Source organism: Micropterus salmoides, unplaced genomic scaffold, assembly GCF_014851395.1.
Source record: "Micropterus salmoides isolate LMB-PRFRI ecotype aquatic unplaced genomic scaffold, ASM1485139v1 Ms_hic_scaffold_17, whole genome shotgun sequence".
Classification (NCBI taxonomy): domain Eukaryota; kingdom Metazoa; phylum Chordata; class Actinopteri; order Centrarchiformes; family Centrarchidae; genus Micropterus; species Micropterus salmoides.
Genome location: NW_024040817.1, coordinates 7429075 through 7970523, shown reverse-complemented (window position 1 = coordinate 7970523; position 541449 = coordinate 7429075). Strand labels below are relative to the sequence as shown.

Here is a 541449-nt window from a genome sequence, read left to right as displayed (position 1 = left end):
GCCTTAGGCACAGGTGTAATTTGTGATCTCCTGTTGGTCTTTGACAAAAGTCTTGCAGCTGCATTCTGTACAACTTGCAGTTTGTCCATGGAGGATATGTTTTAACAAGTGTACAGTACATTGCAATAATCCAGACCAGAATAAATAAAAGCATCAACAAGCATCTCCATAAGTACAGTGCTAGAGAAGAGAAAAAGATTCAGTGTCATCAAGCCTGGCTGCAGTTTGGATGACCAATGAATGAGGAGATAACTGCGCCTACTATATCCAAGCAGTTTCAGTAACTGAATGGGTTATATAGGACTAGACTAGAGGATTTTGCATGTCAGTCCTTCAACTTGAATTGTGGCAATGTTACATTACTCCCATTGTTTTCCCAAATGCTTAAATCTTATGATTTATTTCTAAACTTGAGGCAGCCAGTTCACTTCAGGAAACTATAAAAAATGAACTTACAAGAACGCATTGCACTCCAGAATGATGCAACATTTGACAACTGATAAGTTATTAATTGATTGAACTGATTAAGTTATTGTACTAAAAATGTTGCTGTTCAGCAGTCACCTCTGAAATCTCAAACGTGACAAACCACCAGCATGTGACCAGAAGGCAGAGGAAATGTTGTTCACTGCAATTAAGTACTTAATTTAGTCTCTGCAATCTGATTTTTAGTTAAAAAAAAATTGGCTTAAACCAAGCAAAAACACCAGTATAGTCCTTTAACACTGCATAAAGTTATTAGATTTATCCTCATCAATTAACAACTACTTAAAAAAATAATTTAGTATATTGTATGAGAGTACAGTGGCCTAATTATAGTAGGATGTTTGTAGATAAGAGAGCCAATATAAATGCATTAGGTCATATATCATCGCGTAAAACACTGGCATTATTATGTTATTACATTTATTTGATTTATTTAACATGTAATACAGATTTTGATAAAGTCCCAAATTAAATATCAGGCTGAATAATTCCTGAGGGATTAGTATTAATGATAACTGTGATATCATTAATACTAATGACTCGTTACTAATAATAATACCTTAAATACATAATGGTTATTTTGTGCTACGCTGACATTAAAACTGATCTTTTATTTTAGCCTATTTCATCTTTCACCTCAGTGACCATCATCGGAGGAGACACCAGATTTCAGCCTTCTCAGACCGCTGACTGTGCAATCATGGAACAAACAGTGATAATCAACGTTAACTTGACTCTCGGCCTCACATGGAGCAGAGGTCCTGCTGCTGCTCTGACTGCTGCACTTCTGCGACTCGACGGGCAGACCTGGACCGCTCTGCAGCAGCCCATTACTGCTGCACCTGTCACTTCTCCGGTGAACAGCATGAACATCACAAAGCAGCATGGCGCAGGAAGGGGGGAGCGTGTGATTGCATTAAGTGGTACTGTATGGAACAATAAAGCTTTAATGAAGCTTTAATGGGAGAGGGTGGGTGCATACCGCTTCTTCTTTAGGGAAATCCATTAGCAGGAGCTGCGTTTGGTTCGAGGTTGATGTTAAGATCTTTTTTTTCATATAGTCTCCATCTCTGTTTCTCTTTGGCTCATTTTTGCACCTGCAGATTACCTGTCAGCAGAGGTGAAAAGTGAAGTACATTTACTTCAATATAATACAGTTTGGAGGACCTTTCATTTTGTGCAACTTTAACTTCATGCAACATTAAAACGCTCCTTACATAGTATGTTATGAATTAGTAATGTAACACTCATTAGAGGACCATTTTGCATACTGACAACTTTTACTTTTGATAGTTCACACACAACACATTTCTCAGATCTTTTACAAAGTAAAAATAGTACAGAAGTAAAAGCATTAAAATATACTTTAAGTACCAAAAGTAAGAGTACAATAAATACTGTATGTCAAACAAATGCAGAAACCCACCATGCGAGATAAGAAAAGAATGAACATAATAATTTTGATTTAAATATGTCTTCCACCGGCTACAGTAACTGCAGCTGCATAAGCAAACTACAGTTCATCCACAATTTTGTGCGAGCCCAATCTTGTGTGTTTAGAACCGCAAATTTGAAAACTGATGAACTGGATATACAGGCTGAACTGAAGCAAAACAGGGATTTATTTATAAGACTGTAATATTGGGTTTTGATTCTGAGCAAATGGCTGGTTATTAAATGTCAACATCTGTCTCCTTATACCTGCAAATCCTCATGTTTTGAAGGTCATTTCCTATAACTGGTTCAGATTATGTGGGCCTAACTGTGGCAGCAACTGACAATAGTTTTCATTACCAATTAATCTGTTTATTAAATTACATAATTAATTGTTTTGTCTATATAAGTACGGTGTAAGAGAAGAGTTTTAAAATTACTATAACAGTTTGTTTAAATGACAAGTTGACATATTCAGTTTGCTTGTTTTGTCCAATCAACAGTTCAGTTTACTGTCATGTAAAATGACTCAAATGATTCATCAATCATGAAAATAGTGGCTGTTTCATTTTCTGTCAGTCAACAAATTGATTCACTGAATAATCATTTCACCTATAGGCCTAACCACACTGCAAAGACTGACAGTTTTGTGTGTCTTGGGGCTGGCTGCCTTCAAATGCTGTTGAGTTAAAGAGTTCATGAGTTAAGTAATAACGGTCACACTTAATATAACCTGAGACTTTAGCATTTACAGTATAGGCAGTATATAAACAATAAATAAAGGGTTTACAACACACTCTAATGTAGTGCAGACTTAAGTGTTTATTAAATGTTTATAAATGATAGAAAATCAAATGCCATCTCTACCGTCTTGAAGGAAATGTTTGGCCCCTTGTGAGGGAAATCAAACTCGGGTTATTTTCTATCGTTCATCATTAAACGTGTTACTCTTCCTCACATTCACACCCAGCAGCTTCCTCTGTTGTCCAGTGAGCGGCTCCTTCACAGCTAGCAGGCGTTAACTGTGTTGCCAAAGGGCACCTTGGAGGTATTCGCTGTCCCCGTTAACCAGCCACCACACACACATCCCTCACCCCTCGACTCACCTCTGGGCTTCCACCACTTATTTACACCCTTGCTGCTTTCATGTGCGTGTGCCTGAGCGAAGCTTGTTTACTCCTCACACAGTCTTACCTCGTGTAAACCGTAGAGCGCCATATGGAGATGTGGCGCCATATGGCCGTGTTTTGCTGTTTGACAGTGCAACGGCTGCAGAGACTCACTCGGTTTCTATTTCTTGGATGACTGGCTGCGTGTATGCCACATTAAAACATGACTTAACCCAAGCTACCGCCTGCAGATGTTTTTGTTTTGGGTGGATTATAAGGGATGTTGGCAGAAGTGAAGTGTCAAGTGTGGATGCTTTTGTGAAGCAGGTGTATGTGTGTAAATGGGCCCAAGTATTTCTGATTTCTGAAGTGATCTTCAAGCAGGAGTATGCATGTGCAGTAAGCGCACTGCTGTTCAACTGTGCTTAATGTGTTTTTGTGACAGAGGCAATGTATGCACCCACATGTATATCCTGTTTATCTAATCTTACTGAGGTTATAAAGCAACACTCTGGACTTTGAAGGTGGAAATGTCCATCCCTAGATCAATGTCCCAAAACGCTCTATGTTTTTTTTCCCACAATGTAACCAGTAACATATTTTTATTAGACTGCCATCTTCCAAACTCCACACCCCCAGTTTGAAATGCAATTTTCTTTAAACAGTGTAGATAGCACCAGTGATGTGACGTGTCATATCATCAGGGTTATTCCTTAAGAGTCTGTCATGAAACCCTTCCTCTTGTGTTTGTATTTACTTCGCTTCCTGTCTTCGTGTCTTCCCACTCTGTGTTTTAGGTTATGTTTTTTTCCATGTGCTTCATCATTTTGTTATTTTCCTTCCCCCTCGTATCATTTCACTTTCTCCTTTTGTGTTTTTCCGCTCGTTTAATCCTCACTACTGTATTAACTTTGCCTTTCCCCCTTGCTCTTTGCCAGTTTGTCGATATAATTTTCCCTAACGCTTGCTACCCTGTGTTGCCTTCTCCAATCTTTATTTGATTTGTTTGCCGGTGTCTAACTGCTTCCCCGGTTTTTGATCTGTGCCTGCCTCATCACCACTCCGTAGGCTTTTGCCCTGAAGTGTTTAAATAAATAATTGAACTGCATCTGCTCTGCTTCTGTTGTCTGCACTTGGGTCCTTGTATTCCTGTGCTCACTCCAGAGCCACAGAAAACAGATTACAACTGTTTTCATAGGTTGATTAGTATTTCTCATGACGGTAAACTGGCAGTAATGTGAAAAATGGGTGGAAACCCCATATAATCAAAGGCACACATTTTCAAAATAAAGAAAACTTAATTTAGATCTGAGCAGTCGATCGGATGGCGGCTGTGGCTCAGGAGGTAGAGCAGGTTACCCGTTAATTGGAAAGTCGGCAGTTTAATCCCCGGCTCCTCCAGGCTGCATGTTGAAGTATCCTCGGGCAAGATACTGAACCCCGAATTGCCTCTGGTGGCTGTTCTGACAGTGTGTGAATGTTAGTTTCTGTTTGAGCACATAGGCTCAGTGACTTAATGTGTGTGAATGGTGAATACAGATGTAGTGTAAAAGTGCTTTGAGTGGTCGAAAAGACTAGAAAGGCGCTATACAAATACAGAGCATTTACATTTACGGTAAACCACTTTGATCCAGACGGCAATAGCTCAACAACCATAAGACGTTCATGATGAACATAAGATTAATCTAAATGATCCTTTAACATTTCTTATAGCGCTAACATGAGGTTGACATTAGTGGATTTGAGTGAAATCTGTTGATAACTATTGGGATTGCCATGGAATTTTTACCTCAGGATGAATTGTACTAACTTTGGTGATCCTTTAACCCTCCAACTCTATCATTAAGTCAATATTTTATTGTGTCTTACACTTTGGTTTAAGTATAATACCTGCAAAATTAATAACATTCCTATCAGCCTCTGCTGTACCTTGTCCTTTACTAATTTGCTAATGTTAGCTAGCTAACACGTTAAGCTGAAGTGGGCCACTTTGTGAGCATGCTAGCATGCTGACATGAAGATTTAGCTCAAGTAGTATGGCTGTAAACTCTTATTCCTGTTTGTCTTTGTCACTCCGCCAGGGACACACTGGGAGTAAAGAATGGCCCTGGACTTTGATCCAGACCAACCCACCAGAACGGTTCACCGTATACTCCACCACGGCCGCTCTGCTAATGCACGCATGCTCCATATTAGCGCCTTTCTAGTCTTTTTCAACCACTCAAAGCACTTTTACACTACATCTGCATTCACCATTCACTCACATTTATACACTGAGCCTAAGTGCTCAAACAGAAACTAACATTCATACACTGGCGGAACAGCCGCCAGGGGCAATTCGGGGTTCAGTATCTTGGACACTTTGACATGCAGCCTGGAGGAGCCGGGGATTGAACCGCCGACCTTCGGGCAACCCGCTCTACGCCCCAGTGTGGAAGTACTACTTTAAACACACCTGTACACAAACGCTGCACATTGTTATAAACCTTTTTTGAACATTACCATTGACCACAACATTGGCCAACAACATTGCTCTAAAAGTTGTTCTGTGTATCATCAGCTTAAGGGCTGCATAGACGTTCACATGGAATAGACCAACAGGTCTGGGGAGAAGGGGGGGGGGGGGGGGGGCTCAGTTTATAGGAGTTTCAAAAACCTGGTGGATAAATTCTAAAAAGCACAGCAGTCAAGCAAAAAAAACAAGGCTGTTTTTCCTCGAAATGCCTGTTTTCATTTCAAGTTAAGTTTATTTGCTGCTCTTGAGGGGAATGTATCCTTTATAACCAAAAAGTAAACTCAAACTTTTAAAATGCTCTTGCTGAAAACAAGCAGCATTTTAGTTTCACACAACTTGACACGTTGGAGATGCAGGGTTTTCACTCGGCAGCAATGCTACCTTTTGCATATGGTGTGTACATGCGTGCGTGTGTGTGTGTGTGTGTGCATCCATGTGTTTGCTCATGTGTATGAGTGACGCACTCTCTGTTGGCCAGAGGACACTTTGACTCATCCCTGTCTGTTGACTGTACCACGGTCTGGCAGGTCCACCACTGAGAGCAGCGCTGCGACGACTGCAGCGTCAAACACCCCCGCCCCACCCTCCTCTTCCTGCCCCGGAGGAAGTGATGTAAAGGCTGAACGTAATGAGAAAAACAAGAGAAAACAAGAACGAAAACAAAGACCTCATTTTCTCCCTTCTCTTTATGCCTGATGAAACACAATGTAGAACATACTGTACCTCAATAAGAACATTTGCTCCAACTCTCCCTGTAGCAACGGGAAAGCAGGTGATCACTACTTAAATATGATATGATGTTGTGTTGTCTCCGATATGAATGCTGAAAATATCCAAAGAAATCCTCCTAAATTTTGAGAACATTGCTCTCTAACGTTCAAGCCAACGCCATCTTTGCTTTGACCTACATTCCACGATCTTGACGCTTATCTGTTCATACATGTTACTATAGAGATGAGCGTTGGAGGTGGTGGTGGTGCTGAAGCAGACACTGGAAAATGCCCTGAGAAGGTTCCTCAGCCCGGCTATCACCCTCTGAACTGCCGGAGGCTCTGCACAGCTACTTTCTGCAAAATCCCCCTCAGAGATTCACAGAAGATTCAGAGATTCTTGATGCAGGTTAGGCTTCAGGAAAGTGTATATTCAAGTACAGAAGGAGATGGAAGTAAAAAATGCGAGACAGGTGGAGAGTCAGCCAGCAGCTCAGACTGTGGCGGCTCCACGGCAGCTAGTACTGCGTTTTCCAGTTTCTGGCCTCTGATTGGAGGTGGACGTGAAAACAGCCTGCAGGGGAAACTAAATTATGACTCAATGACAGAACATCACCAACATCTGTACCACGAAGCAGGATATGAGCTTAGCGAGGTTAGGCCTACTTCAGGTTCAGCCCTGGATTTTCAGTACTACACGTTGGTTCACTTCTTAAGACTAACCGTAACCTATGCTACACGGCTAACCTGTTCCGTGCATAGTCTGTTTTATACTTAAATGTATGCTGTAGGTGATGCGGAGATTAACACAAATATCATCCTACAACAGATGTTTAAAGCGCTAAAGCCTTGTACTTGTTGCACTTTCTTATTCGACAGTAAGCCTACTTACCGCTTTCCCTTTCACACATCCTATATATTTTGCTATTCAAAGTAAGTTTCATTGAATTTGTTTATTTCAACTTTAGGTTGTGTTTGTTTTTTACAAATAGACACTGGTCTTGTACTGCCGCAGCTGTGTTACTTTAAGCCAAGATTATGTGTTTAACTTCTTCGTATTTGTCTATAGTTTGCTCTTCATTTGTAAAATATGCCGCTCTTGCAGATTTCCTTTGTACTATTGAAGAAACATCCTTATTTATGTTGGCTAGGCTATAAACAAGGGTGTGTAAACTTTCCATTCACAATATTTTTCTTCAATTTCCCATCAGTATTCGACTAATATGAGTGATACCAGCAACAATAATTATGTTCTACATGTGTAATTTTGTGAAAAGTCCTTGTATTTTTCCAGATGACCCCGCTAAACCACTGTCTTTAGTTGCTGTTACTTGAAATGTTGCTATTTAGCTATGCTAAAAAACATTAGCTTGTTCAAATCAAGCTAACTTTAGCTTTGTTAACTTTGTCTGCTCCAGCAACAGCGTTGAACAATTGCTTCCAGGTTTGCAGCTATGTGTTATCAACCTTGTCAAGTGACATCACTTGAAGACATTTATAAAATGTTGTGCAGCTCCCTGTGGAGCCATAAAGTGCTCTAAACAGCTTGGTTTGTTCTGTATAAAGGTAACAAATTAACAGGGCAATTGATTCACAATACCCGCAGGAGACCTTCCCAGCTGAGCATGTTCCTGAGGGACTTTTTTGAAGAGTTGTTTGTTCAATCCATGGACAAAGAGAAATGTCAAAATGTCAGAAAGACAGTGATCAACAGTGGGGGACAATGATTTCCTACAGTCTTGTTGCATCACAAGGTTTCCAATCAACTGGCAGAGACGCTGCACCGATTATCAAACAAGACATGTGTTAATTAAAAGGTGTTTGAGGTGCTAGTTGTTTTGTTGAACTCTGTATGGAGCCTTACTTTCAGTCTTTCTGCTAAGCTTTGCTAAGTGCCTCTAGCTTCATACTTAACGTACAGAATTAGGAATGATATCGATCCTTTAATCTCACTCACAGGAAGAAAATGAATGAGCTAATTTCCCATAATGTCAAACAATTTTTTCCAGCTTTATAGTCTGGATTTGCTATAAACGGCTTTAGTAGAACTTGCTAAAAGGCTAGTGAAATCGTAAAGTAGAAACTTTGTAAATAAAATTCCTTTAAACAACACATCTCACACCCAACACGTCACATATGGACGTTTCAGATCTTGCTTTTTAACGCCCTGGGTACCCCTTAAGATGTGTTCACACTGAAAGCGAAGTTAATATTCGCCTCGCTTTACTTGCGCAAGTTTGACCGCTGGACATTTTGAGTGTTCACACACGACGCGATAAGCGAATAAATGAACCCAAAGTAAACTTTTTGCTGTGATTTAATTGCAACAAACAGATCAAACTGATTCCAAAATAACTACAATATTATGCCGATTTGTTAGACATATGAATTCATGCTTTGTCAGGTCTGTCAGCAAGTCAGCAGGATGACAACTTTTAAAATGTTTTCTGAATGGAGTTTGGATCGAGCTGGGCTATGCTATGCTAACTTGTTCACAGTAAAGTACAACAATAGCTGTAATAAAGTTACAGACGCATATTTTCTGAACTCACCAGGTAGTTCAACTTAACAGTAATATCCAGTTTTGTCAGGTTTTTATATAAATATGAAGTAGTAGTCCAGCAGAACTCCGGTGCCATCCAACACTAACAACAACAGTGCACGAAATGCACAGATGTGCACGTAATCTCGCTGCCGAGAAGTGCGAGTGAAGATAAATCAAGTTGTAATCCCAAAAACTAAAGTAAAAAGCTAATTTAATAAAAGCAGTTAACTCGATCCTCCCGCGGGTTTACGGCATAGTTGTCAGAGCATAATCCAGACCGACTACGGGTGTTTATTTATCCAAAAGCTGCAGCGCTGCTCCCCGTACGCTTCCCCGTTCTTTGGCAGCTATCCATTGGCCAGCAGATTGTCATTACACCGCTCTACAGGTCCTCTCCAAACAACGCTCCGAAGCCACCGGTGATGTTTGGACAATCTCACAGCTGATTAGTTTTTGCAACATCGCGTCATGCGAATTTCTCGCCCAAGCTGAAAAATTTTAACTTGTTTAGAGCTCTGCGATCAAGTTGAAAAAAAGCTCTCTCTGTAGAGTCTCTGTTCCAGCTTTCTGTTGTTACATTTTCATCCAGAGCTCCTAGAAACATCTTATTCAAACCTGATTATGATGATCTATAAACTGAAGCTCACCTAAGTAGTTGTTTTTTCTATAATATGCTTTGTGGCAAGATAAACTGACACCTGTACCACGCACTTGTAACTGTACTCAATTTTGAATAATTGTTACTGACCTGCTTGAAAACTGAAGGTTTTCTGGTGATCACCTGAAGATGTGAGCTCCTCCTCCCTCTTCTCCAATATTACGGCAAGAACGAAGGAAAACAAGTATCCTGTCTTTGGGATCAATACTATTTCTTATAAAACACAAAAGGCTGTTTTGGGATGTTTATGATGACGTTTTCTTTTTACTTACTTACGTAACTTAAGTAACGTTACTTGTCTAGCTAACGAAACCAAGGTAAGTTTTTGTTTCACATAAAAACAAACACCGGCCTCCTTGTTGAAAGTCCGGTTTCTGGCTCACCGTCCACCCCAACCACCTTATTACATGGACTTTACTGTTATATATTATACACCTACCTTTCCCGTTCAAGACAGACGGTACAGGGCTTTCCCCATTGTGTTGAACTATGACACTAAGGGGCTTCCCTGTGCGTTGCAAACTGATGCCAACAGGTCTTGACCATGCAACCGTGTGTGACAACTTGGGAGTGAGAATGGTTTGCTTGAAAACTGTTTTATTTCATGTCAAGTTTTTGTGTCTGTGTTCAGAGAAGAACTTTCATGATTGACATCTGATATTTAATTGTAGTCTAATATGGGCCTCATACAGTCTAGATCACATATTTTTTCATGCTCTTTTTTTTAATACTTATCCACACCTATAGCTAAATCAAACACCATACTTTCTAATACTGTGCATGTGTATCTTTAAACCCTGTTTATCTTTAAACTTCGGCGCTCTTTCTCCCACACTCACCAACAGCAGCCATATTGAGTGCAAAAAACCCTCTGGGGTACTTTACTGATTTCCTGTCCAGAGGAGAGAGTGGGGGAGGCGGTGAGGGTTAAAAAAGGGCCAAAGAAAACAAATCAGGTGTCCACTAACGTTGCGTTGTAGGCTGCATGAGACCGGAGAGTTTGACCTTCCTCGTCTAATCAGAACAGTGGAGCTCCTCCTCATCCTTTGCTGACGGCTGGACTGAATCCCCAAGGGGATCATTAAAGGTTCATTTCTTCAAGAAGTATCTCACATCACGCTGCCCCCTCTGAATCATATCTGCTCGGCCATATCTTCCTCCTCCACATGCTCTAATTTTGCGCTTGAAAAAAAGCTCTCTCTGTAGAGTCTCTGTTCCAGCTTTCTGTTGTTACATTTTCATCCAGAGCTCCTAGAAACATCTTATTCAAACCTGATTATGAAGATCTATAAACTGAAGCTCACCTAAGTAGTTGTTTTTTCTATAATATGCTTTGTGGCAAGCTAAACTGACACCTGTACCACGCACTTGTAACTGTACTCAATTTTGAATCATTTTTTACTGACCTCCTTGAAAACTGAAGGTTTTCTGGTGATAACACCTGAAGATGTGAGCTGCTCCTCCCTCTTCTCCGAAATTACGGCAAGAAGGAAGGAAAACAAGTATCCTGTCTTTGGGATCAATACTATTTCTTATAAAACACAAAAGGCTGTTTTGGGATGTTTATGATGACGTTTTCTTTTTTTTTAACTCAAAATTGCAAGTCATTTTAATATATATTTAAACTTTATTTAATCAGGTAATCTCATTGAGATCAAGATGTCTTTTGCGAGATAACTGAGTACAGAAGAGAGAAAGAAAAGCGCCAGACATAACAAAAAGACGAATACATTCAGGACTTCATTGCTACAAGAACTATTCAGTTCATTTTGTAAAAACTGAATTGAACTCTAACATCGTTTTCCACAAAGGACAACATTTAGTAAAATTAACGCCAGGCAGGTTGTTGATATTGGAAAATATTTATATATATAAATAAACACCTCTAATGATTTCTAATAAATGTCTAAGCCGTTATGACATTAGAGCAGGTTTGCTGGATTTGTGACTTTTAAGAAACGCTCGTCTAAGGATCAAAACTGTTTTTTGTTTTCTATAATGACAGTGATTCTGGTGAAATCCAACACCATGACAAATACCATGATATGGAGTGTACAACAATACAGCAAGTAATGTAATTTACGTTAGCTGAGCTCTGGCTACTGGAACGTCAATAGTGTTGTGTGGTGGGGTGCAGGCCACGTTGTTTGGCTACAAACACCTGATTTTTATTCAGCGCACACACAACACACAGCTAGCAGACCGTGAGGAGATATTCACGGAATTTGACAAAAAGATGTGCATTGGTTTAGATTTGCTTTAAGGTGAACTAATGCATTTATGAATCAACTTTAAGTGTATATTTCTCTCCGATGGCTGTGTGGTTATTCCCTCTGGACGTAAACCGACAGAAACACACAATGTTTTAGGGTCAGCTGAAAGAAAATATAATGCTTTTAAAGAATGTGACCAGTGAATCCCTCATTATTTATTAACAATGAAAGCCACAAATTATTAAATCATAAACAACGGAAACCAAATCTGTGATGTTTTTTTAAATGACCTTGAAATCAAAATCTCCTCATGGTTGTTAAATAGTGATGCTGAACACACGCACACACACACACACACACACACACACAGAAACCCCCCACATGTTTAATTCAGTGTGCTGCACAGAATTGATCTGTGCATTGATCGCAAGTTTAGTGAAGGTAGCCTACTGATCTATTGACCCTTGAAGCTTTTGTTTTGAAAATTCACTGCAGGCAAGCTCGAACTAAATCACTGTAAACCTGTTAATACACCCGCAGGGACCTTCAGTGTTTCTGTACAGTAAAATGAATGATATGTTCTTCTTTTGCTGTAATCTATGTAATAATATTAAATAAATTACCAGAGTTGTGTTTGGGGAGGGAACAGCTGGCAAACGTTTGGATAGTATGAGTGCCAACTCCTCTGGCTATTTCTGCGCAGACCAACATGTAGCTTCTCCATCTGCGGTTCCTCCACTGGGTTTCTGCTGAACTCGGGTCAGCACCGATCTTTCCGCTGAAACCTACAGACTTGGAATCAAATATTCATCTGCAGGAAAATGGTAGCTGGCATGAGTCTAAGGTTCAATACAAAACAGCAAATCTGAGGAGCATGACTTTATCTAGTAATCGATGCAGCGGAGACTGAGGTCACCCACTTTTAGTGATCTTTTTATGTGCTCACATGATGTAGATTGTTCATCAGCATCTACAGTATCTCACAAGAACCCCTCACATTTTTAAAAAAGGATTTGATTATATCTTTTCAGGTGACAACACTGAAGAAATTGACATTTTCACTTAGGGGTGTACTCACTTTTGTTGCCAGCAGTTAGACGTTAAGGGCAGTGTGATGTGTTAGTTTGAGGGGGCAGCAAATTTACACTGTTATACAAACTGTACACTCACTACTTTACATGGTACAAGTGCCATTTCCTCAGTGTTGTCACATGAAAAGATATTATCAAATATTTACAACGATGTGAGGGGTCTACTCACTTTTGTGAGATACTATATTTCAGAAGGTTCATTGTCTACTATATTTAAATCTTCTGATTTCCATGCAAGTACTCAGGGTAAAACACCTCTAAAATAGAGACCATGGGACACAAACTGCCCACCATGATGACATTTTTTGGGCAGGTTAACAGGCACTCAGGGCACAGCAGCACTGAGGACACTTTGGGGGGATGTGGAGGTTTTTGCAGCTTGCTACTATATATAATTTTCAATTTTAGTGAAAATAATGTGTGGAAATGGTCATCCAGGATAATAATCACTGACCACATCAACTTAACATATATACATTTATTTGCATCCCTGCGTGGATTTCTGTAACATGTACATTCAATTTTCTTGAGGAATTTGTTTAAAAATGATCAAATAATACACTGAAAGTCTACTGGTTGGTCATTCCTATCCCCCCAAAAATATGTGCAAGTACTGTAGCTACTTATGACCACAGTAATCCTCGCTACGTCCTTATTTATTCAAGAGTAAGAGCAACTCCGGGACACATTATGCTTTTAAATAAAGAATGAATTTGCATAAACATGAATAAATTAAATGCACCAATTTAATCCGATTTCATGTTAGCCAGAGAGGAATCTTTGGTTATAATAGGGCATCATCATAGAGGGTCAGTACTGATGGATAAGGTACATCAGTTAAAATACAATACAAAAGAAAATACTGTGCATGATTATATATAATGATAGAGTTAGCCTGGTGGTAATTAAAACTTCTCAAGACCAACACATATCCATTCAGACATTAATAGATAAACCACAAAATATTAAACAACAGACAGAAAGGACATAAATAATTATTCTTGCTTTAACAAGAAATGTGTAACACAAATCAGAAAACATAATAGGTGAAGGACGAAGCTCAGTGACAGACATCCCATTCACTCTAAATATTTTAAAGCCAGCTACCATGTGCATTGAAATCACAGCATTTAAAGGGCTGAAACACTGACAGGCGCTGACATGAAAAACTTTGCTTTATCTACTGCCTGCTGACCTGTGAAGTCTGTTATTTGATCTGTTTTCCACTGACATGCCTGTGTGCATGTTTCAAAACCGATGGGCCTGCTGCTGCTAAATTGTGAGCACATTTCTAGGCAGGATTTTATATTTCTCCTGTTATTTATGGTCATGTCATTTGAACCAAAAAAGATATGAACAAGATATAAAATTGTAAAATGTAGCTAACATTGCTTCTGCAGGGTTAAGATGGTGCTGCCTGTAGCTTTTGCATCAGGACTACCAATTCCCTGCAGAGGAATGTAAGCAGGGGCTTGAGGAAGAGTGCCGTAGAGATTTGCATATTATATTTTCTCTCTTCTTGTTTAAGTCGGCAGTGAGTGATGGAGGCAAAAGGCCTGAGCCAAGAAAAGGGAACAAGCATCTGCTAATTTCCCTGGCAAAAATTCATAATTAACACGTTTTGATGTACAGGCTGTGGTTGTCAAGGTAACTGATGACACCACATTATCACTTGGCGCTTCTGCAACCTCCGTCCTCCCTCTTTCCTCCCATTCATCAAGCAGCCATTGAAACAGCTCCAAGCAAGGAGGAAGGTGGAGGGCAACCGCACCTAAACTCATATTAAACTATTTATTCACAGACGAGAGTTCACACACCTTTATTAGTCTGGTAATAATGTTGTAAAGGTAATTACTATAATAGATGATTATACATTACAATGGAGAGTCATGTGCATTGGGAAATAAATCATGGCTGCATATTTTATTGTCTTTTAAAACGTCAATTCAACCAAATTATTAAAATAGGCCTACATATTTTCTCACATTCCTCTACATGCAGATACTTGTGGGATAGACTACATTAGAGATGAATATAATTTCATATGTGGTGCTCACAGCAATAAAGATATTTGACCAGCAACATTTAGCCTAATCCACAGAACCCACTTTTCAATGGGACTATTTCTTAAGTAGAAAGTGGGCTTATCCAGTGTAACCAGGACATTATTTCTGTAAAGACATGTATGAATATAAGAGGATCAACCAACCCTTTAAGTTGATCGTTTTTTGGCAAATGGACATTTTTGAAATGAAACTACAATCTGACAGTATATATAAATAGAAGCTTTTTTTGAATTACAACTTTTTATTTTGTAATACGCAAATTAGATATGTCCTTATTAAATATGCACTGATTTGCATATGATACAAATCCATACTGCAGTACATTGATACGAGTCAGATGGATTTTTTTGGTTTTAATGGCCAGACATTTACAAAAGGCTTTATTTAACTAATTTTTAAAATATATTTTTATATGATCTAGGAAACAGTGTGTAAAATTATGATGATCTAACTGACCTGGTGTCCAGGAAAAACATTTGCTAATGAATTAGAAAATGAACAAATCTCTTACTAGCCAACATTGTGCTCTAGAAAACAAACTTTCAAATGATATATGATTCAACATGGAGAGTTTTAAAAAGATCAGTTGAACTTTTACATGGACAGTGCTAACAGAGATGAAATTTACTCTATCTGTCATTAACATCCTATAGACTATTGAACTATTATTATTATTGAAATCTTGAAATTACAGTATGGCGCATTACTATTCACATTAACTCAGGTTAATTGACGGCTCAGTAAGAAGTCATGTATCGGGAATTTACCAACGTTTTCGAACGAGACTCAGCCAATCAGAGGAGGTAATTAGAACAATCCGCTCCAGGATTGGTTGGTCATTTCCAGTACTTGAGATATGCAAACGTGGGCAAGAGCCATCTAGTCCAATCAATGACTTGGCCACGGAGCGCAGCGGGCTCAGTGAGAGCAGCTTCCGTCAGAGAGAGCAGCATCAGCGGCGTATGTGGAGCCTCTGAGCACCACAGGGAGACGACTACACTCAAATAACGTGACTATGTACCCGAAAGATATTTTTTTTAAACGCGTCCTCTCACTGATTTTATACCCTTTTATTGCGTTATTATAATTATCCTTTTTTTTTTTGTACTGGAGGGGAGCAGCAAAGCGAGGCTTCACTGCGGCTTCATCAATCATCAATTTCCTCTTCCAGCCCTGGGAATTACAATGAAAAATGTAGGTGACACATTTTCTCTAACAATCCAGGAGTCACAATAGCATCCAAGGTGAAGACGGCAAAGAAGAAAGCAGGTAAAACAGAACAATGTCTTTCTCAGCTTCTGCTTGTTTTATAGACGTAAAAAAAGAAGAAGAATTGAAGTGGCACATCATGTTTTTAACTTCAAAGCTTGCCTCATTTGGCTTAGAGTAAAAAAAGGTCTGTGAGTGCCGTGGTTTAACGTTACATCAGCCGAGACTAAGCTTTTTTGTGTCATTCCTCACAGATAATGTTAACTTAAAGGCGTCATTGATGCCACATTTTCACTGCTAGGGCGCATGTGTGGCACTGCAATGTTTGCGCTTTATTGTTAAGCCTCCATTGGTTTATTGGGGGGGGGGGGGGGGGGGGGGGGGCTATTATATCCACCGCATTTTAGTTACATTTTCTTCTCCGTTTCTTCAAAGGGGGAAAATGGTGACGGGTGCCGCATCTATAGGATCAGCATCCTCTCTGTGGAGCCCCTGCGTAAAAGAAAAGGTATTTTGCTGTCTGCATTTTGTCGTTTGCTGTGGTGCTGCAGTGTGTTAGACCAACAGGCAAATGGTTTTATCATGAGGCTGTTGTCTCATCTGCTTCCATGCATACATACAATACAGTAACGCCTCGGCAGAATGCAACAAAACCCTCCCATTTCTATGTCTCACTGTTTATGCCCTGAATGCATCTGCAGCAGCATCACCGTTACATTCAAAAAAGGAATAACTGTGTGTTTTTGTATGCATGTGTGTGAGTTTGTGAATGTGTGCAAGTCATGAAAAAAAAAAAAACAGATCACACACATGCACAACCCCCCCAACACACACACACACACACACACACACACACACACACACACACTCACAGGAGTGCAGTGACTAGCTCCAGCATTGCCTCATGAATGCTAATGCATCATGCTAATGCAGAAACACTGCAAACTAACTGCTCCGCTCTGCACTGCTGCCTCCTGGGGCTCACAGGTGCTGGCTATCCTTACCTAACTTAACTGTGTGTATGTGCGTGCGTTTGCATGTGTGTAGGTGTCTGTGTAGGTGCCTGTTTGTGGATGATATCACCTTGCATATGGTTGCAGGGCCATGTGTGGTTGAGGATGTGTTTTAACCAGGATTTTTAGAGCAGCACACCTACACCTGCCTCACTGGGTTACTAAAGTGAGGGTACATTAGAGAAGTGCTTCCCATTCTCCATAATTGACACACTTAGAAGCAACCTGTTTGGCCACATAACAATTCTGGTGTGATACTTGCAGCAAAGTGACTAATTGAAATTTAAAATCCTGCCTGAAACACTTTAAATCTGTGTTTCTAGGATCTGTAATATTTACTTGCTGTATTGTAAATAAACATGGATAATGTAAAATCTTCAAATCATTGAAGTTTGGTACAAGGCTGTTTTTTTTTTGTCATTATGCAACAGAAGGTTGTATAACGAAACAAAAGTTTGTAGTCCCTTCATGCTACACACACAGAACTTAACAGATAATTAAATGTGTTGTAAAATAGCAGGGAATGTTTTAGCAATCGAAGGAGGACTGCAGTGAATTTTCATTTTCTGTATTGATTAATCTCACATTATTTTTTCGACTGATTGCTTAGTTAGTAAAATGGCTGTCACAATTTCGCAGATCCTGTGGTGATACTGAAATTAGTGAATGTTTAGCATTTTTGCTTAATAAGTGACTTAAATGATTAATAGATAATCACAATAAGTTTCCCTTCAAACGACTACTTGCTGATTAACTGTTTCCACACTATAAACATGACGTCTTCACATCACATCCAGATATTTCTAGCGGCTTCACTGTGGTTTGGTGACAGAAAATGTTTTCAGAATAGGACTGTAACTGATTGTTGTCACCATAAATTAATCTTTTGATTATTTTTGGAATTAATTCAATTATATAGTCTATACAATGTCAGAAATGGTAAAAATTGCCCATCTTAATTTCCCAAAGCCCACTGTATTGTCCACTAACAGTCCAAATCTCAAAGATATTACATTTAAGAACAGAGTAGAGATACAAGGAATACTTATTTTAATTATTGATTAATTTAGAAATTATGTTGTTTATTAATTGTTCAGTCTATAAGACAAATAAATGGCCATCACAATTTCCCAGAGCTTAAGATAATGTAACCCAATGATTTTCTGTGATGTAAAACAGAGAAAAGTGGCAGATCCTCACATTTGAAAGGCTGAAATTAATTAATAATTTGCACTCTGTCTTGATAAATGACTTAATCGATTGTCAAGATTGTTGTGGATTGATTTCAACTATAAGATTTCTATGTCAGTAACTTAAAATCAGACAGCTTCTTCTAAGAGCAGCTCTTTCACTCCAACATTCAACCGTAAAACCTTCTCTTTAAATCCTTTGCAGAAGAGGAAGCGAGAGCTCGATAGACCAGACTGCAGTGCAGCCACAGGGCATGTGTTTAACTATGGGGCATAGCTGCAATTATAGATGCGCATACCCCTACAGCTGAATGATCACACTTTCAAGCTGTTTGTATGCCTATGTACGCCTACCTTTTGAGTGAAATCAACAAGTTCACACCCACTCTCTGGGGGCTGTTGAAAGGCATTCTGGGAGACGCAGGGAATCACTGACTGAAGTGGACGCAGACGAGAAAGTAGGTACACCAAGTTGATGACAAAAGCATTGCACATCACAGAAAGATGATATAACAGTGTCAGAGAATCGGGGGAGGGTTGTTCCTTAAAATGTCAGCAATATACCCGGCACTCTGGTGTTCGGTTTGGGCGATATTTACCTCAGTTGCACAGTTTAGTGTCTTTAAAAGGTGTAGTTGATAATTAGAAGTTACCGTCCCTTGTAGCCTGATGGGTGACTTTAGCTCACGTATAGTTGCTGGGCCCGGTGTGCTCATTCCCGATGCGGTGGAGGAGGCGGATCGTCTGCAAGCTTCACAATCCATCGTGGTTGTTTCATGAGTCAGCTGTGATTAATCTTATAGGTTGTGGTCAGGCTTTCAGTGTACCCGAGAGAACGAGCTAGAAATGGGCTGCGCACAGACACAAACGGCCTTGACTTCACCTCCGGATGTTGGGGGATTTCACCAGCGGCTTGTTGAGAGTCTCAGGTGTTGACGTCATCACCGGGGACGTGGGTACAAATGGCTGTACTGATTTTATTCTCGGCACACAACGACCTTCAGGTACAAACACTATTGTATTTGTACTGTACGGTGACTCCTCTTCCTGGTACTCCTCCACTGCATCGTTGATGTGAGAGAGAAATGTCTGGTTACAGGGACGGAAAAAGGCTTTTTAGATGATGCTGTCTAAAAAGTGCAGCACACTTATGCTCAACTGCTTTTAAAAAGTGACTCGATGTGAGTGCCATTAGACATTTTTAAAATGTTAAATGTCTAATTTTGGAATGAACCATTTGTCGTCTTGCTGCAGACGTTTTAATTAAAAGTTTCACTCATGGTGACATGTTGTCGACCTTGTGGGGCTCAATGCTGGCTGTTCCCATGTCAGCTGGGAATGCGGACTGTTATACTGGAGCAGATTCAGAGCATGCATGGCAGGACTGGAAGCTTTTTAGAGTCAATCACATGCCTTATGCAAAGACAAAGTAGAACATAGCCTATTTTTCACACTTTTGGTGGTTTTGACTTCTGGGAATTTAAATGACTCTCTAGATGTGTTTTGTATTTTTTGGATGTCCTCACTACTGAATGAAAAAACAAGCTTTTATATGCAAATCTCTCACAGCTTCAGGATATGTGGACTAATATTGTTTTAATCTGGCACATTGCTGTTGTGCCAATAGTTTGTATAATTTTCTGTGAATGAAAGAAACTATCCAATATAATAAGTCACGATAAGCAGGTAGTGTTGTGACAGTAGGGCTGGACAGTAAACTAAGTGACATTAGATGTAGCTAGATGTATCTGTAATCACTATATAATTAAACTTAGAATGGTAACAACTACAGATATTCCAATCAAGTATTTTGACTCCAAAGACATTCAAAATGGAGATAAGAGTGAAATGAGAAGCTGCTACCTGACTGTTTTGTACACTGATCTTTGCTAATATGAAATAGGGAGGAGAGATAACAGATTTTTTAGCATCTGAGTTTTGTGAATTTGTGAATTTTGCCAACCTTAATGTCCTTAACTCAAATGTCAGTCTCACCAGTGCAACCAAATACTTTTTCACATTCACACACTTAATTTTCATTCATATATGCTGTGACATGCTGCACAGTTGTTGAGCAGGCTGAGGTTGACAAAACACAGTAGAGTTCAGTAAAGAAAGCATTGGATGTTGGTTGGCTTTTTTTTATACCCAAAATGACTATATATGAGAGCGGTGATGGTCCAGTGGATAAGACACAGACCTAATTTTAAATGAATAAATGTATATACTGTGAGATAATATGAAAATTTTGCCATACCTATTATACCGTGTGATCTATCGCTTTATTACCTCTGGGTGGCTTTAAGGCAATACTGGATTTTTAACCTAAATCTGTATGGTTTTAATTCATTGCATCAGTGAATACATACTATCTGTCTATTTCATTGATCACAATATCTATTGATGTTGCGACATGAAATTACAGTAACATAGGATTGACTGAACCAATCTGCCGTAGAGGTTTAAACTGCTCATTAATTAGGGCAAACAAATCAGAAATGAGCAGACAGGGGGAAGAAAATCTGATCCCCCCGTGTATTTAAAAACATGTTGTCATTATGTTTATTGTTATCATGGTAATTCTGTCACTTTACTGTGATAAATATTATAGGTCACATTGCCCAGCTGGTTTTGACAGTATTTATTTTGCTGCTCCACCCTGTAGTACTCCTGCATCCTACAGAAGAACTGTGATATAAGTAGAAATTTAGGTCGGTAATAAATGCATACGGATAAATCAATTGTGTGAATCTAATATAATTCAACTTAACAAGCATTATCTACACCCACTTATCCATGCAGGGTCGCAGGGGGCAATGGCTCAGCTGACATTGGGCGAGAGGCGGGGTACACCCTGAATAGAAATGAACCACTCACACTCACTTCATAGAAGCCGCTGCTCTCAGGGAGAACATGCAAACTCCACACAGAAAGTCTGGTACAACCAAAGTTCGAACCCCAGACGTTGTTGCGGTGAGGTGACAGTGCTAACCACTACACCACCGTGATGCCCTACATTAAACATTTAACCACAAATACAGCCAACCAATCAGCCCACAGACCACAAGTCCACTGCTCATTCAGTAATTCATTAGGACAAACAAATCAAAACTGAGCAGACATAAAGGACTTCTCTGATATATTAAATAATAATTGTGTTTATTGTGATACACTATAGATTTGAGGTCATATTACCCATTTCTATTTGACAGTAAAATTATTTTGGTTGATCTTAAATTTCTCCCACATGAAAAGCGTTTAAAAAGACCAATTTTTTAGCGAGCAGCAAAAACATTATTTGTATTACTTTTGTTTAAAATCAAGCAATGTCTTTTTTGCTGGGTTTAATCACTCAGTGACTTGCACGTAAAAGCATAAACAGTGGAGCCCCTTAGTTATATTCAAGTAAAGACTTCATGTGGTATCTTCCCTCAACTTTTTTGTATCTTTCTTTTTTTCCTGGGAAGACACTTGGCAGCAGCGATTGTTGTTGCAAAGATTGTTTGTTGACTTGTTTTGTCGATTCTGCTTGGCAGTGTCAATGTCTCAGCAAAGCAGAGCTGCCACCAAACTGAACTACTGTGCAAACTGAAAAGTATTTACCAAGCGGTTAGTCATAGCTCTCAGGCCTGGAGTTGCGAACTGAAAAATGCTCCTCGCAGGACCGACACCTTCCACTTGGCTGTGAGGGAGATGTAGCTCCGTAAGGCCTCCCTGCCCAACCCAAGCGTGGCAACATCCCACTTCTGCACATACAGCAAAACATTGTTTAATTTACGCCTTCTGAAGCTGTCACTAAGAAAAATGACACTACTGTTTTGACGGAAAGGGAATAATTATCACTTAGATCAGATCAACTAATTATACAGCTGATAATCTTTTGAAAGAAATATTCAAAGTGGTTTCGCGTTGGGTTTAACAGCAAATAAATGTGTGTGATATATGTGAGATGTCTCACAATTGTCCTCATTCACTCTGGCTGTCACTATGCTTCACAGTTACGATCGGAGCATATGGTGTAATAAACTGAGAGTGCATGATGCAGTCAATGACAACATTTACATATCACTCTGCACACCTACAGTGATTCACCCGGTCAGTATTGATAAAATCTTTTTGTTGATTGATTAAACACTTATTTCTCATAGTTACTTTATGGAAGACGTAATTTTACAGAATTATCATTAGCTTTTTAGCACATTATTTTTGACTATTGGGTTAATTTACTACATTTGATTTTATTTTAGTGTTACTTTGTGCTTTGTCCCTGCACAACCATTGGTTGGTGTCAAGATTTCACAAACTGGAGTAGTAGTAGTAGTAGTTCAGGCTCATTTTGGAAGGAACTTGCAGTCACCCAGGTGTGAGAAGATCAGTCCCCATTGTCCCGGACTCCTGAGACCATATCTTCAGCATTGCCTTGGTATTTGTGAGATTTTGTCTGGCCAATAACATTTTAAAAAGGAGCTGTTACAACTACCCCTCAAGTTGCTGTGAGTTTTTATTAGCTACTGTTTTTAATTTCACAAACATACCACAGGTTTAAGTGCACTCAACTCCACTTGTATTTAGCTGTAATTTAACTTACTGCGTGCTGGATGCTCACAGGTCAAGCAAAAAATAATTAAATGTCCAATACTGATATCCATTTCTGTTATTTTACTCTTGTTGTTCAAAAAAAGAATTTAGTTACCACAATGAAATCGGGACCTACTGTGTTTCATATGCTCTCGTGTTTCTTGTCTGTCTTTTATTAAACAAAATTCTCACCCCTAGTTTCAACCAGTTAGAAAGTCTTTTTGGCAAATGTCAAAAGCAGGCAATGTGTCTGCACCTCACACCACCTCAAACGCTGCAAGTGAGTCTCTTGATGATAGGTAATAGCTTTTAAATGGTGTCTGTCTCCAGGAATTGGGGCAGGTGGTTATGCAGGGAGAGACTATGTAAAAGTAGGCCAGTTAGACCAGAGCACCTAAGAAGCACTTGTTGTTGTTGTTGTTGTTGAGACAAAGTAAATAAAAGCTTTAGGGTGAAATACCTGTCGTAGGTAGTCTTGTTTGTTGCCGAAGTTAAAATGTTGTAGGTTTTATAAGGGAATAGAAAAATCTTGAGAAGTTGTTACTTAATCACATACCGTGATGTAACAACTAAATATTCACTGTTGTCGAGGGAGTGAGGGTCATGAGAGATCACTAGTTTTATGAAGTGGTGTTTAAATATGCTGTTTTTGTCTGAGGGAGAGTCGATCATGTCATGCAGAAGTCTTCGGATACTTGGAGGAATCACAACCCACAAAGGAGAAGCCTTTGGAAAATGAGTAATAATAATCAGAGTTTTTTAGTCAGGTGTTCCCAAACTGAAGGACTCGATTGAATCGATTGCTGTAATCTACAACCAAAGCGGCTTTAAAATGATTGTAAAACTTCAATTAATAGCTGAGTTCCAAATTGCTGCCTGTTGCCTTTACTGGGCTGGTGTGGCTATACATTTTGACAAATAAGTGCAGGTCTCAATTAGACTCCTGGTCTGGTTTTTATAGAAGTTCTTTTGGATGTATAAAACCTCTTAAAGTACGCTGGGTCGCCCACTTCAACTAACTTAGTTCTAAGCTGCTTAGACTGTGAATGCAAATATAAATGTTTAAACTTTAGTCAGTATGGACGTGCTACACATTGTTAGATCAGTTAGATTCTTCACAATTTAATCGTTCAGTTCATTTTACAGAGACAACAAGCCTGAAAGTCTCATTCATTCAGATTTACCGGCATGGTAAACAAGAGATGATGCCCACTCCCTACCTTTGAAGCAAATAAAAATGAATCCTGTCCTGTGAATACTGTCATATGAAGTCAGTCCCTCTCTGTCTGCTAACGTCTGCCACACGCTTCGCTGCATCCTGCACCCTGTTGTTGGGTCTGCTTGTTTTCGTTAACGTGCTGCTACAAAATAAAGCCATTTGTCAGAGCTAGATCAAATGAATGATTTGATATAATAATTTTTGTACAAGTAATATTCATACTGGTTGAAATAAACAGTTTGATAGTAGTCTATTTTATTTTTGTGTGAAAGGTATTAAAGGCCTGTCCCAGTTGGACGCCTGTCGCAAAGAAAGGCAGGGTCAATTCAATGATTTTAGAAAATAAAAGCCCGGGCTATTAATCAAAGTTGTACAGTAAACATAGATGGGGGCGGCAGTCACACTGCAGAGGGTGAAGACTGAAAGTTATTCCATCGTGGTGTTGAGTGACACCTTAAATTCTTCAGACTCCACTGTGGGAGTCTTCGACTGAAGTCACAGGTTTTGGCTGTTTTTTCTTTGATGATGCAGAAATGCCTATTAATCTTTTTTACTGTCTCATGTGGACATGAAGGGCTTTTTAGCATCAATCCACGGCATCCACAGGGGATAGTGGTGCAATAAACAATAAATTAAAGAGCTGGTATTATGCTCATTTTCAGGTTCAAAATCTTATTTAGGGGTTGTACCACAACAGGTTTACGTGGTTTCATTTTCAAAAAACACCATATTTTTGTCATACTGCACATTGCTGCAGCTCCTCTATTCACCCTATGGGTTGAACGCTCCATTTTAGCTATGGAGTGATGCATCTTGCCTACATGATACTCCTTTGTTGGGAGTTGCACATGCGCAGTTCCTAGTTAAGGACTACTAGCCAATCAGAAGCAGAGAAGGGGGGTCAGTGAGAAGCCGGTAAACACGGCTTAGGTTCAGCTGTATATGTTCCCCATACCAGCTTAGCAACATAGACTGGAGCAAGAGTTTCAGAGTGGTGAGTTATTAATCTGTAGCAAATGTATCTTTCATCCATAAAGTTTTAACTGAGCTCTGTCTCTACATCACAGTAACAACTTTATGTCCTCTGACTGCCTGGAGGGTAGCTAGTGTTCGGAAGGGAGAGGAGAGGTGTGTGCTGCAGCTCAGTGTTTTTCCACCGGTGTTTTTGAGGGCGTGTCAGAGTAGCCGCTTGGCGAGCGTTATATGATGGACGTTGGGCTTTTTCACTTTGCAAACCTATTACATGCACAAAAAGATATATAACTCAATAAAGCAAAATACCACTTCTTTAAACATTTCAGCACTAGCAGATACAATCATTTAGCTGACGATTTTATCCAAAGCGACTTACAATTGCTATACATGTCCGAGGTTGCACGCCTCTGGAGCAACTAGGGGTTAAGTGTCTTGTTCAGGGACACATCGGTGGATGTGTCACAGTGAGGGATTGAATCCCTGTCGCCCACACCAAAGGCAAGCATCATTTCTATGCGCCACCACCACCCCAATCAGGAAATACAGTCAATTAATTGATTTATTAAGCTATAGAAAACAGACATTTAAAAAAAAATTGTAGACTGGACATGGTTATATTTCTGTAAACTTAAGTTAAAATCCATCCCTGTGAACAGTCTTCTGTGGTAGAGCTGCAACTATCAGCCGATCAGTCAGTCGTCAGAAAATATCAGCAACTATTAAATTATCATGCAAAGATGCAAAAACTTTAACAGTTCCAGGTTCTCAAATGTGAGAATGTGCTGCTTTCCTTGGTCTTACTTTACAGTAAATTGAATATTATTTGGTTTGGACCATTGAGGGGACAAAAAAAGACAGTTTGACGAAGTCACTTTGGTATTTTGGATGTTGTGATTCATATCAGTCTATCGATTATCAGGATAAATGTCAAATCATTACTTCTTTCGAGTTTATAGTCAGATTTTTGCTCCTGAATGAAAGTTGATTGATTGGTTAATTGTGGTTTTAAACTGTTCTTTACGGTCAGAACATTACAAACACTTGGCAACCAGTGGATCACTTAACAAATCTGAGGACATTATTAACAATAATAATTATTATAAATATGGAAATATTAAGTGCACGTGAAAGTTTATTGAACATTTGTTAAATTTATATTGAGTAATTAATGTTAGAGTTTTATTGCCCAGCCCTACTACAAAATAAATAAAAAAATCCCATACTCACTAAATGACTCACCTTAATGTGCTTTGTTTGTGTTTGTTAAGATGTAATATGTCAGTTAAGCCCACCCAACAGCAGATTACTCAACTCTGACTGAAATAAATCATTATGACTTCATGTAGTGTCATTCTGATGAGGGTTAATGGAAGCATGGGCCTTCTATAATATTCCTCACTCCACACTATCATCTAAAAACTAGGCTGCATTAATGGATTTTTTTTAAACCCTTTTTATTCCACCACCACATCACTGTGTCAGGACCAAGGGCAATGCATTGACCTTTGTGGACAGAGTTCACAGCAGTGACGGCTCAGCCAGCTTCGCCCCAGTCCATATTAGAATACAGTGCCATACTGTTGCTGCTGCTACTGCTGCTACATGCCCTTATGCACTGGCACATTTCCCAGCATGCTTCAGAGAGGGAAGGAAGGAAGGAAGGAGGGAGGGAGGGGTGAATGGAGATGAGAGGAAGGAGAGAAGGGTTGAGAACGGGGTTAAAAGAAGAGAGTGAGGAGAGGATGGGAGATGAAGGAAATGAGAGTGAGGTGAATGAGGCGAATAATAAAGTGAAGATGGAGAGAACACGGGGGGGGAGGACGATGAGATAGAGAGTAGATTCGTACAAAAACACACACCACCGTGAGATGACAGCCGAATGACGTCGTCGATATGAACGGGACACGAGCAAACACAGGTCCAAGTAGGAACCACAGGAACAAACGTCTTCTCAATTTTTATTTTGCTTTCTCTCTTTTCATTGCTGCAGTGCTATTCTGAGAGCGACGCTTTAGCCCACACACTGCCAGAGAGGGAGGGAGTGAACGGATGGAGTGAGGAGAGAGAGAGTGTATGTGCATGTGTGTGTGCTCATGTGTGTGTTATGGGGTGGGGGGTCTGCTGCACTAACTCACTGCCTGTCAGGGGGGTTCTGTGTCTTTAAAGCTCATGTGGTCCTGCAAGGGAAAGTCGGCGGGCATGTAGCTGTGGGAAGATGCTCAGGCACATGGAGGCAGATGCACATACAGTATATTGCAGAGCTTTATGGTCAAAATCAATGATAAAAATGTTTTTATAATATTGATACATAACACGAAATGGCACGTATATACATAATCATGTGCAAAATAATCCATTTGAAAGTCAATGCAGTGGACTCTCTGCTCTTTTAGGGCTGCAACTAACGATTGTTTTCATAATTGATTTATCTGTAAGGTACTCTTACTATTAATTGATGAATTGTTTGTTTTATAACACATTACATAATTGTGAAAAATGCACTTGTGTTGTCTGACCCATAATTATTTAAAATAGAGAAAATTGGGAAAAAAGAAATCAAAATCAAGTAATTGTTTTAGTACTAGGACATACTCTTTCTAAAAACAACAACTTAACTAGTTTATTTTGTTTTTTTTTTAGTACAATTGGCTTGGAACTATATGACGAATTTTGAAAAATGATCACATGTTATGATGATATTATCACAATACCGTTCCACAATGGACAAGTTGAATTTATTAAAAATATCACTTAGCCTTTATATATATTATATACAGGAAGAGAGACATGCAGATATTTGGATTGGACGAAATAATTGTTGGCAAGTCAATTTTGTCCAGTATCACAAATCATAAATTTGCCTCAGGGGGTGTCAATTGCAGAATATTTTAATATTACATCCCTGAATTCGCCTTACTTGATTAATTAACTCATGTTTGTTCTACTACCAAAGAGCGTTGACACAAATTCAGTCACTCTGTAACCAGCGGCTATCTGTTCCATATGTGCTTTCTGAACTATAGGTTGTCAGATTCGTTGTAAATGAAGCACAATATGGCAGATTCGACAGACTGGCACCACACTCTGAATGTTTGAATCACTCAGGGAAGCATTACTCATTCAACATTTAGGTTTTGTAACACGCAGTGCTTAAAATAACTGCATTTTATTTGGGGTTAATGTTCGTATAAATTACTGTAGATCAGATGCAGAGTGTATTCTTAATGGATTCTATGGACTAACTGTTTTAATAATTGATTAATCATTTGAAGTTTTTTTTAAGCCAAAGAGACAAAAGTTCTCTGGATCCAAAGTCTTAAATGTGAATAATTTCTGGTTTTCTTTGTCCTCTATTATAGTACACTGATTGTTTTTGGGGTTTGGACTGTTTGACAAAACAAGACATATGAAGATGTCTAGTTGAATTTTCTGGAGTTTTATTGACCAAACAATTAAACAATAATCAAGAAAATAGTTGAAAATAGGTATTTATCGATAATTATATATAATATATTAAATTATTGTTAGTTGCAATCCTAATTGGCAGAGGCATTTCAAAGTCACAGTTTGACTGATGTCAGTCTTGTATAATTAATCTGTTAGTACAGAGAAACTGCAAACAGGTATATTAGGAAACATTTCTGCATACTGTATACTCTAGAAATGGGGCACATCTATAGTGTACTATAGTATTCTGACTGATACGCTTGGCAGGGAGGCAGAGCAGCAGGCATACTGTATGGGCAGCAACACAAATCCATACATGTGTGCAGCACACACAGCAAGACAAATGGCCACACTCAGCAGGAAGACGGGACAAGTGGCAAGATTGAGTGAGAGCTGCGAGGGTTTATGTAGACGCAGGCGCACAGGCATGTAAGCCAGAAACAATGCAGGCATATACAGGAAGATAGGATACGTGGCAGACAGACTGTAGTGGAGGAACAACATAATAAAGGCCTTAATTATTTCTTAGTGTGTGGGCTTAGCTGCATTAACAAAATAAACTCCCCTTTGGGATTGATAAACATCTATCTATCATCTGGCAAGTTCGGAAATGTATGTAAACTAAGCAAATATCTTGTAAGAAATGTTTTGTTTGGAGGCCTTAACAGGGCTGGCAGTAGTTTTAGGGTTATTTGTTCATGCTCATGAACACATCACTGCACTTTCTCACCGTAGGTTTGACCCACATGCACAGACTCATAATTCAGAACAAGCAGGAATATCCTTTAATAAACACAGCCATAATTAAATGAAAATCTCATTACTTTGACTTCCTGGAGAACCATGTTATCTTTAGTGATACCTCACTGTGTACCAGTATAAAAACAAAAACAAACCAGCCAATCAAACTGTCACAGAGATGTTTGAACAGTCCCTCCTCTGCCCCTCACATCCTGTTATAACAAGAGATAACATCCAATTAAGGAAGAAAAATGCACTCAAAATGATGTTTTTTTCTCAACTCTAAATATATTTATAAATTCTTCATTTCAAGTGTGCATTTTGGTGTACTGTTCATTTAGAATTTGGATCAGCTATGTGTGGTTTTATTGGCTGTTCAATTTGTGTTAAAATCATTAGCAAGTAACACAACAGACAAAGAGCTCGTGTTTGATCCATGAGTGGACACAAGTGTCTTTGTGTGCACACATTGACAATTGGATTGTCTTTAATTTCGTTTTTTTTTGTTGATAGAATTGCTGCACTTGTTGCCTTGAAAGCCAGAGGAAGTTCAGCTGTTTGTCAGCGGGGGCTTCTTAATTTACAACATCTGAGGAAACGGGTCGGAAAGAACCCCTGCAGGCTGAAGATACACTGATGTGAAGCCAGGCTGTCAGGGCATCAGAGCGCCCAGAACTTTCCAGCAGAGACCATCCTATTTAGGTTACTGTGATTCAGGAAATTGTTCCCGTTAACTCCTCAACCCTGGAATCAGAACATCCTGTTCTCGTATATTTTTCTCCTCCACTTAAACTGATCATATTCCTGTTTTGGAAGAGAAAACGCCCTCGGTTGTTTACTACATGATAATCTCTACCTTACGGTTTTTCATTTTTTATGATCAGCCTCTGATGCCTTGTTGCATGTTTTGTCTTTGAAACTGCAGCTCTGATATCAGCTTCTGTCAGCTGCAGGTAATGTTGTTTCTGTTTGCTTTGGAAAGAACCCGTTCAACGTAGGATTTGAAATATAAAATTTCCTTTACAGAGGTGAGGAAACAGGAGGGCGTGATCATTGCTCATCATTGCAGGTCATTGTTAACAGCTTGTCATGTTGGCCATTGATGGTGAAAATCATGAACACAAAAACAACCTGAAATTAACATTACATAGCTGCCCGATAGTGTTCCAGTCACTGACAGGTCATTGTTGATAAGAGATAACGAACCGCTCTCTTTTATTGAGCTGTGTGAGCAATAATTCATTTTGCCTCAGACATGTATGTTCCATGTAAAATGCATTTCTGTGAAGCACATGCGGGACGTGAAGAGCAGTTTAATGCATCAGACTCAGCTTACCGCAGCAAATAGACAGAGCTTAACAGAAATCTGCATTTATTGTGGAAGGTCATTATTATGGCTGAAAGCAATCTGACAGATTGGATGGGTGAAACCCTAAACCTGATGCCAAGTGTAGGTTGTTTTATTTTTGTTTGTTTTTTTCGATTCCGCTTCCAGCCCGTGGGACCTTCTTTCGGAAAAAATATGTACAGTAGTCAATGGCGAGCGACAACTTATCTTTTGATTCTGTTTGAACTGTGCCCTGAATTTCTTTGGCACTTTAAAAGATCATTTTTCTCTGTCAGGAAAGTTGCAGTTTGTCGTAAAACAGTAAAGTTACATGTCGTTTTGTGTGAAAATCTTTCAACGAACTACATCTCTCATCTCGCACAATATACGTCACCAACATGTTAGCGCGGTAATGCTAGCTAATGGTCAATGCTTGGTTGCTGCTAGCAAGATAACTTAGCTATGTTCCACGCAGAAATATATCTCACCTGGTGTGTTTAATCCAACGACTCTCTGTCCTTTTATCACATCAGCCTCTCATGTACGTTCTTTGACGTTAGCTTCAGTCATTGAGAGAAAAAGTTGCGACGTCACATAGGCGACTTTTGGTTTTGTGGTCTTTGTAATTATGTATTTTCACAGTCTTATACTTCAACAGTTTTACATCAAACTGCAACTTTCAACATATATATATATATATATTTAAGATTGACTATCATCATCAGAGCACAAATTAAAAATATAAGATAAATTTGTATTGTTTCTACAAGCTAATGTTCTTCTGTTGCTTCTCAAATCTCAAATTACTGCGGTATCCTGGCAAAGAGGCATTTCTAAAAGCAGTGATATAGTACCTATATACATACAGTATATTTAGAACAACAGTACAGTAGACTTTATTTGTTATCACTGGGATGAAAGGTCATGAAAGTCACTCTGTACATATAGACATATATAGACATCTAGTTTATGACATAAACTATACTGTAAGTAGGCTACTAAACAGATATGAGTAAGGATATCTCAACATTCGAGTTGTGAGATTTTTATCCTGACAGCAGTGTTGTGCAGGGCCCCTCCCAATCCTGGTGCTGCAGGCCTCATTTTGTAAAGAAGTCACACACACACACACACACACACACACACACACACACACACACACACACACACACACACACACACACACACACACACACACACACATCTGTGGCCTCCCTTTCCTCTGTCCTTCTTTCAGATGAGTCCATATGGCAGCTGTCATGTTGCCTGCTCTCTTTTTATCAAAGTCAGATCACTGCTGCTCTCATCTCCACTGTCAGCTGATGTTTATATATATATATATATATATATAAATATAAGTGTTTCTTGTGGGAACTAGTATGTGCTATACATCCTTCAGTAAAGCAGAATGTCAGGTTTAATCAAGCATTGAAGAAGCTGTACTGAAAATTGTTCAATGCATGAAATTATCTCCCAGCCTAAATACACAGTATTCCTGTACAAATTTCCCTTGTGTTCAGATTTAATTGTGGTGACGTGCGTGTGTCTGTGTCCTCGACACAGGAAGTGACCCACCTTAATATTTGAGCAAAACCCAAAGCAACATTAAAACGTTGTCCTCGTTCACCTGTTTGCTTTTCTCTAGAGTTTAATGTCACAGAGTAGCTGCAGCAGTGAACATGAATGAGCAGTGTGCAGTTCACTGACGTCACGTTACAGGATTTCTGGATATTAGGTAATGGCTGTCTGTTGAGGCTTTGCAGTCTTTCATGTTTTGAACAAAAATAGGTAATACAATTTGTTGCCATTGATTGGAATTAATCAGTCACATTAAAGGCTGTGATCTTCAGCTTACAGCATCATATCAGTATCTGTGTTTTGTTCTCTGGTAGTTTAGCTCAGGTAAAACAACAAACACCAAAAATATACTGAACAATTACAAATAGTTTAAAAGACATGAACCATATCCATCCAAAATATTTAAGAAAAAATTATTCGTTATGTATAATTCACAAGCAAACATTTTAATGTTTCCATAAATTTGCACCAACATATCAGATATCAGTGCAGAGTTCAAAATATGTTTCAATAATACGTTTGGACATACAAAACTATTACAAATATGTTGAACTCTTGTCTGTTTGGGAAAAGATGAAAACAAATAAACAATATACAACAATATTTTGAGTTAAACAGGGTATAAAATAACTTTTAAAGTGTGTGAGTTTTAAAAAAAAACATTTATAGACCTTACATACATACACAGAATAGAATTTGCTGATTCTTTGTTTACAAACATTTACATCAACATTACCAACCACAGCATGCTAAACACATCCTTAACCAGCCCCTCCTTCTTTGTGATTGTTCGCAAATGCCTTTGATTTTGCCACAATGATTTTGTGGCACCTTTTCTAAATGAGCTTTCTCAAAATGTTTAAACACTATATTTGTTTTCCTAAACAGTGTTCTTAAATCACACGCACACACACACAGTTCAGTGTGCAAACAAGGCAGTAGGCCACGCCTACGTCACTCTGTGATAAACTAAATTAACGTTACCTCTATCAATGCATAGTTATGCCAGCTTACCTAGATTCTTTCAGCAATTGCAAATGATTGGGATGCAGCAGCCTGTGTCAGAGTGATCGTCCGACGTCCTCCATGCGTTTCTGCCATTCTTCACGTATGTTTTGCAGTGGCAAAGTGTTAAGACACAGTATTGCACGTTTTGCAAAAGAGTTGACCCCTGCTTTCATAAAGAATATCTGGATACTGTTTTCACTGTCCTTTGCTATTATTTTTGTAAGCAAATGTGAGACATTGGTATCACACGTCTGCTGTGACTCGTAAATGGGAAAGTGAGTTTGCTGACGTGTGACAACGTTTTGCAGGAAACGGTGATGGTAGGTCAGCTTTGCAGAAAAGTTATGGTGATAGGTCACAATTGCACTGAATTCACAGGGATTGGTTGAATATGTGTTAACAGTTGGGATCGCGACATCAGGAAATCCTGGAGGGACTGCTTAACAAACACTTGTGTTCTTCTCTTGCAGTGTGGAGACTGGTGAACGAGTGGATGTGAAACAAAGAGAAAGAAAGACTTGAAGAAGCAGAGGATCTCAACAGGACTGCCCCTGTTCACATGGAGCTTTTCTGGGGGATTTTCTCAGCTGCTTTCAAAGCCGAGGCTCTTCACTAACTTTAACAACTCCCTTTCCACTATTTTTACTTTATTGTTATTGTTGCTGGGATAGAGGTTACGGACCTCTTCCCTTTTCTCGTCTGCTGTTTTGTTCTAAGCAAGACCAAAACCAGGTGCCAAACTGACTGTGTCAAGAGAAAAAGCAAAAAATCTATGAAACTAACCATCACCAAATCATCATAAGAAGAGTTTATTTAGTCATTTAGCTTTTGAAAACAAGATTTAGTAACAATATTAACTTTATTTCTCCCCAACTCCTGAAACATACATAGACATTACATCCAATTAAAATCATATTTAGTCTCAACACATCACAGCATATTGAAGAGAGACTTTATAAAACCGAACAGAACAACCGTAAAACTTAATATCCATTGTCTTCGGTCAGTGTTTGCATAGCTGCTGCTCTTAATGCTGAAACTGAGAGATTTTCCTTACCAGGATGATGATCAGTGCATTATTGGTTCAAAGTGCTTTATAAACAGATCCTCCAGCCGATGGTTCGCTTGTAATTGTGTGTCACAGAAGAGGCGCGCCGAAGCAGTGATAACTCTGGATCTGACGCCGTCTGAATACTTTAAAGCTTCGGCAGGACGGCGTTTGACTGATAGGCAACACGAACTACGTCTAACCCGATAAATATAGGCACCACCGCTGCTGCTGCTGTTATCAAAGGCTTGGAGATATACCGCCGTCTCAGTCTGCGCTGTGAAACACTGTTGGCACTTTGCTCCTTCTTCCAGTTGCTTATATGAGAGAGGCCTCTCACTCTTTGTCGTCTTCTGTTTCTTCCACACGTGGCGCTCGATTACGCCACGCTGAACAACCTGAAAGCCCCCTTTATCTAATCCCAGTGACCTCTTCAACTCTTTTGCATTCTTCCTTTTATTCTACTACAACCATGCAATTTTAAAACCTTTCACTGTATTTAGATTTTTTGTGGAAGGAGATCAAGTTTGTAAAAAACAAATAAACAAGAGGACATAACCTAAAGCCATACTGAACACCAGCCATAAAAATACCTTTCACATTTACCGAACACCTCACAATGTTTAAGATTTCTTCAACAAAGTGATCCTCAAACACATCAGTGCACATACACATTCAGGGAGTCAGTGAAGAAACTGCTAAACCCTAAATTGCATACATTTGGATGAAAGAACAGCTTTGTAAGTTCAGACTTTTCTACCTGTGTCTTTCTAGATCGCACTCCGTGCTAACTCGCCTGCGGTGTCAAGCGTGGCAGTGAACGTGACCGTGTCGAGTTCCCGGTTGTCGCCCCGTGTTCCTCTGTGTTGACGGATGAATCCGGACATTTTCATGTCTGTTCTGTGGGCAGAACCTCGCTGCCCTGCTAGAACCGGGCCCAAGCCCTCCTTCGTTCTCTTCTGTTGGGCCAAGCTAAATTCAGAGCAAAGACACTCACACAAGGGTATCGAACGCACATAGATCCTCACGTTTTTTAGAATCTTTTCTTTCTGTGATTTTGTCTCCAGTTTCTCGCTATTGATCACTCTTTTGTGAATGCCTTTTCATGCTCATTCATTGACCTGATCTCTGTCCTCTAAACATTTGATGCTGCTTAACGCTTTCATTCAGCAGTACCTTTATTAGTCCAACTCACTGTCCACAACTTCTAAATTCACTGTTCTACTGTAATTTCAAGCATATTGACCTTTACTGGTTCTCTTCCTATTAATAGTTTCAAGGGAAGAGCTTGTGTATTGGCAAATTATGAGCATGATATAAAAAAAAAATACAAATTTAAGTCACAGCTTGTGCCAAATTCAGACCGACTTCCTCTCAGCTTGTTCAGTGAACAAAGCTGAGATCTCTAAAGCTGCCAGCACTGTTGTTTACAGACACGAGAGACACACGGCTCGAGGATTTAAATTTGATTTGAGAAACATTATTTTTCCCATGTATGATTTTACACATCAGTTATCCACACAGGACAAAAGAAGTGCCAGACTCGAACAAGAATAGATCCAACATCTGTTAAAGCTCATCTAACGTGAAAACTAAAGTTTACATAAAGCGCTAAATGTTTACAGACTACATTTTCCATTGCAGTTTCTTACGTGAACTGTTGTGCCATAAACGACTCCCAGAAAACTCTTCAGTAGGAGATATAAAACTCTTTTTTTCTGGAGGGGTCATTATATTAAAAGAGTTTACAGTTTTCTTGCTCTCATTTTGTTTACAGGAAATGTCAAAAGATTACTGCCTATTTTGAAGATTTTAAATTTTGGCCAACAGACTGTAAAATGTCACTTTGTCGACTGACAGACCAAAATTAAATACTTGCTGCCATAAAACAAGCAACATTGTTCTATATTTATAATCAGTTTTCATTTGAATTGATTATTTCAGAACTACAGCCATTTCACAGGCAGTTCATATAGGGCCTAAAAACTCTGAAAGACCTCAATGTTTACAAAAGCTGCTTAAGGGAAGGATTTTGCTGCGTTCCATTTACCTCGGAAGTCGGAGCTGGGAATGACGTCACACCCGAGTTCCAGTTAACAAGTCGGAAAACCTCCCTCGGCCAGCCATTGTTTACAACTAGCCGGGTTAGCTATTGATACGCCACATTGTACGGTATTTACTCATACTAAACACTGTAGCAACACGACCACAGACAGCAGTTGGACAGCACTTTGTGTACGAAGACTTATGAGTCACAAGTACACAGAAGAGCTAGTAAACAGTATAAACTACAGCTACTACAACTAGCAACTACAACTGTTCATACCCCGACAGCCATCTTGGATCACGAAGTCGGGGTAGTGCGGTTCTCCTGACTTCCGACTTAAGGGGTCGTTCCCTTTGAAATTTTGACCTTTGGACTCGGAAATTCCGACTTCCCATGTCGAATGGAACGCACCATTTGTATACGGAGAGAAATGTTTACATTTAGGTGAAAGACTGAAAAGCCAAACATTGCTTGAACAAAGAGAATCTGCTGAACTCCGAGAGAAACCCTTTGCACCTGTGCAGTGTGTGCAGAACAAAAAAGGATTCATCCCACTGGAGTTAAAACTTTTCATACAAAACTCCAAGAAGCTGCCATCTTGGAAGTGGACGCTGATAAGGAGGAGTGTTTATGTGAATTGTTTTTACGACTGCTCAAGAAATTTGTGTTAAAACAATGAAACCTGCAATTTCAAGAGGGATGTTTTGCTTGTCCCTTGTTCTCCTGCTTTACTGCTGCCTCACTGTTTCCACGCTAACCATAACCACGGAGCGACGCGCTGTTGATAGCGATGTCAGGACTCTGACCAGCAGCAAAAACGCTGCTGCGGCTGCTAAAAGGAGCACCACCTTGTTCCTGCTGACCGGCTACAAGCCACCATTGCCACCGCTGCCCGCCGGACCCAAAGTGGCGCCGAAAGCAGCTGAGGTGGAAGATGGAGATGATCCACCGGTTATGGCCGAGCTCCCTCCAAAGCCCCTCCCTCAGACCATGTTGCCAAAGAACATGACGGCCGACGCCCTGAAGCCTCCGCTCGGTGCGGCCCAGGTGGCTCCACCTCCAAGACAGCTGGTGGATGTGGACGTGTGCAGGTACAGCCACAACAAAACTATTTCCTGGTGTGATTTTGTAAGATTCATTTTTGTGTTGTGTGAGTATTAAAAGGTAGATGAAAATATGATGTATCAGTAAAACAAAATATCTTTGAAAATCTGATTGTTAGAAACATTTCTCGTTTTGGACTTTAGTTTGAACAACAAACCAGTGTCCCCTCGCAGCAGAAATAAAAACTTGAGTGGAAAAAATCACTAAAATCTGGAAATGATGAGCATTAGGTGTGCTTTACAAACGTTAGGTTCTCATCAGAATGGCAAGGCAAGTTTATTTGTATATCACATTTCAACAACAAGGCAACAAGGCGTTCAAATAAAACATAAAAGCAACATAGGAAAATAGAGATTTGAATACTGTTTAGCAAACGCAGCAGCAGAAGTTACAGTGGCTACATCTCCTTTCATAGCACAAATATATTTCCATCTGTGTAATGTGTTGATCACACTGGGTGCCATAAAAGCGATGATTCTTCTCCTCCTGCAGCTCTGATCTCGATCTTATTTGGGCTTATATTTTGCACAGAGAGATGTCTTGCTGTTGCTAGGCAACATGTAATCAGCTCTAAATCAGTTGTGGAGCGGCGAGCTACACACCACAACTACCAACGGCGGCTACGTTGAGGCAATCCAAAACACAGTACAGTAATAACAGACAAACAGATTTAAGACTTACATTAAGCTGCAAATGCCTGACTTGTGTTCCTCTGAGCTTGGTGTTTGTTTTAATGTCTGTAAGGTTACGGATCTCTGACTGCTCAGTAACAAGAGACTTTCCTTACCTTTCTGCCATTTTTGCCGTTGATTGCTGGGTTGGTAAAGGCTAAGCTCGCACCCTGCACTCTTCCAATTGTAGAAATAGCCATCGTGATGTAGAGCGTTTGACTGTTCAGAGCTGACCTTTTTCAACTTTAGGTGCTCAGATGGCTCCTCCAGTACCACAAGACCCAAGGCTGCTGCCTAAGTATAGTAGCATTAGCTTGGGTGAACATTGGAGTCTATTCCCACTAGTGCCAGCCACACTTAAAATGAATCCCCTCACGGTCCTGTAAAGTCCTTTAGAGCCTTATGGAGGCATATCTGTGCTGCTGTAATGTAGAAGTCATCAAGGTCAAATAGTATTGTGATTGGAAATAGCTGTATAATGCACATTAACTCACTGGAAATCTGCCAACATGTTGTTAGACATCGGATCAGTGAGGCTGAAAGAAACTGTTCTAAATTTTTTACCCTGTTATTCATGATGGACGGTGCCTCGGTAAAACAGGGATAAAAGAAAAATCCTAAAAGTGTCCAGAGATATTACTTTTCTTTCCTACCAACTTTGTACCACAGGGGTTACTATGACGTCATGGGGCACTTTGACAGCACGTTCAACTGCTCCAAGGACAGCTACATCTACTGCTGCGGTACCTGTCACTACCGGTTCTGCTGCGAGCACCAGAGGAACCGGCTGGACCAGAACTCCTGCCACAACTACAACACTCCCGTCTGGGCGGACCCACAGGTCCCCGTCACCGTGCCCGTGGGAAACAAGCCCGACCCGGACTTTGAGACGTTGCAGCAGCAGAACAGCAGGTCAGAGTCTGGACTTGTTTGTAACTGTTAGCAGTAATTAAAGAAATTTGGGGATAAGTACAATATTTTATTATTATGTAACTGGAAACAAACAAGTAACGTTCCTCACCTCCTATTCTTGCTTGACCTTTTTTGTTTGTTAGGAAGGAAATAAACTGTACTCACTGCAAAAACTAAAATCTAAGTAAGATTAATTATCTTAATTGAAAGAAAAATATGCTTGCTTTTTGTCTGACAAGATATTTCTTCTTACCAGGCGGCTTTTATGTTAGAGAATTTCACTTGTTTCAAGTTTTTTTATCCTTAAGTAGCAAGTGAAATGTTCTTGTTCTTTTGGCAGATAATTTAGCTTATTTTAAGTAATATATCCCCCATTTTATTGCTTTTTTCCCTTGTCTTTGAGAGCTCAGTTTTTGCTGTGCATTTTAGCAAACTACCTAATATAATGATGTATCCTTGTGGATTACAAAAGAATTTTAGGAACATAACACACCACAGTGCCTCTTTTTAAAATTTTGAATAAATCCAATTTTAAGAATAGCAAGAGTAGAAGTAGTAGGAGTAATACGAGTAGCAATATAAAATTGTAGTAGTATTATTTGTTGTTGTACCATGAGCTCTTATATATTTTTGATTTCCAGCTGTACATCTCAAAGTCACAACATCTTAATAATAATAATAATAATAATAGGTGGTGACGGGCCAAATTAGACTTAATTACATGGTCTGTCTTCCAAAAATCTTTTTCTACCACACACTAATGTTTGCCTCTTATCTTTTTTATTCTGCATTATAAGTGTTTCTTTACAGTATAAATACGATTCAAAGAATTACAGTACACAGTGATGCGGTAAAAAAATATAAAAAATAAAAAAAAACCCTGATGAATATTCATTCATTCATTCTTCATCCAACAGTACGGCCTATGTGATTGGAGGGGTTATCTCCTTCACGCTGGTGGTGGCCGTGGGCGTCAGGATTGCCTTCAGCAAGGTGGCACGCCGACCCCGCAACAGGGACATCAACATGCCCAGGTGAGACCAAAGGACCGTTCTGTTGGGATTCCTGACTGTAACTGATTCAGACAGGAGAGACAACATCAGTGCACAAAGGTGAAAGTGGAGAGCGGTCGATATCAGACAGGAAGTAACACTGAGATGATTTGACAAGCAAGCAAGACAGTACCAAGCTGTCCTGGAAAGTGTAACGTAGCTGGCTTGATCTGTCCATTATGTAATGTCTTTCAGGCTTACAAACACATGTCTCTATTACTTTCCGTCACGACTCCTCATATGCGACTGGGCGCTTGCAGATAGAGTTGTAATGCTCGTGTAATATGTGCGGCCAGGTATACAAGCACGAGCAGTATGTAATTCAAATATAGTAGGTAAGTCAAGTATTACAGAAAAGTATGACTTAATCTGTTAAGACTTTTATACTAAACTGAGTCAGAGGCTTATTCAAACATGAGACTGACATGTAACATGACCAGCACATTTAGTTAATTGAATGCATGTCTGAAAAGGGCTTTGGTTGACCTTAAAGAGGCACAATGTTTTACTTGGTCTGAACTTTAATGGAGAGTGTACTTTGTTGCATTCGATTTATTTGGCCACACTGCCTGCAAAGAACTGGTCAGAGTCACGTGACTCGAATATTGTTTGTTACCAAGTAGCTGGCAGGTTGGACATCCTGGCTGTAGGCGATTCAACATCAGATTCCAGTCTTTGTAACTCCAGATAAGCATGATATGATTGATTGATTGAATGATATCTTTATTTAAAACGTGTAAAAAAGACAAAAAAAACTTTATGATAAGATTAACAACAAAACAAAACTCCATAACTTCCATTACATAAACACGTCTTTTTACATTTCCTAAAAAGTAAAGTAAAACTTATTTACTTCTACCCCTTAATACCCTAAACAGAATAATTAATATACAACTACAAAATAATAGATCTATAGAAATAATAAATCTATAATTAAAGAAAATACATATTCAAATGTAGTTATATTATTCATTATTCCTTTCGTCTTTCTCTTTATCCACTCCTTTCCCTCTTGCTCTCATCTCTCCGTCCACCCTCTGCTGTGTCAGATCACTGGTGGATATCTTGCGTCACCAGTCGAGCCCGGTGCAGCAGGGAGAGAGGAACAACTCCACAGGGTTACCTACCACCACCTCAGACGGACGGACATCCAAAAACCTCTACACCCCGATCCTGCAGAGCAAAGACAACCGCAGTGAGTCCCACACACATTATTTGGGATGAAAGCATAAAACGATGCTGTCGTATTCAGGTGAAATTAAGTTTGAATCAAACCAGGTTGTCATGTCCCCGACGACATGGATGGTAATTGTCCTTGCTTTTATTCTAATCTCAATATCAGTAACACATCGCACTTCATGTGGAATACATTTGTTGTAATTGATTAGTTGCCAGATTCAGCTGCTATTTAGAGAAGTTAAACGATAAAGGATCATCTCAGTAGGTCTTTGTCTTTAAAATGAAAAATGAAGCAGCATTAGTTCAGCCATTTGCAGAAATCATGTCAAAAAAAAACCTTTTAATCGCTTATAGTGTGGATTCACCTTTCTTTATTTTGTGTCTAGAAGGGAATACCTCTAAATCTAACCACATTTTAGATGTGTGTTGCCCACAAAAATCCACTTAACCTTCACATCAAATACACAGTATTTGTGAACCAGAAAATGCTTTTTAATACTGATGACCGCAACTATGAACTGTTGCTTCTTTGTTAGTTAATCATCTCTTATGTTGCAGATTTAGAACTAACACTCTTATTTCTTGTTTGTGGTTGTAGTGTTTGTTAAAGAACAAACAAATCCAACTCTAAGAGACATCGTTAGTTTAGTGTTAAAATAAGTTTAAAAAACTTTTTTTATTAATGTTGGAAGAACTTTGCTAAATCAAATGATGTATGATGTAAGTTCTGGTACTTCAAATCAAAGACAAAACAACAAATCTTTATTTAATTTTGTTTTCATTCTTATGCGCTGTAAAGCTGCCCACTCCTGACAGCTTTGTGTTGTTTCTGATAAGACACAAATGTAGCTGTCGTCCACAGATGGAAGAATCGTATTTCTCTGGTTGCAAAAAAAAGTTGTGCAGACATTTGACAAACAATTTCCCTCAGAGGGGTGAATGTGTTTGTTTTCTTACTGTAACTATTCACACAATTGCTGGTCTAAACACGCAGAAATAACACACATTTCTGTCTTTACTGCTCTGTCTGCTGTTCTGTCGCTCTGCTACTGTCTCTCACCTCTAACCACAAACAAGCTCTCTTGTTTCAGTCGCTCCAGGATTTTGCTGAGTTGTTCCATGATTTTGCAGATCTTTTAGGGTTTTAACAAGAAATTCAACTCAAAGAAAATCTGGTACTTAAGTTGAAATAAAGATATCCCAAAAAGTTTGATCTTTTATATTTAACTACTCTTATTTACTTTTGTCACATGTACAGTTTTTGACTGCAGGCTCGTGGTTAAAAAGAGTCCACATTTTATTAATATGGATTGACTCCAACATGACTTTTTGCTCATAATACAAAACTGGATAACAAGTATCCCGTTTTTGCATAAGATAATTTGTGTTCTCTTTTCATATGCAAACAACAAACAGGTTCAATTAACCACAAAGCCTCGTACTCTGAATATGTTGAATGTCTAATGGAGAATAAAACTCAAACTACATCTCAGTGTCTTTCATCTTCTCCCTCTCTGGAGTTGCTGAAGACATGAAAAGGCGTGCTGTATTATATTAACAAGCACTTTGATTGAATTTATTGTGGAGAAGTGTGCCCACACAAGTGAATAAAAAAAGCCAATTCCTGCAGGGACTGTCCTACCCTCTCCTGTTTCTATCTTTCTGTCCCTCTCTGTCCTCTCTCTCTCTCTCTCTCTCTCTCTCTATTGACACAAATGCTTACTCGACACAAGGCTCTGTGTCTCTGGAGTCTCTGGAGTGGTTGTCCATCAGTTTGTCGGCTCTGCTCTCTTTGCAGCTGGGAACTTGCACCACCATTTTAACCAGCAGGGGTCTGCTTCCAGCCCCAAACACTCTGCTACCATCGGTAAGCCTCGTGGTTAGCAGCACAGCCCAGCACAGGCGGCCGGATTCACGGCCTCACTACCACACTGTCTGTTTGTCTTGTTGCTGGTATGACGGCCTGTTGTCCTACACTCTTAAAACAGCTGTGCCATTGTCAACAGTACTTTGTGGCAACACAAATATTTGGTTTAAAACATACACTGTACGTATGTTTTATAATGACGCACATGGTGGTGTTGAAAGTGACACATCTTTCATAAGAGTGTGAGCTAAAAGTTGTCTGACCTGCCCTCTGCCTAATGCAAGCCTGTCTGCTCCCCACCACCCACTACCACCACAAGCCTGCTTCCAAATGTGCTTCTTCTTCTTCTCTCTGTGTAGCAGTGCAACTGTGCTTACAGCTGATTACCAGAGGTCTTGGCTTAAGCGAGGTCACTGCACTCACCTGAGTGTGTTTTCCCAGGCTTTGCACCAAGAAAACAAAAAAAAGCAATGCTAGCACGAGTGATTTATCTCCCCCTTGTTTCAGTTATAAAATAATAAAACTCTAATTTGGTGCATCTAACATGGCTGCAACAGAATACTGGATATGGTTGCCATGGAAATATGATGAATATGAAGGGACAAGCATGATTTTCACATAACTTTTTAGGTTGTTTCAGTGCCCGTTATTCCAAGACATTACACCCACACTTAAACAGTAACACCAAGCGAACTAAATGTTTTGTTTAAATTGTGCTTAAAGTGTGCTGTAAGCAAAGATTGGCAATTGTTCAGTTTCTAATATTAACCAGCAAATATTTGTATGAAAAGTGTGTATAATAAAAAATACAGTATATTATACATTATCTATAACTGTGTTATAAATACATGTGTTATTTAACGCTCAAGATTTAAATATGAAGCAAGGAGGACATTTTAAATTAAATTCAGTGCCATGATTTATTTTAGTTAAGTCAGGTCAATTTGTTCTTGAAAGATTTGGTTATAAAGTCTGAAACCTTTTTAATAGATTATTTGTTCCTAGGTGCTTTTCAATATCAATATCAATATCAATATCAATTTTATTTATATAGCACACTCAAAACAACCAAGGTTGACCAAGGTGCTTTACAGGTTAAAAATACAGTAAAACAGTAATTAAACAGTGAAAGTACAGCAATGAAACAACATACAGTATATGATATAAAGTGATTCAGTTTTGTCCTCACACTTCCTGTGTAAGATAAGATTCAAGGCCTCCTGGGAGGATACAAGAACAGAAAGCTTCAGCTCTCTGCTCAATATGTGTACAGTATCTTGACTGAAAGTTCATTTTCTCCATGACACCAATATCAAACCTCTCTGTCAGCCATCGGAGGTTGTACCAGCTTTGCACTCTTGGAAATGACTAATTCTGTATGACGGCACAAAAAAAAGCACATTTAGCTCAATATTTGATGCTTTCTACTTTTATCTGCTGCAGCCTTCCTCATGCTCAGTTCATGCTTTATAAACCATATGATCTCAGAGTTAGCATTGCTTTCCTTCCCACAGTGTGTATGTGTAACATGCACGCTACAGAAGTCGATGTGGTGTGTGTTCCCTGGGTGACGCTTAACAGAGACATTATTGGCCATTATCGCCCATTACTGTCAATGGTCAATGACCAGATATGTCCAGCAATAATCTTAACAAGATCGCAGCCCATAACCATTACCACCCTGAATGGACTCAACATCGATTGTGTCCGTCTCAACGGCCGGAAACAACAGCAAATGGCCAATTTTCCAGAATTACATAATCTTTTATTGCTGCTTTATATTTTAGCATTCTCAGATTTGTAATATTTATTTTATAGACACACAGCAGTTAATAAAGTTTCTTCTGTCCTCTTTTCATAAATCCAACATTTCAAATTACTCCTCAGTGATTCCAGTAATGGGCAGCATGCGTTTGTCAATTTCAGATGTTCCTTTTGGATGTGAGCTCGTTGTCCCTGTTTAAATGTACAGAACCTACACATGTTAGGTCATCGCTGAGAGCACCTACATGTCGGCTCGTTAAAAGTGCTGTCTGTTTTCTGTTTGGACAATATGAATGTACTTGTATACTGTATGACGTAACTGATATGAGTATACATGTTGCAAAACAGACACCACTCCCCCATACTGCTAATCTTACATAAGACAAATCATTTTTTTGTTATGATCAATGTGCTGCTTTTGCACTTTGCATAAATGTGTGTATGTAGATTCCCCCTGATGCTATCAGTGTATTTCTCTGTATTTACATGTGGCTGATATGTTTGTATTAGAGCCCCAGATACACAGTACAGAGTTGTATTTATAGATGGTCGCCATGGAGTTCGAAGACACTTCCTGTGTTTACTGATCATTAACCAGCTTCCATCTTCTTCTCTTGTTCTGTCTTTTTTGTCTTCTTCTTTCCTTTTCTACATTTTGGCCATTTCTGTTTCTTTCTTTTTATTCGTTTTCTATGTTCCCCTTTCCCCCCTACCTCTTTTTCTCTATTATTTCATTTCTAAATTTTCTGCCTCTTCATTCTCTCTGTTTCTCTATTTTTCATTATCTTTCCTTTTTCCCTCCCATCCTCACCTCTACTGTTTTCTCCCTCTCTCTTGCGCCATCTGTCTTTTTCTTCCCTATCTCCTCTTTCTCCCTTTATTTTCTGTGTTCCTGTTTATTTCCCCCTGTCATTTTTTATCTCCTTTCTCTCTTTCTCACTTACTTGTCGTATCCCCCTTCACCCTTTTTTCCCCATCTTCTCCTCATTTTCCTTTGCCTGTGGCCATTTCTGTCTCTCCAGAGCGTGGATCCCGTATGAACAACACCTCCCAGCTCTCCTCTGGACCCACCCTGCTTACAGGTAGCGGGAAAGGTCCCAGTGGCGGCGCCGTTGGTGGCGGCAGCATTATCGGTGGGGGTATGAGACACAACAGCAGCCATCCTTCCTTCTCCCACTCCTTCCACAATCTGGCCCAGCTGCCGCCGTCCTACGAGTTGGCCATGAAACCTGAGATCAACCGCTACAGCTCCCTGAAGAGGCTGGGTGAGCTGACAGGGGGGGGAGACTCAGTGATGTGGGAGGAGTAGAAAGAGAGTGGAAATATAGGAGACAGAAAAGGGAGAACAAGGGAAGCAAAGAAGAAAAACTGAGAGAAAGATGGGGGGGGGGGAGTGAGGGGGAGAGCAAATGGGACTAAATGATTCAGGTGATGCAACACACGAGCTAGCAGCCATATTGGAAGTGAGTTCTTGTGCTTGTGTGGCTGAATACTGTCGCTGATTACGTTTATAAAGTCAACTGTCGCAAATGTTTGAATTGTGTGCACAATTTAGATTATTTTGTCTCTGACACGTGTTTAATCCACCAAAAAATTGAGTATCAAACGCTCAATGCCATGAACTTTGAAAGGTGGTTTATGAGACATGCGTAGTTTGCTACCTCTGTGGATGACGGTAGCTGGTAGACAGCTTGGATTCACAACAGTTAACAATGGATTGCTGTGGAGACCCAGAGTCACATAAAAGTAGAAACTTCTCTTACTACTCCTGCGGCGTAATAAACTACACAGCTGCTAAACGATCCTCAGTATGTCAAAAAAGAAAATCATACTGTTTCTGGTGGAGCTTTGGAGCAATGAGCAGGTGATGAAAGTAATGTGTTTAGTTATGCTGTGGAAAATACTAATGTGAATCAACAGCAGAGAAGTTGATTATACTTTTTCACAACTTCAAAGTTTCAACTGATAATTTTTAATTTTGTAATTGTGTGAGGAGTGATAGACCAATTAATCGGTCGGTTGATTAATCGGACCGATATCTTGCATTTTGAGATAATGGCATCAGCCAACACCTCCACTCACGAGGCCAATATACAAAAAGGTCTGAGGACACATCTGCAGGCAGCCATGTCAGTGTGGCTGCTGTGGAACGATGTCAGTGCAAAGTTGGATTCGAGCCCTTAATTTCCTCAGTAACCGTCGTCTTTTCTAAATGTTAACATTTTTCTATATATATAATATAGTTATACTGATATTGAATAAAAGTTCCATCTAAAACAACACGTTACTGGCTGAAATAAGATTTAAATGAGATTGTACTCTGCATAAATTTAATTTTTATATTGGCGTTATATACTAACCATCAGCTGGCCTACTCTCTAAATATCGGTATTGGCCATTAAAAAATCCATATCGGTCAACTACTAACTGTGAGTATTTGATAATTAAAAGACAGATGTTCTGTGGAGTAAACTCCAGCACACCCCAGCGACTTAGTGTTCACTTGCATAATGTTTTGGAACTCACAGGAGACAGATTTCAAGCACCAGAAGTAAAGATAGACCAGAAAGATAGCCTGACTTCAAATCCCTTGTGGGTCAAACTCCAGAAAGACTGGATCCTACGCTTCCCATAATGTAACTTCATAGCTCTCTTAACAGCATCAATATGACATCATCAGGGTTTATTCTTATTTTTTGTTTAGATTTAAAAGATGTATATTTTTATACAGCTGTATTTAAAGGTTGTGTATTTATCTTTACGTCAAAAATATTTGATGTCAGTCCATTTTTTGGTTATTCCACAGTGTCTGGACAACTAACCACTGCTGTGATGTTGTTCACACCTCAAGTCTAGAAAATATGGCTAGAAGTGGTTTGTTGTTGCATGTTAGCATAAACATTAGCTGTGTAGCAAGCCAACATTGGCCCTGTATTACATTGCCCAAAAGGTTGGCCATCTTAATTGTGTTAGGTAGGGCAACATCGTGCCAAGCGGTTGGACCAACATTTTGCCTGTACTGACTAATAATACAGACTACACCCACTTGACCAGATTTTGGTTACCCAAGTGTCTGAGCATGTCTCTGCCAAATAAACAATGAGCCAGTTATTTTCAAGTAAACTGGCCTACTCCCACCACATGACTTTCTTTCCAGGTATTTCTCTTTTTGTGGCCCGGTTAGTTCGACTTTCACACAGCCGATTCTCAAGTGAGCCTCCATAATGGCAGCAGGCAGGCATGGCCGCCAGGAGATTTGTGACTCAGCTGCAAAGTCTCAGTGTAGTGTGAATGTGTAAACTGTTTCTGCTAAATAGCCATAACAGTAAAGTAAATAAACTGAAACAGAAAAGGGGGGGGAGTGAATGAAGGCAATGGAGCAGACTGAGAGAATTAAGAGAGTGAAAGGGAAGGAGAAATAGGAAGAAATGGATTTGTGAGATGGATGACAAGAAGAAGGTAAAGGTTGGAAATAAAGGAAATAAAGCAAAAGACCAGGAGTGACAGATTGTGGATTACAAAGGAGTTACAACGGTAAAGAAAAGCATCAATGTGAAAAGAAGGGCATTGGGGAAATTGAAAGAAACATGGGAGAGTATAAATGTAGAGAAAGAGGTTGTTTGACCAGAAGAAAACGATCAGGGCGAGAGAGTGAAAGAGCTGATTAGGCAAATAAAAAAAGAGATATTCAAGCAGATAGAGATGCAGAAGGAAAAGAATGGAGGGAGAGGCAGTGAAAGAAAGGAAGAAAGGATTGGAGGGAAAGAGAGATGTGGAGATAGGGGGAGGGGCGTTGGCTGCTGGTCTGCAGGGGCCTGGCTGCCTTCGACGGGGAAGAAAAGACACTTGAGAGGCAGTGGCTGACAACCACTCTCTCTCTCTCTCTGTCTGTCTCTCTGTCTGTCTTTTCCTCCCTCACACTGCTATTGCTTAAGACTGCAGGGGGAGGGGAGTTGCCTCTGCAGGCTGAGTGATGGATAGTTACTACATGGGAGATTGTGTGTCTGTGTGTGTGTGTCGCTGTGTGGCTATACGTGAAAGCAATAATGAGGTGAAAGTCCAGATGAGGCGCTTTCGATTCAGTAAAAAAGGAGAAAACACTTCAATAGACGAGGCTTAACTCATTACACGTCAGACCTCCAGAGGTCATCCCACTTCCCATTTATGAAACAGTATATCTGATGCATTATCGCAGCCGTCGTGTAGCATTTTATGGTTCAGGTCATCAAAACAGACTATCCTGGTTTAGGTTGTTTAGCAAAAACAGTAGAGAAATCCCAGATAGAAGCTTTTCCCTTCATTCAGCCTTTTGTTTTTTTAATTTTCTGTTTACTCTTCTCCTGTCAACACATTTTTCTCTTTCGTTGTCCCTCTCTCTCCAGCTCTCCTTCATATAATTACACTGCCTCGAATGATTGAACAAATTAATTTACAGAAAGCATATTTTTCTGCACGTCTATTAGACAACTAATGTTTTTTAAAATGTTTTTAAATAGGTACAGCATAGTGATATTTAAAAAAAAGAAGCATGATTGCACACATGCTTGACTTGTCATAGTGTTTTAGGGCTGCACTTTAAAATCATTGTGGCTATGACGTCTTTACCAACCTGTTCTCATTCCCAACTCGTCACATATGGACGCTTGGTCAAAACCCTTGCCATTGCTTTTCAATGGCCTCAGTACTCTTTAGCGTCGTTTTTGCATGTGTAGGACTTTGCGCTCAAATTACGTGACTTAAATTACGTAAGTTAAGTAACGTTACTTATGTAACTTCTGTAAGAAGATTTAGTGTTGACTTTCTGTTTCACACGGGAAATGAAGACTGATCTCCTGGGTGGAAGGCCAATTTCTGACCCACACAGGGCGTTGAACGATGATGCTAAACACTGCCATTTGTGCATTGGTACCAGGCGACGCCCTGGGAATGAGAACAGGCTATCTTTACTGAAGTATGGCTGCTCAAATCCCAGTTCAAGTGCACTTTCTGCAGGCATCCAGAGAGTTTGCGTGACTTCACCCCGTCTTCGACCTGTTGCCATTGAGGACAGATTTTGACTTCAGATGTGTTCAGAAGACCTGCTTTACTTTGTTTTGAGCATATAATATAAAGCAGGTCGGACTACTAGTTAGACACTATGTCGTCAGAAATACTCTGAGGTGGATTAGAGGTCACGATTGGTCCCCTCTATAACAATGACTGAGGTCTTTAGTCCCCTTGATTACACATTTTATGCCTAACACCACGGCTGAATTGACAGGATCACTTACGACATGTCATAGTGCATATGATGGAAGAAGTTCGGAGGGTGTACTGTAAATGTGGGTTTAGACATGACTTCCTTTTGCGCCAGAAGATTTAATTTCTCAGAGTAGAACTCCCAGGCACTGACATCTTCAGCAGAAAAATGTAAAAGCGTCCATTAACCAGATACAGGCGGAATCACTGTGTCAATGACACTGAAAACAAAGCAATATTTTTACTTGTCTGATTATTAAAAGCCTGCTTTTTCAGAAAAAACACCCTGAATGTCAGCTTTGTTGAAACGCCCCTTCAAAGGGAAACTAAAATGTTGTCACTGTGACACAGGGAGAGGGACTACAAGCTCTCAGCAGCCATTGTATGAATCCTGGTGCTTTTGATGTAGTTCCCCACACGGCGCTGCAGAAAGGACACTGATAAAGGCTTCTTTGTCTGAGGTCGGCAGCCAGGGAGAAATCGAGATAATTTGGCCTAACAGGAGGGGAGAAAACAGTGAGAGGGAGAGAGGAGAAAGACTAAGAGGAGGGAAAGGACATGGGACCAATAGATGAAATATAGATAGGTCAAAAGAGAGAGAGAAAACCTCGAGAGCATGTGACAGAAAGGAAAAATAAGAAAGAGAGAGGAAGAGGAAGAGCAAAGGAACAAACAGAAGGAGAAGAAGAGACCTGACAGAGAGAGAGAAAGGAAATGGCGAGAGGGGAGGAAGAGGTAGAGAGGTGGCTGGTTAAAGGTCATGTCTAAATTGGCTCTTGGTGCGCTGCTTCCATGGAAATGCTTTGAAGATTAAAGCAGTCTCAGGCTATAGAGCAGAAAGCACAGAAACACTATATTTCACTATTAATGAACCTCAAAAACTGTTCCATCCATGTCTGTTTCTCCTCGCTTTTTCATCTCTCTTTACTTTGTGACACTCTTTGTTTTCATGTCATTCTTCCCCCATCACTCTGTTTTAAGCATTCTTCCCTCTATTGCACCTTTACATGACCTTGCGTTTGTCTTTTACCTTTTATTCTTTTACGCCTCATGCAATATACAGTGTATTTCTCTTTCATCCCTTTGCCCCCCCCCCCCTTCTTGAAATCAATTCTTGCCATTTTGTTCTTTACTTTCTGTGCTCCTCTGACTCAATCACCCCATTTCACCTATCGTGTATCTTCTTTTGACATCTCTACCTTTTTTCATCCCATCTTATTGTATTCTTCTCTTCTCCGTCAGAGTATTTCATCTCCCTTTCCTGCCTCTTCCTCACATCACATTTTCTTTAGCTGTCTTTTTCATGTGGCCTCCTTGACATCATCCTTTTCTCTTGCCTCCATATATCTGTCATCTTTCTTTTTCATACGTTTCTTTCTACGTCTGTTTTTCTCTACTTTAATCTTTTACTTTAGGTTCAAAGCGTAGTCTTGACTTTGGACATTTGAGAAATCAATCGAATCCACAAGGTCCATATAGCTCCATTAGCCTCCATTTGGCTTTCCATCATACTGTTAAATCTTCTTCGACAGATGGGGTTCACCTAGTTGTATCGTTGAAATTTTATCTGATTTGATTTTTTTCAACAATTTCACCAACATGGACAAGAAGTCCTCAAATGCTCAGAAAAATTTTATTTTTTTTATTATTTATTATCTTCCTGATTTTGCAGGGGAAAACTGTTGACAGAAAAATGTAAAAACGTGAAGGTTAATTTGATCAAGTAAAAATGATAATGACTGTTTCTCGGAAATAACAAGCTTTTCAGGACACCAGTTTGGATCCTGGGAAATTGTGATGGGCACATCACAATTTGTTCTCTCACATTTGTTCTCTAATGCATTACATGTGGAAGAAAATTTATTCATGAGCAGCAAGCCCTAAATTCATAAGAGACACAACAGTTTGGTGATGGACCTTTTTCAGGCATTACATTTAAGTAAATCCTCTTTTAGTGCAGCCCTATTTACATACTCTTTCTCTCTTTTGCTGAACCAGAGAAAGAACTTGACGAGTACTCCAGCTACTACTCCAAACGCCGCCCCAACAACGCACCTCCCTCCTTCCACTCCTCGCAGCACCACCTGCCCTGGGGAGGTGAGTACACGCTGGGCTCCAGGGGCACGCTGCCCCTCCATGGCTCCCGGCCTCGCATCCACATCCCCTCCTCCACCCCGAACCCTTACCCGCTGCCCGCCCAGACTCAGTATACCAGCTCCAGCTTCGACAGGCCGCCACGCCGCGTCCGGTCCCAGGACCAGCTGCTTGCGCTCGGGGAGGGCAACACGCTGTCCCGCCTGTCCAAGAACCAGCAACACCAGTACTACAAAGCCATGATGAGCACCAGCAGGAGCTCTAACTCGCAGACACTCCGCAGGTAAGACAAGAGATGAGAGAGGATGGAGGACAGCAGAGGTGAGGGGAATAGAGGAGAAGATACTGAAGAGAAAAGAACAATAGAAAAGAAGATGAAAGACAAGAAATAAGACTAGAGGGAACTAGAGGGTGTAATGATTAATAAATATCAAGAGCAGAATAGTTTAATTAAAATGTCTGCCAAGTTGAATGTACTCTATTAAATTAAATCAGTCCAATTTAAAACTTTTTACCTCCTTGACTTTCTAAAACAGTCAAATAAGTTTGACGTTGAGCTTGACAGTTCATGTTTGACCTTGGAAACAGCAGTTGAGAAAATGATCTCTCTGCTTTTTCTGAAGCTTCAGCCACATTACTGGCACATGATATCAGATGAATTCTCCCCCTACCTTAAAAGCCAGATATGAAGTTTAACAAGGAATTTTAGGAACGCAATTTAATAGCTGAGAGGATAAACAAGTCTCTGGTTCCAGGTCCCATGAGAGGCTTCTGATCTCACCTGACCGTCTGGAGGACCAGCTGGTGGCGATGGGTCTGATGGTTGGAGGAGGTGACAGAGGAGCAGGAAGCGGGATGGTGCCCACCATGGGCCGGCTCAGCCACCACCAGAAGGCCCAGTCGCAGCAGAACATCTGTGCCACGCCGTCCTTGGATCGCCACCACATGATCAAGATGAACTCCCACCCAACGCCTGGCCACGACCACGACCGCAGCTCCGCAGCCATGCCCGGGATGGGCATGCACAGCGGCTGGGACCCCCACAGCAGCAGCGGAGGTGGAATAGGGACGATCGGAGCCCACCACAACGCCCGGCGGATGGCTTTTGCCAGCAAGAGGCAGAACACCATCGAGCAGCTGCACTTCATACCGGGAGGAGGAGGAGTGCAGGGACTGCGGACTGGGAGTAAGAACGAGGTGACAGTGTGAGAGGACGAGGGAGGCAAAGAGTGAGGAAGATGAAGAGTAGAGAGGTGAAGGCTGATGTTGTAAAGAAGCTGGAGAGTCAGTGGACAGTGGAACGGGAGGTGGCGAGGCATTTAGTGGGAGACATGAGGAGGAAAAGATAACTGTGAAGAAGAAGGAAAAGGTTTGATCTCATGCTGGCTGCTTCACAGGGCTGCACTCTTCCCTGAGAGCAAGCAGTAAACAGCCCCCCCCCCCCTTCATTAAACAAAAAGTGGTGGAAGACAACATTAATCTCATAGCAAGTATAGCCAATGAATTTTCTCCCTGTCACTTTGTGTATTGAAGAAGAGAATATTCAGCCATTCTTTGAAAAGGGAAGACAGAAATGTCCACTTTTAAAGAGCAAAAAATATCATGCGAGTGCAGTTTTAAGGCTGCTGGGTATTCGCTGTGACTTTTATTGAAGGATACCAGCTGAGTCAAATCTGTTGAATTGTCCTTGAGTTTTATTGCACTGTCCTCTGAGTCCTCGAGAGCTCTGACGGAGATTCATCTGTCTTTGAAACCACGGTGAGTGGTAGAGAGCACTGAGGCAGAGACAGACGGGTTTGCTTGTCTTTGTGTTTATAAAAAGTATTTAAAACCAAACAAGTTGCTTTTTGTATGAAATTAACCTGATGATGATGATGATGATGATAGTATTAACATTACTGATCCCTGTAAAACTTTGTGTATACTTGGTTTAAAACATATTAATCCTTTAGCCAGCCTCTTTGTAACCTAAAGGCTGACATGTGACCATTTCTTTCTCTAGCTGTGATTGGACTATAATGACAGTAAAACATTTTCTTCAAAAATAATCCAGCCAAGTACAGTTAACTGCCTTCATGGCTCAATTTACTCTAGATAAAGATTACAATGTAAACCATTTTTTGGGGGAAAAACAAGACCATAAACTGCTGCTATAAAGGCCCAGTCACACTAGTATGATCGACTTTGCAGTATGATTTTAGCTAACTTTAAAGCCTTTGTATAGTAAACTCTAGTGGGTGTATATCATCTATGAAACATTGTGCTGTGACCCTTTGCGTAATAATTACTAAAAAATAAAGTTTTGGAATTCGACCGCTCATAAAGAAGAACCAACCTCATGCAGACTCTGTATGGGTCAAACATTTTAAAATTGACCCTGACTGACCAAACATCCCTCAATCACTGTTTTAAACTTTTCATCGTGAGTTTGTAGGGTGTCGAGGGTTTCTGCACGAACCCTCCCGTGCTTCTACGATGCCACATGTTACCTGCAAGTTCAGCTGCTCACCTCATATGAAGGGAAGGTGGGGCAGACGGGTTCGAGGTGGGGGACAATGGACACTTCACACCAAGGGCTATACCGAATTATCTTTGTGTGTCTGTGCTCTGTACAGTGCGTGCTTTTCATTTTCATTTCCTCTGCGTGTCAGTGTTGGGAGGCATGCTTGTGCATATGTTTACTGATTTTTTTTTTTTGTGTGTGTGTGTGTGTGTGTGTGTGTGTAGAGAAACTATAACCATGCAAGGAAAATCTGCAAAGCAAAGGAACTTTTGTGCAACATGTAAAAAACACACGACCATACTTATTTGTTGAATTACAGAATTGTCGTGGGAGATAGTGTGGCCATGATGATGTCATATTTTGTACTTTTTTTGTTTGTTTTTCTGGCTGTGAGAAGGACCTTCTAGCCATTCAGGCTGGATTTCCCCTCAATGGGGGTTTAAGGGACTCATGAGGCCTTGTTTGAGGCTTCCCCTCTGAGTTGCATTTCGATAAAGACGGACATGATGATTACCGTGTGAAGCCTCCTGCCAGCCATTTTTAGTGTTTTACTACGATACACGTGCTCATGTTAATGTTAATGGTTTATGATGTGTAAAGACTCCCCCTTGATCAGACTATGAACGCTCTTATCATGAATCGACTATTGTTTTTCTTTTGTTGTAGTTGTCTTTTACTTAAACATGTATTTATTTTTTTAATCTGTGAATTTTAATGTATAATCCTAGATTTTCAATATTCAAACTTTCTAGTGGAATAAAAAAAAAAAGCAGTTGTTGTTTTCGAGAACAAAAAGAGCTGATGCAATCTAAGAGAAATGACAAACCGCATGACGATGTCAGAAGCCAGTGTTGATGATGTCACAGTGCTGACTTATGATGTCACGGCGTGCATATGTGTGTAAATGTACATGCGTCTGTTTTAATTTGTGTGCCCATGTGTGTAATTCTCTCAGTGTCTTCTTCGGGAATGCTGAACCTCATTTTTGACCAAACTTTCGGTCGTGTCTGTTCATATCAACTTGTAATGAAATTTAAATGGCCTGTTGCTGTTTCATTAAAAAGAGGGGGGAAGGGGGGGGCATTGTCAATCACAACTTTTTCTTGTTGAGCTATGTTCACCAAAGCGAGGACATTTCAGATATTTGAAAATGTATATTACTGAAGGCTTATATTGTATCAACTTTTGGTATTTGAATAGAAGTGAAACAGCTGAGCGTGGCATTTTATGACGTCGCTAATCGTGTGATGTCTCACGGTTGATGAGTTTGTGTCGCTCTGACTTGAATATGTATCTGCAAAAGGCGATTTTATTTTTCATAAACAACCTGCTGATTTGTGCTCAGACCTTTAAGGGCACAGACGTTTAACCTACAGTATTAACAACGTTTTAGAGTTGCAATACAGGTGAAGGGGAAAAAAAGGAATTGCATTCAAGCGACCGCAGTTTAGCAGGGTTGTGGAGGAGAATGTATTGTGACTTGCCTTTGGCTGACAGGAATGGAAAGTCTCTGTCAATGAAAACATCTCATACAGATACATACTACAAGGAGGGGGGTGGGGGGTTGTAAATGACACGTGAAATTTCAGTTGTATTTTTAATACTCTCATTTCTCCTCATACCTTAAAAGGTCTGATGGAGATGTTGTAATCCATGTTCAGTTAAATGCTCCTCTGTTAAAACTGTGTGCCTGTATGTGTGTTGATGTATGGCGAATGTGTGTGTATGAGTGTGTTAACCACGCTGGGGGGGAGGGGCATGGGCAAATTTGTATTCCAATAGCTACTCTGCATACCTCAAATTGTATGATACATTTATTTATTACATTCCCTTATATGTCTATTTCCAAGAATATCCAAACAGAGGTCTCACAGATGTGCAACCCTTTTGTTATTGGTGATCAGTTCTTGCGTTTGTAGAAACCATACTGTTTAATTGATAACAATAAAAAAAAATCCCACTAAACCTTGTTTGTGACTTTTGTGAGGATGTTTGACTCTTTCCGTTTGTGTTTTGAGTTGACAGACTCACTTTACTTTTGATTAATTGATTAGTCGACAGTATCAAACATCATAAAACAAGTCGACATATGTGAGGGTTGTCTGCTTTTTTGTCTCTTTTGTATCATTGAAAACTGAACGTTTTTGGGTTTTGAGACTGTTGATCAGACAAAACAAGGCCTGATGCACATTTTCTCAATTCTTTGAAATTTTAGACAACAGTGAACTGTTTAATCAAAGAATTAATAGCTAAATAAATTGATAATGAAAATAATCCTTGCAGTCATATTCAGTGTAAACAGTATGGCTAGCCAATATTTTATAGATTTTTAGTCTAAGTTGTGACAAAAAAAGTGAAAACTTACCTTTAAAGTTTGCAGAGCCCCATGAAACATACATAATTACCTGTTTTGTATGAAAAGAAGTCTAATACGCAAAGATTTTTAAGTTACAAGGATATAAAATCCAAGAAAAGCAGCACACTCACATTTCAGAAACTTGGAAATAGCTAATGTTTTTGCTTACTGAATGACGTAAACGATTACTTAAATATCTAAAAGAGTTCACTGCCAATCAACTAAGTGAATAATCGACTAATGGTTTCACAGCTTTACTGTCTCCCCATTCGTTCTTGCAAAGTGTGCCGAATACAAGAAGACCAGACAAGACATTTGATGCCAGTTTTAGGTACTTTATTCCCCCCTATGTTCTGAGCTACTGACACATTTCAGTCAGCAACAAAAGCTGTTGAGGTTCACTCAAACCCAACGTATAAAACAGATCCTCAATGTGGTTTGAACGTGTGTCTGTGAAGGGAAGATAAGCAATGATCCCAACTATTGTGTTTCTCTAATCAGTCCTTCCTCCCTCTGTTTCTACACCCGAGGGAGCAATTTGAGGCTCCACACAGGGGAACACCACCACCGTCCCCAATTAAGGGCAGTTTATTCAATTAATTACTGTAGTTGAAGAAAGAAAATGAATAAATTACAGGAGATAAAAAACCAACAGAAAGGCTCAGATTTTCTGCTGTCTACTTACTATGTCAGTTACTTTTTGACCCATATGAAGAACTTTAAACTAGTTTTAGATATATTTTATTATGTTTTATAGATTATTTTATGACATTAAGTGTACTTGTGATAAGTTGAGAACAGAAGCGAAAAGCACTAATTAAAGCAAAGCTGAGCATTCCTATACTAATACAAGATTAATCAACTCAACCAATCAATATAGGCTACTTTTATGTTTGGGACAGCAGACATTTCCAGACCTTGGCACATCACACCAAAATAAATGGTTAAAGGCTGGGTAGTTCAGACTCTGTTATGATCCACAGTTTAATATTCTCACAACAGGTCATTTAAAATAGCATGTTTAAATGTTCACTTGCCTGTGCAAAATATGTGCATGCAGGACCACACATGCAGAAGTGTAGCCACATACAAAACATTTTTCTATCACACAGCATAACACACATGCAGAAGTGTAACCACATACAAAACATTTTTCTATCACACAGCATAACACACATGCAGAAGTGTAACCACATACAAAACATTTTTCTATCACACAGCATAACACACATGCAGAAGTGCAGCAACATGAAAAACATTTTTCTATCACACAACATAACACACATGCAGAAGTGCAGCCACATACAAAACATTTTTCTATCACACAACATAACACACATGCAGAAGTGTAACCACATACAAAACATTTTTCTATCACACAGCATAACACACATGCAGAAGTGCAGCCACATGAAAAACATTTTTCTATCACACACAACATAACACACATGCAGAAGTGCAGCCACATACAAAACATTTTTCTATCACACAACATAACACACATGCAGAAGTGCAGCAACATGAAAAACATTTTTCTATCACACAACATAACACACATGCAGAAGTGCAGCCACATACAAAACATTTTTCTATCACACAACATAACACACATGCAGAAGTGCAGCCACATGAAAAACATTTTTCTATCACACACAACATAACACACTTTGTAATGTTATGCAGCAAGGCCATAATGATATCTTTAATTGACTCATTAACATTTCACACACTTAGTGTGAAAACACACACATACAAACTCACACAGTGGGCTTAATGACAAAGTGTCACAATGCACGGTGATACATTTTTCATGAAGTGCAAACACGCGTGTACGCGCACGCGCACGCACACCCATACCGCACACACGGTTTGTTCATTCATGAGCAGCATGCTGGATAGAAACCATATTTTGCAAACTGGGGTGCAGAGGTGGATGTGAGCGCAGCGGCAGCGGTGTGGTCGCGGCCGGACAGACCAACCTGTGCCTGGCTCTACCCGGAACCATTATGCAGACAGGAAACTACCATTTTAACGCTAGCAGCATCGGAGGAGCCGTCGTCTACAGAGGGGGACACCTAAATCTGACAAGGGCGGAAAACAACCAACCGTGGAGAAAAGAAGGGAAAACACGACGGAAACAAAACAAAGGCAGCGTTTGAGTGAAGGCGAGCAGAGGGACTGTAGCGGCAGACAATGGACATATCTGGGCAGGCCAGCGGAAATAGTTTTTGTTAGAGAGTGAAAAGCAGCCCTCCCGGGCCGATGGAGATCCAGGCCTTTCACAGTGTTTTTCCATGGATGAAGAAAAAGGCCCCGCTGTCAGGCAGTAGGGACCCCGCTCTCACGGCGCACTCCCCGCTCCATGTTTTCACACTTTTACTCCGGTGTTTCTGAGCTGTTTTCTGCACGCAGTCATCGGATGCGACCAGGTGAAAAACAAAAACAAAAGCACTTTCCAGCAGGAGTGTGTTGGCTAATTAGCTAGCTGCCAGGCTAAGCGTAGCTAACGTTTCGGCTAAGCTGCTAGCAATGCTAACGGTATGCTATCCAATCGGGATAACGTTACCTCCTTTATGCCAGTTTAGTTATTATTATTATTATTATTATTATCATCAGTAGTATAACGCTGTTATATACATTTAAGCTCCATTTAAAACACATTTTGTCTGTGAGAGGTTGAAATGGGGCAAAAAGCAAGAGATTTACTGCCGTTAGTGCAACATTTTGTTGTTAGTAAACGTTAGCTATTGATTGGTGGATGTTAGCAGACGTTGGTAACAGCAACGTTCATTTGTGTCTCTCTAACCTGCTCGGTCATCGGTACATTTGTTTCAGGCTGTCCACCTGAAGCCACCGGTTGTCGGCGGACAGTGTCCCCCCCTCCACCACCACACAGCTGCGGTCCATCAGGGAGCTGCCAAACCTGTGGATCAGCCGGTAAGATGGAAACAACATTGCAATCACACTCCTCCAAATTGTCAAACTAACTGTTAGCTCAATTAGCTTCAGTTTGTCACCTGTGCTCTAACTGAATTCCCAAGCTGCGTGATGTTGACAACATTAAAGGTGTGCAGATTTAGCAAACTGAAGCACATGTCAGCTTACACTCTGCCTGGATCTGAGCAGTTATTGAATGCTTGATGCAAAAACTGATGCAAAATCAGCAGCTCAGACTAACAGAGGACACCTCTGGCTGTGCATGTGTATAGAAAGTTACATTTAAACAGGATACACACATTTTCTTCTTGTCTGAACATGTTGCTGCCTACCTTTTTTGTAAGAAAATGTTTTTAAAGGAATGAATTGTGTAAATTGGTGTTTTGATCATAAAGACAACAGTATACTCAAATATTTAGTTATTTATGTATTTGACCAGTCAAATGCAATCTGTGCATCAGTCAAACCTACTCACATGATAGAGTATCCTTTAAAAACTGTTACAGAGCTTCCCATCCTACGTGGGGCTGCGTAAAACGCAGTCAGGGTCTCAGGACATTCGTAAAACCACCATATTGAAATAAAGACAAAAGTAAATGGGTTGCAAATATAAACTATTATTGCACCATAATCCATTTTGAGCTCATCTGCGCTCTTGAGAGTAGCACAAAGCAGTATGTCATACTTCATTTCACATGACAGCTTGACGACTCTGTAATTGTTTTTGTCATGACATTTCTGGGACCTGAAAATGGGACTCAAGGGCGAGAGAGAGAGAGAGAGTAGAAACCCTGCTGTGCTCAGTAAAGCTATGATTTGACAAGTCATGCAGTTTTTCACATGCTGGATAAGAGTGACCGCCTCACAGACACTTTTCCTCACAGGGAAAGATGTTTATTAAGCGCACGTCTCTGAAACTGATGAGTTGATTAAGTGATGCGCCCCATTAAGAAGCTGTGCTGTGGTCGCTGATGCTGCAGATAGCGCATTGCATCTGTAATAGCTGCTAATCAAAGGGTTTAAGGTTTCATTCATCATAATACATTAGCTGTCACCCGGTAGAAAAAGAAAACTAGAAGCAGGTGTCTTAGTAAAGAGTAGTGCCACAAAGAGCCTTGTCAGTATAACAGCGTAACAGTGGGGCTCAATCAGTTAATGATACTCCTGATTTTGATTATTGATGAAAATTTAACAAGCCGTAATACAGTCCCATATGTGAGTTGCATTAATCTGGATTTGATTATAATTAATAAATGAAAATGTTATTTGGGCACTGTATTTCTATTACGCATCTAGCATTAATTTATTTGCTTTGTTGTGTTTGTTGATTACTTAAGTAGAAAGGGTTTTCCTCCCATCTTGTTTTAGGACACTGTTAGAGCCAGGGTCAACTTTTTTAACGGAAAGGATGGTTCATTGAACATCTTAGTGTAAATGTTGGTGTTAGTTAGTTCCCCTCTGTAACAGCAACTAACACTGTTCTGTGTACCCTTTTTAAATATTTTTCAGACGATTTAATGTGAAGCTTTACATGTATGTGTAAAGATCAAATAGCTCTCTTGTGGTGTGATAAATCTGATGTTACTTTTGTGTTTCTACCCTTTGATGTATATGTTGTTACCACCAACACCCCAACCAAACTGTGGCAAACAGTCTTTGAAGGTGGTTGCACAACGTAGCGAACCATTGGGAGGAAATGTAGCACCAACAACAGAAATGTTGCAAAATGTTTTCACATTGAAGACATCACAGGTCAACCCCAGACATCATGGGCTGGTGGTAAAATGCCACTAACTGCTGGGAGTTTTTTTCCCCTGCTCATTTGTGTGTCCTTTCGTTGGTTAAAAAAAGGCCACTAATCACTAAGCTGCTGTGCCCATTGCTCGGAAAGAAACCCTGCAGACTTTAAGGCCCTTTCTAGCAGGTTCCCTGTCCACTCAAGGTCCAGGTAGCCTTTAGTGAGACGTTTTCAGTCTTGGATCTTAACTCAAGACTCAGGATTTCCTAATCTACCAGCTAGTTACTTGCATTCGCCCGGAAGTTGGAACACATATATACTAGTTCCCTAGAATTAGAATTTTATTTTTTTTTTAAACGTTATATTTGACAAATGTTTGTTTTGTCAATATCCAAAGTTGGCTGCAGCCTCATCATAATGATTCTCTGCAAATAATTATCTTTTAACACCTTCTAGAAGTGTTAAATATGCTTATAGAGCCTATGCGTTCATGTCACTTCCCCTTCCTGAACACGCTGGACTGAGTGGCAAAACATCTGTTACCATGGCTGCGTTTAGCAAACCAATGATTATTTGCTTAAATTTAAGGCAGTCGGCACTCAATAGTGATCCTTACTGCTTACCAAAGAACCAGTGTTCCAGCTCTTTCCCATTTTAGATGTGTTTTGTTTTTTAGCTGATTCAAGCCAACACTGCTGCTCGTCTTTATGCCACTCAGTGAGCGTAACTGCGTTCTGTGACATCCTGCGCATACCCTCTATAGAAGCCTGAATATGATGAACAGAAGCATCTAGGGTTGTGCCATATGACGGTATACACCCCGATTCGGTAGAACTGTTTCCACGAGTACAGATTCAGCAATACTGTTTCCACCGCAGAAGCTTTCTGCTAAATATTCAGGGCAGGCTGTGCAGCTGATCTGGGCTGGTGGCAGTAATGCTCTTCTAAGTTGGTTTGCCAACCTTCGCAGAAGTAGAGAGTTACAAGAAAACATGGATGAGGAGAGTGAAACTGTAAATGCATTGATTTTGTTTATCTGGAAGTTCCAAATAAAATAATCAAATGTAATGAAGCACAGTACGGGTATTTTAAACCATTTCTCTATTGAGTTTCCAGAACAATTCATGTATCCTGATATATACCGTGATATACAATTATTTATTCCAGGATAGAAGCTTTTGGCCATATTGCCTAGAAGCATCTTTATTAATGTCACCTTTGTTTGGCCTCGTGGTTCATCCGCCTGTCTCAGTTATCTCCTTGTGGCATTCAAGATCTTTCTGCTTTTTCACAGATACAAACAAAGACAGAGCATAAAGTAACAGCAGCTTTCAATACTGTTGAGAATGGAATCTGAATTAAGTTATGGTTTTGTGATTTTTATTACCGCTGTATTTTGAAGATTCCTTCGATACAAAATTTGTACAAGTTCCCAGCGTTGTTCTGCAAAGCTTCATTCTGAACGCAGATTTGACAGCACACATGAGGATGTTTGGCTTCTCTGGTTTCTGTCTCGGGAGAGTTTTTGACAGCTTTTACATCAGCCCAAAGGAACTGTGCTAACCAGGGTTCGTTTTAACCAAACAGGCTAGGTGCACCCTCAGTTACTCAAAATGTAAAACAATACACATTATAACGCTCTCCAAAGTGTTTCTTTTGAGCACTGGTTCAGAACAACTGGGCACATGAGTTTTTATTTATTTTTTTGCTGCAGTTGTAGAAACTCACATAGTGTATTATTAAAACAATATTACTCTTCTTTTTGACTAAGCTAGGTTGGGTTTGAAGCAGAATGTAAAAGATTTGGCAGTAAGGCTTGGTTGGCAAGTCAGATGTTGTCTGAATGAGTGGTGTCCGGTGCTAAGTGACTGAGTTAACTAGAAATAGAAGCATCTGTTTCTATATTGGTAATGAAGTACTGCATTCCTTCATGGGTTAACGGTATCAAGCTGCTGCTTCATGTTGTGACCCAAATTTGTGTGAATACATTTTCTCCCTAATTGGTTATAAAGACCTCGGAGATTGAGAAACAAAACAGGAGCATAATGGTGAAGATAATTGAAAATGCAAATCTCTAGATTTCAGATTGCATTTCACCCGGTTTTCCTCATGCACACACACTGTGCACCAGACCTGTGTGTGTGTGTGTGTGTGTGTGTGTGTGTGTGTGTGTGGTGACAGGCGACAGGCAGCCATGTTGTCCAGCAGGCACTGGACAGGAATCATTTGGCATTTTCAGCCACCACGCTCATTTCTTTTCCCTCCCTTGCCTCTGTTCGTCACACCCACAACTCTACTGTTTGACTGGTATTTGTATCTTCACACCATAAAGAAAACCAGTGTAATATTTTTGTGCTTATTGCACCAAAATTTCAGTTTCATACATGGACACCAGTGGATGAAAGTTGCATTTTATTATCTTATTTGTATCCGTAAATTTTATGTCTTGTCAACATTGTTCCTAGTAATTTAAAAATTAAAATTAAAACCTTATGTGATTTAACTGCTCTCTCACATTAAAACACTTTGCACAAACGCAAGTTATATGTTGGCAGCAGCTGTTGGTTCATTGGGTTCAAGCTGGCGGATGTTAGAAAGCCAGATGAAGGAAAAACATTTTACCAGGTTGAACAAACAATCATAAGCAGAGCACTTTCTAAGATTTCCACAGTTGTTCAAAAATAATTGTGCAACAGGGTCTCTGAGTTCCTATTCAGTATGAAGGGGGAAGGCAGTGACACAATTTCCTCTTGAGTTGGATATTATCAATGTGAATTAATTTTTAGCCAACAATTTTACATGTGGTGACCATGGTTGCACTTTATTTTCTTTAGGGAAATGCATTTTTTAAAAGAAATAGATTAATCGCGCAATCCTTGGAATAAAAACTTCAAATTTGCAAGATGCAGTAATTATACGCCATCACCAGGAACACCTGACAGTCTCAAGAAAGTGATTTTATAGGTTCTTATGTCACTAAAATTATCAGAGATTAAATGTCAGATTAAATATTGCAAACATTAGCTGTATCAAGTTTAGATAAATTAATTGCTTGTGTTTGTTCGGGGGCTTCCTTTTCATACATTCAGCATCCTGGTTTAGAGGCTCTGAAGGCTAGAAAAGCTTGAACTCTCTGTGCCAAAAGTGTTTTGTTCATCTGCTTATCAAGTCATTGAATCACTTACATTGTTGTCTTTTTTCCCTTCTCCTCCTTCAGGCTGTCTGAAGAACTCTATGAAGGGACAGAAGGGCAGTGAAGCAATGGTTCATCCTCTGCTGAAATAACGGACACACTCCACTTCATGAGACTGCTGACCTGATTTTAAAAATCAGCATACGGTTATGGAACACTTTAAAGAAACACTACAGACTCTGTTTTTTTGATACAATTTAGTTTATTGCCTATTTATGACCCTTTTTGTAATATCCCACAGAAGCACTTTAAGGCTTCACTCTTGAATGGAGAGTTTATAGTATTAGTGATACATTTATGTGAGAAAATCAAGCATCGGCTTTTGGTGGATTAAAGCGGCTTGTCGGAAGTTGGTGGTAGAAATCACAGAAGGACTACCTCTGAAAATCACACCTTGTCAGTTTGACAAGAGTTTGCTGCTGTTTCCAGCAATTACGGACATAGTGCACGTGGCATTTGTGGCTTCGTGACACTTTGTCACAGCTGTGTTGGGAGATGTTCCAATTCAGCAAGTACCCCATGGACATTTTAGAAATGCTAAGTGGACACCAGGCCCACCAGTTCAAAGGCCTTGGATTAGAACGACAGCTGAGCCACCAGCAGCAAGTCCAACTGCAGCATCAGCAGCAGCTCCAGCAGCAGCACCAGCCCTCCGCTGATGGCTCTGGAAGCCTCCTGTCTGGCCTCGGCCTCGGATCCCTCCAGAGCTCTCGGAGTAACGCCTTCGCTGACTCCTCCTCATTATTCGCCAAAATGAGCGCCCCTCCCCCACCCATCTCCCATCAGAGCCAGTCGTCCTCGTCGTCTCACAGCTCCAGGAAGTCCAGTAAGATGAGCAGTAGTAGCAGCAGTGGAAGTGGGAGCTCGTCGTCGGGATACCCCCAGTTTCTGCGGCCTTTTCATCCGGCTGAGGCTGCACTTGCCCAGGAGCAGCTCCACTCTGGAATGGGACGTTTTGACTTTGGTGGGAGTAGCAGTGGAGGAAGCGCAGGGGTCATCGGAGGGGTTGTAACGCCTGCGCCCCCGCCTCCTCCGCTGCATCCAGGTCTCTCTGTCCCCCCAGCCTTCCCCTGGCCCCCCCCTCCTCCTCACCCTCTTCCTCCACCTCTGCTTCAGCCTCTAACAACCCCTCTGGCACCACAGCAGTGCCCTTAGTCGGCCAGTCTGATCCCCGCAGCCTCCACCAGCAGTTCAGCTGCATGCTTGCTGCCAACCAGTACTTCCTCTCTGGCGTCCCCACCAACAGCAGCCTGGAGCAGTTTCTTGTGCAGCAAGGCACTCACAACCACTTGGGCTTGGGTCTGGGCCAAGGGACCAGTGATTCAAACTCACCGCTGGCCCCTCCCCCTGCCCTCCACTCCTCCCACAGCCACAGCCACACAGCTCCACAGCCTCAGCAGCAACAACAACAGCTGACCCCTCATGCCTTATCTCATCCACACAGCCACACTCACCACCCGCACCCTCTCCACCCGGCCCCTCAGCCTGCCCCACTGGGTGGTTTTGATTTCCAAGGCATTCCAGTCCTTTCCTCTAACCAAATAGCATCACTAATGCAGCAAGAGGCTGGCCTTCCCCTCCCCCTCCCCCTGCACCTGTCTCTCTCTAAGGACGATGCAGCAAAGGCAGGAGACAGCTCGTCTTCATCAGCTTCAAGTGGAGGAAGCAGGAGAAAGAAAGCAATGGCAGGCTACCTTCCCCAGAGGAAAGCAGACAGTAGTAGTCACAGCAGCCACAGCAGTCACAGCCATAGCAGCAGCAGTGTTAGCAACTGCCATAACAGCAGCTCAAGTGGGCATAGTCAGAGCTCCTCATCAGGCCTTGTGGGAGGAGGAACTGGGATAAGTGGCATTGGAAGTGAGCCACAGCATTCCTCTCTCCTCTCATCGTCCTCACAACAGTCATCCTCCACCGTCTCCTCTTCGTCTGCCCCTCCTTCCTCTAACTCCACCTCTGTGCTTGTAGCCAACGGTAACCAACAGTTGTCCAAATCCCAAGAAAGCCACAGTAATAGTTCATCTGGCCAGCCCGAACCAGAACCCCTTTACCACTGCGGTGAATGTGGTAAAACCTTCACCCACCTCTCCAGCCTTCGAAGGCATCTCCGCAGCCACGGCTTGACACCAGAAAGCCAAAGCAGGAAGTCAGACTGTAATTCCCCCAGCCCAGAGAGGATTTTCTGTTGTGGCGAGTGTGGGAAGAGATTTAAAAAGAGGGGTCACCTCATCCAGCATAGTGTCACCCACTCAGAAAACCGACCTTTTGTATGCAACATCTGCCAAAAGTCGTTCAACCGTCGAGAGTCACTTACAAGGCATGAGAAGATTCACGACGAGAAGCCTTTCCGCTGCCCAGCTTGCGGGCGTTGTTTCCGTGAGAGCACCTCCCTTCTCAACCATGCTGCTTCAGGTGCCTGCGGCAAACCTCCTCGCAGTTCAAAAAACCGGGCCGGCTCCGGAGGGAGTGGATCATCCAACCCAAGCAGCAGTAAAATGGGAAGCAGTGGAGACAGGGTTGGAATTTCAAACAATGGGGCAGCAATTGCAAATGACAAGTATGCAACGGATTATTCTAGAAATCGCTACCAGAACCAGTCATCCTACAACAGTGGGGTTGAAGACTACAGGCGACCACAATCCTCATCTCTTTACTCTTCAGAGGGTACGCTAGCAAGTGAAATGACCAGCCAAACTCTCCGTAAGGCCCCTTTAGCCCCAACTCTTATTCCCCATCCACAGAGCCAGCAACCACACCACCACCACCACCAACCACAGCAGCAACAGCAGCCACACCTCCCCCTTTCCTCACTATTGGATGATTCGGAGGACGAAGTCACCAGCAGCGCAATGTCGGCCATCGCCGCTGCAGCTGCAGCCTCTTGTGATATCAACACAGAAAGCCGGGAAGGAGAGCGGAGGGATATCATCGGAGGCCTGCTTGGGGGGTTGGGGTTTGGTAACTTGGGTGGACCATCGTCCACATCCAGCCTCAATGGTTCCACCATGCCTTTGACCCACCCTAGCCAGCCCCACACGAAGCCCAGGAGGCCGAGGAAGCCCAGAGAGAAAAGGGACCCAAGCACCATCGTCAGGAGAAGAAGGAGCCCTGCTATTACAGGGGATGGATCAGAGAGGCCGTACAGCTGCCAGATTTGTGGCAAACGCTTCAGAAGGGCGGAGACCCTGCGGCGCCACAACCGCGTCCACACGGGGGAGAAGCCTCATGCCTGCGATATATGTGGCAAAATGTTCCGTGAGCCTTTCCACCTCACCAAGCATCTGACTGTGCATTCTGGTCAAAAGAACTACAAATGCAATCTGTGTGGGAAGATGTTTGCCTATGCACAGAGCCTAGTGAGACACGGGAAGTTACACAGAAAAGGGGAGATCGACAGCCAGGGGAGAAGAATTAAAGGTGCTGCTGCTGCTGCTGCCATCACTCAAGTCGCCAACTCGGGAAACACTGACTACTTCTCATCATGCTCTCAAGGAGAAAAGTCTCCAACATCTGGCACCCCCTCCCAGAGGCTTTATACCTGTACAGTATGCTGGAAATCATTCCGCCACTATTTCCACCTGACGGCACATCAACAGACTGTACACGGGGGTGGTGTAGGGCTGGAAAAGTCCTTTCGTTGTGAAGTATGCGGTAAAGCCTTTGCTTACTCCAACAGCTTAGTGCGTCACAAGCTGTCTCAGCATGGTATCGACCGTAGTGGCCAGCGTGTCAACCAGTCCCAACCCTCCGGATACTCGCCACTATTCTATGATTCTGGATCGGGTTCTAACTTCGCCGGGACGTCGCACATGCAGCAAGGGGTCTCTGGGCAGCAGCAACAACCGCAGCAGCAGCAACAACAACCTCCTCCACCACCACAACAGCTGCAACACCCTTTTCACTACCGCTCAAAAAACTTCCAAAAGCGGCATGGTCAGACAAGAAAGCACAGGAAAAAAAAAAGGCGAGTGGTGATCCACAGCATCATGCGAGACGGAAAGCTGGTAGGCGTTCCCCTGAGTAAAGACACACGCAGGAAGCTGATGATTCTGAGGAAAAAGAGGGGCAAACTGCAGGCACAGCTCAAACAAAAAAAGCTCCTGGCCCAGCTGAGGATAAAGGGCAGCGTGATGAAGGTGAAGTCGTGGTGTGGAGGGGCCGTCAGAGTCACCGGGCTCACCTCAATGGACGTCCCTATCAAGCGCTTCCCCTGCCCCATCTGCCCCAGCGCCACATACGCCAAGCAGGGTTCCCTGCTGGTCCATCACGCTATCAGGCACCCACCTAGAAACTCAGGCCGCCACGCCCGTCTGCGGTGCCAGGTGTGTGGAAGACGCACCAGCTCGTTACACAAAGCCTTGAAACACAGGGGCCAGCATCTTAAACAAGCTGCATTCCAATGCCGCAAATGCCGACACCGTTTCTGGAACCCCGGGCTTCTGGCTCGCCACAGGTTTTCCTGTCGGGGGACAACTACCGGCAGCGGGGTTGGCCACTGGGGACTGATAAGGATGAAATCACCGCCGTCAGATAGTGACCATTCACCAGTCCAGCTAGCGGTCCCAGTTCTGGTCCAGCCAGAGAGATCAACAGTTCTGACTGAGTACAGTCAGTAAAAAAAAAAAAAAAAAAGGAAAAAATGTTTTCTAGACTAGATTGTTTTTATGTTTATTTTTTTTAAATAATCCAAGAAGCAAGCAAGAGCTAGCAAGTTTTTAACAGAAAAAAATGGGAGAATGGGGAGGGTTTAGTGTAACTACCGTAATATCCCCACACCCCTCCCAGATAAATCTGTAAACAATCCTAACATACTACAGCAGAGGTGGTTGGTAAAATAACGTGGACTTCAAAAGACCCAAAATCAGAACCACCCTCAGAATCTGTCCTCCGTTCCCCTAAGATGAAGGAACTCTAGACCATGTGACAATTTTAGTAGCACCTGTTTGAAAAATGCATTAATCTAGTTCCCTTGCCATCATCTTTTTTTATTTTATTTTTAAACCTTCCCGTTAGCAGTGTTTGCGCATAAACATGGATTGGATGCCTATTGTAGAAGTGAGGTACCTTTCAGTACCAGTTTATTTTTTCAAATTGTTTTGACATTATTCACAGTTAAACACACAGTATATAGTCCGTGTCTCTTGCTCTGTGTTTATTTGTTACCCCAGTGGAGAATCTCTCACGTTTATATTGAGATGACATCTGCCCTAAAAATAAATTTATCTTTTAAGAAAAAGCAAATCCTTACCTGACGGACTAAGAACCTCCATTAAAGTGACTTTTACATGTCACAGGTTAAAGGTCGTATCTGTCACAAAAGGCAATACTAGTTGATGTGCTCAAGTGGCTGAAAAGGAAAAAAGTGTTGGTGACCTTGTTTTTAATGTACACTACTTTTGTCGTTTTTAGAGGTGTGGCTGGAGAGAAAACATGACTCAAACTGTTAATGTGTTCAGGATTTGAAAAGGACAACAGAAATAACCGGAGTGTACTGTACAATTCGTATTATATTTTATTATATATTGATTATTTGCTGTTTTTTACTCCAAGTATCATTTATTTTATCATTGTTGGTATTGTATGGGTGGGAGGGAAGGAGTTGGGGCCTATCTTTGTAAAACAGCGGGTATATGTATCAATGTGAAATCCCTCCCCCCTCCTCCCTGTACCCTTTTTACCTACTTCCTCATTGCCACAGTTATGCCCAAATTTTGTAACAAAAGCGTGTACACATAGTTCATTACTTAGGTCCTGTCCAGACGTGTTTTCTTTTTTTTTCTGTAAAACTAAAACATGTAATATTATTACTAAATTACTATCATTTTCTTTGCCTAAAAGTGAGTTGTTGAAAACCCTCAAATCAAATAAAGGAAAAAAAATCTGAAATGTTACTTCCACTGTTGTTTACATTAGAAGCTGATAACTGGAATTTCCCTGCAAAGGTTCCCTCTCTAATAGTTAGAAATAATAGTAATTATGTGCTATGCAGTGTTGAATTTAAGTAATGAAACACACAGTAAGACTTATTTATGTAATTTGGCACTAAATGTATACGAAAAATAGGATTTTCCTTGAAAGAAAAGACCAATTTAAAGTACATATTTATCAATTAAGTTACTATAGGAATTGTATGCCTTCATATAACTTCACATTTGATGTTCAGCTAATCAGCTGTGCAATGAGTACACAACACTATAGGTCACACAAGTAACTTACTGGAATTAAAATGTATTAGAATATTACTAATTAAACACTCTTTTCCCTACACTGATAGTAATATCAAATTACATGGACCTTTCCAGGAAACTTATTAGGAAAAATAATCAGAAAATATACTAATATACACTGAACAAAATTATAAATGTAACACTTGTTTTTGTTTTGTTCTGTCATTCATCATGAGCTGAACTCAAAGATCTAAGACTTTCTCTATGTATTTCTCTCATATTGTTCACAAATCTGTCAATCTGGCATTGCACTTCTCCTTTGCTGAGATCATCCATCTACCTCACAGGTGTGGAGATGTGTTGCACTGCGTGAGGGGAAAAGGTAGCCAGACCAGTTACTGACTGGTTTCCGGACCCCCCCAGACATCCTCAATACAGTGAAACACACGCACATTTTTGAGTGGCCTTTTATTGTGGCCAGCCTAGGGCACACCTGTGCAATACCCATGGTGTCTGATCAGCATCTTGATATGCCACACTTGTGAGGTGGAAGGATTATCTCGGCAAAGGAGAAGTGCTCACTGAGAGATTTGTGAACAATATTTGAGAGAAATAGGTCATGTGTACAAAGATAAATTCTTAGATCTTTGAGTTCAGCTCATGATGAATGGGTGCAAAACCAAAAGTGTTGTGTTTATAATTTTGTTCAGTGTAAATAAATGGAATATTGACATTATCGGTCAAGCTGGCCCAACATGAATTGAGCTATTACACTTTTCCTTGGAGGGTAGTGGAAGAATGGTGCTCGTTTTGCTCCTTACCTCTCCAGGTATTCATAATAATATACTTCACACCCCCTCCATTGCTAGTTTCTCTTCATGCTGAAAAGGGGATAGATTGGGGGGGGTACACAGGAAACTCGCCTTTCTCTTATCCACTTGATAAGAATGAATGCCTCTATTCCCATCCTAAAAAGAATCTTTGTCAGTGTTAGCAATGTGTGTTGGCTACATGGTATATTAGTTTTGTTTTGAATTGAATCTGTGACCCTCCTCTTGAGTTATAAAAGTTCTACTTCCTCTTTTTATCTTGGCACTAACCATAGCAGTGAGTTCAAAAGGTTAAACTAAACCACATAAAAAATATTTTCTATTTCATCTCTAGTGGTATCTAGCCATGCAGATAGCTGTGGTTTTATTTGCTAAAGTGTGATATCCTCTTCTGCCTACAGCCCAATACAATGAAGATGAATTGCATTTTATTTAAATTAGAGAAATTACTTTTCCGGGATAAAAACTACTCCACAACAAGGTTTTTCCAGAAACAATGTTCCGTATTTTCAGGAGAACTCTGTCCTCAGTGTGAACAACTCATAAGAACTACTTTCTACTGAAGAAACAGTGAATCATCTCTCAGTCGATGAGTTTTAGAGGTGATGGGCATTTTGTATTAGCAAGCAAGGTATGAAATAGTAGCTGGTAAATGAAGTACTCGTCTTTTTGCTTAAACAAAAATGTCAATACCACAGTGTAGAACTGCTCTGTTACAAGCACATATCCTGTATTTCACAAGTATTAGCATCAAAATAAGTACAAAAAGTAAACGTATTTATTTTGCAGAATTATGTATATTACATTATGACTATGGTTATTAATTTATTAATATGTACATCACTAATATTGCTTCTGGTAAATGCAGCACTACTTTATATTCTGCTGGATTGCTTGAGAATGTCCTGCTTAATATCAGTCAAGTCTTAAGATATAATATTACATCATAATTTATTTGTTGATTATGGGTCGTATTATTAATCTGAATCTGCAAAAAAGCTTGTAACTGAAGGTAACAATTAAATGTAGTAAGGTAAATAGTACAATATTATATACTTATATATTTATATTTATATATAAGAAGTATAAAGTAGCAGAAAATGGAAATACTCAAGTAAATACCTTTAAAAAAAGGACTTAAATACAGTGCTTGAGTAAGTGCTTTCCACCAGTGTGATTCACAACATATCTTCTAGCTTCAGAAAACTAACAGCTGCCATTAAACTACTCATCTATTTCCATCAAACCTTTTCTGAGCCATAACCCCATCAAGATCCAGCACTAACAAGTTAAAAATGCTGCTATAAAGTACTTAACTGAACTCTGTAAACTTTCAGAAAGCCACGAAAACAGCAGCTCAACCACAACTTCCCTCCCCTCAAAGCTTGTTTCAGATAATTAATCCACTGTGTATATTTTTATCCACTTCTTCCTCCTACAGGGACACTGAAGTGGGTTCTTTCTCTCTGTGACACATGTAGCCTTCCCCCACGCACATAACAAGAGCAGACTTTCAGAGAGCTCTAGATCCACTTACATCAGTTTTAGGAAGTCAGGTGTTGTGCACCTGGAGCATGCAGTCAGGTGAGTGTTTAAAGTGTCTAACTATATAGATTTACTCAAGTTATGCACTGAAGTACAAATTCAAGGTACTTGTACTTTATTTATTTCCATTTTATGCAACTTTGTACTTGTACTCCTACACTACATCTCATAGGGAAGTAGTGTACTTTTTACAACTTTAGTTACTTTGCAGATTATAATTCTTCATACCCTTCCTGTCCTGATTGTGATAAACTGAAGGATCAGTGTGATGGATGAAGTGTTCAGATCCTTTACTTGCGTAAAAGTACTAATACCTTACTGTAAAAATACTCTGTTACAAGTAAAGGTACTGGCATTGAAAATGTTACTTAAGTAAAAGTATGTAAGTATATATCAGGAGAATGTACTTAAAGTATTAGAAGTAAAAGTACTCAAAGCAGAATGAAAAATGTCCCCTGTGACAGTTTGACTATTATATTATATTATATCATTAGATTATTGTTACTCATGCATTAATGTAAATGCAGGATTTTACTGTTGGTTGAGGAAGTATTTTGTATCAGACAGCAGTTAATGACATTTTACATTATGGATAAATCTGCTGCTACCAATTGTAAAAAATCTGAAAATAGAGAGAAATGTTGTTACAGTTTACCAGAGCTCAAAGTCACAATACTTGATCAGTTGAAACCTCAAAATGATTAAAATACTTTAAAATAATCTAATGGCAGCAAATCTTCACATTTGTGAAGCTGGAACCATGTTTTTACATGAAAAATGACTTCAACGATTATCAAAATAGTTGCCAATTAAATTTCTGTGAGTCAACAAATGTCCAAGCTGTCCGTGTATCAAATATTGGGTAGTTTAATTTATAACAAAACATCATATTTTTTCAAATCTTCTTATGTTTTGTGTGTAAAAATCTTACTTTGTAAAATAACTGAAGCTGTCAGATAAATATAGTGAAGTAAAAAGTCCAACATCTCCCTCTTGAGATGTAGTGAAGCAGAGAGTGGCATGAAAAGAAAATACTCAAGTAAAGTACAAATACCTCTAATTTGTACTTAATTACTGTCCACCACTGTGAAGGATGAAGAGTTCCTTTATAGGTAGAGACAATTTTCTTGCTTCTTAAGCTAAATAAACTAGGATCAGCTGCAAAAATGCAAACACGGCTGTTTTTCCAAACTCATGAAAAATGGACTTTTTAGAGATGCGTGGTACTCGCAGGACAGCAACGCTACACACACATGGCGATCTCCTAAAATATGATGCATTGCTGTAGATAAAACTACCCAACAGGATATAAAACAGTTAAAATTAGTTCAACAAGCAGAGCGAACAGTGTAGGGGAGACTGGGGATGATTGTAACATGGGTAAATTGTCCAATTTCTCCAATCAGGAACAAATTACAAATCACCTGATTCACAATTTTTACTTCATTCATTTTTGTTAGAGCATTGCCTGCTTTGTAGTTAAACTCCTCAAACTTAAATTATTTTTATAGTATGTCTATATAGATATCTTTCATGTAAGTTGTTAGTCCTGGTCTCATCTCAGGGGATCAAATACCAACGCTTTGAGACAGCCTGACAGAGCGTCGGTATTATATATAATGCTCATCAGAATCAGAAATGAGTATCTTGCCCAAGGATAATTCGACATGTAGATTAGGGGATCGAACCACTCTCCTTCCAATAAGAGGACAACCGCTCTACCCTGAACCACAGCCCCCCACCACATAGCCTCACTACTATGTCACTATTATGACTGACAGTAACTAAGATACTAAGACAAAGACACAAACACAAATAATGTGAAAAAAAAAAACAAATTTAAGTGTTGAATAAAAATCTTTCAACATCGTGTTTATCTCATATTCCTTATAACTTAAAGTTACATTTCACCCCAGGTTTACATCTATCCCAGAATATGGTGGGAATCGTAATGTTTTACTCCTTCTGTTTGAGACTACCAAGCATTTCTCTCTGTGTTGCAGAGATCTACTCCATTTAATACCAGACACATGTAACTAGCTTGTGTCACATTTTAAATGCACTGGGTTAACATAGCTCCAAAAAACAGACAGAAATGTAAGAAATTAATAAAACTATCTCCCGGTCTCCTCAACTGTGGCTGTAGTGCCATCCGACTGCAACCCCTTGGTGCATTACCGCCAGGTGGCCACTAGATGGAGCCATTTAAATACACTTTAAACTGATGGCTGCTTCCCAAGTCTGGAGGAAAAGAATGAGGGGAAGATTATTTGAATTCGAAACGCCTCATGAAACACGAGTCGCACATTAGTGGAGTCAAGCTGTTGTTCCTCACTTTCACTGAAGCATGCCAGCCTGAACACACTCCTGCATGGTGTGTAACAGATTATTTTGGCCTCCTCTTACTACTAACACATTCCTGTCACGTATATTTGACAGCACTCTGTCACCAGATAGGACTTGCAAGCTTTCCCGGTCCTTCCAGGAACTGTTGTTCCCACCGTGCAGCTGCTGCATCTGATTCATGAATCAGTCAAATTAGTATCAACAGGAAACCGATCATGTGGCTTGTTTATGTGTGATTTACTCCTTTATTTCCTTTATAGGCTGTGGCTGTTGCAGTTACACAGTTGCCTTTGTAGCTTTCGCATGGATCTGCACAAACATATGTACACTAACAAAGAACAAAACTCTGACATGTTTGTTTATTTATTTAATAGGGACGGTGCACGTTTACAAACATTGCTGTAAATGTGCTTGAATTACCCACACTTGTACAAAAATTATATTTTTGGTCATCCTAAATAAGATCTCTTAAGTGTATTGATGATTTATGGATGCTTATGTTCCTTAAATGTAAGTCGCTTTGGATAAAATCGTCTGCCAAATGAGTAAATGCAATTAGAAGTTAAAACATACAACACAAAAACATCCAATACAGCATACATTTAAAGTTTTAGATATTTTTCATTCCTTATTTATTTATTTATTATTGCAAATGTTACTCTAGTCATTTCACGCTATATATTTTTTATTATGTCGTTTTATTTTTGTTGCATTATTTTGTAATGTTTTACAGGCCTATTTGTTTTCATCTAGTGTTGCTGAATTAAAGAAAGAAATGTAGTCTTTTCCTCAGCAGAGAAACACTAATCCACACAATTATCTTTGTGCTCCAGCCGGCCCGTCACGCGGCAGTAGCATGGGGAAACCTGTGGGCGGGGACTGTGACCTATTTTTGGCCAATGGGAGGCCGGGAGAGACAGCTAGTGACCTAGTTTCAGCCAATCCCGGCGCGGCAGAGTCGCCGGTAGGCAACAGTCGGCGCGTGCCGGAGCCATGTGCTTCTTTGGCGTTGAGAGCGCGAGAGGCAGATAGGGACATGGAACAGGGAGAAAAACAGACGAGAATCTCCCGACCATTTTTATACAAAGAAGTACAGTTTAACCACCTTAAATGTAATGATTTAAAAACGTTATAGTGTACAGTTGTTGTATAAGTAAACAAACTGCTTAATTTCTAAAAATGATACATTAAATGGAAAAATGTGAATTGGATCTCTACCTGTAAAAGTGGTTACATTTTAATACAATGTCAAAGCGATGCGGTGTGACTGGATCCGCTCACATGTGAACACCTGATGTGCCCGTGTTTGCTTTGTTTGAGCTGCTTATTGTCACGTTGTGGGTGAAAATAATCATATTTCCCCACATTTAAGATAAGAAAGGAGGGGGGGGGGGGGGGGGGGGGGTAAAGCAAACATCCTGGTGACTCGGGACCGTGTTTTCACTCTGTCAGTGGTCATCGTGACAGCGTGAGAGAGGACGAGAGGGGTGCGTTCACGGTTCATCCAGGAAGGTGTGCAGCTCAGGTGGGCGTGACTTAGTGCGCAACAGTCCCGACTGCTATCAGCCATTGGATGAAACTGCTGGGAGGTGGTGTATTATATGCAAACATGTGTTGCGTTCACTTACTACCGGAGGAATAGTAAATGTAATGCAATGCAAACTGTTAAATGCCAGCAAGCGCAACATTTTAGATTCACCCAGAAAGAAGATTTGTTTTTCTCACGTTAACTAGCCTACTTTAATCTATTTTGAGTTGGTGTAGGCTACTACTGCTGGAAGTGAAACACGAATTATATTTTTAAAAAAGTTTTTTTCTGTTGACCAAAAAATAAAATTCTAAAAGTATTATGAAGTTACCCCATTTAGCATTGCTTTAAGAATGAAACAATGCTGTAGCCTGCTAATATAGGAGTATAATATAAATATTAGCCATTTAGGTGCGATATAAGTCAGAGGTCACACGCCTGTGGAGTAACTATGGGTTAAGTGTCGTTCTCAGGGACACACATTTAAAATTTTAGTAGTACAAAGGTATAGAAACAAAATGAATACCAAAAGAATAACATATATTATTGGACTATGATTGTTAATGCATTAATATGTAGATCACTGCAGCTGGTAAATGTGATGCTAATTTCAATTAATTATATAGGGACAGGGACACATTGGTGGAGGTCGCAGTGGGAATCAAACCCCGGTCTCCCACACCAGAGGCATGTGTCTTCTATCCACTGCTCCATCACCACCCATAGCCTATATGTGTGTTTGGTAAATCATTTTATTTAATTTTTAAATTGTAGGCTATGTAAACTGCTGAAACACTGCAATTTCCCTTCAGGGATGATTAAACTTACTTACCAGCCTGCCTAGTGAAAAATGCCTGTTATAATTTTTCACAACCCAAGGTGACTTTTTTTAATTGTCTTGTTTTGTCCGAAAATAAAGATGTTTTAGTGTCATGTACGGCTGAAAGGCGTGAAATCCGAAGATTTCAGAAACTGGAATCAGCACAGGTTTGAAATGTTTCTGTTGATCGACTTATAGGCTAGATAATTTGACCAGCTCTACTCTAAAGCCTTACCTAGAGTACCTAGAGTAGGCTAATTAGTTTGTTTCTATTATCTCCAGCATGATGATGTCAAAAATGGTCAGCATTTGAAAGTGTTTTTCATCTTTAAAAGCAAAAATCACTGAACTTAGCCTACTTCATATGACTGAACACTTTTTTTCAAAATAGAAATAGCCTGCCGCAATTGCCAGCAGTAGACCTTATTATTTGACAGGCTTAAATATGTCATTCACTTATTTGCACATTTTCTATGTAGGCCTATGACTTTTGACTTTTACAGTTGCCTATAGGCCTAGTCTACTTTATTTTATTTTTTTTTACCATGTTTATTGTTGTGCACCAAAATACTAAGGCAAACTCCCTGTAGACCTATGTGAAAACCTACTTGGCGATAAACCTGATTCTACTTAAATTTGATTAGGATTCCTACTTTCCCATAAGCTCACATTTACCAGCTTTCCCGTGTGGCCCGTGTGCCGTGAACGCAGACCAGTGCATGTAAAGGAAGGGGGAGTCAATGGGGGGCGTGGTCGCTGTATGCAAAGGATCCACGCCCCCAAGCGCCTTTCCCCGTGACCTGTGACGTCACACGAACGGCCCGTGTTGGTTCCAGCTGACTGGCAGAGAGAGAGAGAGCGCGCGAGGAGGGGGGGGGGATCAGAAAGATCGACGAAAATAGAGAGAAGTGTGTGTCTGTGTGTGTGTCTGTGTGTGTGTGAGAGAGAGAGAGCGAGAGAGAGAGAGAGAGGGAGGGAGGAAAATAAGAGCCATCAGTCCCATCTATCTGACTCTCATACTATTGGATATTATTATTTTAGGGGGGGATCTCTTTATTTCCTTCATCTTGTATTTTTCGCTCATATTTGGTCACAAGTTTGATTTTTAGGTAATTTTTTTTTCCATTTTAGGAGAATTCTCGCATCGACTCTTGTTCTGCTGTTTCTAATCCCCTTTCTCCGCTTGCTGCATGGGACGACAGACATCCGCGTTTATATCTGCTTTTATTTATTTATTTATTTATTTTTGGTTTCGTCTCCGGACTAAAATTCTCCGATTTATCAACCAACCGACCGACGGACCGGACCCGGCCGTGAGCCACCGTTTTACCTCCACAAACTCAAAGAGGACTTCACTCCTGCGCCTCCAGGATTCAGTTTGTCTTCCTGTGCGCGTTTATTAGAGCGGAGTTTTTATAAAGGAATATAAAAATAAAGGGTGGCAGCAGCTCGTGGAGGTTTCAGCCGGTCCGAGAGGATGAAATAGACTCGATCAACATGGTGCCATTTTGGAGATAAGTCTCCCTCTTTAATTTCGTTTCTTTACACATTCTTCTTCATGGGACGGGCGGAAAAGTGAGACATCAGGTGAAGATCTTGAGCGCGTCACCTGTCAGCGCACCTTTTGACGGCGCGCCTGTCAATAAGCATCACCAATTGGATTATTTTGATCTTGAACTCTGCAGGTTGATTTTCTCCACCTCCTCACCCCCTCCGTGCCTCCCCTCACCTACCCCCCAGAAGTTATGTCAAGGCCTCTTGCTCAGCTCTTACCGCCGGATCTCCCTGCCGGGGCCACCAGTCCCCAGTTTGGGGGCAGCAACCCGGCTGGAAGTGGCCCCCAAGGTGGACACCTAACCTCCATGACCAACCTGAAGTCCCTGCTCCAGCTGCCAATCAAGGCCGACCAGAGAGGCACCAAGGACTGCAGCGAGATGAAAGGTGAGTGTGTGCACGTGTGCATTAGTGTGTGTGTGTGTGTGTGTGTGTGTGTGTGTGTGTGTGTGTGTGTGTGTGTGAGAGAGAGAGAGAGAGAAATCCTACAGGCAAGACGCGTCTTAAAGGGAAAGTAAGGAAAATACCTCAACAACAAGTCACTGCAGGAATAACATAAAGAAATGTACTATAAATACATTTTGATTTGCTTTAAGTGCACTGCAGCTGTATGTTAGGAGTTTGTGTGATACATTATTTAAAAAAATCCAAATAAATGTGCAAAAAAAGGACAGTAAGGATGCCATCAGCTTTAAATATATATCCACTTTAGAGGCATTTGAATCCCCTGCAGAAATATTAAAGGAATTCTTTAGTGACATAATATGAATAAATGTATACCTATGTAGGCCTATGTATTTATATGAGAGCTGAAACTAGTAATCGTTGATCAATTAGTTGATGACAGTAGATTAATCAGCAACTATTTTGATAATAGGTAAAAAGTTTGGCTCAAATATCAAGGAAAAAAACCCAAACTTCTTTGGTTCAAGCTTCCCAAATGTGATTATTTGCTGCTTTTGTTTGTCAAATATGATATTAAACTGAATGTATGTGGTTTAGGACTGTTTGTTGGATAAAACGAGCTGTTTAAATACGTCAGCTAGTGCTCTGGAAAGTTATATTGACATTTTAATCAAAACAAATGAGATCTATTGATAAGCTATACTGATTGGCTGCTGCCCCATTATGAAAAACAAACAATAAGTATTCATTACACAGCCTCTGCTCAATACATTGCAGAAATATCACAGTGATTATTCATTGGTGTGTATACGTGTGTGTGTGTGTGTGTGTGTGTGTGTGTGTGTGTGTGTGTGCGTGACTGAGTGGGTAGGTGTGATTGTAAAAGATAGAGGCCCTGCTTATCCAACACACACACACACACACACACTGTTTTCATTTCAGCCTTCCTCGTTCTGGGCCGCTGGAATTTTATATTAAATGTTTCCTTTTCGCATTTGGTGGTGAAATGAAATCATCAAGGGGAGGAGGAGGAGGAGGAGGATGAGGAGGGAAGAAGAGGATTTAAAAAAAGAAACACAATCTGGAGTGGATGCCATCAAAATACAGCAGTCGTTTGTGTTCTGATTGGCTGGTCTGTTTAAATAAAGGTTAGTGAGTGGGACTGAATTGTTTCCCATCCACCAGCTGCCATGACAAATATTAACCAGGCTGCTTCTCCTTCCTCTCTAGCTGTGGGGATGTCATTACTCCAAGTCAGCTGCTGTCACACACTTACACACACACACACACACACACACACACACACACACACACATATACACATACATATTGCTTTTACTGGGCTTGTGAGGACACTGCATTGACTCTTACTTTTACCACAAACATTTTAACATCCATTAAAACCCTAAAATAAGTGGGTTTTTTCCCACAGTGACCATACACTGACATGTCCTCACAAGCACAACGGACTGTCAGTAGGCAGTCCTCACAAGTATTGATAGGACTGAACACAGGGAGAAAAACAAATAAATCACAAGTGCCCCCCTGCTGGTTGGCAGCCCCTGGTGGTCTCTTGGTGTAACTGCACCTCACTTCTCTGGAATTCTTTTGGTTCCATGATGATGATGATGATGATGAGGAGGAGGAGGAGGAGGAGGAGGAGATGATGGTGAGCACGGCTGACAGGCTCACCATGGAGTCAGAGAGCAGCTCAGAGGCCCTGGCTATAGCCTCACTGTCAGAGCCCATTGAGCGCATTATTCTCCTAACGATAGGTGATGCATTCAGGAGGGTAAAAAAGATGTTGGTGTGTGATGTGTTTGGTTTCCTCCATCCACAATGCAGAGTCGATGTTTCACTCCTTCGCCCTCCTGCTTTTTCCCCTGGCTAGCTTTGTTTGACGCCTTCGCAAACACCCACTCTATCTAGCACATCTCTCTCACTCGTCTTTATCTCTGTCGTTCTATCGCTCGTCTTTGAGTTTTTCCTCTCACACTTTCCTGTCTTGCTCTCGCCTCATCCCTCTGCTGATTTACATTTTCTCAGGCTTTGTCTCATCTTTTACAGTACACTCTCGTCTCTCTGGCTCTTTTCCCTCCAATCCATTTCCCCTGCTGCTCCTCTTTTCATTCCCTATGCTGCTTTTAACAAAGGGATTTCCCCTTTTTGTTTTGAAGTCCTCTCTAACCTTTATATTGTCATTTCTATGGTGCCGGCAGGTCGCAGGAGATATTGTTTTTAGATTTATGTGCAAGATTTAGTCATTTGTGCTGTCAAATTTATAACTTGTGCACACAAATTAGGATTTTATACTCTTGAATCACTTCATTTGTCCTCTTGAAGTACCATCACGTCACTTTAGCAGGAGGAGCTTAAGTCACAGGTTGTTATGGCTGCTGTGGTTATGTGGTTCAGATGGAGCACCCAGAGGGTTAGCAGCATGCTATCAGCTCTGTTTAGTATTGAGGTACAATCTCTGAATTTATTCCTTCCTGCTAATATGTTTATTACATTTTTTGTATCCTTGCCTGATCAACACAGATTTTTATACAGTTCTGATGCTCTATACACTGCAGGATGGCCGACGTTGGCTGCTCTATGTTAGGTTCATCTACCGCTGTGTGTCAGGCAGTGAAACCCTTTTATTAACCCTTTTGCTGGTTGCCCATTGCCTGCGCAATGTTGTGTTGTCTTTTAAACATCAATTTTAATCAATTACTGACTTTCTTTTGTTTTTATTTATGTGTAACGTAAAGAAATGTGTTTCCACCACCTGTTTGTATGCGTATTTTGAACATGCACACACAGAAATGCAATAAAAAAAACTTAAAATATCGCAAAAATATGTTTTACACTTGGCTGAGATGGAGAAGTTGATGTTTTCATAGAAGCAAACAGCAACAGACTTTGAAGTCAAGATGTACATGAAGCATGTTATTTAAACGTCCAGCCTCCGCTCCACTGGAGAGATGAAAACATCCGATGTGAGCAATGAGGATACTGAAACATGAAACAAACAAAAATCTTATTTTCCGTCATGTTTTGTTCATTGTTTTCCCACCACAAGGTTTGAATGAAGCTCTTTTAATGACGTCATCAAGTTGTGTCCCCTTCTTCTACAATTGTTTAATGGCAACCGACTGAAGAATTAGCACCACCAGCTGTTTGCCTCGTCTCGGTTAGCTGTAGCCGCTACCTTAACGTTGTCACTGAAGAAATATGCTTTTATTTCTGTAGGTCGACTTCCAACAACAATGTACAACTTATATATATGCATCGAGCTCATCTACGCTTGTTGCCATTTGTCTTACTATGAGACACAACAAAGATGTCTCCATCCTTCATAGTACATCCTTCATTGTTTTTCCAATTGGGAAAACAGCCATCCATGAAATTTAGACCAGACCTGTTTGAAAGTGAGATGTGGGCAGCGATTTAGAGATCTGGATCCAGGCTAAATGCGTCCCTGAACCTTCAAAGAGATAAGATTTTTTAAATATTTAGTTTTATACTCTGAAATGTTCTGTTTTGTTCAATCTGTCATGTCTTCTTTCTGCATATCTTTCAGTATATAGTACGTTGAGTTTGATAATGAACAGACAGTAATTTAAAATAAGAGGCTTGCAGATGAGGAAGATGATGACGATGATACCAGAGAAATTACGAGGGACATGAATATGATGGCTTCTTTGACTCTCTGCTCTGTTCCTCCCTCCCTCCATCTCCCTTGCTGTTGTTATGTTGTAATCTCTGGTGTCATGATGTACTTTAATATCTTTCAATTAAAATTTCTGGCCTTCCCTTAGTCTCTCTATCTTGTTCCCTCTTTCTCATTACTCTCTCTTGCTCTGTTGTCCCAGCCCAGTTAAATATGCTCTTTCATTACTATTTTATTGGGTTTTATTATTTAGTGTGCCGTTTTTTCAATATGCACTTTTGAAGAATTCTGTAGAATAATATTATCCAAGGATCAGGGTACTAAACAATCACTCTAGTTCTTTCCGTAGTGTTGCAATTAAATTTGGATCCTGGTTTACTTGCAGAATTTTTATTATTCGTTTCTGCTGATGGTTTATTGATGCCTGATGTCTATATCTATCTTTCCATTGGACGCCCTCCCTCTCTAGGAGGTCAGAGTGCAAGGTCAATCAAGCCAACTTTATTTATAGATGCCTTTCAATGATTGCAACTAAGTGCTTTACAGATTACAGAAAGCAAAGGACAGAAGCAAAAAGCTCAGCCGGTGTGTTTATCAAACACAGTGCAGCCTCTGGAGCTGTTTGTTGATTGCTGTTTGTTTTTAAAATGATTTTCTAGCTAAGTAGTACACATTTGTAAAGCAATTAAGCATTTGAGTTCCAGCAGTCGGATGTTGGTGTCAGCAGATAAATGCAAGAACACCTCACAGATCTGGATCACATCCAAAACAAAATCCAATCCATAGACCATCAGATATCAGCCCAAACTAGTCACTTTTTGGAATAAACAAATGAACAGTATTCTGTTTCACTCGATTATCCATCACATTACCTGCTTAGGTCACAAGTTTTTTGTTAGGTCGTGACGTCTAGTGGCAAAAGAAGTCAAGTGACGTAGTATAAAGACCGACAAAGTCCGCTTGGGTGGATGGATGAGTCTAGTGTGAAAGAAAGTCAAAAGTGACATGTTTTAAGTTAAATAACATTTTGTAGACCAAACCATGATCAAAGTAGTTTCGTTGCCTAAACCTAACCAAATTACAACCATTTCACAATTTTTTTTACGTCAAGTGACTTAGGTCACATACTTAAGGTTCGGTATGTGTATTTTTAGGAAAACTGACAATCAATCTATTTTGTCGGTTAGTAAATGAGGACATGTTGCACATTACTGAATATAGGGTTAGGGTTAACCCTAACCCTAACCCTTAGCCACTATAAGCTACTGGTCATACCAGACCGAGTCAGGCTGTATAAAGCCCTTGCTGTATTCCAATCAGCTAGGGTGTTTATTTCTTATGAATTTCAGAAAAAATATATTATGTCTTCACTCAAAAGTCACATAGTTTCATTTTAACACACACCAGATGCATCAAATAGGCTGACACAGTTGTGAAGCTGGGGTAGGCGTGATATGTCGATCCACAGGGTAAATGTGGTGAAATCAATGCTTTATTGGTTGTAGTGTTAAGACATGTTAGCGCAAGGGAATGAAACGCCTGTCTGTAGGCTTACATAGAAAACAAAGGCATGGATGTTTTGATGTGCATTATTCGCCTCCCGTTATGGGATCAAACCTGGGGCCATCTGGCTACCAGATGTAGTATGTATCTGATGTATGTGCTGGAATATTTCCAAGTAATCAATTTGTCTGAAAAGTTTGATGTGTCCACAAGTGTACACAGTTATTGATATTACCATGCTTTGGAAACATTGTGACTTTTTCCAGCATGGACACAAATATTGTCAGAATAAAAGACAAAATCATTCAAACAGCAATAAATCGTCACCACATTAGTTTGAGGACAGTTTGTTTATTGTAAACAAATGAGACCATTGCAAATGAGATTATCATTCTCTCTCCTCACAATTAGAGTCACATTTGAAATCTGATGGATTGTCAGAATGGATATCATTTGTTATCGGCTCTTCCTTTTCCCATTTAACACAAAACACAAGGAAAGAAAGGAGGAAAAACTTCTTTCTCACCTCTGTGGTCAGAAAGAGTTTTTCAAAACACAACACAGCCTCTTTGAGCATCAAGATGAAATAATCTAACAGACTTCTTGCCCTTCCATGTCTCCAGACAAAGACAAGCCCCTGGACTCTGATGAAGACTCACTGGGTGTCAATGCCAGTGGGCCTGGTGGGCCCGTTGGGTTGGGAGGAACCCCTGGGCCTGGCGCGTTGCGGCCCAACTCCCAGTCGGCCTTCCTGGGCCCGCTGCTGTGGGAGAGGACCCTGCCGTGTGATGGAGGTCTGTTCCAGCTGCAGTACATGGACCTGGAGGAGTTCCTGACTGAGAACGGGATGGGGATGCACAGCAATGGACCCAGCTCCACAAGCGCCCAGATCCCTTCCCAGGTGAGATGAAAATGTCTATGCAAACACTCTCCTCACCAGCCTGCAAGAAAAACATTTCTTTCACAAATGAACAATCGCCTGGATGCAGGTAAACTATGACAAGTTAAAATCAGAATAAATGTATCCGTGTGGAGACTTTTTAATGTAAATACTCACTCAGATGAAACCGTGTGTTGAAACACATATGAAAAACTTATGTCACATATACACGTTAGCCTGTGAGATAACAGCTACTAAAAATGTGGTGAAGGCTAGCAACTTTTTACAGTCTCACAGGAGCAGCTGAAAACCTTGCTAGCGGGTTAGCTTGGGTGTTATTTCGTGCTCCCCTCATATTGTATAGACCATAATCATGAGCAGTTTTGAAGAAGAGGTTGTATTTTTCTTTAATAAAATACATACATACTCTCCTCCCAGAGCTCCCAGTCGGCGGTGCCCAACCAGAGCTCCCAGTGCCCGCCCACCTCTCCTCCACCCTGCTCCTCCTCTTCCTCCTCCATGTCCTCCTCATCTTCCTCTTCCTCGCTGCTGGGACTGGAGACAGTCCAGCCACAACCGCCGCCACAACCACCACCTCAGCAGCAGCAGCAGCAGCAGCAGCAGCAGCAGCAAGCCATGATGGGAGGACCTGAATGTCTACATGGTGAGTGAAAGTGAACATCAACAGAAAGCTGGGAGGAAATCTGGAGAATTTGGGGGCTCTATCAGGCAGGTTTATTATTATAATTTGTTTAGATGTTGAATGTTTGACAAGTTAATACATTGTCCATTAATTAAAGCAGGAGCTTTTTAAAAGAAATAAAACAACTTTCTAGTTAGAAGTTTTTCTTATTGCAGCTCCTGAGAAGTCCACAGCAAGATTAAAACTTACGTTTTCACAGGCAACATTTCTGCACCACCTAATGCAGTTAGACATATATGAAGCTGAACATGCAAAGGCCTTTGATGTGATCTGGCACTAATGAGGACACAGGCCAATGATACATTACATTAACTAACCTAATTTAACCATTGGACGTCTTCAACAATAACCAGAGTAGGGTCTTCTCTAATTACATCGGGGATAAATTGCTGACACCCTGTTCTTCGGCCCTCCTCAGCTCCCTTCAACAGCCTGTTTTAATCCTTTATATACTCATAATTTATTGTTTCCTCTCTCTGTTGCTTTTGATGTGAACCAGAACTGCCAGAACATCAGAAGAGCTTTTCTGTCTTCTTTGATTTTTTCTTTCTCTCGGAGATTTCACAAGTTTGACAACTTCCAATTCTAATTGAAACCACAAAGCCCATTCTTTGTAATGCTGACGGTCATGTTTTTTATCCTGTGAGACATCGAATGAATCATCACAGCTAATTTCAGGATGATTTATTGAGGACAGATTGCCACATGTCTTTGTAAATGTTCAGTGGTTGTATAGACAATTAAAGTAAGGATGAGACAGTGAGTGATCGAGTAATGTCGATGTTTGGAGCCTGAAAAAGAGACAAAACTTTTTTGTAACAGCTCTAATTTCTTTCGTTTCATATTGTTGTGTCTCTAAGTTGTGAATTTTGTCATTGAAGTGTCATTGGATTGAACCAACTGAAAGACGTTCAGATGTTCAGATTGATCAAATTTTACACATTTAAGAGAAGCAGCGCTGTGAAGCTACTTTAATGCAAGTACATGGCATTTACACACCTTTGGGCAGGTGGATTTAGAGATACAAATCACTATCAATCTTGCAGGGACAGGCTGCACTCTCATGTAGTGTTTACTGAAACACTTCTTGATTTTAGGTGTTGATAAAGGAAAAACCTGCGTACCAAAAATCCCTCCCTTACTGTTGTTCTGTAACCTACGAGAATGAAAATGATGAGTATAGTTGAACCTGCGTTGATTGATTTTTTGGCCACATGTGATGCAGTGCGACAAACTGCAAGCACAACACTGACATATTATTACCAGAGAAAGTAGCAAATATGTTAGCAAACAGTTAGCATTCATTTGAAGTCGTGTCCATTTTGGTCTCAGCTACCTCCTAAAGAAGTAGTGCAACTTTAAAATACTAGTATCTAACTTAATGTGTATGCGCACAGACACTTCTTGGGGGTGCGTGTTTCTACTCAGACTGTTAGTTTAACAGGTGTTGGGATTTTAAGCTCTCGAAACAAGCAAATCATTCTTCCTCTGTCTTTTCATGTGTGAACATGCCAATTGTTGTTTGTTTGTGTCCAACACTTCATTGAACACGTGTGATCCTCACACTGTCACTGTTAAAGATTCTGGCATCACTGTACACACAAGCTGAACTAATAAAGGTGAACTCACCTTTAGAGACGTCAGAGTTTACCGGCGGTTGCTTCTCACAGCTTTGTTGTTGACATATTGTTTAGAAAAGGTTCCCTGACTCGGTCACTTGTGTGGGAACAAAAATCGAAGGACTGTTTTTATCTTTTAACGATAATCTGCTTGTATGTTGTACCCATGCCTTTCACAACTCATACTTTTCACAAAATGTGCATACTTACAATACAGTATGTATATAGTATAGAATAGTATGAAGAGTTTGTACACAGCTACAGGCAGAGATGAAATTACAGAAAGAGTGTAAGAGGGAGTCAGAGAGATAAGCTGCCCAGCAGGATCCAATTCTGAGAAATCTGACTGGAACATTGTGTTTGCCTTTTTATTCTGAGTCATAAACAATAAGAGAGGAGATGTTTCGCTGTGAAAACGAGCAGCAGAGTAGCTTGAAGAAAAAAATTAAATTACAATAAACTATTGGAAAATGAGACACAGAGAGAAGAGAGATGCGAGAAAGGAAGCAGCAGAGCCTCACAAGCCTCACTGGATACTGCTGCAAGACTCTGAGTGTGTGTGTGTGTGTGTTAATTTCTGCCTGAGTGCCTCGGCAAGTGTCTATGAATATACATAATCAGTGTGTGTTTGTGTGCATGCCTCTACGTGCACGTGCTTGTGTGCGAATGACTGTGCAGTACGCTGAACTTCAAACATGCATATGAAAGTGCCCTCTTTATTTCGGCATTTACACGCAACTGTTTGGGCTTTAATGTGAACATGCTCCTGTGTGTGTGTATGAGAGAGAGAGATAGAGAAAATGTGTGTGTGTTTGTGCTCTTTATTCTGAATTATAAACACTGGACTGGGTTGAGCATGATGCATCCAGCCAGAAATCCCTGAGGTCATTGTGGAGCTGAAGTGTTACTACAGAGCTGCAGAGAGAGAGAGAGAGAGAGCGAGAGAGAGAGAGCGAGAGGGAGAACCAACCAGAGAAATAGATGGAAAATGCACTAGTAATAATAATCTGATCCACATGCACATTTGGTTTGATTTTAATTCATTCTTGGTAAAAAGCAAAACTGCTTAGAGGGAGAGAAAACACAAAAATACGGATGCAGCTGTGGTTTTTATAAAGCGCTTTGATGAAATCTGTCACCTGTTTGTTGCTCAAAATGCAGCAAATCCTACATTTTTGTGAGGACAAGCGTGGAAACTAGTAGATGAAGGCAGCATAGATAAAACAATTACTAAACCAGCTGTGGTCATGTAACTGAACTGAACCCAAATGTTCCATAAAATAATTCTACCAACCACACTAAACCTGACAAACTCTGTTTTTCTGCCTGAAAACCCTCCTCTGAGAATCAGCTGAACTGACGAGCAGGACCAAAAAGTGCTTTGATGTCATTTGATTTGAATTTAATCCAGCATTAATGGTTTCAACCAATTTCCACCTGGATTTTATGTCCCCAAACATCCAAAAGTTGTGTTTTGCAAGAAAACCCAGATCACCACAGTCTACAGTAAATTAAATCCTCTTGTGGTAACCATAGTCTGCATAGCTGATGACAGAGGACAGAAAATGCTAATAAGCCTTTGATTAAGTCCCTCAAATGTCATGTGTAAAATATTGTGTATAATATTTTAAGAACAATCTTCACCCAGATTTTTGTATTGTAAGTACAAAAATAATGAGCACAAGTATTTAAAATCATCGTCTTAGTTATAAAATGAAACCTGCATGGCATATTTGTCACCTCAGTGTTATTCACAAATTGATTTTATTGGATCATTGAGAAGAAATATTTCCACAACATCAAAACAGAATGTTATCCCAGTTTAAATCTGAAACTGATAATCATTTCTGCCTGATCCAATCATCTGCAATGTAATTTTGCTCAACACTCACTAATGATGCTCTTTAACCAAGCTAACGCCCACTGAGCTCCAACCACAGAAGTGAAATTTCTGGACCAGCTTTGTGATAGAAGAGGAGGAAAGCTGTTAAGCAGAATTCATTAGAAGTTAAAGAAGATCCACCATGGTGCCTACTGTAAGTTATATTATATAGTGAGTCTATTTATCCTTGGTAGAGCAGTGTGTTTTCCCCTGAAGAACAGTGCTTTGTTTTCGTAGGAAAGGAAATCACCTTTAGTTCATATCAGGCTGAAGCTTCGATGCATCCAGGTCAATTCCCTTAGTCAGAAATCGTCCCAATCAAAAACAGATTTTCAAACCTCAGATTCCCATGAGCCTGTGCATGCTGGAGGACACATGAACTCATTGAACTGCAATGTGTTTGGAAGGAAGCATCTGCTGCACTAATTTTTCACAGCTATTACAAAGGCTCTTCACTTACTAAACTGAAGAACACAAAGAGATTACTACACATAAAACATACATGAGACATAGGATTTGATGAGTAAACAAGATATTCTGACTCGCTAACATCATCTCGTCACTACGTGTTTGACATGTGATATAAATGAAACAAGGCACCTGGAGAGAAATCCCAAATCTAAATACCCAAACCAGATCAGGTCAACCGTTCCATTTCCTGAGGCTGATCTGTCCACCAGATTTAATGGGAATTAATGCCGTTTTTATATCTTGCTGACAGACCAACATGTGAAGCAACAGTGAAAGCAGAAGTGGTGAAACCTCAATGGGAAGTTAATGATAAAACAAACATGCCAATATTGAAATATGGGCTTTAGTATGGGCTCTAAGAAGCTAAATTTACGGCTGGGTTTTTAGCTGACATATACGTTTTACTTGGTTTTACTTATTTAGATACAAGGCTAGACTTCAGGCCTCAATTTTAACAGTTTCAGTTTGATCCAAAGTTGGATCTTCAGTGAGGATGGGCTGATTTTTTTCCTTTTTGCCCTAAAGTTGTCTGTGACTATGAAAAAACAGTACCAATACCCAGATATTAAGCAGAATAAGGCTGTACTCTGAAAATGAAATCATCAGGTAAAGATTATTTTTCCTCGGCCTGTTGGTCAGTCCACCACTTTGGTCCAGACTGAAATATCTCTACTGGATGGAGTGTCATGAAATTCTGTGTAGATATTCATAGTTCCCAGAAGTCCAGATATTAAAGGTCCCTTGAGGATACTTTCTGATGACTTTGGTAACCTTTTCTTTCATGCCAACAGCAGTTAAAAGTCTTTACTTATCCTGTTAACTATCTCAACATCCAAATGATTGATTGGCACAGTATATTGCACACTCATTCATGGTTCCAGGAGGATGTATTCTAATGACTTTCTTGATTTCTGACTTTTCCTCTGGTGCCACCCTGGGGTTGACATTTGTGTTTATTGAAATATCTAGACGACTATTAGATGGATTGCTGTGCCATCATCAGGTCAAAGTTTCAGTTTGTTCCACACTTTGGCTTGTTACCAAATACCTGCAAAACAAATGACATTTGACATTCCCATCAGCCACAGCTGTGCTTTCTGTTTAATGCTAATTAGCAAATGTTAGCATGTCAAAACGCCAAACTAACACGGCGAACATGATTAACTGTATACCTGCTAAACGTCAACAAGCTGGCATTGGGTGCATCTGAGCATGCCGATCTTTTGCATTTATTTGCTTTCACTGCCTAGAGCAAAGCATATCAAGAGAAAATGTCAGCAGTCAAACTACCACAACCCATATCACTACACTTTCTCTTGCAGACAAACAATCTCAGCACTGATTACACCGTGCTCGGCCTTATTGCCATGTAATCGAACATTTACAGAAACCAAATACCAGCGTCTAATAGAGGAATCCCACTTAAATCCTCTAGGAATGATAAACGAGATATAAGAGTTTAATTCAAACACACAGGTATTAGAAAATGGATGTAGTCAAATCTGGTGGTGAATTGTTTAGGAGTTGGGCTGATTGAACAGTGAGTGATTTTCTGTCTCTTTAAAAGAGTATAGTGCAGGATAATGCCTTGCCAGGGCAGTCAGTGATTTAACATTCAGGTCTGTGATTAATCCTGGCGAGGGAAGAGTTAAACAAGACACTGACTCTGCACTCTGTAACATTGCACAGAGAAAGAGAAAGGGAGAGAGAGAGAGAGAGAGAGAGAGAGAGAGAGAGAGCAATGCTGGAGGGGGAGAGCGAGTCAAGAGTGTTCGCTTTGCATGTACTGAAATCTCTCTCTCCCTCCCTCTCTCTCTCTGTCTCTCACACGCTCGGGCCATGTGCAGCCGCCACGTCACGTGCCGCTGCAGAAAGCATCGGAGCGAGAGAGAGAGAAAGAGGAGAAGGGAGGGGCTGGTGGAGGAAAGAGAGAGCGAGGCAGGGGGAAAGTGGAGGCAGATAAAAAGAGAGAGAGATTAAAGAGAGAATAAACACTGAGGACGAAGCAAAAAAAAGAGAAAAATCTTCAGTGAACAGCTGAGTGAACAGTGATTTAATAAGTCTAGAGAAAATGTTAATAGAATTTTAAAGCAGATCTGCATGAAAAGACATAAGGCAATTCTGATTACTGTCTAATAACTGTATAAATTCACATATTTACCATACCAGCATGTCCAAAAATAGGTTTGTCTGCCACAGAAAACATCCCTAGACTAGTTTTTAGAATTTAATCCCTCCTCCTAACTAAACCACAAAATAATCTTTGATTCACAATGTGAGTGTGTTTTGATGAAATGCCCTGTCATCATTTCATTTGTCAGTACCTTCAAAAAAGCATTTGACCTTCAGATCATTCTCTCGTCCTGAATTGTCAAATCCCAGCGACAGTACTGTGGCTACGTCTGTCGGTATTATGCATCAAGTGTGTGCTACGTGCAGTAATGCAATGCTTTGCGCCACTGCCAATGTGTGTTATACTTTAAGGTCATGTCCAGACTGATGATAGCACTGCATGAAAAAAAAAATGCAGCCTCCTCATCCATGTCAGTGTGACCGCTGGCCACAGGGGGATCTGGCAAAAAAAAACCAAACAAACTAGGTTTGGCTAGTCGTTGTACTTCAGACACAACCACAAGCGGTTGCTTGTCGTGCAAACATGAACATTATGGCGTTTTAGGCATTCCAACAAACAGCCAATGCTGTCATTTTTCTGGCTCACCGGGCACAGAACAAACAGGTCCCCAAGCCACGTCTTCTGTTGGAAGTTACTGTAATTCTTTGTTGGAAAGTCGGAGAGTTCAGTCACAAGTAGGGATGTCCTGATGAGATTTTCTTCCCAGCAGCACAGTGCAGTCTTAAGCTAGAGTAGGTCTAAATTAAATCTGATAAGAGGAGAAGAGTTACTGTCTCTCTTCATCTCCAGCATGAACAAAATACTGAAGTTCTGATACACTCATGGGTAACCTGCAAAATCTCATACTACGTGGGGGTCTAGTCATGTGTCAGAGTGTGAGCAGTGATTTAGAAAGGCGAGAGAGAGAGAGAGAGAGGGAGGGAGGAGGTCACTACTATCTCCACACTGTGTTGACATAACTCCCAGTCAATGTGTTGACATTAGGAACAAGACTCCTGGGGTGTGTCACCTGGGCGGAATTGTTTCTTATATGTGTCTCCTGGTGTTCTTGCATACTTATGTGAAGGTGCACGTGCCTGATTGTGTGTTTGTTTGTGTGTGTGTGTGTGTGTGTGCAGAGGCAAGTCCAAGCCTGCCTGGGTGTGTACATGGATGTCCATGTGTGCGCAGTGTCTCTCAGTGTAACCATTAACTGAAATTACACCTAGACAAAAAACACATGTCATAGATGCTGTAAAGTGAGATAAAGATCTGATAGTATATAGACTGTGTGTATTTATAAAAGTGACTAGATTTAAAACAGCTTGGGGCGTCTATTTTTATTCAACACTAATTAGATTTCTTTTTAATTATTTAAACTTAAGTAACCAAACAAATATAATATAAAATTAACAATTAGAAAATCCCAAACCATGATGTAAAAATCACAGTGTCTATTTATGTAAGTGAGTGTTGTTATAAAAGAAAATTAATCAACAACTATTTTGGTTTAAAGTTTATCAAGAAAAAAAAAATGCTGAAACGTGTTTATTCTAGCTTCTCAAATCTGTGCATTTGTTTCTTTTCTTTGTTTTAAATCAATGTAAATTAAATATTGTGCATAATAATGAAAATAATATTAGTTGCAGTCCTGAAGGAGTGTAAAACATAATATATGTCATGGCCAGCTATTATCATGATACTATTGTTTGTACATATTCTTAAATGAAAAGCTAACAGTTGGACATATAGCTGCTGCTGTGAGGGAAGGATTCAGTGTGTTTAAGATAGAGAGGAAGAAGCCAAACATGGTAGCAGACATTCACTGCGGTGAAGAGTGTTATCGTTACAGGGAGGGGAACCCTCTTTATGTAACACACTTCCTATATCACATTCCACGTCTGTATTGTATTTCCAGCGAATGTTTTTCTGTTTGCCACAAACAGCTGCTGGCAGAGCTCAGAGTTCATGTACATGTCATCCACTCAGACAACAGAAACAAACAGTGCAGGAAATATAACAGACTCTTTATCTGATTGCAACTGCTGATGCTAGTACTAATGCTCTAAGTCCTGCATGGCATTCCTTGCAATTTTACTTAAAGCACAAAGGTATTAGCATCAAAATATATTTATTTATATATATATATTAATTGCTAATTTATGAATAGTATAGATTATATTATTGGATTATGATTATTAGCATTAACATGTTCATTGCTTAAATGTTGCAGCTAAAGGTGGAGCTAACTGAAATGCATTTATATATATTATATATGTTACTCTGCATACTGCTGGACAGCTAGTGACTTTCCTCCTGGGGATCAATAAAGTCTGCTCTTTGCTCTACTACTGGGAGTACTACTAGTACCACTAGTACTACGTCTACTGCTATTAATGCTGTGACTCCTTCCAAGGCTTCTACTATTACAACTAGTAGTGCTACTGCTCACTAATACTTCTGCTAGTATTGCTAGTACTGTCAGTGCTACTTCTACTACCACTACTACTATGACTATCATTGGACCTACTAGCATCATTATTGCTTCTACTAGTAATAGTACTGCTCCTGGTACTACTGGTACTATAAGTGCTACTGTTACTGTTATTACTGCTCTACAACAACTGTACTATGAGAACACAAGGTTACCATTAGTATTAATTACTACTTACTAGCACAAATGTTCTTGCAAATAGCTGGTAGCTACTGCTGTTAGCACTGTTAGCACTGCTACTATTGAATGGTAACTCTGAATAATATTTTCACTTGTGTGGGATATTACTCCTCAGACTATTCACCTCTGTTTTAAACTAAGCAGCGGGTGAGTCAGTCTGTTTTCCCACAATTCAACATTAAAGTTAGATGACACCAACAATCATGTAACTGCTCCCATTATGTGGCGAGTGATGACTAAATAGTGTGTCATCTTGTTTGTTTTTCCATTGTTGTACCTGCTGTGAAAATCGAAATTGAATATTTTCTTTTGTGTTACAGTCATTTCTGTTCTTTTGAAATAGTTTCAAATATAAAAGTGACAGTCCAAACATTATTGTTACCTCAACAAACATGTTTTTTGGGTAGGGTAGGCAGTAAAGTTTTACTATTATTTGATAGCTGACGGTATAAAGACGGTCTGGATACGTGGAGAGAGCGCACGGGAGATGACATGACAACAACTACCCTCAGCCAGAATTAAACGCCACAGAAACCCGAAACATATTTAGTCATCTTTCTCATGAAACTTGAACAAAATGTATGTAATTGTCACAGTAAAGCACGAAACAAAAAGAAGTTGACTGGACATCTCCTTTCAAAGCTAATGGACTCTTAAATTGTAGTTTAAATGAAATGAAGTACTTAACTTTAAAAACAGACTTTTAAACGACTAAAAAAAGTACAAAAGCTTCTCAATTGCAGTAATCACAACAGAAGTTAATTGTTACCTCCATCCTTGAATACTTAGCATAATTACCATTGTCCCAGTAATTGCATTGTTTCCCTTTATTTAATAGAACCTACTGAAACAGGAAATGGCTTAAACAGATTTAAAGGGAAACACTCTGTCCTGATTTGGGAGCTGGAGTAACAATGGCGAGCAGCTGCTGCTGCTGCTGCTGCTGCTGCTGATGATGATGATGATGATGATGATGAGTTTGTAATGTTCAGTGTTTTTTTGGAGGGCATTGTGCTATTATTTCTTTTCTTTTACCTATTTCACCTACCTCCACTTCAGTTTCCTACATTTCCCAAAATGCCTTTCTGTGACCCCCAGAGAGCAGCAGCAGTGAGTTTGTTGCATTCAGCTGTTAGTTTTATGTGTAGGTGGATCAAGCGAAAGTATAGTTAGATCAAGCGAGCGATTAGTCAAGAGGAAGAGTTGCTCACCTGACTCTCAAACCTCAACCTGTCTATTTTCTGCCTCTGTGGGTGTCCCTGCCCACTACAGCTGATTTCTCCCTCTATGCTTTGTGTGAGTATCAGAACAAAATGGCGGCTCAAGACAGAAGCTGTTTGATTCTGATGAAACCTCAGATTTATTTTTTTTATTCTGATCATTTTAACATTTTCTTCTATCAAGCTTTTAAAAAAAGTCTCAGAAAAAGAACCGGAAAAGTTCTCCATGTTTTAAAGTTAAAATGTATCATCCAACTTCATCGGTATGCCTTCGCTTGCTCCATCTGAGTATCAAGTCGTAACATCCTGAGGCGAATCTTGTGATGGAGATTTTAGATGATGCAGCACCCGTTTTAAAAATGAAGGATTTCTACCAGGATTTCTTGACTTGACAAGAATATGAATAAGAAATGAAGGCTCTAATTCTAAACCATACAGGCCAAACGAGACCTTCAAAGACCTTGAAAAGTCTTGAGGATGTCAAAGTTAATGTAGGAACTTTAGTGTTGCAGTTCTGGTGGAAGTTTTTGGCATGAAAATGGTAAAATTTAAATATCATACCAGCAAAGTAACTGAGTATTAGTTGCTTTAATCCAGAGTTATTAGTATAAACAAGGTTTTCAGTGATATTCACAGACACACTGCAGACTGATGGAAAGAGAAACATGGAGAAGCAGACTGACAGGCAGAGCGACAGGCGGAAAGAGAAAAACACATAATCTCAGCTAAATTAATGACAGCAGAGAGAGAATCAGAGAGTCAGCTTCGTCCAAATGGCTCCTGCTCACAGACAGGAAATGAAGCCAGGCGAAGCCGCGCTTGGCGGCTGTTTACCCGGCAGCAGCAGGAGCCGTGTTCTTGGATCAGTTTCAACTTTTTGCCCAAAATGGTTGCTATTAGGACGCAGCTTTGGGCAGACTTATCCAGGATCAGTCCCATCCAGCTGCCAGAGAGTCAGATCAAGCCAGCAGCAGTTCATCTGATGGAGTCGCTGCTTCATAACAGATGGACCAGGGGATGTATAGACGGAGAAAGACGGGATATATGGTACATTGCATTATGGGAGATTCATGATGATTTCATGAATTTGTGCATAAACTTGTTGTATATGCTGTAAGGATGAATGTAGGACTGGAGCTAAAAACGCATTTGCATCTGCATTTAGCCCATCCCTGAAAGGAGCACTGGGCAGTCACTGTACAGCGCCCGGGGACCAACTCCAGATTGAATGCAGTATCTGGTCAATGGCACTGAATGAAGAACTTAACATGTTTTTTGATGGTGGGGGAAACCCATGCAGACACGGGGACAACACGCACACTCCACACAGATAGGCCGATAGCACCTTTTTGGATGATTTGATCCAAAAAATGCAACTATTAACTAACTGCCTGACCATCAGTCCAAATCCAAAGCTTCTCAAAAGAGTAAAGTACTCACAGTGGCAAAGGTGGAAATGAGAAAACATTACATCTATCACCTATGTAGGTAAATTGCAGAGTTCAGTCATTTAGTTCATTTATTTAGAAACATGTGAACACTGGTGGCACCTGATAATGACATTAAGCTACCTGGAAATTGAAGCCTCTTTCAAGAGATTCAGGTTTTGGCTCTTGTGCTAAAATGTCAAACTCTGCAGGGTCACGGTTTGCCAAGACCCTGGCCAATCAACAAGCTACTGTACATGTGAGTCCTTGTGACTTTTGTTTACATGGTTTGATTGCAAATGGGCACTGGGAGCCTAAAATAATCAAATAAACTCAAATAAGTCAACTTTTCCACTCTGGCTTGGACCAAAAGAGGATGCATTAATGTCACACTGGAGGTTATGTAAATCCAAGCTGTAAACTGGGGAAAAAACATTCAGATATACCTTGTAGTGGTGGATGCAAGTAGGAAATGTGGATATATTTTATAGCTTCTCTCAAAACTATATTTCATTTGGCATAGCAAGTTGTAAGGCGAATGTAGGCGAATCTTGCTTGTTTTCATGAGCAGATCACTGAGAAGCAATGAGGAAACAAGCTTTTTTCTTACTTCTAATGATTGCATGTAAACACAACCATAAGAAGATTTTATCTCAGTTTGAACTTGAAAACCACAGAGTTTATATACAAAGAATTCCCCACTCATGTACTAGCACTGCACATTCAGTGTGTGGCCAACTGGGCTTCAGGGGGAACATGGGGCTATCTAGACCGTCTACTTCCTCTCAAATGTCCCACCCCCTGCTTGCCATGGAGCGTCAGTCGGATTTCTCAGAGCCTGCAGAGGATGGGTTGTGATATTGTGGTTGACGTGTATAATAAAACGACTGACAGCTCACAAATCAGTGTCAGTCGTGCTCCTCTGACTGACATTTCCAGGTTCACAAAACGCTCTCTTACGGCAGAGGACATTTTTGTGTTTCTGTGATCTGACACTACATTTCTTGACACAGTAAAACTAAATTAAGATCCATCAGTAATGCTGAATCTATAAAATCTATCATAAAGAGTCATATTTGGGATATATTTGTTAAAAAGCCAACATAATATCCTCTCATCTCTGCTCTCTTTGCTGATAAAAAAAACAAGTCAAAACATTAATGTCTCTTTCCTGTATAATTTGCTAAAGTATCTGAAATCTTTCCACTACTGTTTCAGTTGATATTGGTCACCAGCACTGCAGTTATTTATAATCTGTGGCTCAGAGCCTAGAGCTCCAAAAAAGCGTCTTACAAAGGCTGCCACAATAGATGTTCTGCCTGGTACTGGAGGATTGCTCAACTAACACTTGTATTCCAGAGAGGAAATGTGGAAAATTCTAGTTTGAAATGGAAAATAATTGTTTGATAACCAGCTGGTTCAGCGATACGGCTGGAAATAGACTCACTATTCTTGGTTTTATGGTGTTATGTTCAGAAAATAAAGCAGTGCAAATGCAAAATAGCTTCAGGGTAAAAGCATTAAGGAGGGGTTTTTCGTTTGCACCACCCAAGCTGAACTGATTTAGCTTCAAATCACACTGTTGCTGCAGTTTTAGTAGCATTTGTTTGTCAAAGGTGAAAGCCACTGTGACCTCACAAAATGCGTTTTTGGCCATAACTTAAGAATTGATGTGGTAATTATGACAAACGTCACAGCTTAAACAGTAGTTTAATGGTGTTCATTAATGAAGTGATGACATATTTTACCCAAACAGTCAAAGATCAACTTGACCAATGAAATGATCCCTGCCTTACATTCGCTTTACTTTTAAGATTTTGTCCTCTTTCTGCTTCTTTTTCAGCCATGGAATATGTATGTATGTAAGTAGTCTGGGTTATAGTGTGTAATTGGTTTTGTAAAATAGGTTTTGGGAATTATGAACACTGAAATCAGGGGGTAAATAGGCCTAAACTAAACTAAACTTCTTAAAGCATCCCTTATGGGTGGCTACTCTTTAATAGGGTTCATCCACTCCCGCCCTCAAATGCTTGATCATGTGTACTGCGCTTGCTACCCTGACTTTTGGAATAAAATGGACAGACAGTTAATATCTTTACCAACACCCAAACTTAAAAAAAACAAACTTTAATAGCTATACCGGCCTCCCGTTGGTGTGCTAGAAGGGAAAACACCTTCATTAGCAGTGACTCTATGGCCATGAGAAGGAGTCTAGCGGATCATTAAAGAGTAACCAGTCTAAGAGGTAAAGTGAACGCGTCTGCAACGAGAAGGGCTGAAGCTGGAGCTCAGGAAATCTGTGCAAGCAAAAATATATCTATAGTGCAAACACACAGTTTGAGCAGAAGCAGAGCTAATCTAAACTCAAGCAGGGCGTATATGAGTGCAGTGGTAAGGTTTTGAGGGAAAGCTTTACAAAATTTGAACGTGAAAACAATGAGTCAGGCTCTTAAATTGAAAGGCCACACTCTTGAATAAAGAATTTAATCCCACACACCTACATACCTACTTCTATAGAGAGGCTTTGCATCTAAAAACGCCAGATTAAAACAAGAGCATGACATTTTGTAAAGCTATACTCTAAAATCCTTCATTAATCAGTTCCACCACGTACATTCACTGTAATCATTAATCCTGTATATATCATCAATATAGTGATAACATATTGAAAGTGTATGGCTATTTAGCCAAATAATACACTTTCATTCAATCCTTCCAAGTATTCACTGCAGAGTCTTGACAGACAAGGATATAAACTGCAACCTGACTAGTTGGTGGAGCATAACACCACAGGGCAGTAGTTGAACTTTAATTCCTGGCATTGTAATGTTTTATGGAAATCCATTGATTTCTGTCAACATTATTGTGCTTTGACCAAACATGTGAAATGTCATGCCACGAAAGCATGCTGAAATCTTATTGGAATGGAAAAGCAGCTCTGACATTATCTGTTGTCTTGCAAATGAGCATTATTTAATGTAAACATGCACAAGAGATCCTATTCCTCATCCAAGTTCTTTAATTTCCTTGTTGCGGTTCAGATATGCTCATTCTGATTTGCTATTCAGTGATACGACCGGATTTTCTCACATGAAACACCACAAAGGGTTAAACAAAAACCTGATCTTTCCAGCTTGTTGTAAATCCAACATGACGTGAACCGGCTGCCCTGTTGAGTGTTTCTGGCTCGATCGTGCCACCTGGTGGTGAATCAGTGTCATTGCGACTGCTTTTGGAAACAGCTGAATAAAGATGCCGTTTGCTTTGTTTGATTTAGGTGAGAATATGAAGAGTTACACTTGTCATTAAATGTACAAGAAACAACTCCATGCTCCCATCATAAATTTATATTATTTATTTATATTTTTTGAAGACTGCCCCCTCACAGCTGCCATTGGTAGAGAAAAACAAACAGAAAATTACACCATAACAATACTGCCATCATTTTTTTGTTCAGCATGGTAATGTTCAAATTAGATGTGATCAAATCTTTATTGGACTGCCTTGTCATCATCTGTGACATGTGAGCATCCTCAGTGATGGCAGATGGGCTCTAATCTGCAGATAAAACTATGGTGTATGATCATGGTTGGACAGCTAAAATAGTAATTAATCCAGTCATGCTTTGTTTACTGCATTGAATAGACTGTCAAACAGATTACACTTCACCGGAAAGGTATAGACAATTGACCAGCAATTAACCTAACCCCAACCCTCCCTCTCTCTTGTGATTTCTGTGTGAATAATCGGCTGACCAAGGAGATCGTTTCAAGTTTAAACCAGATTCACTCGTCATAAATGCCAAGACTCCCAGTTCCAGTGTCTGTAGCTGTGTTTGACCTCTAACTTATCTCCTGCCTTTTGGTAATCAGTAGCAGCTTTGCAGTTGTGTCTTTAGCACATCTGTCACTGTGGTTACTGTGAGCACAAATATAACTTAAAGCCCCTTTATGTAGGCTTTGAAAATGTTTGAGTTTGGCAGCCACTAGTGGTCATATCTAAAAAGCCACATGCAAACATCACCTTCTGCAGTAAAAGTTCTGCATTGAACATGTAACTTAAATAAAATAATGTAAATATAATCAGGAACATGTACTTAATGCAGTTAAATGTCCCCTGTGACTGTAATTATTGTGCATTCATGTAAAAGCAGGATTTTCAAGTTATCAAATAAATGTAGTGAAGTAAAAAGTACATAATTTCCCTATGATATGTGGTGGAGTAGAAGTAGAAAGAAAAGCATGAGAAGAAAATTCTCAAGTAAAGTAAATTAGTTATTAAGTACTTTAGTAAATGTACTTACTTACATTCCACCACTGGATGAATGTGGTCATTTTCACTGGGATTGTTTCCTTTTTCTACAAACACAAACAAATCTCATCACCAAATTTTTAAAACATGTTAGTAGGACGTAACACATAAGCCTGTAATAGCAAAAGAAAACAGATTAAGATGAATAAGATGTGGCTGCAGATCAAAGTACTGTAATAAGGCTGATTTGTTTCCAAATTCAAGTCACTGTGACGCATGAAAAATGAGAGTCAGGCAGCTGGTTATCAGAACAGCATCAGGTTAAAGCTGATTGTTCTTTCTGCCCCAACTGCTGAACTCTGCACGGTCTGGGATTTCATTTAACAAGTACTCAATATTAATCTTAATATGCTGTCTTCTACTGGATATCAGCTTGTGTTCATACAAAATCTGGTGTTAAAGCATTGGCATTGGTGATTCCCCACATAAGAGACTTTATAATGTTTGTAGTTCTCGTTTGAAGTGAATGTTTGAGCAGAGGAAGTTTCTGCTTGGGTACAACAAAGCAGTGATGGTATTGTAGTAAACCAACAAGCTAAATGTTGTAAACACAAAATCAGATGAGATTAATTAGAGAAACTGTTTGGCATAACAATCTCTCTCTCCTCCCTCCCTTCCAGGCGGTCAGGCAGTGCCTCAGGACCCGTCACCCACTTCCACTTGCCCTCCGGGACCCCCTGGACCTCCGGCGGTTGCCAATGGTGGTAGTGACATCATGGTGAACTTTGACCCCGACCCAGCGGACCTGGCACTGTCCAGCGTCCCGGGCCAGGAGGCATTTGACCCGCGGCGGCACCGGTTCTCCGACGAGGAGCTGAAACCCCAACCGATGATCAAGAAGGCCCGCAAGATGCTGGTCCCCAATGAGCAGAAGGTACTACATCTCCCACAATTCTTTGCTGTCCTCTTGACCAGTGTCTGCTCATTGGCCATTTGGTAATTAAGTAGGTTAGTGTTTCTGTGGTTTTACAGGTTTTATGGTCTGTATAAGTCAGGAAGGTTAAAAATCATAATAAAAATCTATTTTTACAAAATGAAAAAGATCTTTTTGATGGCCAATGAGGAGATTTATGGCTTTTTAGTTTACACCATTAAATTTGTGAATGTTTCTTTGAACTTGAAAGGATTTTGTTAAGTTTGCATATTTAAACTCAATACTTTATAGCACTTTAACTTGCAGTTTTTAAGGACTTTTTGTCTCAAAACTGCAAAAATATTCTTATTATCAAGTATGTTTTGTATGTAATTTGAGTCATAAACTCATATTTTCTTAAAATAAGAGAAAAAAATGTGTCAGTAAAGCAAGAATATTTCAGCTGGTTTCTATTAAAAAATATATTTATAAAATCTAATTTCATTTTTCATGATTCTAGTGGAGCAACCTGCCTTATTCTTTCTTGTTTAAAGATAACATCTTGAAATTAGTGGATTTCTGTTATTCTGAAATAATCTTACTGCACTGTCAGAAAATAAGGTTTTTGGAACTCGGTTCTTAACAGAAATTCATTAAGAGGATGTCTTTTTCTCTAATAAATGCACAAAAACAACATTGTCACAGCTAAAGTAAGATAAATGTCACACCTCACGTGATCATCACTGAAAAATTGGAAATTAAAATCAGATAAAATTAAAACCAGGCATTTAAAATTTGATTAGTGATAAAATCCAGTGAGTGACACTTGAATGTTTTTAAGGTTTCTAGAGATAAAAAACTGCAGAAAGTCTCCAAGGAGCTCAGTATCCAGTTCAGGCAGAAGCCACAGCAGCATTGTTAAGTTAAAAACCCTGAGCGTCATCATGAAGGCCACTGCTCTTTGACAGCCACTGTATTGATGTGGGAATAAAAATGAAGGTGCATGATGCCCACTAGTATTGATGCCTCCTTATGAGAGTCCTAAATATTTTGCACTCAGCTCATTGCACAATAGGAGAAGCTCTGATCAATGACTCATGCTTTCATAGTTCACTTCAGAGCAGCTGCAGCTCCTGAGGCATTTGTAATTTATGGAGAGATGAAGGCGCTCACCTTGCTGCTTTCAGTTGCAGCGGGTTTTATAAATCATCTGTGCGCAGCTTTGGAAAAATGATCTCTGACCAAAGTTAAAGATTAAGCTTGGATTGCTCTGCAGCTCCTCATAAAGGAGATTTAATGTCCAGCTATAATCTTAAAGCACTGATAATGCCAGAACCTTTTTAAAAATAGGAAAAATATTATAGTGATTGAGTTGAATTGTAGAATGATGTCCACTTTGCCAGATGTAAACAGATCCCGTAAAATGTTCTCTGAAGAAACTATGAACCATTTGGGCCTGGAGCAAATCCAACCTCATAGAGATCTCTTCTGATAGAGATTCACAGTAGTTACAATAAATTCTGAGGTTGACTCATGTTTATGGTGATAAGAAAGTATCGAAATATCCAATTAAATGTCTCAAATTATCATTATATTATTATCCACTTCTCCTCTGCTTGAGATGTTGTAAATGCACACATAGTATATGTCCAAGGAAGGTTAAAATCAAGGGTCAACTGGACTTGTTGAAGGATACTTGAAGATGTTTCGCCTCTTATACAAAAGGGCTTCTTCAGGTCTAATTGAGCTTGTAAGTGCCACAGTGACATGATGGTAGCTATCAAGTTAAGAATTTATCCAGTAAAATTGTCATGGTTGTTGTGTCCTGTGGTTGCACTCATTCAGCTGTTGCCACCTTTCTTCCTTCCCTTGTTCCTTTCCTGCCATTATTGCTCTCTCATCGCATAACTGACCCTTCTCATTCCACTGTTTTTTCCTCTCTCTTTCCCCCACCTTCCCTCCTACACACCCCAACATACCACACCGGCGCCGATGACAGGATGAGAAGTACTGGAGCCGGCGCGTCAAGAACAACGAGGCGGCGAAACGCTCGCGGGACGCCCGCCGGCTGAAAGAGAACCAGATCTCTGTGCGTGCTGCCTTCCTGGAGCGGGAGAACGCCGCCCTGCGCCAGGAGGTGGCCGACATGAGGAAAGAGCTGGGCCGCTGCAGGAACATCATCAACAAGTACGAGAGCCGACATGGAGACTTGTGAGGTGGAGGAGAAAGAAGATGACGATGAAGGAGGAAGGGGCGGGAGGGGAGGAGGAAATGAGAAAAGGGTACAAGGCAACCCAACAACAGCAGCACTTTAGTTGAAGTGGCGAGGGGATAAGCCGACGTAGATCTGCAGTAAGCGCTGTGCGACACCGGGCGCAAACACAAAAAGTGTGTTTTAGTGCACGCGTTGTGCTTCAGGATGGCATGACAGGAAAGCACAGCAACGCCATTTTTTCCAGTTTGACTCTCTTTGTACATGCTGCTTCGTTGAATCCACACAACGTAGGCCTACTGTATCACCTTGTGTCACCTCGGCAGCTTACGTCACCCTCGGTGCTGTGCTTACGGCCGGTGTTGTACTGCGTTTCTGCAGGTAGTGCGTTCAGGCCGCTGCTCCGGCCAATTCAAACAGTGTGTTGAATTCACATTATGCCAGTGAAATCTCACTTTCTAAGCTCAAGGCATGGATACAAGCCAGGAGAGGTCAGATGTGTAATTTTTTTCTATAAATAGGACAAAAAACATGTATATTTTTGAACTGGGCAGGAAGGCAAGACTAGTCCAGCAAAGAGGAGAGGGAGGAGGAGGAAGAAGAGGTGCAGGGATTTCGTCCACAACGCAAAGAGATTTTGACATAGGATTATTGTATATTTTTCTATTAGCAGAGATAGTCAGGAGGAGGATTTTGGAGATAATCTTTTGTATATTTTATATATGGGGCGGGGAGGGGTTGTTAGCTGGACAGTCAATGGGGCCACAAGCAGCGCTTTTCCTCCCAGCTGTTGATCGCTAAACAACAAATAATCTATTTTCAATTTCACAGAGCTGGTTGGTCGGAGGCAGAGGCGTAACAGAGAATGTATCACGGTTGAATCAGGTATTTCACAAGGTGTGATGGAGAGAAGCGGTATCTTAGTAACGATTGTTTATGGCGCAGGTGGGGGGGGGGTGGAAGACGGTGAAACAAAAATTGTATAGTTTTAAGAAATGTTTGTGTTCGTTTTGTTTTCTTTGTAGGCTTGTTCAAGCACTTGATTTGTTATCTTCTATTTGATTCTGTGTCTGATTTAAAAAATAATCGCAGGGCTTTTATTGTTGATGGCGAAGGAGAAAAAGAGAGAGGAAAACAGGAGGTAATTAGCCATCAGAACAGCTGGATGTGAGCAGATGTTTGAAAATAAATGAGTTGGGAGAATTTCGCTGGCAGGTTTGCATTTAGTTTGGTGAACGCGTCTTGCTCGCTCACACTAGAACACATAGGCCTAATTTGTTAACAATAACACAACGTGGTTGCAGTCTTTGTCTCTCTATTTGCTCCTCGATTTGTCCAGGAAGTGCAAAAATGAAATACTAACTGGTTTAGGGTTGATTTGCCCAGATTGAACAGTGACTGAAACCTTCAGCATGCAGGCACACTACATGGACACACACAGTCCTCACCCAGGTTTTAACCCTTATTGTTGTTGTTGATGTTGTTATGGACTTCTATGGTGCTGATCGGATCTGATCCTTCACCTGACACACACACACACACACACACACACACACACACACACACACACACACAAATCATATGTGCACATATATGCAAACATACACTTCCACCATCTCAAACACCGTACTGAACTGCCTATACCCTTTCTTTGTCTTTTATTCCTTCTTTATAGTTTATTTTTTCTTTCTTTTGTTGCATATTGCATTGATAAATCATATATAGATTTACACACAAACACTTGTCTATACCTCTCCTTCAAACTTTACCCAATGAGAATCGAGAAATGCACCCTATTGCTACTGTACCATACAACTGTACTATTGAATATTAAACTATTCTCTCACTAGATATATATGTATATGATATATGCTTGAATTATGTGATTATAGTTGTAATATACATAATTGAATATATTACAGAGAAACCCATCTGAATCATTTTGTCAGTTTTTTCTCAGGTGTTTTTGTCTGAGGTATTAAATACACATATTAAAAAAACACACAAAAAAAAGTCTTTGATTTGAGAATTAGTGATTTTTTTTTGTTTTTTTTGGGGGGGGGGGTATTTTTCTTGTTGCAAGAGCTGTTGTGTTTTACTGTTATGATTCTGTTACACCATTTTATTCTCACTCGGGGGGAAAATGTTCTCTGACCAACTCACTGTTCGCTAAGCCCCGCCCCCCCTTAGTTAATGCTGCTATGCCCGTCAAGCTTTGCATTCTAGATACTTCAGTTTACCTCAACAACAGCGGTAAATTACCACTCATAATTATTTGCTCATCAATTGGTCCTTGATTTTTTACAGAAGTAGAAAAGCAGATTATTTATTTCTAGTCCAAAACCTCTATTTTACCTGTTGAAACAACAGCTGGCAGATTTTATTAGCTGTTTCTAGCTAACTAGCAACTCCATTGCTGTATCCAAAAACAATCCTTTGTTCACTCCTCCACTACTCTATACATAATAGACACTCAATGGTTTACTCAATTGTGAGCAGTAAACTGAGTGAATCATCGCCATTTTGCGTCATCACTGACAGCTGTCACACAAAGTTAATTTCTATAAAATGCGACACATTGAAAGTGTAGCCTGCCACACATTTTTTTCTGTTCCGTTGTGCAAATTTCTGAGGGCTGTAAAGAGCACGTTGTCATTAAATATAGTACACAGTATAGGTAATAGGACTTGCTTTTGAACTCAGTTGTAGAGAGCAGTGGCAGATTTACCACTTTAAATTCATTCAAAATTTAAATTTGTTCAAAATTAAGAGACTGGGTTTCTGGCTACTACTATGAAAACGAGCAAAAGGGTCTTAAATATGCATTTATTTTACATGACATTACATCATGTAAATGTAATGCTGTGTCATGAAGCAGAAGAGACACAGGCAAATTACTGGATGAATCCTGCTAGTGTTTCCAGTTGAGCTCCCCTGAAGACCTCTGTAAAAGGGATCACAAATATGCGCTGATGGCTACATAAAGGATATCATGCTAAAGTTCTGAGGCTCCATGTCCCAGGCAAAAAGTCAGCACGCTCTCCAGTTGATCCCTGTTGAAGCAAGTTGTTCAAGCAGTATTGTTCTTGTTTGCAACCCATGGGTTCGACTGTGTGATGTAAACTCTCAAATTCAATAACGACCAGGAGAGAGCTGCTAAAATTAGCATACATTCTGACTAGTTTTACAATGAATTCTATAGAGTGGAGGTCAATTTCAAATGGGGCAAGTGACCTGTAACCCCACACAGTAATGTAATTTGCTGATGACATGTTAACTCTTGGCCTTGGCAGTAAGAACACTTGATTTAGTTAGCCATGCATGCTAATGTTTGTAGCTTAGCGTTAGGGCAGACAGACACAGTTTCATCCATTTCTTACATTTTAGCTTTTGTGTTTTCAAGATAGAACCCCTGAAATACTTTAAATGCAGAGTATCGCTCTTACTTCAACCTTGTGCACACCTCTTCAGTATGCTGAAAAATCCAAAGCTTGACAGAGGGATGGTCTGCAACTTACAGTTTTTAAGATATGATTGGACAATCACTGTGGGGGAGGGGTTTAGTGAACGGTTAATTTAGTGCTGTCTTGTCTTTATTTACAGATGGCGACTGAAATCTTATTTAAAAAAGAAACTAAAGTTCTTGTTACCTGCTATACAGCCATCGTTGCTAGTATTATAATTACTGTTGTTGATGCTATAAAATTCTTTTCAGTTGTTTCATGCAACAGCTTGTTTTCTTCAGGGGAAGCTGTGATTTGATTCTCATGTAAATCCCCTTTTAATTCCCAAGAACAACTTTCACTTGATCCGCTGTTTGCTGTTGTCACCGTCCACAGAGACTTAAGTGAACTCCAGGTGTATTATGGGAGCCGTAGTTCTAACCTTGATAATATATACCCCCCCTTCTGGTCTTTTTCCTTTTTTGGGAATAGGTTTAAACCTATAGAGTCTATGGTTTAAACCTGATACACAGACACAAACGTCTGAATTTAAATCCCTGGAAGAAAAGTCTCAGAGCTTCTTATGCTTTTGTCTGTTGATGGAAGAAGAAAGCTACGTGTTTTTTTCTTTTTGATATCTGGGATTTTTGGATTTCTTCACAGACGTTTCAGAAACTTTTTCACAGTGCTATTTTTCTATGTAACTGTGTTGAGCGTGTTACAACTTTTTCCTGTGGGCGTTTGAGGCCCACTCTTCACGTGACGGCAGTGACAGTTTGCTGCTGTACGATGAAACAGCATTGCGGGTATTAATGACAACAATAATAATGATGATAACAATCATGTACACAGCCTTGTTATTTCTCCTTCAATTTTGTGGATTTTCAACTAACTTCTCCATATTGTGACTGTTATGAACTATAAGTCTCATGAGCTCGCCACTATCCCAACTCCTCACAAGTATTGTGTGATGTCCACAGGGATGATGGCATATGTGGTCTGGCTTTTTTCCCCTCCAATCACCAATAAAGGCTTATCCTTACTCACCAATAGAGCTTTTTCTGGTGTCCTGCTGTGTGATCTCAAAGTGTGTACAAACCAGGCGGCAAGCACCACACTGTTGAAGGTAATGTCAATATTATATAGCTGCAGTACCAGAAGCTGCAGTTTCAGGACCCCCACAATCCTGGGACCGCAGTTCTAGGACCGTAGATGTTTTTTGACAGCGCCATCTAGTAGATTGGAAGTGGTAATGCACAGCAAAACGAAGGAAGTTAACCCTGCCTGATAGCTCGGCCGATGTGCGCAGCTGTAGGGCTAACCGGTTGACTTGCATATGATAAAATCAATAACTTTTAGGCACACACCTTGTGATGGTTAGGATGAAGGTAATTGGCTTTAGGGGGCTGTCAAGAGTAACATAGCTAGCTAGCTAGCCAGCCAGCTAGCTGGCAATATCAAAATAAACAAGGATCCTATAAATGCAGTTCCGGTCCTAGGCTTGCGGTCCTGAAACTGCAGCCTCCGGTACTGCAGCTACATACTACTCGGTAATGTGGGAAGTGCCATCACCTGCAGTTATTTTAATGCCCATCAGAGGCTGGCTGTATAAACCCACCCATCAGTACACTAAGTTGCATACAAAAAGTACCAAAAACTCAAATAACTCAATAACTCAAATACAATTAAAAAATGTTAAACACTAGAAGTTAGATTTTCAATAGCTGATGTCATTTCTTCTAATGTGTGTTTTGATGGTTTAAAAATGTATTGCTCCATTAGGAAGATATTCCTTGATGAAAAGGCACATTAAAAGGTAAGACTGGTTCTTCTTGTCAATTAATCCCTTGAAAAGATAAAAATAACAATTAATTAATCCTTATCGCAAGTATTGGCTGTGTGTCTTATTACTCTGTGCCATAGAGCTCCATTGTTGTTCACAAGCTATTAAAAACACATCAGTCAGCCACACTGTTGCTCTCATTATTCATTATGAACACATACACTGTATTTTATTTTGGCTTAATCCCACATACACCATCCTGCTGCCACAAATATTCACTATAGCACCAAATATATATTACTACGCTGCTGAAAATAGTGTCCAACAAACGCACTATTTCATCCAGTTTGGGTAACTTTTGTTAACAACTACACTGTGCAGCTGTTGTAAAAATACTGAGCACTTTTAAAGATTTATGTCTTGGGCTTGGGCCTGAGAGGACAGATAGGGTGGGGACGTCAGAAAGAATTTTAGAGACAGCCTAACACGCTGTTAGTTTAGTTATTTTCATGAGATTTGTTGCCAATAGAAGAATATATAATAATGTAAGCCACGTCCTTTCGTCACAGCAGCTGAATATTATAATCAATCTATACTTCATTTTAATCTGCTGAACTTCTATGTGAAATATGGTGTCAAAAATTTTCTTTTTGACACCATTTTCTTTCTTTCTCCTTTTCTAAACTTTCATGTTCGGGGTTTAGAGAGGGAAATCACAAAGTAATGAAAGATTCTCCAGAAAACAGATGACATCACAGACACTACAACCAAGGTTTCAAACACTGCAGCATTTACCTTTCGATCTTGAGCATTGCTTACAATTCATACACCTCACTATAATAATTTATCTGATATTATTGTTGTTGTACACTTTCTGCCTGCATGTGTGAGACATCGAATAATAACATCAATCTTCTACACAGAAAGTGCAACAGCAGACCATTGGGAGGCACTCGGACCCTTCTGACAGCTTTTCTGTTCAGACATCAGATCAACAGGGACAGCGTGTGGGTGCGTTTGCATATCTCATTGTGTGTTGGTACTGTACAGTGTGTGTTGCAGCGTTTGTGTGTGTGCGTGTGTGTTTTATAACTGAACACGTGTGTCTGCATGTATGCATGTCCTAATGTTTGTGTTTCCATGACTACTGCTATGAATTGTAGCCCCCCTGGATAGATTAGACAGTGAAGCCCCTCAACATCTGTTATGTAACACACACCACCCAGTCTGTGAGCCCCTACTTGTGTGTGTGTGTGGGACTGGATCGCCTCACCACCTGTATCTGGTGGGTTGTTTCAGCTGTTCGGCAATGTTTGCGTCACCAGCTCCCCCTTGTCATGCCGCAGACCATCTGCCCAAGCTGGTGCCGATACTCCAAGCCAAAACGTGCTAGGTCGGCCCGCTTAGCACGCTGTGCTAAGTCATGCTAGGTGTTGCCAGGTCCTGTAACCTTACTGCTGAATTTATTTACAGTCAGACCTGGGAGTCCCACATAATAAGTCTTGGAAAACCATTTCATTAAATGCAGCTACACCATTTTAAATCACTGTAAATGTAAACAAATCATCAGGTGACATACAAAAGATATTCAGGTCTGTGATGAGTTACTGTTGCAAACAAGTCTGCCAATTCTCCTCTGACCTCTGACATCAACAAGGCATTTTCGTCCACACAACTGCCGGTCACTGGATATTTTCTCTTTTTCGGACCATTCTCTGTAAACCCTAGAGAAGGCTGTGCGTGAAATCCCAGCAGTTTCTGAAATACTCAGACCAGCCCGTCTGGCCACATTCAAAGTCACTTAAATCCCCTTTCTTCCCCATTCTGATGGTTTGAACATCCGCAAGTTATCTTGACCACGTCTACATGCCTAAATGCATTGAGTTGCTGCCATGTGATTGGCTGATTGGCTGTTTGTGTTAACAAGCAATTGAACAGGTGTACCTAATAAAGTGGCCAGTGAGTTTATATCTGTTTTATTTAATTCATGAATAAATCTAATATATTTTGTGTTCTGATCTCAGTGTTTTAGAAAGCTAACTGCTAACCTGCTGACATTTCCAAGCATTATCAGTAGTAAATTGTTTCTGTCAGAAACGATTTATTTCATTGACAGCTAATTATGTTGAACACTAGTTAAATTACATTTCTGTACTAATGAATAACTTAAACATGATGAACTTGAGAAGAGAAGGAGAGTATGATGAAGATTACCAGTTAATTATTAAATAACATGTTTAAGTTGTGTGTGCATGAGACAGAAAAGGAAAGAAGAAATTCACCTAAGGAGAAACCTATATGAAGGAGTGAAATAAAGATGGAGAGTCCACGTGGGCAAAAAGTAGAACCATGCTAAAGATACATGCGGAGAATTAAAGTGTGTGTGCGTGTCGTCTTCAGGCCCAGAGGAGAACTGGGTGAAAGGTGAGTTCAATGTTCCACCTCCTCAAGTCTCGATGGGAACCAGATGGTCGACATCCCTTACTGAAGAAAACACACACCTACACACACTTCATACATGCGGGGTTTAGTCACTGTATGTTTAGTCAGTTCAGTCTGAGTTTTAACTGTATTAAGAACCACTGTTTCCTATCAGGCTGTAACTCCATTACCTTTACTTTACAAATTCATTAGAATAATTGAAATACATTTAGGGAAAACCAGACACAGGGCACAAATGTGGACAATAAAAATCAGTTAAAGTCAGTAATAAACTCGTTTAAGTCAATTTATTATTTCCAAGATAGTAGCTGAGACACAACAAACGCCGACCTCTCTTCTCCTCCCTGCCTCCTTTAGGAAGTGTGTCCACCAAAGCATGTTTTTCCCAGCTGAAAACATTCTTGAGAGCGATTTGGAGGCGCAGCATTTTTTCAGCTTCAGTTAGGGGAGAGCAGGGGCAAAAGTACCATTTTTCAGAAAAACCTATTCTAAACAATTTCAGTTTGGGCTGTCAGGTTACTTTTGAAACTGAATATTTAAAATAAAAATGTAATTAAATTTTTTTTTAAAGATTAAGGACAAAAGATGTTTGCAGTTACACATTAAGATCACAGTCATGTTTATTTATCAAATACAAGGGTGGTAACACAAAAAATCTAGCTTGTATTGTTGTGTTACTTTTGAACCACATGTGTGTTACTTTTGTCCCAGAGATATATTTTTGCTGTGGTCACTGACTCACAGGTGTGGTCTATCAATATCAGGTGGTATTTTGTACAAATGTAGAACGACTTCACTGGCGAACTGTCCAGGGTGTACCCCACCTTTCGCCCGATGTCATCTGGGATAAGCTGTTGACGATGGATGGATGGATGTAGAATGACTTCCGTATTATTTCACTTTAAACATAAGTGGCACATGGTTACTTTCGACCCCGTCTGCTGGGACAAAAGTAACATCCGGAGTAAATATCCGGAGAGGTTAAATGATATGTCACAAGTTCCTCATTTTACAGATCGATTGTGTCATCAACAAATGCTGAATGTAAAAATGTAAAAAACAATATATAGTTCTTTCTCTGGCCCTTGTTCTAGATGAAGGGAAAGCTGAAGCACGTAAGGAGAGAGGATGTCCAACGGATCCGTGTGGGTTCATGGGATTTTGTGGACGAGGAAAAATCTCGGGAAGCTGAAGTGGGATAGAGCCTGGTTCAAGGAGAACTTTCATATGAGCAGGACACAGTTTGAAGTGTTGCTCAAGGAGAGACATGAATTTCCAGGAGGCCATCAGCTCAGAGGAAGGTCTCTCATTTGACTGAAGCAGTTTTTTTGTAACTTTTAGTTACAGTTACATAGTTAATGTAACTTATATATCTTGTAATGTATATTCTTTTCTAGGTACAGTATTTGTATTTTACACAAGAAGTAAATACACAGTTTGGCATCATTTGACTTTCCACAGTTAATCCCTTCTTATTCCTTGTTCCGATGTGTTATGATGAGCATTTTGTTATCACAGTATTTCTGATGATATTGAGCTGGATGATAATTCTTCCCAGACCAAAAACTGAAAGTTTATATATATACATAAGCGGTTATAGATAATGGATGGATGGATGATTTTAGCCGGCCACCAGAAATGTTGGCATGATTTGTTAGAGCAAAATTTCTGAAAAATTCAAAGTAAAAAGGAAGCTTTTTGGAACTTGATGTTGTCAAAGTAAACATTTTATTCCCCCAAAATGTAGTGAGTTCTAATCAAACAACACAAATTTAAATCATTTACACATGGATTGAGGCTTGTGTTAAATTGTGTTGATGACTCCCTTTTTAGTGACGTTCAAGGTCTTGTTTTGTGAAGGCCTTAGGTGTACAGTTTTAGGTGGCACAAAGGAAATTAGTCAAAATTAGACTTAGTTGTTTTCTTTAAGTTTTATCAAGGCAACAAACCCAGAAGAGGTACTTTAAAGGCATATTCAAGGCCATCTTTTAATTTCCAAAAGACTGTTAAGCTTTATTTTATTTTTCTCAAACAAACAAACTTTGTTAGGCTGCTTGAGGCCACTTTAACTTTTGGCACACATGCCTGTGTGTGTTTTTCTGTCTAACACGTGGAGCAAAGGGAAAGAGAGACTCTTGAATCATTATCAAAAATACCATAGTCATTTAGTTGACCTTGTTTGTGTTTGTGTCTGTATGTGTGTGTGTGTGTGTGTGTGTGTGTGTGAGCAGACAGCAGGTCAGCTCGGGGTTTAACTGTCACATCTGTTGCTGTGTCGCTCTCTGTCTCGCTGTGAGGACGTCACTCTAAATGTCCCTATGAGGCTCCGTTTGCCCTCAAAAACCTTCAGCAGCAGCTCCACCTGATCCCAACCAGCTGTCAATCACAAACCGCCTCCTCTGGCCCTGCGAGCTCTACAGATAGGCAGGTGTGTGTGGGGGGGGGTGCACAAACAAAATAAATAGTTTGTATTCACTCCCCACAAACAGCAGGATGAAACAGGAAGGGACCCACAAAAAACCCACAAACCTTGAACTAACCACTTCCGCCAGGGTTTTATTTATTTATTTTTATAAAATAAAACAATATATACTACATCAAAACAAATAATAATCATTATTATTTAGGTAGATTTAGACATTAGACGCAATAATGATAGGGAGGGAGGGTATAAACTCAGTAAGCTCTGCAACATGATGAGATTTGAGTGGAAATGAACGGGAACATGAACGGTGAGATGATCAAATGAGTTGCATCCAAACCCAGTTTGTGAAACTTATGTGGAACAGAAAACCAAAACCAAAAAAAAAGGTTTTTGTGTTTTTCACAGTCTGGTATTGTCTGATCATCCATTCATCCATGTTTCCAGCCTGTTGCATTCTGTTGGAGAGACTTGCTGCATCCCCAATTTTTTATTTTCTGTGTATCATGTTGAATTGTTTGAACTTATTATTTATTTTGGACGCCTGGAAAACATACCAGCTTGATTTTGATGCACAGATATACAGTCGTGGCATGAAAATTGTTTCTTCTAGTGCAGCGGAACTACTTTGGATGAAACACAGCATTACTTCAGGTACTGAAGCTGAGAGCCCAGTCTCATCTCAGGGCGTCAAATACCGACACTTTGAGAAAGCCTGATGAAGCATTCTTATGAGACACCATGGGCTTTCAAGTAACTCCAATGTAACTTGCCATCACTAATGTACTTATTTCAACAAAAACCATGATCTTTTTCTAAAACTAACCAAGTAGTTTTGGTGCCTAAACCGAAGGGGACCTTGTGCATCATATATATGCTTTGTCAGGTTTTCTCAAGCGCTGGTATTTGACACCCTGACATGAGAACGTGTTGGCTTATAGGCTATTGTCTGATTGGCATCAGCTGTTTTATGCATACACACATATACTTCACAATGATTGGCTCATTCAAAGCTGTGTGCCATGTAACTTCCATTCATATTCATGTAGGTGTGTGGTGCGAACATTATGACCTGAACGGTTATCAGTCCCTGCTTCTCTTGTTGTACCACTTTATTAAGGTGTAAATAGTTGTGGTGCTGTCTGCAGGGATCAGCTGCTTGTCAAACAGTCTTGTTTTAGATGTCAGGACAGAAGCAGTGTTTTCCTGTTTGCTGTTGGACTGTGACCAGAGGCCAGATTTAGGCCACCACTGTGCCATGGTAAGTGAAGTATCTGCTGCTGGTGCTGGTGTGCTTTCAGTGTTTTCTGATATCTGCTTCCCGTGCTGCTAACTTACAGTGATACATTTGAACACTCCTTCATGGGCTGGAGTCATTTGTGGGGTTTTCCATTGCCTCTTGTAAACTATTTAGCAGATCACTTGAGTATTTACTCAAACTTGGTTTATGGTTGTTCATATTGTAGCCTATGGTGTCTATAGCTGAAATACTGATTATTGCTAATTTGATTGTCTTTTTATGGAAGAGGAAGTCTGGCCTGCACAAGAGTATGTATTGCAACATGTTGTAGCAGACCTAAAAAATTGTAGTTATGCATTTTAATAAATTTATGAGAATTGATACCCAATTATGAATTCATAATTGAAGATTCATAAAATCTAAATTTTCCTCGTTAAGGGCACCACCGGAGTTGTTATAATCCTAGAGTCTCCGGACCTCTAGGTAGTTTTGAATAATTATGCAATTATTACTAGTGATCAGTTAGTTAATAATAGCTCAATTATCTTAAATCAGTCAGTCAGTCTCATATCTAAAGGGTCAATTCTCTTGGCAGGAACAAGAAATAGGCAACACACACAGCTCTTGATTATATTACAGTGAATTTATTCTCTAACTAAGGTGATAAAAAGATGGTTGGATACAGGGAACATAAACATTTACTGAACAATGAGCCTGGAGGTTCGATTGTGGGAAGCATTTGACTCATACGGCATAGAAGAGCTAATGAAAGTAAACTAATGCTATGAGTTAAAATGGACATCTGATCACAGAACGTGTGTTAAGTCTTACTGCTTGTCGAAAAACGCCTCCTCCGTCTGGCAATTCGGCTGTTTTCAGGTTTCCTTCGTTGTAGCTGGCGAGACCACGTGGCTTGGTCTGACCTCGGTGAAGTTGGCTCGACGAAAAAGGCTTAAAATGGAACTTGGTCGTTCCTGAATTAGTCCAGTGTAACTTAACGGACTGATAACTTTAACAAACAAAAGAAATAAAGAAAATAAAACAAACTGAAGGACAGATCGATATCGCGGCACTTCAGGTGTGTAGCTTCAAGCGAACAAAAGGCTAGTTTTGATGGCCGAGTCTGGGCGTTGCCTGGCGAGGCACGCCAAACGCGTGCCGAAGCGTCCAGAGGGCCGAGCAGAGTGGAAGAGAGCGAACAGCTTCATGTCTAAAGAAAAGAAATCTATTTGCACGTATTATAATCAAATATTTTCCACAATCAAACCTCAATGGTCGAACAGTTGTACAGTTCTAGGCATTTGGTAACAGGAAACAATTGTCACATTATTGGTTAGGATATTTATACATTTAACGGCATTTCCGACGAGGGCATGTAATACTTATTTCGTCCACTTGGGGGAGCTCAGGTTACATGAGGAAAGCTTGGATTAAATCAAAGATCGTCTCTCCTTAGGAACCGGGAATATTGTTGATTCATCCTTACATTCAAGCTGGCGATTAAGAGTATAGTAAAACATTCCTTTGTCATCATTTCTAAAGGAATTTTGTAGGAAAGTATTATGAACAAGCATTGATTACATTAGATGAAGTGTCTTGCTGAAAATAAAAACATTGCACAAGTAACTTCTTTTCAGCACTAATATCAACAACAGATAGCAACAACAGTTAACATAACTACTCAAATAGAGGCAAACGTATTCAGGTAACTAAAGATTTAATTAAACTTAATTAAATGCTTTGAATCTTTGGAGACTGCAGTCCCTTTTACATTGAAAGTTCGGTGTCTGGACCATGTCACACTTGGGTGAGACAAGGAGTGTCCCTTTGATGTGGTAATAAAACAAAGAATAAGGTCAGTTGCCACGGAAACATGTGTGGGGGCCAGTTTTGATAGGCTGTTTAGGGAAATGCCAATGGCTGGTTCGTGTCCCTTTGTCAGTTTAACAGTCAGGCCTCACGTTATCAGCTTTGGAATCAAAAAGGTGCCAGTTTTATGGTCGAGATAGCACTTAGAGAAAGCAACTTTGACCCCTCCCCTTCTTCTCTGGGGAGGAGAAAGGAATTTAGGGTAGCTCCAAATTTATTCAATGTAAAATGCACAAATCCACACCGTTGTTCACTACAATGTGTTTCTGTTTATAGCCTGGGTACATTTTGATTGTAGAATCTTCTTGTATCAAGATGTATGTATGTATTTACTTCTTCTTCTTATTATTATTTTGCCTGATACTTTATCACTGTTGATCACTTCAAGACAACTCTGCTTGCTGCTGCAGCTCCTTCAACCACCTCCACCTTATGTTATTTATCTTCATGAATGTGTTCATTAAGGAGGGTTAGCTTTCTCTGCAGGATCTTTGGATTGTTGCCGCTTAGATTCTGTGAGAGCTCCCTCCGCCAAATCTAACAGTATAACCATTTTAATTCCTCAACTGAAGTGACTTATTGGCACTCGCGACTTATAGGTGCAACCTGACAAGGCACATTTATTTTATTATACTGTCTGGACTACAGTAAATATGCTGGTTTTCTGGTTTTGTGTACTTTTGGTGTGGGACTGGATTTTATGGTTTGGGTCCCTTAACTCCAGTGAAAGGAAATCCTTATGTTACAGTTTGGAGAAGAAGAAGAATATATACTTGATTTAATCCCACGAGGGGGAACTCAATGTTTTCACTCTGTTATTATGTTAGTATTTTTACACACAGTTCCAAATGACACACACACAAAGAAGACCCATAGCAACACATGGAGACTCAGTGCGGCGTTCTGAGCAGTTGGGGGTTCAGGGGCTTCCTCAAGGCCTCCTTCAGCAGTGCCCATGAGGTAAACTGGCACCTCTCCAGCTAACTGTCCACGCTCAGCAACTCTGGTCCGAGCTGGATTCGAACTGGTGACCCTCCGGTCGGTTCCCAGCCTAATCCTTACGGACTGTACTACTGCCGCCCCTTTCCTATTGCCGGTTTCAACATGACAATGCTGCACAAAGCCAACTCAATAAAAAAAATAGTTGCACCAGTTCTGCGTGGAAGATCTTGACTGGCCTGCAATGACCCCTGACCTCAACCCCATCAAACACCTTTGGGCTGCATTGAGATTGAATTGTGTTATTTACAGTGGCGATGCATCAAGAGTGAAGGGAAGAAATGGCACTATGCGTTTTTCTCTCCTGACCCTGGATGAAAATAGCTCCAGTTCAAATAGTAAATATAAACCAAAACTATTTTAATGGACAGTTCTTTAAAACACAGACATTAACGTGTTCTCAACTTGCATCAGTTTATCTTTGATGCACGGGTGCACACACACACACACACACACACTCCTCTGTGCCTGACAGCTCTTGTGTGATTGTTGTGGTGTGGTGTGTGATGATGACGCGGGCTGTGAAATGTCAGCGGCAGCATACTGATGAGAGAATCAGGCGGTCTGATCTAATTGTCTTCAGACTGCTGCTATCAGGGTTCTGTGGGGTCTCTATTAGACAAAAATGCATTGTGGGACCTCTATCACTGCGATTTCAGTGGGAGGTTATCACATCAATATCTTGCTGATTAAAGCCACCATGCGTGCATACTTAGAAGCCGGGTTATGTAATGTGTGTATGTACATTTACACTCGCAATTATGTTGCATAGTACCAGGGTCAGTGTGTGAACTATACCATAGCTTTCGGGGGGGCTCAGTTTTTTTCCCCAGGACGGAAGGAGGGGGTGACAGACTGTGATTCTTACTGCTGAATCATTAATAGCTGGAAGCATGTAGGCCTGGGGCTGACTGTGAAAGTATCAGGCATGTTTGTCTTATTATAATAATAATTATCATTATTATTATCATATGTAGCCAATTTGCTACAATTACACTTCACACAACAGCTGCGGCTGTGTTTGCGGAAGAATTTAGAAAGTTGCTTGGCACTGCGGAGAGCACCCAGCTGCAGTAGCACATGGATCATGCGTAATATTCATCCAGCCAGAGGGAACAATCACGAACCGTTCACAGCAGGGCTGGACTGGTAATATGGCATACCGAGCAAATGCCCGGGGGCGACGCACCTTTGGGGCCGGTGGAACGTAAATTATGCATTTATATAACTGTTAAAAATGGGCTAACGATTGGCCCTTAAAGCATGGACAGCGGCCCATTGGGAAATTTTCTATACTGACACTGGGCGGGCCCAATCTCATCTCTTAGCCCCCATCCCCTCTGCTCTCTGTTTCTTGCGTTACCGGGGCTGCGGTAGTTTTAACATTAGTTGCAGTACCCTGCTTAGTGCAGGCAGGGGCACTTGAAGGAGTAAAGGAGAGCCGTGGCACTGCCAGGCAGAGGAGGAGGCGTGTGTTAGCGAGTGACAAAGTGACAGGGCTGAGGGAGAAAGTGAGCAGGAGGAGAGTAGAGGTGAAGCGGTAAGCATGGAGCAGCTCAACCTGTAGGGTGGAGCAGGGAGGGTTGGTCATTTACTTTGGGGACACTGGGGACATGTAGGCTACCCACCACACTTTTAGAAAGAATTTGTTAAAAATGTTCTGAAAAATAGCTTATACCAAGAAATGTTAATTAACAAATAAAAATGCTATGAAAAAGGTTTTACACAATAAGCCTGCAATGCAATATAAATATAGATGACAACTAACTTAAGCTAAAAACAATAATAAGCTACTGATTACTGCATTATATTCTATAAAATTTTTATATTCTGAATTGTCACCTGCCACCTGAATTTTGTGCTTTCCTGCAGTGGCAGTTCAAGACCAGTTTTATTGAGGGGGCCAGACTGGGGCCAGTTGTTTGACAGAGGGGCACATTCAGTCCGGGACAAAAGAGACAAAGGCAATGTTCAAGCTTTCAAAATGTTTTGTTTAGTATATAACGTAATGTTTTAACTTTTTTCAGTAACAGGATCTTTTCAGTAACCTATAGTTTTATGAAATTACATCATTCAAAAAACCCCCCTTCCTGTTAACTTTAGCTCAAGTTACATAAAATTCTTTGATGCAGCACTAGACATCCTCTGATACCATTTCGTATTTTGTTTCCCACTATAACTTTTACTAGGAAACAACAAATGTCTCCATATTCACCCCTGTTATCAGTCCTGATGTGAAGTATACACAAATTAAATACTTTATAGTAGGCCATCATCTGTGCATTATAAAGGGGGATACGTTTTATATACATATTTGCAGACTGCATGTCCAGCCTGGTAGGACCAGTAGGCTACTGTTATTGCTTTTTGTGTATGAAAAGTGCTGTTTAAATGCAATGCATTATTAAATTGTTATGATAATAATTTACCCTTTAAGGAGGGGGACTGTCGATGTAATTTCGAGTCAAGTAGATGTAACGTTGAGGCGAGCAATGTGTTAAACTGATTACAGTGATCTTGATTTTACTGTATCGATGGCGTAGATATTTGTAGGAGCAGATTACTCAAAAAAGGTGACAGTCTGAGGGAAATATATGCTTGTTTTGTTTAGACATTCTCAATTCAATGCAATGAATAATACGAATTTCAATAACACGTAAAAGCATTCTTATAATCCGTGTGTGCGCACTCCCGTCGCAAGGAAGATATATTACTATGATTATTGTAGACTTAGGGGGGTCCAAGGTCTGTGTTACAGGAGCAATGAGCCCTGCTGGCTCCCCCCCAAAACCACCACAGATTCCCTGGTGCAGAAAATGTCTCCAGAATGCAGGAAATTAAGTGTTTAATGCTCAAGAGGACCCCCAGAACCCCCTATCAACTATTTCATCAACACATCTTTTTTCTAAATAGTAGGCCAATTAAAAGATATTCTTGTCTTGTTGTCATGGCCCCAAACTTGTGCAATGTCACATCTCGTGGCCAGGGACAGGAGATCACAGAGCAACTGGCCCGCTGCGGACGGTCGGAGATCATTCCCTCTGGCTGGATGAAGTCTCACACTTCGCATGATCCATGATGATAGAGAAATATAGAGATTAATGTCAATAAAGCATGCTGTCAATATTTTAGAGACCCCCCAAAATATCACAAATCATGCTTTTAGGGGAGCTAATGTCTTATTAAGGGGAACTAAGCTCCCCCTGGCTCCCCGTTAGTTTGCACCCTGACCACAGTTATAAAATCCTTTTTATTCCCCTTTACTGCAATGCAACAGATTACTAATATTAGGTACAAATCAGTGTATCCCCATGAGGTAATCCTGTATTTCACTGCAGATCAAGTGTTTGAGCAGAATATAAAATAGAGGATTATATAAAATATACATTAGTGTTCAGTCAACATTCATTAACTTATATGCGTGTCTATGTGTAGTTTGAGCTTACATGTGTAAGTATGTATGTGTGAATGATCACTGAAATCCATCAGAAATATAACACAATTGTCTTTTATTCCAATAAAAGGTCCAGTCACCCACTGCCTGAAAAGTTGAAAAACAAAAGGATATTAACGGAGGGTTTTATTACTTATGGATTTAAACATACTGTATACTTAACTTCCTTTGGAAAAACAATGAGAAATTGGTTTAACATGAACGGTTGGCTCCAATATGAAACTGGGAGAAGAAAAATAAAACTGACAAATAACAAACAAACACATTTTATGCAGTGCAGCAATCACACAGCAAATTCAAGCAAGAGTTCATATTTACAGAATACTTGTGGTTAATTAGAACTTGAGTTCCATTTCTGTAGGTTTTCCCATTATTCCTCTCTCTTATGATACAAATGTGTATTCCTCAACATCACGCCTCATCACACAACATCATCGATATGATGAAGTCCGATGAGGCAAGAAGCGCAATCAGTCAGAACAACAACTTTCAGTTTATCCAGATTTGATAAACTAACTTACTTAAACTAACACTTATTTGGAAGTATGAGAATACCTCAAATGTTAGCAATAATACTGCAATAATATAACCATGGGAGCATGTTTTGTAGCAGATGCAACACAATATTAGATGAACTTATATATAAAATAAAGGAGTGACTTCAGGGTGGCTAAAATATGACAATATGAAACAGAATTATACTTTAATAATCAGGATAAACACAGTGGCATAGCAGAGTCATCACTCCTGAGAATATACCTCAGGTGCTGCTGTTGGTTGAAAGTGTATTTGAATTCCTGTTTATGCGACAAAACAGAACTAGCAGAACAGATAGTTTGCAAAATATTATAGGAAACATTTAGGAACGTTCTGACGCTGGTCAGATTTTCTTAGTGCAGATGATATTCAGCTGCTGGATATTTCTAAATGCTCTTTTATTTTAACTTATATACTAACTGTTTGCTATGACTGTATGAGATGTAAAGTAGTCTGGGACTTAATGAATATGTCTTTACAGGCAGAAAAAAAAACGCAATACAGTTAAAAACCTAATTGACATTGTTAACATTAGTCCAACGGTCCAAATATAGTAGGTTGTTTACAACAGGCAATCATTTTAATGTGCATCTTTATTTTTTCTTTAAAATAAGTTTGACTAACCTGTGGGTTTGTTTGACACCCAATTGTACATGATCTTGTTTTTCATGCTGTTGCCATGTTCCCAAATCTCAGCAATTAACCAGGGATTCGTATCCTAAAAGCATCTTTAGGCCACGATGGCCATGAAAACTTATGAACCTTAAACTTCCCAACAGCATCATAACTGAAGACACTAGAAATTTCATAGAATACTAAATGCCTCCCACCCACTTATTTTGAGTCAAAAATCATCTTGAAAAGCTCTGATAATCTGTTCTGGGACACTAAACAACATACAGCTACAGCTACAGCTGTGCCATTTTGCTAATAATTTCCTCTATTTTAAGCTACAACTTGCTCTATTTAGCTGTGTGATGAAATGACAGCAGGTGGATAGCAGCAGCCTGTGGTGTATATGCTGGTAGGATCGATTGTAACCAGGAGCCAGAGATATTTGTGTGAGCTGCCAGAAACTGCTTGCTGTCTGAAAGCATCTTAGGAGTAAAATATATGCTTTGAGCTGTAGCTAAATCAAAGTTTTCAAAGTTTTCAAAGTCTTTCTTGAACCTACTTCTAACAATTTAACATAATTATAAAAGGCAGCAATCTGCAATCTTTTAAACTGAACAGTTATTAAGTATAAAACATTTCTTTGTGTTTTTTACAACAAATTTTTATTTAAGTGTGTTCAGCGTCTTCTGATCGTCTTCAACGCTAGAGCCAAGCAGAGCTTCCAGCAGTCGGGTGCACTTGCCCTTATGCTCTGCTTTGGGAAACTCCTGCAGAAATTGAAGAGTATTCTCAGAAAATGCTCTTAACTTCTAAGAATGATTGTTGTCAGGAAATTGGGCCCTGCCATCCACAATGTTATCATAACAAACATAATTGAATATACATGACGCACCTATCTCCTGTCGCCATCACCTATGGCAGGGGTCGGCAAATAAGTCTGGTATCGGGCCAAATTTTTTTTCAAGCCTTTATAGGGCTGGTCTGAACATAGTCAAATTATTTCAAATCCTTGGACAGACCTACTTGTCTGCACGTTTAGCTCAGTCAGTAGTGTGCAAGACTTCTGTTGAGAGGGTTATACGATAGATCCCAACGTACTGTGGACATTTTCTTCTCTTCCTTGTTAAACAAATTGATTATAAGGACATTTTTGCACATGCTCACAATAAAGCATGTGCTGCAGTATGTGTGTGTTCGATCTGCATTCATAAACTTATGGACACTTATTTTCATTTCCCTGAGGAAATTCTGGGGGAATCCAATCACACGTTTACTGACGGCTTTTTCAGAGGTGTGTCAAGCAAGCCAGAGACTCTTTTGAATGTCCTTCATTTAGATTTGTTGCGTTGTTTTTCCATTTTCAGGTTCCGATGATAGCCTGCCACAACTTCTTGTAATTGGTCTGAAAGTCTAAAAAATGTTTTCACTCCAGAAACAAAGTGAACCATGGTTCAGTTTGATCTGGACCAAGACCACCCCTTTGGTCCAAGGTTTGGCTGTTTGGTCCAGGGAAGGTTTCTTTTTTGAATGTGGACACTCCAGATCTGAATGAATAGGGAAATCTTTGCTTTAAAGCAGCCTGTGATTTCAGTGCACTAATTCTCATCTCCACCGTGATGATGTAGCCCTGTCAGAGCCTGCTGACATTTTCTACTTTCTCTTGAGGCTCTGGAGGGGCGAGAGTTAACAGAAAGGTGAAGCGTGATTAATGAGAAGATGGACAGGGGAAGACGGCGGGCGGGCATTCGAGGGCGGAGGTCTCTGAAACAACAGGGCTTCACTGCGGATGTGCAGAGGAGTCACACTCACATGTTATTGATTAATGTTATTGATTAATGTGGCCCTTTCATTTATGCTATTAACATTTAGCTCACCCCACAGGCCATGCTGCCATGCTCAATTCTGATTGGCTGATGGGTGTATCTGACTCTTTTGACATTTCTCTTCTAGGATGTAACCCAAATCTGATTCCAGTACAACCGTATCCAAAATGCACATCTCTGAAGACTGAGAGTGCTGATATATTTGCTTGTAACACGTTTGCGTGTGCATGATGAACTACTGGTTATTCGTGTCCTCAAAATTTTCCGTTACATGTTGGCTAGACAGATAGACTTCTGTGCAGTAAATCAGGATGTGAAGGGAAGTCTCACTCTGAGCAAACAACACCAATCATAACTCATACAAACTTTCTGTATTAACTGTATTAACAATAGCTACTCCCTCGACTGTCACTATTATGTTTACATAGTCCAAAATCTGAAGTTTTGCAGGAAGATATTTGGGTGTGGATCAGGGATTTTTCAGCCCTGATCTCTCGCCTAGTCAAAAGCCCTTTTAATCCTCCAGGAACAAGTAAGGGACAGTACACTGGCAAGTATGTGGACAATATTACTCGCATTGCAGCTGCTTGTCTGTGCATACACTTTGGTAAAAAGCAAGTATCATAAGCTTTAAGTGCTTCATTTCAAGTTTACACTACATGGATCATCATGTTTTAAGATTTTCCATATTATTTTATGATTTATCCCATTTTAAAAGTTCAGCGTGTAAGTTTTAGTGGCATCTAGCACCCGCCTCTTTCCAAGCGTGCAGAAGAAGATTCGGTGGCCGACATGCTCTGTCGGCTCTTGTGCGAAATAATACTTGTGGTCCTCCATTTGTCCAAATTTCACTTTTCTTCTTACTTCTAATAAATCAGACAAAAACTACTGCTAGTACATCTTGTTCTTCTTCCTTGTTCTTCAGATTCCAAAACCTTTTGTACCTACTAGTCATTTCAACACCAAAATATGTGAAAATAGAGCCCAGATTTAAAAATACCGAAAACATCCCTTAACTCAAGCTGCATCTTAATAGCGTTCAGCAGCATCTCATAGTCTTCATCAGTGGAAGGAGTTTGCTTAGTCTCAATTTCCATGGAAACACTGAACAATTTATTTTGACTGAAGTAGAGATCTAATTTTGTAGATTTTGTGATCCACACCAAAGTCAAATGCAGTTTCACAGTTTTGTCCTGTTACTTGTTTGTGTGTCACAAAAGAAGAGGAAGAAAATCAGACTTTGGAAGCTGCAGTCTGACTGTGGTGTGCAGCAGAGCCTGGGGATTGTCAGTGTCTGAAAATTACAATAGGTCCAGAATTTTTATTTTCAAACACAGTGCTGGCCTGAAAACAAGAAAGTGTGGGCCTGAAAGTTTAAACAGGCTCAGGCTCTCGGCAGCAGTGTCCTACAAACTGAAGAAAGCTTTGTCAGTCTGTCTTTGAGTCATGACTTCATTAGATTGTTGAGCTGGCTCTCCACTTTCAGAGGAAAGTGTACTCACATGAACATGTCAGGGTTTGTAACAAGCAAATTAATCAGATCCAGATGACAGTGTTTAACCTGAAATATCACGGAACAATTTATTTCTGCGGAGGTATAATAAGCTGATGAAATGATTCAATAACAGAATGAAGAAAAAAATTTAAATAGAAAATGCAAAAAACACATCATGTTGGAAGTATTATAAGACTTAATGTGTGGTGCTGATAAGTCAGTTAAAAGTAGTAGTTTTGTTTGTATTTTTCCGTCATGGTGAACAGTTTTTTATGACTAAATACGCCGATAATTATAACAATTTGAAGTCACATTGTTTCTTCTGTATAACTGCAGATTGTGTGAATACATAAATGAAAATTCTTGAATGGTTGATGAAAGTTTATTCATATACCAGCTCTGCAGCCCAAAGAAACATGCAGTGGCTGTTTCAACAGATAATTATTTTGTAGAACGAAACTCAATGAGATGAAAAACTGTATGAGAGAAAATGCCCACTGTGTCCTAATGACAGGCAGCGATAAGCCTCTTTTATTAAAAAAATAATAATAATTTGCTAGTCTGCACACAGACAATTGGCTTCAAATAATGGTGTCCATGAAAAGCACTTTTAACCGATCAAAGCTGGGGATCCTGTGACAACATTTAATTACAATAAAAATGCAACACTATTCATTTCTGACCACTTTGATAAACTAAATACCTGCTATGTGGTAAAAGCCCACCTCTTAAAGCCCTTGCACTTTGTTGAAATGTTTTTAAAAACAAAACAAAAAGTATTTTTGGAATCCATTGAACACCATTACCGGAGACTAATGTTATCCATGTGGAGCACAGCCCATAGTCTATTTCATTTCAAAGGTTTTTGCAATAATAATACAAGCTGCATACTCCAACAGTCTCTGCATTATTTGTTTGGTCATCATGATCAGAAATGTAAATGTCGACTAGTCTAAAAGAAAGAAAACAGTCAAAACTGAGCATATTTGAAACCCCTAATCACATTTGTCAATAACATAATCGTATGTTAGCAGAGCCGGCACCAGCAGCCTGCTCTTCTTGCAGGTTAATGTCCACATGCCTGTGGTGAATGTAGTTGTGCATTGATCTGGTCAAGTGGTTATATGGCAGTTTATTCTGACACAGCCTACATACTACATATTATCATTTTCTAGTTCAAAATACCACCAACCGCGCTGGCACTTTCCACTCTGCTCGTTTATATTCTGGCATTATCGCAGTGAGGTTTGAGGTTAAGTAACATCTTAGATCCAAGAGTTAACCAGCGTTGTGCATTAATAAAATATTCGATAGGGTAGCAAAGGGTACCACAAACATGTCTTACCTCTGCTGTACCTGTTAATGAATGTGGTCATATGCAAAACAGGCCTAGGAGCAGGTCAGTATGTGGAGCTGTGCGAGGTATAATATGTGGTCTAGTTCATTTGCAAAACTGTTAGATAAGAGCTGAGATTTCTGCTCTGCACCTCCATCAAAAATCTATTCAAACCGCACCACACATCCCAAATATTAGATTGTGCTCATTAAATTAATATTTTGTTTTACAAATGATCAACTCTTCATGATTTGTATCCCCAAAAGCAGGTAAGATGCTGACTTAATCTTGTTTTGTGAAAGGCCATGTGGCGATACAGTTGATCAAAAGCCATATCGAACAGTGTGTTGCTGTATTGTGGTGATAAAATCGTTCTTATCATGTCTTTACATATTGATAAACAGGTTCAGGAAGAGTTTCTTTTCCACAGCAAACTGACACAAAAATGAACCACAGCTCATTAGTGCTTCAGCTGGGTCAGACACACATACAGTGAATCAAACTCACCCATACAAATAAAGTCTCATACATTCCATCGTCCCTATACCGTCCATCCATGTGACCACAGAAAAATCAATTGTCCCACGCTTTTGACCTTATGGTCACTGAGCCTTATGACAACGTTGACTTGGTTTGACTCAGAGGCTGCTAACGAGATAGAGCGCTCACTTGTGTGTTGCTGCAACTGTGGGAGGCCTCCTTCTGCTTGATTTATCCTCATTAGGTACACTGGTGAAAAGAGGCAGAAAATGTTCCAAATATGCAGTGAAAATTGCCAATATTGGTTATCAACAAGAATTATTATTATACACAGGAAAACGGGTAAATCAGGCACAGCTAAGCTAAGTATGTGTGGGCAAATAACCAGCAGCAGCAGAGAGAGTTCTTTAATTAGCTTGAGTTTTCTCTATTACAGTGCATTAAATTAAGGTTGATTTAAACTATATACAGTGTAATTAAATATAATAGTGTGGGTGCTGTGGAAGTCCAACATAAGACAAAGTCTGTAATGTTACCAGAGTATGAAAGCTTTAAGGCTAAATGTTCACACAACATTTAAAACAGTTTAAAATCAAATATATGGCTGGCCTCTCATGACCAGATCAGTAAATCATGTTGATTCCCTTCCTTCCTGTGATGCAAACAGAAGGTTGCATTTTCAGCAGCTCCAGGTTCATACTGATGGAAAAGCTGCTGGCAGTTAAGTAGCATTTTTCAAACATTAGTGAAGGTGTTCAGCATGCAACGCACCAATGTACAGTCAAATCCACTATGTGTGGAATAAAAACACACAGCTTCCTACAGTACATTATGTGGTAATATTTACTAATACATTTAATATAATTTAAATCTGCATTCATTGATTTTTTTTCAGTAGGCACAGGGCAACATTAGCGTGCATTTGGAGTTGTTGTGTCTTTATAAATGTCCGGTGTTCACTCTACTTTGGTCTCCACCAACTGAGAGAAATGTCTGGCTCTTCAGCTTGTAAATGATCCACGATGTTCACCAGCTAGGCACTAACCTTGTCATTCTGCTGTTGCCGTGCTGAGCAGGTAGTGTATAGTGGGTTTGTCAGACCTTTCTTGCTGAGTAACAGCTGCCTGATGCGACTGGAAACAATGCAGGTGAGAGCGGTGAGACTGAACCAAAACAGTAAAGTTGCGAGCTCAAAAACCAAAACAATGAGCTGAACGACTTTAACGCTCAACAGATTTGAGGAGAGCTTGTTGGGTGATAAATCTCTGTGGGTTCATCACTACGAACGACTCCTTTCACATTATAGACAATTGACCCATTGGTAATATAAAAATTATTGGAGCATCTTTAATAGTTAACATTTATAAACATTCATAATTATTAAGCAATATATTTAATAATTAGGATGGTGGACATTCATAATTATTACTGTAATTGTGTCTGAATGAGCTTTGTAATATCTGGACAGAAGTATACAGTATCTCACAAAATTGAGTACTGTATGGCAGCCACTGTGCTGCAGCTCAGTTTCAGGGTCTTGGCAATCTTTTTATAGCCTGGGCACATCTTTATGTAGAGCGTCAATTCTCTTTTTCAGATCCTCAGAGAGTTCTTTGCCATGAGGTACCATGTTGAACTTCCAGTGACCAGTATGAGGAAGTGTGAGAGTGATAACACCAAATTTACCACAACTGCTCCCTATTCACACCTGAGACCTTGTAACACTAACGAGTCACATGCCACTGGGGAGGGAAAAAGACTAATTGGGCCCAATTTGGACATTTTCACTTAGGGGTGTCCTCACCTTTGTTGCCAGCAGTTTAGACATTAATTTCTGTGTGATGTGTTATCTTATGCAAGCTGTACACTCACTACTCTACGCTGTAGTTAAGTGTCATTTCTTCAGTGTTGTCACATGAAAAAATCAAATCAAATATTTGCAAATATATAAGGGGTGTACTCACTTTTGTGATATACTGTATATTTAATTTAGAATTTCACCATACCCTACTTTAATGTAAAATGTTGTTGTCTTCATATTAATTTTAGCAAACATTGTATAAAAGCAGAGGGGATCAATGTTATCTAATAGTCCTCTACTGAATAAGATCAACAGATGAATATGTTCAAAAGATGGTCCAGTATGTGAGAACTCTCCCTCCCAAAGGCTATAAACTCTGATACGATGATAAATGAGCACTTCCAGCTGCACTGAAGGATTTAACAAACATCAATATTGTTCTGTTTACCACATCTGTAGATTTTCTTTTCAAGATGACTGATTTTGGAGCACAGCTCCCTGGGAAAGCATTTAACACCAAGTGGATTATCCCAGTTAAATAAAGTGGAAGTAAATGGGGCTAGTGGGATCGTTCTGAGCAGGATACACTCCCCAAGTTAGAGTCTAATTGGTCCGCAGGGAGCAGCCAAGGGCGTTTCATGCGGAAAAAGAGACCTTTAAACAAGCTTTAGCAAACAGAGGAGCTTCTAACATCATTTAAAACATTCACCTGCTTTAACAGTGCTGAAAGGGGCTTCCTGGGCTGGTTTTGTGGTGAGGGCAGATCGACAGTAAAAGTTTTTTCCCCTTGAATCTCTGAATTTATACACAAATTGCAGCACATTTTGTCTGTAGGAGTTTTTTTCTTGTCAAGAGTTTCAAAATGTATGTTATCTTGACATTGTGTCATTAAATCCGATAGCAGTTTAATTTGATCAAGGCAGGTATGTGAGAATGGAGAAATAGTTTTTCAACCAGTGATTGCAACTCGGTTTTAGTATTTAGACTTTTAGATTAAATTCAATTGCCACTTTATACCATTATACTAATTGTCTGAGGCTAATGTGTTGCTTATAAAATTTTGTAATAGTTAATTTATTGTTGGGCTAACTGGTAAATCTGTTTCAAATTTACACTTGTGGATGCTGTTATTCATGTGGGACTTTTACTGGTGATACTTTCTTTTTGTATGTATATCTGATTCAAAAGCTTGTCTATACCCCTATAAATCCAGTATCCTTGTTACTGACTTACTAATTCATTTTTTAATATTTTCTGATTTGTATCCCTATCAGTGAATTTGTTGTTTTATCCAATACTGTAATCAAGGCTGGATTATGTATTGGGAACAGTATGCAGTTGCCTCTGGGGAGTCAAAGGATTTTGGTTGTCTGTTTTACTTTGTAGTAATTTCATTAATCACAAATTTGCTTGGCAATTTCCAACAATTACAAATGGTAACGACCCTGAGGTGGCTCTTGTGTCAAGAGACCTTTAGATTTTTTCAGTTAATGTTATGTTTACATGGCACGTCTTTCAATGTTTTTTTATTTGTTTCGCATGAAAATGTAATCCAGACCATCTGCAGGAAATTACCATGAACACATGAGTTTATGGAGCAGAATGATAAAATCTCGTCTGAAGCTTGAACATATTCTGCTGCTATGGTGTTATTTTCTCATTTTCCCTTTTCTGACTTCACCATCCTGTCTGTGGCCCTCAGCTCCAAACCCAGTGGTTCCTTTCTAAGAGGTGTTAGGGAGTTTTCAGTGGCCACTAGCGATGCAGTTCTAAGATTGCAACAAAGTGTGTACTCGTACGCGTGCTCATTTGAACTCATGAGCGAGCATAATCCAAAACGCAAACGCTTTCATACAGAAATCCTGCAATAAACGCAGAAACACAAACATGCCGGCTGTGGCTTTTCACTCAGACATATTCAGGCTCTGTTACTTCAACGTTCCCGTTTCAGAGGCAGATCCTAACCCTAACACTGTCTCCGTACCTTTCATTCAGCACAGCCAGCTGCATATTGACACAATACTCCAGGAAAAAAGGCAGCGGCTATAGACAGACAGGGAGACCACCTCACACAACATGCAGGAAACTCAACTAATCCATGCTCGTTACATGGTAACATTACATTTACGGCATTTAGCCGACGTGCTACATCGTTAGCTCGCCTGCTGCTTTTCAGTAACTATCTTTTGTATCTGTGTATCTTTCTCTGGAGGTTTAGTAACTGTTTGGCTAGGGCTGACGTCACCATCGGTGACTCTCCATGTTTCTCCAGCTTTACTGATGTTCACTGTGTTTTTACTCTACATCATCTGAATCTGTTTGGTCTGAAGGGCTTCAGTACATAAAGTTATATTGTTGTTTTGTATCCTCTGTGGATTCTTTATGGTGTTAATGAACTGCTTGCCGTTAGCTGCGGTTTTGCTGCTGTACTCTGAGAGAGGCTCGGGAACGTGCACAGGGCTGAATCCGACCCGGTGTCCCCACATTTATAGAAGAATAGTGGCTGATGCAAGCAACAGAGAAAACAGACGTGGGCTTCATTTCAAAATGAGTTTTGAGCCCACTGACAATGAGGCAATAAAATTTGATTTATTAATAAGTAATTTCATTTAAAAACTAGATATAGCCCCATTAAAGTTGTAAATCATTAACACCTCACTAATATATATAGTTAAATTATTTTAAAGCACTCAGTAATTTCTTAAAACAGCTGGGAACTGTAGTTTTTAGCAGATATTACTCAAACAGGAGCAAATAGCTTATTTGTTGGGGACTACTTTTAGCAGTGGATTAATCCACATTTGGTGTTCAACTTAGTATTTGGGGCAGCAGGACAGTGTATGTGGGAATAAGTCAAAATAAACTACAGTGTGTGTGTTCATGGTGATGAAGGAACAACATCTTATTAGCTTTTGGACAGCAATGGAGCTCTATGGCACAGAAGAAAAAGGCTTTGAATACACAGACTATGATTGTTAGTAGCGTCAAGTTACAGTTGGTTTTGGTCTTTTCATGGGATTTGATGTCAAAAAGAAAAATGTTGAGTTTACATTTTAACTTGAAACAAATACCACAGTATAAAAGACCTCAAAGATCATTCATAGCTGTAGTCTGACATGGTGAGAGATTACAAAAACTCTGTTTACAAACCCTGATTCACTTTAAATTAGGCAGTAATTAGGTTAAAAAGCCCAAATAAGAAATGCAACAAATTAAATGCTTCCTTTCTGGAAAACTAATAGTGAGATTGCATCATAAAATGTCTCTAACCAGGGGTCCTCTGCATTGAAAAAAAAGTTTGCAAACCCAAGCTCTACCACAGACGGAAAGTATTTATTTAGTATGGCGTTTGATCGATTTTCAAATTAAATTGGTGATTTAGGAACAAGACGGCGATGTGAAGTGTGAAGAGGCTCAGTGATCCGGCATTACAGTAAGTGTTCCTCCTCTAATGACTGTTTATGGAAGGCTGCCTGTGTGAATGAATGTTAATGACTTTCTGGGAAAAGCTTTTTGAAGAAGCTGTTGCCTCCTAATATAAGGGCTCTCGCACAAGAGCCCAGCTTGATTTTTGCCACACACACACACACTTCACACACGGATATATGGAGAGTATACATTTGCATGTGTTTATAATCATAGATGAGCTACATGCATATTGTTGCTTTCATATAAATGTGTACACACACACACACACACACACACACACACACACACACACACACTCTTAACCCAGATGCTGAGTATTCTTCATCCAGTTTGGTATGCTCCATTTGTTGTCTCATTTGCCCACTGAACCATATCTCTCTGTGAATTGTGTTTTTCCACATACTCTAATTAACGTTGTGTTGCCTCTGAGAAAGTCGCTGGCCTCTACATCACCACTGCGTGCTCTGTGGCTAATTACAGTGCCGTCATGGCACACCGGTATAAACAAGGAGTGATGCAGGTCAAGACTTTGTTGTTTAACAAAAAAAATCTCAAAATCTAATTGCTATCGTCGTCGTTGCAGGGTGAAAGCATTTAATACCAAAAATGTCACATTATCACACTGGGAATAAAAGCAGTTTCTTGCTTGATGTCATTGCTTTGTTCAACTTTGTTTACTGTTTAAAAGTTAAAGCTACTTTTGATCTCCAAATTTGGAAATTGGAGTTCATAACAGCAACATGTCACACTGTTTGCATTTCTGATTTGGTATTTATAATTTAAAGCAACTACAAGGTACTTTATTTTGGTGTTGGTGAAAAAGATGAATACTATTTTTCTTTCCTTGAATACAATTGTTGACAGGATGCATAAGCATATGTTGAGGTAATGCGTGTATTTGTAGCTCTGTAAGATTCATAACTGTAATATGATGATGGTGAAACAAAGCCTGTATTTGAAACCGCCTACTACATACTACTAGCAACCACAGTATGCAGTATGTGCTGTATACTGCATACTGTATGTAGTATGAAACTGTTAAATAGATTATTTTGCAGCATGCTACGCCAGGCTTTGCTAGTTTCCAGTTTTAAAAATTGGAACAATAAGAGGAATATAATGTAAGTACACTTAGTAATATAATAATAATATTAATAATGCATTTTATTTGTGGGTGCCTTTCATTGCACTCAAGGACACCTTACAGATTTAGAATACATTTCAAGGAGGCAATACAAAAAATCCAAACAAGACACAATGTAAAGATTAAGATAAAATAGAATAGAGAAAAGAATTTAAAAAAGAAAATAAAAGAAAGCAGTTCATCATGAAGCAGGTGGAAGGAGCAGTTACGTGGGGTAGGCCTTTCAAAATAAGTGGGTTTTGAGCAAAGTTTTAAAGGAGGATAGGGACTCAATTGTACGGATGAATAGAGGGAGGGAGTTCCAAAGGTGAGGTGCACAATAGTTGAAGGCTCTGAACCCCATAGGGGACATGCGGGCAGAAGGAATGGAAAGTAGTGAGGAAGAAGAGGATCAGAGAGTTCGGGATGGGGTGTAGGGCTAAAGGAGTTTAGAGAGATAAGCAGGAGCAAGATTATGGAGAGCTTTGAAGGTGAGGAGCAGAATTTTAAAATCAATACGGTATTTGACAGGGAGCCAGTGCAGTTGTTTTAGAAGTGGAGTAATGTGTTCAGAGACTGGGGCTCTGCTAATAATACAAGCAGCAGAGTTTTGGACCAGTTGGAGTTTATGAATGGACTTGTGAGATAGACCAGAGAGAAGGGAGTTACAGTAATCAATACAGGAAGTGACAAGAGCATGGATGAGAGTAGCAGTGTTATAGTGTGTAAGTGAAGGACGAAGGCGGTTGATGGTGCATAAGTGGAAATAAGCAGACCGGGTAAGATTATTAATGTGTTTTTTAAAAGAAAGTGTGCTGTCGAGGATGACACCAAGACTCTTGACGTGGGTGGAGGAGGGGACAGTGGAATTGTCAAGGAGTAGAGCAAAGTTTGGACATTTAGGGTGGATTTGGAGCCAACAAGGAGAATTTCAGTTTTATCACTGTTTAGTTTGAGGAAGTTTTGAGTGAACCAGGTTTTAACTTCATCTAAGCAGTCAGTTAGAGAAGACGGAGGGAGAAGAGACATAGGTTTGGTGGACAAGTAGAGCTGGGTGTCATCGGCGTAGCAGTGAAATTGGATATTATATTTCCTGAGAATAGAACCAAGGGGAAGTAGATAAATGATAAAGGAGGGGACCCAGGACTGATCCCTGGGGAACACCACTGGTGACTGGGGAGGGTTGTGATCGAACATTTTTAAGTTGTACAAACTGAGTGCGGGCAAACAGGTATGATGTGAACCAGTTCAGTGATGTGTTGATGATACCAATGGAGGCTAGACGGTCCAGGAGGATGTTGTGAGAGATTGTATCAAAGGCAGCAGTTAAATCGAGAAAGATCAGTATACTCATCCACTGAGTAACGGAATAAGTTCATCCACTGAGTAACGGAGAATTGATGAAAAAGTAAAAATGAGAGAATGATCCAGACAAAGACTGTCCATAGGAACGATCTGTTGATCACCATTGTGGATTTTCAAATGGCAGCAGGTAGGTTAATGACCGGCAAGGCCGTGAACCACAACAGCCAAGAAAGTAGACTTTAACGAATCAACAGGCAGGTTAATCCTTAAAAGTTAGTTGTGGAGTTGCTGAGTACGTTACCATATGTATCTCCCTGCTGAGATTACGAATGTAAGCAGCAGGGGAGACAGAAAGAAAGAGAAAAAACACAAATTTTACAGAGAAAGCAGTGGCGACCAGACGTGCCAGCGTTCACTTTACCTAACAGTTGTGCTTCCCCAGTTGTGCTTAAAACGTTTTCTTCTTTTAAATCTTATATATGAGAACAAGGCTGCAGCCGACCTGTAGCAGATATTTGTGCATAAATAAGAATTATATAAAATAAAAGCAAATAAAAAGCAAGTTCTATAACCACAACTGTAACATTACACTAACAATGTAATGTCTATTTAGAATAATGATAATAATAAAGCAACCTTTCATACCACTGTTGTTTATTTTTTAGTGCTTCTTTTTAGTGCTTCTAAGTTACACAAGCCTGTCCATCATGAGCCAGATGTCTCTTTACTGAAAGTGTAAATACACAATAACAGCGAATAACAGCGGTACAAACATTTAAACTGTTTCACAGCTGCGTGTCTTTACTCTCTTGTTGCTGCTCGACTCGTCTGCTGCGTTGGCTGCAGCGCTCTGTGTGGCTGTGAGCCCCGTGAGCTGGCGTGAGGACCGAAGGGCTCCGTGAGCTGACTGGCCGGCTCGTTAGCTAACCACGCAGGCTGGCCAAGCTTAGCACAACTGTCGATATTTAAAATCTACACAGTTGATTTCTCACCTCAAAAGTTGTTAGAAGTGGATTTAGTGATGAAACAGCGTGTGAAAATTGTAAAACAAGTTCTGTTGTTCTCCTCTAAAGAAAAGACGGGTTGTTGTTACAGTTCTAGCGCTTTGCATTATGGGCCACAGTACGTGAGGTAGACTGGTCCGATGCATACTGCAGATTTTTCCCGAATCAGTACGCCATCCGGGCATTTTTGGCATACTGCAGATTTTGCTTTTGTTTGCATACTGCATACTACATACTACATTTGGCCAAATCAGTATGTACTACTACTACTATTACTAGTATAGTATAGGCAGTTTTGAATACAGCAAAAGTGTTTTAGTCCAAGCACAGAAGTTGTGGAAATATCTTGCCTGATTAAACAAAAATCTTCCAGATTGGTGGAACGTCATTTCCTTTCAAGTTTTCACAATGTTTGTGTTAATTTGCTGGTTGTCATTTGCAGTGAGCCTGCAGCACTATCAACAAGATGATAAATTGTACTAAAGTTAGCATGGGAATCTTTTGTCATGTTAAGACATGGTATTCATTTAAATGCTGATGGAATCACTTCCTTAAATTTAGTTACAACATTATCAGAAAGACATCTAGTGTACGAATTTTTGCCTAGTCCAGTAGGAACTCAAAAGTCATCAAATAGTGGTCAGATAAAAAGGGATTCTGTGGTAAGACTTACATGTACAATTTCAATACCATATGCCAGAACAAGGTCAGCGGTGTGGTTAAAACAGTTTATCAATCAGTTTGTTCTCTACACTCTACACACAGAGAAATCAAGGTACAGGAATGAATCTAAAAAGGTAAAAAATGCTTTGTCGCTCCAGCTGTACCCTAACAGGGAAAGTTGGTACATTTTTATACCTTCTTGTCTGTACCTCTAAAAGAACATTTCTGCACCCCTAGTGACAAAAATGTACCTTTACAATTATTAATTTAGCTGATACTTACATCCAAAGCGACTTACAATTACAATTCCAGAGCCCTGAGGTCACAGAGCAGCTAGGGGTTAGGTGTCTTGCTCAGGGACACATTGGTGGATGTGTCACAGTGGGGATTGAACCCGGGTCTCTCACACCAACGGCATGTGTCTTATCCACTGGGCAATCGCCAACCCTTTTATGTCGTGGGGGCGGGGGATCACTGATTTTCTGAATCATTTGCCTGTACCTTAAGCTTGTTACAGGTACCCTTTACTGTCAGCAATGATTCTGTACCTTTAAAAATAAACAAAGGTCCATGGTTAACACCTTAAGGACTTAAGGATTTCCGTACCTTACAGGGTACTTTTTTGACAAATTTATCTGTACGGAACAGAAATGTTGATGATTTCTCTGCAGTATAGGCCTACTAAGGTTATCATTGTTGACATCCACATGAATATTAATATACAATATTTACTTTATCTGTTTTTAAGGACTAAATTTGATAAAAACTTTGAAAATTCAGATAAATATTCAGAATATGGACCAGGAGCCCAGTACACTATAACAATTACAACTGGCTGTAGGGTTTTCCAGTTAAGACTAAGAACAAGGCGTAACAAGGCTTTCGGTTTAGAATTTGTTAATAGGCTTCAATCCAAGATAGCTGCAACTCTCCCTCCTCACCTCCTGATACCTATTAATATGGCAGGTGGTCCGTGTTCTGAGCTGCCAGCGCAAGACTCTGGCAAGATGAGAGGAGGTGGACTCTGTTTTACATCGATGATGCTTGGTGCACAAACGGACTGTTTCCAAAATGTGACTGTGAATTGTGAAGATGAAACTTTCATACTATCATCTGGTTGCTGCTGTTTACATTCACCCCATGCAAATTCAATTCATTTAGTTTATTACATAAACTTCACGGACCAGCCAGGTTTCAGTAAGACAAAATAAATCAATCTGATGATCTGATATTAAGTAATTTACCAGTACAGCTTTAGAGGACAGAGATCAGATCTTTTTTCAGCTTTTTTCAGCAGTGGTGTAAATTTTGTTAGGTTGTATACACAGCTCCTCTTCCGTTTACTTTTCATTTAATTAATTGAAGTGGTCAGGGAGCAGACACTGTCACTATGGGGTTTTGGGTGGGTAACTGCTCTAATGGAAGCTCGCAGAAGCGTGTAAGACTGCAACTATGGGTCAATTTTGAAAGAACAGAAAAGCAAATAAATTGTTTTGAACTTGCTACAGCTGGGATTTGCACATCTGACTGACTTCTTCTCCTTAGCAACAGCTGCTCACAGAAACTACATGGAAAAAAACATGATTTCCTAGAAATGAATAATGCGCTCCTGTTCTTATTTTTCACAATTTCAGATATTTTGTTTTTACATTCTTATTTGCTGCCGCAAACCACATTTCTGCCTTGATAATAAATACACAGTTGATAAAGAAGTCTTTGTTTTAAAGAAGGAAAAAAACGTTTTTCCAGGTGAAAACACACAGCAGACTCTCAGCAGATCAGAGGCACGGAGAGATGAAAAGGCCAACGGTCTTCTAGGAAAAAGGGACCCATGTAAATATTTTCTGTGTTACATCACCACACACACACTCACACACACACAAGGCCCATGTGTTCTTGCCAGTCATGCCTTACGCTGTTACATCACAGGTTTACCCTTTACCCTATTATTTCCACTCCTTCAGCTACATAGAGTAACTTTGTCCTTCTTCTATTCATATTTTCTTATTATAGCCTCTACCTGACCTTTGACCTGACATTCCTTCACACTGCCCTTCCCCTGTTTGCCTCTTACTTTCCTCCTGTCACTTATGTCCCTAGACTCCCTCCCTTCATTAAGTTCTTTCTTATTTCGTTCCCTTCACATTCTTTCCTCCTGATTTGTCCTTATAGCCTCTCTGCTCACCTTTCCTACTGATCCGTCCTTCCTCCCCTAATTTTCTTCCTGCAGTCCTCATCGCTTTCTTCCCCCATCCTTACACGCCTCTTCCTTTTCTCTCCTGATTTATATTTATCCTTCTTCCCCTCTCATCTCTCCTTCAGTTCCTTCCTGATTTGGTTCATGTCTTTTTCACCTTTCCACATGTCCTTACCTTTCTTCTTCCGCTCTTCCTGTCCTTCCTGCTTTCTGTACTTCCTAGCCTCCCTCCCTCCATTGGAATTCATCAGCCTGATTCTGCTCTAAAAAGTGACTGGCTGTTTTCTCTGTACCAGCTTGCCGATTGGATGTTGTCATGGAAACGGCCGCTGGAGGGTGGTCGTCAGTGCTGGGGGGGGGGGGTAGGACTGAACTCTTGTCCTGCAGAGGTGGATGAGGTGGTGCTCTGCCATGCATGAGCGTGTGTGTGTGTGTGTGTGTGTGTGTGTGTGTGTGTGTGTTTGTGTTTGTGTGTGTGCGCATGTCAAGGCTTAAGTGCTCAGGCATGTTTGCGCTTGATGGGCGTATTAAACTTTGCTGCACTTGACAAGCATGTGCGGTGTGTGTGTGTGCATGTAATGATGCATGTGAAATGGATTTCTCCCAGTGTGTGTGAGGGAGAAATAATAAAAGAAGAGAAATAAAGAGAGAAGATAACATTTGCTCAGTCACCTTCCATAACTAGTGTGTGGCCCTTTTTTAACACCTCTGTATGTTCAGCTGTGCTTGTGTATGTGTGTGTGTTTGTCACGTATAACAGGCATATCCCTTTAAATTAGTTTTCGGTTCCAGTGCGAGTCTGTGCGTGCATGCTGCAGAGCTGCTTTTGGCCACTTTGTGTGTGTGTGTGCGCGACAGCAGCCTGCCCATTCGCATATCAATATTCATGCATGTCAGTGACAGTGCAGCACAATGTTGAATTTCCAACTAATCATACTTTCTGCACGCCTACTAGTGTGTGTGTGTCCATGCATGTGTGAGTGGCATTAGCTAAAGGCAAGATGAGGTTATACACAAACACTTAAGCTCCTTCTTCACATCAGGGAGCAGCTCAGCTGGAGGTGTGTGTGTGTGTGTAACCATGTCCTTAGCTGCCAAAGAAGGGCCAGAGGAAGAATGAGGTGACAATGTGAGAAAAACATGGATGGATGGAAAATGCAAATCTGGCTAAGAATGGATTGTAAAGAATTAAAGTGAGCATGACAACACTACTTCTGCTTTCCACTGAATTAAAAGCAGTTTTTAAGAGAAGTACAACAACAAAAACATCTGTAATCCCAGTGAGAAACAATCTGCGCAGAACAAATAAAATAACAAATTTGTACAGTTTTTCTAATACATTTGGAGAACACTTTTGCAATATTAATGAAACCAAAACTAAAACTAACTAAAGTGGAAAACTCAGTAAAGTGGAAACATTATGAATAATAATTGTAAGAGCACCCATGTTTTTAAGAACAGAACAGGATGCCCTGGAGGTAAAAGAGTGCACCAACTCTTCAGACACTAAAGTCAGTGTGTGAGATATAGAGAAAAATAAAGAAGCAATAGGATTTAAAGCGGTAATCCTCTAGATCCTCTTGTTTCTTTTCTCCTCTGTCACCGGCAGTGACTAAAACCACAGGGTGTTATGTTGGACCCAAATGCAAAACTCGAACGTTAGTTGCAATGTAACACAGTTTATTGTGACTGGTGTGTAGACCAGAATGGGAAAACTGAAAACACAGGGAATGAGAAAGAGACACAAGGAGTAGCCAGTTTGTATGCAGGGGCTAGTCAAGTGGGTGAAATAAACCCTGTGTTTAACTGGTATGTTTAAACCACCACAACCCGCAATGTCCTATTGCAGAAAGATTTGTTTGTAAGATTAAAAATATGTCTTTTGAAGTTTACATTTGCTGTGTATTTTGTTCTTTTTATGAAGAATTACAGTTACAAGCAAACATTTTAATGACGTCTAGGCTAATGACGTCCCCAGTGTGCACAGTTTACCAATTGTATCAGTTCATCCTCTTTTAAAAAGTTAAGTGGTGTCAGGTGGACAAAATTAGAACAAATCAAACACTGTCAAAGGAACAGATCTAATAGTAGGAGCAAGTAGAAGTAGTCTAATGGGTGTGCACTTTTGACATGATAGATTAAAAGATCAAAATCAATCTCATATCTATGCATTAAGTCCTGTGATGGAGTCAGGACCTTTTTATCGTCTTCCAAACCACTTTAGATGAAAACACGTCCACTTTCGACCAAAAGTACCCAGGACTTTTAAGTCCCCAGGTCTATTTTCAAGGAACTAAAAGGTCCCTTCAGCCCACTGTTGTGTGCGTTTCTACCGTGGTCTACCGTGGACCTGCGAAGATTAAATTAACAGAGCTGATCAAATTAACCAGCTGATGTAGGCTGTATGCCTGGCTACAGCGATGCATAGGCATCATTATTTGTAACCACTATCCATAAGCAGCATTTATAAATGAACATCAGATTTGACTGGAATATAATGACAAACTACAGGCTTTGCGTGACCATTAAAGCAGCTTTTTTGTGTGGAAGTATAATGAAGACACATGTGATAAAGTTCGTTACACATTTAATAACAAACTGGATAAAGCCATAAAGTTCTTAAAATAACTCAAGCACAGATAAAACAACACAAAAATAAAATTGCGACAGTTTGGAAGGTTGTTAAAACATTTCCAGCGACAAGAGCTGCAGATCAGCTGCAGGACTCTACTCGCCCATTCAGAAATTCACTGCAAGCAAGCCCCACCCCCCCAAAGTACCCGGTACTTTCGGAAAGTACTATCCCCGGAGCAGGGTCTTTTTAGGGGGTAAAATGAAGACCCCAGAACTACATTTAGACGCTGGTGGGAACACAGTGAGTTCCTCCAAATGTTCCTAGTTCCGGGGTACAGTTCCTTTGGTCGAAACGCAGCTTTACATATGGCAAAAGTCTTGGCAGCTGCATTTCCGTGGACAGAACGTAACCGCTACAGTAGTTGGAAAATAGCAACACGGGCAATGAATTTGATAAATTTACTGTTCATTAGAGTGTTGAGTAATGGGAAACGTTAATTCTAAAGGAATATGAGGTAACAGTTTGAGTCAAGCATAGACACTGTATTATGTTTAGCTCTTGTTGTGTAGGTTTATCCTTAACAGCCAGCGGTGGTGTCCCTTCATGCCGTACTGTATTTGCAAAGCATCCCTGACACTCTGAGGGACACGGTCTATAAAGCACTTATAGGTCAGTTGTGCAAACTCCCAAGCTGTGCAAATTGCTGTAAAGCAGTTTGTTACCTGTTTTGACAAGTGCCATTCAAATTAAGCTATTATTGTTATTTTTATTATTATTGTTATTATTAAAATATTTACATAATATATATGTTTTTGATATAAATTATTCGATACCTACAACCTCCAACATAACCCACTAACAAACAGTTAATGAATATACCAAAAGTTACCAAATGACAGTATCACATATTAGGGAGGTGGTGATAGGGGTTTGCATGCTTCATTAACTGTTTTAAGTGCAAGACAACTCTGGGAGCATCTAAATTTAGTTCATGGAAGAAAAATAATGTTTTAAACTAAGCCTCAGTGAACTCTTTCAACCCTTCTCCCATCATCCTGCTCTCTTTCTGTTTTTTTTTTGTCTCAGTGGGGAATCAAACAGCGATTAGAGGCAAGCTATGTTTCACATCTTGTTTGGTCTCTGCGGTGCAGACGCCATCATCACCACCATCTTCTCTATTATGAGCAGCAGCGGTGTAGCTGGGGTTTAATTGGCTGCTCCACTACACAAGGTTAGCCTCATTTGCAGGCCTTGTTATCTAGGCGCGTGTGTGTGTGTGTGAGTGTGGGTGGGTGAGAATGTAACAGGGTTAGCTGTTAGAATGATGCCAGGTCAAAATTTGGCCATTTGGCTGGTTGGTCATCATCATAATGGACTGATTGACAGACTGATTAAGACATTTTCAAAGAGGAAACATGCCACAAAGGACCTGAAAAGGAGGTTTGACCACTTTACATACCTCATTAAGCCTGCTTACATGCTTATACCTTTCAACTTACAGTACGTACTGTACTGTACTGAGTGTCTGTCTCAGTGTAGGTACCTAAATTACCTAAGTGAATACAGCTTTTTAAAAATGTATTTACATAAAAAACAAATGAAGCTCTGTGCTTGACTGTGTGTTTGAAATAAACTTCCCCAAGGCCACAGACCCTCAGGGGCCCAAAATCCCCAGGTTGGATTTGTGTCAGTTGGTTGGTTTAATTGCAGATTTCTTTAGTCTTATCCCCAGCCTAGAAGACAGTCCTAGATGCTTCAGATAAAAAAAGCTTAGGGAAGCGGCTGTGCATTGTTCTTTATTGGATTTGGGAAAGTTAATCCAACACGTATTTGCCACACATAGTAGTTAGTCCTCATCCTTAAAACCTTCTCTCTTGTAAAATCAAAACAGGGTGTTGGAAAAATATTTTTTGAAAAAGCATAAATCTCACCTTTGTGCGGCTTGCCAATCATCACCAAGACGCGTGCGTTGTCAGCACAGCCGCAGCATGTGCTGAGTCAGTGTCCTGGCCGAAATAACGGAATTGCGAAGCTTTGCGGATACATGCAAGTCTTGAGAAACATGCAACAAGCCTTACTTTTGTCTGTACAATTAATATATTTTTAATCAATTACTCTGTGTTCTCATTGAATTTCGATAAAGTGTCCGGCTTCTAACTTCTAGGGAGGTCTGGTTTGGCAAGGATATTTTGGGAATTAGGCTGAATTTGGAGACTGTGGCAGGTAGACTGGCTTACTGACTAACGAGTGACTGGCTGTGTGTGTGTGTGTGTCTGTGTGTGTGTGTTCTTGTTGTGTTTCCGTTCAGAGCCGATTATGGAAATAAGACCATCATGGGATTTGGAATATGGAGAGGGGATACAGTGGCTGTGAGCTGAGCTGCATTGCTGCTGGCTTCAGAGGGGATTTACGGGTCTGTACGCTTTCAGGGAGAAGGCAGGAGGTGTGCGTGTGGATTCTCTCTCAGCTTTCACTCAATCTCACTGCCACTTTCCTCCTGTTGTGATCCTCAGAGTGCCTCCTGTCTTTTGAGTGTTTATACTTGCATCTCCCTTCAAGACTTTTCTTGCATTCCCTCTCCACTTATGATGATTCCTCATCAATCATGTTGCCTCATTAGCCTTCATCTTACCCCCCCCGCCCACCTCCTCATATCTGCCTCTGTCCTTTACTTTCTCTTTCCCTCCAACATCTCTCTGCTCTGGCTATGTCACTACCCTCTGCTTACATCTGTCCAGTGTGGGATTTAAGAATAAGAATAAGAATTAAGGGAGGGGGGGAAGGAGGAGAAAGGAGGAATGCCAGGAGAGAGGAAGAGGAAGGGTGGTGGAGTGGAGAGCAGAGGACTCATGGGAGAAGCCTCCTGCTAGATGAGAGGAGGAGATGAGAAATGTGGAGGCTTTTGACTTTGTTGTCAGATGGATTTCTTTTCTCTCTGTATCACACACATACACACACACACACACATATGCACACATATGCACAAACATCTGCGTTTCTATTGCTCCCAGTCTCAACACACACTGACACTTATGATGCCTGAATGCAAAACAAACACAATTACTGTATGTACAATTCAGGTAATTGTATTGCATTACCAATAGTCCAAATTCATGATCATTCCTAAGTGACCACAAGGAAATCAGAGCACAAGCTGAGACAAGACCAACATGGTCTAGTCTAAACAAGCTGAATAGTGAAAGCAACACTTAAGCAGGTCAGCAGCAGCTTTAGTCCTACATCAGTGTCTACTCAGGGTACGTTCGGGAACAATACTGTGTGTCGGTAAGTCATGTTTTGGCAGATGACTGGTAAACGCAGCTTAAATGCCAACACATGAGGCTGTACTTAGGTTCTTTAAGCTAAATCCCAACATTGGTATGCTAAAATGCTCAAAATGACAATAGCAGCTATAATGTTAACCATGTTCATCATCTTAATGTGTGAGCATGCTATTTGCAAATTAGCACTAAATATTAGCTAAAGCTGATTAGCTAAAGCTGTTTTTTGGAGTATTTGGTCATAAACCAGGCATTTGATAAGGTGACCAGATTTTTGAAATAAAAACAGCATTTTTAATAATAATAATAATAATAACAACATTTTTGGTTTGGTGTTCAGCATGTCATTAAAAATGTAATGTTATATAAAATAAAAATTTCGATTTTATAATCTGTCAAATATAACTCTTCTGAATGAAATCAAGTCATTTTTGAGGTAGAAACTACCTTTCAGTCAATAGAGGCTGCAATCACTTTCTGGCAAGTAGAAAAATGGATTTTATGTGTTGTTTTGGCCATTTAAAGACATCTCAACAGGTAAAAAGGACTGGATTGGTCGTACACAGCAAGTAAAATAATGTAGAATCATAGGGATAATTGCAAAAGAGTCAATCATGTCTTTATTTTATATATAACTCAGCAGTAAGTCATGTTAAAGAGCTGGTATTATGCTCATTTTCAGGTTCAAAATCCTATTTAGGGGTTGTACCAGAACAGGTTTACATGGTTTCATTTTCATAGCCAATCAGAAGCAGAGAAAGGCGGGTCAACGCAAAGACGGTAAACAGCTTCATTCAATTCAGCTGTAGGCTACATGTTGCCGACTAGGTTGGCAATATTGACTGGAGCAAGAGTTTCAGAGTGGTGAGTTATTAATCTGTAACAAAAGTATCTTTCATCCATAAAGTTTTAACTGAGCTCTGTCTCTACATCACAGTAACTTTATGTCCATTGACTGCTTGGAGGGTAGCTAGTGTTTGGAAGGGAGAGGAGGTTTGTGCTGCAGCTCAGTGTTTTTCCACCGGTGTTTTTGAGGGCGTGTCGGACTAGCTGCTGAGCGAGCATTATGACACGTATTTTCATTGTGACGTCACAAAAAAGGGAAGTAAAGGCTGGACTACAAACGAGTTTTCAGGCAGTTCAGAGCAGAGTTTTCTGTGGGAGATGGGAACTCCCTTTGGGGTGGCAAATCTAGTACATGCACAAAAAAAATATATATCAATAAAGGAGAGGGAAAAAGCCAAAAACCATAATACCACCTCTCTAATTATGGGCTACAGTCTGTTTCCCAAATATAAACAAGGATATTAAACATAGACCTACCAAACACACAATCCATAGGCAACAACAGGCTTCTGTTATTGGCTATTATCTCGTAACCTAAATGTCAGGCCTGATTACGTTATAACCAGCACAAATACTTTTTGTGATTATCCACAATTGTAGTTATTCTAGTTATTGTTAAAAGAACCGTTAAAGTTTCACAAAAAACTTTAACAAAAAGTGATGTTTATTTAGACATTATTTCTGTTTGATCCATAGACTGTATGGTTTGATCCAGATAAAAGCAGCTGTAGACATTAAAATACAGGGCGATATATGAATGCTGAACAGTACATGCTGCGCATGCTCCCACGGACGGCAATTCATTTTCGTCGGATGATCACTTTTCCGCACGACACCTGTATGCTCTGCTGTCCAGGCTTTCTGGCCTCGTAAAATCTGATTTCAGGTCTGTTTACACCTTATACAGTCTATGATTAACACACAGTTAAAAATGGGGACATTTCTGGGGACAGCTCCAGATGAGGACAGGCCATCAAAACCAGGGACTGTCCCTGGAAAACGGGGACGTCTGAAACTCTGACCTGATGATGGTGCTAAATTAAAAGGGATCACCAAAGTGGTATTAGTGGTATTGTTCTCATCTAGTGCTTGACAAGAAAGTGAAGTATATTTTCCTTTATATATTATATATATATATATTATATTTATATATAGCCCTGTAGGCTAACAGGTCAGTGGATGATGCAGTCAACTTGGGACTGTATTACAACCTGCAACACCTCGACTCTCCAGGGTTCACTGTTCGTGGACTCGGACATCCTAAGCATCAAACTCACCCAGCTCACTGTGCCAGCCACCACCTGTCAGTGGATCACAAACTTCCTGACTGACAGGAGTCAGCAACATCACATCCAGCACCCTGACTATTAGTACTGGCGCCCCCCAGGGGTGTGTGCTCTGCCGCCTGCGCTTCTTCCTCTACAGCAACGACTGCACCTCAGGAGAACCAGACTTCTGAAGTTCCCTGACAACACAACGGTCATCGACCTTACGGGGCGGTGATGAGTCGGCCTACAGGCGGGAGGTTGATCTGCTGGCTCTCTGGTGGGGCCAGTACAACCTGTGGCTTAACATGCTCAAAACTTGTGGAGATGATCGTGGACTTTAGGAGGAGCCCCCCCACTTAACAGCCCTGTGTCTGCTGTGGAATCCTTCTTTCTGGGATCCGCTATATTCCAGGACTTAAAGGAGCCCGACACGGACACCATCATCAAGAAGGCCCAGCGGAGGATGTATTTCTTGCACCAGCTCAGGAAGCTCAACCTGCTTAAGGACCACTTCTACACAACCATCATCCAGTCTGTCCTCTGCACGTCCGTCACTGTCTGGTTTGGATCTGCCACCAAAAAGGACAGGAGAAAACTACAACGGACAGTCAGGACTGCAGAAAAGAGTTGTCTACGCCAACCTACCCTCCACTCAGGACTTATATATTTTTAGAGTCAGGAAATGGGCAGGAAACCTCACTGCAGATCCATCTCACCCCAGACTCAACCTCTTCCAGCTTCTCCACTCTGGTAGGCGCTACAGAGCGCTGTACGCCAAAACCAACAGACTCAGGAATAGCTTCTTCCCACAAGCCATCACTCTGATGAACAGCTGATTTCTGACTCACAGTGTCAGGAACAATTCCTGTGCAATAACCCAGTAACTCTGTCTCTAATCAGCCACCTGTTTACTGGTTGCCACTTATTATTTATTCATCATTCTGTAGTTCTCTATTTCAAAGCTGTTCATACTGTTCATATTGTCATATTTTATATTGTATATATTGTATACCAAATCGCCTACCACAAGTACATAATACTTATTTATTCCAGCATCCTTCGCACTATGCTCCATCGCACTGTGTACATGTCTACATGCATGCATGTATGTGTATGTGCACCTGCATATCTCATCCACCTCCGACATGTACATAATAATAATAATAATAATACTAATAATAATAGTTGTAATAATAATTTACTCCTCCATCCTTTGCACTCTGCTCATTGCATTATTGTCTCAATCTGTTATATTGTTTTTGTTTATAGTGTGTATATATGTGTTCTCTATACTGTAGCATGTATCTGATTTTATTATCGTATTTTATTACTGTATTATTGTATGAGTAAGCACATCATGAGCAATCCAGTCAAATTCCTCGTATGTGTACACATACCTGGCAATTAAAGCTGATTCTGATTCTGATTATAATTCTAAATGGGGATTTAGCACAATTTTGGACCAGTCCTGTAGATAGAAAATGGAAATGGAGAAAAAAATAGACCTTTTCAAATTTAGCTTCATAGTGTGGACGAAGTCTTACAGTAATGGGCAAAATATTTCAAATAGACCAGCATTGTTCCTGGTATTTCAAAGCAGATACCTGACAGGTGAGTAAAAGTAAATACATATTGTTTGTATGTGTGCTGTGTTACAGTTAGTCATAAACTAGTTCTTGAAAACGGTCTTGTTGTCTTCTGTTGCCAGGCAACCAGGGTGATTTGATTGCTGTGCAGAGTCCTCCACAGTGCATCTTCATGCATCTGTCTCTCCCTCTTTACTTCTGACATACACTCAACACAATCTACGCTGCATATTTCTTCTGCAGCAACCTTCATAATATCCCAGAGCCTTTTTTGCATAAATTCTGTCTCTCCCATTTGCTTGCTAATGCATTGCACCAGCCTGCGCATAATTGTGCTCATTTAGGCTTTTCAAACGCTAAGCCGCCTTCCACCCTTCCATCACTGGAGTGCCTCTGTCTTTAGAGATTTCAGATTCTGTGTGGTGAAATATTCTACATGTCGACAATTGGGAACATTTTAGCATGTAAATGATCCCCCCTTCTCTGTCTCACAGCCCCCTGCTTACCTTCCTTATTTGCATTTCTAACTGTGGCTGAATGAATGTGCAATGAGCTTGTCAGTGGGGTTGTCATTTCAAAGCCATTAGCTGGCCACTAACACAGTGATTGAAAGGGAGATGAAGGTGCTTCAGCCTCCCTCCTGTCCCCTTGTGAACTGTCCGCTTGTCTCTCTATCTATGCCTCTTTTTCTCTTCAGACTGAACATTTTGTCACTTCAGCTAGGTGTGCTTTAGGTTAAACAATGAATTGAATTGATAAAGATTATTTTTGTGCCAGTGCAGTGGGTTTGAATTTTTATTTATTTATTAGAATAATAATAATTTTCTATCTTGTCTGAAGAAGAGTTCTTGAAAGTTATGCAGAAAACTTGTTTAGTTTAGCACATGTTTTTGGCCAATTGCGGAGCAACAGAAACAAGCTCTGAACACAACACAGGCATGTTTTCACCTTTTAAGTTGATATGGTTAATTTGTTAGCAAACCTGCCTATTTACACATTCAGCAGATATAGAACAACATTCATGTAGAGCCATGCCACTTGAAAAATGTATTTCTGTTTTGGTCTCCGCCAAATACTGAGAAAAATATCTGGCTCTTTAGCTGCTAAAATGCTCCACTACAGTATGTTCACCAACTGTCTGTCTGCTGTTTGCTGCTGAGCAGGTAGTGAACAGTGAAGTCTTAGAGCTTATTTGCTAAAAACTGCTGCCTGCTGCGACGGAAAACAACAGCACGGATGGGGTGAAAGTTAAACAGTAAAAGACAGTAAAGCATCAAAAACAATAAGCTGAAAGTTGTTATGAAGCTCTGAGATGGGTGATAACATTGGGTGATTCACATTACAGACAGTCATGACATCCATTGTTAATTGCTTATCACCACTATAAACACAACTTCACAATGTAAATCACAATAATAAAGCTTTTCAATATTTTGACATACAAACCAGAGCCGCAGCAATACGGAAAAATGAAGGGACTGCCTTCACTTACTTTGTACTTAATGATGGAAATTACCATACAAATTGGGAACAAAAAACTCATAACAAAGAGTTAACATGATGCTTTTTGGGGACAAAGCCACCAGGATGCTCCTTTCTCTTCTCTCTCTACTCAACACTTTTTAAATGTCCTCTCCCATGTGGTGACTCTCCTCCTTGACTGCTTCCCTCCATCTGTCTGTCTTCTCTCTGTGCTTTTCATCATCTCAATAATGTGGCCGGGGCCTCCTGGACCCTCAGTACCAGCAGTAAACATCAAACAACACTCTCTGTCTCATTTCTCCTCACTTTCTATCTACTACCTCCTGTGTCTTTTTATCTCCTTTTATTTCTCTGTCCTTTCCACCAGCTGTTCCTCAAACAGCTCCATCAGGTGAGATGTTTTTTTTTAAACAACAGTGTAAATCCTATCAGTGTAAATCACAAACTCTGCCTTCAGCGGCAAAGATTGTCCATTCTAAACTAATTGAGACCCTGTAGATTTGTTCTACTTACCCAAGTGAAATCAAGTCTGAACACTGGTAGGAAATTATATCTGCCCACAGGAAGTAAAAAAATCAAACATTTGCGAATTGGTAAACTCTTTCAGAAGCAGAAAAGGCCATCCAGAGAAACCTTTGGTATCATTTGGGATCATGAGGTTGCCAGGTTGGTGAAGTGTGCAGTTTACTCATGATGTGAAGGGCATAGGAGTTTCAATATCAGCAAAATCTAATCAGTAACCTGCCTTTCTCTGCATGTATTTCTCTCTCTCGCTCTCTACAGTATACCACCGTTTCAAAAGTACTGTAGTGTGTTCTTTAGAGGCAAAGAGACAAAAATTACTGATGTGATGACTGGAATGATGGATGGGGGTGAAAAATGTAGTATATAGCATTTCTGAAATGCCAGAAACTAGTGTTTGTGCCCTTTCATTGTCAAAACCATGACCAGATATTTACCTCACCTTAACAAAGTGTTTTAGCTGCCTAAAGGCCTGCTCATGCACAAGAGCATCACAGTGCAGTGTGCAAATTTGTGAAATATGTGGTTCAAGAAGGTTGGTACACAGTGAGTTCTCACAACTGGCAAACCACTTTAGCTGACAAGCTAACTGTTAACCTGATAGCCAGCCAGGAACACGTTTGTGCTAGTCAGTCACAAAAGTAGTAGCACAGATACTAACAGGATAATACATTTACGCAGTTTATTCAAAAGACAGTCTTGTAGCATTGACTCCCATCTCCTGTCTGTAAACCATTGCTCTTTTGTGGAGCATATTATGCTCACTATGACAGATGGTTATAAGACTGGAGTGAAGGAATGTAAAAACAAACTACTTACTAATCAATTTAAAACCATCTTGATAGCAGCATCAATCTTGTCTATGGTTGCCATTGTTGTTATTACTTCTCCTTGATTCCAGTGCGTGTTAGTCCCACCCATGGCGATGACTGGCTAATTGTTAGTCCCCTGCGGTGCTCATTGGATCGCTCACTTTTCAAGCAGTGAAACAACTGTTTCATGTCATGATGCCAGAGCAGAATCAGTCAACTTGGTGGAGTGGGTGGATTAAAAGGTTTGGACTCAAAACAGACTCTCTATGTTCACAATTTGTTATTGAGGCAACATTCATGTATAGTCTAAGGTAATTTGTCTTTTGACCGGGTGCATGAAATCAATTTTGGGAAACCACAACAGCAGAGTGGATGTCTCTGTCTACGCCAACAAATACTAACGTTCAGTAGAATCTCAGTAGAAAAATATAAAAAACTGACATTGAAAAAAGTCTGGTCTTTGAAAATGTATGAATGGTCACAAATGGAATCAGCAGACTGAATCAAAGTGATAAAGTACAATGAGTGGTTTTAATAAGGTATCGAATTAGACTCTGAAATAGTATGAAGGTTCAGGTTGAACATTCCTCGCAGACAGAAAGGTGAAAGTCTGTGGATTTTATTCACTTCTGTGCTATTATAAAAGTGTAGTGGTGGAGGTCTTTTCTTGTTACATGACTATGTTGCACATAACCAGATCGTTAAAGGAATGCTGCTGTGCCAAACTGTAATGGACTCATGACTGTCCCCCTAAGGCCAGAAGGGCAACAATGAGACCATTCTCTGTAAAAAAAACAAAAAACTTGCAAGCTGCACAAAGGAGACATTTATGATTTATCTGAAGGGTTTTTAAACAGTACAAAAGAAGGCGCTTCAAGGATGAGGACTAACTGGTTTGATAAAAGCATATCTGGTGAACTTCCCCACCTCCTACAAAGAGCTCACACATCCACTTCCCTCAGCTTTTCTATGGGAAGCATCTGGAAAGCAATCATGGCTTGCAGGCAGGAAACTACATATAATCCAGAGTTGATTTATTTTAAATGCCCTTTTTGTTCTCCTGTTACTTCTCTTCCTCACATTACTCTACCCATGATCTGTCTGTCCTCTTCTCTGTCATTCTGTCTGGTTCCTCACTACCCTACACACCGTATTTCTCCTTTTTGACACCTATCAGACTGTCAGACTTAGCTTGCACGCTGAATCTGGCAACGGCCCCATCCCATCATCCCATCTGTTAGATGGAAGGTGGCTGACAGAGAGGGGAAGGTGTGTTTATTGTGGTTGTGCGTTGGTGTCAGTTTGTTGTCACCATACACAGATGTGAACGTGTCAGTAAAAAGTCACTCACACCAGTGTGCTGTGTGTGACACATGAGAACAGACCATTACCTGTAAGGTACCAATCTGCAGGAGGGTTTCAGTGTATGTTTATGTATTCATGTATATACTTGAGTGTGCAGAAATATGTATGAATCGAGGTGCAGAAAGTGCATAAATCTAGGTACACCTTCCCAAACAGAGTATAGACATCACACACAGGGGAATAAAGATACAAAAGTGTGTGTGTGTGTGTGTGTGTGTGTGTGTGTGTGTGTGTGAGGAAGGTAGACCAAAAGGTGGTAGAAAGTTGGATGTGATGGCAAAGCAACTTTTCACTTGCTGTTATTTCTTCAAGAATCTTATAGTTATGGGGTTTCTCCACCCCCTCTTTCTCTCTCTGTTTCTCTGTCTCTCTCTCTCATACACACACACACACACACACACACACACACACACACACACACACAGAGTTAAGAAACTTACACTAATCTGCAGGAAACAACGTCTCATGGAGCCCATTTCAAGTGGCTCTGCAGCTCAGTGCTGCCACCCTCTGGTGTCTGCTTGTAACTGCAGAAACCCTCTAATATATTATCATTAGACCACAAATAAGCACTTTCGTGTACTTGTCAAGAAACTCTATCTAACAATATGCTGTACACATTATTTGAATTGAATTGTTAAATTGTTGGAACAGTTGAGAAAATCCTTGATTAAAGTTGCCACAGAAATTATCAGGTCATTTTTGTCTGTAATTTGAGTCCTTCTTGTCTTAAAAGAAGTTAAAACAATGGGCCAGTGCAGTTAGAGTAGCCTAATTTACTTGGTTTTGATGCAAATCAACTTGTTTTATTTTATTTTAATTTGTGAAATTCTAGTGCAACTACAGGTCTTATGCAGGTTTCATGATGCAGACATTATTTTTTAGAAATAGTTAAATTGTTTTTTTAAATACACATGCACATACTGCATTGACAGATTTTAAATTGATTTAAGGAAATTAAAATATCTTAAGAGCTCAGCTTTAATTTAATGCATATGCAGTAATGTGCGGACACGCGTGAGCTTCAGTGGAAGTTCATCAACATTAAAAAGCGTTGCACAACTCTTAATGCTTTATTCCGAATACAGAATTAAATAAACTCTTTGTAAGTATACCATGAATAAAGCATGGATTTATTCAAAGCATCTTTGCAGTGTAAATTGTTGCTGGGAGTCCCTGAGAGTCCTTCAAGGACATGGTCGGATTGCTGTTGCCTCAAGATTGTTTCATAACCAAAACATACTAGCAGACTTTGAGATTAAAATAACATATACATTTCTTTTAAGCTCCAAAATGTGCGTTGCACTTTTATGGAAAACAATCTGCCTGACGCCCAGGATGAACCTTATTCACAACGAAAGAAACAGAAGTTCCTGAAAGGCTTTAGGATTCTTGCTGATCCAAGATTTTGGTAGATGCCTGATACTGTATTAATATAACAGTGAATAGAAGCCCAGAATCTATTCCCTTCAAAGACAGTGCTTTCAGTTTACATATTTTGCAGGACCGTAAGAGCGTACAGCATGATACCTACATGAATATTTATTACCTGTGTGACCTAACTGGAAAAGAATCTGCCAACCTAATTCCCCAATCCCAGAATCTATTTTTGTTGGTAGGGATGTAAAGTTAATGTGAGGCAATAATATTCTGCAACTCAGAGGATAAATTTGAGCAGGATGTACTGTGTGTTAATTCCAGGGGTAGTTTTTCTTGGCAGCTTGAGTTTTCTTACAACAAAGTGTGCCACATTGATTAAAAAAAGCACCTGCCCAGGGCTTGGGATGGGCCTGTTTTTAACTTTGCTTCATAAAAACATCTACTATGGGCCGGTGCGGAGTCTCTGCAGTTAGCCTATATTACACAAAGGAGCAGCAGCAAAAGGAGGATTTTTGCAGCCGAGGGAGAGGCCGAGGAAATAATTAATTATAGAAGACTATGGGAGCTCAGGGATCTATTTTTTTGTTTTGTTATTCCAAATTCAAGTAGAGGATGTGTGCAACTATAAGAAAATATACCAGGTGAATCCTGGTGAAAATCTTTTTGATCTAATATTTCAGCAAGTTACTATATGTGTTTTTATCTGAGGAAGTGGGATCGTGATTCGCGGGTAGGTGCCTGAAATATTTTCAGGTGCAGATTTAAGGGATTTGTAGTCACCGTTTTACCCCAACTAATAATAAAATAAATGAGTGGAATGTAATATATTTATATATTATAAGATGCCTTTGTGTGAATGTGTACCTCTTTCTAAAAAATACTTTTTCAGTGAAATAGCAAATTCAGGGTTGTTCCAAAAGATAATTAATTGATAACTGAACGAAAAAAAAAAAGTTTGAAGTTACCTGGATTTCTGCATAAATTGGTCATAAAATGTGATCTGATCTTCATCTAAGTCACAACAATAGACAAACAGTCTGCTTAAACTAATACCACACAAACAATATATGTTTCATGTTTTTATTAAACACACTGTGTAAACACAGTGCAGGGTGGATAAAGTATGTGAACCCTTGGATATAATTACTGGCTGACCTTCCTTTGGCAGCAATAACCTCAAACAAACATTTCCTGTAGTTGCAGATCAGACCTGAACAATGGTAAGGAGGAATTTTGAACTATACCTTTTTTACAAAACTGTTTTAGTTCAGCAATATTCTCTTGAGGTCATGCCACAGCATCTCAATCGCGCTGAGGTCAGGACTCTTGACTGTGCCACTCCAGAACGCGTATTTTCATCTGCTGAAGCCATTCTGTTGTTGATTTACTTCTGTGCTTTGGGTTGTTGTCCTGTTGCATCTGCCATCTTCCGTTGTGCTTCAATTGACAGACAGATGGCCTGACATTTTCTTGCAAAAGTTCTTGATGCAAAAGTTCTTGATGAAATATGGAATTCATTTTTTCGTTGATAATAGCATAAGACTGCATTCTTGTTCAGCGTTTGACGTATCATAGAATTGTCAACAGAGATGTAAGCATGCTCCAGAGATTTCTGTGAGTCTTCAGCTGACACTCTAGCCTCATTGAGCATTCTGTGCTGTGGTCACGCAGTCATCTTTGCAGGACAGCCACTGGCTCAGGAGGTAGAGCGGGTTGCCTGTTAATCGAAAGATTGGCGATTTAATCCCCGGCTCCTCCAGGCTGCATGTTGAAGTGCCCTTGGGCAAGATACTGAACCCTGAATTGCCCCTGGTGGAAATGTATGAATGTGTGAATGTTAGTTTCAGTTTGAGCACTTAGGCTCAGTGTGTCAATAGTGAATTCGATGTAGTGTAAAAGCACTTTGAGTGGTCGCAAAGACTAGAAACACGTTGGGGTGTTTCCAACGCTGCTGCAACATAATGTTAAAAATAATTTTCCACAAGATTTTCCAGCCCTGCGATGGACTGGCGACCTGTCCAGGGTGTACCCCGCCTTTCGCCCTGGGGTAAGCTGGGATTGGCTCCAGCCCCCCGCGACCCTGTTCGCAGGATAAGCAGTTGACAATGGATGGATAGATAGATGGAAGATGTTCCATGTTTTACCATGACTAGAAAACAGGTTTTCCAGGTTTTCCAGGACTCTTGGGAAACCTGATTGATGAACATTAAGGCTTTTAGAGATACTTCTGTAACCATTTTCAGCTTAATATTCAACATTTCACAATCTTTGTCTTCTTAGAGCTTTTTTGTTCGAGGAATGATTCACACCAGGCAATGCTTCATGAGAATAGCAAAATTAAAATTGGTGTGTGTTTTTTTATGGAGCAGAGCAGCTCTAACCAACACCTCCAATTGATTTTACTCCAGGTTGGCTGACTCCTGACTCCAATTAGCTTTTGGAGAAGTCTTCAGCCTAAGGGTTCACATATACAATATTTACACGGTATGTTCAAGAAAAACATGAAAACATAATTGTAAGTAAGTAAAGTTTATTTGTATAGCACCTCACAGATAAAAATCACAAAGTGCTTCACAATAAAATGTAATACAATACAACAAATTAAAATGGAAAAAATAGAACAAAAACCCCACGTCTAACTAAAATTCTATTCAAGCAGAATAGCAGAGTAGGGAGTATGAAGCTGTATCAACTCAGAGATGTAGGGCTCTAAAAGTAAGAACCAGCATTTTAAATTGAATTCTATATTGGACTTGTAACCAGTGAAGTGATGCTATGTGCGCTCTTCTGTTAATGTGAGTTAAAAGCATTGCAGATGAGTTCTGAACAGCCTGGAGATGGTAAAGCTCCTTCTTGCTCAAACAAGTAAAAAGACTGTTGCAGTAATCTAAACGAGAGGAAATAAAAGCAAGAATGATCATTAGGTCTGAATGATCAGATCATGTTTGTGTGGTATTAGTTTAAGCAGACTGTGTTCAGATCACATTTTATGACCAATTTATGCTGAAATCCAGGTAATTCATAAGGGTTCTCATACTTTTTCCTGAGACTATATATTTAGGTTTACTTTTACAGTTATCATAGACTTCCATCCCTCTTCATTGACACTGGATATATAAAAGTAAGTCAGTTAATGTCCTTTTTAAGGTACGAATAAATCTCTTTCCAGTTGTTTTGAGAAAGACGAGAGGCTTGTGAATCAGTGAAAACTCTCCAGGTTGGTGAGCAGTGAATCGCATCTAATGGGATTAAATGAAAAATGATGACTGTAATCAAATTGGATTACAGATAGTTTTTCAGAAAAGGTTTATTTGTGTAATTGCTCTGACGAGTACGGAAGCATTTTGATTGTATGATGAAAGCCACTTGCTTTTGATCATGAAATTAGAGCTCATTATAACTGTACAATGTTGTCTTTAATCGTCATTAGATAACTGTATTGGTCTTTATCTTGTTAGAGCTTTATAGATGTGCTTAAATTAAAGTACCAACTCCACTGTGAGTCCTTTACTCAACTTAGCTTGAGTAAGATCAGTATCATCAGCAAAATTTACTTGCAGTATCAAAAATAAAAGTACTTTTGCAGAAAATATCACTTGTGATTGATGTTGTTATATATGACATTATTCGATGGTTCATATGCCAATGTGAGAGCAGCATTTTACAATAGCAGGTGGAGCTAGTTTTAAGCCATTTACACATACAATTAGGTAGTTTACTCCAATGATTCAATGGAGTCACTAATCTCTACTTTTTTTGTTAAATATTCAATATTTTACTACAAAACTGCTAGAAACTCATCTGAAACATGACAACGGATCACAAGCCAAACATGAATTTGTTTGACAACATGTGGTTTGCTTATGGAAAATCCTAAAGTAACAATCTTAGAGATAAATTCTGTTATGTTCACTATCTATAGCTAAATGAGTTGACACATTGGTAATTGAGCTTATAGCCGACTTATGAAAGGCCTTGCAGTATTATGAGCTGGGTGTCGGTGGTGACATTCCAGGGAAAAATACTATATTTAGCATTTAACTGTTGAAACACGAGTTGACTTTTATCATAAAATAGTTACAGGAAATGCAAAGAAGTGCGATTAGCACTGATTTCTATCGTTAATCAAAAAGACTTTTTTGACCGCGTATCAGTTAAAAATGCAGCAAGTAATGGAACAAGAAGGAGCAGCCACAGTGAGCTATTAGATGACGAGCTGCAGGCGGCTCCTTTCACTGTGCCCTGCTGATCGCAATCAGGTCACGGTTGTTCATGGAATGATGGTAAAAGGCCAATTATTACCTGACTTTTATATTGAAATGACAATAGTTTGTTTTGCTGCACCCAGAATTCTGTGACCTGTAGTATTAAACTGTACTGGCTGTTAGGCCTTCCACCAGTAACCACAGTTTTCGTCAAATCAACCAGGACTGAACCAACCAGGATTACAATTTCACTAGAAAGTAATAAGTAAATATTACTGTGAGATAAATGTAGTTGATTAAAGGTGCAATATTTCCCCGTGAAATGTAATGAAGTATAAGGTGTCAGATAATGGAAATACAAGCACCATAAACTTTTACTGAACAGGACTAAATGGACTTATTGTCTTTTCACTGATGGTTCATGTCCATCAGTTTGACTGTGGTTGAACTGGGAAGCATCCGTGTTTAAATGTGTAAAAGGGTATTATTAAACCAGCGCAGTCCACAAACCTTGGTCTGATCCTGAAAGTGAAAATAAAATAATACACGCGGTCGATAATGTAGAATCCGATAACATTTGGAAAAGCAACCTTGAAAACCCCCAAAGGAGCTTTAGGTTGTTTTTTTTTTTCATTTTGGCAGGCGAGTGCTCTTCACTTGATCACATAATCACTGCCTGATTAATATCAGATATGAACAGGTCAACAGGATGCTAATGGGAGATGATAGCTTTGTTTACCACAGGACAGCAGTCAGGAATGTGTGTGAGTGGATGTGTGAGATACTTGAATTAGTGTGTCACCACAGGATAGTATGTGTTTGTGTTTCTTGCTTATTTGGGTGTAGGTACACTTCTTGAGGTATTAATCTTCGCTGCTCACTGCATGCAAAGTGCCCTGTGATGTCTTGTTTGGAAAGGTGTTGGCACTCAAGCTTCAGAAACATCACAGTTACAAGTTTTGTTGTCAAATAATTAAGACTTCTTCGGTTTTATTTCTAAGTTTTTATTTTTAACATTTTAATCATAAAGTCAGTCAAGATACAGGACCACACACAGGACATTTATACTAAATGATTTCAGAGTGGCGGTTCTGGGGACTTGAGATCTCACAGAAACTCACATGATCAAACGTGACTTCAGACATAAACAAACATGAAGGCAGACTGTTGTCATCAGCTAGCTGCACTTGTCTGCGCTATGCTTTGCACAGGAAAACAAAATAAAGAATAAAACTGTGGATGAGCTCATTGCTGATGGTGCATGATTTATACATTTTACAGCACAAACAAATACACAACATGCTGGTGATGCTTTCCCAGTTTGCTTATTGGCAGTGGCGGTTTTCTGATATTTACGTTTTGAAACTGTGGTGCCTCCAATCCAGTCAGTGATATTCTCTGTAACCCCCCCTCACACTATACAAGATCATTTGGGCTGATAATCTGACCAGCCCTGGATCTTTATCTCTCTAGTGTTCAGCCAGCATTAGCCAGACTCCCTCCTTTGTGTCATGCAGCATGAAAACATCACGGAGTCTACAGGAGCTGCCAATGACTCACCAAGTTTTAAATAACATGAATGAAAGTAATGTCTAGTGGGAATCTAGACTCCCACCTTGTACAGAAGCTGTCAATGACTGAGCAAGAGCTAAATGAAATGCAATGTCTAGTTAGAATTAGTGCTTAAATGTTAGCATGCTGGGCTAACTAGCTTCCACTTTCAGTTAGTCTAGCTCGCTAGCTCCACCTTTACAGGCTAGGGTGACCAGACATCCACGTTTTCTGGGGACAGTCCCCGGTTTTGGTGGCCTGTCCCCGTCTGGAGTTGTCCCTGGAAATGTCCCCGTTTTTAACTGTGTGTTAATCATAGACTGTATAAGGTGTTAACAGACCTGAAATCAGATTTTACAGACATTACTGTATGTCCGTGGTAATAGCAAAGGTATGTCTTTGTGATACTTTAATGATTCTTTTAACGGAATAATCTTAATTGTGGCCAAAGAAGTGTTTGCAGTTTATAGTGTAACCTGACATGAGATAACATGATTATAGGCAATAATAGAAGCCTGTTGCTATGGAATATGTGTTTGGTAGATATATATATCTAATAGCCTTGTTTATGTTTGGAAAACGGAATGTAGCCTCTAATTAACATGACTTACTGCTGAGTTACATATAAAATAAAGACATGATTTCTTTTGCAATTATCCTTATGACTCTACATTGTTTAACTTGCTGTATACCAACGAATCCAGTCCTTTTTACCTGTTGAAATATCTTTAAATGGCCAATACAACCCATAGCAGGATTTCACTTGACAGAAAGTGATTGCAGCCTCTACTTATTGACTGAAAGGTAGTTTCTGCCTCAAAATGACTTGATTTCATTCAAAAGAATTATATTTGAAAGATTATAAAACTGAATTGTCCCCATTTTTAATTTGCTATATAATAACATATTTTTTAATGACATACTGACCACCAAACCAAAAATGTCCCCGGTTTCATTTCAGAAATCTTGTCACCTTATTACAGGTGGAATACACTATGTGTGCTTGTTAAAAAAGGGGAAAAGAATGCTCTTCCTTTCAAATGTCAAATTGCTGTCAAGACAATACCTACTTAAAATGGGCTTGTCTTATCCTCTTTCAAAAATGGACAATATGTCTAGCTGCAGCAGCACTTTAGTTTATATGTACGCACTCACAAGAGCAGAATTTAAATTTAAGTTTGACATTTCATTCTTTTTGCAATGACAACAGATGACATCTGTGTAGGAAGAAAAGCACCTTTGCATACTAAGGTATTGTTCAAATTATTGTGGAAATTACAGCATGCACTGGTAATGTTTCCATTTTAAGCGAAATCATGCCAAAGACCTGGAAAATGGGTTGCCTGTCTGCTCAGACAGATGAGAGTCGGGGGAGTTGGGTAGGAAGGAGTAAACTCATCCCATGGACTGACATCCTGTCAGATACAGCGTGTACTTTGCCTAAATTGGCCAAAAATGTCATCATCTTTTATTTTGAGAGCTCCTGTGGTCAAAATAAGATTCATTAAAATGTTTTAAAATGCCAGAAGGTGTAAACTAATCCAAATATTGTTTCAATGTACTTTTTATGGCCATGATACTATTTGATATAACCACACATCTACATATGGTAATGAGAAGCCTTCTGAGAAAACCAGGGAACAGAAAGCTTCCAGCAGCTTTCTTTGTTGCAGGGAAATGGAAAATGGAAAATCAATCTTCCAATGCGACTGAATTGAAAAGTAGCAGTAGGAGTAGCAAATTGGGACCATTAGCTGAAATTAATTTTACATGCATTTCAGATGTAAAGTTTAAGGAGTGTTTAATGAAAATGCTATAGCCTCATTGGCCCATTTCCACAAATTCTTGAAAGAGCATCAGGAAAAATAAAGTAACTTTTGAGCCACAGAGGGAATTGAACTCTAAACACTGGCAGTGTTACAGTATTGCTTCACCTGTTTAGCTACAGAGGACACTTGAAGATTGAGACTGATAAATTGCCCCTGAAATAATCTCCTGCGAGCCATCATGACATGCTGTCAGCAAACAATCACCCTACCTCATTAGCATTGTGTATTGACATCAGTGTAAATCTCAGCTGAGAGCATTAGCATGCTGTGGAGTACTGATGTCCATGTAAATCAACATTGGTGGTAAATACAGCAGGTAGGACAAGGACTCTGAGCACGACTCAATTCCACAGGTGTTCAGGGAAATAGAAGAAACAGTGAGCTGGAAGGCTGATCTTAAAGGAGCACGCTGGTGGTTTTGAGACTGTTAAAAAAACAGCATTGGTTGTTTGTTTTACAATCTTACAATTATCTATATTTTCTATGTACTGTAGCAATTCCTGTAACACGGTAACAAGTAAGGGTGTGGAAATTCATGTGACTTTGACACCATTTACCAGTTTGTGTTCATCTTGTAACAACAGGTTTCTTTTAACGTCAGTCTTTAACCACAGGCTTTAAACCTTAACCAAGAAGTTACAGTTGTCTATATTTAACTAGACCTCAACCATAGGTGCTGGGAGCAGACAGTATATAACCATGGCGAGAATTACCAATACTGATAATTTTTTATTAGAATTAAAAACATTTAAAAGCAGCTAATGTGCTATTGTGTAGGAGAGGAAGATATTATCATTTATGAGCTGAGTGCATCGTTAATTGACTTCTTCCAGACTTCTGGATATATTTTAATTACCACCACATAATTTACCCTTTCACTTTACTTTAAACTTACATTAACTTAATCACATGCATGTTAAAACACAAGACAGTTTCTGAATAACAAATGGTAATTTTGTGAATTCTCTGAACTAAGGTCATGATTGCTGCATACTGAGTAGCAAAGAGGATTGATGGATACATCTTTGGAACCGATCCCATTGACGCTAGTATCGATACAGGTTAATGACAGCTGTGCTCTGAGATCAGCTATAGTGACATTTAGGTACTCATTTCTGAAAAGTTTACAGTGGACCAGTAGGCTATGGTCCCTGACCTCAAGCCCTTGTTTTAAACAACTGCCCTGCTGAATCTCTCCCAACACCTGCTGATACTCCTCAATCTGACCTCTGAGTTCTTGATCGCAAAATTATCAGTAGTGGGTATTTTATAACTTTGCTTGGACTTAAAGTGGTCATATTGTGCTCATTTTCAGGTTCATAATTTTGTTTTGTTTTTTTGTACCAGAATAGGTTTACATGGTTTAATTTTCAGAAAACGTCATATTTCTGTCACACTGTACAACGCTCTAACAACTCTTTTCACCCTGTCTTGTGAACACTCACTCACACACTGTTTTAACTCCTGAGTGGAGCATCTCACATGTGTATGATCTTTGTTGGGAGTTGCACATGTGCAGTACCTACTTAAAGACTACTAGCCAATTAGAAGCAGAGTAGGGCGGGTTCTGACAAGCCTGTAAACACAGCATGTTTCAGAGTGGTAATTTATTAATTTGTAACAAATTAATCTTTTTATATTTAACGTTTTAACAACTTTACAACCTTTTAATAACAACTTTATGTCCATAGACTGCCTAACGTTCAGTAGCAACAGTGGGGGTGTCACTGTGTGCTGCAGATCAGTGTGTTTTTGACAGCGTGCCAACACCAGCTGCTAGGCGAGCATTACGACCGGTGTTACATAGTGACATAGTTAATGTAAGTAAAAGCTGGACTACAATCAAGCTGTTTTCAGGCAGTTCAGAGCAGTGTTTTCTGTGGGAGATGGTAACTCCCTTTGGGCTGGACTTTGCTTTTTCATTTGCAAACCTATTACATGCACAAAAAATATATATAACACAATAAAGTCAGAAAGCATAATAATAACTTCTTTAAAATCTTTCAGGTTTGTCAATGTGGAACTGAATTGCACAGCAATGGCTCAAGTAGGTCATGTTGTAGTTTTAGCTTGTTCAACATAAATTTACAAATGTGTACAAAATGAGCAAAATGCTTATACTAATTCAAATGACAGATGTCTTCTTTGCAATGAAAATCTTCATTAGTTGTGCTTGTCGAATGAAGTGATTTTGATTCTGTGTTTGTGTGCTCCTCTGGGCTCAGGGCCCAGGGCAGCTGCGCTCATTACACACACACACACACACACACACACACACACACACACACACATACCTGCCCATCTGCCCCTCCTCTCCCCAAATTGGCTGTAAATGGTGGAGTCCCCTCAGAGGCATTTCCCATTATCACAAATATCCTGCCGGGCACCCTCAATCTTCAAAAATGTCCACCTAAGAATGTCGACAGGAATTTAAAGAGAAATGAAATAGGTGTAAGCTGCCCCTTAGCAAAAACATGGCCATATCCGTGGGATGTGATGGAAGACCAGATGCGGACATGCTGGGATTCTGTGCAGGTATTTATCAAGCTTCTCAAAGTACCATTTTAGTCTTAAGTGCTGAGAATTCATGAAATTTACTAGTTTTAAATTTAAGAATAAAAGCAAATTATCAACTTTCTTAAAGCTAAGAATGACTCTTACTCTCCTAGTTATTTAAGACAACTCAAGGTCTTTCAAGTGGTTAGGAGTTGCCAATAGGGGCTTGTGATGGCGCTGAGGAGACAGAGACGTGTGAGAAACTTCCAGGAGAGAAAGAATGTTTTTGAATTGTTTGACAACGCGCAGTTAATCAAATGCTATCGTTTGGAAAGAGCAGGCATAATTTTTGTCAGCGATTTGGTGAGGGACGTCATCTCACCACGGACTTTACGCAGCAATGCGTTTTCAGCTGAATTGAAGGTGGTGATGCTGCTTCGTTTCCTTGCCACAGGAAAAATGCAGCAATGCAATGCTGATTATTTAGGGCCATCACAACCTTCAATAAGCCAAATTGTAATGGAAACAATTATGGCACTTACAGCTCCACACATTGTTACACGTTTCATCGACTTCCCAACAACACTCCGCGTAATCCAGCAGAAGCACATAATTCATGCAAATCGCTGGCTTCCCAGGAGTAGTAGGCGCAATAGATGGCACTCATATAAAGATCAATGCTCCCAACCTAAATGGTTTTATAGTTTGACAGAGTACTATCAAAAGGCTATAAATAAGGTTTTAATTTTGTATCTCTTCACAGGGCACATCGCATCACAAGAAATGTTGTGGAAAGAAGGATTGGCCAGTGGAAGCTCAGGTTCCACGTTCTACACTCGGAAATTCGGTATCATAACGGCTTGCGCAATACTGCATAATATTTGCTAGAGGCACAACATCCCACCTCCACCAGAGGATGACAACGATGGAGAAGCTGGAGATGCCAGCCCCCCCCCTCCCCCGAGCAACATCAATTTATGTGATGGGGCAGCCTTCAGACAACACTTTGACACACTGCACTTTGGGTAGGCTACACATTATAACACAAATCAATACACACATGTGGTTTAATCAGGCCATTTTATTTGTTAACTTGTTTTTTTTTTCAGTGCTAGGGTGTAATATTTGTGTTGCAGTATCAGTACTTTAATTTGAGGTTAAATTCTTTTCTCTGTGCAGTGCTTGCAGCTCGCTTGGGAGCGGGTCCTCATCCACCACTGGGCATACCTGACTTGAGGTACATGGGGGGACAACCAAAGCAGCGGAGGCATATGGTGAGCTCATGTTTAGGCTGGCCGGGTCAAGTGACTCACCTGCAGCCTCATTGTAACTGAAAAATAAAATGTCTGAAATGTTGAATATTGTTGTCATGGTTTTGAGTTAACCAAAAATAATTTAGGCCACACCTTTGTGTTAAAATGTCAAGTTTCATTGCTGCAGGATCCTGGCTCCCCTCCACTCCGGAGATGACGAAATTGCCCATGCCGTTTTCTTGTCAGCTTCTTTCCTTTAATTTGTAGATGTACTTTTGTCATCCTTTGGAAAACGTGACATTATTGATAATATCAATTAAAGATGCACTAAAACTGTGCCCGCACAAAGACATGGAAACGTTTTCATCAGATTTAAAAAGTCACACGAACGCCTGGTTCCTTGTGGACCTGCACGCACGTGCATTGTTAAATGTCACAAGGATGATTAATTTATAGAGCTCATGTTGGAACAGACTTTATGAGGTGCTTTACATTTCAGGATGTAATTAAATGATCATTAACAGGAACCTTGTAAATAAAAAAGAATGATAATGTTCATCACTCAAATTATTTTTGAAGTGATATTTATAAATGAGCTTTTGACTGATATTTTACAAAATGCTGTGTTGACTGCAAAAATAATTATACAGTCAGTGAAACTGGCAAACATTTAAACAATGTCTGCCCTATAATTTCACCTGCAGCTATCGCAGCTAAAACAGTGTGTATGCCTTGCGTGAGGTAAGCATATTCATACCGCCAGAGGTGTGGTGCTACTAAAACTCAAGGGCAACCGGAGTTCTTGGATAACTATGACCTGGATAACTGAGAACCTTCACAGACATACTTAAACAATCGCAAGTTAACTGTGTAACGACTGATGGCAGTTTTACATACATTAGTCAACTATAACTGATCATCAAACTTTTTTGTTTTAGCTGTTCCAAAAAATTAGAGGATGTTTTGCTGCCTTTTAGGTTTTTAAAATTAACGTTAGCTGGCTATATACTGGAGAATTTTTTTTGTTATTCAGTGTGCCATTCAAAGGCTTCCAGTAACTCCTGGTTGTTTTCTTGCATGTTACTCAATGCATGTGTTGACTATTACATTAACATACCTTAAATGTCAACATGACAGCTTGGCTCACTTGCTTGACCTATGCTTTAGTGTTGAGTAGGGCTGATCCCGAATAGTCGAAGATTTGATGCTTCGCAGCGAAACGAGGATCATGCCATTTTGGCGATATGCAGGTGTCATTGATTGTTACAATAGAAACATGGCTTTTATAGTTCTGACTTAGCCTGAGAGTACTGTGGCCCAGAAGATTTTCAACAAACATCAAGTGACCATATCAGTAAGTTACAAGTAAGGGTTAAGAGGCTGTATCCCTCATACAAGCTCTTTTCCTTCAACACATTGTAAAGGACTTATTATTCCTGGCACAGAACAAGAGATCCTTTAGCGGCCAGAGAGATGTTATGTATAGGACTCATTTAATTCTTCACATCAGCATTTTCTTTCTGTTTCTCTTCCACAGATTGGGTATGTACGGTGAATGTGTCTCATTTGGTTTACCTCTGCCCAGAAGAGGTATAATGGGCTCTGGGATCCACCGCAAATGAGAGATTTTATCGTCTTGTGAACGCCACAAGGCGAGCGAGTGTGAGGAACTTGTTTTAAAAAAGAAAGACATAAGGAGTTTTTTGTTAGGAACTTGTCAAAGAATTCTTGTTTCTTTTTACTTTCATCCAAGAAGTGCAAACCTCTGCACAATCCCGAGCAACTCAAAATATATCTGTGCTGTCAGTATGTGGATAGTGTTGCCATGTTTGTTGTACATTTTGTATAATGTATTAGGTGGAGGCTGCAGGGGAAAGGGTGCCTGCTGCGCTGCTTACCCTGCTGCCACTGTGACTGCGGCCCAGACAAGAGGCATTAAAAATAGACTGATGGAAGTATTAACATGTGTATCCATGCCATGGCTCCTCTTTTTGTCATTACCTCACTATTCAACTGCAGCCACAGTATTTACAATGTACATGCACACCAAGTCAAGTCAGATAAAAACCAACTCTAATTTAAAAACCTGATGTTAAAGTAAGTCAGTAGCTAGACCAAACCCAAAAAAAAGGTTCTTTTCACCAAGGTTTCCCATAGTATCCCTTATTATTGTTTTTTTATTTTCGTTTTATAAAATGATTCTGAATATGCAGTACCATTTGAAATTTGACAGAAAGAAAAATAAAAGTTTAAAAAATGTTTTTATATGCAGGAGTTAAAAGTTGCAACTTGGATGGACAGTGAAAGTTCATTCAAAATATTTTCTACAGACCAAAAAGGTGTAACATGAGGCTGCAGGCTTTCTTATTTTTAAATACACAATCTATTTGGTGTCAAAAGTATTGTCAGACAAAAAACTCAATACCGGTATTCTATATTCCTGTCATACTAACCAATCTGCCATTGGGATCATGCATATTACTTTATCCTATTCCTTTATTCATTACTCCCTCTCAGCTACACCTCTGACTTACTTTTCTGTTATATATTGTCCTTATTTTCTTTATACTCATGAGTAAATCTAACAGGTTCATCTTCCTAGTTCCCTTAATCCACTAAAGCTACCTCATCCCTCAGTTACCCAAATAGGAGCCAATATCTAAGCACCATCCTCTTTGTCAGTCCAATTAGCTGCACCTGCAGCACTCTGCTTTCAGTGCCCGATGATGACGATGCCAAAATTTAACCACAGCAACCAGAGTCCCAGTGAGGGTGATCATAGGGTAATGTGTTTTCTTTTACTGATTATGGTGCTCTCCTTGTCTGATTGAATAAAAATAATCATGTCTTCGTATGTTTTCAGGCCAGTGAGGCACCACGGTCATGCTCTCTTTATTCGGAATTTCTTGTGTTTAACAATCTGAGGAGGAATTTATATTCTACTAACCACAAACATCAATATCTCAAAATTTGATAAGAAAATGATTAAATTACATTAAAAAAGTTTTGTTATTACTTTACCACCAGAATTAAGTATAATTATAATCATGGTAATGTGGAAAGGGCCTTGAAACAGCCTATAGATCATCACTTACATCATCATTTACAAAAAAGTTGTTACGCTGTTAAACAAATAAAGAAAATGCAAAACATTTAAGTAAACTTTTGAAACTTTATGGTAGCTAGTGGAGATTTAGTTTCATGAAATCTCGGCTATTTTCCTAAATGTCTTGCTGCATTTTCTGTTTTTATTATTTGGATGGAAAGGCAAGTAAATGTTTATGTGGCACTTCAGGAGTTTCTTCTGACATGTGTTTCAGAGAACACCAAAAATCAACCTGCAAAAACAGATTTTTATTTGGGCTACATGGGGTCAGTAGTGAATACAACATTGAGACAGAGTAGCATTGTTTTATGTTGATATGGTGAACTTGTTAGCAAACAGTTACTACACATCCAGCAGTTACAGAGCAACATTGTCATTCATTCGGTTTCCTGTTTCTATCTGATGACTGTAAGCCAATATTCACCCTCATTATAGGTGTTTTTTCACCAACTAGTGGCTCATTGTTTCTGACTGCGTTTAATGCTGGGCAGGTAGTCTACAGTGGCTTTTTAGAGCTTTCTCTGTGAAAACAGCTGCCTGCTGCAGCCAAAAACAACACTATAAGAGTGGTGAGTAAAATTGCATGCAGCTAAACAATGAGCTGTCACTCACTACTCTCTTTAAGTTCGTCACTACCAGCGACCTTGTTCACATTTTCACATTGACATTTGATTTTGTTACTATAAAAATATCATTTATAGGTACTTTTTGATTTGATACGCTCAGCCTTTTAAAGCAAACTGGTTTAAACCAAACTGGTTTAAAAGGCTGAGCATATCAGCTAAAAGCCTAATATTATTGAATGTCCCTGATGCCATTTGTCTTCAATCCCTACATGGACTCCACATGAAGAAGACCAGAAGTGCAGTAGTGCTTTTTAATAAATTTTAGATCACAACATTCTGTGAAAACAGTAACGCGTTTGATTTTGCTTCCAGATGTTATTTCACCTGGGTTTTAATGCGAGAGTTTTGTTTTTCCATGACAGACGTGTTTAGAAGCCTCCATTACAGTTCTGGGAACACACTGAAGTCTTAAAACAGCTGTGTGTAAAAATGGTAAAATTCTTGCCACACGTGTACATGAAAATGTAAATAAATGAACACATGGTGCAAAAACATACCTTCTGTCAGCTTCATATATCATTCTAAAACCAGCTAACCATTTACTCTGCCTAAATCATCTTCTTCTAACTACTTAAATAGATGCGTGATTACTACTTTGTTCTTTCTTTCTTTTTATGCTCTCCAGGGGAATTGATAGAGATGTGTTGGGGGTCCAGAACCACAGGTGTTTGGGAGGTAGCCGGTAATGAATAGCTTCCAGCCGATTGTTAATCATGATTAACGAATCAGAATGAACAGGAGGCAGTGGTGCCTGACAAGAGAGCGAGCCGACCAGGCGTAGCAAACGGCGGCCTCGGCACAAAGTCCATGCAGAGCCGCGTGGTGGGGGAGTTTGGCCAGCCAAGGACGGACATGTTGACAACCTCCTGCATTTCAAGACTCATGGACAGTTGCTTTATGGGGTGCGTAAATCTGTTTTCCAACTGAGGGAGCAATATGTCACCTTCATTATTTGCCCTCATGGGATGAAATGAGGAATGTTATAGAGGCTCCACTATAAAGAGTAAAGATATATCTGCCTGTTGAGTTCAGGTGAATCAGCAGGTCCCTGAGAAATATCTAATTATATTATTAATTATATAATAATTATTATTATTGCATTGATAAGATGCTTGCCTTTGGTGTGGGAGACCTGGGTTCAATTCCCACTGTGAGACATCCACCATTGCGTCCCTGAGAAAGACACTTAAATCCTAGATGCTCTAAGTACTTACTTACAGTGAGTACTTTATGCAGTGAAATGGCCCCTCTGAGTGATATATTACATAAATAACATTCTTATTACTCATGCATTAATGTTAAGCAGCCTTTAACTCTTGTTGCTGGTAGAGATCGAGCTAAGACTGCGCTCCTCACAGTGTCATCTGTTAAATGTTCCTCAAACGCACCTAAAATCTATGGGTGACAGGGCCTCTTCTGTTTATGCTCCTTCACTCTGGAACTCTCTTCCTCCTGAACTCAGGGAAGTCCAGACTCTTGACATTTTTAAAGCTCTACTCAAGACAGACTTTTTTAAACTTTCATTCAATTGCTGATGTCTTTTTATGAGTGTTTTATAGTTTTTTTTATTATTAATGTTGTTGTTTTTGTTTTTATTAACTTTTATTTGATTTTTCTGTGGATTGTGATTTTATATACAGCGCTTTGAGAAGCTGCTTTGAGAATGTGCTCTAGAAAATAAAGTTTATTATTATTATTATTATTAACTGAACCTCTGTTTTACTTATTGTTGAAAATGAACTGCATGCAGCTTTCTCGTCTAGCCATGTTTACAGGCAACTGGCATAAACCTCGAGGCCCATGTAGGGGGCCCCCCACCCAGCCGGGGCCTTGGGTCGGCCGCCCCAATGCACCCACGCTACCTCTGCTTATGACTTCAATGCATCAAAACCTTGAAGAAAAAAGGTGTTTTGGTTTGCTGATTAATTCAAATTGTCTTACAAGAAGAGGTGATGTCTACAGCTGCAAGTTGCAAGGATCTTTTGATAAATATTCTAACATATGGACATAATTTATTTCCAATGCAAAGGAACAAAAGCAGTTTAATGACAGTCTAATACACAAAATAACTGATTGGAGGTGTGGGGTTATAATGGTTATGCACAAATGTAACAATGTTATGACACATCTGACTTCACAAGTATATCTGAATATATATGTGCACACATAAGTACGCATGTCCAAACAATTACAACAGAGTATTACAACAAATGAGAACTGACAACACATACAAGAACATTAACCTAATGTAGAATGGCTTCACCTTTTTTCTCTCTGTCTTTTGTGTATTTTGTTTTTCTGTGTGTTGTGGTTGTGTATCTGGTACTGGGAGGTCAGGTGTACAACTTGTTTCATCCCCAGAATGGATACAAAGTTGTCCCCCCTGAATGAAAACCTACGGTCAAAGCAAGTGATTGGATCAAAATTGAAAGTTTATTTCAATTTCACACAGAACAAGAGGACTGTTTAAGAAGGCAAACCATCAGAACTCTTCTGCAATTGCATGTTTAAACCAAGCAGCACATGGAATGAGACTATTTATCTGGTCTATTGTGCAGATTGAGCTCCCAGAAGCATCCATGGGTTGTTTATTTTTCTCTTCATAGGAGGCCTGAGGGAGGAGGAAATTACCTTGTTGCTCGTCAGAGAGTTGCTATAATAGCTCCATGTATTGTCCGTATGGCAGCAGTAATCCTGTAGGCGTGCGGGACAGGTGCCCATGCTAATCAAGTGGGCAAGAGTGTGTGTGCAGGTAAATCTTTGCTTGTGTGTGTTTCATTGAACCATCTGTGGGCACGTCCTCCAAATGTTAGTGTGGAAGCATTCCTCTGTGTGTTCACTTCACATTTCTACTTACATCCAACTTTGTGTGTGTATGTGTGTGTGTGTGTGTGTGTGTGTTTGAAAGGTAACAGCATGCTAATAAGAGGGATTACATTTCCACACTGCATTAAGAAGCCATAGCCACCGGCAGGCAGGTGCAGTCAAAGGTCAGATCATTTGTTTGAAGAGTGTTTATTGTTGCTGTCAATCTCATCGACTTGTCTCATCTGACAGATCCAACATTAACCTGCTGACCTATGTGCATCTTCATCTATACTATTCATGAACATGTTTTGCCTTTGTCTGTTAGCCTTCATGGCTTTAACACCTCAGTTTATTGTTACTGGGCACAAACTAAAATGTATGATCACAGCTAAAGCAGTTTTTATTATTTATTTTAAGATTTTAAGGCAGCACAGGACAAAGAGACAACTGACTTAAAACTGTCCTAATCAACCGTTTGGTTCACTCTCAGCACTCTCATTATCCCTGTTTCCAACAACAGGAGTCAGCTGTTTTCAGTGGAGGAAGCTCAGATAAACCCACTGTATGCTACCTGTCCAGCACCAAATGTCAGACAGACAAAGCTAATAACAAGCTGATGAAGAACAGGAGCAAATATAGCAGATAAGGACACTGAAATCTTGTCAGGTGCTGGTGGAGGCCAACCCAGAGCCAAAAGGAGGAAACATGTTGATGTTTAGCAGGTATGTTTACCATTTTAGTTTAGGATTTTTGTATGCTCACATTTGCTGTCACCAAACACAGGTGAGGCTGGTAGGAACGCCATTACTCTTGCATTAATCAAAGTTAAGGATAAACAGAAATTTTGAACTTATGATGGGGATGAAAGATCAGGGAATCAAAGATTAAAAACATTATACTCTGGGAACATGAATGCATGTATGTGTGTACCACATTTTCAAAGTATGGCCCAGGTCATTAAAATACATTATCTGGGAACGATGAATATATGAAAATCTGGTGCCAATCCATCAAGTAGATTTTGAGATGTTTTACTGAATAAGTATAAACTTTCCTCTGCTAATGGCACTACAGGAAAAGTCAGGGGACCATCAAAGTTATTTGGATTCATCCTAAAGGGACCTTGGATATCTGTAGCAAATTTATTTCATGGTAATCCATCCAGTAGTTGTTGAGATATGTCACTCTGAATCGCAATTGTAAAACTTCATGGTGTTGCTAGCGTAAACGTCAGAGGATCACCAAAATCACTGAGGACACGTCACTTGGGAAAATCAAATGTCTACACTAAATTTAATGACAATCCATCTAATAACTCTTGAGATATTTCAGTGGACCAACAACGAGAGTTGAAAAATGTTCAACTTTGGGAAAAACTTTGTTCAACTTTTTACTCAGCTGTCTAATCAGGAGGGGCGAGACATATTCTACACCGTAGCAACGTTTTCTATCTTGGAACCGGGCTTTGTCCAACCTCAGCTCTTGGACCAAACGGTGGTACTCACCGAGATGTTTCCTCGCCCACAAAATCTCAAGAACCCACACGCGGTGACTCTACCTGCTTCAGCCTTCTCTTCATACAGAGCAAGGGCCAGAGCAAGTACTGGCAAAAAATGCTTTGGGGGACATGGGCCCTAAGGGGGCTGCTATATGGGCTGCATCAGAAAGATACTAATCCCCAAATTGCTCCCGATGGCTATGTGTGTGAATGTTACTGATGAGCGGTTGGCACCTTAGCCTCTGCCATCAGTGTAAGAATGTGTGTGAATGGGTGAATGTGTCATGTACTGTAAAACACTTTGAGTAGTCTGAAGACTAGAAAGGAGCTATACAAGTACAGTCCATTTACCATTCTTCTTCACCTACTTCTTCTTAAAGCAATCCCAGTTAACATGTATGCAGAAACAGTTGAAAATTTCTCTTTCACCTCCCATATTGACGTTGAAGTGGGATTTTCAGTCGTTATGACAACATGTGCATTTTTACAGCAGGAAGAGTGTGTGTTGAGTGTAAAGCAGTGTCTTGAGTCATTGTACGTCCGCATGTCCGTCCGTCCGTCTGTCTGTCTGTCCCTGACGTACTGTCTGTTCTCTCTGTCTCTCTGCCCATGTGTCTGCCTGTTTGCCCTTCCTAATTATCCCCTGGGGACAATAACGATTGACTGAACTGAACTCTGCAGTCTGTGAATGACTGATCGGTTGTCCGTTGCCAGGGTAACGCCGTCTCACTGTATGCGAACCTGTTGACCTTCGCAGCTGTCTCTCTGCCTGCCTGCCTGCCTGCTTGCCTGCCTGTCCGTCTCTTTGATTCTGTCAAACTGTCTGCCTCCCTCCCACAGCTCCATCGTCTGGGTGTTACTCTGCTGGTTTTCCTTTTGCCCCGTTAATGTCTTCCTGTCTATGAAGCTGTCTGTCTGTCCACATCTTCAGTTACATCTCCAACTTGTCAGTCTCTTTGTCAGCCCACCCGCCTGTCCATATTTAATTCACAAACTCCAGGGCTTTTCATGGCCGAGATTTGAATTTGTTTGCTTTTTTCTTTATCACAGGCCATCTGAGAGAGAGAGAGAGCAGAAAGCGATTAATCAGGAGCCAGAACTCCTATTCCTAAATGGGGATCCTAGAAAACGGCTTCCCAGCTTATCATTGGCTGATAGCAGATCTGAGATTGGGGGGTTTGGAAAATTACATTTTCACTGGCAGCTTTGCCAGCTGGAAGTCTTCTCTCTGAATGAAAAGAAATGACATTTCCACAGGCTGTGGTGTACAAGCTGCCATAATGATGTGTCAAACTCCTCGTAAAGCTTGGATGGTGGTTGTAGGCTCGTGAAACTGTGATTGTTGTTGTAATCTTGAGAGTTACACAACTTTTTTTCACAATTTATAGTAGTGTTGCAGTACTCAAAATCTGACTTGAGTTTCAGAGTGAAAGACATCAGATTTCTTCAGTAGGCGACATGCACAAAGATGAGCCATTGCATTATTAAAGAAATACTTCACCAAGTCAACACTCCAAAAATGTGTCAAAATGTCCATAAGTTCTCAACCTACTCATGCTGATCACTTCTGTATGTATAGTATGTAAAACAAACTCCTATTTGCTCTGTCAAAAATAGCATATTAGGTTGTTTTTGATACTCATGTGGGCATGTTGCCATATGACATTCTTCAAAAAGCCAAAATTAATCCCTACATTAGGACTAATTGTACTATAAGTTGAGGCTGTTATTTATACATAAAATGGTGAGTTAGGATAATTGAAAAAACATAATTTCTTTTAAAGATGTTGCTTTTAGAGTCTCTAGGTAAGTTATAGTTCATTATCAGAGAAAAGCAAACACACACGCTGCACACTTAGACACACATTTTCATTCCATTAAGCCAAAGTAAATGTCGTGGGAGAGCTTGTTAGGGCCGTCTAGTGCCTTAATGTGCCACGGGACAAGATGAGTGATGGAATAAAACAAAGGAGGGTTGACGCTGTGCCTTTCATCCTCCTGTGTCTTTAGCGGCAGACGTGTTATTCGTTTGTACTCTGATTAAAGACGGGACTCGTCTAAATGCCCGAGAGTCACTCATTCTATTAGCCCTCATGAACCAGTGTGAGCTTTATTCAATCACTACCTTCTTCTTTTTGTTTTTGTTTTTTTTCTGGGGACGTCAGTTTTGATTAGTCTGTAGATTACACTGATGGCTGTATTGATTAATATTAATTCTTTAGCACAGTGGCTGTGCTGCATGGATTACAATCTCAGACTTAATTCTAATAAGTGCAAAAGTATTGGAACGGTAAGGCAAATTCCTCTGTTTTTGTTGTTCACTGAAGACATTTGGGTTTAAGATCAAATGATGAGTATGAGACAACAGTTCAGAATTTCAGCTCTCATTTCGTGGTATTCACATCTCGTCCACTCACTGAGCAGCAGAGATTGATTCTTTCCTTTCATTGGACGGCACAATAATCGCGGTAGCAGCCAGCTTGGCAAAGTTCACGTTTGTGCGCAGCTGCGCACCGCCGGCAACTTCGAGAAGCGAGAAAAAAATTTGCGTTAGCGTCTGCTTTAATCAAAGGTATACTTTACAGTAACTCCGATGAACGTAATGTCGCCGTTTTTGAGTTAGTCTGGTGGGTTTCACTTAAGGCTAAACGCTAAGTTAAACCTTTTCAGTGAAGTTAACGTTGTTGGTTTTTCATGCAAAGTTTTTTTAGCGCCAACCTGAACCCGAAGGTGGGTAAAACATTTTTAAAAAACGGGTGGTTTTGGGTATTTCACAAAAAAATGTTTACCTGCTGTTTTTGCAGCAAAACAGTAGATACGTTAAGGGGTTATGTTCTGCACTGTAGAGTTCAAAGGAATGAACCGCATTGTCTTTTCAAGTGTGTTGGCGCTGACTGCAAGCGTACATTTTTTACCTACGCAGCTTTTAAAGCTCACTTTTATCGTGTTCACAATGTGCCCGAACCCTCTGTTCCTGCTAGCGCCGTTACAGATTTAAAATGTGCTGTCGCGCTGTGTGAGCGCCAATTTCACACAGTGAAGGAACTTCTCTCTCACTTGAATGAGCATATAGTTGAGGGTCGACCTGTTGCATGTCCAGTCACTGGTTGTTCATTTATGTATCATCATTTACATGTCCAGGAAACACAGAGCATGTTCAGTGGATAGCAGAAGTGACATGTACAGGGATACTATTTCTCAGTCTAATCCTGCCACTGCATGTGGAGATGCTGGCCAATGTGCAAATGATACTGCAAGGCCAGCTCCTTCTTCCAGCTTCAACAATACAGACTATTGTTGAAGAGATGTAAAATGTGCATTAGTTGGGACAAGATTACACTTTGAATAAACTACAATCACTTCTAAAAAATGAGATGATGCTATTGCTCAAATCTGTGATTTTCTGAAGGATTCAGATCTGTTCTCTTCCTGTCATCGGGGGCCGCTGAGAACAACATATTCAAGAGCTCAGACCTTCAAAAGATGTTCAAATACATAGAGCCTAAAAAAGTAACATTGGGAAATGATGACAATATGACCGAGAGGTTTGCCTACCACATACCTGTGACACAAACCCTAACTAACTTATTGGAATCTGAATTATGGTAGAATTCAGTGTCACAACCGTCTTGTGAAACAGACTCTGACTCTAACCCAGATGATTTTGGTGACATAACTGATGGAAAAAACTTTTAAGTGCAACCAGTTTTCATTGAAAATCCAGGATGCCTAAAACTAATCCTGTACCAGGATGCTTTTGAAATAGTAAATCCACTTGGCTCTGCCAAGCAAAAAAAAAATGCAAAAAAGTTGTTGCAGTATATCTATCTGTGGCTAATCTACCTGTTCATGTGTGGTCCAACACTGATCACATGTCCCTCGTCCTATTGTGTGGAGAGAATGACCTTAAAAGATTTGGAAGTGCTAAGGTTTTCTCAGAGATGCTGTTGGATTTAAAAGATTTGGAGGAAAATGGGATAACTGTAGGCAGTGAAACGGTGAAAGGGGCTCTGTACTGTGTTGCTGGTGATAACTTAGGCTCACACAGCATTGGTGGGTTTACTGAAAACTTTAGTCGTTCTCAATACTTTTGCAGGTACTGTGAAATCACACTAGATGAGTTTCATAGTGATAATCCAAATGTGTGTGGTCCACAGCGCACCCCTGAGAGTTACAATTCTGCTGTTGGTGATCTACAAGCTGAAGACAGTCAATACAACAAAGGCATAAAGGTAAACTCTATTTTCAATACCCTAAAATCTTTTCATTTTTGCCAGCCTAGTCTCCCACCTTGTTTAAGCCATGACATATTTGAGGGTGTCTTATCCTATGATGTTACACTATACTTAAAGTATTTTATTAAGAAAAAGAAATGGTTTACATATTCACTGTTGAACCGGCGCATCAAGCAGTTCAAGTACAAAGGATCTGATGCTCTCACAAAGCCATGTGCTGTCAATCCAGAAGGGCTCAAGCTTTCAGGTCAAGCCATTCAGAACTGGAATTTCCTAAGTTTGCTGCCTGTATTAATTTGCGACAAATTGAATGATCCAGAAGATGATGTATGGCAATTAACGCTTCAGCTTAAAGATAATGTCGATATGATTTGTGCACAGAATATTTCGCTGTCACAGGTAACCTATCTTGACATTGTAATCCAAGAATATTTGGAATCAAGAAAGTGTTTATTTCCTGAGATTCCACTAAAGCCAAAACACCAATTCATGCGGCACTATCTGGCACTAATTTTGAAATTTGGCCCTTTGATCAGAGTGTGGATGATGCGTTTCGAAAGTAAACACAGCTACTTTAAGAGATGTGCCAGGCATTTGAAAAACTTTAAAAACATCTGCCTAACTTTATCTGAAAGACATCAGATGTTCCAGGCATATCTTTTAGCTGGGCTAGGATGCAGTCAGCTTCTGCAAGTCAAAGACAGTTGAACTTTTTACCCCAGCCTTTACAGTGATGCAATTAAGCATGCAGTGAGAGAGTTTGGCCTTTCAGAAAACAATACTAGTGTTTCCACAGACATAGTTTATAAATGTACGTCATATATAAAAGGACATTTTCTTGTGTCAAAAAATGACGAGTCCATGGAGTTTGGAGAACTTCTTATTGTTTTAATTCACAATGATGCAGCTGTGTATTTTGTAATGGAGATACATAAAGCTGACTATCATGCTGAATACCATCTGTACTTGGTGACAAAACAGAGTACAGGGTTGCAATGTGTTAACATTAACGACTTGGTAGATTTTTATCCATTACCATCATACATTGTTGATGGGCACCGAGTCATTCCACTGAAACACAGTGTGTTGTCGAAATAAACATGATCTTGGCCACTGTGGTGGAGAAACCACACTAGAAATGCATTTGTGCTTAGTAAAAATTATTTAAAAAAAAAATGTTATATGAAATTAACAGCCGTTTTTTTCTCTTTAAAGTTGAGGTCAGTAATTCTATTTAATGCAATTATATTCCAAAACTCCTCAAATTAAGCTATCTTTTCTGTGTGTGCACGCTGAAAAACCTCTGATTTACACAGCCGCAGCTCTGAAAAAGGGGTGAATAAACAAATTCAGTGGGCCACCAAACAAAAGAAACTTGTTGCCGGATTTGTGTCTGGTAACATTAAATGACTTGCCCACAGACATTCAGTTAACTTTCTAGTTTGCCAAGACAAGCTGTGGTTGTGATGTTAGCTGTAGTAGCAGGAGAGTTGCTGGCTCTGCTCCTCTCTCTCCCCCTCTTCATCTGCATGTTAGCTGCATAGCAACAGCTGCAGTGACAGTTTGCTATCCCGCAATATAGCAAACTTTGTTTACATTACTGGCTGGTTTGTTGTTCGCTATATATTGTGGTGAGATTTCTCCAGAATTGCTTACCCGAACCTTTAAGATGTACAGAAATAAGTTTAAATCCTCACGTATATGTACAGTGTTACTTCACAAAATGTCTTAATTATCTTTCATGCATTTGTAATTTTGAAAACTGTCATTCTTCCTTGATTCCAGAAATGACTGACTGTGAGGAAACGTTTCTAAGCACCGCCATAACTGAGGTCTTGCCTGACCTTCCAGAAGTATCTAAAGATATTCTAGAGGAGACTTTACAAAACTTAGGGGTGGAGACGTATGATGATTTTCAATTTGTTGAGGAAGTGGATTTGCTGTCAGCGTTGAGGCTAGTTCAAGCCCGCAAAGTCCTTGCTGCTTGGAAGCTGAGATGTAAGACAAGCATTACAGTAAAGGACTGCACCTTTGCCTAAACTTACCCTGTATAAAAATGAAACTGAAATATAGAAGAATTCACATTGTGTTCCTATTTTTGTGTATGCGTGTGTTTCTGTAGGCCAGACTCCTGAAACCAGCAGTTCATCTGTCTGTGCTTCCCCTGGACCTCTCTTAACTTTGCAGTCTCTTTCACCTACAAGCTCATCCTCAACCACTTCAAACAGCTGCCAAAGCCCTGATATAGACTGGGTGGACACCTTTACGATCCCGTGGCAGAAGTTTCCAGAGGAATTGATGCAGTCATTGGACAGAGGAAAACGACCAAGTCCACGAATGAGAAGGGATGGAAATGCAATAATCCTAACAAGCAATGAAAAATACTTTTACACAGTTTTACATTTGAGATCGATAGTAAATAAGAGTCAGAACATAATTTTATGCCTTTAAATTATAATGGAAAGAAAATTCAATTACAGTAGTTAGATGCTGTTTTCACTTTAAAACTCGTCATTAACACTGTAAAATACACTACATTATAAACCAATTATGAGTAAAATTTGCAGGAAAATTCAGTTAAATGACAGCTTTATAATGAGGCTTTTACAGTTAAAAAATGTTAGATTTGGCTATTTTTTCAGTTATATTGAATGGGATTCAGTATAAAATTAGCGACAACTGCATGTAAATGTTACTGAAAAATGTTGTTCAATAGCAGCATGCTCATGCTAATTCAGCAGAACAAAACTGTCAAATCAACAGATTTAAAATATATCTTTGTTGTTAATTTACAACAGTTTTAAACTGTACAATTTAGAGATAGTACTGTTAACTTATTTACATTTGTAGTGTATTTTTTACAAAATTTTTCTGGCAACCACAGCTGCCAGTTTTTTTTCCGTAAAAACAACGGGATTTTTTTTTACAGTGTATCCTTTCCACAGTGTTATCAGACACTGATTAAGTCTGTTGATTATCTCATCCTAAGTCACTGATATCTTAATATTGCTTCTACAGTCCTATAATGGTCCAGAAATCAATCTTACATGAATGCCAAGTGTCTTTTTTAACACATTGATTTCTCACTATGTAATGTTTCAAATTGATTGGTAAATTATCAGCCTGTTTTGATCCTGTCTTGGCCAGTGCTTTGATTCTTCTTTGTTTACTCTATGTTGACTGTACATGAATTAACTGTGAATTAGGTGCCTATGTCATTACAGAGCAAGCAATCAATGCACTGAAAAGGACATGCCTTGGGCACGTTTGGGGTCGATGCAAAGGCTACTCTTGAGAACAAGATGATAGTAACCTTCCTTTGTGGCTATAGATTAATAAAAAGACAAGTTAATGTTTTACCATGTATAGGTCTCATAAATTTTTAATGATTGTAGTACTAACCAATACAAAAAAACAAAAGAAAATTACATCCACTAAATATGTGAAATTATGTCAATATGAGCCCGAAAGAAGTTCATAATAAATATATATATATATTTTTAAAGTTCATATTTGACATTATCATTCCGTCACAAAGCCATGGGGTTTTCCTCTGCACTGCTGACTGGAAATAAAGTTAAACATTTTTTTTAATCTAAGCTCTTTTTAAAGATATGTCAGAAAACCAGTAGATAATGTCATCACTCAACTTACTGGTGGGACTTGGGAGATGCAGCGGGACAAACATTTCATGATAAAGATGTCAGGGACAAATGGTGTTTCCAGGTGATGCAAATTTATTCTTTAAAAGACAGTAGAAATCAGAACCAAAGTTCCTGTGGGGTGTGTGGGTTCTCCTGTGGGTTACGAATGTCCATCTTTTGTCCTGCAACTGAAATGTTCATATAGACCTTTGCAACTAATACTTTTTAATGAGGACAAATACTAATATCTCCACGCTTAAAGGGTAACTACCCTTCTGCTAGAACTCTTTCTCCAATCACAATGAGGCAGAATAAATCTGTTAACATCTCGACAACCTTGAGAGAACATTGTGGGGATGTGCCTTCCCTTTTGGTTTCCTATAACGTAAATTATTCAATTTTAGGGTGAAGACTTGGTTAGGGTAATGGTTAGGGTTAAGAGAAGGCAAGTAATGGTTGTGGTAGGTCAATGTAATAAACATGACTGTGTGGGTGTGTGTGTTTCAGTAAATAGCAGTAGCCCCCCGAGGTCTAAAAATTATGTTGAATGCACATCCTTCCTTATAAAACATTTTCAAAGTCGCTTTTAGGCATACCTGCATTTTTTACATTCATGTTTGCATGAAAATAGTTGTCTCCTTGCTAGTCTTTTTTTGGTGAACTGATACATTTCTTTTGCATTCACATACCATCACATTTATTCAGTTGCTATACATAAACAGAAAATCCACAAGATTATCAAGATGGTTACATTTCCCATCTTTTATTATTCTTTCAATATATTGCTGGAAATCTCAAATGTGTCATAGGCATTCATATCTCACATTTATTTATTTAACTATGGTGATGAGTCTGTTTCATTACTCTTTGTATTGATATTACTTGAATATATAAATGTGCTTTTTGGCTAAATAGCAACCTTCAAATCTCAAAATAGAAACATGTTCTACATAGTAGAAGTAAGAGTACTCAACCATACATGATATCAGGGTCAAGTTAATGTGTATAGCCCAAGATGCCATACAATGACCCCTAACAGCAACGGGTCCTGACCAGGCCGAACTCTGTCTTCTCACCCCACCCCAAAACCTTGAAAATAATGAATAAAATGAATGAAACCTTAAACTTTAAACAGACAGTCAGTATTCAAACTGAAGATTTCATGTTTTTTTATAGCACATGTTCTCAATGCCTCAAGGCTTAATATTATACACTTTTATCAACATGTTCTCGTTTTCTTATATTTGATGTGTTTGAGTTTACAATAATTGAGCCACTGGGACTGGAGTGGAGTGATGTGTGCACAACTTCACACACTTTCACTTACAGGTGGCAGCAAGATGTAACATTTGAAATTGAACTTCAATACTATATGGTCCTGTATGGTCTGTTTTTGATGCTTCTTATCAAGGGCAAACTGAAGGCACAAAAGAGGAAAAACAAAATCTAATGATGGTGGATGGAGCACTCTGTGTTTTGACACATTTCTGGAGGAAAACAACCATCAGACTTTAAAATAAGCAAACAATCTACATGGCCAGTGGTTAGTGGAAAGGTAAAAAACTAGCTAAGATTATAGTTAATAGTTATTTTGAATTGATACATAATGTTTGTGTGCTCACAAGTCTCAAGACATCCTTAGAGCGTTATGAAAATAAACTGAGCCAGGTGTCAGCAGTGATGAAGAAATTCTTGGGGACCCATGATGACCTACACAGCAAACAACAGCATACAGAGTGCAAACCCAGTGTAATACCAAATTAAATATGATGAAACCTTCTTTGGTCCGTTTCTCTGCATTTTGCTTCGTGTGTATGGGCTTTCCCTACAAGTTTGTCTTTAACTGGCTTATATCTGAACAGCCAATGTGCTGATGTTCAGACTTCAATGCGTTACCTGTGCCACGTTGAAATCCAGTGGTCTGATGTATTTGCACTCTAATCTGTCGGGACAGTTCTGTAAACATATAACAAGACTCCAAGAAAACACCTTTATCTACCTGTAACTATAGTGTCTTCCTATTAGCCAGCTGTTGTCACCCTGACAAATACTGAGACAGAGGCAAATGGAAAGTGCCGAGACCATTCTACTTTTGGGGTCTGCTACTGATCCAGAGTGTGACCTGTACAATGGCCCTATCTCACCTGTTACCTGAATTAAGCCTGCTAAGAAAGGTCCCTCACAAAGAGCAGCAGCTCCTTCAGTAATCTCCCCTTTATTCACCACTAATTGTGATCATTATTCCACAGAGATAGCGAGTGATTCCATTATAACCGTCGCTCCAGTTGAGACTTCTCCATTTCAGTGGCTCTTGCCTGAATCCCCTATGGCTGTCAGAGCCATGCAGTCCCCTTAGATCCCCTCAGATCTATAAACATCCTGAGCAGCAGCGTCAAGGGAGAAGGCAACCAAAGACCGCAGAAGAGAACAGCGCTGGGTGTATTTTATTTATTTTTTTCTGAGAGGGGGAATCGAGTGAGACTGCCGGAGCAAAATGGCAGACACACATGTTCCTAAGGGAAATACAGTTTTTTGGGGAGTCACTTTGTTCTTTTCAGCCCAATTCATCTTAACAAAGTTGTCACACAGGTTAGAGAGGTGAGCTTATGACTGAAAGTGAGTACATTTGAGTCCCAGCAGCTACAAGAATGTGGGTTATTCACAATGAAAAGCTCCCACAGTGCCACTGAGCAGGGAATTGAATCCAGGCTGCTCAGAAGTCATCAGTTTGTACTGAGCACCTCTGGGATGTAATTGTGTCCAAGTACGTGAAATTGATTCATGGTGACGTTAATAAAGTGCTCACACAATCTTCAATGGATAACTAAAACCTCAATATGACCTGACTTAAGTTAATACTATGCAGAGAAAGATAAGCAGGCTCATAAAGCAGAGAAGAATGAGACTGAAAAGTAGATTTAAATATAATGTACAATTATACAGTAGCCTATATTTATCCTCTTCTTTATCCATTTTGGGAACATTTGCCCTCTAGTTGTGGATCTGTTTTGAAAAAAACATTTGCTCTCCAAAAGTAGTTTTAGTTACAAGGGTTTCACATTGCATCACAAGTCTTGTGTTTATTTTATCAGGTTACTTTTAATGTGGTTGGATATAAATATTGAACATAACCCAAAATAACTGCCATCATGTTGGTAAATGGAATTTTGTTTAAGCTTGTTGGATGACTTTTGATGAAGCTTACTGGGAATTGCTTTTGATTGAAGTGCTGCTTTCAGGTCTGCTAAAAGGGTGGATGAAGTCCGAACGGATTATATTATTATACTATATTATACTATATTGGGTGTTTGCATAGCTGGACATGTCCCCATTTGCATACAGTTGCACGTTCAGTCTGTACTGTCACACATTGAGGGCTGGAAGAGGGCAGGCACCTGTGGGGCACACAAAAGAGGAATATCTCAATGGCAACTTTCCAGAAACAATGTCCTGTATATAATCCACAAATTCCACTGGGACTAGTGAAAATTGCGCACTTGGGGTTTTTAATTTCAGTGTATTTACCTTTAAAAGGAAAAATTTAATAAAAACAATTTATATATTTTTTTATAGGATCAGATTCACTGTCAAAGGACACAGGCATGCTGAAACCGCTGGAAAACATTTACAGTCCCACAGAGCACTAGTCACCGTCACTGTTTGTTATCTTTTCTATATAAGTTTGTCCAATTTGGGGGTTTGTTTTAAACCTGTATGATTTTATGACTGCTTAACAAATTTTTAGCGCTATGTTCTAAGATCTCTGCAATTAGTTTGGTGAGGACAATTGGTTCATCATCAATGGCCTTATGGCTGGAGCTAAAAAAAAGAAACAGAAAATGCATGTGTGCATTTTGGTGCATATGGTACAGTAGGTCAAAGAAGTAACAGTTCAAATGGAAAGTTGTACTGTAAATGCACACCAAAAATGACTGTAAGGGCAGGGCATGTCAGTGTACTATTTAAAAAAAAGGAAGTCTGGATCAACTGGTACAACAATTTTATTGTACTACCAACAAATTAAACACAATTGTACTTTATCAGGATTAAAATAGAAAAATACTTACAAAGTTTGCGACCATTTACATGATAGTATACTAAAAGAAACACTCAATGTTGTACTGAAAATGTATGCAACAACTGTATTTAGTGTACAAAACCAGTTGGCCACCTCTCATTAACCTAGGTGTATCCAGGTAAAAGCTAGATACACAGATACAGATGAAGCAGAGAAAATCAGTTAAAATAAGGATATTTTGTCTTGGAAAAACAAGTTTGACATTAATTATGCAAAGACAGTGAGAATCAATACTAGGGAAGAATCCCTAATATATTTTTTCCACTCTGCCCGACATTGAAAGACCCTCAAAAAGTGCATGTGTCCGCTTACAAGGTAAGACCAATCAAGCGTACCTCATGTTTTATTCAAAACGTATGCCAGTACATTTTTGCCCTAGTCTGGACTAGATCCACATCTGTGGTGGAGTATTACAAAAAAGCGTCAGAGCCAATCTGTCAGGGAAACGACCACTTCATTGGAAATCAAATCCATCATCCCAGACGTTGGCTGGAGGGGAAACAGAGAGAATTTCATTAAAGAAGAGGCAGCGCTATTGGTTAATTGACAGACATTGATGGAGTTTGCTGGCAGCATAAATCTGAAACTGTTTCTTATTTTTGCAGCATCTCACACACATTTGTACTCACATACTTACAAGGACATTTATGTCATTGTTCCTTAGCCTCTAATCCTAGAAGTGATCATCACAAATACTTGACCTTTTTTCTAACCTTAGTCTAAACTCTAATCCCTTAACTCTATAAAAGCTTGTCTTAACCCTATACTGATGGTTAATCCAATTTTTGTCCCCAGATGGGAGATGAGTCCACGATGAGAATGCAAATCTAATTTTAACTCAAAATGTTTTCCTAATTTCCTAAGCAGCCCTTTGATGACGTGAGGACTAAAACGAATGTTCTCACTTTTGAAAAAATGGTCATCACAAAGACGTTTAAGAACACACACACACACACACACACACACACACACACACAAACTCTACAATCAAAGGCAGTGGATTTAAGTTCTGTCTTTGCAAACGGTATCCTAATTGCCTGAATTCCACTTTTAATAAGTGCATATGCATGTGGGGAATGTGCAATAAAAATAACACATACAAAAACACACACAGTCTCACTCTCTCTCACTTACAGGCGCACACGCACACATACACACTTACAGACAAATCCTGCGACACATAAGGAAGTAATTTACAGTCTTTACACGGACCAAAGAGAAATTACTAAATTAAAACATGAACTTGTGTGAATTCCTTAACAGAAAGAAGAAGATGGGGGGACAGATAGAAAACATAAACCAAAGGGAAAGTAGCATTACTGCAGGGAGGAAAGGCAGAAATGAGAAAGAAGTAACAATTTAGGAATGGAGGGAAGCTCCAGTAAACAAGCTAAAATTGAACATTCTTGTTGATTTACAAATTTCTCAGCCCATTTTCACAAAACACAGCATTTCTGCTCCAGGATCATGTCATGTTCTGTGATTAAAGTAGCTTTGAGCCCCCTCCACATGGTGAAATCACAGTCAAGCTGGAGAGAGTTGTTGAAGCCATCTGCCTCATTATAAACACCTTGGCATACACGGCAGACGCGCGATATGTCCTCCGAGGGGGGATTTAGACGACATACTGCAGTACCTGTGGCATGAGCACTTAAAAAACCCTCAAGCAACACATTTTGTGATCCTCAGATCTTTGAAACTTATTAAAAACCTCACCAGGAAATTTCAAAAACACACAGTGAGAAAAATGAGAACTCCTTTCAAGATTGCTGAGAAACTGACTTTTTCTAGATGTGTGCTTTTCTTCTGCCAACAGTGATGTGGATTGATCCTTGTTGACTGATTGTAGCGGAGCAGCCCTGTCTGAGGATTTATGAGTCCAAAAATTCTTTGCCTGGAGGGAATCTCATTTAACACTCTGGTCATGGGTCTAAAGCAAAGTTGGCTGAATTACAGGTTTTCTCCTGGGTCTGACTGTATTGAATAACGTTGATTATACACAGCTACTGTATGTTCAGACTGCAGATAGATTTGTTTTTATACTTCATTCACCTGAAGAGGATTGACTGAGCATATATTTGCTTTTCCAGCGTAGTGCCCTGCTTCACTCAAACACAGTTACCTGCATTCACACCTGGGAACAGCCTGGCCTCATATAACTGTGTGAAAACACTGTGATGAGTTGAAATGGCAAAAATAACTTGCACTGTGTATGAAAAGGAAGCGATATGTTTCCTCACCCCCCAAGAAATTACACACCTGACCAGAAACAGTAAGCACGCTGACATTCAAGTATATGGTTAAAGAAACCTTCAACTAAGTTTAAACACTTGGCAGCTTGGACAATGTTGAGCAGTAAACTGAGATTTAGTTTCTATATTCATTTTGCTTCACCAGTCGAATAAAATGGCAGACATTAAATAATGTGCACCATATAGGGAGTGAAAAAAACCTTTTAGTGTTAACTGTCTTTCATAGATGCTGATATACAAAGTGGACTATGCTGCACCAAATCAAAACTGCTTTCTTGAGCTTAAATTGGCTCTAACGTAATGTGACACATACACCGAGTACTGAGGGTGAAATTAATTTATCCACATTTAATGTATACAAATGAAGTAGTTGTCTTCATTGGAGCATTCTAATGATAATTCAGTTTTGACCACAGCTGACCTTCAACTTAAAGGCAGGCTATAAGTTTCTTGAACTAAAGCCATCTGTCTCAGCAAAAATTATGATAAGGCTGAGTGGCTGCTTATTTTCCACATAATTTAGCATGATTGATGTCATAAGGCTTATGAGAACTATGAAAGCTCTCCACTCATTTTCTCATTTTCTCTATTTAAAAACAATCTCTGATTTGGTTTCAATTCTTTCTTTTCTTATCTTATACATCATTGTAAGTACTACACGTCATCATTGTAAGTACTACACGTCATCTCAGTTGCAGTTTGATGATATTAAGACTAGTGTTTATTGCACCAGAATTGTTTTTCTTCACTTGCTCAAGGTCACCGGACAAAAACTGATTTGTGATATATGAGTAGGTCATTCACAATGCGGACGTTTTACTTCTGGGATGTGAATCGGTCATGTTTCAGTTTGGGGAGATACTGTATGTGTGTTCTGTTTATAGTGTATGTAAGGTTCAGTAATTCTTATAGTACATGTGACAGCATGTACGATGCCAATCCCACCTGGACAGAATCCTGTGGTTTTATTATACTTGTCAAACAAAGCATTTATGGCTCCAAAGTCCCTTCTGTAAAGTGAGTACTTCAAGCCATCTGTGTTGTGTCCTCTCCCTGCTTGATGACCTTCAATTCACCAACGAGTTGCTCATGAGAAGCACACTTAAAAAAAACAGTTTGCACAGCAACACATGAAATGGAAAAATAAAATGTTTCACTTCAAAATGAAATGCTATTTTTAAAGGATAACATATTACTTTAAAGCTGCTATCTGTGCCTGCAAAGCACCAAAACAGACATTTACCACTTTTGGAGACACTTTCTTGATTCAGCTTGAGGGGTAACACCTGTGCTGCTGATAATGTCAGTCAACTCTAGAAAAGACAGCTGGGCAGGAGTTAAGGAGTTACACACGGTGAAGTTGGATCCTCCAAGAAAATCACAGCCCTTAAAGATGTATACTGATTTGAAGGCAAGAGCAGTCCTTGTCAAAGATCTTCAAATATTTCAAAGGTTAAATGGGTCGACTGGGGCAGGTTTCAGTAAAACTTGGTTTACAGTACTGGGCATCTATGGCTCAGCAGGGCTTTCCATTAATAGCAGGGTTTGTGATTCAGTCTCTACCATCTCTTGTCCACACGTTGAAGTGTCCAGGCCAAATAGACAACAGGAATTTAGAACAATAAATGGAAAATCTCGTAGAACTGGGTCTAAATTGAATCCCTTTTTTAACAGCTGCAGTATCAAAGTTGACATCCACGTATATAATCATGTCATAGATTTCTCTTTAAACAACATTTTCTATTGACAACAAAAGAGGAAGCCTGGAGTCACTTTTCATCACAGCAGTTGATAACCGCAGTGTCACTGCTGTTCAAGCCTGCTACTGAAAGTATTGAAGAGCAGAAATAAAAATTTCAATCCGTCAACCAGCAGCTAACTGACATTTTACTTATTCTGTTGACATTTCTATAGATCAGAGCTGTATGGGAGTTGATCTGGTGAATAAGCATGTTAGTGATGGTGGTATTCTTGGAGTTGCTCCCGTCGTGAGTTTAAAGTGATTATGAAGGATCTTGAGGCAGACTTGACGAGAATCTGCCTGTGTTTGGTTTGGCTGGGACTTATTTTGGCTTCATTCTGCTGTTCTGCTGCTGCCTCTCTGAGCAGCGACATGCTGTTTTCACAAATGGTTTTTTGTCACTTCTTTCTCAGCCAGGTCTGTCCTAACAAAGTTATTCATACTTGGGGGAACCACCCAGATGGAAGATAAAATTATATTATTTTATTATTACTGTTGCTTGTGAGAAATTGTAACTTCTGAATAATTAGTGGAAATTCCAGGGATTTCTACTGTACTCTAAGTATGGGGGGGGCACCATCACTACAAAGTCTGCGAGAAGAGAGGGAGAGATGCTGCTTTCACACAGAGATCCTGCAATAAATGCGGAAAGAATGTCCGGCAATATGCTGCCTTCGCTCATTCATACTGAATAAAATTTTGCGGCGTAATCCCGCAACCATGTGTGCTTTCCACGGCTGCCTGAGTCAAAATAAAACACCCTATGCAGATTCCCGATCCTCTGATTCCAAAATGCTTCCTGTGGATATGCAGCCTGAAGTTGACGGAAAGAAACGGGGCCAGAGAGAGCTGTGGAGAAGGTAGTAGAAGCACAAAAATGACAAATAAACAACAACAGTCAATGCTGAGACACATCCAATGGACATTGACATTGACAGTAGACGGTTACAAAAGAACGAAACAGCTTGAAACGTCACTCTTGTTCCCTCATGCCGGCCGTGGCTTTTCACACAGACATCATTCTGCCTCTGTTGCTACCAACATACCCGGCTCAGAGGTGGACCCCCCTTTCCGGCTTGGTACCTTTCACACAGCGCAGCGAGCCAGCATATTGGCATCATAATCCTGGAAAATTAGGCAGTGTGAAAGCGCCTGCCGATTTAGATTACTCTGAGCTGCATGCAGGGGAATAGAATAACCTATAATAAAATAGAATTTTGTATGTTTTTCACTTTCCCCCTGATAATCTGAATAACTCACTAGATTTGTCGTTAGTTGCTTTATATAAATAAAGTCACTGCTGACCAAACCACTGAGAGGCATATGGGAGGGAGGACATAATCTTTCAAAATTTATAAACGCATTGGAACTGTAGTAGAGCACGAGAGAGTAGTTAACAGTTTGTGTACCAAATACATTGTCTAGACACTGACGGACAACAGTGATTTTATTTAAATTTTTATTAAAAATTGATAGCTACACTTCAGTAGTCACTGGAAATGGTAGGGATATTGGCTCCCTGTGAAATCTAGAATAAAATATAAAATCCTTCTGCTCAACTCCAAAGCCCTTAATGGTCAGGCAGAGTACAGTTTGTATTACCTTATTACCCCACCAGAACACTGAGCTCCCAGAATGCAGGGTTACATGTGGTTCAAAAGTAGAATGGGAGCCAGAGCCTTCAACTATCAAGCTCCTCTCCTGTGGAATCAGGTCCCAGCTTGGGTTCAGGAGGCAGACACCATCTCCACATTAAGAGTAGGCTTAAGACTTTCCTTTTTGATAAAGCTTATAGTTACGGCTGGCTCAAGTGAGCACTGAGCTATCCCTTAGTTATGCTGCTATGGGCCTAGACTGCCGTGCGGCTTCTTCTTCTTATACCATTAATGCATGTGACAGCTCCACTTCTTCCCTCTCTCAAAGTTTGTGCTTTCTTGTCTCTCTCCTCTCCTCTTGTCTACAAACTGATCACTGATTGTTTCTCTTTGTCCCAGTGACCCCTTCACCTCCGGTTTGTATCACCAGCTCCTCCCATTACCCAAATAATTCCTGTGACAATCCAGAGAGTTTATTCTATAATCCCAGCCATAATCAATAAAAGACCACTGCAAAACAGCTATAATGCAGTATGCAAATCCAATTTTGCAAACCCTTCTGGCCTCACAACATCAACAGATTTAGTGCAAATCAGCTTTAAGGCTGATCCTGCACCTTTCATGTCCTCCTCAGATGACTTGCACTACTGAATTGATTAGATCACTATCCAGTAAGAGTTCTCATCTTAATGATTTTACTTCACAATATGGTCTGCATTTTCTATTTCTCACTGAATGTTGGCTCTCGTCACTGCCTCAACAACACTTTTGTGTATAAGGCTTCTCCTCAGAACTGCAGCTTTTTGTTTTTCAATTGTTTTTCAATTTTTTCACTAGACAAGGCAAGAAAGGAGGTAGAATAGCAACATTCTTTCTAACTTGTTCACCTGCACCAATTACACTTTTGGATACTTCTAGCCGTGGTTATTAGAACTCACAGCATATTCCTGCATTGACCATTTCCCCAAAGTGTACTCCTAATTATTGATCTGAGTTTTCTGAACTATTATTGACTGCTCTTGTCAAATCCTACGGGGTAGTTTTAATTTACATGTAAATTACTGTTCAGATTCCAGAGCAACGGAATTTTTGGACCTTGTTACTAGTCTAGTATACGTTATCCAATCATTTACTCATCCCATATGAAGGATGCTACTAATAACTGTGGAAATACACTGGTGTTGATATTTCATCTATTTTCCAGTCCACTCCTGCATTTTTTCAGTGTTTCTCTCTGTACTCCAAGTAAGAGCCTGATACATATACTTATTGCTGTAGCTCCTCTTACAACCAGAAAACGCACTTGGATGAAAATAGCACCATGGTTCTCAGATGACACCTGTAACACTCAAACAGATTAGAAGAAAACTTGAGCACAGGTGGCGTTTGAAAAAAACAAGATTTCTTGTCTTGCCTGGGTTGAGAGTTTTAAGAAAATTAAACGAGCACTCTCAGCTGCCAGGATAGCCTATTTCTCTCACTTGATTAACATTAATAACAATAATTCATGGCTTATGTTTGATTCTGTTGCCAAACTCACACAGTAAACCCCTGCCAATAGCTCTTCATTCAATGCCGATGATTTTCTGAACTTCACAAATAAGATTGACTCAATTAGAGATAAAATCACTGGTCCACACTCCTCTGAATGATAGCTATGAACTCTCCAATACTCTGATGGATGCTGACACTGACTCAAACCAACTGCACTCTTTCACAGTTTGAATTAATTTCCCATGAGGCCTGTTAACACTCTCCAAACCTGCAACCTGCATATTAGATCCTATGGCGTCTAATATTGGACCTGTTTCCTGTTTTAATTAGTCCTGTTCTTAAGCTTATCAATACATCACTTTCTCCCCTAAGCCTTTAAAACCACAATCATTAAATTGCTGCTTAAATATGCCTAGTATTGATCCACAAATTCTAAACAACAGTAGACCAATTTCCAATCCTCCTGTCAAAATTACTTGAAAGGGCTGTCACTCATTGTCACAGTGCTCACTTACTGCTTACTTATCCAAAAAAAATCTTTTGAATCTATTTGACAGGTAGGATAAAAACCATTCTAAGGCAGTACCAGAGTTCCCCACCCAGTGCCTCAGTCTGTCTAACATGATGTTATGGTCAGTGGTGTCAAATGCAGCACAAAGGTCCAGGAGTACCAGGACTAAGCACATGCCATCATCAGCAGACATTAAAAGGTCATATTTAGTTATTTTCTAGTAAAATGAGCAGTCGTTTGGACGCAATTCTTTCTAAAATCTTTACAATAAAAGGCAGTTTTGAAATTGGTCTGTGGGAGGGAGGGATCTAAACCAGGTTCCTTTAAAGTGGGTTCACGCAGGCCGTTTTAAAATAATCAGGGATACAACCAGTAGATAGGGAGCTGTTAAAAACAGAGATCAAATGGGGCCCAAACAGAATCCATTGCTTTCAGTAAAAACTTTGTAGGTATTACATCAAGTGGGCTGGAAGTCATTTGTGATACTGTTTGTAAAAGCTCAGACAAGTCGATGGGATAAAACTGGTTAAAACTCTCTTGTTGCTGGTGAGCAACCTCTGTGTAAGAGGCTGTGGGGGTAATAGAGGCTCTGATTGACACCACCTTATTGGTAAAATAAGATAAAAACAATTCACAATCATCATTACTTTAAGCTGAGGCACAAGGAGCGGCTGGGTTTACCAGCTGATCCACAGTCTTAACCTGTTGAAAACAGGCACCTTTTTCCAGAAAAACACCTAAAATAACATATCCAAAATGAATCAGGAATAACTCCTCAACCATTTGGCCTAGATCCATAATTCTGGTCTCCTTTGAAAAGTCAGAGGAAGAAGAAGAGCTAAGGAATATAAATCCATTGTATATTAATATATTTATTTTACTATTACAGACTACATGGAGATGCAATAAAGAAAAAATCTGATATTTTCATCCTCTCCTGGTAAAAAAAAGCTATATTTTAATGCAATAAATGATCAAAACCATCATGAGGAAGCTTTTAATGCAACTGAATATCTTCTAATACACCTAGAATACAATTGTAACTTTATGTATGTATGTATGTATCTGATGAAAATAAACTAAAATACAACATTTTTAAAATCTACCAGGCAAATGTCCATATTGTGGCAATATTTACTGTTAAAATGTTGATTGGTAGATACTATTTCTGTCCATACAACCAAGTTCCAAATAACATAACATTGAAATATTGATAAAAACAGGAGTATTCATCGACATTCCTGTCACCAAAAGCACTCCCATGCTTTACAGGCCTGTAAATTGAGAACGGAACATCCCATCAATCGATCCGTCTTGAGCAGACCTTTCATTTGCATGTATCCCCAACAGGTCGGCCACAATATGGCAAAAAACACTGTGTTCTCAAGCGGCATGTTTCCTCTCTACAGAAATGTCGAGTGCAGGCAGGCAGCTCGCAGGTATTGTGCAATAATCAAGATGGCACCCGCTTAGACTCAGAGCAACAACATCGGCGGGTTTTGGAGTTAAAATCAGTAATTTCGCCCAGAGCACGGTTGCCCCCGTTACCGGGGGCGTCTGTTTTCAACACAGAAACCTGGGATTGTGTTTCTGTGTAGTAATGAGTTTGGAAAAATAGTGTGTCCTCGCATCCTTAACCATGTTATTGTAGTTAATTAATAAATCCTTAATGGACTTGGAGACTGGATTTCCATCTGCGCTCTGCTTTCCTGCATTCCCTTTTTAGGCTGCGAATGCTGTCATTTATCCAGGGTTGCTTACTAGCTTTAGACGTAGGTCTAACACCTTTAGAGGAGCAGTCATATTTAGTGACGACAAGCAGATATGATTGAAGTGAACGACCAGATTGTTGGTGTTGGAATCAGACAGGTGTTGGCTTTGGCTCTGAAAGAATGCGCAAAACTTTGAAACACTTTGTTCATTAAAGATGCGAGAACACACGGAGCTTGGTGAGGCGGCATGAGTAACAGGAGGATCGCAGCTAAAAACAATACATCTGTGGTCAGATATGGTCATGTCCACCAATTCCACAGAGGAAATGCTGACACCCAGGGTAAAAACCAAGTCCAGTGTCTGACCACGGTTATGGGTTTGCCCTTTGACATGTTTTTTGAAGTTAAAAGAAGTGGCCATATTTAAAAAGTTAGTTGCATTAACATTGTTGGGGTCATCAGCATGAATATTGAAATCACCACAAAGAACAATTCTGTCATAATTTAAAACCAGAGTAGATAAAAAATTCCAGAAGTTCTGATAAAAATCCTCCAGGCGGTTTTGGTGGGCGATAAATTATAACAAATATGATAGGTTGCAGCCCTCCAACTTTAATCTTTGAGCTTCAAAGGAGTTAAATTCATCCCGGCGTATCTGATATTTAAAATTTTTTCTATACACGCTCACTAGCCCACCACCACGACCACTGACCCTGGGTTGACTAAAACAATCATATTGGGGCGGACACAGTTCAGCTAGCTGGCTATAGTCATTCATTTGCAACCAGGATTCAGTTAAAAACATAAAATCTAGATTTGCAGACAAAATAAAATCATTTAAGATAGATAAAGTCTTACTTGACAGTGATCTCACATTGAAGAGAGCCATTTTAAATGAGTTTGTTTTGTGCTGGAGTTGGTGCAACTGTCCTAATCCTTATAAGATTACTATGATTTCTGTGTGGGATGTGCACATTTTGGTTTACTGATCTTTGGAACAGCACAAACAGTGTGTGCTGTGTGTGCTGCATGAAAGATTAGTTATTCACGTAAGTCTCATACACCGCTATATGTAACTGTAAAGCCAAATAACTTCTGAACTCCTAAACTTGAGGCATTAAAAGGCATGCCTATCAGAAATAAAAACTTAACAGAGTTTAGACCAGACAAATATGGGCATTTGGTTGGAATTTGAGTGTTGACATTGATGGCTGTATTGTTTTTGAAAGCTCAAGGCTATTACAAAGACAGCATTTTTTCATCTATACACTATGTATATATTCATTTTCTCTGCTTTCCTAGTTAGGCTACTAGAATACTGCAGCTAGAATCTTGACAAAAAACAAAACATGTGACCATATAACATCCCTTCTGGCCTCTCTTCACTGGCTACCAGTGCAAGCTTGAGGTGATTCTAGGACCTTTACTTTAATTGCATGGACTTGCACCATGTATCTGAGCTAATTATCCCACATACACCAGCATGGTCGTTCCTTCTGGTTGTTCACAAGAAATATATTTCATGTTCCTAACAATGCCAATGTCCCTCATCTCTTTAAAAATATAATTTTAGGATTTAGTACTGATGCTTAAATGTGGGTGTTTTATTTATTTATTTAATTAACTTTTAACTGATGTGTTATTCAGCTATTTGTATTTGATTGCTATGCTTTAATTGTAAAGTGTTGCGAGTCCATGCTGCGCTGTGATTTTATACTTTAAATTAGTGTTTTTTCAACAGGGTGGTACCGCCACCCAGCTGCCAGGATAGCCGAAGACGATGGGGGCGCTGGAAGCAAAATTTTGGAAAGGGGGGCGCTGAGCTGCTTTTGGGGGGCGTTTGTTAGTTGGAAATTCTAAGGCGAGTTTAAACTTTAAACTACTTGGAAAAAACTGTGGTCTTCAATATTAAAACCTGCCAGTTTAGTCCACTGTTAATGAATGAGACATTGTATTTTTTCTCTGTCAGCTCCATGCTGCCTTCACGGGAACGGAAAGTCAGACTATCATCTGTAACATTTTACCCACATGGCGTGTAGACTCTGGAAAATTGACGCTTCTTTCTTGGTATTGCCGTGAAAACATGTTAATTTACTATTATAATACACCATGAATGTCTTGTTATCGCAGTGGTTACACATTTATAAGAGTGATATCCACTTTTGGACTTACCCTGAAAGCAACTTTGCTGCGACACCAGCAAGTGACTCGCACTGTGTTAACAACAATAATAATAATAACAACAATAAAAAAAAATATTAACAATATTCAGGGCAAATAGCCAACATCTATTTTGATGAGGGGCGGTGAGGGACCTGCATAATGGATAGGGGGGCACTGGCCCAAAAAAGGATGAGAACCACTGCTTTAAATATAATTTACTGATTGGCATAAAATACCTTTACAATATCTGCTTAGTTTTTAAGCAGTCAAGCACTTACAACAAACTCTAGAGGCAGAAATAATCTTATACTGAGTGACTGGAAAAATACAAACACTTGTGATGCAATGCAATGCAACAAAATAGCTCTGTGGTTTAAAATGCTCAGTGTGTGTTGTGACTACTTCAGTTTGTGTTTGTGATTGAATTCTATGGTACATTTCAATGTTTACTTACTCAACCTTTTCTATACAATGCAATGTAATGCAATACCATCAATACCACCACCATTGCCCTTATTGCATATTGACAGTGTAGATACAGACGGCACGGGAAGCGATATAGGAATATAACATGTTGCAATTTTAATTTCAAGGGATTGGTCGACAATCAGAAAAAAAGAAAATGGCAGCCTTATTCTTTACAAAAGCTTTACAGGGTACCTTGTAACATAGCAAGCAGAAGGCTCAATTTGCTTCTTGCATTCTATAATCATTCTATTTACTGCCAATAAAACTGGCAACTGCCCTTCTGTTTAACTCCAAACCAAATGTGATTATTTCTACTACCACAACAGCTGTGTAAACTAATCTCAAAATCAAATCTGCAATATTTAGAGATAAACAATTGTCATTTTCATGAATTCCCCAAAATGGAGAGAGAGAATATGATTGTGTAAAACAGCCTTCAGTCCAAACATTGATGTCCACATTCACCACAAATGAATGCATTGCAAACAAAATGTCAATTGTAACTTTTAAGGGCGTAGAATTATGTAGGCACAGCAGGACCACGTCCCTACCAATTTACAAGGACTACTGAATTGTCCCAATAATTTTGATCAAAACATTTAAATATAGATACTGTTCTCAGTCAGTGTCTAGTTAATGTTTCTTGTACACAAACAGTTAACAGTGAGACGCAAATTAGTGAGAGAATAACATAAACCAAAGGGTTGTCTGTCAACTACAAAGGAAAATGACTGCCTCTGTAATAATACAACAATAATAGTAATCTAATTAATCTAATTTCTAGAATTAAGTCATAATAAACATAACAAAAGTTTGGACTGCAATGTGGCCTCTTTCCTCTGACTGGTAGCTCTGTGTTGCTGCTGTCTCTGAGTCCCCCACCCCAAGCTTTGCTCTGTTTGGGACTGTCTCACTACTGCATGATACTTCCCACTTCAGAGGCTGTGAGCTGCACTTTATTGGAGATGGTGAAGTTAACCTTTTTGTGAACTCGTGAGATTTATGCCCGATGAGAAATGCTTTCACTAAGTTTCGGTTATCCGATGAAGAGCAGCACACTTGACTCATTTAGTAGATATCAAGACATAACAAAAAAGCCTCAAGAACCTATACCCTAAACTCAACAGGAAGTCAGCCATTTTGAATTTTATGGTCATTTTTGGATGATTTACACACTCTACTTTAGTACTTTAACGAACTCGTCCTAGGGATTTAGTCGGATCGACTTCAGATTTCTGCTGTGCCTTCTAAAGGCATTGATGATGAAAAGTTGAGCTATCTGTGAGTTTTCGTCGATGGGCGCTACACGTGCGAGGGCCCGCCCAACGCTGCTTGCAGCTTTAATTTCTCATTAAAATCACAACTTTTTTCTCAAATTATTACGACTTTATTTACAAAATGTGACAGAACACAAATATGTGGGATAGATTTTGAATTTGTAGAAAGTTTTGAACCTAAGCTGAAAACTTGCTGAATCACAGGATCTATTAAAGTCCAGGAGTTTAACCTTGAGGTGATCCTGTCACATAAGTGTTTAATGCTCAAGGCTTTATGGAGGTATTCGTTTATTGTTTATTTATTAACCTCTATAGTGGCTGTATGACAGAAACAAAGGAGGAAGTCAGATGATGACTTTCACACAGGAAACTGAGGTTTGAGTATGAAGCCAGGTCAAGTTGACTTATTTAAATTTTAAGTTAAATAATGTTATGTAAGTGACTTACTTATTTTGAGTTACTTACTTATTTTAACCCAGACCACGATCTTAACTAAGTAGTAGCTAAACTTAATCAAGTAGTTTTGTTACCTAAACCTATCCAAACTGTGACCGTTTCGCAACGTTAACCATGTGTTTAACATCATGTGTAAACGTCATGTGACTTACATCATGAACTTAAGGTCCAGGACGCCTGTTGCTGGACTGTTACTTTTGAACAGACACATATGTTGTTTTGGGAAACGCTCATATATGCCGTGGTACATCCAACGGTCATATATGTTGTTTTGGGAAAATTTACAATTGACCCTTCACTAAGCCACGCTCCGAATGTGAAAACCTTCAAATGTCTAATGCAAACCTTTCTGTCTCCTTTCTGAGATTGCTTTTTTCATTTTCCCAAAAATTAGACAATGTTTTACCAGGGATTGCAGTTATAGACAGTGGCAGCGTCGTGATAAACCAACAGCTCAGATAGTTTGTCAGGCTTAGCAACAGTAACTAAGGGGAGCGTTCGCTTAGCAAAGGGTCACTTAACCTATTTTATCATTTAGGTATGAGGATGTGTTGCTCACATAATATGTGTCCCCTCCAATGTTCAAACAAAACCTACGCCCTTCAGTTTTTTAGTGGCCAACAAAAAAACAATGAACTGTAGCTGTACGTTATGTACATTACTGTTATGTTGTGCCCTTAAGAAGGGGAAAAGTAACGGGAGAAGGTTGAAGAAGCACACACACGCAGCTCTCTTCTTCACTCGTCTGTTCTTGAACAATGTATACAAAAAAACATACATTTCAATATTCATGCACTCATCGGATTCAGGACCACAGTCACAAGTATCTTCTTAATGCATTCTAAATTATCTTTTTAACTAAATTACCCTATGAAATGTGAATTAGTTTAGCCAAAGTTATCAAATGCATTTTAATACACCTTTTTAAATGAGTTCCCACACAACACTAAAATGAATTATACTTTTAACATTATTCATTGTCTCAGCATGACATGAACTCACCCACACAGTGACAAATACACAATAAATCTTACGGCTAAAATATGTAGACTAGCAGTAGCTAACTTAAACACCAACAACAAAGTAAACGCTTGGGCATGGCGTTTCTGGCTGCTAGCATGACGTTACACATCTTCCCAGTTAGCACGAAACTCTAAACAATATACACATGCAAAAACGTTTCTTTTACTCATATAAAACCACAGTAACAGAACGAAATGTACAATCAACATGTGTTAAAGTTTACATTGCTTTGTGAGTGGTAATTACCTTAAGAAGGGGAAAAGTAACGCAAGAAGGTTGAAGAAGCACAGACACGTAGCGCTCGCCTTCACTCGTCTGTATAGAATGAGGAAGACAAGCGCGATCCCCCTACTGGAGCCCCGAGGCATTACCAACACGTCGACGAGCAATTAACCCACACATTCAAGGATCAGCATTATCTGCATTCCACTTCTTAGTATTACTTGCTGTATAGTTTTAAACAGTTACAAAACTTAATACACATTCTAATATAAACATTAATATACCAACTATTGTAAATGTAATTTCCTGAAAATGGAATATTGTAGTAATGTAATAAACTTAAAAATGAGTTTACTTTTCAAATAGATTACTTGGTATCAAAATGAGTTATGAACTATATTGCCACGTACCAATTGTCACATTTACAGAGCCTTTTTAAGTAAAAAAAAAAATGCAAATGCTGTTTTAATTTGTGCTCTGTAATCCTCCATATCAAAAATCTTTTAAATAGACCAGAAAGGCATTCATGTTTTCTGTGGCAGAGTTCCAAAGTAATTCATTTTCCTGTTGGTTGAATAGATTGTTTTGACTTTCACTTTGCTGTCTAAATTTATAAGATGATAAATGTGCAGCTTCAGGATTAGCTTATGGTAATGTGATGCTTTTATTCATTACGCACAGACAACACACACATCTGTACCCTCAACATCCTTTAGATGATTTCTTTTAATCCAGTTTCCATTGTGTAACAGAGGATTCATATATTTAATGTGAACTACACTGTTTTGGTCAGTTTTTGCCAGCTCTCTGGCTTAGAGCAAACATGTTCTGGCAAACATATGATGCTCAGGCTGCTTTATGAACCAATGTGTGCCTTTAGCCTGGGGAGTCTGCAAATGTAAATAGTTCTCAGCATAATAGGGAATTTATCCATTGTGTACCCATACTGTTTGAGCATTGTTTTTCATTCTTATGGTCATATATGTCAACCAACCCACGTGGGATGGGTTATTACGTGAATGTAGAATATGTACAGTGCTGAAATTTGGCGTCTAGGCTTTGACCTTGTCACTCCCGACAAGAAAACACCAAGCTCAGCATGGCAGGAAGTGACGACTCTGAGCCTAAGGGTGGATGTTGTTGATAATGGGAGGCTTATGAAGAGCAGCAGAGGCAGCAGCAAGTGTTAGCATAGCTTTCAGGTGAGTGGTGTGGCAGCAGGCATGCAGGAAAAGAGTGAGCAGAGCGCTGATGGCTTAAAGGGGAACTCAACCAGTTTTACACATTAGACTACTGCATTGTCTGAACAAAGATGTATAAAGTGATGTCACTTAAGTCAGCATCAGTTGGGGCTACAAGACTACAAGTTTTGAAATGATAGAAATTTGGGAGCTTACCAGACCTTTGTAGCCCACTCATACTTTTGGACCAAAAGTACCCGGGACTTTTAAGTCACCAGATCTCTTTTCAAGGAACTAAAATGTTCCTTCAGCCCACTAGAACAGTGTGTTTCCACAGTGGTCTAAAGACCTGCGAAGATTAGGCAAATTAACCAGCTGACGTAGGCTGTAGCCATACAAAGCAATGCACAGGCATCATTATTTGTAACCACTATCCATGAGCAACATTTATAAATGAACATCAGATTTGACTGCAATATAATGAAAAACTATAGGCTTAGCTTGATCATTAAAACAGCTTTTTTGTGCGGGAGCTATAATGAAGATACACACGATAAAGTTCATTACACATTAAATAATAGCCAAACAAACTGGGTAAAGCCATAAAGTTCTTAAAATAACTCCAGCACAGAAAAAGCAACACAAAAATAAAATCGGACAGTTTGGAAGGTTATTAAAACAACAGCCATCAAAAGCTGTAGATCAGCCGCTGGACTTACGTCTGTGTCCGCCTGCGTTGGAAGAACAGGATGTTTAATGAGCTTTAATTACCTGCTGTAATCAGCTGATCCGCTTGTTTCGAGAGGCGACCGACTTCGGCTCCATGTAGAGACTTCCTGGCTAATGAAAACTTAAAACAACAACTTCAGACTCAGTATTTACCCAGCAAGCAATTTCACGCTTAAAAAACGTCTAATAATAGCCCAGACGTCTAGGCTAAAACAGGGCTGAATTTGGGCTGTCAGTGAAAGTTTGGTAGACGTCTAACCATAGCCCAAAACTAGTCTAGTCATCAATTAGACCACTATTGAACGACTACATATAGACATCTAATAGACATTGAAAATGGGTCTAGGCTAAAATTAGGTTGAATTTGGGCTGTCAGTGAAAAGTTAATAGACGTCTAACCACAGCCCAAGAATAGACCAAATACACAGCTTTTGATATCTACCTCTAATAGACAACAGAATAGTGGCTAACAGATTTTTTTTACTCAAACAAAACAGGTTCTCATAAATGGCAATTCGTCAACAAATTAAATATAAAGCTTTTATTAAGAAAAAGGATTACAACATAGACAACTTAAGATAATATGATGAAAATATAAAGGAATTATTGATAAAATATTATTATAAACATAAACAGTTTATATGAAAATACAAACAATTTTAACAACATGCGGTAATTAAAACAATAATATAATAAAAAAATTATGACAAGAAAAAATGGGTTGCTACATCCAAATCTAGATCTTCATCTACGCTGCTACTTGATGCAGTAAGAGCATCAGATGGGTCTCTTGGTTGGCGCCAGTCTCTCGGGTAAATGGGAACTGTTGAATATGTAAGATTATGAATATAAGTAAACATTATAAGTGGCCATCTTCACAGTTTTGTTAAGACATGACAACTATCAACAAACATACAGTATACTTTATAGGTTTTTTCTTTTTAATTTAAAAAATAACATTAGCCCTTATTTATTACTGACCCATTTATGGAACAGGTCACATGCTTTAGCCATCATGTTGCATTAGAACAACCAAACAGACAATTGGGAAAACTGCTTTTATTCTTTTGAAAGAGCTATGCACGGTGAATGTAAGTGTTCTGTTCTGAATATTTCTTGTTGTCTTTGCTGACTGTATGCAGGATAATTTTCAATAAATATTTAGTGTCAAAAGTCATATTTTCATATCATAATGATCTAGTGAGTAAAATATATGTGTGCTTTTCATACTAAATTATAATAGTTGCACATGTTTGATGTTCACCCCCTCTGAATTCAGATAATATAATGTAAGAGTTTTTAAGGGCACGAGGAAGTTACACTTGCATGCAGCCTGTTAAGCTAACCACAACGTGCCTTACTCTACACTGTTACCCGCTGAAATGTCACGGTTCCTACACGCTAACATATAATGTAGATAAATAATGAAGACATGTCAAACAAAGACACAGAAAAAATGGCGGATATATTTAACTGATGTAAACTAACTTTCAAGTCTCGCGTTGCCAGTAGTCATGTCTCAGTAGGGCTACAGCTGCCATCTAGCGGTTGAAAATAGTAATTGCATTTTGTTTTAAATTAAAATGAAAGTTAATGCAGTGAACGTTACAGTAAAAATAAAGATAATTTAAATGTTTCAAACGTTTGCTTGCATTTGATATGATATCACGCACCTCAACAGCTGCATGGGTGAAAACTAACTTACATGTAACCAATTTGGTCTGAAACAGGGCTACAGCCAAGCCGTTGATATTAGACCACTAATTGCCTCTATTTCGCTGGGTGGGCTAAAAGCAGACTACACGTAGTCGGTCCAAATAAGAGCTAAATCGTGGCTACAGATAGACCATGTCAATTTAATTACACTTAATATCTTGTAGATATTATTGACATTGCAAAAATAATGGGATATCAACCATCTCATGTGCTGCCAGGGCAAAAACCCACTTTTAATCATTTTTGACCATTTTGACTAAAAGTGGGCTAGAAATAGCCGGTCTGTCTACGAGCTAAATCGTGGCTACACACAGGCTGCACGTAAAATATGTGTAAGTAATGAAACAAAAAAAACTTGTAATCACTGTAGATCTTGCTTACATGATGGAATATCATACACCTTGCAAGTTATTTTGGCAAAAACGCCATGCAACCACATGTAAAGTTATTGTGGCTAGAAGTGGGTTACTCATAGCTGGACTAAATCAGGTCTATAGTAAATCTAGACAGTGAAATGACGCTAGGTTGCTTGCTGGGTAGCGTAATTGTAAACCCACCGCTGCAGAGTTCCTCCAAAGGTTCCTAGTTCCGGGGTATAGTTCCTTTGGTTGAAACACAGCTATTGTCTCTGCTTTAGGCTACTATCTTGCTTCATGGTTAATGTTGGTGCCAGGTTTAGACATGGAACATTGTGTGAAATCAAATACTTTAATTGTGTTTTTTATACTGTCCATCATTGTAATGTTAGAGGGGAGCAGTCCTAAATTTGGTCTGTGTGACTATTTCACAATATATGACTAATTTTGCACTTCAAAATGCATTATATCCAGTCATTACACTTAGCAGTAGCATTTCAATAAGTTAGTGATGTGCAAAGCAGTTCAGTGAACTGAATCATTAGAATCAGTTCATCACTTCAGCGTCTGTCTATCACTCAGGGCTCACATTCACTGAACATCCACCGTTCCATCGCAGTGAAGGGATGCGAGACAGTTTCAGGCTCAGCCACCCATTTTTTCATATTGCAGGTGTCACCTCGCATAGTAAACTAATGAATTTATATAGTTTTGTGGTGGACAGATATCTTTACTTGTTGCTGAAGTTAGATAACAGCTAACCAGCTGTTGTTAATAGCTCAGCTGTGCAATCACAGTATTTGTGTTTACGATAGACTGTATAAAGGTGTTTACACATTTACTCAAGCACTGAAGGTTTTCAGGACATGGCGGGGGGCCCAGCAGGGAAAGATAGCGGGGAGCAGACCCTGATTGGAAACGGAGCAGGGCAAGTGGCCAGCGAAAACTTGCTAAGCAGCCTCCCAGTGAACACGGCATGAAGACCAAAGCCTCAGAGACCAACAGGGAATCCAGTACAGAGATTATTTACACAGAGCTTCTTAATGGATAGCTTTACTTTTTGCTAAACCGCTAACTGTAGCCTACCTGCCTGTATCTGTGGCTGGTTAGCACAGTTGGGTAGCTGTGCTGCTAGCGGTTCTATTAGCTTACTCAGCACCGGGTGCCAAGAACCAAACACGAGAAGAAGCCGTGCTCACTCACTGAGAGCTGGAACCAGTCTGCACAGAGTCTGCATGACGGGGTTGGGCGTAAACACACATTCGGCGCTACTGGTGACTGTAAACGTCAATTAATGTCTGCGACATCCCTAGCATTGTATTTTTACAGAACCACATGTACCATAGATTGTATATAACATACGGTGGCAAATAGCACTGCGTTTTCTGTTTCATGGAAATTTTACAAAATGTACCTGTAATCTTATCACGTCTTCATATTTTTTCTGTACTGTAACGGAATAGATTTACTTGTCTTTTGTACCCTTATTACGTAATGCCGTTAAATGTAATCCGCTACTCCCCAACCCTGCTTATTGGTAAAAATATAAATACAGAAATAAAAAATACCTAAAGAGCAGGCCAGACTCAAACAGCATTTAATGAGCATAAATCTGATTAAAACCCAAATTCATCCCATGACATATGCTTTCACACTTCAACCTATTTTCACCCTGTGACATTTAACAAACCTCATTGACATCCTGTCACTGTTGGCAGTAATGTCAAATTTTCTCCATACCTCAGACTTTCCCTGCAGTAAGGACAAAATAGATTGTCATGGTGCAATTTTTTATTCACTTCATTATAGTCCACTGAGGGGCAAACTGACAAGCTCCTAAATGTTACAGAAAGTGCTGGTATAGTGTGTGTGTGTGTGTGTGTGCAAATGTGCAGAAATAACCGATATGTTTGCTGCAGGGGCAGCGGTAGCTTGAACATCAGCGGCAATACCCTGCGTAGAGCAGGCAGAAGCACTTGAAGGAGTAAAAGAGCTGTGGTGGCCACTGCCAGGCAGAGGAGGAGGCGTGTATTAGCGAAACAGAGGGACAAAGTGACAGGGCTGAGGGAGAGAGAGAGCAGGAGGCGAGAGGAGGTGAAGCAGTAAGCATGGAGTAGCTCAACCTGTAAGGAGGAGCAGGGAAGGAGGGTCATTTATAGTGGGGACATGTAGCCACCACTTTTTCAGCATTTCTTAAAAATTTTCTGAAAAATGGCTTGCATCAAGAAATGTTGATTAACAAATAAAAATGCTATGAGAAAGGTTTATTTGTACAATAAGAAAACCTGCAATACGTAAATATAGTAACCTCTGCGTTGCCCAAAAGAATAATAATAATAAAAAATAATAAGCTAATGATTACTGCATTGTATTTTATTATATTTTTATATTGTGAATTGTCACCTGACACCGGATTTGTGTGCTTCCCTTTCCCTAAAGACTTTTCCACCATAAATTGGTGCGGAAAATGTCTCCAGAATGCAGGAAATTAAGTGTTTAATGCTAAAAAATCTTCTGGGGGAGGACCCTCAGGCCCCCCATCAAATATTTCATCTATAAATATTTTTTCTAAATAGTAGGTCTATTAAAATATATTCTTGCCATTTTGTTATGGACACCAATCTTGTGCAAATCTTATGTCTCAGTGTTTTATCACACCTAATCTAATCTGGCCCCCTAAATGGATCAATGCTGGATTGGTGAGGGGTGTCCGACCGATTTTGCTGGTCTGCCTTGGCCAAAAACGCCAGGGCTGATTTTGTGTCCCAGCCCTGCCGACCTTCTGCACCGTGCCCGGCTGCTCCCAGATCTCCTGTCCCTGTCCCTGTATGGCCTAATGCCCCATTCTCTCTCCGATACCTGCAAGGGGTGTTGTCGCTATCACGACCCGCACACTGTGAACAGTTGGTGGTCGTTCCCTCCGGCTGTATGAATTTTACGCATGATCCATGCACTACTGCAGCTGGGGGCTCTCCGCAGCCCCACACAACTTTCTAAATTCTTCCATCTCAGGGAGAAAATAAGTCAGGTTGAAACTTTGCTTTATTGGCATGAATGTTAATATAACAGTATAGCCAAAGCTTGAGGGAAATTTGAAAAAAACTATTCAGTCCATATAGTTAATGGAATAAAAAAATATATATTTTATTTCTAAATATTGGATATAGGATAATATAATCTAATATGGTTAATCGCTCTACGTTTTCTTTCATTATGGATGTGTCTCCTTCTTACATCGATAACAGCAGCCATCTCTGCACTTGCTGTTGCACTCACATGACATTGCTTGTAGGCTTGTTAGATAACATTGCCTGTAGTAAATAAATGTATTTGCATGTTACCCTCCAATTACTTTGCACAATAAAATTGAAATGCCCCAAATTGCATATTCATTAAGGCAAAAGTAGTAAATGAAGGTGCTATCTTGCACTTTTGGAAGACGTCATTCGTGACGTGACATTTTTTATTCACGCAGACCTTTAGTAAATCTGGCCCTGTGTGTATCTGAATTAAGAAAGACAGAAAGTGCAGAAGCATACAGAGCATTCTCAGCATATGAAAATCTCCACACATCCTGCAAATTAGATGACCTTATCCGTTGTTTGCAATGGCCGTCCAGAATGACAGAAAAAGGTGTTTTCTGATCTGGCTATTTGTCTGTGACTTCCAAAACCATAATGATAAATGTTTTCTTGCAATGCTTTGGTTAAGGTTTGGTTAGCTTTTCAACACAGAAATGACTTGGTTGAAATAATTACTTAAGGTTAAGGATAGACAACAACCATGGTCATGGTTAAAACAAGACTACAGCCATGCTTGGTAGCTCTGTGGGGCTGTACTAAGGTACAGTGGTGCTTTAAACTAAATGGTAACACGGATGTTTTACAGGTATAATGTTTATCATTTTCACCATCTTATAAAGTATAAACTTAAGGAATCACCAAAGAGATTTAAATTCATCCTGAGGGAGACATACACTCACCTAAAGGATTATTAGGAACACCTTTTCAATTTCTCATTAATGCAATTATCTAATCAACCAATCACATGGCAGTTGCTTCACTGCATTTAGGGGTGTGGTCCTGGTCAAGACAATCTCCTGAACTCCAAACTGAATGTCAGAATGGGAAAGAAAGGTGATTTAAGCAATTTTGAGCGTGGCATGGTTGTTGGTGCCAGACGGGCCGGTCTGAGTGTTTCATAATCTGCTCAGTTACTGGGATTTTCACGAACAACCTTTTCTAGGGTTTACAAAGAATGATGTGAAAAGGGAAAAACATCCAGTATGCGGCAGTCCTGTGGGCGAAAATGCCTTGTTGATGCTAGAGGTCAGAGGAGAATGGGCCGATTGATTCAAGCTGATAGAAGAGCAACTTTGACTGAAATAACCACTCGTTACAACCGAGGTATGCAGCAAAGCATTTGTGAAGCCACAACACGCACAACCTTGAGGCGGATGGGCTACAACAGCAGAAGACCCCACCGGGTACCACTCATCTCCACTACAAATAGGAAAAAGAGGCTACAATTTGCAAGAGCTCACCAAAATTGGACAGTTGAAGACTGGTAAAATGTTGCCTGGTCTGATGAGTCTCGATTTCTGTTGAGACATTCAGATGGTCGAGTCAGAATTTGGCGTAAACAGAATGAGAACATGGATCCATCATGCCTTGTTACCACTGTGCAGGCTGGTGGTGGTGGTGTAATGGTGTGGGGGATGTTTTCTTGGCACACTTTAGGCCCCTTGGTGCCAATTGGGCATCGTTTAAATGCCACGGCCTACCTGAGCATTGTTTCTGACCATGTCCATCCCTTTATGGCCACCATGTACCCATCCTCTGATGGCTATTTCCAGCAGGACAATGCACCATGTCACAAAGCTCGAATCATTTCAAATTGGTTTCTTGAACATGACAATGAGTTCACTGTACTAAAATGGCCCCCACAGTCACCAGATCTCAACCCAATAGAGCTTTTTTGGGATGTGGTGGAACGGGAGCTTCGTGCCCTGGATGTGCATCCCACAAATCTCCATCAACTGCAAGATGCTCTCCTATCAATATGGGCCAACATTTCTAAAGAATGCTTTCAGCACCTTGTTGAATCAATTCCATGTAGAATAAAGGCGGTTCTGAAGGCGAAAGGGGGTCAAACACAGTATTAGTATGGTGTTCCTAATAATCCTTTAGGTGAGTGTAGATTTGGTATACCAAATTTCATGGCAATCCATCCAATGGTTGTTGAGACAGTTCACTAAAAGTCAAACTCGTGGTGGCGCTAGGGTAAAAATCAGGGGATAACTAAAGTCATCACATTGTGAGAACCATGAATGTCTGTATAACATAAATGACAATCAATATTGAAAATAACTTTTCAACTTAATATAGCACATTATAAAATCCCTTCTCTATAAACCCGCTGAAAAACATTCCACTATTAAACTCCACTGTAGGTGCCAGAAATATCTGGATGTGAAGTGACATATTCTATGTTTATCCACAGGAGGAAAACAACAAACAAACAAACGAAAAAATGACCTAGAATTCTGAAGTACATCAGCAGGACCTTTAACCTTTAAACAGCTTTAAACTTATGTAACAACTGTGCTTTACTGGCGTCAGATATTTCATTGAATTCATCAGAGCCAAAGTGAGGAAACAAACCCTTGAAATACTGTATCCCTGGCTAATAATACATCTACCTAATGGCTTCTGTTTTGACCATCCATCAAAACAGGGTTTCGATCTCAGTGCAGGTCACAGGAGCAGCGTTTTCCAGACCTTTTCCTCTGCCAACCACTACAGATCATCATCTGTGGGAGCAATAGAGCACATATTATCCAGCACATTATTAAAAAACCATCCTGCAGGTCAAAGAGAAAGGTTATTTTCAGATGGAGATGCTCGGCCATCAACACAAATACACATATTATGGACATTACAATACCCCCAGACCAAATGAAAGAAATCAGCAATGAAATGCTACTATTTGAAACTTCAACTGTTGTTAACAATGAAGAGAATTTTAAAGCTGAGCGAGCGTCATTCTCATATTTCTTTGAGCTGTGGTGGTCATTTTCTCACAGTTGTAGCCCAGTTGCTGAATGAATGCAGAATATAAATGCCCACTTGTACAAAGACACACACACTCTCTCTGCATGCTAGTGGCATGAGTGTATGTTTGTCATTCCAGGATCTCACAGATTGTTTTGTGATCACTGATTTTTTGAAGTGCGGTGCACACATCATTGTGTTTGCATGCCTGTCTCTGTGCTGTGTCTTAATCTGAGCGTGTGTTTGAGTGCTGCCCTCTTTGTATTTTTCCTCACCAGTCCCTCTCCAGTTTATTAGTACTCTGGCAGGCAGGCTTTTTAGAGCCAAGAAGTCGATTTCCAGCGTCCAATTTACAACAGCAGCACCGCAGCGTAAACAAGAACCAAGATGGCCGCCTGTCTGTCCGTCTGAGCCTTCCTCTGATAATTAGGGCCTATTTTTAAATGTCTCCGAGCTGGCTGACTGGCCGAGCGACCGGCTGCCGCTCGTCTTTTCTATATTTGTGCCGAGAAAACAACATGTACCATGGCAGCTGGGGAAAGAACGAGTGTTTAAAGGAAAAAGACACACACACACACAAACACACCAACAACAACATCTCTTTCTGTCTTTATCTTTCTGTCTTGCTCACACACACACACACACGTCCATTAACGATGATGGGTTGGTGGACGATAAAAGCAAGCCTCAGAGATCATTTCATACACCCTTCTGTCCTGAACAAGGCGAGGGTTTGAGCACATAAAAATAGATGGAATTACTGCTTTCTGTCTCTTTACAATGCCAGCAAAACACTAAAAATAAATTCCAACACTGACAATTAAAAAAGTAATGGCTTTCGAGTGCTTGATCGCGTAAGTGATAACAGCGATGCAGTTTTCATGCAAATGGCTTATGATGACAATGTTCTGTAATAATTACACATGAAGCAGAGTAATTTTGACAACAGAGGAAGGTAATAATTTGTGGAGATACAAATGATATTTGATTAAGCTAATTGGCCAAAGAGTTTTTTCTTTTTTTGAGAGCTACTAAAACTGTCCTTATCTTTAGTGGAAGAATGTGAAGGGAATATGTTAAAGTGGGGAACAGGGGGAAAAAAGCTGCAGACTCTGTTGTAAAGAACGAACCTCAGTGGTAATTATCATCCATCCCCCTCAGGGCAGGAGAGAGAGGCGGCAAGAATGAAAAGTTTTGCTATTGCCACAATTAGGAGGAGAAATTAACAAATGTGAATTTGAGCAACAGTGAGAGGAGTAGAGTACATGTTTTTCACAGCAGCTCATTAATCATCTTAACAGGCATTGAATGCTGATTTAAAATCACCATAATAAGATAGAAGTGTTATTTTGAGCGTCTCTCGGAATTTCAGCAGTTTGGATGAATGTTGCGTATTCTTGCTCTGCTGTTAGTTAGTAGTTGGCTTTTTTGAACTAACTAAAATAAGTGATGAGATTGTTTGGACCCAGCAAACGGACTGAAAAAATGTCGATTGTTTCACCATATTGTAACCACTACTGTTATGAGATGAGGCAGATTGGAAGTTTGGAAAGTTCACTGAACAATTCTGAGGACATTGCAAGGTTTGTTATGTGTGTTTAACTGTACACAATCTTAAACGGTGCATCGCTGCAATTAGTAAATCTTGCACAAGGTGGAATGCTGCCCCCTGCGTGTTTGGAGCATGTGGTCAGGAATTACACATTGTACCTTTTAAGTAATAGGTGAATAAACTGAAGTAATTTGTGCTATGAATGGTTTAATTTACTTGTAACAAGCAAAGCTAGCAGTCAATGCAGAGGTCAAGCTCATCTAATAGGCTTTGAAAACGTAGCTAAGCAAGCTTTTATTTCCTGCAAGCAGTGTGGATGCAGCACAAGCTGGCCAAGTTTAAAAGCATTAAGAGATATTCTTTTATATATGTTTTTACATTTTTTTATGCAAATGAATATATTTAAACATTAAATTGTTTTTAAAATCATAAAATAAACACAAATTCCCGCTATAAGTTACACATTCCATTTTTTATGCAAATGAATTTAACCTTGTCTCAATGTTTTATCCTTTAATTAAAAGTAACATATATTGTAAAATTAGAACAACAATTATCATCATCACAATATACTCAAATATCAAAAGTAAATCCTTTCATTGTTATATATAATATTTCTTAATATTAATATTGATACATATTGTTATTATATATAATAATAACTAAATAATATTATATTATCTGATTTTATGACTAATCTATATATTATGTAAATGTAAGCAGTATTATTTGCGTATTTTTGGACTGAGTAGGTAATCTATAAGAGTGAATCATATTCTAGAGGATGCGCAAATGTTTTTTATGATGAATAATGAAAGTAACTAGTAACTAAACCTGTCAGGTATGTAAAAGTAAAAAGTAAAATATTGCCCTCTGAAATGTACATGAGTAGAAATAAAGTTGCATAAATATGGAAATACTCAAAGCTAGGAGACTTTGACTTGAGCTTTAGGACTTAAGTGTAAGCCTACTTTGTTACTTTTCACCAGCATGGTTAAGTAACTTATTTAAATATTAAATTATATTATATATATATATTTAATTACGCCTAAGTAATGGATTAATTGATTAATTAATTATTACATGCAGAAAAGCTACACACAAGAGCTAAAAGAGCTCTGCTTGATGAGCAGTCATGCTGCTATCATCAAGAGTTTATAGTTTTGTACTGTAAAATGACTAAATTGTGCTGAGCAATTAATTCAGAATCAGAAATACTTTATTGATGAATAGATTTATTGTCTAAATGTACATAACATAAGAGTAAAGAGCATAAGATGCCCACAAATTTTATTTTATGTTCACTACAAGCTTTTCCTTTTCCAGATTTAATAATGTCATCACTTTTGTTTCACTCATTTTCTTCACTGGATGCTTTGGGTAACACAAATGTTGACTTGCTGTCAAATTTGAGAGGGTAGGCAGAGAAGTAAGAGGAGATAAAGGGTAAAAGAGGGAGGACAGAAGGATTGGAGAAAAGAAGGAAAGGAAGCAGATAGGTCAGGGCAAGAAGAAGAAAGGAAAATAGGGAGGAATGATGAGAGAGAAAGGGAGGAAGGGATGGGGGAAAAGAAGACATGGTGGATGAAAGAAAGGGGGGAAAAAATGTTTAGTTAAAGATAAAAAAGCATCCCACAACTGGCAACTTAGTTTAGCATTCAACACGTGTCGCGAGGAAGTGATGAGGAGAGAGAGAAGGAGGGAGGGAGGAATAAAGAGAGGGAGGTAGAGAGACGTTGCTAGGTGACAGAGAGTACATACTGAATTTTAACAAAATAACGGGAGAGGAGAGAGTGAGTGAGAGGGATAGAGAGTATAGCAGTCAGCAACATGTAGCCTCGCTGAGTGGAGGATAGGTCGAAACTGTGTGTGCGCGTGATTATCTGCTTTTTGCGGGGGGTGACATGTTTTCGTTTCATCCCGAGGACATTATCCCGCAACATTAGAATCGATCAGGCTCTATGCCGCAGGAAATGTCCAGCGGAGGGATGGACGGATGGATTGTGGTGCACGGAGAGAAGACGCGGAGAGCAAAAAGAGAAGAAGAAGAGTGTTGGGCTCTTGAAAACAGTGAGTAAATTCTTTTCATGTCTTATTTTGGACCCCCTTGTGTCTCCTGGTTCTCTTGTCTTTTACGCTGAAGGTGAAAATGTTGCGCCGTGTCTCAGACAACTGTCTCCGGCTTTGCCCTTCACATTCCGACTGTTTGATGTGGGATGCTGCTGCATTTCTCCAGGGCTTGCTGTGCATGTATGTGCATCCCGGGATACTCACCCTGGCTCGCGCAGTGACTGACAGGACGCAGCCGGCCGGTGCGCTAGGGTTTGACCCCTCTGTCATTGATGCGCGTGCACGCCGATATGGCCGTGTATGACTGTCTTTCACCCAGACGCGGACACACATGTACGGTCCGGTGCGCAGTCCCTCCTCTATCTTTCTTTCTCTCACGCATGAAGTCAGTGCATAACTTGCAGTCAATGACAGACAGATGCAGGCAGCTGTGATTCAGATGTGACATTTCTGAAAACCCGCATACATGTCTCCCCGCGCGCCTGCAATCTCACTGAACAGGCATTTGCATTCTGCAATTTCCCAACCGGTTGTTGCGCATATGTGCGCTATGCCCTATCCAGCGGCTGTCTTGACCACACCGAGGAAACTAAAAGCTCCCCCCCCCCCCCTCCTCTTCTCCCAAAATCTTCCCCTCCTTCCCTTCCCCTCCTCCTCCCCTTTCAGTATTATTAGCTGTAGGGCAGCTATCAGATCCAGGATCAGTCCTCTGTGTGCCCACATCAGCAGCTGGTGTGGCAGGCTGTGTGTGAAGATCACTCCCCAGGACAGACAGGGGAAATTGGGATTCAGAGCTAGGAGCGTGCACCCCTCCATCATCCTCCTCCACCTCCTCCCCTACCACCACAAAGGACACAAGCACAATTCCTCAAAGCATGTTGGAAAACAAAATACTACTAGCAGCAATAATGATGTAGTTTCACTTGTGTGTGTGTGTGTCTGTGGTTGTGTGTATATTATTCAACAATTTGAATTGAATTTCCAGTCATGTAGTGTGAACACACTATACATGCCTCCCTTTTCTATATCGTGATTTTTGCTGAAGTATGGCAGAGTGAGAGCAGGTGGTTAGTGTGACATTAGCTGTAAAGACTCCTGTAAAGTGCTTTGAATGCATGAAACAGCTAGTTCCATATGTAGGGACGGTTTCCCCCCTTGCCTTTTCCTTCCACTAAGCATCAAAGTGAGACACCTTGTCGGATATCTGTCATCTAACATCTCTAAAATATAAACTAAGGTGTCATTTTTCTTTTGCGTCTAGTGTTTCCATGAACAGTAGCTGTGCAGTGGCTCTATAAGAGCTCTGTCTAAGCTGACAAGCTAACTGTGCCAATGTATATTCTGTGTTTATTGAAATTTTGAGCATGTTTGCATGACCTTGTGCCCCTAGTAGTAGTAGAAAAAAAATCATCTTGGCTGCACTGTTTTCCTGCTTCCACCATTTTGAGGTCATAGACTGCTGAGGCAGCAGTTTTCATGATGCTATTTCTGAGGCCAGCGGACTGTTTGGCTTGATCTAGGCATTTTATCTTGTTAGATACTTAAGTCGGACAAAGTGTGATGGATAAAGATGGCTTCTTGCCTGAGACCCTCAAAGGCTGCTGGGCTTAGTCCATATTCACTCTCACCTTCCCTTGTTTTTGTGAGCCACAGGTCATCCACACAGCGTTTTGTGAAAGATGATGTGAAAGTAGCTGCCACCTTAAAATGAAGAGCAGAGCTGCTCTCTGAATCACAGTAGCTTTGACCGTGATAGACAAAATGGTACGGACGGAAATGTGACGCATAACTGAAGCTGCACATGTAGATCTCTGACAAAACCTCGAAGATGGCATGTTAAACTGTTGATGAGCAAGACTAAATCTATCTGCTCATTCTTTCAAAGGTACTGAGCTACCCACGTGAAATCTGTTAGGACCTTTGTGGCAGGCTCAGTTAATGGCCCAGTATCTCCAAGATTTACACACATAGTGGGTGATTCGGCACGTAACGATTTACATCAGAGTAAATGCAGAAAGTATTGTGCTGTTGAGCGAGGCAGATTATCAGGGTGTGGAGATCGACCACGTTTCATGCAGAAGACCAGAGTTTGGGCCATACATAGCCTAGGCTGCATGTCTTTGGATGGTGGGAGGAAGCTGGAGCACCTGGAGAAAACCCATGCAGACACGGGTAGAACATGCAAACTCCATACAGAAAGTCCAGGGCAACTGGGGTTTGAACCCGTGACGTTCTTGCTGTGAGGCGACAGCGCTATCCACCAGACCACCGTGCCACCCCTATATTGTAGAAAGTGATAATTTTAAAAATGTTTACATTGGATTTAATCTGCGATTTTGCAGAATCATCCAATACTGACATTCTTGTCTGGTGGTAGAGTTGCACTCAATCCTTGGACAGTCATTTTCTCCAGTTGCAACTAAACCAAATCCCAACATTTCCCCAGTGATGTGTTTCCACGCATTGTAATTCTCAAGTTGTTGTAGCTTGTTAAAGTTATTTAATTATTCAGCGGGGAAGCCATTTCCTACATTTAATTGAAGTGCTTTTCATATTTGAGTTGGAGTAGAAAACAGCTGTGCTTCTGTTTCCTGAGGGAATCAAAACAAGTGTGATTGGTTGTTTGCAGGTTGTCGCTCCGCCATGTCAAAAGACATTTGTATAAAGTTAACTTTTCTCAACTTCTCCACTTTGTGCCACTGGATGGCTTTAGAGTCTTGAATCCTTGGGAGCAATGTAAATTGGGGGTTCCAGTCATGGTAAATAGCAGCCTGTCGTATCTCTAGTATTTGTGAATGGGAAGTTAAATGGATGTGAATCATATGCTAAAGACTTCACAGTCACTAGATATATACACAGTTTAATACTTGTGGGAGATTTTGGAACAACATATTAGGCAGAGCTCTTCACCATCATTATCATCACATGACCAAATGAGGGATTATCTTCTGGAGGGATGGTGTTCATCCCTGGAGATTTTATTCCGCATAAGCTGTTCTTGAAGCTCATGGTGAAACAAACACCTCACTTAAACACTTTATGTTGGTTCCGCCATTCATTTGTCCCCGGTCTGTGCATTTCCTACTCTGAATGTCCAAATTTACTCTCCTAAGGGATGTAACTAAGCTAATTTAGGTAACTATGAGGAGAAACCTTTCATCAGCTTCCACTCATTGTGGGTTTTGAAAGATGTGGCTATTAGCTGCAAGTAGGTTACAAAAAAAATGAAGAAAAGAAAAGAGAGCTTGGAATTAGAGTCATGGCTGAGATGAGACAGACAAATCAGGTCTGAGGCTGAGACAGACAACTTTTGGTTTGAAGAACTGCAAGATGATGGTAGCCACTCCACACTGTAGAGTCATGAAGTTCACTGCAACATATTATCGCATTCATTAATTCCTACAATATTCATGTTTTTTTACAATGTTGCTGCACCAGAGCTAAATGCCCACTGGCGGAGGAATCTGTAGGCAAAGTGATGGTGCTTTTTTAACTGAACAGGAGAACTACAGACTTCACTTCAAACTGTTATAGGTGCATTTCCATCAGCTGGTTTGGAGCGAATAAACCAGGCTACGGCAATCGTAGGTACCTTGGTAGTTGAGGTTACACATGGCTGCAATAAATAAGACGTATGGGTTCCAAACCAGAAACAAAACCGGCTGCAGGGAACTGCTGGCCATTGATCTTAGAAAAATGGAGAGACGTCCTCAGGAATGCGTTCCAAGTGGGCAAACTGCTACCAGCCATGTCTCCGCTTGTGATGGGAATATCCGTCAAAACTCAGACAGCGGAAACAGCTGATCAGAAGTGAGTTACAAGTTCAGAACTTATTTGGCAAAAGTGTTTTTCAATCTCCCATTTAGTGCATTAACAGTTTTTGACAAAGGCAAAACACACCTCAAGCGTTGTTTTTTTTTTTTTGGGAAATTTGACGTTTCCATCAACCTTTTCTAATGTGATACTTCAAAATACGCTGATGGAAACACGGCAAAAGACCCTACTTCTGAACAGAACAGTCATCAAAAAATTGTTAGGGAGAAATCGCTTTTTGAGCCTGCTCAATTAACCTAAATAACATATTAATCTGAAGCATGATTTACCTAACACTACCCATGCTAAGTTATGAGGAATAATGTGAGACATTTTTTAATGAACCGGAGCCTGCAAGAAGTTTGCTGCTACACTCTCACGGCATACTTCTCTCACTGCAACAAATATCCAAGATACCCTTCATTCATCGTGGGGTATTTCAGCCCTTAGTGCGCTGCTGATTCTACCACACTGCTCACCTGAAATCTATGTTGCAGCTTTCTTCTACTGCTGTTGATGCTGTCAGCATTTCAAAAGTCCCACCTCCACCCCCGCATCCACCCACTCCACCGACTCCGACACAGAGTATTGACGAGGTCAGAGCCTAGACCCCAAACATTAATGCTCATACATATTCTACATTTGCATGTAGAAAATTTTCTTTTTCATTTTCTTTCCTGTGCTTTGGTTCAGTAAATGCAGGACTGTTGCCTTGTGCGCATTTCAATCTTACTCGGAAATATAATAGCAAACACTAATGCAAATGTCTGCATATGTTCGCATTCTGTTTGAGTTCCAGAGTGACGGATTCAAACAACTACTGTGAGTTTATAGATTATTCCAGTCTATTTCACCCTTGTCTTGTTTTTGTTGTTTTTGCCATCAGTCCTAATGACATTTTACTCACCAAGTTAACTGTTGAGGACTGCAAAAGCATCAGCATCACTAAAAAGAAGTCAGACAGGTCAAGAAACACGATCAGTCAGATGATCAGACAGGTTGTAAACAATCCAACAGATGAGCCAAATTTATGTGGAAAAGAAAACAAAGGTGAACTGTAAAATAACTGTCCAAACTCTAAACATACATCACAGTTTATTGATCCATTTACCTCTTCAACTTTGACCTACCGTACTTACAATACTTGTGTGCGAACACAGCTTTTGTGTGCAATGAGGGATTATTACTGGTCTTTCATGTGCACTAATTTCAAATAAAGTGGTTTAGATTTCGTATCTAAATGTTTGGCTTGTTAGCAGAGAACCAGTCTAATGTTCTCACTGCTTGAGTCTCTTGCTCGTCAGACTTTGTTTTAGCAATGTTGTCATGTTCCCATATCTTACTTTGGTGACGGCAATGTTTTTGTAACGATATAAACGATGGCCAGAACTAAGAATAAGACCCTTGCTAGCTTGTTAACTCGCTTGTTAAAAGCAAAAGAGAGAGAGAGAGAGAGAGAGAGGAAATGGAGGATTACAACCCTCCACTTCATGCGCACAGGTACCTCTGTGAAACCTGCCACCTGGTGTGTTTCTCCGTGTTCGAATACAGCAGTAGGAGTTGTCATGTGTCATCACTCCGCACAATCCATCACAGTGTAGTGGTGGCGAAGCAGAGCCACAGGCAGACAGACAGAGTGACTGAAGGCTGACGCTGCCCGTCTGTGTGTCTCTCTTTCTCTGTTGTCAGTCATCCTCTCTCGCCCTTCGTCCCTTTGTCTCTGTCTCTTCACCACAATCACACACATTTAATTGTGACACTAAGCCGTCTGAATACTTCATTCATTCACATAATCCCCAAGTGTTGTTGAAACACAGACTCTTGTGTGTGTGTGTGTGTGTGTGTGTATGTGTGTGTGAGACAGCTTGTGGGAGTGACATCATATCCATTGAAGGGCTGCGCCAGGCTAAATGAGTTCAGCCATTTTGGATCGCTTTTCTGTTGGACTTTATTATGGTTTATTATTGTTTATTTACTTTGTTTGATCTGCATTTTCTTTTGGACTCCCTTCCTCCTTCTTTCCTCTCCCCGTTCCTTTATTTCTTTCTTCTGTTTTTAATGTTCTTTTAATTCATCTTTTCTCCCTTCTCTCCACCTCTTTTCCCTTCTTTCCTCCTCCACTTTCCTCTAGATCCTTCTCTTTTTTTTTATTCATCTTCTTCCCAATAACTTCCATCACCTTTTGGTCTCAAATTATTCTTACCAGTGCCCTTTCATCTTTCCTTACTTCCATTCTCCAGTACTCCTTGCCCCTTTTGCCTCCTTCCTTCTGCTGTTCCTCTGTTTCTTCTTTACTTCCATTTTCCTTTGGTGTCTCCTTAATTCCTTGGACTATTTCTTCCTTCTTTCCTATACGTCCTCCACTGCCTCCTTTATTCCTCCCTCCCTTGTCTTCCTTAATTTCATTCTCAGTCCTCTCCACTTCCCTGTCTTCCTTCTTTTATTCCTTGTTTCATCTTCCCCTAATTTCCCTTTGCTTCCTTCAGTTTCTTTTTATCCCTTTGCATCTCTTACGACCAGTGCTTATCTATCTTTTCTTCCTTCATTGTTTTTCCTCTTTTTCCCTTACTTACTTCTGTTCTTCCTTCTTATATACATTCCTACTCTTCTCTTTCTTTATTCTCTTTCCCCTCTTTTACCCATGTTTGCTTTCTCTTTCCCCAGTTTGGATTCATATTTCCTCCCTTCCTAAATATCTTTATATCCCTCCCTCCCTCTCGCTTTTCTCCATCTCCTCCACTTCCTCATTCCACCCTTCCCCTCCCTCTCACAGTGAAGCCACTCATATCTGCTGATTTCCCCCCCTCTATCAGCACTCTCCATCAGCCTCTGTAGATGGATGCCTGAGAACAAGGAGATGAATGGACTTGCACTCATCCCTGGGTGTGTTTCATCACGTTTGGACATGACTCCCCCTCCTCCTCCTGTGTCCCGCCCCCTTATACACACATACACACACATACTTGCACACCCCTCCTTCGGCATATCTGATGCAGGACTTCGGCCAGTGTCAACAGTGTGGAAAGAAAACTAACTGGACAAGCCAGCTGTGTCGGATCAGGAGCAATTGGTGTTGGGGTGAAGGAGGGAGGAGAGAGAAGAAGAAGAACGATCAAAGGGAAGGAGGCAGGAAGGAAAAAGAGATTGAATGCAAGGAAAAGGGAAAGTTTGGGGCAAAGGAAAGAGGAAAGACTATAACAGAGGATAAATAAAAGAAGGTAAAGAGTTGAGAAATGAAGGGTCAGAAAGCAGGGAGGAGGAAAGCAGAGTAAGATGGGAACAAAAGATTTAGGAAGGAAGGATAGACAGAGGGAAGAAAGATATGATGGTAGAGGACTGGTAGAGAAGGTGGTGGTGGAAAGGAGCCAGTGGCTAGGAACCGTGAGAGACAAGATGCTGCAGTGTCAAAGTTAATCGATGCACGCCGAGTTAACATATGCCATTTGGTGGACACATGACAATGTCAGGAGTGGGTGTGTTTCCAGCAGGCGTGGATTCAGTGGGAGCAGCGGGTGAAGAAACAAAATGGAAAATGGAAGACGAGAAAACCATTTTATTTTCTGATAATGGAGTTCACATAAGGCTGACACAAATCTTTACGACATAAATTCACGAGGGGTGTATTAAAACAGAGATTAATTAAATTTGCTTTCATTTGACCTTGTTTTGATTATGAAATGAGTAACTGCATTAAAGCAGACTTGACTGATTTGATAAAAGCTGAACATGCCTCGATTGGAGGAACGTGTTTAGAGTGCTTTACCACTGTGATCAGCGTTACAGGTTTTCTATTTAGCCCCACAACCCTATCAGATGGGCTCAGGTACACCATCAGCTTGCATTGAATTATTCGACAGCAGAGAAAACACCGTGGCTGTGGTTAATCCATGGCTGCACATGTGAATAAATCCAAGACATTTTAAATGTTTGGAATGTCTATTTATAAGCATATATTTGTTTTTGTTTAATTTGGTTTTTAGTAGTAGATAAGTTTTCTTCAGCTATCACTTGGAGTGGCAGAAGATGTGCAAATCAACTATATATCTGTTACTTTAGCTATACATTTAGACTTTTCTGCTTGTCTGGTTTCCAGTTTTGAGATATTCTTAATTGCAACATGTTTTTTTGAAAACACACAAAAAAAACATGTTTTTGTGGTCACTTGAGGGCAAGTAGCATTGTAATGCTCCGTATTTATATAGCACCTTTCTAGTCTTTTTGAGCACTTTTACACTACATCTGCATTCACCAATCAAACACACAGTGACATTCACACAGCCGTCAGGTGCAATTCGGGGTTCAGTATCTTGCCCAAGGACACTTCGACATGCCTGGGGGATTGAACCTCCGACCTTCTGATTAATGGCCAACCCAAGAAGTTAAGAAGTTGTCAGCACAACACTAACATGTTACCACTTTACAAAGTTTATGTGCCCAACTATCCAATCTAACTTTGCCTGTGTCCTGTTTGGTGCTGAACAGGTGGGTTTATCTGAGATTTTCATTAACTACTACAGTGTGTCTGGAAATGACGCTGATGAGAGCGCTGAGAATGAACCAAAACAGTAAGGTTGCAAGCCGTAAAATCAAAACAATGTTGTAAAAGATGCTATCAAGCTGAGGAAACCTCAGGAAGAGCGACACAGGAGGGACCCCTCTCTCAGGATGGACAAACAATCAATAGATGTCATGTGTACAGAATAGACGAATATGATAAAATTACAAAAATTACAATATGGACAATCATGATGGCATAATTATAAATTGATTGTAACATAGCCTATATGAAGAATGTATCAAATCAATAAGTATACTATAAATCAGCATCACACCAATTTGTAAATTAATTTGGGTCTGCTTTCCTCCTGATCACAAACATGTGAATATATAAATATTTAGCTGAGCTACTCCACATGTACTGATTGGCAACAGCCAAGTACCCCCTGGAGTAACAGTACACCTGAATGGGAATCAATGATCTAGATGTAGACCTCGTTTGACATGCAAGTCACCAAATCAGTTATAACAAGGATTGTGGCACTGGCCATTTCAATCATTCGACTCCTCCACTGATACAATAGTCTTTTGATTGTGATCAGCACAGCTGGTACAAATAACAATCTATTTTTAAGAGTGCACATCAAGGTGCTCATCTGAGAACACTGTCGCTTTTTTGCAAAACATGGCGTTTTCTCCTTTGTGGTATTTTAAGGTAGACAGAGAGCGAAAATTAGAAAGAGAAGTGGATGACGTGCAGGAACATTTCTGAGCTAGATTTAAAACCAGGATCACAATGACACAGTGCATAATGCGCCTTGAACTGTTTTATTAACAAGAAATGGCAGGAAAGTAATGATAATTCTACATAACACTGAAAGCTATTTAGGGTGTTGATACTCAAACATTCATTCTGCCGCTGCTGTGGAACCTGCTTTTTTTTGGCACAAGATATGATCACAGTAACACATTTGTTGAAGAATGGTGTCTGGTCTCAGGTCTAAGCAGGGTGGAGCTGCTCTTCATCTTTGTTTTTTCTTACTGCCTGGGTCAGGTGTCATGCTAATCCCTCATTTAGGATTATCCAAGCAGCCACATCAGATACTTGAGGAAAAAACGTGTCAGGGATCACGTAAAAAGGTAGCGGTGGTAAAGAAAGGCAACAGCTTGTGGAACATGAGAGAGGCAGCTTGAGAGGGAGAGGATGAGAAAGACAAGGGGAAAAAAACAAAAGGACATTCAGAGAACATTCTGGAATTGAAGTGAACTAACCAGGGGCTCACCGGGCTGGCCTGTCGCTGTAAATCTACATCAGCGGATTAATGTGGCTCGAGCCTGCTGAGGAGGGAGGGAGGGATGAAGGAGGAGGAGGGAGGTGAGGGATTTGTTCGGTGCACCTGTAACCTCACCTGATGTAGCGCTCAGAGACAAGGGCACTGGGGAGCAACAGAGGGCAGGTGGCGAGAAAGCGGATAAAGGGTGAAGAGAAAAGAAAGAGATGAGGATACTGAGGTAGAGGGGCAATCTGCACCTGTAGCACTGCATCACCTAAGGATTGTTTGTGGTATTTCTCCACCTCCTTTTGGTCTTTTTTTCCTCCATCTCTTTCTATATTTCCTTTGCCCTTTCATTGCTCTCTCTTCTGCTCCCTCGGTTTCCATCCTCTCCCTCCCTCCTTTCCTTTTCAGCCATTCCGTCAGCTCAGCTCAGCTCAGCCTCGGCTGCATATTACCCTCCAGCCACAGTACATTTTTGACTTTGTAGGCTATTAGCCTGTAGCCAGCCTGAATACCCTTCCCTGCTAAAATCCAAGTTGAATATTGTTAGAGGAGCTTTGGAGACAGAGGCAATTTTGATATGCTGTTGAGAAAATGCCTGTGTGACTCTTCCCACTGTCAGAGGCTCTAGGGCTCAGTTTCGACAAGATCTTTCCCTCACGCTGCCTCTCAAGGTTGCAGTGACTACAGCTCAGTGAATGCAATGCAGTCAATTAGGCAGGGTTCAAATCCCTGCACAGGTCTGATGGGGGAAACTGGACGAGTAACACTTTCTCCTTGCTTAAAGACTACTGCCGAGGTGCAGGCACGCAAGAACTGAGCCCCCAGCTGCTCTGTAGCTAACAGAGGATGGCTATGGTTATACTGGGCCAAAATTTGTGTACTTGAATGAATGTGAAACAGGACAGTGTCAGAAATTAGTCCGTGCAGCACGACCTCTACATAGTGATCCATGATGCATCACCAGATCATGTAGATCTTCCCAAAAACAGACTTTGGTTCCAGGGTGATTTTTCTGTGGAGAAAATGAATGGAGTTTATGTATAAAAGGTTTTTTTTGTGTGTCTTTGTCTCTCTAATGGCACTTGGTGCATCGATTTCTGTATCCATTTTCAAGTCAAAGCAGTAATTTCGCCAATAGCAAGCTAAACACTTGTGTAATTTGTGTCACTGCCAGCAAGAGTCATCTCTTTCTCTCCACACAGATAAAGCAAAATCAGCAGCAAGCTTCACAAGTTAAATTTAAAACGTGATCAATAAGCAGAACTTCCAAATTCATAAATGGTCACATGATTACAAATAAATCCATATAAGAGCCAACAATACTGACACAGAAACGCCCACTGCAGTGGCTGTGGGTGACATAAATGATATATCTATATAATTGTACAGCGTTATATTGGTAAAATTACTATTTTGACTTGAAAACTGAAATTTATGGACCCTGTGCTATTAGAGAGATAGAGAGAGACATATTATACAAAGGTTAAAATGTCCATCCTGTGCTGAATGTAGATAGTGACAGGGGCAAATATGTGAAAACGCCATTAATTTCACCCTTACAAAAATTGCTTTGGAGCCGTAACTCCATATTTGGGTCAAGCTAAAGTCAAATTTGATAACGATGCATGGGAATAAAAATATCTCTTTCTTTTTAGTAAGTGGTACTATGAAAAGTTTTAAATTTATATAAATTGTAAAATGTAAACTAATGCAGTTCAGGAATGAACAGCCGTAGTACATCTCTGTAGACAGTAAAAACAATTCCGTTTCTGCTAGCTTTACTGTCAGTGTTGCATTTGACATGATTCATCACAGTATTCTCAAGTCACCCTACATTGGGAGTTTGGTCAATCATGTGTCCAATAAATATAACAGTTTTTAGGTGTAATGCAGGGAAGCTGCCTTGGTCCCCTTCACTTCTAACTATATGCTTTGTTTAGAGAATGTTGTCAGAAATCATACATTCTCCAAAGTTGCAGATGAGACAAAATTCTACATTTCTGCAGAGCCAGAGCAGGCTTGCTCTCAGCCAGTGGACAATCAAAAATTGGAGGTGTAATTCTTCTTTCTGAAGGTCAAAGGAGACAAGATAGAATCACATTTTCTTTTCTAAAGGAAATGCACTATGATGATTTTGGGTCTGTGGTTACCTAGAATAAATCAAGCTTTTGTGTTTTCAAGATCAGTGACCAAAACAGTATTCTCAGAAAAATAAATTAAGATGGCATAGAAAAACTAGTTCATGCTGAACTACACTGTTTCTCTTTATCTTTTCAAAAAGCATTGTTAAGGCTTGATGATTGCATATAAAGCTCTAAATGTTTTTTTTTTATGACCAGTCTTCACTACAGACATCTTTTTGTCTTACATCCCTTTACATTCACCCAGAGGCTCCACTGCAGGTCTTTGATGGCCTGATAGCTGGAGATTTATTTTTAGTGAGCAATTTATAGTGACAGCCTAAATCACATCTATTTCACCTAGCTTTTACACTAATGTCATGGCATGGGTAGTACTGGTAAAATAATTTATTGTTTGGTCTAGGGGATTATTTAACACTAAGCCTTTGAGCTGTATTAGCTACCAGCAGGCCACAACATACACTGAATACCTTGGTTCTCAGTGAATAAGAAAAGGATTAAGGACTTACCTGAAAACTGAAGTTTCCCTTGCTCGACTGTGTGGTTGGCCAGCCTGCTCAGTAGGATTGGGTATCAAGAACTTGTCGCCAAGTTGGAATCGGTACCAAATTTTCAAAAATTCAAAAGAACAGTGGATTTAATAAGATACGTGCATTTCGGTTCCGCTTATCGGTTCCTAAAGGTGACATTCACCTTTTATATTGAAGGGAAACTAATGATGTCCACAAATTATTCCAATATAAATTTTTCTTAGATACGAGTCCCCAGAGATGCCCTTCTAGTATAAAAACGTAAACCATTAAGGGGAAGATGAGCAAGTAGAAAGTGGTTGAATGTCGTGAAGCGGTGACAAGATTTGTGGTGAAGGGGTTGGAATCAAAACCAAGGTTCAAGAAGAACCGGTCGATGAGCGATAAAATAATGATACCCAACCCTACTGCTCAGGTCCACTCCGGTCCTCTTCTCATCTCACCAACCATGCACTGAGCTTGCACGATGTTCGGTTTATGTCATGTTTTATTATTGTAGAGCACATTTAGCTACATTCTTTAAATAGCTCAGTGTGAAGCTTGGACTAGTGGAACAACTTGTGATGTTGGAGTACTTGCAGTACATGACTTCAGTTGTGTTTCAGTTACACCTCAAAAATAAAAGTAGTTTAATAATAATAAATGAAAAATACAACCATGTGTTGCAAAATGATGCATAAATCTATCTTGTACCTTGTGATGCCAAACGTTAGTAGAAGCTTATGATATAACACTTGCAGGTTATCATTGTGATGATATAAATAGATAGATAGATAATCATGCCACACTGCCTCATGCAAATAATAACTCACATTAAAATCAGTAGAATAAAAAGTCCCGTTCATTGCCACACAGCCAGCTTGTGACATTTGTGTCAGCAGAAGTGAAAAATTACTTTGACATTTACAATGCATAACAGCATTTTGTGCAACGGTGAACATAAACACACAGAAAAACCACAGTATTGTACACATCATGTATAGTTTAAGGCTGGATCATGACCCTGCTGAAGAAGCAATGCTGATGCAGCTGTGGAATGATGTTTCGCTACCTGTAGACACTGTTGGTTGTAACTGTAATTTAATTTCACCTGACCTCTTCCTCTGCAGCTGCAGAGCATTTTGCCCAAAGTAGTTTCTGCAGATGCCCCCTATCTGTCCACAGTTCAGCAGGCTAATAGGATGATAAGCGCCATTTGCTTGAGAAGATCTCTTTAGTTCTACCTAAATCCCTTCTAATTTGCTCATTTTGCCAACTTTAGTAACACCCTTTGTTCACTCTAGGCGGAGATGAAAATGCCATTGCGTAATCAATCAGCTGTGTATAGTTGATCATTACATTCAGGCAGTGACTTTTCTCTTACACTTTCTCTATTGCTGCATGGAACATGGAAATTCAAGGTTCAATTTTTTCTTTGCTTTCCCTGCAGCTGATGTGGCCTTTGCACTCTTGTATAACTGGATCCTTGTAATATTAGTGAATTATAAGCTTATTATTCTTTCTGCCAGGTGTTTTGGATGAGTGTCGGCTATATGCCTAAACCTAAAAGTGATGCTGCCCTCATATTTGCTTCTTGTTTTGCTTGTGATAGAGGTATTAAAGTCAGCTGCTGAACTGTTTCCTTTAAATCCCTTTTTTACACAGGAAAGATTTGCTGAACATGGAGGTTGTGCTGTTTTTAGTCAAGCCCTAAATGACACAGCTGTCTGCCACTGAAGAATGTTTTTATCATGTTTAGTGTGTTGCTCAAAGCCACCCTGGCAGTATTGTTCAGGAAGAGGAAAGCCTCTCTAAACCACTCTGAATTTTCCAGCTGATCAGCACAAGTGGAGGTTCCTCTGGATAAATGAATGGCAACCTGCATCTGCAGCGTGTTACAAGTGTCAAAACACCCACACTCATTGTTTTCTATTTAAGTCCACATACTGGTGGAAACTTGACGCGTGTCACCTCTCCAGGAAAGCAGAAATTAGATCACATTTGCTTCCCAGATTGATACATCCCAGCCACTGTACCTTGACTTCTTTTGTCTGCAAGGCGCAGGTGTTTGCTACAGGTGTTAAATGACACAATGGCATCAATAGACACCACTGGTGTGTGTTGCGTTTGGTCTCCACTGGTATTTCCACACAGGCTTTTTTATGTATAAAGTGAAAATGCACATAAAAAGATGTGGATAATACTGGTACTTACAGATAGAAAGCATGTAGGGTTAAAAGAGAGTTACTTTGGTCTGAGAGGCTTACAGCAGGCAGGGCAGCCAGGTCGACAGGTCAAGAGTATGAACAGACAGAGCATGCAAGACATCAAGACATCAGTGATGTGATCAAAATGGGTTTGAGGCATGTGAAAATGACTGCAGACAGAAATTATTAGTATGCCAATGCTGGGATCTAACAAAATATCATGCTAACCCTAAATGACATGTTCTGTTATGTTTCAGATGCAGATGTTAATATTCATTTCATTTATTTGTTTATTTGACAGGGAGAGCGCTCACTAATAAACAGCAAAATAACTGTAAATGAACCAGAGTTAGCTCAACAGGCTAATTTTCATCTGTTGTCCCTGGCCAGTTATTATGAGGGCAACCTAAAATAAAGATTTAAAATGACATAAAATGACTTATTACAGTCCACAAGTAATAACAATATATACAGAATACAACATATCAACAAACAACATAGGCAAAACATAACAAGAAATGAAAAAGACTGACAAAAGACACTCTGCAAACAAGCAACAACTCTTAGTAGGCAGTCAGTAGTCTAATGTGCACATATCTGATTATCAATTAGCCACTTCTTAAGCTGACCAGTAAAAGAACGATAAGTATTTGCTTCTCTTATCAGCATTTGAAATAGATTCCAATGTTTAGATGCTGTTACAGAGAACGCTGACTGACTTAAAGCACTTCTTCGAGTAGGAATGATAGAATCCCCTTTTGTGATACCTCTGGTAACATGAGTGCCTGCTCTCTGCATAACAAATCTCTTCAGTGGAGGTGAGGCAGTGCTGTGCAATATCTTATAAAATAGACAAACTTACTTTTTACATGAGTTCTAAAACAGAGATTTGAATCAATCCAGACTCCCAGACACTTGTATTCTCAGTCACAACTTGCAAATATTGAGCTGATATTATTATGTCTGGGTCTGGAGTGCTACATGGTCGCTTTGAAAAGAACATGCTAACCGTTTTACAAACATTTAACATAAGACATGACCTGTAGTCTGACATGTTTCCTTTCCAAACAGGAATTTAATGCACCATGATCACCTAACATGACCATGGCCATTTCAAGACCTGCAAATGTTTGTACTTTGAGGTATAAGGCAAAAAGATAAGGTTGAGAATCCACCATACTGGATTGGCCAATGGCCAACATTTTTAATGTACAATGTATATATGTGTGTCTGTATGTGTATTTGTGTTGTGCAGCTGAGTGTCATGTTAAGCAGGATGTGCGATCCCAATTGGCTGACATGAGACCAGCCTACTTCCTGGTTCTGGCCGGTGATCTGATTGGTGCGGCGTCTGGCAATCTCCTCCAATCATCTATCGCCTTCCAGACTATCCCCTGTTTCAATAGCAGCCTCCCTCCTGAACTTGGTAGTTGTGATTTTGCCATTGATCAACTCAAACTGTTTGTCCTGCGCAAGTGAATGTGTTAATTTCTGTAGGAATGATTTACGAGTGTAGTGTTCCTTGTGTTACCTTAAACTGTGAACTGTGGTAAGGGAATTGGGCAAGGATCTTAGTGGGTTTAAATGATACTAACCATACACCTGTCGATTAAGTTTATGTTTAGACACAATAGGCGTAGAGGGTGCCGCTCATTTTGTATTCTGATTACTGGTGATGGGTCAGAGAGAGTTTTGTTTAAGTTGATATTGAAGTAGGTAGTGGCTGTCTTTCATTTTGGAGAGACTTCTGTAAGTTATATTTATTTCTTTGATTTAAGCAGCACCCACCAGCCCTTTTTCCGTTCTTTTTTGTGAATCCTGCAACAATTAACAAGACCCTACACATGGATTGACTTAGAAGATGCTTAGTGGACAGATGACTGAATCAGGGAATGGGCTGAGGTGGGAAATTAGACAGCTAGTGGGCAGTTGAGGAATGACAGGTCTAACACTTAATATCAAGACAAAGATGGCGCATTCAACAACAGGACATAAAACATTATGTTGCAGTTTATGGTAAAACATATATCAAAGCTGTGCAGTGTTTGTTTTCCTGGGCCGACAGCTCCTATTTTCTAACCTCAGATAACAATGACCTTGTGAGTTTGTGTGCATTCACGACATGTCCTGCATCCTGATTAGAGAAGATCCAGTGTGATTATCTGGTGTGTGAGGTAAATAATTCACATTCTCAGTCCGGCAGAGCAGCTTAGTGGCTGCAGGGCAGCTCCTCAGTGAGAATACACTGCATACAGGAAAAGAGCAAGATAGTGCTGTAAATAATGCAAGAATAATGTGATGCTTTGTTGACACCTGTACAGATAACTAGGTAGCATTGAATAATAAATTACAATGTACTGACCAACAGAGAAAATAAAATAAATAAAGTCGAATAGTTAGCAGAATTATTATTTTTAAAATAATAATTGTTATCAAGCAGCTTCAATGACTTCAATGAAAGAAATGAAAACTCTACTATAAAATATTTGAATGGATTGTATCATTTTCCAAATTAAAAGCAAAAAACTTTTACTGTTGCAAAAGCAAAATTAAGGATATACTAGGCTCAAGGACAAAAAATATCAATGAGATTGAAAATAATTTATGTCTTTACTCACTTTATTTAACCCTTGTGTGGTCTTCGGGTCAAATTTTACCCGAAGACCACACAAAGGTTAAAATACAAGACCAGTAAGGCAAAAACTTAATCTGTATCCAAATTATTTTATCCACCTGAGAGATCTAGTAGAGTTCCCCTTTATGAAGACTATTTCAAAGCAAAACACTATTTGATTGCTTTGAAATGAACATCGACTCCTCATGAGCAGAAGGTCTGTCCCAAATGAAAGACCGCAGTGTGAACCATGTGGCCTCTGGTAATTTTAACAAAACCAGTAGCATTATGTGACCTGCCACTAACAATGCATGGAAAGGATTGATGCTATGGTTAGATGGTAAGACATCTGAATCACTTGGGGTGTAACCTGCAGCTCCGGTGTCAAATTCTGACTCTTTCTACAGCTAACCATCCACTGTGACCTCCTTTCTTAGAAGTTATGTGGTGTAACAATGCTGTGCTACTTCCCATCTCATGTTCTCATCTCTGTCATTATTCACACGACCACAAGGAGACACTTGCCAGGAAAACCTGTCTTTGAATGATTTGAATTGGGATCCCATCTAGAAGACTGTTGATTAGTGATTTTATCTTAAATATTTGTATATCTTCAATTTCATTGCAGTAAGAAGTTTTATGTCTGATTTCAGGTTCATTGCAAAGAGTGTGGAGGTTGGGTTTATTTGTTTTCAACATCAGATCAAATAAAGCACAAAATCACAACATATTAAGATGCTTTGCTGTAATGTTAGTTTACCTGTCCAAAAAGATGAAAGCCAACTCTGTCGGTTTTGTCGGTTTCAAAACAAAGAGGATGTCTCTGTGACTCAAGCCTTTCTGATGTTGACTTTTCTCCCAAAGTCGATCTGATTCTCATTTCGCCAGAAGGGCTCCAGCACATAAAACTTTTTTGTTGTTTTTTATCCTTAAGTGGAGTTTGTGTTGTAGTCTGTGTTGTGCTGGGAGCCGGTAGTTTTATGGCTTTTAGCGGACCCCATGTTGAAAGCTGCAGTGTTGTAGCTGTGTGATACAGATTCAGAAGGCAAGAAGCTCGGGAGTGCGGTCACAGCCAATGGATTTTAAGGAAAAGGTAAAATCCATTGGCTAGTGGATCGTTTTTAAATGACATTACAACCCCTTCACACAAGTACGACATATAAAAACTTCATATAGTCGTTTAAATTAAGATAAACATGCTATTTGGCTGGCTGACAGGAGTCAGCAGGTGAGACTGGGGAACATCACATCCAGCACCTGGAGTATTAGCTCTGGCGCCCCCCAGGGGTGTGTGCTCTCCCCACGGCTCTTCTCCCTCTACACCAGGGGTATTCATTTAGAATTCAAAGAGGTCCAGTTAGAGAAAATTTCCTTAAGCAAAGGTCCGGAACATCAAAACGACTAACTTGCGTTATCATTCAGGGCCATAGCATATAGTTGTATCAACTTATATGTTTTTAGTCAACAACTGACAGTATTTCAACAATATTCAGTTTTCACATCAAACTGGAGGGATAATAAATACGAACTACTCTAATAATAAATTCTAAACTATGTAAAGTGCCTAATTTTTAGAAAAAATCTTATAAAAAGTGTAGCTTGAAGTGATGAAGCACAGTCTTAACCAATTTTATAATAAACACATCTTAGCAAATGAACAGCTTTAATGCCTCCTTCTCTCTTTCATTCCCTTCTACAGAGCTACCACTTCCCTACTTTCTCTTGTTCAGTCAGAAACATGAGCTCTAGCTTGTCCTGACAGCTAGGATTGGAGATCTATGAGATATTCTGTTTTTAAACTGCCCGTGGTAATCTGTACACTTCTGATTAAAAGCCATCTGAAATATATTTTCTCTTTCGCCTCCCCTCTCTGTGTGCATTTCCAAAACGTCTCCGGTGTATCTCACTTGCGGACGTCGACTCGTCTCGACTCGACCTCACCGACATCACCATACTCAACAGCCCTGTGTCTGCTGTGGAATCCTTCAGGTTTCTGGGATCCACTATTTCCCAGGACCTGAAGTGGGAGCCCAACACGGACACCATCATCAAGAAGGCCCAGCAGAGGACGTACTTCCTGCGCCAGCTCACCCTGCCTAAGGAGCCGCTGATCTACTTTTACACAGCTAACATCCAGTCTCTCCTCTGCACGTCCATCACTGTCTGGTTTGGATCTGCCACCAAAAAGGACAGGGACAGACTACTACGGACAGTCAGGCTTGCAGAAAAGATCATGGGTGCCAACTTGCCCTCCATCAGGACTTTTCCAGAGTCAGGAAACGGGCAGGAAAGCTCACTGTAGATCCATCTCCCCCCGGACACAACCTGTTCCAGCTCCTCCCCTCTGGTAGGCGCTACAGAGCACTGTACGCCAAAACCAACAGCCTTAGGAATAGCTTCTTTCCATAAGCCATCACTCTGATGAACAGCTGATTTCTGACTCACAGTGTCAGGAACAATTCTTGTGCAATAACCCAGTAACTCTGCCTCTAATCAGCCACCTGTTGTACTGTACATACCGAATCTACCTACCTCAAGTCATTACTCCTGCACAAAATAATTATTCCAGCATCCTTTGCACTATGCTTCATCGCACTGTGTACATGTGTACATGTATGCATGTATATGTACCTGTATATCACATCCATCTCCAACATGTATACTCCTGCATCCTTTACACTCTGCTCACTGCACTATTTGTCAATGTCTATATTGTTTTTGTTCATAGTGTATATATTTGTGGTGTCTTCTCTGAAGTCTGTGTCTGATTTTATTTTATTTTTTATTATTGGGATTTTGTATTTTTGTATGAGTAAGCACATCGTGAGCAATGTACAATCCAGAATCAAATTCCTCGTATGTGTACATATACCTGGCAATGAAGCTGATTCTGATTCTGATTTATGTTCCAGGTGTGTCAGTATCATATATTGTGTGTGCTCAGCATAGGGTTTTTACCAAATATAGTTTTGAGCTGGTATGCTAGTATTTTTCTGAGACTCTTTTTTCAAAGCTACATGAAATCTGCTTCTGTTAGTTCTACTCCTCTTTTACTTTATTCCGTCTCTCTTCTGACAGCAAGAGACACCGAATGACAACAACAGACGGCACAAGGCAGATCTCTGTCCCAAAATCACCTATGGCAAATCTTTCTCCTTATTCTGCCTGTAAATGTCTTCCTGTCTGCTAACTTTGTGTCTACCTCTTTGTACATCTCAGAGTTTGTCGACCTGTTTAAAGTTTTTTTTTTAAAGATGTCTGTCTTTCAGCCTTTATTTATCCAGGGGCCGGATTCGCTGAGCTTGCATGGTCTTTTTTTTAAACAAAGCCCTGATTGACATTCACACAGTTGCACATTTTCATGGCATCTGTTGGTTTTGCATAGCGCAGTTGGCCCATAGTTTCTCTCTTTGGATTTAGTGATCCTGCAAAACATATCAAGTGTTTTCAGGCGATGTAAGAAACCATGTGGCAGCCACAGTTATTGCACAGGAGGCAACAATGTGTGACTGTGTCACTTATAGGCAAAATATTTCACATGTAGTATGATAGACATACTAAAGAGCAAGTTAAATCATTGTGTAAACAGACACCGCATAATTGCGCCACTTATCCTCTAGTTCTATGTTACTATAACCAATAGAGTTCTAGTTTGGTAGATAAAGCAGCTATAAAGGTTATATATGCAGGTCTTTTTTGTAATTGTAGGGTTTGTAAACTATGTTAACATAGAGTGCTGGCAAATTTGCAAAAAATACCAACACAGTTAGGTTCTCTCTTTGTGTCAGTACAGATGTTAGGTTATTTCCTTGAGCATTAACATGTTGTGAGACTTTATACGTTCCTTCTTCTTTTTCCTCATTTAAGGGATAACATTGTACTTTTTATTCCTTAACATTTATCAGAAAGCTGGATTTTCCATTTAATTGAAGTTTTTACAAGTTCCATATTTGAATAATATCACAGTCTCATAAAATATGATGCATTGCCGGGTCTTAACCCTTTAAAACAGTTTAAGGCGGTGGGTCGACCAGAAGTGGCTAAGGTATTAAAACACAGCCTACGGGTTAACACATAACTAATGTAACACTATTTAATATTCTTGCCTAAGAGTACTTTTACTTTGGAAGTAGGCTGCATTTTTTTTCTTAGTACATTCATACGTTTAGTTCATAGTTAGTGTCACAGTAATTGATGGATGGATTGTGAGACTTTAAATGAAAATGTAACGTAGCTGGATGGATGCATACTGCTCTCACTGCTATCTAAGTTTTTTTCCAGGAGAGATCAATTTGTGGATACACTGGAGACTAAGTAGATTTAGATGAGAGAAACCTGTAAAAGGCCAGTAACATCACCTGCCAGCTTGGTCATCATTAGTGTTAATTTAGATGGCATCATGTACTGGCGTGGAAAATGGTGGTCAACAACACATCACAGCTGCAGCTAATAGGCTGCAGTGTGTATTAGAGGGAAAATGGTAGGTTTACTAATTGAAAGTAAATGAGTGAAGCAGGAGTTATGTGATTTTTGAATTTTAAGTAGAGGGAAGCAATAAATATATAAAATTTCTATGATCTCTGCCCCTGCATGAAGCTGCTTAATATCCCCCCTCATCCTAGTTTGAAGCCCCCCTCTTCACGCACCGTCCGCTCACAGTAGCTGTTGTATCCTCTCATAACTCCCCTCCTCTCTCCATCTGCTGTTGCTCTTCTTGTGTTTCAGTAATTTTACTGTAACTCATCAGCAGAGTTTGGATCGCTTTCACATGAAATATTTAATTACGTATGAGGTTGTTTTACTATTACTCCTGATTCTACTAATACTAATGTGAGAGGGTTTTTTTGTTTTATTTTTCCCTTTACTGGATGCTTTAAGGGGACGTGTGTAGTTTCCAGTGCCCTCTATCGGCAGGGTTTCAGATTGCAACCATTACCTTTCCAAGCGTGTGCTCACGCTCGAACTAATGAGCGAGGCAAAACAGAGAGCGACACACTGGAGACAGCTTGCAGGACTTAAAGCAAGAAATTTTTCTGTGCCTAAAATGTGTTTGAGGTTTACGACAAAGATGGAAGGTAGGGGGCAAGAGCGTAACTTTGTGTTTAAAAGTGGTGAGGACATAGTGGCTCAGATTAGGGGTGTGACATTCACTTAGCTCACAAGACATTAGGAAACATGATACTGGGTTCACAAGAAGAAGATGAGACAGCAGTTTCCTTTCTGTGGGTTGTTTTCATTTATCTACATGGTGGTCAGTCTATTGTTATTTAATGCAAAGTACTAACTTGTCAATAATCATTCATGCAGAACAAGAAGTTCAACATTTTAAAAGTTTGCTGTAGTGCGTCAACATTTTTTTAATGTTTTTTAATGGCTGTGATTGGTCAATTCACGAAAAGTTACTTTGACAGCAATTTTCTGTACATGGCTACATGAAAAGGCTCCAGAGCATCGAGAATATTTTCCACAGACATAATCATATATTGTCGAATACAAAAACACTCTGCACCGGAATTCAGGCACAGCGCCGGAGAACTTTAAGCTCTGAGCTTCACACAAAATGCTGCAAACTCATGTAAACTCACACATCACTAATATTTTTTCATCAACCTGACACTGAACTAATCCATTCTCTTTGCATGACAACATTACATTGACTGCATTTAGCAGACATGAGCTGTTAGCTAGCCTGCTGGCTTTTAAACAACTATTTGTGTATCTTTCACCGGAGAGCAATACAATGGTATTATTTTGCAACAGATAACGTTGGTCAGCAACCGGTCAGCGTTAGCTGACAAGCTAACATTATCTAACCTGAGCCAACTAAAACAAAATCACAATATATCTCACATGCTTTGCAGTTATATTAGTTTGCTCATAAAAAGTAATATTAGTTTAAAAACTACACAATGCCCCTTTTAGCAGGGAAGAATATTGTTAGTTGTTGTCGCTGTATGTACAGTTCAGAATCAGTAGGCTAGAGGCTCATAGGCACACATGAACGTCAGGTAAACGAGAAAACAGTAATGTGGTTCATTTCTGTTTGAGATTACGACCAGTTCACAAATAGGGATGATAAGTGATTCATTTCATTATAAAACTACATACTTACATACATAGAATAATTAGGATGGTGATATTCTATATTTCACATTAAAAGAAACAAAAATTACTTGATTCTATCAAGAAGTATTGCATGTATCCAAAGCCTGATATATCTCATTCCTCTGTGCCAAAGAATTCCATTATTGTACAATTAAAAACATATCAATGGGTAAAACTGTTAAACTGGGTGAGATGTTGCTTCATTCCCAACAAAAGACACTTACTTTATTGTGACTCACCGTCCTGTTGCCCCAAATCCTCACTAGAATACCAAATGTTGCCACACATGTAATTTGCTGCTGAAATTAGTCCCCAACAAATGCATTATTTATTCTTGTTTGAGTAATGTTCCCTAAATATTACAGTGTCCAGCTGTTTTAGGAAATCACTGAGCCTTTTAAAGGTTCAGTGTGTAATCTTTCTGAGGATCTATTGAAAGAAATGCAATATAAGATCCATAACTATGTTTTCAGTGGTGTGTAAAGACCTTACATAAGAAAGCATTATGTTTTTATTACCTTAGAATGAGCCATTTATATCTCCATAACTGCGGGCACCCCCTTCAATGGACATCGACACGTTGCATCGTCATTTTTCTACAGTAGCTGAAAACAGACAAACAGCACTAGAGAGAGCATTTTGTCACCAAGTTCTTCTTTTTCTACTTCTGGTAGAATTCAGGCAGTGCAGACACTCATCACTATGTTGAATACGTACGTTAGAAGAAGAAGTAGTAATAATAATATACTGCAGGGGTCGGCAAATAGGTTTTGCATCAGAGCATTATTTTCAACCATTGGATTGTGGATGAGAATATAAGCCATAATATTAAGTTGCATTGACATGCTGTTCAGTTAGCTTAGTTGGTAAGGCACAATACTGACAACTCAAGGGTTGGGGGTTCTATCCTACCTTGGTTTAAGTGTTTTTTATCTCTCTTCAACAAATGGATTCTGCAGCGAATGTTTCTCACATTACACCATGTGCTGCACTGTTTTTGTTTCATAGTTTGATCCACATCCATCAACCTACCGAAGCTTTTGCAATTCCCCAGTATTGCCAAGCAGAGGACATTTAGGGGAATCAAGTTTTCTGACGGCTCTTTCAGAGGTGTGTCAAGCAGGCTACAGACTCTTTTAATGTCGTTCAGAAAAGTAAAACCTCCAATACTGCATTGCAGTAAACAAGCTTCTTGCGCTTTTATTTTGTAGGCAAAACCACCAAAGAGGAAGTGATTATGTGAGTAACTTTAGCTGCCATGACTGAGATCTATTTCTGCACCGCTATCAAAGTATTTATTTATTTATATTTTTTGCCACTATCAAAGCACCATAATCTGGCAGCGGGCCAGATCTTATTGATGGTGGGCAGTTTTTTCGATGGTCCATAATCACAGAGATAATTAATGTGTTTCCCTTGTCAATGTTTGTATACATTTTAATTAATGTGTGGTTTATAATGGACTGTGGTGCAGAAACTGTAACAGTGTTTCATACTCTTGGCTTACATTTTCTGTTGTCTGTCAGTTGCCAAGTAACAATAAAAGATGGTTTTACTGAATAATTAAGTAAATATAATTTCTTAATAAATATACCGTAATTTCTTGACTGGCCACTCTCTGCTGTCTCAAAAGAGACACCTTTTGTGCTGTGTCAGCCACCGTATATGTCCTACGCTCTTTGAAAGGTTAGGGGCAGTGGTAGACTGGATAGATGGTTGCAATTCCCAACCCTCACCAATAGATGCCACTAAATCTTACACACTGAACCTTTAAGAAAATTAAACTATATTTGTTACAATGCTATTGACCTATATATAAACCTATAACCTATTTTCCAATTGTGATTCTCAATATAAAATACACAGTTAAGAAAAGGTTGCAGCTTCTTGATTTACAGTAACTTCTCACAAAATGTCTGTTTCACTTCCTGCGCACTGGCAACATCTAACCTATTAAGTTCAAGCCACCTGGGCCCCTTGGATTCAACAAACCAACGTCAAATTTCCGGAAAAAAATAAAAGAAAAACCAACAAAAGAAAAACATGGATGAATGCTTCAGAACTGTCTGTTGCAGAAATATAACTAGCAATAACTCAAAATGTCACTCCTTTATATCTCACTACAGTACCTACTTCTCTTCTCTTATCTCTGTTTCAGCTTTACTATAAGAAGTATTCCTCACATTTTCCTATCCTCTAAACTCCAACCTCTTGTCTCCAGTTAACTCCTCCCTCTATTCTGGATCTATTTCTACTCTGTACTCTCCATGCATGACACCATATCTCTGTCTTTGCACTTCCAACTCCATCCCCAAATGTACAGACAACTCCCCATGTGCCCCCATTCCTGAAATCCTCAAATGTTTTTCTGAACATCATCAAATATTTTCTGTGACCTCCTTCCTCCTGTCCTGTTCGTCCCTCAGAGATGCAGGATACTTTTTTACAACATTCTCAAGCATTCAAATCACTTGAGATGTCCTTGATATTCCTCAAACTTTTCAGCTGTTGTATAAATAGAACCATCACTTCTTAGATACATTCCTGAAACCCATCTTCCTGATGGTCATGATCAGCCAAAAGACTCCTGGAACGTCCCAAAGGAGAAGTCTCCCAGTGGACATCAAAGCTAATCTTATAAATTTGCACACAAATGGAACAGGATTCAAACTTCAGTGTCTTGAGACCCATAATATAAAGTATACAACGATCTGTCCTACATCATATGGAAAACGTGCAAAAGTGCTGAATGTCAGAAGAGGGATGAGAACTTTTTAAGGGTAGTGAAGGTCAAAACTGTTCAGAATATGTTTTAGTCAGTCAGAACTGCAACACATTCATGTCCCCAAAGAAATCCAGTTTCTCATCTTTTGCTGTAATGGACATGCTTTTCATTTAGGGGACGTACTGTGTGACCCTGGCACCAGGTTGAACTGTTGATACAGTACATTATAATTTAATTTCAAATGTAGCATCTAAGTTCACTCTTAACCTTGAAAATGGTAGTTTGACCACTTACTCCACCTACTTCTTTTCCCCCAGAACTTTCAGCTAAATTATATTGTCTTCAGCATCAGCGAAGGAATGAAAAAAATAGTAAGTAGACAATGAATTGGGAATTTGTCAAATATGTCTAATGCCAAGAATGAAATTATTTGACTTATAAACTGAAAAATTCTTAAAGTGGAAATCTTGAAGATTTATTGCAATAGTATTGAGTTCTGGATGTCTTTCCCAGAAAAAAACTTGGGACATTAAGTAACTTCTAATGCAAACTGAACATTTCCTACTGTTGCAGCTTAACATTTAACTGGCGAAACATGAGATGATTTTTATTATGAAATAGTCACAGGAAATGCAATTTGTTTGGCAGTGAGATTAGCAATTACTCCTATCATTCATCAAATAGGTGTCATTTTGAAACATTTTTTAATATTGCAGTGAGAAATGGGACAAGAAGGAGCAGCCTTAAGCTTAGTTCGCACTACACTCCGCTCGGTGAGCTCGGTGACCGTCAGCCTGTGATCGGAGGTAAATCAGCAGTCGATCGGCGGTTGCCAGTCGTTATGTGTGAACTACATAATGACGCATTTGTGACACATCGCCAATGTCTGCCTGATATCTAGCATGCCAAATATCTGGAAGAGTCGGCCGACTCCACATACACATCCAGCCAATGAGGGCAGGCAGCTGGCAGAGCAGGCAGCAATTATTTCACTGCAAACACTTTTTACTAACGTCCACCTCTCTCTGTAGCTCAGACAATCCCTGCTACCTGCATGTACTAATCTGTTCTTTCACTCATGTTTCTTGTCTTTATAATTTGTATCTTTATAATAACAAACAACAGCTGTTTGGTGTGTAGGTTAGCGTCATTTCACGTTTTACATTTCACGTGTTTTCTTGTGAAAACGTGATTTGGAGACCAGCATCGGGTGACAGAGTCGTTGTCAGCTCATGTAGTGTGTGACCCACTGTGACCGATCAGTCATGTAGTGTGAACGCCACAGCGACTTCAAGACTCCTGTCACAAGGCGGCAAGTTGTGTAGTGCGACCAGCAGAGCCTTTGGCCGACGCTGAAAGTCGTGTAGTCTGCACATTAGTAAGTTGTTAGATGAAGAGCTGCAGGCTGCCCACCTCCACCTTCTCAGGTAACCAACTCCTTTTACTGTGCCCTGCTGTTCGCAGACTCATGCCGTGTGCAGCATAAAATCAGATCACTGTTGCTCACAGGGAAAATGACAATTATTGTCTCTTGTCTTTTTTAAGATGACGCATTTGCTATTATCACCGGTAACTAGGAGTTGCCAAATCAACCAGGACGGAAATCTTAAGAATTGTCACTTTAGATTGCTCTGGAGGAAATTACAACAGCTTTTTAATTTGCATGTCAGCAGATGATTGTTGATAACTGAATGTGTTACTATACAAGTGAAAGCTCCAAAAACAAAAACTTCAGTTTTGTCAAACTATTTGGCAAAAGTCTTTTTGACTTTTAAGTACTTTTGTCTTTAGGAGAAACCTTATTCTCAGATTTAATGAATGATGAATAAAAATCGTAAACTACCTGCCAGGAAGGATGTTCATCCTACTCTCTGTGGCGAAACAGGAGACAATGAGTACAACAGCAACTCATCCAAGTCAGATTCAGACGTCGGCTGAGGTTGGCAGCGTCCAGCTGCAAGGTCACACTAAAAGACGACACTACTTGATTGCCAGAGACAGAGTAATTTGCTTGGCTCTTGTCCTTGAGGCCTGCCCAGACCTCTACTTTAACATTCTCCAAGTGAAGTGAAAAATTACTTCTCTAGACTCGTTGATGTATGTAGCTGTATAACTGAAGAAACATTATTCGTGTTTTGCTGTGTGATTTTTTTATGCAGCAGGGGTGCTTGCAGGTATTTCCAGTTTCTTTCCCACATCTGTCCCTGTTTTAATTCAAGCTGTGTGGACTGCATTGCTCAAATTGTTTTTCTTTTTTGTGTTTCATCATAATAAAAATATTAATTTCAAACAGAAGGATTCAACCTACTGTTGCTTTAGGGGGGACATTAGGTTTAATTGTACTGTAATCCTGTTGATTTCATGTAGTTTGCAGCAGTAGTGGAAATGTTCTTGATACATTATGCTACAGCTGTTCAATGAATACAGAGGAAAGCTTATATTATTTAAGAGATTTCTGTTTGGAAATGGTCAAGCGATACTAATGTTCAGCAAATGGTTTGCTGATTCATGCTCGACTGAAGGACATAAGATTGAGATTTAAATAAAGCATTGATTTCTGCGTGCTTATAACCAAGGTAACGTGCATGCATTTTTTATCCATCTGTCTGAACTATTAATGAGCATCCAGGAGATTCTAATCAGCAGCATTTCTCAGCCTTAGGTCAGAGCAGAATGGTGTTAAAATATGTTTGATGACAATTACACCATCAGTGATTGTTCAGGCGTTATAAGACGTCTGTGTCCGGAGGAAGTTTTTCAGAGTGAACGTGCTCTTTTACAGCAACGCCCTGGTTCTCCATGTTCATCGCTGCACAGCCCTCTCCTGTAGAGCAAAGAGCAGCTCCACATGAGCAGCTGAGGGTTTACCGCATTGCTCAAGGGTACATCAGCTCAGCAGTAGCTGACTGAAGAGAGTGCTGCACATGCATTTTCTTTTTTCAGAGTTAAAAGCCCAGAAAATTTGTTTCTTAAAAAGCAAGTGATATAAGCAGGTCCTACAGGTCCTACATGAACATTATTATCTGCCAGATTATTTCACTTGAGTTATTTCTGTTTTTTATTATTTGTGTTTTTTATGTGCTGTTTTGTGGCTTGAAGTGAGGCTGAGCATTGATTGATTTTGTTTTACCTACCAGTTACAATTTAACTGTTTAAGAAGCCCTGATGAAGCAAATTTGGCTTTTAAACTCTCAATACTCGCAATTTATGGGTAAGGAGTCTTACATTAAAGTTGTATTAATAGATTCAGTGACCACTTGGGGGGCAGTGTACAACATTGACTGATGGCCTTTACGTTAATATGCGGAACATGTGAGCATACAGTTGACTACTAGACATTCAGTAGACATGGAGCCATATTAGCATTCATTCGGAGTAATGTTTCTGGTGATCCAGAACTCCTGAGGGAAATACAGGACTCTTTACCTGCTTTGCTCCACAAGGTGGTTGCCAACTTTGTCTGTGTGCTGTCTGGTGCTAGGCAGGTAGCATGCAGTGGTCCTGCTGCTGCTGGAAATGGGGAGGGTGAGAGTGAACCAAAACAGTGAAGTTGTGAGCTGTAAAATCAAAACAATGAGCTGGAAGACACTAAAATGCAGAGGCGACCCTTGGTGTCACCACATGCATCCCCTTTCACATTACACATAGTTATTTTTAACTTAACTTAAATTTTGTCACGGATAAAAAATACTTTCAAAACAGGTTTTCAGGTGTTTCAACAGCAGTGCAGAGTGGCTATTTTAATACTATAGTAACATTTACCAAGGTTGTGTAGCAATTTAATAGATGCACCAGCTTCCACCCTTCAAATTGCTCTTGTCTGTTTTTTTGTTTTATTGAATGAATTGAATGCTTATTTTCATTTCACAGTGCTGTTCATGGCAACAGAAAACACAGTTTTAGGTGTGTTTTGTTTATGGGCACAATAAAACAAAAGACTTATGATGATTTTCTTGATGTTCCCTCTCCTCTCTCTTCATTTTCTACAGTATGTGGTCTAATTTGCTTCAGACCACAATAGATTTGTTTTTCGGGTTATTTTTGCTCTAAGATGATCATTTTATGGCAGGAAAATTATCATGTTCTTTGGCTTTGACCTTTACCCACTACTTTCTACTGGATGCTTGAAATGCTGATGATGTAAGAGTTGGACATTCCACTGTAACAATCTGAACAAGAACATGCAAGCCGAATACCTGACATGAAACGTTAAAGCTCTACATGAGCCTTTGAGGACTTTGTAAGCAAGCTGTTCTGTCACCTTTTGCTTTAACGTATGCAGATAAGGTTTCAAATCCCAAACCTTTGTTTTGTTACATTGCTAATTGCCTTGGCTCATACTCGACACCAGTTTTTGTGGTGTCTCTTTGTGAACATCAAGCACAAATCATCCTAGATTCAGTGTAGTTTCCTAATTAGTGGAACGGTGTTGCAAATCAATGAATGTGTCTATTGCAGGAAAGCAACTTCTCTTCAGGGGGAGTTCATGGGGAATTAAACAACTTCTGCTGAAAATGACTGGGCCAGTATTAGACAAAAGACAGTTTGCACTTTGTTTCCCCATTGCTTACTCCACACTATTCAAGGTGTTTCAGAGTGAGGAAACAAATAACAATTCGTTAATTGTTTGGGGTTTGTTTACCCGTCTCTTTGTTGCTGGTGATACAGCTCAGGCTTTTGTGGCACCTTAACTTGCTTATAAAGTGCAACATTGGTGGTACACCGACTCTACTGCAGCTAGTACATTCATTTGCAGTGGGTGTTTTTTTCTTCTCTTTTCCTGCATTTTTTTCTTCTTATTTTATTATATCTTCATTTTAGCTTGAATTTATAGCATAAATATGTACTTTTGCTGTTCTGTGTGAACTAAAAATAATCACCTGAATATAACAAACAATTGCAATCCCTATCAAAGTGTGTCATCTAGCTTTAGTGTCCATTCAAAATGGACAGTGCAGTGGAGTTATCCAAACTTCATTAGAAAAATAGTCCAATGAGAGCCAGTTTTAAACTGTAGCAGCGACTGGACAGAACACAGAGATCAGGGAAAGCATAAGCCACAACAAATCCAGTGTGTAGCAGCTGACTTCAAACAGCTCAGCTTTCACTGTGGATCCCCCCCCCCCCCCCCCCCCCCCCCATGGCTGCTCTGTAATATCAAAGCTGTTGACAGTTTTGGCTCTTGTTCAGACAGACCTTTAAAGTTTAATGATACAAGTTTCCTGCTGTGGTTTCAGTAGTTTTTCTATAACCTTCTTTCTAACGTATCATTAATTGTGTATTCATGTGCTATTGTCTTTGCTGGATATACACTGTACTTTTCCTCCCGACATGTTACTGCCTCTCAATGTCAATCTGGATATCATTGGCCAACAAGGCTGAAAACATTGTATTGTCCAATTATAACTGACTTGACCTATGTGTTTGTTCAGACTTTAAACAGCTTTGAGAAAAACAGGAGCACATGAATGGATCATTAGGGCTCTGAGTTTTAGTGTGATTTCTACATGTTGTTTGATTTGCTCCAGACTGCATCAGGGGAGTTGACATTGCTTTTATTTGCTTTGTTTAGGTTCACACTGAGTGATTACAAGCAAACCAGGACCAGTAAACAAAGGTCACATTACTCTCTTGTGTACTGGAACCCAAGTGGGTGACCTATCATCCTGCCAGGTTACAGTTGAGTTTGGAGGCAGATGGGGAGTCAAAACAAATCAAGTAGTTTTCTGTACTGTCAGCTGTAACTGACCATTTCTGCTGTTCATATCAGTGAGGAACACGTAGAAACGACTCAATATAAGCTTCAGTGCAGACCTTTGACCTTTCTTTATTTGTTTTGCTCGAATTTCACAGGAAAAGCTATTCCTGGCCACGAGGTGTCCAATATTTGAACACTCATAAACTTTGTCTCTTATCCTGGAGAGAATTGAGTGGACTTGAGGTGAATAAATTAATAGATGTTATTGATATACAGCATTTCCAAATCAAGACAAAATAACACTCAACATGTAGATTTCCATAAGTAATGGACGGTAAAAAAATAAAAACAAAGTCAGTATTGACCTACAATATCCAATCTAAACCTTCCATACAATAGCCATGTTTCTATCTTGTTGTCATGCGGATTTTAAGCAGACTTGTGTCAAAAAAAAAGAAATCAGAAAGTAAATGCGAAAGGGATGTGTTTCCGTCAGCTGGTATTGAGCGAACACACAAGGCTACAGCAAGCGTAGTTACGTCAGTAGTTGACGTTACACAGGGCTGTAATAAACAAGACGTATGGGTTCCAAACCAAAAACAATATAGCCTATCAACGTTGAGATTGTCCGTACGTCACCAACAGCTTCAGAGCGTTGTGTGGAGAGGGCCAGGCAGAGCGAGCAATTGAAAATCTGCTGGCCGGCTGAGAGCTGCTAAACCTGGGCTAGAGGAGCAGGGAGCAGCGTTCCAGCTTTCGGACAAATAAACACCCGTGGTCGGACTAGACTTTCCGTGCACATCTGGTTCCAGTGTTGTTAGCGTCGTTTGGCACTATTTCATATTCATATAAAAACCCAACAAAACTGGACATTGCTGGGAGAAAAGAAAGCGAGGAGGTTGAACTACCTGGTGAGTTCAGAAAACGTGTGTTGTGTGTGAACACTTGAATGTACTCACGCGAGGAAAGCGTCGCGAGGCGAAAATTCGCATTTGATCTGAATGCGGCATAAAGGTAAAATTAACCCTGACATCTAAATGTTTTTCTGGATTTGAAATACTTGTATATTTATACAACAATACTTGTATATTTATACAACAGCAGGAAACCAGAAAGAAATAAAAGATCATCTGGCCAAATTATTTATCGGTCTGGTTTACAGTATATTGGTTTGTAACTCCTAAAGCAATAGTAGCAGAAGTACTACTATTGCTTTCAGAATCAATGAAAAGACATGAACAGACACAGGTTAAATGTAGACAGCATGAATTGAGGCAAAAAATGTGTCAAATGAGTTCAGCGTTTCAACTTGAGTGAAAAATGAGGACTTATCTGTGTCTCAGAACTGTGTGTCTTCACTTGACAGGAGTTTGAGTTGCAGCACACACATATAGAGGCACACTCACACGCACATCTGTCAGAGCATGTATGTGTATAAGCGAACTACAGCGAACATCTGCACTGTCTATTGGTTGTTAGTGGCTAATAAACTGGGACATCTGAAGTGTTCGACATCTTCCCGGATCCATTCTTCATATGTTACAATCTATTAATACATTTTTTATTATGATTGTCCATACTGTTATTTTATTATGTAGGTCTGTTCTGCACGCATTGGCATCTATTGCATCTATCTCTCCATCCTGGAAGAAGGATACCGAGGGTGTTGTATGCTGATTGTAATGCCCCTTGCATCAAATTAAGTAATCTGTTAATAAGTAATTTGTGATATCGGACTGTATAAATAAAATTGACGACCTGACTGCAAATACATTCTACAAGTTATGCAGATATATTTGAGATATTTAATTAGTTAATGGGATACACCATGCTTGGCACAGCAGATATTGTGGAGTGACAGTAGTAACTTCTACTCTACAAGTGGATGCAGGGGTGGTGATGGGGCATATTAAATGCTATATGAACAGGAACAACACCAGTAGAAGCAGTGTTTGAAGGAGTTAAAGCAGAACTTTAAGGTAATAGCAGCAACTTCTTAACATCTACAATACAATATTTTTTAGTTCCCAAGTTGAGTTTGAATGACAGAGTTCTCACCAAAATGAACCAAACTAAAACAGCAGTCACTCCAGAATCTACACGTCTATTCACACGGTGTGAAGGCCTCCTGAGGGGGAGCAACATACAATAAAACATGTGGTGTACTGTATATCAGTACTCTTGTTATTATTAATAAAAGTGGCAGTAATCAAACAGGGTGTAGTCTCCTCTAACAAGTATCAGATTTACTTTTAATGCTGCGGCAATCTCCATTTAATACCTGTCCATAGAAATTGAATTTTCACTCGGCTCAGCATGAGCTACGCTGTATTACCATACCTGCACCCGGTCGTCGTTTCAGCCCATATATATGACCACCTATCTTTCTCAATAGTGCAATCAGCTGAGCTGCTGTAGCCAGTCTCAGTCAGCAGCGAGCGACGTGTCCCAGCCTCAGATTAACTCAGCAAATGCATTGAAATACCCCAAGCTGTTTCTGTGTTGTCTTATCCTCTCTCCATGTCTTTTGACAGGCTCGTAAATAATGCAGGAGGACTTTGTGATGATAACGGGCTTCGAGGCAAATCACGCACCCACCAAATTATGCACACACATGTCTTTTCTGTTTTATTTTTTTATATCTCTCCCTATCACTTTCTTATGATCCTGGAGTTTGGCTCATTTCACCTGTGTTTAAATGGACTCTCTGACACCTCTTTTTTCCCCTCCTTGGTTGGGTAGGTATATTTACTGTTCACACCTTCCTCATCACACACAGATGGACAGGTGTACCAGGCTTCCTGAAGTCTATTGGGAAAAGCTGTTATTTTGATCTTGCCAGCACACACACACACAAACACACACATACACACACAAACTGATAATGGTGCTGTGGAGCTTTACAGTATGACTCTAAGAATCCATGAAATAATGAGTAAGAATAATAGTTCTTTTACTTTACATTCTAGTGTGGTTGATCTGGCTGTCTGACAAACAGCCTCCGTCCTCATCCGGAACGAATAACCTTGCTGCTTATTGATTTTCGCTCTCTTCTTCCAAGTCTTGTGACAACAACTTGAATGGAGCTCTTTGTAGTGGGCTCCTCTGTAGTAACGGTTTGGAAACTGCTATAGTTCTTCCAGTGTGAATAAGGCTCATACCCAGGGTTGGAGATATAAATGTTTTGATGTCATGATATAGTGTATTAAATTTATAATGTTATTTATATGCACTGTATTGTGGGTTTGTCATAATAGGTCAGAAATTAGAAGGAAGATCTGGCCCAAAGTATAATTGAAAGCTAATGAATCCATCTGAAATACAACAAAGGTACCAGGGTTGGGGAGTAACAGATTACATGTAATTACACTCTATGGTTACACTCCCCCGTATGCTCCGAGCTCACAGAATGGGCAGAGTGAGATAATCTGACCAGTGGTTGCACAGCTAACTGAACTAATAATGAATGTAAAGCTATCTGTCCATCAGGAAAATATGTGAACCACAGAGTTGAGGCAGAGCAGCCGGGGTACATCAGAGAGAAAGCTAGAAAATATTTTCTCCATATTTCTAATCTAATATGATCCAGTTTCACCAAAATCAGTGAAAAAAGTTGTTTTGTACAGTAATTAGTGGGGCCCGGCCCCAGAAACACTGCGCTTCAGCAGCGTCATATTGAGAATCTTTCAATGGATGTGAAAAAGTGCAGAATGAATCACAAACATTTTAAAATAGTTTTCCAAATGACAAACTCTTAAATATCATCAAGAATACTTGTCATTGATGGGCCAGATACTGCCATAGTGCAAAGCATATCATATAAAAACATTTAAACATGGATTTTGGGAACGGGATATATTGTTATTCTATGTTTCTCTAAAAATACACTGAGCAGACAACATCATTGATACTCTCTTGTCTTCATTTGCCTATTTAGCATTGAAATAATCCAAAAGTAACTAACAGTAATCAGATTACATTACTTTTATTTTTAGGTACTTGGATTATAATACTGATATTATAATATTAAATTATAATACTGAATACATTTTACTAAGTAATTAGTAATTGTACTGGATTACATTTTTAAAGTAACCCTCCCAACCCTTGAAAGGTACTAAAAACAATAACAAAAACAATTTATTCATGCATGTCATTTATTTAAAGTCTAATCTGATGTCTAATATTCAGGGGTGATTTCCATGGTGGCAAGAGAAAGTCAATGCAAAGCAGAAAACTATGTTTAAAGCAGCATCATCATCTTATAGACTTGACATGGTTTTGAAATAGTGGAAAACAAATGTTGGTGTGTTAAAAAGTCCATGAAGTCAGATCAAAGTGTACAATAACTATATGAAGAGGAAGTTAAAATCTTACCCTGATGCTTTGTCTATTATTGGAAAAAGAGACAGTTAATTGTAAGGTCAAATGCATTTTTGTGTCTTGGCAGTCAAAATAAATTTGGATAGATCAAGATTGCTGACAGTGCTAAGAAATACAGGCCCTACTGTGCAGAGGTGTGGACTCGAGTCACATGACTTTCAATTCAATTTTATTTATATAGCGCCAAATCACAGCAACAGTTATCTCACAGCGCTTTTCATAAAAGAGCAGGTCTAGACCGTACTCTATGATGCTATTTACAGAAGCCCAACAGTTCCCACCAAGAGCAAGCACTAGGCGACAGAGGCAAGGAAAAACTTCCTTTTAAGAGGCAGAAACCTCGAGCAGAACCATGGCTCAGGGTGGGCGGCCATCTGCCTCGACCGGTTGGGGGTGAAGGAGAGAGAGGGGAGGGAGGCAGCCTACACAATATACACACACAGAGGTACAGACAGTAAAGGTGATGTTGCTATAGACTAAATGACTAAATGAAAAATGGTACAGATATTTATAGTAGTGTTAATGATAACAATCGTAATGTTAATGATTATAATAACAATAATAACAATAGGACTAGTAACAGTAGTTGTTGTAGCAGATGGTGTCGAGCAGGAACACGGGGGCAGCAGGTGACTCGTAGCCACAGATCCAAGCTCCACAGCTCCAGAGCCAGAAAACCTGCAGGAAGTGACAGGAGGAGACAGGAAAGGGACGAGAAAGCACAAGACTACCAGAAAGGGGAGAAGTTGTGTTAGTAACATGCAATAATGGGATGAGTTTGCATACAGAGGGAGAGAAAGTAGAGGAGAGAGGAGCTCCGTGCATCATGGGAAATCCCCCGGCAGTCTAGGCCTATAGCAGCATAACTAAGGGATGGTTCAGGAGTCACCTGAGCCATCTAACTATAAGCTTTATCAAAGAGGAAAGTCTTAAGCCTACTCTTAAATGTGGAGATGGTGTCTGCCTCCTGAACCCAAACTGGAACCTGGTTCCACAGGAGAGGAGCTTGATAGCTGAACGCTCTGGCTCCTAGTCTACTTTTGGAGACTCTAGGAACCACAAGTAACCCTGCATTCTGGGAGCGCAGTGCTCTGGTGGGGTAGTAAGGTACTATGAGCTCTTTAAGATAAGATGCCTGACCATTAAGAGCTTTGTAGGTAAGAAGAATGATTTTAAATTCTATTCTGGATTTTACTGGAAGCCAATGCAAAGAAGCTAAGACAGGAGAAATATGATCTCTTTTCCTGGTTTCTGTCAGAACAGGAGCTGCAGCATTCTGGATCAGCTGAAGAGTCTTAATGGACTTTTTCGAGCAGCCTGATAACTTGGACTCAAGTCCGACTCAAGTCACAAAAATGATGACCTTAGACTCGACTTTGACTTGAACAGCAATGACTCCTGACCTCACTTGGGCTTGAGCCTTTTGACTTGAGCTGACTTCACACTCCCCATGCCCGAATATAAATTATGATATGAAAAACTGCGCAGCGCATCAATAGCGCTGTGCTCAATTAGACTGGAGCGTATGGCTTCCTCCAGGAAGAGGGAACAATCACGTTCCGCGATCTCCTGTTCCTGGCCCTGTACGCCCCAGCGATCAACTCCGACTCCGGTACCTACAATGGGTTGTGTAGTAGGCCTTCTATCAGCGCGCTGTGAACGGTTGGTGATCGTTCCCTCTGGCTGGAGGAATTTTACGCATAGGCTAATCCATGCACAGTAGCTGGGGGCCTGACGCAGCACCACGCAATTTTCTAAATTCCTCCAACTCACGGAGAAAAGAAAGGTCAGGTCGAAACAGTGTAGAGAGACTGCTGCAGCTGTTGCGTGAAGCTGCTTCCACCAATTATAAAAACAAGTTAATTAAGATAAAACGATAATAGCGCTGAGTGCTGTTTCAAAACGACACTGGTTTTGTTTTACAAATCCAGCGCACCCCTTTCCTTCACAGCTGAGGCTCTCGTCCCTCCCTAAGAGGTGTGTTCAGTGTTGCTTTCCCTGATCGGTTCTTGTAAAATATCCACGGTGTCTGCGTCTTCTAACGTCATAGCGATTTATGGTTTTCTCACTGCTGGTTTCTGTCACTGCATTTCCCGACAAAACACCACGGTTTTATTTCAGCGTTCTGTAACGTAACTTCCTCAACTCGAAAAGTTCACCTGTCACCTGCTCTGCTCCCCTCCGTGTACACACACACACAGAGCCCCCCCAGTAACCCACCCAGTTACCCAAAACTGTCAACTTGGGGGAAACTGTGCTCTTGTCGTCCTCTTGCACACTAGATGCTGCTTAAAGTTAATAAAAAGAGCAAAAAAGGACGGCATGTTGTGGGCAATGTGGACTGTATAGCCTACAGAAGGAATTGGAGACGTCAATCGTGATTTTCTCTGCCTAGAATCAAGAACACTGACATCTGATTTGTAAAAGAAATAGTTTCAAACTGTTTAGACAAACTTTTTAAGAAAATTAAGAACTTTAGAACTCAATAACATTCAAAATTAACTTGATAAGTTGGAGGTTTTTGAAGTCTTGTTATTATTTTAGCCTCTGACTTGATTATTAGAAGAGAACGAGCAGATGATGGATGGTGAAGTGTCATAGCAGCTGGCAGATTAGCCATATTTACCATCAGAGCAGAGCTGCAGTATTTTTAGCTGCTGTCTGCTATTAATTTCCTCAGCCTGTCTGCTGAGGATTGAGGTTGTGTTTTACTTGTTTGTATGCAAAGGCAACATTCTCCAAATTGCTGCATTTAGGTAGATGTAACTCACAATATGTGCCTGTGTGACCAAATTAAATTCTCCTTACTACAGATGGACAGATGGGTTACATAGAGAATGAATATTACGTTGTTATAGATAAAGCAGGTGTCACATACAGAAGCAAACACAAAACACATTGTGAAAACATGCCCTAATCCTATGCCCTCACACACACACACATAGAGAAACCCACATATAACATAATCCCCTCTGGCACCCTTTGTCACCTTTTCCATCTGGTTCAGCTGTGATGGCGAGCCAGCTGTCTGCCAACATGGTGGTTGGACAATCTTCAAGGATGTGGGTGATGATTTTGCTGCAGCCTTCAGGGACATGTGAGGCTTTAACCCCCCTGTTGGTGAAGGCTGTCAGGTAAGGAAGTGCATCCAGCTCCACAACTGTTCAACAGGCACAAATATGGTATTTACCGCCAGGAATAACCATGTCCATAACTGCTGTTTATGAGGAAGAAAAACGAAGAGAACTGTATCTGTCTACATGTTTTTTAACTCCACTGTCCAGTTTTTGCACATTGGTGGCCTAAATGGCGTAACAAGTAACAGCTTGATATCAGAAGAGTTCAAAACCCAGAAATCACATTACAGTAAAGTAATAAGTCTGTGATTACTTTTTTTTACAAACATAGGTTCTCAAATTTGATAAAAGGGGTAACATCTTTTGACTTGCCACAGAGTGCACACTTTTCACTTCAATTAAAAAAAAATAGTTTTTTAAGATATAACTGGGATTTTTTACTTTCTGTTCACACAGAAGACTTCTTGCCTAAAAGAAATCGCTTTGGGCAAAACTCTGATAAATCTTTCACTTGCTCCTTTCTTCTTTGTGTCAGTACAACTTTATTTCACTGTTGGGTGTGGTTACAGGTGAAGCAGAGCACACTTATGACCACACCCAACCACATCCATCAATGATCTTGGGTGAAACAGAGTTGAAACAGAAAGTTTTTCCTAATTTTCTCACATTATTCCAGGGACCTGTTAAATACAGCTACATTTGTCTGCTCACTCCACTTTCGGGCTTGATGGTTCAGTGGTTTGCTTAAAGAGTCTTGGAAAGAGCGAGTCGTGAAGAGCGAGCCCTACACAGGATGAGGTTTCACCGGGCAACCGTCTCCTTCTGCCGCCGTACAAATTTGTGGGTTTGGTGGGAGGTGCATAGCAGAGTGATACAAGCGGTAGAGAGAAAGGGTTTTGCGTTGGATGTTCAGTTGTTGCAGACTGCAGCTTCAAGGGAGCCTTATATGTTTAACCAGAGAGAGGGCACATTCCCAACTTTCAGTCGACTCTGCTTACATTTCTAAGCTTGCATGAATGGACAATGTTGCTTCTTTGCTTTCTTTGCCCAGATTCATCCATGGATTCAACCTGACAGCATTTCCGTCACACGCCCTCATGTCCTGTGGAACAACCAAAGCCTGCAGATAACCACCAACTGCTCCTATTTAAACAATCAGCCCTGAGTCGTTCATCTGTGCCAGAGATTGGCAGTGTATGGCCTCTAATAGGCTTGTTTTCTGACACATGTGAACATAAGAGGGCTGGAGAGCAGCAAGCAGATGGCTCCCCTCCTCTGTTTGAACACTGCGTTTTAATCGAGGGCCGTAAATTGCTTATCGGAGCCACAGTTTTTGGCTAAAGGCGCTGATCGTAAATACCCCTCCCACTCTCTCTTCCTCCAGCTCTTCTCTTCCCAAATGTATTTGACCTTTTCAGCATCAGTAGTCAATGGCAGTAGATGGTGTTCAGATGATTTCTTTTTTGACTCATAGAAAAAAACCATCACTTTCTGTTGGCACATGCTCGCGTTTGACTCGACCTTCTGCAAAGCGTTACCACAGCTGTCTCATCACTCTTCCTCCAGCCGCTTCCCGGATCAACTGCCTGTTTCCTCAGACACGAAGAAGAGTTGAGGCGGGTTTGTTATGGCAAGCCGGCATCTTTTTTTTTTCCCCTTCACCGTGTGCCAGGTGGTTTATTGGCTGCCTGTCTTTTGACTGGCAGCCTTGCGGGCAAATCTGACAGCAGGACTATGAATAGTGCTGACTGATGAATCAGTCTGTTTCAAAAAGTTTTTTTTTCTTTTTCCTCAACCTGAAAGACAGACAAGCTGGTGGAAAGAACCCGCTGCATCACTTAGAGGGCATGCGAGAGCAAAGAGGCAGCGACTGTGCCGACTGTATTACAGAAACTGAAATAGCAAAGCTGTTGTTTTCCCCTCAGGATTATTTTTGTTTTTCCTCTTCATTCGTCCTCTCCATCACTCTCTGCGCACTTCCCCCCTTCATCCTTCCATCCTTAGTTTGGTTCCTTCCCGTCCTCACTCCTTGCTTGCTTCCCATTCCTCATCCCCCCTCACCATTTTCTGCTTGAATAACTCCTTCTGTGCTTCCTTTCCTTTTCTTGAATTGTGTCCTCCTTCCTCCTCCTCTCTCTCTACTCCACCCTTTTTGTCTTTCATCGCTCCTATGCCTTCCTTTCCTTCTCAATGTCTTCTCTTTCCTTTCTGTCACTCATCATCTGTATTATTCGTCATTTTTGTGTGCTGTCCTCACTCCCTCCCTTCTTTTCCACTAGTGTTTTCCATCTCTCCTTCCTTCCTGACCGAGCCTCTCATTTTACTTTCTTCTGTAATCTCCCTCCCTTATTTTCCACCTTCCTTCCTTTCCTTCTTATTTCCTCTTTCATTCTAACTTTATTCCTGCTTTTCTTTCTGTCCTTCCTCTTATATTTTCGACCTCCATATAACTTTCACCCCTTTTTCAATTTATTCCATCCGTTACTTTCCTCTTTCTGCCATAATTCAGTTATTTCTTTCCCTTACTCTTCCCTCCTCCTATTCTCTCTCCTCCTCGTTTCTTTCATCCTTGTTTTCGTCCCTTTCCTCTCCTCCCTCCCACCCTCACTCCTTCTCTCCCTCCAACCCTCACTCCTTCTCTCTCTCCCCTCTCTGCAGTGGATGACAGAGATTTACAAATTATTCCAGCCTCTCAGTGTGTTTACAGCCCTGCCTGTATTGACCTGCCTCTTCCACTCAGCCCTCCTCACTGCAGCACAAACACGCCCGGCCCTACACGTGTCGTTTCTTTTCACCATCCATAATACGAGCTCAACAACTATTTGCAATTCATACTTTTTTGCCAAAGCACACTAACATGGCTATTTTTAAATCAAAGAGGTGCAAATAAGTGCATGCTGAGGTGATGGTGCTGGCACAACATGGTGCAGTTCACCTCACACAGGGATGTTTTCCTTGTGATTCAACAGGTGTTTAATTTGCTCTGGAGGAATGAAGCGATGTGAAGGCTGAGGAGTTTTGCTGTAAATATACCAGCACTGCAGGTCATGTCATCTATTTATTTTTTTTATTCATTTTGAATTTGAGGATTTTAAACAACTGCAGTGTGAACACGTGTATCCTGAGGTTTTCTAAAGGCTGATTTCAGAATTATGTGGCAGTGCCTCTGTCTTTGTTGCATTGCAGAAGCACCAGCTTCAGTCAGTGTCAAAAGTTGTGTTCAGCCACAGCACTGCTGTGCGGGTCACCTGTTTTGGTAGCAGGCCTACAACATGAAATTGTTTTACCCAAAAGAATAGACTTAAAGAGACGCAGTTACACGGGTAAAGGGCAAATGAAACATCACAGTCCTGGCCTGTGTAGTCCTGGCCTGTGTAGACATCTGTGCTGATTAAAATAGAAGCACAAAAGTTTGGAAAAAGGCAGTTGAAACTGCTGTGTACACGGTGGAAGAGGCTGCTGGTTTCAAGTGCATCAGAACACCAGGTAAAGTCAAGTCTCTTACCATATGACATGTAACTATGACTAGTGACCTCATCTTGACTATGCAACCCTGTTCACTTCTGACCATACGAAAGCAAAAGTTTTTCTTTTTGCAGCTTGTTAAAGCAAATATTTCGAATGAATGTTTTAAAGATATCTTCAAGAATGTACAGTACATGCATGTAAAACTAAATGGATGCAGTAAAAAGTCTAATTTTAATTACTTTGGGGCTAAATGAAAAGGGGAATATACCAGAATCACTCTATAAAAAAAAACATTAGCGGACATATGGTGCCTAGGGGGATACAGGGTTGTAAGTTTAATTTATTTGTTTTGTTATTTAATATAAAAACTGCTGCATATTGCATCATAAGCTGCAGCACAGTCAGACTAATAAAATATTGTAATTCTGAAATAATTAGGTGTGATAACTGTAGTTACTGTATAACAACTCCAGCAGAGTTCATTAACGGTCTGCCCTCCAGAGAAAGTGGACTGTCAAAGTAATTTAAACCCCGACCGCAAACAAATATACACACACACACACACACACACACACACACACAGAGGGGCGGGTGATCCCTTAAACCTGTAATCTCGGCTCCCCTGAGGTTAAAGTTTAGCATCCTGAGCTGCATAAACACCAAGTCATTAAGAAAACACAGACGGAGTCAAAGAGAGGCTAAAAGACAAGCCTCTTTCTCTTTCTTCCTCTGTCTTTTTATCCTACAAATGAAGCAGTGTTATGATTCCTCACCTTGACTTTGCCCTCGTCCCCCTCCTCCCTCCCCCGCCTCACCAATCCACCACATCGCCTCTTAAATTTCAATTAAGGTAATGACCACTGAAAAGGCACATGTAAGGTCAGTGACGGACCTTTTTTAATTACTTTGAAGACGATGCAGGAGACAAAAGTGCAATGAGTGTCTAATTAATCTCATCTCACTCTCCTTGGATTTCTATGCACATCTTTGTTATAACAAACCCAACAATTTAAAGTTATTTACGATGCCTTCATGCAGTTTGGAGTGGAGCTTTGAAATGTGTCTGAGCAGAGGCCTCTCTAAGTAAAAACACCTATGTGGATGTCCACAAAGCATTAATTAGCGACAATCAGAAGCAATTACTATTTTCATTTGTGAGCTTTCATGCTTTTCATCTTATTTTGAACATATTTTTTAACAAGAGGATCTCGAGATGCATTATTTCTTGTTTATTGGATACCACAGACTCTATGTGAACATAACTATTCACATTTATGTATATATTCCCTTTGACTTGTTTCTGTTTTATGTATGTCCTTGCTTCCTTCTTTATGAATCTTTTTGTGGTGTTAAAACATTAGTGTGTTAGTGTCTCTACTGCAGTACAATAAGCTGGATTGATATGTGTTTATACGTGCACATATCTGCTTGTCCTGTTTAGAGAGCTGAAAATGTGCACAATACACATCCCACTCTATTGTTAAAACTGATTCAGCTCTGATCAGCCAGGCAGCCTTGTTGTCTTGCAAACCAGAAAACAAAGAATTTCAACACTGACCCGCGCTGTCAGCCATATATTTGGTGGTGGCCAATTACTTATCTCAATATATAAATACATGCCACTCTCCTCACGCACGGCGGTGGCTCCCCTGCACCATTTCTAAGACCAAAATTGCTTTCATGCATATTTCAAGAAAAAAGCTGAAACAAACGGTGTTTCCTCTATTCCTTTATAGAAACATCAGCAGCGAAATGAAAGGAGAATATGGAGGAAACAGAAGTGTTTAAGTCATCGGGTGAAACATGGCTGCAGTGATTTTCTGCCCATAGACTAATGATTGCCTGTCATCAAGATGAATTTGGTGCACCATTTACACTTAAATGACTTGAAGTAGACCCCTGGATAGCACCCTGTGTTGATGGAGAGGGTTAAAAATCATTCGACCTCATGAATAATTAAAGACTTTTTCCTTTTTTGTCCCTGAGATTGCACTAGATTTCAGACCTGCTTTCTTTTGGTTGTGACAATTCAACTCCCATCTTTCTTTGAAGGTGTCCAGCATCTATGTTTGTCAGGTCATATTAAATCTTAGTGAGAATAAAAGTTCTACCAAGGTTTCTGCTGTAGGACATCCTTTTCTTTCAAGGAGCAATAAGCATCTCCTGGAGATATACACTGCATTTACAAATCTATTTGTAACTTGTGTATTCTCCTCATTCACGTCACATGCATTTTTTTCCTTCAGCTACAGTTTAGTGTCATAGTGTTTAATGACATTGCCAAACATTCAGGTAGTTCAGGAATGCTGTAGCTGGTGCAGAAGTCCACACCTTTAACACAGTACCATACGCACAATGTTAAAACTATACCAGATATTTAATAATGTAGGCTACATGCAAACAAACTCATGTTTTATAATCTGTTTTATATCTTGGCTACCTGTTTATTTGAGGACAGCAGAAAGTAGTTTTTGGCCAAAATCCTCAATTGCTTATACCACATAAAAACACTCACATATTCATATAACATTACTGGATTTTGGCCTAATTGTGTTAATTATTGACCGTTGGCGAACTGTTGTCTCTCCTAATTGAAGTGGCAGTACTGGTAATTATATGCTCACAGTACACATCATGTATATAATTAACTGATGATCTTGTTAGATTTCCATTTCTAGGCTACACACATCGTAATGTGCATCCTGATTGGATAATTCAATTCTTCTTATTATTATTTATTCTAATTGTCTTTGTCAGGTGGAACAAGAAAATTATTAAGAAAACACAGAATAAGACAATAAGGCGACAAGTGTTTTGAAAAATGTTTTATAAATATCTTCAATCCCTGATTGCCTTTGGCACAAAACAAGCTGGTCAAAATGTCTTAAAAAACAACAACATGGAACAAACCTAGAAAAAGTGACAAGGGAAGTATAGTTAAATAGATTGAAGTGAATGAAAACTTTTATATGCATAAAAGAACAGCTTTAGACTTATGTTACCTTAGGTTAGGGTAAGAGGGAAAGATCAGAGTTTCGATTTAATTTTGATAACAATTGTATTTTCTAAATCAACTCACTAAAGACTTTTTCTGGTGTTAAACCAAGCCTATAATCTTTCCTTAGCCATGACCAAGATCTCTAAGTGCATAAAGATAACCATAGAAAGAGTTAATCATGCTTTAGTTGCCACAAGTGCATATTGTTCAAAAACAAATTATAGATGTTGACAGGGAAACTTTTGCAAACATGTTCAATATCAGAATTAACAACGTTTTTTTTTTCACTACATTTTTCATACAAACTTTGATAATATGACAGCTGTAAAAAAAAAACTAATGCTGAGTAACAGTGTGAACACAAGTGATGGAACAAAGAAATTAACTTTATTTTTAGGAAGAAAATAACTTGACCACGTGGAATTAAACCACATAGGATGTTCTATCGATGCATTATTACTCCCTGAATGTCTCATTAGGAACCATCAGCTATGTTCTGTGTGACAACTTATAAAATGGATTCAGCACCAATTTGAGTAATTGAAGTTGTCGCAACGAATTCAGGCTTGTTCCCATTTTCATGCAGCTGTCAAACCGCTCTCTGTCTTCATGTTTCATTGTTTCCCCCTTGGACTCCTTTTGATGCATTCAGTAACAGACCAGTCAGATGGGAAAAGAGGGCTTTGAGCGCTACAGTTCCATCCAGATCCAGAAGAATGCAGGAGCCAGATCAGTGAAGCTACATTTTCTCATTGTCAAGGAGAATTTATCAATTTGTCATATCTTTGGTTAATTTGCCTTTTCACTGTGACACATTTACATCTCAAAGACATATTTAAAGCCAAATATTCAAGTTTAAACAGATGTTCATGTTATAAAAGTTTATTCATTGCAGGCCATGCAGCCTTCGTTACAAACAGGACTGTGATGGCAACATAGAGAAGTCCCATGTCTTTTCTTTTCTCTCTGTACTGTCTGTCTGTACATCATCCAGACAGACAGAATCAGAAATACTTTATTGATCCCCGAGGGGAAATTCTTTTGTCACAATTGCTCGGCTTGCATGTCAAGGAACAGAAATAAAATTAGGAAATATAATAAAGAGGGCTGTCCCCGACTAAGGTTTTACATGGTCGAATCAGAATCGTCATGTCCTGCCTATAGTCGACTGACAGTTGAACCGGTTTATTGTTGACCATTTTTTCTCTCTCTCTCTCGCTCTCGCCTGCACGATCTTGTGGAGAGGTTTGCGTGCATGCCGTGCTGCCGACAACTGTGTGCACGTCGCGGTTCCTTGTGAGTCTATTTCAAGTAGCCGGCTGTTTAAAAATTATCTAATATTCTTTGTGTGGTCCTGCGAGGTGTGGACAAGTCTCTTCAGCAAGTGTTCCTCTTCTGCCACAACACACATACACGCTAAGCCTACACATGTGCACTGACAACCCAGGGTTAGGGTACAATTTTGGATTCATGCACACACTTTAAAAACATTTCATAGCTGCTGCGAAGCTTCCACTATGAGACTGACAGTTGAATCAGGCTCCGCCCATCGAAGTATCGCATTTTCAACTAGCTCTAATAACGAATAAATAAATTTAAAATAAAATATAAATATAAGGTAGTGCGGATACTTACAGTATTTTACAGCAAATGCAATGATAAATTTTAGTGAGGAATTAAATACACTAAACAAAATTATAAATGCAACACTTGATATGTCTTAATATGCCACACCTGTGAGGTGGATGGATTGTCTCGGCAAAGGAGAAGTGGTCACTAACAAACATTTTGATAAATCTGTGAACAATATTTGAGAGAAGTACATAGAGAAAGTCTTGAGTCCAGCTCATGATGAATGGGGGCAAAAACAAAACTGTTTTTGTTCAGTGTAGTAATAGTAATAATTAGTGCAAATATGGATACAAATATAAATATAAGGAGTGTAGATATATAAATCTGTACTGCAGTGGCCACTGCAGCCTCTTCTTTTTCTGATCCTGGCAAAGTCAGTTTAATAGTAATAATCATACATTAAAAATTCATCTCTAATTGCTGGTTGCCATAGCTTTTAGTTACACTGAATTTTTCAACCTGCAGAGCACCTGAGCCCAATTTTCATTCTTTTATGCAGTAGATGGAACAGAAACATCAAACTTATATGATGCAGCATGGGGTGGCAATTAGCATGTGTTATCTGCTATTTAGACAAAAAAGAAAACTACTTATGAAGAAATTACCTAAATGCATAATTGCCCTGCATATGAGGTGCTAAAGGTGTTCTCTTTCTCTCTCTCTCTCTCTCTCTCTCTCTCTCTCTCTCTCTCTATATATATATATATATATATATATATGTTTAGTTGCCTGTTGTGGCAACTAAACAAAAACTGCATAAATCAGCAAAGCAACAAGGAGTCGAAGTAGACATTAATGAGTAGGTGAAATGTTTTTTAACTGTCCTACGCTGCTAAAAGCCTTTTTATGCCTTTTGGTGACAGTGCTCTTGGACTCAGTCAGCAGTTTGAATGTAAGCAATTTAAAAGGATGGGGGGGGGGGGGGGGGGGGGGGGGTCCATGGGTCGGTTTCGATGAGAGACTGGTCGTTTAATGTATGTAGCTTGAGTGTGTTGCTGAAGTGTCCAGCTGGGCCACTTTTACTTCACTTTATTGGCATTGCTCTTTGGTTTATGACCATTTTAGGAAAATTGAATTTGTTTTGGTTTTCATTCCCTTTGTAAATTCAGGTATACTGGATGTATTTGATGTAATGTTAGCTAGAATTGTGATACAACACTTCAAAAAATGAATTGGTCATGAAGGCCAACTAGCAGTACAGAATTATAATTTAAAAACTCAATTCAACCCCTCTGAACGCCGAAGTCTACAATTTTCTCACTACAGATTTTTAAAGAGAAAAAGATTTCGAAACATGATTTGTGGACTGTCTGTGTGAGGTTGAGATGGGGCCACCATAGTCAAGAGTAAATGCCAAACCCCAAATGACTGCACTGTAGCTGACACTTTTATACTTGAATGCCCCACTTGGAGTTAAGAGTTCAGTATGCAGGCTAGCAGCACTAGTTCAGCTGTTGACAGACACCTCCCTCGACTCGCTGTCAACTACGATGAGGTCAAAATTCCTGGGAAAATCCACAGGAGAGAAGTGTGCATGGTTTGCTGACGACAGGTCAACAGCCGTAAATCTGTTTCTTTCTATCTCTTTCTTTCTTTAGAGTGGTCTGATTGAGGTGTAGGATGAGATGAGAGATATCTGGATGGCAAGCAGCCATGTACAGTTATTACATAGTGATTTATGTTGTAATATAAGCTCAATTAGATGCTTGGTGTTTGATGTGTGTGTTTGGTGTGGATAAAAATGGTGGGTTTGAGATTCTGGCTGAGCCTCCTACCTTCATGGAGGTGTGTAGCATAGACAGGGTGATAAAATACTAAGATCAGACATGGATTTCCCATTTGCATTTTGCCACTGGTGTCACTAGCTGCCAGATGATACCACTAACTGTACCACTAGCGGTCTGAGGGTGTCACAGACAGCCAGTTTGCCACAAGCTGCCACAGGGTGCCACAGAATGCCATAAAGGGCCACAGGGTGATGCTAGCTGCCAGAGGATGCCACTAGCTGCCACTAGCTGCCACAGCTAGTGGCAGCTAGTGATCGGAATGTGATTGGATCTGCGTGACCACATATGGTGGTAGTCTGCCTCAAATTGTGTTTGGATTTTAGGTAGATGTAAACACAACCCGTAGCCTACTAAGTGCTGGCATTCATATATAACATAACATTATAGCCTACAGATATAGTTAGCTAACATACAATACACTGACACGCCTCTAATGACTGATTTCATGTCTATGCTATGATGTGTTATGCAACAGACTGTGTGAAAAATGAAAGCAATATCAGTGGGAAATGAATGATATACAGTAACAAATATCTATGTGTGCGTGCAATGGTGTGTGTTGCATTCATCTGTGCAGTTGATGTGCTTTTAACAAGGCATATCATTTATTTACTCACAGAGTAGCTTACAGGCTGGTGCTGCAACAAACTGGGACAAACTGAAATATTTTTATACAAAGAAAGGAATAACTTAATGCAGTACATTTGTTGAATATACAAGAGAGGACAAATAATAAAGAATTTGTCAGACAGTGTTTATAAAGTTTCAGTACTTTGCCTGATACTTTGTTTAGGAAAGTTGCAGAAATTGTTGGCTACAGCCCCCTCGGTTTCCACATCACTTTGGACTAGCAATTAGTTTGAAGTATTCTAAGGCCCTTAGACATCTTATTTCCTACTGCTATGTTCTACTCATCAAAATACACAGGATTTAAATCAAATTGAATACATTAAAACTTTGTTCTATTTAGCAGATGAAATAATCCAATCTGACAAACAGTATCAGAATGCCAAATGTAAATGCAAGTCTCCTTCTACCACTGCAAAGGCCACAGGTTCAGTTCCCAAGAGGGATACTTTGGTTCCAACAAACACAACTGGCTGTGTTTGTGAGTGGGAAGCTAATGAGGGATGGTGTATATGAGGGGTGCAACTGGGGGTCTAATGTGCATCATCGTTTGTCACACCCTCCTGGTGAAGCTCTGGCCTTTGAAACGAAGTCACATGTGTACAGGACAACAGTAGCATTAACAATAACAAGGACTGAAGTGAACAGGTAATAAGGAGTTCCAAATTGGGAGGCAACAATGACAATCTTATGAATAAATAGAGGAAACCTTTTTGTTTTTAGCATGAAAGACTTAATGAGAGAACTGGATCGTGTTTGTGCCATGCTCGACCTTTTGAGCAACACCGCCGACACGTGAGATGGCAACTAGAACTAAATCCGTTCAGTTTGCATAACAACTCAAGGGACAAATGTATCACAAACACAGCTTGTCATAATTGCCGGCAGATCTCTTGATTTTAGTTGCTTGTGAATTTCTAGTGATTGTTTATAAAGCAGCGCCTGCATCAAGTTTTGAAATGATGGAAGATGTATGCACTTGAGACTAAGCTGCATGTTTATGTCATTTTTGCTGTTGGGTGAAAACAAGAAATGTTTTTTTAAAAGACTAAAGTGGATTTTCTCATGATTAAGCAGGTTTTAGAAGGCTTTCTCACCACATGCAATGTCATGTTAACGCTATCAAGCTGGAAAACCTCACACATTTGCAGTTTCCCGCCTTAATATGTTCCTGCGTAGAAAACTTCAGAATATAATGAGAATAGATGCACTCGGTGATTCTTTCAACCTCCTGCAGGCACCAAATGATTTTGGGTGGTCGAAAGATTATTTAATGAATGTGAGAAATTACATTCCTAATATACCCTCATATATTTTGTGAAAAGTCCTGTTTGCTTCTCAAATAATGAGTATTTGCAGCCTCTAGGTCTTTCCGTGGTAATAAATCCAGTAGTATTACCTGAAAATGGGAAACAAAGATTGGTTTTGGTATCATGTTCTGTGGTCTTGTCAGGGGGATCACAGGGAGCCATCGGTTTGTATTTAGCAGTTGGAAGCCAATCACTATCAGATCCTTTGCATTACAGAAGCGAATCATGACTGAGACATGACTCCCACTTATCATTAAACAGTGTAATTTACATCAGTGATAAGGTTTGAGAAAGATGTAAAAACATTTTACATTCAAGGACAGAACTTTGTTGTGTGTTTTCTTGTTCAACTGAGAAAAAGTCTATTGATAAAAACAAAAAAATTTAGAAATGTGTTTTTTCATAACCTTTGACTCTGACATAAAAATGCAGAATAAGACATGTATAGGAGTAACAAGCAACTCTCAAGTAGTTGCCGGATGAATCAGATGTATGCTCAGAGCAGGAATAGCCAGTAAGGCACAAGGATTTGACATCTGAACTATGGTTCATTGTTTTGAAATTCCTAACATATGATACAAAACTTTATTGAGCCCACGCAGGTAATTATGACAAAAGTTATGCTGCTGTAAAATTATTATTTTTGGAAGTAAATATAATTTTTGTGAAATCTTGATTATCTCCAGTAGCAAATAGCAGCGTAACCCCCAACAATTAATAAAACAAAACAAAATTCTGAATGTTATGAAAAAGTTTGATAAGTATATGTCCAGGAATGATGGAATAAATCTGTGATAAGTGATAATGATGTAACATCCGGTGGAGAATAAAGGACAGAATAAGAAGAAGTTTGGAACAGCAGCTGAATGTGAAAGTGACTTGAGGTGCAGAGATGCACAATGATGGGATGATTGGAGGCTGAACATGATCAATATTCATGGCGATGGAGTCAAGAGGGCTTTGAACCACTTCAGGAGGCTGTGCATGAATGTTTGCACTCTGTGATCTGTTGAATAAGAAAAGAGCAACCTCTAACCTTTTATCATTGACTCCAGTCGATGTTCACATACTGATTGACCTGTCCTTGAAGTAAAACATGACAATTCAGTTTTGGGATGGATTTCCATTTCACCTCACTCACTGTACATCGTAATTAGCCTATAGACACAATTAAGAAGTGTGCAGAGCTGCTCTGACAGGCTCATTAGCTGTTTTCTTTAGGAGACTCTGGCATAGGAAGCAATCAAACACAGGGTGCTTTGAGTGATTGAAATGACAGGACTGGTATGTTTATTATCTGAGACTATGGAAGAGATCTGTAACCAATGCATAACTGTGGTGCCAAGACACTGGGGGCTGTTGCTTGTGATGTAATTCATTTTTTCTACTTTTATATAATATAAACAAGTAAAGGACTTTGTTTCCTTAATCAGTCCAACCATTTTCCATAAAGTATTGTTACTTTGCAAAAACAAGTACTCAAGTAGATGTAAAAGTAGCCATTCTCATGAGTACAAAAGTATTTACTAAATAACTTAAGTAACAAGTAACTTAAGAAACAAAAAAGAAAAGACATCAACACACTACTGTCTTTCACTCCCAAGTCTATTATTTGATTAATATTACACACTATTATAGTACACCAATCAGCAAAGAATATTTAGGGCCCACATGCAAGGAATTTTTTATCTTCTTCTGCAAATTAAGAAAAACTTGATGTCATATAATATTCGTGCATAGGTGTGGCAAAATGTACAAACCTTTTGTAGCACAGGTATCATCCAATGACACACAAAAAAAGGCTCTTGGAGCCATATCCTAAACTCAACAGGAAGTCGGCCATTTTGAATTTAATGGTCATTTTTGGCGATTTACATTTTCCATAGTTTAACAAGCTTCTCTTAGAAAATTAATTTGATCGACATGAAATTTTTGCTGTGCAATCTGAAGCTGCTTACGATTAAAAGTCGTGCTATCTGAGAGCTTTTGTTGAGATTTCAGTGTGTCTGGGGCGTGGCGTCAAAATCAGTGATTCACCATGAAACATAAAGTTAGTAAAATAGTTATTCAAAAAAGTAAATATAAAGAGTGTCAACATTTTACTGTGTCCTTTCATCATTCCTGTATAGATGTCACAAGTCCCACTTCCCATCACAGACAGCCACAGATCAGGTGTGAGCCCTAAGCAGCCAAATCAGTCACTAATCTTTCTGAAAATGTCTAATATCAGATGGCTTATTTAGGCTAATTAGGAGAAAATACTGTGATGTTTCATCATTAAATACCTATTAAATGCAGGTGTGCTCACTTCCTCACTTTTATGAGGAAGACCATCTGTGGTTGACACATTATTTCAGTTATGTCCATAAAAAGTTTTTTTTCATGTGCATAAATTAGTCTCTACTTTTCTGTCACTCTTAATCATTTGTCTCTCCAGCTGTATCCTGTATCAGCTGGTTCACCCTATGGATTTAGAAAGGGACTTGGGCATGGACTGCAAAATGTAAGATATGCAAAAACTGTGTCAGTGAGTTTTGTGGGTTTTGTACACTAAAACAAACAAGCAAAACTAAAAACAAGACTAAGACTTTAGGGGCTGTGTGAATCTGTACTGAAGCACAGAAATAATTTAAGCTAAATCCTAATGTCAGCATGCTAATATTGACTTATAACATGGTGATGTTAAGCAGGTATAATGTTTATGTTCACCATCTAAGTTTTGCATGTTAGCATGCTAACATTTGCAAATTTGGACAAAACACAGCTGAGGCTGATGGGGATACCACAGGTTTTGCAGGTACTTAAAGTTTTAATTTGACCATATGATGTTGCTAGATAAAAGTCAGGGGATCACAAAAGTCATTAGGAAAAATAGTTTGGAAAACAGGTCTGTGCAAAAATCCATTCAGTAGTTGCTGAGATATTTCAGTCTTGCCCAACTGACGGACTGCCATCAGACATCCACTAGCGTGGTTAGAGATATTCTTCACAAAATAAAAAGAAAGATAAGGGACATGGCTTCATCTCATTAAAAGTGACTTTAGTTTGAATTATAGCCTATCCGTTTCTTATATTACTGGATGGATTTGATATTAATGTGATGTATTATGGCTTCAATAGTAAAATTAACAATTGGACGTTAAAATTATTTATTTATTTTTAAATAGCCAATAGTGTCTTCATCAAGTTGGAAATACAAATAAACTGAAACAGTACAAATACTCACTTTTTGGCCTGGGACTCAAATGGCTTGAATGAATCATTGTTCTGTCTTTGGTCTATGAAATCTCAAATTTTTTTAACTTAACGATGGACCAGGCAGTGGCTAAGGATAAAGATACAGGCTTGTCAATGGTCAAAGAAGCAGCTGGTGGACATGAAATGTTGATGTAACAATGTAACTAAATGCTCTTTTCTCCTGTGGTAAAATCTGCTGAGGTGACCTTGAGCAAGGCAGTAACCCGCCTTGTGCTCCAGTGTTCAGTGATGGCAGTTTGCTGCATAGATGGCATATCTGTTCTCTGTCAACGTTCTCGAATAAAATAAGGTTATTAAAATCTGTAATGGGTCAGAAACATCATTATGTGTCTTACTGGAGAGGAAGAGGAAGACTTCTTTAACTGCATGAAATTTACATTTAGATGTGGTACTGTGAATATCCGTGAAAAGCAGTTTGCTGTGACAAAATCGAATTCCATCTGTCAGTGTGTGTTGGACAATGTGTGAGTGTGTGTGTGTGAATTAAAAGCAGTGTGGGAGGCAGAGTGCGGGCTGGATGTTTAAATCATTATATGACCTTCCATGTGGGATATTATGTGTGATTGTATTTCTGGGGGTGGGGCACGTTTGGGGTATCGTTGGTACATTATCATGGAGGAGGGGCTGGAGGAGGGGCCAGAGGAGGCTGTTGACGTTTGGGGGTCAAGGAACTGGATGATGGATTATAGTATGTTTTCCTCTTTCCAACAGCCAGATCATAACAGTGATGGCTGTCCTGCTCTGCACCCGTGTGAGTGTGTGCGAGTGCATGCTACTGTGTGAGTGTGTGTGTGTGTGTTATTAAAGTGTTGGGACATAGATCTTGAAGTATATCTGGCAGTGTGTGTATATTTCTGTGTTCACTCATCATTGTAGCTTGAGGCTCTGTCAAACTGCTGATCTGGTCTGTAACATGAAGCTTGCACATTGAACTGATGCATGTTGGAGTTCTGTAAGGTGATGCTCTTTAATGAATACATTTGGATTCAATGTAATGTTGTCATTTTTTATAGTGTTTTTACATGTCATTGACTGTCACATGCTCTTGTTGGACTTGCTGTGTCGATGCTGAGTCTCATTGCTGTTGATAAGCTTACATTTCTACCAGTGAAGTGCCAGTAAAGACTGTTAAACTAGCGTCATGACACACATGACATTAATGTAAGTTAACTAATATTACTTCTGTAAGTAGTACTTTACTTCTTTAATACTCTTTCTTTAGATAGCAAATAAAAAAATATGGCAAGTAAACTGCTTGGTTGAGGATATTTTTATTCAGTAAGATAGCTGTTTACACAAGCCTGCAATAAGACTTTAACTCTGGATGCCCTACCATCTTTGTTGTGCTTTGAACTTCATTTCAATGATGTCCCATTATTTTGGAGAACCTCTAAGATACCGCAAGGTTTTGAAAGTATCCAAAAAAAACCCCACCTCCTCCCTTCAGGCCTCCCTCCAAAGCCACTCCACCAAAACACATTTTTGTGTCAGAGCATTTGATTTATTGATAGCTGTCCAGTTGCAAAGAGAATTTCAACTTCTAAAATAAATTGCCTACCCCAGCTTTAATGTAGTATAATAAAATTACACTAGAGATTTGTTCTTGGATGTCTTTGTCTATCCAAATAGTACACTTTTATCTCAGGTTCTTCTTTGAACATATGAAAAGACTGAGCTATGTTAACTTCAAGGTCAACAACAGAGACACATTCTCTTTTTACCAACTAGGGATGGGGATCGATACCTGGTTCTAAAAGGACCTGGTTCCAAAATTTCTTAAAACTCAAAAATCAATAAGGTCCTACTAGCAGGTCCTATAATGTAATGTTATGTCTCAAGCGTCAAATCTGGTTTAATTTGAAATGCAATGGATAAGAAAGCTAATGTTTTTTATTGATGGCCCTGAAACGCGGTATTAAACGGGCCCGGGACTGTTTACAATCAGGCTGCAGCCTCTGCTGCTCTGTCGCAGTGGAGAAGGTTAAGTTAAGTTAGCTCCAAACTACTCAGGATGCCGTCAGCTACGCTCGTTACTGTAAGTACGTACAATAAAACCTTCGCGAGTAAAAACACAATACTTTATCAATACACCTGTGTATAGGGTAACATGTTAATTTATTCATCTCTGTCCGCAGTCTCTCGGCCTTATATTATACACAAGCACAGCTAACGTTAACTTGGCATTAGCCAAATGTTAAAAACAAGCTAAATAGAAAGTTGTCTGTTTGTAACATAGACTGGTCTGTAGTCTTAAAATTTGGCACAATGTTGTAAACTCAGCTGCTGGTGGAGACAAACCAGCTGCTCCTCCTTCGACCAGGCAACGTTACCTGCAGGCAGTGAATAATGGCAAAGAGGAGGAGGAGTGGGAGGAAGAGGAGAAATTGATACAGACTGAGTTTTTAATCTTTCTAAATATCACTCACCATTGTGATGTCAGATATTGAATTTAAATATAGTGACTTTGCTGTTGTAAACATTAATGTCGCTGCTCTAGAAACAACATTTAGCTGTATTTAAAAGTGATATGTCACCTCAATATATAACAATGTTATCGTGCATCAAATATTTTCCTCATACCGTGCAGGCCTACCTCATGCCCGTTGGGTCTGGTCTTACCAAATAACCGTCACCAAATAGTAGCAAAGTATTGAATCATATGGTTATAGATGTTAATAATAAGCATTGTTTTTAAACAGGGCAGTTGTTTGACATAAATGTGAGGTACACTCACAATTATAAATTGAAAAAATCTAGTCCACACAATGTAATTCAATATCTTTTAGACTGATAGCTTTTTAGGGATGGGATAACTCTTTTGTTAACATGTATACAGTGGTAGGCCTCTCTGACCCTAGTCAGAGTAGATGTTTTATCCCATGGCAACCGTACGACTGTCTGGCTTTCACACCTGAAAGATCCGAACACTTTAAGTACCTGCAACAACATTTTGATACATTCGGTTAGTTTTGGTTTGGTTTCACACTGCAATTCTGCGACCGCAGTAAAGGACTTGATGACAGACCTGCGTCCTGTCATCATCCTCTATGTGGCTGCGTTTCCCTATACTTGACCTTGATTGGTTTACTAAACAGCGGGCATCTTTGACAAGAATGGATGAATAAAAAATGAACATATGCACATTTGCCACTATATTGTTATTATTATGGCATTACTACCTACAGTACCAACTACACTGAAGGCTAGTCGCAATTAAACGTCCTCGTGCGAACATTATAACGTCGCCGACAGGACAGAAGGAGAAGATCCCAAGCAGTCTTTCTGCTCCTCCGCTTGAGGAGAGACCAAAGAGATGGGTGGCAGTGTGCTTCTATAATGGCCCTCTGTTTGAAAAGATGAGCGTTCACGGGAGATTTATAATTGTGTCCTTATTTCAATGCATTTCTTCCTGTATTTGTTTGTTTCCGGTTAACACGGCAAACGGCGAACTTGTGGTAGTATGCTCTTTACATGCTTCTTTGTGTTTACTACTAGATTAACAAGTAGAAGAGGACAGTGCCTCGCCAGTGCCTTGAGTATTATTTTGAGAGCTATTATGTTTCATCATAATAAGAGATACCCTGCAGCCAATCACAAGTCAGTATTCTCTGTAAACACGGTATTAACAGAAAGCTGATTTACAGGTCTTTACACATATATTAACAATACATGTTTGTATCTGTTTCATTGTATGTTTTAGTAGACATGCACGTATGTTTAAGTCTGAATAGGTGCACACATTTTCATATGTCTTTACACTGCCATCCATGTCTGATTGAGTCTATGCATGTATTTCTGTGTGTATGTGTGTGTGTGTGTGTCGGCAGTCAGGCAAGCAGTGAGACAGGGCAGACAGCTTCTATTGCTCTTTTGGAGGAGAGCAGAGTGTCTGCCAAAGTGTCGACAGGCTTGCTGGGAGAAATACTGGATACAATCACAGCGTCTGGGTGCGTCGGTTTCGAGCCTTAGCGTCATGTGTCTCTTGGTGTGCCTGTCTAACTGCCTGCAGTAAAGGCAGCAGGCATTAAACAGTAGCTTTAGGGTGGTCAAATCTTAGCATTTTAGTTTTTTCTTCGACTATCTTTATCCACCTGCCTTGGGGGAGGGGGATCGGTCCCAGAGTAAATTGTGGCATCTGGGTTTTTCTGTGAACAGCAAGAGCTTGACATATGTTATGTATTATGTATGAGTGTGTGTTTGTGTCTGTACATTAACCCATTTGACAGCTGTTTTGGGAATAAAGCAATACTCCTAACAGCAATATGTGTACATGTTCTTGTGCTTCCATATAGTACGTACAATGTAGCCCTTCTGATTGGTGCCTGTCTGAGCCTAGCAGTAACATAGCTGCTAGCAGAGACAGAGATGGATAGCCATGCAGCAGTGGAGGGTCAAGGGTACAGCTGGCTCAGCCCTAGCCATGTGCACTAGCAATGCAGGCACACCGACACTGAAGGACAAACCTTGTGAAAAAACAATACAACCTCTGAGATGCAGATAGACTTTCTGATGGAAACTTTCTGTTTTGACAAGAGATGATTATCTAAGAATTTAGCTCAGTTTAGAGACATTATAAAGGATGGTGTCGTTATGGACGTCCTTGTGATAATTCAAGGCTGTACCCATCAGCAAAGCAACAGTATTGATAATTTATTCAAATGACCTACGGTATCTTTATATTTTTCTGACAAATTTGCTGTTGTTTGGTCGTGACAATAATGATAATCTATATCTATATATATATATATATATAGACCTGTATCCACATACAGGTTGCTGTGACACAGTAATTTATGTTGTCTTTGGCCCTGTGTGCTTATGGAACTTTAGATGAGTTAGTTCAGTTATTCTGAACAAACTGTAGGTTAAGTATAATACAGTACACCCAATAAACACCAGCCTCTGCTAAACACTTTTTAAATGAAAACTGCATCACAAGGACAACACATGTTGCAAAGATTATGGAGCTCTTTTTGAACAATTAAGAGTTATTTAAATATATGTAAATACTAATGATGTTTTTTTGTTTGTTTTTGTTTTTTTTACAGATCACAAGGTTTATTTTAATTTTACAAGTCATAGAATAATACACACAACAATACTAAGTATTTTTTAAGTGAGTTTTAACTGATTGTTTAGTTGTCCGGCCCACAACTTTACTGTTTTGGTTCATGCTCACCACTCCCGTAGTGATTTTCAGTTAAAAAGACTGAATACTTAAAACTCAATCTGCAGACAGACAGCAACAAGCTCACAGTGGATCATTTAGCAGCTGTAGAGCCAGATGTTTCCCTCAGTAGTTGGTAGAGAACACATAGGAAGTTGAAAGAGAGTAAATAGTGGACTTAAATTCACCAGGTGGCCAGAAACTCCAAAAAAATAATAATATTGCCCTGTAGTTGCTGGGTAAGTCAATCAACATTCAACTTTTTGCCAACAAATTTGCTGTATCAACTTAAAAGTTTAATATTGTGTTCACATCTTTCCTCTTCTGCAACCAAGTGGCCAGAATGAAGAGGACAAAACAGTTATTGCAGGTTTAATGAAAACAATAACTGAAGATTCAAACAAATCCCAAACTAGCATTATTAAACTGAAAACACCTGAAAACATGTGTGGACGTTCAAAGGAAGAGCTAATCTAAAATCTAAACAATGTTTACAACAGACAGTTTCATCTATCAATGTCTCTACATATCTAACAAATCTCAATGATTTGTAGAGTTTCCTGATGGACAGATAGCTTCATAATACCCACTAGATGCTGCGAACTGTGGCTGCCATTATTCCAGTTAACACTACACGATTTTAAGCCCAATTTGCCGGTTGGCGAGCTTTTTACTCACCTCTAGCTCTCTCTGTGGTACAGACAATCCCTGCTAGCTGCGTGTGCTAATCCATTATTTCACCAATATTCTTTGTCTTTATAATTGTTGTGTTTATAAAAAACAGCTGTTTTTGGTGTTTAGGTTTGCGCAATTTCCCGTATCACATTTCACATGTGTTTTCTTGACAAAACGTGGTTTGGAGGCCAGCGACGGGTGACAGATTTGCTGATCAGTGACCCCCTGTATGTGAACACCACAACGACTTCAAGACTCCCATCACAATACGACATGTTGTGTAGTGTGAACAGCACATCGATCTGCCGACGCTGAAAGTCATGTAGTCTGCACGAGCCTTTAGCCGTGCTGTCCTGGCAGTCCTATTAGCTGAGCCCCGTTCTGTTGTCAGCTCACCCAGCTCAGGTTCTGGTGACAATTCTGGTGCCGCTCCCCATCAGCATCAGTGTTTTTTAGATATTACACAGAATTTACCCAACAGAATAATACTCCCCCCCCCACACTTCATCTCCATCTGGATAGAGACAATCCTCATGGGTTTTCAGATCAATTGGAAAGCCAACAGACCACAAAGATCACTAAAGACATTACACATCCCAGATCAGATCTCTAGAGTATTAGGACACAGAGCCATGAGATTTCTGGGCATTTTTAGGCCAATCCGGCCATATTATCTCTCTGTGGGTTCGGTGAACTCTACTCCTCAAGGTGCTTTAATCGCTTTTGCTGTAATAAAATATTTTTTTAGGGGGGAGGGGGTGTTGTCAACTTTTGCTCCAGGAAGCAATCCGACAATAAAAATAATGCTTCTCTCTGAGAATTTAATATTGAACTGTCACGCAAGATCAACTTCTCAAATATCAGCCGATCCCCTCTTCCCTTGCCAATAAACAAATGCAGAAAATGATAAATCTATTATGGCCTAGAGACTGGTTTCCAGGATTTCTGGCTCCAATTCAAATGAGACTATCCAGGGAAACGATTTTAATGAAGGAATGAAATTAGGAACAAATATTTCAGATAACAAGAGTCTATGAGACAGTGAATTTGTCGTTGTGGAGGATCAGCAGCTACTGCTTTGTTCTTAGCCATGTTATCTTTTTCTTGTTCTTCTCAGTTGTTCTCCACGTTTATGCCATTTTATCAAACTGTCATTATGAATCACTCGCCAAAATGGAAATTGATTTCCCCATATCTCTTACAGGGTGTCCACATTTCTTTGAACCGGCACTTCATAGCTAATAGGGGTCGAAGGTGCAGGCAGTTATTGATTTCCGTACGATTGCTGCCAACAGGAGCCCCCTCTCTCTGCCTGCCGTAGACGTTTCCATGTACGCGCATTTTATTGTTTTGTCAATAGCATAAAGCCTCAGTTATCATTTTTTCACCATCATGTATCTCCACAAACTCACATACACAAAGATCCAGAAACAGCTGCTTCAGCATATGGTACAGAGGCCAGGCAGCTTGCTAAGCCGTAATCCATTCTGCTGCTGAGGTGTGTGTTCGGTTTATAGCTGGGTAGTGTCCTCCGGTCAGAAGTGTGAAAGTGTGTGTTGTCGCTTGAAAATGCAGCCATGAGCCCATTTGTATACATGTTTGTGTGGATTTGAGTCTCTGTGTGTGTTCTGATGTAGTGTGAATGGTTTCCTGATTTCTGTTGGAGAATCTTACAGGTTTTGTTGTGTTACACATGACTGTGCAGCAGTTTTGTTAACTTAGCTGTTGAAGCTCATATGCAAACAGCAGGCTGATACTGAGCAGATTAACTCAGGCCACACAACACTCATGAGTAAATCCATGTAGGAGTCAATATTTAGGGAGCAGCATGGCCTGGTGGTCACAGAGATGGTCCTATAACCAGAACAGCATGAGTTTGATCCCCACAGCAGGTAGTGAGGCATGCAGTGAGGGCTTTGTAAAGAATAAAACTAGAGCTCCGAATACTTTTGGATTAATCTGTTGATTATATTTTTGATTAATTGATAAATTATTTAGTTAATAATTCCCAGAGCCCAAGATGATGTCTTCATAAAAAGTGACAAATTCTCATGTTTGAGAAGATGAAACATGCAAAGATTTTGAATTTTAACTTGATAAATTAAAATTGACGGTGATTAGTTTTCAGGCAATTGACTAATCAACTGATTAATTGTTGTAGCCCTACATAAACCTCATACCTGTTTCAAAAGGTGCTGCTTAATCACTGAAAGCTATACTATACTACAAATTTGAAAAGAGAAGTAATACGAATACTGCTGGAGTCAGAGCGACTTTCCCCTGTAGTGATGTCCTTATATCTGATGTCCCTTGCAGATAAATATTTAGAAATCTATTTAGAAATCATATAAAATGCTGCTAGTAACTTCAGAAGAAGGTAAAATAAGTTTCTGTATCAAAACCAATCCAGTGACTGTTGTCTGTATCAATTGTTACAGTGCAAACACGCCTTACTAGTGTTGAATACAGCCTCTAAATGGTGCAAATTCACCAATATGTAAAGACAAATAGCCTGAAAGAGTGGTGCTGCAGTCCTATGAAGCAAGTAACCCTGGTAGGAAAATCTTCAAATATATTTATGCCAAAAGAAAAGGAAAAACAATTAGTGTCAAAATCCATGAAGATGAGCTTTTTTGGTATTACACTAGCAATTAGTTTTGATAGTAGTAAGTCTCAGAATGTCCTATTAAAAAGATATTTGCGATGCATGTCATAAACTCCTGTGGAAAACTTTTTTTCTTTCCAACTGTCCCAGACCCTGAACAGTACAGTGCCAGTGACAAGGTGATGGTATCGACTATACCTTTAGCCTATAAATGAATGGAGTGAAAACCAACAAATAACAAAGTCTAATCTAATGGGCAAGGGAAGGGATTAAACACCATTAATATTTCTATAAAATACCTGTTGTATTTGTTGATGTAAAGAAAGCCAGATCATGAAAAATGCATTATTGTGACCTGTATGTGACCAAGTCCCAACTTATTCAGCAGGAAACAGCTGACTGAGCTAAAATCCCAAATAACACACTAACACACACACACACACACACACACACACACACACACACACGCACTTACACCCACACAAACACACACACACACATATTGCAATGTAATATTTTCTACCTGCTGTTTCTGTTTAGCAGGCAGCAGTAAATAAACTGCTTTAGTTTGTTCTGTTTAGAAATTCAAATGTGTGCCTGCTTACTGCTGACCAAATGGAGTAATTAATTCAGGGGGGAGGCAGTGCAAATACTGCAAAGTCATGGCTTGCATGACTTTCTTTTGACAGAGCGCTCTGGCACATTTTTAATGCCAGCTAGTGATGGATGTGATTAATTCTTTTTTTTCTTTCAGCTGATATAAAGTTACTGTATGTGTGTTAGTTTAATAGTGCAAGGATATTTATAATGGACTTTGTGTGTGTGTCTACCTTTGTTTATTCTTCTGCATAATTGGTTTAGATGATTTACCCTGAACCTGTTGAAATTCCCACGGCAGTATTTTAAAAGAGCTGGATTGAGTAATCGTGTTTTTTCACATTACAATAATTCAGCTTTATTGTGATAAAAAAAAACAAAAAAAAAACATGCATTAGTCTTTCTGTGTCTTCTCCGGAGAGAGAAATGGACTTGAACCTGGACCTGAACTTTCCTGTCCAATGGAAAAGCAAGGCTACAGCTCTAATGTGCAGCTGAAATGTAAGGTCAACCAAAGTAGGGCTGGAGGGAAAGGAATCTGGAATCTGAGTGGCCACCTCTAGTACTCCTATACAAGAGTACAAAAGCAAGGTAGAAGCGACAGGCTTGTTTCTGAACTATGACTATGAACATTTCTTGCAAAATGTCTAAGAGGAGATACAAAACAACTGCTAATTGACTACAAAATGTGTGTCATTCTGTGCCTCATTCAGTTTGTACGTTTTACGTCTGTGTAGGAGGGTTCTTTAGAGAACTTACAAATAGCTGATATTCTTTATATATTATTTCACATTAAAAGTTGTTTATTTGGCATTATATGAATACATATTGTAGCTATTAATAATGTACACATTCTTATTACCAAAAACCTGGGGCCATATTACAGAAAGTTCCTATCTTAAGTCTTAAGTTAAGATAGGAAGAGTCTAAGATAGGATAGGATTTTCCCCAATTTGGTATTACAGAAGCAAATCCTAACTTTAGGAATCCTAGCTTCCTTTCCAAGATAGGATACAGCTGTGGTATCACAAGTTAATTTGAGCATGTACTGTGGCCACAGCCGACTCCACGCTGTGTTCGGGCGGAGTGTAACTTAGCCTAAACATCAGACACAAATCATACAGACAACATGAATATTTGGATGGTTTATTGATGTTTTGTAGTGTTTTGAACAGCGAAATCGCCATGATCAGGCTCAAAGTCCACTCTTTGAACTAATTTGAAGGTGGGGGAGGTCCCTGTGAAGCACCGTGCAGCTAACGATGTAGCCTGCAAACTATATTCAGAAGTAAGTTATATACAGTAAACGATACATTACATAGTTATCGGAACATATTTCCTGGTTTGCAGTCAGTGGATCCTGAAGCCACACTTGCGACACATCTGGGACTATCACCAGTTAATTTTGCCACCAGTTAAACTGTCACACCGACAGCCAGCGGAGCGTTGATGCAACCTCTCAACATTTCGGCAGCTTTCGGTATGTGCACACAGCTGCTATGTTAACTTCATACTCATATGATACACCGTTTGAAAGCTAAAATCCTTATGATTCGACCAATGCAAACCATTTCAAGACGCAATCACCACAGCGGGTACAATCAGCGCCTCTGTAAGACCAAGCAGTACAATCAAAATTGACGCGACTTATGAAGCCTCATAGTAATCCACTAATCAATTGTATTCCAACAAAAATGGTCTTGTTACATTGTCAAAGGTCCAGACGATCCAATCCAGTAAAAACATTTAGTCCAAAACACATTATTCCATCAATAAATCCCCAATGACTGCTGCTGCATCATTTCATATTTGCCGGCAGACGTGGCTCGTGTCATTATAACCGTAATAACTCCGATTTGGATGTAAACAACTACAATAGCTTGTATTCAAATTTGCCGCTGAACTCTGGCCTTAGCTCACATGTCCCTTTCACAGCCTACAATAGCCAATGAGAGCCTGCGCTGTAAGGAAGGGCCAGCCCCTCATTTTGTGGGTAGGCTGAGCCAATTCATAGTTTTCAGTCACGTGACATGCGCAACAACAGACCAACATAGCAGCTCACAACGCGACTCCCCCATAGAGACGCCACAAAAGCAGTTCAATTTTATTTGGATCACCTCTCAACTTAAGAAAAAGAAAGATATGAGCACAAATTGCATGTGTTGGGCACTTCCGATCCATGTTACATCATTCGCCACCGCATTTCTACCGTTAAAAACCGGTTAGGAAGTTTCTGTAATACGTCCCCACTTCTTTCACATGGTTTGGGTTTTGAACCTGCAACCAGCCAGTCACAGACTTGATTGCAATCACCAAACTGTCTGTATCTTAAAATATAATTAAAGCCTTTTCTGGTAAACTGTCAGATCACCAGCTGGATTTCACACAGATCAGCCCATGAGGGAACAACTGATTATTGGCTACAGAGACTCAAGCTGCACATTTTCAACTGAACTGAACATACTGTGATTGTCAGTATTAACTGTAATTTCTCATCTTAGGGAATTAGCTTACATTAGTGTGTTTTACTAATATTAACTTCTTGCCTGTTTTCAACCACAGCAGCTGTGAGTCAAGTGAAATTACATTTAATATTTCTATGAGGCAGAATTCTGCAATTACCAATTATGCAAACTACTGTTACACTTTGCATTTTCACAAATCAGTTGCGCAGTTTTGTGACAAATGGAATGTATAATGTTGATATTCATCAGCCCAGAACGTATTCATAAACTCAGACTGTAGGCCCCCTAGAGCCTGAAGCCAGACAGCTGGTAAGATATTGGCAAGATATCACAGTTGTCACTGGCAGCCTGGCAGAGCCGAGTAGATGGTGAGTGTCATAATGAAAAGGGTCATTGTAATATCTGAAACTGTGGGTGCTCTGTGAGTATTTATATCCTAATGAGAATCTGTTTGGGGACAATCATGTCAGGGCATAATGAGGAAAGTTAAGCCTATTGGTTAGTCCTGACATCTGTAGCAGCAAAAGAGTTTTTAAAATATCTATTAAGCTAGTATTTGGATTTAGTTTATGGCGAAGTTAAACATATGCTCCAGTAATCCGATGCCAGGACTGACTTATGACAGGATGCTTCGGAAATCTCTGATGTCATGGAAATATCTCTATCATTACTATATGACTTAAAGACTGTTCTCAGTAATTATCCTCTGACTGCCTGTGACTCCTTAATTGAGAACTTAACTTTTGTATTGTGAGTTGCTTGCTGTTTTTTTCTCAGTGTAACTTTTAACAGTGTGGTGTTGTTCAAGATAATTTATGCATAACAAAGCTACCCTGCGCAGTATACATTAAGATTAAATAAATATTGGTGAGGCTTACAACATGCCTTCAGCAAACTTTTACTTTGATCCTTTCTTTCAATTATTCTCTAAAAGGAAAACAATTTGGCCAGAATTTTGTCAGTAGCTACACTGTAGTGCTGCTAATGTCTTGTTTGCCTGAGCGTGACTAGGCAAAAAATACCTGAAAGTCCACCCCATGTTTTAATACACTCTTTGATCGCATAACCTGAAACCAGAGAAGCACATTCAGCTGATACATTGCACAGTTTATATTATACTATTTTGTCAACAGTCACAGGGTAAACAATGTGGTAACAAAGCAATGGCTAAAGCAAAATAAAAACTACAGAATACAGACCTAACAGAAGATCTTTTTTAGTTACACCAACTGTATAGCCATTATTGTTTTGCTTCCATTTTGTTCCCACAATGCTGCAGGACACTCCGGTGGCAGTCAGTCATATCTTAGGATCATTCTCTTCACCAGGTGGTCGATGCTTGTTAAATTCACTGACTTGGCTACAAATTCGTTTGCGTGTCCAGCAGCACTTACACACTGGCATGGATTTACAGTATAATTGCTGCAGCGTGTTCTGGGTCTCCCTTAGTGTCTCCTCTTGTTTGGATGAGCCCAGAAAGCCTTAATATATATGGGTCTGCGTGGAATTCCAAACTACCGCCACTGGCTTCTTTAAACACATTTTGTAGGAGCATAAATGTTGTACTTTTGTAAGTGTAGTGTGCTTTCAACTTTGTGAAATCATTTCAGAATGACAAATCCTCATGCACAAAGGTAGGTCTGTAAAAAAGAAGTACGTTTTCCTAGTTTAGTGTGGAAAAACTTCATTGGCCTTCACAGAGCCCTGACCTCTACCCCAAGCGGTGCACCAGGGCTCAGGAGTGGGGTGGAGGGGGGACATTCACCCATAGGCCCTCACCTGCCGTTAACAACGTTGATAAAAATGCATACCACACTTATTATTATTCAGTAATTAGAGTGATTGCTATTTACTCCCCCACTCCTCAGTATAATGTTCATTGTTACCCCATTTTCATTTATAAAATATTTTTGGTATTATGTGTTTTTATTGTTATAGAAATGATCCATCAATTAATGTTTTGCTAAAATAATTAATTTTTCTACTTGCAACTTATTTAATTTGGTTGCTTTGTTCTCAAAAGTTATCAAGTAATAAGGCTTACTGAATGGGAGCAAACCCCGGAGCCAGGTTTCTAGAAGAGTGGAGGTTGTTATTGCAGCAGATTAATGGTTTTGGAATGAGATGTTCAACAGTCACAAATGGGTGTTCACATGCTTTGTTTAGTTGTCTGTATACTGTTGGCCATGTAGTGTACATGTCTACAGTATGTTCAGACAGAGTGGGTTAGCTTAAACATATTCTGTGGTATAATGATGCTATAAGACAAGACTGTTTTATGCTTGCTTCTGCTGCTAACTTGCTTGTTGTTCTGAGGTTGGTAACTGCTGTTGTACCTCTATTTAAATCCAGTTAAGGAGATTTAAGCCTAATTCAAATGTTATGATGGAAAATGAATGGTAAATATGGGATTATGAGTTAGCAAATTAATGTAGTTAATTATATCCTTAACAAGAGCAATAAAACAGATGTGTGTGTTTGCAGTTCAGCTCCTGCCCTGTGCGTTGCAGCCACAGATGGCAGTCAGCTCCCCGGTTACTGCAGTTGCTCGTTCCAGCCAAAAAACGAAAAGCATTAAAGTCACGAGCTCACGGTAGTTTCACTGCGGGGACAGATCTTAACTCTCACAGAGACACACAACCCACAGCCTAATACAGAAACTTCTCAGTCACATTCACACTTACTCAAACACCAGGCTGGCAGCAAGGATCCACTTTCTCACAAACACACACACTCTCTTACAGTGTCTCATCACGCCAGCAAGTCAGGGGGAAACCTCAGTAAAAGCAAGATGGATAGCAGTTGACAGCCAGCAGGAGACGAGTAACTGTTGGCTGTTTTTGTTTGGGGTTTTTTTTACAGCAGCAGGGATGGTAGAATCAGCATGTGTGGTAGGTTGGCAAATTGGAAAGGAAGGTCATAGATTCACACTTAATTTCCAAAGCGGACATTTCTTTTAAGGACACTTTAATTGTATTACAGGGACAATGAAGTGATAAAGTGTTTGTCTTTGGTACCCACTTTCACTCAACTTGCCTCGTCGTTGTTGTGTCAATCCTTGTTGTTTCCTACATTTAATATTTAAATGACTATTATTTATATTATAATATTTATAATATTTTTTGACTATATTAAAGGAGTTTGATTCTAAAATGGTGATTTCCATTAAGCTTCTTCTTCATTTCTTCTTGTGCCACTGTATGCTGTGAGCAACCTGTGACACCAACTGCGTTTATGTCAGAAGTGGAAATTGTAATTCTCTTTCTAACCTTTTTTAACCAAACTTGGTGTTACAGTAAATGTTTGGAATAATTGTGTTTATTGCAGTTTAAAGATGTGCAGGTATTCACTATGGAGATTGTTTATTTTAAGCTAAGTTGTTGTATCAGAAAGCGATGGCATCATCATTCTCGATACCGTGATGCTACAACACTGGTTCTGACTGTCTTCAAAACCAAATCAGAATAAGCACTGTTTCTAAGGTTAAAGAGCTAAAGTTAAATTAAAATATAATAAATAATAATATTACTTAAATTACTCCACAGAAGAGTTACATAAATACTTTTCTATGACATTTGACCACCAGACGGGATTGAATGAAGCAGAACAATCCGTATATGTTTTGTCGGAAAAAACAAAAAAACTTTAAAACAGATAAACAGAAAACAAAAACCAGTCATCTGTTTTAAATGGAAAAACAAAGCAGCTGCGTTTTTTTCTATCACGACCAGTGTTGTATTTCACTGGTTTTCAAACTAACGGGTTGCTGTAGGCTACCCATGCGCATGTCGTTTGCAACAGCTGTGGTCTGCGTCGGCCTTCATCCAGCCAGAGGGAATAATCACCGACCCTCCGCAGGGTCGCTCCCAAGACCTCCTCCCTTGCCCTGTATGGTCCAGCGACCTGCTCCATCTCCGGGAGACCTATGGGCTGTGTTGCCTCTGGAATGCACTTGAAGGTCAGTGGTCATTCCCTCTAGCTGGATGAAGTCCAATGCTCCTGATTTTGTGTATAGCCTAATCCATGTGTTACTGCAGCTGGAGGCCCTCTGCAGCGCTAAATTCTTTCTAAATTCTTCCATCTCATGAAGAAAATAAAGGTCAGGTGGAAACAGTGTAGAGAGGCTGAACAAAAATTACCCGAACCTTTTAATCCATGTATGATTCTTTAATATACAGCTCACCAATTTAATTAATAACACTTCATGTTTGCTGTGTACCATTGGATGTACTGACAACTATCACACAATTAATGTGATACTGAAGAAATCTTAAAAACCGGAGGATTCTTAGGCAAATTCTGAGGCATTCCTGTTCCTGTCCCAGTTGCTACTGAGTTACAAACTGAATGTTCCTGAATGAATCCTGTTTTTCTAACTAAACCCCACCTATGTTGATGTTCAAGTTCATCTTAATTACATTTAATCAGGCACCGCCCTCGCCCAATTGTATCTGCTGCAGGTTTATCAAGTGTAATCAAGTGTTATCAAAGCTACACCAATCGGACACATTAAATATCAAAAATGTTTTTTTGGTTTAGTCAACCGTGAGTAGAACAAAAACCCAGTGATTTGGTCAGTGACAGTGATGACTCAGTACCCTCAGTTTAGTTTGAGGGTTTGATATTAAGGATTTGTGCACTGAACAAATCCAGTTGCCCTAGTGATTTACTTTGATGAGTTTAGAAGTTTGAGTTTTGCCCAAACTGCAATATATTCCAAATACTTACCAAGAAAATAATGCAGCTGCTTCATGTGAAAATCCTTCCAATGGTTTCCTGGTGGAAGGCATTGACTGTGATGCACTGAGTTTGCATTAACAAACAGTAAGAGTAGGCAACTGCTGATGATTGTACTGAAATGATTTAAAGGTAAACATTTCCTTTTACTTAAGCAAAAATCTGCTGGAGGAAAGCTACTTGAATCTGTTATAAATTAGTTATGCTTCCCTGAAAAATCACAGTTTTAGACAGGATGGAAACAGAGTTCTGACATAAGAATTGTTTCTTGTGGCAGATCATTTGTCAGGAGCAGCTCGATATTGCCCAAAACGTTGGTGTTTATTGTAGGGCTGACCTCGAATAGTGGAAAATTCGAGGCTTCGATGGGCGGAGTCTGATTCGACTGTCAATCTCACAGTCGAAGCTTCGCAGCAGCGTTAAGAAATGAGGATCATGCCATTTTGGCGACATGGGGGTGATCTATGTCAGATTTCAATACCAGTTTTCTCCCAATAAGATAATATACAGCATATTGCAATATAAATATCAACATATATGCTGTAAATAAAAATGTGAAAAGAAAGAAGCTTTGAACAGGCTAAAGGTTTTTAAAGTGCGTGAATAAATCCTAACCCAGAGGGGTCAGTGCGCATGTATGGGGGTAGCGTGCCTGTGTAGTGGCTAGTGATGGTAAAAGAGACTCTTTTGACAGACTCAGATCTTTTTCATTAAAACGAACTAACCTTTTTTGGAGTCATTTCGTTCATTTGAACTTGGCTGGTTATTGCGGCGCTGAAGCCCCTCTAGTCAGCAATGTAAAAAACAGCACCGTTCTCAAACTGGCTACCTGGCTGTGGTCAATATTCAATCGCCACTACTTCGGCTCAATCCGTCTATTTTTACAATCTTTCCTGGGAGTATGCATATATAATTATAATTACTATCATTATATCTCTAAAGTGCTCATTCATACGGTAGCCTAACGTCCCTATCCATGAGTAAAATCTATATATTAACATCAGATTTGCTGGGAATATATTGAAGTAATAACACACTATATGAATAAAACCACTTCTTAAAATTCAACCAATTTAATAATAATCTGGCTAAAGCCACTGAAACCAATAAACAAGTTATATAAACGCAGCAGTTTGGCAGGTCTGGATGCAGAATGGGCCACATCAGGTGCGGATTCTGCAGACAGAGAGAAACAAACATGAGCACATCGCTCTCAAACACTGCAGCTTGTTCACCAGTCAACAGCACGGCTCTGTTGATAAATAAAAAGTAAAAGTTACATTGCGTTCTCTGATGGATCCGGATTAGCTGTTTGCTGTAAACACACCACATGGCTAAAGTTAACTTTGCTATGTGGCTGTGTTTTAATGTTTTAATTACTGGGTCCGTTTGTTTTGGAGAGGAGACGACCTCTGAGGTAATTCGACTCCCGGTAGAACCTTGTCAGGGCACTGAAGTGAAGCTGACCCAGAACAACTCTCATCAGCTGGTAGCTGTAAACACTAGCAGGACTAAAGTTACGGTGCAGTTGTGTGAAAACTCTCATTCTCCGGCGCTGGCAGGAACTCAGGCTGCAAAATGATCGTAAGACTCTGAGGAGGACCCATGTGAGTGGAGAAAAAATAGTTAGGGTTACAGTAGCTGAGCTGTAACGTGACAAATGAAGGACTCAAACCAAGAGATGCACAGTTGGGAGTCCTGAACTTTCCTGTGCTGACGGAGCCCATGCAGCTGCCATGTGACGAATGAACTTAAGAGTCCAAGACTCTTCATGCATGCGTGTAAATGAACAAATTACTCCTTCAGACTACTCGTTCCTTTTGAGTCATATACAAGATTAGGTCAAATGAACGAAACGCTCTTTGAAGGACGCAGCACTAGTAAAGGCAGAAGAGGAACACTTGCTGAAGAGACGGAGCCACAGCTTCACTGGTGTTGTGCCGACTTGTCCGCACTTGGCGGGATGTTCGGACCATTTGATGAACCGCACAAAAAATATTATATCTTTTTGAAACAGTAGTTGAATCAGACCAGGGAGGAACCGTGACGTGCATGCATGCAGCAAGACCGGTGAATGGCAGGCGAGCAGAGAGAAAGTGGTCACCAATAAGCCTCTGTTTAGCTGGAAATGTACAGTGTAAGTTACAGTGAGTAATGAACAGAAACCCGTGTAACCCCCCTCCCCGCCGTCAGCGTGCGCAAATCGTTGCCACACAGACACATGATTCGACTATCAGTTGACTATAGGCAAGACTTGACAATTCTGATTCGACTATGTAAATCCTTAGTCGGGGACAGCCCTAGTTTATTGCAAAGAGAATACACATTTTTCTCATTGACAAAAACGAAACGGACAAACGGACTTCTCTGGAACAGTCAAAGAATATATAAGGCTTGATTACAGTAATCTTCAAAAGGATTCATCAGCTTAACACATTTCAGTACCCCAATTTCATCTTTAACAGCCTGTGACAATCAATAAAGGCTATTTTTATATGGAATTGGGATCCCTGTCATGTTTAATTCAGTGTGATATCTCAGGTTCCCTGTGGAGAGGTGAAACCTTCTCACTCAGCTTTGAAGGCAACCACCAAAAGCGACTTGATGTCGTCTGTCAGTACTCACTGAGGCCATGTGGGTGGCTTGTGTTAGCCCAGTGTCCTATTAAAAACCTTTAGGCTGGGATTTTCAGCATTTTGGCAGGTACATCTATCATGCTTTCATCTGCCTAAGGGATGTTGCCGTATTGATTAGCTGACCTACCTTATTTTGAGCCAACAGGAACACCCAGAAAACTTCCAAGCAGGCACAGACATGCTGGAGATGGAAAGGGTGGGAATAAGATTTGTGATATGTGATAACAAAGCACTGTAGCTAAACTTTTAAAGTTGGGGTATCTGGTTTTATGAGAAATTGTTATGGCTACAATCTGTCTATGATGATATTTTTCACCAAATCTTGTGATGTTATTGGCTTTCTAGATCCCCACACCAACACAGGCTGTTTTTTAACACAACTTTATCATTATTCCTTATCCACTACCCTCAGTGGTTGGCAGTAATGCTGTCCCTCCTCTGACATATCAGAAATCATTGAGAGAGAAAAACAAAGTCTTATAACTTCAACACTTGATATGTTTTCTTCATTATTAAGAATTATTAAACTGTAGTTGTCTCTAAATCTGTGGTCCATGAGTTTTGGGTGGGAGGGAAGGACTGAATGAGAGTTTTTGTTTTCAATAATGCCCTTCTTTACAAAAGGCTTGGTCAATGTCTCTAAACAATGTGTTTAGCAACTGCTGATATTATTTTGGTGTTACAGTAAATGTACAAAGGTTTGTACCATTTGTTCATGTTCAAATTACTTTCCGGTTAATGTTTGTGCAAACACTGCCAAGATGGCGCCAGCTGGAGCCGCCCACATTGAGCTTCACAACTACTTTTCAGAAAGCATTGGGTTATGTTACAGACACCACATCCATGTTTTATACACTCTAAGACATCAATGCAGTTTAATGATTTAGAATGATTCTTAAAATGTTTTGTGTGTCCTGATACACAATTTTTGTGGACACCTGGCAACTAAACATAAACAAGTATTCTCTGTGGCCGTGGTGTCAACAAAGATTACAAAGATAGTCATGCTCCTTGTTTTTCATTATTTACAGCGACTCTCCAGTAAGTAGGGTCAACAGGCTTACTGTGCAGTAAAAATGGCCACATAGTAAAATATTTACACTACTCTACGAGATACAGTATCTACTGGTCCTCTGTGACTGCAGATTGACGGAGAAAGGCAAGCATGATGGGAACTGGTAGCCGAATGTATTTTTTTTAACAAAAATATAAGTGAAAATAACTGAAAACAACAACAAAGGTCAGGTTCAGCAGTTGTGGAAGCCTGCGCTGGCAATCCATTAATCACTGTGGTTCTGCCTAATTAACTTGCTTTTGTAATGACGGTTTACTACGCACTGTTAGTAATGATGGGTATCTCATTTTGGCATAAGTTGGTGTATAAGCATTTTCCATTACAATATGTACAATAACATAAGCCATTGTGTAGCTTATGTGCTCAAACATGAAAGCAGGAGTGCTTTACTGTAGAAGACTCTCTGCATGCAAACAATATAAAGACAACAGATGCATAGACTTCCTTTCTCAAGCTAATGTCTCTAAAGCTGTTTTTTATACTTGTTTGCTGCTTAATGTATAATGTATTAATGAATAACACACCATTCACCCACTAATCACAAAGCAACATGCTTACAATAATGTTCTGTGAAAGAAATTGTTTTTAAATTACTCCCAATTAGCAAACTATCTTTTTGCCAGGCAAGGACTTTCCACACATACACACTCAAACACACACACACTCTCTCTTTTACCTTCACCTCCCATCATGGCCAACGGCTGTGGGAGACCTTTAATATCTTCCTGAATAATGCAGTGGCGTTTCACAAACCAGGAGTCATTCCTCAGCTCATTCCAGGCCTTGCTGCCTTCCTACAGAGTGAGCGATATGAGGAATATTTCTTTTTTTTCTTTTTTCTTAATGTCCCTTTTCTCCCCTTTTCCGCTCTGCCCTCCATTTCCTGTATTTTACCCTTCTCTCACTGCTGCTCTGCTCATTATACGGTGCACTTAATGTAGTTTATTACGCCACTGCCTCAGTTTCTTTCTGGCTCTTGGGCTCACCTCTCTCTACAAAAAGGCATGTATAAAAATTTAGTCATGTGCACATGCTCACTCTCACTGTGATTTCAATCACAATCTCTCTCTCAGGCTCAGGAAAATATTAATATTTTTGGTTGTGTTCCCACCAAAGCTACAGTACACTTTTCCTCATATGTTGTGGTTGGCGCTTTTCATTCCCAAATTGAGCGGTTTTTATCATCTTAATCCCTGTGCCCCATCTGTTTCTTCACTCTTAAGACTCCTTCGCAGACTGAAAAAACAGGGACAGAAGGATTTGAAAATGAAATTAGAGGGAGAATACAAAAAGAGGAGAGAGGTTGGAGAGTCAGAGAGGAGGGAGGCTGAGTGAACATTACGTCAGAAAGCTTTCTGGTTCAAAGCAATGACATTAGTAAGTGATGTTTGGAAAAAGAAAGCCAATCTGGGAGAAGGGTGACGGTTATGGATTGGGTGTGTGTATTTACAGGCATGTAAGTCTGCAAATGGGGGTGTGGGAGTGTATACACTGTTCATACTTGTGTGTTTTTCAATGGTGAGTGGACTGTATATTTTGGACTGTACTGCACCTCCTACAGAAACTTACACTTAAGAAAATCCTCCAGTTTGTCACATTAAAAATGTATCCAACAAATAGGTTTTTATTGATCCTAGTGCAGGGTCCTGCCATATTCTGTTTTTTTGTCAAAATGCTGCACTGCAAAATTACCCTTTTACTTACAAACAAAATATTGTGTAATCCAGAGATTGAAACCTCATCTAACCTTAAAGCCTTGAACGCCCATTGTCACACTCCAAAAGTTGTTTTTTCTTATTTTACCTGATTAGAGCTCTTCTCAGAACCATGCCTTTCGGTCACCTGTTTTATTCGCATTTTGAAATAAAATAACAACATGGGAAATAAAAATAAAAAATAAAAACAGGAAAATATTGTTACAGATTGCTGAGGTGGAAAAGTTTGTGCAATGGAAACATACTTAGCGAATAAATCACTATGTGCATGAAGCATGTGACTGAAGAGGTACTATAGGTATATTTTGCAGATAATCTGGAAACTTAAAATTTGCAATAAACTTGGATGAAAACCTGGCTAATGTCAGTATGTACAGACTACACATAGCCTATTTCACTTGTTGCACAATGAAAGGCAGGACAAGTTACAAAGTATTATTTCATTCTATTACATTGATTTTACATATATTCGTCACAGCGCTACCTAATTTAAACCTGAGCAGAGGTCTAATCAGCTTTTCAAATGAGTAAAACAAATAAATAAAAATGTAAGAAATAAAACCTCAGAAAAGATAAAGGTTCTTGAATGCACATTATTTGTCTCTTAATTCAGTGCATTTTAGGAAGACAGAATTTTGTGCGGAATTTTTATGCACGATGGACATTAATGATGACGTTGTAACACATAAATTCATAATAAATCCCATGCCCTCATCACATGCGTTGCAGGCAGGAGTCAACAGTGTAGTGTCTGTCACAGCAGGCAACTAAACCTTGGTCTCTTTAGAGGCCATGTGTTCCCCTGCACCACTGGTGTCCTTAACAATGAAAACGCGGTTTCGGAAAACGTTTCAAGCTCCACCCTCATAAAATAAGGCTCATTCATCTTGTTTCCAGAATTTTGTATACGTGTCACTTTTTAAATACTAGTGCAGTGATCTGTGTCCAACTAAATATAAATATAATAGAAGAATATCCCTTTTTCTGCAGTGAAGACTGAAGGATAGCTGAAAAATATATTGGATATATTACTAAGACACAGGATCAGTTACCTTGAAGCAAGTTTAATGACCTAATGTAAGACATGATTGTTTACCTTGGATGAAAAGATTTAAATCTGCCTAAAATACTTTAAGTTGTGAAGTTAATTTTGTGAAAAGTCTTTTTGCAGTGTAGTATGTGTGGTTTTGTGTGTGTGTGTGTGTGTGTGTGTGTGTGTGTAAGCATAAGTGCAAGTGCTATTTAGTAAGGAAAATGTGTGTATTTCGATGCCTAGGCACGCATTTGTGCAAGCCTGAGGGGAGATGTGGTGAGGAGGGGGGGTTAATTAAAGAGAGTGAATGGAATGAGGGAGTGTGTAACGGAGTGTAGTGAAGGTGAGAGGGAGTAGTGATTGTAGGTTGTGTTTAAAAAGCATGTGTGTGTGTGAGAGAGAGAGACATTTAGCAAGCTCAGTGACTTGAGGATGATACATTGACTTGTGCTGTTTACGTCTCCTCACGTAGTAAGTCCAGTCAAGGCCTCAGTTGGCTCATTCCCACGCACATCATTCCAGAAGACAAGCACATATGAATGGACATCCTTGTAACTTGCCTGTTAAATGAAAAGAGCATACTAAAATGATCTGCCTGTCTTTAGTGGATGATTCAGAGCCTGACACTCAGCACACATGGTTTTGAATTATATTGTCACTTCCATTATCCAGTGACAGATGACTGACCTTTAAGTGAAAAATGGTTATTAGTCATTTTCATCATACAGCCTGTAGTTTCACAATAAAAAAATCTGTTGTGTCAGTGGTCCTTTAGGACATTTGACTTGCCACAGCGGGAAAAGCACATGCGGAACTAATTCAATTAAAAACGACTCAGTTTCGTTTGTGTTTTCCAGTAAGTCATGACAGTGAGCAATTATGCACAAAAGTGCTCCTGAACTAGAACATCTAATTACATATGTGTTTTTCCTTCTATGACATAGGCTATCAGAACATCTACTAGGGCCTATCCATTCAGAAACAGGGTTTCTGCATATGTAGTATCTTTATAAGAGCAGTATTCAGTAGTTACAAAATGCCACTCTCTCCCGACGAGTCCAAGCATCAGTGGTAGTAGCTGCCGGAGTTTCTTTCTGTAAGTTTCACGTTGCTGTGCTGCTTCTGCAGATGCTTCAGTAAATAAGCAATTTCCAGATGTAGTAATGTTTGCGGTTGAAAGCTTGTTGTTGGTTTACACTAGACGACGGTGTTCTTTGCATCAGAATGTGACATAATAATGGCAGTAGCTACGTACAGTTGTGGACAGAACGCCTCTCTCTCTCGTCTTTTGGCTATCAGCGGACATGAACAACAAAGTCAGGTGCTGCTGACCTGCCGCACAGTCGTGGATTCACGTCCAGGAAGGTGCGTTCAGTAACGAGTAACGCAGCGTTGCATTAGTAACTGGGAAAAGTAATATTATTACAGTAACACGTTACTGCCCAACACTGCTCAACATACTTAATCATCATCAAGGTAAGCGGTTAAGAGTGTAACAAGCTTCCATTTGCCTTTAATAAGTTACTTGTTAACAATGTACTAAAGTCACCAGTGACTAGCATCAGGGACAGCAGAAAGAAATAAAAAAAATAAAAAACTGCTTTGTATGTCTGTATAGGTCTGAGTTTGCAAAAAAACATGCTTTGTTGACCAAAATCATTCTGCTTCAATATTTTCACCATTTCACATTGGAATTCACATAGTTGTCATCAAGGTTGTTTATTTATTCTTTTACAACACAAGGTTGTATAAAAAAAAAGAAAATTTATTGTCCCTTCGTGAGACACACACAGAATTAAACAAAAAATTAAATATAGGCCTATATTAAATATGGTAACATATATAAAATGTAATTAAATAACACAATATATACAGTTATTTATATACATAGGTACATCTGCTACATGTATATACCCAGAACATTCTGCAGTGCATTCTGTGAGTCTGGGGTGAATGTAAACATCAGCAACCAGATGATAACATGGTTTTCATCATCACATAAAAAATGTCTGACATTTGGGAAATGGTGTACATTTGGACTGTGTTTGAGTCTTGCACTCTAACAATATTATGGTTATAAAAACCTATAATAGTAAATAATAAATATAGTATTTAAACGTATACTTTTATCTTTGGCAGCTCACTTTTCAAGCACACATTACTAATAAAACAGTCTTTTTCTGTCCACCGAGCCACCACTATAATCTGAAACTTCAGTGCATTTTGAAAAATGTGATGATATATGGAATCAATTATATATGCACTTTGATGTGTTTGTATTTCAGAGAGGAAGGAGTTTACCGTTTGTAGCAAGGGGTTACAAAGTAAGATTTGACAGAAAAGGCTCTCAAAGGGAGCCTCAGAATCTGAGCAGTGGCAAGGATTTTCTGAGAAGTAATCCCTCGTTAACAAACCCATGAATATTAGATCTAGTGGAGTGAACACTATCTAAAGCCTCAACACAAAAGGAGGTGATATGGGTAGTGAAGGAGCTACAGCAAATTGTGTTGCCTTAAGTATTTTCACAGTAACAGTGAGAAGTGTAAGATTATAAACTGCCTTGTACAATATGGACATTACCTGTCAGCTGGTAGCCGAGCAGCCGAAGGTTGAGACCCCGATGGTGAAGGAATGAAGCAACTGATTTCTTAAAAGATACCTTTGATCTTCTTCTCACTCCCCCACTCACACACACAAAAATCATTATTTGCAGACTGTCTGTACAGTTAAGGGACCTTAAGCCCCCCTCCCCGCTTGTTATGAAGCCAAGAGTGGTTTGCTGCAAAAGTACAGAACAGGACACGCAGCAGGTTGCTGCCTGTAATGATGGTTCACAGGGTGGATGTTGTGCACACTGCCAATGGCTTTCTACATGTGCCTGTCTGATGTGTGGGTGTAATTGCAATGGTGTGTGTGTGTCCACGTTCACGCTCTGTTTCATGCACTATGTTCATTTATCCATATCTTTGATATGCTCTATATGCATGCAGCATGTTTTTTTGGGGTATGATGTGTGTCTGAAGTAGCGTGTAGTCACAGATTTATTGGCATGCCTCCATGCTTTCCAATGATGTGGGACTGAGCCATGAATCAGCTCAGCCTGTAATGAATTCTGATGGCCCACAGGAGAGAAGGAGTAGGGGAGGAAGGTGGAGGAGGGGAGGCGTGGTAAAGGATATGAGAGAATAGGATATAATGGAGGGTGGAGAAGCGATGGAGGTGAGGAGGCTCGAGGTTAGACAGAAAAAGAGAGTAAAACACAGAAAAGGGAAAAACATAGTGACAGAGAGAGATGATGGAAGGAAGGAAACACATTGTGGAGCTGTGGGTTCATTGATTGATCATGAAAAACATAATTCAGTCATCACACTCAGGGTTCCACTCGCCCTGAAATTGTTGCTGTTACCTGAGCAACTGTAATCATGTGACTAATATCATGTGAATAATTTCCCCACATCTAAACACCAGACATGGTAAAGTAAGTTTTGCTGCACCTGCATTTTAGTAAGGCGTAATAAAGCATTTTAAAACATGAATGAGAGGCAGCAGCATGAATGAGAAGTAGACCCTACCCAACACAGATTTGAATGAATGCTCTCATTCAGAAAGCTCTCATTGAAAAAGTAAACATTATGTGGCTGTTATAGTGATTTTAATGTAGAGTTGAATATTTTCTCAAGCATTTTTGCTACCTTCCACATAGCTTTTGGTTCTGTTCAATTCTATTAAAACCTGCTACCGATGTGGGTAGCATGCATGATGTAAATGGGCCAGAATGGACAGTACCTGTACCCCCAAACTGGCTTTTCTAAATTGAATGCAGTACGTACAGTATATGTATTATGTATGCATACATATATGTATTCAAAATAGGCATGATCTAGGACAGTACCATTAAAATAATGGTTTTCAGAATAAAGCCTTTGAATCCACAACTTGCTCTCCCCGTTTTGACCAAAGCTCTTATCGCAAACTTTGCTTGCGCTAATTCCAAGCAAGCAAGTGAAAAAAACAAGTCATAACTGAATTGCTCACTCAATGTCTCAATTGACCTGTCCTACGCTCTCATATACTATATCATTTAACATCTGTAAAAGCATAGTCAACACATTGTGTTGCACTGAAGTCCAAACCTGTCAAAACACTAGTGTCTAATGAAAACAAAAGTCAGAAACTAAACCTGTAGAGGCAACACTTTTTATTATCAGCAGTATTTAAAGTAAACAGTTGACCCAACACACAAAGCAAATACCTTTTGCTTCTGTTGTCTAAAGCGAACAACACAAGTGACTCATGACCAGGATCCCTGGTCCATGGTGTCTGGCACTTTGTATGGCCACCATCCAACTGGACTTCCTTCCCATGACTAGCTTGAGGTACTGTATATAAATATAGCACTTCGTACACCAAAAAACTGTACCCGTCAATTATGTTTTCCCTAAAAACATAATTGTCAAAACAAATGACTGTATATCCCATAAAAGTTCTAGATGCGTCATGATGAAGAAAATATCATCATAATAAAACATTAGTGAAATCATTTCAACCAAGAAATGTAAACAATAAAAGGCTGTAATTTCATGATAATTAAGAGTGCTTCACGTTCTCTGTATCGTGAACTTCCCCCTTAAAGCCATCATGACTTGCCTCAGGAAAGTAGGCAGAACACAGTAAAGCTAATTCATATGGTTGCAGCACTCAGCGGGAGGAGGAAGACAGGCTGTAGTGCCAGCATGAGAGCAGCAAGTTCCATAAAAAAACATTAAAAAAGAAAAACCTACTGGAACATAAAACTCCTGGGTGCCATAAGTAGATGTAATTAATACGCAGGGGAGCGTCCATGCTTGCTCTGCCCCCGGAGCAAGAGGCTCAAAGCTCCTGAGGATGTGTACTGTACTTGGCTTTGTGGGTAAGCTGACCTAAATTGATTTTGATTGATCGCAGTGTAGACTCCCGACTGCTCCCTCCTCCGTCAACCTCATCTACCCTGCCGTCTAGAGAAATATCTCTGCCACTGCATTTCTACATGTCTCCATCCTACTTATTCGCTCTACTATCTATATGGTACCTATTTCTCCCTCTCTATGTTTTTCTTCTACATCTAGAAACCTTTTCTTTGTTGCTGAGAGACTGTTGACGGTGGCCATTATTTTCTTTTACCCTCACAAATCACTCTGCCCACATCCACACACAACTTCACATGCAAGAACAGAAAAGAAGCGACCAGATACAAGCACACGTATGCGTATATGAGCACCTGTAAAGCTTTGTTTGGGAGCAGCTGTTATGTTGTTTACACAGTGCATTTGAAGTGTTTAAATGTATGCTTGACAGTTTCTACAAAGAATTTGATATTTGCTTTTAAGAGTTGCAGATGTTTTAAATTCTCCAGGTCTGGTGCATCCCCCTATGTTTCAGGGAACAAAATACTGATTGATGATAAAAAAAAATCCATCTCACCAGCACCGCAATGTGCTAAACTCACAATACGCCTAAGCATCCACCAAACAAGCAGCCGTTTTGACAGTGTTTCTTGTTCTTATGCATCCGGAGGGTGTTTGAGTAGGATGCGTTTTGTTTTTCCAACAACAGCTTAATTTGCATGCAGGTTCTGACACATTCACTGCCACCCCAGCTGTTTGTTTCAAACTTCCCGTGCTGTTTTTTATTAAGGCAATAATCAATAAAATGTCCAATATTCTATTAATACCAATTTTAAACTGGTTTTGAATTTTCTGCTAAACTATTCCACCTCATCTTTAAAGTGACTGCTGTTCAAAGTTATAACAGTTAGATTTTCCTTTTATTAAACTTCCTTTTGATACAATTGATTCAGCATTTCAGCAATAAGGTTTGGTCACACCTGGAAACAAATCGGCTGACTGGCTGAAGTAAATATGCGGAAATCTTTCTCATCAAGCTCAGCTTTAATAAGCCTAGACTAGACTTGATTAGCACTGTTAAATATTAACAAATCCAAAAGAGAAGAAGCTATCAAAGCCTATTAGTTGTGCTGCACCTTCTGCTTTTTTATAACCTTGCCCTGCCAGAGTATAAACTGTTTCACAAAAGAGCATTTGCAGACAGTTATAAGACCAGAGTAAACTGTACAAATACATCTTTTGAATAAACTACGTTATACTATGTTTTGACAAAGGTTTGCTGGGAGTTTGTCGTTTTGCGCTAGCATGTTCCTGCCTGCATAGTGTGTTATTGGGAGTTTGCTAGCTATGCGAGTTCTCACTATGTCAGTTTCAAGTACCTACAATTTTGCTAAGACGCTTGGAGTTTTACCACTTTTTAAATGGGACCAGATGATGTATTTGCATTAGAAACTGAACTTTCACCCATGAGACTGGTGTTCCTTTCCCGTGTGAAAAAAAACCCCTCAACACTGATTCTTTTTATACATTTTTTTATGTTGTGTAATGTAAGTTATAAAAATTATGTAACGTAAATCAATCAAGTACTGTATTTATTTTAACCCAAATAATGATCTTTTCCTAAACCTAACCTAACCAAAATGTGCCATTTCACAACGTTAACCACTAGTTTAATTTTGAAAGTCTAACTGGATGTTGCAGTGTACTATTGCTAACTTGACTGGATGTTGCATATTTATTCTTGCTAACTTGACCACGGAGCCCTACACATGCAAAAATAACAGGGAGTTAAAAAAATGATGCCATGGGTGTTGATCATATGTGATGAGATGGGAGTGAGAATGGTTGTTCATTTTGAACAGAACCCTGGGATTGTGTTGTATTAAAACACACCTGCTGTTACCACGAGTAGCAGAGCAGATCAAACCAGACAGGAAGTCAGACACAGAACTGCATAGAGAATCCGGACAATTTTTTAAATAAAACACCCTGTGGAGACGCCCGATCATAAAACAGCAATAAATACGGTTAAAACATGCACAAAAGAAATCATTTAACTATGTAGCCTACTTAAGCCTAGTAGAAGCACAAAATGCAAACACTGACTACCAAATCAATAAAATCTAAACATATCAGCAAAATCAGGCAAACAAATGCTGATTCTGAAATGCTCCTTGTGGGATATGCAGCCTGAAGTTGACGGGTCACAGAGAGCTGTGAAAAAAGTAGTAGAAACCCAAAAATTACAAATTAATAACAAGTCATTAACGTGGGGCAGGCTGCACACTCTGCTGCTGAAACGCTTCTGAGATGCTTCCAATGGACTTTGACACCAGGCTATGGATGCATCAAAACCGTGGGGCAGCCGCAATGTGCCGTAGAATGTGAATTCCTGGCGTAAGTGTCACTAAAAAGTGACACTTTTTATAAAAACATGTTCACTCTACAAGCAACAACACTGTCACTAAGTTACTATGTCCCTTTATTTCCTAAGTGGCAGGAAAACTCACAAGGTGTGTCAACTGAATTTCCACATTTTCGTGTTTCCTCCTGATGTATTTCATAGTTGAGTTTGGCAAGTGCATAATGTACCAGTTCATTCAAAATCATTTGTTTTTGTGCACACTGTATTTGCAAGATAAATAAAAATAAAAAACACATCCAAAAAGTGATGGTTAGAGAGTGGTACATTCATGTCAATGGTAAATAACCTTTATTTTCACCACTCACAACTTGTCAAAGTAGAACAACCTTACAGCTAGTTGCTGTTTGAAGACCGGTTTGGAGCTGCTACACATTACAGCTCTGCTCTTCTCACTACACAAACAGAAACAAATGCTCTGCCGCACACATGTTAGCTTTAATTGAAACAGAGAAGGTAATGTGTCCTCTGAAGAGATAAGATCACATAAAACAAGAGAGAGTTTTAATGATGCTGATAGGAAAGTGGGTCACTGCAGCAGCACGATTTAGAAGAAACTGTAACAACTAGAGCATGTTTAAACATTGGAAAAAAATAACCTTTGTTATCATTAACCAAACTGAAAATGTTTAATTTTATTTACAAAGGATTTCCTTTCTTAGAAGACTCAGAACATATTACGTCTTTAATGTAGAGAACAACTTTACAAAATGAAAAAGCCTAAAAAAAACTGAGCACAGGTGAGCTGCTCCCATGACTGTCTCTTCACTTATGTTGCAATGTGTGATCTAAAAAGCCTTTCAACACCTGTCACACAATTGTTTAAATAATATCTGAACAGTCTTGGTTGCAGCATTTACCATTTCCTCCAAATGGATATCCAACCACTGAAGGCTGAGACCGTGCCAGTACCTTGCCAGCTGCTTGGCTCTGCCATTTGGCAGCCTGCAACCCTCACACTGCTGCACATTTTCAAACGTATCCAAGGCTGATGAGTGTCAACAGCTTGAGCCTGCACAGACAGTACAGCCAAGGCCAACAATATGACTAATGGCTGGTATTAAGGCTACATAGCATAAGAGGTAGGATTCACATGCAGGCTTTCTATGCACCCTTCAGCCTTCATTACATTTTCATCCACAGTGCCTTTGATGCTGAACACGTGAAAATGTCAGTTTTTTTACAATAATTTAGCTATCTTTTATTTACTTGGAGTGTTGTTTCCAGGTTTTATTACTAAAATGTTAATTTCCTGATTTTGTTTACTCTTAGTGATTCAAAATTGCCAAAGCATTTAGGAGGACATTTCAGGATTTGGAGGTGCTATTGCGCGCTATAACAAAATCAAGGGAGTGTGTGTTTCACCACAGTAAACCCTTAATAACTTCCATTCAGTCACTTCCACCAAGTGTAGCTTTAGACCATATCAGTCCATGTCATTTCTTGCAGTTCTGCAGTTACAAGAGATTCATGTAATTCCTGGAATATTTTAAATGTCTTGACAGATTTATCGCATGACTCATCAGGTGGAGAAAAGCTGTTGCTCTCAAACATTGGTCACTTAATCAGCTGAGTCAGTGTACTGGTAGGGATAGATCATATAGGCTGATAGATAGAAGGTTTGCAAAGTGATTTTATGGTACTTTGGGAAAGTATTTTTGAAATACAAAATACAGTGGTTTATTTTGATACACTTAAAATTTGCGTATTTTGCCTATTTTACATTTTGATGTATCTTTGCCCATGCCTGGTTGTGCTGAATGGGACAATAATCTGCAAATTGTGCTAGCCTTGGTGCAATCCAGCATCTTCTGACAATCCAAAACATACCTTTTTAAACAGTCTGCCTAAAGTTCACCAAGCTGATGAGAGATTCAGCAACCGCAAGGTGAGCGGCGAAGAAAACCATCCATCCATATCCACACCGGTAAAGCAGGGGAACGCTGAGGATTGTCTCTCTTTGTGGTCTTCTATACTCCAACAGGCAAGCAAATGCTTTAATTGCACCTTTGCATTGGATCAAGTCTGAACCAGAATCCTGCAACTGCTTTAGTTAAGAATTCTTCAAGCGATTATGCACTAGCAAATATTGTCAAAGATTGTTTCTCTGCTTACAGAGGAAACTCATGTTCTTTGGCTTTCTTGAGCCATTCAAGAGATCATGAAATACTAATCCACGGGGAGAAAGCAAAGCCAATGTGATGATGGAGTGGAGTATTTTAATATGGCCACCGAGGGGGAATGCACAGTACAGTACATTTTTATTGACTGCATTCTCTCCCTGCATCAGAAGAGATTTGACATCCTTTAAATAGGTCAAGACAGCAAGATGAAAAATGTTATTTTCTCCTTTTTCCAGTGCACTGGTTCACTGGTTGTATACAAAAGAAATTAGTCTGTGAAAGACATAAATGTGACCTTTAAAGAAATGTACAACTTTGACTGCTGATGCTAGTGCGTAAAGTCTAGAGAAGATTTTGGTTGTCTTTTGCTGAAAACAACAAAGACGTTTCACACCTTTGTCTGGACGTTGATGATAACTATTCTAGGAAACTGATGAACTGAGATGGGGTTCTTTGAGGACAAAGTGGGTACGTCCAAAAATAAAATTAACACTAAACTACTGGAAAGTATTGAACATATGACACTGGTGGAATTTGAAAGTGAAAGAAGATCTGAGAGTGGATGTTTCTGTAAAATATACAACTGGGACTTTTTTGTTATTTATCACTCAGAAAGTTCTCATATTTTACCAATCCAACTATGCACTATTATTGAGGTATTTATGGAAGGTGCGTTAATATGTAGTGACAGATGTGATCAACTACTTTCCACTGCTTATAGTTAGGTTTGTTAGACAAAAGTTGACGTTAGTTAGGTAAGTAAGTAGCCTAGTGGACATGGGTCACAAAGGTAACACTGGTGCTCTAAATGTATGTTAATATGATATCTTAAAGCTCAAATCTGTAATATTTTTTTTTATCTGTAACCTAATTACATTACCACATAATATGTAATCTGTAGTTTTTTTGTAAATTATGTGCCATTGTTCTATTGTTCTGGCACTTTCTATTATTCTGTTCCCGGTACATTGAGCAATTTCTGCCGAAGTAGAGTGTTTTCTGTCAACTGTGCAAAAGATTTCTGAATTAGAAGCCTTTGCACAATAGAAAAAATACAAGAAGATAAGAGATTCAGAGACAAAGAGCTACTTTGGAACAGCTAATGAACAAGCTGTTCAGATGAAGTGTCTTCAGTAAAATTGACAGCTATGCATATGTAAATATTTTATTTGGATAATGTTGGTTGTTAGTATGGTCTTCTAGCTCCTGAACATATGACCTGGCATAACATTAGTCACTATGCTGACACATTGTGTGTTAGGATGAAGTAAGTTTTAACCATGTGGCCACATCGTGTTTATGGGCAGAGCAGTGAAGTTGTGCTTGCATCAGCTGATAAACATCAGCTGTTTTCATTCATGCTTTACAACCACTGTCTAATCATGTAGTAGGTGTACAGTGTATACTCTGCTTCAGTGTATAAATTCACATTTGATGTTGTTAAATGTATCTATACAAATTTGTTGGCTGTCAGTCCTAATCAAGCATCTGATCTGGAGTTTTCTTTTGATCCTCGGGATGGACAAATTCATTGTAAATCAGCCAGTTAGTCCTCTAACTACCCAGAGTCTAACGTTTAATTAAATTAAATAATAAAACAGTCTAAGATGCAGGACGGTGTATCCTCTTCAGCTACTTACATATATGCAGGCATTCCCAGTAGAGCTGAACATCACACACACAAAGTTACTGTAAAATTTAATCTGAGTGTGAAAAAAACAACTCTCTCCACTCCCTGAACAACTCCTGTTAAAGTACCCTCAAGCAAGATGCTTAACCCCAAATTGGTAACAATCAAAAGGATTGTGTGAGTGCTGGGCCGCTCCCAGATGTGTGAATGTGTGTAACCCTTGAGGCAACTGCAGCTTCCAAAATCACAGATCTGATCCTGGAAGGATTGCCCGTAACATCAGCTGAGAACCTTGTTTTTGCTGAAGTGATGTAGAAGTGCACTTTGACATTACTGTTTTCATGTCTACATGATAATGATGGTGATGATAATGATGATGCTTTTTTTCATTATTGTCATGCATGCACATTTGCTCAGCCTACATGAGCTTACAAGACATCATAAATCAATATATTCCAGATCCAAAAAGTAACACATGCATTTTTAAATATTGCTACAAATAAATAAAGAACACCAACTGACTAAAGAAGTGTAATTATATTTTCAACTCTTCTCATGTCTACAGCAAAAATCATACATTTCTGATAAAGCATATGTTCTATCATAGCTCAATAAACCCATTAATAGTAAGATGCCTAAGCACACATTGCATCTTCTGTACCATAGTTTAAAAATAAAGAAAAATAATAACATTTTCTGTACATGTGCAACAAAGCTGTCAGAAGTCAATAGATTTGTTTATTTGGAAAAGTGAATTTTTTTATTAGAATTAAATATCACAAGAATGTTCATCCATTGCTTTTCTCAACATTGGCTGTGCAATCAAAAAATGGGCACAGGAAACTGACTCGTCTGTGCTGTAATGTAGATTTTAAATCAAATAATCAAAATAAGGCAGAACTTGTAACATTTGTGTCATAAACATTTAACTTAGACTAGAAAGTACAATGACGTAAAAGTGTGTGAAATTGCATCAGTATCATACAGTAAGTAGGGGGAAATATGCAGACAGGAGTCATAATTTTCCAGCAGAATTCCTGTTGAAAAATAAAGTTGAAATAGAGAGCGGAAGAGCAGATGTAGAGAGAAATGGCTGATTAAATGTCTTCATTGTAATTTTATTTTCTGTGCATCTTAAGCTCAGTCAGAACATTTGGACATTACCATTAAGTCAAATTGCGCACAGATCGCTTTCCATTGCCAGGAATCATTATATGCTCGTTCAGATTCATTTATAGTGTATGTCGTTTTTGTTTCTGTATACCTTTCTCACATGCTCCTCTCTCTTTCCATCTCACTCTCATACATAGAGGTCTCCTTTTATACTATTTTCCTCTCTAAACACACACTTACAAACACACACTGCATCTGTCCTCCCACTGCAGCTGAATGCTACACTCCTTGATCTAACCCCACCCACACCCTTCTCTTCATCACCTGCAGGACTTTCTCTGCTTCTTAATTCTGCTTGTACTCACCTGTCATTCCCTGTGGTTATGCTCTTGTCCATTCCTCTGGGTCCATCAATATGCTGGCATGCTGCGACTTGAGCTGGATTTTGGAAAGAATAAATTTGTTAGAAATGAAAACCACTCTTCCAAACTTTCTGTCTCAGAGGAAATTACCTGACCTGCATTCTGTGCTTTTTACCCATCTGCTGATTTGATTTTCTTTAGCCTGAAACACTTGATGTGTCTGAAATTCATACTACAGTACATACTTTTAGTGTACATTGTGTACTCATTTTAAGTTTTTTGTACAGTTTATCATTAGGCTTATTTGATGCACCACACATTTTCCCATTGGCTCATAAATGTTATTGCCAAATATTTAAGATCCATTTTTTTGTAGATTTTTCTGCAGTTTAATTCAATTAACTAGGTAAAATTTCAGGAATAAAAGCACCTATGCCCCTTTTCAGACCTATCCTGTCTTTAAAGTATCATCAATGTATTGTTCCTATCAGCAAGATCCTCATTTTGATGTAGATGAGAAACAGTAATAACTCTGGAGTTTGTCTGCACCTCAAAATGACAAATCCTTATCTGTTAACTTTCATTGTTGTCCTACTTATGCTTACCATCAATGTCAGCAAGATATATTTATCAGAAATGTAGTTTACAGACTACAGAAGTCTGAGCAGTAGGCCATGTGCAGTGCATCATTTATTTACACTGTTAACTGGAGAATTGGGTTCAAACAGGACTACATAAATCACCTATCCCACTTGATAACACTTACACATACATTTTATGGCCTAACAGAAAAAATACGTTATTATTTGAAACTCGTCTTATGGTTGTAGAAGAAATATGAGCAGAATGATAACAGAGTTTTTTTTTTAAATCATCCTCTCTCTCTTCTCCAGGGTCTCCTCTCCTCATCAGGTGAAGCACTGTGAGCACCTCTCCTCTCTCCCTCCTTCCCCACAGACGTCACCCACTACCCAAAAATCCCTAAATCCCACCTGGCCTCACCTGCCAAACCCCATCTGACAACTGCCACTGGCCCTCCCTTTACCCCATGGTGGTCCCAAGGCCCGCCCTCTCACTGCTATTGGCTGTCCTGGCCTGCACGGGGCCTGCACGCCCCTCGCCCCCCCTGCTGCTCCGGCCCCGGGAGAGAGAGAGGGACTCGGGTGGCGTCAACATCGCCGTAGTCCACTCGGGCTCCTCCCTGCTCCCGGAGACGGCGGTGGTGGGAGGTGCGGGAGTCGGCGAGCCGGGGCCGGGGCTTGGAAACGGTCCGGGCGGTGGTGGTGGAGGAGGAGGAGGAGGAGGAGGAAAGGGAGTAACGGATACAGCTTTGTTGGAAGGAGAGGATGCCATGGCCTCGTTTTCCTCCTCCTCCTTGTCAGCCCTTTCGCTGGCAGCGCTCGTGGGGGAGACGGTGATGACGCCGTCGGGTCAGGCTAACGTCATCTACCTGGCTGTGAATGAGAGCAGCCCAGGCAGCCTGCTGCTGCAGCTGTGTGAGCTGCTCGCCACCACACCACTACAGGTAGACATAATATAGCACACACAACCCACCTGGTACATAACTCTCCCAAGTCTGTGATAAAACTAAAGCTTATGCTTCCAAACACAACATAATAACCATGCTCAGTTACACTTAACTGTTATAGTGGAGACACAATGGCTCTATTGACGAATGTGAAGTCAACAGGCCCTGTTAATTTTTGCTGGATCTCAGGATATCCCGTGCATGATGGATGCAGTTTTCTAAACATAAAAGTGGATCTAGTGACTGTGAGGCCCCAATTTTTATTTTTATTTTTATTTTTTTAGATTCAAACTTTAAAGTTTATTTAAATTCACGATTCAGCAGGAGAGTGACGTCAGACGGTGATGACGTAGATTATTAAATGATGCACAAAAAACACATGAGACGAAAAAGTCAAACCGGAAGCCACAATTCCGGCGTTTTGTGGACTGCAGTAAATGTAAATGTAGGCCTATGTTTGAAGCCTCAAGTTGGGCCTTTCAGTCGTTACCATTTTGATTCCTTTGCAATCAGGCACCGGATGTGACCATATTTGGAAGAGACGATGGCATTAGCTAGTTTGGTTTGCAAGGCGATAATGATAAATGCATGTCAGACCATAATCATGTTGTTGTTGCCATGGGTTGGTTGTTTGTTCATTCAGCTTCATTCGTGTTCATTTTCATTGTACAGTTTGTTCATCTATTCACTCATCCATTCATTTAGTATAACACAGTCTACAACTTCAAGTTTGAGAGCTGGTTGTGATCTGACAGAGGTAATAAAGCACACTACTCTTGATTCATTTACCCATTAATGAATGAATAAATTCTCCTATGAAAAATCTACAGAATTTATGTGTCTATAAAATATATTTCTATCTCTCTATATCTTTCTTTCTTGTCAGAACAGTGAAAATGTCTTGTTAAACCAACACATTTTCACTCCCAACTCGTCACATATGGATGCTTGGTCTAACTTTTTGTTTCACATTGGAAACGAACGCCAGTCTCCTGGTTGAAAGTCCAGTTTCGGGACCACTGTCCACCCCAACCACCTCCTTACTTGGACTTTTCTGTTAAATATCCTACACCAACCTAACGTTACAAACTGACCCCAACATGTCTTGACCATATGTGACGGGTTGGGAGTGAGAACGGGTTGTATAAACATCTTAGATCAAGTATGATATTAACTCTTTTAAGTTACACTTGCCATCTTATTTCCTGGTCCTGTCTGTAGTGTATTTGCATATCAAATGCTTCCCTGTGAGAATTGAGCTGTCAGCTAAACTTAACTTCAATTTGCTCTCCTCAATCGCTACAAGAAAACAAGCATTAAGTCATCAAGCCATCCTCAAATCAGTATTGCTCAACCTCGTATCATTACAGAAAGAAATGGCAATTGCTGGAACTTTGCGTTTATCCTGAATTCATTACAGCTGCTGACAGTTCTTTCTTGAAAGGTAATTGCAACCAAACCCTGGTGACCAGAACATGCATACAATACGTGACTTGTTTGCAGAAGTAGTTCAGCATGTATGCAACAGCCATGCCTGTTAACAAGCCCCTGTAGGAGTTAAGTGGCCCATAAGCCAGGAGTTTATCTGTTGTGTGAAGCAGCTTAAGCTGCAAAGGTACAAAAGACACTCTTCTCCTGACAGGATGCCAGTCCACTGCAGAAACTCAGATTTTATCTCTGTGAGCACTGATTGCCAATCAGGAGTCACATTTTAAAAGCCTCTAACAGTTTTTTTATTACTTCATTAAACCTCTAGAACTCTTAGAAAAGATTCAGTTTCTTCAACATTCAAGATAATTGTTAGCAGGGTAAGAAAATAAAGTATTTATTGTAGAATGTCCAAAACCGAAGGCCGGCTGAGCATCTCAAACAACTGTGTTGAAACCAACCTTTTGTCTTGTTAATCTGGAAGGCAATCAAAAGCCCATAACAGAGTACTCATACTCTTGCTGTACTCTTAAAAACAGAACAAGCACCGTTGGGCAAGTAAGAATTTGTATTGATTAAGAGTATTGATGGTTGTATGTTGTTCCTCAAATGTAGGTCGCTTTGGATAAAAGAATCTGCCAAATGAGGAAATGTAAATGTAGAATGACTTGTTATCTTGAATACTGCAAACAGTGTCTGAACATACACATTGTTTAAATATATTTTGCTGTCTCATTCAGCCTTTAATTTATTATCGGGGTGCATAAGAATAAAAGAAACTTCAGCTTTGATGGATAAAAGTCTGAGAAGCTTATGAAATTGCATCTCAATGAGGCTGATGCCTTTTGCAATCTGTTGTTTTACTTCCAGGGTTTGGTGTTTGAGGAGGAGAGACCGCCACCGCCGAACCGCGCTCCTCTGGCCCCCATGCTGGAGTTTGTCTCCGCCCAGACGGGGGTTCCCGTGGTTGCTGTAGGGGGAGGTGCCAGCCTTGGACGAGAGCCACAGGTAAAAATGGATTACTTTACAGATCAACACTTTTAATTTCATTTGGAATAAAGCAAGGACTATCTGTGGCTTCAAAGATGATATGCAGACTGTAAAGTGTAATTTATACTTCTGCGTCAAATCGACGGTGCAGAGGCTACGCCGTCGCCTGACGTGCACCTTCTTAAAAATATAACCACACGTCGGAAGTGCCCCGTGCTTTCAAGTAACTTTTACTAGCGGCCAAAATGGCGGCTGTGAGCTCATAGCACACAGTTCAGGGAAACACAAAGAGGGAATTACATATGGGCACCTGACCATTGTTTTAAGAAACACTTGACAATTTGTGAACCTATCCTTTAACTTTAAGTGTCGTTATAGCCGCGTTTTGACCAAAAGTACCGGGGACACCCGGAACTAAAAGGTTCATTCAGCCCACTGTTGTGTGGGTTTCCACCGTGGTCTAAAGACCTGCGAAGATTAGGCAAATTAACCATCTGACGTAGGCTGTAGGCCTATATACCGTACAAAGCGATGCACAGGCATCATTATTTGTAACCACTATCCATGAGCAAAATTTATAAATCAGATTTGACTGGAATATAATGAAAAACTATAGGCTATGCTTGACCATTAAACAGCTTTTTTGTGTGTAATGTAATGAAGTATAATGAAGAGACACGCAATAAAGTTTGTTACAAATGTATTAACAAACTGGATAAAGCCATCAAGTTCATTAAAGAACTCCAGCACAGAGAATGAAACAAAAAAATAAAATTTCCAGCTGACAAGAGCTGCAGATCAGCTCTCCGGCTCCGGCTCTGTGTAGAAACTTCCCGACTGATGAAAACTTAAAACAACAACTCCGGACCCAGTATTAAGCGTAACTCCATCAGCAGTTTGCTGTAAACACACCGCTCCGCACTGGCTGCTTTTTCCGAGCAATATATTTAAAGCCGACGTATGATCTCATCGGCGAGACTTGTGTGGCTATTTGACTGTTGATTGTGATTTATTGGTTTGCAAACAACCGTGGAAAAGACAGGAGCAGTCACAGAAAAACACCTGACGTTCTCCAGTTAAACCCAGTAGCGTCTACTCGCCCCAATCAGAAATTCACTGCAAGGCAAGCCCCCTCCAAAGTACCAGTACTTTCTGAAAGTACTACCCTCCGAGCAGGGACTTTGGGGGGTAAAATAGCCTAGAACACAATTTAGACCCTGGTCCCTTAGGTGGAAACACAGTGAGTTCCTCTAAAGGTTCCTAGTTATGGGGTATAGTTCCTGTGGTCGAAACGCAGCTTCTGGTTCAATGTTGGTAATGCTGCTAGCCATTATGGGTAAGACATGAATAGATATGTATGTATGTGTGTAATTATGTATGATATCAGTAAATGACTGTCCAAACTGGACATTGGTCCCATTTAGTTCTGCTGAAGTGGGCATAAACTTGTGTTCTGCAGTCTGTCAGTGGATGTCAGCTGCTTGGTCTTTTTCCTTATTAGAATTACATCACTGACTTGGAAAGTTGGGTTTTAAGTTATAATTAATATTAAATTGTATTAAATTAAACTCTTAATTTTGAAATAGGAAATAAAGTCCTATGTGGAATAATACATTGCCTATAAAATTAAATCATCATTAATTGAATTTTGGGCCAGTTTTTGGCAGCGGAAGAGGTTGTAAACACAACATTATCATATTATGACCTTATACAGTTGATACTGTTAGCAAACAGTTCATTCATTTGTAGTTTTTGGTCATCTCATGAATGGAAGTCCAAAATTCACTCTTCTTTTAGCACTGTCTTGGCCTCAGTTAACTTCTGAGGGAAGTGTCTGGTTCTTTAGATTTTAAATGCCTCACTATGTTCACCTGCTAGTTGCTTACTTTGTCTGCTGTTTGCTGTTAGGCAAGTGTACCAGGGGATTATTAGAGCTTTTTTGCTGAAAACAGCTGCCTGCTGCAGCTGGAAATGTGTTTGAGAGCGGTGAGAGTCAACCACAAAGGATCATAAAATCAAAATTTGAGGTGAAAGGCATCAAAATGCTAAATAGAAGGGAGGGGAACTCCAGAGTCAGAAGCCCTTTCACATTACACATATTCATGGATCCATTGTCAATAGAAAAATATCAGTTAGAGTAGTTTTAAGACCAGCACGAGGCCTTCAGTTAATGTGATAGTAGTAGAAGACAAGCAGAAATTATTCCAGTTTTGCCCCGCTCTTTACACCACATTAGGTTTTCATCATATCAAGAGCTGGCACAGACTTTAAGCTAGACTCGTTTATCAGACTTTCTCTTCAGAAAGCCCTGGTTGTGACAAATATTCTAGGTCTGTAAGTAATATTGATGTTTAAGCCGCAGTCTATAAAAGAGGGCTGTACCTCATACTTTTGGTACCAGAAAATAAGTGAAGAATCTGTATTTTCTTTCAGACTGAAGACCCTTGTAGAATATAGTTATAGTTTTCTAAATGCTAGACATTTCAGAAAACATGCTGCTCTGACCTCATCACTAAGCAGCAATGAGGAAGATGAAAATACATTTTTTGCCAGAATTGCTCTAGTTCTGTCGCTGCTGCTAAGCTCATCAGTATTAGAATTGCTGCCTTTTAGAGTAGAGTAAATGTGCTGGTAATTTGACATTACTGGAGCGCACACTGTGTGAGTATTGCAGTAACCAGTATGACTCTACTTACGACAGTATGAACAATTGAAATCAATATATGTTTACATTAATGTTTAAGTGGTGAACATTTGTTGTTTTTTTGTTTTGGACAGTGTCAAAATGTGCGATTAAGTTCCTCATAATGACTGCTGTGTCACCTTGTTCTAAAGGATGCTTGCCTTCCCAATGCTACAGACTAATTAATGTACCACCTCGTCAACTGGTTAATCTGTGTGCGTGACAAAAGGTATTCTTTTGCTGACAGACATTAATGATAAGTAGATCAAACTAACAAAGCAGTTTAGCATGACAAGTGTGATATTCAATAACGGGCCAATTTGTTTTAACTGGATCTTCTTGACAGTATGATTTGGTTATTCTGATTTCTACATAACTGTAACTTCAGCTACAGTAACAGTTGATGTAACACACTCAGTTTGGCACTGAACTGTCAGCATCTGAAAATATTCATTATGAAGTGTTTGCTTTGAAGCAGCATGACGTGCAGAACTACTTTTGCACTTGTTACACTCAATAATAATATCCTTTGATTACATTTCTACAACTCTTATGTACTCCTGCCTCTACATTTACATACTATTGCTAGATTTTTATTAATCCTATTATGTTATCTACCTTTAATATTCTAACATATAGACTGATGTGGCTTTAAGTTTTTGCCCTGGAACGTCTAGTTCCACAATCACAGAGGAAAAACTGTTCAAGGGAGAAAACTTAAAAGTTAACATACCATACGATAACGCAATAGATCATTGATCTACAGGGGATTTAGAGGTATTTTAATTGGTTGAATTAAACCCCAAACAGGCTAGTGCTGGATTGCTAAAAATAAACTTTAATGGTACAATGTGTAATTCCAGGCCACATGCTCCAAATAAATAGGGGGCAGCATTTCACCTTGTACAAGAATTACATGATTTACTAATGACAGCGATGCGTTTTTTTTTTAACTACCTTGAATATGATTGTACAGAAGTCCCATAAGATGATATTTTTTAGCATCGTGGCACTTGTGATAAGATGATAGATAATTTGTGCACACAAGATAAAAAATAAATCATCTTAGGGGATTTCAGGGGCTCAATACAATTGCACATTGGGTACAGTTAGACACATCAAAAAACCTTGCAGTAAACTCAAAAATGTTTGGTGAATCTTGTCTCATCTCATATCAGTAATGCCAAGTGGTTACAATATGGTGAACCTATCAACATTTTTTCAGTAAGTCTGTTACTGGGTCCATACAGTCATAAGTTATTAAAAAAAGCCAAGTAGTAACTAGCAGCAGTTATGTTACGAGTCTAAAAAAAAGGTTGCAATTTAAGCATCAAACCGCATCTACTTTACTCGCAAAGAGTTGTCTCCAGTGGTGGAAAGCCACACAAATATTTATCCTAGTTTGCTTCTTTTTTCACTTATTTTCTTTGCCGCGGAACGTGATTTCTTGCTGGGAGTGGGTGGTTTGGATAGTGATAAAAGGTTGCTTGCCAAGAGCTTAAGCCATCTTTGTGCTTCTGTGACCCTATCTGGAGGCTAGAAAAAGCCTTGGAGTAGCTCCTTCGTCCTTTCATGTTGGACTGAGGGCAAACTGGACCTTGCAGAGACTCACTATCGCCTCTTCAGACACCAGTGGTATTTCAACACCGGCTGGGCCCGGGCTTGCTGGTTAGCATCAGTGGAGATCTCTGCAGCACAATACATAGATGTATTTGACATGATGTCAACTGTTCTTCACATTCTGTTGATCATGTTAGTTCATGTTAAAAATATTTATACACATTGTACCTTTTTAAATAAAATATTATACAGCATATGAGTATTTTGTATGCTACAGGTTAGTTTGATCAAGGAAAGGCAGCAGAGCAAACTAATAGATAATTTAGTATAAATTGATAGTCAATAAGTAGCAGAGTAGGGTTGAGCTAATCTCTTGTCTTTTCCACTGTGTTTGAGTCAAATGTTACTTTGCTGGAAAAGCAACGGTTCTTTGACCCTGTCTTTGGGGTTTAAAAGAAGTAATGGCATTTTTGACTCTAGAGTAGCTCTGCATTTGATAAATATTTGTATAACAAAACTCTAATCAGTTCTTAATTGCCTTTGGGACGCTGAGTCATGCATGTTTCCTGATACACGCCAAGAATTAATCAAGCTTGTGTCAACAGCGCTTCTAAAACTGTGACATGGGACACAACGTCAGTCATTCATTGTTTCTGGTGAGTGCTCACTTGACAAGAGTGCGAGTAGAGTATTTTAGTTTAGTTTCCAAGGGGACACAGAAATTTTGTTTTATGTTTCAGTCTATACCAACACTGCTCACTCACAGCATGTTCCCTGTGCACTCCACTCAAAAGCTGGGCTAAGAAAAGCAGACGAGCTTACATCATAAATCAGGCTGGTGCTGGTTTGATATTTGACCTAGTTCAGTGCAGCATAACCTGAGGTGAGCCCTGTCGACGTGGGAAGGCAGTGTGATCCCTCCCTGAAGTTTCCTCTTGATCATTAATTTAAACACATACTCACTGCCTCTTTGTTTTATGTTCAGAAGGAGATACATAATTCACTGTTAACAACACTGCTGAAAACTTTGGACAATGTCAAAAAGTGCATAGGCATATGCACAGAACACTAATGATAATTCCTTTGCTTTATTTTACTGTTTAAGCTTACATTCTTTTCAACTCTCAACCTATATGGACTTTCTATCATGTTCCTTTGTTCTAGTTTTAAGAAAAATACAATTGAAGAAAAGCCAGCAGAAATGAAATCCTCTTTCAACCAGTGAGCGGCTCATCTATCCAGATTAAATGTGACTGGAGCAGCAGAGAGGAAGGCGATCATTGTTTCTTTCATTGACACTGAAAGCCTTATTCAGAAGCCAAGGACTTTTTTGACAGACATACAGAGTGTGTTATTCCTGTGAGTGTTCCCTTCTCAGTGAAACTGAAGTTAGTCAGCCACAAGGCAAAAAAAACCCTGAATGTTGAACTGGATGATAACTAGTTTAGACTGCTACTGTATGGATACACTCACACTCATAACACATAACTGGGAGACTTGCAGCATTCATCCACCCTTCAGTCAGTGAATTTCATTCATGTTACGCAGTGTCCAATTTACAGTGAATGCCCGTATTCAGTGCTAGTGCAGGGAATTTTGTAAGTGGGAAGACAGAAAGTAGGCTAAGGGTGTCGTCTTTCGTCTATGTAGCCAGTGATGAAAATGTATATGTTTTTGTAGATTGCTTTCTGATCTGCTGTGCATGGTGCTCAAGTTGGAGGTACTCCTCTCAGGAGACTCTTGACAGACCGTTACAACTGCCATATAACTGAAGGTGTCAATGGGCTGCTTTTTGGTAGCTTTTTGTTCATGTTGTTGTTGAAGAGAGCACAGTTCAATGCCGCTGTAGTAAAAAAGACAAACATCTGTATCAGTGATCACTTACTACACTAACATCATATAAAAACTCACAAAAACAGTGTTAACCCCACAATCAGTGTTCTGTACTAGATTGTGTTGTAATACACAGCCAGTGGTGGTTAGCCAGCAGTAAACATGTGAGCAGATTTGCTCGTAGTGCTCATATTGTAGTGGTCATATGACCCTCACCTGGCAGGTTGTAGCAGTCCCATCGGACTCCCCATCGCCTTGAATGAAGGCTAGAAGTTTGTTTGTTTTTTTATAACTCTCCCCTAGCTATTCCCAGTGTTTGAGTTAATTACTTTGCACAAAATACTCTAAAAATGTGAGCAAATGTTTCTAAATAATTTTTTCTAGCTCATGTTTTAATAAGTGTGTAAAAAACGATGTATGTTTTATACTTTTCTTTAATTAAGGAATATATATATATATATATATATATATATATATATAAATTGTAAATAAAGTATAACATTTTATATGCAAGAGATCTTCATGTTGAAATATACTGGTGATGAGATTATTATTATTCCCCTGTTTAAGGAGGAATATGAAATGTAGAGTAATATTTCATGCTGGAGACTGTTGTTTGAATCCTGTCCCAGAAATAATGTTGTTTTGTCTTTTTTATTAACCTTAAAGGAAAACTATGGTTTATTACAACCTGAGCATTATTTTCACAGCTCTGGCTATAGATTATGAACTTTAAACCCACAAAAGCAATTGCTAAAATCTCGGAATGTGGCAACATTGCTAAGAATATAGGTCCAACAGAGCAACAAACTCGAGGATTCAGAACATATAACAGTGATTTGTTACCTGAATGCCCAGATGTACTCATGGGTTCATGTTTTCTCTCTTCTTGCTTTCAGGAAAGTGGCTCCATCTACCTCCAATTTACCTGCGCCACCTCACTCCAGCTCGAGGTAATCTTCGAGGTGCTTGAAGAGTATGACTGGACCGCCTTCTCTGTGGTGACCACCCGTCACCATGGCTATGAGGACTTCCTGGCCATGGTGGAGGGTATGACGGATGGTTCATTCATTGGCTGGGAAAAGAAGAGTGTGGTGATTCTTAATGTGACGGATGACCCTGGCGGGGCCCGAACCAAACGGCTGCTCAAGGACAACGAAGCCCAGGTGAGGCAGTGAAACACTAATATTTATTTTGATTATTCTCCCAACAGTATTTCCTGCTAGGCAAAAGTGTCAAAATGATAAAAAATAATGTCTCTTATGTCAAGTCTCATAAATATTTTTTTTTCTAAAAGCTGTAATATTCAATAGTTATCCTGAAAAATCTGTGCTTCCGCAACACCTGTCCCTCATCTTTACGAGCTGTCTACCTTGAAATGACTTCTTCTGTAGCCTGAGGCTCAGCTAACTGACATCTGTAAAGGCTCCACAAGCCTTAAAGAAGCAGATGGTGAATGCAGCCAATCTCTTGTTTAAAATAAATAATTTCCTCAGTTGTTACTGTGATCTCCTGCTTTCAGCTGCTGGCTTCACCTTTTTCAGCAAAGGTATTGCTACTATTTGGCTATATTTGGCAAACTGACATTTTGTAGTGTACTTTTGTGTAGCTTACCAAAGTTCAACATAATGTGTGAAAGAAAGAAAGGAAAGCTTATATGGTTCTTTTTGTGTTGTCTGACTGTTAGTCAGTGTCACCAAAAGGCAATGAAAGAAAATTTATAAAACAGTTTATAAATTATTATTATTTAATTGGCTACATGCAAATAAACAGTGTATTTCTGATGCACAGATGGAGGCGCTATCATGAGACCAAATACCAAAAACAATATAAATGTCTCCCTTATGAGTTTTTCTCTGTAGGCTGTAGCTGAAAAAACTGTTTCAGATGAACTCAATACCAGGTTAATCCACTTTGTCAGATCAATATATTTGCAGTGCTCTCTTTGCACCTACAGTTATGGCATTATAAGTTACTTCTTCAGGTGTTTTAACCAGAGGAAAAGTTTTGTGGAAAGCTATAACATCTTTTCATCATTTAACATCATTTAAAATTGGCTTGCTTGCAGTAAAAGCCTTCTTTAGGGGAGGTTGACTGAGGACACACTATTCATTTACTGACATCCTGGGGGACCACTTTCACACACACCCACACAAAGTATCGCACACACCTGGGAGCTTTGTAGTGTAACTGCAGCATTCAACTGTTGCAGCTCTGGACTGAGCTGCTCTCTTTAAACATTGAGCGTTTAGTACTTTTCTGAGGGACACTTAAGCAGTGCTTCATCTGCATGATTAAAAAGAGTCTATTTGTGTGATGGTTTTCAATGCAGACTTGCAGACAAAGAAAAAGTCTTTGACAGTGTCATAATGCTACACACTTCATTTGCATGCAGTTTAGTGTTTATCAAACTAAAAGAAAATATGGCACGTAAAAGGATGTAAAGTTGGTGCGTCCAGCTTTTCCTCAAGGGAGAGTTTAAGTCATCTTTTATTTATTTATTTATTTATTTTTGTTTTTTAAAATTAGCATTTGTTCAATGAACATGTCCTCCTACCTAAATGATTAAACAGGTACTTTCCAAGATGTTCCGTTTATATGTTATATAAAATTGTACATATCGGCATTGAGGAAATTGACAATATTGAGTTAGGGTTACAGGCTAGAGGACACAAACCTTGGTCTAGGGTGCTAAGGTCAAATGCTTTGTAAGCCCATCAATGCAACCAAATTTACCTGTCACTGAACTTAATATCACACATCTTACAAACTTAAACATGCATTGATTTAAGCTGTTTGAACAAACAAGCAGGGGTGACTTTAGTTTGGCCAATCACAGTTGAAGAGAAAAATGTTATTGACATCATTGTATAGTGTGGAAGAAAAACAAAACGTTTCCGTGAGCACATTCTGGCAGGTTTTAGTGTTTGTGTCCGAGGAGTAGCATAGTGCTGCTACAATGCCCAATACCTTATTTCAAGCTAAATGTTAGAAAGCTCCGCAGTCTTTGTTAGCATCCTTAAAAGTGCAGCTTTAAAATGAAACATACTTCAGAAATCAGTACAGTGACCCATTGCCTAACACATCTGATAGCGAGTAAGGAGTTTCTGGGTGCCACAGGATCTTTTCTCTTCCTTCAACCCAACCCTCGTCTTTGTACATAAGCAATATATCCTCTGTCTATCTGTTTTACTCTGTTTCTCTCTTTCACACCGTCTTTTTAATTCATATTCATTCCTGGCTCTCATCATTTTACCATTGTCCGCGTAAATGACCTTTGTTAAAATGAAGTCCATGAAAGGCAGAAAGAAAGATGAGGAAAGGCAGAGGGCCAGAGTGAACATGATGTAATGTAATGAAAGTGATGTAGTGGTGAAATGTTGAATAGCAAGGAAGTGAATGAACTCAGCTTTAGATGTGGAGATGTACACATTTCAATGTATTTTTGAGAGAATAAGTCTGTACAGGTGCAGCATATTTTAGGAGGTGGGGGAATGCATTTCTAGCCATGATAGAGGCAAGGCTGTAGGGATGTCATTTGTGAGCCTGTCTGTCTGACTGTCTGACAGTCGGCCAATTGATTTACCTCTTTGGTCCAGACTGAAATATCTCAACAACTATAGGCCATTTTATATTCATTCTATAGACCACAGCAACCATTTTGATTTCTCAAGGCAGGAAATGCACAGGTAGACATAATAACATTAATGATGACCTCATCCCATTAGATGAGCTACTTCAGGGCTCTGGTGTTGAGCATGCTCACTCACTGGGATGGCTGGGACACTTAATGGAATTGAGCTATTGTTAATGTTATTTACTCCTGTGCTTTCTCTAATTTGACAAGTCAAAATGTCTGCTGTGAGAAGTGTCTACTGGGTGTATTGCAAAAACATTTAGTACAAATATTCATGGTTACCAGAGGATGAATCCTACTGACTTGGGTGATCCTTTAGGACCACTCGCAAGTCGGATTGGCACAACTTTCTGCATGGTACCCAAACAATGTATCTTGATGACTTTTGTCACAAAAAAAGTGAAATGTCTCAAGAACCATTGGATGCTCTGAAAGCAATGCAGTTTCAAGTATGTTTCTTGTTAATGGTTTGAAGGTAAATTCAATTGTGTGGAATGTTTGTATTGGCGGTGACATTGGTATTTATGGAAAAAAAAATCTATTCTGTGTTACTGTTATTGACCACCATTAATTTTGATCAAATTCTCAGTCTATACAGACTATTCGTTCAGATTAATACAAAGAACTTGAAATCTTATAGTAGACTTTTTGTAGTATTTCTACCTTGTGGATTTAAAGGTTTTCTTAAATCTTAAGGCTACTGCGGGTGTCACATTTTATGTTTCAAATACATCGATTGTTTTCAAAGGTCCAACATGTACCGGAAATGTCAAGTGGTTCTTCACTTGTCAGCTGAGAACTGCTGTGGCTGCTGGACTATTATTAAATGTCCCCAACTCATATGTCCACTTCAAAACCAACAATGGTAAACAATGGGCAGTCATGCACCAAGTTTTGGGCAGTCTCCAAGGATACATTTTTTTCCACTGAAATGTTGCCTTCTGGGTATTGTTTCTCAGGTGCAGGGTCTGTATCATCCATCTAAATATGGTTTTATTTTTTACAACCACATATGAAAACGTGTCCTTGAAAAAATTGCTTATTGTATCTGTATTCACCTTCCTGTCCTAAGGACCACAGTGTATGGGGCCTTAATTTCATCTCACTCAGTTCTTGGGACTTTTTTTGAATGAAACTTTTTTGATGTCAGCTATAGTTACATCATTGTCTTTTTCCCTTTTTCACACATTTAGCCATTATAATTTGACTATTAAAATTAAAAATGAAAAAGAATAAAATACACTTACAAACATTTTAAGGGACAAAGGTGTTGGCCTATGTTGCGTCCTGGAGAAGCACCTTCAAGCCTTAAAGTGGGAAGGACTAAAAAAGAGATAATTCAGTCCTGTTGATCCCAGTCCACACCTAGACTTCCTTTAAACCAGTAGCCAAGGAAAGAGAAAACTTTGGATGCCAGATTTGGCTTGTGTTGGCTCCTCAGGTTTCAGGAGTCAATGACCTCTGCAGTTAGTTGTCCACCATTGTACTATGGTATTGCCTGTTTTTATTATTGTAGTGTAGTGTTGTTCACACATTGTCACTGTTCTATTTTAAAATGCTGCTAGCTGGGTCACTCTTTGATAATGTATCTATAGTAGCATTAGGCATCAGTATTGAATGGCATCTGTGAGTTGGACAAGCCCTTGCGCACACACACACACTTACGCACGCACACACACTCTTGATGTTGGAATCGTTGATTAATTTTGGTTCAGCCTTGTCTGTGCTCTGTTTGAATATAATTCAGACAGAGGGAACTGTTTCCCGCTGAGACTTTTCTTTACTGCTCTCCCTATCTCACCATCTCTCTTTCTCTCCCAGCCTCCCTTCTCCTCCTGTTCATTCCCTCCCTTTCCCATCGTACATTAATCCAAGCCGTATCTAGATGCGAACAATCTGTATTTCATTTAAACTTGAAATTAAAATTAGCCTTCAGTGCCCCAAAGAATTCCTCTGCCCCTCACCAAACATAAATATGCCTCGCCGACCTGACAACTTTCTGCCACAGCTAATGCAAAATTATTAATCTTACGTGTCTTTTATGCATAATCTAGGATGCACTGGGGAGGCTGTTGTGCTGCATGGGCCATTTATTTTACTTCAAAGCTTGCCTTCACCATTGACATACCGCAGGCATCAGTTGATGATATGCATCTCGTGTTGTGACTAGTAAGCAAGATAGCAGGCTTGTTATTTTTTCCTGTACATGTCAGAATCACTTAAGTTTATCATTCCAGGAGAACAAATGCATGACAAATCAAGCAGTGCAGTAACAGAAACTACCTGTGTAATGCATACTTTTTTATTCAGACGATGATATTAAAGTGTAGTTTTTACTAGGTTTTGTACTTAAATGGACTGATATCTCACTTCACTGATATGAACTGACTGGAAACAATTAAATTAATGAGAGCAGTCACAGAAAACAACGAGTAAATATGTGGGCTATGAAACTAAAACAAAGAACTGGAAGATGCTAAAATGCTCCAAAGAGCTGAAGGGAACTGAAGGGAACCATAAAGTTGGGAGAACATTTTCTGTGGGATTGTTGCTACGTGTGATTCTTTTGACATTACACAAAGTCATTTGATCCATTATCAATATAACATTTACATTGGTGCATCTTAAAGTTATAGAATGGGATGCTGAATATATTAATTTTTTGTGATGACAATTTATTGATTTTTAGTTATGCTGGCGTATGTTGCAGTTTTATTCCTGACCTCTGAATGCCTGGTATTGTGAGCTGTCAAGGGTGAAAATGGAAGTGTTCCTTTGTAAAATTGAAATACCTACCTCTTGAAAAACATGCAAAACTTTGTACAAAAACAATTGTGTCACAAAATTAAATTATATCAAATCCTAGTTCTCTATTTAAATATTATTTTGCGTTGAGTATTTGGCATTTTGGAAAGAGACATTTATTTCAGCCTCTTGATGCGATTAAGCTCTGTCTGTGAGTCTGTCAAAATATGAAGACCCACAGGGATCTAAATGTAATGTTTTCTTCCAACGTTTGATAAATGAGACACATGCGCTAACAAAGTGATTGATGGCAAGAAATTTTAACGAATTACTTATTTCTCTGAAGGATATCAGAAATCACAGAACTCAGCTCCCTCTTCCAACATTGAGAAGAGGAGTACACTTCACAAATCTGGACTTTATATCATACTTATAGAATGACAAACTTAAAGCTCAAGAAATGCCAATGCTATATGTAAAAAGGTTTAAATATACCCTGACTGTTCAGAGGATGTAGTTGACAGGGATTGAGCGTTAGCTCTGACCTCATACCGACCCCGATTCCATCTGCTGTCAGATGAGTGGGACGGATCAGCGTCATCTCACCGTCCTCTCTGACGCGAGTACCAGTGGCGAATGTCCTGCACGTTACAGGATTCACACACCACATGTCTGCTGGTATCAGATTGTATTGGTAAAGCATTTCACGTTTTGGTTTTGGCTAATTTCAGTTTTATAACCTCTGCAATTGTCTTACAAAACTGTGGCGCAAATTTTTCTCAAGTGCTTCCTCTGAGTAATCATCTGAAGTACCCTCGGCACCAACCACACTCTCTCTCACTCTCGCTCTCTCTCTCACACACACACACACAAAACAGCCTCTTTCCTTTTTCTCACCCTCTTCTAGTTTCACATTTTTACTCTCATTTTGTCTTTTTAATCTTGTTCCCCCCATTCAATTCCCCCTCCTTAATAATGTATGAATACAAAATGCAAGCAGACCAAGAGGCACCATTCTTCATGTGCAGCCCACTTGTTAAATAAATAAATAAATAAATAAAGAGGAGCATTAATGTACAAGTGCACCAAATGTTTTGATGCATAAATTAATATAATAAATTATTGTAAAGGAAACATGAAAGGGCATTATGGGACCAAGCAGCAAGATGCCACAGCAGATGAAAAAGGGGATGGGAATTCACCTTTTACTTCTTTTGCTCTCCATGTCGACTTATCCTTCATTTCTTTTGTGCAATAATTTTTCAACCTCCCTTTATTGCTTCATTCCTTTAACTCCACACCCTTTCTCCCTCTCTTCTTTCTTGTTTCTTTGCATCTTTCCTGAAATACCTCATCTCTTCTCACATCCTCTTTCTAATCTTTTTACTGTTATCTCCTTCCCCTCAACCCTCCTTTGATAATTTTGTCTTTTTCTTTCCCTTTTCGGTTCTTTTTACTGCCTCATTATCTACTTTCTGTCCTTAATTTCATACTTTCTATACTTTTCTTTCATTATATCCCTCCTATTTTTAATGATCCTTCTCTACCTCAATCATGTATTTATTCTTCTCCTGTCTCTTCTTCTGTCTCTGTTTCATTTCATTGTTTTCCTCCCACCCTTCCTCTTTCCTTCTTCTCTTTTTATTAATTTTTCACTCTCCCACTATTTAAACGTACCCCACCCCCCCTTATCCTACCTCTTTTTCCTTCTTGTATTCCTCTACTCTCCCTCCTGCCATATCTGTCCCTTCCCATCCCTCCTTCCTACTTTCCTCCCCCTTCCCTTTCTACTAATTACTTTTCACTCTCTCCCGCCCACCTTTCTTTCCTTTACACTTTCCCTCCCTCTTCTCCTCCTCCAGGTCCGTCTGCTGTACTGCTCCCTGGAGGAGGCTGAGCTGGTTTTCCGGGCAGCCTGGGCGGCGGGTCAGGCCGGGCCCAGTCACATGTGGTTTGCTGTGGGACCTGCCCTGTCCGGTTTAGGCCTGGAGGGGTTGCCCAAGGCCTTGTTCGCCATCCGGCCACAGGGGTGGAGGGATGAGCCACGCAGGTACGAGCAGAGCATTAGACCTTTAATTTTCAAGGGTTCACTTACTATAATTACAGGAAATCATTTAAGACCATTTAAAATCTTAATATGGAGATTTTTTTTTTAATTTTCATGGTTAGACCAATATACATCATATCTGCTTTACTAAGTAGAAAAGGACAAAAGGGACTGCAGTCTCGATGTCCTTGATCTAGGACGTGCCGTGTTTGTTGACATGTCTGCCAGGCCCTAGTATGTAATTTGCAAATTGATCACATTCTGAGTAGAAGGTGTAAATGCGACGGCTCATGATCCAACATGTCCTCCTAAATGACATAATAGGTCGTTTGCTAATGACTTCAGAAAACAACATAGGGAGTACCAGCAATAGGCGGACCAGACTTTTGTCGCCATGGTAGCAATAAACATGTGGTTAACATTTTGAAACGGTCACAGTTTGGTTAGGTTTAGGCACCAAAACTACTTGGTTAGGTTTAGAAAAACATGATGGTTTTCTTAACAGTTTTGGGGTTGAATTTTGTTGTTTCCAGATTTATTTTGTAGAGTTCCTAATGTGTCTCTTTTTGTGTCTCGTTTACTTTTTCTTCCTGTCTTTATGTGTTTTCCCACCAATGTGATTTTCTGACTCGCCTTAATAAGTTTAACCTGTATCTAATTATCCTTCCCTCACTTGTGTATTTAAGTCTTTGTGCTCCCCTTGTCTGTTGCCATTTGTCTCCCTTTTCATTTCAAGCATTCCAGCCCTTTCTCTGTGTTTATTATAAGATTGTCTGCCTTTTTTTTTTTTTGGGCCTCGTTGGTTTTATTTATTGCCTGCCCCCGTTTGGACTTGTTTGCCTTTTGGACTGCTTGCCTGGTTTTGACCCTTGACGGTCTCACCTTGCCGTAAGCCTGTACACCTTTTGTTTTAAAAACACTAAACTCTGCCTTAAAGTCTGCATCTGTGTCCAATCCCTTGTTGTCCTGTTCCACACTTAAACTTACTGTGACAGATTTGGGTTAAAATAAGTAAGCTACGATAGAAGCCTAAGTCACGTGACTTGCGTCCTGTGTTTAAATTAAGTTAAAATAAGTCATTGTTGACTTTTGTTTTAATATGGGACACAAACGGCGGTCTCCTCTGTTTGACCCATCCACCCAAATTCTTTATATTGTCATAATTGTCATAATTACATGGTCGCTGCCTGACAATAAACTTAAATACTGAGTTTCCCTCCAGGGGGAGCTGTACTAAGGTGTACTGTATTTTACCAGTGAAAGCAAAACCTAACCAAGTAGCTCTGGTGCCTAAAGCTAACCAAACTGTGACAGTTTCACAACATGAACCACATATTTGAAAGTCTTTGGTTAGGTTTAGGAAAGATCACGGTTTGACTAAACAAGTAGTCAACATCAACTTTCAGGGTCACACAGGAAGCCAACCCCAAGTCTCCCAGGTTTGTCTGACACATTGATCCACCAAATCTGCTTCTTTCATGTACTCTTTATACTGTGGCATCTGACCTCATACTGACTTTCTGGGAGAAAGCTTCAGGAAAACCTTTCTTTAGTTGCCAATGAATTCATCCTGTTTATCACAACAACTGAAAGTTATTTCTGCCTCCCTTGACAGTGAATATAGGTTGTAATAAGCTGCTTGCACAGACGACCTACTGTATACGGCCGTATTTTGGGGAAGGATGGTCTGCATCAGATGTCATAATTCAGATAATCTATCTAGATTGTGATTGTAAGTCAATATTAAGTAATGAGGTTGGTAATGTCCACTTTACAACAATATTTATTGAGTGTATTAATACAAAAAACAATCTAATTCTGGTTTAAATACTTATTCCTGAAACATCCAAGTAAACCTTGAGTTTTGAATTTCTATCACAGATATGTGTTCTTAGGGTCAAGAATTAACCCCCATGCTCAGTTTTTATTTACCATAAGTTCACAAACATCAGCTAACATTAGCCACTAGCCATACCAGATCCATGAAGGCTGTAGCAACAAAACCCATAAGTGCACCGAATTGTTCAATGGTGTGTTATATTGATTAGAGGTTCAGTTCCTGTCTCTCTGAAACCTGCAGATACCCAGTCAGTGAAACTTTTTTTCTCAAATAAAATGTGATAGTGTAAAACTATAAATGAGGGACCTATTTGTTCCTGCACTTTGAATGCAACTCTTTTTAACAGTTGTGCATGTTCTTAAATGGTTCTTTACAGAACTTTACTGCTATGTAAAGTGTACAGTATGTTGTGAGATTGTTACTGATGCTGAAAATCCATGAAGTTCAGTGTTGGTAGATTATTTTCTCAAGTTAAAATGATTTTCACATGTGAAGTCACTTCTGGAAAGCCGAGCCTTGAAGCTGCTGAAAACCCAACCATATGAGTTTAAAAATGCACGAGGATCAGTGAGAAAATAAACATTCTCTTTGTCATCCTCTTTTGTGCACCTCCATGTTTTCCCTGCATCAACCAGCTGAGGTACACAGTAAAATTTTATGAACCCTTGCTCTGTCCATGATGTGTTCTCTACTACAGAGGTACCTGATTTCACCGCAGGAATCATTAAATTTTCATCTAATCTAATCTAAATAGACTGACCAAGTGAATCCAGGTGAAAGGTAGAATCCTTTATTGATTTTAACAGTTAAGTCCTCCTTAGTCATAACAGAAGACAGAGGCGTGTTAGAAAGTTATTTTACACTTTATGAAGACAGTTCAATAATGTAGGACAATGATGAACATTTTGTGAGATAGCTTTTATTTTTTTATTTTATCACAACAGAAATCAAAACCAGGGAAAGGATTTTTCTTGTATTTAACAATACCACAAACTGTGAAATACGTTTTCTATTTTTCTACAAAACACTGGTACAAAACAGATCAATATACAAACAGCTTTTGTTGCCAAACTTGACTAGATGCGCTACATTTGGGACAATGAAATATCCACTGAGCTCTAGGACATGACTCTTTTTAACATCTTCCTACATCACTCTCTGCCTGATGCCTACCGGCCATCTTGAATCCACTGAGAGGCAGGATTTCTTCCAGCTTTCCAAGCAGCATTTCAAATGTATCTGATTTCTGTGCAATGCTGTGAAATTAGTGTCCAAGTGACTAGCACACTTGTCACTACCAGACAGAATGTCAGGGTTCATTGTGAAACACAGATGGTGTGTCCTAAGACTGGGGCTGGATACTTAGAGGGATGTGACCAACGCAGATGGGTCCTTCTGAAGATCTGACTGTCACACTTAACCTGCACCTCATCCCCAAATGAAAATGGTTAGCCTCACTCAGACTACAACTTGTAGTACATTCAAGCAATATTCAAGCAAAAATGTATCACCAGCATGACGTTATATAAAAGTTCTTGCATAGCAGAAGGTCTTGTAGACAGGTGTGGCGGATCAAAAACCCTGTTAAAAAAAAAATAAATAAAAAAGTCTATCACTTGGACTTACTTTAACTTACTAACATTTTTTTGGACCTCTGAGTTTCATGAGGTAAAAGTCATGTTACATAGCTGCTACCTACAGTATATAAATAAAAGCAGCAGGAACATTTTTTACAAGGAAGTCACATGCAAATGCCAACAAGGTAAATATTAGTGGTGATTTTCGTTTAATTGTACCTGAGTTAAACACATAAAAACATAAACACTTAAACACATAATAATGAAATGGAAAATAATGTACCAAGTATATGGTAAAAGTTGTAATATATCACACAGTAAATCCTGAACTTTTTTGGAGCTTACTCCTGGCTTTCATAATTAACATATTAAAATATTAACACAGTTTCAGGTGTATTTCCGTTTTATACTACTTTATACTTTTACATACGTCTTTAAATTGTACTCCACTACAGCTATAATGACTGTTTTTACAAACAAAAGATATGAACCTTTTATAAGATATGATGCAAGTAGCTAGAAGCTCCACTATGACCAGATACAACATAAAAATGCTGCTTACATGTTTATTTTTCATACATTTTTACATTATGGTATTGCTACTTTTACTTTTTACATCACTGTTGGAGTTTTTTCATTGGTCTTTTTGAAGTGAGACACTGTGTTTACCATTGACTGAAGGCAAATACCTGGTAAAAATGACCATCACCATTGGTCATGTGATATTTCCAGATTTAATGAGTTGATAACACAATTGTGCACATTTGATTATTGGATACTGGGGGGGGATACATCAGCTGTGTCCTCCAAAATGCCACAGTTAAATATTTCAAATGAATCTGACACAGTTATCCCCTCCCTGGTATATTACAGTATATTGTGTGTTGTGTCCTGCGATGGACTGGCGACTTGTCCAGGGTGTACCCCGCCTTGCGCCCGATGTCAGGTGGGATTGTCTCCAGCCCCCCCGCGACCCTGTACGCAGGATAAGCGGTTGACGATGGATGGATGTGTGTTGTGTAGCTGCCTCCTGCTCTCTGCTGCAGTGTTTATGACTGCTGCTGCTGATGGATCCTCAAGAGGGCCTTTCTGGACACTAAAATAATGATGCTTATGATGCGGACCAGTAGTTTCTGTGAACATAAGAAGAAACGGCACACTCCCTGTGATGTCTTACCCCGCTGCACCGCTAACAGCTCTCTCAAGTCATATGTAAAATTAAATTCAGCCTTGTTAACTGATTCAACATATCGTAACATTAAAGAGAAAATTTTATTTATATCCTAGCTTCATTACAGCCTCTTGAAAGTGCCATATTTAATTCATCACCTGACCAGAGCCTATACTGTAGTAGCAGTATCACCACTTTCAAAGTGACAATGGTAGCAACAAAGTACAAAAATGAACCCCCTGCTTCCCCTCCTGAAAACACCATGACTGTGACACCTCAAATTTATATGCAGATCACTTTTGAACTTTTGAACTCTCTCCAACAATTCTTCCTCACTTCATGTCCTGCCCCGCTGGTTTGTTTGAAGTGGTAATGCACTGAATTATAGAAGCAAGACTCCATTTAAAATGCTTTATGATTTGTGATCATTAGATAGGGTTTCCTGCCTAGTTGGAGCAGGCCTTATCATCAGGAATACAGCAAGAGCCTATTGTTGGTCTTCTTAGCTTAATGTATATTATGATGTGAGAAGTGTTTGTTGTTGTTTTTTGTTGCTGTAAGTTACAAATCAGACATATAACACATTACAGACATTTAGTGCTTTTTAAATAGTCTCTTGCTCTGTAAAAGTTTCCTGCAGATCAAGGTCCGATCTATTATATTATTATATATTATATTGTCTTGAGAGAGACAGCGAGAGAGGCTGCTAATATTTATTTATTAGAATGAAGAATACTTTACACATGAATACATTTAGAAAGTGGATGTTCACTGTTGTGCTGAAATTGTGCTTGCTTTAGCTTACTGGCACCAGCTACTTCATAAATCCACCATCAGTGTAGTGCACCCAGTAGGTGTAAGATGATGTCCAATCATATTTATACAGGTGCACAAGCTGGCTTATATAACTTTACACTTTTAACTGACTACTCCGTTAATACCTTAAATCCAACACCGTTTTCTGCTGCTCCCTCCACCACTCTGACCTGGATTGTTGACCTTACGGAATCTAATATATATGTACCTATATGTGTGTGTGAAAGGTGATTTGTTCTTGTTGCAAAACCCTTGCTGCTTCTCTGATTCTTGAGAGCAGCCTATAAGAGCAGAGCAGTTTTGTAACTGTTTGTAAAGATTTGTGAGACAAGAGCATAACTTTTTACGTATACTTACCATTCATTATTTTGCAAACAAAGAACTGTGTATTCTGTCCCAAACTCTAAAAATAACATCTGCCACAAAAAAGGTTCCCTTCCTAAAATCCAACTTTTTTTTATAATCGTCCAACTAGACGTCTAGGCAATAAATCATCATATGAGGATCAATATCAAATTAAATATACTCCTTCAAAGTCACATAACAAACAAAGCCTTTTCTCTATAGGTTAATAGTTTAGGGAAAGATTGTGGTTTGGATTAAAATAACTACTTTGCTAAGATTAGGGAACCTTTGTTGTCGTGGTTACAATGATATACATGTGGTTAAGGTTATGAAACGATCATGTTCATGATTAAAAAGAAACTGACGGTCAGTTTGAAATGAACAGAAGCCATTTGTGTTGTTGACACATTTGTCTACCAAGATGTCTTCCTCTCCTTACATGGACTTTGTTGCTTTCTAATAGCTTCACCTGACTTCCCCCTTTGTTCCTAGGTTTTGGAAGGAAAGGGTTTTGTCACCTTAACATAAACATATTTTTCTTTCGGGCACCTGCTGAAAAGGCTGATGGGCTTGTTCTTGGCCTTTTATTTGAGAGTGATAGGATGTTGGATAGTATCTGTAAATAGGGGAGAGAGGGGGGTCTGTGCCTCTTGTTTAATTGGGCGTAAATCTGGTGTTACTGTCCATATAATAAGTTCAAGTGCCAACACACCACTGGACTAAATCTAAGACAATAACCAAGTTTACATTGAGGTTAAAAGTGAAGTGAAGTTTCCACGCATGAAAGCAGAAGTTTTTCAAGACCAAGATTGATCAAAACATAGGTGGTTTCTGGATGTTTAGGTGGCTAGCTAACAAGATCCAACATATAAATAACACATTTTAGAACTTTTGGAACATGGACGTTTTCTCACAACAAAAGCACAGAAGAGATGAAAAATATCCAATGCTGATGAGTCCAGTTTTGAGCTGAGGAGACAATTTGGATTTTGCTCTTTAGTCTTGATTCATCACTTTTTGTGTGCAGACACCAGAACCTCATTTGTAGATATTGGGCAATTCTACAGTGTCTCAGTCAGTGGATATGCAATTACTTTCCATTTTGTTGAAGTCACACATAATTTAAACTGCCAAGATTGGTGTTCTTAAAAATATTGTCCAGTTCAGCTTTACGGCACAGATGAGGAGTCCATTCATTTTTCCTCATAAGTTCAGCTCAATTAAGTTTGAGATTTGGTGCATTTTCATTGTCACACGGTGTGCACTTATTCAAGCAGTGATAACTGTCTTCCACCCAGACAATGTCTCTCTGTCCTGTATGCCTCTGTCTCACATTGTTCTCTCACTAATCCTGCAGGCGCATTGCCAAAGGTGTCTCAGTGCTCACCCATGGGGCGATGGCTCTGCGGAGGGACCAGGGGGCCTCCAGTCGGTCGCAGTACGCCGGCAACTGCCAGAGCGACGGCAACCAGACCCACCGAGTGCCAGACAGAATCAGGTGAGATGGAGGGAGAGGAGGAGGCACGGGGTGACTTTGAATTTTGATGTCATTCATACCGGCTTCTGACACACAGCAGAGTGAGCAAGCAAACAGCAGAACACCATGGAAAAGTAAATAGTGGCAAGCGGTGTTATTGAAGCTTACATATTCGGAGCATTTCTAGAAAGCTGAGTCATTCTGACCTGAAAACAGCTGTTTTGTTTCAATTGTTATGTTTTAAAGGTAAAACTGCACATGGTGGCTAGAGATGGAAAGTTGGACTTCTGTGTAACTGATCTTGTACTTGTGAATGCTACAGATTTAGACGGTTGATTACCGTACATCGTGATCATAAGGTCAAACAAATGTTTTTTCTTGTTTTTGCTCTACATATTAACTTTGCATTTGTACATATTTCATAATAAAGACCTTGATACAGAGAGCTACTTCATTCTGCAACTCAGCAAGACTATTTAGAGTCACATTCAGTACTGCCAAAAGATTTTGTTAAGGAAAGGACTGGTGCTAGTTGCCAATGAGTGAAAAAATGCAGTTGTCTGTGTATTCTCACAATGACACTGATATCTGAAAAAAGGGGTTTTGCATTGACTTCTCTGTTGATTTCGTAACATGGGTGTGTTGGTTATGACCATTGATGCACAACAGCAAATAGATCTGAAAATAAATCTGTTGTAAAATCTTGCAATATAAGGTGTGTCTGAAATCCAGGGGCTGCTATACATTTGAAGGAAGATGTGGCCCACAAATATAAATATAATTATGTCCTTCAGAGGACTGAAGGCCATGCTGAACCTGCTCTGTACCGCCAATTGGATTATTTGGCCTCATAAAAGAAAAAGGAAAAGGTCTGAAGATGAAGGTCTAGTAACAAAACATTGCAAGCTTTTAAAATTTATTTTTGGTAGGTTAGACAGTGTGCAGGAGTTTCTTTGCAAAAGAGAAACACAAAATAGTAATGTAGCTTGCTGCCCCTCTGACCACAGCAGCATCCCTGGTGGATGTGGTCTGATTTGTGCTCTACTGCACCTGTGACCGCACCCAACAGTGATATCAGGTTGTACTAAAAACATTAAACCACTGGAAAAAAAGGATTGGGCAAAGAATGTGGGGTACTGAAGGCCAGAAAGGATATGTGTGTTATGTCTAAAATCTTAAAATGTGCTATAAGGGTGCATCCCCTAAATTGAAACAGTGCAAACATTCAACCACATGTTGTTGCATCACGAAGCAAAAGCAGCTTCCTGCATTACAGTTGATCTCCAGGCATTTCTCATATATCTGTCACTGTTACAAACCAGGGAGAAAACCATACACAGTAACAAAACACCCAAGCTTTATATTTACATTTGAGACAATTTGCCCTTCTTACCCAGAGGGACTTTAAATACGTAGAGGGAAAATGAGCAGCGGAGCAGGATAGCAAAAGTCCAACTTGTAACTGCATGCTTGATTGACTGCTGCTGCTCTTTGGCACAATCCCCTGTGGGAACAGTTTGGAGAAGTCAGATTCCGCTCTCTTTTCAGCTGTCAGGTTTACAGGAGCTGTCTGGTAAACTGCTGCCAGACCGGCTCTGGAGTTTGTGTTCAAATTTACTATTGTATAGCATTCACAAATAAATTGCAGGAAAAATACAGAATATGCATGAAGGGCGGTTTGTACATTGGGCTCCATTAAGTCAAATTTCAGGAAAAACCTTTGTATCAGGAGACAGAAGCACAAGTGAATGAGAAACTCTAATCTCAACAGATAATGTCAAAATGCCCTTAAGTAAGGCACTGAATCCTGCACTGCTTTATTTGAACTACAAACCCAGTCCACTACGTCAGACTGTGTCGCATTACGGCTGCGTTGCGGCTGCCGGAGCTAATGGCGGCCATTCTAGTCAATGCTTGTGCTTCCACCAGACGCAACTGCAGTGCATCCAGATCAAAGTGAGTAGTCAGCCATATCGTTAAACAACAATAAACACAGTTAAAACAGACAAAAGAATCATGGCAGAAGCACATAAAGGAGGCACTAATTACCAAAATCAGGATAAACAGATTCTGAAATGCTCCCTGTGTGATATGCGGCCCCGCAGATGATGGAACAAAACCATGTCACAGAGTGCAGTGTAGAAGTTAACAGAAGCACAGAAAGGACAAATACCAACGAGTCAGTAACGTGGGGCATGATTAATGCTCCGCTACTGAAAAGTTTCCACGACTCTTCCAGTGGAAGTTGACGCCTGGCAGAGGCAAAACTGTGGCACAGTCGTTATGTGACGCAACCAGACTCATTAGACTTCAGGAGTAAGAGAGGGCTGGTGCTGTGCTGGCTGAATTTGGTAACTTTCTTTGTTCATGGACAGCAGAAGAGATGATGAGTATCTGAGATCATATCTCTGAATTAGTTTTGCCTCATTATTGGTGGTATGTCTTGCAAATGTCAACTTAATGCCAATGGTGTCAGGTTACATTGGCAATACGTGTTTTTGCAGTATGTGTTTATTCATTACAAGCAGCAAATGCACCAAGCACAAACATTAATCATATAGCTACCAACATATAGCCTGTGTTTGTTAGCATTTTTGTGTGACCGCTCAGATTTAGACTTATCTCTAACTGCAGTTCTCTCTTTATGAAGTTATACAACTAAAGTTCTTGAACATAACCACGCCTCTCTCTCTCACTAATTCAGCCTGTAAGATACCTCATTCAATTCCTTCACCCCGTGCCTTCCTAATCCAATCGCCGCACATCCTTATATAAGCTCATTTGTCTTCCTTCCCCCCAAACCCTGTTTCTGCTCATTTCTCAACGGTGGTCCAATGGACAACACTGGCCAAACAGCAAGAAGGTCCCAGATTTGGACTTTGGTCATGCCTGGCCCTTTCTGTGTGGAGTTTGCATGTTCTCCCCGTGTTCGCGTGCATTTCCGCCGGCCGCTTCTGTTTCCTCCGACCATCCAAGACACGCATGCTAGTGTTAATAATTCCACCAAGTAACTGCTTTTTTTCTACCACAGGAACCACAGGGGGTTGATACTAGGGCTGAACGATTAATTGCAACTGCGATATTATCGCAATGTGATAAAACGAGATTTTCTAATTGCAAAGGCTGCAATTCCATTCTGGTCACATGACACCCAAGAGTAAAGCAGTCTGCAGAGGAAGCATCAACTTCGCACGTTACGCTGTACCTTCACTTGTGGTTGTACAATGGCCGTAAGCTTGACAGAAGCTGACACTAAAGAAACTTTAGTGTCACACAGGGTAGCTGGGTAGCTCAAATCAAGCAATATGATTGGTTCATGGTTCAGTGATATAATGAGCTTATATAACAGGTATGACTTTGAATTCCTTTGCACAGATCCGTATCACTCCGCACAAACAGGGTTCGAGTTATAATCTTTATAATATATAATCTAATCAGCCAATAAAGCTGAATTGAATTAGTCTGAGCTTCGTGGGGGTCTCACGCCACATTTACACGTGGAATTAAAATGTGATCTGATACAGATTGCACTTTAGCGGCGGAGATAAATAAATAAATAATGAGAGAGAGAGAGAAAGAGAGAAAGAGGGAGAGAGAAATCATTGCTTTTACGTGATTCAACATGTCCCTCTCTCACACACACGAAAACACACACAAACATACACAGCAGTCCACTACTTGCCCCAGATGTCTGTGATATTGCAACAAAGTTTAAGTTTCAATAGCCTGTTCAAAAGACTATTGCTCAAGGAGAGACGTAATTCCGCCCTTTATGGTAGGTATAATATTAAAGTGTTATTATTTTACGCACTGCTTGCCGCCGGCACAGAGAAAGCATACCGTAAAACTACAATTAATAGCCGAGTCCCAAATAGCCACCTACCTCCTTTACTGGCCTGGTGTGGGAACATATTTTGACAAACAAACACCTGCCTTAATTAAACGCTTGGTCTGGTTTTTATAGAAGTTCTTTGGGTGTATAAAACCTCTTAAACCCCGCGGGGTTGCTTTAGCTGCTTCAAAGCTGCTTAGATCGTTAATACAAATATTAATGTTTAAACGTATGATCAATATGTCAATATGGACATGCTGAACATCGTTAGATTGGTTAGATTCTCCACAATACCACTGTTAAGTTCATTTAACGGAAACAACAAGACGCAAAGTCTAATTCCTTGATTAATTATATTTCTTTAGTCTGTCAGGGTCCACTGATCAAAAGAATCAAAACAGCTTTTTTAGAAAAATTTATCCAAGTTGTGAATCCTGTCATGTGAAGTCCATCGCTCTCTTGTCGGCTAACTTCTCTCATCCTGCATCGTGTAGTTGTTTTCTAGGTTGCTGTCTAAAATAAAAGCGCATAGGCCGTCTGTCGTAGCTAGATCAAATGAATGACATGTATTTGAACTTTTTACATAAGTATTATTCTGTTTGAAATAAATCAACTGTTTCACAGTTGTTTCAGTTTTGTGCAAAAAGAATTAAAGGCCTGTCCCAAATAAAGGCAGGACAATTCAGTGATTTTAGCAAATAAAAGCCTGGGCTATTATTCAAAGTTTTATTATAAGTTACCAAAGTCAATCTACTGCCGCTGAACAGTTTCTACTGGCTCTACAATAAACAGCAACGTGCATATATAAATAGTTCTAATAATTCTAGCCTTTAAAACTGTTTTATAAAAGCAATAGCTCACTTCAGGCCGTGATATACGCTTATTATATCCCAGTTAAGGGGGTTGCCGAACAACGCCCCTTAACTGTGATATAATAAGCGTATATCACTGGCCTATTGTGAGCTATTGCTTAATTATTTAATGCCATGACTTAACTCTCAAATTATCTTTCTCATATTATTAAAATATGATATTTCTTCTCCACCATTGCTCATAATAATAATTCATGCAATTCATGCATCACCTAATTTCATCATAACACAGGCCTGACCCACAAGAAAGAACAGTGTAAGTTTAATCTAATATTGCGTTGGTCATACTATACACTGATTTACTGCTTGTCCTGATTTACTGCTTGTCAGAAGGTAAAGAGCTTAAAAATTAATCGCATATTAAATCGCAAACGCAATATTGGTAAAAAATGCAATTGCAATCACAGATTATTTTCCAAAATCATTCAGCTCAAGTTGATAAGCAAGCCGCTTATTGAGACAAGCCCCCACCCTGAGTCTCGCCCCCCGGGTTCCTAGCCACTTCGACCACCAAACCCTAAACAAACCCCTGCATTCCTCTGTTCTCGACCACGTCATCCGTCTCCCCTCAACACGTTCATCTCTCTCCCCCCAATCCCTCCATCATTAATACTCCTCATTATCTGAATAAACTACCTTTTTATACCTCACATTGGCGTGGTCTTTGTTAGTGAATGTTTTTCTTTAGAGTTGCAAATCATTCCCTCAGGTGGAAAATATATCAGTCCATGTCACACATCTTTGCCACCAAATGCAAACGTGTGGATTTTTGCATCCACTTGTATCTTGCGGGAGATGAAGGAGAACAGGCACAACTAAAAGCTACATTACAACAGTTAATACCAGAATAACAGATTGGTGCAGATATGACAGATTGATGACAGTGTCAGAGAAATCTTCCCTGCACAGACAACAAGTTTGACTGCAGATGGATGGTTACCGCAGGTTGCCTGCCTGCGCTCTTTAATGAAGTGAGGAGGTTCATTTTCAACTTGGCAAAACATTTCATGCCCTTCACAATCTGGCTTTTGAATGCTCTCAATCAGCAGCAGGGCTGTCTGTCACGCTGACAGGCGCCAAGGCTCGTGGGACTCTCATCGAGTGGCAGTGATAGTCCTCGCTACAGCAGCATGAATGACACCTGTAACACGTGAAGGATTTTACTCTCAAGGGAGATGAACAGCATTTCCAAAAATGGCTCTGCTCTGACTGGTGTGTTGCTGACATTGAAATAAAACTGTTTTTAACAATGGTGTGGCCTTATTCACGTGTAAACATCTTTTGTTATTGGAACACTGGGAGCTTCTGAAAAGAATTCATGAAAACTCCATTGACAATCAACCTTTAGAGTGTTAAAGGCCCCACGTATCATTTTAAAAAGATCCTATCTAGATCAAGTCCACATGTAAAGATAAACCTTACAACAGCTTGTTGCATCTTCTGTTTGACTGCAAGTGTTGAAATTACTGGTGCTGTTTCATCTTGTTGCTTTAAAGTGAGATGCTAAGTTCAGTGTCATTTCAGTTGCCATTATCACCAGAAGAAGACCCTGTAAATAGCTACTTCCAGAGACTGTGTTGTTATACTTGGGAGCATGAAAAGATGGTTACATTCACACATTTTCAACAACATGTTTCAGTGGCACCTCAGGCTTTGAGATAGATATCAAACCATCTCTGATGCTTCTTTGCATTTCAACATGGCTTTAGATATCTGCAAAAAGGGCATGACGTGGTAATTGTAAATATGATTAAAAAAGAAAATAGAAGTTTGAGCAAGTAGGGCAGCAGCTGTAGTCAGCTTGGATTGACAGCAGTTGCAATGCAAAATGAACATCCATTAATAACAGTATGATTCAGTTCTCCGCAGTTGATGTGTAGTTCCAAACACTCACAGCTCCTCCACAAATAGCTAAAAACACTACTATCATGTCACGCTATCACCTTCTCATAGCCCCAAACCTGTGCTTAATGTTGTCTATTTAGCAAGTTGGCGAAGTGACCATTGTTTGAAACACACTGTGAAGTGAATTATGTTGCAGGAGTGTTTTTTTAGAAGTGTATGGATGTTTTGACATATTTTTGTTATATGGCTCTGGATTACCATTGGAATCCCCAACAAAGGAGCAAGCTAAAAACGATCAGAGCTACTTTACAAGCCTAGAGGTAAAAGTCTCGCTTTCTGCATCTGCATCGGAATCGTGATTGTGAACATAGGGAATAAACTATAGTTAAGGTATGAAAGTGATGTACCACACACCGATCCACCATCCGACTTTTATGTCCTTACTTTCAGTTTTGCTTCGTAAAAGGGCACACTTCTTCCTGCACTGGTGCTGAATGTTGGCCAGGGAAATAAATCCTGATGTGTGCAATTGTCTGGTATGGACGGGGCTCCTATGGATTCTGTGATGGAGCAACAGTAGGGAAGTGGATATGCTGCAGGCGTAGTTTGAGAAGTGTTGTGTCGTGGCTTTGTAGTACAGTTGGAATCCATTCTAACAGCTCTGAATCCAAGCTCACTGCAGCTGCTGTGTTTTTTATTCTGCACTGGCAAAAGGGTTGTTATTATGGGAATATAACTCCCCACATGATTGATGCCATTACCTGTTGTGAAGCTCTGACTAAAAATCTCTCCTTTGCAGCTCTCTTTGTTTGGAAAATCTCAGGTTTGAATGCAAGGTAGTGTTTCAGTAGTTATGCCTTTCAAATCCATGACATCCTCTTGAACACTGAAGTAACATGGTGTTGATTAATGGAACAGCACACTTGCCAACAGTGCTCCTCTGTTTGAATGAATAGTACTGAATGAAGGGGAAGCAGAGTGAATGCATGCTCAGCAAATCTCTACCGAATAATTAATCATTAAAAGACAGTAAATCAAAGTTGATATTATTTATTATCTTATGGAGTGTTGGATTTTATGTTTCTGAAATAATGAGACGACGCTCTTCTCTATAAAGTTGTATATTACTGCACATAATTTATATTGTAATATTTTACAGTAAGATGGAAAGTATAGTTAACCAGCCTCACACAGACATCATGGATCATCTTTCATAGAATGAGACATTTGAAAAGAAAATCCACACAGAGGAATAGAATAGTCAGATGAGACAATACAAATTTGAAGCTGTTTGCCTCCCTAACGATCTCTATTAGTCAGTCTTTCTGCTCTCTGTGTTCTCTGACAGCTGAGACAGATGTGTATTTAACAAAAAAAGACATAAAACACCAACATAGCTGCATGACTGCATTCACCAAAAAGCCAAAAATCCACTGAACAACCAGCTGCTCACGTATAGAGATTCTGGCAAAACAAATATCAGGATGTACAGACAAAAGAAAAAGGAGGGAACATTTGTGAGGACTGAGAAGACAGGAAATGTGTGAGATGGGGGTTTGGCAGGCAGGGCTGGAGGAGAGTTGCGAGGATGGAGAGAAAGAGGCAGCGATAACGATGATGATGGTGATTTGGCTGTCTGCTTGGAAATCATTTTTGCAGCTTTCAGCCATCAGATTACAAACAACAGCAGTAGAACACAATGTGAGCCAGTGCAATGAAAAAAATTAACACATGTAATTTATAACGACATTCAAATAAAACTCAATGCTATACAAGAAATTGCAATTCACTGCAAAACACTGACATGGCACAAACGAAATCAACACGCACAAGGCTAATTACTAATATAACAAATTCACAAAGAACTTAAAAAATATGCACTTTTTAAACCAATAGTGATGTATGAGACTTCAGCTTGTGTGGAAAGATGGAATTTCCCAGATGCCTGATTGGTAACGTTTTAGCTGTGTGATGAAAATCACCAACAATATGAAGCTTGAATTTGCCTAGTTACAGTGGATTCCAGTGGTGAAACATTTTCATAGTGGAAAAAAGTCAAAATATATTTAGAAACTTCTCATGCCACTCCTGTTGTAAAATCTGTTTCTCCAATGCCTATCTGTATTCTCTGTATGTTCTACTCAATCTTTTTTGCCAGTATTACTACATATGTTGTTTGCGTACACCTAAGACTTAAAGCCTTGTTTAGACCGGCTTTACTGCATGAAAGAATGCAGCCAATCCTGTCTTGTAAACCCCTGTGCAATGTTTGGGTGTCTGATGAACCTTCAAATTCATTGATCTGCTACTCAAACTGGACTTCCTGAATACTATTTTATGTCTCACTATTCAAACAACATACCGCCACCAATGTAGCCCCTTGCATTGTTTTAACACAGGATAAGACCCAACTGGAACTAGCAGTTTACCTTTTTACACAAAAAACTACACATCCTATCAATAATGTAACCAAGTCCCTGTTCTGAATAAAATTGCCTGCTCTTTCTTTTGAACACACTGATCAGGCGAATCCTGGTGAAAGCCACAGTCGCATCCTGATTTGAGCGGTTAGAGCCACTTCATTCATCAGACATGCAGAGGAGGGAGAGGATACGGATTTAAGGAGGATTTAATGCCTTCAGACTACTGAGAGACAAAGTGCATTGTAACTGAATAACTAAAGTGTGGACTGACAGAGAGAATGTCAGGAGTAACATCGGACAGACGGACCAGAATAGGACAGCCAGTATGTAGCTCAATCTAATAATCTTTTTTTATTTGACTGTTTTATTTGTATTTGGAAATTGCTTTGTGTAATTCTTTCTGGATTTAAGCATTAGCTCAAATATAGAAATACATCAATGCAGAATGTAGGACAGATGCAGGAAAGAAGGAACGATGTTATTATTAACTGTTAATTATAAAATTGCATAATATTTTTTTCACTCAGTTTAATGTAAAAACCCAATGAGACAGAACAGAGGAGAGGGAAAGACAGGAAGGGGTGACAAGAAGAAACGAAGACAAGGAGAGGTGAAGGAAACAGGACATGGTAAGGAGGCAATGAGGGGAGAAGGAGAAAGAAGGAGAGGAACTAGAAGAGCAGGACGAAGATAAGGCAAAAAGAGACAGCCAGACTGAAGCTCAGCCAGTCACCTCAAACCCTTAGGGGACCAACTGCTCATCTGGAGTGGAGGAGTGTCACACCGCCCGCTCTCTCCATCTCACTTTTTTAATAACCACACCACGGTCATCTTCAACAGCCACATTCATTCAGGCCAACCAGAAAACCATTCCTACTTCTCCCCTCATGCTCTCTAAAACTTTGGGAACAATCTAACTTTGTTCATTGAGAAAAACAACAAAAATACCAATGCACATTGGACGGGGCAACGGTTTGCTTTACTTTGTTAAACAGACCTGACCTACCCGCACCTACTTTACTTTGCTTTACTTTTAGGCCATTTTTTATTTCAGGAATCTAAATGTTCATGAAAATATACATTAATACATATATATTAAAAAATGTATACATAAAAAAACGGTGGCACCAAAATTACGATCTCTTTCAGGGGAGGTAATTAAGTGTGATTACAATTGACATAGAGATATTTTGTCTTATATTTTCGTTCTAAATGTCAAATTCGCACTAGTGTTACTTTCGTCAGACGAAACTAAACGAAATATATTCGTCAACGACCCTTTTTTCTCTGACAAAAACGAGACGAAGACGAGACGATGACAATATCCTTAGACGCTGACTGTGGCTATATTAACATGAAATATTGTTGACGAAAAATGACGAGACTAAAATGTAATTCATAAAATAAAAACGTTAAACGTTTTTGTCACTATAATGAGGATACAAAATATTACAGGCCATATTTTCTCCCTCTAAATTTTCACTTGAACAGAGTTCATACAGCGCATTTTTTTCTTCCTGTGCTTTGAATGCTGGTCGACCGGGCAGCGCCTGGTGCCTGAGGGAAACGTTACTGTGGAGGATGCGAACTCTGGTGATGAACACAACATTCTATGGAGAAAGAGGCGCTTAGATATCAGCTCCCCTAAAAGCATGATTTGTGATATTTCGGGGGGGGGTCTCAAAAATATTGACAGCATGCTTTACTGCTTTACCCCACTCCCTCTCTGGTACAGGTTGTGTCGCTAGTACGACCGACACGCGGTCCATGATCGTTCCCTCTGGCTGGATGCATATTATGCATTATCCATGTAGGCCTACAATTCAGTTGGATGCTTCCTGCAGCACCACGCAACTTTCTAAATCCTTCCCTCTCACAGAAAAAGAAACGTCATGTCGCAAACACAGCTGTTGTGTGAAACGTACTTGTAACAAAATGGCTACATATGAAATTATTATTATTATTATAATAGGACAAACATGCCTGATACTCAGCCCCAGGCCTACATGGTTGCAGCTATTAATGATTCAGCAGTAAGAATCACAGTTGGTCCCCCTCCTCCCTGTCATGGGGAAAAAAAAACTGAGCTCCTCCGAAAGCTATGTATAGTTCGCACGCTGATGTGGTTATAATATTTTTGGAAAAAACACTACGAACTTGAAGCGTCATATCAAAGCCTAACCACCTGGGAATTGAGGTACGTTAATGTCTCCTTTGCAATAAAAATGAGAACAAAGCTAACATTCGAATCATATCTCTATTTTGGTTAGAGCAGATTCACCAAAATGCTAATCAAAATTATACTATTAAGTTAGAAAAGACTAAAATACTTTTGATTTGCTTTTGACTAAAATCAGACTAAAATACCCAGGCTTTTAGTCAACTAAAACTTGACTAAAAAAATAGTATGCAGTGGACTAAATATGACAAAAACTAACATTTGACTCAAGACTAAGACTAAATTTTAGTGATGAAATGCAAATTTTTTGCTTCTTCCGTTATGCACGATTTTGATTATAAAGAACGAAATGACCTGACAGATGGGAAGAATGATCACGGAGTGTCAGGACTCTCTGTCCGGTCACAGTACTTTACATCATCTGTCTCTTTCTTTTTCTCGTTCTTTCTTTCTTTTTTCACACCTCCCTCATTGCTCATCAACATGTCTGCTTGTCACCCTCCCATCTGTGGTGTTTCCTGGCCTGGAATTAGCTTGTGTCCTCTCTCCGTCTTCTGGTTCACACACACATTCACTGTGTTTCTGTGTTTTCTTTACTGGGTAAAACACCTTATCTAGCTATATCTTATTATTTCCATTCTTGGTATGTGTAGAGTGTTTGTCTTGTGGCAGCCACTTAAAGCTGCAAGTCAATGTCTTTCTTTTTCAGTTTAAGTTGCTTGCTTCTGTGATGTAACATGTAGATCCATCAGTGTCATAAGATGTGTAGTTTTAGTCTCTTTTATTGCAAGGGACAACGGATGATAATTAGCTTTCCAAAACCGACCAAAACCGAAACAGACCTGTGGAAAACCACACCTGAAACTGAAATAATAAAGGGGACTCTGAGATTAGCTGAGGACAGCCATAACTGGTCTAAAAGAGACCCCAGGATGATTGTACCCAATCCAAAATAGGGTTAATCCGAATAAACCCAAATGGAAAGAGAAAACACTGGCAGCAGCATGTTACACCACCATCTAGTGAGAAACCGGTCAACACAATCAGTAATAGATTTCCTAAGAATGAAGATCAGAATTCACAGTTTCTGTCTCGCCTCAAAAAACAATTTTTTTCTCCAGTGATGATTATGATGCACCATCAGAGCTAAACTTGATAGAAGTCTACTTGGACTGACTCGGGTATCAGGCTATGTCTACGCAGGCCATGTAACACTTGGCTTGTCACTACTGTGATTATGTATCAATAGGCAATGTACAGTAGCATAAGGTAAAACTGGCCAAAGATGTACACCAAAAAAATCTCCTTGCCTCAACAGTTTTATAGCTATTATACACATACACAAATTACAGTGCAGTACACTTTTTGTTTCGTCAAAGACGGGCTTAAGTTTTTGCTTCACATGTCCTCTTTCAGCCTGCTTTGTCGTCTTCTGCTTAGCGGTTTACCACATTTCTCAGAATGCGTTATGGCAGCACATAGTGTACGGCTCTGAGCTAGTTGCATTTAGTACATGAAGTCTGAGAAAGCTTAAACGGTCCTGTCTACTGTACAGCTGTACTTTCTACTGATGTAACAGCAAGAGAGTATAGTAACAGGGTCTCCAGTGTTTCAGCTCTTAACGCACTTCAGAATGTTTTCAGGCTGCAGAGCTTTCTGTTCTCCTGAGGCTACAGCTGCTTCTCTCAGTCTTTCTGTTGTTATCTTCTCTGAATCTTGTCTATATGATTGTTTAGTATCTGTCTGAATATGAAGAACTAACACTAAAACCTGAAGATGTCTTTGAGGGAGGGACAGATGTGCATCATGGCCTGCACTGATCCATCCAGTCCTCCTTCTGTCCTCCTTCTGTCCTCCTCTGTCCCGTCTCTCACAGGCTGTCAGCACTGACCTGTCATGTTTTGCCTCCTGCCTTAAACATACATGAATTGTGTCCCCGACAGTTGAGTTAAAGTTGCATGACTCGTGTCCTCACAGTCAGGATAATTTTATGAGACAGTAAGAGCCAATGGGAGGGCAGGCAGAGAATGAGTTTGGTAATATGTGCTTGTAGGGTTTTTAAAAAGGAGTGCTGACTTTATCGCGTAATTATGCCAAGGCTTTATTAATGATTCTGCCCAGGGTAATGACCGCTCTAATGTTTTTTTCCTACCTCATCTGCTCTGACCAATTATGTGACAAACTTCTAAAATGCATGCCGCTCACTCTTCCTTTTTTGTCCAGTATTTCTCTCAGATACAGACAGAAAACACACCACAAATGCAGGGGCACAGAGTTGTGATCGTTCTATTAGTTTTAGGGCCTTTTTATGAACTTCCAAGAGTATTTTGTTGCTTTTAGTGAACTGTTTTTTAATTTATGGCCCTGATACCCAGAAAACAATACTGATTAACATACATCATAAAAACAGATGCCTGCTAGTTAAACTAACTTCTTGTTTGGCTTGATTTTGCAGAGTTGCCTCTCTGGCTAGCTGTTTTCCCATCTTTCAATGAATCTAATTTCAACCTTATTTCAGTAATCATTCTTCCTCTCCATACTGGCCTTTGGAGAAAAAAAAAATTGTTCCATGCATAAATGTATTTCAAAGTTTAGCCAAAGCCTAATACAAGGTTTCAGGAGTCTCAGTTAGCCAAGTCAGTGGGGTTCTTCCAAAAAGTGTTTCTGGAATTAAATTCACTCTTTTAGATTTCCTGGAAAGCATTTCTCTGCTGATCTACGATAGAGGGTTTCTAACACAAGGAAAGAATTTTGTTCTAAAAAGCTGTTTTTCTGCAATGATTTTGTTCCCCATCTCTTACATTGGAGTCATTCTAGGAAGTGATACTTGATGGCCAGTATGGAGAGTAGGAATGATTAGAGCCACCAAGAACTCTTTCACTGTTGGCCTACATATAGGCATGTGGGTGTTGTACTAAGTCAGACTTCTGCAAAACCATATATTATTGTACCTTGGCCACTGACAGATAACATGGAAAATGTAAGCAAAGAGTGCGTAACATTGTCATTGCTTCTGCACCACAGTCCATTATAAACCACATAATAGGCCTAGAGAAAGCTTATACAAACATTGACAAGGGAAACATGTTTATTTTCTCTGTGATTATGGACTATTCCCAAAATTGCCCACCAACAATAATATCTGACCTGTGGCCAGATTGTGGTGCTTTGATAGCGGCAAAAAATATAAATAAATAAATACTTTGATAGCGGTGCTGAAATAGATCTCAGTCATGGCAGCAACCTTTACTCACATAATCACATGGTTTTCCTACAAAATAAAAGCACAAGAAGCTTGTTTACTTTAAAATTCTCAACATTAATAGAGTCTGTAGCCTGCTTGACACACCTCTGAAAGAGCCGTCAGAAAACGTGATTCCTCTAAATGTCCTCTGCCTGGAGATACTGGGGAAATGAAAAAAGCGTCCGTAGGTTGATGGATGAGGATTAAACACTGAAACACAAACACTGGAGCACATGCTGTAATGTGAGAAACAGTTTGCTGCAGAATCAATTTGTTGAAAGAGAAAAAAAAAATGTCCCAAGGCTGGATGGAACACTCAACCCTTAGGTTAAAAGTCCTGCACTCTACCAACTGAGCTAACCAAACACTGTGTGAATGGTATCCAGTGTTATTTCTTATATTCTCATCCACCATCTCATTTTTGAAAAAATTGATCCGTTCGTTTCTTCTTTGAACGTATGTATTCAACGTAATAATGAGTGTCTACACTGCCTGAATTCTACCAGAAGTACAACATGAAGAATGCAGTGACGAAACGCGGTCTGTAGGGCTGTTTGTCCGTTTTGGCCTACTGTAGAAACATGAGCATGCAAAATAGCAACGTCCATGGAAGGGGGGACCCACTGTTATGTAGATATAAATTGCTCATTCTAAGGTAATAAAAACATAACGGTTTATTATGTAAGGTCTTAACACACCACTGAAAACATAGTAATGGATCTTATGTTGAACCTTTTAAGGACAATTTAATTAATAATGAGTAAATCATACACTGGATGAAAACTGATGCGCACCACAAACTCGCTACAACAAAGTCAGATGAAGAAAAAGGCAGGTTGTAAACAAGCCAACAGCTTATGCAGATTATCTAAACCACTTTATCTGAAGGTAAAACTCAAAGTGACCAAACCTGGGATGTTGGTAATGATCCCATTTTTACAGCATTACTATGTACCACGTCTACATGTTCCCCCACTTTGCACTCCCCTCTAGTCTTTCATTTTCACTTTCAATATATAGCGCTTTTTCCTTCCATTCACCCAATTGCTCTCTCTTGCCCATCATTGTCTTCCATCTCGGCTCCTCCGGGCACCCCGGTCAAGGCATCTGATGCATCGTTTTGCATGTAAATTGGAAAATTGGATTTGGCTGCATAATGCATGGGAGCAGGCACCAATAAAGGAAAGAGGGAAGGTGGGATTGAACACACTCACAAAGGCTTGTGAATGCATCCACATACAGGAGCAGATGCATGAATGAATACACAGAAATGGGTACACACTGATACACACTCAGAGACATGTAAGAAACACTGACAAAAACATAGATCACAAATCAAGAATATGCACTTGAAATGCTACAGAAGCTTGATAAATTCGTCATGCTTTTCCTACAATGTGCTTTGCCAGGTGAAGCACCCAGAAGCAGAGCTGCACACATAATAAAGTGCCACGCTCATATTTAAGGTGACAGGGAGCACATCATCATGCAAACTAGGGAACACCCAACATGGATGACATGACCACTGACTGTTCAATATGTGTGTGTGTGTACACGATCTGCAGCATCCCTGAAGAGAGATTTCCATTATGTATCCAATGTAGTTTCAGAGTTACCCAATAGGTGTTCCTTGTAGCATTTTACTTTTTGGGTAGTGAGCATGAGCGGTGATATATATTATACCACGATGAAGTGTGACAACAGAAACTCCAAATGCATTTCTTCATACTGTTTGATTGATTTGTGTATTTCTTGGAAGTGCAGTGCATTTTCACACGACATTTTCACCTCTAAATGTTAGCAAGTTCATGATCAGCACAGCCCCCTCTCATTCATTTAAATTGGACTGCTGTGTTAACACAGATGGCTTCTGTTTAGAAAGTTGACACAGGCTTAACCTTTGTGGTGGCGCAGCGTCATCTGGAAAATTAAATTGCAGGGTTTTAGGGTCTGTTGTTGTCATTGTCTCACCGGTATGCGAAGCCACATGCCCACACGAATGCAGCGTTTTGTGTTGTTTTAATGCAGGATTGTTTTAAACATCACATATGTTTACTTAGTCCAGTAAAGCAATTTTTTTTATTTTTATGGATTACTCATACTGGCTGGCTAAATGAAGTCTTAACATGGCTCAACCCATCTCCATGAGCTCTAAATAAAATAAATGTTGCTAAAAACATTTATGCACAAAACACAAGCAAACAATTAAAAGCCTCAAAAGACTGCATGTTACTTACTTACTCTTTGTTCTGATGCAATTCCTTTTAAAACAGGATGTTTGGGTGGAGACCGAGAATTGGTTATATAAAGCAAGTCTGTTTGATTTTATGGATTTTTTTATGGCTTTTTTGGTAAGGGACCCAACAAAAACGTTTTACCTCAGAACCCCCTCACAGGTTAATCCAGCCTTGGACTTATTAATGGTTGTAGAATTTATTTTAGCACTTTCACAGTCAAACAACTCTGGATTTACAGCTACATGTGATCTTTTACCATGTCAGGGACACACAGCTTGCCTTTTACAGTCATGCTCACTTCACAACATTACCCCATGCAGCGTGCAGCTGACTCTGAGCTGCCTGTGGAGGAAGGAGAACAAGAAGATGCCTTCTCCACGAGCAGTCGTGAACAATCACATTACCTGAGACGTTATTTAATCAGTGAGAGATGACTGCGCTCTCTCGGATTCACCTGCTCGCTGCAGCCGAAGAGCAGAGAGCAGGTGCTCCTGATATTTAGTTGACCCACTGCGTTTGCTGCATGCTAAATTACCAGTTGTCAGTAACAGCAAGCGGATCTCCTCCGGCTCTGTGACTTCCTCTGCCATCGCTGTGAAAGCTGTCAACTTTGTAAAACACACACGCACTCATACACACACACACACACAAACAAACACTCACTCTTGCACACACTCCCTCGGTATCCTTGCTGCGACCTGTCCTATCACAGCTAATGAAGGCAGACACATCAGTGTGATGATGGGAGTGAAGTGCTAATATGAGTTCGTGTGTGCATGTCTGTTTGTGTGTGCATGTGTGTATAATACAAGAGCTGCCACTCCTGCTTATAAACATGCAAATGGATCTGTAAAAGGAACATTAAATTCCTCCCAATGCTGTTTGATGTTGAAATAGCTACTTTCCCCCTCCAAGCAGCACTCCCTTTCCTCCCCTCCTTGTTCTTTTCTCCTCTCCCACCCTCTTCTCCATCTTTAATTGTCTCTCCACAACTTCTGCCTCTCCATCACTTCTTGTTTCCTCTGTCTGTCTTTACATTTTCATACTTTCTCTTGTAGCATGTCTACTTATGATTTTCAATAAATGTATGAGAATTAATATTTCAGAAATATTAACTCATAAACCTCGAAATAGAGCACCACTGGAGATTCAAGTCGCCCAGAGTCTCCGGACCCCTGGGTAGCGTTTATAATTGTACAATTGTTCACTAGTGATCAGTTTGTTAATAATCGCTCAATTATCTTAAATCAATCAGTCAATCTCACATCGAAGGGGTAAATCCTCGTGACAAGGACTTGGAGTTAGACAATACACACACACAATTCCTGTGATTACGGTGAAATTTATTAGATAACTAAGGTGAAAAAAGGTGGTTAAATACACAAAGAAAAACACACTGGCTAAACAAACATGTAAACAACAAGAATGTTGAGTTCTATTGTAAACTGGGTTCACTTGTGGGGAGAATTTGATTCATATGGGCAGCTAATAAACGCAAGCTATGAGTTTTAAGGGTTAAAGGTAATCGATTAACAAACTATTGGACATCACTGATCACAGAATGCAGGGTTTTAGTCTTACTGCTTGTCGTTTCTCCCAGCCGGGTTGCTGGTCGGCGGCCTCATGCTAGCGGAGTTCCGTGCGTTCTCGGTTAGGACAGCTTAAAGCCGTCGGCCTGTCACTTTCTCTGCCAGGGAATTGCTCCGGAGGTCCGTCTTGGTCGGCTTATTGAAAAAAACTTGCAGTGGGAGGCCTTTACAACCCTGGCTCGGGTTAAGGGTTTGGTCGTCCTTTGTTTCTGCTGGCGGGCCCACGTGGTTGGGTACGGCTTCAGTGGGATCAGTGTAAGTTAGCTCGACAAATAAAGCTTAAAAGAACTTGGTCGTTTGTGAATTAAAATTGTGTAACTTAACAGTCTGATAACTTTTAACAAAACAAAACCAAAGATAATAAAAAGCAAGTAAGTTGCTGGAAACGAGGGAAAAGCAGAGGTCGTGGTGCTTCGCGTGTGTGGCTTGAAACGAACAAAGAGCTATCGCAGCACGCCGGGTCGAGCTTCTTAGGGTGTTTCCAGGAGAGGGAGCGCACTGAGTGCGTGCCGAAGTGCAGGTGAAGAGGGTAAGAGCCAAGAGAGCGAGCGCGTGTCGCTGCTTTTGTTTGTTGGGGCGTGGCTCCCCTGAGGGCTTGTTTCCCGTTTCCCGAGAGACTCTTTCTTCCCGAGAGAGTCTTTTGATATGTCTATTCTAAAATCTATTTGCGCGTATTGTAATCAGATATCTTTCCACAATTAAACCTTAATTGTCAAACGGGTATACCGTTCTTAGTTTTAAGCATTTGATAAAAAGTCAGTAGTTAAACCTTAAGGTTAGCATTTCCTAGGAATCACATCAGATGAGAGGAACTTAACTAGCTTCCTGGATAATATTGGTTGTTACACGTTCTTACTTAGAGAATATAAACAAGATACACGAATAGCATCAGATTTTGAACAGGTAAATACAGAGTGACATTTATACATTAATCGGCATTTCAGAACGATGGCATGTAATACTTATTTTGTCCACTTGGGAAGCTCTGGTTACATGAGGAGTAGATATTCAACTTTGAGCTTTGATTATTCTTTAAACAATCCTTTTCTCCGGAGCTGGGGAATTTAGTGATTTGACATTAAATTCGAGCTGGAAAATTAATCGGGTAGTATAGGATGACATTTCTTTATCATATCATTTCTAAAGGAAGTGTCAGAAGCATTGGTTATAACATAAAATGAAGAAATGTCAGGGATCCTTGCTGAAAATTAAAACACTGCAAAATTAACTCTTTTCAACAACAAATATCAACAACAACATGGTAACATAACTACTCAAATGGAGTGGAGAGACCTATTACGTAACTTTAAGATTATTTAATTAAACACGGTAATGCTTTGAGTTTTGAGGAGACAGAACTCCTTGTTTACACAAAGGAGTTCAGGGCTGTCCTCCTCTGGTGTCCTGGAGTTTCTCAGGCCCGGCTGTGAGAGGAGAATATCCTTTGATGTGAGATAATTAAACAAAGAGGGAGGTCAGTTGCCATGGTTACGTGTGTGGGGGGGCAGTTTAGGGTTTCCTGCCCTCTCTTAAAAAGATTTCTGATAGGCTGTTCAGGAGAAAGCTAATTTCTGGTAAGTGTTTCTTTGTCATTTTAACAGTCAGGCACCGAGCCTTATCTGGCTGCTGCACCAGAGGTAGCAAGTTTTATGATCGAACTGCCCAGAAAAAGCACTTAGGGAAAGCAAACCTTTCAACGTCATCTGTTGAGGGTTGATATCTCACCCCCCCGGCCCTTTCTCAGAAGGAATTTGGAGTCTCCAAATTTATTTGATATAAAATGAACAAATCCACACTGGTTTGTTCACAACACTCTTTATGTTTGCTCTTTTCGCCTCTAGCTTCTCTTGCCCTTCCCCTTCCTCATCTCTCCTCATCTTGTTGTTTCTCCTTTTCTCTTTCCAGTCCTTCCTAACATTTACTTCCTGTCAACCTTTTCTCCTTGTTCTCGCTGTCTTTTCCTCGCCTCTTTTTACCTAGACGTATTTTAGGCACTGTAAGTTAGTTGAGTTGTTTTGAATTTGGACAACCATTATTTCATTTTGCTTTAAAAAATGTTGTTGATGATGATGATCCCATTTGATTACCCAAAAGTCAGACTTTCTAATCACATTTTGTTCTCTATTTTCATACCATGATGTGATATGGCTGTGTTTTCTTGCAGAAAATTAGCAGCTGTATGTGCAAAGCCTGCAATTTGAAAAGAAAGAGAGATAAAAAAAATAATGAGCTGCCTAAATAGAAATTTGAAGAGAAAGACTCATCTTAAAATTGTTGTCACGACTGTTGCAAGCAGGCTAACAGGAAGCCTGAGGCAGAGCTGGTGCAGTTCAGTCAACCCGTTCTCACTCTACTGGTCACATATGGGCACACGGTCAAGACACATTGGCGTTAGTTTGTAACGCACTGGGGATCCCTGTAGCGTCATAGTTCAATGCAGTGAGGGAAGCCCTGTAGTTTTAGACAGTAAAGGTATGTATATGATATTTAACACAAAAGACTGAGTAAGGAGGTGGTTGGGGTTGATGGAAGGCCAGAACCTGGACCCTGCTGGGTTGCTCTTGTGATCAGATAGGGAGACAGTAAATGGCAGGTGCTCTATGGATAGTAACCATGGCAACAGTTTCTTTGAAAGCTGTTGTTTGATAGCTTTAGCTAGAAGCTGGCAATAATCACAGAGAAGTGACGAAGTGTTTCTCCTGTCAGTGGTGTAACGTAAAGTATGTAACGTTAGTTGGATTAATTTCATGTAACCTTGTTATTTTCTCCAGTGCTGTGGTTTGGCTTTTTTTCGGTTACATTAGCGAGGCAATCAGCTGATCAATAATTGTCAATAAAAGGTAACGTTAGCTTACAGCATGGAAGCATCAGCCAGCTAAACTTTTACTGCCCTGGTAGAAAAAACATGTAGTTGGATTAATTTGATGTAGTTATTCTCCAGCGCTGTGCTTTGGCTTGTGGAGTAAAATATGTAGTTAATCTCTCTCCAGCGCTCTGTTTTGGCTTTGGTTACAGCTGATCACTTATTGGCAATAAAATGTAGCTTCCAGCATGAAAGCTCAGATCAGCTAACTAAACTTTTACTGCACTTTTATTTACTAAACTGTGCTGGTAGAAAAAATATGTTGTTGGAATTTAATTTAATGTAGGTATTCTACAGCGCTCTATTATGGCTTTGCTGAATGGACAGAAATGTGCCGTTACCTTCCTGAGACAAACCGCTGATGAATATCATTGGTAATAAAACAGTAACAGCAGGGAAGCTCAGATCAGCTGCTAAACTTCTGTTGAATACTGCCCTGGTGGAAAACATGTATTTATTTTACTTCTAATAGTGACACATAACATATAACAACAATAATAAATGCTTTCCGAATCTGCATTTACAATTTACAATTTAGTTTTGCCACTGTGCTCACAAATGTGTCAATTGTACTTTTACATGCTAAATGCCCATTAAAAATGTTAGCACAAGCTGAATTTATGGCACTCAATAATACTTTGTGTTTCTGTTGTATTTCAGAAAATTAAAAAATATATTTTGGTAAGATTTGCAGATTGCTTATCTAATTAATTAAGCAAATTTTTTATTGCACTTTTGTGTAAATAGCCGTTCACTTATATTAAAAGAGTGCAATACACTACTTTAGAATTAATTATTCAATTTTGTGCATAACTATGCATGCTATGCATAATCACAATTAAAAATTTTAATCGTTGCCCAGCACTAATATTTATTGTTGCTAACTTTACCAGACATTGCATATTTATTGTAGCAAACGTCAAAGAGCGATGCCAAAGGGCCTTGACCAAGTGTCAATATGTGTCGAGTTGGGAGTGGGAATGTGTTGGTTCAGTGATGTATTACACAAATGCAGGAACACAGGCTTATGGGATGGTGAGGCAGGTAAGGGTCAAAACCAGAGAAGGCAGTCCAAACAGTCAAACAAATCCAACAGGGAACAGGCTATTAAAAGTCAGTGGTCAGGCAAACACACAAAGTAGATAGAACTAGTGCACCAAGACATGAAGCACACTGCAGCATAACATGGGACGATCTGGCAAGGAGTGAGAGGAAAAGGGCTGGTTAAGTACTGCAGGGCTGATGGGGGAGAGCATGGATAAAGGCAATGAAAAAAGCCTGGGGAACTAAAAAGTGGCTGAAGAGCAGGGACAGAGAGACATACTGTGACAATTTTAGAGCATATGAGATACTGAAATGCTTCTTAGAGCTGAGGGGAACTACACAGTCTTTGGGTGTGTCACTATGAGTAGCCACTTCCATATTTTCCGTAGTAGTTTGATTTGAACCATTGTTAAAATCAAAATGTTGATCCCAGCCACATATTTATTGCATGCTTCAATCAATGGAATTTGTAACTTAATTATGGCTTCATGTGGCTACCTCCTCCTTCCTACCATGGTATTTCTCTTGTCTCTTGTCATGTAACTAGAGGCCTTTAACATTTTACTACATCAACAGCAACAGTACATGCGGACTTGCATATCTGCACCCCTGCAACCTGCAGCCCCTTTTTTAAATCTACAGCTGTATTCAAACATTCTGCCTCTGTTGCCTTTTTGTGGTTCTGGCCCAGCTATGTGCATTGTTAATTAAAACACGTGTAATGCCAAGCTGCACACATCACCATAACAACCCTGCTGGGACGGGGGAGACACGAAACAAAAGCGGGCGATTGAAAGACAGAGAAAATAAGGAAGGCAAGAGAGAAATCAAGAAGTTCAAAGAAGGTGGAATAGAGAGAAAAGGGAAGAAAAAGAGAAGGGAAATTTTAGAAATAAAGGGTGGGAAGAGGAGAAAGTGAGCAATACAAAAGTGAATTTAAAGTTGAAATCAGAAATATAACAGAACAGCACAATGTTTCCATTGATGCTCTGCCTATTTTCACCCTGTTAAAAAAAAGCCAAATACTTACACCTTTGCTTCTCAGAGAAATCAAAGCCCCAGTCAGATGAATAATTTGTTATTTGTCAGGAGAATATTTTCACCGTCCATCTCCTCTTGAGTCCAAAGCATGAAATATTTTTTCTACTGCGGATCAGAGCCCAGGGCAGATTCTTCCTTTCAAAATCTGTATTGTTCTTTTTTTTTTTTTGTTATTTCTTTCTAGTCTGTCATTCATTTTCTCCTTTTAATTTCATGAGTGTTTTCCTCTCTGCATCGCCGGCTCTAGTGATGGCTCTAGTGGTGAGCTGTACGCCTCTTATTGATTCTTTTTCCAGTGTCGCAAACCTTCAGTTCCCAGCTCTCATGGGCTTACAAGATACTGTACATCCATCATATATTCTCCACACAAATTACGAAAGCACACACCAGACATGAAAAATTTTTGAAAAGTTTATGGATTTTGAAAAATGAATGGATAGCCTTGAATGCACATGTTTTTTATCCATATGCCTCACTGTCTATTTGTCTAATGAACAGCACATGTCCTGACTTACCCACAACTGTACTAATTTATAATGTTACCAATGAACACCTCTGGAGTCAGCAAGAAGTTCATAAATGCCCCAACAGTGAGTATAGCAGCTGAGCGTCCAGTAGAAAACTAGAATGATCGATTGGGTTTGCTGCACCAGCTGCGAGCAAGAGAGAGCAACAAAAGACACTTTTTCCTAAACTTTGATAGAGGTTACAGCGCTGTGTATTTTATGAATATAGAGTGACAAACAGAATAATATAAACATAGCCCCATATTTAGCCTATTAACTTCCAATGCATTAAAGCCCTTGAAAATACTTTGGTATTTGTTGATATGATTATTTATGATCTAAACCTTAAGTACCTCCTGCCACACCATGTTATTCATGTGTGTTGTATATGAGATGTATATATTTTTAATGTCCAGTCATTACAAATACAAATTGCTAGCTACCTAACAGACACCTTTTGGACAGCCTCACCTCCGTTTTTGAAACCTTTGATAAAAAAATCTTAGCTAACGTTTGTCACCTTCAACAGTAATGTAAGTAGCCTATGTGAGATCTAATAACACTCATTAATTCACCATTGCATTTTCATTAAATATTAAAAAAAATTATATTGCAGCAGTCATTAGGCTGTGGAATTTCTACAGGGCACCAACACACTAAATTAATGGTCCTAACTATGCATTAAGCCATCACTGATTTTATTATTCACATCTTTGTTCTACCATCTGTAATATGTCAAAATGTCTTCTGTGAAAAAGGCCTTTTACAATATAGAAATGACGTCATACTTTATAGTAAACGCATTGCTTCTATCTCACAATGTGAGTATCACAAGTGTTTTGTTTCTACTTTTCCCATTGCTTCGCAAACCACTGTTTCTGCATCTATTGTAGGTCACGTGACATGAGCCCAATCAAAGTTTCTCCCATGGACAGTCATTGCGGTATCTTCACAGTCCAACAACACTCTCCTCAAATCTTCCACTGACTGACTGCTTTATAAAATACAGCAATTCAGGCTCCTACAGACTGACAGTCTCCTTGATGACATCGTAAAATGTCTCATGATGGATCATGAAGTGATATATGAATATTAAAGAGCCACATGTAGCCCAGTTAAATCACATTTAACAGATTTTGTACTCCTCTAGTCTGCTTCACAGCAGAATCTATGAGTCACACAGGAGTCATGATAGCCGTTACGTCTTTGTCAGGCTGCCCCCTCCCTTTGGTGTTCATGGTCACAAGCCTTTCATTTGCGTTGTGTGATTCAGCCCTTTCTCATACACAGTGTGTGTGTGTGTGTGTGTGTTTGTGTGTGTGTGTGTGTGTGTGTGTGTGTGTGTGTGTGCGATAGCATGGGATATAAACATTATTCTCCACAGTAAGAGCAGAGACAGCTCTGCTGGTGCGTTTGGTTCCAGAGGACAAGCCTCAGACTCACAGCGGCTCTGTCAGGGAAAGTGATGAACTATGAATCATCTCAGTCAATATGAGAAGGTAAGGGTGAGAGAGCCACAGAGACTAGTGAGGGAGGGATGCTGACACCCCATGAAAACCCCATTGAGTATGTATTTATTGCAGAGGGCTTTAATGTGTTTATTTACACACCCATTTATTTATCCTTATTTATTTATGTATTTGACTCTAATGTGTCAGCCTCTTTATACAAGATGGGGCAGAGGAAATTGTGGAAGCTCAGTCGGCTGTATCTTCATCAATGCATGAGAGTGCAGTGCGTTGTATTAACACACATTTGATCCACTAGAATTACAAAACACCACAGTGTCAGGATAACACCAAATTAGCACAAAAATCTATCCCAGCCAAATAACACACACAACCTAAAAAAAGCACCTGACCAAAAGGACCAGAATGCAACACAAACTTTGTTGTTATTTGGCTATAAATAGCATACAGCATATAATAGTGGTGGCAGGTTATACTGACCTAAGAGAACAATTTTTGCACAAAGCCAGCATCATATGTTCAGTAATCCACCAACAGACAAATTGCAATTTGGAAGGGATCTGCAACATTTTTCTTAGCTGCAAAATACAGTGGCATGTTTCTGTGTGCCACAACCAAAAATAACCGCTTCTGTATTTTACTTTGTCCTACAGTTTTCTACAGTCTATATAGAGAGCAGTTGGAATTGATGACAGAACATTCAACAACAGCTGAAAGATAATTCATTAATTTTAAACAATCAGAATGGAAGGTCTGTGGGCGGGAGTCATCTTTGTCGGGGCTCTAGACTGTCCTGGCCTCAAAGTGGTGGAACCATAGACTGTATAGAAGAAGTGGATGTAGTCACTGTGACATCAACCATTTGTTTCTGGACTGCCATTTTGAAACCTCAAGTTTGGCTATTTGGCCAACACTATGTAGATTTTTTGCATCCAGGCATCGGACGTGACAACTGTAGCGCTAGCAAGCTTGGTTAGCTAGATGCATCTGTAGTTCATATCAATTGTGATTCTATTCTGGATGCAAATTGTGACTAGCTAAAAAAACAGGCTTAAACCAAAACGTACTTACTGGAAAAAATTAACAGCCGACTCCTAATAATCTTTTTTCAGTGGCGCTGGTTATTAAATTTACACAGTGCTGTGGATATGAGTCACTCTAGCCTGATTGACAGGTCGCTATTGTAGCGACTTGTCAATCACAAGGTAGTCCTGCCCTAAGGCATACGCTTTATGGTCTATTTTTTTCCAAAATAGGACCTTAATTTACTAAACGAACATCATGCTGTATTGAAGAAGACATGAAACTAACGATTGAGACCACAAACTCATTAGGAAAGTGTTTACTGAGGTAATAAATCAAGTGAGAAGTAGGGTCATTTGACCATTATTTCTAATGGAACCAGACTTCTTTTTGCAACCAAAGGAGTCCCCTGCTGACTGTTAGAAAGAATGCAGGTTTAATTTACTTCAGAAATACTTTATTGATCCCCGGAGAGAAATTCTGTGAACTTGCGCATGGCTTCAATTTTTCCAGAACTGGTGGTTCCGGTTGGATGGAACAAACCACAGGCGGTCACAGGCTGAAAAATCTATTTTACAGACGACAAATAGACAGCACACACTCACATCTCATTTTCTTTATGAAAACCCTCAAAGCACTTTGCCAGAGCACTGAATGTGTAAACTGATAGTTTTAAAGAATGCACTTTTGGAAGATTTTTGATGACACATAGTCACCTAGCCTTTGCATTAACTATAACCATAATCTCTCCCTAATCTCGCCCATACCATACTTGTCGTGTGCAGATATTAGCAGCAAGTAGAAAGTGAGAATTTTAAAATAGTTTTCAATGGCCATTAAAAAGATATAATAGATGAAAGCAGCAAATGATCACATTAGAGAAGTTAAAAGAATGACATGTTGGGCATTTTTCTTTAAAAAATAAATGAAAAGTTGCTCATTATTTCTCTGTCAATCAAATAATCGACGAATCATTTCAGCTTTAATCCAATATGGACTTTCTTATCTAGTATAGGCTTGGTATTTGTCAACAAGGTTGGCATCAATGCCTATCATTCAACCAACAAAAAATGTATTTTTTTTCTCTCAGTGCATCAGTTTTTAATATTGCGGGGAGTGGTTGGCTGTGGTTTCTTGCTGAGGTTTGTGCTTGCTGTCACACCTTCACACATCACCAAGATAAACAGTGCCTTTAACTGAGCCATCCTTTTGACTGGAAAACCACTAATACATCAAGGTTGCTCACACTGTAGAATGGGTGTTGCAACCCTTTGAAAAAAATCCCTGTTGACTGAGAGCCGCTATTTTTTTCATACATATATTTCAGTCATTTGTTGTCTTGCTTTGGAGATAGTGAGGGCCTTAGTTTCCCCATGATAAAATGTTGAATATTCAAAATCATGGTCAAATGTATTTAATTTAAAAATTTATATGAATAAAGGTGATTATTTTTCATTTGAACACCCTTTTATTTCTTATATTTCCTAAAAGGGAAGTCTTTGCATACAGTATGCATACATGGATATGAGGAGTGATCTTTGCATGGAAAAGCTTGGTAACCACTGATCTAAAAGGTTATTCTGCATGAGTTATCATCTTGTGATTATTGTTTTTATTTTTTACTGACAAAGAAATATATACAATAGTATAGGCTGTCATATAACTTTAATGTAACATCAACATTCCTGCTTAATAAATTGAGAGTGACAGGCAAGAGGATAGAAAGATGAAGAGAGCTGGAGAATAAATGCTGACAAATCCTAGACTTTCATTATATGAAGCATGAAACGGCTCTTTCAAGCTAACTTGTCCATCTCTGTCTCCACCACTCGCTTTCTTTTCATCTTGTTCTCTCTAACCCTCCATCTCTCTCTGTCTTGCAGTATGTCTCTCTTTTTACTTTTGAAGAAGTTGTCATGGTTACACAAAAAGCTTTCCTTAACAGCCGGCAAAGAGGCTGAATGTTTCCACTGATGGAAAATCACACACACAACACACACATTCAGCTGCAAGATCTTTGGTGCTTATTAGAGCAGGACAGTAAACCATTAGTACACACTCCATATCAGACAAACAGACAGGCACTCGTCTTTGCCCGTCTTTCTAGTCTCTCTCTGCCTAAATGGACCTTTTTTATCTGTCTGTCTCTATTGTACCATCCAGCTTCTGTGTGAACAGATTAATTTATACACTTACCAAAGTCCAAATTTCTGTTTCTCTGCTGCTGCATTTGCATCACAGTGTTTAAGTAGAGTGTTTTGAATTAGAAATGAATAGATGTTTTGTTTTCTTCATACAATAATGTTGTGGTGTTTGCAGCTAGAGGTTGATGGATTTAAATTTAGGATTCATACATTAGCACATTTTGCACTTAATAAATTCAAGAATGAACTCCAAAATCTTGTAGAAATGTAACCAGCAGTCACATGTTTCACATCATTACCCATGCAGGAAATTCATGTGGCTGGTAGATCTATTTGTTTATATTTGTTTTTGTTTACCCAGCACATTAATGAGACCTAATAAAAGCAGCCACAGGTTTTGCCAACACACAGACACAGTGTTACTGGCTCTCATCATTAGTCATCAGTGACTTAAAATCATCAATAAACTGAGAAAATGATACAAGATAAATTCATCATTTTCACCACAAGAAATCTATAAAATTGTTATTTTTACAACAAAAGCAACAGGCCTTTTTGTTATTATAGTGCATTTCGGCATTCGGTGTGACTGGTCAGAGCTGGCCAAGTGAGCAGTTCTGCTTGGTGAGAAACACTGAACCAGAACAAGACTGACCAATCAGCTGGCCTAAACCATCATGGCCATGTGGTCATCAAGACATTTAAAACTATGTTGATATTATATATTCACATTAAATCAAATGGTACATGTTCTCAAAGGACTCCCTTGTTGCGTCAAACCCAATGAGTATTATCATCTCTGACCTTTTAACCTCTTTTAGTTTGTAGATTTGGTTTTATGATGAAGGCAGCTCTTCTCAGCAAACACGATCTAATAATTACACTACACGCTACATTCCCATTGCCAGATTTTTTTCAGGAGATTAATTGCAAGTCAGTGACCGGATGTGACCTTGCGTCTTCTCCATGAACGTTGTCTCTCTACATGGCTATCCAACACGTAAATTATTACATGCGGAATCTTCCTATATGAATGCAATGCATAGGATGCTGGGTAAGCTTGTGTTTGGTGGACTTGAATCTCCAAAGTTGGTTAGAAGACACAAAAGGTAGTCGTTACACTTTAAATTGAAAAATATATACTAAGAGGAACTTGGTCATGCTTGACCAGATGTGGTATTTTCAGCTGTATGGTCATCTCATGATATCCACAGATCTTGTTATCCTAGGATTTTGTGACAAGATTTCCACTAGACCTCTGTAAGCGTGAACAGATGGAGGTCTGGGTAAACTTTATACCTATAAATGAAAAGGTGGATTAACTGGGGTGAGCTGAGTTTCACCCTCAATCATATCCCTGATTCATTGCTTTCAAACTCTGGTCAGTGTGTCCATTTCACTCTCTCTCTCTGGTTTAAATCCTCTCTATTGCAATTTTCTCTTCCTTCCTGTTCCTTTATCTTTCTTTCTTCACCTATATTCTCTTTATCTATTTTTTCTAATATCATTCTCTTCTCTCTTCTGTCCTCTTTCCCAGTCTATAAAATACTAATTCCACAGGGAACTTCCTCCCGCCCCCCGTTTGATGCACGGCTGCCATGTGTCCCGGTAATGAATTCATTGATTAAATCAGGCTCTGTGTCTGTTCTGCTGTTGCGCAAGTATTATACAGACAGAGAGCAGCATATCCCACAGAGGCACACTCAACCTCCTGCTTCACAGTCTCTCTCTCACTCTTTCACCCTGTATTTCTATTCCTCTCTCACTCATTCCCCTCTCCACTCTCTGCCTTCACATGCTTCCTCTGTACCTGTTGCTTTACAGCTGACATGTTCATAAAAATTAAAGCCCATTTTGTTAATAACTGCTCAAGTGAAAAATTTGACCCGACATATCTATTTTTGCACACTGCAGTAACTAGTGCATTTTAGTTGCTAGACGACTTACATTTATTCATTTAGCTGACGCATTTATCCAAAGCAACTTACAATTGCTATACATGTCAGAGGTCGCACGCCTCTGGAGCAGCGAGGGGTTAAGTGTCTTGCTCAGGGACACAATGGTAGATGTCTCACAGTGGGAATCGAACCCAGGTCTCCCACACCAAAGGCAAGCATCTTATCTATGCCCCATCACCACCAATCCTATCCATTTCTTTGGGTCAAACTCAAAGAAGTCTCAGAATATCTCCACACGGTCCACTGGCTGTCCGTTTTGTGTCTGTGTGTGTGCTGAAAACAAATCTGCGTTTGTACACAACCCAGGCTCTGTAAATGGGAAACAAACAAAGTGGCTCGGGCTGAGCAATACAAAGCTATTCCAGCCATGATTTGTGTGTAAGGTAATGGTAAATGACTTGCCTATGGGCATTCAGCTTACTTTCTGCTTCTTACTTTCTGCTTGTAGTAGCAGAAGAGTTCTCTAGAAACGCATACTTTAAATCCAGCCTGTGCCACAGCCAGAAAAACAACTACATCAGTGGTAAATATGGAAAAAAATGGAAATTCAGGACAATTTTCAGGCTAGCATCTTATGTTTTCTGCAGCTTGAATTAGATTATTATTATTATTATTTCATACCACTATCATCTGTTAAGTGAATTAACATCATAAAAGATCCACAGATGGTTGCTAAATTATCTAATCAGACGGCTAAAGAAATGAGAGCCCTAACATCTTGAGTTGGATAGGAGAGAAAACTATCCAGGTTATTTGGTTATAAACAACATTTTTATAATGATCCAAGGTTTCCACAGGACACATGTGACGTTCTGTTATTGATATTGTTAATCGGGAGTCTGCAAAGTGTTTTTTATTTCGAAAATTGTCTGGCTTCCTGCCCTGTTCATCTGCTGTGTGCAGCTTCATGGTGCTTCCATCAAAAATAGACTTGACGTGTAGTCTCCATGGAGCAGAGCTTCTGGGATGCTTCTGAAACACGCTGTGGCGTATCTGATGGAATCATTAACTTTGTCTACAATGTCCGCAGCTGGAAAGTAGCCTTGCCCTGCAGAATCCCTGCAGAATTTATTCCATCATTTAAACAATAGTCTGCACTACGCTGTCAAAAACAGATAATAGAAGATAGGCCTAGGCACCAACAATATTACAGGTTTAGAAATGTGTATATATAATTAAAATTGAAATCTAAAGTTCCATTTCTAAACTTTGCTTATGTGCTCTCCTTCACTGGCAGTGTGCATCTGGAGGTTCTGTACCAGTCGCAGTACAGGACTTTACTGCACAGTAGCCTGCTATCTTAATAAGACCACGGTTACACACTGAAGAAGAATCGCAGCGCTTATTTGTACAATGGCTTTTTCTTAATAAATCTGGCCCAGAGTGTATTGTGCTGTATAGCAATTCAGTTAATTTCCCCCAAAGCATCTTGAAGCAAGATAATGAGTCTTGTCTGTTTATAATACCTATACCAGTGATTTACCATGAATGAAATAATATTGGTTACTGTTTCGGACGTTAAACACTCATGTATTTTTTGGATTTTGTGAAGCAGCTGTTGGATTGTGCCTGTAGCGAACCTGTTTGATGCTTCCCCTTTCAGTGAAGCAGCTCGTATTTCTGTGCCATACTGCGCACTCTGCCTCTCTCATTTTCTGTATTGCACACTCTCTCGCTGTCTGCATCTGTCTCCCCCTTTTGTATTTTTTCCCTCTCTGTCTCTCTTATTCTCTTATTCTGTTTCTGGCAGTCTCTCTCTCTCTCTCTATCACCTTATCTTTTGCTCTTTTGCCCCCCCCCCCCCCCCCCCCCCCCCCCCAGCTGTTTATTTCCACTTCCTTGCTGCTGTCACCTCTGGTTCGCTACTACTCTATACTGTACTGTACCTTCCGCCTAGGAAAATCAAGACAATTTGAGATGGTAGGGTGGAAAGAAGAAGCAGAGGAAGAGAGGAAGGGTGACGAATATAGGGGAAAGGAGGTGAGAGAAAAACAAGGGAGGATTGTAGCCCACAGTCAGCAGTAGAGTGGCACGGCTTGGCAGAAGGGATGGAGACACTTCTGACTTCTGCCACTCTGAGCCTCAAGCTTGGTGTTTTTTTCCCTCTTTCGTGAGGTAAAACCAGGTGAAAGAGGAATACTGCAGTCCTCAGGGACCTACCATATGTCAGGCAACATCAGGTGCTCGTGGGTACAGCAGCAGGTTAGAGGTCTTCTCTTACAAAAATCCTGCCAAGGAAGCCAAACACATTCCAGTCACGAAATTGGTGGACATGAATTAAGAGGCATAGACACGAGTACCTTTTTGTCCAAATACCCTCAGAGACTGCAGAGTGTGTGAGGTTATATCTGTAGCTGACATGTTGAATGTGTTCTGGCTGGATTTTTATTTCAGCTGCTGCAGACCAACATGATCACATTGATATTTCAATACTACTCTGATATAATGGCTGCTGTGGCGTTTATCATTGCACTGTTTACCCACCAAATACTTGATGGATGTTGGGTTAAAGGAAGTTGCTGAAAAGCTGAGACCCACAGTGTGATTATATAGTAGGGTAGTAATATATGTTATTACCAACATTCAGATTTAACGTTCCTGTTGATGCTCTATTTGCATGGGTTTTCCAGTGTGCAAGCTGCAATTTCAGCTTCTACTCAGCCTCTGAATTTCTCCTGGATAGTATTGTTTAGTAGTAATGACAAGCAGCAGTAGGTTTTCAAGTCTACCATCATGCATTTTTCCCGAAACTATTGCATATCAACAGTGCAGTGAACTTTCTGTCTCGCATATACTCCAAGACCACCTTAGCACATTATCAGGAAAATGGTTTCTCTTTTTATTTTTATTTAATTAGTGAACTGACAAGTGTGAATCAACTTTGCATTAAACACTGTGACTTTTTGGTCAGCTATACCTACAGGAGCTGAATCTTTTTTCACTCTTTGACTGTAAATCTTTCTGTAGAAAAGCTTCTGCCCAACATCTGAAATGGAAATGTAAATATTCAGAATACGGAGATGTTTCTTTTAAATACTAAACATCTTATTTAATTTGCAATTGCAGGGACAAGCTCAGATACTTATTATCAGAAAGCAGAATATGATAGCTGGGCTATGCATATAATATCCTGATTTCTAGCTTCTGCTGTCTAATTATTTATACTCCCTGTTGAATTTGATACACAGCTTTAAGCTAGGATAGGCAATTTATTTCAGAAGCATTTTTTTGTTATATTTGTTGAAATTCTGTTTACATCCTGACAGCAATCAATAAATCAATCAAAAACATCCGGTATGTGTGGCTGTCGCAGGACTGTAATAAGCATGGCCAATCCTATATATAGATATATATATATACACACACAAATTATAATAATAATATATATAATAATAGATTAGTACTTTAAGAATAAGGTGTGCTCTTGACTACTTCGTCACTGTAGTTAAAACAGCTGATTTATTTATTTTTTGAGTTGGGTTCTGCAGTGCGTGTTTTTGATGTCCGATTGCAGCTGATTAAGTATTATTTGAGATGATGTTGAGGTTTTCTTTTAGCGCAGTCGCCTGTGTTTTTGTGAGTGTGCAGGATGGTTTCATCAGGATGCTTTGATGTGCCTTTTTCCAGATGCTTTTAAGGTAGATATTTCATTAAAAAGATCAAAGTTAAAGCTATCTCTCTATCTCTTGCTTTACACCAAGACAAATTTTGCTTTTGTCTTTCCTGGTATTAAACGGATTCTCAAGTATTAGTCCTCCAATGTCTACTCTCTTTCAGCTTTTCTCAACATTAATATTTTTTTTTTGCACACCCTCCCGATGCTGTGTGAAACAAAAATGCTGCTGAAGACAGGGAAACATTTTCTACTCTTTATCGCATCTCTCCCTCCTTGCGTCACCTCCTCTCAGCTTTTTGTTTCTCCCACCTCACAGTCACAGTCTCCGCACCTCGACAATGTGATTTCTCCTCATTTCAACAGAAATGTGTTTTGTCTTTTCCGCAGGAACCCCGCAGCGAAGGTCTCTGTTCTACCACCACAACTTTGATTACTTAACTTTATTGTCTTTTCTTTTTTCCTGAGCTTTTCTCATTTGATTTTTCCTACAATTTTCATAAGGGCACAAATTGCTTGATTTCTTTTATCTGGTGTACTTTTTACAGTGGTGTACTTTTTACAGTATGTATTTGTAGATACTATGATTATATTGTGGTTTTGCGTTGAATTATTGTTCTTTTAACTGAATGAAACATGCCAGTGTTAGTTATTGATAGTGTTATTAAGAATAGTTTCCAAAAGAACTTGTAATTTCTTGTTTCAAGTATGCGTTGCCTTTTTTTAACCCATAGCTGCAGCGACAAATTATCCTGAGCACGAGTTCAATCGGCAAACATCATGACTATCAGCCAATTGAATTATGAGAAAGTTGATATTTGAACTGCTACAAGGGGAAATATTATGAAGTGACAAACCAGAAATGGTGACAAGAAACGTGATATTATCTTCCTACATAGCTTGCCAGCTACTTAGCTACATCCATAAAAAAATTAGCAACAGAAAATGGTTACTGTCATGAATGAGATCTACACAGTTGTGCAAGTGGTCATGACTTGACTTTGCCTATTTCCTTGACTGACGTGAAAAAGCTGTGCTTCGAGCAACTGTTAGTGCAGCTTTTGTGTTCATTTAAGGGGATGTTGGTGGAACTGATATGTCACTCATGGTTAGAGTAAAACAGAAGAAAATAAACCCACCTCCTGACAAGATTTCTGGTAACACATGTTGTCAGTGAATGAAGTGAAAATATATAAGATTTCCGCCTGAAAATCACGATAGGCATGCACATCAACTCTAACGAATTTTAGTTACACACATTTTATGACAAGATGTAATGTCGTCTTTTCATATATGTTTTTGTTTATTGTAATTTTGTACATAATTTTTTTATGAAAATGCTAGCTTAGTCTTCCACAGGTGACATTGGAATTACTTTTATGGGACACAGTGCCATACTAACCACACTGAAATAACAGCACACCTATTTCCTTTACTCCCTACATGGACTCCATCTTCATATCATATCTCTAATTTACCTCTGTTCTCCTGTTCACAGGTACTTCACCAACATATCCATTGGTGGACGGGACTATTCCTTCAACAGTGATGGCTACCTGTCCAAGCCGCTGCTTGATGTCATCTCCTACACCAATGGGAGAGGCTGGGAGGAGGTCAGTACACATCTGTGCAAGTTGGCACTAATTATCATAGTGCAGCGACTAGACCACCTAACCGCAATTTCACACCCCATCAAACATGCTAACTCCTCACTGCTCAGTTTCACCTTTCTGCTGTCTCACAGCCCCCCCTGTGGATTTAATTAGATCTCCCCTAAGCCCCCTCCCCTACTCCCTCTCTCTTCCTATGTCTTTGCTCTTTCATTTGAGTTTTCCGGCCTTGTTAACCAGCGCTAACTCACAGTCCAATATCCTCTCCATCAGGGGCCATGTGTGTGTGTAGCAGTTGTACAGTAATAGCACGAAATCCAAGGTCTACCCTCCGAGGGCACTTTCAATTCCTCAAGACTCCCTTCGACCTGAGAAAAACAAGTAAACCTTTTTGTTCTATCCCGCTGTGTTCAATTTGCTCCTGACCTTTTATGACTCAATATGTTTACTGCTGAGTGCAGACTCAAGGTCCCCCTTATTTAAAGGATGATAACCAATAAAGAAAAATCAACCTTTGACAGAAAAAAACAAACATTGCTCTAACAGTGCAGCACCAATGTGAGCTCTTGGATTTCAAAGTTTTTGCAGTTCTTCACCTTCCTGTTAAAGATCAACCTCTTGTAAAGGTGCGGTGCTGTACAATATTTCATCTCGGCTCTATAAGAGAAGAATGAATAAAGGATTCAGATAAAACTGCATTAAGTAGATTTTAAGGAACAACTAAGCACAATATATGTGAGAAGTTTCTGTAGCATATGCAACATAGCCAGAATTATGTGGATGCTACTGTCCACTCCCTTGCTTGCTCTGCTGCTGTGTTTCATGATTTCAGATAGTTATAGTTGTAAATCATACTGCTGCATCATTCAGTGATATTTCAGACAATAGTTAGGCTAAATTGTGGAATATACTTTCTTATTTCAACATGACAATGCCCCCGTGCACAAAGCCAGGTCTATAAAGAAATGCTTTTCCCTGTTTGGTGTGGAATAACTTGACTGGGCTGCACAGAGCCATGACCTCATGGGATGAACTCAAGCCAGGTCTCATCAACCACCTCTCTTGTGGCTGAATGGGCACAAACCCCTGCAGCCAGGTTCCTTCTTCTTAGAAGAGTGGAGGCTGTTATACACTGAACAAAATTATAAACGCAACACTTTTGTTTTTGCCCCCATTCATCATGAGCTGAACTCAAAGATCTAAGAATTTATCTTTGTACACAAGACCTATTTCTCTCAAATATTGTTCACAAATCTGTCAAAATCTGTGTTAGTGAGCGCTTCTCCTTTGCCGAGATAATCCATCCACCTCACAGGTGTGGCATATCAAGATGCTGATCAGACAGCATGGGTATTGCACAGGTGCCCCTTAGGCTGGCACAGTTCCATCAGGGGTGCAGTTCCATCACCGTACAAAGCCACAGATGTCGCAAGTTTTGAGGGAGCTTGCAATTGGCATGCAGACTGCAGGAATGTCCACCAGAGCTGCTGCCTGTGAATTGAATGTTCATTTCTCTACCATGAGCCGTCTCCAAAAGCGTTTCAGAGAATTTGAAAGTACATCCAACCGGCTTCACAACCGTAGACCACGTGTAACCACACCAGCCCAGGACCTCCACAACCAGCATCTTCACCTCCAAGATTGTCGAAGTTGGCTTCATATCCTCAGCCTCCATATTCACTTTCAACTCTGACACGATAACATACTCAACATAATTACACCAAGAATTTCCTATTGTGCTTATTACATCAAAATTTGCAGTGTCTTAAACTGTATTTTGTGAACATACAATAAGCAATAAAGTAGTAAGAAACTTGAGACATTAGAGGGGGCACTGTCATAGTCACAGCATCTTTTGCTCGACACTTTTGATGTCAAATCGGTCAGTGCATTTCTTTTGCCAGCAGTTTCAATCCTCCTCAGTGTCACATGGTGACTCTTTGATCTGAATTGGCCTCTAAATCCCCCCTTTTCAGTTGTCAACATTCATGATAAAACGCATTAACTTGTCAATGCCGCATAATGTTTTTCCCTCAGGACTTTCTATAAAATTCTGACTTACTGTTGGCAATTTGCATGTGAAAAATCTTTGACTGAATGGTGGTGTTTGCAGAATTTTATACATCATCCATGCTATGATCTGAAATTGACCCTAATAATTTTTTTTTGCTGGAGATAACAAGCCTCAGAGCAAGATTCAGATCAGGGGAAATATTAAAGTTACTGATACCTAGTTTAAAACCCGATAAATATGCAGGACTCAAAAAATAAAACATAAAACCACTCACTTTCATCGTTTGATTGCAAAAGGAACAAGGGACGTTTATTTTTAGAGACTGTCTGTTTATTTAAGTCTTCACTCTGTCTTTCTTTTTTTTAGTCCAGCAAATCCAGCCTGTATTTCATCTGGCAGTAGTTAACTTTAGTTACAGTAGTGCCTGGTGCAAGAGGCAGCAATCTGAAGTACTGCTCCATCTGTGGGGATTATAGTACAGTTTTCTGCCCTTTTCTGATACATCTCACCGTTACTGTATTGAATATTTACTGAATGAATGCTGAGAGACTGACATAGAAGACAAGTCACTATCTTGTGCTCCATGGGTTTGGAAAAGATTGAAAAAAAAATGGCTACAGCAGGCAGAAAACCTGAAAGATAAGGGTTTATTTTGCACTGCTGCTCTCTAAAGATTACTGTGCTGCTCTTTTTTATCTGAAGTTTAGGTGAGTCAAGGAGGAAATCATCAGGATAGCTATGTCATATTTCAATTTTACAACGTTCATGATCCCTTCCTGGAAATTACTGGAACCAATGAACTGATAACAAAACTGTAATTATCAATAACTATGTAATGTAATGTTAAAAGGTGTATCTTAAAGTGACAAACCTTCAGATAATTATCTCCTGACTCTGCAGTTTCCCCCAGCTCTACATAGCATTTTAGCATCTTTCAGCAATTTTTTTGGTTTTCTGGGCCCACAACTTCACAGTTTTGGTTCGCACCGGTCTTATCACTATTTTTTTTTTCCAGACACAGCAGGAAGCAGTTTTCAGTAAAGCTTTTAAAACCCAGTCTATGCTACTTGTGCAACATCAAACAGGACACAGTTAGAAACTAACTAGTGAAGTGGTGTTCTACGCAAGTTTGCTGTATGAAATTAACAGATCAATGTTCTGTTTACATTTACAGCATTTTTGGCTCCTATCAACAGTCAATCAACACTTATTGTATGTGAGTTTCATAAAAAACAAGAGACACCTACCAGAGGTTCAAGGAAACCAAGTCATCCTATTCAAATTGAAAGTCCCTTGGTCAAACAATAAAATTGTTTACTATGGTTTACAGCAGTTTAAAAATGACAGCGTGTATTTTTTCAGCTTTAGAATCGTTGTAGATACAAACTATGACAGACATCAGTTTGAACATAATGTAATAACTTTGAGTCGATTTAATTTAATGGACAAAGACCTTTATACAGTGTCTCTTGAAGTGAATGTTGCATGGTGATGCAGGGAAGGATAAGGGATAATGCCCAAGCAAAGGACAAACAGTGACGATACATCTCGCTCAGAGACAAGCACTTGACCCTAACTGACCTGACCCAGTACTTCTCTCCAACTTAATTTGTCTGAACATTCCCATTTCCCAGGTGTATATTTGCTCCGGAATCATGGAGTCTATTTGCTGAGCACAGCAACCTTTGGGCAGCTGAGCAAGCGCTGCTGTAGAGCTTGCAGGGATACCTGTGACTGTATTTGAGTCAGAAAATTCACAGAGAGATGAACATTTGGTCTATAGCTTTTAGGCAAATAATGTATTTTGTGAACTTTTGTAATGTTGAACTCTAGCTGCCCTAACTTGTTGGAGTACCCAGCAGAAGAAACATTATATTTCGACAGGCCATAATAAGTTTAAGTTTTGATTCAAAGTAAACGTAAGTGTCCTTAAATATACTGACTGCATAATATTTTTTGTGTTACCATTAAATCAACACAGAAGCTGCACTAGCGGTTGCTCAAAGCACAGCTTTTTCACATCAATCAAAGAAATAGGCTTATAGACCACATTTTATTGGCAACACGGAAATACAAAAGAGGCTTATTGTCAAAAAGGTTTTCATACAAACTTACAAGTCATTAAACCTGGTGAATAATGTCTCTACCACTAACCCTGATTTCTTGGATCTTGGAGTCATTTAATGTCATGAATATCTTGCCAAATAGCCTAAAAGTATCATGTGCTTAGTGCTTATGGATGCATGCTCAGCGATGTTGGAGCTAAATGATGTATGTATGAATGATACATACAAAAGCACAAACCACGAAGGCAGGCCAACAGCACCACCTGAGCATTGGCTAAATCACTAGTCAAGCTATATTCACATTTAATCATTCTGAAAACTCAAAAATAGAACTGGATTATAGATGATTTTATGCCATTTTTTTCCGTTTCAAATTATGTTGTTAAGTTGTTATTATGACTGCTTCAGTGCAGGTATTGGAAATGAAGTGGTTCTTATGTTGTTTGATTTTTTTGTTGTTTTGCCAACTGCCTTCTTTCATACTAGCTTTTGAACATCTCATGTGTGACATCTGAGAGTTTTTCTTAGGTGTTATGTGACGCAATGATACAGCAAGTCATCTTATATTTGTTTGTTCTTTAAGCCAAAGCGTAAACATGGAGACATACAGTGGATCAATGAGCAAATAAGACAAGAAACCTGCAGTACCTTTTTAATCAACATGATAAAAGAGCTCAAATCCTAAACCACACAAAGATGTTGTTAATCAATTACAATAATTTAGCTAGTACTTCACACGGGAGCAGGCTTTAAAACTGACTTTCTGGTCTGCAATCACAAGTTACTAAAGTTTTTGAAGGAGGACTATTCTACCAGTAAATAACATGCAACACAAAAAAATCTGTAAAAAGGCTTTCTTAAGTTAAAAATCGTGACCGAGCAGTATTTGTTTCTCTAGCATTTTGTGTATCAATGTTATAGCTCTTCTTTATACATTTCTGTTTAAAGATTGTTCTGAAGGTAACCCAGCTTGGCGGACGTTTGCATCTGGTGAGAATGGCTCTTGATTTTACCAACATCTTTGATTCGAAAGATCAGTATTTTAACCTTCTATTTGTGAAATATCACAATTTCATGAAGACCAAGTACATATGACTAGAAGATTGATTAGAAAGCATGATAAGAGTTACAATGATCACTGGTCACCCACATAATCAGGTAAATTAATAAGCTTATTCTCTCATTATATCACATTATTAAAGCTGCAGTGTAGGCGTGCTTTTCAAATTGGTGTTAAATGAGCAAATTTAATCCCTATACACATTTTGAGTATGCTAATTTGTCAGAATCTTTGTGCTCAGCCAGAAGGTCTGACCTTGAGTTTTTAAACTGTCCACGTCTCCCCATGTTCATGTTCGGTGCTCATTGAACTCATATTTCATATTTAATATGTATTAAATATACAGAAGACAGTACTTGAGCCAGACCTTGGCTGAGCCTGGTTGAGGCCTTACAACAGACAGGTCATATTGACCATCGTGTGAGGATAAATCTATTTGTCGTGTTTCAGAGGTATTATTACATTGTTTTAGATTGTTTTAGCCACTGTTGTACTTCAGTTGTTTGCTACAATGTACAGCTGTTTTGCACTCACAGAATGGACTGGCAGAATGGAATGAAAATAGAAAGTGAAATTATTTCATAATCATTTACTGGTGACAGGAGTTGCATGACTGAATGCATTCCCATTGATGCTTCCTAGCACATAAAATAGCTGCCTGTCCCACAATAATTTTTACTGGTGAGGACAGGTTTTGTTTTTTAGGGTGCAAGTTTTTAGCATTCAGAGAAACAAGGTCGAATGTTAGTTGTGCTGGTACTTAAAGAGCCTTGACTCCTCTCCGGATGGGCAACATCATTGGGAAACAGAACAGAAGTCTATCAAAAATAAATAATGACTCAACATAAAAGGACAGAAGCAGTTACATAGTCCAGATCAAATTACTTCATATTAGTACTGTATTTTGATAAAGTTGGAGGACTTGCAAAATACAGAAAAAGGAACAACAATGTCAAAATCAACTCAGTAATACTATCCTGACATTTATCCCTAAAATAGGTCAAGGTACAAAAACACTTGATCCTGCATTACCATAATGCTACTGATATTTGTCATTAGGCCCTTACTGTCTGATGAACATAGACTACTTTCAAACTCCATGCATCCTGTTTGTAACACAGGCTTTTTGTTCTGTTATATTTTTGTATGCAAGCCTATATCACCCTACTGATATCACTATGAGCAAGGGCATCACTTTGTGTTGAAAAGTGGTGGGGACATATGGGCTCAGATTAGGGGTGTGAAGAGACACTTAAAGATATCCTCAACGCCGAGAAGTTTTTATCATGAAATACTTCATTTACTTAGTTTCTCCTCCAATTTGTGGTGGAATTATAGTTAAATGGTGGAAATAATATTATTTATGTAAAAAGGAAACACAAAATTCAGGTGGCACATGACATTTTAATACATATAAATATAATAGAATCTAATGCAGTGCAGCTCTCAGGCATTCTGTGTTACTTTCAGATCTCTTTCTCCTGTAGATCAACTTTTCACATGTCATATCATCCCTGCTGAGGCAACACATATTTAGGCATGATTTAGTCTTCCCTCCTCTTTTAACATGTTCACAGGGAGAGAACGGAAAACTTGGCCAAAAAGAAACTGTCAAGAAGTTGTTACTGGTTGGTGCACATTTTTGGATCATTTTACAATCAGTTGCTTGTTGTTTTTTTTTAGGTTAAGTTACCTTTTTTTGGACAATGCACATTTGTTTCTTCTATATTTTAATTGCACTGCATGTTTTCTTAATGTGCAAATAAACCTTTCTAAAGGCGTAAATAAACCTTTCAGTTGTTATTTAACAGCAAGCTATATTTCAGAATGTTTTTTAAACAAATTATGGTTTAATGGTGGGGACAAAATCAGCCATTTTAAAAAGTGGTCCCCAGTGTAAATGACACCTATGACTATGACATCACTGGGGTAACTACTGTAAACTAATACTTGTGTGTAAAATTCGTGGCATGACCCAAAAATCACAATAAAAACATTTTTAAATGCATGTAAATGTATGTAAAAAATGTATTTCTTTTCAATAATAGTGACTTAATAGTGAAAATATACAGTATAATTTGCAATAAACACAAACAGTGCCTCTAACAGTGCCAGGCTTATTCACATTGATTGTACACCAACCATTATTTTTGAAAGTTTTCATCAACATTTTTGGATGAATGAATGTGTTTTGCTACCTTTTACAAAAAGAGCGTTGTCTCAGTGATTTAGCCTGTTCCAAAGATAGGACACAGTTTTTACAATTCCTATTCTCATCACTGAGTGTTTGGTCTTTGCGTGAAAAGGTCCTCTAGTGCTCAGATAATGATGAATTATACCTTTGCAGCAGCAGCAGCAGTGCTTTGTTTGTAATAAACAGAAGAGGGGCTGCGTGACAATGAGCAACTACTGTGGCTGAACAGACAGAAGAAAAATATAAAGAAAATCAAACATTCCTCTCCGAGGTATGGATTCTGTAAAACAGCTCTTGGTTGTTTTGGGATAATTAATGTCAAATTATTGACAGGACAGGGTCAGATCAGAGTATTGACCCTACATAGCATTTTGGAAGCTGTGTTGATTTTGGAAGTAATTCAAACACTTCATTCATTGAATTATTGATTCCTCCAAGTTGTGCATCCCAAACTATCGAGTCCTCTGAACAGTGCATCACAGATCATTGATTGTAATGGAAGAGACTTAAACTGACTCAGCTCTTTTTCTCATAAATTTTAAGTTGGATTTAATGTGAGTGCCATAACATTTGGAGATAAAAAATCTGTCTGAGCTCCATGGTAACCAAGAACCAATGCCAAAATGCCAAAATATCATTCTCTATCCCTGCCTTCTGCTGGCCTGGCAATCCAGGGATTCAGCCCCTGTCTGGGCAGTGTGTTTGTCTGTGTGTGTGTGCATATAAATTTTTTTTCTGTCAAGACACAGAAAGCGTTTACATCGGTTAATGCAAAACATGTTAGAAGGATGAACTGGAGGACAAATGAGCATAGAAGAGCTAATTATCATGTTGGTCCATAATGAACTGTTGGTTCTAGCTATTATTATTAATGCATAAGAGAGAGTGAAAGACTAGAGCAGAAACACTAAAAAGATGGAAAGCGCATAAAAGTGTGAGTGGGTCCAAAGTGCCAGGTGCTGCAAATTCGATATTAACATTGCTCTTTTGTTTGTATCTCTTGTCCTTGTGTTAATGTGTTGAAGTGGCCAAAATTAATAATAATGAATAATAATGCGGAGGTGTGTCAGTGTACCGAATTGTATTTCTATTCCAGTTGTGTTATTTAGTTTTGAGTGGGATTTTGTGTTCTTGTGGCTTATTTGTATGTGTGTCTGTGTGCATGCATTTCTGCTGGTAAAGTATATACAGTATTAGGTATATACCTATATGGGTAGAGTATTATTCTTGCACCTGTTCTTTTGTGTGAGTATGTGTATTCATAACGTTGTAGGGACATCTCTTTCCATGATATATTATGAGGACTGACCTCTCATCTAGGGAGAGGTTGCACCAGCTGTTTGTAAGTTCAGCTGTAATAATGTGTTAACACAAATATGAACTAAGTAGAGACTAATGCCTTTTTAAATTAAAGTAAGTTCATCTCCATCGAATCAAATACTGATTAATGCTGATGTACATGGAGATTTCTGACCAAAATAAGACAGTGCTACCATAAATTGCGAAATTTAATGCCAAAAATTTCAGTCGACCAGTTAAGGTCGATAATATTTCCCTCCAAGTGAACTGCATTTATTCTCAAAATTATGTATTTCTCCATAATTTCATAATTAATTCATAATTTCATTTACAAAATATTTTCTGGTAAATTTAATTTAGCTTTTGGCACTGCTACATTTGTATGATACACCTATTGATGCTACAGTGACTTTCTGTTTAGTTGATTTCTTTTGACTGGACGGCAGTACATGTTTTCTAGCAACCAATTTACAGGCCTTTTAAGGTCTTTACGTAACACTTTCTATGAAGGTCATCACTATAATGACTATAATAAAATGGAATAATAACTTATAGTAAGGTTTAATGTTATATAGCATGTCTTTGTTTGCTTTAAGTAAAGTGTTAAAATGTCCATATTACAACATATTACAAGTGGACAGAATACCATATGAACAAATTATAAGAACATATAACACGTAATTGTTTGCTTTAAGTAAAGTGACACACATTTTGCGCAGGAAAACAACTTTTATTTATTGTTTCTTCACTTGATGAATAATCTGAATGAATTTTGAACATTTTGCAGTTTAACACAAAAACACAACATAATTAAATCAAGGAAACTCCTTCTCAGGGTGGCGAGAGATCGCTCAAGAAAAGACCTGTTGCCAACCATATAACATCATGTAAGAAGAGGCTCAGATGTTGTCACAGATGAAAGGCGAGCCTACGGACAGGCCCTAACAGATGCAGTGGACAATTGGAGACAACTGTTTCACAAAATGTATTAAAGGACATTAATTAAGGACAACGGGAGCGCCTAATGCATGTTTGTAAGTGATTATAGCAATTGTTATAATGTCTTATGGATGCATTACATCGTGTAATAAATGTATGCATAAGTCATTATAGCGATGACCTTCATAGAAAGTGTTACTCTCTTTTCTAGTTTATACATTGCTGAAGTTTTAATGATACACAAACATAGTAAATCATTATGTTGGTGCAACAGAGTCCTAGTCCCCACAATGTTAACTAAGGATCAATTTAAATTCAGGGTATGGGTTAAGTTCTAGGGAAGATATTATGTCAATCAGATTCCTTACAAGTGTATAAGTAGAAATGAATGTGTCTCATTTCTTATGAAAAAGGTTAACCAATTTCTTTAAGTTTAAGAATTTGTCTTAGAGAGAGGAATTATGTCAAAACTGAGGTATGGGTTGGCCAGAAGTCTATAAACATTGTCCTCACAAGAAACAAAACTTGTGTTTTGTGTGTACATAAAGAGGCTTTGCGTGCTTTTTGTTGTTGTTTTTTTTCTCATAAATTCCACCAGCCAAGTCTGGCACCATCAGGGAGATCCACAGGAGAATTGGTTGTATGCAAACGACATCTAAATATATGACACGACAGCTACAAGATGACAAAATACCTGACAGAATTGCTCTGTTGTATTTGCACATCCATCCAGTAACATCCTCGATGTTGTGTTGTCAATGTGAACAGATTTGTTTACACATGTATGTGTCACTGTGACACAGTAAACTGTCTCGTCTTTAGTGTCAGTCTCTCCTCCAAAACTCCATATTTTAGCATGAAAACACTCAGCTTGGTTAACATGAACAAGCTGCTCATAATACAACACAACCAATACAAAGACATACTGTGCAGCTGCCCTACATCCAGGGGTGTACTGGGACTGAAATTCAGCCCGGGACTTTGAGACCGAGAGGCCTTTGATGCGAGCGCCATGTGGGGGCAGGGGGAAGGATTTTTTGCAGTTATTTTAATATATAGTGTTGTACTTGTATGCAGTAAATTTCATTATGATGAAGACCTTCAAGAAACTTTTTATGACACCTGTTTCTTAAGTTTGTCTAAGCAAGGCACCACTGCACTGAACAAGACCACGTAAGGCAAGCCAGGATCAGTCAGAATGCTAAAATATTTAAATATAATCAAAAACTACAATGTAGTCTCATTAAATAGAACAGTGTGTATGTGTGTGCATAAAAATCAAATCCCTCATCTTCAGCTCTGAGTAGGCCTGTAGGCTTGTAATGATTGTACCGCTACATATGAATGTCAAGAACATTTGTAATAAATATAACTAACAATAATACATTTTCTTTTTCTATATATGGATGATTGCCTAGCTACACCTGCAAGCTGCCCCTGTACCTATCACTGTTTCTGGTTCCACTGTCCTTCTCCCCCTGCTGCTTCTCTTCCTCGTCCTTCTCCTACAGCTCCTCCTGTTCCTCCACCTCTTCCTTCTTTCCTCAACTGTTGCTTATAATATAGCCTATATGCCTATACATAAATGCACATATAAATAATCTCAGGTTGTAATAAATGCATTACTTATCAGTGCCTGTGCTGGGTCTGTCACAGCACCTTTCCACCACGGAAGAGGTTGGTTAATTAGGCACATTTTTTTCTTCTAAATTCTTATTTTTTCCGCACCACACATTTCTTTTTCCTCTCTTTTTTTTTGACATATTTACCTGCTCTCTTGTGCTTGTCACACAACCCCGTGCTGAGTTTAGCCCTCACAAAACGTATTGAGATTGAACTCCCAGCTGGGAACTAAACTCCTTTGATCGGCGCCTTTGAGCCAATTAGATTTCAGCAAAAATGAGAATCAGTCCTCCATGTTGGGAGGGGCTGCTCGTATATCCCCTCAATATTGAAAGTATTGGTTTGGCCCAATCTGATAGACATAGACAGCGTTCGCTGCAGCTGACCAGCCAGCCATCGCGGCCGCGGATCATTTCAAGTTGAAGATAAGAAAACACCGGCTCTTGAACACCGGCCGGTTCGGTCTGAAATGGGCCAGCCGTTCGGGAATGTTTCCAAAATTCCCGATGGCCAATCCGCCCCTGGCTACATCTTCCTCCACAGATCACTGTTTATGTTTTGAAACATAACTGTGCTGGAAAAGCCTGCAGGTGTAGAGGGAAGGGAAAAGAAGCACAGGCTTGACCTAAGACTCCTCAGTGATAATCAACAATAAAGTTAATAGACAGAAAGTTACACTTAAACCTACACAAAACCTAGTTACTTGTTTGTTAGAAACAAACAAGATCCAAACTTAAAAAATATGAATGAAATGAATGATACAACGATAACAGCAATTCATACAACAGTTGTTAAAGTGAAACTTATTAAGAGATTTTGCCTGCTTGAGATCTCCAGGCCTGGTCACCTTTAGTGACCAGATGAGACTTTGGAACCATTAGTAAAGCCCTGCCGGAGGATCTTAGGCATCGATCTGACTTGTAGGGAGTTAAAAAATCACAGATACATGCAGGAGCCTGACCGTTCAGGACTTTAAAAACAAGTAGTAAAATATTAAAATCAATTCTAAAACTCACAGCTAGTCTGAAGTCGTGACGATTGTTTTTACAGCATTTCAGTGACAGTTATTCAATATGTTCTAGGTCATAAGTAAACATTGAAATGTAGTCCTGGATTTTTTTAGAACAAGTTATATGTAACATATCCATCTAAAAAGCTTAAATTCTACCAAATTAGCCCAGTTTTAACCTAGATTTAACATCTAGCTGTAACATCTTTTCGCCCACAATTCACCAAATAGTGCTTATGGGGTTGTGTGCAAATCAGATATGTTAACAGCAAGAGTAAAATACTTAGCTCTCAGATTAGGTAATATGGTTAGCTTCCAAAGTAGATTACATTGTCCACGCTAAAACACAAAACTGATCATGTTTCATTGATGAAATTACTTAAATACTCGTGTATGGAGACATTTTACTTTTAGAAATGTGATAAGCAGACCTTGAGCCACTGTTGCCCAAGACCTGAAGCCCTGAGCATATGTGATTGTGTGTTTATGCCCATCCAGGTTGGCTGGTGGGAGAACGGCCACTTGCGTCTGCGTTACCATCCCTGGTCTCGTTATGGCTCCTTCCTGAAACCTCTGGATGACTCCCAACACCTCCGGGTGGTAACTTTGGAGGAGAGGCCCTTTGTCATCGTGGAACCGGCTGACCCGGGCACTAGCTCCTGCATCCGAGACTCTGTACCCTGTCGAATGCCTGTCAACACCAGGTAACACACCACAGCCCTTAGATAGGAAACATAGCTATAAACAAACTGCTGTAAGGTTCCTTTCTCAATGGTTGGTCTGTGCATTTTTATTTTTCATATTAAAATGAACGGTGTAGTTAATTATGAATATAATTGTTTATATACTTACACCCAAAACAATTCAAAATTATGCAAGTATTTTTAAGGTTTTACTTTAGTTCAGATTTTTTCTATGATTGTGCATATAAAAAAATTTGCACCAAAATTACACTTACATGCCCTCAAATATACATAGACAAAGAGAAAGGTCCTTCCTCTACATTAGCATACCTCACTTGGTGGTATAAATCAGTGGTTTTTCAACAATATTTGCCCATTATGAAGCAAAATGTCACATTCACACTTCTTTCATCACCACAGTGGTTGTTTGATTTAACTGATACAGAGAGGATGGTGAGAGGCTGTGAAATGATTTTGCATTATAAATGCTAAAGCAGCAGTGCAATTTCAATAAGTGTGAATGGAGTTGAAATATACTTTTGTAACTCACCAAAGAGAGTAGCAGGGCAAGATGACCTGCAATATATTATGGCCATTAAGCGGAGAGAAACAGAATAATATATATTTCAAATGTTCTATCCAAGAATGGACTGAAATAGTTTTATACTGAACAGGAGGTGTTTTAGTATATAACAACTGATTTCTAACCGTGATATCTCCTAGTACTTTGTCCTCTAAATCCTTATCAGCCTTTAGTGGGAAGTAGAAAAGAAGTTTCAAAAAGTGGTTAGATAGAGACCATCATGAAACCAGAAGGGTCCAGGCTCTGATTCATTGTGAAATCGTTAAAACATTACAAATATCCCAGGGAGGAAATTAAGTTTTCTTACAGGAGTTATAGACACTTTAAAAGTCATGTAGTATCACTTAAAGCATGTAATTAAGAGAAAGGAATGATTTTGTTACAGCTGTTATTTAAAACTATAATATATACTTGATACCACACGGCAAAGTAAGGTTAATTGTCATTCAATCATTCCAGATGATCATGACTTGATCCTGATAAAAAAACAAAAAAACAATCGATTTTTAATCAGGAAGCAAGAGATCTCTGCTGCATTCCTACCAACACTTGAAAAAATATTGGGAACCACATATGTCCTAATAGATAGCAACAACATGATACAATTGATAACTGAGGATAACTTGTGTCCTTTGTAATTAGTTTTTCTCCGGTTTCATTTATGAATTAGGTTTATTTGAGACAAAGTAAGTCAGGGAGAGATAGAAAGACAGAGAGCGAGTGTGTGAGTGTGCTATGGGCTCCTGGCCTATTCCAGATAAGCTTCCTTCCTGCCAGCACATGACCTGGCCAATGGGATGATAACGAGTTCATCCTCCATCAATTTTATAGGCTGAGAGGAAGTTTTCTCTCTTGTTAATCAACCTACTTTGACCCAGGTTTTTTTTTCCTTAAGTGATTTTTTTGCTAACTTGCTTGTCTTTCTCCTTATCGTATTTCTATATATTATTTATATTTTATGTACTTCATGTTTAATTGATTCGTTATCTTTTTTTTACACAGCAGAAAAAAAAATGGATGGATGGATGGATAAATTACTGGGGCACAACCAAGCATTTAAACTCAACTGCCTTTTACTCTCAATATTAACAACAATCATTCAGCACATTGTTTCCATTAAAAAAGCTCTGATAAACCTATTGAATGCTACCTGCTCAGCACCAAACAGTAGACAGGCAGTTGGCAGCTAGCTGGTGGAGCATTTAGTGGCGAAAAAAACTACATATTGCTCATGCAGGATCATGCTATGTAAGTAAATGTTTAAATAAATAAAATGACATTATGTCAATGTGACATTATTTACATGAGGAGAATCATGGCTGTGGCATAAAAAATGTCAACATGAAAACTCCTTGTTAGTCAAAATATCACAGTAACACAATAGTTTTAGAAAAATATTTTTACAACTATGTGAAAATGTTTAATTAGTACACAGGGATTAAGCGTCCTAACCTCAGAAGTTTGATGTGACTTTGATTTAGTAAAAAACTATTTGTGTTGCTAGGTAAGGGTAACTCTCAGCAAGGGGTTACCATAGCTTACTGTATCAGGGACTTGAATGGGCACTTTGTATGGACAGCTGCCGGAGCCACTTGACTGATCTAAATGCACTTGGATTTCCGTATGTGTAACCCGCTCATGGGGCTGTCAGGGTGAAGTGTTCACTAGAGGAAGCCTCAGAAAAAAGAGGCATTCAGAGGCCTTTGCCAACTCATTCAAAAGTAAACTAATCTTTTCGCATCATCATTCAACCTCACTTAGTCAGCCATAAATACTAAACTATAGTCATCCAACTTACTTACTTACTAATCCAACAATACTCATTTAATGTGCACATGATTACGCATATGTATGTATATATGTGTTTTCCTTTATGTTTTTGTATATTTTGCTAAACTACTCATTGACTGTTTCAATTGTATGTTTGTAAAGCTTTGTATGTAGTTATTCTCACTTCTATATGTTTTTGTGTGTTCTGCTAATGTTGCTCATTGCTGTGTTTATTGTATGTACAGCTCTTTAAGGCATGCCTGGTGATATTGCATTATAAGAAACTCTGACTTCACTTGCAGAACATTTTCAGATTTGAGCATCCAAGGGCACACAATTGAGTTTAATTCTGTTTTAAAAATGCATCTTGTTTCTCCTGAGCTCTCTGACCTGTCAAGTATTACCTCTCCAAACATAACAGCCCAAACTGTCAGTATCGATCCACTCACAGTCCCTTGCCAATAATTCATACCCTCCTTAACTTCTTCTGTTCTTCCTCTGTTACATTCTCTGTGTCTCTCAGGTACTCACCTGTTCATTTTCTCACTCCCCTAGCAGCAGAGAATCTTTCTTTTTCAATTTCTATAACAGCTAAGCAGCCCATCAAGGTCAACGTGTCCTTGGTAAAATATCTTGAAATCTTATAAAAAGCATGTTAACTATCTCACCTATCTGTCTTTTCTCACATCATCTCCTTAGTTTGGTGGTGGATGGCACCGGGCCCATGAAACACTGCTGCAAAGGTTTCTGCATCGATGTCCTCAAGAGACTGGCAAAGATTGTGGGTTTCACCTATGACCTTTATCTGGTGACCAATGGGAGGCATGGGAAGAACATTGATGGGGAGTGGAACGGCATGGTTGGAGAGGTGAGGATCTGAATGTTAATTTCAATGTTTGAATACAACAACAACAACAACAACAATCTTTATTTATAGAGCACTTTTCAAAAACATGTTACCAAGTCAAGCAAAGACAATAAAACACATCAAACAAGTAACAAGATACACAGTAAAAACAGAAAGAAACTAACTAAATAAAATACAGTTAAAAGAAAATAAATAAATAAAATCTATTAGAATCAGGAAAGCTGTCCTGAAGTTTCTTTTAAGAAGGGATTTAAAAGAGTTCACTGACTCAGTCCCCCTGATTTCCTCGGGCAGGCTGTTTTAGAGCTTCAGGGCCCTGACTGCAGAACAAATATAATCGGTATATACCTCTAATTTAAACAGACATTGTATTTGTGGAAAACTGGCTTGTTGGTGAACTCTCCAGCTCAGTAAAAAATAAATATAGCAACTTAAAGCAAACTGGAAGTTGCCTTTTTTCAAACCTTTGAAGGTGTAATTGTAAAGAAAATTAAAAGTAACCTCAGTCTAATGTAATATAATCTGAGTAAATATGTAGTGTTTTGCTAATGCATTCCATTATTGATTATAAACCTTGATGAGGTACAGTAGCTAATAATTAACTGTAATCAAAATCAAGACAATACATGACAAGGTGTCCAGATATACAAAAATAACAGTAAGACGGTATGTTGTCATTTGTTACTGGAAGTGTTTTATTGCTATTATGGCATGGCTGCTTATGACTGACAAAAAGAGAATCTGTGTCAAATCATTGTCTGTTGTATAAAGATTGTTTGTTTAACCCAGTCAAGGCCATTTCACTAGTGAGAGATGACAACTGTAGCAAGTACAGTCGCTAGGTTACATGCAGTTTACAGTTTTTCTCCTTTGCTTAAACACTATAAGCAGGCTTTTGAAATAAAATTTCAAAACCAAAACTCCATTTTTTTTAAAAACACACCCCTTTCCCTAAACTCTACATACAAATTGAAGTCATTTCTCATTGCCTCCACCATGTGGTCATTGAGAAAACACTAACATCCGATATTGTTCACTCAATCAGCACAGGTTCACCTCAATTAGCACACAACTACCCAGGTGGAAACACAGTCAAAAGTGATAACACACCAATTGGAAGCTTCAGTTGATAGATAAAAGGTCCAGAGTCAGTTCATTCAGCTTTGGAACAATGGATCCTGAGAAATCTGAGGTGGAAGAGAAAGAAGAGGAACAGTAGGAGTTGGAGGAGGAGATAGGATAGGAGGAAGATGAGGAGGTGGAGGAGGAGGTGAGATCAAATATCTCTGGCCTGTCCCAGACCAAAGACAGGATGCTGGGGCAGAATAATTTGTTGTTTGGTATGTTGTACTGTACAGCACACTATGAAATGAAAAAAATGTGCAAATTTGCCAATGTATACATTTGTTATTTCTTTTGTGTTCATCATGTGAAAAGGTTTTTGAGGGGTATAACGAAGGTTATGATATGGTAACCCTAGTTCTATAAGCACAATGTAGGGACACTACTATTTATACGTCTCGCACGTATCGGTAGTGACGTCCTATTGGTCGGCTATGTGCACGGTAAAATTTCAGTGGGCAAGTGCGTACGTGTGATTGGAGGAGGTAGTACCCATAGAGTCCAGTAGAGGGCGGAGCCTGTGTGAGATAGAACCACAAGCAATATTACTAATAACCAATTTTTGTAGCATTGTTATGAATTTATCACACCAGTGTGTAAGACTGTGTTGTAGTGTGTGTGTTCCAGAGGGCTTGTGTTTTATGTCTGAGGCCAAAGTTTGGTTTTTCAGCAAGACTGAATGGTTTTGAGTGGAGAGCTTTATTTTGACCTGAAAATGGGATGTTTGGGGAATTGGTTGAGAAGTTATGGATTTGTGTTTAGAGTTTTGAGACAAAGAAGCATAATGTCAGGTGGTGGGTTGGTGATGGGGCAGTGGATAAGACACATGCCTTTGGTGTGAGAGACCCGGGTACGAATTCATTGTGACACACCAACGTGTCCCTGAGCAAGACACCTTGTTGCTCCAGTGGTCCACTCTTACTCCAGAGGCGTGCGACCTCTGACAATTGTAAGTCGCTCTGGATAAAAGCATCAGCAAAAATGAATAAATGTCAAGAAATGTGTTTAAGGAGTCGAGAAAAACTGTATTATCAATCTTAAATCTGTGTGTTAAGTATGAAGCTGGAGCCTATTCATTTAAACTCTCAAAGCTAAATGTACAAAAAATGGCCAATCATTAGCATTTATAGGCAATACAGAACTTGCAGCGAACGAATAAACATCACAGCGACAGTAACATGGGTAAGAGATTAAATGGAAGTTTATAAAAATATGTGTTCAGTTGGGACTTAAAAGAAGACACAGCTAGTAAAACTGCATTTCCTCTGGGAGTTTATTCTAAAGTTTAGCAGCCCATATCACAAACAGACCGTGACCCTTTCTTGTGTGTGTCTCAGTGAGATATTGTAGCGATGTTTTTAATTCTCCACTTTTCCTGTATAGTAGCGTCTTCGTTTTTCTCATTCAGTTTTTTTTTTTTTTTTCTCTTTTGTTGTGTTTACAAAAAGGGGGTTTGATTCGAGGGCTCCTGTGAAATTCTTTTTATCCTGCCTCAAATCCTTTAAAACGCGCCCCAGTGAGAGAGGATTGGACCCAAATCGAAGAAGAAGAGAGAAAATATGGAGGGAGGCTGTCTGAAAGATTAGTGTTGCAGAAACTGTGAGAGTGATGGAGAGAGCGAGAGCGAGAGGGAGAGAGAGAACAACACAGACTCTGACACTGTACATAACTGTGTGTGTGTGTGTGTGTGTGTGTGACAGATACTGCTGTTTCTATGATGTCAATCCCCCTCTGGTGGCTGGATTAATGAAGTTGGTTTGACATGGAGTGAGACAGGGGATGCAAATTATCACCATGTGGGTGTGCCTGGTTTTGTACTATTATCTTTGTGAGGACCAGTTTTGGTTTTATACCTGTAGAGTGAAGACATTGTTGAAAAGTTAGGGCATTTTTTATGGTTGGGCGACATAGACCAAAAATTCACATCCTGGTACTGTTAGGCTGACTATATAAAATGTATATCTGTATTTTCTGCTAAGTTTGCTGGGGTGGCTCGGTTTTAGCGTGCATGTTTTTATTGTTTAGAGTAGCTTTTTTCTTATTTCACCGTTTTAATTATCCTTCATTCTCCACCTAATTTCAGTTTCACTCATTTATTGAGTCTGCCTCCTTCAGTTCTCTTCACACTCACAGACCTAACGTAGCCTACCTGTGCTGCAGACACATCGGTGTGCCCTGCTGCTTTCCGTCTCTCCCTGTATGTCCACTCCGGTGACTCCTCCGAATAAATAGAACTCGTCACCGACATAGGGCGAAAGGCCGGGTACACCCTGGACAGGTCGCCAATCCATGGCAGGAACTAGTCTTCAGTATAAACATAAATATAAAAAGGGACAGCATAAAATTCATGAAAGTACTGTAATGAATAAATCCCAGAGAGCTTCCGTTGCCATTATAACAAAGGTAAATAGAGAACTCACAGGATTCAAACCCGTGTCTGTCTCAATAGAGAACATTCACTAGCTCAGCCATTTATCACACTGAGTTATTCTCAAGACTTTGGTATCATTTGCGGCCAAGGGATTCATGATAGTGTTAAAGTGTTGGAACGAAGATACTTGCAGATTATACCTATTTTACGGAAAGTCTTGTAATCGCTAATAGTTCTTAAAAGTTATAGCCTATATTTAGGATAAATAAAACGATTATGTTATATATTATTTATATTGTTGATTTCATTAATACTATTGTTGATTTTTTTTTTTGTTATTGCCGGTACGACTATAATATGAAGAAGCATAAATAATAAATTAGCATATTAATGTCAGTTGATATCGGTCACAACAAGGCAGAATATGCAATGTTTTGTGAGTTTTGTGCTGTGAAAAATAGGCTACACCTGGAAACATGTTCGGACTATGTTGGTTCCAAACTAAGTTAGTTCAAACCATGGTGGTACCAACAAGCTATGACCGTTTTGGGAAACAGTTTGGGAAAAAGGTTAACGCACTACAGCAAACTTCCTAAATGTTGAACTCGTTCTGCATGGTTGTGATTGTTGATTAAGTTAGCACTTAGCATGGACAAGTTAGAGACTAACCCCCACTATAGAGCATTCTTCTTTCACGTGGATTTAATGAATGAGAACAACATAGCATAATGAAACTGCTGTAACTATAATTATTATTATACTAGTGGTAAGCTATATAGTATACTATTATCTGAAATTAGAATTAATACACTAATATAAACTCTGATCAAAACTTAACAAGACAGAAAATGGTTTTATTTGTGAATCAGTTGAATTGTTGAATCTCAATAAGCTGCTGAAATGTTACAAATAAGCCAACTAAAGTCTAACCTATAAATATATGTGTTATTCTAACATGATTTTTAAAAAATGTTATAATATCGTACTAGTAATAAGTTATACTAGCTACTCCTCCAGGTGAGTGGAGCCTCTGCAGTGGGCAGATATAAATTTAACCAAAGGCAGGGTGTCATTGTCTGAGTGCTGCCTCTAGCCGCCTTTTGTTGAGAATCACACACTCCCCTTGTTCTGTTTTACTAAAATTAATGTATTAATATAAATACACATTGCCATGGTGCCACCAATTACTTGAATCCCCCCCCAGCCCACACCTTCCCCCCTCTGCGGGTGTCCGCCTGCCTCCTGCCCCAACTGTCCTCTACTTTGAAAACCAAAATGTGGTCACCCTAAGTATTTAAACTAGGATGTACCATGTACGTACAGTGCAATTTATTAGAAATAAAACATATTCTAGTCATAATTTGGCCACCTGTGGTTTAAGATTTCATGTTTAGTTTTATATATTTATGTTATGGTTAGGAGACTAACGGACTCCCAATTCACAACAATTTGTCAAAAACCACTGTCCATTTACTGAGAATTAATTGTAATTGTAAACACTGGTTTCACACATCAACGTTGCAGGCCTTGGGGAGCACCACTGCACCCCACTGTTCGTGGGGTCTGAAAAATGTTTCTGATAAGATCAAACTGGACGTCCTGGATCAAATGCGATGTTTCACCGGTGCCTGAACTTTTGTGTGTGCTGTGTACTCATCTGGCTTAGATTATTTAATTAATTAAAAGATCAGAAAGTACAGTATGTCTGGTGTCACTAAAAAGGAGAAAACGCAAGTAGTTCAAACAGACCAAGCAGTTCTTGAAGTTTGAATGCTCAAAGTATAAATCCAGCTTTAGGGTTAGGGTTTTGGTGGGTCACACATGTTACCCGTGTGTGTTCAGATGCGTTTCTCTGTGTGAATGAATATGTGTGTTTGCATGAGTGAGAATAAGTGTGTCTATGTGTCTGTGTGCATCCATGTGTGTGTTAACATCAACCCAAAACTCTCCTGATGGCACTGTTTACAGGGTTTCTGTCTCAGATAGACCTCAGAGATGCAGGTGGTCCCTCTCTCTCTCTCTCTCTCGCTCAGTTCCCAGCTGCCTCCTGCCCAGCTTCTGTCACTAACTCATTAAGTTGCTTAATTGTGGCGGCAGACAAACAAGTGTGCACAGGGACAGCTGATTCTGTGTGAAAACTGTTATATCTCACGTCCTCCTGTCCTTGGATGTTTCCTGCTGCCTGCGGCTGTAATTGTTTTTATCCAAACTATTTTGTTGTGAATATACAAAAGAAAGCACCATTTTTGTTTTTCTTGTGCATTGCCCTTTTAACGTCGGCTGCCCTCCCCTTTTTCTCTAAACTTCCATTTTATTCTTTTCTATTAACTAAACTCCTTTCATATCCTGACAAGGTTAAATTTCACCAAGGCTAATGGATCCACCTTCCTCAGATGTTTTTATTGTCCTTGTGCCTCCAAAGCTTACACTTAGACAATCACTTCTGCTATTTCTCAGAATGTCATTCAGCCATACAGTTTTTGTCCTTCTTCCTTACTGAATGCCTCCCAATAAGGCAGTAATTTCCTACGTCCTTAACATTTTCTCATCTTCAACTATGAATCATCCTTGTGTAATATTTTTTGTTCCCAGTAAGAAGTATGTGCTGTGCAGCGATGAAGCACTTCGTGAATAGGACTGTCACAGGTGTTGCTTTCAAAATTAGCTGTATAAGAATATTTGAAATGACCTAGTTGAAATAAATGGAATAATTATCATGGGTTGATTGATCTTGGCAGGCAGAGAACAACTAATCACGGTATCAAAAGTGTAAAACTTGTGTGTAATCATCACACTCTTGTAGAAATGTACTTTAAAGTTTCTCAGTTGGCTTGGAGACATACGATTGATTTTGCAAAGTAAACTTTAGTTCATCAAATTCTTCCTGCATTTATCTAGAGAAGGTTGATAGAGAGCCCACGTTGTTTCAGCAAATTTAAACTTAAATATCACATTGAACATTTAGTTTTATTTAATTATACTATGTCATTATGTTATGATGTAATTTCATGGCAATGCAATATAAACCATGAATTGTTTACCTGTGTGTACCTTGTACCTTGTATTAGAAAAACCCTCCAGCTAAATGCTCTGTAATCCATAACATAACTTAACTTTTTAATGTACAAGAAAGCCAAATTTGCCCCTTATTTGATTTACGTTATCACATTTTTACATGCTTGCTTAGCTTTGCTACAGCTTATGGATTAAAATGTTGCCTATAATTGAAAGAATTTTCAGAAGCAAACTTAAACTCTAAAGATGCAAACTTAAACTCAAAAGATTTCTTATATTCTCACCAGCATGTAAACATGCCACACATACAGTAAGATTTTTCAATTACACCTGCTCTATTAACTGCATTACTAAGCTAAACTAATCTTGATAAAGATATGACCACATTACCATTACTTTTTGATTGGTATGTGATAATTGGGAAGTACATCAAGACAACAATGAATCAATGAGGACTGAACTCTTAAAATGTCAACTGAGAAAGAGGTCTGTAAGCACTGTGGCTTTAAGAGCCTTTTTAAAGGCGTCTCAGCGGTTTCTGGTGAGCGGCTACAGAGTATTTTGTCTTCACAGACTTTTGGGGCCAGGCCAGGACTCAGACTAATGAACTCTGGTCAGTAGCCAGCTTCTCCAACCTCCCCAGTCCCTCGACCGCAGTCAAGTAACCTCTGTTTCCTGCCAGGTGAAACACGACAGAGCTGTGCCTCCTCACCTTCTGACCACCTGAGCCTCATTTACAGCTGTCGGAAGAGCTCTGAGGAGGAACACAGTTTCACGGTTTCATGCTGCATGCCGAGACAAAAGAAAACTCTGAAACACACTCGAATTAACATCCAGCTCACTGACAAAGCCTAAGTATTTTTTCAAACATCAATGAGGAAGAGTGCTTTGGATTTTTCCTTCCAAATACTCTGCTCTGCACTTCTATACACAGCGCTGTCTTAAGGCAACCCTTTGTAGGGGGGTGTTATGATGTTTTTCAGGAATTAAATGAAAGGGTACACAGTACACATAAAAGAGGGGAAAGACAAAGTCAATGCAGGACAACAATAGCAGTGATTTGACACATAATTTTTAAAAAATGTTGTGTTTGGTAAAAATATCCTTTAAAACTTTTTTGTCCCGCAAAACTTTTTTGAGTCCCACAAAATTGTTCTAACTCAAGGTGTCCTGTTTTTCAGGTGGTGTCCAACAGGGCTGACATGGCCATCGGTTCTCTCACCATTAACGAAGAGAGGTCAGAGGTCGTAGAGTTCTCCGTTCCTTTCGTGGAGACTGGCATCAGTGTCATGGTTTCTCGCAGCAATGGCACCGTATCGCCTTCTGCTTTCCTTGGTGAGTTTGCGTCTTGAGTTACATTCACTTGTGCCATTTTCTAAAGTATGCATTTATCTGAAGAGACTCAAAATGGCCATTATTAAATGATTGAGTAAACATGTAGTGAAGTATAATAAAGTGACAAATAATATCTGTTTAATCACAGCCTTAAAAATAAATCCAGGATGAGGTCTATAAATTACACTTACACAGTTTTTAGTTAAGCTATGTCTGTGACTGTGAGACAAACATTAGGTAGTACTAGTTCAAAGAAAACCTTCCGTGATTATTCCAAGACCCAGAATACTCCTCTACACAGCATATACATTTGAATATGAAAACCCTGGATTATACTGTGTGTGTGTGTGTGTGTGTGTAAGTCTAATAAAATAAGTCCAATATAAAGAATAAAAACATATACTTAAAATTCCAACTTGATTTAGATCAAGGTAATTCAAGGTATATGTATTTCATATGTAAAAACTCACTGAGCTGTCCCAGCTAGTTGATTTACATGTTGTGTGCTCTCTCTCTCTCTCTCTCTCTCTCTCTCTCTCTCTCTCTCTCTCTCTCTCTCTCTCTCTCTCTCTCTGTCCTACTTACTGTGTTTGTGTTTTTGAATCAAACCAAAAGGGAATTTCACTGTTTTATTTTCGGCATTGTTGTGATCTTACTTTCTCTTGCAGGTTTCAGTATGCAGTCAATCCTTACTTCAACCAAATCAATTCCAAGTTATACATGGAATATCCCACATATTTTGACAAACTAGAGGCAGTGTTATTGGAAAAAATACATAAACACATGCTGAGACAACTACTTACAGTGATCTAGTGGCTGTCCTTTACTGAGGGATAATGTTGAAGAATAAAGAGCTTCCAAAGTATTGACCTGCTGTTAAGCCAGTGTGGAAAACTTTCTAAATCCACTTTATTGACCAAGTGTTTACGAGAAGTAAAGGTTTCAGCACAAAACAAAATGATTGAACTCATGACAAAGAACAAAAATTATTTTTACACTACAGCTGTTGTCATTTGGAGTTATGGTTTTGAAATTTTAGTGCTTATTAATCACAAATGGCTGTGGAGCCCAGTAGAGCTACTCATTGGCCAACAGATCAGACTGTGGTTGTACTGAGCCACTTCCAGGAGTGAATATGTGTAACTGAGTGTGAACAAGGAAATAGCATTGATCTCAGCAATGTTTTCTTGTTAAATAAAGTTATAAAACAAAAGTTGATCCATAACTTAAAATGCAACTTGTCTTGTGGCTCTTGCATTCCAGTTTATATTCTGTGACTGTGGTTGCAATAGATTTCTATCTCAAGATTTGTTAAACATTGCATGACGGTGTTTTCAGATAGAAGCGTGAAAATTCAAAAAATGGCATTTATTGTTCATGTTTAAAATCACTGTAACCTTTTAGCTCTTGTGCAATTAATGTTTTCACACTTATTCAGCATGTGAAGTGTATGAAAAACATGTGGTTATGTGGTTTCATGATATGAAATTGCTGGTTGTGATGTCTTACATGTCACATGTATCCACATCATGTGAATTTATTGTACTGTATGTGGAGTGTCCAAAAGGCATATGGAATAAGTGAACTTTCCACATTTAAAATTATATTCTACACATAATAAATATGTGCTTTTTTGGAAGGGTGAAAAGACACCACTTGTCAGCAAAATGGACCCAGAAATGGAAGAAACCTCATAATAAGCAGTGTTGAAGTGTTACTGATTAGATTATTTCCTTTAACCTGAAGATGTAGGCCTTTGAAGAGGTAGAATAATGAACTACAACAGCCCTGATAAATAACATAACATAACCCTGTACTGTATGTTATGACAGTAATATAATTATATGTAATGATCCTCAACTATTTAAGAGGCCTTTATTTCTGACTTGCGTTTGTCTCACACTTGAAAAGGTTCATACTCATGGCTTTGCATCTCAAAGCAAAGCTGCCAACCCAGACTTTAGCGTTGATATTCTCAGTATCCAAATGAGCTTCCACAGAGAAACATAGGAGATTTTTTTTTTATTATTATTATTTTAAATAAAGTATCTGTCTTTTTTAAAGTTGGCCTCTCCAAAGATAACACCTCTTAATTTACAAATCTTCTTAGACTAATTCCAGACATTTCCAAGCATGAAGAGATGGAAAGATGAGAGCAGGAGGAAGCTGGAGGCAGAGATAAATTAAAACAAAGAAAGAAGGATAAAGATTGTGAGAGAGAGACAGAGAGCGAGAGAGATGGTTACCCAGAGAGAGAATCTTGTCATGTACCAATATAAACCAAACACAAAAGACTGAGGGAGAGGTTGAGTGGCTTTGATAGAGAGAGAGATAGAGCTGCCTCAGATATTTTCAGATGTTTTAATCTGAGCTGGTTGACACGCTGCTCTGTGTGTGTGTGTGTGTGTGTGTGTGTGTGTGGGTGTTTCTCTGTGTGTATTGTGCAGGCCAGATGAGAAGATAACAAAATGACTTGTTAGCAAAGAGCAGCGTCTCAGGCGACTACTTTTTAAGTCCTCCATCTGTGCTGTAAACTTTCTCCTGTGAATACACTACAGTGCACATTCTGATACAAGTACATACTAAATGCTTCTTTGAACTTTCACATAACTTTTAAGGTTTGAATTTGGGTTCAAAATCTGTGAAATAACTTCCCTTCGTAATGGATAAATATTTTATGCACAAATCTCTTACACATGAAACACAGATATCGAAAATCAACTAGCAAAAACAGTTTTTTTCCAAAAGTAAAAGTATTATTATCATTTACCCACATATATTAAAATAATTCCAAAACTCTGAATTCAATAAAGACAAATAAAAAAAGCTGCTTGCAAAACTAAATTAAATTGACACCACTTACCTGATCATGATATGTTGATGACTAAAGCAGATAAATAAAAATATTGACCTGAAATATGTGATGCAGCAGCTAATATTAGGTTTTATTTAGTTTTGCTTTGATTTGGTGTTTTTTGCAGCTAGTTTTACCACCTCGAGGAAGAGACAGTTTAGTACGTTAAAGGAATAGGAATTTACCAAATATAAAGCTGGAGCCTGCAGCAGGTTAGCCTAGCATAATGACTTAGGGGGAAACAGCTAGTGTGGCTCTGTTTAAAGGTAAAATATATATATATATATCCATCCATCTTCATCCGCTTATCCGGGGTCGGGCTGCGGTGGCAGCAGCTCCAGCAGGGGATCCCAAACTTCTCTTTCCCAAGCCACAAAAAAAAAAAAAAAAAAAAAGTGTATATATATATATATATATATATATATATATAAATAAAATAAAAAACTCGCACCCCTTGCAGGGTGGTATGTGTCATCCTCAAGCTTGGGTCCTCTACTAGAGACCTGGGAGTTTGAGGGTTGAGTTAAAATTACATATCATCTAACGGGTTGTAAAAGAGAGTGGCATCGATGTCATCATCCAATTCAAATAAGCATATTTCCCAAAATGTAAAACTGTTACTTTAAATTTGTATATCCAGCATAGTGTCAATATTATTTATTATTTAATATTTTCTTACAAGAGCTACCACATCAAACCTGGAAGCTCCTCCTGCAATAAAAGCAGATTTACATTTGCAGTATTTTCTTTCTTTCTCCTTTTTAATAAAATGTGTTTATTTAAGAGACATGATTTAAAAGTCCACTTCAGCAGTCGACTTTTATTCTCACTTCACAGACCTGATCTTTTCCCTCATACTCCTTAAGGGATCTATTTCATACTTACACAGCTGCAGTAGTACATCTATCCATCTGTCAGAGGAGATTTAGGAGACAATCTGAAACATGTCATGGTTGGGCGGAGGTGCGGGGCTCCCAAGGCCGTTTTATCTTAAGACCGTCAGGCCACAGTGCAGATAGTGACTCTATACTGTAGCTTTCCGTGGTTGCGTGTGGGTGGGTGTGTGTGTGTGTGTGTGTGATTGAATAGATGGGTTGTTGATAAGAAAAAAAAAAAGAACAAAAGGTAAGCAAGGCCACAGAGAGGTAAGAGGTAAGAGAAACATGCGACAAAATGTCAAAGGTGACAGAAACAATCGAGTGGGAGAGAAGAAGTGAAGCAGGTGAGGAAGCAAGCAAAGAGTCAGGGCAATTGTTTCTGATAGTGGTGCCTCTGAAAGCCTCCCTGCATTTTAACTAGAGCTGGTTAGAGAGAAGGAGGAAGATAAAAGGGACAAGAGGAAAGAAGTGAGAGAGAGAAAAACAGACAAGGTAAGTTACGAAAACGACAGTAAGCAAGGCAGTTATAATCAAGGCATACACGACATGATGCTCTTTTTAATATGAATTAATTACCTACACATAAGACATCAAGGAGAAAGGGATTCTGAGAGCCATCCTAAAAACCATGAGTTACATACTTAATGTTAGTTTCAATGTGGAATAGAAAAATACTGGCATACTTTAGTATCCCGAAGTCAGCCCTAGATTTCTAAAGGCTCTTTTTGAGGCTTGGATTTCTTACTACTCGCCGCCAAATTGTCAGTTATCTGAGCCAGAAAATTCAAATTTGGGTGACAAGGAGAGCCTTGGTGGGCCTAAGGTAGGTAGGCAGATTGTCTCTTTTCTCCTTTGTGTGTGTATTAAGTACGTCATTTACATACAGCTACAATTGGGCCATTATTTTTACATGTTGCCAAGATACTGGTGCATGATGAAAGTTTTGGCACCTGATTTGGATTTAGTTTTTGATAAAAATGTATAATGATTTTAGTGTTTGAGTCTGTGTATGAACAGCCAGGGGAAACAAAATGCATACGTTGTATTGGCCTGATTGTAGGACATCTTTTGGTAGCACCTGTTTATGCATACAGACAAGACAAGACAGGCTTGGCATATTGCACTTACTTTAAATTAAATTATTCACATGTAAATGCATATACAGTAAATAGAACAAAATGATTCACCATGAATAAAATTTTGTCACTGTAACAAACATGATGAGCTGAATAGAGAGCCTATGTCCCTCCCCTTCTGGTGGACCACGACAGGACCTTACTTTGGAAAAAATATGTACAGTAGTAAACGGAAAGAGACAACAAATTTTTTTGATCCCGTTTGAATTGTGGTCTGAATTACACATATGATTATGGTCAATTTAAAATATACAAAATATAAAATACACAATTTAAAAGTCAAGAAAGTTGTGGTTTGATGTAAAACTGTTGAAGTATAAGATTGTGAAAATAATAATTACAAATTTGTTTATGTGACGTTACTTTTTCTCTCAATGACTGAAGCTAACGTCAAAGAACGTACATGAGAGGCTGATGTGATAAAAGGACCGAGAGTCGTTGGATTAAACACATCAGGTGAGATACATTTCTGCGTGGAACATAGCTAAGTTATCTTGCTAGCAGCAACTGAGCAATAAACGTTAGCTAGCATTACCGCGCTAACATATTGGTGACGTATTTTGTGTAAGACAAGAGGTTTTCACACAAAATGGCATGTACCTTTACTGTTTGACGAAAAACTACAACTTTCTTGATGGACAAAATTATCTTTTAAATTTACAAACATCTTTTTGAACAGAATCAAAAAATAAGTTGTCTCTCGCCATTGACTACTGTACATATTTTTTCAGAAATAAGGTCCCATGGGCCGGAATCGGAAGCGAGTGACATTGAGATTTTCAATCACATACTCCTGTCAAGCTCTTGAAAGCGGTCCATTTTGGGAGCATGGAAACATTTTCTAAGACTGTTTAAACATTTAGACTGTCTTTTTGGGCTCCCTGTCTTCTGACTTGACATTCTGTGACACTATATTTTTGCCACTGGACAGTTTTTTGATGACGGTCTTGTCTTGTTCTTCAGTCAAGACACTTGTTATCAAAGGATTCCTTTTTTATGTCAAATATGATAGTTGCTGATTACTCCTGCAGGGTAAAATGGCCTTTCACTAGCAAGGACCACGCCACAACAATGTGTGATTTGGAGGTACATGCAAATTTGGACTGCATGGATTGTGGAGGACGGATTGATGCATGTAGAGGGGAAGGGTGATGGCGGAAGAAGGATGTCGTCTGGCTGGTCTGAGAGGGTGTGCAGACGACCGGGCAGAGAGACTCAGTGTGGGGATTCCGTCTCGGAAGTGTTTTCGCCCGAGCTTATTTCAACCCCCCCCCAGACGGTACCTAGATGAGACATGAGAGAGCTGTGCCCTGATTGAATAGGAGGGGATGAGGGGATGAAGGGAGCGGGGATGAGGGAATCAGGGATAATGGGATGAGGGATGAAGGGATGAGAGGAGCAGGGAAGAGGGTATGAAGGCATAAGGGACGACAGGATGAGTGGATGTGTGTAGGGATGAATGGATGAAGAGAAGGGAAAGGGGGGGGCGGGTCAAGCGATCTGAAACAAGCATGCTGTTAAGCGTGTGCTGTTGAACGTAGATCGTTGTCTGACTTGCGTCGAGCAATCTGAACAAGTGGGGCAGGCTGAGCGGAACGGTATATGTAGCCTTGACGGTTATTGGAGGTGTGGGTGAGGCGTGGCCCCGCTCCCGAAGCTAAGTTAACAAATTAACTTCATTTCTGGGCATTTTCTGAGGCAGACTGACTGTAGTAGACCCACGTGCACACACAAATGTGTATACTGTCACAGCTTCAGAGTGACAGTAAGTTTTCATTACTTGCATGTCGGTAATGCCCTTGTGATATGCCTTAGATGAAATGTAGAAGTACCATGTCATCATCACATTTTCACCTGCTTCTAGTTTGTCAGTCCTGCTTCTTTTCACTTTTAGTACAATTTAAACAAGTTGAATTGTTCAGAATTCAACAATTTTTAACTTTAAAATATACTGGAAGCAACTTTTATAGCCCTTGCACATGTTAAAGCCACTCAGAAGTTTCCCAGTGAGCATTAGAAAGAAACAGAAAAAAGGACTCACATTCAGAAATTTTTATCCATGCCAGCCTTTTACTTTTACTTTGCTGCACCTTCAGTGTGTGTTTTTCTGTGTGTATGCTACAATGAGAAAGGTGTGTATACTAATTATGTGTTTTTTTATATTAATGAAAAAGAAAGCATAACATGTCTGTTCTGATTAAATAACAGAATAGTTATTTTAAAACATTATACATCTCTATTTTTTTTAATTATCTGTAATAAACTTAGCTCAGTCAATCCTCTAATAACTTGATACATTCTGTGGGTGAAAAAATGAGACAGACAGAGAGGCCTTGTTACAAACGCAGAGACCCAGACAGACCACGGAGCTGGAGAGCGAGGCAGGACACAATGTCTAATCCTGGATGATAACAAACACTTAAACTGTCGAGGGACCCAGAATAGAGGGATGTGAAAATTGAACAAGTGAAGAGAAGTAAAAAGAGAGTTAGTGTGTGTGTTGAAAAGGATGGTCAGCTGCAGTAGCAGGGCTGTCAGTCATATTGGCAATTCAGAGATAAAAGCCTTTACAAACAAAAGAGTGCAGCAGAACTCTTCGGCCAAACCACCAACTGATTCTTCAAGAGCTTCTTAAGAGTTTCTGTGAATCCAGCAAATTCAGCTTAAATATATAAACTGGAGCAAAGGCCTTTTTCAGCAGACACTTTGACTTGTCATACTGTAGTAGTAAAATCGCAGTGTCTCTAACATTAACAATGGCACTGTTCAATTCAAATGTCGCAGTAAGCCGTGACGGTCAGCCAGCATGCACAATGCCAGGACTGCAGCAGCTACATCAAATTCACCTATAATCAGTTTTATTTTTCACACATGTGTTTTTCCTATTGTGATATGTCAAAATGTCTTCTGGGGAAAAAGCCAATTGGGTAAAGCTCGCGGTCCTAAACCCCAGCTCGCGGTCCTAAACCCCAGCTGCTTATGTGCTCGGATGACATTTTTATTCCACTGCATATAAAAAAAAATGATGGCAAAATAATAGCTATCATTGACGATGTGTGAATAATCTGAGTCCTTTTTGCACTCTGACATGTGCTTAAATCAAAGTCAATGGTCCTCTAATGTTAGAGACACTCAAAATTCAAAACACTTATCATCTATAGTCTTTCCCCTTTATTGTATTTTGTGTTATGATTATCACCTTTTATCCTCATTCCCTCATTATCCGGAGGCGCGTTGGCTGTTGTGCTGTGACTCCATCCATCCATCCATTTTCTACCGCTTATCCGGGGTTAGGTCGCGAGCGTGCTTTGACTGTAAAATGCATTTGCTCTTAACAAACCCACCTTGTAAAATAAGGATAAAAACACAGCAGATTATTCTGCAGGAACTGTAATCTCAAAGGAACTGATGTGATTCAACGTGAATTCAAACAGAACAACAAAGGAAGCAGCCAGCCAGCCTCAGCCAACTCTGCCACATCAATGTTAACACTACCCCTACTGACTGCTAGTGCTACTTCTGTATTCTCTGCACACCACAGGGCTGTTCAGATGTTGGGTCATAGATATAAAACATGTGGGATATGAACAATTGGGCAAAGAGATGGACAAATCAGGGTCAAAATGTTTGTAACCGGACAACCAAAACGTTGTAATCAGGTTCCTTAGAGTGTGGCTAGTGAAACACTGGCTACGGAGTCGAGTTGATGTCACTTATACTGACTAATTATATTTTAGTCAAAAGGTTTAAACATATTCAGATCCTTCAATCTGCCAGCTGCTGTGATAAAACATCTGAGTGATATAAAAAATCGTGTGAAATAGTGAAAACGAGCACTGCCACACAATACCCCTATCTAACATAGTTATCAAGTTTTGATTAAGTGTCTGTGACTGTGTTTGTGCACCCCCCCTGACAAGTGTGTTTTATTAACTGCTTAGTGTACCATTTAAGGTTGTTCCCAGTTCTGGAAACAGTTAGGTGCAACTCTAGTGGAAAGACAATGGCTTTGCTTGCATGCATACTAATAATTCACTTATAATGCAAGTAAGACAATATTACAAGAAAAGTGAAGCCAGAATTAACATATGCTCATGTATTCTGATCACAGTAGGTATTATTGAATTATTATAGATTTATGGAGGACTCTAATAATAGTCACATTGATGAAGGGCATTTGTATCCGTGTAATCTATCTATCAGTTTTCACCACATTTTGCACTTTACATGGCAGTCCAACTGCCTTAAAACACATGCCAAAGATTTCCCCCTAATAAGATGCTTCAAACAGCAGTGGTGGCATTTAACAAGTGAAGAGTTTCATGAGATTTCATGCTGAACTAGTGTTGGAGCTACAAGAATTGTACTTGTATGGCAGTATTTCTAAAGAAAAGTGTCCGACACACTTTACAAAGCAAAATCATTCAAGAAGCTACATTTTAGTGGTTTCATCAATGCCTCATGAAACACTATGGCCAAAATGTAGTGCTAGATTGCATTTTTCTTTGCGCTTATTTTCCAGGTGTGCATTAGATTGCATAATATATGCACATGATAGTTGCATAATAGGTACTCCAAATGCATACTATGGTAGGATTATGGCAGAAGGAGGAGGGAGACACATCATTATGTTAATGTATATGCAGCTAGTGGCATGTCATACATACTGTGTCCTTGCCCTGTGCTTCTCTGGTGCTCACTACAGAGACTAAAACTAAACCTACACCCAGGTTCACAAAGTGGTTGTCCCTCCCTTTAAAGGGACTTATCAACAAAATTGACTTTTCTATGTTACTGCTACTCCCTTGCTCAGAGTACTAAGGTCACCCGTTTGAAACCCTGGACCTGCTGGGAACATGTTGGCAAGCAAAATGAGTAAGTAATGCTGTCACTTTACTTAGCAACTGCTGCTGAAATGCCCCCGAGGAAGGGCACGGAAACCTCATTAACCCCAACCTTAACCCCATCTGCTCTAGTGAATTTGCTCACTGGCACCAATTCCAGACTGTTGTACCCCGTCAACTGAATTTTTAAGAGGGCATCATTGACACAAAGCATATGTCTTCTCTTGACTTTCCCGGAATAAATATGGGTATAAAAATAGATTAGCTGTTGCCAAAATGGATATATAGCTGCGGGAAACCAAACACTGAGACTGAGAGAGCACATGAATGCGAAATAAAGCAATAAAGCTCATCAGATCTTAACTCAAAGCTGACAGCCCTTTAAAAATAACACACAGCTGCTTTACACTCCTCACCTGCCAGAGTATAAGAGAATAAATCAAACGTAACCTTCAGTCTTTGCAGAGCACCATGTAATTATTCACATGCTTCCTCCGCCAAGGCAGTTTTGATTGAACCACAATCAAAAGGAGCAGACAAATAAACATGAAAAAAATCCAGTGCTGTGTCCAGCGCTTGGGGGCACTGTTAAAAAACTTTATCCTCCAATGAAGTTCAATTTTAAGAAGAAAAAGGGACATTCGCTGTTTGTCAAGGATTCACAAGGTGATGATCATAGTGGTGGCGTTTCCACTGCTTAGTTCGTCCTCTCTGGTTGACGTCATGCTATTTAGCAAATTTAGCTACTGCAATCTTTGTTTAGGAAAAGACATTAGACCAAAGAACGCAATTAAATATTTTAAATCACTTTTAAATCACCTCCCTTAGGCTACACTGAACAAATGCAATGAGACAACAAAGCTTGGCATAACACTCAAATCTCAACGTTTTACACAAACACATATTTTGCAAGAAGATAGGAATCACACCCAGCCCCATTTAAATAGCTCATAAGTTAATAAAATTACAACAATAGTCAATCAAATAACATAGTTTAACTTCTGATGTCTATACTCCATAATGACTAATAAAAATAAAGCACAGGCCACAAAATTGTTAACTTTCCTCATACATTGAACCACAAAATTCTCGGCTGAACACTATAGTTATCAAGTTATTATTATTAAGTATATGTGCAATCTAAAACGAGCCCTCCAACAAATCCTTCCTTTGTAAAGACAGTTCAAGACAGACAGTGTTTATGCTTTGATCGTGGTTGACCGATGTTATTTTTGAGGCTGTAGTTTGTGGAGATGTTTTATTGGACTGCATTTGCCCGAAATGTTATATAATACTGTCCCTCTCTTGTTTATAAATGTGATTGAACAAACAGAAAACAATATCTCTCAGTTTTTTTCATAAAGTTGAGTTAAATGTTGTCTGACCATCACTAAAATGTGGTACTTATGACTTTATATATAAATTGCAATGTACATTTTCTAGAAGTGCAAAGCTCACAAGTTGTTACATTTTGTCAAAATGTTAGAGCCCAGAAGAAGCCTTTAAAATGTTTCTTTTGATCATTTTTGTTGTTGACCTATTTTTTGTTCCGACCATGACATTAAAATAGAGTGCACAAAATCATCAACACTTTTGAAAAGTGAACAACAGAATGGCAGTTTCTGATTCTCGTCACCCAGGAACAGGTGACATCAACCAGAATCTGAATCAGAAGACCTTAATTTTCTAATAACAGACATTCAAGCAACACTTGAATACCAGAATACTTTGACTTCCCATGTGCCCAGAATAAGACCTCACAACTTAAAGGCACCATTTGTTAAATACTGCAGCTGAACATCTCTTCCACTTTCAGATTTCTTTGTATTTCTTTTTAGAAACTACAGCATTAATAATAAATGATGTGTCATGTCGTTAGTGAATCCTCCTGAAAAGTCAGGTTTTCAAATTTCAAAGGGTTATTTTCTACATTATTATTAAAATAAAACAGATGGCAGACCATTCATTTTCATTAATATTTTTTTCCTGCAAAAATCTGATAAAACAATTCATAAAAACAAATTAAATGATATATGTAATGACACAGGTTTCTGTACCTGTGATATTGTACACTGCGGCAGACCTAGATGGAAATAAAACTTGCAGCCTCTGAGTCCTCATGGCACACAGTTTGAAAGCCCAGCCTTAAAAGCATATTAACCCTGTCTGGCAGTAAGTTTAATGGATAAATCCCGAGCCTCTCCACCTGCGCCCTCACTGTACATCTCTCTGCAGGGGAACCTCAGCTAAGAGCCTCATATGTAAACAGCACTTGTTGCTCTTTGGTATACCAGCACACAGTCAGGTTTGATTTAGAGTCTTTTCCTGGATGTAACACAGGGAGACAAAGGTGTTGATGAGTCGACACAGCAGCTCAGTTTGTCTCTCTTGTGCTGTCTGATTAGTGTTACATCTGCCACTGCTGCTGCTCTCAGTGTCGGCAGAAAATCCCTCACTAATTTGACAAATCTCAGAAGTATCTGCTCGTTTCCTCTGTCGGCAGTTAGACTAGCACCCATTTATTTAGAAGGACGAGATGAGGAAAGACGACCCCCCCCCCCCCCCCCTGTCTTCACCCAGAGGTTTTTACCTCTACAGATGTTAAGTTTTCTCTATTTGGTCTCCCATCTTTTGCACATTGGACAAAGGTATTTATGTCCGGCCACCACAGTGCTGCACGTGTCTGATTAGAAATGAATAGCTTTCTAAATGTTCATCACTTAAATTTTGGCTTAAGTAACCTGTTTCCATATTTCTGAATACCAAACAACTAAAAATAAATGAGTGCACTTTCTGAACCCTCCTAGTTTCATACATAGAGGAAACGTTTGTGTTATTCGGCAGCTTATTTAGAATTAATCTAATCTGAAATGAACGCAGTGTGACCTAAGTGTCTATGTACACATAATCTTACCTGTTTTCATGGTCTAGCTTCAGATCTCTCTGTCTCATTGCTTTTGTTTACCCTCACATAATGCAGGAAATAAACATTTTTACTCAAGGTCAATCGTAGTTCACGGCAGCCAACTATTTTGCATAATTATTTTTGTGTGAAATGAGTCATGTAAAGTACACTAAGTAGTTATATATAACAAAGTATTACAATATGAGGAAATATTTTCTATATCAGTGGGGTTTGGGGTGAGCTTATATCTTACTACACTTAATTATAGAGAAATAGCAAAGTTTTAACCCCTTGACACCGATTGTCGCGAATTCGCGTCACACCTCATCCTTTCAGACTGCAGCCAAGATAGCGCATGTATTCCCCCGATGCCTGTTTGTGCAGATTGGATACGCAGCTAGGAACGTTTTGCAAGCGCTGGTTTCTCGTTTATGCCTGTTGTCGCTAATTTGCATCATACCTACATCATACCTGAATTTATATCTTTTCTGTGTTCTATAGACATTTTTTTATTTTTTTTTTTGGTAAAAAATCAGGCGTCAAAGGGTTATATCTAAAGTCTTAGGAGCTTTAACAAGGCCAATCAGAAGTGTGTATTTTATAAAGTTGCCATAGAAGAATTTAGTAAGGAAATAAAAAAGGGAAAGTTTAAAAGGTTTCACACACTTCGCAATGGATGTATAGCTTTTTTTCCATTACCAGAACCAGCTCAGTTCGCCTCGCCTCTACTCGACTCTGTCACCATCAATTTCCGTAAAATTGTCAATATTCGAAATCTACACAGTTGATTTGTCACCTAAAAACTTCCCAGAAGTGGATTTAGTGATGAAATAACGTACGGAAATTGTAAAATAAAAAAACTGCAGTGAATGATGCAGTGAATAGTGGCAATTCGCTGTGACCAATCAGTAGTCTGCTGTGTTGTCAAGTCACATTTTAGTTTCGCCCCAGCTCACTTGGAACCTCGACGGAGGTGATACGAAAAAAAGTAGCAGGTACAGGAACAACTTTTCCACAATGGCAAACCAAAAAAGGCGAGTAGAGTCGAGTTAAGCTGTTACCATGCGGTGGAAAAGGAGCTTTAGTTTATTCCCTTTTTGTGTAATAACAAATTTGCCTCATAATGAATCCAGACAAAAAGATATTATCAGCATGCAGATTCAGCTGGTACAATAAAACAATATGAGTTTGTGAAATGTAGTGATCTACTGCTAGAACTGTTAGCATTGTAGCTAATGTGGCGCTGTTGTATAAACGTTACAGCGTCACTGAAATTTCCAGAGTGGTAAACACTGCGCCAACCAAAGCAGAGCGCGCAAAGCAAGACCCCTGTTTTTCCACTTTAATGTGAATACACCTAAACACACAGTGAAGGGCAGTCAATCAGTGGACTGTTTGACAGAGTGCTGCTGCTTTGCTCTCATTTGATTGGCCATCAGATGACAGGCAAACTTCTGAAACTTTATCTTATGTTTGCATGCGTGTTTTTGTGTGTGCGTTGCAGAGCCCTACAGCCCGGCAGTGTGGGTGATGATGTTTGTGATGTGCCTGTCGGTGGTGGCTGTCACCGTCTTCATCTTTGAGTTCTTCAGCCCCGTGGGATACAACCGCAGCCTGCAGAGCGCCAAGAGTAAGAGACGGAGTCACTCTAGCGCCGGCACGCCAATCAACCCGCTGCCACTGCTCATTTCACAACATTATTACCAACTTGTCACTTCGTCAGTTATGTAAGCGAGGGGGGGCTGATTTGAGGAGGCCATTTGCTCAAATTATGCAAAGCGTCCCACTATTTTTGACTGCACATGAGTCAAAACAATCACTCCACACCCACCATCCAGCTTATTTATTTTTAATGAAACAAACACTGACGGCGCGGTGGTGGTTGATTTTGACATTTTTACAGTGCTTGTCAGTTTATCATTCATTGCATCTGTTTACTGGCTGCTCCTCTGAGCTGCTACATTCATTTCAAATAATCATTTGGAAATGTTATTCATTACCTTCTAATAAACTGACCCAAGTGGAATAATACTGAATTGGAGTGACAGGTAGGTGTTTGTTCATCACTGGTTTTCAGTTCTAGCTTCTTCTGTGCAAAAACACCTCTGCTTCTGTCTCTCTTCTCTTCTTAAGTCCCTCACTTTTTCATATTTCTCCACATGATAAGCACAATGTAAGTACTTGTATCTTGTACATGTATATTCTACACTATACACACATGGTGCTGGTTTTACTGTCATGTGAATGGGGGCAGACCTGACATCTTTTCTGCTTCTCGCCATCACCCAAATCCACTTCAGTGGCTCAGTAGTAGGTCAGTAGCTTGGTGATTGGCTGCAACCCCCCGTGCACATTTGCCTACGTGCAGAAGCATGTTTCAGCCCTCACTTTTTAGCCTTTGTCTTTGGCAAAATCCGTTGCAGCACCGTGGTTCACATCAGATATCAAAGATATCATTTTTGAAGTGTAATAGGAGACTATAACCAACTAGATTCCTCTATCTAACCTTTGTCTCATTCTTCTCCCCTTCTGAGGCTTCGTAGTTTGATGATTCTATATTCAACAAAAGGGAGTTTACTTCCATGTTTAATCTTTTATATCTCCATATAGGTATTTTCTCTTCCCACTAACTCTGTCACTCCTGTTTGAACTCAACATCAGACAGTTCTTAGATCACTGTAGGATATGCTTTTTTTCCTCCTGCAGTGAGTTTCCAACATCAGATTAAAAACTTGAAACCAGAAGAGTGGACACTGTTATAGCCACCGATTTCACCAATCCCATACTGTTATAAATTGGATTTTAAGATACTGAGCGTCCTACCCCGCCTAATATCACTCAGCATGGGTGTTGAATTGTTCATAATCTCCTAAAAACTTTATTTCTTTCACACTATCTCTCGCTCTCTCACAGAGTCAGGTGGATCTAAATTCACCATAGGGAAGTCCGTTTGGCTGTTGTGGGCTCTGGTCTTCAACAACTCTGTGCCTGTGGAGAATCCCAGAGGAACCACCAGCAAGATCATGGTGACCCTCTAAATTACTCACTCTCCTGTTGATCAGTTGATGGACTGGCTGATTGACTGTTTTATTTAGTTGGTGGCTGGATGATCATTTGATGATTTGCAGGTGAAATTATGTCAACTTGTCTAGAATATTTGGGTCATTTAGGTCAAGTTACATATAACCTTTATTTCAGCAGCATTTAAAAATGTATATGTCTCTCCATGTGCTAAAAACATGCCTAACATATATCCATTACAATGCTGTTAGATGCAACATAGATGTTTTCATTAAATCAATTTTCAGGGGATTATTGATTGGTTTATTGTTTAAAATGTTTATTTAAAGGTGAAATATAATACAATACTGCTTTATCTACAGATTTTACTTGACTTAATCTTTTCAGGTGTTTTGTGCCCATACATTGCCACATTCCTAATTTGCATTATCAAGAAAAAACACTTGCAAGCTTTATGAGCCAATGCAATCAGTTTGAGAGTGTTCATTCACTTGTTTCACCGCGGTGGTCTTTTTAATACCTGCTGTTACTCTCTGCCCTCAAGACATAAAAAGAAAAATCAGTCAAGAACTTTCCCCCTCTACTGCAGAGTAAAGAGCCATGGGAGGTTAAAAAATGCAAGGTGTCTTTTTTTCTTCTGACTGTCTGCCCGAGTGCTTTTCACAAAAACCCCAATCATCTCAAGAGCTCATTAGCTCAATTGGCTTTACAAAAGGGGGTCAGAGGAGAATTCTTTTTTTCTGCAAATGTTGTAGTTTTTCGTTAAATTGTAGGTTTGCTTTATGTACCCTTACATGCAGAGCAAGATTAATGGTCCTGTATCAAACCCCTTTTCTTTCATTAAAGAGGATTTTTAAAAATACACTGAAGATACAACTGTGTCTTTAAGAACATTTAAAAATAACAGCGTTCATCCAAATCTGATCCATTTTTATAACACATGCCAGGATATATTAAATCTTTAATTAAGGCTTATTCTCTTGACTTCCATTTATTTGTTCATTTTTCACATCTGCCTAAGCCCATTCAGGGAAATCAATGGCTATCCCAGCATGCAGTGGATGGATAATTGACATCCATGTATTATTTATATTATATATTAAAGTTTTAATAGGTCTTACATCATCCCAAGGCTTACGAAATTCACGAGGGACCCCTTGTAAGTGAGGAGTCTGTGTTTCAACCCTCCTGTTATGATGCGTTGTACTGCTGAAGTGTCATTGAGCAAAACACTCTTCTTCTGTTGCCAGGGTTATAAGTGTACATTTTTCATCCTATTCATTAAGAAAATTATGCAAATTAATTTTTGGCATAAACACAGAGTACCGTGGAAGCAAATAGCCCTGTTTATCACCATCTGCAAGTGCAATTTAGTTCTAAAACTAATCCACATCTCCGACTTGCTTTCTGGCTGAATGTCAACAGTGCAGCATCTTTTAGCTATAAAAGAAGCACTTCTGAAAAGCTGAATGACTTTATGCCAAGTCCTTAAACCACCTTTCAAAGGATCTTTTAAATGTGCCATAGTAATTTAGTAACTAGTGTTATCCAATAGTGTAAATTGTACTTATATCTGTCTGTATCACTTAAGAGGCAATACCATAATGTAAAAATACTCCAATTACAGGTACACGTCCTATTAACATGAGCCAATAAGAAAGCCTAATATTTCTTGTTCTTTAGATCTCCAATATTGTTCAACAATTATTGAAAACATTTAAATCAGCCATGCTGTTACACTGGATGGCATCTTCCTTTATTACCATGAACACACACACTGTAGTTTCTTTTGACTCAATCCCACATACATCATCCTGCTGCTAGAAATACTCACTAGATGCTCACTAGAGCACCACATGTGTATTGATCCCCTGCTGAAAATGATCCCTAACAATAGAAACTATTCAACCATGTTTGCTAGAAACTACAGTGGTCAGCTGTAGGGAAATTATTGAGTTCTTTGTCTGTGAGTGATCGGGCAGGGTAGGGAAGTTTAACACATTGTTGGTTTTGGACATTTCAGATTAGAGAATTCTGCAATTCCTTTATGTATTAGAAGGAGAAGTATTCTGTATGTAAAACAACAATGCAAAAACTACAGTTACAGTTTCACAGGGGTTAATTTGCATTTTGGAAATAATCCATTACATAACCCCCATTATAACCGCAACTTTTACACTTTTATGTTATAGTACGCATTAAACAAACAGGATATAACGTGTTTATTAGTGTGATTTGCAGGTGCTGATAGTTGGATTTTGTTACCTTAGGAGGGAGCCAAGTTGGGTGCAACTAACTGGCTTCCCATTTACCATATACATCATCTTCACATATAATTCTCATCAAGAAAAAAATAATAATTAAATGTCAAACTATTCCTTCAACAATGCTTTTGTAGTTTGCAAAAGAACAAGTAACTATAACTGTTAGGTAAATGTAGTGGATTAAAAAGCACCATATGTAGTGGAGTAGAAGCATAAAGTAAAATAAAATGTAAATACTCATTTAAAGTACAATACAGTACAGCTTGATTAAATATACATTATTTTCCATTATTCATATATATGAACCATGACAGACATATTGGCGCAGGAAAAACTATGATTTGCTCACAGAACTTCAAGTACGGAAAGGACAAATTCTGAGGTAGCAGTGACGTTTTTTTTTGTCATACTGACAAAAGCAACTCTGCCCTCCAGGCAAGACAAAGACATCAGCTGTGGGTTTAGCAATGAAATGGCAACAAGTGAAAACAGTGTCACTGAAATATCAAAATACTTCAACACCTATCAGACTCAGCCCTCATTGATCTTACTCCTCTTTCAGGTGCTGGTGTGGGCTTTCTTTGCTGTCATCTTCCTGGCCTCCTATACTGCAAACCTGGCTGCCTTCATGATCCAGGAGGAGTACATCGACACAGTGTCAGGGCTGTCTGATAAGAAGGTACGGTCTGGGAGGGAGGGATGGATGAACGAATGGATGGATGTATGCATGAACAGGTGGATGGCCAGATGGACTGATAGATGAATAGATAGCTTAGCAAGGAATCAGAATGACGTGTATGTTTACCTAATGTAAAATGCTGGGTTTTGTTAATTTTAAATTTTTTTGGTCCGGTGGGTAGCGCTGTGGCCTCACAGCAAGAAAGTTGCGGGTTGCATGTTCTCCCCGTGTCTGTGTGGGTTCTCTCCGGGTGCTCTAGCTTCCTCCCACCGTCCAAAGACATGTGGCCTAGGTTGATTGGTGACCCTAAATTTGTCTTTAGGTGTGACTCTGTGGGGACAGAGTCTGAGATCCACTGAAGAAGAATACATCTCCTTGCACTAAACAGCAACACCTTAAGCAACTTCAGCGAGAAGGGGTTAACGTGTAAAGCTGCAGATTGTATTCCTAGAACACAAAAAATAGGTTAGGGCTGGTTTTCCCTTGAATATAATATCAATTTCTTTAAAAACCTTGGTCCAAAAGTCACCAACAAGAGGGCATCCAAAAATACTGTAACAGTTTTGCACTTGTTACAGTATTTTGAGAGCAGAGGATTAAACTGTTTTGTTAATTTTTTTAAATAAACAAATGTATGAGAAACATGAAAACATTTCATTTTGCTTCTTGTCTTTCTCCAAAACAGGTCGGCAACTTCAGCTTCAGTTAACAGAAAGTAGTGAAATACTGTATATAATCCTTCAAAATGTTCTGTCTCCCTGTTGCCTACTCTTCTTTTATTTCACAGTGCAGCTTCAGCAGAACCCAAAAACTATCCTGCTGTTCTCACACTTTAAAACCTCGTCTGTTTTATCAGTCTCTGCCCTCAGCTCTTCAGAAAACTGAAGCATAGGCCATTCTTTGAAAGTGAAGTGATCTTTGTAGCACTTCAAACAGCCCCCCCCCCCCCTTTTTTTATCTACCTTTCTTTAACTTCCTTCTTTCCTTCTTTCCTTTAATCTCCGCCCACCTCTTTTCATACAGTTCCAGCACCCAACAGAGCAGTACCCACCACTGCGTTTCGGCACAGTGCCAAACGGCAGTACAGAGGAGAACATCCGCTCTAACTATCCCAACATGCACCAGTACATGATCCGCAACAACCAGAAGGGTGTGGAGGAGGCCATTGAAAACCTCAAGACTGGGTAAGGAAAGGATAAAAGAGGGGAGGGGGTAAGTAGTGATAAGTAAGGAAACAACTATAGGAAAGAAAAGTTAAATGATGCACCAGACAAGGACAGAAACTACCCCACAATTTTAAAGAAAACAAAAGGTTTTATATTTTTAAAATTATTAATACTAATACTCTGTTTCCTTTTACTCTTAAATTATATTTCTACTGTAATATTTTATTAGATATAGGGCATCACACATCTCGATCCACCCTTGCAGGTGGAGACAGGAAATAGTAGATTGTAAACATGAACTGTGGAAGCTAGCATGGCTACCATGCTAACAACAGTATTCTACAAATGTGATGATTATACAGCATTTATCAAACATTTTACTGTCTAACGCCACTCCACACAAAAATGAATGGCAATTCCATTCTGAGTGTGCCATGACTCACCTGTTGAGTTGATATTTTTATTGTTGCATAGAGTCTGGTGACCTCACCTAATTAGCTCACATAGCTCCACCCAACTTTAGCCACAACAGTAAACACCTGTGTGGGTGTGTGCAGGGCTTTTATCACTTTCAAGAGATCCTTGAGTACAAAAAGCAATTGCTAAAATGGATCAAAAATGTAAAATAAAAGTAAATAATTAAGTTATCCTGATTTAACTTTTAAAAAATACAAATAGACAATTATAAAAAAGGTATAATAGATAGAAAATTACTTACATTCAATTGTACTTTTGTGTGATATCTGGCATTAGGCCGGTTGTTAGAGCCACTGCAGGGGGTGAGTGAATGAGCAGAGGAAAAATATGGAGTGGATATAAGTTGAATGAACATGATTTATGGAGGGAAATAAAAATAACAAGAGTTTGCTGATGCTATTGGGCATAAAATTCAATTTGGCTTCTTTTTATTTGTTGATACAAAATAATGTAAATGTTAATGATTCATAAGAATTTAATTTACGTGTGGTGGGCGGGCATTACATTTTTTTCTGTTTCTGATAGGGAGCACGACAGAATGAGCCTATTGCATGTGTGGGTTCAGTTCAATTTTATTCATATAGTGCCAAATCACAACAACAGTTATCTCTGAGCGCTTTTCATAAAAGAGCAGGTCTAGACCGTACTCTGTGATGATATTTACAGAAACCCAACAGTTCCCACCAAGAGAAAGCACTAGGCGAGAGAGGCAAGAAAAAACTTCCTTTTAAGAGGCAGAAACCTCGAGCAGAACCATGGCTCAGGGTGGGCGGCCATCTGCCTCGACCGCTTGGGGGGGATGGAAGGAGAGAGAGAGGGGAGGGAGGCAGCCTACACAATACACACAGAGGTACAGACAGTAAAGGTAATGTTGCTGTAGACTGAATGAATAATGGTACAGATATTTACAGTAGTGTTGTAGTAATGATAATAATCGTTATGTTAATGATTATAATTACAATAATAACAATAGTTGTAGCAGATGGTGTCGAGCAGGAACACGGGGGCAGCAGGTGACTCGCAACCATAGATCCAGAGCCAGAATCACCTGCAGGAAGTGATAGGAGGAGAGAGGAGAGGGACGAGAAAGCACAAGACTACGGGAAAGGGGAGAAGTCGAGTTAGTAACATGCATTAATGGGATGAGGTTGCATAGAGAGGGAGAGAAATAAGAGTAGAGAGGAGCTCAGCGCATCATGGGAAATTCCCCGGCAGACTAGGCCTATAGCAGCATAACTAAGGGATGGTTCAGGAGTCACTTGAGCTAGACCTAACTATAAGCTTTATCAAAGAGGAAAGTCTTAAGCCTATTCTTAAATGTGGAGATGGTGTCTGCCTCCTGAACCCAAACTGGAACCTGGTTCCACAGGAGAGGAGCTTGATAGCTGAACGCTCTGGCTCCTAGTCTACTTTTGGAGACTCTAGGAACCACAAGTAACCCTGCATTCTGGGAGCGCAGTGCTCTGGTGGGGTAGTAAGGTACTATGAGCTCTTTAAGATCAGATGATGCCTGACCATCAATAGCTTTGTAGGTAAGAAGAATGATTTTAAATTCTATTCTGGATTTTACTGGAAGCCAATGCAGAGAAGCTAAAACTTTTCCTGGTTCCTGTCAGAACACGTGCTGCAGCATTCTGAATCAGCTGAAGAGTCTTAATGGACTTTTTCGAGCAGCCTGATAATAAGGAATTGCAGTAATCCAGCCTAGAAGTAACAAATGCATGGACTAGTTTTTCTGCATCCTTTTTAGGCAGGATGTTCTAGATTTTTGCAATATTACGTAGGTGAAAAAAGGCGGTCCTTGAAATTTGCTTAATGTGAGACTTAAACGACATGTCCTGATCAAAGATAACTCCAAGATTCCTCACAGTGGTGCTGGAGGCCAGGGCGATGCCATCAGGGGAAACTATATCTTTAGATAATGCGTCACCGAGGTGCTTAGGCCCCAGAACAATAACTTCAGTTTTATCTGAGTTTAACATAGAAAATTACAGGTCATCTGGCTTGATCGATATATACAACTGAGTATCACCTGCATAACAATGAATATTTATGGAGTGTTTCCTGATAATATTGCCTAAGGGAAGCATATATAAAGTGAAGAGGATTGGTCCGAGGACAGATCCTTGAGGAACTCCATGACTAACTTTGTCGCGCATGGGGGATTCATCGTTAACATGTACAAACTGAAATCGATCTGATAAATAGGACTTAAACCAGCTTAGAGCGGTTCCTTTAATTCCAATGAAATGTTCCAGTCTCTGCAATAGGATCTGATGGTCAATGGTATCAAATGCAGCACGAAGATCTAATAAAACCAGTACAGAGACATAAGAGAGATAAGGAGGTCATTAGTAATTTTCACCAGTGCTGTCTCTGTGCTATGATGGACTGAAAATAAACTATTGCTCTGTAGAAAGTCACACAGCTGTTTGGCGACTGCTTTCTCCAGGATCTTAGAGAGAAATGAAAGGTTAGATATAGGTCTATAGTTGGCTCAAACATCTGGATCAAGTTTGGGCTTTTTCAGAAGAGGTGTAATTACAGCTACTTTAAAGCACTGTGGTACATAGCCTGTTGATGAAGATAGATTGATCATGAAGCATGAAGTGCTGACTAAGGGTAAAGCATCTTTAAGCAGCCTAGTCGGGATGGGGTCTAAAAGGCAGGTTGATGGTTTAGATGAAGAAATTATTGAAGTTAGTTGGTAAAGATTGAGGGAAGCAAAACAGTCTAAACATATATCTGGTTCTACAGTTGTTTTTAAGGTTCCTGAGTTTAGAGATAAGTCGGTGCCAGCTGAGGGCAGGTCTTGGTGAATTTTGTCTCTAATAGCTAGAATTTTATCATTAAAGAAGCTCATGAAGTCGTAACTACTGAGAGCTATGGGAATACTTGGCTCAATAGAGCTGTGACTCTCTGTCAGCCTGGCTACAGTGCTGAAAAGAAACCTGGGGTTGTTCCTATTTTCCTCTATTAATGACGAGTAGTACGCTGCTCTGGCATTACGGAGGGCCTTCCTATAAGTTTTAAGACTATCTTGCCAAATTAAACAAGAATTTTCCAGTTTGGTGGAACGCCAATTCCTCTCAAGTTTCCGTGATATTTGCTTTAATTTGCGAGTTTCAGTATTATACCATGGAGCTAACCGTCTTTGTTTTATTAGTTTCTTTTTTAGAGGGGCTACAGAGTCGAGTGTCATTCGCAGCGAGCCTGCAGCACTATCAACAAGATGATCGACTTGGGAAGGACTGAAATTAGCATAGGAGTCCTCTGTTACTTTGTGATCTGATACTGAATTTATAGCTGATGGAATCGCATCCTTAAATTTAGCTATAGCACTATCAGACAGACATCTTGTATAGAAATTTTTGCCCAATGGCGTGTAGTCCAGCAATACAAACTCAAAAGTTATCAAACAGTGGTCAGATAAAGAGGGATTCTGTGGGAACACTATTAAATGTTCAATTTCAATACCATATACCAGAAAAAGGTCAAGGGTGTGGTTAAAATAGTGAGTCTGTTCATGAACACTCTGAGAGAAGCCAATGGAATCTAACAGAGAGATAAACGCAGTACTAAAGCTGTCATTCTCAACGTCCACATGAATATTAAAATCCCCTACAATAATAACTGTCTGTTTTAAGGACTAAAGTTGACAAAAACTCTGCAAATTCAGATGAGAATTCAGAGTACGGCTCCTTGGACTGTGACATGAGAGTTACTCCGAGTTATCGTTTTGTTCCTATCATGAAACGTGATCTATCATGGTGGGAGTGATCTCTTTTAGGATGATAATACCCCACTAGTTCCACAGGCTTAAAGAATCCGAGTCAAGGAGCATTGAAGCTGTTCTGAATGTCAGCCATCTGTAGTTCTCAACACAAAAGGAAGTAGGATATCTCAGCTGCCACACTAGACAGATCAAAATAGGTTGGTGGTCATGCATCTATCTCAGGGTTGGTGTGGACTGATCCATTTGTAGAAATGTCAGCATATCACAAAACAAATGTCTAATACACTCCAATAACAAAAGCACTGCCCATAGAGTAAAAGAAGTCCGATGCGGTATCCACAAATCGAAGAATATACGTCTACTGTCATCCACTTTGGTTTACAAAAAAACCCTCAGCTTTCTGCTACATTAATCCTGTAATTCACAAGCTCTTACTTTAAACAGATTGCACCCTTTGTCTTCTGCTTGTTATCTATTTTTTATTTTTAACTTGAGGCATGTTGTCATCCACACCTCATTTCAATTACAGGACCCTCTTGTCTTTCTCAACCTGTTAGCATATTGATCTGCCTCACCTCTGGAGCCTCAGATAACTCTTGTAACCTGTGCAGCCCCATTAGGATCATGGCTGCTAAATGAGGTGGGAGAAGAGCAGGGGGAAAAAAGAAGTACTTTTAAATAATACATGCTAGCAGCAGCCGCAGTGCAGGGGGAAAATATCGCCATCTCAGCACTGGCTGCCACTCAGGCGCTTCTTGTCTTCAACAAGGGGGGTTCATTATCCGCCTGTGGGGCCACAAAGTACACAAAGCACTTGCCATAAAATATACACTAGCTCATCTTGTTTGAAGTGGGAGGGTGAGGGGGGTGAGGAGGAGAGCGGCTGTTGTTAGTTGATGCAGACAAGGGTTCAAATGTTTAATGGGACAGGCAAACACACACACATAGACGCACACACTTTGGCATTCCGACAAGCAGCAGCTGCAGTCTTTAGCAGATTTGACGTACCGTGTTATTAAAACTCCCATGATGCATTCCTTTGTATCATTCTCACTCATCCTCCTTGTTCCTGTTACATCAGTTTCTACCGCACTTCAATCCCTGAGTCTCTTTACCGTCTCTCTCATTATTCACTGTTTATCTTTCTATTACCATCTTTCTCTCCACCTCTCATCCTGAAATTATTTACGTAGGAAACATTAGTTCACTCCGTCAGAGCAAAGCAGTGTGAAGATTCCTGTTTGATTTGGCTGTCGTGGCACCTTACATCGCTTCTCCATCTCTGTCTTGCGTTTCTTCCTCCTCTCCTAACTCTTTAATCCTTTTTTCTGTCTTCTCTCTGGCCTTTTCCTCCTCCCTCATTAACTCCCTGCTCTTAGCTCATCAACTCCTTTTGCTTCTGCTTTGCACTTCCTTCCCTCCTGCTCCCTCCCTCGAATCATTATCTCTAACAACCCCCCCCCCCCCGCCCCCGCCCCCCTCCTTTTCCTGTTACCCACCTCCTCCCCTCCTGCACCATCTACCCATCTCTTCACCTCTTTTCAATCTTTCATCCTTCAGCACAGTCATCCTCTCCTCCTTCTCTCTTTCTGGGAAGACTTTGGTTATGCAGTGCAGCTTCCCGAGTGTGAATATAAATTAATGTGAAGTAGAAGAGCAGGTGTACAAATCCATCATCAGTTCCTCAGCTATTCATCATCAGTGTGAGGGGAGCTGTTACATTCAATGTATTATTTTATGATGAAGTGTTTTAGCTCACTGTTCCTCAAACTGCCTTCTTTGCTTCTACTTAGGGAGAGATTTCAAAGGATGCAAATACTTATATTATTAAATAATAGTTTAACCTGTATATTATGTTTTAATTAGTCAATTAATTGTTTTCTCTATGAAATGTCTGAAAATTCAAAGTCAAGTCTTCAGATGGCTTGTTTTTGACTGACCGGCAGTCCAGTTTGCAATGTTTTAAAACAATGAAAAGCTGCAAATCTTCACATTTGAGATAAATGACTTAACAATTATAGATTTTTAGCGGAACATACCGTGTTATTGTTTTACCAATTAATGTCTCAATCAGTGATTGAGAGAAAATATGATTTGTAGATTTACAACCATTCTATACTTTAAGTCTGTTGTGATGTGCATTGCAATTAACAAAAACATTTGTATACATTTGTAATATCCCCTTTACACCGATTGTCATGAATTGGCATCATACCGCTTCCATTCAGACTGCAGCCGAGACAGCGTACTGTATGTATTCCCTCAATTCCAGTTTGTTTATATCTGATACGTACCTAGGAACCTTTTGCAAGCACTGGTTGGCTGTTGTGGCTACTTTGCATCATACCTAAATTTAAAATCTATTCTACGTTCTATAGAAAGATATAGAAAATTAATAATCTAACCACTTAATTTAGCATCGGCTTGAAAGCAAAAACACAATACAACACAATAAATATTTTTTATTTGTAATTGTAAATAAATTCAGGGTCAAGGGGATGATAGATAAATATAAAAATATTATATAATAATATTGTGATTTATATTTTAATATCGCCCAGGCCTACTGCAAAATCAGCACCATATATAATGCACCATATAGCCTACATAGTTTAATATCTGGCTGTGACAACAGATCTTTTTGGCTGCTCTTTCATTCATGGTATAGCTATTACAGTACAGGGCAGCAGTGCTGCTAACCATCCCAGAGTAATGCAAGAGGATTTCCCTTTATTCTACTACTGCCAACAAGGTGTGGCGAGAGGATGAAACATATTTTTACAGGCTGATAGGACATAAATCATTTCAAATTGTCTCAATCACAGTCTTTGTTCTTTTTCTTGTTCTACTAACTGAGTTTATATTTGTATAAGAAACAACATTAAGTGACACAAGCGCAGAGCTTTTAGAAGTCCGAGAGAGTAAGGATTTTTCCTGCTTATCACAAGTGAGAATCAAACCTTACTTGCAGCTCCCCTGCTACTGCATTGTATTCTGGTCTATTGACGCTACTGTAGGAGGAGAATTGACATCTCTGCCTCTGCCACTATGATGAATATCTCTCTGTGCAATTGTTGAATGTGCTGCAAAATGGTGTTGAGAAAGAAGCTCTTCTGCCTTGAATGGCTGTTTTGTCACTGGTTTATCCATCATTTCTGTCATTTTGTTCACTAGTTGCACTTCTGTTGTCATTTAGCTCCAGGTTAGTCATTTCCATTTTATTGTTGTAATTTCCCACCTTCCTTCCGTCCCTGCAGGAAGCTGGATGCCTTCATTTATGATGCTGCGGTGCTGAACTATATGGCCAGAAAGGATGAGGGCTGCAAGGTAGGAAATAGATCTCTTTCATTTTTCGCCCTTCTCACAGTGACCCGTCATACATAGTGGCTGCTATTGTTGAAGTTTCTGTACCCTGCAGCTACTGTGTGCTACAAAACTACAAGATCTTCAGTGTGCACAGTCTCTCCTTGTGGGAACTGCAACATAAGCACAACAAGCACTCCAAATGAGCACTTCTACATCTGCATTAAATAAATTGAATACATTCAATGCGTTTATATTAGTCCCTCATGGCCTGTAGCTAGTTAATATTGTCATTTTTGGACAGCACTGGTGTTGATTTATTTATAAGTTTTCATTTTCAATGGCTCCCACAGCGAGAATGAAAATCACACCCAGTGATCATTTGTAATAAGGTCTGTGGGAGGCCTGAGCTCCCATCAGCCACTGCTGCAGTAATTATTACAACTGATGTGAATCTATATTAATTCCTCCACTGAAACAATATCCCACACTCAAACTCTGGGATTTTCGAGAATGTCGATATTAGAGCTGAGCCAACTGTTTTGCCAATATGCAACACTGACAGTGGACAGAAAATATTACATTAGAAACTAAGCTAATTTCCATTTGCTCTTTGCCATCTGCCTCTTTGAATCTGCCTCTGTCTAGGGATTCATGTGTTTGTGTGTGTGTATGCTAGGATGTATGAATGTTTACATGTTTGTGTATATTCCACAAGGTGATGACCATCGGCTCTGGTAAGGTGTTTGCCACTACAGGCTATGGCATCGCCCTGCACAAGAACTCCCGCTGGAAACGGCCGCTTGACCTCGCTCTGTTGCAACTGGTTGGAGATGGTAAGACAGATGGGTAGATGGGGTGGGGCATTGGAAAGGATGGGGATGACAGTTAAAGCATTTGGATAAGAAGAAATTACCTCAAAAGAGCAGAAAGTCATAAACACAGCTATTTGTCCCTTTGAAAGTCTGTCTAGTCACTAGTGCAATGCAAGTCAAACAACATGGTGAATTGAAAAGGAAGGTTTCAGTCATGAGTCTTAACATCATGGTTGACGAAATAATTTTCAGTGCAGTTTGCAATGTTACATTGCTGAATCGACAGTTACAAGAACACCAATCTGCCAGTCATTAAATACTGTATATCAGTGTTCTACACAGCTGTATTGGGACTGTAATACCTGCAGTTAATGAATGCACTCTCTCAGTTATAAAGGCAAATATTCTTAGAAAGGAGGTCGGGGTTAATGGTCATGTGATTTTCACATCCTGAGATTTTCACGTTATGTGCGCAACAGTCTGCATAAATTAAATATTGGGACTTGTGGGACTTCGACACAAGAGATTGCCGCTCCTGACCTGTGAAAAGCTGATTTCTTTGAACTCTTAGCACAGTTGTTCTGTAACCTTGATCAAGTAGTTCTTGTTGTGTAAACTTCAGACAAACCATCAAAAAAACTACCAGAAAATGCAGATCGGAGTCATTTTTGCAACAGCTATATGGGTCATTTTAAAATGTCATATTGGTTATGCTAGTGGTATCGAGCCAGGACAGTTACTTTAAATCATGACATCGAAAATAAAATGTGGCATTGAAAACAAAACCTGTACTGACAAGATTGTACTGGCACTGTCCTGGCAAACGATTCCACTAAAAAATAAACACAGGTAAAATAAATTATTTCATCTTTTGAATTTGAATGTGTTTTTCAGTGGCAATGTTAAGATTATTTCTTCATGTCACTCGTAGTTTTTTAATTTTGACATTCTGTTGCTGATTTGGTGCGGAGTCTGAGGGGAGGGACAAGGAGCATGTGATTTACATTTACAATAATTTTATTTAACAATCTGCATATTAAGGAGAGAACGTCACTTTTCCTGAACCATCCTTTCGTTCGCTCCGAAGCCTCTTGCATCACCGCAAACATGAGGCAATGGCTTCCATAAGTCCAGTTGGAACTCTCAAACAGCAAGTAAGTCTGTGTCTCTCTGCCTTCTCTTTACATAGAGCCGGGCTGGGTTAAAGTTAACCTTTAACTGACGTTATGCTGGTCTGATAGAGGTCTGCTGGAACAGGCGCTAACCTTAGTTGAGACAGCTAACGTTAAAAAATCAACGGCAGAGATAAACAGACTTAGCTGCAGTTTAAAAGTTAGGTGAACTCCTGAAAGTCATCACTATCTATGTGTCAGAGGATTGTTATTAGGAAACATGCTGAATTTCAATTTGCATGCTATGTTCTTTTTACAAAACCATTAAGACCAAGCTGTTTTGAGGCCATGTCCACACAGGCAATTTTCCAAAAACATTTGAATTGAGTACATTTGGAAATTCTGGTCTTCTTTTGCGATGTGCAAATCACAAATAATTGTCATGTGAGCAGGTATAAGGCTGCTGCTTAAGTTGCCTCTACTTCCCCAGTAGAGGAAATGTAAGTAGATTGTATTGTTCTAGGATTTCAGGAAACCAACTACATATAACACTATTAAGTATAGAAAACATTTGATGAAAGGCATTTTTCACTGATATAAATATAAAAGAGGACAACATTAGTAGTTGGTGTGATATAGGCGGTGGTGGGATAAAAGGGGAGAAAGGACATAGTTCAGAGTTAGGTAGAAATCAAGTTGTGAGGGGTGAGGATGGGTAAGATGTGATGGAATGGGTGAGGTTCTGTCGAGAAATGAAAGAGCAGGAAAGTTTGAAGTGGGAACAGAGGGAGGAAGATCAATACATAAGGTTAAAGGAAGAAAGAGCAGAAAAGAAGAAGAGGGGAGGCGTGATCTCTGTTACAGCTATCAGATATGTCAAAATAAGAACATAGTGAATGACTCAGAAATATAAACATGTTTTTCTCACCAGTGTCATTAAAAATAAAATGTAATGTTCTGTAATTCTTTTTGATCGACTGAAATATTTTGGCAATATGTGCTATCCTCCAATTTTTGAATAGAACAGGAGCAAGAAAGGAGTCACACACAGCCGAGAGAGATGGTAAAAAAAACCTCTTACACAGTGACCTTGACAGGTTCCAGTAATTTGGTTTGCAGAAGTCAGAATGACTCTCAATTTTAAAATAATAACCCCTTCTTTTATATTTTTATAGTTGCAGGAAACGCTTTTAGCTTCTGCTGGCATCAGTGCTCACCAAGAGTAAAAACAATGATAAGTCTGCATTCAAAGAAAAGACCACCAAGATTAGTACCAAATTTATGACCACAAATATTGCAACACTAATGCAAATAAGTTATGAATGACAATCTTGATCTATAAACATTATATCCTGGTTTTATAAAAAGGATTCCTGCTCATCCTGATTTTGAAAAACGTAGTCACATTCTGATACAAAATAATTCAAGTTTAGAGTTCTGGCTACAACAGCAGCGCAATTATGTTACATTAAAAAAGAAGCTTGGGAAATGGGACAAAAAGCAAACTTAAATTGAAGCCATAATTAACACTCAAAAGGAGGTAAAAGATTTTTGAAAACAATGCGAAGATGTATGTAATTTATTAAGGATGGTAAACAACCTACATATTGAAGTAAAATTTTAATTGATATTGGTGTTTGATAATAGTATATAAGTCTTGAGCTCATATATCATGGTTGGGAAGTTGGAAAAGCCAAGTTTTGCAGAATTTCTGAATTTGAATGCAGCAATACTCAGGCAGTTATAAACCAATATTTGATTAATTTACAGAGTGGAGAGAAAGTGAACAAAAATACGGTAATCAGAAACTTTGATAAATTCTTATCATTTATCACTATAAATAAAATTTTACGCTTTTGTTGATACTATTTGGGGTCATTGTGCTCTCTGTGTTGTTCATTCAGAAACTCAACACACCCTGCAACCTCATAACCAACCCCGAAGACATCACATGAATTCATTATCCACAGCGCATGCTCTATGGCCTTCAACAGTTCCTGTAATTGTTCCTCGTAATACATCTCTTTGTTAAAGCGTCGTCAATTCTTTTTTCAGCACGACTGGTCAGTCACCAAATTGGCTCCTCTGGGGAGCAATTTAGCCCGTTTGCAATTAGTGAGCTCGAGAGCTTGAGGTGGAAAATGCCTCAGTGCCGGCAGTGACAGCGGCTCCCAGGGGCAGCGAACACTAGAGGCTGGCGGCACGTGGATACTGCAAATCTTCAGACTGAACTGAAACTGAGGTTTTATTTTTTTCAAATGAGACATCTGGCTTTTTGATAGGGTGATGTCACAGTTACAAAACTGCTGATATGGAAAAATAATACTAATTGTTTTCAAAGGACGGCTCCACCAAATTGCATACTTTACATACTGTTAATTTTAAAGATATTTAGCCCCAAACCTATCTACGGGTCCTTTGGAAAACAGGCTTAAATTAGAGACAGGCCTTTAGTCCAGTTTTTGAAAGTATATTTTTATGTTTTAGTTAGTCATCTCTCTCCTGTCTAATTCAGTATGTACAACTCATGTTAAACTCACCATTCTGCTGCTCTGTTCTTGTTAATAGAAATACTGATCTCATTCAAAAATCTGTGTTGTGCTGTTGAAAGATAACACTTCCACATCAAAAGCCTTCCACTTAACTTAAATGGCAGAGCACTTCCTTTTCCTGGTAGTTTTTTCTTATGGGATTTCTGCAGGAAGTGTCAGTTTCATTTAACAGAAAGGAAAGAACGGCATAGTAGATGAGGGATTTATTGGCTAAGAAAAACATTTTTTTGTTTTGTTAGTAAGATAAAATAGTAGCAGAGTGGTGAGTTTTTAGCTGGCCGACTGTCCTTGATGCCAGCTTTTTTATTTAATATTTTTGTTGTATGTATGTTTTCCTTTAGTTAACAGCTGTAAAAGTACTGCCTGCCTGTTGAACTCTCTTGTTGGAGTGCTACTGAACCCGCATTTGCTAAAACATAATAGACAAAGATGCACAGCAGTAATTTTGATAAAGGAAACCTTTTCAAGATTAAGGCAGCTGTGTTTCATGTCCCACTTTGCTCCAACAGACTTCCAAGAAATAAACCGTCTTCAAAGTGATGCTGCAAGGGGCCGCGATGCAGGAATATGTACTGATACAACTGCTGCGCCTGGGCTCAACTCCCAAGGCACCGCATATCCAAAGTTCGCCTCCGCTCCACTACTCCTTTGTGTCACTCACATTGATTCATGCTGGCTGAGCAAAGCCAATAAAAATACCTCACACACAAAAGAATGATTAAAAGAAAATGTGAATGCAAACAGCTTTTGGAACTGTGGGTGGAACATACTTAGCAGCATTGTACCCTCAGGAAATTGATTTCTTTTTTTCTTTTTGTTCAGATGGCTTTGAGTCTTTAGAGACCCGGATGTTGATTTTAACTTTATAGACTGAGATTAGAGCCACAGATATTTCTCTAAACCTTCAATTTTGTTTTTATGTTTTGTCCACAGATCATTTGGGATCAACATTCAAAAACAAATGAACAAACCCTAGAAATGGCAGGAATTTCCCTTTAGAAACACTATTCCTGACTCATGGCACTACTTTAATTTTTATTATACTTTTATTAACATTTACACATTATTTCACACAATAAAGATTAATAAAACATTAACTTCCACTTGCTCATTTGATATAGATATTAGTATTTAGTCATCCTGGTCGACTCCAGTCTCCTAAATTTATTTTTTTTGGAAGAAGAGAGGGAAGAGTAGAAGAAGTTGAAATGGTTCTGGCAGTTGGACAAAATATTCTGGCACTGGCTTGTTGGAAGTTTGATAACCCTCATAACTCCAAGTGCCGTTCAGAAAAGACCCTTTAAATGTTTTTGTAATCCATCTCCATAGAGATTTAATAGACTTCACCACCTCCCAGACACAAACGCACCACTCCTCCCATCTCTCCCACCCTGAAAACATGCGCTGTCTCTCAGGATGGTTGTCCAATCTGTATTTGTGCTTTTACAGGTCGGCTGACAAAAAACACTTTCAGATTTTTGCAAAACAATTTCTTTTAGAGATAGAGGAACTCAACAATCACACAATGACATGAACAGCTGCAGCTCATATAATTTACTTCTGTCACTCACAAAAAAAAGTGGTTACAGTAACTTTAAATTAGTTATTGTGTTTCCCTTCCGTTCAGTATTTCTCTCCCCGCAAAGTTTACTTTTGCTTCATCGACAGTTATTCAGATACTGAATATTTTTTGCTGTTGACAGTGTATCTGAGAATAAAATGTAATCCGATCTAAACAACACAAAAAGCCTACATAAAATATGAAATTCAACAACTCTGAAAAATGATGAAGACCCAGAGCATGTATATATAATCATTACTAATATTTGTAGATTGCACATCTTGCTTGATACAACATATCTGGAATGAAATTGAAATAAAGACTACACCTTACTGGAAGTGATGCTCCATTTGTGACAACATTTACAGGGACTTCAAAATCATGTCTTTTTCTTTTTTGCTGATGATGTAGTTATTTTAGCTTGAGCAGGCTGTGACCTCATGCACTGGGGTGGTTTCTGGCCAAGTATGGCTTGAATTGGGCAGTAGAGATGAGTGCCAGTCTAGGGCTAGTCTAGACTGACCCCTTTAGGCTGGGAAGCAATTAAGTGCCACAAGTGAAGCAGTGCAGATTATTGGGGTCTTATTCACAAAATGGAAATTGACAGGCTGGTTGTTATGGCTTAAGCAGTGATGATCAGTCTTAGTATTGAGAGCTATTTGCATCAGGGTTTTGTGCCGAATGCCCAAAGCTCTCTTGTATTGCCAATTAACAATCAGAAAGGTTGTGGTTTTGTGTTCAGTTTATTCATCAGTTAAATATTTTGAGTGATTGTAACTCCTAACTTTTTGACAGCAAGCTCTGTAGGGGGTATATAGGGGTCTAAGCTGGTTAAAGATCTTGGTCATGATTTGCAGTGGTACAGCAATGCGCTATTATTGCCTTTTTGGGAGTGGGACAGGTAGTTTTAATCTTCTGAACAAATTACCTTTTTTTAATCTTCTGGTGAGGACTGTTCAAAATGAAGATGGATTGAAATGTCAACCGTATGTCTGGGTCTGGGTAAGAAGCTCAGACAGAGTGCAAAAGCTTCTCATTTGCACTGAGAAGAGACAGTTTAGATGCTTCTGGTATCTGGTTAGGGTGCCTTCTGTTTGCCTCCTTGTGGAGTTATTCCAGGTGATGCCATCATTCAAACCCCTTGAGGCAAAATTGTGATTGGGTATAATGGGCTATATAAATGAAATTCACCTGACTTGACCATATGTATAAAACTGCTCCAGGTCATAATATCCTTTTCCTTAATGCTTTTTCTGCACAGAGTGGATAAAGGAGACATTATTTAAAATGCCACTAAGAGAATTGAAGATTGGGGGCTTTAAATCCTCACTACTGACAAATCTAAAGGGAGACAGGCACATTTTCTAGGTTAGCATAGAACTGAATGAAACTGAACTGAATTGTTCCCAGATCACTACTAAATTGTCAAACAATCAACACAATGAAAACAGATTTTAATTATAAGCACTGACATTCCCTCCCTCTGTGTTTGCATGTCTGCTCCTTTCATTTGTGCAGACGATTCCCCCTCTTTACACTGTGGCATTTTCCTCCTTGGAGCAGGTGAGAGAGGATACAGCTGAAATTCTGCCAGTCTGTCAGCTCTTTGTGGGGAAATTTATCCCAAAGAGCAGCTTTATGCAGCACTGACTGCCATGATTAACGTATTTACAGGGAGATAAAGGGAGCAAGTCGGAGAGCCGGACAGGGAGAGAGAAATCAGCTGAGAATTCATTGAAACTCGATGAATTAGATTATGGGAGTGAGCCGCGAACCGAATGAATATGGTATTTACATGGAGCAGGGTAACAAAAGGCAGGGTCGATCGAGTTGAGCCCAGTTTAATTCAGCTGTCAAGGAAGGTTTGAATTCCCATACATGACTGTTGGGGAAGTGAAATGTGGCACACAGCAATTCATGTTAGAGTGAGATTTGTGTTTTATTTGAGCGGATTTGACGTTTCAGTCAACATGTCTGATTCATAGTGGTCTAATCCATGTGGGGGGGCTTTACAGAGGGGTTTCCAGACAGCGTTAATTAACCCAGAGGTCGATTAATATTGCAACTCTGAGCATTGGGAATTGGAGCTTCCTTTAACTGGGACATCTTCAGTGTGTACAGTCACAGAGTATGTGCATGACGGTGTGTGTGAGCTAGTATTAATAGACCTCTGCGACAGGGTCGGTGCATATCTGTCTACATAAGTATCTCTGTACATTTGATCCTGCTTTTTCTTCCCACTGCCTCATTCTTTGTGATTAATGCATTAATGGCCAGTGCTGAGAGTCCCGCTGCACTGGAGCAGATGTGTGTGCATGATGCTGACAGTTTGTGTTGGAAGTGCAATGTCTGTGTGCGTTTCCCCCTTTCATCTCCCATACTCTTGTCGCGTCGCTCTGCCCTCGAATACCAGGCCATTTCACAACTTGCTTCAAAGGGCTTCTCTCACTTCCAGTCGCTGCCTGTAATTCCCAGTTTCTCTTTTCAATCTCATAACTTCCTCTGCAAATGGCCTCTAATTCTTTCTCATGCAACTTTCTTTAGCCTCTCCTGTGTGTGAAAATTTTTAATTTTCCATTCATATTTTATATTTCTGTGCTTGTAATTAGTTACATCTGTAAAAAAAAAAATGTTTATTGCTTGTAATTTGAAATTTGTACTGATACCCTGCACTTTTCATTTCACTATATGCATACCACATATACAAGACACCTTAGGCACAAAAATTCCCTTTTATCTGATCTCATCTTTATGTTATTTTTCTTGTTTGGATCTCTCTCATCAGTCTCATTTTCTCCTCTTTTTTAAATGAATACAAACAATGTTTTCACTCTCTCCTCTCATTTCTCTTTTCTGCGCTGCATTTCATCATATGTCCCTCTCTTTTTTGGTACAACACAATAGACTCCATTCCTCCTCTTTCTCCTTTGTCTCTCTTCACCTCTTTAGCTTTCCTCCTCTTGCTTCTTTCTTCTCTCTTGGGGAATCTAACACCTTGCTCTCATAACAAAAGTCACTTTTTGTTGAAAATCTTTTTTTTTTCCTAGTACAGTTTTATCTCCTTCTCTCCATTGTCATTTCCTTCCCTAATCCCTCATTTTTCTTATATTTTGCCCACTCCTCACCTCATCATCTTGCTATCTCTTTCCTATGAACCTTAAGTGGGGTTTTGTCTTCCATATTTCTTATCTTGTTATTTAATTTTCTTTCAGCTTCTCCTCTTTTTGACTCTCCCTCTATCTTTTTTTCTTGCAGATGAGATTGATATGTTGGAGCGTCTCTGGCTGTCAGGTATCTGCCACAATGATAAGATCGAGGTATGACGCCTTATACCTTTTCTCCGCCTTTCTTCAGCCTCTGCCCCATTTACAGAATGTACTAAATGTAGTCTAACCTCAATCCTGGTCAGCTGGCCAGTAATGTATTAAGTCAGATATCCAACCTATTCATACTGTAACCTATTAGACTAGAAGCAGGCACTGTCTTAAGAACGTTTAGGCATTTTTGCTGGTATTCCTGCTGGTAAATACCCAGGTATCACCAAAATCGTTCTCTTATTTACCTGTGATTACCATATATACTCTGAAAAAAATAATTAAGACATCACATCACTGAATTTAACTTTAAAATGATAGTTTTTTTAGTGTATGAAAACAATTTTCCAGGTCATAGTAACCTTAGTTGTGTGTTATTTTTGACGAGATAATTTTATCCTGCTTGTCTGACAACTGATCACCTTAAACCTCACTCATAATACTGATATTGTGGAATGGATGGTTTTCCCAATCTTAAAGCTACTTGATGGAAAACTAAGTGGAAAAACTGTATATGGTTAAAGTCGTCACAGAATCTAGAGTTGCTGATTCTCTCCACACTCATCAGTTAATGTAGTTTTGTTTAGATTTGTAAACACAAGCAACTGCTGCCTCTAAGTTTTGTGGTTGCTTCCTGTAGATGGTGTGTATGACAATCACGCACCTAACTAAACTGCACTACAGGTCTCACAGACAAGGGCTAAGAGTCATTCGGGGATGCATGTGTGGTTATTTGCTGATTTTATTGTTGTCACTTAGACAAACAAACCAAACTTAACACACAAAATGCATGTGCACACACATTGGGTGCAAATGGCCCCATGGGAACCAAAACCTTTGAAAAAAAAATTGACTCAAGAGTGAATGCAGCCTGGCTGTAGATGAGAGCTATGCATGTTGAAACTGAATAAATTAAATTGCCTGAAATGCTCTTTGTTTGATGCGAACCAGATATTTTGTGGTGACTGACATGTTTTGGTCTTTGCATCAGTGTTCTGAGCGCAGGGGCTCTAAAATATCACAGATGGCTGCTCTGACATGCAGTGACAGCAAAGGATTCTCTATTGTACTGCTGGTTGTAATTAACTTTTTATCTGCTGTCTGGGAGACAAATTGGCCCTCGTTAGTAATAAATGCACTCTCCTGTCTCATTCATGTCCCTCCTTTCTTATTTGCTTTACTTTTACTTCTTCTACCCTTTACTTTACCGCTGCCTTTTCCTCTGCTCTCACCTCCTATAACGTTTCCCATTCCTCTCCTTCCCTCCTGTCTTCCCCCATATATCCATTCACCCCTCCAGGTGATGAGCAGTAAACTGGACATAGACAACATGGCAGGGGTCTTCTACATGCTGCTGGTGGCCATGGGCCTCAGCCTCCTGGTATTTGCCTGGGAACATCTGGTGTACTGGAAACTACGCCACTGTGTGAAGCGATCTGGCGGGATGGATTTCCTTTTGGCTCTCAGCAGGGTGAGAGAAGGCAGCAAAGACCCCAGTACATCTCAAGAAGCATCCTGGTTTATTGGCTTACAATTAGATAACACATCAAAGAACATATGCGAAACACATATTACTAGATTTGAATATTTAGATTTGATCTAACCAACCACAAGAGGTTCATGCATGTAGATGTAATAAAGTGTGTTAAATATTGTAAAACTTAAAAAGAAATGAGAGAAGACAAGACAAATACAACTTATACATTTAAATGTCTCTCGCTTTCTCTGTTTTCTCCTTAGAAAATCTATCAAAAATATGTTTTCTTACATGCAGTCAACAAGGCTGTCAACATGATGTGAAGTACAATTGTAGAATTGACTCATCTGCATTACAGCAGAAACTGCTGCCAAATGTGAACCTACATAGTAACAGCATAGGCAGTCAGAACTGAATGGGGCTAAGGAGTGAGCCTTGGGACACATCACAAGAATTATTGCTTAATATTACCTGTTATGCAAGATGTAACTGGAAATTTGGCCCAAGAAATTAACCTAACCTCTCGTTCAAGAACCTGTAGCTTTATTGAATGTAGAAATTAGTTCAGGAGGTGCAAGAATATGTTCTGGTAAACCATGTCTATCTGCTATCTTTCTTGTTGGGGTGGATCCTCGCTTGCAAGAGTTCAAATTAGAAAATACATCACTTAGAGAATCGGATGCTTTTGCTTAACCACCGAAGTGGTGTGCAGTTTGTGTTGGGTGTATTTATCCTCACAACAATTGAAAGAATAGCTGAGACACATTCAAACAAAAGGTACGAATGTTATTTTTCTCTACAAAAACGTTTAAAAGTTCTTCCATGTGGTGAAAGAACTTAGACTCTGAGGAGTGAAAGTTCATTACAACCAAATACTACAGCAGCCGATCTCACTGATTTGCACGCCCTTAATCTCAGAGGGTAGAACTAATCAGTGAAATAACCTGCAGATTCATAATGCAGGGCTTGAGGAACCTTGTTAAACAGTTTATGAAGGAGCAGATATTAGGATAGACTGAAAGGTGTAGACACTTTTAGGATCTCCTGTTCCCTGTATAGAAGATATCTTACTGATTGCAGCCATGAGGTCCATTTCACTCAGGAAAAGAAGGAATAGATGAAGGAAGGTTAATGTACCATTTTCAGATACAATCAAGATATGGATTGCACAAAAGTAGGTACTCAATATTGGTTCTTGTTTCTGGCACAAGGAGGTAGATCCAAATCCTTGGCATCATACAAAGGGGAGACCAAAGGTCCCGAGGCAGAGTGATCATTTAGTTGTCGCACAGCTATTTTATTTTAGAGACAATACAGTTTCTGTGAGTTCTGCTTGGAGATGAATGCTTTGATTGGGGAGGGAAAGTAAGAAGAAGTGGGAAGGTAGGGGAGGATAGAAACTTTGAGATAAGAAGAGAAGAGAGCCGGCTGAGGAGACAGCAGTGCGTTTGGATGGTAGAGGTACTGGAGTGTAGCAGGTGTTGCAGAGAGGCCAGAATAAGGTGAAGGAGGGAAAGAAACAACAGGGACAGAAAGGGGGATGGAGGAAGGAGGAGAGGTGGAGGGGAGGAGAGGACAGATTGTTGGAGTGGAAAACAGGCTTCACAGAGCACTAGGGAGATATTCTTGTCTGTCAGTAGACACTGTGATGGAATGCTTGGCGTCTAAGTACCGCTGGTGTAAGGGTGACACCACTATGTTGGAATGACAAAAGGTTGTGATTTATTACCTCCTCCTGCCTGACAAAGCATAGAAAATGGCTAATTTATGCACAGCAGAAGAGTGTTCTAATTGCACTGTAAAATGGAGAGAGAGGACATAACATTTTAGCTTTTACCACTGATGTTCTCTTTCCAATATATGAGACTACTCTAGTCTTACTAAATCAAAATTTCATTTTACCTGCAAAAACAGAATTATTACTTTTGCACATAAAATATCATAAATTCAAACTGTGCACTGTATACCTCAGCTAAGAGACATAAAGCACACTCTAGTGTTTCTAACTCTTTTGAGGGGTGGCAAAGTTTAGAAATGAATACAGTAAATACAATTAGATAAAGAGGAATAATGGAAAGGAAAGTTAAAGTTACACTGACATTGACAGTGTACATCGAGAATAAAGTGGGAAGATAATGGAAATTCAATTCAAATTAATAGTATGCTTCCAAGTCAATTAAATAAAAATTTTAATATTCATTGAGCAGAAAGATTCTGTCATTCTGCCGTAGCGATGTATGAATGTGTGTGGTTGAGTGGTGGTCACTGTGAGGGTTGTTCAATTCCCCCACAGGCCTGAATGTTTGGCCTGAGCCCAGCACAGGCCAGTTCATTCAAGCCTAGCCAGAGTTACAGCATCAACATTCGTTCAGCCAAAACCAACATTTTAATATGAAAATACATTTTGTCTTTGAGTGTTTTTTGACTCACGAAGCTACACACATATGCTGGAAGATTGTTCATGATGAACTGGTTGATAACTTCATGCAAAACATCTGTGAAGCACTACATAACAAGTGAACCAGTTGTAAATATCATGGTAACACAATCTTTAAATCTCAATGAAAAGGAAACGTTAAATGTAAATGTATAATGATAAACCAGCAAGAAATTGCTAAATGCCTAGCTAACAAAGTGGCAATTTTCCTTTTTTTTATTCAGTTTAATTTCTGATGGATGGATGTATATAGTACTGTATTAATCTCAATAGAAAGTGGTGGTATTGGAGCAGCAAAGTCACAAAAATCAAAAAACAAATAAACAAATCAGATAAGGAAAATTGACCCGTTGCTAAGCCACGCCCCAAATACACAGCCAGCCAATCACAGCGCAGTATAGGACTCACTCTATCTGAGGTCCAACACTTTCATGGCTGTGCTCCATTTAATTGTTTGCAAAAGGAGTCGTTTTCTAGCTTTTTTAATTTTTTTTGCTGAATTTTTCCAAGATATGGTCAAACGCTGTTCCAGGGGCTCTTGTAATAGTTACAGTCACTACCAAGAGAGCTTGCAAGGAGAAGTACATTTTATTCCCTTTCCAAAACCTAAAACAAATCCAGAAAATGTAGGCTTTGGATTGTACTTAATGTGATGTTAGTTAGCTAACGCTACATAATTTACTACTGAATGTAACGTAAAATAGCCCTCCTGCTTTTGCTTTTTAATGATTGTAATAGTGAATATAGACCTAACCAGCTTTACTGGAACAGTGTTAATCCTTAATATCGTTGTCCTTTGTCTCATTCATCAGGTGATGTGTTTCTCAGATTGCTTTTTCCAAAAAAATTGACAATAGTTCTCCAGGGAGTGCAGCAATAGACAGTGGTCCAACAGGTCTGACAGTTTGTCAGATTTAGCAACAGTAACTAAGTGGGGTGTGGCTTAGCAAAGGGTCAATTAAGAAAACTGGTAAGAAACAAAATACAACAAAAATTTTAAACATAAATAGGAAACAATAACAACTATTTAATATTTGTCCCGTTAAAAACCACCAGGTCCCTGTCACCGCTCAACTGTGGTAATGTTTACTTTTACCTACTAGGAAATCCCTCACCTAACACAGCCCAGGCTTGTCTCCTCCTCAATTTGACTCCTGGTTGATTTTCCAGGAAATCAATTGGCTGTGACTGCAAGCGCTTCAGAGCCTCTTGCCTTCTGTACCGTATACACAGCAACAACAGCACAGCTAACGAGATGGAGTCCGGTAAAACCAAAAGTCGACTTTCTCCCAGCATAACACAGACCACCAACACAAACTCCACATTGGGTTAAATACCAATAACAAAGTTTTATGTGCTGGAGCCCATCAGGTCAAACAAGAATCAGATCGACATCAGGTGAAAACACCGTAAACATCAGAAAGGTTTGACTTACCAAGAGACCTCTGCTTTGTTTTGAAATTGACAAAACCGACTCAGAGTTGGCTTCCATCCTGTTGGACAGGTAAACTAACATTTCTGTAAAGCATGTTAATATGTTCTGGTTTTGTGTTTTAGCTGGCTCAAGTTAGATAACGTTAGATGGCCGTCTAACGTGACCAGTTGCTACAGTTATCCAGTTCAAAATACTGTAGCACTGTCAAAATACTGGCTTTACACATTACTTCACAACCTAACACGATCCACAAGTTCTCTATAGGATTCAAGTCAGGTAAGAAAGTGGGCCAGGTCATTATTTGGGCGTCTTTGTGGCCCTTGCTGGCTAGCCAAGCAGTGGAGTACCTGGAGCCATGTAATGGAGCATTATCCTGCATAACGATCATGGCCTTCTTGAATGCTGAAGGCTTTTTCCTCTACCACTGCTTGAAGAAAGTATCTTCCAGAAACTGGCAGTAGGTTTGGTAGTTGAGTTTCAGTCCATCTTTAACCCGAAAATGTGCAAATAATCATCCTTAATGATAGCAGCCTATACCAGTAGCTCTCCTTCACCTTGCTGGCGCCTAAGTTGAAGTGGCGCCCTGTGTCCCTCAGCGATCCAGCCACAGGCCTATTCTTCTGGTCCATCAAGAGCCACTCTCATTTCATCTGTCCATAAAACCTGAAAAATATGTTTTGAGGAATTTCTTTGCCCACTTATTATGCTTCAACTTGTGAATCTTATTCAGTGGTGGTCGTTTTTGAAGCCTTCCTGACCTTAGCCATGTCTCTGAGCACTCCGGCTAGGTTGCAGTTCTGGAATATGGTGGCACTGGTGGAATATGGATTTCTGGTAGCTTCACATTTAAATCTTAATTTGCGTCTTTTCTTCTCCATGCCCTTTCTGCACCATTAAAAAACTATTAAACTATTAAATGTTTGATTGTCCAGTTTTCACACCTCAAAAATTTTGAGTGCTGCCCATTTGACCTGAGGTAATGAAGCTGCCTAATAATCATGTACACTTTGATATAAGGTGGTTCACTTTCGTTAGCACTTTTGTTTGCTAATGTTATGTGTTTATGTTAAATAAATTACTATTGACTCATCTGTTAGTATTAGATATTTAATTTTTTTTAATTATTTATTATTAGCTTCAAAAACCAGTCAGGCTATAATATTTAATGATTTATAGTAACTTTTAATTTAGTCTCGAAGTCTACCCGAACCTGCGGTATGCATGTAAAAATGTGCTTAAACCCCTACGTGAATTTGTGAAGTTTGTCAGATTCAGTTAGGCAATGGTCAGTTTAAAGACATCTAGGTCTTGTGTGCACTGCCTGAAGTGCCAATTACTTAATACACTTACTCTTTTAATGATAATTCATATGGACCATGTGGGTGAAAATCCATTGAGTTCCCTTCATTTTCTGATATCTCGATATCCCCTGATGGGCTTCCCTGCAAGCCCTCTGGAGTGCAGTTTCGTCTCTCTTCATACATTCAGAGCATACCAGCATATTTTCTCGCATGAGCAGACTCTACTCTCATCTGTAGCATTCCTTATTCTAAGAATAAAACATCAATTCTATGCAAAGGGCACTCCCAAGACCAGTTACCTTCTATCTCCCAAGCTATATGCTATGCTTGCTTTAAAGCCTCTGCAGCTGGCCTCTGTGACTTGCTTTAACCCAATCAGTGACTCACCCAAGTTTCAATTTCACAGTGTGCTGCGCCCCATGCTCTGGGGACTGTGATAGCACTTCTGCCGCTGTGGCTGCTGATTCATGTGTCCGGAAGGAACATTATTACAGTCTCTCCATCAGATCTGTGTCCGGTGGAGAACAGAGATTTACAGGAGTCATTAAGATGTGACAGATATCAATGGATATTATGAATCATCTGCATGTATGAAGAATAATAGAGTCTTTGTGATTTACACGGCTCTCCTCAGTACTACTAATTGAGTCCCATCTATCTACAGAGAAGCATAAATATACAAAGGTAGGGGAAAAAGTGCATCCCGGCACAGTAGAGATTGAGATGCTCATCTAACACGATTTTAGAATTAATGTATTCTGCTTGGGGTTTAAAATTTAAAAAGATGTCACGAGAAGCTAGTAATTTCCTTGTATTTCTGACTCTTTCTTTCATGTTTTATTCATATCAAACATTGTTGAATGTTACTGCTAAGATGAAAAAAGCCAGACTGGTTCTCACCATGCACATTTGGAGCACTGATTAAAACCAAGTGAGAATGATCTTATTTAAACTCAAGTGGCAAAACATAACAGCTCTAAATCATTTGAAAATTAGTCTCTGTCCTTACATGTCCTAGTCAGAAACAACTACAGGAACATTTTTTTTTAATTTTCTATAAATGAGAAGATTAATCTTGACACCAAATAAACAGTAGTAACTTCTACATTAGGTACAGATTTGGACTGACGCCCAAATTCAACTTTTTCCTTCACTACAAAAATTTCACTTTCAAGGCGTTTTTGGCTCTTAGGCATTACTAAATAAATAAAATACTATCTGTAAGTAAAGGAAAATTAATTTGCACTGTATTTTTTAGATCAGCTTTAACTGTTTTATTCTTGTTCTTGAAATTTTAATAACTTCAATTCTCATTTCAAGAAGACTCTTCAAGAGTAGATTGCTATTGGGAATACATTGAAATATTCATACTGCACTAGCAGATAGCTTGTCAATGGTTTAAGAAAAGAAAATTGCTTTTAGGAAAGTATTTCTCTACACCCACACCAGTGAAGAATAGTGCAGCCCACCCTATACTTTTAGAAACTGGAATTAGGTCTGTTTTTTGTTGCCACTAAAATCTCTAACCTTGCGTGATGGGAGAAACTTAGTTTAGCTAAAAACAAATACAATAACAAAATACGTTCTGAGGCTTTTGTTAACTCCCGTTGTTTTGCCTTCTCTCCAGGCGATTTATACTTCTTGTGCATACCTCCATCTACAATTATTTTTCACAGTGTTTTTGGAGAAAACTCAGTCCTGTTCCAGCTGAGAGATGCTTTGTTTGCTGAAAGCTTTATTTGGTTTGATAGTGTGAAAAATTGACTCTCCAAGAAGCTTGCTAAACTCAGTCCAAAGTTTCCTCAAAATGCTTATCAATATTTAATGGTCAGTACTCCCTGTTGTCTTCCTTTATAGAAGATGTGGTGACACAGAGAACCTAAGGTAGAGGGGAAATCCCCTAAGGCGATTTCCCAGCATGCTGAGAGAGGGGGGGGGGATTATTTTCTTCTTTTCAAAATGCTTTTGTGAAACGTGTTGAGCCGACAAACTTACACAGTCAGTGGTTGTGCAATACACTGACTAAAGATAAAGGAAAACAGGCTGGAGAGAGGATAAATAATAATACATAAATTGTAGCCCTGACAAATGTATAGCCTCTCTTGATACGGCAACCTTTCTACAGTTTTAAGTGGATCCTCTGTGAGGTATTTATAGTAGCTGACTTGATATTTTTTCACCAAGCTATGCTATTAGAATGACTCCAAATATTGCCATTACCCTGTACATTTACAGCTACTGAATAAATCAGTTTTACTTAAAATGCTATTGTTTGCGTCTGTACAGTAGTACAATATTATAACTACAAGCTCTTTTCTTCAAATAAACTAACAAGGTAAACCAAGCCTGTTTAGACAGCTTAGTAATTTGTGGTAATATACAGTTGTTTTACCGTTGCTTATTGTTATTGCTCCTTTTTTTATTGTTACTAATAGAAGGGGAGTCAGAAAAAAAATATTCTAGATTTTAACATGGATGGAAATTCCCTTTAAAACAAAAAATACCATTTGCGTCTCAAACATGCTGTAGTTCACTGTCGGGTTGTTGTTGTTGTTTTTTACATATTTAAAGGGAGTTTGGTACATTGGTAGCAGCTTTTTGTGCTTTCTCTTTCTCTCTCTAACCTGTCAATTTCTTAAGATTTTGTTTTTAATTTAATCTTGTGGTCAGTGTCTCTTTGTAGGAATCATAACAAAATCAGTGAAAGTGAGAGCCTTTAAAGGGATCTGCTACTTTCAAAAGATCTCGATATTTTTGACAAAATTGGTAAAGGAATAATGACACTTATATGTTGTTTTTCATAAAGTTTTCTGAAGATACCTTTCATATTGTTTGCGTAAGTTTCAGATCTAAACTGCTCTATATGTTTCAAAATTGGGAATATTGGTCTTTCTGTATCTCTTACACACACACACACAGTTCATCCTTATCATACTTGGCAGCCCGCTGGTCTAATTACAATCTCTTTTTTATCTCTCCACCCAGGGGATGTACAGTTGCTGCCAGTTTGAGGATGAGACAGCACCAGGAGTCAGAAAAGGCTCTTTGACCCAGTACCACACCATGACCACCATGCCTACGGCAGCTCAACAACACCTGGTTACAGCCACAATAAATAACACCACTGCCATTGCCATGGTGCAACAACAGCAGCAGCAGAAGCACCACCAACAACAGCAACAAGGGCAGACCTACACCACAATGCTACCCGGATCGCCGCCAACTACAGGACACTCAGCAATGGCTCTCGGACCCTCAAACAGCCCCTTACTTGAAGGTCCCATGCCCTGCTCCACCTTCTTGCCTCGGCATGACCGCAGACTTGCTGTGGTCGATCGCTGGAATAGGCCAAAGCCAGAGAAAGTCATGAGTGGAGGCAGTGGTGGAGGAGTGGGTGTTGGGGGGATAGCAGGAGGAATCAGTGAACTCCAGGCCCAGCAGCAGTATCATCAGAACCTTGGACAGCACTGGAACCTGCAAGGAGGAGTTACAGGTGGAGCAGGGGGGGGAGGTGACACAGGGCTAGATGAATATAAGCGCTACTATGGTCCTATTGATCCAGAGGGTCTAGGAGCAAATTCGGACCAACAGGCAGGGGGCTCCCAGCAGACTCCCAAAGCTAATCCTCGAGGCCCCAAAGCGTCAGGGATACCACGTCAGCCTCCTAAAGGCCCCCAACAAGGCCCAGGGCACTTAATCTCCAAGCCACCTCCACCGATTCCATCTTCCCCACGACGACCTCCTTTCTGGCGACGAGGAAGCCTCGTTCAGGCAAGGAGAAAAAGCTCAGGAGGTCCCCTGTATGAGAATATACTCCCTCTGGGGAGGCGAGGAGGTGGGAGGTATGGAGCAAGTGATGGAGGTGGAAGAAGAGGGCGACGTCCACCTCCTCCTCCTCTGCCTGTCCCCCTTTCTTCCCCAACACACACCCCTACCACTCCCTCCTCCCCATGCCGTTTCTACTCCTCCTGCTCCAGTGCCTCGTCCTCCTCCACTTCCTCTACATCATCCTCAGCCTCTTCTTCATCCTCTGTGTCGCTCTCTAGGTCACATTCACCCTCCTCTAGCTCCAGTGACAGCTCCTACAACTCCTCACTCAGTTTCCGGTATCGAGCAGGCGACCGGGATTTTATGGTGGATGACGATTATGACTCAGATCTGCTTACAGAGGAGTCCAGCCTCCTCCTTGGGTCACGGAGGAAAATTCGTTCACGTCGAATGTCATCGCGCTCACTGCCATGCAGCCCTCCACCTCCACCAATCCCACCCCGGAAGCCACGCCCTCAGAGAGATTATGGCAGAGAGAGAACAGGAAGCCAGCTGGCACAATTACAAGAGTGGTGGGCATCGTGGGGTGACAGAGAGCGTGGAAGGGGAGGAGCAACAAGCCGGGGTGATGGAGGAGTGGGTAGAGAGGAGAAGAGGCACCACAAAGAGAGGGACCATGAGAGAAAGAGGAGGAAGAAAGGCCGGAAGAAGAAGAAGAGGGAGGAGAGGGAGAGAGAAAGGGAGCGAAAGCGGCGCAAAACAAAGAAGAAGAAGAAAAAAGATGATAAAATGAGGAGGAGAGAGAGAAAGAGGTCAGAGCAGGAGGGAGGAGATGCTGAAAAAAGAGAAGAACTCAAATCAGGTACACCAGACTACCCATCATACCCACCCCTGAGACGGGAGTCTTTTCGGAAAAAGAGTGAAAGCTCAATCAGAAGTTATGGATGGAACATTCCAGGCGAAGATGAGAGGAAGGAAAGAGACGAGAAAGACAGGGATGATGGGGAAGACAGCAGAGGAAAAGAAAGACACCACAGGCGAAGGAACAGCAAACACTATCAAAGCTCTAGCAGTAAGCCTTCTTCATCTGTTAAGTTCTGGGGAGGGGGCAACCCATCCTCTGACACCATTCCATCTGCCTTTCTGCCCTTGTTGCCTGTCACCTCTAAAAGGAGGAAGAGTAAAAGTTCAGACAGGGATGCTGTAGGAAAGGAAGGAGAGAGGAGACCATTGCTGGGACGGAACGGAAGAGCTGAGATGCACTCCAAGGAGGGGTTGTCCTTCCACGAGTGGGAGTCCGAAGTAGAGCAAGAGGAAGAAGATTCTGAGCTGGAGAGGAGGAAAGCAGAGCGTGGAAAGAGGCGTGGAGGAACAAGGACAATGTCCGATGAGGAGCGGGAACGCGATAAAGTAGTTGGGATATATTCTGATGATGATGGTTCTTCAGGAGAGTTTGGGAAATTTGAGAGGTACTGGGAGGATCATGAAGGCAGGGCAGTTGGTGGGATTGGAGGGGGAGGTTGGTTTTTTAGCACCTACCCCTCCAGGGATAAAGTTGGCAGCATCAACAGTAGAGATGACCTGTTCCTGGAGCGAGGAGAGAGGTGGGGGACAGCAGAAAGTGGATGGGGGTCTGGTGGACGGGGTGGTGGAGGTGGAGGAGATGGAGGAGACAGAGGGTGGGGATCAGGGTCACACTGGCCCCCGCCTCCTCTCACGCCACCACCTCCTCGACGATACTGGTCAGTGGACAAGCTCCACATACAAGATGAGAAGAAGAGTAAACGCAAGTCAAAGGACAAGGGAAGGGGGCATGCAGCTTGTTCCTCCTGTCATTCCCCCCGACACCATCCGCACTCCCATTCCTCCAAATGGGCTCGCATAAGTTCGCGAAGCCAGGAAGAGCTGTACCACCACTGTCAGAGTTTCGGTGGTCCCCTGAAGTCCAAACATGACTCATCATCGTCCTCCAAACCTGATCGTTCACAAAATCCATCCAAATCTGGCAGTCAGTCAAACCTCAGTATCCAGCAGCGGACACAGAGAACAGATAGGGATCGAGATCGAGGACGGCAACCATCCCCACCTCCGACACTCATACCTAATTTGCCTCCCCCCCTACCTGCCCTTCCAGCTCCTCCAACCACATCTCATCCTATCCACGTTCCTCCTACCTCTTCCTCTTCTGTATCTTCTCCCTCTGTTGTCTCATCTACCCCAGGGGCACCACAGCCCTCCTCCATGGCTTCGGCAAGTGCTAAACTACAGTACCAGAGATTGCGCTCTGTACCTCAGCCCCAGAGGTTTCCTCAGTCTCCTCACTTACCCCTCAAAGCCAAGAGCCTTTGCTCGCGAAGGGGCTCGGCCCATTTCTCTAGCGTGGAGAGCGAGGTCTGAAGTTCAACAAGGTATCAAAAGTCATAAGAGATCCCTGCAAGGCTGACGCTATGCAGGTGATTTGGATCTGAATCTGCCCAGCAGCAAACATGGCAAGGCAGCCAAGTCAGTACAGTATACGCACTGAGCCCTTTCCTAAAGGTCTGCACAAACAAACAAACCAGAAAGCCAAACAAACCCAGTGGGGTTGGTCAAATGAAAACAGGAGCAACCTTGTGCTATACTGTTTCTTTTATTCCTCTCAGTATGTGAATGACTACAACCACAGCCACAACTTGCATTCTGAACCAATACACTAAAAGCAAATCAGACATTAAAAGTGGTACAACCGAAAGAGACTCCTTTACTATAGACAGTAAAGGGCTTTGGATGTTGAAGCAGAGCAGTAGTTTGTATTCAGAAGATTCTTAATGCTTACTGAGGGCTCAGGAACTTTGTAGTACTGTATGCCTGCTGCTCTCGGAAGCCTTTAACACAGAACAATGTTCTTATTTTTTTTCCTTAAATGAAACGCTTACCCCTACTTTCCTTTTTCCTTAACAAACTGTTTACACCCCCGCAGAACTGTGACACCCTTCTGAGGCACGTTTGTTGTGTATGATCAATACCTTCTTGTTTAGAGGGAGAGGAGGGTGATAACCACCTTGTCGTCTCTGTGTTATCCATGCATCCTCTCTTGTTAGCTTCTCTTTTGTTCTCTCCTATCTTTTCCCCCCTTATTCTCTCCTCTTACCTCCTCTACCTCCGTATTTTCTTTCTCTCTCTTTTTCTCTGCTGTACCTTCTTTTCCCACCTTATTCACATGTCTGTCTTCTCCTCATCTCTCTTGACATCTCCTCGCCTGTCCTCCCCTCTTGGCTCCTCTCCTTGATGTGATTATTATGTGTGTCTGTGCATTTCTGTGTTTGTATTCTTGACAACAGGGTAAGTCAACTGTGACTGATATTCTACTGGCTTAATGAAAAGCTGAGTGCCAAACTTAAGTAGAGCTCAACATCAATCTGTACAACATTAGCTGCTGTGTTTCCTTTTCTCTTGCAGAGTATTCCATCATCTCCCAAAAATGTGCACATGCAAGTACACATTCACACACACATAAAAGTACACACACTTGCTGTCAATTCATCTATTCTCTTTCTTGAGCAATACATTATTCATCCTCTGTTCATGTTACAATTTTATACTTTGAAACCTTTATTTTACTTCTGTGTTGTAGTAGTTGTTGTTGTTATTAATGGTGTTCTATATATCAAAACATGTATTAATTCTAATACAATGTAAGCACTGTGCCATACTACTCAAGCTGCACATGAAACATTCTCTCAACTACCTAACTACGACAATGGAGGCAGTGTCTTTTCTCTCCCTGTATTTGACTGAATGTAAAGTCAGCCACCAACAAGTGTGCTGCATCAACATCTAAGACACTTGGAAATGGAAATTGTAGCATTTCCGATGGATTCATAAGATATTCATAACATCTTTGTTGATATAGCCTGAAGTAAGCAACGGTATGTTACCCTTGCAGGGTAAGTGTACATGCATCATGCTTAAGGATTAGATCTGCAATGAGTAACATTTTTAGAGTTTTAAATCTTTTGTTGGTTTTCTCCTTCAAGTGGTTCAATCGGTGCCAAGACTACAGCAAATGTTTGCAAATATAAAACTAATTAACCCAGGTTTGCTTGCCATCAAGCAGGAGATATGTTTCCAACATGCTAGGTAGAGCTACACAGTTTTGTTAGACAAAGTAAAGGATTGTTGCAGGGAAATGTATAGCCTTATGCTGATGCCTCTTGCCATATGTTTTGTGCAAAGTATGAGTATGAAGGTATGTATTTTAATCAACTTGTTAACCAAGACTATATGATAGAAGGGGGAGGATTTTGATTGGTGTGAAAATAAATCAAGTGCAAGTGCCGTTTTGATGTCAAAGAGACTGTGCCTATGTTGGATGCTAGCAGTATAGACAGTTTTGAAGAAGTGCTGGATCTGAGTGATGGTTTATGAAAGACACAGTAGCACCTCCTGTGAGATTTTGTTTTTTTTTAAAGTATTTCTCACCTTGTAAATGTATAACCAAGAGCTATAGCTTTTTAATCCATGATCAAGCTGACACCAGCAGTTACACTCCGATGTCAAGCACTTAGCTAGAGTAGGTAGTTATATCCATCAACATTAGAATTTAGTATCAGGACATTGAACATCAATGGGGCTTTAGTGGAGAGGCAAGAGCCGTTGGCACCATGGCGTTTGTGTTTTTGAGTCAGTCATAATGCCTGAGCCATCTTTCCCACACAAGTCTGATCAGCTCTTGTTGTTTGCCTAGAACTGCATCTGAGCCATAATTTACTTAAGCTGAAGAGAACAAAAAGAGAATTTAAGTTTTTAAACATAAACTTGTTGTGTAGTTTGCCTTTGTTTAAGAAAAAAATCTAGATACATATATATATATATATATCATATATATTTGTGGCGGTGGGTAGCATTAGAGAAAATAGTTGTTTAGCATCTTGATATTTGGGGATATTGTTTCTCATTCCAAGTCCATTCCATATTAATATAAATATGTGTTAAAAACACATATTCACTCATAATCACGGATCGGGAGATTAATTTGTTCAAATTTTAGATTTACTAAAAAGACTGTATTAAGCCAAGTTGGAGGAAGTGCTTTGCTTATTACAATCAGCAATCAACAGCTTATACAAATTTCAGTGAAATCAGGAAAAGCGTGGAGTAAGTGTGACATGTTTCAGGGCGTTCACACCGCAAGCAACTCAAGTCTGTTGCCTCAAATACAAACAATCTGTATGACCTATAAGAAAATTTAGCTTACTTTTGTCTTTGAAAGGTTAGCTGCAGTTAAATGATTGGGCTCATTTGTCTTGCTGTGTGTCACCCTGTTGCTGAAACACTACAGCATCAGTGAGCTAGCATACACAGGTAATTGCACATTAGTACGGCACAGCAGCTGCTAGTGGTGTGAACACAGAGCATGGGTGCTTCATCAGAGAAATGAGCCACCAGTCTTTCCTTCTCTCCCCTTACCTCTTTTCCCTCATGTCTATCCATTGTGTTGGTGCGTGTCTGCAATTGTAAAGCTGGTCTGTTTTTAAAAAAGAGTATCTGTGGATATATTTATTTCATCAAAAAAATTGCATATCTAAATATATATGATAGAATATTTCAAGGCGCTAAGATCTATGTTATATAAGTTTGTCTACTAAATTTTCGGTATTATCTTAATGAATTAATGTCTTTTTTGTCTGTCTGTCTCTCCTTGTCTCAAACCTCCTGCCCAGCTCCCTACCCCCCAGCGAGAACAGAGACCAGTATGTAACTGTGTTTTTGCTCACTTAAGACCAACCATCCGCCTCCATTAGCTATCTACTGTAGCTAACGCTAAGATTTCAACAAAGTGACAATGTGGAGGGGGGCGCGAGTGTCTTATGACCGTGTCACTGTAGCAGTGGCGGCGTGTGTTTGTCTACCCAGAGGGGCCTTTATTTTTGGTTTGGGCTACAGATTAATGACTAATTAAACCTTTTATGGATACAGCAGCTTTTACCACAACTCTCACTTGTGTAGGGGTCTGTTTCGGGTTCACATCAGACCCTGGAGTTTATATCTCAGTGTAGAGTGAGGTGACCTCTTTCAAACACAATGTAGCGAGCAGCACAGGCTTTTTTTGCATCTTTTAGTAGCTGTATTATATACAAAAACATGCACAGCTACCCCTGCCAACCAACCTATACAGTATATATAAGGACTTTGATATACGTACATAGTGTGTTGTATTTGCCAAGCTGCTGTGCTGTAAAACAAAAGAGGAAAAAATACACAACAAACACACTGTTTCTTTCTTAATTTTACAAAACTGGTCAAGCTAATACGACACATGTCAGGGGCAGGGCTAAATCTTAGTGTGGTTTCCACTAAGACCAAAAACTGGTCAAACCAGGGCTTTCTTTTTTGATAATAACTTCAAAAAACATTATCAGTATTCCCCCTTTTACCAGCAAAAAAGGGTTCCTAAATTGACAACAATGACCCTGCACATGTCATTGAGTGAAACATTGAAACAACACTGCCTGAAAGTTTTATTTTTTTTATTAAAATTTCACATACATAGATACCAAAATAATTAAGGAAATCTTAAAAGATACATGTGAGGGTGTGATAGAAGCCAATAATGGCTTATATGAATAACCATACCCAGAAAACATAACATACAGTAAAGATATAATACAAAATCACAAATACATTTTAAATATTAAGAGGTAGGAGATAGGTGATCCACCCTGCAGGCCAACTTACACTTTTACATTCTTATGATACATTAATGTAAGTCAGTGTGGTCCAAAGTAAATCAAATTTCAACACGTTATTTAGAACTATATGAAGCATTTACTGGCCCTGAGCCCTGGTAAGCCCAATTTTAGCCTTCAGTGGAAACACATTCACAGTTTCTGCCTGTACACCTCTGAACAAAGGCCTTGTATTAATACTGCTGTATTGACTGACTGTATGAGATGATGGCTAGTTGTGCTACACTTTATTGTCAGCGCCTCACACATGCATACAGACACACACACAGACACTCACACACACGCACACAGGCTGCCACCACAGGTTCAGCCACATCTGCCACCAGTGGGGACAATGACAATACTGTGATGTACTGCAAGCAGGACAGAAATAAAAAGATGATTTTAATAAAGAAGTGAAACAAATGCCTGAGTTTTATTTTGATGGTTGGGTAAAGAAATATTAGCACATTTTGTTTGATTGATACTTTGATTAAAAGTATGGCTTAGAAGGTGACTCACAAGTGAATTTTCACTCTGGTCCCATTCCATTCCCACAACAATACGCCTTCCCAATCCCATGATTTTTCACTTTTTGACTTTTCACCAATTTTGAATTTTATGTGTAAGTTACCAGTGTCAGGAATAAATTGGGCAAAATAGTAAATTGATGGCTTTATTGGAGTTAATGAGACATTTTTTCTGTATAGCCCAAATCTGTGTTAGTAGCTGGTGAGTGTATTATATAAAACTAAATACATTACATTACTAATACAAAATTACATTATGAGCAAACAACAGTGAGACAAGTCAAATTTTTACTGTGTCCCTAACCCATGTAGAGCTGATGATCAGGCTGAAAATCAAGAGTGAAAAAAAGAGAGGGAAAATAAGGCTGTTAAATAAGACAGGAAAAAGGCAGAAAACAGAAAAGTAAAGACGAGAGAGCAAGTGACTAAAACAGGTGGAGAGAAGACGGGAAGAGTCTGTGAAAGACAGTGACACTCATAGAATAACTCAAAAGAGACGGAAAAGAAAGCGAGAGGAGACTGCACTCAGTTCCCGTCCTGTCTGCAGGGCAAGATAGAGCTTGTCTTCTCTGCCAACAATAGGCCACAAATGAGCTCCACATGTATTAGGAACACTGCAGATATGAATACATCTCACTCACAAATACACTTTATTTTCTTTCCCTCTCTCTCACATGATCTCCTTCACTCAAACATATTGCGGCCACATAATCAGTCACACATACACACTTTCTCCCTCTTACACAGCAGGAATTATCTTCTATTGCTCCCTCTGCCTGCCATTTTACAGTCCTATAATTAGACGACAGGTTCAGGACTTTAAACGTGTTGACTCCAAGTGAGCTTTTGCAACAAAGCAGACTCCATAAAAAGCAACTCATTGCATTTCTGCTGGCATGTGTGCTCTTTGATTATGTCTGTCCTGGGATGTATACCTACGTATATGTGTGTCTACAATAAACCTACACTACTCACTACATTCTTATTATTAGGGGAGTGAAATGTCAAGGTTATAGTTCATCAGAACGGAACGTTTTACCCAAAGCACTCAGTTTCACATTTACGACTCAGTGTTAAACCACTTAATGGATGTGGTGTGACAGTCATTTATACAGCACACAGTGAATGACACCATGTGATAATACATTCATTGCCTTAGTGGATGTTTGGAGACAAAGACGCCACACTGTTACAAAAAAAGATACATTTATGTAACTTTATTTCACTTAAACCAGTTAATTTTTATGTTTTTTATTTAGTTGATACAGTGCCTATAAAAATATTCACCCCTTTAGATGTTTTCAGGTTTTCATTGAAAACATCATTTCATCATTGGCTTTTTTTGTCACTGATCAACAGCAAAATATCCTTTAAAAGTTAATTACAAATACAAAATACCTGTGTGCGTTAAGCTGATGATACACAGGGCAACTTTTTGAGCAATGTTGCTGGGCAATATTGCTAGTGGCAAGTCCGACTATGTTTTGAACGGATAGTGGCGGTGCAGGGTGGGTGGCGGAGTGGTGGGGGAAGGGGATTACGGTAGTAGTCTTTACTCATTACCATTGACAGCAACGTTGCCCTGCATGATTGCTCTAAAAGTTGCTCTGTGTATCATCAGCTTTAGTATTCACCCACTTAAATAAAACACAACTAAACAAACATAGCCTGTTGGTTTTGGAAGTCACATAATTAGTTAAATGGGGATCACCTCTGTGTATTCAAAAGGTTTGTATTGACTAGTATTAACTATGCATTCACATGGTCCTTGGATGGACCCATTTCCCGAGTTATTAAGTCTTCTTATGACGTTGGCATGTTCATATGCTCTTAAACTGATGATACACGTGGCAACTTTTTGAGCGGTAGCAATCTTTACTCTGCACGATTGCTCTAAATGTTGCTCCGTGTATCATCAGCTTTACAGTTTTTTACAATTGCTTACACACTAAAACTCATTGTGAAACCTTACACTCAGGGAGTAAAACTACAGCCCAGATTTGCACATTCTCAGCCTCACACCTTTTGCAAAACACTATACACAGTGATTTGCAAAATACTAAACACACAGGCTACAATAGACACAAAAACACTCGTCTTTGTGATGTCAAGACATTGATGTCTAAAGTGCCACACCTATGAACCAACTGATCAAACATTGCAATCAGGTGTACAGACAATTAGGTGCACAACTCTAAACTCACCAATCATGCATAAGCACTATAAAAAGGCAACAGGTGAATCAACAAAAATGGAAGATAATGTTCCAGTAAGAGGAAGAGGAATGATGAGAGGGACTGCACGTGGAGGAAGAGGGGTAGGACATGGACAAAGAACCAAATCTATCAAATGATATTAAGTTCAATTCAATTTTATTTATATAGCGCCAAATCACAACAACAATTATCTCTGAGCGCTTTTCATAAAAGAGCAGGTCTAGACTGTACTCTGTGATGATATTTACAGAAACCCAACAGTTCCCACCAAGAGCAAGCATTAAGCGACAGAGGCAAGAAAAAACTTCCTTTTAAGAGGCAGAAACCTCGAGCAGAACCATGGCTCAGGGTGGGCGGCCATCTGCCTCGACCGCTTGGGGGAGAGAGAGAGAGAGGGAGAGAGAGGAACAGAGAGAAAGAAGGAGGGGGATTGAAGGAGAGAGAGAGGGGAGGGAGGCAGCCTACACAATACACACAGAGGTACAGACAGTAAAGGTAATGTTGCTGTAGACTGAATGAATAATGGTACAGATATTTACAGTAGTGTTGTAGTAATGATAATAATCGTTATGTTAATGATTATAATTACAATAATAACAATAGGACTAGTAACAATAGTTGTAGCAGATGGTGTCGAGCAGGAACACGGGGGCAGCAGGTGACTCGCAACCATAGATCTATGGTTGCGAGTCACCTGCTGCCTGCAGAGCCAGAATCACCTGCAGGAAGTGATAGGAGGAGAGAGGAGAGGTACGAGAAAGCACAAGACTACCGGAAAGGGGAGAAGTCGAGTTAGTAACATGCATTACTGGGATGAGGTTGCATAGAGAGGGAGAGAAAGTAGAGGAGAGAGGACCTCAGTGCATCATGGGCCGGCAGTCTAGGCCTATAGCAGCATAACTAAGGGATGGTTCAGGACTCACCTGAGCCAGCCCTAACTATAAGCTTTATCAAAGAGGAAAGTCTTAAGCCTACTCTTAAATGTGGAGATGGTGTCTGCCTCCTGAACCCAAACTGGAACCTGGTTCCACAGGAGAGGAGCTTGATAGCTGAACGCTCTGGCTCCTAGTCTACTTTTGGAGACTCTAGGAACCACAAGTAACCCTGCATTCTGGGAGCGCAGTGCTCTGGTGGGGTAGTAAGGTACTATGAGCTCTTTAAGATAAGATGGTGCCTGACCATTAAGAGCTTTGTAGGTAAGAAGAATGATTTTAAATTCTATTCTGGATTTTACTGGAAGCCAATGCAGAGAAGCTAAGACAGGAGAAATATGATCTCTTTTCCTGGTTCCTGTCAGAACATGTGCTGCAGCATTCTGGATCAGCTGAAGAGTCTTTATGGACTTTTTCGAGCAGTCTGATAATAAGGAATTGCAGTAATCCAGCCTAGAAGTAACAAATGCATGGACTAGTTTTTCCGCATCATTTTTAGACACGATGTTCCAGATTTTCGCAATATTACGTAGGTGAAAAAAGGCGGTCCTTGAAATTTGCTTAATGTGAGACTTAAACGACAAGTCCTGATCAAAGATAACTCCAAGATTCCTCACAGTGGTGCTGGAGGCCAGGGCGACGCCATCAAGGGAAACTATATCTTTAGATAATGCGTCACGGAGGTGCTTGGGCCCCAGAACAATAACTTAAGTTTTATCTGAGTTTAACATAGAAAATTACAGGTCATCCAGGTTTTAACATCCTGAAGGCACAATTGAAGTTTAGCTAACTGATGAGTTTCATCTTGATCGTTATATACAACTGAGTTTCACCTGCATAACAATGAATATTTATGGAGTGTTTCCTGATAATATTGCCTAAGGGAAGCATATATAATGTGAACAGGATTGGTCCGAGGTGAGATCCTTGAGGAACTCCATGACTAACTTTGGCGTGCATGGAGGACTCATCGTTAACATGTACAAACTGAAATCGATCTGATAAATAGGACTTAAACCAGCTTAGAGCGGTTCCTTTAATGCCAATGAAATGTTCCAGTCTCTGCAATAGGATCTGATGGTCAATGGTATCAAATGCAGCACTAAGATCTAATAAAATCAGTCCTTTGTCTGATGCAATAAGGAGGTGCTGTCTCTGTGCTATGATGGACTCTAAATCCTGACTGAAAATCCTCAAATAAACTATTGCTCTCTAGAAAGTCACACAGCTGTTTGGCAAGTTTGGGCTTTTTCAGAAGAGGTTTAATTACAGCGACTTTAAAGTACTGTGGTATAGACAGATTGATCATATCTAGTATAGAAGTGCTCATTTAGGGATTTAAATCTTCTTTAAGCAGCCTAGTCGGGATGGGGTCTAAGAGGCAGGTTGATGGTTTAGATGAAGAAATTATTGAAGTTAGTTGGTAAAGATTGAGGGAAGCAAAGCAGTCTAAACATATATCTGGTTTTCCAGCCATTTAAAAGGTTCCTGAGTTTGGAGATAAGTCGGTGCCAGCTGAGGGCAGGTCTTGGTGAATTATGTTTCTAATAGTTAGAATTTTATCATTAAAGAAGGTCATGAAATCGTAACTACTGAGAGCTATGGGAATACTTGGCTCAATAGAGCTGTGACTCTCTGTCAGTCTGGCTACAGTGCTGAAAAGAAACCTGGGGTTGTTCCTATTTTCCTCTATTATTGACGAGTAGTACGCTGCTCTGGCATTACGGAGGGCCTTCCTATAAGTTTTAAGACTATCTTGCCAAATTAAACGAGAATTTTCCAGTTTGGTGGAACGCCAATTCCTCTCAAGTTTCCGCGATATTTGCTTTAATTTGCGAGTTTCAGTATTATACCATGGAGCTAACCGTCTTTGTTTTATTAGTTTCTTTTTTAGAGGGGCTACAGAGTCGAGTGTCATTCGCAGCGAGCCTGCAGCACTATCAACAAGATGATCGATTTGGGAGGGACTGAAATTAGCATAGGAGTCCTCCGTTACTTTGTGACTTGATAATGAATTTATAGCTGATGGATTCGCATCCTTAAGTTCAGCAATACAAACTCAAAAGTTATCAAACAGTGGTCGGATAAAGAGGGATTCTGTAGGAACACTATTAAATGTTCAAGGTCAAGGGTGTGGTTAAAACAGTGAGTCGGTTCTGCCAATGATCAGAGTTGGTTTCTCAGCGGGTGTGTCACTGAGTGGGGAAAATCTGTGAACAGGTTGGTGATGACCCATGGGCTTGAATGCCCAGCCATCCCTTCCTGGCTGCACAGGGGACTCAGGTCGTTCCGCTCCAACTACCGGGGATTGGCTAGATACAGTAGCTAAAGACTGATCTACCAAGTTGCGGAGCAGAGCTCCTAAATCACTGAGCCTTGCCTCCATGTCTACAAATAAACTACACTTGTTACACGTACCATTACCGCTAAAGGAGGCAGAGCAGTAACTGAACATCTGACACACCAAGCAGGAGAAAGTAGAAGAGAGAGAGGGAGAAAGAGAAGCCATCGCTAGCTGCTGAGCTAATGTCGCTAACAGCTAAGCTAAAGTACTGTAGCGTTAGCTTCTAAAACTTTTGAACCACTATGAGATTGAACAGCAGTCACCCAAAAAAAATTTAACTGATATTTAGCGAGAGCATCACAACACGCTACCAACACACAAGCACCGGAAACGGAAATGAGTCAACACGCTTACCGCAGTACGTCAGCCCATCACCCAGTCCTGGAACCTGAATCCAGCTCAGTCCACTCCATTGGATTCCTGTCCATTCCACTCTGCTGACTCATGTCCAGTCCAATGAGCAACATTCATTGACAATGTTGTAAAACATGGGTTGACATTCAGAGAGTTCAGCCCAACCTGAGCAGATATGCTGTTGCAAAAGTAACACGGATATTTTGACAAGAGAACAGGAGAAGTACAGCTCATCTTTAGTGTCCACAGTACATTGCAGTATAATCAATCTATACAGTATACAGCCTACAATATGCAGTAAATCAGTACTCTGGTATTTTTATATGTATATTGCTTGGTCTACGGGATTGAGGGTCAACCACGTCATGGAGGAAGAGGCAGAATATTCTCTGAAGAACAACAGAAAGCTATCGTAAACATAGTTTTGGCCAATAATGCAATACGCCTCAGAGAAATTCAAACAAACATCCTCAATGACAACACAGTGTTCAATAATGTTCATTAGGTCTCCCTATTAACACTGGGGCGAATGCTTGAAAAACATCACATACAGATGAACCAACTCTACAAAGTGCCATTTGAACCAAATTTGGAGAGTAAAACATAGAGCTATTCTCAATGTGCCAGACCCGTGTGTTGATAACATCACCATGGGTGCTGCCATCTCCCAGAATGGGGTCCTCCACCACCATGCCACATTGGGTCCTTACAACACGGCCCACATACTCAAATTTTTACATTTTTAACATCATCACAGCTGAAAACCAAATGGATGCAGAGCAGATGAGATACATTATCATCTGGGACAATGTATCTTTCCACCAATCTGCTCTGGTCCAAAACTGGTTTCATCAGCATCAACAACATATACTTCAATACCTCCCACCATACTCTCCAATCCTTAACCCGTTTGAGGAGGGTTTTGGCATACGACCAAACAGATGCAGTATCTGTGCAAGTGTGGATTCGCAATTTAAGATGATACTTCCCTCGCTGTCTTCCAAAGAGAGGACATGGCCTTCGATGTGGACAAAGTGCCAGATCCACCCAGGCGAAGAGATAATTAGGTTTTTTGTGTTTTTTGTACTGTACAGTACGGTACTTCATGCTTTCCACAAGTGGTTTTGCTGAAAATAAATACATATCAGTATGCAGTACTGTGTGTGCTGTGTTTGGTCAATATATCCAATACTCTAACAATACTGTATCTCTGAAAAGTCAAATTCAGACTATTTCATTTGAAAAGTAGGAATTTTAAATGTGTTGAGCATAGCAGTGTTTAACTGGTTCAAACAGAATTAGATCATTTGATGTGCCACACTGTGACAAAATCGTGTTTTTATAAATTATTGTATATTTTTGAATGAAGTGTTTCATTTTGTATATATTATAGTATACTATATAATAGTTCTGTGAATTGTGTAGTGTTTTGACATAATGAGCTCTGCTTTCATAATCGTGCTTAAGCATTAAAAAAAAAAGTCTATGAAGATTCTCAGTCATCCAGATCATAGTTATCCAACGAAGGTTAAAGTCAAAGGGAACTAGACTTGGTTGAAGATACTGGAAGACGTTTCGTCCCTCATCCAAAGGACTTCTTTAGTTCAAATCAAAATGTAAGTTGAAGTGTCAAATCAACATAGACACTACTACAAAGATGTGTTACATTACCATTGTCAGATCATATAAACACGCAGAATTCTACAATATCTTATATCAATTTTATTTCTAAATCCAACAACGAAAAGGCTGTGAAAACAACTTTTAATATTTTCACATGATATTGACTACCCCTGTCAAAGTATTTATTTGTGCCTTCTTATATATTTGTAGGCTGTTCTGTAAACTTCTTTAAATCCTATTTACATTTTATTCCTATTTTTGAAATAAAGATTTCAGGAGGAAACACCACCTGAATGTACCATCGATTACTGTTCACCCTTCCCTTTGCAAGAGTGCAGGAGAAGCTGGCTGACATGCTAAATAATACATGTGGTCCTTTAGTTGTCCAAATTTCGTACATATTCAACGTAGTGACAAAATGCTCTCTGTTGAATAGTTTGTCCTTTTGGGCTACTGTAGAAACATAGTGGCGCAACACGGTGAGGTCATGTCAGGGGACCCCCCGTGTATGCAGATAAAAACAGCTCATTCTAAGGTTATAAAAACATAACGGTTCATTATGTCAGGTGTTTATACACCACTGAAAATAAAGTTATGTACATTATATTGCATTTTTGTCCATAGATCCTCCTAAATATTACACACTGGACCTTTAAGTTGATTGCAGCTTCAAAAGGGTGACAAAAACAAATGTGCAACACATAAGCCGCATGAACCTATAGAGAGACCTTTGTGCACTGTTGTAGCTTCAGACAGCTAATAATGACTAGTTTTGTTTAGATTGACAATAAATGGCAATTAACAAATGTCAAATTAACAATCGCAGAACAACTGTTATAAAAAGTACCTACAGTTAATGCTCACAAGGGCATGCGGCAAGTACATAAAAGATACATGTCAATACAGATCTGACAATGACAATAACTAAACTTAACATGTCAATTCAATTGGGAATAAACTGTAATGGCGCAGTGTCAGGAGGGGTTGCTCCGAGCTACAGAACACCCAACTGAATAACTGAACACAAGCAACTGCTGGTAGCAGAATAAGCTTTCAGACACAGTGCAAAACTAATTTTAGAGCTGGTGTGACTGCATGGAAAGATGTACAGATTGCTGAGGCATTCACACTCTTGAGGGAACTAGAACAAAAGATTCAAAATCTGCCTATTGTTGTTTATTCACTTTATATACACAATCTGAACTTACCTGTTTGCTCTCCCATTTGCACACATGCACAGTGCTAGCTTATAAATTATGCAGATTTCAGTCATAAGACGTACATGAAAATGTGGGCGTGAAAGCTCGTTCTTGACCATGGAAATCTAAACTCAAGGTCCACCATCTAACAATCTATATCAAAGGATGGATACTTAGGTCACGTGATGACAACTGAACCAAAATATTTTCTGAGCAAACCCCATCTGCTCATGATCACCATGAGATGCAAACAACATTTCTTTACTTTTTGTTTGTCAAAAATATTTGAGAAATGTGTATATAGGACCTAATGGCAACAATTAGATAAAGGTGCTAGATATTAGTGTCTAAAACATTACACGAAACATGAGATGATATGTCTTTAGACTGCTAGACAATACTTGCTGTATTTTTGCTTCTCCCTTCTTAAATGGGAGGCTAATTTTTGTCATAATAATTACTTGATGTTGAAACACTACACACATCACCTTTAAAAATGTGTCTTTATCCTGCATCCTCAAACTGCTCTCTTCTCTTAATATGTGCAATCACAATAACAGCAATAACACACTTGATGAAAACAACATATGTTACATTATACTGCCACTTAGCTGTTTATCTCATTAAATATTTGCATATGCATTCATAATAAATAGTTTTTTTTAATGTCCTCACAGACACTTGTGATGAGTATCTAAATGTCTGCATGCAGTCAGTGCTTATACATGTACTCTCTAAGCAATGCTTTACACATACACACCCTTGTAGACCTTTGTAAATGTCTTCATCCTCACTCCTCCCTTTCATCTGCATCTCTCTTAATGTCCCCAAAGGGCTTAATAAACTTTTCTCAATAGGTGCAATCACAGTAACTGTGCTTTGATTATCTGTTTGATGGAAGCAGCATATGTTACATTATACTGCCACTGTGTTGCCAGCTGTTTGGAAATGTAGTCATCTCATTAAGTGTATGCATATGCATTCATACTCTATAGGTATTTTTCTTAGCATGTCCTCCCAGGCACTTGTGGTGATTATCTAAATGTTTTTACACAGCCAATGCTTCTGCTTCTACTGTGTACTCTCTAAGCAATGCTTTAGACATACAAATACTTAAATAATTAATAAAGTTTCTGTTTTTGTGCGCTGCACCAAAGCATTATCATCTTCTCTGACCTGCTGGTGGCCATTAAACTCATTAAGGTTAGTCATATGTTGTCCAAACCCACATAACTTTATTTCAATTCTAATGAAAAACCCAAACTTTACCAAATAGGTAATTTGGGGGAAATGTATGTAAAATGATGAACAATGTAAAATATCTCTATGTGATTCAATGGTGTAGCAAAGCATGGAGTGTTTGAATATTTCACCGTGTATCTATGGATTAATTGAAGAGCTGGAACAAGCTGATAGCCAAGATACACTCATCTGTACAATTTAATGCAATCTGATAAAATAGCTTCACCATAAAATCAGCTTTATGAAGCTTACGAATTTTAAGTTTTTGTTGACGGTGTCAGAAGATTCTGTTTTATGTTCATTATTGAGGTCATTGTGGGTGGTGGGATTGTAGTGGAATAATGCTAATGCTTTTATCCAAAGCAACTTACAATTGCTATACATGTCAGAGGGCGCACACCTCTGGAGCAACTAGGGGTTAAGTGTCTTGCTCAGGGACACAATGGTGGATGGGTTGATTGAACCCGGGTCTTTCACACCAAAGGCAGGCGTCTTATCCATTGCTCCATCACCACCCCCAATACATTGAAAAGCGCTTCTATTTTTTTGACCATCCAAGGAGGCAAACACATTTCAAGCACATCTTTCAATTAATTGTTTGGCTTTTCCAGCCCACAATGTGTTTATTTGGCTCACTCTTATCAGTGTCATATCAAGACACAGCAGGCAGCTCATTTTTTTAAGTAAAAACGTTTTTTTTTAAGTTAACGAACATATGGTGGGGCATTTAGTAGCTAAAAAGCCAAATATTTCCTTACTATATTTTGTGGAGACCAAAAACAGAACTAAAAGAGAGTGACTGCACTCACCAGGGGGAGGAGGTCACAAACATTCCAAATGACTCATACTGTTTCTCCATATCTGCTGGAGGTGTAAAAATATATCAACATATCAACTTAAAAGGTTAAATGTCACTGTTGTTTTCAAAGCTTGTTCCGCTGCCTCCAAGTTGTGAAAACATTATTTAGTTGTGCAAGTTTAATGTTCTTTGATCACCACCGTTTACAGTTCAAAACCCCTCTTATGAAGTTGACATCTCAGAAAATCCTTCTGGCAATAGTGAAGTGAAGAGAAAAATTCAGAGAAGATGGAAATTACCTTTTGAATATGAGCCAGAGTAACAAAACAAACGGTGAAAGTACCCAGTGTTTTCTTGGCAAATGTCTGTTTTTTCCCCTCACTTTAAGAAACAAAAATAAACACCAATCAATTTACAATGATTTTGTCCAATATAAAAAGGAAAATAAATATTTGTTTTAAATATTCTGTTTGCTTTTGACCCTCTGACACACATCCTGCCATCTAAAGGGATGTCTACTATCTGTCCGTTGCACATGCTCACACTCATGTTGCCGCTCTTTGCTTTCAACTTAGTCTCACACACACACACACACACGCACAGAAAGAGAGAGAGAAACAAGTGTATTCTACTGTGTTCAACCACAATCCAGCACTTCACACACATGCGTGTATGCTTATCAAGAATTCATGTTGTGGGCTTTAAACTATTTCAGATTCTACTGTACACACTCACACAAACAAAAACACACTTTCTACTTCTGAATGTAGTTAATTTCAGTGGTTTTCAGTGGCAGAAGGGGGAGTCGTCTGTTCTGATGCAATGACCTGACAGTCTTGCCACTGTGTGTGTGTGTATGTTTGCATTCATACCGCCTTTCTGTATGTGAGTGTTTGTCTTTGTGGTTTTATGCGAGTGTATGTATTTAAATGTACATACATTATATATATATACATAAAGTTAACCACATATATATATATCTTTCTCTGTATGTGACTCTCCTCTTGTTGTGTTTGTGTGTGCACTCAATTCACTGGCACGCAGACACACACACTCCCGGCTGCGTGCCTGGAATACAAGGCATGGCATGATGGGAGGAGAAGAAAAGAGATCGCTCCCGTATCCAGGGGCAACGCAGGTAACAGGAGGATAAGCGGCAATGACTCGGAGGACGCCTTTCTGTTGAGTTCCATAAGCCTCGGGACACGCTGGAAGACTTCCACAGCCCTGACAGGTTTTTGAAAACATTGCATCACACACATAATAAAGAGGTTCATTTGTCTGTCAGATTTACATAATATCATTGGAGAAAACAGCTACCACAGTGTCTGCACACTATTTCTGCAGGTTTTCATTCCAACCACACACACCGGCAGCTGATTTCACTGATTACTTCGTCCTGTCTGGTTGACAGTGCGCTAATCAGTGAAATCACCTGCCGTCCTTAGTTGGATGAAGTTTAAACCGGCAGATGATTTTTTGGCACTTTGACACATGATTGCCCCATCATAAGCAATTTGGTAATGGCAATGTTTTATAACTGTATAGTGATACTTATTCAACCTAAAATCCTACTTCCTGTTAAATTTAAAGCTACCCTGTAAGCTTTGATCTGGTCAATTGCAGGTTACAACACATATAAACATTGAGGTTAAACTGAAAAGTCAAAATCTCATAAACAACTCTTTAGGTTCTTTTTTGATGCAAAAAGGCTTTTGGCCTTGTGAGGCCACGGTCGGTTACAGCCTCTCAGTGAAGCTCCACCCCCCTGTCTCTCTAGAAGCAGGCACACACCTGTGCCTCTTTAAGAGTTGATTTGTAGCGAGCACTCAGGATCTCTCTGTAGGCATTGTGGTCCAGTGTGGCTAGAGAGCAGGTATGTTTTGTAGACGTTACGAGTCAAGGCTGACAATGTTGTTAACTTGTGAACACGTTTTAATTTGTTTTAATCACAGGTATTAAGCCGCCTGTCGTCCAGACCTCGTCAGCTGAATAGCCTGTCGTGCTAAAGTTCACCACAGACAAGGCAGTGGTTGTTTACCCTGAGGTAAAAAGATGTGGTCTAGTAGAGCTACACAAGTTTACTGTGTTTATGATGTACATTGCAGTGGGCCTAAACTGATCTATAAACTAGGTGCAGTCAGAGCTGGGTTGACTACTTACTGCATTGTTTAAAGTAAATATCATCTGTCAGGTATTTAGCAGGTATGTATTTTTTTTTTTTCTTTTTGTAGTATGTTAAATAACTGAATTAAGTTCTTGTCATTTTAGGATTGTATAGCCACTGCTGTTTTGCCTGCCTGATCAACTGCTGCTATTCGTGCTTGAGTTGTCTATTTTTTATTTATATTTTTTTCTTGTGTGTTCTGCCAGACAGACAAGGTGGTGGATTGTGGGAACCCCTTTCCCCTTCACTGCATGTGGTGGTTTTATGACGGCTGTGTGCGCATACTTAACTTTTATTGTGTAGTGTTTGTGCATCTTGCTGTGTTTAGGTGGCTGCGCACCAGTGTGAGTGGTGGTGTCAAGGCACCTGGGTGGCCCACAAGTCTGGCTCCTGTAGATGCTGAGGTGTCTTTTAACAGTGTGCTTTTAACCCTTAGCATTTCTGGCAGTATTGACATCTACAGCTTATCTGTTTTTGTTTGCGCTTGTGCATCGAATAAATTGCCCAAAGCCTTGTTTGTTTAACTGTTTAAATAATCTTCCTTCCAGTTGAAACCCGTGTCTCTGAATTTTATTAACTGTGGGAAACCCATGGCAACTGGTAATTATTTGGGGATTTGAACCCCTCACTACTTGCTTCGGTTACCGAGGGAGCAACTGACGCCAGCATCATTGTACACATATTTACTTTGTGTAAATCTAGAGGGGCCAGATTAGGGCCAAGAATCATCCCTGGCTGAAAAGCAAGTATGTCAGCAGCCTTACTGGGTAGTTTCTAGGTTTGTAATTTCCTTAAAGAGAATAGGGGGTCATGGTAAGCTTGAATTCATAGCTTTTAGATCGATTCTGAGATCATAATAAAACTTTCCACATCAGGAAAAACATGTAGAGTTGTCTTGCCTGTAGTTTAGGTTTGTCATCTTCTCTGAATTTTAAATTCCTAACCATTATCCTTAATTGACTCCATAGGTGATCCTGCAGGTTTGACCTTTTCAAGTCACTTATTAAGACTGCAATTTAGTCTTAAAACCTGTCGCACTACCAGACAACCTCTGGATTAATAACAGTTGGAGTTCCCCTCTAATTGTCAGAACTGGAAATCTGCTGAAAATCATCCTCAAAATATACCAGTGTGTCCCCAGACTGATTAAACAGAAATGGCCTTCCCTTTTATCCTTTTTCATTTCTTCTTTCTTCAGAAGACAGTTGGCACTGTCTTCAATGAAAAATGCATTTGAATTGTTCTTTCCGTCTTTCATCCTCATCTGAGATTTGAACTTTACCTTCTCGTGGTAGCTCATTAGTTACATTTTCAAGGGAACAGGAAAATTATTATTGACCATAAGTGAACCTGATCAGACCGCTTTCTTTTTGTCCAGACATGTACTCAAAACTTACTGAAGACAGAACACACCACTGGCTCACGTTGGAGCTCAATTGAAGCGAGTGACTGCCCATTAAATAGCTTTGTCTCGTATCTATATTGTACCTGAACTTAATCAAACTTACTTACAATGAACAGAAATTTAAAGGAGTACAGAAGCAAGAAGCTATACCCCTCATCTTGTGTTTACTCGTTACAAAAACATTTGGTGTTTCGCGACATCAGTTGATTTATTGCAGCATCCCTTTTTTTTTTTTTTTTTTTCTTCAGTGCCTGTACTAACGTCCAAAAGGTCATGAGATTTTTGTTTGTGTTGTGGTTCCATCACTGCAAACCGGTAGCCCAAGATATCAAATCTCATTTATCAAGCAAGATATGAAAAAATGTTTTCTGAAGTTGAGTAGTTCAGAAAGTGGTCTTTACTGGAAAGTTTTTAGAATGGAGACTTGTTTTTCAATATTATCTTTGCTAGAGGTCTATAGTATTTTCACAATGCTGTTCATATCAAACTCAAATTGTTACATTATTTAAAACTGTTTGCTTTTAGTGAGGTTTAATGGGTTTGCTCATGCAAAAATGTAGATTGGAAATAGATGTACTTTTTTTTTTTTTTTTTTGGTCTTATTGCTCTCCCAACCTCTTTTTGTACAGACTGTATTTTAGTGTAATTTTAGCTCAGTAACACAACTGCACAAATTATTTATGCTTTCCAATTCCACCTTATGGCTCCTGTAGTGCAGAACATTGATCCTGAAGAGCAACAAATTGTGTCAATGTTTTGTGGGAAGTGTCAGGGAATGGGATCTCTTTTTAGTATAGAAAATGTTTGTCTAGTATGCTAAAACCAGACTCTTATTTAAATGTATTTTACTTAATTCATGAGTGGAAACCGGTGTGCTTCTCCTGCACTCAATTTTGGTTTGGTCTTGTGCCTCAAAGACTAGTGTTGTGTGGGGTTTTTGTTTCCCTGAAACTTCCCTTTAAAAAAAAAAAAAAAGCTAAGGTACCATGACAAGTTGATGAAATTGCTGACCAGTTTTGGTATGAAGTGTTCTTTTGAACATATGACAGCACTGAGCTCTTTTACTGGACTCCCTAAAAGTACTGTATTAACAAAATGCTATGTGAACAACAGAAGAGAAATCTAAATCAAATCAGTGTTTAGTGACCACAATTTGCCTTCAAAACAGCATGATTTCTTCTAGGTAGCTGTTTTTAAGGAACTCTGCAGTTAGGTTGGCCCTCATGTAATCCAAGACAGACTCAGTATCAGGTATCTGTGATCCAGACCGTCACTTTTGGGACTCCTTGTCCATAATCACTCTTGCTGTATGTCTGGGGTCAGTGTCATGGTGCAGAATACATTTTGGGCCAGTCAGATGCCTAGTATCTACCTGTTCTCCTCAGCATTGAGGGGACGATTAATTCTGACCAAATTCTCCTATCTCCATTTGCAAGGAACCTCCGGCATGCTATGTTGCCTGCAGACACTCATTCTTATACCGCTCTCCAGCCCGTCAGCATCCAACCTGCCTTCTGCAGCCGCCAAATATTTCCAATCAGTTCAGAGCACCTGCTGCCATTTTTCTGCAGTGTTTCCGTGCAGAGTTGAGTCGCTTGGCCTTGTTTCCATGTCAGAGGTATGGCTTTTTGGCTGCAAGTCTTCCATGATGGCTACTTCTGATCAGACTTTTTCGGACAGTAGATGGGTGTACCAGGGTCCCGCTGCGCTCTGCATTTTTGAGCTGATGGCACTGCTGGACATCTAATTGTAAAGGAAAGTTGGCATGATCTGTCTTTCATTTGCTGCAGTAAGTTCCTTTGGCTGACCACTGTATCCATGATCCTCAGCATTGCCTGTTCCTTAGTGCATCTTCAAAGGAGCTTGGACAACACATCTTACACCTACCTTGTGTCTAGTTGCTTTGCTCAACCCTGCCATGGTTTGACTTTGATAGTAAACTGTCTTCAACAACCTCACACATTTGGCTTTGCCTTACCCAGTTGTTTTCCTCCTGCACAGCGGTTTCTGTTTTAGTTAATGGTTCGCACCTGTTTGGTATATTTGTTTGACTGATACACTATTTTTAAAAGCATTACTTTACAGCATTAATTCCACACCTGCCTAAAACTCTTGCACAGTACATACCTTGCCTACCAATTGCTTTCAATACAGTACTTTGAAATGTACCAAAATGCTAAAGTACAATAATAGTCATCAGTTCCTCTCGCGCTCAGGTTGACAAATGCAGAGTGAGGTAGTACTACAGTATAACCACTTTTTTTTTTTTTTTTTAAACTTCGAGGTAGTGGTCTCAACTTGACAAATGAGACTCATGGGGTCTGTCTACAAGTTCTAAAAATCTCTTTTCTGTCCCTCCACTGCGTCCTACTTTCTGGGAAATGGATGTCAATGTTTGCTGTTCTGACAGTTGATGAGAGGAGAGGGCAATATGTTTCTTACTCAGGAATTGCATGGGTGTTTGGAAGATTTGACCTTACTGTGATCATTCCGAGAAGTTTTCAATGATGAAACTTGAGAGTATGAGTCGCAGAAGCGGTAATAATGAATAAAAAAAGTCAGTTTTGTTTGTCATTTTCTCTAAAATCTATATTCTGCAATGTTGTCTTTTTGTTAAACAAGACATTTAACCCCATTTGAAACTAGAGCAGATGTCACATTAAGTGGAAAAACTTGGAAAATAAAGTCTGAGTACAGTGTTTAAAACGTACAGAGGAGATTAAAGAAAATTTGGAGACAAGAAGTTGAAGTAAAACTTTCAACTGAGGCAAGAAATGAACATAAAGTTGTTGGAGATCTGATTATTGCAAGTGTAAGGAGTATAAAAACTCTAATGGCAATGGTAGAGAGACTAGTGAAAATATTCCCATTTTGCCTCAATAGCAGTTAATAAGATTTGATGGGTCCCTGTTGCCTTCCTTCTCCTTTTAACTGTTGTACTGCCAAATTCCACCTTTGAATATATTTAATGTAAAAACCAAATCAATATTAGGTGATTAATTCAAACCTTAAAAGCCAGCTTTTATGACGGTCATTAGTTTCATTAAAAACCATAACTTATGAGTAACTCTGCTGTCTCCTCCAGATGTAATTTCTTGTCATTATTGGATTGTGAAACCTCTGCAGTTCCACAGGCGCTCATGTACCATAATAATAAAGTGTAAAATTAAAACATTAAATAAGTTGTGGGTCATAAGATCAGACTCATTAAGATGCCTCAATTCTGAGTTATGAGAGGTCAGACATTTTGATCTTAAAGTTGATCTTCAAGTTACACTGTTACACAAGCTAGAGCTGCTGTAGAGGCAAAAATAAACATGTTTTCTGAGTTTCTGACTTTATGTAAAGCTCAGTAGGCCTATGCAAGGAATACATTTGGCCAAGTAACGAAATAAAAGGCAAGAAATATGTTAAACTGAACTCCAGCATCTGATACCATAAAAGTAAAATGCAATCGCTTGTTACCTTAAGGTGGTGACACACATTACGCTTGGGGAGCTGATTGTACTGTTAATATGATTTGGGCATGATGACCGATCACATCAAGTTGCTTCATGTCTGTTGACTTCTGGTCCAATCACCACCCGTCATTCTCATTAAGATCATTTAAAACATGTTTATAATAACTTGAATCTGGATCTCAACAATGAGCAAAATGGATAACAAAAACAGAAACCTGGCAGAAAACTGTGAGCAAATGGCAAACTAGTGTGATGTCCTGTTAGGGAGAGACTAACTACAATAGTATAATCCATTTCATCAAGTTTTAGTGCAGAACCGCAGTTCAGAGGAAGTTTATCCTACTCTGATGGTGTTCACTCAACTCTCTCAGTACATTTTGTAGTCCTTGTTGCCTGAAATGTCCTAATTTCTTTCCATTTATGCACGAATATCTGTATGAAGTATGAATACATGTTCTCACAGGTTTTCAGCTGTTGTCTATTGAAGCCACTGCAATCATAGCCTACCTGTGTGTGTGTGTGTGTGTGTTGCCTCTACTCACTTGACTAATCTGTCCTCATTTTGTGGTTTTGTGCATTCTGTCAATTCAGGTATATTCCCACTTTTAGGATGTACCAGTTTGATACAGTCTTGGCACTGATTCTGATATTATTCACTTTTCAGTCACACAAGCAAACACGGAGGGCTACTGAGTCAGTTTTCAGTGCCACAGTGACCCCTGTCTTCATGTTGCCATACAAAAATATTATTCCAATGAGCCCCATGCAGTGAGGTTTAGAGACATAAAATTTGTGAAAAAAACCTTTACACCGTATTGGGATAGGGCCACCAAGGTGCGCCAGAATCAGTCTCTTGAGAGATGAAGTTGAACAGGTGCATCCCTGCTTTAGCTGTCCTCCCAAGTCAGAATTATCGATAGCGGCCTTTAAATAACCATAAAGTTATCTTGTAGATATCCTGTTGAGCTTTCAACATGATGGATGCCAGACTGATAATTAATTTAGATGCTTTTGCTTTGACATTTAGAGTAGTTTCCCTTTCTGCTAAAAGGTTTACCACTTAGCCAGCTTTCATAAATAATTCTCTGATGGTGTGATACTCTACCCACAAAGGTTTAAGCAATCTACCCCAAGAGAAGCTCTGTACAGAAGCCCAGAAAAGACACAATTAGTGTGTGTATGTGTATATATAATTTAAATTTTTTTTTGGTGCCCAAAATCAGGTTTTTTTTTTTTTTTTGTTTTTGTTTTTTTCCCCCATTGTGAACAGAAAAATGAATGTGATCATGAGAAGAAGTTGAAAGATGTATTCTGCATTCAGGACATGTAGTGGCTTATGTTGAGATCACAATCATCCTGTGCACAAAGCAACTTTCTCCTGAATCACAAAGAAACAAACCTTCTGTAGTTTTTTTCTTTTCTCTGCCCAAATTCTCTTCAACACATACTGTATACTGGATGTGACAATTGCTATATTTATCTCAGTAAACCATTGTAAAATATGATTGTCAGTTTTGTCACATACTCTGAGACCACTGTGGCTCCATCTGCCAAAGACAATGTGTGCCACTAAAACAGATGACAGGTACTGTGCTGCACTTTTTTTCTGCGAGAGTATCAATGATGTTCATACATCACTCCTGGTGAATATATATTTATGTATTCTTTGGATATGGTTTGGTGCCATAGCAAAAAGTGAAAAACAAAGAAAACATCCTGCTCTTTGTTTCTATCGCTGGTAGACAAAGTGGAGTGGAAATCAGGCCGAGGTAGAGGCAGAGAGACTCAGTGAGATGGATCGACAGAACGAAGGGAGAAAAAGAAATAAGGAGACCTAGATAGACATGGTGAGTTAGGGGGACGTGAGAAAAGAGATTTTTGATTGTGACTGTGAAATGGCTGATTGACAGGTAGGCTGAAGAGAGAGGAAAAGAGGACAACAGAAAGAAAAAGGAAATGGCTGATGGATTAAGACATGTAGTTTCTCCTCATCACGTTTTCCACTTTTGCTGCTATTTATCCTTACCACTTGCCTCACCTTTTCTTCTATTTGTCTTGCATTATTTAATTTCTTTCCACTTTACTATTAATGAGATGTCATTGTCATGTTTGACTTTAAAACTGACAACTGTTTGTCCTTTCTGAAGTGATGTCACGATATCATTGATTCTGCAGCCTGGGGATGGTAGATAACACGGTCTTCTAATTAATTTCTCATTTTCCTAATTATTTTTTTTTCTTGGTGAGCTGTCTCAACATTGAAGTGACCAAATCAGGAACCCTTCGTCTGAAATGACAGTTTTCTGAGTAGAGCTGATGATGATGCTCATTGATTGATTGTAGGGATGTCATGAGAACCGATACTTCGGTACCAAGTCGATACCAAAATTCCCTACTGTTCAGTCTGTCATCAAAACATAATGTGCGCATTTCAAATAAATATTTCTGGACTAATGGTCTGTCACCCTGGCTGTTCTTTAATTTTGAAAAAGGAACAAGCAGCACTGCTCCAATTATTTACAGCAATTCAATTTTTATTTTATATTTCCCACCTGGAAAAAGATGACGCTAAGCTTCTTGGTTAAAATGGAAAAGAAGAGCTTGTTCTGACTCAAAATCTTTAATCAATCGGAGCAAGACTTCACTTCCCAAGAGCAAGTGACAGTAGAGCAGCGACATATCGACACCAGAACACAATACACATGACGAGGGAATGAAAGGACCCCACATTCTGTCAGCTGTCTGGTGATAAGCAGAGGAGATCATAAATCAAGCACTGAACCACAGATGTACGTGGTCAAATAAAAGGTGTTGTCATTCGGCAAATGGTGAGTTTTCTCATGGTGCCTGGAGGGGCAGAGATGGCAGAGCTAAGAAAAGATTAGAGTTAAATAAAAATTGACATTTCTCATGCACTCATACAGAAATAATTAAGTATTGTGTGGGTGAAGAAAACATTCTCCAATGTTATATTTCTTAGTGAAAATGTAAAGCAGCATGTAAAATATGTTGGCAATGACGATGCAAGTTAGAAGAGTGACGTATACTTTAAATTGTGGTGCCGTATTTGTTAACATGTCCATGTGGAAAAGCATATATAAGAAAAACATCAAGAGAACTAAAACAAAGCATAGCACAACACAAAAGTACTGAGATGTAGTAAGATGTAAAAAAACAAAACCATATCTGACCTGTGGTGGCACGTTTAATGGAAGTCAACCATCCATTTCCTTCCCTTAGATATGTGGGAATTGAGAAGGTATGTCAAATAGAAATGGAGATCTAAAGAGTGAGTAGAGAAGATGTTGCTTAAGATGGGAGCATTTTGGATTCCTAAATTGAGTCAGATAGGGTTAAATGACTAGGCTTGAAGCAATTTTAAAAAACATATTTGTTCCAAACAAAGAGCTAATTCCATGAGAATAACTGGAATTGTAGTGTGGGAGATGACTTTGCAATAAGTTTAAAAAAAGAGAGAAATTTTGAGTATTGGTTAATGTATTTTAACTGACTTAACATCCTAAAGTTATTTTAGTTCCAGTCAGATGAACATCTGGTATTTCATGCACTTGAACACCTTGATTGCACAAATCAAATAATTTATCCCCATGTCCCTGGATTACTGCGTCCATCCAGTAAATTACTTTATCTCCTTCTAGTTTCTAATTTTTAATGGGCATGACCCAAGCTAAATGGCTGACCTATCCTGATAATACTAATGATGTCTGGAGAGTGCTTTAGTCAGTGCAGCCTCTTCCTGACTCTATTAATACTTTAACATTGTGAACCAGGCGTAGGAAGGTTTTCATTTCATGAATGTTACAATGGCTGATTTCATTGATTCAGTCCTACTTTCTGGTACAGTAGTTCTAAGCTTCAGTGATTTAATGATTGGTTCAAATGACAGTCTGCAGACTCTTGATATTGAGGGAGATCACTCGACCCGCTCAACCCAAGTTACTGTTATGACCTGGCTCAGATGGCCACAACAAAAGGGATACACACCATGGCAGTCGTTTATAAAATATGTTCATTTAAACCAAAATAAGCCAAATTAAGAATTGTGCTAAGTTAAAAGTGTTAAATTATGGAGTATGAGTATCATTGGTTTCAGGAGTGTCAGGGCAGGATGATTAATGCATGGACGGAAACAAAGTAAATACAACTAAAGCGACATTTCCAAATACCAAACCAAAGGTCCCTGTGGAGATAAATAGGGGAATCCGTTAGCAGGGAGGTCTGTAACCTCAACCCAGCAGCAGTCCCCTAAAGAATGGGAACCAGGAGTTACAAATACTCTACAGGGCAATGGGCCCAGGTGCCCATAATTACTGCAATCAGTCTCAGCTTCTCACCTGCAAGGGAAAAAGAGATGGTCATACCCACCCATACAGGGTGTCACAATACAGTATATAATGTACTGGCAAACAGGGGTTCAGGGGGCAGAGTGAGAATAAAAGAGGCGCCATTCTGCCTATTATCAATTATTTTTTAGTTATTTAAGGTACAATTGTTGCTTTAATGGATAAATAATTAGGCTATCAGTGATTGCTGTATTTTGATTCTGTTTAGTGTTTGAAAGCTTTCAGAGTTTTTGTGTGTGTCACTTTAGATCATGCTGCTCCCAGTCAGTCCACCAGTACCTCTGTGTGGTCTGTTCCAGTCATCTTTGCCTGATGTCCACACCCACCTACATACCTGCTCTTCATTCAAACATTAGTCCAGTGTATATATATCCAGTCTCTTCCAAAAGTATTGGAACGGTAAGGCGTGGAGCAGCAAATAAAGGCAAAGATCAACCAGGTTTTGGGCTCTCAGCTCCATGCACATTGATTTATTTGAGGATTTTTATTTTTATTTTTTTTAGTCCAAAATGTTTTTACTACATATCAACTAAAAGAAGAAGTCACATTTTCAAAACACAGATGGTATCAAAAACTACTGTGTGTGTGTGTGTGTGTGTGTGTGTGTGTGTGTGTGTGTGTGTTGCTGGACTGATTTTCCTTTATAAATCAACTAATCAGTCCTATTAAATCAGACATCAGGAATAGACTATAAGAAGTTTCACGACAGTAGTTTTGTTTTTATTCTAACATGGACAATAAACCATAGACAGCAGTTTAAAAGCCAGAATTCTCAGCACTCAACAAGTCATTTGTATTGAGCAATAAACCTATCAGGCTTCTGCAGATATAATATTATGGTCATTGTGAGCTATGGTGCAATAAAGTCCTTGCTTTTGCCCCTTTAGCTGGGCAGACCAAATAATAATCCCCCTGACTGACCAGAGGAGGGCAGCCTGGTTAGAGTTCACGCTTCCCATCAGTTCCTCATTGGCCTTCAGGTGACCCCACAGAGCTGCAGGCAGAGATGCAAAATGAAAAAGCATCTAGTGACATACTCATCATTTATCTCACATATACACTAGGACTGTACACGAATGTACTGTATGTATCAAAACCTTATATGTGGCTGACAAACCTAGAATTTAAATCCTCTTATGGAACACTTCTACATGCACACATGAATAATAGCTTTCTATGCGTCATACTTATCTTCATCATACATACACATCTACCCGACAGGTATGACTGAAAATCTCATTGTACTAAGGCCAATTTGATCCTTGACCCCTCGCTCCTGTGAAAGCTATGAGCTGATTTAACATTGATTGAAGTATTGTGCCGCTGATGGGGTGCAGTGGCCTGAGATGTACTACAAATGTACCATGAATGATCCATCTCTAATTACAATAATCTGTGAGAAACTAACGCATGCTCTTTGTGTATATATACTGTTTGTTTATTGTATATTTATCTACTGTTTTGATTCCTGATTTTGCATTCTGTTTTCCTGCAAACATTTTTCTTTGCCTACAGTGTGTTTACTGTTGCTCATCTTCCTCTCTCAAATCAGGAACCAATAAGTTTAATTACCTAACCTAAAAACTAATATCTCAGCTAAGGGCACAAGATGAAGTATGAATTATTAAGTGTATCTTATGACTATAGAGTATGTTCCAGCACGTGCACTTCAGTGTTTCCCCCACTAGAGAGTGCCAGATGCAGTGATTTTCCCAGTCAGAGGAGGAGGGAGAGGAATCTTTTCATGTGCCGCCTTTCTGACTACCTGCCTGAGTGACTTACTCACTGCTTCAGCCTGACCTAATAAATCACATTACCGGGGCCAGCAGTGTAATTACTGGCCAGCTGTCGTGCCTCTTTTTTTAACTCTGGGCTGGAGTGTGTGAACTGGACTGGACAAGAGTCAGCAGAGTGGAATGGACAGAAATCCAATGGAGTGGACTGAGCTGGATTCAGGTGAGTTACAATGAAGAGAGAATGAGATCAGATCAGCACTACAGCAGCTCCACAACCAAGATGACAACTCTGCTGTACTGTCAGAGGCTGTTAGGTTTAATTTGTGTGTGTGTGAGTGGGGGGGATAGACCTGCAGTATTATATTTCACTTGCTATAGAAAACTTTTTACAGTACAACACACAGTATTTGTGAAGTTTTGACAGCTTGGTTGAAACTCATATATTTTATTTTTCAATCCTGCATCATAATAGTTTGGTAGTTGTAATGACTCTGAGTCACACACCAACAGAGAGAACGGTATTAAGACAGGCAGAAAAAGTCTCAAAGGTTAAAATAAATATCTGTTTATAACAACTTGGGTTATATTTTCTATAGCAACCTGGCCAGGATATACCCCACTTTTCGCCCGATGTCAGCTGGGATTGGCTCCTAACCCCCCCCACCCGACCCTGTACACAGGATAAGCGGTGACAATGGATGGATGGATGGCCATTTCTTTTCTCTAAATAAAATGTCAGGATATTTTTTTAAATTCATGATTGTGTGACTGCTTGCATTTGTTGCCCCATTGGAACTATTTTTAGCAATGCAGTTGTCATGAACCATTGTTTTCCTTGGCTGAAAATTACTTTTCTGCTTTGGCTGCACTAATTTTATCAACTAGTTGACTAATCAGTACTCCTGCCTAAGTGTCAGCGAACAGGTTTAGGTAAACTCCCTGCTACATAGATACATTTCTCTGTTAAAGATGGTATTGATGGTTATTTCCCCTACAAAGAAATTCAAAGAACAGATGACACTGAGTTACCTTGTAGAACCTGTGAATCACTGCATTAATATGATAAAATCACAACCGTCTGAAACTAATGCTTCAAATTTATTTATTTTAATATGGAAACTACAGCAAGATATATATAAAATTACAGTTGAAAATTAAGCTCAGCATGTTTCACATGTCTGCAACAGCTCTGCTTCTACCTGTTGTTTGGCTGATTATTCAGAAACTGATTTTGGTGAAAATGTATGATGAATTTGTACGATTCTTAGTTTGAAAATCTAAGAAAACAAAGACAGCCCAGTGAGTACTGTATATGTCCAGAAGGACTCTTGTTGAGTGCACCCTTTCATGTGTTACTTTAAATTACAACATGTCCTAATACCTAAACGACAAAATAGGTCGATTGTCAAGTGTCCAAACAAAATGTTTTACTCTTCTCCAGAACGTCTCGTACAACTGTTGGGAAGTACCAGTCCAGCGACAGGCGTACCGAACCTTAAGTAGGCTTACATTATGTAAATCACGTGACAAAAGTGACATTAAACATGGTTAACGTTGTGAAACAGTTGTAGTTTGGTTAGGTTTAGGAAAAGATTGTAGTTTGGGTTAAAAATGTATGTTACATAAGTCATGTGACATAACATTATTTAACTTCAGACTTTAAATAAGTCAGTGTGAAAGTCCTGTATTTTTCCCATCCTTCCATCCATCCAAGTGAGGTTGTGGCTTAACAATAAATATAAATATGGGTAATAATCTGGTGCATAATTGACAGGCTATCCCTTTATAATGAAGAGCTACTGTAATTTTACAATTCATTTTTATTCATAACTGATGTTTGAAATATCCAACACTTCTATATGGTTCAAACCGCAAAGTCAGACTGAGATCAGGACTTCAAGGATCTTGACATGAGAAGGACAATAAACCTTTAATCTGATCTCTCAGTGTGGTAATAAAGTCTGAGCTGGCTGCCTAATATTGGCATATACAGGAGGGCAAGATAGAGAGACAGTGTGTGTGTGTGTGTGTGTGTAGGAAACCCATGATTGTCTGACGTCTGTGTGCATGTTTGTATAAATGTGTGCTTGGATGCAGATATATGTGTGTGTGTGTGTGTGTGTGTCTAGGTGAATTCTTGGTTGATGACAGGCAGCAGGAGATCCAGCACCCCCTCTGAGCCCGACTCCATTAGGGAGAGAAGAGGAGACAAGCAACAATGAGGAAGACGGTGCGGGGTGAAAATCTAACTGTGTGACACCCTTCACATTGACACATGATTTAATGTCGGGAAAAACCTTCTTTTGGGTTAAAATAACTACTTGGTTAAGGTTAGGGAATAATAGTTGTCATGGTAAAATCTTGACTGTCAGTGAGAAAAAAATGGGGTAAACTGCTTTCTCCCTTGTCAAAGTCTTGACCTCCTCTCTCCGCTGACAATAACATGATACTGCTTCCTTTGTACCTGACTGACAAGAGTCATACTTCCACCAGTCCCCAGATGTCTTTGTTACGTGAACAAGAGTCACACAAGCAGTCAGACGATCACACAGATTACAAACTTTATTAAGAGGTAAAACCAAAAGTGGGTGTAGGTCAAAGTTGAACATGGTGGTCAGAGTAGATAGATGAGTTAAAGAAGCATGTGACTTTGACAAGGGAGGCCACTGTTCAGTTCACATTTCCATTTCAAATGATGTGTCATTTTTCTTGGAGGACAGAAGGAAAGGAAAAAAACAATAAAAAAGAAAGAAAATTGGAGATGAAGATGGGAAACAAATACTGAAAGATCTGTTTGTCTTTGGAAATAAATGCAATCCAATTTGATAAAATGCATGTAATAATGCCACAGTGGGAACAATAATCACACACACAGTCACAGTGCGTCGAGATGAACTGAGGCTTTATAGTTCCATTTGTAAAAAACTTTTTCTACTTACCTGGTGTTCTTAGTATAAACTGTCATGCATAAACACTGACTTTTGGAAGACTTTTCTTCACACAAAAGATGCCACCTCCAAACATTTTTTGACAGATAATGGTTTAAAAATGCTAGTTACATTTTACCAATACCACTTCAACTTAAACTACTACTGTTTTATAATCACAACAAATCACACATAAAATACAAAAACAAATAACCACGTGGGTAAAAGATACAGGGGGGATAAAATACGGAATATAAGAACAAGAACAATAAAGTATAACAAATATGTTCAGTAGGAAGATAAGACAAGGAAACAAAGTGATAAGAACGGTAGGGCAGGAATAGTAAAACGAGTGGCAGCTCAGATAAAATCTGGATATGCTTTCCGGTAAAAGTACGTTTTTAAAAGAGATTTGAAAGAAGAAGCCGACCCTGCCAGCCTAATTTCCTCAGGCAAGTCGTTGACAGCAAATGCTCGGTCACCTTTTGTTCTTAGTCTGGCTCCAGGAACAGACAAGAGGCCCTTGCCAGAAGATCTTCGGCCACGGGAGGGCTCATACGGAGTTAAAATATCTAAAATATAATCAGGAGCCAAGCCATGAATAGCCTTAAAAGTAATGAGTAAAATCTTAAAATCACTTCTAAAACAAACAGTGATGCTAAAACAGGGGTGATATGATCATATTTTCTTGTCCTAGTTAGGAGCCAAGCAGCTGAGTTCTGTACAGTCTGTAATCTATTTAGGGGTTTTCTGATTAAGCCAAGTGAAGAGGCTGTTGCAATAATCAATGCGTGAGGAGATAAAAGAATGTATAACAGTTTCTACATCTGTAACATTTAAAATAGGCCTTATGTTTGCGATATTTCTAAGGTGGTAAAAGCTGGACTGGACCAGTTTAGAAACGTGATGCTCAAAGCATAACTTACTATCGAATAGCACGCCAAGATTTCTTGCAACAGGCTTCACGTGTTGTAGCAGGTAGCCAGAAAGGCATGTTCTTTTCCAAAGCTAAACTAAACACCCTAGACATAAACATCTGCTTTAAAGGTGAACAGATTGAGACTGTTACTGAAATTAAATATCTTGGAGTGCTGCTTGATCCAAACCTGACTTTCAAAAAACACATAAAGACAATGACAAAAATTATTAAATACAATTTGAAAAATTATAGACAGATTAGATCCTCTCTATCAATAGAGGCTGCTAAGATATTCTTACATGCCCTTATTTTTTCACACATCGCATATTGTATTACCTGCTGGGGGCAGGCTACCCAAACAACAATTAGGCCCTTAGAATCCCTGTACAAACAGGGCTTGAAAATTCTAGACAAAAAGCCACTCAGGTACCATCACTGTGACGTACTACATAAGTACAATCTACTAACTTTTGAAAATTTTAGAATATTCTCAAATTTATGCACAGTTTATAAAATCTTAAAAGGTCTGGCCCCCACCTGTTTACGTGAGTTTGTCTGTTATCGTGGTTCTGTGAGGACAACTAGAATAGTTTCCGTATATAGCTGCACTGTACCCTTTCGCTATTCAGCATTTGGGCAGGCAGCCTTTTCTATCAAAGCTGTGAAACAATGGAACACAATTTCAGATGATATAAAAACTTATGACTTGTTTGGGGCCTTTAAAGATAACTTAAAAAAAACATCTAAAACTTTCAGAACAATGCACCCACTATTTTGTCAGTGGGTAACATAATTTTTTCTTTCACTCACATTCACCTTCTTATTGTAGGGTTGACGTAAGGGTTGAGAAGGGGTTGGGTGTTGGCGTACCATTGTATGTTGTGATTGTGGTGTGTGTGTGTGTGTGTGTGTGTGTGTGCGCCAGTGAAGGGCATTAAGTACATGGTATATGCTCTTAAACAATGTCTGATGTTTTATGTTTGATATGTCGTGTATTTTTGAATAATGTTGATATTTATATTGTATGTATTTGTATTTATTTGTATTTGGGGACTGCAGATGTAAATTAGCCCAAGGCTAACTCTGGTGTAATGCATCAAATGTTTACATTTATGTTATTAATTGCACATGGTCCCTTCTAAATAAAAATCAATCAATCAATCAGAAGAGAGCAGAATTTGATTGCAGAGATGTTGGGGACCTATAACCAGGATTTCTGTTTTATTGGAGTTAAGTTTTAGGAAATTATTTGACATCCAATGTTTTATGTCGGTAAGGCAGTCCTGTAATGAACTCAGCATACTAAGGTCGGTGGGCTGTACAGGTAGGTATAACTGTGTATTATCCGCATAACAATGGAAGGAGATACCATGCCTGAGTATGGTATTACCTAGAGGGAGTATATATATATAGAAAACAAAATAGGTCCAAGGATTGACCCCTGAGGCACACCGTAGTTGGTGGAAGAGAAAGAAGATTTAAAATTATTTATAGAGACACAAAACTTCCTATTGGATAAGTATGAGGCAAACCAGTTCAGAGCAGTACCAGATACCCCCACCCAGTGCCTCAGTCTGTTTAACAGGATGCCATGATCAATTGTGTCAAAGGCAACACTTAATTCCAGCAGAACCAGTATTGAACATTTGCCCGCATCAGAGTTCATTAGGAGGTCATTAGTAACTTTCAAGAGTGCTGTCTTAGTGCTGTGATGTTTATGGAAGCCAGACTGGAACTTTTCAAAGATACAATTATTTTTTCATTGCAGCAAGGAGCTGCTTAGAAACTATGTTTTCAAGGGTTTTTGAAAGAAAAGACAGTTTAGAGATTGGGCAGTAGTTATCAAGGATGTTGGGGTCAAGGCTAGGTTTCTTTAAGAAAGGTTGTACACATGCCGTCTTGAAGTAGACCGGGACACAGCCAGTAGATAATGAGCTGTTAAAAATGAAAAGCAGGTGTGGGCTAATATAATCCAAAACCTCTATTAAAAACTTTGCAGGAATCAGATTAAGAGAGCTAGAGGAAGGCTTCACCTTCAACATAATTTCCATAAGTTCTGCCATGGTAATAGAAGAAAAGGAACTCCAAGGATCCTGGGTAGGGTGCACAACATCTAAAAAGGCAGGGTTTGGGCTAATACTGGCTCTTAATAATTCCACCTTACTGACAAAGTGTGTTAAAAATATCTCACAATCTGCATCACAATCAGCAGAGGCACAGGGAGAGGCAGGGTTCACCAACAGATCGAGAGTCTTAAAAAGAAAACTAGGATTGTGCTGGTGGACAGCAATAAGATTTGAGAAATGGTGAGCTCTTGCATCTTTTGCCAACTTATTGTACGAAGATAGTAACTCTTTCATGGCCGTGAAATGGACCTGGAGACCTGATGTTTTCCATCTGCGTTCTGTTTTTCTGCATTCCCATTTGCAGCTTCTGATATCTGCATTTAACCAGGGTTGCTTTGCATATTTTAAGTGTTGTTTGTTTTTCAGAGGGGCTATGAGATCAAGGGTTAAGGAACAGAGGGAATTAAAATAGTTGACAATATCATTAGTGGAGGGGATATCAGGGGGCACATTGCTAAATGAACTGAAGAGGGCACCAAATTTAGAGGCGCTCTGCTCATTTAAACTGCGGGTTTGTTTTGATAAAGACTGGACAACACTAGCAGCCTTCCACACAGTGGAAATGAATGACCTGATGATCAGATATAAAGATGTCCTTAATTTCTACAGCGGATATCTTCATACCCAAGCTAAGGACCAAGTCTAAAGTGTGGCCATAGTGATGAGTTTGGCCCGACACATGTTGAGTAAAATTAAAAGAATGTATGATACTTAAAAAAATCAAGAGCAGGGAGATTTGAAGACTCGTGAAAATTAAAATCTCCACAAATAAGGATTCTGTCCTCGTATAAAACAAGATCAGATAAAAATTCAGGGAATTCCAACATGAAGGGACCAGCTGGATTGGGGGGGGGTGGTAGATGACAGCAATTAGGACCGGTGGGGCGCCACCAAGTTTGAATAAGAACACTTCAAAACAAGATTAATCGTTACACGGAGTTTGAGTGCATTTAAAGTGCTTTCTAAAAACAGCCACAATGCCACCCCCACGGCCACTCTCCCTGGGGAGGCTAAAATATTCATAATCCGGGGGGAATAATTCAAAAAGCTGACTGTGATCACCAGAACATAGCCAAGATTCAGTCAGAAACATAAAGTCTAAGTCCGAAGAAGAGATAAAATCATTTAAAATGAAAGTTTTGTTTGAGAGGGATCTAACATTAAGAGCCAACTCTAGTGATCTATACTGTGGTAAAGCAGACGTAACGACCTGAGGCGAGGATAAAGCTTGTATCCTAATTAAGTTATTACTATTGCTGACACGAATGTGTCTGTCTCGTTTAACAGGCCTATGCGAAGTCAATACAGGGATTTTAGGGATGCATGAGGCAGCGATGTGACAAGCCGGCCTCCCAATGTGGACTGGAGTTATAGAAGCATGGCTATATACCTTCCACAAGGGGGCGACAGTGGCAGTAGATGGTACCTTGTTGTTGCCAGTTGGCAAAGGGGCCAGAGAAGAAGAAGGAGGGGGAACAGGTGATTTAGATAGTCAGTCATGTACGGAGGACAGGACACCGTGCTGCAGGTTGGACGCTAGCATGCGGCTACCTTGCTTATTCGGATGCAGACCATCTTGTGCAAAGAAGGAGTCGCGATTCCAGAACAGATTTAAATTGTCAATAAAACCAATACCGTGGGTGCAACAGGTCGACTGGAGCCAGATGTGAAGGCTGAGAAGCCTACTAAAATGACCAATTCCACAGCACAAAGTGGGAATTGGGCCAGAGATTAACACAGACTTTCCACTCCTATTGAGCAAGTTGAGGAGATTAAAGTCGCATTTCGTGAGCTCCGATTGCTGACGTGAAGTGTCATTTGTGCCAACATGGACTATGATTTTCCTGATGGACGTAGGGAGTGAGGCAAGGAGGTCAGGGAGCTTATCAATGATGTCGGTGGTTGTAGCTCCAGGAAAGCTGTGTGTTATTGCATTTGCAAAGTGAATATTCCGCACTATGGAGTCCCCAATTAAGAGCGATGTAGGATGGATCAGAGGAGGCACCGTGAAAGGCCGTCTTACCGCAGCCGCACATGGAGAGATTGCAGCCCGAGGCTGCAGCAGTACAGAGGCGGCGTCCTTCTTAGCAAGAAAATTCCCTGCTGTCTTCGGACCAGTGACCTTTTCCGCAAAGGAAATACCTGCTGTCCGCAGACCGGTGAGGCTGCTGGATCTACTCCTAGTCACAGCCTCTACCAGCAACCTGCGGCGAGAAGAGGAGGTGGACTTGCTCTCTGGTGGATGGTGGCATTTGTCCAGTGGGGGAAACTCTTGCATATCCAGAATGTCAAACCTGTTAGCCAGCGGGAGGTCCAGAGTCATAGGACAAGGAGAAGGGCACTTTTCCCCTTTCTTAGCCTTAGTCCAGCGCTCCGGCTGTCGTGGAGTTGAACACATCGGAGCATCTGGTTTGCTCTCACTGACAGGTAAATTTGTCTCCACTGGAGCATGGGAAGATGATAAGTTAGCAGACTCCTTAGGCTTTGCTCCTGAGAGGAGCCACAGGTCTTTGCCGTGGGCCGAGGATGCCGTAGACACTGGGGCATCCGCAATAATTGAGCCAAGCCAAGGATCGGTGGGATCACCGTCCAGCCCCGTGGTGGTCCAGCCATCATGAAAGGTCGATACTCCCCCGCCATAGCCAAAGGAGCTCAGGACTGACAAGCGTTTAGCTTGGGCCGAGGCGACTGTGGATAACTCCAGAAAAAGTTTGTTTTTCACTCCAAGCTCGGATTTCAGACCAGCGATACTTTCCTTCAATTCCAAAACTGTAAGTTTGCATGATTCACACTCGGCCATCTCACAAATATAACTAGCTAGCTAGTGCTAGCTAATTAGCACTTTAGCTAGCTAAAGTAATTAAAACATAGAAATAAAACAGTGCATGAAGGTTTTGTCTTGCAGTAAGAGCACAGGTTGTTCGCTCTTTTTTTAGCTCTGTCTTTGCCTTTTGATAGAGATGGCCCTCTGGTTGTGTATCATCTGCCTTAATGCCAGGAGCGTTGCTGCCTACGCAAACACACAATAGCTAAAAAAACACTCCCACTAAGATGCCAATCTGAATCAACATCAACTATAATAGCAGCACCAATGTGAGACAGAGACGACTCATCACTGGCTAGCTGTTGAAAAATGCACTGTGTAGAAGCTTTAACTAATAAATCAATTTCCCCTTGAAAACTAATAATCTCAAAGGGCAGCCCTGCCTTTTATGTGAGCGACACTGCCATACATCACTGCAGCAATTAAAATATGTTAATTAATGGACGTGTTAACAAGCTCTGAGTTTCATAACAAAGTCTTTTCACCTGGGTCAGTGAAAACAAACGGACTGAATAGAACCCTGTCTCGTCGCTGGGATTACTGTATTAGTGTGGGTGTTTGTGTTAACGTGTGTAAAGGTCGTTAAGGTGATAAGACGGCAGCCTTGTACACACTGCATCATACATGATCACCCCCACCTGGAGCAGCAGATGGTGGGAGCTCATAGTGACACTTGACAGAAGGTAAAGTGTTGTGGGCTCTGACCACCAGGGGACGCAGTCTAAACCTGCAAATTATTTATTTCATTTTCTGTCAACTGTATATTTTAAAATGTGGACAGATTGATGAGGTATTTATTTAATTTGTTTGGCAAAGCTATGAAACCAGTGTGCAAACATCCTGAGGGGAAGTTTCAAGTATCAAGAAGTTAATTAAAACATGATGCAGTTAAGGCCTTTGTGCAGTACATTTCTTTCTATTCTTATCATCAGGTTGATAAAAACACTCTCATCACTGGGGCCATTTAGCTAACCTTGAAGGTTTTGATCATATCACATGATCATCATCAGCAGATGGAGTGTGCTCAGTTGTTTTGGAGTTGTAAATGTTCAAATTTACATGTTTTTTCTGAGCACGTTATGACTTCTTGTTCATGTTGTCTTAAAAGTATAATTTCATTCACAAATTCATTATTGACCCTGGAAACAGCAGTCGAGAGAATGTTACATGATCTCAAAAGAGGATCTGCATTGGTCATGGAAAAACACACGGAAGAAGTCAAAAACACAACTTGTCCTGTTTCCCAAATCTGAAAATCGAATAAAGACATAGATGGTCTGCTTTCTTTAATGTTATCAGTAAGTATTAAATCATAATACTAATACATATGCCAAACACCTCATTATTTGGTTAGGTAATAACCTATTATTATACATTCTATTGTACTTATCTCTTTGCTGCAACTGTCTTTTTGCTTGCCTTTGCTGTAATTAACCAGTGATTAATGATGGGCTTTTACTAAAGGTGACAGATGTGCTTTGTCTTGCAATGAGAGAATGAGCACATCACAGGAAAAAACAGTTTGCTACCAGCTAGTGGTAACACACTGCCACTACAACTTTATTCTCCTAATACTTCTGCTCTTGTGAATAGTGAATGATAGAGATTGTGCATATGATAGAAGAAAGCAATCTTTAAAAGTATGCAAACAAATGTGCATAAATTACATTCACATAAGTAAGTGTTTACATAAGGGACATGAGTTCACATACGTTTAAGTTCAGATCATCAGCGCGCATAGTCACACACACACACACACATACACACACACACACACACACACACTCGAGGTCCAGCCTCCAGTCCTGCAGTCTGTCACAGATGTGCCTGAGCTGAGTGGCCAAAGGCTTAAAAACATTCAGTCACTCAGACATTCAGTCTCTCATCTGGCTGAGCAGGAGGTCTTAAATGGGTCAGAGGCATCATAGACCTGAACACACACACTCTCTCTCTCTCTCTCTCTCTCTCTCTCTCTCTCTCTCTCTCTCTCTCTCTCTCTCACACACACACACACACACACACACACACACACACACACACACACACACACACACAAACACACACACACACACACACTCAGTAGAGCAACCATATTTGTGTATTCATAGGTCAAATTTCTTTGGGAGGTAACCTTGGAAAACATAATTTGTCATTTAAAAAGTTAGAATTTAATAGTAAGTCATAGCATAGTTTAGTATGAGTGTTAGCACTAACAAGCTTAGTTTTTATTAATATCAAGGTTTATCTGTCTGAATGCGCATATAAATAAATGTTAATCTGTCTTTCTGTTATATATATACCTCCATAAATGTGTGTGTGTGTGTGTGTGTGTGTTTGTGTGTGTGCATGTGTGTGACTGAAGGGTAAATATAGTCAGTGTGGAGGAAAGGAGTCAGTTCAGAGCTGCAGGTCCCTTTAGGCCTTAGCAGCGTCTGCCGACAGAAGGTGGCTCCCGGCGTTTCTCTCAAAGGAAGCAGCGAGGAAGATGAAGCCGCTGCTTATCAGACTTTGCTATTCATGGAAATCAAAACACTTCCACTAATAAAATACAAACATGCACATCATCTTTTTTAGGAATTCATGTTTACTGGTCAGTTTAACCTTGAAGTCAGAAGGCTTTATGATATTTTATCAATTATTTGAAGTGCTCACATTTAGAATGAATTGCCCTTTTATTACCACTAAATAATCAGTTTAACATTAGCTGAATTTTCAACCAATCACTGTGATTGACATATTCATCAACTGAAGTTCTTTTCAACTGATAAAGATGCTGATTTAGCAGTGGGCTAGGAGTAGCTTTTTATTATCAATTTAATACACAGTAGTTTATTCAATCCAATTTTGGATTTGAGGTGAGCAACCATGTATTCAACTTCTGTGCAGTGTTTATTAGCAGTACACAGACTCCATTATTCACCTTCACCTCCTATGGAGAGCCTAATGTCACTCAACACACAGCATACTAATGTGCCATATGGAGCACTATCTCACAGGAAATCCATTTATATTTGTTTGGATGCATATAAGTGTCCAAAACCCATCAAAAATAATTTTTGCATAATTTAAAACTTATTAAGTCACCAACAAATATACACTAAACTTCAGTAAATACACTGAACAAAATTATGAACGCAATACTTTTGTTTTTGCCGAGATTCATCGTGAACTGAACGCAAAGATCTAAGACTTTCTCTATGTACACAAAAGGCCTATTTCTCTCAAACATTGTTCACAAATCTGTCAAAATCTGTGTTAGTGAGCACTTCTCCTTTGCCGAGATAATCTATCCACCTCACAGGTGTGGCATATCAAGATGCTAATCAGACAGCATCGGTATTGCAGAGGTGTGCCTGAGGCTGGCAGCAATAAAAGTATAAAAATATAATTTTGTTCAGTGTAGGTATCTTGGCAATTTTATTATGTAACAAATAATAGTCATTATTTATTGTAAGATATTTTACAAGCTAACAGAGAATATGCACTGGAGTTGATGGAGTTAATGTGTTGGTCACTGAACATTGATATTGAAAACTGTTACCTTCACCAGGCAATGATTGGCACTATTACTATTACTGCTAATATTCCAGAGAAAACACTTAAGGACGGGGCGGCAGTGTCACTTCTTATGTAACTACGACCACGTCAGTGCGCCTAGTTTCTGCCTCCAGTCTGATCGCTGCCATATTTCACTTCAAGTGTTTGCAAGCTCTTGGACAGAGGCAGCCTCAGGCAGGTGCTGCTGTCTCTGACAACATTTCCTCAGACAAGCACATATAACATCAGAGTATCTTACATGCGCCGTGCTTTGATTGGGCACTTTTGACTTTTCACTTGCAACATCTCACCATTTTACTCTTGCTAACACGTCTTCTACTAATCGTTGTTGTTGCTGCTCTATCAGCAAGGCCCCGGAGTTATGTGATAAGAGGCACTGGCGCCATAGTGGGAACAAATTAAGAGGATCCTCACTGTTGTTTCTGCAGAGACTGCTTCCCTGCTGTGATACAGTACGTGGAAGTTGGAAGGATTAAGAGAAAGAGAAAAGCCTGAGCCAAGACATAATGCCTCTTTGAAATCCTCCGCACCGTCTGCAGACGACTAATTTCCCTCTCTATTCAAATCCACTCTTCCTCTCTATCTTTCTCTTCCTACATCGCCCTATCCATCTTTCTCCTACGGTGGGTCCCTGTCTTTGCCTCCTTGTGTCCTTCCATCTTCAATACACTGCTCTTAATGTTAAAGCTGAATTGTGTTGACTTCATGTACATAATGTTTGTCTTGCCAGCTGATTTCCTTCATTAAACTGTATGGAAAATGTTCTGCTCAGTGACTAGACAGGAATGTGTCCTGTGAAGTTGGTGCAGAAACATACTGACAGCTAAGATATCTTTACATATTACCACATTTAATGTAATTGTCATCAAATATAATAGCTTTTTGCTCTGTCAAATGGCATCATCTGCTGTATCTGTTTGCTACAGCTTGCTGTGAGTGAAACTAACATTTTCACATCATAAAGACTTTTTAGACATATAGGGGAAAATGAAAAATGACAAGAGGCTGTTCTGCCAATATGAGAAACTGATTTGCGGAGGGTCCACCTCATCTTCTGCCTTCATTCTCCCTCTCTTTTGGCAGCCATTCTGCAGTCTGTTCTTATTGTTCCCTCTGTCCTTTGCAACCTTCCTTCCCTCTCTCCTCACATTCACCTCTCCTCCATCCTCCCTCCTTTCCCGTCCTCTCATTCGCTCTACAGCAACAATCATAATTGCTGCAGAGACTTACAATACAGTATTGACAGCTCACGCAGCAGCAAAAATAATGCACATGCTGACACACATTTTTCAAGGACAGCCAGGCCTCACACACAGTGCGTCAGTAAACAGTTTAGATATGATTGTTTGTATCAATATATTCAACATTCAATAAAGGGGCATAAATAAGTCTTCTACGTTTTCACCAATGTGCATAAAATGACTGTGAAGAAAAATTCAAGTCATACTGAAGTTTATATAGAGAGCCAAATCCTGATGTCACTTCAGGGCTAGCCACTAGCTTTTAATATAGCCTGTGACCCAGTATAATCTTCATACATACTATATGTTCTTCTACAGCACCTGCCACTAGAATTTGAAACCTTTTGTAATGTAAAACATTTTTCCACATGTTATGCATCATTGCAACAGTTGCTTCCTTCCATGTCTGTAAAGACACCTTACAGGCCACAGGATGATTGCCTTAAATTACACAGGGGACACTTTGGTTTCTCATTTGCATTTTTATTATGAGCCTTACATCCAAGAGGCAAGTGCCTAACCCGAGCATTGTTTAACATAGCTAACAACTGTCCCACTGTCAAAGCTTTCTGGGTGGTACTCGCACACTTTACAATATGTCTCATACTTGTTAAGATGTAGACCTAATGTAGAGCATATTAGGCTGGACTGGCGACCTGTTTAGGGTGTACCCCACCTTTCGCCCCCCGCGACTTTGTACGTGGGATAAGCGGTTGACGATGGATGTCTCTGTGACTGAACCACCAGAATGAATAATCATTATAACAAGATGTGTTATTTACAGGCCCTGCGATGGACTGGCGACCTGTCCAGACTGTACCCTGCCTTTCACCTGATGTCAGCTGGGATTGGCTCCAGCCCCCCGCGACCCTGTACGCAGGATAAGCGGTTGACGATGGATGGATGGATGGTGTTATTTACAGGGATAATGCTCTACTTGTAGAATATTCCTAAGCAAATTAAATTTTTTCTCTGGTTGTGAACATGGTATAATTGGCTGAACCACATCCCTTTCCTGTACCTCTATTCTTCTTATAACCTATCTCCTCTGTGACTGTCCTTTGAAGATGCTGACCTTCCTGTTTGACAGCAAAATCACTTTTTTCTACTTCAGTCAATCTGCCTTTGTCATCCATTCTTTGCTTGATCCTCTCTCTCTCTCTATCCTGTGGCTTAACCCAGTTTACTTTTTTGCCAGTTACAGTACAGTACAATAAAAGTGCATGCTCTTAAATTTTTAAAAGCAGGATGGTGTGAAGCCTGTATCAGTATCTCATTGGTTGTGTTTATGGAGAATCATACCAGTGTCTTAAGGCTATGCTTCAAACAAACTAGGTTGTATGAAACAAGTCGACAGGCAAATATGTTTAGACCTGATGAAATGGCCACACTGAAAGGTGGGGCAAAAGGCTAATGTCCAACGAGAGGCCAAGGCAGTCAGACCTTCTCTTCTCAAAGGTATTCATGGTGTTGGACCCTGTAGTACACAAGAAAAGTAACAGAAGCATGAATGTGAACGGACACCCAGGTTGTTGGCCCCAGAAAATGATAAAAGTTATTGTTTCATTTCATCAACCACAAGTTTCTTAACTTCCCTTTGTCTCCTGTTGTAAAGACAGTCTTGCTTCCTCATTCAAAGGTTTTCACTTTGTCCTTACTGATTAAAGAATAGTGCTGGGACAGTCCTCACTGGAACAGGAGGCTGGCACATAAGAAATCTGTCTTGCTGAGTTACATTACTTGTTAATAATAGCATTTTGGATTGTGAATTAGTGATTTGTACATTCAAATGCGGGCTAGTTTTGAATACTGGTTTGGTTTTAAATTGGCCATTTGCTAAATTCACACCCCCAAACAATGATTGTTCAATCATAACCTAGCAACTGGTACTAAGCACGGGAGGTCTGTAATGATTTGGATTTCTCCATATGCTGAGGCCCTGGCCAAATAATAGCTGTGGGCCACCAGTGAGATTGGTTGCCTAGCCCAGTTGAAACAGTGTGCATGGAGGTGTGAGGTTACAGGTTCTGATAGAAAAATACAGATCTGGAACATCCATTGTGTGGGAGCCAAGATGAAATATATTAGATTTTAGAGTAACACTAGAGGCTCTGTCCTGCTTGTTATTTGGTTCGGGGAAGTTTACACTCCAGCAACCCCAGCCAAACTTGTGTTATATATCATCCTCAAATCATTTTGTTTTATATAAGTGAAGCATTCTGTTTGAAAGTATGAACATCTACGCGTAAATCTAACGACTTGCTTGCTATTATGTTAGAATGAATAACATTTACATTTTGATTTAGAATAACACCAGTAGGCCTACCTAGCTACCCTTCAATACACAATTATTGTTGTTTCTTTATTTCCCTGTTGTCTACATGGATCATCAACTGGTCAGGGAGGCTGACTATTTGCCTCAGACATAAGTTTTGCTTCACTGTTTCAGCAATACATATCATTTAGGCGGCCGCCATGTGCATATTTAGTTTTCAACCAATTCACGGACTTAACTCACAGCATTAGCACTAGCTACCTACAGTAAAGTCATAATTTCAGCTGACAAAATTCACGGTCATCGGCTAGGAATGAGAGGCTTTTGTTTACTTTTGTGTGAAATTATAGACCCATTGTTTCAAAAATGGATAATTTCAAGTGGTAATCTGCCACTGTTATCATTGTAAACTGCATACAGTGGGGAGCTTGACAGGCATAGCAACAAGAGGCAGTGTGTAGTGAACGGTCAATTCCTTGTCAATTTTGTTCAATTGTTCAATGTTCAAAGAACTGCAGAAGAGGAAAAAACATGTTGGGGTGATTTTTCCTCACCAAAAAGAAGCTTTGAAACTTTTAACAGTGTTTCCTCTGGGAGAACAGCATCATCCCACCCAATAACAGTATTAGCCTGTGTGTAATGTTTTGCACTGGAAAGATTTATTTTATTTTTCTCTTACTCAGTTCCTTTCTACATCTCTGTCCCAGTTTGTCTCTGTCTGTCAGTCAGACTCAGTCATGTCTAATAAACATGATTAATTTGTCTGTTACCATTCGACTCATGTTTTCATCCCAGTGTTTTGTTGAACGTTTTTCCTCTCCCTTCCCACTGTTCTTCTCTCCGCTCCAACTGCTGCTCATCAGCCTCCTCTTGTCTTCGCACCACCCCTACTCTCTTCCTTTCATTTGTTTATCTTTTTCATAATTCTGTTTCCTCTCTTCTTCTGTCCTTCCTTCCTTCTCATCTATTTTCTTGCTCTGTCTTCCTCCATTCTTTCTTTGTTCTTTACCTTCCCTTCTTTCTTATACCTCCTCCTACTCTCTCTTCTGAATTCTTTACTTCCTTCATTGTTTTCCACCATTTTCCTCTCCCTCTTCCTAATCACATCAACGCCTCATTCGCTCACTGTCAGACCTCTCCCTCTGATTTTATAATCTCTCCCTCGCTGCTTCCTTCCCTCCATCCTTCACCACTTCCACACCATGTTATTTTCCTGGTGGAATTTCTCTGAAATCACCGTTGTCACAGCAACCAGATAATGGCTCAGAAAGTATTCAAAACAAGCTTTCACAGAAGCAAAGGTGGGGGGTATTCAACCAGGTTTACTGCTGTTCTACAATACATCATTCTTCTTACACATATTGTGCACGTGGCATTAAGACACAAGTGCTATTTTCCATACTTGCGATTAAAAAACAAAAACTCAACACACTTTAACATCTTCTATATGTTCTTGTGGTGGTGTGGTATAAATATTCTCATTTATGGGCATGGTCTTGTACAATTCCCCAGAAATTAAAACCTGAATCAATAGATTTTTTTTTGAAGGGGCACTTGAAGGCAAGCTACATGATAACTTAATATATTTACTTAGCTCTGTTTTGGTCTCCATCCACTCCTGAGAAAACATTTCTCAACATTTCAAATTTGGTTTGTTACAAGCAACACTCATTTTACATTACACATAGTTGATGATTTAAAGTTGACTTCAAAACTGATTAGACACCTTTAAAGTTCTTTTGCAGCTATTTTGCATTGACAGTCAAGCAGAAGCAAAGAGACTAATTTCTACTCCAACAGAAGACTCAGTAGACCATAATGCAATGCAGGGTTTTGTGACAGGGAGGATTTTGTGTGACCTGTTTGGCTATTGTTTACTATTGAAAACCTCTGATTATTGCTTGCTTCACCATATAAAACCCATATCTGATTAATCCCCCTTTTCTTTGTGCTTTTTCTAAAACAATTCTGGGACATTTAACAGAAGTAAAACTGTTCAATGCTGGGTGGTTTAACATAAGGATGTAATGCATTTTGTTCCGCTAGAATACACAGATCACCCAGGGTGCACATTAATGCCACGTGCAGGCAGTTAAACACATGCACACACAAACATGAACGTGCAAGCATGCACAAACACAAATACTGTATACATGGAGAGCAAAATATTCACGTGCAGCTTACACGCATGCATGGACATGCAAATGTAAACACAAACACACTTGAGTCATTTGACATTTACATAGCTTAAAATGTAGTGACATTATGCCCCTGTCACATCTTTGTTTTGGTTGTCTGTGTGTACAGTTATGTTCATGTGACTTAGTGTGACATTTGCATCTATGTACTGAGGCCCTAAACTGCAGTACAAATGGCCCAGAAGTGTCGGCAATGCCACATACATCATGTGTAAATTTTAATCATTCTAAATAATTCCAAGTGGAGTATGAGCCTATTTGTTTTTTGCTTTTAGGATGATTCCATGCTCCACTGGAAATGTTGTCTTCTTAGCATACATATTTTGAAGCTGTTTTCAAGATGGTTAAACTCATCACATAAAATGCAATGTGTGAATGAATAGATAAATTAAACAAAACAATAAAGTATTTTATAAATAGACAAGACAAGACAAAACAAGAAAAGACATAACATAGTGAATTCAAATGATTCCATTGTGTTGTGAAATCATTTGAATCCACTATTCACTTAAAATTAATTCTCCAAATGAAGTTACCAAAGTTCAGGAATGAGACCACGCCTCTCTCTAGTCCAACCACCTGCGTCTCATTCAATTCGTTCACCTGTGCCTCCCTAATCCAATCACCTACACATACAGTGGGTACGGAAAGTATTCAGACCCCTTTAAATTTTTCACTCTTTGTTTCATTGCAGCCATTTTCCAAAAATCAAAAAAGTTCATTTTATTTCTCAGTAATGTACACTCAGCACCCCATCTTGACAGAAAAAAACAGAAATGTAGAAATTTTTGCAAATTTATTAAAAAAGAAAAACTGAAATATCACATGGTCATAAGTATTCAGACCCTTTGCCGTGACACTCATATTTAACTCAGGTGCTGTCTGTTTCTTCTGATCATCCATGAGATGGTTCTACACCTTCATTTGAGTCCAGCTGTGTTTGATTATACTGATTGGACTTGATTAGGAAAGCCACACACCTGTCTATATAAGACCTTACAGCTCACAGTGCATGTCAGAGCAAATGAGAATCATGAGGTCAAAGGAACTGCCTGAAGAGCTCAGAGACAGAATTGTGGCAAGGCACAGATCTGGCCAAGGTTACAAAAAATTTCTGCTAAGATTAAGGTTCCTAAGAGCACAGTGGCCTCCATAATCCTCAAATGGAAGACGTTTGGGACGACCAGAACCCTTCCTAGAGCTGGCCGTCCGGCCAAACTGAGCTATCGGGGAAGAAGAGCCTTGGTGAGAGAGGTAAAGAAGAACCCAAAGGTCACTGTGGCTGAGCTCCAGAGATGCAGTCGGGAGATGGGAGAAAGTTGTAGTAAGTCAACCATCACTGCAGCAATCCACCAGTCGGGGCTTTATGGCAGAGTGGCCCGACGGAAGCCTCTCCTCAGTGCAAGACACATGAAAGCCCGCATGGAGTTTGCTAAAAAACACCTGAAGGACTTCAAGATGGTGATAAATAAGATCCTCTGGTCTGATGAGACCAAGATGGAACTTTTTGGCCTTAATTCTAAGCGGTATGTGTGGAGAAAACCAGGCACTGCTCATCACCTGTCCAATACAGTCTCAACAGTGAAGCATGGTGGTGGCAGCATCATGCTGTGGGGGTGTTTTTCAGCTGCAGGGACAGGACGACCGGTTGCAATCGAGGGAAAGATGAATGCGGCCAAGTACAGGGATATCCTGGACGAAAACCTTTTCCAGAGTGCTCTGGACCTCAGACTGGGCCGAAGGTTTACCTTCCAACAAGACAATGACCCTAAGCACACCGCTAAAATAACGAAGGAGTGGCTTCACAACAACTCCGTGGCTGTTCTTGAATGGCCCAGCCAGAGCCCTGACTTAAACCCAATTGAGCATCTCTGGAGAGACCTGAAAATGGCTGTCCACCAACGTTTACCATCCAACCTGACAGAACTGGAGAGGATCTGCAAGGAGGAATGGCAGAGGATACCCAAATCCAGATGTGAAAAACTTGTTGCATCTTTCCCAAAACGACTCATGGCTGTATTAGATCAAAAGGGTGCTTCTACTAAATACTGAGCAAAGGGTCTGAATACTTATGACCATGTGATATTTCAGTTTTTCTTTTTTAATAAATTTGCAAAAATTTCTACATTTCTTGTCTAGCCAATTTCCCTCTCGTTTCTCATTTCTCACATCCCCCCCAAAACCCTGTTTCTCCTCCTCTCTCAACTGGCAGCATGGTGGCCCAGTGGACAACCCTGTGGCCTAACACCAAGAAGGTCCGGGTTCCTAACTTTGGTAGTCCCAGGCCTTTTTGTGTGGAGCATGTACTCTCCGTGTTTGCGTGGATTTCCGATGGGCACTCCGGTTTCCTCCCGCCATCAAAGACATGTGTGCCAGTGTCAATAATTCAACCAAGTAATTATTCTTTTTCTACCACAGGAACCACAGAGCAAGCCACTTATCGAGACGTGGCCCTACCCGTTCCTTGCCATTCCACCTACCGTTACCCTAACCACCCCCCTTCATCCCTCCTTTTTCGACCCCTTCATCTCTCTTTTCTTGACACCTTAATCCCTCTCCTCTTGACCCCTCCATCATATTCCTCCTCATTATCCAAATAAACTACCTTTTTATACCTCATAATTGGCCGTGGTCTTTATTAGTGAACCAAAAAATATTTTAAATTTTTGTTCCTGTATTTTGAATATGTGATTGGATACAAACTGTTGACTGTTAAACTCTTTAATGCTTTTCAGATTCAAAACAGAAATATATCAGCATTTTGCCTTTGCAGTTGCCTAAAGTAAACGTATAGTGCCACACCAATGAACTGCAGGCGAAGGAGCTAACTACTGTAACAGCTATCCTCATTACCACACCACCAGTGTCTGCAGTCCATTAATGTAGAAATCCATCATGCCTATGCTCACGTGTAGATCAATGTACAGCTGGCTATATATAGCACTGCTCATGTATTGGATTTCCCTTGCAAGGAGCTAAAAATAGAGTGAGGGGCGAGGAAAGCGGGGGCAAGAGGTACCCCAAAGGAATAAGAAACAGAAGGATAGAGGAGGAGAAGGGGGAGGATACATAGGAACTTATTTGCTGTACTAGTTATGCAGCTTTTATTTTCCCCTTTTTCCCCATGGCATGTTCTGATGTTTATACATTTCTGTTTGCTAGGTATTATGTCTTTTATGTGAAATAACTGCACATAACCGCCTGTTTTCATAATCACAATTTTTCATTGATGTTTTTATGTGTAAACAACAAAATTCTTAATGATAATGGTGTGCGACAGGGCTGGTAAACCCTGGACAGTTACATATGTGGATCAGCTCCCATTTATCCCCTTAGCACCTTGGTGCCGAGGGAGTTTTACTTGCAGTTACTCCACAGTGGAGCTCTTAAAGGATGCCTCAGGCGGAAGTAGTAGGTTTCCATGTCCACTGGGAGATTTTTACAAGCTGTGCTAAGCAGAAACTTGTGTTCAGCGCTGATCGAGCTGCTGTTGCTGCAAGGAGGCTCCCTGTCTGCCAGCCAAGGCTGCCAGCTTGATGGTAAACATCTGAACATCAGGTTGAATGTGATTCACAGAAGGTGATAATGATCCTTGAATGATAATTTTTTAAGTTAAATTGTTTTGCTCAGAGCTTACTCGGAAATAGGTGATGAGATTAAGGCTGTTACTAATTAGTTTCATTATTGATAAATTTGTAGATTATTTTCTTGACTTCAATCTATCAAAAAAAAAGAAGAAAAAAAAATCCATTCACAATTTTCCAGAGCCCAAAGTGACATTTTCAGATCCCTGACCCGAAATTGAATTTTCAGTTGATGAAACCATTGAACCTATAATTTTTAGCTCCAGTTGAGATCACTGGGTTGGTTATATGAGGATTAAAATGCTGTGGACTGACAATAATACACACAACATCCATTCAATTTGGGGTTAATTACAATGAACTACTGATTTTGGCTGATGGAGGAGTTCATATACGTTTGGTTTTCAGTCACTTGTGTATCATTAAGTGCCAAGTTTCCCAATCATAATTACAATTTGGATGTCAAGACCAACTTGTAGTCCGTGGTTAATAAATTGAGACACCAAGCTTATCTAAAGTATTTTATTTACAAAGAACAGTTTTTACACTGTGAGTTTGGTAGTGTATTATAGGAGAGTCAGTGTGTGAGAAATGTGCTGAGTGGATGTTGGTGAAAAAGGATCCAAATTGCATCTCACAGAGAAATCCTCTTTCCAAGAGGAATTGGATGGCAGTTTTATTAGTGGTTACTGCACTGTAACTTTTACTGTCCTGTTTTCTTTTTCTTTGTTTTTAGCTTTTTACCATTGCTTTTAATTAAATATTTACACGGTGAGAAATTAGTAGGTAACTGAGTGAAAAGACAGTGAGAGCGAGATTGAACAGAGTGAAGGAAGCGGTCTTAAATCTTGCGCCCGAGTGATTTGCAGGAACCTCTGTCCAACTGTAAACACGCAGGTGGGTCCAGAGTATAACTGGATCAAAGTGGCCTGCGGACAGACATTTTCTCTGTAGTGTCCGAGGGTTTTTGGAGATTGCTATGGACCCGAGTACAGACTAGCTAGAGAAAGTAGATTAAGTGTTCTTCTCTGTTTATTCTCTTTTCAGAATAATTGTAACTCAATTATTTGCTCAACCTCAGCCTGTTTTTATTTTCCATTGTAGCAGACCTAAAAATTTTTAGTTATGCATTTTGATAAATTTATGAGAATTAAAACCCAATTATGAATTCATAATTGAAGATTCATAAAATCAAAATTTTCCTCGTTAAGGGCACCACCAGAGTTGTTATAATCCTAGAGTCTCCGGACCTCTAGGTAGTTTTGAATAATTATGCAATTATTACTAGTGATCAGTTAGTTAATAATTGCTCAATTATCTTAAATCAGTCAGTCAGTCTCATATCTAAAGGGTCAATTCTCTTGGCAGGAACTAGAAATAGGCAACACACACAGCTCTTGATTATATTACAGTGAATTTATTCTCTAACTAAGGTGATAAAAAGATGGTTGGATACAGGGAACATAAACATTTGCTGAACAATGAGCCTGGAGGTTCGATTGTGGGAAGCATTTGACTCATACGGCATAGAAGAGCTAATGAAAGTAAACTAATGCTATGAGTTAAAATGGACATCTGATCACAGAACGTGTGTTAAGTCTTACTGCTTGTCGACAGCCTGCTTTTGGCCGGTTGCACAGGTCCCACTAGCTGCCGATCCTGGCTTTTGCAAAGATCGTCTCTCCTTAGGAACTGGGAATATTGTTGATTCATCCTTAAATTCAAGCTGGCAATTAAGAGTATAGTAAAACATTCCTTTGTCATCATTTCTAAAGGAATTTTGTAGGAAAGTATTATGAACAAGTATTGATTACATCAGATGAAGGAGTGTCTTGCTGAAAATAAAAACACTGCACAAGTAACTTCTTTTCAGCACTAATATCAACAACAGATAGCAACAACAGTTAACATAACTACTCAAATAGAGGCAAACGTATTCAGGTAACTAAAGATTTAATTAAACTTAATTAAATGCTTTGAATCTTTGGAGACTGCAGTCCCTTTTACATTGAAAGTTCGGTGTCTGGACCATGTCACACTTGGGTGAGACAAGGAGTATCCCTTTGATGTGGTAATAAAACAAAGAATAAGGTCAATTGCCACGGAAACATGTGTGGGGGCCAGTTTTGATAGGCTGTTTAGGGAAATGCCAATGGCTGGTTCGTGTCCCTTTGTCAGTTTAACAGTCAGGCCCCGCGTTATCAGCTTCGGAATCAAAAAGGTGCCAGTTTTATGGTCGGGATAGCACTTAGAGAAAGCAACTTTGACCCCTCCCCTTCTTCTCTGGGGAGGAGAAAGGAATTTAGGGTAGCTCCAAATTTATTCAATGTAAAATGCACAAATCCACACCGTTGTTCACTACACCATTGAACTTTTTTAACCCTGATTGTACACTGCAATGTAACTTTTATTATATTTTAATGTGTATTTCCCTCTGTTGCTTTTAAACTTGTTGATATTTCCCTGTTGCTTTTATGTTTTATGTAAAGTACTTTGAATTACCTTGTTGAAATGTGCTATACAAATAAACTTGCCTTGCCTTGCCTTGCCCAGGTGCTACCAGTAGCACTGAAAGGACAATCACACCTACCAATTATTTATAAGACAGAAAAGCCAAACCTACCAGGTACACTCAAACATGTAAGTGGGCCATCGTACTGTGATTTAGACCCAGATTCTAGCTTAAGCGCACAAACAACTGGGAGTTGATTGAAAAGTGGTTGATAAAAAAGGTTAAATGTAAAAACATTCACAAATTCAACCCAAGCATCCTCATGTTTGAACATGGTCTTTGTTGTAGATAATCCATGACTAGCACAAAAATCCAACAACAAACAACCAGTTGGGTTTAGACTAAGGATGCTGTTCCCCCCAATCACATTCTTAGTCTGGTGCCTCCCCCGAGTCTCCTTTGCCATGGGAGACCCTAGGAATAAAATATCCATCCATCATCAACCGCTTATCCTGCATACAGGGTCGCTGGAGCCAATCCCAGCTGACATTAGGCACGAGGCGGGGTACACCCTGGACAGGTCGCCAGTCCATCGCAGGGCCACACATCGTCTATGTGTGGCAACAACCACTCACACCTAAGGACAAGTAACCAATTAACCTAGACTGCATGTCTTTGGATGGTGGGAGGAAGCCGGAGTACCCGGAGAGATCCCACGCAGACACGGGGAGAACATGCAAACTCCACACAGAAAGGCCGGGGCAACCGGGGTTTGAACCCACGACCGTCTTGCTGTGAGGCGACAGTGCTAACCACCGCACCACCGTGCCACCCAGGAATAAAATATATTTGATAAAATATAAAAAACATACATTTTATAATATACTACCATACACACGTTAACATTAAGGCCATTTAATGTTTTATCCCACTGTGGGTCACTTTCTTGCCAGAAACCAGTTCTTCAGTTGCTGACTTGTTAGTTACCTTTTGATTTTATTAGGATTGGATCAATGAATGTATTGATTGTGAATGGCTATTTTAAGACTCACTCTGAGCCAATACAGCATCCTTCTCTGAAGTGTACCCTTTGTGTAACTATTGATTATTGCTTAATCATGTTTTTAAATAGACGTCTGCCTCTCTGCAGGGATATTAGTATTGATTCAGTGATATTTGCTCTCAACAGAACCCTGTTATTTAACTGTACAACAGAAAACCAGATAATTGAATGTGAAAAAGACTTCTATCCATTTCCTGTTAAGATTTAAGCACAGTTACATAATACTTAGTATCCTCATAGTCCTTTATATTTATCCCTAATCTTGTACTGCAGCAAAAAACATAGTTACTGATTAGATTAGCAGCCTCTACCAACACTGAGTTCTGCCCTGTTAATAAGAATTAAAAAGTAAGTAAGAAGTGCTTAGTCCATATTTGCGCATTTGCATATTTGAAGTAACTCACCTCCAACAACTAAGCCCTCACCCCTAGAAACAAATCGAAATCTAAAAGTGTGATATTTATCTATACAGATGAATTGGATTTGGAGCAGTTGTGAAACAGTAAGACTTTAGCAAAGTCTGATGGCTGCATCAGTAGTTATTTTTTCCCTGAGCAGCAGCAGAAGGCAATTTGACTCAGGACCAGTTGGCCTGACTCGGGAATAACTAGTTAAATAGGCCATGTGCTCCCTCGCTATTACTATGTTTGTGATTATGAGTCACACATTACTCTGTAAATGGCAGGAGGTTCCTTAACCCTCTACTTTTCTGGGCCTCATTAGAAGTGTTTTCACTGAGAAGTCAAGTTTAACTTCATATTCAACTGTGTTTGAGCTTCCCACCATGAAAGCAAAAATAACGGAAGTGTAGAACACTGTAATCCAATAAGTTTTACATAAATTCAAATTGTCTTCTGCTCCTATTCAAAGCAGGATTTAATCTGATGGACAATAAGATATGTTTTCTAAAATAAGAAACAAATAGACAGTGTGTAAAAGTGTCAAAAGTGTATTTTCAGTATTTCATGTTTGAGATTATTTCAGGTGAAGTACATTTCATTTTAAAACATTATGTACAGAGAAGTTGAAAATACATTTAGCCATTATATACATGTATAAAGGACAGATAACAGAAAGACATGTGATCAAATATAAACAACTGTTCAGTCAAAATATAATATATGAAGTATTTGAATATTTAATAGTTCCAAGATAAAAGACTACTATTTACAGAGTGGATTTATTCATTTGTGTTAGAATGTGTTACTCCATGGTAGAAAAATTAACAAGGACTTGTTAGCACCTGATAGTTTGCCTGAGCTCTGCAGATAATGAAGTCGTCTTTTTTTCAGCTCACACACTTTCTCTGCCATGGATAAGTTTAGAGTTTTCCCCTGAGAACAGGACTTAGGAAAGTATATTGCTCGTCCTGTAACTGAGGGATGAGAGCCCACCTGAAGTGGGGTCGACCCATTTTGAGGCTTAACCAAACATTTTTTCTTAAGGCTGATCCTATTGAAACTTGTGTGAAAATGTAGGCCATTGGCTGGTAAGTGTCAACATGTACTGAGGGATGTGCTTACCATTGAGTTTGTATCCTGTAGAAACCACATGGCACATGCCAGGGCATGTCAGGCTCTCATTGCACTTGAAAGAATAATCATTTACAACCCAGGCACAATTTTTAAGATGATATAGATCTTTCCTCATGGTATCTGCTACTGCATCACTGGCTGCTGTTTATTAACTGGGTCTCGTTGTAGGAGTCCTCCAACTGCATGTACACTGCATAAATCCTGCAAGAAATGTTCTTCAGTGTAGAAGCACTGCAGCAAATGAAGGCGGTGGACTGTGTAATTCTAACCACATGTCTGGTTAAGTTTTGGATCAGTTTTAGGTTGACATCTTTTGTTAACAGTGTTTCCTTTGTTTGGATTATATTTATTTGCTAACAGTTAGATGAAGGTTGTATATTAAGTAGAAAAGCTGGTAGAATCCACATGCACTACTCTTTAAGGGTTATATCAATTTCAAAAGAGTGCGCTACCTACCTCTTTTATGTATAACAGAAATTGCACCTCAAATTGTAACAGAAAGTGTATGTAACATCCTATAATTGGATTGGTATGGTGATGCTCCAGAGTATCATTATTATTCTGTTCTATAATGTGCCAATCACAGTTTTAGCCCAGGAACCAGCTAATATGAGAGTCTGGGTAAAGATAGTGGGGCATCTGTGTGTGTGTGTGTGTGTGTGTGTGTGTGTGTGTGTGTGTGTGTGTGTGTGTGTGTGTGTGTGTGTGTGTGTTGGCAGGTGGGATGTATTCCCTTGTTACCCACCCATGTACCCATGCATTTACACACAGACAAACACAAAAACACACCTACACACACACACACAGAGTGAGTCACAGGGCAACACAGCCTACTGTATCAGTCTGTGGGTCGCCAGGGGCTGATGGGGCCACTGAACCATGAAAGAGGGTATGGAGAAATAACAGACAAGCACACAAACACACACACTTGCACAATATCACATGCAAAAGCGCAGGGAAAGACATGCACAGAATTATTTTCTTGCACAAGCAAATATGTGACATCCTGCTTTCTCTCTGTCTCTGCCACTCTTGTGTGTCTTTGAGATTGTATATTAATGGACTGATGTCTTTAAAAAGCTAAAACACAAGCTGTTTTGCAAGAACTCTGTCTTTTTTCAGTAGCTAAGGTTACTGCATTTTTCTCTGGCAACTAAAGCGCAGTTCACAGTTTTTTTCAATTGCTAACCTACATTGGTCAGAACTGAAGACACACTGTCGAAACTCTTCACACAGTCAGCGAAACAGAAGTGTATGTGGCCAAAACTGTGGATTTTTTTTCATTGCTTTCACACAAAATGCATTCAATCATCTCTTTCTCCAAAATCCATGCACCATTTTCTCATTACTACTTCACCCCCTCAAAACACTGTATATCTGCAGCACATTTTTCAGATGCTAACACATTGTGTCCAAAACACAGATGGCAAATGTCCTGCAATGCTGCAGTAGCTGGACAGATATATATAGAACATCTTAGCAGAACATTTATGTATATTTAATGTTTGTGTCTATTTACATAGAGAAAAGTGTTTAGTGTTTTGAATGTGGTTTTACTGTAAAACTACAAGATGTGTGTTAAGCAGGAAATGTGCTTATATTTTAGAAGAATTGGTTCAGGGGGTTGGTACATGAATTACAGGTTGTGGTCATTGTGTCTCAGGTACCAGTTTCACTGTGTAAACAACTGAGAAAAACTGTGTCGCAGCACTGAAAGGAACTTTTTTTTCACAAGTAAGTTGCTGTTTTTTCTGGTAATTGATGTACCAACCCCTTGAACCACATGCCATCAGAGCAGGGGTATCCCTCTCTAAATTCAAGAAGCTCATGAAAACTCATGTCTTCTAAGAACACTTCCTCTCACTGTATAACACCTCCGTCCCCTAACCTCTTACAATTCTCTTGTATTGATTTGTTAACTCTTACTTCTTTCTCTATGTTTTTACCCCTTTGATATTGTACGTGCTAATAGCTCTGACTAGTATTTACTGTCACTGGAAGATCTCTTACTGCATTGATGCTTGTAAGTTGTTCCTCCAATGTAAGTTGCTTTGGATAAAAGCATCTGCCAAATGAGTAAATGTAAATATAGAATTACATTGAAACAAAAAAATGCACAGAAGGGATAGAAACAAAAAGCTTGTCCTGGTCTTATCTATATGAACTTCAGCCTTTGGCCACATATTCTCATCCACATCGCATCTATTGTCATCTCTCTTTATGCACCTGGATAGAAACACTTATAGTTTTTTTCAATTGCTAAGATGCAAAGGTCAAAACTAAAGCCACTTTTTCAAAACTCTTCACACAGTCTGCATTACCAACTTGGCCAAACAATTAATCTCACCTGCAAAAGTCACTCAAACCACCAAAACACTTCATACAAGTCTCAAAATGAACTCGTTCAACCAAAACACTGACAACAAGTCTCACTCAGAAAGCATTCATTGTCACTCATAACACACTGACCTACAAAACACTAACAACAGGAAGCATTATGTAAATTTGATTAACTTTATCTTTAAAATGTGAGAGATTTTTCATATAAAGCAGTATTTCATATAGAATACAGTTGTTCTCAGTCACTTTGGTACATTTCTCAGATCAGAATTGAAATTCTACTTGTTCAACCTCCACATCATCTAGTCACGTGTGCACATCATATATAAAAGCAATTTCTCAAATTGATCGAAATTGCAAACGGCAAATGCTTTGACAAATTTATGCAAATGATTATGTACAATTGTCTGCTGTTTCCTACATTATCAGTTGCTTACTGTTTCCGTTATGCTATCCAGTGCTGTAAAATAGTCTTGTCTTTTTCTGCATCACAATGACAAATACAAATAGTTTTGGAAATGTTGAGGATGATTGTAGAAATGTACCAAAGCGACTGAGAAAAACTGCATTCAGCAATTTACTTGTAAAAAAAAAGTTCCTGAAATTTCAGTGCTGCAGTACAGTTTTTCTCAGTTGTTCACACAGTAACACTGGTACAGGATACACAATGACCACAACCTGTAATACAAGCACCAACCACTTGAAACAATTCTGCTAAAATAAATGCACATTTCCTGCTTTACACTCAGCTTGCAGTTTTACAGTAAAACCAATTTCATAAAACTACAAACATTTCTCCATGCACATAGACGTAAACATAAAATGTGCGTAAATGTTCTGCTAAGATTTTCTATATTTTTCTGTCTGGTTGCTGCAAAAATGCAGGATATTTGCAAATCATTCTGTTTTGAATGTGATTTTAACAGTTTTGGACAAAGTGTGTTAGCATTAGCACATATTTAGAGTTTTGCAGGTGGTGAAGTATGAGAAAATGGTTCATGGATTTTGGAGAAAGTAGTCACTGAATGCATTTTGTGTGAAAGCAATGAAAAATTATTCACAATTTGGTCCACATACACTTCTGTTTCGCTGACTGTGTGAAGAGTTTTGACAGTGTGACTTCAGTTCCCCTTCGAGGGAACTCGAACTGCGTCGGTGACAACACTATGGGAACGCCTCTGGGCGTGGCAGGGCTGAATCATGAATGAAACTACTCCAATTCTATTGGTGTTGCTAAAACGGTAGCATGTGACGGCGTAACTGGAGGTGTATATAAGCACGCCGGCACACAGGACACATTAGCTTTTTTCTATTCAGCAGGCACTCTGAGCATGTTTGAAAGCTCCACTATTGGAGGATCGTTTTACCTGGAAGTTTCCGACGAAGTGCGTGTTTCCTGCCTAGGGATGTCGCACGCCCAGGCAGCTCTCGAGGGGGCTGCCTGCGGCCATTGCGAGGCCCTGTCCACGACTGACTACTTCCCCTCTGCTGGATTACAGCAATGTTGCAGACATTAAGCAGCAAGGCTACGGAGCGATGCCTCGGGTTGAGGAGGCGTTAGCGAGCTACCTTTCTCCCACCCTCATGTCATCCCTCAAGACGCCGGCGCTGCCCACCAAGCCATGTTGTGCGACATCCGACCTGGTGGGCATGGCTTACATGGCGGCGGGTCGAGCTGGTGCAAGCCTGCACACTATGGCCATCCTGCAGGCGTACCAGGCCGATCTGCTCAAAGACTGTGACCAAGGGGGAGGCCCCTCTGAGGAGGACTTCACCGAGCTCCGTAGAGCTACGGATTTGTGCTTCATGTCACCAAGGAGACGGCCCGTTCCATTGGCCGCTCCATGGCAGCATTGGTGGCTACAGAGCGCCATTTGTGGCTCAACCTCTCGGGCATCCAACAAAAGGAAAAGGCTTTCCTCCTCGATGCGCCCCTCACGACTACTGGCCTGTTTGGTGAGGCAGTAGACACTGTCGTCAGCAGGTTCCAGCACGTCAAAATGCAGGGAGAGGCGTTTGAGCAGTATCTCCCAACGGACTACGTTCCTAGGGGTGGTGTGGGACTCAAAGACGATGCGGGCCCACCTGTCTCCGGCACGCGTCGAGTCCATTTTGTCCACAGTGACCAGAGTGCAACTGGGCCGCACCATCACTGCGAAACACTTTCAGAGAGTGTTGGGTCTCATGGCAGCAGCGTCCAGTATAATACCTTCTGGCCTGCTGCACATGAGAGCCCTGCAGTGGTGGTAGAAATCCAAGGGATTCTCCCCGAGGGGAAATCCGCTCCGTCTGATATGGGTTATGAGCAGGTGCCTTCGTTCCCTGTCAGTATGGAGGAAACCTTGGTTCCTGTCCCAGGGTCCCGTGTTGAGAGCGTCATGTCGCCGGACAATTATTTCAACAGATGCCTCACTCACGGGGTGGGGTGCGGTCATGGACGGCCGCGAGAGGCTCCTGGCAGGAGCATCATTTCTCTTGGCACATAAATTGCCTGGAAATGTTGGCGGTTTTCAGAGTTACAGAGTAGTTTTTGTATTGGATAATCTTGTACGTAAAGAGAAACTTTTAGATTTTAGCACTTTTAGCATTTTAGAAATTGGTTAAATGACTGTATATTCTGTGTAAACAACATGAATTGTGGTAATTGTAAGGTATGAACAGGCTGATGTGGGGCTAACTGTGTTTAGAGTTTTGAAAATGTGACTACAGATCGGACAAAATGATGAAATCCCTTGGTTAAGGATAGGAAAACTGGGGTATTTGTTAAATACTGAAAAAGTCAACACTGGCAGTGAGCTTGTCCAGTCTGATCAGTCTGAGGCAATTTACCTGGAAATTCTCCATTGCTGCGGTTTGCTAGTCAGGGTCATAGTGAAAAGACATTTGAAAAAAAAAAACACCATGGAGCTTTAAATCAAACTGCTCTCTTATTATTTCTATTCTGTCTGGTTATACAGCAGGCTGACTGGGTTTAACTTCTGCCTACTGCAACTGGTCCAGATTAACCCTCTACGGTGCCCAGGCCAAAAATGATCTGTGGGCCAGTAGTGAAATTTGTTGCCTGCTTCGACCAGTTGTCCATTAGATGGTTCTGAAATTCCTTGAGTTCCAAATAATCCCACAATCATCAACTATTCTTTCATACATGTTTTAAAGTGATGATGTAATAATGACATTCACCAATGTAAGTTATTACTTTCAGCCTATTCTAACATTACATTATTGCTTATTATCATTATTACCTCATCATCACTTAAAAACATGTAATAACACTTGATTACATCTTACAGTTTGACATGTTTCTAACACATCGACATCTTCAGAGGATACATGTTGGCACAAAGCATTTCCTGCACTCAGAAACCAATAATACTCCCATCTCCCCAGTAGCTTCTTCTGTCCGTTCATTTCATTTTGTTAATGATTTTCTTTAGAATTGATTTATCATAATGTAAGCTAAATTACAGATGCATGTTTAGACGTTTTGATGCCAATTTATTCTGCACCTGTCAAACATTCATAATTTTAGTGTGCTGCCAAGGAATGATTTACTGTACTGCAGTAAATCCAGCCGGAACCCTCTGATAGCCATTTAAATTAAAGTCCATAAAAATTGCCAAATAACTAACAATGATTCCTTCATGTTGATTTCAACAACATGTAGGATAACTATTTATTATCATATCGACATTACACCACTTATTAAGTAACAATTAGTAGTTTGTGTCACATTATCAAAGGATTTATTATAACTAAACAGTTAAAATTAAAAGTTTTTCCTGAATCATGCAGAAGTTTTTCCTGAATCATGCAGAAGGACATTTCCAGAGTATATCAACATTTGATTTTAGTGGCTCCTAACAGAGACAAAACTGTCAAATCAAACTGTCTCCATTTGTTTAATCCCTTTGGCTCCCTACTGGAGATTTATTCACTGCTGTCAATCATTTTCCTCAGTTATTATGTAACCAAATAATGCAAACTCACATTACAGATCCATGTTTGGGTGTTTTGTTCATTAGTAAGTTACACGATGCTAATTGTTGCTGTATGTTTGAATCAGTCATGCTGTCAGCTTGCATGATGTGTCCTCAATTCCAGCCAGCATGCTCTTATGCCATGCTGTCTCTGTGCGAGTTTGCGCGCCCGTGTCCTTTTCTCCCTCTAGCCTACATCACTGTAACCCCCCACCCCTCCTGCTCTTCTCTTCTTCACACATGCACACACCAGTCCCACCTCCCTGTACCCAAACTACAGTGAAGCCCATTCAACCGATTCTCCGCAGTGCTGAAAGAGCAGAGAGAAGTAAAGAAGGAGGAGGAGTGAAAGAGGAGGAGAAAAGAGAGGAGAAGAGGGGAGATACGGGGAAACACGAAAAACATAGGCTATAGAGTGTTTGTGGCGAGAGCAGGAGAGAGGGGAAGAGAGAGAGTGTGAGAGAGATAAGGGGGAAACTGCAAATTTGGTGGCCAGGCTTCTCAGTGCGCACAGATCTCTCGTCGGCTGCACTGTCCGACCATCTCTCCGCTCTGCAGGGTGAGTAAAGCTTCTCCTGCCTTATATTTAACTGCGCCTCACCAAAACCTCCATTCCACCCATGTATCCCCCAACATTTCACCTCACTCTAACCGACCCCCACTCACATCTGTTTTACACATCTTTGGGCTTGTTGAGGCGTGCTCTGCTTCTTTGGCTGCGCACGTCAGGACTTCTCTTTCGGCTACAGGGATGAGAAATCAAGCTCATGCATGTGACTGAGTGTTGACATCAACATTTAGCTTCCCTCGTCCCCCTTCAAAAAAGCCAGGGATGTTGTATAAGAGAGGAGGCTCAAATCTCTCAGCTCACCTCGGGTTGAGGAGAGAGGAAATGTGCGCTGTTTTGTTGACAGATGCATGTCTGCACGGCTGTTCCCTGGCCTGTTCGCGGAAGAATGTACTGTACAGTGATTAGTGTGGCGCATTTGGAAGGAGCGCGCTGTTACACTGTGCGGTCAATATCTGGAGTCTGGAGAACAGCACAGTAAAGCCGCTTCGCTCACGGCAGCGCGTGGTGGAGAGAAGAGAAAGGGAGGGAAGGGGGGCGAGGTTGGGGCAAATTGTGTGTGGATGGTGTGATTGTGTCACTACAGTACATGTGTGTGTGTATCAGAGAGAGAAAGAGGAGATAATAGGGAGGAGAGACCAGGAGTGAAGCAAACGTGTGTGTGTTTGTGTGTGTGCATGTGCTCTAAAAACTCTTGGCCGCTTCTTGGGGAACCCATCCTGTGATGCTGTTCCAGCAGACTGCAGCACTTCTTATTGGGTCCATCTCTCACTCCCTCTCTCTCTACTTACATACATATAGGCTACATAATATGTGTGTTGTAGAAAAGAAAAAGGGTGACAAAGAGTGAGAGGGAGTGAGAGAAGAATGGCGGTTCCTTCTTTTTAATTTCCAGCTAATTCCAGTCTGTATTCCGGTAATTAAGGTGAACCACTGTATACAAGCATGTGAAACACTGCAGAGATGTTCCTCCTGAAAGGAAGAAAACAGTGCTGGATATGAAATGCAATATATCTATATAATAGCCTATATCACAGTTTCACAATTTATTAGTTTAAAGTAGACCTTATAATGACAATTTTGGAAAAATGTGTGCTCTCACAAATCTATAGGCCTATTACAAGTGGAGTGACTTAAAGGGACTATATGTAAGTTTTTCAATGAATTTAATTAAATTTTCATTGTCTTATTGTCAATGGGCTCAAAACTCACTTAGAAATGAAGCACACGCCAGTTTTCTCCCCTGCTTGCATCAGCCGCTATTCTGCTTTGTGTGAGGTCTCCGGGTCGGATTCAGCCCTGTGCGCGCTGCCGAGCCTCTCTTGTACTACAGCGGCAATACGGCAGCTAATGACATGCAGTCGACTAATACGATCAAACAACCGGCTCACAGCAAAACACAGGCTCCACGTAAGGATACAAAACAACAATAAAGGTTTATGTGCTGAAGCCCATCAGACCAAACAGGTTCAGATGATGTTGAGTAAGAACAAAGTGAGCATTAGTAAAGCTGGAGACGCACAGAGAAAGTAACGTTAGCTCGCAGGCTAACGTCTCGCAGTTGCTAATGTTTTCCGGTGCAAAGTTATATATATATTAGCTTTCCATATTACTTAACCAACTAACGCAACCTGTGTTACTATCCTGTGTGCTACTGTTAATTTAGCCTGCAAGAAAGGATGTAACGCTCAGTCGCTGTAACTAACGCGACCCACATAACATAAAACACTGCAACAAAACAGCCACAACTACCCAAAGGAAGAGCCATCCGATATCACTAGTTACAGTAAAGTTACTTACTGCGGTCTAACTGTTATAAAGTGTGACACAATCGGATTATAATATTCAGTCCAGCTCACTAACCGTTTCATTATCATCCAATACATGTAGCTGTGCTGACAGTGTTTCGGATTATGCTCGCTCATGAGTTCAAGCGAGCACGCGTACGAGCACACACCTGGTTGCAATCTTAGAACCACACCTGCTAGTGGCCGCTGAAAACTACATAATGCCCCTTTAACCTTTAGCTAGTATTTGAAAGTGTTTGCATTAGCTGTTCTAATGCTGCATTCGTGTAATATGGAATGGGCAGTGACAGAAAATATTACTCATGGCTATAACTTGCAAGTGACATTCAAGATGGATATTGTTAGTTACCAGTAATCAGTGTTTTACAAACTGAATTAAAAATTACATTCTGTGGTTCTATGATGAGCAGAGTTGGTCGTGAGGGAGTGTAAAATAGCTTGCATTAAATAGGGTGCCTCGATTGGTGGACTTGAGATGATTGAGAAATCCATGTTTTCCTTGTAGACATTAAAAACTCCATATTTGAAAATGGCTAAGAGATAGACCTTGCTTGAGTGGCCTTGGATGAGAGGGACGCGTATTTTACTTCCTGTCATGTGTTTTATGTTTCTGAAAGCAGCAACATCAGTTTGTTTGGAATAAGATAAAGGACAGGATAGTTAGCAGGAACAGTAGCAACTAACTCAGGCTGCCCAACGCATTAAATAAGGCTGATTGGTCATTGGTGGTACACTTCAAACTATGACGGTGTAGGTCTCTCATTTCTGGACTTCCCTGTCTAGTGTAATGTGCAGTCTAGTGATGTGCAGTCAACGTCAAGTGACGGTGTGAAAAGAGCAAAAATAAAAATCAGTGTAGGGAGGAGGTCAGTGTGCTTGGATGGTTCAAACACAGGGTTTTCACCCAGGCGACCGCTGTTTGTTTCCTGTGTGAAACCAATAGTTCATGTTGACTTCTTTTAAACTTATGTAACTTACAAACATAGACTGTATAAAATAAGTGGACGTAGTCATCGTGACATCACCCATTGGTTTCTGGACTGCCGTTATGAAGCCTCAAATTTGGTCGTTAGGCCGTCGCCATGTTAAATTTTTGCAACCAGCGGCACCGGATATGACGATATTTGGAAAAGGCGGTTGCGGTAGTTCACTTGGTTAGCTAGGTGCATCCGTAATTCTCCAGGATGCTAATTTTAGCTTGCTTAGGAAAAATTAACAGACGACTTTTCAATCACAAGCTAGTCCCGCCCTAAAGCATAAGCTGGAGCTTTTTGTAACCAGAGGAGTCGCCCCCTGCTGGCTGCTCGGTAGAATGCAGGTTTAAATTGCTTTCGGGTGGCCTCACTTTTCAGCCCTGATTGTTTCCGCTTGGTTACAAATTTATCGTACTTAGTGTTGGTGCCTAAACCTGGCCAAACTGCGACCGTTTCATAATGTTAACCGCATGTTTATTGTTACAATGACAACAAAAGTCAACCGACTATGATGAAATGTTTCTCAGCTAGCTTTATTTTGAAAGTCTATCCCAACGTTGCATATTTATTGTTTCTAACTTGACTACGGAGTCCTGCAAGTGCAAAGCTGGCACTGGAGAGGGACCTACAACGTCATAGTTTGAAACGTAGGGCCACTAATCAAGCTGCATTTGATGATTTGGGATGGAAAATGTGTTGACCAACCATAGATGAACATGTCACAGTCCTGTTCACATTTTGAGAGGTGATCTCTTGAAAATGATTTGCACTATGACTACTTGCATTTTATTATAAAGATGGAGACAAAACCCCCACTTACCCTTAACAATATAACATTTCAAAAAGAAAATGTTTCAGCCATCAAAGACCTGAAAACATCAGGAATTGGTGTCACTCCCCCCAATCAAAGGCCAAGGGGTCATTAATACTGGAGTCGTTTCGCAACAATCTTCCAACAATCCAACAAGAAGAAATCCATCTGAGAAGTGGAAAGAGAGATGAGTTCTGAAATGAATTTAAAGAAAAACTCTTTCCATCCTGTTCTTCATGATAAGGACTGTGACTTTCTATTGCACGATTTAGGAAATATAGTAAACCATAAACTGAGATAGAATTAGACAAGATAGGTTGAGGGACAGTAAATTTAGCTTTAAGACCTATGCTTACAATGTAACATAATGTGTTTTGAATTAAATAATTTGTTCCTCTTAATAATACGAGTGGGGCATTTGTGAATTAATGTAAGCTCAATCAAATTTAAGCTATACAGTGGGTTAAGCTGTACCTTAACATAATCTATAGGTTTATCAGGTGTAATATACCTGACCTATATTAGAACTGTGTAGTTCCCTGCAGTGATGTTTACAGATCTGTACACTGGTTGTACAAGAAGTGAAGTATCATCATCGTCAGTTGGCATGCAGCTTTCTGAGGTGAAGGGAAATGAATCACACACTAACTTCAGTTGTTTAAATGGCTGATTGATGGTGTGACTCACCAACAATGGCAGGGTCAGTGCTTCATTTCCCACCAGGGTACTCAACGTACTGTAAAGTCTTTGAGATACATTCATCCACTGGTGAGATAACAACACATCTATGCTGTCGTGTTAATACTTTGTGACTTTGTGATACATGTTTTATTGCCACTTCAGTAACAGGGCGATTTGGTTGTGACAAATTATCGACTCTAGAGCTGATAAAACCTAATCCAAGAATTTAAGGAGTTTAAATTTGGCCTATAACCACATTTTAACCAACATTAAACCATTTTTATTCTTGATCTTGTCAAGGTCAAGGGGGTCTAGAGAGCCTCATCAAGAAAAAATCTTTACAAATCATTCACAAGTCTGGCTCTGGCTTGTTTGAGCCCGGACTTTAATAATACAAACTTTCACCATAATCCTGAACTGCTACTGAAAAATCAGTTAAATCTAGACTCCATATTTCTGTACGCTAATTACTGAGAGCAGTCATCAACAGTATCGATAACAGGCTTTAATGTTAATAATGGCATTAGGTAAAGAATGCCTCTAAATTTAAATTATACCATTGTCAAATGGTACTTTCAAAGCAGGAAGAAATGAATAGACCCAAGTTAAGAATTTTGTGGCACAGTGCAGCTAAGAATAAAACAGAAAGCTACACAAGGACAAACAAATGGATTATATGAGAATATGTAGTGGCAATAAAATTTCACAATGACAACCAAATAAAAACAGGAGAATGTGTCTCATTATTTGTGTTTAGATAATAATAATAATAATAATAATAATAATAATAATCCTTATTTGTAGAGCACTTTTCAAAAACAAGTTACAAAGTGCTTTAACAAGTGTAAAGACAATAATACCCAAGAGACAATAATACAAAAAACAATACATAAGATAGATAATACCAATTACTTTTACTTGCCTTAACCTTACCAAAAAGGTGGTAGATCAGATAGCACACATATGAACGTTGTTTTGTTGTTGTTATTTGTAGCGGATTTGGAGCTTTTTTTGTTCTGAATGGCCACACTTCATAACCTCCTTTTGGCTGCATCACACTGCCTTTCCAAGCTCTCTCCAAGAGCTGTGTGTGTTGCGTCTTTGTTGTGTCAACAAAATGAATCCTACAAATGGGGATAAGGGAACACACTTTCATACAGTCTCTCCTCAAAGGCATTGATGCTGCACTGGGTAGTGCATACAAAAAGTGACACTGTGAGGAATGACAAAAGAGAGCTTGAGAAAAAGATCAGATCCTGCATATTTTCTCTCCTTTGCACACCTGATCAGTCACTGCATGAAGAGGGGCATGCTTATGGAATTGTCGGTTTCGGAAAGTCGTTCTGTTGTTCTGTTGTTGGAAATGTGTGACAGGAAAATGCAATTTAAAGTTTGATGCACACTGACTCCTGTAATGCCACTTAAGATGGTGGTTTACCATTTGTTAGAAGTAAGCAATACTCAAAATCTACCTTTATGCAACCCGGCCCAGGCTTACCTGTTGGGTCAGGTTCTGACAGATTCAAGCCGAGGATCAAAACCTGCCAAAAAAATCAGTGCAGTCAAGTGGAAAACAAGGTTTCCCACCCAACAGTAGTGATATACCTTTAGTGTTTGTATCATGCACAGTTAAGGTCAATTCCCCCTCTGGCCAAAGGCAAATATGTGACCTCAAATTCAAATTATACAACATTCAACACTGAGTGAAGGTGAATGAAGACTCGTGTGACTGGGTGGTGGAGGGGTTTTTTAGGCTTTTGTGAATACTGCTCTGCACATGCAGAGGCATGTAGGATGTGTCACACTTAACACTGTCCTCCTTCCAGCCTTGGTCAATGTGTGTGGCTGTGACGTACAAGGACTATCCTCCAATTTTGGGCCAAGGTCTTTCCCTATAAGCTTCCATCCTTTTCTTCTTCTTTCCTCCGTTATCCTCCCGTGGTATTTTATCTGTCTCTTCTCAGCACATTAACAGACAGTCTTTTGCAGGCCTTGCCTAGTTTTCTCCAGTGTGTGTGTGTTTTCTTACCCACCGCTAAGCTAATTATCTTTATCAGTCCACCAGTCATTCTACAGAATATAGAACGAGGGTTTGTTTCCCAAAGCTTTCATCGTCTTAAGTACCGCTTTGAGAATTGAGAGTGTTCTTGCGGCTCCCAGAGACATAAACGTGGTTCAGCATCATTCCTAGGAATGTCTCGCCTTGAGAATTTTGATGCTATTTTTAAAAGATAAGTTCTTTTGGGGATTTTAGAAGCAAATGTTTTTTCTTGAATAGCACTTACCCTCTAGTTCAATTTTCTTTCTCTGCTTGTCCCTTTCTCCTCTGTTTCTTCTTTTTTTTCTCATTGATTACTAACTTAACTGTTAACTGCATTCAGTTTATTTCACTCTCTTTTTACTTTCCATAATCCCTTAGATAAGTTCTTATGACTTCAGCATTCACCGTCCTACAAATCCTCACTTCCTTATTCCCTTTTACAAATGCATCTGGAGTTCTTTCATAATTGTATGCGACTTTCTGCCCCTTCCCACTGCTTCTTTTGTTTCCTTCTGTATTTATTCCTCCTGTCCTTCCTGTCATCATCCCGTCTTCTCTTTTCATCTTGTCTTCCATTCTTCTCATCTTTAAATATCCATCTCTTTTCCTGCCAGTTGGCAGAAGCCCTTCACTGCTGACATAGGGACATATTGCCTTCTCAACAGAAAACAACCCCCCACCCCCAACACTAGCAAGCTAACCTAGGAACGCCATCTGTGGAGCCTCGCCCGGCACCATGGGACGTGTAGTTTTGTGATGCTCAGCAGTTGCTGTGCCCTGCTCCATATTGACCCATCGTTGCTGCAGAATCTTTGATCTCTGTTTCATCTGGTTCCCTTTTTTTTTTTTATTTCTTTGCCACTTCTTAATTTTGGGAGCCAAGATTTCCATCCTCTCAGGGTGCTTGTTTTAGCTAGAGGTTTCCTTGATTGAAATTTTCTTTTAGGAAAACTTCACCTCTTTGGCGAAGGCTGCAGCCAAGATTTTAGAAATAGTTAGGTCATGAGTCCAAATTCACCCAAGTCCACCCAAACCAGAAACACTTTTTATAGCTTTTTAAATGAGCATTTGTTTGTAAATATTATCTCCCCAAATGATTTACACGTTGGTTTAAAGTTTTCTATATATTGCCAGCTTTGTAATTCTGATGTCAAATTATCTTTTTATTTATATAAGTTTTGCCTAAAACTATCAAAATTTAAGATATTTAATCTAACAAGTCAAAAAGTCAATCAAATCAATCAGAGCTAGCTGTACTGCTCATTTATCCACATATACCAAATAGACCAACCCTTTAGCAGAACTGAAATCAAATCTAAAGATTTCTGTAGAACAATATACATTCATGAGTAAAGCAGCAATCAAGGTGAAACAAATCTTCAAAGAGTTTAACATTCAAAAACCAATTTGTTTTTCTTCATCTTCTGTTGTGGTTAGGTCAGATTTGAATGACACTGACCAAACCACTCAGCTATCAGCTATATTCTCTCCTTTGGAACCGAGAATATGTTCGATGCCATGGTGCTGGCACGATGAGTGGCAGAGGCATGATTACAAACATTGGGGAATAACTTTTTATTAGCCCATTTTTATCTGATTACTGATTAATTTTAGTCCAACTTTTTGTGTGAAAAGGCTGCAACTGTGTCTTTATTTGTTATAGGAGATGCACAATTATCAACACAAACCTGTCACAATAATCACCAACAAAGAGGCTTGTTGATAGTAGATAAAAACTCTCAGACTATAGTGCACAACGGCCTCTTTATTAAGTAAATGGCCTATTTCTGGAAATTATTTCATATGTACAAAGCTCCTGATTAAGGGAACTTATTAGCACGCCTACACTGACAACCCTGCTTTAATGCCTTAATTAGCAACGCACACTCGTTCATTAAGTTGAACTTCACTGAGGATGGTTCTAAGCTTCCAATAAAATTAAACAGAATTAATAATGAATCCACATAAAATAAAAGGCCTATTGTGTTGAGCCTGTTGTTTTGTAATGAAGAAGCTAGAGGGTGGATTAAATTTTACCTTCGGCAATGTTCATTTTTACTTTTGGAAACTGTGCTGAAGGGGCACAGCTGACTGGCTAACAATGCTTCAGGTCTGTGCTTATGTAAAGTCAGTCAGTGTAACATTTTTTTGGTTGGTTAGCAGAGAACACAGACAAATATTTAGATGTTGATATACAACAAGATGACAGGCACCAGCAAGAAAAAATATAAATCAAATTAAATTAGTGACAGTGAGCATTTGCTCTGCTGAAATAAAGTTACCTCCCCTTCCCTCCTGAATGGACACTCACCTTCAGGAGAAAAACCTATCACAGAAATAAGTGTGTAAATAACAGATGTTTACTTCTAAAAATATGTGGTATAGCAGTCTCTCATGTTATAGTCAGCAGCTTTGTTGACCTAACTATCCACCCAACCTCCTACCTTAAAGGTTTTGTGGTGCTGTAACATCATGCTACTTCCTCTCTTTCTTCTCAGAGACAACGCAGTATTCACACGGCTACAAGAGGTCCTTGTCAGGTGTAGGTCAGACAGATCTTTTATCTATTCGAACAAACAAAGACAGTCTCAACATCATACAGAAACTGTGTTGAAAAAACATCACGAGGGAAATTTTGAGAGCTGATACGTTTTCAAGATATAAAATAGTGATCCCCACTTGGCCTTTCCAGTTTTCACAAGCATTTGAATGTGCAAAACACCAAAAAAGGACAAAGACACTGAAAGAAAGAGGGAGAAAGGGATTGAGTCACAGTGAGAGTGTATTCTGTCAGGGGAGAGGAGAATCAGGGCTGTTGGGCATAGTGAGTGTTTCAGCACCACAGTGGTGGACAGCTCCCCAGACTGCTGCTCACTGCTGCACTCTCCTGAAAAATGGTTCTCCATTCACGTTTCTACAGTGACACAGATTTATAAAAGATGTAGAAAATTAGATGAAAAAGCTAAACTTACAGTTGCTCTTTGCAAAATATTTGTGCACACTGATTTTTATTTTATTCATATGTAAAAATATTCTAATCAAAATAGATTTGAATAGAGACACTGAAATAAAGTCCCCTGAAATGCCTAAAATGTCGTTATGTTCTTTCCAAAACTTTCTGCCTCCTTTTAGCTCTCCATCCTCCCATTCTGTTGTCTTCTTCTTTCATTTATTTGACCTATACGTTCCTACTTCTGGTCTCCCTTCATCCTACTCCATCTTAGCCCCCAGTCTTTTCTCAGCTTTTCATTCTATATCCTTTGTCCTTGCTAGGTCTTCATCCTTTCTAACTCCCTTCTCTGTCCTTCACCGTATACCTTGTCATCTACTTTACTTCCCATCCACTCCTTGCTCCTCCACTTTCTTCTCTTACTCCCTTCGTCCTCTTTCCACTACCCCACTTTATACAATTTACTCCTTTCTCCACTTTCTTTCCTCCTTCTCTTTTCTCCTAAATCCTTCTAAACAAAAATCACCTTCTCTCCTCCTCGACTTTCTCTTCCCACCTTACCTCACTCCTTCCCCACATCATTACTTCTGACTGTTTGTTCCTAAGCACCAGTGCTCCATTCATCTGTAATTCATTACATCGCCTCTGCTCCTGGATTCTCCCAGCACACACACAGACTTAGTTAGAGGCTGGTGCGACCTGGGAATTGTGGTTATATTTTCAAGGCTTAAACTACAAAGAACCTCATCCCAGCCTATTTGTTGTCAGCTATCTCAGCAAACACAGGTCTGGTTGTGTGTGTGTGTATGTGTGTGTGTGCGTGTGTGAGTAAAAGAGCTCTCTGTAATACTTGATGCACTGACCCATTACAACAGTTCTTGTCCTCCAAACCCACATTTCCTTCAGACTTCAGTCTCTCTATAGTTTTAAAGTCCCAGTTCAAGAATGGCTAAAACATAAACATGAAAGGACCGCAATGGAAAGCTGCCTGGCTTTAATGTGTTTATCCTTTTGTAGTTGGGGCTCACTTTAATGTTTACAATCCATTAATAAATTCAACAAAGGAAATTGTAGTTGCCATTTGTAGATGCAGATATTACGTTGGTCCATCTGAAGCCCAACATACTTTACAGCTAAAATTGTTCCCCACATGTAGAAAAGATTGGGGCTGTGAAACTACCTGTAATTTCACAAAAGATAAACTGGACGAGAATTCGATAAGCAGGTCAGCAAAACTACCTAGTGTTCTGAAATTATTAACAATAGACTTAAAGTGCCTGCGAGAAACTGACAGTGACCATTGAAATTAATCTCTTTAACATGAAGATTCATCAACATACTATTTTAGAATTCAGTACCATAGCTCCTTGAAAAGAAATGTTTACCAGCAGGTGCTTTGTCTTAATTATTTTTTTTCTGACAACTATACCCAATAACACATCAACATAAATGACAGTATGTCCAAAGATTTTACATGTTTGTGTAAATAACACTAAATTAAATTCTTCACTAAAGGGACTTTCTTTTATTTCTCCTTTCCTAATTTTTATTTATTGATAGAAGAAAAACACATCATTTTCAGAAATATAATAGCTTACAGAAGATACAAAAACATAAATTTGCCTTTTCTTCCATAATTGTTACACAGCCCTACAAAGCTGAAATGCAGAAACATCTTTTGTCAAAAATGTGTCATTTCCATGAACATTTGCAACTAACTACAAAACAGAAGTAAAACGCCAGCCAAACAGCAGTAATTGCAGTCTGGATTGGTAAACTCTGCACTCTCTGCTGCTAAAATACAGCCAACTAGACAGCCAAAGCAGCAGCGCTATATCAAGGTAGAGGTTAGCAGATGAGAGAACCACAGCAAAGGGAAAAAACACTGTGCGTAAATTTAGTTTTAGTTTTTGCTGTTATTGAAAAGTGTCCATTTGGATTAACCAAAACGTTTGTTAATCCACTCAATCAGGCATTAGGCAATTGATTTGTTTGAAACTGTTGTCTGTACATTACAGAATACATTACAAACCTGTTTGCAGCCTGAAAACTTTAATCCCCTTTTTCCTTACATCACTGCTTCAGTAATTACAGCAGCACAGTTTTGTGCATTTCAGATATGTAGTTAAATGCACAACTGAATCTCAAAATGTAACAAATCACAACCTTCATTTGTAGTGCCCTGCCATAAATGTTTTAGTCACGAGAAACAGCTTGAATTAAGCAATCTGAAAGCCCACTAGGTGAGACAGCTATGTGAGTCCTGCAGGTACTCAGCTCTGTCTCTTCTCTTTTAAGTGAAGGATGGATTTGTGTGTTTTGACTCAGCAGCACAGGACGTCAGACAGCCTCTCATGTTGAGCCTATCATTTCCAGCACTAAGACTGATGATTATTTACTCAAGCCAAGCACAAATCACCCTTGTCTTATACCCAGGATGTGACTTTCTAAGGCACTGACGTCTCTCAAAGTGTCGGACGTCTTTAAGTGACATCTTGGTGTTTGTCTCTGCAGACAGGCAAAAGTCACAGTGCTTTCTCTGCTATTTGTACACATTTTACAGCAGGCCAATGTATAAAACAGTGACTGTTCTGCTGAAATTGTTATATATTTTGGGGATTGTATAAGTTGATAGCCTGCTTTAAAATTCATGTGTTGCCTGGAAAAGTAATACAAGTTACAATCTGGCTCCCATTATAAACACACACATATTCTTCTTACATGTTTTAAATATTAAAAACCTATCTGCAAGCTTGGGTATATGGGACATGGTCCTTGGTTGAGGTCATACCAAAAAAGCTTAACTATTTCAATGACCTTCTGAGAGTTTAAGTGAGGGATCAGACCTCATCTTTCCAAATACATACCTGAAGTGTCTGCCATTGTCTCTGCAGAGGATTTTCATTGGCTGGGTTCACCTGAGGCAAGGAGGGTTTTACCATCAAATATTTGTATCGTGTGACTCATGTCTGAGTGAGTGAATCCTCTTTGACACCGCTGAATGTGCTCTGCAGCGTTTCACTTGAGTGATGAGGTCACTCCTCACTCTCTTCCTGCCTAACAGCGACTTTCTTTTTGCTTCTTATCTGTTCGGTTCTGATCTTGTGTGGTGAGTTCATTTTGTTCTCGGCTGCTCTCTTATTGACTTTGCTCCACTCTTTCTCCACATCATAAACAACATTTAAAAGTCACTGAACCTCCTTTAACATCCTGTTTTGAATGTAATTTATTGGTAGTAAAACATGAGAATTAATTTAACTGGATTTTTTTTATTTTAAATGGGCAACTGTAAAAACAAACAAACAAAAGAAACAGTTGACATTCTGCCTGCTGGCTGTATATCTATGCAATCCATATTTATTATTCATTAAAGAGAGAACAATTTATGTTAATTTGGAGGTTTGCTTCTCTAAAAAAATTATATCATGTAAGTTGTGACTTGAAACACTTGAGCTGCAGAAGTTTCTCTGACTCTTCTCAGTGAGTTCAGTTCAAGTCAACCTGTACGCTCTGTCTGGAGTTTTTCAAAATGTAATATTAACAGTTTTATTCTCTTCATCTTTTTTAAGCTGTTTAGACTCTGAACATATCCTGGACAAAAGATCCGAATTTGCCACTTAGATCACATGATCATATGATTAGAAACGTGTGTGCTGCCTGGCATATCATAGTGGCCAAAAGAACACTTCCATAATTTGTATTTTTAACATTTCTGTTCAATATAAAAAACAACAAAAAATTGGATTTCTACAGTCACGCAAAATGAGAGCTTTACGTAAAGACTGAGGATGATAGTATTTACAAAAACCCAAGTATTACTGTAATACATTGTTTTAAAATTTAAAAAATTGGATTGGAAGGTTAAACACATTACATTACATTTTATTTAAAAGAGTCTACAGATAGAGACCATAAAGTCACCTAAAACCTCCCCTAAAACCTTAAAATAAAGAATATCACATCTCAGTTTAGGCATAGGAATTTATATTTATAACATATTGATACCCAATTTGTTTTGTCATGTGTTGCCTAAAGGAGAGCTTGTATATTAACATAAATTGCATAACTGTCAGTATTTCTGTAAATCTTTCTGTTTACTCACAGTACTGCAGACAATTTGTATTTTATAAATGCACATTAAGCCCACGGTATGTTTTACTGAACTGTATTAACATGTCTCAACTGCAGCTTTAATTATTAGTTTGCACTGTGGCTGCAGGTGACGTGAACTGCAGGCTCATAAAAGAGACAGGCAGGTTATTCAACTGTAAAGTAATTTATGTTCATATGAAAACTGTTCTATGGAACATATTTGCCAGCCAATAACGTACAAAACGGATGGTCTGAGAGAAAAGTTTTTGGAATTTAGGGGGACTCATTCCTTCAGAGTAGAGCAGCATTTTGGGTGTTTACAGTTTGCGATTAGCACTCGAGCAGTAATGTTTCACACCTCCTTCCCCACAGAGACCACAGCATGGTGAATGGGACCTCCATTTTGACTGGACCGATGAGGCGCTTTGTGTGTTTCTGTGTTTGTGTGTGTGTGTTTGTGTGAGAGAGAGAGAGAGAGAGAGAGAGAGAGAGAGAGAGAGGATGTTTCTCAGAGTGTCAGCAGCTGAAATGATGCATGGCAGAGGCAGCATTTCTGCCACCTAGTGAGTGTCAAACTGCACTGCATGTTACCTGGAAGCCTGACAAACTCGTCTGGCTCATTAGATCGTGGCCAAGTCATTATTTTGGTTTTTAGAAAGTACAAAAAAAAAGCACTGCTAAAGGTTTAAAACATTTTACGACCTTACCAGAAATCATTCATAATTTTGCCCTTTAATGATATGAAAAATGACTACTGGGCATTTGCCAAAGCATGCCAAACAGTACAGTTTAACATTTTTAATGTGTTTGGTTCATCTTCAAGGCACAGTCAAAATAATGTTAATATTGTTTTTTCTTTTTGTTTTGGTCAAAGGTTTTTTATCTTTGTCTCGGTATTACACACTGATTTAACTAGTAAGATACATTTGTAATTTTTCAAAGATTCTTGCTGTTTATTGGCAAACATAGATTGATTGTTGATTAGGGCATGACAAAAATTCCAGTCTTCCAAAAGGAACATATCTGAGTCATATTCTGCCATTCTTGAGTCAGCAGGACTCCCATTCAGAGTAACTTTGAATTAAATGCTCATTCTTCTCTTCTTTCCGTAGAATGCCATTTGCAGTTTGCATCCAACTCAATGTTTTTCATTCTGTCTGATTTTATTCCTCCCTCTCCTCCTCCTCCGTATTCCACTATGATGTGAAGAAATTGAATATTTTTTTCCCATCCTAAAGATGGACTGAATATTCTCCAGAGTCACCCTCCTCTCTGATAATGATGTTTGATCACCTGATTAAGGTCTTTCTGTTGTACTTTGTGAGTCAGGGCATCTTTTTGTTGGCTCGTAGCCTCTTTCTCTGTCTACATTATAGTTTTATTTGAAAAAACTATAATGTTGATTGTTGAGCTTGAGCTTGAGTTGGCCCAAGGACTGTTTTTCTTCTCAAAACATTTTCTTGAATTCCCAGAATTTCTTAAATTCAAAGCATCATTTATTTAGTTCTTGAATTCTACTGGTACCTCATGCTTTTTACAAAAGCTTTCGACCATAGTCTCTTGATAAATCAAGAAAGAAACATCTTGAAACCTTAGGATTGGTATGAGTAGCTGTTTAGATCTTCATACCTCACCGGTCTGCTTATGCATAGTTTAAAATGTAAAAATCAATCAAGTTAATCAATCTTTATCTATCCTCTCATCTCACATTTTTACATGTTTTGGGGGGTTTTTAGTTGTTGAATTCCTCCAGCTCTCTAATCCTAAATTGAATACTTTCCTCTGTTCTGTTGTCCCTTTCTATCAACTCACTTACTACTAGTTTACTAATTTAAAGACCAACCAGGCCAACACCTTTTTGAATGTTCTCTCCTCCTCGTCAACATACAGCTGAAGTCTATCTGATAACTAAAATTGTTGTCTTTTTCTCTGCAGATGAGTTCATTCAGTACAAGGGCTTTGACGCTGCTCTCGTCGGTTTTCGGGGCATGTGGTTTGCTCTTGGTTGGAGTTGCTGTGTCAACAGACTACTGGCTGTTGATGGAGGAGGGAATTGTCCTACAGCAGAACCAGACCACCGAGGTCAAGATGGCGCTGCACTCTGGCCTCTGGAGGGTCTGCTTTGTGGCAGGTTGGTCATCATTTCATGTCACTGTTAGTATGGCCCTTTCCACAATGTGAAACAATTGTTGGAGTCCCTCTTCCCATTAACCACACCTGTCCTCCTTTACACTGTTTGTTATTTCAATCTACAATCAACTTAAAGCGTGACTGTTAACCACCATTGCCAGGAGACAAGATTGACACCTGTTTCAAAGCAAATGGGCAAAATGTAGAAGAGTGTATGGTCAGGTGGAGCCATGTGAGCATGACTGAATAGAGGTGGAGAGTCCAAAATGTAGGAAGCTATCATATTATCTGTGTGTTGCATCATCTAATTTTACATGCATGCAACCAAGCTCTCCCAGTGACAGACTGCTCCGCAAAGAGATGTAGCACGGTTGCAAACGATCATAAGACGAGATAATAGTATGAATATGTTTGCTTGAATTAACTTACTCTCCAGTTAGCAACCGAAAGCATTATTAGGCACTATGTCAGTGCACCAAAAATATAACAAATCGTTCTGTTTGTTAAAACAATAATGCTTTCTATAAAGTTGTAATTGAGGATTTGCCTGTGTGCACTTGGTTGCTTCACTATCCATTTACTTTCTGTTTTCATACATGTGTAACTACAGTGAGGAAAATAAGTATTTGAATACCCTGCTATCTTGCAAGTTCTCCCACTTAGAAATCATGGAGGGGTCTGAAATTGTCATCGTAGGTGCATGTCCACTGTGAGAGACATAATCTAAAAACAAAAATCCAGAAATCACAATGTATGATTTTCTAACTATTTATTTGTATGATACAGCTGCAAATAAGTATTTGAACACCTGAGAAAATCAATGTTAATATTTGGTACTGTAGCCTTTGTTTGCAATTACAGAGGTCAAACGTTTCCTGTAGTTTTTCACCAGGTTTTCACACACTGCAGGAGGGATTTTGGCCCACTCCTCCACACAGATCTTCTCTAGATCAGTCAGGTTTCTGGGCTGTCGCTGAGAAACATGGAGTTTGAGCTCCCTCCAAAGATTCTCTATTGGGTTTAGGTCTGGAGACTGGCTAGGCCACGCCAGAACCTTGATATGCTTCTTACAGAGCCACTCCTTGGTTATCCTGGCTGTGTGCTTCGGGTCATTGTCATGTTGGAAGACCCGGCCTCGACCCATCTTCAATGCTCTAACTGAGGGAAGGAGGTTGTTCCCCAAAATCTGGCAATACATGGCCCCGGTCATCCTCTCCTTAATACAGTGCAGTCGCCCTGTCCCATGTGCAGGAAAACACCCCCAAAGCATGATGCTACCACCCCCATGCTTCACAGTAGGGATGGTGTTCTTGGGATGGTACTCGTCATTCTTCTTCCTCCAAACACGGTTAGTGGAATTATGACCAAAAAGTTCTATTTTGGTCTCATCTGACCACATGACTTTCTCCCATGACTCCTCTGGATCATCCAAATGGTCATTGGCCAACTGAAGACGGGCCTTGACATGTGCTGGTTTAAGCAGGGGAATCTTCCGTGCCATGCGTGATTTCAAACCATGACGTCTTAGTGTATTACCAACAGTAACCTTGGAAACGGTGGTCCCAGCTCTTTTCAGGTCATTGACCAGCTCCTCCCGTGTAGTCCTGGGCTGATTTCTCACCTTTCTTAGGATCATTGAGACCCCACAAGGTGAGATCTTGCATGGAGCCCCAGTCCGAGGGAGATTGACAGTCATGTTTAGCTTCTTCCATTTTCTAATGATTGCTCCAACAGTGGACCTTTTTTCACCAAGCTGCTTGGCAATTTCCCCGTAGCCCTTTCCAGCCTTGTGGAGGTGTACAATTTTGTCTCTAGTGTCTTTGGACAGCTCTTTGGTCTTGGTCATGTTAGTAGTTGGATTCTTACTGATTGTATGGGGTGGACAGGTGTCTTTATGCAGCTAACGACCTCAAACAGGTGCATCTAATTTAGGATAATAAATGGAGTGGAGGTGGACATTTTGAAGGCAGACTAACAGGTCTTTGAGAGTCAGAATTCTAGCTGATAGACAGGTGTTCAAATACTTATTTGCAGCTGTATCATACAAATAAATAGTTAAAAAATCATACATTGTGATTTCTGGATTTTTTTTTTTTTAGATTATGTCTCTCACAGTGGACATGCACCTACGATGACAATTTCAGACCCCTTCATGAAGTGGGAGAACTTGCAAAATAGCAGGGTATTCAAATACTTATTTTCCTCACTGTATGTGGACAGACCTCTTGGGGTCAGAGCAATAAAGAAAAATCCACCCGATTGCAAGAACATGCTAATTAGCATTGTTACTCACTATCGTTAGTGCATTTTATTCCTGTGAGAGTAAAGATAGCATTGTCAGGTAATGGGAACTAATCAGCCCACTCAGAAGGTCATATGAAAGCACTGTTCATGTTAACAGCTTTTCATTTCAGGGTGACTCACTGCTGGTTTCCAACAGTACACGCTTGTTGTTGAATTGTCACTCACAGCCATTAGATGGCCATTATAACCCTAATCCCTGACCCTAACATCAACTCTAATGTTGCATGATTCATAGCAAAAGATTATATTTAAATGTAACTTTATACATTTTCAATCGAGAGTGCACAGACATTAAGAGATTCAGTGAAGAAGTGTGTTACCCCCGGTTGAAATTTGCCTTTAAAAGGTTGTGCAGCCTTCACAAAAAAAAGATGAGTATTCATTTATGCATGCATTCATTTCAACACGCACAGCAGGGTGGACACCGCAGATATACAAATAACTGTCCTTATTGTAGTATGTGTCTCTGTCTCGGGTCATGATGGTGTTGCTCTGGGGAGGCGGCCATGTTTGTGTTTCCCTGTCGTCTGACGCCTGGTACAAAAGGTCAGAGGAGGAAAACGCTGGTGGCATTTGGAACGACCATGTGTGTGTGTGGTGGGCGGGAGAAATCATGTTTGTCTGTGTATGTATGCCTCATTTTGTTGACATATTTTCTGTGTGTGTCTTCTCTCTCTATGCCTACAGTTTGAGGTTAATCACTGTGTCTGGATTCAGCTCCTCTCTCTCTCAGCTCAGATCTTGTTTTCTCCTGAACCTCCTGTCCTCCATCTGTCTCTACCTGTAATTCACTTTATATCTCAATTTCATTCTCTGCCTCCCTGTTTCTCTGTTTTTATCTCACTATCCTCTCTCACCGCTCTTTTCATTCATCCTTTCTAAATCTCTTTTCTTGTCTTCGCAAACCCTCAGTCTCACTCCGTGCCCTCTCTGCCCTTTCTCTGGATTTTTATCTCTGTTTTTGGTTTGTTTGTTTATTTATTCTGGTTTTCTTTACATATGCAAATATTTCCATATTGCTTGTGACCCAAAGAAGACCCTGATACCTCCCACGTTCCTCTCTTCATTCTTTCTTTCTCACTCTGTTCCCTTGTTTTCTCTCTCAGGACCAGAGAAGGGCAGATGTGTGGCAGCAGAGTATTTCACCGAGCCAGAGATAGAGATCACAACAGAAAATACCGCCAACATACTCAGTAAGTCACATGCCCACAAACATGCTCATGTAGAGGGAATATTATTCAACTGAAGTATTTAACTATTGACAAAATCACCATTACTTTTAATTGGAAAAAGTAGATTAACACTGTTTTTTTAATTGCATTTGAGAAGATGATGTCCGGGAGCATTTTTATTTCCTTGAAGCAGAAAAAAATACTGTGTAATGCTTTTAATGTCAATATAACAAGGTCCATCTAAGAAGTTCCGATATACTGTATATCAGATTCAAATGTTTTTAAATGTGATATACAGATTATGATGCAGATCTCTCTGGGAGGCTCTAACAGTGTAATGTTAAATAATGTTGTTGTTGTTCCTCCTGCAAGCACACACAATCAAAAGTTGAAGGTTTTAGGAGACATGTGCATACGTCTACTGACCTTTAACGCTGCTTTTATGATTACAGTTTTTAGCTAAATGACTTTAAAGCAATATGTGAATGGTCAAAGTTAAAAAGCTACAAAGTCAAACTTACAAAAAACGTTTGTGTGTGGTATGTTTAATCCGATATTTGTGGCTAGTTGTAGAAATAAGAGCTCAGATATAGAAATTTAGTTTTGTTTGCCTCCAGAAATGGGTTAAAAAAATTGTTTATTTCTTTAACAATTTCGTTGAGGTTCTTGATGATTTCATGATTCACAACTCAACTGGACAGAAAATCACATGTAAATACAAAAAATACTTCAGCACACTAAATCTATATAGAGAAATATGAATTAATGTAATAATTAATGCAATGTAAAACAGCTATATATTCCCGACACAAGATCATACACATGGTTACTGTATTTACATGGTATGTATGGTCTACAAAACTTGAGGATAAGAAAGAAAGACTGATGCTTAAGGTCTATAACCACCTTTGAAGAGCGTTATAAAAAATACTATGAACACTAAATAAACAAGATCTACAGTGTTTCTGTTTTACTCCCAGTTTCTCTTCTACCTACTGACAGGGTACGACAGCAGCAAACTTCACATATAGTAGGTGAGACTTAATAGGGATCAGGTGTCATTGGTTGTCTCATCAGGCCACTGTCTCCATCTGCAAAAAAGTCCAACCGTGTTTGTGGGTGTATTAAGATTTACTTCAATTTCAATATTGTAAAGAACTCAGAATAGATTGATAGATGTTGTTCCATATAATCTTTGTTTTTCACTTAACCCTTCACAGTCCAATCCAAAATAATTAATATAGAACATGTGATGCCAATCTCTAAATTTTGTGATTGGGAATTTTTTAGACAATCTTAAGGAATGGACTGAGAAAATTGTTCTGCTTCAAAATAGACCATATAAAATGCTGCAGAAAGGCTTCTTTTCACTACTAGTTACCTAGAGTTGCCAAAGAACCTTTCAACTACAACCTGTATTCTGAACATATTTGTTTGGTCAGACAGTAAATAAATGTCAAGAGCTTTCTGAAGTTCCCAACTGAGCTATCTTGTCTCTGAGCTGTTTTAATGATTTAAGATGTTGACACTGCGAACTGGCTTCAAAGTGCTCTCCCCGCCGCAGTTTGTTCCATCTCTTTGAAGTAAAGCACACACTGTTGTCAGGGGGCACCGGGGGGAAGACGTTTGGTCCGTTTAATGCTAGATAAATGTCCTCAGGTAGACGCACAAGTCATAACACTGTAGTGGCACTGTGGGAGAGCTTGCTGAATAAATCATACACTGCCTCCCTCAACATAATCCCGAGTATGCTTCAGCAGACCTCTGGTTATAAGAATGCAGTAAAAATGTATTTGGATATGCTGTTGTCACGTCATGGTGGTTATTTCATAGGAAAGAATGTGGTGTCACTACACACTTTCAACACAAAACATGTTTTTTTGGTTCATAAAAGACTCTCATCTGAGCAGTTTCAGCCAAACACTCTAATAATGTTTAACAAAGTTAACAACTACCTGTTTAACAATTTCATAGCATTTAGCAGCCAGATATTTCTCTCAGGGGTTGGTGGACACCAAAACAGAGTGAAAAGACAAGTGGGCGTTAACCAGGTACACAAATCCAAATGAATGATAATGTTTGCAGGACGTATAAATCGGCAGCTGTTTGTTAACATATTTACCATAATGTCATATTTATAGTTTATTCCTCTGCCCCCAAGTGAGCAAAAAACAACATATTGTTGCTTTAAGCGCTCAGCTCCAGTTACTTTAATATATATAGTAATTTCAATGCAAAAGTTGAAATTCTCTGAAGTGAGGAACAGGAACCAAACCATCTAATGAGTGCAATAACAAGGTTTTGATCGTGCAAGATATTTGAATACAAAGTAATTACAAATTTAAAAGGATTTGTTGGCTGGTTTCATTGCACAAGACTCATAATCTTCTCACTAACACAAGAACAATTAATATTCATAGTTTGCACATGTCAAATTACTCACGTCTTTGCCTTCTACAGTTTTTACACTGTAGAAAAATGTTATGCAGCAACAAAGCTGACTATTCAATTACATTTTAAAACACATGCCAGAATTCAAGGTTTAGGTCTTTAGGCACCAGTCTAGCATTTATAGCATCTTCATTTATAAATATTTTCTCCTGCTAATCTACATGATCTTGTTTTTAAAGCAAGGGTAGGCAATTTATTTCAGAAGCATTTTTGTAATATTTGTTGAAACAGAAATCCATAAATCAAATGCTCTGACACAAAATTGTTTAAAAAAAAAAAATCCAGTATCTGTGGCTGTCTGTGAAGATTCTCAGTCATCCAGGTTATAGTTATCCAAGGCGGGTTAAAGTCAAGTGTTGACTCCAGTGACCACAGGTAAATTGGCATTTGACATTTTCATTTATAAAGGCATTTAAGGTGTTTTGCCTTCTTAAAGTTTTCTCACATGCAAAGTACATATCATTTAAGATCTAGTGAGGGATACCAAGAATAAGGACAGAAGCTGGAAAGAGGAGTCTGTCTTACTACGGCCCATCGTCCTGGATTGAACTCCAGTCTAAGCTTAAGATTGGCATCCCAATTTCTTTAGCTGCTTTTGAAAAAAGAATATCAGACATTCTAACGGACACTTGTTTTTAATTAACTGTAGTTAGATCTCTACATTTAGTCTTTTTATCATTTCGTTTGTTTACATATTTAACTCATTGCATTTTTGTCTATGTAAATAGTTTGTACATTTTGTGTAAATTTGTATTGTATTGTGTTTTAACTTACGTAAGGTATTGTTTTTCAACTCCTTTTTTACTTGTGCTATACAGGACTCCCTTGTAAAAGAGACTGTCTCAATGGGACTTTTCCAGTTTGAATATAGGTTTATATATATATACCCCAGCTTTAATGATGTCTGCCCTTCTCTAACAATCCTTCCTGTCCTCCAGAAATGGTCCGAACTGCCACTCCCTTCCCGATGGTGTCACTGCTCTTTGTCTTCACTGCTTTCGTAATCAGCAACATTGGACACATTCGGCCGCAGCGCACCATCCTCGCCTTTGTTTCTGGAATATTCTTCATACTGTCAGGTACTGTGCACCTAGAAGGAACAGGTACATTACAAACCTGTGGAAAAGTGTCGGTGTGAGGGTGTTGTATGTGTTCAGTTTGACATTTGAAGTCATAAAAGACATCCCCAGCCCCTGCATCGTAAGTCTTAAAGTGGAATTCAGTTCACACAGACCTTGTGTTTGTGCATGAAAACAAGGTTTGCAAACAATGAAAAACTCACAGAACAAAATTTTACACCCTTGTGGAACAACTACAGACTCCAGGCTGTTCATGTCATGGTTTGTTTTGATATTTTCCAATTATTCTGCTGTGAGTTTTAGTCCTTGCAAAGCAGCCTGGGAGACAAACCCAAGTACACAGCTGTCAGAGAATCTGTGGATAGAATGTATTTTCTTTTCTAGGAATACAAAATGCGACTTCCTCAGTGTATTTATGCTAAAAGTAAAATCAAGTAAGCTCTAGGTGACTAATGGGACTGATGCACCGTCAAAGGAATATTTTTCTGTCTTTTGGCCGGACATCCCTCTGCAGTTTAGGTTTATGATCAAGTGATTTAAGCCGACCGTGAACTCTCCTCGGCTGCTCTCGGGTCACTCTTTTCTTGCTCAGCTTTAAATTGCAGGCTTTCCAGTTTGGCACAAGGATGGTGAATACTTAGAAGTAGACCCTGGATAAAAAAGGCTTTAGGAATAAAGTTAATCAGAGATCTTAAACAGTTCCTTATATTACATTTTGACCTTCCTGTCCACAACCACCCTTATTACAAAAGTATTTTCTTTTACGTTCCGCAACAAGACAAACAGTTTGGAACACTTCAGCTTTGTTGTCGGTTGTCCTTAAAGAACAGGATGTATTTGTCAAAGTACAACCAGATTACATCACAGCTACACATTTTTTATTACCTCAATATATTCTATGCGTGCAAAGTTGAGTTTGTAAAACTTTGTCAAACTGCAATAGTAAAAGTATAATGCAGTAAAATATAAATCAATTAGTACAAAGTACAAAAAAGATTTGTGATACTGTCCAGTCAGACAGTCAAAAAGTACAAACTGCTGTCTCATTCCCAATTCCTTTTTCATTTTACATGGATATAGTGTCAATCTGAAGAGGACTATTTGTTCTTGAAACAAATTATCTTTTTAGAAACAAGAATGCAGTATTCAGGTATTTTTTCCCAGCACTGGCAAAGAATTTATGAATGCATATGTGTTAACTTGAAGGATGACATGGGATGTGTTGACTTTTTCAGTATATTACAAAACAGCAACCTTGACACTTTGATATAAAAAAAGTAAATGTATGTATGAGAAAAGATAGCTTGCTGGATTGGATTAGATTGGTCTGTTTGAGTGATAAATACTCTCTGTTACCTAAACAACTATCGCTGCAGGATCTTTGGGAAAGCCATTGGACCCTAGTTCATCAGGATTGTAGAAGCAGGCAAAAAGGCAGAGGTATGGAATAAGATCTGTGTGAAAGTGTCAAACTCCTTCCTCACCTGCCAACTTAAATAACATGTTAAAAAGCAGCAGAGCAGAAGAAGAGCAGCAGAAGAGAAGTGAGCTTGTTAAAAGGCAACATTCTTCAAGGTTAATGATAAAAAGATATCTCAGTGGATGGAAGACTCACTCTGCAGCTTCTCTTTACTTTTCCCCGTTGACAGCTTGTCAGGCCTTACCTTGTACTTGCTGCTGGCTGAACAGTGAACAGGATTTAATTCCAAATAATTGCTCTTTGCTGTGGAAGCTACAGGGCAGCAGAGATTGGATGTTTCACTGTAGGCATTTGGTAAAAAGTTAAAACTTAAACCAAATAGCCTGGAAAGCGACTTTGTTGTAGTTTGACACTTCAACTAGATAGTCGGTAATGGTGGTTTTCTTTAGGATGACACCTTTTTGGTCTGAGCCAAAGCTCTCCCATTATCTCTCTGGAGTAGACTGGACACCAGCCTTCAGTGCAGTCAAATTCTATTCCAGCCACGTAGCTGAAAGCCTCAATTGAGTGGAACGTTTCTGGATGAAATGTTGATCACACTCTATTCTATTATAGACCCGCTTGCCAGTCTCTATTTAAACAAATAAGGTAGAAGAAGGTAGGTTTATTTGTCACATAACAACAAATTGTAAGGTGAAATTACGTTTGTAACTCTCTTCTGCTCTTGTATCGGTGATTTCTGCAGCCTTTTGGTGCGGCAGCTGAAACTTCTGTATCTCTTCCTAGAAGGCAGCAGGGTGAACAGTCTGTGGCTGGGGTGGATACTGCCCCTTAATATCCTGCGTAGGCATGTCACCTCACCGACATCACTGATGCTCGGGAGATGGGTACCAATGATCTTGTGAGCAGTTTTAATAACCCACTGCAGAGCCCTCTGGTCCTGGGCCATGCACATCAGGATGCTTTCTATTGCTTCTCTGTAAAAGCTGACACGAACTTGGCACGGGAATTTAGCCTTCTTAAACATGATTAGAAAAAGACTTGCCTTCCAGGGAATTAAATTCATCCAAATTACACCGTATGGCCACATACATATTTTAGCATTCTTTTGGTCTAAGGCTTTTTCATGTTTTTGTTGGGTGTTTAAGTTCCAATGAAAGGAAATCTTAATGCTCAGTGATTTTTTGAACTTCCTGTTTCAACATGCCCTTGTACACTCTGCCAGCTCCATAATAGTTTCCCCAGTTTTGTGTTCAAGAGCTTGACTGGCCTGCACAGAACCCTGACCTCAACCCCATCACACCATGATTGACAAGTCGCTACCCTGAAGCATCCACTGCTTTATCATTTATGTATTTTCCTCTAAATGGGACCATAATTTCCAAAATAAACATCATGTTGTGTTGAAAAAGACTTGGAACTAGCGATTGAGATCATAAACTCATTAGGTAAGTGTTTACTGAGGTAATAAATCAAGTGAGAAGTAGGGTCATTTTGCACTTAAGTGTAATGCAATCGGACATCTTTTGGCAACCAGTGGAGTTGCCTCCTACTGGCCATTGGAAAGAATTCAGTTTTAAGGTACTTCTGTATTGGCTTCACTTTTCAGACATTGAGGTTCCCGCTTGGTTTCAACTCATTTGACAGAAAGGAATTTAGAAGGGACTTGCACTTATAAATAAAAATGAAAGGCACTTTGTGAAATTAGGTATGGATCAATGTTTCTATGAGCAGGTCATCTGTTTTTATCTCGTTCACATACATGAGGAAGGATATCCAAGGGCACCCTAATTCATCGGGACTGTAGAAGCAGGCAAGAAAACATTATTATTATTATATTTCCTGCCAATGGTTTCAAAGAAACAACAGTCTGTGGTGGTAATGTACCAAAAAACATAGCTATGGGCCAGCAAATGGGAAGAAGAAGACTGTAACTTAGTAGACACTGATGTAAACAATGCGGGTTTTGAAATAGGCTTGCAAATATTAGAAAGGAACATGTTTGTTATGCCCCAACAACACACACAGGAAAACCCAAAACCAGACACCAAAATCTGCAGACAAAAGCTGATGATACACAGAGCAACTTTTAGAGCAATGGTGCAGGGCAACGTTGCCATCAATGGTAATGAGTAAAGATTACTACCACTAGCAAGATTGCCCAGCAACACTGCTCAAAAAGTTGCCCCGTGTATCATCAGCTAAAGGGTCTAAAATAGTTGCTATGGACAAACAACAATATTCCTTATTGGTTTACATAACTGGCAAACCAACTATTGTTGACACATATCTAAGAGAAGGCAGAAGTACACAAAGGACAGAAATGGCCTCATAATGCACACATCAAAGCATAATAGAAGAAACATTTTCACAGAAAAACCTATCTAGATCTCAACATTCAGAATTGTGTTAATGTGTAATTTGGTCAATTTTGTCAAAAGTACTGTATTTAGCCAGATTATGGAAAAAAACTATGAATTTTTAGGAGAAATTGATTGTGCTGCTGCAGTGCTTTAAGAGATGTCTAGTTTCATGCTGTTACTACAAACAAATTTGCAGAGTTCATAGGTTTCCAGAAGCTGACATAACGTTTACCACAGCCACTGTTGGTAAAGGAGCAGCAAGTTTTCTTAGCCACCTTTCAAGCGTACATGGGGTGAGTGTTTTAGAGATTTTAGGTGGAGTACCACCTTCCCTATCACTGTCAGAAATGGTCCACCACAGTCGTCCATCAGTTTATTATAGGCTTGGGGACAAGCTGATGGGTTGGAATTTTCTAATTCCTGAAGTATGTTGCCAACAATAAAACTGGTGACTAAAAATCTGTCTGATAAATGACCTACATTTAAAACTACATGACTTTGTTTACAAGCACGATGTGCTTCAAATTGAGTGAAAAAGACAAAGAAAGAAAAGAGAACTTTCTCTTTCAGAACAAAGTTTGCACCTGTAATCCATCTTGCTGTTTCACTGAGGATTAACATTTAACTATAGAAAGTCTTCTCTGCCACGTTGCTGAAAGAGAGCTGTGAAATCTTTCACTGAGCTTTCTGTTTCATTTATATCAGAATCCTGTTGTGAAGTGCAGCCAACAGGGTGACATCCTTTCCTCATTGTCGCTGCAGGACAGCTGGGTGACGTTTCTGGTCGGTTACCTCAAGGGCAGGGTCGAGCGTTCGGCTGATGAAGTGGTTGTTGGGATTTCTTTTTTTACCTCATTAGTCTCTCTCTCTTTCTCTGAGCTGACAGGATGACATCACCTCCCTGTTTCATCCTCTTTTTTTTTTTGCATTAGGGAGCTTTACCTCACAGATGCTAGCCTAGCATGGTGGACTGCTGACCGGACATTTGGACAAGCGTGATAACCATGGAGTCATAGGAATGTCACTGAGCCAAGATGGAAAAAAACACATGCATGCACTACATACACGCACCCATTCAGATACACATAGACAAGCTCAAAGACATGAGGACACACGATATGCAATTTTCCTAGATGTCACATAAAATCAGTTTATATACAGACATGGTGTATGTGGTGATTGGACATTTCACATCTCATGAATATGATATAAGGTAATTTATTAACAAAATTATTAACAAAATGTGTAAATTTGTTTTAATACTGTAGCTTATTAAAAATTACACAAATGTTTGTAGCTTGACAAAACTTATTTGACAACACTTACATTACTGACTAAGCACACAGAGAGAAACAAAGAGACTTTGGCAACATCATCTTACAAAGATGTGAGAGCACTGTTCTTATTTTTATAGAAAAGCTTAAGTGCAAAAACAGAATCAGAGAATAAACCTGAATTGCTTTTATACATATGTGTCGTGTCTCTCACTTTAAGAAGTAATTTCATCAACTAGTAATTGCTAGGCAGCTTCTGAGTGGAATAAAAGCATATTCCCTGACAGAAATAGGCAGAGATTTCTGTCTGATGGTTCACAGCACAAAGAAGATTAAGTGCAGAAATCAATGCTTGCCATTTGACAACACTTACTTTAAACTTTTTTGATTCAACACTTTTTTCTTGTTCTTTTATACCATAAAAGATCATGTTTTTCAAAATCAGTGGTATTTTGCAGCAAAAACTGCACTGTTTGTCTCAGTCAGCATGTGCGTACTTTGGTTAGGAAAACTGCCCATCATAAAAACTGCTGGTTCACAGTGCACCCTGAGGTTACAACATGGTGGCTGTGGACCAGCTGTTTCCTCCCATTTTGCCTATCTGTCCTTCCTCCAGTAATTTCTCTCCTCCAATTCTGTCTCCTTTTTCCCTTCTCTGGTAATTTTCCCCTCTCCCTCTGTGAATGTGTGTGTGCACGTTCATACACATGTGGTGTCCACACCAGAAGGCTGTTGCTGAGATGAGCATTGAGCCACAACACTGCCACCTGATGGCCTACTCAGGACATTACAGCTCTGTCACATGTTTTTCTCCCTTTTTCACAATTTTACCTACCAGTTTGACTTATCATCCATGAACTTTAATGGAAACTGTTACCACTGAATTTGAGTACACATAAATTAGATATGTTTCTACTATTTATATATATATATATTTATTTATATATAAATAATATTCATTCATTCTCCGATCAAACAGGATGTGACAATCATTTCTGTATTATTTTCATGTTCGATTGACATTCTGTAGGTGGAGCTCTTTTCATTGTCTGGTCGTCCCTCTGTCTGGCTGTTGCTACTCAGTCATTCTTACCTCTTCTTTTAGATATTGTTTTCAACTTTCAGCTTTTCTTGGAGCCAATAAAATTGACAGGGTGATGACACTATGAGCAAATTAAGATATAAAATAGTATTTAAAATTACATATAGCATGAGATAAGTCAGCTCAGTGGTATGTTATTTAAAACAAATCGCAATCAAAGCTGTCTTTTGTTTTTCCACAATCATAAATCACATTACTTCCTGTGGCAAAGATATAAATTCTTCCAGGAAATATGCCTCAACTTTCCATCTACCCCCCCGTGTGCCTCCTTAAGGACTTTGTGTCTCCTGCTTTGATTAGTTCCGTTTTACACAGCTGTGTACAATCTCACTGTTGAACAGGTATTTCCAATCAGCACCAGATGGTGCTTTGCTAATCAGTTTCCAGATGAAAGTTCTCTGTTGTAACAGCAAACACTCAATTTTCTATCTTGTTGCTGTTGACTGCAGGCAGATCTTGGGGCGTTTGTGCATGTTTGCATTAATATGTCATGTCTAAACATTATAAAAACTTCGCTCAATTTACGTATTTCACTTTACTGACGTGGGTAGGTTCTAAATCCCCCATACAGTATGACCTCTGCATATTGACTACCATTCTGCATATCACCTTTCTCTGTTTACTGAAGTGCACAAGTGCCCATCATGCACATTGCACACAGTTTCATTTTAACTTTATTTTCCTCCAGCCACAGAAGCCAGCGAGTTATCCTACGCTAAAATATTACCTGGCCCCAGATTTGTTGTGTGTCAATAAATTTATGGTCATTTTCCTAAACACAAATGTAAATGGGAATATGCATCACTTAACTGAAATAATAAAGGCTATATTTGCACCAGTTTATGAGGAAGGGCCCCCAGATTAGGTGATAATGCAGAGCCCACCTCATGGCCTTTATAATTCTAATTAGTAACAAGTTACTACGCAGTGGTTGGTAGTTAGTTGGACATCCAAGAATGCACTTCTTCAGATGCATTATCCTTTAAAATGAACTATGACTTAATTTTGAACATTTTCTAGAAGCATCTGTCTTTAAAATTGTGTTCTAGCCTGATTCTAGACCTCTCAATTTCTGCTCATATTGCTGATTTGTTGGACTGGAAAACTGGAGGCCTGATATTGATCAGAGATACGGCCAACAAATTTTTGTTTTGTGGGATTAAGAATGGTGGTGTCGTCTCTCTACCTACATTCATTCAGCAAAGTGACAGAAATATTGCCACAGATATGTTGGCAAACAAACTGTAAATGACATTGACGCAGCTGTACAGGTTGTTCTAATTGGACTACCAGAAGTAACAACTCCCAAAACAACATTTCTTTGATCATTGTGAAAAATGTTAACTTCTCCTAGCAACCATTATATCCACCACCACATTAGCTACTTAAAAAAATTGGTGTCAACCCCTGAGGAAAAGTTTACAGAAATGGTTTTGCTGAATCACAAATTATAATTCCTAATGTTACTAAAAAGAAGTCTTTCTTTAATCGATTTTGTCTTCATATGGTGAAGTGCAAGTATTGGAAACATGGGGGAACCACATGCAGTACAGGCTGACCAATCACTGTTGTTGTGGTTCATATGCTGATCTCCTAAGCCCTGACATGTAGCTACATTTTTAAGGAGGAGCACATCCACTCTGCAGTGCCACAGAGCCTCTGCGACACCCTGACTCAAAAGCCTAAATCCACTTAACATATTTTCAAATGAAAGGCCATGTAGGCTTGTGTTACTTATTTCTTTTCTGTTTAGTATAGAATAATTGTAACATATAACACTACATTAACTTATATGGGATCTGTTTTGAGAGAAAATTATATGTATGGTGATTATTAAAGGAAAGCATCTTTGCTGTGTTTGGTATGTCAGTTTCACTGCTGGAGGATTTTGGAGGTCAGCTGCAGTGTTTAGTCTGTCGACAGGGGAGGGTGCACTGACACACTCCTAATGAGGGTTTACTGTGTGTGTGTGTGTGTGTGTGACTGTCCTTGTTTATCTCTTTACCACAGCACAGCCTGTTGTTGGGGTTTTCACAGCCTATTTACAGTACAGTGAGGACACGTTATCATTAGCTTTTCCAGCGACAGAACACACACACACACACACACACACACACACAGACTTAAACAAAGAGACCAAAGACCCATTCAAATGGGACTGGTATTATAGGGTAACAAGGGTAATGCAACATTAGCCTTGCACCTCCGAGTTTTCTAGTTACTTGTAGTTTGTAGGGTTGTGAAACATTTGTGAGGAACGGAACAGTGTTATAATCTCTCTTTCTCTTCCTCCTCAGTTGGTCGACCTGGTCTGGCAGCTCTAGTTTTGTCAGTTTTGTTTTCAGCATTAAACCTTTTTCACTCTGGAAAATGCATCTGTGACACATTTTACTGAACACATATTGAACCAACATTTGACCCTGTTCAGTTGTCGGTCCATTCAGAATGGCTGCTGAAATGTCACTCTCATTTCAGGAAAGCATATAAGACCCCAAAACAATGAGTTGACACTAAAGAGAGTTAGTGTAACTACAGCATTTTTCAATTAAATGTTTTCTTAATGAATATTTGTGAGTTAACATGTGTGTAAACGACAAGATAGTGATGCTTAGCTGGCCAAATCCTGCATGTCCTGTAGACTTAAAAAGTGGCATTTTAAATCCCATTGCCTGCTGCTTTACAGAGGGTGGCACCGGTAGTTAGCTTGACTCACAGTGGTTTCCAATAGAACTTTTTCACAGCATACATTTTGACTAAGCAGGAAAAGCACAGGTGTAAATAATAACATTAACAATGGCTTAGAAAGTGTCCCAGGAAGCCATGTCAGTGAGCAAACACAATACCACAGCCTTGGAACTGGCTCACCTAACTTGAATGTAGCCATTATTATTGTTATCAGTTCCACCTGTGGTCAAAATGTCTGCCATGAAAAGGGTCTTTAGTGACCACGTTTCATGACAAACTATTCATTTGTCCACCTACATACTCAGTATTTTCGTATAGTATATGGGGTACACACAGGTTCCTAAGTGCCTGTGTCTGCTCTGGGGCACACAGAAGGATCAGCACCGTGGATATAGATTGTGCCTTTTACTTCTGCAAGAGGTGAATGTTTGATACATGGGAGAGAGGACCTCCCGAGGGTAAAACCCTCTGTATTTGCAGCAATAACAGTATGAATATTATATGTGTGTGTAAGTGTGTGTTTGTGTGTCTGCAGGTCTCAGTCTGGTCGTTGGTCTGGTCTTGTATATCTCCAGTATTAATGACGAGGTGATGAACCGACCCAGAGAGCCAGAGCAGTTCTTCCACTACCGCTACGGCTGGTCCTTTGCCTTTGCTGCCTCCTCCTTCCTTCTTAAAGAGGTGATTGAAGAACAATACACACACACACACACACAAACACATGATCATTCGGAAATGCACAAAGGCAGAAACATGCCTGAATACGAAACATATAAATAATAACACTGTGTATGTGAATGTGGACAAAATACACACACGAAGACACACACTGAAGATGTGTTCAAGTAAACACAAATGCCCACTGAGCAGTTCAAAGTGACACTAATATGTACTGATGCTTAACATTTACTAACGCTACGTAACTGACAAAAGAGTTAATGTGCATAGGCACACACACACAGATTGTTTGGAATCTGTCTTGGATGTCGACCAAACACCGTTTAGCTAAACACACTCAAGCATGAGTACAAACACACACAAATTGCTTGTATCTTGCTGAAATGCAGACTTATACAGCTAAACACACACACACACACCACACACACACACACACACACACACACACACCACACACACACCACACACACACACACACACACTTGTGCCTGCGTAGGAGCCCGTCATCCTGCCTGCATCAATATTCATAAATGTTAATAGCTTGAATACTTGAGGGCAGCAGCTCTGTCGCAGCGCAGCTTCATATGCATCAGAATATTCCACAAGGGGGGGGGGGGGGGCTCTGCTACTCGATTCTTCACTCCTCCCTTTTATCTTTTTCACTGCACCTCTTTCGTTTCCTCCTCCAGTTTCTTGTCTCTCTATGTCCTCTACTTTTATCTTGTCTTTTCTTTTTTCTTTTTATCTTCAGTTCTTTAATCCTCTTCTGGATCTTCCCCTCTATTTTCTTCCTCTCTATCTCCTCTGCTCTTCTCCCTCTCCTCTTGTGTTCAGTCCTTTCATCCCATCTCCTCTCTTCTCCCTTCTTCTCTTTTCTTTTCTCCTCTCCTTTCCCCCTCCATCTTGTAGCATTTCTACCCTTCTCTTCTCTTTTCTGTCTGCTCCTTTTCTATAATCTTATTTTTTCCTCTTCTCTTGTCCTCTACATTTGTCTTCTCTGCTGTCATCTTTCCTGCTCTAATCCTCTATTATCTCATTCTTTTTATTTTATTCTTTTATCTCCTCTGTTTCTTCCATTCTTTCATTGTATCTACCCTCTTTTTCTTTTTTATCACTCATTCTCTTCCTTTTGTTTCATTTCTAATGTCCAGTCTTATCTCCTCCACTCTCTTCCTCCACATTTTTTTCTGTTTTCGTCACTATCCTTCAGTCTAAACTGAAGCTGCTAAACATGGGATTTGTCACAAACACACTATTTCTCTAACATACACAACCACCTTCATCAGGATTCTAAATTGTAAAGGCGGTTGTAGCGCTGTTGTTGAGGATGAATAGTGAATGAGCTGTGAATGCTCAGCGGATACCCAAGTGAAAACATGAAAACATTTTTGATAATGGCTCATTCCACCGAGGAGCGACAAATTTCTGTAAAATTACTGTGGCTTTATTAACATTTTTCCCCTCCTGATGGCAGTGTCTTGCAATGTAGGGAGGAGGATGGTGCTGATTCTGATGTTTTATAAAAGCTTTTTGCATCAGAGAATTTGCTGAAAAGTCTGCAGCTCATTTTGATCCCCAGTGATAATACAGGCGATGAGTTTTCATGGATGGAAATAGATGGAAGAAGTCTCTTCTCTGTCCATCTCAAACTGTTAATTTGATTTGAAAACGTGTAATGTTCACACATTTTAATAAATTAACTCTATGATTACCAGTGGGGAATATATATATACTCTCAACATACTAATATAGATAAAAATGTAACATCAGACATAATAAGAGCATAACAGAACAATAAATGCTTTGTAATATATGAAGTGCCTACAGGAGTAATAAAATACAAGGGATAAAGCCAAATACGCGCACATTCAATGCATAAAAGCAGCATAAAAACAGTAATAAAAACTAGAAAGCACCCACACTTTTCCACGGTTTTACAATCCTCTTAAAACAAATTTGCTTATTTATGGTAAATGGTATGCCAGCGTCTTTGAAAAACCATGCCATCTGTTATAAACTTGAAGTCTCCAAACTCAATCTGAGATTACCTTGATGACATCACTAGGGTGATTTTCTCAGACTTTAGAAAGTTCCCTCAGGTGACCATACAAGTTCTTATCACAAAACTGAACTTGTGTAAAATTGGCGGAGCGACTCAAGACCTGAAACCCTGAAACTATTTTTTATAATGACCTTCAGTGGTATTACGTCTCACCTTGCTGCAGTGAATTAGAAATGTACTGCAGGATGTCTCAGTACACCATGAGATCATTGTTGGGTGTGGTTACAGTCTAACCATAATCATCATGGATGCTGTGAGTAGTCAGAGGTTCAACAGACTTGAAACTTTGAACTACAGAGGGCAGTGAAGCACTGCTTTTGAGCAGATTTTGAAGTTCTCTTTAAAGAGTACTTGTATTTGAGAAAAACATGTATGGCTTTGCAGTAACCATTTCTTTGTTTCAATGTATCTCTGATTCAGGGTGCAGGAGTAATGTCCGTTTACCTCTTCATGAAGCGTTATGCTGAGGAGGAGCTATACAGGCCTCATCCCGCCCTCTACCGCCCCCGCATGTCCGACTGCAGCGACTACAGCGGTCAGTTCCTCCATCCAGACTCCTGGCCTCCACCACAGCGTGGCCGCAGCGCCTCGGAAGTCTCCTCTGACATCTCCATCCAGCTGAACCAGACCCCGCCTCCGCAGCAGCCACCCAAGGGGGGCAGCAGCTCCCAGCCAACACCTTCTTCTTCTGGGCCTTCATCAGCAGCCAGCTATCAGCTCCAGCCGGCTTCCTCCTCCTCCACCTCCTCCTCTTACCCACACCCCCTCCACCTAGCTGCCACCTCCACCCTACCCAGAGCATCCCATGCTCATGCCCACGCCCACCCTCAGCCGCACCCCCACCCGAGCGGGCCCCCGCCCCAGTCCCTGCCCATGGCGGCGCCACCTTCAGCCGTGCCTCCTCCTCGCTATCACACTCACATGCGAATGAGCGCCTCGCCATGCTAGGCTACATACGCAGGGAAGGGGAGGGAAAACACAACTGGGGGGATTAGATTGGCTCAGTTACAGCTCTTACACACCACAAGACAACACACACACAAACAAAAATCTTGTATCCTCAAAGTGTGGGAGGAGGGATGCAGCAGAGTGGATGAAGGGGGGAGGTTTAAGGAGATCAAAAAGAGGGGAGAGGAGAAGTGGAAAAGAGGGGAGGAGAGGCAGGTGGGTGGAGGGATGACTCACTGCTGATGCCGAGCCCAAGATGAAGAGAGACACTTAACAAAACTTTTAACACTCTGGGTGGGATAATGGGAGGGGAGGAGTGAGGGATACGATGATTAGTAGCAAGACGTTTGTGGGGTTTCTGACGGGTACATTTCTCACCAGGGCCGTGATACACTGGCAACAGTGAGAAGCAGCACAGGAAACAGGAAGCTGAATCATTTCCAAAACACTGTCTGTACACAAAAAGAACAAATAAGTGAAAGAATATATATCTGGCTGTAAATGTCCTTTCACCATACAAGGACTATGGTGACCTGCTTTTCCTTGAAAAGACTTAGATTATTAATAAATAAATACATCCATCATCTCTATGTAATTCCGTGAATAGGGTTGGGAAGGTTCTTTCATTTCATCTTGATTACTTTCTAAATAAATTTTGAAACCATTAGAGTGACCCCTATAAAAAACTGAATGATAAAATCAAGCGTAGACTGCTGTAACTGTTGAATTTATTCATTCAAACAATTGTACAGTACAGGTGGCACAATCTACAATCAAACCAATCAAACAACCCTACAACAAATAGCAATGACAATGAAATAGAATAGAATGTAATTACCTTTTTGAATAAGTTCTATTCTGCAGAACACAATGCAAAAATTTGAAAAAGAAAAGTATGTAAAAGTCTAGATTTGATTCTGCTCATGCAATTTAGATGATATTTCGTGGTATATTCTGATTACTTGGTTTGTAAACATTGTTTGTCACAGCAGTTTTCTAAGGGCCTAAAAATGGCAACAGACATAAATGATATGTTAGCTAGGTTCTAGCAAATCCAGTAATGTCTCTTCAGAATGATATGGGTTCAGAACACCAGACCTATTTCAGGATAACAGCAGTGTTTTGTACTGCTTCAGTGATAACCCCCCAACACACACACACACACACACACACACACACACACACACACACACACACACACACATATGACAATAAAATATAAATATATTTGAATTGATTTATGTTTAATTTATTCACATATCCAGTTAATGTACAGAAAACATTATTTACATAAAACCATGAAATTTCCTCTAAGCTGAAAATATATCATGATTTTATTTTTTTGCCAGCCTTATTGAAAATTGTTAGTGTTCAACCTAATAGTTTAATTTGGCATTTTTAATAATACATGATGTCTTCTATTACTTTCCAACCCTGTTCATGAAAAACAATATGTGAAATGGAACAGAAAAAATACCAATATGATGAAGAATGTCCATCTCGTTAATAATCAGTATTGCTTACAACTTTTGCCCATGTACCATGACCTACAAACAAAACTATTATATACACAATCAGAGGTTAACTGTACATGCATAGACATTTATACTTCAGCTGTATAGAAATTATTCTTCCCCTCTTGTATGTTCTTGCTAAAACAAATGTTACAAAAACGTCTTATCATGGGGTGTAAATATTACAGTATGTTTTAGGTGTTTTAGCTATTAAATTTTCTAAGCTGTTTGTATTTTGAAAGGGAAGCTTTCAGGGTGATTGTTCAAAATTTCGCAGAGTGAAACCGAAGACGTAACCGAGAGACTTTTTAAAGTGCCAAGCACAGTTGGACAACTTCTGTGGGAGCTTCAGGAGGTTTCTGTGAAATTAGCATTGACCGAACAGAGACTGTTTCCACCGTGATCACCAAAGGTACAATCGAAGTGGCTGCCTTGGAGTTGCCCTGGAAGTGAAAATTAAATCAAATGGTGTACGTAATGATACACACATATGAAAAACCCGACCTCTTAAAAGCCAGGTTCTGATTGCATTCCATTTTAATCCAATCATTTCGGATTTAATAAAACATTGCAGCAAAACACCAGCCTTACCTGTTGACTACTGCTCAGTACCTGGCTAATTACTAAATATGTGGTAATAATGGTTGAATGTCAGTGGAAAGTTTCAGGCTTTGAGAACACTGAAAAAAAAATTCATCTTGTTGACATTATTCCTGACAGTTTGTAGTTACTCCCAATTTAAAAAAAAAAACAGTTACATTTAGTTTTGTTTATTTGAATAATAATGTGGTTCCTGAATGGACAGATTTGAAATGGAATCTAACTCTGCCTGGTTTTATGTAAGGATTAGAAGTTTTATATGGGTAATATTTGGAAGTACAGACATGGCACTTTGATGAACACGAGCTTACATGGGAAGCAAACCGAAAACCTGAGTGACAGATTTAGTTTTAATCTATTATTAATGTCATTAGCTTAGCTATCATTGGAGAAATATTAGACATCTTTTCACACACTTCTTTTGAGGCCAGACAAAATCCTTACGATATTTATTTCAGAGGTGAAAAATAATTTGTCTTGTGATAAGACGAAATATGAATTCAAGAAATGTTGTCTAATGTAATTTGGTTGGACATTCCTGAACGTTCAGCCAATGTGTTTAGTGGGGATGGGGCCATTCTCCACTAATGATTGAGCCACTGAAAACTATTAAAAAAGAGTCAAGTGTCAAATGTGCCCAGATTAATCTACCACAGGGCCCCAGGTAAAATAATACTCTTGACTCACCAGAAAAACATATTGATTGTTTTTTCTAGCAGCTTAAAATGACCCATGTTACATTCTAATAGTGCAGCAAAAGATTACATGGATAAGGTTGTTGAGGGGTGTATAAAGTGTGACCAGAGACCAGAGTTTGAATGACAGCATTCCTTCTTAAATTAATACCCTTAGTAAAAAAAAAATAGCTTAAACTCAAGGTCTACTTACTCGTTTGCTCTGGTGATTTTGATCTCTTCGCCGTAGTAATTTTGATTCTGAGCACCTCTATCATCTTTTCTCCATGTTGACTCAAAAGTTATTCTCAAACTTAAAAATCACAGAACACAAAACAGTAAGGGGTGTCCACACGCTTTTGATTGACATGTTTTATATCTACACAGACAAAATGACATTGACCACAGGAGATTTTCAGTTTGACTCCCATTGAAGTTCTTCTGTTGCACAGTGACTTAAAGTGACAAACTTAAAGATTGCTTGTTTTTGTAGCATAATAACAATCGTGCCCAGCATAGGGCATTGTTTGTAGCCATTTTTAGACCTTCGGGGGAAAATGTTAAGCTTACAACCTGTGGTACTGTTAAAGAAAAACAGTGTAGCAAATTAACTGCTGTGTTAGCTTTTATGAATATCTGCTATGTGGAAATTAAATAGGAAATTATTTAGTAGCTGAGTATGAGAGCTTTTGCTGATGTTTTGAGATGTTTATTTTAATTGCCAAAGCTGAGCATTCATGCTGTGTAGTGAGCACATACACAGAGATATATTTATGTAGCTGACTTCTGAGGAGGTGTTTTTTTCCTGATACAACAAAATCAGAACAGTGTTTCTTGATGGCATCACAGCAGAGAAGCAGAGCTTCTGATGGAGTGAACAACTTTCCTTACTTCCTTTGTTCAATGCAGATATTTCTCGAAACTGTGATTAAGGTGTAAATATTCATACTCAACACGCTGTATGCAGTCTACCCGAGACATGTTTACGTTTACATTATAAAGGTATAGAAGTTTACATGGTCCAATGACATTTGACTGACTCAATACCTGTCAAAAACTGACCATGAGAGTTTAAATAGAGTTTGTTTTCATCATTCCTGCAAATGTGCTATTCGCAGGAGTGTGGTTTTTATCTGCCAGCAGTGTTTTGCTGTTTAAAACCAATAAAGCTTGCCTGGTTCCAGCCTCCTATTTGCTTTTTTTTAATGATATTTGCTCCTTATTTAACACACAATTAAAGCAATGGTTAGAAAACAAGTTTGTACATAATTCAAAATCTGTGGTTCAGTGTTAACTTTTGCTCTTTGAGTAAAATAGGTTGAGATGGCAGCTTATAGTGCAAATAAAATGTTATATTGGAGGAGAAAAATACTATACAATTTTTTAAATTGTATATCTCCAAGGTCTTGTCTGCATTTATTGTATATCTCCAAGGCGG

The 541449-nt window shown here is 39.5% G+C and overlaps 5 protein-coding genes and 2 long non-coding RNA genes across 8 annotated transcripts; 6 read left to right on the top strand and 1 right to left on the bottom strand.

Moving 5' to 3' along the window:
* The first annotated feature begins 15737 nt into the window (after positions 1–15737).
* On the top strand, positions 15738–53554 carry shisa7b (shisa family member 7). 2 transcript variants are annotated; one of them, XM_038725808.1, is made up of 10 exons: positions 15738–16096; positions 16472–16544; positions 33583–37298; positions 38652–38894; positions 39812–39928; positions 40996–41141; positions 42924–42992; positions 45779–46021; positions 51993–52371; positions 52844–53554. In XM_038725808.1, exons 3-10 carry the CDS (start codon positions 36883–36885, stop codon positions 53295–53297), a joined length of 2067 nt encoding a protein of 688 aa, XP_038581736.1. In that variant the 5' UTR covers positions 15738–16096; positions 16472–16544; positions 33583–36882; the 3' UTR covers positions 53298–53554. The 2 variants fall into 2 exon arrangements, with proteins under 2 accessions (XP_038581736.1, XP_038581737.1); XM_038725809.1 differs by lacking the exon at positions 42924–42992.
* Positions 53555–58721: 5167 nt separating this feature from the next.
* Positions 58722–70703, top strand: LOC119907033. The gene is given in 4 exon segments (XM_038724573.1): positions 58722–59376; positions 59783–59884; positions 64840–65886; positions 65889–70703. Coding segments are annotated over 2 exon segments (4116 nt in total). The 5' UTR covers positions 58722–59376; positions 59783–59884; positions 64840–65310; the 3' UTR covers positions 69429–70703.
* An 8227-nt stretch (positions 70704–78930) lies between these two features.
* Positions 78931–110026, top strand: dbpa (D site albumin promoter binding protein a). Its single transcript, XM_038724892.1, has 6 exons — positions 78931–79635; positions 79734–79989; positions 85792–86069; positions 86487–86712; positions 103089–103342; positions 105321–110026. The coding sequence occupies exons 2-6, from the start codon at positions 79794–79796 to the stop codon at positions 105534–105536; spliced, it is 1170 nt and encodes a 389-aa protein (XP_038580820.1). The 5' UTR covers positions 78931–79635; positions 79734–79793; the 3' UTR covers positions 105537–110026.
* A 105707-nt stretch (positions 110027–215733) lies between these two features.
* Positions 215734–444656, top strand: grin2da (glutamate receptor, ionotropic, N-methyl D-aspartate 2D, a). The gene is made up of 19 exons (XM_038725574.1): positions 215734–216010; positions 306271–306902; positions 309204–309341; positions 316299–316565; positions 323644–323831; positions 330935–331075; positions 366435–366549; positions 379249–379454; positions 382486–382654; positions 390344–390497; positions 404619–404744; positions 406028–406140; positions 408962–409078; positions 410102–410262; positions 417715–417784; positions 418479–418596; positions 427056–427117; positions 428415–428585; positions 436750–444656. Exons 2-19 carry the CDS (start codon positions 306426–306428, stop codon positions 439927–439929), a joined length of 5973 nt encoding a protein of 1990 aa, XP_038581502.1. The 5' UTR covers positions 215734–216010; positions 306271–306425; the 3' UTR covers positions 439930–444656.
* LOC119907882 lies at positions 304646–306441 on the bottom strand. The gene is made up of 3 exons (XR_005445145.1): positions 306380–306441; positions 305381–305453; positions 304646–304939 (listed from the first exon to the last, which is right to left on the bottom strand). It is a non-coding gene; the product is annotated as an uncharacterized LOC119907882 (long non-coding RNA).
* Positions 444657–457272: 12616 nt separating the features above from the next.
* LOC119908102 lies at positions 457273–458817 on the top strand. The gene is made up of 4 exons (XR_005445189.1): positions 457273–457354; positions 457434–457525; positions 457613–457683; positions 458614–458817. It is a non-coding gene; the product is annotated as an uncharacterized LOC119908102 (long non-coding RNA).
* Positions 458818–501870: 43053 nt separating this feature from the next.
* On the top strand, positions 501871–541199 carry LOC119908169 (voltage-dependent calcium channel gamma-7 subunit-like). Its single transcript, XM_038725936.1, has 6 exons — positions 501871–502189; positions 517491–517686; positions 521096–521182; positions 524551–524691; positions 534071–534216; positions 536696–541199. The coding sequence occupies exons 2-6, from the start codon at positions 517491–517493 to the stop codon at positions 537221–537223; spliced, it is 1098 nt and encodes a 365-aa protein (XP_038581864.1). The 5' UTR covers positions 501871–502189; the 3' UTR covers positions 537224–541199.
* The last annotated feature ends 250 nt before the right edge of the window (positions 541200–541449 follow it).

Coding starts and splice junctions, on each gene's coding strand:
- dbpa (XM_038724892.1), top strand. CDS start 79,794: ATGTCAAGGCCTCTTGCTCAGCTCTTACCGCCGGATCTCCCTGCCGGG. Junction 79,990..85,791: donor GGACTGCAGCGAGATGAAAG/GTGAGTGTGTGC, acceptor CCATGTCTCCAG/ACAAAGACAAGCCCCTGGAC. Junction 86,070..86,486: donor GCGCCCAGATCCCTTCCCAG/GTGAGATGAAAA, acceptor CTCTCCTCCCAG/AGCTCCCAGTCGGCGGTGCC.
- grin2da (XM_038725574.1), top strand. CDS start 306,426: ATGGTGGTCCCAAGGCCCGCCCTCTCACTGCTATTGGCTGTCCTGGCC. Junction 306,903..309,203: donor TCGCCACCACACCACTACAG/GTAGACATAATA, acceptor TTTTACTTCCAG/GGTTTGGTGTTTGAGGAGGA. Junction 404,745..406,027: donor CAGCCTGCAGAGCGCCAAGA/GTAAGAGACGGA, acceptor GCTCTCTCACAG/AGTCAGGTGGATCTAAATTC.
- LOC119908169 (XM_038725936.1), top strand. CDS start 517,491: ATGAGTTCATTCAGTACAAGGGCTTTGACGCTGCTCTCGTCGGTTTTC. Junction 517,687..521,095: donor GAGGGTCTGCTTTGTGGCAG/GTTGGTCATCAT, acceptor TTTCTCTCTCAG/GACCAGAGAAGGGCAGATGT. Junction 521,183..524,550: donor AAATACCGCCAACATACTCA/GTAAGTCACATG, acceptor CCTGTCCTCCAG/AAATGGTCCGAACTGCCACT.
- shisa7b (XM_038725808.1), top strand. CDS start 36,883: ATGAAACCTGCAATTTCAAGAGGGATGTTTTGCTTGTCCCTTGTTCTC. Junction 41,142..42,923: donor GCAGAGCAAAGACAACCGCA/GTGAGTCCCACA, acceptor CTCTCTTTGCAG/CTGGGAACTTGCACCACCAT. Junction 46,022..51,992: donor CAGCTCCCTGAAGAGGCTGG/GTGAGCTGACAG, acceptor TTGCTGAACCAG/AGAAAGAACTTGACGAGTAC.